At 43.3% G+C, this 576,716-nt stretch overlaps 6 protein-coding genes, 2 long non-coding RNA genes and 1 other non-coding gene across 14 annotated transcripts; 2 read left to right on the forward strand and 7 right to left on the reverse strand.

The window, feature by feature from the left end:
• Positions 1-90,235: 90,235 nt before the first annotated feature.
• LOC139546992 (transcription factor 21-like) lies at positions 90,236-98,607 on the forward strand. The gene is made up of 2 exons (XM_071356015.1): positions 90,236-90,975; positions 92,676-98,607. The coding sequence occupies exons 1-2, from the start codon at positions 90,396-90,398 to the stop codon at positions 92,711-92,713; spliced, it is 618 nt and encodes a 205-aa protein (XP_071212116.1). The 5' UTR covers positions 90,236-90,395; the 3' UTR covers positions 92,714-98,607.
• Positions 98,608-143,417: 44,810 nt separating this feature from the next.
• On the forward strand, positions 143,418-147,615 carry LOC139546993 (twist-related protein 2-like). Its single transcript, XM_071356016.1, has 2 exons — positions 143,418-144,169; positions 147,086-147,615. Exon 1 carries the CDS (start codon positions 143,650-143,652, stop codon positions 144,136-144,138), a length of 489 nt encoding a protein of 162 aa, XP_071212117.1. The 5' UTR covers positions 143,418-143,649; the 3' UTR covers positions 144,139-144,169; positions 147,086-147,615.
• Positions 147,616-169,342: 21,727 nt separating this feature from the next.
• LOC139546994 (histone deacetylase 4-like) lies at positions 169,343-427,274 on the reverse strand. Of its 4 annotated transcripts, none has more exons than XM_071356019.1 (27): positions 427,117-427,274; positions 403,941-404,191; positions 334,364-334,432; positions 271,513-271,784; positions 264,606-264,756; positions 257,913-258,033; positions 250,356-250,474; positions 231,761-231,889; positions 231,477-231,589; positions 230,825-230,941; positions 229,963-230,146; positions 229,471-229,667; positions 219,605-219,823; positions 218,176-218,368; positions 217,185-217,318; positions 212,243-212,345; positions 210,333-210,379; positions 206,637-206,744; positions 204,461-204,516; positions 204,197-204,284; positions 203,215-203,334; positions 200,281-200,378; positions 187,378-187,496; positions 184,136-184,269; positions 176,939-177,023; positions 176,557-176,692; positions 169,343-176,225 (listed from the first exon to the last, which is right to left on the reverse strand). In XM_071356019.1, the coding sequence occupies exons 2-27, from the start codon at positions 403,960-403,962 to the stop codon at positions 176,198-176,200; spliced, it is 3,162 nt and encodes a 1,053-aa protein (XP_071212120.1). In that variant the 5' UTR covers positions 403,963-404,191; positions 427,117-427,274; the 3' UTR covers positions 169,343-176,197. The 4 variants fall into 4 exon arrangements, with proteins under 4 accessions (XP_071212120.1, XP_071212119.1, XP_071212118.1 ...); XM_071356018.1 differs by having other exon boundaries at positions 229,951-230,146; XM_071356017.1 differs by lacking the exons at positions 403,941-404,191; positions 427,117-427,274 and having other exon boundaries at positions 229,951-230,146; positions 334,364-334,678.
• LOC139546996 (uncharacterized) lies at positions 386,047-389,120 on the reverse strand. Its single transcript, XR_011669301.1, has 3 exons — positions 387,589-389,120; positions 387,380-387,492; positions 386,047-386,955 (listed from the first exon to the last, which is right to left on the reverse strand). It is a non-coding gene; the product is annotated as an uncharacterized lncRNA (long non-coding RNA).
• A 55,731-nt stretch (positions 427,275-483,005) lies between the features above and the next one.
• LOC139546999 (uncharacterized) lies at positions 483,006-486,044 on the reverse strand. Its single transcript, XR_011669302.1, has 2 exons — positions 483,702-486,044; positions 483,006-483,348 (listed from the first exon to the last, which is right to left on the reverse strand). It is a non-coding gene; the product is annotated as an uncharacterized lncRNA (long non-coding RNA).
• Positions 486,045-488,685: 2,641 nt separating this feature from the next.
• Positions 488,686-526,806, reverse strand: LOC139546997 (lactase/phlorizin hydrolase-like). Of its 2 annotated transcripts, none has more exons than XM_071356023.1 (17): positions 526,677-526,806; positions 504,333-504,403; positions 504,097-504,180; positions 503,640-503,733; positions 502,819-502,903; positions 499,991-500,660; positions 499,225-499,876; positions 497,533-499,086; positions 497,018-497,286; positions 496,636-496,926; positions 496,274-496,472; positions 495,806-496,008; positions 495,423-495,529; positions 495,042-495,173; positions 494,580-494,803; positions 494,179-494,415; positions 488,686-489,112 (listed from the first exon to the last, which is right to left on the reverse strand). In XM_071356023.1, the coding sequence occupies exons 4-17, from the start codon at positions 503,695-503,697 to the stop codon at positions 488,901-488,903; spliced, it is 4,893 nt and encodes a 1,630-aa protein (XP_071212124.1). In that variant the 5' UTR covers positions 503,698-503,733; positions 504,097-504,180; positions 504,333-504,403; positions 526,677-526,806; the 3' UTR covers positions 488,686-488,900. The 2 variants fall into 2 exon arrangements, with proteins under 2 accessions (XP_071212124.1, XP_071212123.1); XM_071356022.1 differs by lacking the exon at positions 526,677-526,806 and adding an exon at positions 505,849-506,478.
• LOC139546998 (gap junction gamma-1 protein-like) lies at positions 507,404-526,816 on the reverse strand. 2 transcript variants are annotated; one of them, XM_071356024.1, is made up of 3 exons: positions 526,677-526,816; positions 509,287-510,454; positions 507,404-509,119 (listed from the first exon to the last, which is right to left on the reverse strand). In XM_071356024.1, the coding sequence occupies exons 2-3, from the start codon at positions 510,416-510,418 to the stop codon at positions 509,106-509,108; spliced, it is 1,146 nt and encodes a 381-aa protein (XP_071212125.1). In that variant the 5' UTR covers positions 510,419-510,454; positions 526,677-526,816; the 3' UTR covers positions 507,404-509,105. The 2 variants fall into 2 exon arrangements, with proteins under 2 accessions (XP_071212125.1, XP_071212126.1); XM_071356025.1 differs by lacking the exon at positions 526,677-526,816 and adding an exon at positions 521,058-521,201.
• A 12,666-nt stretch (positions 526,817-539,482) lies between these two features.
• Positions 539,483-552,273, reverse strand: LOC139547000 (ATP-dependent RNA helicase DDX18-like). The gene is made up of 14 exons (XM_071356026.1): positions 552,092-552,273; positions 548,638-548,823; positions 548,224-548,475; positions 545,506-545,641; positions 543,504-543,604; positions 543,185-543,384; positions 542,874-542,988; positions 542,611-542,750; positions 542,059-542,220; positions 541,311-541,463; positions 541,058-541,171; positions 540,850-540,906; positions 540,449-540,626; positions 539,483-540,225 (listed from the first exon to the last, which is right to left on the reverse strand). Exons 1-14 carry the CDS (start codon positions 552,195-552,197, stop codon positions 540,080-540,082), a joined length of 2,046 nt encoding a protein of 681 aa, XP_071212127.1. The 5' UTR covers positions 552,198-552,273; the 3' UTR covers positions 539,483-540,079.
• LOC139547426 (small nucleolar RNA SNORA9) lies at positions 542,317-542,451 on the reverse strand. The gene has a single exon (XR_011669496.1). It is a non-coding gene; the product is annotated as a small nucleolar RNA SNORA9 (small nucleolar RNA).
• Positions 552,274-576,716: the final 24,443 nt, after the last annotated feature.

Below are 576,716 nucleotides of genomic sequence, written 5' to 3' on the forward strand. Positions count from 1 at the left end.
TGGAAAGGAGATTTCCCACATTTGCGGCAAATGCTTGAACTAGCTACTGGCCCTGTCTGTGATTTGTTTTCTCCACGTCTGTCTCTGTTCTGTTTTCCCATCCGTTTTTTTAGTACAGTATGAAAACGTATTTCCTCACTCTCTTCACTTTGCATAGAGCTGCGCAGCATCGCCTGCTGTTTTTAAAAACATTTTTACTCCCACTCTGCCTAACCTGGTTTACAGCTTTGGACAAGGTAAGCTGTGAATCCATCTCTAACTTTTCAGAAAGTTAGATATTTCTTATTCCCACTACAATCTGATCGTGGATCAGTTCTTCCCTGAGTGTGCCAAACTGACCTTGTTCCGCTAGCTTGTGAACAGCTGTGATAAAGCTGTCGGTGGTTTCACCCTGCTCCTGTTTGCGCACATTAAACATAGCTCTCTCAAAGGTAATTTTCTGTCGCCCTACGAAATTAGTTTCAAAACAGTTTAACGGCATTGTAGTTAAGTTTCTCTTCCAAAACTCTACCCAGCAAACTGGATGCATTCTATCACAGTGCCATCCGTTTTGTCACCAAAGCCACCCACCACTGTGACCTGTAGGCTCTAGTCGGCTGGCCCTCGCTACATATTCGTCGTCAGACCCACTGGCTCCAGGTCATCTATAAGTCTATGCTAGGTAAAGCTCCGCCTTATCTCAGCTCACTGGTCACGATAACAACACCCACCCGTAGCACGAGCTCCAGCAGGTATATCTCACTGGTCATCCCCAAAACCAACACCTGCTTTGGCCGCCTTTCCTTCCAGTTCTCTGCTGCCAATGACTGGAACGAATGGCAAAAATCGCTGAAGCTGGAGACTTATATTTCCCTCACTAACTTTAAACATCAGCTATCCGAGCAGCTAACCGATCGCTGCAGCTGTACATCGCCCATCTGTAAATAGCCCACCCAATCTACCTACCTCATCCCCATATTGTTTTTATTTACTTTTCTGCTCACACCAGTATTTCTACTTGCACATCACCATCTGTGTAAAGGCAGTCATTGTTGTTCTCCTCCTCAGACGAGGAGGAGCATGGATCGGACCAAGATGCGGATTGGTAATTGTACATGTTTAATGTAAATAACAAGAAAACACTACAAACTACAAACGTGACTAACCTTCAACCGTCCTGTGTGGCCCAAACACTGACACAGGAACAAACACCCACAAAACCCCAGTGAAACCCTGGCTGCCTTAGTATGACTCTCAATCAGAGACAAACGATACACACCTGTCTAATTGAGAATCATACCAGGCCGAACACAAAACCCAACATAGAAATACAAAACATAGACTACCCACCCAACACTCACGCCCTGACCAATAAAGACATACAAAACAAGAGAAAACAGGTCAGGAACGTGACAATCTGCTTATCTATCACTCCAGTGTTAATTTGCTAAATTGTAATTACTTTGCTACTATGGCCTATTTATTGCCTTACCACCTCACGCCATTTGCACACACTGTATATAGACTTTCTTTTTTTCCCTATTGTGTTATTGACTGTACGCTTGTGTAACTCTGTGTTGTTGTTTGTGTCGCACTGCTTTGCTTTATCTTGGCCAGGTCGCAGTTGTAAATGAGAACTTGTTCTCAACTAGCCCACCTGGTTAAATAAAGGTGAAAAAAAGATGACAACCAGACTTCAGATATAATACAGGGCTCCTTTGAGCTTTGGGGACGATTCTCATGCTGCTTTACATACAGTTAATCAACTTTCTCTGGATCTGACTGGAGCTTTGGCATACAGAATGTGCCTGGATGCTATGACGGTGAAAACCACATCTTGTTGGGGTTGAAAACCACACCTTGGGGAAAAGGCAGGGCCTGTGAACTGCATCACCTTTGAGACCAGGGACTCTGAGTCCAGCTGATCTGGCCAATGAGGGGAGAGGTGGGCTTTCTTCTCACACACACACACACACACACACACACACACACACACACACACACACACACACACACACACACAAACTCTCTTTACTCCTGTAATGGAGGAATATTCCACAGTCAGTCCCCAAAGTGGAGTTGGGATTGGTTCCATTTCTGTTCATAGCCCTTTTCTCTAACTCGAATCCTTTCCCTCAGCCTGCGCTGTGCCACTGCAGCAATCACAGACCTGGAAAAACTGGGTAGCTGAAAGCAGGCGAGCCAAAGTTCTACTTAGGCTATTGGAAGGCAAGGTGGAAGTTGAACCCTTTTCATATTGTTTACACCTATCCAGTCTTGCTAAACGCAGTGTAGACTCTGAGCTCATTTCCCCCATTCACCAGTGGAGCTGGAGGGGAGCCACTAAGCTGCCTGCCACAAACCCACACGAGGCTGGGGACCAGGCAGTCTCCCTGGACCTCTCCCCTCCTGGCTCACACTGCAGTTGTATTGTTTTTACTTTTGTATTTTGTTTTACTTATGCCATTTATCTGACAGGGAGAAATACGTTATATCTTATTTAGACAATACTAAGGAGTAAAACCGAGCTGGAGTTGGCTAGACGGCTCATTTGTGTCCATTGTCCCCATCCTCTGTACCATTGTTCTTCAATAACAGGCTGTGTGAATGGAGGTCATAGAATGCCTGAAAACATTTAGGTATCACTGTTTTCTGTCTGAAAGAGGTTTAAGAGAGAGAAATTGCATTTGGGTCAATGAAAGGCTCAGCGATGTCCCAGGGAGGGCTCTAGATGGCACTCTCCTCATGTCAAGTGTGGCAGTCTCTCTTTCTCGCTCTCCCTTACACACTCACTCTCCTCTCTCCTCAATGGGAGAGCGGCTGGAAACCTCAGCATCTGTGTGAGTGCTTCATCTCCTGCTTAGATCTCATTAAACCAAATCTATCATCATCAACAGCACGCACACACACACACACACACACACACACACACACACACACACACACACACACACACACACACACACACACACACACACACACACACACACACACACACACACACACACACACAAGCTCCTTTGCAGTACATTAGTGGAAAAATTGGGAGGAATGGACAGTTTGCAAACCGATATCTTCTGCTGTGAGTTTCCATTGCAAGGAGATGCTTTCAAGTCAGGTTTTTATCCCTTACTCCCTAGATAGTTTTGCCCCCAAGGATTCAGCACATACACACACACACACACACACACACACACACACACACACACACACACACACACACACACACACACACACACACACACACACACACACACACACACACACACACACAATGTTGTGGATGCTACTGTTTTGTCTATTGATCTTGTGCATGAGGCAATGACTTACAATCGCAAGCTTCTCATGTGATTCCTCTTCTTGTTTCATTGGAACTTGTAAAAACACCTTACTAACCCTGTAATTGACTATGTATTTTTGTAATCCTGTTTCTATGATCTGTTTTCTGCTTTGGATAATGGCGTCTGTTAAATGGCATATTTAAAGTCTCATTTGACTCGGCCAACTAGCTGCCCAGTGTAGTTACCATTCCTTTCTAATAGATGGCAGCCAAACCTAGCAACCCTAGCAACAGGGACACAGGGTTAGTGCGTGTTGAAAGTAGTTTATCTTCAGAGCAAGTTTATCTGGTTACGTTTGAACCTGTTGTTATAGTGGACAAGCTAACTAATACTATTTTTTATATAACGTGCAGGCATTAGGCCTGTCTTGAAAAAAATGACAGCAGGCTAGATTTACTCAATGAACCGTTTTTATTCAAACTCAAACCCTACGTAAATGCCAATTGCTTCTGGGTATGCGTGCCTTATGGATGAGACGACACACGCAGGGATGACACCTCGTCCAATTCTCCCTTGTGCCTATACGGTGAACTGGCGATAAGCAGCCAGCCTGTATGCTATGGAAAACAAAATCATAAGAAAAGTTAGTCTGATACCGAAACTAAATCACAATGTATTTGTAACGAGCACGCTCCCTTATTGGTTAGAATGAGATTTCATGAATCATAATGCTGTTGTCTCATCAAAAGGTGAATGCGTTACCATCGCTCCAAACAGCAAGTGTGATAAACATCGTTATAGGTTACTTATTATATATATTGAGCACCTACCCACTACTGATGTTAGCTTTAAACAATTTATAATCAAGCAAAATTTAAGCAATTATTTAACTGGCATATATGCTGCTGACTGGTCGAGTAACCTCTTCTGCCAGGAAGTCCTTCATAAGGAATAGAGACACTTCCGATACATCGCCATCCAGACAGACTGACAGGAACCTCTGACTGGCTGTACAACAGCCACCATCCGCTGGGATTTTGTGCTGTATTTCCACCATCTCTCTACAACACACACACTCATAGTCTCTAGCCATTAACAGGCAGGATCCGCACTCACACCAGATTGTGTCACTGCTACGCCGACCCTCTAGCTGAGGTATTTCAGGCGGCATATCTGTGTTGTTACTGTTACGAGAACATACTCGTTGATCTGGGGCAACGATCGGCTCAAACATGAACCGCTTCAGTAGGTTTATTGGCTCACTAACTGACTATATTTCATCCTCTGTTATAAACGTACTCTCAGACTCTGAGCTACTCTTCGTAAATTCAGCAATTTTTGTGAGTTCCAAAATGTTCTCTCGTATAAGTGACGCAACAATTCCAAGATGGTGATTTACAGTTAGCAGGCATTCTAAATCCTAAACTGTGTTTCGAATACCCATACTAACACACTGTATACTACATACTTAATGAGTGTATACTATATTGTATACTATATACTATCAGTTCATTTTAGTATACTGGAAATTAAAGGTATCCTTTCAGTTGAGCGTATTAGCTATTCACCTGTCTACCGGAAGTTGATGCTGGTGCTATGCAACCTCTGGCTAGCTTGTTAGCATAACAAATTACTAGCTTGACATTTTATGACTCCAGGTGTGTTCTTAAATTACATCTGGAGTGCCAATGTGTGCTCTGGGCGTTTCTAAATTCAAAGCGGTGTCACATTGTCCGTTTGTAAATTCAGAGCGTTTCGCTCTCGGGGGGGTGCACACTGGACATTGGCTAGCTTGCTAGCTATTTCCAGACACGAATGAGAGAACACCTCACTCTGACCATTTTACTCACCCTAGCAGAGCTGTTTAGGCAGTTTTCATGTTATCCAGAGCGTTGGTGACTAACTGTGCTGCTGGCAACAATTTGCCAATGTTTACTGACACCGGCCATATTCAACGGGTATTGAGCACCCGTAAATTTATCAGTTATTCTGCGCTCTGGTACACTCAGACGAGGGTGCTCTGAAACCGGAGTAGATAGCCATAGCGAATTTACGAAAGTACCCGAATGTCCATTGAGAACGCACAACGACTATACCACTTAGGTAAGATAAGAATGACGGGACAATCAAGTCACTAAACATTGGGTAGTTAGTTAGAATGCATATACAGTGGTTCCTCCTTTTTAAAAGTTAGGTCATACTGCGGCACACCCTGCATGCTGCTGCAGCATTCTTTGGCACGTCATTTAATTCTTAGCCATTTCTTCTGTTACTGCAGGTTATTGCTAGTTTGACCACCAGAGGGTATCTTTGAGAAGCATTTGATAGAATTCCATATTGGCATTACCAGAGAATTTAAAACCTTTTTTGTAAAAACATTTTAAGATTGATTTTAAGAAATTTGGCTAAATTAATTTGATTAATAGTAGGGTTGATTTGAGCATTTTGGCTTACAATGGCAGTCGAGCACCCAAGCTAACGTTGGCTAGCTACTTCCAGACACAAATGAGACCACTCTGACCATTTTCCTCACCCTAGCAGAGCTGGTAAGGCAGTTTTTGTGTTAACCAGAGCGTTGATGACTGTAAATGTGCTGCTGGAAACAATTTAATGATGCTTTTTTCCCCAACGTTTATTGACACCGGCTCGTAAAGTAATTATTCTGCGCTCTGGTACACTCAGACGAGAGTGCTCTGTAATCCGTGTAGAAAGTAGGCTGGACACATGACATTTTTAAACAAAGTTATTTTCTGATAAAAAAACTAGTTCATTGCATCCGCCGTGGAGCCCAGTTTCATAATATGACCATATTTCCCAGCTGTTTGCCGTCATTTTGAAGTAATCGCGAAAAAAAAGCCTTATTTTACGGCATTTTTCACCCTGCCAGCTCCTATTAGTTCTATTGAGCACCGTGGCACCAACTCGCCTTCCAAACATTCTATTCCCAGCTTATTGTTCAACGTCACAATGCCAGCTTCGCTATTATTGGCAATGAGACCTGCTCACATAGATAAAATGTAAACAACAAAATGTAAACAACAAAATAATATTGGAACTCTGCGGTCTTCCCATTGTTTCCTATAGGGGAAATATAGGCATGTCTGTCTATTTCGCCAAATATCTCGCAATGTGTATACTTGGATTTTTTTCAAGTCGGGTGTAACCGGTGTGAAATGGCTAGCTAGTTAGCAAAGTGTGCGCTAATAGCGTTTCAATCGGTGACGTCACTTGCTCTGAGACCTTGAAGTAGTTGTTCCCCTTGCTCTGCAAGGGCCACGGCTTTTGTGGAGCGATGGGTAACGATGGTCCCTGGTTCGAGCCCAGGTAGGGGCGAGGAGAGGGACGATAGCAAAACTGTTACACGGGCACCATTTTAATCAAGAGAATTTCCACTTTGTAATTATGTAAGTCTGGGTAGCGAGCCCGTTTGTCATCTATCGCTAGACCAGAAATAGTCTGACGTTATTATTTTTTCCCTACTTTTTCATTACGCAGACATAAGCACAGTTGACACCATCGAGGTGCGGATGTTTACTTTCTTCACAAGTTGTTTTTTTCCAGTTTCGTTCGACGAACAGACTGTAATGGTAAAATAAAAAGAGATATATTTTTGATGGAATTCTAAGCATCACTCCAGTCAAAACAGGCTCTGTGAATGTTCGATTCCATTAATTTGCTATGGGCTCGCGCTAGTGTTCCAGTTTAGCCAACATTCTTAAGCTGTTTTTCAGCCTTGGGTGAACTTTGACTCGTTCTATTGTCCAGCCTATAGATAGCCAGAGCGAATTTACAAAAGCACCCGAATGTCCATTGAGAAAGCACAACGACTATACCATTTAGCTAAGGTAAGAATGACGGGAATAATCAAGTCTATAAACGTTGGGTAATTAGATAGCCTATAGTTAATGTACTGGCCAGTTTGATGTATAACTACTAATGTTAGGTAGCTAGCTAACATACCGGTACATACTGCTGTAATGATATGCTATGTGGTTTGTATGGACAGCGTAGTTAACAAATTGTCAGCCAACATAACGTGTAAGGTAACCTATTTGAAAAGTTGAGTAGCAAGCTACCCCTTGGTCGTTAGGGCAAATATGGTCTGTGATAGGAGGGGGGGTTTCACACCTAGCTCGGCTATTAGGCTATTCTTTAGTAAAGGTTGAATAGTCTATTGTTCAGCTATTAGGCCTCCTACCCAACTTGCAACAAATTGCTGTTCCCATCGCATTCCTTTCCCTCTTCCACGTGTCATCATTCTGCTCCTGAGTGGCTCGCTTGTGGGCGTGGTGGCTGGATATGGCATCTTCGGTTGTGCATCAAGAATTCTGCATACAGCAGCACGTTTGTATGAAGGTGTGGTTATTCACAGGCAAATTGTTATATGCTATGGAGGTACATTTGTGTATTTTTTGTCGAGAGCAAAACTTTTTTTATTTCAAATCAAAAATTATTGTTCTGAAAGCAACTTTTTTCCGACACAAAAGAAGTCAAAGCTGACACCTACGAAGATGGCATCTCAGATAAGCAGCACTGGGCTGTACTGACGTATCCTAAAAATAACATCTGCTGCTTTAGATTGAACGGTCATATCTCAGTTATTGTTTTCATATCTATAAAAAATTATCTGTTTTCTTTACTTTCAGAGAGCAAGCTGACCAAGGGGTCAAACATGTAGACATTGCCAGATGTTCACTGTCCGAGGAACAGGCCGCGGAAGCTTTATTGCTGGCAAAAGTGTCCATAACCAGAGGTAATTAAACTGATCTGTGTTCTTTTTCTCTCTTCCTCTCTGCCTGTCTTGTTGTACATGGAACCTGTCTCACATGCATTCATTAAAAAACCCTTGATGTCAACTGCTAATTTTCAGATTTACACCACATAAACACAGCCATTTTCACTGGTCTATCTGTTGCTGCCAAGTCATGATTTCCCTGGGGGTTAGCCTTGTAATAACCAAGTGGTGAGACACATAGCCCTCTATATTTAAATGTTTCTGGTACACTCCGATTTGTGTCTGCGTTATTGTTTGTCCTCATGTCTGTTTTTCAGCATAAAGAACTCTGTAGCCACTTAGTGTGGACACCAGGTGAGATTACACACACACAATAACAGTCTGTCTTCTTCACTTCATCCCTCTCCCCCTTCTCCCTAAATCCTCTAGGTTATATCAGCTGTTTTGGTGAACCCCTCTCGCATCTGAATAGGCTGACACAGAGGGCACAGCATGATCATAGGTGAGATGTCACTTGGTCGGGTCAACAGGAAGTATTATTAAAGAGATGCTTTACATTGAAATACAGACAGAAATGTAGCAGTCCCAGAGTTAATGATCCAAGGTCAGTTTTGCATTTCACCTCCTGATTTAACCTCTCTTGGGTAGGGGGCAGTATTTTGACGTCCGGATGAAAAGCGTGCCCAAAGTAAACTGCCTGTTACTCAGGCCCAGACGATTTGGATAGAAAACATTCTAAAGTTTCTAAAACTGTTAAAATTGTCTGTGAGTATGTCTGTGAGTATAACAGAACTGATATGGCAGGCGAAACCCCGAGGACAAACCATCCCCTCCAAAATTAATTTCAGTCTACCTCTATTTTCAATGGCTATCACTTTAATTATAAGGCCAAGTCCTCCCAGATTGAAGTTCCTAGGGCTTCCACTAGATGTCAACAGTCTTTAGAAAGAGTTTCAGGCTGGTTTTTGGAAAAATGAGCCAGAAATTGTAGTTTTTCTAGATGGCTCCCATTTTGGCTGTAGTGTTTCCAAGCGCGTGGAAGAGAACGCGTTCTTTGGTATTTTTCTCCGGTGACGACAATAACGATTCTCCGTCTTAAATTTGATAGTTTATTTACGTATTAGGGTACCTAAGGTTTGACTATAAACGTTGTTTGACTTGTTTGGAAAAGTTTATTAGTAATGTTTGGGATTCATTTTGTATGCATTTTGATGGAGGGAAACTGGGTGGATTATTGACTGAAGCGCGCCAGCTAAACTGAGTTTTTATGGATATAAAGGACATTATCGAACAAAAGGACCATTTGTGATGTAACTGGGACCTTTTGGAGTGCCAACAGAAGAAGATCATCAAAGGTAAGGCATTTTTTATATCGCTATTTCTGACTTTCGTGTCGCACCTGCCTGGTTGAAATATGTTTTTCATGTGTTTGTATGCTGGGCTCTGTCCTCAGATAATCGCATGGTTTGCTTTCGCCTTAAAGCCTTTTTGAAATCTGACACAGCGGCTGGATTAACAAGAAGTTAAGCTTTATTTTGATGTATTACACTTGTGATTTTCTGAAAGTTAAATATTTATAATACTGTAGTTTGAATTTCGCGCTCTGTAATTTCACCGGATGTTGGCCAGGTGGGACGCTACCGTGGGATGCTAAGGTGGGACGATAAGATGACTGACCGTGTTAGAATAAAAATACAAGGCTTAATCATGCTCTCTCTTTATCCATTTGTCACTCGTCTGCAGATATGTTTTGATGTGAAAGAGGAAGCCAGTCCCGTCATCGCCACCTCACCCGCTCTTAAGATAACCTTCGGGCCAACTGGGGGCCCAAAGCTGGTTAGGAGACACCGCATTTGTGATGAACTGAGAGATGTTACTTCAGCTGCATTGCAAGGCAAGCTTACACAATTGTACATTCAATATGCAGTAAATGCTTTAGCTAGCTAGATTCTTTACATCCACTGTTTAACGACGCCTGGTTTTCTGGTTTTCTCAGGAGTCCCTAAAACATTAAACAACACAAATTACAAATTCATTCTCCTAACACTAGCTAGCTGGCTAATGTTAGCTAGTCAGATAACTTGCTAAATAGCAATTTTCGTAAATTAACTTAATGACAAAAAAATATGCATGTTTGTCTCTACATTAACTAACATATTCCTCTCAATTGTACATTTTTTGCTTGACTTGTTATGACGTTATAATAACTTACATCTGGTTCCACCGTAATGTTTTGTCAGCCATCCTTGTTGAAGTTTCGCCACAAGGCAAGGGTGGCTCGCTTCAAAATTCGTCATTGGAACCACTCGATATGATTGGTCATATAAAAACCTTGGGACCCAAATGTATAATGAGTGCTCTAACTCCCCCTTGTGGTGGTCTGGAGCAATGAAGCTGTGATGCTGGGTACCTCTAAGTCCCGAGGTGCAAGCTCACAACTTTTAAAGGAGGAACCACTGTAGTTAATATTCTGGCAAGTTTGATGTATTCGTAGCCAACTAACGTTAGGTAGCTAGCTAACATACCGGTACATAGTGCTGTAATGATATGCTATGTGGTTCGTAAGGATAGCATAGCTAACAAATTGTCAGCCAACATAACATGTAAGGTAACTTATTTGAAAAGTCATTACTTTATTTCATTGCTCAACATTTTGTTAACATTTGTCATAATTAGTTAAAGCAATGAATTTGTTTACGCTCTTGTTGGACTTCTACTGTATATTTTCTTCAAATCTGAAAACGATGTGAAGCCACGCCCATTTTATGAAGAATTGCATTATGGGCCCTAAAAGCACGGAAATAGTGTCCACTGCTTGTATACTTCGTATTTTGGCGAATATAGTACAACATCCGGGAAATTTTGGCATACTAACTATATCCATACTATGACCATCCTATGACCAATAGCATACTATTAAGCATAATATATACTTCATTTACATCACAAATAGTACAGTTAGTATGAGTATTCAAACACAGCTTTAGTGTTTCCATTCCCCTTTAAGGCCCTCTGACTTCAGTTCAGTTCCGTTTTCTTATCCTATCCGATAACTAGTGAGTATTCTATTGGGTTGTCTTTCTATAGTATTGTGTTATATTGTTTATTTTAGAGTTTATTTGTGCCACCAACTGCAATCAAAATTCTATCTGTCTGCAAATATCACCACTGTTGTTATTTGACATGCAAGAGATGTTAACTGCTTTGTGGCTTCCCTTTCAAGATGGCTTTTTCCTCATGAAATGACCACAGCACTTAGTTAAGTAGGAAATTGGAATTAAGCTTGCTTCTGTGTGTGTGTGTGTGCGTGTGAGAGAGTAACTTTATGTCCTTACTGTGAGCGAGAAACAGCTGCACGTTGTTAAAGAGTTCGCCACAGTCTCTTTTTGTCTACCTTTTATCGAGACCTCGTTTTACTTGCAGTTGCACTGGAATTTTACCCTGTCAGCAATTGTCATGCTTTGTTTTTGTATGATCTCATACCTTAGGCTTCCGACACTTCATTTCCTCAATGGACACATTGCTTTCTGCTGTGTTTATTTCACATCACACAAACAACAGACAAGTGCATATTTCCAATACGTGACATTTGGATCCGAGACATTTGAAGCCGAATAGATAAAAATCCAGCAGGCCAACCTGATTCATTCACACGAAAATATGTCTGTCAGAAAATCAAATATGAATGATATACGGTACAAGAGAAACAGCGTTTTCTGTATGTAGTCATGTCAGGTCAGTTAAACAGGAAGGACTGGGTGTGGTGAATGAATAAAAAAATATTAATAATTTTTCATAGAAGTGCAATAATGTAGGCCCACATATTAATTACAGAACAACATTATGTCTGGGAGTATTTTCCCTATAATGGTTACACACACACACACACACACACACACACACACACACACACAGTTTTTGTGCAAAAATTCTACCCTGTCTTTCTGTTTTTCTGTTAAAAGAGAGCTTTTATTTGAATCATTAAGCAAGTGATGTGGCAGGAAATTTTAAATGAGGCTTAAGTTACCAGTAAACGTGCGTTGGTTGTAATTAAAAGAAACCAAATGGCTTAATTGGCTTTTTCCAAAGGCACCGGTAGTTGGGAAATGTGGCTTTACGGAGGAAGGAAGTCATAGTTTCTGTAATTATTGTCAGTTTTTCCACATATTGTTGAATACCTACTCAGCATATACTCGTTCACCATTAATAATTGAATCTGTTACTTAATTTTTGTCTCTGTTACTTACTGAAGATCGCATTGTGCTGCACTTGTAACTGATTGCAATGACTTGAAGAAACAGTGAAAGACCACATTGTTCCGAGTTTCTAATGCAGTCACACATTAAACAAACAACAACTTTAAAGGATAAATGAAGCATTCATGAACCCTTTATAAAGACTAGAAGCCATGTAAAGTGTGGGAAGAGGGTAATGCCACATTTGGCAAAGTGCCAGATGTACAAACCTCTTATAACCCTTTTTATACTATGCATTTGATTACAAATCATAAGCAAAGCATCTATTTAGGCATTGTAAAGGGTTTACGAAAGCGTACGTCTTTAAAGTTGTTGTTCGTTAAAATTGGGGACCAGGGAAATCTGTAATGACAGCGTCTATTACGCCAAACTACCCATGATGCTTAATTGCTTCCGTAGAGTAAGGGGGCTCATGGGAGATTTTTCCACAGCTGGGTACTGTTGGTTTGCTGGCTGGCTGGCGGGGAACAAAACCCCGAGCCGTGGTGTCTGCGGGGACACAGACCGCCCATCACCAAACGAACCGGGAATCATCACTCTGCTTACAAACCGCCATCTGACAACAACCTCGGCAGAGACCCCAGAAAAAAGGGGGAAGAATTTGAGAAAAAGAGGAAGAGAGTAATTCCATGGCCACCACTGTGGGAATGTTGTAAATGTGTTTTCCTGGAGGCTTCGGATTGGGAATCCCACACTGGAACCTGCAGGCATGGAAAATAAGGGCCCTTATCCCGGGAGAGGAGGCCTATCCGAGGGGTGTGTGAATCGTACGGTGCAGGCAAAATGGTTCACAGGACTCAAGATGAGGATGAGGTCACCGCAACTTGGATCATCCTGTGACACTCCAGCCCCATGGCACCAATATTACCACTGAACATCCCTTCTGCACACACAAGTGCACACACAAGTGCACACACAAGTGCACACACACACACACACACACACACACACACACACACACACACACACACACACACACACACACACACACACACACACACACACACACACACACACACACACACCTCAACCCCATGGCACCAATATTCCCATTATTCCCCTTCCACTGTATACACACTCTTGTAAACACACACACACACACACACACACACACACACACACACACACACACACACACACACACACACACACACACACACACACACACACACACACACACACACACACACACACACACACACACACACACACACACACACACACACACACACACACACACACACACACACATTCCCATTATTCCCCTTCCACTGTATACACACTCTTGTAAACACACACACACACACACACACACACACACACACACACACACACACACACACACACACACACACACACACACACACACACACAGTGCCTTCAAAAAGTATTCACACCCCTTGACTTTTTCCACATTTTGTACAGACTGAAATTAAAATGGATTCAATTGAGGTTTTGTGTCACTGGCATACACACAATAGCCCATAATGTCAAAGTGGAATTCTGTTTTTCAAAATGAAATTCAACCCCTTTTCCCTGGAAGCTGAAAATGTCTCAGTTCTTCCATGGCCTGTATACTCACCAGATGTGTCACCCATTGAGCATGATCGGGATGCTCTGGATCGACGTGTACGACAGCGTGACCCAGTTCCCGCCAATATCCAGCAAATTTGCATAGCCGTTGAAGAGGAGTGGGACAACATTCCACAGGCCACAATCAACAGCCTGATCAACTCTATGCGAAAGAGCTGTCGCGCTGCACGAGGCAAATGGCGGTCGCACCAGATCCTGACTGGTTTTCTGATCCACACCCCTACTTTTTTTTAACGGTATCTGTGACCAGCCGATGTAAATCTATATTCCCAGTGTGAAATCCATAGATTAGGGCCTAATGAATATATTCCAATTGACTGATTTCCTTATATGTAATTCTTGCATGTTGTGTTTATATTTTTGTTCAGTATAAGTTCAGGAGTAAAAATGTGCTTAACAAGTCACATAATAAGTTGCAAGGATTCACTCTGTGTGCAATAATTGTGTTTAACCTGATTTTTGAAAGACAACCTCATCTCTGTACCTCAAACATAAATTATCTGTAAGGTCCCTCAATCGAGCAGTGATTTTCAAACACAGATTCAACCACAAAGACTAGGGAGGTTTGCCAATGCCTTGCAAAGAAAGGCACCTACTGGTAGATGGGTAAAAAGAAAAAAGCAGACACTGAATATCCCGTTGAGAATGGTGAAGTTGTTAATTACACTTTAGATGGTGTTTCAATACACCCAGTCACTACAAACATACAGGTGTCTTCCTAAATCAATTGCCGGAAAGGAAGGAAACCACTCAGGGATTTCACCATGAGGCCAATGGTGACTTTAAAACAGTTACAGAGTTTAATGGCTGTGATAGGAGAAAACTGAGGATAGATCAACAACATTGTAGTAGTAACTGTTAGTAACCCAAATGACAGAGTAAAAAGAAAGAAGCCTTTACAGAATAAAAATATTCCAAAACATGCATCCTGTTTGCAATAAGGCACTAAAACTACACATAAAACCCGATGTCACAGGAAGGCCAAAAAGATCATCAAGGACAACAACCACCCGAGCCACTCCCTGTTCACTCCGTTATCATCCAGAAGGCGAGGTCAGTACAGGTGCATCAAAGCAGGGACCGAGAGACTGAAAAACAGCTTCTATCTCAAGGTCATCATACTGTTAAATAGCCATCACTACAACCTTAGAGGCTGCTGCCCTATATACATAGACTTGAAATCACTGGCCACTTCAATAATTGGAACACTAGTCACTTTAATAATGTTTACATATTTGGCACTACTCATCTCATATGTATATATTCTATCCTACTGTATTTCAGTCTATGCCGCTCCGACATTGCTCGTCCAAATATTTATATATTCTTAATTCCGTTCCTTTACTTTATATTTGTGTGTATTGTTGTGAAATTGTTAGATATTACTTGTTAGATATTACTGCACTGTTGGAGCTCAAAACACAAGCATTTCGCTACACCGGCAATAACATCTGTTAAACGTGTATGTGGCCAATACAATTAGATTTGATTTGATTTGTTTTATGGGTCTGCTTGTCATCGGCAAGGATTAGGGAGTTTTTTGGGGGGGATTAAAAAAACAGAATAGAGCCAAGCACAGACAAAGTCCTACCGGAAAACCTGGTTCAATCTGCTTTCCAACAGACACTGGGAGACAAATTCACCTTTCAGCAGGACAATAACCTAAAACCCAAGGCCAAATATACACTGGAGTTGCTTAGAAGACAATATTGAATGTTCCTGAGTGGCCTAGTTACAGTTTTGACTGAAATCGGCTTGAAAGTCTATGGCGAGACTTGAAAATGGCTGTCTAGCAATGGTCATTTACCAACTTGACAGAGCTTGAAAACGTTTATAAAGAATAATGTGCAAATATTGTACAATCCAGGTGTGCAAAACTCTTAGAGACTTACCCAGAAAGACTCACAGCTGTAATCTCTGCCAATGATTCTAACATATATTGATTCAGGGTTGTGAATACTGATGTAAATGAGATATTTTTGTATTTCATTTTCAATAAATATGCAAAACTTTCGAAAAACACGTGTAGATGGGAGAAAACAAAAATATTCAATCCATTTTGAATTCAGGCTGTAACGCAACAAAATGTGGTATAAGTCAAGGGGTATGAATACTTTCTGAAGGCGCTGTTTGACAATCCACTGTATTTTGTGCTGCGATGTTGACCAGAGGACATTAGCATAGCTCGAAAAAGCCCTGTCGGTGTCGTTATCTGTGATTCAGCTGCACGTAACCTTGAAAGAACCTTTACAAAATATGTTTTATTCAAGAAAGAGCTATTGTTCTGTGTGTATGTGTGCTCAAACATATATGTGTGCATGTGTGCACTTATGCATGCCTGTGTGTGACCCCCAGGCCTGACAGAGAATGGGCTTAGCTCCAAGCCCCCGGTGGTGCTCCACATCAAATCAACCATTTCCTCCCCTGATAAGCAGCTTCCCAGATCTCCAATAGGCAAAAAGAAAGAAAGAAAGAAAGAAAGGGGGAGGGTGGACATTCAGATGGCTTTTTCCAACCTGGTCACAGAGCATTTCATATTATTCTGCATGTAAATTTGTAACACTTCATTTAGTATGAAATGTTACATTTCATATGGTATCTATTAATTTGTGGATGTCCATCCTCCATTTCGTATGATATGTTACGAATTCCAATTTGTATGATATGTTACGAATTTGCAAAATGTACAATATGTTATGAATTAGAAAAACATACAATATGTTACAAATTTGCAAAAAGTATGATATGTTACAAATTCCAATTTATTGTGGCTAACGTTAACTAAGTGGCTAGGTGGTTAACGCTAGCTAGCTATCTAATGTTAGCTAGGATAGGGGTTAGTGTTAGGGGTTAAGGTTAGGAGTTGGGTTGAAGTGGAACTGACAGCGTTTTAGCAACATGAAATCTTATTAAAATCTGTCCATATACATTTTCTTACAAGCGAGCACTTAGATATGGTCCTTTTCAAGTTTTCATAAATTCATAGAATGTTTGGGAATGACGTATAGGAAGACATTTGTGAAAATTCTACAGCAATATAGAGTGGGAAAGTGGCCATGCGTTTGGACAATTAATACACACTGCTGTAAGTAAAACTTTATACAAATATCTGTCTTGTCCAGGACCGGAGTCTACGCAGACCGGTGCACCATTGCCCTCAGAGCTACAGTAGGCCTATATGCAAATGAGCCATTTACCACACGGGCCTGCCGTCATTCACTTTGAACTGGACTGTGTTTACAGGCAGTAGCAACTTTGCGACTTTAGATCATTAAGACCGCATTCGCCAAAAGCCACAAAATACAGCTGAATGGATTTCTGTAAATGTAGATACCACGGGAGTCCTCTTACATTTGGGAACTTCACAGTCCTATTGATCAAACAACCATAAAAAGGTAGGCTCTCTCTCACTCAGTTGCCTATGCACATCAACAATAACAAGATCAACAACTAATGCTAGCTAGAGTGAGATGAGCTAAAATCTAACGAGGGACATTAGATAAACCCTCTTCAACTTTTTCAGCTATTTGGCCTTCAAAATTTCACTGATAAGCTATGGGGAATAGTATCCTGCTCGTCCTTCTGCAACTTGCGTGCCAATACATGCTTGTCCCAACCCACGTGTTCACAATTGAATGGGAACTTGCCTGCCGTCCCGCCCATTTGATCGATGCCAAATACATTTGACTGATAACTAAGAGATATGCTAACTGTGGATTACAGTTGTTTGAGTTCAGCATAGCTAGCTAGCTAGGAAAGCGATCCACATTTCTTGCTAGTTAACCAAACGACAACTGGATCTCTAGATGTAGCCACTGAAAAACCACTCCTCCAATGACATGACATCCTCCCAGCAGTTTTTAGCTTGCTAAATAAATAGCTAGCTACATAAATAGATACGCTAGCCCTGGGGTATCAAGCTTAATCAGCACATGGGCCATATTGAAAAAACAATGAATTCTGCGACCCAAACTGGCCATAATTTTATTAGATAAAAATGGCCCTTTATAGTATTCACTTTTGTACATACAGTAGGATGCTGTATATAGCGTTTTAACCTATTAAAACAGAAGAAGAGATACATAATATTTGTCCAGCCTTTGCTGCTATGCTTCCACACGCATTTACCATGCGTGTGGTAAATGGCTCATGCGCATAATGTGCTGCGACCCTCATCAAAAAGTATTTAACAACTCGAAATAACAAAAATGTAGCTATATGTTGTGGTAACATTTAAACTTAAAACATGTTGACATTTATTTTGCACTGTATGGATCATTGGTGCAGTTGAATGCAGCATTATTGAATGGTGCACTGAAAATGTATTGTGGTCGAGTAGCCAGCCTAGCTACTGCTCAAATGTTACTGTAATAGGCCTTTCTTCTTTGCATGGTGTTTTGTTGCCAGACTGCAACATTTTAGTATCCTAGCAAGGCTGTGTCATCTGTACACTTTCCCTCCGTTGCGTGCTGTAAATGGGACACATGAAAGTAACGCAATTGAAGTTGAATTCACCGATGCTAGCGGATCAGTCATTCTGATCCGCAAAGTAGCTAAAAAGTGGTAAGTAGTTAATGTTGCTATTAAGCTAAAGTTGTTTGTGATGAGTTTCGAACACGAAACTTTTGGGTTGATTAACATTCACGTTATATGTCCACACATTTATCCCGGCCAACCAACCTTCTTTCGTTTTTGCCTTAAAAACTTCTTAGGGATAGGCGTGGCAGGCTCGTAATTCAAATAAATAATCGTAATATTAAACATTCATGAACATACAAGTATCTTATATAATTTAAAAGCTTAAATTCTTTTTAATCTAACTGACTTGTCTGATTTACAATAGGCTTTACGGCAAAAGCATACCATGCGATTGTCTGAGGACTGTGCCCCACATCAACATATTTTTCAATCAGCACAGGCTTCATAAAATCACAAATAGCGATTAAATAAATCACTTACTTTTGAAGATCTTCCTCTGTTTGCAATCCCAAGGGTCCCAGCTACAACATGAATGATCATTTTGTTAGATAAAATCCTTCTTTATATCCCAAAAAGTCTGTTTAGTTGGTGCCATCGATTTCAGTAATCCAATCATTCAACATGCAGACAAAGGAGTCCAAAAAGCTACCGCTAAACTTCGTCCAAACAAGTCAAACAACGTTTCTATTTAATCCTCAGGTACTCCAAAATGTAAATAAACTATAGAATTTTATACGGAAAGTAGTATTTTCAATAGGAAATCTAAATTATTAAGCGGGCCGAAAGACATTGACATTGCTCTCCTCACCAAAACTCAAAATTCTTGAAACCTTGAATAAAGACTGTTTACATCTAGTGGAAGCCATAGGAATTGCAATCTGGGAGACGGAATTACATAGGAACAATATCTGTCCATTATAAGAGCCTGGGACCTCAAAAAAACAAAATTCTGGTTAGTTTTTCTTTGGATTTTAGCCTGCCATATCAATTCTGTTATAGTCTCAGACATTCTTTTAACAGTCTTAGAAACTTAAAGTGTTTTCTATCCAATGCTACCAATTATATGCATATCCTGGCTTCTGGGCCTGAGTAACAGGCAGTTTACTTTGGGCATGTCAGTCAGGTGGGAAATTCAGGAAACTGGACCCTATCCCAGAGAGGTTTTAAGTAACATTGTCTTATGTAACCATGCCAAATGTAACATATCATACTGATTTGAGTGTGATGGATTTACATGTATTATGTGATGTCTAGTCTATGAGACCAGGCTGCTCTTTCTGGCAAAGGCACAGTTTTGGCAGCAGCTCCCCCCTGCTGCAAAGCTTCTTCATGTTCTCCCTGTGCGTCGAGGGCTGTAGGGATGTCCATCATTTAAGCTGCCCTCTCCTACTCACATCGTCTCAATCAAAAACAGTTTATTCCAAGCTGAATCTATACTACCAGTACATTATGTCTTTGAGAAAGATGATACTGACATCAATCTGCGTGTGGAAATGCTGGTAATGGTGGAAATTCAACACTAGGTCCCTTGACAGCAACACACAGACACACACACACACACAGCTTTCTGAGGTGCTCAGCCTGTGTCAACCCCAACCACCCCACTCTCAGTCACATGCACCTTCCTGATGTTCCTCATACATGGGTAAAGCTGTCAGGTGTGTGTTGCCTGCTACAGGTGTGTGTGGCCTGCTACAGGTGTGGTGTGTGGCCTGTTACATGTGTGGTGTGTGGCCTGCTACAGGTGTGTGTGGCCTGCTACAGGTGTGTGTGGCCTGCTACAGGTGTGTGTTGCTGCTACAGGTCAGGGTTTCCGTTAGCAGGAAATAGCCCACTTTTGGCCCAATTTCTATTTTTAAGCCAATAAGAAGAGAAGAAGAAAAAATGCATTCTATTCATTGATTGAAATACCAGCTGATGTAGTGCGAGAGCTGCTGCTACAGCTGATCAAACAGCTGTTCATTGCTGCTGAAGTGAAACATACTTCTACTGTTTCCGTTATTTTGCTGCTGCAGTAATGGCAGCTGCTGTAGGCCTGCACTACTCAATGTTTGGCTAAAGTTCAGCCAACATAATGTTGTAAACATAGTCGATAAACTATCCAAGATGAAAAGATCCAAACTAGATAAAGGACTTTAAGTAATTTTTTGAGCAATTCATTTCTGATTTTGAAGGTAGGTTATCACAGTGGTTAGCTTATGTGCTAGGTAGCTAGCTACGTGGTGCAGCTAACTACAGTAAGCTGGCGAGTTATGTCCTTTAGTCTTGCTGTTTTGTCAATAAAACATTTATTAATAAGGATTGTTAATAATGGTTGATTTTTCCTGTGAGTAATTAATGCTTGTTTATTTCTGTGGATGTATTTACCATTCTTTGCCACTAAAACAGAACTCAATTGAACTTTTCTTGTCTCATCATGCATGTTTTGTCTCTTAACCCTTGCCTTGTCGTCATGCATGTTTTCTCTTGTAAAGTGTCCAATGTCATAAGGAGGGAGATACATGTAAAGGCTTCGTGTTGCCGGTCCTGTACAGGAAGATTCACTTCAGATCAGTTCTTTTTTACAGGGGCTGCAAAACCATTCACATTTTAGCTGCAATCGTTTACTGGTATTGTGGGTTACTGCTCATGAAGGCCTTCTTACGTCAACTCAATTTGAATGAAATGCTGGAATTAAAGTACTAATGCTGGCCTCATAGACTTGAAACCATCTGACCATAACATGATTTTGGGGTGGAATGTAACTTAAAACATGGAAGTAGACCCTGATGCATGTATATATCTTCAAGATCCAAGTGATTTATTTCTGTCTGTGCGGTTGCACAATTTACCATGTCCTTCCACCCAATATATCTCAATATGTTCAAAGCACCACTGAGTTCGACATGTTTCTCACATTACTTTTAGCAAAAGCATTACATCGAAAGGCAAACTGTTAAGTTTAGGTGAAGATAATGCTATCTGGATATGTATGACCTCCAGAGTCACTCAGCTGAATATTGGGTTTGCAGATCGTACTTCTGTACAGTCTTGAATCATTGTCCCACTGTTTGCCTGTGCTCTAGCCAACTCTTGTACTGTTGTCGTGCAGTTATGTTCAGTTTGTCATATAGCCTCTAAATAAAGGCTTTCTAATCTCACTATGCTCAGAGTAGCAATACCGAAGGGTAATGAGTTTCTAATGTTAGTGGTAGCCTCTTTAGTCTGAGTCTGACAATGAAAAAAGTTGTAGTTAGCTGAAGTAAAAGAAAATGTGGCCAGCATGTTAACTCTTAACCCTTGTATTTCTGTCACAGATGTCACTGGACGTTGAAAACACCGCAGAACTTAAAAGCTATACCTGGACGGGTGCAGCAGGGTTGTGTAACCACATAGTGGCATTACTCTACCAGACTGCACACTACAGTGCTATGGGAACCAAGGTCGTGCCTATCCAAGTCACTTTCACAAGCAAACCTCAAACTTGGCACAGACTTCACACCCAGGTGATTAATGGCATGCACAACCTATGTGTTTCATTTATTTTAATGCACAAAACAAATGAAATGTGAAAACATGTATTCAATATACATATTAATTCATTAGGGTATCATTAGGCTGTTCATTAGGCTGTTGATCAGCTTCGTGTGAAAAAAAACAAGACTTCTAGCAGCAGTGGGATAAAATCAACACTATACATGGCACACACAGGTGATTCTAAACATGTCACATGAGAAATAAACAGAATGATTTGACACTATAGGATATACAATCAATTCAACTGTGTTGAATTTAGTTATTGACAGATCCTACTCAAGTGAAGCACTATCCCTTTCCGGTTTTAGGACCACTTCCTGATGAGCATGTGATGTCCACCGGACAGCTGCATGATTTGGATCCACAGCTGCTAATCAGCCAAATAGGGAACAGGGAAAGTGCAAATTGTGGAAGCAAATGCGTCACCCTTGAGTCACTGCCAGTTGATTTCATGAAGCAGCGAATATCAGGAGAGAGTCTTCCAGCCAGACTCTCTCTCACGCATCTTTAAGGGAACATGCCAGACAGAGGCAATGACAAGTGGACTGAGGAGACATACACAGACCTTTCAGTTCAATGTCATGCCCTGTGGTCTGGTGGTCCATCCAGACGCACCCCATCTTTGTGCTAGTCCTGATGGAAAATTAGTCGACCCGACAGAGAACCCTCCATTTGGACTGGTAAAGGTGAAATGCCCTGACATGAAATCCATCGCAGAAGCCACCCATATCCGACTCACTGGAGAGAAAGCACAGTTAAAGAAAACACACAGATATTATACACAGGTGCAAGGCCAGTTAGTTGTGACTGGCTTTGCTTAGTGTGACTTCATCACACACACAATGAGTGATTTCACAGTGGAAAGAATTTGGAGAGACAATGCATTTATTGCCACAATGAAGGATACATTAGATTTTTTTTTTTTACTGTAACCTGTACATGGACACATAACTTGTCAGGAGATTAAATGAACTGAGATGAGATTAAATGAATGCAATGCTATGTGTTTTAAACGCACAAGAGCCAACACTTGCATGCATGCTTGATAGCAATGGTTTGGCTCTGTTATATGCACATGATACGTTTGAATTGTAATATGTTTTACAGGCTGACTACACAGCTCGCGTCGTGTGCGCGAGCGTTGCAAAATAAATGTAGAAATCTATATTATTCAATTATTGTACCCACACTGCTCGCGCGCGCCAACGAGCGTCTGCGTTGCCAAGGGCTAAAATAGAAGTCAGTTCTATTTGTGACGCAGATCGCGCTGCAAGTCCCGCCTCTCACATCTCCTCATTGGATTATAGAAGCAGGAACCAACGTGCCGTCTCCTCATTCGTTATACCCACGTGGGTGACTGAAAGACAAACGAGGTCGGTGGCGGTAATGCACCTAATTTATGAAAGTTGCCCATCGCAATATAAAGTCAAGAGAATAAAAAGATTGGAAGGAGGAGAGATGACTAGAAACGATTCGGCTGACCGTTTCATGTGTTGATTAATTGTCGGGGTAGAGAACCTTGTGCATTTCAGGGAAAATAACACCTCAATGTTTATATCCCAGGACAAATTAGCTAGCAACAGCAAGCTATCTAAATAGGACAAATTAGCTAGCAAGTGCAAGCTAGCTAGTTACATTGCCATAAATGTTTAATGCTTTTCGACCTGTACTCAAATTAATGTAATTGGTTCAGTTTGTTTTGATATTTTAACCTGTGTGTTGTGGTCGCGTTTGGTGTGGGGGGACAAAATAAATGTATGCACGATGGCGCACGCGCGCAGCATGTTTGGGTTCCTTGTTAGTTCTAATTGTAGTACTCAAAACAAACATGGCAGTTTCACAGACTACAGATTGTGTATTAAACAGTAAAAAACAGTTTACCTGTTTCCATGACGCGTCACACCCTGATCTGTTTTACATGTCTTTGTGCTTGGCTCCACCCCCTCCAGGTGTCGCCCATCTTCCCCATTATCCCCAGTGTATTTATACCTGTGTTCTCTGTTTGTCTGTTGCCAGTTCGTTTTGTCTGTCAAGCCTACCAACGTTTCCCCCCTTGCTCCTGTCTTTTTCTATAGTTCGTGTTTTCTAGTTTTCCCGGTTTTGACCATTCTGCCTGCCCTGACCCTGAGACTGCCTGCCGTTTTGCACCTTGTCACACCACCCTGGATTTCTGACCTCTGCCTGCCCTTGACATGTCATTTTTGCCTGCTCCTGTTTTGGTAATAAACTTTTGTTACTTCGACAGTGTCTGCATCTGGGTCTTCCCTAAAACATGATAGTACGAACTGGCCATGACTGACCCAGCAGACTCGGACCAGCTCCGCAACGCCATCTCCTCCCAAGGAGCCACCATGGGAAGGCACGAGGAGTTGCATCATGATCTTATGGAAGGGTCCCAGACCTTGGCCGAACGCCATGACCGAGCATTGAACACGTTGCTGGAGCAATTCCACGGGTTGAATCTTAGGCAACCTAACCACGACAGAAACCTCTCAGCCCATCAGTAATCCCGCTTACCTCCCCCGGAACACTTCGATGGAGAGTCGGGCACCTGTCGGGCGTTTCTCGCTCAGTGTTCCTTCATTATCAAGCTGCAGCCCTCCTCTCGCCTGGGCTACGGCTCTCGCCTGGGCTGAGCTATGGCAGTATGGCAACAGCAGTCGGCCGGCCGTATGCTTAAGTCTGGAGGAGTTCGTGGTGGAGGTAAAGACAGTTTTCGATGCTCCATTTCGATGCTCCATTGAAGAGAGGCTGCCCGGATGTTACTCTAGCTTCTACAATACTTCCGCAGTGTGGCAGACTATGCGGTGGATTTCCGCACATTGGCAGCCGAGAGTGCCTGGAACCTGGAAGCGCTGTTCGCAATGTTCCTGCACGGAGTATTGGAGGAAGTAAAGGACGAGCTTGCATCCAACATTCCAAACCATCTCAATTGGGTTGAGGTCGGGTGATTGTGGAGGCCAGGTCATCTGATGATTATTTGTTCACTGAAATTCAGTTCTACCACAGTATTCAGTAACTCATATTCCGAATGGAGAGGAGGGGAATGATCTGAAATCTGGATGTCTGTTGAGAGTTACGTGACAGTGAAACCAGAATCCAGTCCTCAGTGAATTCCATACTGGAGTATGCTGCTTTTTTGGTTTCCGAGTGCTTTATGAAGTCCCAGGGAAGGACGCTTGATTTATGCTCTCAAAAGTCATCTTGAACCATGTCACTACGCTGAGACCGAGCCAGAGATGAGACGAGATTATTGTGAGAGAGACTTAAGAGGTTTGCATGGGTGTACAGTGCAGACTTCTGTCATTGCGCAATGCCCTTTTGTCAGTCATCAATCGGTTAATAGTGTGGTGTATTAATAAATGGTATGATGTGGTCTGTTCTCAATGTTCGATGTACAGTGGCCTACGAAGGTTTTCACTCCCCGTGGCGTTTTTCCTATTTTGTTGCCTTACAACCTGGAATTAAAATGGGGGGTTTCTATCATTTGATTTACACAACATGGCTACCACTTTGAAGATGCAAAATATTTTTTCTTGTGAAACAAACAAAAAAACTGAAAACTTTAGCATGTTTAACTATCCCCCCCCACCCCGCCCCCACCAAGTCAATACTTTGTAGAGACACCTTTTGCAGCAATTACAGCTGCAAGTCTCTTGGGGTATGTCTCTATAAGCTTGGCACATCTAGCCACTGGGATTTTTGCACATTCTTTAAGGCAAAACTGCTCCAGCTCCTTCATGTTGGATTGGTTCCACTGGTGTACAACACTCTTTAAGTCATACCACAGATTCTCAATTGGATTGAGGTCTGGGCTTTGACTAGGCCATTCCAAGACATTTAATTGTTTCCCCTTAAACCACTCAAGTGTTGCTTTAGCAGTATGCTTAGGGTCATTGTACTCCTGGAAGGTGAACCTCCGTCCCAGTCTCAAATCTCTGGAAGACTGAAACACGTTTCCCCTCAAGAATTTCCCTGTATTTAGCGCCGTCCATCATTCCTTCAATTCTGACCAGTTTCCCATTCCCTGCTGATGAAAAACCTCCACACAGCATGATGCTGCCACGATCATGCTTCACTGTGGGGATGGTGTTCTCAGAGTGATGAGAAGTGTTGGGTTTGCGCCAGACATATTGTTTTCCTTGATGGCCAAAAAGCTCAATTTTGTCTCATCTGACCAGAGTACCTTCTTCCATATGTTAGAGGAGTCTCCCACATGCCTTTTGGCGAACACCAAACGTGTTTGCTTATGTTTTTCTTTAAGCAATGGCTTTTTTTGGCCACTCTTCCGTAAAGCCCAGCTCTGTGAAGTGTACGGCTTAAAGTGGTCCTATGGACAGATACTCCAATCTCCGCTGTGGAGCTTTGCAGCTCCTTCAGGCTTATCTTTGGTCTCTTTGTTGCCTCTCTGATTAATGCCCTCCTTGCCTGGTCCGTAAGTTTTGGTGGGCGGCACTCTCTTGGCAGGTTTATTGCGGTGCCATATTCTTGCCATTTTTTAATAATGGATTTAATGGTGCTCCGTGGGATGTTAAAATTTTGGGATATTTTTTTATAACCCAATCCTCATCTGTACTTCTCCACAACTTTGTCCCTGAACGGCTTGGAGAGCTCCTTGGTTTTCATAGTTCCGCTTGCTTGGTGGTGCTACAGACTCTGGAGCCTTTCAGAACAGGTGTATGTATACTGAGATCATGTGACAGATCATATGTCACTTAGATTGCACACAGGTGGACTTTATTTAACTAATTATGTGACTTCTGACCAGATCTTATTTAGGGGCTTCATAGCAAAGGGGGTGAATATGCACCCACCACTTTTCAGTTTTTATTTTTTTACATTTTTTGAAACAAGTAATGTTTTTCATGTCACTTCACCAATTTGGACAATTTTGTGTATGTCCATTACATGAAATCCAAATAAAGATCAATTTAAATTACAGGTTGTAATACAACAAAATAGGAAAATCGCCAAGGGGGGTGAATACTTTTGCAAGGCACTATATGACTAGACTAGTCAGAATCTACTATTGTTTTCATGTGTGATTCCGTCCTGCTTGCAAACCAGGTTTCCCTAATGTTGATTAATCCAGCTTATCTATATTTTGTAGGTCATTTCCTACTGTAAGACTAGAAAGCTGAGCAAAGGACTCCCTCAAGTTTTCCAGAAGTACTCAACCACTTGGTATCACGATCATATTGCTGATTGCGATATTTTTGCGGTGTCAATACACTGTTAATGCAAGCCACCTTGTGAACCATTACCAAGGTAACCATCTGTTTTTAGATTCATGTCTCTGTTACCATTTACAAAAGCCGAAGAACATACGCACATCCAAGTACTTTTTGAAGGTGCTGGAGTTGTAGGTGAATTAATGAAAAATAAAAAGGAAAAACACAGCACACTGCTGCTCATGCTTGCAAGTTGTTTTATTATAACAACGTTTCGACACTTAGGTCGTCATCGGGCATCCATATCCCAAGTTGGGGTTGAAGGTCCTATACAGTGCATTTGGAAAGTATTCAGACCCCTTTTTTCCACATTTTGGTACATTGGGGTATTGTGGGTAGGTTGATGAGGGAAAAAAGAATGTAATCAATTTTAGAATAAGGCTGTAACATATCAAAATGTGGAAAAAGTTAAGCGGTTTGAATACTTTCCGAATGCACTTTATTACGTTTGCAATCGCAACAAATAATCTGCGTACTGGACCCGATTCCAACTAAACTACTGAAAGAGCTGTTTCCTGTGCTTGGCCCTCCTTTGATGAACATAATAAACGTCTCTCTATCCACCAGATGTGTACCAAACTCACTAAAAGTGGCAGTAATAAAGCCTCTCTTGAAAAAGCCAAACCATGACCAGGAAAATATAAAAAAACTATCGGCCTATATCGAATCTCCCATTTCCCTCAAAATGTTTTGAAAAAGCACAGCAACTCACTGCCTTGCTGAAGACAAACAATGTATACGAAACACTTCAGTCTGGTTTTAGACCCCATCATAGCACTGAAACTGCAGGGTCTGCATCTGTCCTCGTGCTCCTAGACCTCAATGCTGCTTTTGATACCATCGATCACCACATTCTTTTGGAGAGATTGGAAACCCAAAGTGGTCTACACGGACAAGTTCTGGCCTGGTTTAGATCTTATCTGTTGGAAAGATATCAGTTTGTCTCTGTGGATGGTTTGTCCTCTGACAAATCAACTGTAAATTTCGGTGTTCCTCAAGGCTACATTTTAGGACCACAAACGTTTTCACTATATGTTTTACCTCTTGGTGATGTCATTCGGAAACATAATGTTAACAGCTGTACATTTCGATGAAACATGGTGAAGCCCTAAAAATGCCCTCCCTGGAAGCCTGTGTTTGAACTTCCGGCGCCGAAAAGAGATGGCCGCCTCGCTTCGCGTTCCTTGGAAAATATGCAGTATTTTGTTTTTTATGTGTTATTTCTTACATCGGTACCCCAGGTAATCTTAGGTTTCATTACATACAGTCGGGAGGAACTACTGAATATACGATTAACGTCAACTCATCATCGTTCCTACCAGGAATATGACTTTCCCGAAACGGATCCAGTGTTTTGCCTTCCACCCAATACAATGGATCTGATCCCAGCCGGCGACCCTGTGCGACGCCGTAAAAGGGGCAAACGAGGCAGTCTCGTGGTCAGGCTTCGGAGACGGGCACATCGCGCTCCACTCCCTAGCATACTACTCGCCAATGTCCAGTCTCTTGACAATAAGGTTGATGAAATCCGAGCACGGGTAGCATTCCAGAGAGACATCAGGGATTGCAACGTGCTCTGCTTCACGGAAACATGGCTAACTCAAGAGACGCTAACGGAGTCGGTGCAGCCAGCTGGTTTCTTCATGCATCGCGCCGACAGAAACAAACATCTTTCTGGTAAGAAGAGGGGCGGGGGGGTATGCCTTATGATTAACGAGACGTGGTGTGATCATCATAACAACACACAGGAACTCAAGTCATTCTGTTCACCTGATCTAGAACTCCTCACAATCAAATGTCGACCGCATTATCTACCAAGGGAATTCTCTTCAATCATAATCACAGCCGTATATATTCCCCCCCCAAGCAGACACATCGATGGCCCTGAACGAACTTTATCTGACTCTTTGTAAACTGGAAACCACACACCCTGAGGCTGCATTCATCGTAGCTGGGGATTTTAACAAGGCTAATCTAAAAACAAAACTCCCTAAATTCTATCAGCATATCGATTGTGCTACCAGGGCTGGAAAAACCCTAGATCATTGTTATACTAATTTCCGCGACGCATATAAGGCCCTCCCCCGCCCCCCTTTCGGAAAAGCTGACCACGACTCCATTTTGTTGATTCCAGCCTACAAACAGAAACTAAAACAACAAGCTCCCGCGCTCAGGTCTGTTCAACGCTGGTCCGACCAATCTGAATCCACGCTTCAAGACTGCTTCGATCACGCGGATTGGAATATGTTCCGCATTGCGTCCAACAACAATATTGACGAATATGCTGATTCGGTGAGCGAGTTCATTAGGAAGTGCATTGACGATGTCGTACCCACAGCAACGATTAAAACATTCCCAAACCAGAAACCGTGGATTGACGGCAGCATTCGCGTGAAACTGAAAGCGCGAACCACTGCTTTTAACCAGGGCAAGGTGACCGGAAGCATGACCGAATACAAACAGTGTAGCTATTCTCTCCACAAGGCAATCAAACAGGCTAAGTCCCAGTACAGAGACAAAATCGAGTCGCAATTCAACAGCTCAGACACAAGAGGTATGTGGCAGGGTCTACAGTCAATCACGGATTACAAAAAGAAAACCAGCCCCGTCGCGGACCAGGATGTCTTGCTCCCAGACAGGCTAAACAACTTTTTTGCCCGCTTTGAGGACAATACAGTGCCACTGACACGGCCCCCTACCAAAACCTGCGGGCTCTCCTTCACTGCAGCCGAGGTGAGTAAAACATTTAAACCTGTTAACCCTCGCAAGGCTGCAGGCCCAGACGGCATTCCCAGCCGCGTCCTCAGAGCATGCGCAGACCAGCTGGCTGGTGTGTTTACGGACATATTCAATCAATCCTTATCCCAGTCTGCTGTTCCCACATGCTTCAAGAGGGCCACCATTGTTCCTGTTCCCAAGAAAGCTAAGGTAACTGAGCTAAACGACTACCGCCCCGTAGCACTCACTTCCGTCATCATGAAGTGCTTTGAGAGACTAGTCAAGGACCATATCACCTCCACCCTACCGGACACCCTAGACCCACTCCAATTTGCTTACCGACCCAATAGGTCCACAGACGACGCAATCGCAACCACACTGCACACTGCCCTAACCCATCTGGACAAGAGGAATACCCATGTGAGAATGCTGTTCATCGATTACAGCTCAGCATTTAACACCATAGTACCCTCCAAACTCGTCATCAAGCTCGAGACCCTGGGTCTCGACCCCGCCCTGTGCAACTGGGTCCTGGACTTCCTGACGGGCCGCCCCCAGGTGGTGAGGGTAGGTAACAACATCTCCACCCCGCTGATCCTCAACACTGGGGCCCCACAAGGGTGCGTTCTGAGCCCTCTCCTGTACTCCCTGTTCACCCACGACTGCGTGGCCATGCACGCCTCCAACTCAATCATCAAGTTTGCGGATGACACTACAGTGGTAGGCTTGATTACCAACAACGACGAGACGGCCTACAGGGAGGAGGTGAGGGCCCTCGGAGTGTGGTGTCAGGAAAATAACCTCACACTCAACGTCAACAAAACAAAGGAGATGATTGTGGACTTCAGGAAACAGCAGAGGGAGCACCCCCCTATCCACATCGAAGGGTCAGTAGTGGAGAAGGTGGAAAGTTTTAAGTTCCTCGGTGTACACATCACGGACAAACTGAATTGGTCCACCCACACAGACAGCGTTGTGAAGAAGGCGCAGCAGCGCCTCTTTAACCTCAGGAGGCTGAAGAAATTCAGCTTGTCACCAAAAGCACTCACAAACTTCTACAGATGCACAATCGAGAGCATCCTGTCGGGCTGTATCACCGCCTGGTACGGCAACTGCTCCGCCCACAACCGTAAGGCTCTCCAGAGGGTAGTGAGGTCTGCAGAACGCATCACCGGGGGCAAACTACCTGCCCTCCAGGACACCTACACCACCCGATGTCACAGGAAGGCCATAAAGATCATCAAGGACAACAACCACCCAAGCCACTGCCTGTTCACCCCGCTATCATCCAGAAGGCGAGGTCAGTACAGGTGCATCAAAGCAGGGACCGAGAGACTGAAAAACAGCTTCTATCTCAAGGCCATCAGACTGTTAAACAGCCACCACTAACATTTAGCGACCGCTGCCAACATACTGACTCAACTCCAGCCACTTTAAAAATGGGAATTGATGGAAATTATGTAAAAATGTACCACTAGCCACTTTAAACAATGCCACTTAATATAATGTTTACATACCCTACATTACCCATCTCATATGTATATACTGTACTCTATATCATCTACTGCATCTTGCCATCTTTATGTAATACATGTACCACTAGCCACTTTAAACTATGCCACTTTATGTTTACATACCCTACAGTACTCATCTCATATGTATATACCGTACTCTATACCATCTACTGCATCTTGCCATGCCGTTCTGTACCACCACTCATTCATATATCTTTATGTACATATTCTTCATCCCTTTACACTTGTGTGTGTGTATAAGGTAGTAGTTGTGGAATTGTTAGGTTAGATTACTTGTTGGTTATTACTGCATTGTCGGAACTAGAAGCACAAGCATTTCGCTACACTCGCATTAACATCTGCTAACCATGTGTATGTGACTAATAAAATTAGATTTGATTTGTTTCAGACATAAGGAACTTTTCTACTTTTAAACTCGGACAAAACAGAGATGCTAGTTCTAGTTCTAGGTCCCAAGAAACAAAGAGATCTTCTGTTGAATCTGATAATTAATCTTGATGGTTGTACAGTCGTCACAAATTAAACTGTGAAGGACCTCGGCGTTACTCTGGACCCTGATCTCTCTTTTGACGAACATATCAAGATTGTTTCAAGGACAGCTTTTTCCATCTACGTAACATTGCAAAAATCAGAAACTTTCTGTCCAAAAATGATGCAGAAAAATGTATCCATGCTTTTGCCACTTCTAGGTTAGACTACTGCAACACTCTACTTTCCGGCTACCCGGATAAAGCAATAAATGAACTTCAGTTAGTGCTAAACACAGCTGCTAGAATCTTAACTAGAACCCCAAAAATGTATCATATTACTCCAGTGCTAGCCTCTCTACACTGGCTTCTTGTTAAGGCAAGGGCTGATTTCAAGGTTTTACTGCTGACCTACAAAGCATTACATGGGCTTGCTCCTACCTATCTTTCCGATTTGGTCCTGCCGTACATACCGAAACGTGCGCTACGGTCACAAGACACAGGCCTCCTGATTGTCCCTAGAATTTCTTAGCAAACAGCTGGAGGCAGGGCTTTCTCCTATATAGCTCAATTTTTATGGAATGGTCTGCCTATCCATGTGAGAGACGCAGACTCAGTCTCAACCTTTAATTCTTTATTGAAGACTCATCTCTTCAGTAGGTCCTATATTTGAGTGTAGTCTAGCCCAGGAGTGTGAAGGTGAACGGAAAGGCACTGGAGCAACAAACCGCCCTGGCTGTCTCAGCCTGGCCGGTTTCTCTCCCTCCACTGGGATTCTCTGCCTCAAACCCTATTACAGGGGCTGAGTCACTGGCTTACTGGTGCTCTTCCATGCCATCCCTAGGAGGGGTGCGTCACTTGAGTGGGCTGAGTCACTGATCTTCCTGTCTGGGTTGGTGCCCCCCTTGGGTTGTGCCGTGGGGGATATCTTCATGGGCTATACTCGGCCTTGTCTCAGGATGGTAAGTTGGTGGTTGGAGATATCCCTCTAGTGGTGTGGGGGCTGTGCTTTGGCAAAGTGGGTGGGGTTATATCCTGTGGGTGGGGTTATATCCTGCCTGTTTGGCCCTGGGTATCGTCGGACGGGGCCACAGTGTCTCCTGACCCCTCCTGTCTCAGTCTCCAGTATTTATGCTGCAATAGTTTATGTGTCGGGGGGGCAAGGGTCAGTCTTTTATATCTGGAGTATTTCTCCTGTCTTATCCGGTGTCCTGTGTGAATTTAAGTATGCTCTCTTTCTTCCTCTCTTTCTCTCCCTCAGGACTACCTGGCCTGATGACTCCTTGCTGTCCCCATTCCACCTGGTCATGCTGCTGCTCCAGTTTCAACTGTTCTGCCTGCGGGTATGGAACCTGTGTCAAGGGTGTGTGTACTGGTGGCAAAGTCAGGTGCAGGAGAGCAGATTGTTGTGAACAGGTGCACACTTTATTCAGGCTGGAGTGAACAAACAGACAGACGCAAACTGCGTCAACACTCCAGCTAAAAGGCAAAAGCGCAAAGCGCGAAAAAACACTCCCCAAAGCTAATGTACCAAAATGAACATACAACGTGCACAAACACGGAACATGGAAACATAGCCTGGCGCGTCACAATAACCACATAACAATAAACAATTTCACACAAAGACATGGAGGGGAACAGAGGAATAAATACATGCAGTGTGATTAGGGAATGAAAACTAGGTGTGCAGGGAACAAGACAAAACAAATGGAACAATGAAAAATGGAGCGGCGATGGCTAGAAAGCCGGTGACGTCGCCCGAACAATTAGAGGAGCCGACTTCGGCGGAAGTTGTGACACCCTGACCTGTTCACCGGAAGTGCTACCTGTCCCAGACTTGCTGTTTTCGACTCTCTAGAGACAGCAGGAGCAGTAGAGATACTCTGAATGATCGGCTATGAAAAGCCAACTGACATTTACTCCTGAGGTGCTGACATGTTGCACCCTCTACAACCACAGTGATTATTATTATTTGACCATGCTGGTCATCTATGAAAATGTCAACATCTTGGCCATGTTCTGTTTTAATCTCCACCCGGCACACCCAGAAGAGGACTGGCCACCCCTCATAGCCTGGTTCCTCTCTAGGGTTCTTCCTAGGTTCTGGCCTTTCTAGGGAGTTTTTCCGAGCCACTGTGCTTCTACACCTGCATTGCTTGCTATTTGGGGCTTTAGGCTGGGTTTCTGTACAGCACTTTGTGACATCAGCTGATGTAAGAAGGACTTTACAAATACATTTGATTGATTAATATATAGGGGCAGTACTCAGTGACATCACTTCCTGAAACAGGAGGCAAAAATAACATAGGTTCACAATATCAACATTCAATGTATCAGAATATATGACCATACACAAGGAATGTGTTAAATATTTACGATAACAATATTCAACTATGATAAAAGAAAGCACACAATCATTTGGACCAACACTGCATCAGGTGGTGAGATGACTACAATCTTCTTCAAAGATTGTGGTCTAATCTGATTATCCATCAGAGAAAAGGGACATTACAATTGTGGCCAATGTGCTCAATGCAGTTTCACATAGAAATGTGAATCATTTACCCACCCCATGACAAAGATTTAAGATCAAAGATGACCTGCATGTCCACCAATGTTGTTAACATGTGTTGAGGTCTGTGGTGTCCCCGTGGTCTGTCTTACGTACGGAAAACCCATAGACGCCTTAAGCCCCGGATAAGTGAGCACCGCAGCAATACACGGACAGGTAAGACAACAAACCCTGTTGCTTTTCATTTTGTATAAGCTGGACATTCTATTAGTTCTCTGAGATACATTGCAATAGAAATGGTCAAGATGTCACGCAGGGGAGGGGACATTGAGAGGAAACTTCTTCAAAGGGAATCTTTCTGGAAGCACATGCTCAACACACTCTCCTCTTTGCCTTCACAAGGATTTCGACTTAAAAAACGTTTTTATAGTTAAAAAATGTCAAAATTCTTGCATGCTTTTTTAATCCTAATTTAATATTTTACACTGTACAATATATATATTACTTAAATATTGATCACATTCCTTGTGTATGGTCATATATTTTGATGCATTGAATGTTGATATTGTGAACCTATATTTTTACCCCCTATTTCCGGAAGTGACTGAGTACTGACCCTATATATATGTTCAGCGTTTTCTGTTACCATTTACACTTCAATACTATATTAGAAAAGCTATGTATAAAGGTGGGCAAAGGTATGTCTCTTGTAGACAGTTTCTGTACCATACCTAACTGAGAGCAGTCGTTAATGGCAACAAGTAGGCCACAGTCCTTCCATCTCGCCACCTGATGTGGTGCTGGTGGTGTCCTACCCAGCTAAAGGCTTAGGACACCGGGGCACACCGACAGCCACGAGCAGCTTTCTTTCTTATGACTGGGCTGCGAATCCTCCGAATCCTGTTCTCACTGTTTCATCTCCTGATTAGTCCTCCCCTCTAGTCCAGGGTACAGGCGGCCGTGAGGGCATGCGGCCTCTGTAATTTAGCTGTCAGAGGAGGCAGGATGCTCAATTTACTACGCTCCTTTCCCTTCTTATTTATCACCAGCAGTGCAGTGTGTGTGAACCCTGTGTCCCCCGGCCCGAGTAGAGAGAGGGAAGCAGGGAGAGTAGACAGGTCCTCGGGAGACATGAGCATCACAGAGAGACACAGAGAGCCAGACAGCTGGCCATGGTTCTGCCCCCGCGCTCTAGCTAGCGTGACATTCCTGAGAGGACAGTCGTGGTCCCGGGAAGTGGGACGATATTGTCATGGCCCCCTTAGCGCTCCGGGGCCAGCACACACATCTGACTTTTCATTCAACCCCTAAATCAACGTGGTCACTTCAGCCAAGCCACCGAGCACCTCACTTTTTTATAGAGTTCTTTTTAGTCATGCATGGTTTTACATCACGGTCATTATTAGCAATGGTTCAAGAGCTCAAGAAGGCAACTAAATCAATATTCCTTTGTTAGACCTATTTAGACCTAAGAAATGAGTCATTGGTATTTCTGTGAAGTAGCGCTCAGGACTAGATTCTATCAGATCCGTGCTGTCTGACATCTGCATCCTGGTTGTTTTGGGGGTGTCGGAGCCGGAACTGCGTTAGAGCTGTCGAATCCACAAGCAGCTTCTTCCGTTACCTTATAGTGGACATTGCCATTGGATGCATCAAAACCACACCCAACTTTTTATCAGACAAATCCCGTGCAGCCTTGTGAAACACTCGAATGCATGATGCTCTATTGTCTACACCTCGATAAGACTGATTAGGCTATCAATCCAAACTAACACGAACACATGCATTATTAAAACATGTCGTTATTTCTATCATCAATAGAGCCTACATTTTCTATCACCGTTTTGATCTAACGCGATAGGGATATTAATTAGGGAAGGGAGTGATTGGTGACACACAAGAGCAGCCACTCACTGATTTGTCAGCTAATACCGTAGTTACACCTCCAACAGCGCCAAAACATCCGCCATGCGGATGTAGGTCATTGCGGGTTAACGCTCAATCTTATTGAATTGAGGCCTGAGTAAAATGAAGATTGCGGTTTTGATAAGCAGAAAGGAATGAGACCCATTGGAGTGGAGTGGGGCCAGGAGCATTGCTGTCAGGGGGACGAGGACAAAGCTTCCGAACCCCCACACCCCCCCCTCCCACCACCACCACCCATTCACCCGTGCTACCATAAACACCGGGTGTTTTATTTTGGTCCAGGTCCGGTCCGATAAACCGGACTGTGTTTATGTGTTAGCACGTGCATGTTTGTGTGTGTGTGGGCCTGGAGAGCTGCTAATTGTTTTTGTGTGTTTTGTTCTGTCTGTGCTGGAGGGAAGATAAAAAGTTGGGGCACGGGCCTGGTCCAATTAGGCTTTTATATCACTCTGCATAAACATTTCAACTTCTGATGCCACTTTTTATTTATCACAGTGCACTTCAACATCCTGCAGTGACGACCGCCATACTTCTATATTATAAGGGAGTGTGTGTGCGCGCTAGGGTGTGCTTTGCATGCAACACACTGTTTTTCTTCTCTGTGTTTGATGGGTGGGAGCTTTGCCAAAGAGTTTGTGTGTGTGTGTGTGTTTATAGTGTCAAATGTGTCCCACATGTAGGCCCATACACACTTCCTCCGTTCTTTCCTCCGCTCTGGGACCCAGAGGGCCTCCCCTCCACCACCACCTCCAGAGAAGGGCCATAATCACCCCATCCATCCCAGAGAGAGTGCACTCCTTCCTGGCTACCTCCTCCTCCCCTGCCCCCCTCCTGCCTGCAGCCACATGCCCACACCAAGACAGACCCTTTCACAGCCTGACCTAATACAATAGTCTTTCACCACTAGCTGAAGATCCTCAAGTACTGGCTTATAACTCACATGCCAGTATGTTGACCACATGTCAATATTAGCGTGTGTCAAAATGTCCACATCATTTCAAAACAAGTCAACATCAGTTCACAAGTGTCCACATATGCTGAGCAGACAGTTACTAAATACGGATGCAAGCAAGGATATGGATATATGGAGTATTGTGGCAAGTTATGTCACATAGTGTAATGGAAAAGAGATTGGTGTGACTACAAGTTGAACCAGACTGCACCTTCCAAAGCACACCATGTGACATAGGGTTGAATATTTTCCTGGTATTTTAAATATGTTCCATCCCAAGAATAAGTCACTATTCTCCCGGGTAACCCGGTATTTCCTGCCAAAACCAGAAGTGTCATTCAAAAGCATTATAAGGTACAGTACCAGTCAAAAGTTTGGACACCTACTCATTCAAGGGTTTTTCTTTATTTTGACTATTTTCTACATTGTAGAATAATAGTGAAGACATCAAAACTATGAAATAACACCTATGGAATAATGTAGTAACCAAAAAGGTGTTAAACAAATCAAAATATATTTGAGATTTTAGATTCTTCGAAGTAGCCACCCTTTGCCTTGATGACAGCTTTGCACACTCATGGCATTCTCTTAACCAGTTTCATGAGGTAGTCACATGGAATGCATTTCAATTAACAGGTGTGCTTTGATAAAAGTTAAATTGTGGAATTTCTTTCCCTCTTAATGCATTTGAGCCAGTCAGTTGTGTTGTGACAAGGACCGGTTGGTATACTATTTGGTAAAAAAGGCCATATTATGGCAAGAACAGCTCAAATAAGTAAAGAGAAATGACAGTCCGTCATTACTTTGAGACATGAAGGTCAGTCAATGTGGGAAATTTCAAGAACTTTGAAAGTTTCTTCAAGTGCAGTTGCGAAAATCGTCAAGCGCTATGATGAAACTGGCTCTCATGAGGACCGCCACAGGAGAAGAAGACCCAGAGTTACCTCTGCTGCAGAGGATAAGTTCATTAGAGTTACCAGCCTCAGAAATTGCAGCCCAAATAAATGCTTCACAGAGATCAAGTAACAGACACATCTCAACATCAGCTGTTCAGAGGAGACTGCGTGAATCAGGCCTTCATGGTCAAATTGCTGCAAAGCAACCATTACTAAAGGACACCAATAAGAAGAAGAACCTTGCTTGGGCCAAGAAATACGAGCAATGGAAATTAGACCAGTGGAAATCTGTCCTCTGGTCAGATGAGTCCAAATTTGTGATTTTTGGTCCCAACCGCCATGTCTTTGTGAGATGCAGAGTATGTGTGGTTACCACCGTGAAGCATGGAGGAAGAGGTGTGATGGTGTGGTGGGGTTCTTTGCTGGTGACATGGTCTGTGATTTATTTGGAATTCAAGGCACACAACCAGCATGGCTACCACACCATTCTGCAGCGATACGCCATCCCATCTGGTTTGCGCTTAGTGGGACTATCATTTGTTTTCAACACGTCCAGGCTGTGTAAGGGCTATTTGACCAAGAAGGAGAGCGATGGAGTGCTGCATCAGATGACCTGGCCTCTACAATCACCCGACCTCAACCCAATTGAGATGGTTTGGGATGAGTTGGACCACAGGGAGAAGGGAAAGCAGTCAACAAGTGCTCAGCATATGTGGGAACTCCTTCAAGACTGTTGGAAAAGCATCAAATCAAACTTTGATTTGTCACATGCTCCGAATACAAGTGTAGACTTTACTGTGAAATGCTTACTTACAAACTCTTAACCAACAGTGCAGTTCAAGAAGAGTTAAGAAAATATTTACTAAATAAACTAAAGTAAAAAATAATAAAAAGTAACAAAATAAAATAACAATAACAGGCTATATACAGGGGGTAATGGTACTGAGTCAATATACGGGGGTACAGGTTAGTCGAGATAATTTGTACATGTAGGTAGGGGTGAAGTGACTATGCATGTCACAGCCTGATCTGTTTCACCTGTCCTTGTCCTTGTGCTTGTCTCCACCCCCTCCAGGTGTCACCCATCTTCCTCATTATCCCCTGGGTATTTATACCTGTGTTTTCTGTCTGTCTGTGCCAGTTCGTCTTGTTTTGTCAAGTCAACCAGCGTGTTACTCCGTGCTCCTGCTTTTCCTTTTCTCTGTTTTTTGCTAGTCCTCCTGGTTTTGACCCTGCCTTGACTCTGAACCCGCCTGCCTGACCATACTGCCTGCCCTAACCTCGTGCCTGCCTGCCACTCTGTACCTCTTGGACTCTGACCTTGTTATGATCTTTGCCTGTCCATGATCATTCTCTTGCCTGCCCCTTGGATTATAATAAATATCAGAGACTCGAACCATCTGCCTCCCGTGTCTGCATCTGGGTCTCGCCCTGTGCCCCTATAGTACAAACTGGCCATGACAGACCCAGCAGACTTGGACCAGCTCTGCCACACTGTCTCCCTGCAGGGAGCCACCATCGGGAGGCATGAGGAGCTACTGCTGGACCTTTTGGAAGGGCTTCGTTCCCTGACGAACACCACGACCAAGGGTTCAAGGCTATTATGGAGCAAATCAGTGAGTTAGCTCATAGGCAGCCTGCCATCTCAGAGACCTCCCAATCACCCAGTAACCTGTCTACTATCAGTGGTGGGTTTGGGCAGCCTACCCTGGCTCCCTGCTGAGAACCCCGTTTACCTCCTCGGGAGCGATATTCTGTGGATCCTGGAACCTGCCGGGGTTTTATTTCTCAGTGCTCCATTTTTTTTTTAGCTACAGCTATCTTCGTTCCCTTCGGACCGGTCGCAGATAGCATATATTATTACGCTAATGATGGGAAGGACGCTTTCCTGGGCTAGTTTGGGAGCAACAATCCGCCATTTGTCATCATCTGGAAGATTTCATGGCAGAGGTGAGGAAGGGGTTTGATTCTCCGGTATCCGAGAGGGAGGCGGCCCAAAAACTACTTGAATTACGTCAAGACTCCCGTAGTGTGGCAGACTACGCAGTAGATTTTCAAACGTTGGCCACCAAGAGTGCCTGGAATCCGGAGTCCCTATTTTATACTTTCCTTCACAGACTTTCAGAGGAAATAAAAGATGAGCTAGCAGCTCTGGAGTTACCGCTGGGCCTTGATTCCCTTATCGCCCTTACTCTTAGGATTGATGGGCGTCTACGTGAACGCAGGAGTGAGAGGAGGGCTGGTCTTGGGCACACTCGTTCATCCACTGCTGCTCGTTCATCTCCGAAGGAATCCAGAAGTCCCCGAAGGCTGTATTTCCGAGAAGACCCAAAGCAACCCGAATTCCCTCGAGAATCATCGACGACGGGTGAGTCAGATACACCGGAAGCTATGCAACTGGGCAGTGCTAGATTATTGCCTAGGGAACGTTCAAATAGGCTAAGTTCCAACAGTTGTCTGTACTGTGGGGGTGCAGGACATTATATAGCCACCTGCCCGGTTAAGAGACCTATTTCTTTAGTAGGTACAAGAACTTTGGTGAGCCAGACTGGGAATCCTCTAATTCTGCTGTGGGGAGACCAGTCTATGTCTGAACATTGACTCTGGGGTGGATGAGAGTTTTATGGACGCTACCCTAGTTTCTGAATTAAGTATCCCCACTCAACTCTTCTCTGTTCCCATGAACGCTAGAGCACTGGACGGCCGCTCCATTGATAGAGTTACCCACAGCACTGTTCCTGTTAATCTGCGGGTTTCAGGAAATCACAGTGAGGCTATACAGCTTCTCCTCATTTAGTCCCCCCATGTTCCTGTTGTTTTGGGATTTTCTTGGCTCCAAAAACACAACCCCGTTATTGACTGGACCACGAGCTCAATCCTGGGTTGGAGTCCGTTCTGCCATTGCCTCAAAGCAGTGCAGCCTTCCCCTAGACGGCCTCCTCAGGGCTTAAGTCAAGCCTCGGATTTCTCTGCCATCCCTGCAGAGTACCATGACCGCCCTACGATTGTGCCATTGACCTTCTCCCAGTGCCATTGACCTTCTCCCAGGCACTGCACCGCCTCGTGTTTGGCTATATTCCCTATACGGCCTGGAGACCAAGGCCATGGAGGAGTATATTGAGGACACTCTGGCAGTTGGAGGTATCCGTCCTTCTGCATCCCCTGCTGGTGCAGGGTTTTTCTTTGTGGAAAAGAAGGACAAGACCCTGCGTCCGTGCATTGACTACTGGGGCCCATAATGACATAACGATTAAGAATCGTTACCCCCTACCACTCCTCTCCTTGGCTTTCGAATCTCTCCAGGGGGCTACCATCTTCACCAAGCTGGACCTTCGGAATGCTTAACACCTGGTTCGGATAGGGGATGAGTGGAAGACAGCCTTCAACACTGCCAGTGGACATTATGAGTACCTGGTCATGCCGTTTGGACTCACCAATGCCCCCGCGGTCTTCCAGGCCCTGGTAAACTTTGCTCCGGAACATGTTAAATAGTTTCGTGTTCGTCTACCTCGATGACATCCTGTTTGTTTCCCGTTCTGCCCAAGAACACGTCCTCCATGTTCGATAAGTCCTTCAGCGTCTCCTGTTGAACCAGTTATTTGTGAAAGCAAATATTGGGCTTTACAATCATTTACAAAAAAACTTAGAAATCTATTTCAAATTACAAAAAATAAAATGACAGTAAGGATCTTTAAAAAGAACGTGCAGTGTTTTGTGTTGGCGGTTGTCCTATCTGTCTGTGATTCTAGACTTTAGGGAGGTTCTTCGAATAGATCTCGGATCAGCTCCCTCTCCTTTCTGGGATATGTCGTCGCTGAAGGAAATGTCCAGATGGACTCAGAAAAGGTGAAAGCAGTGGATTGACCTCAACCTACGTCCAGAGTGCAGCTACAACGTTTCCTGTGGTTTGCCAATTTCTACCGGCGTTTCATTCGAGGCTACAGAACCCTGGCGGCCCCCCTCTCGGCACTCACCTCTCCCGAGGTACCGTTCACATGGTCCCCAACGGTTGACAGCGTCTTTGTGGACCTGAAGCATCGGTTCACTACAGCCCCCATCCTCATCCATTCGGACCTGTGCCGTCAGTTTGTGGTTGAGATCGATGCTTCTGACATTGGAGTGGGGGCTATCCTGTCCCAGCGATCTGTCCAGGACTAAAAACTCCATCCCTGTGCCTTCCTGACCCATCGTCTCAACTCTGCAGAAAGAAACTACGACATGGGTAACCGAGATCTCCTAGTGGTCAAGATGGCACTGGAGGAGTGGAGACACTGGCTGGAGGGAGCAGAACATCCGTTTTTGGTTTGGACCGACCACAAGAATATGGAATATCTCCGCACAGCCAAGCGCCTTAACTCAAGGCAATTCCGGTGGGCTCTGTTATTCACCAGGTTCAACTTCACCATTTTCTATCACCCAGGGTCCAAGAATGTTAAATTGGACGCCCTCTCTCACCTGTACAGTCCTGTTGCCACATCCTCTGACGCCGAGACCATCCTCCCTACCTCATGCCTTGCGGCTGCTGTGGGCTGGGGTATTGAGACCCTGGTCCGCAAGGCACAACGTTCCCAGCCTGCCCCTGGAGGGGACCCGGCTAACCGGTTGTTCGTCCCTAATTCAGTCCGGTCCCAGGTCCTGGAATGGGCTCATTCCTCCAGGCTTACCTGTCATCCGGGTTCCCGTCGAACCCTGGCCTTCCTCCGACAACGTTTCTGGTGGCCCGCAATGGTTCCTGACGCCTCTGCCTTCGTCGCCGCATGCACCGTTTCTGCTCAGAATAAGACTCCGCAGCAAGCCCCTTCCGGCCTATTTCAGCCACCAGCTGTCCCTCATCGTCCCTGGTCCCATATCTCTCTGGACTTTGTCACTGGGCTCCCTCCCTCTGATGGCAACACCATCATTCTGACGGTAGTGGATCGGTTTTCCAAGGCCGCCCATTTCATCCCTCTCCCCAAACTACCCTCTGCCGAAGGGACGGCCCAGCTCATGGTGCAGCACGTCTTCAGGATCCACTTCAGGATCCATCAGTTCTCGTCTCAGTTCTAGAAGGCGTTCTGCTCCCTTATTGGGTTTTCGGCCAGCCTGTCCTCTGGAGTCCATCCCCAATTCAATGGCCAGTTGGAGCGAGCAAACCAAGACCTGGAAACAACCTTAAGATGCATTGTCTTGACCAACCCCACTACCCGGAGCCGACAACTGGTCTGGGTGGAGTATTCCCGGGAACAGTCTTCCCTGTTCGGCCACGGGTCTCTCCCCTTTCGAGTGCTCCATGGGGTATCAGCCTCTGCTCTTCCCAGAACAAGAGCAGGAAGTCAACATATCCTCTGCCCAAATGTTTGTCCGCTGCTGTCGGCGTACCTGGAGAAGAGCCTGGGCGGCGCTTCTCAAGACCAACTCCAGGTGTCGTCGACAAGCGGACCGCCACCGGACTCCAGCTCCTCGCTATCACATTGGGCAGAGGGTATGGCTATCCACACAGGACCTGCCCCTTCGGGTGGAATCCCGCAAACTTTCCCCCCGTTTCATTGGCCCTTTCCCCATCTCTAGAGTCTTTAGTTCCACTGCTTTTCATCTTTTGTTACCCTGTACCATCTGTCTTCACCCTACGTTCCAGGCGTCTAGGATTAAGCCTGTGTCTCACAGCCCTTTGTCTTCTGTCAAACCATCTGCCTCCCGTGTCTACATCTGGGTCTCGCCCCGTGCCCTTATAATGCATAGATAATAAACAGCGAGTAGCAGCAGTGTACAGATGAAGCTGGTTGAGAGCATGCCAAGAGTGTGCAAAACTGTCAAGACATAGGGTGGCTACTTTGAAGAATCTAATATCTAACATATCTTTTGATTTGTTTAACACTTTTTCGTTACGACATGATTCCATATGTGTTATTTCAAAGTTTTGATGTCTTCACTATTCTACAGTGTAGAAAATAGTAAAAATAAAGAAATCCTTGAATGAGTAGGTGTCCAAACTTTTGACTGATCTAAATCATGTCCAATCAATTGAATTTACCACAGGTGGACTCCAATCAAGTTGTAGAAACATCTCAAAGATGATCAATGGAAACAGGATGCACCTGAGCTCAATTTTGAGTCTCATGGCAAAGGGTCTGAATACTTATGTAAATAAGGTATTTCAGTTTTTTATTTGCAAAAATTTCTAATAACCTGTTTTTGCTATGTCATTATGGGGTATGGGGTGTAGATTGATGAGGAAAAAAACGAAATGTAATGCATTTCAGAGTAAATCTGTAACGTAACAGAATGTGGAAAAAGTGAAGGGGTCTGAATACTTTCCCGAATGCACTGTATATCAGTCTAGAACAGGCTGGTCTTTTTTGGATGCAATTTGAATGGAGTTGATGGAGAGGGAGGAAGACTGTGAGAGAGTGCTCGCCCGTGCACTGATTTAAAGCAACGATATTCGAGTGATAGGCTGTGTTAAAACAGATGGAGATGAGTAAATTAGAAGCGCATTCGGTCTTTATATTACTGTAGCAGCATAGACTATGCTGCAGCAAATGCAGGCCTACCTGTCACCAGAAAAAAGTTACCATGATGAGGTGATAGGTCTACATGTATAAGGGCACAAGGCGAGACCCAAATGCAGACACAGGAGGCAGACGGTAGAGCTCTGATATTTACTATAACAAAGGGAGTAGGCAAAGGCAGGTTGGGGACAGGCGAGAGTTCATAAACCAGGTCAGATTCCAAACAGTACCAGACGATAGGCAGTCACGAGGTCAGGCCAGGCAGGGGTCAGAAACCAGATCTGAGTCCAAAAACAGTACAAGGGGATAGGCAGGCTGGTAGTCAGAACAGGCAGAGTGGTCAGGCAGGTGGGTTCGGAGTCAGGACAGGCAAGGGTCGAAGCCAGGAGGACTAGAAACAAATAGAGACTGGGGAAAAATAGGAGCAAGGAAAACCGCTGGTTGACTTGGCAAACAAGACGAACTGGCACAGACAGACAGGAAACACAGGGATATATACACCAGGGATAACAAGCGACACCTGGAGGGGGTGGAGACAATCACATGGACAGGTGAACCAGATCAGGGTGTGACAAAATTGCACTCCATACTGAGATGGTCTGTCCCCACCCTGAGCTTTGATGATTCATCATTCAGAGGCTGTAGAGAAGCCAGATTTAGACATTGTATATATAATTTAACAGTTCTATTTCACGCCATGATGTTCATAAAAATAATTTCTTGTCATTTACCAGTTTCTCAGAGTTATTAATCCTGAGAAAAGGGAGTGGTTTTGGGCGGTAAATCCCGGCAAATCTCAGTAACACACCACAACGTCCTCCGCCTTCCCTGCCTGCAGCTGTTGTCTTCCCCCAGAATATATCCAGTATTTGCAACTTTTCAGGTCCTGCATTCCTCCCTCCTTCCTATACTACTATGCTTTTACATATAAGCGTATGGGCCTACTGGTTGTATATTTCGCTGCAGAGAAAGAGCAAACATTTATGTTGAGTTAAATCATGCTCCTTTATTTCAGACATTGGTGACAGTGCAACACTAGGGGTGTTTTGACAGTGTCGTAAAAGCACAGGTTCATGCGTGTGTGTGTGCGAGTAAGTGAGTGAATCGGTGTGTGTGTGTGCGTGTGTGCGTGCGTGCGTGCATTTTCACCGTACCTGGCCTCGACCACTGATTCCCAGTGTATATTTTCCCTCTTTGTCTGAGCTCCTATAATTCAGGCAACCCTTAATTTTAAAGAGATAAATAGATTTAGGGAAACACAGCTGCTGTATTTGGAACCAATACCTTAGTATCAAAGGCAGCTGCTGGATGTGGAACCAATACCATAGTACCAAAGGCAGCTCCTATATTTGGAACCAATACCATAGTATCAAAGGCAGCTCCTATATTTGGAACCAATACCATAGTATCAAAGGCAGCTCCTATATTTGGAACCAATACCATAGTATCAAAGGCAGCTCCTATATTTGGAACCAATACCATAGTATCAAAGGCAGCTGCTGGATCTGGAACCAATACCTTAGTATCAAAGGCAGCTCCTATATTTGGAACCAATACCTTAGTATCAAAGGCAGTTGCTGGATGTGGAACCAATACCTTAGTATCAAAGGCAGCTCCTATATTTGGAACCAATACCATAGTATCAAAGGCAGCTGCTGGATCTGGAACCAATACCTTAGTATCAAAGGCAGCTCCTATATTTGGAACCAATACCTTAGTATCAAAGGCAGCTGCTGGATCTGGAACCAATACCTTAGTATCAAAGGCAGCTCCTATATTTGGAACCAATACCATAGTATCAAAGGCAGCTGCTGGATGTGGAACCAATACCTTAGTATCAAAGGCAGCTGCTGGAAAAAGCTGTCGAAAATGAGATTTATTGCTATTTATTTATATATAATTTGTGTTTATTTTGTCACGAACCGGCTTAAAGCCCGTAACAAAAGGGAGACAACGTGGAGATAAGGAGTAACAAAATATATATTTATTAAATAAAGTAACTAGGTATAATAGACAATGGTGTGTGTAATCAGTAATCAGTAGTGTAAGTGAGTGTTTTGCATGCATGAATGTGATAATGCGGTGTGTTGAAAGGTGCTAAAGCAAACAACCAAAAAACCACCAAGAAACACAACAAAATCTATCAAGGTGTCTGCATGGAGAGAGTCTCCTCCATGAATGGAGAAGTGGTGTATTTATCCTGGGAGACACCGGTCCCAGGTGTTTCCCATGTAGCTGACGACCCTCCCAACTCCGCCCACCGGCATCCTAATAAGGAAACAAGAACAAAGAGAGAATACGGCAGACAGAGTGGGAGGGTCGTCACAATTTACTCTACTTCTATACACTTGTAGGTCATTTCCTGTGAGATTAGCCTGTAGCCTATATGGGGTCTCTATATACATGAAAACACATACACGCAGCTGTACACCCACACACAGTACATTCTTGGACAAGGTGAAACAAACAAGCTGGCACTTACACACACCACACACACACACACACACACAAACACAAACATACATGAATCACAAGCGTACAGACAATCACATATGTTCGCAAATAAACATACACCCACTCTCTCGTACATCGACACGTCATACTGTATGACATGATGCTTCCTCCTACCATACATTAGGACAACTCAGAAAGTAGAATGTAGAGGCAGTGGAGCAGAAAGTACCAAAAGTACACACCAGAAAGAGACCACAGGAGAATAGAGAATCATCCACCCCAATAACCGGAGAGTTGTCCTTGTTTAGGCTCTTTGGTGTAACGTTTATTGTCTTTTCTAGAACCATTACTGAAGGGAGCAGAGAGATATGACTGAAGCTGCTGTTCTACCCTACTCTGTAAAACTCAGGGGATCAGCAGCAGGGTGAGCTACCGGAGAATAAGGAAACCTAGTGGCACGCGGCAGTGCTATAGCCTAGCGTTGAACTAGGCTAAAGGTGCGATTCGAAAATGAAAAAAAGTATGCGTGATTCACACCACGTTCTCAATGCACATAGACATTATAAATGAAGACATTTTGTATAAAAATGAAGCATGTGTTGCAAACTGGCCTGTCCTGTACGTGCCACAAGGATTCGTTCTACACGGTTCTCACCAAGGAGGGCCACCTTCCACCACCTTCTCGTCTCCTGGAGCTCAGTGTGAATGTCGTCACCCCGCCCCCCGCTCCACCCCTCACCCACATCGCCTAATTCAAAGCATCTTGGGGTGAGCGCGGCAGAGAGAAGGATGTGGCTAAAGCAAATAAAATAATCATGAAGGCAGGATCAAAGGGGGCCCTGCAAATCCATTCCTTCTGGGCATGGAATATTTTGTAACTCGAAAAAGAGGCAGAAAGAAAGTAGAAAGCATGATGGAGTGGACAGGAGCTCATTGGCTCACCCTCCCTTCTTCTTCCCGTCTTCCAAAGATGTCCTTCTCACGTCTGAGATGAAAGGATACGGTAAGTCTTTTTCATAACTCTATTTAGACCAAGTGTGTCTACGCACGTGCATTTGTGCAAAGGCGTATATTTGTGTGTGTGTGCGCGCATGCGTTAGTGTGTGCGTGCGCGAATGGGGGAGCGGGTGCGTGTGTGTGTCAAAGGCAGCCAAAGATGTTGGCAAAAGTGGGGATTATGAAGCACGGGCCACCAGGAAGCATTGTGTGTGTTGTGCCATATAGGGCCCTGTGCTTGGACACACACATTTGGTTAGAAAGGCCTGCAGGGCTGGGGACGTTATCGCTACTCACAGCTGCAGCGTCCCCTTCCCTCTCAGAGCAACACACAGGAAGGCACTCATTTACCCCCCACCCCCACACACACACAGCAGAGTTTGGAGAGTTTTTTTGCTTGCTCTCACATATGGAAAATAGAGGGTCCACACAGAGTTACTGCTGTGGGCTAACATGTGTATGTGCACAAACACACACACACACAAACATGGATGCAAAAAGTGGTACACAGAGGTTTGCTAGCTGAAGCCCAAGCAAGCCAGGCAAGGCACTGCCCTGTGGCTCCTCCCAAACTCATGTCCCCAAGGCTACACCAGAGGATTCTGGGTAAAAGCGGAGCAGCGCTTTCCTTTTGCACAAATCACATATTTTCAGGATGACTCGTCCATCCTCGTAATTCAACTCGTGATGTTGTTTTTACTCAATTTACGATATGTAACGTCCAGAAATCCACAACACATTTTCTGTGTAAAAAAAATACAATAAATGATGGATAGATATGAGGCAGTAAACAAACAGCCCTCGGTGAGACTACACAGTGTTATTCAGCTTGTTATATTTATTTCCCAATGGATCAAAGAATTCGGGATTTTTGCAACCCCCAAAAAATGGATAAACCACAGGATGACACATTTTTTTCCCTCAAAACAAATGTGACATTTTCAAGCCGAGCCCATTCCAAAAGAAGAAACACACACGAGTCTCGTGGAAAACACATATTCCAGATTCACCAGTGAAACTCTAGCACTATCACGCTCTCAAGGTCCAAGCTATTGTTTGACTATGTAAAGGGAGTGTGTCCAAAGTGTCACGGCCGTCGAAAGAACTAGACCAAAGCGCAGAGTGGTGAGCGTACATATTCCTTTTTAATAGGATGACGCCGACAAAAACAATAAACAATACAAAAACAACCGTGAAGATTAAGGCTATATGTGCCACAAACAAAGTTAACTTCCCACAAAGAAAGGAGGGAAAAGGGCTACCTAAGTATGGTTCCCAATCAGAGACAACGATAGACAGCTGTCCCTGATTGAGAACCATACCCGGCCAAAACATAGAAATACAAAATCATAGAAAAACAAAACATAGAATGCCCACCCCAAATCACACCCTGACCAAACCAAATAGAGACATAAAAAGGCTCTCTAAGGTCAGGGCGTGACACAAAGTGATTGGCACATTTACAGTAGGGGGGTGTATTCTTCCAAGGCTTCTTATATGAGTACCGCCACCCTGAATCTCCCTTCGAAACAAAAGAGTCTCTGTGTGACAGTTTGCACAGGCTTCATGGTCACTGTAGGCCTTTGTAATCACCCCAAAGACCATACCAGTGGGTTAAGTCAATAGCTCATCCACACAAACGAACTGTGATGTCGGTAAATGAGGCGAACCATGGTGAGACTGGGTTTTTATGGTCTGTCTTGAAGAGGGCAGAACAATGAGACTGTATGCTGAAGTTTCTGACCAGGGCCGAGACCAGGACAGAAAGTGGAAAGTCTTGTACAAACTCAGCAATCTTGGTGTGAGGTTTTCTATGCTCAGTGGAAGGTAAATATGCGAGGCCATTGACTTTGTGCAGGATTTATTGTGCGTATCCCATTTATACAGCTGGGGTTTCCACTGGACCAAGTGAAGTGAAGTGCTATATAGCATGGGATTCACAGTATATTTATCTAAGAGACCCTATAATACAATGTGATGGATGTTTATGTACACAAAAAAAAAGAAGGAAAATGTCTTTGGGCAATTTTGGGTCAAAACAACAGGATGGCACAAGCAGCATTTGAATCTGGGTACCAACCATTCTGCACCATAGGCCCTCCCCCTGGAGAGCTACTTGGTGTGCAGGCATTTGCTCCAGCCCTGCTCTGATGAGGCCTGATGAGCAGCTATTCCATACAATCAGGTGTGTTAGCAAAGGACTTGAGCAATTTCAGCCTGCACAGATCTCCAGGAGGAGGGTTGATCACCCCTAGGCCATACGGATGCTGACGTTACATGACCCTTGGGGCAGAGGCAGTATAACCTCCCTGGTGTCCCCATTCTACAGCCTGGAGCTAGTCCACAGGGGGCTGCCAGAGCCCCTCACAGTGAACCTCAGAGGACCAGCAGTTAGATAGGACTGAGTAAGACTCGGCCAAGGCCATCCTCCATGACAGCTGGCATTCCCCCGCGGCCTTAAAGCAATACACATTCACTCCAAAATCATGTCCTGATGGTAAAAAATAAACGGAGAGACAGAAAAGAGAGAAAGAATACCAGCGTTGTGAGCGAAAAGGAAAACTCGATCCTCTCCTCTATTACGCAGCGCGGTGGCTAGCGTAGGGTGTCATTGCGTAATAAAGATACCCCCCCACTGCTTAGTGTTCGAACCATGCTGCACGGAGGGCTCCCAGAGTGTCGTCCGAGAGTTAGCGCAACAGCCATGAAAGGCATAGCTCCGTGTCATTAACATACCTTACAAAATATGCGATGCTTATCAAATAATAGGAACCACATTGTGTAGCCTTGTGTAGCCTGGCAGTGGGTTGGTTTGACTTAGAAGGAGACATATATCTCTACCTTTCAAGCTGTCTTTTGAAGTCTGGGCCCTTTGCGTTGTGCCCTGTAATGCTGTATATACTTTATACAGGCTTTTTTACAGGGCACTGGCTTCTACAGGGTCTGTGACCTCTGTGTCTGTTTGTGTCCCTTTTCCTGTAGCTACCAGACGAAGTTCAGGTAACATGGGTGTTTGGGGGGAGGGGTGCATGCTAGCTACATCAAACATCCGGTGAAAACTGCATCAAACATGCTGTGCATGAAGACAAAGGCAAGGGCTGAACTTTCTTAGCAGCCACTGGGGTTACCTGATGGCCGCCAGGTCCAGGTTATCACATGATCTCCCAAGAGGAACGTCTCTTGGCATGGGCACAGTCGTCCTCTATGACAAGCACTACCGGCAGCCCAGTAAAAATCCTGATCAATTCTCCTTCGTAGAATAAAAGGATAAAATGATGAATGTTTAGAGAGAAGGATGGACAAAGAATCACATGAAAACAAGAGATGTATTTCCTTTCCATCGTGATGTTTTTTCTAGTTTGAAAAAGTCCAGCTGATTTATCTGGAGGCGAAATACTACGGGCTGCATAGAACGGCGAAGCTCTGATCTGCCACAATCACATATGCTCAGAGTTGGAGTTATTACAGCAGACACACTGGTTTCCATACCGAGGCCAGAGGGTTATGAAAATAGCCCTGTGTTCAGGCAGATGGAGATGGGTTGGTAGTGCATGGGTGAGGGACATGCTGGGGAAAGATGGGAAGGGAGGGGTAGTACAGATGTAGGATCTTCATTTGATCACTCTTTTGATGATGAGAATTTTCCTGCATAGCAGGAACTCCAAACTTGTACAGTAGTGTGTTCAAGGTTTAGAAAGGCTTCTAAAGTTTGTAATTTCCCCTTTCAAATTCCAGACTTTATTTACCCTAACGTAAAATGTATCAACCCCTAAAACAAATATCCATGAATTGTGATCCACATAATACATTTCCTGTTGCTGCAGAATTATTTTCCTGCTGTAGCAAAATGGATCAAATTAAGATTCTGCATCTGCAGTTATGGCAGAGTGCTGGAGCCTTGCGTAGTGGTTAGCCCCTCAGACTCCGGACCACATATACCCCTGGTGACGTAGGTACGAATCCTGTCTCAGCCACTTCTTCTCGGTATCTGTCTCCCCCTCTACATTCTGACCATAACTTTTCATAAAACCATGAAATACTAATAAAAATAATATTTGACAAAACAGTATATCCCCAAATGATGAGTGGAGGTGATTGACCCCCCTTTCCAAAATTAATGGTTTGTGCCAATGAAAAATTGCCAGGAAAAATTTACTCAGTCTAATCTTAATCTTAATCGGAAAACATAGCCTGATTACATAATCTGTAAAGAAAATCCTTATTTCTAGTTTCCCCTGTATGAATGAATGTGCTTGATGCCTGACTGCTGTTTTTCCCCTTTGCTCATAAGTAAAAGGGAGACAAGGAGGGAGAGGAGCAGGAGGAGGAGGAGAAGGAGAAGAAATTCCTTTTCACAGCGTAATCAAGGTTGGGTAAACAGGTCCGTGGCATGAGGCTCCGAGGAGAACGGCCGTCTGTCTTTGACATTTACCTTCCGATCGACGTTCCTTCCCAGTCATCCCATCCCGGCATTCCATCTATGTGGCTCACGCTCCCCAGCTCCAGGCCAAGCTCTGGCTCTCCCATGGCTTTTTTTCCGGAGGAAATTATTTTTCATTGCCCCCAAAAGAGCTGGCCCTTGCCAAGCGGCACTGATCTGCTCTATCCTGCTGCCGGGGTTGGCCAAGTCCCGTCTCGGGCTCCCAGGGGACAGGGCCCTGGCTTCCTCCAGCCTAGGGGGGAGACGTTGGAGGGGTCAACCCAGAGGGAGAGGAGGTCAGCAGCCTCTGCCCCGGGTAACGCCCCATCGCCCCCTCCGCCTCATGTACCTCTGTCTGTCCCACAAAGAGGGGCCAGGCTGTATATTATCTTAAATGGACTAGTCTGTCTTCTCTGAAACAGTAGGAATGTCCAATCCCTCTTCATATGATCGTCCTTAAAGGAGCTGCTGTCATTTCCCCAATGTTAGTTTTGTTTAATTGCAAGTCGGAGGACGCAAAGAAATATTTCAAAGGTGTTTTCCGGTTAAACTTTGTGTTTTCGGACTGCTCTGTTACAGGCCTGGGCAATTTTCCCCTGAAGAATGTGACTAACCAATCATCTGGCCTTGGATAGAAGGCTTTGTTGTTGTGGTATATTTTTAGAGTTACACATATTGTTTGAAGAAGGGTTTGTTTTTGTTCTCCTTTGTTACAGTTGAATTAGAGAGAACATGTTAATGTCACAGCTAATTTGGAGGCTAGGTTAGCCACACACATTCCCACTGGTCCAGTCATGCTGGACCAGACTCATATTCAGGAAGTGATGAGTCATCCTTTAGCTAGGTGGTGCCACATGGCTGACGATGCATTTGACTCAGCGGGGACACCGCAGTAGAGAGAGGACTGTAGCTAGAAGAGCACCATGGTATTTTTGGGGGTGTGCGACAATAGATATCTTGTTTAAACTTTTACATAGACATACTGTATCTCAATTAACCTTTACAAGTCGATTGTGGGGGAATTTTTTTAATAATACAGTTACAACCTAGTTTGCCTCGAGGGATGTTGGTGGTGAGTAAAAATTGTGCTCACAAAAACATCCACGGGCAAAACTTTTGGAATTTAGTACATTTTTGTACATTTTTAAAGTTTATGTCCCTACAACTATTGGTTTTTGTGGTTTAATCCATTAATAAGTGACTCATATTCTATATTTTCAATAGCCATATGAATCATAGGGTTAAAATATGAGCATAATTTTGAGGTAAACAATGACTAACTAAACATCCAGAATGTTCTGTTAAATTCACCTACTAACACTCAGACATTTTTGCTTGTGTATTTTGTTGGGCTCTTTATTGAGTTATATTCCATTGACAGCCAGGGGCCATTGAAAACGTATGCCAAATCACCCACAAGCCCCAAAGAGCACCAGAGAGCCTGAATCCTTGGGCGCATTTGCAGGCAAACAGACCTCCACAGCCTGACCCATACCCCTGGGGAGAGGTCAGCCCCTTTTTTTTCTAAAATGGTGCCGGAAGAAATGGCAGCAGTTTTACGGGCAACCAACCAATTGTGCTATTAAGTGGATTTTTTTGCGTTATTTGTAACTTATTTTGTACATAATGTTTCTGCAACCGTATCTTATGGCAAAAAAGAGCTTCTGGATATCAGGACAGCGATCACTCACCTCGGATTAGACAAAAAAAAATATTCAACAAGCAGGACTCACAGGACACTCTCAGAACACCCGACAAGGCCAACATCCCAGTTATTTGCAAGAGGAAGAGACGCAGGTACAGAGGACACAGAGCGGGGTGCCTTGTAAGGATCCTCAGGAGTCGAGTGGGAATGCTGCCGTTACCGTCAATATTACTCGCCAACGTGCAATCATTGGACAATAAATGAGACGAGGTACGATCACGAATATCCTACCAACGGGACATCAAAAACTGTAATATCTTATGTTTCACGGAATCGTGGCTGAATAATGACATGGATACTCAGATAGAACAGCACACTCTGGTAAGACGAGGGGGGGCGGTCTGTGCATATTTGTAAACAACAGCTGGTGCACGAAATCTAAGGAAGTCTCTAGATTTTGCTCGCCTGAAGTAAAGTATCTTGTGATAAAATGCAGACCACACTATTTGCCTAGAGAGTTTTCAGCTATACTTTTCGTGGCTGTTTATTTACCACCACAGAAGGATACACACACAGAGATGTGTACAAAGCTCTCCCTCGCCCTCCATTTGGTAAATCCGACCACAATTCTATCCTCCTGATTCCTGCTTACAGGCAAAATATAAAGCAAGGAGCACCAGTGAATTGGTCTATAAAAAAGTGGTCAGGTGAAGCAGATGCTGAACTACAGGACTGTTTTGCTATCACAGACTGGAACATGTTCCGGGATTCTTCCGATGGCATTGAAGAGTACACCACATCAGTCACTGGCTTTATCAATAAGTGCATCGAGGACGTCGTCCCCACAGTGCCTGTACGTACATACCCAAAACCAGAAGCCATGGATTACAGGCAACATTCGCACTGAGCTAAAGGGTAGAGCTGCCGTTTTCAAAGTGCGGGACTCTAACCCGGAAGCTTATAAGAAATCCTGCTATGCCCTCCGACGAACCATCAAACAGGCAAAGCATCAATACAGGGCTAAGATTGAATTGTACTACACTGGCTCCAACGCTCAGCTTATGTGGCAGGGCTTGCAAACTATTACAGACTACAAAGGGAAGCACAGCCGCGAGCTGCCCAGTGACACAAGCCTACCAGATGAGCTAAATCTCTTCTATGCTCGCTTCGAGGCAAGCAACACTGAGGCATGCATGAGAGCATCAACTGTTCCGAACGAATGTGTGATCACGCTCTCCGTAGCTGACGTGAGTAAGACCTTTAAACAGGTCAACATTCACAAGGCCAGACGGATTACCAGGACGTGTGCTCTGGGCATGTGTTGACCAACTGGCAGGTGTCTTCACTGACACTTTCAACATTTCCCTGATTGACTCTATAATACCAACATGTATCAAGCAGACCACCATAGTCCCAGTGCCCAAGAACATAAAGGCAACCTGCCTAAATGACTAGAGACCCGTAGCACTCACATCAGCAGCCATGAAGTGCTTTGAAAGGCTGGTAATGGCTCACATCAACACCATTATCCCAGAAACCCTATACCTACTCCAATTTGCATACCGCCCAAACAGATCCACAGATGATGCAATCTCTATTGCACTCCACACTGCCATTTCCCACCTGGACAAAAGGCACTTCTACGTGAGCATGCTATTCATTGACTACATCTCAGAGTTCAACACCATAGTACCCTCAAAGCTTATCACTAAGCTAAGGATCCTGGAACTAAACACCACCCTCTGCAACTGGATCCTGGACTTCCTGACGGGCCGCCCCCAGGTGGTGAGGGTAGGTAGCAACACATCTGCCACGCAGATCCTCAACACTGGAGCCCCTCAGGGGTGCATGCTCAGTCCCCTCCTATAATCTCTGTTCACCCACAACTGCATGGCCAGGCACGACTCCAACACCATCATTAAGTTTGCAGACGACACAACAGTGGTAGGCCTCATCACCGACAACGATGAGACAGCTTATAGGGAGGAGGTCAGAGACCTGGCCGGGTGGTGCCAGAATAACAACCTATCCCTCAACTTGACCAAGACTAAGGAGATGATTGTGGACTACAGGAAAAGGAGGACCGAGCACGCCCCCATTCTCATCGACAGGGCTGTAGTGGAGCAGGTTGAGAGCTTCAAGTTCCTTGGTGTCCACATCCTCAACAAACTAAAATGGTCCAAACACACCAAGACAGTCGTGAAGAGGGCACGACAAAGCCTATTCCCCCTCAGGAGACTAAAAAGATTTGGCATGGGTCCTCAGATGAGACATAAGTGCACTCAGACTATCCAGAAGGCCAAAGTTAGTTACTTTAAGGAGCAGTTCTCTCTCTGTGGGTCTAACCCCAAGAAGTTCTGAAAAACAGTTGAAGACCTGGAGAATAAACCCTCCTCCTCAAAGGTGCCCATGTCCCTTAATGTTGATGATAGGGTTGTTAATGACAAGGAGCACATGGCTAAGCTCTTTACTCACCACTTCATTAAGTCAGGATTCCTATTTGACTCAGCCATGCCTCCTTGCCCGTCCAACATTTCCTCATCTCCTACCCCTTCTAATGCGACTAGCCCCGATGCTCATCCCTCTTTTTCCCCTGCCCCGCTACAAAGTTTCTCCCTGCAGGTGGTCACTGAGTCCGAGGTGCTAAAGGAGCTCCTTAAACTTGACCCCCAAAAAACATCTGGGTCAGATAGGTTAAACCCTTTCTTCTTTAAGGTTGCTGCCCCTATCATCGCCAAGCCTATCTCTGACCTTTTCAACATGTCTCTCCTCTCTGGGGAGGTTCCCGTTGCTTGGAAGGCAGCCACAGTGCATCCTTAATTTAAATGGGGAGATCAAGCTGATCCTAACTGTTACAGGCCACTTTCTATTTTAACCTGTTTATCAAAAGTGTTGGAAAAACTTAATAATCAATAATCAACTGACTGGCTTTCTTGATGTCTATAGTATTCTCTCTGGTATGCAATCTGGCATCCGCTCAGGTTATGGATGTGTCACTGCAACCTTAAAGGTCCTCAATGATGTCACCATTGCCTTTGATTCTAAGCAATGTTGTGCTACTTTTTATATTGACTTGGTCAAAGCTTTTGATACGATAGACCATTCCATTCTTGTTGGCTGCCTTAAAGGTATTGATGTCACTGAGGGGTCTTTGGCCTGGTTTGCTAACTACAGTGCCTTGCAAAAGTATTCACCCCCTTGGCGTTTTTCCTATTTTGTTGCATTACAACCTGTAATTTAAATGGGATTTTTATTTGGATTTCATGTAATGGACATGATAGTCCAAATTGGTGAAGTGAAATGTAAAAAATTAGATAGAAAAGTGGTGCGTGCATATGTATTCACCCCCTTTGCTATGAAGTCCCTAAATAAGATCTGGTGCAACCAATTACCTTCAGAAGTCACATAATTAGTTAAATAAAGTCCACCTTTGTGCAATCAAAGTGTCACATGATCTGTCACATGATCTCAGTACATAAACACCTGTTCTGAAAGGCCCCAGAGTCGACAACACCACTAAGCAAGGGGTACCACCAAGCAAGCGACACCATGAAGACCAAGGAGCTCTCCAAACAGGTCAGGGACAAAGTTTTGGAGGAGTACAGATCAGGGTTGGGTTATAAAAAAATATCCTAAACTTTGAACATCCCACGGAGCACCATTAAATCCATTATTAAAAATGGCAAGAATATGGCACCACAATAAACCTGTCAAGAGAGGGCCACCCACCAAAACTCACAGACCAGGCAAGAAGGGCATTAATCAGAGAGGCAACAAAGAGACCAAAGATAACCCTGAAGGAGCTGCAAAGCTCCACAGTGGAGATTGGAGTATCTGTCCATAGGACCACTTTTAGCCGTACACTACACAGAGCTTGGCTTTACAGAAGAGTGGCCAGAAAAAAAGCCATTGCTTAAACAAAAAATTAAGCAAACACATTTGGTGTTCGCCAAAATGCGTGTGGGAGACTCTCCAAACATATGGAAGAAGGTACTCTCGTCAGATGAGACAGAATTTGAGCTTTTTGGCCATCAAGGCAAATGCTATGTCTGGTGCAAACCCAACACCTCTCATCACCTCGAGAACACCATCCCCACAGTGAAGCATGGTGGTGGCAGAATCATGCTGTGGGGGTGTTTTTAACCTTTCTAGGACACACGTTCCGCTAGCGGAACCCCTCGACAACATTCCGCTGAAAAGGCAGTGGGGGAAATTGAAAAGTATTTTTTAGAAATATGTAACTTTCACACATTAACAAGTCCAAAACAGCAAATGAAAGATAAACATCTTGTTAAACTACCCATCGTGTCCGATTTTAAAAATGCTTTACAGCGAAAACACAACATGATTATGTTAGATCACCGCCAAGTCCAAAAAACACACAGCCATTTTCCCAGCCAAAGATAGGAGTCACAAAAAGCAGAAATAGAGATAAAATGAATCACTAACCTTTGATGATCTTCATCAGATGACACTCATAGGACATCATGTTACACAATACATGTATGTTTTGTTCGATAATGTGCATATTTATATCCAACAATCTCAGTTTACATTGGCGCCATGTTCAGAAATGCCTCCAAAATATCCAGAGAAATTGCAGAGACCCACATCAAATAACAGAAATACTCATCATAAACTTTGAAGAAAGATACATGTTTTACATAGAATTAAAGATACACTTGTTCTTAATTCAACTGCTGTGTCAGATTTCAAAAAAGATTTACGGAAAAAGCAAACCATGCAATAATCTGAGACGGCGCTCAGATAGAAACAAAACTTCTCCGCCATGTTGGAGTCAACAGAAATACAAAATTACATTATAAATATTCCCTTACCTTTGATGATCTTCATCAGAATGCACTCCCAAGAATCCTAGTTCCACAATAAATTGTTGTTTTGTTTGATAATGTCCATTATTTATGTCCAAGTAGCTACTTTTGTTAGCACGTTTACACGTATCCAAAGTACACATATCCAAATGCTCGTGCAGGTCCAGGCGAACTTCGGACGAAAACTTCAAAAAGTTATATTACAGGTCGAATAAACTTGTCAAACTAAGTATAGAATCAATCTTTAGGATGTTGTTATCATAAATATTCAATAACGTTCCAACCGGAGAATTCCTTTGTGTCTATAGAAGTAATGGAACGCAAGTCGATATCATGTGGAATGCGCGTGACCAGGACCTGGCTCTCTGCCAGACCACTGACTCAAACAGCTCCCATCCGGCTCAACATCACAGTAGAAGCTTCATTCAACGTTCTACAGACTGTTGACATCTAGTGGAAGCCATAGGAAGTGCAAACAGATACATATCCCACTGGGATTTCAATAGGCGATGAGTTAAAAATCGACCATTCTCAGAATTCCCACTTCCTGTTTAGATTTTTTCTCAGGTTTTTGCCTGCCATATGAGTTCTGTTATACATCATTCAAACAGTTTTAGAAACTTCAGTGTTTTCTATCCAATAGCAATAATAATATGCATATATTAGCATCTGGGACAGAGTAGGAGGCCGTTCACTCTGGGCACGCTATTCATCCAAAGTGAAAATGCTGCTCCCTATCCCTAAGAAGTTAATCGGCAGGGACTGGCAAACTGGTCAGAATTGAAGGAATGATGGATGGCGCTAAACACAGGGAAATTCTTGAGGGAAAACTGCCAGCAGGACAATGACCCTAAGCATACTCCTAAAGCAACACTTGAGTGGTTTAAGGGGAAACATTTAAATGTCTTGGAATGGCCTAGTCAAAGCCCAGACCTCAATCCAATTGAGAATCTGTGGTATGACTTAAAGATTGCTGTACACCAGCGGACCCCATCCAACTTGAAGAAGCTGGAGCAGTTTTGCCTTGAAGAATGGGCAAAAATCCCAGTGGCTAGATGCCAAGTTTATAAGCTAGTGTCAAGCTTATAGAGACATACCCCAAGAGACTTGCAGCTGTAATTGCTGCAAAAGGTGGCTCTACAAACTATTGACTTTGGGGGGGTGAATATTTATGTATGCTCAAGTGTTCTGTTTTTTTGTCTTATTTCTTGTTTGTTTAACAATAAAAAATATTTTGCACCTTCAAGGTGGTAGGCATGTTGTGTAACTCAAATGATACAAACCCTCCAAAAATTATTTTAATTCCAGGTTGTAAGGCAACAAAATAGGACAAATGGGGGGTCAAAGGGGGTGAATACTTTCGCAAGCCACTCTAACTCTCTCAAAGAGTGCAGTGTCTAAAGTCAGAACATATGCTGTCTCAGCCACTGGCTGTCACCAAGGGAGTACCCCAAGGCTCGATCCTAGTTCTCACGCTCTTCTCAATTTACATCAACAACATAGCTCAGGAAGTAGGAATCTCTCTCATCCATTTATATACAGATGATACAGTCTTATACTCAGCTGGAAACTCCCTGGATTTTGTGTTAAATGCTTTACAAGAAAGCTTTCTTATTGTCCAACAAACTTTCTCTGCCCTTAACCTTGTTCTGAACACCTCCAAAACAAAAGTTAATGTGGTTTGCTAAGAATGCCCCTCTCCCCACAGGTGTGATTACTACCTCTGAGGGTTTAGAGCTTGAGGTTGTCACCTCATACAAGTACTTGGGATTATGGCTAGATGATACACTGTCCTTATCTCAGCACATATCAAAGCTGCAGGCTAAGGTTAAATCTAAACTTGGTTTCCTCCATTGTAATCGCTCCTCTTTCACTCTAGCTGCCAAACTAACCCTGATTCAGATGACCAACTTACCGATGCTAGATTGCGGAGATGTAATTTATAGATCGACAGGTAAGAGTGCTGTTGAGCAGCTAGATGTTCTTTACCATTCTGCCATCATATTTTCCACCAATTCTCCTTATAGGACACATCACTACGCTCTATACTCCTCTGTAAACTGGTCATCTCTGTATACCCATCACAAGACCCACTGGTTGATGCTTATTTATAAAACCCTCTTAGGCCTCACTCCCCCCTATCTAAGATACCTAATAAAGCCCTCATCCTCCACATACAAAGCACACACATCCTTGGGTTGCTCCTCTTTTCAGTTCGCTTCAGCTAGCAACTGGGACGAGCTGCAACAAACACTCAAACTGGACAGTTTTATCTCCATCTCTTCATTCAAAGATTCAATCATGGACACACTTATTGCCAGTTGTGGCTGCTTCGCGTGATCTATTGATGTCTCTACCTTCCTGCCCTTTGTGCTGTTGTCTGTGCCCAATAATGTTTACACCATGTTTTGTGCTGCTACCATGTTGAGCTGCTGCCTTGTTGTGTTGCTACCATGCTGTGTTGTCATGTGTTGCTGCCATGCTATGTTGTTGTCTTAGGTCTCTCTTTATGTTGTGTTGTGGTGTCCCAGAAGGAGGCCTTTTGGTAGGCCGTCATTGTAAATAAGAATTTGTTCTTAACTGACTTGCCTAGTTAAATAAAGGTAAAAAAAAAAAAAGAAGTTACAAGCACCGTAATTGCTCCTTGTGGGGGTACAATACAGACAAGGCAATTTAGACTATGGAGGGTTTTGCATTGTCGGAAAGGAGGGGCTGCATTGTTGGAAAGGAGGGGCTGCGTTGTTGGAAAGGTGGGGCTCCATTGTTGTAAAGGGCCTGTAAGTAAGCATTTCACTGTTAGTCTACACCTTTTGTTTACGAAGCATGTGATAAATAAAATAGGATTTGATTGGGTTTTATCGATATCCAACTTTTCACAAGAGCTGGATAAAGATCCAAAGAGAAAGGGGAAACATCCACTCACCATTATACTGCAAAAAAATGTAATGAATGGTAACGATTTACCTTGACTACGTATCCGTAACGTATTCATTACATATCTATAAACATTTCAGGACCGTGTTATAACAGGTCCTAACCGCATTATTAAAGCTTAATGAAATATATCCATAGCATATTTATAGTGTATTCATGTCATGCTATGCCATAACTCATATTTAGGTATCTTAATAATAGATGCATTATTACAATTACAGCTTAGTGTAATCATTATGGCTGTTTTCAAAAATGTGCTTCTGCCAAACCACGTGTAGAAAATGATGCTAATACTGTTGCCTGTACTAACCCCATTTCCCCCACCGGCAGGTGTAAGCTCGTGACTTACCTTCTTCTTCTCACTGAAGTCAATGGTGTATGGGGATCACCACAGGGTTAAATCCTCAGATCAAATCACGCAGTTGAGGGTCATAGGTCATAACTCTTTCGTAGCTCATTAACAGCCCTCCTCCACATCACAATTAAGTTGGTAATAATGGAAAGGGCTATTTAGGAATTCTTTGAAGTCAAAGTAAAGTCAAAATCTATTTTCCCATTCATCAAGCATTTTTAGCGAAACACTTCATGGTAATTAGCTGTGCAGTTCGCCAACATTATAGGTTTATGTATGAATTCTGTGCAGTCAATGTACTGTAGTTTATATTTTCCCATTTATAAACATGCCTCACTTATCAAAAGGAATACGGACTAAACACAGAATGTTAAAGGACATATGTCAGTTTGACTGTTATTGAATAGATTGAACAAAGATTCATTTTCAAAGCGTTCAAATTGAATTCCCCATTTCCGACTCATAGCAATAACTATTTGAGTGAGTAAAACGCACAGGGTGGTAAAGCTAGCTAGTATTTCCCCCTTATTCACTCATTTAACCTAGCTAGCAACTATCTAAGCCCATGGCAATGTCAACACGTTTTCCAACTCGGTCAATAACCGTTACAAAATCGTCATAAAACTCATTAAACATTTAGTTAACCTTGGTAGCTATCTCACTATTTTATGACTTACGTTGTACTTTTGCACAATAACCTTTATCAAAAGGACAAATTAAGAGACAGAAATATTATGACGTCACAGAGTTTCTAAACCCAGAGGCGCAACATCGCGATACTTCCGGGAACGCTTGCAAACTTGCAAACCAGGCCAGAGTTTAGGGTGAGAAAAGTAAATCAGAGAAGTTGTTGTTATTTTTCTAGAAATCTAAAGTCACAACCTAGATTTGAGCCATTGTCTTAAGTAGTTGAACTTGTTATTACTCCAACCTCATGAGCGTGACAAACCGACATGTTTTCGTTTTAGTCAAAAACAACTTCATATCAAAGGAGTGCCTTCCTCAGAGGAGAAGGGGAGGACCATCCTCCTCAATGAAATGTATAAACATTTAAATAGTGAAACACTAAAAAGGTGTCCTTTTTAGATAAAACTATACTAAATATATTAGACGTCACCAAATAATTTATTAAAACAGTGTTCTGCAATGAAGGTCTACAGTAGCCTAAAAAGCACTCTGTAGGGTAGCACCATGGTGTAGCCGGAGGACAGCTAGTTTCCATCCTCCTCTGGGTACATTGACTTCAATACAAAACCTAGGAGGCTCATGGTTCTCACCCCTTCCATAGACTTACACAGTAATTATGATACCTTCTGGAGGATGTCCTCCAACCTATCAGAGCTCTTGCAGCATGAACTGACATGTCCACCCAATCAAATGATCAGAGAATGAATCTAGTACTGAAGTCATAAGCTACAGCTAGCTAGCACTGCAGGTCATAAAATGTGGTTGACTCAAATATAAAGAGAGACAATTGTTTAACAGTTTAGAACAAATGAATTTCTTAAATGAATAAGAAGCAAGAAAAAGCTATATTTCATATTTTTTTCACTTTCACTTACTCAGCTAGCGAAGGAAGCTTGCTAGTTTATCTTACTCAAACATTCAGCTCAAACAGAGAGGAATGATATGTTAGCTAGCTGGCTATGGCTATGGCTATGGCTATCCAACACTGGAAGTCTTCCAAGTCAAGGTAAGCTTTTGGTTTTATAAATTTATTCCACCGAGGCCCGCCAGTGTAACTGCTAAACTGCTTGCTGACTACACTGTACTGCATGATTGTAGCGGGTTTTTTACTATTGCGTTAGATCTAGTAGCTATGTTGACTATGATGTTAAAGTGATAATGACCAAGAAGCCAGTGTTTGGAGGATATATTGGCACGGGTGCTGCTAAACCGTGCCAAAATATCCTCCAAACATCGGCTTCAAGGGCATTATCACTTTTATCCAACGGGTTACCAACATATTCAAATAAGGATTTACATACTTTCATTAAAAACAATATTGTGATTAATTTATTCAATCCCGACACAAATCTCGGGTTGCTACCCAAGCCGGCTGGTCCTTAGTTTAATTGGTTTGGTTGCCAGAGACGCAACTCAGTCGTTCAGTCTTTTTGTTCTGTATCTATGGACGCGACCCAGTTGTTCATTCTAAACATTCCATGGCAACATTCTTATCCCTTGCTTGCTAGCTAGCTAGCCAATTACGGCTAATTTACAGTAACATCAAACATTGCAGCCAGAATAACAGCAAAGTAGCTGCATTTCAGTTTGTTTAAGCTGTTTTCTGTTTTCTAGTGACATTTATTTGGATACATCCATAACAATGAGCTAATGATGTGTGATTTCTCCTGGCATAGAAAATGTGCTCTCTCGTCAGGACACTTGTTCAGAGGAGTTAGCCAACAACACAGCTAACACAATCACTTCAAACTGAAGCTGGAAAGACAGCACTCTGTGTTAGTAATAATAGTGTTTAACGTGATTTTTGAATGACTCAACTCTGTAGTCCACACATACAATTATCTGTAAGGTCCCTCAGTCGAGCAGTGAATGTCAAACAGATTAAACCATAAAGACCAGTGAGGTTTTCCAATGCCTCGCAAAGAAGGGCACCTATTGGTAGACTGGTAAAAATGTAAAATAACGATTTGAGCATGGATAAGTTATTAATCCTAACCCATTTGCCGGAGAGGAAGATAACCTCTCAGTGATTTCACCATTTCGCAATGGTGATTTGAAAATAGTTACAGAGTTTAATGGCTGTGATAGGAGAAAACTGACGATGGATCAACAACATTGCTGCTCATTACAAAGAGTGGGACTATTTTTTATTCTCTCCCCTGTTACATATAGCCCCAATAAATGAACTGTTGTTGATTTAAACTTCAAAAAGAACTTGTTTCATTGTCATTTATTCCCATCTGTCCTTGCACAAAACACTCAGCTAATGCTTTGATGGAACACATCGTCTTCAACCAACCGCTCTGTTTACGTTCTCGTCTTCTCTCTCATGGCGTCAAATTGGAGCAACACCCCGATGACTGTGACCTTTTCATGTGACCAGGCCTCCAGGCGGTTCTTGTGTTCGGCAATGAAGGTCGCATGGCCTCTGTGAGAGACCTCCCTTTGTTTTGCTCTGTCAACACAGACTTTACTGTTGGATGCTTTTCACAGTGTTGACATTCTGTTGTAATAACCAGAGAAGGAGAGAGGGAGCGTGAGAGGCTCTCAAATGCATCCTCCCCTGGTCCGACATGGCTTGACAGACTGAAAAGAAGGAAGCCTGTACAGAATAAAAATATTCCAAACCATACATCCTGTTTACAACAAGGCACAAAAGTAATACTGCTAAAAATGTGGCTAAGTAATGAACTTTTTGTCCTCAATGCAAAGTGTTATGTTTGGGGCAAATCCAGTACAACACAATACTAAAGTACCGCTCTTCTTATTTTCAAGCATAGTGATGGCTGCATCATGTTATAGGTATGCTTGTAATCGTTAAGGACTGGGGATTTTTTCAGGATACAAAATAAATGGAATGGAGCTAAATACAGGCTAAATCCACCAGCCACTTGGAGGCGAATTCACCTTTCACCGGGACAATAACCGAAAACACACGGCCAAATCTACACTGGAGTTGCTTACCAAGAAGACAGTGAATGATCCTGAGGAGACGAGTTACAGTTTTTACTTAAATCTACTTCCAAATCTATGGCAAGACCTGAAAATTGTCCATTTTGAATTCAGGCTGTAACACAACAAAATGTGGAATAGACGTTCTGAAGGCACTGTATATCAGCATAATTTTTTTTTTAAATGTAGTTTGGCCTTTGGGCATATTTACTAACTCTGGTATCGACAGAAGCACACTTTTGATAACAGCCATAATGATCACACTACACTGTCATTGTGAAGAAGCATCTATTAGGATACCTAAATATGAGCTATTGCATATAGCATCAGGGGTTTGGATGCTGCAGATGATGCAAATGAGAGCCAAGTGGAGTTGAAACCCGGTACCTTTCGTTAGTCTATTTGAATTATCTCATGAAAAAAAATGTTGTCCATGTTAAATTTTCAACATTAGCAACACCAAAATCATACAACCCCATAGTAGAATAGTTTGCCTATTTAAATTTTCAGCCTGTCACTTTCTACGCAGTACAATAATATTCCTCTGGAGACACATTAGGTAATACGCATCATATTTGCACTTCTCTGGAAATAGCTAGTAGAGAGGAGCTCATGTCTTTTATACCAGAGCTCAAACCCTGTCTGGGGTCAACAAGCAAGAGAGGAGGTAGGTCAACTTTACTTCTTCTATAATACACCGAGTAATTTAATTTGCGTCATGTACAGTGCGTTCTCATCATAAACCCATGGATGGTGAATATTTGTAATAAGTCGTTTTTTTAAACCAACATCGATATTTCTAAGTAGAATTGTGTCAGAAGCATTATACCATTAAATGCATCTCTCATTCCATGGGCATGAGGCAATGTGTGCACACACAGGCCTAAGGGCTCTTCGGCAGGAGGCATGGATATTTGTCCTATCCATTGAATATAGTTTATTAAACTACAATAGGTGTAGTTATATAACAAACATGCAGCCAATCTAGTTATTTTTATTGGCTTCAACATGGAAATATTAATCCACACACATTGCATTTCGAGCCATGGACAATTAGACAATGCCCAAACATTATAATAAGACTAGCTTACCATTGCTGTTGACATGGCCTGTTAGAGACTTTGCCACGTGAAAGGTAAACAAACGAACAGGCAAGTAGCCTAGTCTACAAGCGGATTCAGCACCAAGGACAGTGATCGGCATTGCCATGATTTGACAGTTTGGTCCAACAAATGAAAGTGGAAGATGGAATGTCATTAAAACAATGATGAATGAAAAACAATAAGCAGTCTGCTGTAATATTCAGCACCAAGGACAGTGATCGGCATTCCCATGATTTGACAGTTTGGTCCAACAAATGAAAGTGGAAGATGGAATGTCATTAACACAATGATGAATGAAAAACAATAAGCAGTCTGTTGTAATATTCAGCACCAAGGACAGTGATCGGCATTCCCATGATTTGACAGTTTGGTCCAACAAATGAAAGTGGAAGATGGAATGTCATTAACACAATGATGAATGAAAAACAATAAGCAGTCTGTTGTAATATTCAGCACCAAGGACAGTGATCGGCATTCCCATGATTTGACAGTTTGGTCCAACAGATGAAAGTGGAAGATGGAATGTCATTAACACAATGATAAATTAAAAACAATAAGCAGTCTGTTGTAATAACTCGATGCTCCTAAACAGACTTCCTACAGTCACTGACACCTTTCATTCAATGAGCATTGCACACAGGCCTAATGAGTCACACCTTTTCACAGAAGCTGATATAAGACAGGGAAATTACCAACCCTGCCACCAGGGTTGGAAAATAGCAGAGTACTGGCTTTTACAAGTCGAAATTGACAAAGAGTGTGAAAACAATGATTCATTGATACAATTGTTCTCTCATGGAAGCATTTTCCAGCTCCTGGGAATCATAATTCCTGTTTCCCTAGTCATCGGCTTAGTGTTTATGTTTAACGATCTGTTTCTTATAATCCTTTGTTTTCTCTCTCTTTCGTCCATATGACCTTATCCAAGATTACTCAAGGATGAGGGGTTTAGGCGTTGGCAACAGTTGAACAGGCAGGAAACAGCAACACCTACAGCTCAGGCCATGTGATCCAAACAATAAAATGTCCACATTAGACTAGCCTAGAATGGGAAAAGCACTTGGCTGCTCATTACAAAGAGTGGGACTACTTGTTCTTCTCTCCTCTGTTACGTATAGCCACAATAAATGAACTGTTGTTGATTTAAACTTCAAAAAGAACTTGTTTCATTGTCATTTATTCCCATCTGTCCTTGCACAAAACACTCAGCTAATGCTTCGATGGAACACATCGTCTTCAACCAACCGCTCTGTTTACGTTCTCGTCTTCTCTCTCATGGCGTCAAATTGGAGCAACACCCCGATGACTGTGACCTTTTCATGTGACCAGGCCTCCAGGCGGTTCTTGTGTTCGGCAATGAAGGTCGCATGGCCTCTGTGAGAGACCTCCCTTTGTTTTGCTCTGTCAACACAGGCTTTACTGTTGGATGCTTTTCACAGTGTTGACATTCTGTTGTAACAACCAGAGAAGGAGAGAGGGAGCGAGAGAGGCTCTCAGATGCATCCTCCCCTGGTCCGACATGGCTTGATTGGTGTAAGCCCCCATGAGTGAAATCCTTGCTTTCACCTATCCGACCATGTTAAAATCAGTCATGGTTACCTACCTCAAGGAAGAGAAGAAGGAGGAGGAATCATTTGAAAGTAATCAAACTATTCAGGGCCGCAGTTTTGGGCCTCGATAATCGCGAAGCTATGCAAGTACTCCGAGCCAAATATGTGCAAGGGGACTTCCCCAAGACCATTGTTGTTGCTGTGCCTGGTGCCATTGTGAGATAAATGTTCTGGCTTTTTGATGGTGTCTCACAGGAAGAAGCACCATGGCGAAGCAGAGAGGAATTTGCCTTCACACATCTGCACGTGGGCGAGAGTGTTTGCAGTCATTGTTTTTGTTTTCCTCGTCTTCTCACGTGGCTGTGCCCTCAATGCTAATGTGCTCTTGTCTCAGGGGGCATAATTGCACTGAGGTTGGGTACAACGGGTAACACGGGCACTCTGGGGGGGAGGCATGGCCCCCTAGCCCTGGTACTGTCACCGAGCAAATCGGCCCTTTCATGGAAACCAGCTGCTTAACTGCTGTCAGATGTAAGCTTTGGTGTGCGAGCAAGCAGCCAGACTTCTCTCTGTTGAGATTGATTTCATTTATTATGTTGTTTATTAAAAATGCTTTTGAATGTCTCGCATTGAGGCTTGAGGTTTGGAAGAGATGCGTAGGCGAAAGCCTCATTCCGAAAAGCGTTCGATTCCTGTGCAAGTGTTTGTGGCGTAAGGAAAGGGCGTACATACATAGATGACAATGTCAGATCTTACAATTATGCTCTGCGTGCATTTAAAATGGATCCTTCGTTGTCTATTTGATATTTCCGTGAAATGATATCACCGTTCTTGTGTCTTGCTGACATTTGTTAGATCAATCAATCAGCGCTTGATTTCCACCGAACCCTTTTCTAATTCCACCAGATAGTCTCTCTGATCACCTACTGTGCTGGCTTAATCAACCGAGTTAGGAAACATCGATCTTCAGAAGGAAAGCTATTCTCCAGTCAGTGCACTTCAGGGCAGAGCCTAGTGGTTCATCTTTGGTCAGCAGGTTTGTGGCGAACTTGCCAACAACGTGGAGAAGAAACAGCCCTATCATTCTATCAGATGGGCCCTCTTTGAAAATGCCCGCTGTACATTTAATAGCTCGTCCTTCCTTCTTTTTACGCGCCAACTCTCTCTTTCCAGTTCATATATCCTTGGCACAGCTGGCAATTCTTCCCAGGGATGGATGTTTTTTTCATATGCCAGTTGATAGGCGTGACTCGACTCGCATCCCTCCTCCCTTTCTTACCTCTGGAATAAGCTTTTCCAGGCCATATATTTTTTATGATATATGTTGCATCATTATTTGTCGTGGATGAAACCCTATAGGTTGTAAGGGCAGAGAAAGCTTTTTATCTATTCCTTTTTATCCAATCGATTACCTCTTGATATCCATTTAATGGGGAAATAAAAAGTCCAACACTAGAAGAGAATGTAAGGCTGTGTCAAAAGGGCAGTGTCCTCCAAACATAGTTTGCTGAGGTTTAGCAAGAGGTCTGGTACCAAACAATTCCTCTGAGTAGGTGGATCTGGCCATGGCAGCTTCCTGAGAGGTAGGAGGATCATAGGGAAGGATCAAGAAAATATTATTTTGATGGTGATAATGGTTATGATGATGACGGTGATGATGATGCCGTGTGTGTGTGTGTGTGTTTGTTTATGTGTGTGCATGAGTGTATGCATTCATGCATGTGTGTGTGCGTATGTGCGTTTGTGAGTGTGCCTGGTTAGGCCACTCTTGATTCTGACTTTCTGGCCACACTGGTTGACTCAGAGGGTCCTTCTCATCCAGCCATCACGGCCCAGTGTGTGTGTGTATGTATCATACACGCACCACACTGATGTCATCCCCAGAGCTCAACCCTGCCCAGGACATTAGATGAGCTGCTTTGGGAGAAATTGTTGATATTACTTATACATTTTTACAAAATTGTTCAATGACTAACAATTTCGTGTGTCTATCACATAAGTGGGAACACGTGTTTCTGTGTGAAAAAGACTGAGAGAATGAGATGATCAGATTAACCTAGTTAAGTAACCAAACCTAAGTAAGAGATGTGTCCATTCAGACAGTCACTGTTGTCTCCTAGTTCTCAACAACCTATTCACCCTCCTCCACCTCCTCTGTGTCCCATCCTTACTTCATTCTCTGCCATTTTCGTTCACACACAGACGTCCACGCTGGATACGTTTACTCCACTCAGACCCTCTAAGAGCAGCAGTGTGACAACGCGAAGCAAAACTCCCTTTTTCTCAACTCCGCCCGGCAACAAAGCCAGTGATAATGTGTGCACCGGCCTCTCTCTGTGGTGACCTCAGAAGCCCCCTCTCCTGAGGGCTGGGTTCCCCTGTGTGTGAAGGCACCAGGACCCCATAAGGTCTTTATCCCATGAAGGTGAAGTGGAGAGAGGGGACTGGGTTGTAAATAGCCGCTATACTATTCACAACTGGTCTGATTAACAGGTGTGTGCCCATAGAGGATCGCTATAGAGTACACTATACACACACTCCCTGGATCCAGGGTGAAACGGCTGACCCGCTCGTCCACTGTCACACAGCTTGTCTGTGTCTGGCTATGTGTTTTTTTTACACATTTTCAATGGCCAGAGAGCGCTGAACCCTGTGAACTGTTGCGTCCCCACAGTGAAACTGGCAGAAGGGGGAGTAATAGAAGGGGACATAGACGAAACGGGGAGACAGAATCTTTCAATTGATATCTTGTACAGACACACACACACTCCTATTGTGCTAATTCAGGGCCCCACTTTATGGGGATGATGCCTTTTCCAGAAGCCAGGGAGAACTGTCCAAACGTTCCAACGAGAGTATGTGGCTGCATGTGTCACAGACTGTGGCTGTGTTCAGAGGGTCTTGTGTAGATCCATACACATAGATGAGCACGCAGACACACACCAAACTTAACACACTCCTAGTGCTACTTGAGTGTATGACCGTTTTTCCCAATGGATTTGGCATATTTCTGGAGACAAAGTTCCATATTCTTCAAGTTAAAGTCATAAAGATTATCATGCAATCTGCTAGTACACATTCATCCAAATGGACACAGTATCCACTGCGAGTCAGAAAGTGACATAACTCCCCACCATTGCGGAGACCTTGCTTCCCCTTCGTCCTTAAACAGGTGCAGCAAGGCCTGGAAACCAGATCATGTTGACTCGGGTGCATTAAGGAAGTAATTTTGACCATGGCGTGGTCCTCCTCCAATCACATTCAAGTACCAATCCATACCATCTTGAGTGAGAGCTGTGGTGGGAGTAATACCTTGTTCTTAAAGGCCCAGTGCAAGCCTCCTGAGTGGCACAGTGGTCTAAGGCACTGGATCGCAGTGCTAGCTGTACCACTAGAGATCCTGGTTAGAGTCCAGACTCTGTCGCAGCCGGCCGCGACCGGGAGACCCATGGGGCGGCGCACAATTGGCCCAGCTTGGTCCGGGTTAGGGGAGGGATGATTTTCCTGTGTTGTATTTTCACTGAGTGTACAAAACATTAGGAACACCAGCTCTTTCCATGACAGACTGACCAGGTGAATACAGTGAAAGCTATGATCCCTTATTGATGTCACTTGCTAAATTCACTTCAATCAGTGTAGATGAAGGGGAGGAGACAGGTTAAAGAAGGATTGTTAAGCCTTGAGACAATTGAGACATGGATTGTGTATGTGTGCCATTCAGAGAGTGAATGGGCAAACAAAATATGGAAATGCCATTGAACGGAATATTGTAGAAGGTGCCAGGCACCCCGGTTTTAAGAGTGTCAAGAACTTTAATGCTGCTGGGGTTTTCACGCTCAACAGTCGCCTGTGTGTATCAATTATGGTCCACCACCGAAAGGACATCCAGCCAACTTGATACAACTGTGGGAAACATTGGAGTCAACCAGTTGCGGTCAGTGTCGTTTAAGATGAGGGAGGACGCATGTTTTGGGGGGAGCATGGCCTTATTTCTATTACAGTATATGGATGACTGGCATTCATATTCCATTCACCCAGCTCAATGTAACATCTCTAGATTTGGGCTACTACATGATACTCAAATTTCCCTATACCTACATTTGCAAACGAGTTTCTGTTGGACAAATTTAGGTATGTTTATCCCCGTTTCATTCCGTTTGCTTCCATTTAAGAAGCATTTTTCAAAAGAATCGGCGAAATGAATATACCCCTGATCACACACAAACACAGTTCACTTCCATAGCAGCCACATACAAACAGCATGATCATATTGCTCATGTAATTTCTAATTGCATCTACGCGCTCTCCTCCTCTCTCACATTTTCCCTTTGCTTCTGGACTTCAGTACACAACACATCAGCTGTCTGTGACCAGGTGAAGAAACATTTTCAAAACAAATCTTCATATCATAACCGCTGACCTCTACACACAGCTTACATTGTTGTCACTATTAACTAAGACTAATAAAAGTAACGCATTAATAAACCAGCTACAATCATAGAGTACAGTGTACAGTCAGCAAGCAGTTAAGCAGTTAATTAATAAAACCAAAAGCTTACCTTGACTTGGAAGAGTTCCATTGTTGGATAGCCATAGCCAGCTAGCTAACATTTATTGTGCTGACAATGCTTCCAGAGGCAGCTTGGAACTCGGTAGTAAGTGTTGCAACCAAGGACAGACAATTTTTACACGTTACGCGCTTCAGCTCTCAGCGGTCCCGTTCTGTGAGCTTGTGTGGCCTACCACTTCGCGGCTGAGCCGTTGTTGCTTCTAGACGTTTCCACTTGACAATAACAGCACTTCCAGTTGACCGTGGCAGCTCTAGCATGGCATAATTTTTATGATCTGACTTGTTGAAAAGGTGCCATCCTTTCCAACATGTCAGAAATACCTTATTTACATAAGTACTCAGACCCTTTGCTATGAAACTCGAAATTGAGCTCAGGTGCATCCTGGTTCCATTGACCATCCTTGAGATGTTACTACAACTTGATTGGAGTCCACCTGTTTTAAATTCAATTGATAAATCCAAGACAGGATTTACCACAGATACACTCCAATCAAGTTGTAGAAACATCTCAAGGATCATCAATGGAAACAGGTTGCACCTGAGCTCAATTTCGAGTCTCATAGAAAAGGGTCTGAATAATTATGTAAATTAGGTATTTCTGTTTTTTATTTTTAATACATTTGCTAAAATTTCTAAAAACTTTTTCAGTTTGTCATTATGGGGTATTGTGTGTAGATTGATGAGGAAAATGTTTTATTTAATCCATTTTAGAATAAGGCTGTAACGTAACAAAATATGGATTATTTTTAATGAATGCACTGTAAAGTCCAAAGGTAGAAAAACATGATTTTAAAAAGGGTACATTTTGTCTTTATAGGGTATCACCACAATGGTTCCTTGTAAGTGGTAAACATGTACCTATACTATAGACAGGTTGGTTGTTTAGCAAAAGAACGTGTGCAACTATGGGGCAAAACAGACAGGGTTGGCTTAGACGGTTGACAACATGTAAACTATATTTAGTCTCCAAATGTTTATTGAAATAATAAATACATTTGCACAATGAGCTCTTGTTGTCTCTCAAATACATTGTTTTAGTTGTTGGTTAGATAGCAAGCGAATTTGAGCCATATTAGCAGAAGCATGACATCAGTCAAAACACCTCAAAACAAGACATGGTATCAATAACAAGAGACAACAAGCCACCTATGATTCCCCACATGGCAGCTTCTTGTCATTTTTTTCTAGCTATCTGACCATTCAGGATCATAACAATGCAAGCCTTTTGGCCACATCGATGTGCACACATCATTTCTGTGACATTGTCAGCCAACCCCTCTATAGACCACTTAAACTGGTACAACACTTCAAATCACGGGTGGCCAAAAATAACTAGCTGAATGCCATGCGCTCACTAAGCAATGCCCCCAATATAATTGCCCAGTGTGCCTTGCCTTTTCGAGTGAATTGTAGAGTTACCACCCATGATTATATTTGTTAGTGACATGGGTGTGGTATTTATTGATTTTAGATCCTATGCCCTTCACCAAATGAGTTACTATGTGAATGTTATCATTAACATTTTACTCTTCATGACAATATATTACATAACTCAAATAGCCTGATTCTGAGGCCTAGCTTTACCCTAATACAATGGCCAAAACTCATTGTTTACAGGCCACATCAGGCCTGCAAGTAGGGTTGGAGAATTCCATCAACTTTCCTCAAATGCCCAGATTTTCCAGAAATTCTGGTTGAAGGATTCAACCAGAATGCTTATTCCCTACCGTTTACAGGAATCTTCCAACTGGAAGAATTTTGTGAAAGTTACCAGAATTTTGCAACCCTGTCTGCAAGTCTCATTATGCTGGCTTGCAAAGTGATGTGTAATTCATATTGTAATCCATCCAGAGTTAGGATATACAGTGGCTTACAAAAGTATTCATCCCCCTTGGCGTTTTTCCTATTTTGTTGCATTACAACGTGTAATTGAAATGGATTTGGATTTGGATTTCATGTAATGGACATACACAAAATAGTCCAAATTGGTGAAGTGACATGAAAAACATACTTGTTTCAAAATATTATAAAAAAACTGAAAAGTGGTGCGTGCATATGTATTCACCCCCTTTGCTATGAAGCCCCTAAATAAGATCAGGTGCAACCAATTATCTTCAGAAGTCACATAATTAGTTAAATAAAGTCCACCTGTGTGCAATCAGTGTCACATGATCTCAGTATATATACACACCTGTTCTGAAAGGCCCCAGAGTCTGCAATACCACTAAGCAAGGGGTACCACCAAGCAAGCGGCACCATGAAGACCTAGGAGCTCTCCAAACAGGTCAGGGACAAAGTTGTGGAGAAGTGCAGATCAGGGTTGGGTTAAAAAAAATATCCAAAACTTTGAACATCCCACAGAGAACCTTTAAATCCATTATTAAAAATTTGAAAGAATATTGCACCACAATAAACCTGCCAAGAGAGGGCCGCCCACCAAAACTCATGGACCAGGCAAGGAGGGCATGAATCAGAGAAGCAACAAAGAGACCAAAGAGACCAAGAATTTCTTGTTTGTTTCACAATAAAAAATATTTAGCATTTTCAAAGTGGTAGGCATGTTGTGTAAATGACATTATACAAACCCCCCAAAAATCTATTTTAATTCCAGGTTGTAAGGCAATAAAATAGGAAAAATGCCAAGGGGGGTAAATACTTTTGCCAGCCACTGTAAAACAGTTGGAATTTTTATTCAATTGCAACTTGCATTCAAAATGACTGCAAGGGTTTGGAACTTTGTGAGGGCCTAAGGCATTCCATATATCCTTATGCTGTCATGCCTGCTCCCACTCCCCCCCTCTGGTGCTCGATGGCGCCAGGCTGTCCATCCTTATGCACATCTGTCACCATCATTACGCGCATCAGCGCTCATTGGACTCACCTGGACTCCTTCACTTTGTTGATTGCCCCTCTATATCTGTCTGTTCCTCAGTTTGATCCCTGTGTCAGCATTATTGTTGTAATGTTGTTTTGTTCCCCCGTCCAGACGTTGTTCTTGTTTTGTTATATGTCCGTTGTTTCATTAAATGTTCACTCCCTGTACTTGCTTCTCGTCTACCGTGTCTGTCCTTACATATGCACATGTTTATTTTGACATGATGTATGGTCACCAATAATATGTTTAACATGTTCTTGAAACATTTCATTTTTAATACTCCTCCTAAATTTTTTACTAATTACAGTGGTCTGGAAATATTCTAACATCATTTTGTAGGTCATGGATAATATTTCATAATTCACTTAAATGTTAATAAATATTAGGGGGAAAATACATTTCTCAGAATGATCAAAGATCAAACACTAGAGAATGGAAGGGAGCAGCCTAACATATCATGGCAAAAATACAAACCAAATACTGTTTGACATCTTTAATCAAGATAATATGTGACGGCCCATCCCAATTGGGCCTTTTGTGGAATAATTCAGATTCATGGCTCTAAAATGGTATTTCATACACTGATGTGAGGACGCGTGGAAAGTTATGCTGCTTTAAAAATGTATAAACTTTTGTTATCCCACTTAGGAGACATGTTGGAGAAATTGCCCTTGAAAGATTTTGTTGAGCGCTGGAGAGCTCCTCTTTGTTTGCATCCATTCCGCATCGCTAGGACCCTCTTAACCCATACCCATCCATCTCTGTAGTTCTTTCCTGCAGTCAATGACCAAAAGCTCCCCCTTAGGCCTCATGTTTTTCAGAATTAATAAAGATGTATTTTTTTACGACAAAAATCAGTTTAAAAAACTGTCAAACAGTTTTGTTATATTTCAGTCTTCTAAGATGTATATAAAGTGTAATGGGATGTAAACTCAAAATTGAATACATTTCACCTCTATATCTGACATGGTACAGGTGTCTTCTTTTTTAAGCCCATAACCATGTGCGTGACCCTGATTCAGCCCACTGCAGTAAAATTAAAGATTCACATGTAAACACATGGCCAACCATCAGCATCGTCAACCCATCCATTATCTCAGCTAATCATGGCTAGCCAGGAAGGATCCTATCTTTCTCCTTATATTGCACAATGCTTTCTCCTAAACGATGCCCAGAATTTAACATTTGTATTCATATTTAAGAATCCCATACAAGTTTGTAATTAAGGTACATGAAAGTTCAGGTGTTGAAGAAGGCAGTTCTGCAACAACTACAAAAATTATAATAATAAAAAATATATTTTTGGAAGATTGACTTCAGATGTCATATGCCGGGTCATGACCATCCCTTTTCTGCTATGCAAGGGTACAGATCAGTACCATCAAGAGTAGGGTACACAAAATACGTTTATACCCTGAGAAACTGAAATGTACCTTAACCGTACATTGAGAGTGAGTGTGATGATTGTACCTTTATATTCAAAATATTGGGCACAAAAATATGCTAGATTATCCGCACATGTATCCTAAAAGGTACCGAACAGTACCCTGTGAGCTCATTATGTGTACCTCTGAAGGTACATTATGTGTATTTTTTTGGTTTTTGTAACCCAGAGAACAAAATCATACTATTATTTCTAAGAATGTAGGGTAAAACTAGGCTGTCAAATCAAATCAAATCAAATGATATTTGTGACATGTGCCGAATACAACAGGTGTCACCTTACAGTGAAAATGCTCACTTACAAGCCCTTAACCACCAATGCCTTAAGAAGTTAATAAAAAGATACAAAATAAGTGTTTCAGTAAAAAATAGATACAAATAACGCGCAGAAAAAATACACAATAGCACAGTTGGTTACGGGAGCGTGAAATGGCGGCCATCTCCTTCGGCGCCATTGTAAGAGTTGAGGCCTTATGAAATACCTATGGTATTGTGTTAAAGAATGTCATTTTAATGACAACATATTCGCTTAAGATCTCACTAGGTGAAGTCCATAGGACTGAAAATGAATGAATGCAACAACCATGTCTCTGTCACTAATAAATACAGTCATGTGTGGTAACTCTACAATTCACTCAAAAGGCAAATAAGGCTTTACAATAAGCAGTATGTTAATTTATCACTTTTACACTGTGTATATGGGTCCACACTTTCAGTGTTAAATCAACACTGGAGAATTTGCTGTGTATGTACATGTACAGTATGTGTATGCGCGCACACATGTGTCTGGTCGCCTTGCCTTCCATTTTATCAAACTTTACTCTGGTCGGTAAATTGACAAGTCAGTAATAAACGATAGGAAATTACATAATTACACACAACCCAATAATCTTGTCATTGATTAAAATGCACATTACTCAAAGGAACATGAAAGAACAGCTGTGGTGGGAATCGATATTGATAGGCTATGTTTTTAATTCACCGTTTTCATTAAGTTCCTTGGTTTCTTCAAAATAACTCCCAAGTCGAGACAACTTCAAAACCAGCGACTAATTGCAGCCAGATGTGTTACTGCACCGGTTCCAATACGGTTTCTACTTTCCAGCCTGCCTAAAAGTCTGGCGAATTCGGATGTGCCTGACCCGCCCTACTTGGCAAATGCAGTAAGATCCTTATAAAATGGCAACGTTCATAGCCACGGGAAGTAGTTTGGGGGTGGGGTGCTGTGATTTTTTTGTTGCTGACGGGGGATGCATCATTTTTATTGTTTGTTGCCTACATGTATTTAAGTGTTAACCAGCATTTGTAACTTCAAAACAGTTGTGGAATATAAAAATATATGTTTTCCAGTTTCTTGAATTACTTTGCAAAAGGAAATTATTTCTACGTGAAAACTGAAATGGTCTTTTCATTCCTTTTCCATTTCAGTAGACATTCTTAAGATGAGAAAAAAGAATAAACCCACACACTGCTCTTTATTAAGCTTTACGTCGACACACTTCTCCAGAACAACTTATAGTAGTGAGTGCATCCATTTTCATACTTTTTCGTACTGGTCCCCCATGGGAATCTAACCCACAACCCTAGCATTACAAGCGCCATGCTCTACCAATGTAAATGTTTGAGGACAGGGTTTTGTTCTTTCTGGATTCCATTAAAATGACAATCGCAGAGAAAGCGACAGGGCAACAACTTTTACAATTCCAACTATATCCTGCAAGATACTATCCTTAATTATACAACTACCTTTTTTGCCAAAGCAGAGATGCTGAAAAAAATATTTGCCAGCACTACAGACATCTACACTGCTCTAAGGGAAAAGTAATTCAAAAGTAACTGGACGTCGGGCCCTCATACCACCCTCATGGAGTCTGTTTCTGACCGTTTGAGCAGACACATGCACATTTGTGGCCTGCTGGAGGTCATTTTGCAGGGCTCTGGCAGTGCTCCTCCTTGCACAAAGGCGGAGGTAGCGGTCCTGCTGCTGGGTTGTTGCCCTCCTACGGCCTCCTCCACGTCTCCTGATGTACTGGCCTGTCTCCTGGTAGCGCCTCCATGCTCTGGACACTACGCTGACAGACACAGCAAACCTTCTTGCCACAGCTCGCATTGATGTGCCATCCTGGATGAGCTGCACTACCTGAGCCACTTGTGTGGGTTGTAGACTCCGTCTCATGCTACCACTAGAGTGAGAGCACCGCCAGCATTCAAAAGTGACCAAAACATCAGCCAGGAAGCATAGGAACTGAGAAGTGGTCTGTGGTCACCACCTGCAGAATCACTCCTTTATTGGGGGTGTCTTGCTAATTGCCTATAATTTCCACCTTTTGTCTATTCCATTTGCACAACAGCATGTGAAATTTATTGTCAATCAGTGTTGCTTCCTAAGTGTACAGTTTGATTTCACAGAAGTGTGATTGACTTGGAGTTACATTGTGTTGTTTAAGTGTTCCCTTTATTTTGAGCAGTGTATATCGGTCTGCTAGTAAAGACCCAGTACACTACTTTAGTGAATGTTTTTTAAATATTTTTTTTATGTCCCTCTGTCTGGACTGTTCAGGGTTGAGTAGGTAACTTTATAAATGTAATCCGTTACAGTTATTAGGTACCTGTCAAAAATTGCAATCAGTAACGTAATGTTTGGGTTACCCAAAATGTAGCGATGTAGGCCTAATCTGATTACTTCCAGTTACTTTTGAATTACTTTTCCCTTAGAGGAATTAGAAGAAGACTTGTGGTCAGATTCACTCACGTGGAACAAACTTAAACTTGCGTCTTTATTCAATGCTGAATTGAATGTCATTGAGAAAACAGAAAGGTGTCAATGTTTTTTTTTCTCGCAAACATCTTTTCTAAATGTAGTATTTTTTTGTAATCAGTTACTCCCCAACCATGGGCCTGTTATCGTTAGTGTTGTTCAGACAAACTAGACAGACCTTTGAGGCATCATCCTTCGCCAACAGGTGACAGTGAATCTTTGCCATTTGCAGGCAATGAAAAAGAAAAACAACTGAAAGCAGACCACGGCTTTATTTGAGGACATATTGTTGGCTGCATAGAGCAAGTCCTGTATTTGACAGCCGTGTGCTTCACTGCAATCCAAACCTGGCCCGTCAGCTGCACACGACCTACCGATATCTGTCTGGCAGAAGGTTCTGACAAGCCCTCGCTCGCTGCGCTGTGCTGTGCTTCAGGTCAAGAGCAGCGGAAATTATTCATAGTTTTCACCATAACACCTTGATTAATTTGAATAAGTATGTTTGCAATCGAAATCCTATGCTGTTTTGCCAAGATAATACATGGCTTGGCTTTCTAATCCTCCCTGTCTGGCGGTGGAAAGGAAGTCTACTGTGTGTACCGCCTCAAGTAGGCTAATTAAAAGATCCTTTCTGACTGAGGACAGAATTCAACAGAACTATACTTTTGGAAAATAATCAAGATTTCTCTTCCACTATTACAAATATATTAAAATAAGATTTATAAAATGAGCGTTTCATAAGGATCTGAAACAATATTTTGATGGATAGAGTCAGACAATTAAAAGATGGTTAGGCCTATGGCTATGTTAGGTAGCCTACATTAGGGCTATAGCCTGTAGGTCCTATGTAGTCCTATGTTGGTGACAATAGGCTAATAGCCTACGTCAGAGGCACAACAAGAGAGGAAAGGAATGTTGTCTTGATGCCAAAACTTTCGTCATATATACTTACCCCGCATTTCCAAAATTACGCAAGCGTTTCTGACTCTTAAAACCTTTTTATGAGCTTTTAACTGTGTAAAAAACAAGATGCTGAGCTCAATAGAAAAGCACTCATTAATCAAGTCGTTTAACTTTGAAACTCACCTTGTAGGAAAGAACAAACTGTTTCCACATCATTTCAACCAAAAGATTCATGACGTTGAATCAACGTGGGAAACTGACTGGATTTGATAAAAAAGTAATCAATGTAAGGGAATTTCATTTTTTTTTTTACTCACATGTTATCTTAAATCCAATGACAAGATGACGTGTTTTCTTGATTTCACATTGCATTCATGTTCGGTGAAATGTCAACCAAGTAAGCATAGAAAAAACTAAATAGAAAAAATCTGTTAAACATCGCTATTTTTATTGTATCATATCCATAGCCTTTTGGCATGCTAATTTGACAAACGTGTGCAAGTCAATACTTCTGAGTGTAGTTACTTAAAGTGACTTTCTAGTCATTACTCAAACCAATATATTCACAGTGACCCTGTAGGGGGTCCAGATTTGAGTTGTATCAGCTTGAAAATTTTGAGTAATGCCCCCACGCCTCCAATATAATTTCCCAGTGACCCTTGCCTTTTCGAGTGGATTGTAGAGTTACCACCCATGACTGTATTTGTTAGTGACACAGACATGGTTGTTGAATTTGTTCATTTTCAGGCCTGTGGCACTCACCAAGTGAGTTCCTAGGTGAATATCATTATAATTAAACTCTTTATGGCAATACATTACATATCTCATTAGGTCTTATTTTGAGGCCTAGCTTTACCCTAATACAGTGGCCTGAAACTCGTGGTTTACAGGCCACATCAGGCCTGCAAGTAGGGTTGCAAAATTCTGGTAACTTTCCCAGATTTCCACAAAATCCTGGTTAACGGATTTCCAAGAATCTTCCAAAAGGGATGTGTGGAAACTTGGGAAATTTACCAGAATTTTGCAACCCTACCTGCAAGTCACATTATGCTGGCTTGCAAAGTGATGTGTAATTCCTATTGGAATCCAGCCAGAGTTAGGCTATCCAACAGTTGACATTATTCACCCACAACCTGCATTCATAATGACTATCAGGCTTAGGAACAATGTGAGGAGACTACCTAAGCCATTTAAACTGGAACAACCATTTCAGTAAAGGGTGCAAAGAAAATCTAACTAAATGATTGGATTATTTTAGAAAAATGTATGTTATTTATCTTTGTGTTGCATAAGATTAATCAATCACTCAACGTATATGCAAAAACACAGATGAAAACAATTTTTAAAAAATCTACCTGCAGTAGAACATGCTGGTAAAAAAGTGAATTTGTTATGATAACTTAAAACATTTTTGGTGATTTGACTTCTCATTTAGTTTTGAGTTTTGTGTCAGTGCCACATTTGAAGTAATAATGACTTTTCATTGACTTTGAGTTCAACTTGCTAGAAGTATTTGAGTGAAAAATACCTTTGAGTTTACAGTTCGTGATATGCTTAAAGTGGTACTCCAGGCTCCTTTTCACCTCATTTAACTTTTACTGCCTCAGAAACCCGGATCCGGGAGCACCCCCCCCCCCCCCCCCCCACTGACTAGCATAGCTAGCATAGCGTCACAAGTAAATTGTAGCATCTAAATATCATTAAATCACAAGTCCAAGACACCAGATGAAAGATGCACTTCTTGTGAATCTAGCCACCATTTCTGATTTTTAAAATGTTTTACAGGGAAGACACAATATGTAAATCTATTAGCTAACCACGTTAGCAAAAGACACCATTTTTCTTTGTCCACCATTTTTTCTCTCCACCAGTAGCTATCACCAATTCGGCCAAATAAAGATATTGATAGCCACTAACCAAGAAAAAACCTCATCAGATGACAGTCTGATAACTTATTTATTGTATAGGATAGGTTTTGTTAGAAAAATGTGCATATTTCAGGTAGAAATCATAGTTTACAATTGCACCCACCATCACAACTCGACTAGAATAAATACAGAGAGCAACGTGTATTACCAATTTACTCATCATACTACTACTGGCTAACACCTCTGTCCCGAAGCAAGCACCAGTTAGCCTTGAGCTAGCCTCGAGCTAGGCCCATCTGCCGGCTAGCTGCAAGCGCGATATCAACCCAGAGCATATAGGACTGCTTTTTCTCTACCACATCACCGGATTCCTGACGCAAGCTCTGGACAATTACACCGTATCATCACAGCTAGCTAGCTGCAACCGAGTGGCTACTACTGGCTAACACCTCTGTCCCGAAGCAAGCACCAGTTAGCCTTGAGCTAGCCTCGAGCTAGGCCCATCTGCCGGCTAGCTGAAGAGCTAGTGCCACTGCCACGAAGCTAGCACCAGTTAGCAAACACTATTCTACAATTCACAACCTCTCTTTCGCCATCGCCATCTGGCTTGGATTCTCTGTCGACACAACCACGTCTGAGCAGACCACCCCCCGGGCTACTAACTTTACACGCCGCGTGCTAGCTTAGTGGAGGCCTCCTCTGCTCCATCTACGGCTGCCCCCTGGACACTATGATCACTTGGCTACATAGCTGATGCATGCTTGACTGTCCATTAATTCACGGTACTCCATTCTGTTTATTTGTGTCTTATCTGTCGGCTCTGTGCTTTAACTCAGGATCTGTGTGTAGTTAATCCGACCCTCTCTGCCTAGTCATCGCCATTTTTTACCTGTTGTTGCTGTGTCAGACTAGCACCCTGTTATTGCTGCTGTTATCTTACCTGTTGTTTTAGCTAGCTCTCCCAATCAAGACCTGCAATCACTTTATGCCTTATTGTATGTCTCTCTCAAATATCAATATGCCTTGCATACTGTTGTTCAGGCTAGTTTTCATTGTCATTGTTTTGGTTTGCAATGGACCCTGTAGTTCCACTCTCCGTACCTCTGATACCCCCTTTGTCCCACCCCCCACACATGCGGTGACCTCACCCATTGAGACCAGCATGTCCAGAGATACAACCTCTCTTATCATCACCCAGTGCCTGGGCTTGCCTCCGCTGTACCCGCGCCCCTCCATACCCCTGTCTGCACATTATGCCCAGACTCTATTCTACCACGCCCATAAATCTGCTCCTTTTATTCTTTGTCCCCAACGCTCTAGGCGACCAGTTTTGATAGCCTTTAGCCGCACCCTCATCCTACTACTCCTCTGTTCCTCGGGTGATGTGGAGGTAAACCCAGGCCCTGCATGTCCCCAGTCACCCTCATTTGTTGACTTCTGCGATCGAAAAAGCCTTGGCCTCATGCATGTCAACATCAGAAGCCTCCTCCCTAAGTTTGCCTTACTCACCGCTTTAGCACACTCTGCCAATCCTGATGTCCTTGCCGTGTCCGAATCCTGGCTTAGGAAGGCCACCAAAAATTCTGAGATTTCCATACCCAACTATAACACTTTCCGTCAAGATAGAACTGCCAAAGGGGGAGGAGTTGCAATCTACTGCAGAGATGGCCTGCAAAGTTCTGTCATACTTTCCAGGTCTATGCCCAAACAGTTCGAACTTCTAATTTTAAAAATTAATCTCTCCAGAAATAAGTCTCTCACTGTTGCCGCCTGCTACCGACCCCCCTCAGCTCCCAGCTGTGCCCTGGACACCATCTGTGAATTGATCGCTCCCCATCTAGCTTCAGAGTTTGTTCTGTTAGGTGACCTAAACTGGGATATGCTTAACACCCCGGCAGTCCTACAATCCAAGCTTGATGCCCTCAATCTCACACAAATCATCAAGGAACCCACCAGGTACAACCCTAAATCCGTAAACATGGGCACCCTAATAGACATTATCCTGACCAACCTGCCCTCCAAATACACCTCTGCTGTCTTCAATCAAGATCTCAGCGATCACTGCCTCATTGCCTGTATCCGCCACGGGTCTGCGGTCAAACGACCACCCCTCATCACTGTCAAACGCTCCCTAAAACACTTCTGCGAGCAGGCCTTTCTAATCGACCTGGCCCGGGTACCCTGGAAGGATATTGATCTCATCCCGTCAGTTGAGGATGCCTGGTCATTCTTTAAATGTTACTTCCTCACCATATTAGACAAGCATGCTCCGTTCAAAAAATGCAGAACCAAGAACAGATATAGCCCTTGGTTCACTCCAGACCTGACTGCCCTCGACCAGCACAAAAACATCCTGTGGCGAACTGCAATAGCATCAAAGAGCCCCCGCGATATGCAACTGTTCAGGGAAGTCAGGAACCAATACACGCAGTCAGTCAGGAAAGCAAAGGCCAGCTTTTTCAAGCAGAAATTCGCATCCTGTAGCTCTAACTCCAAAAAGTTCTGGGATACTGTAAAGTCCATGGAGAACAAGAGCACCTCCTCCCAGCTGCCCACTGCACTGAGGCTAGGTAACACGGTCACCACCGATAAATCCGTGATAATCGAAGACTTCAACAAGCATTTCTCAATGGCTGGCCATGCCTTCTTCCTGGCGACTCCAACCTTGGCCAACAGCCCCGCCCCCCCCGCTGCTACTCGCCCAAGCCTCCCCAGCTTCTCCTTTACCCAAATCCAGATAGCAGATGTTCTGAAAGAGCTGGAAAACCTGGACCCATACAAATCAGCTGGGCTTGACAATCTGGACCCCCTATTTCTGAAACTGTCCGCCGCCATTGTCGCACCCCCTATTACCAGCCTGTTCAACCTCTCCTTCGTATCATCTGAGATCCCCAAGGATTGGAAAGCTGCCGCGGTCATCCCCCTCTTCAAAGGGGGAGACACCCTGGACCCAAACTGTTACAGACCTATATCCATCCTGCCCTGCCTATCTAAGGTCTTCGAAAGCCAAGTCAACAAACAGATCACTGACCATCTCGAATCCCACCGTACCTTCTCCGCTGTGCAATCCGGTTTCCGAGCCGGTCACGGATGCACCTCAGCCACGCTCAAGGTACTAAACGACATCATAACCGCCATCGATAAAAGACATTACTGTGCAGCCGTCTTCATCGACCTGGCCAAGGCTTTCGACTCTGTCAATCACCATATTCTTATCGGCAGACTCAGTAGCCTCGGTTTTTCTAATGACTGCCTTGCCTGGTTCACCAACTACTTTGCAGACAGAGTTCAGTGTGTCAAATCGGAGGGCATGTTGTCCGGTCCTCTGGCAGTCTCTATGGGGGTACCACAGGGTTCAATTCTCGGGCCGACTCTTTTCTCTGTATACATCAATGATGTTGCTCTTGCTGCGGGCGATTCCCTGATCCACCTCTACGCAGACGACACCATTCTATATACTTCCGGCCCTTCCTTGGACACTGTGCTATCTAACCTCCAAACGAGCTTCAATGCCATACAGCACTCCTTCCGTGGCCTCCAACTGCTCTTAAACGCTAGTAAAACCAAATGCATGCTTTTCAACCGTTCGCTGCCTGCACCCGCACGCCCGACTAGCATCACCACCCTGGACGGTTCCGACCTAGAATATGTGGACATCTATAAGTACCTAGGTGTCTGGCTAGACTGCAAACTCTCCTTCCAGACTCATATCAAACATCTCCAATCCAAAATCAAATCAAGAATCGGCTTTCTATTCCGCAACAAAGCCTCCTTCACTCACGCCGCCAAACTTACCCTAGTAAAACTGACTATCCTGCCGATCCTCGACTTCGGCGATGTCATCTACAAAATAGCTTCCAACACTCTACTCAGCAAACTGGATGCAGTTTATCACAGTGCCATTCGTTTTGTTACTAAAGCACCTTATACGACCCACCACTGCGACCTGTATGCCCTAGTCGGCTGGCCCTCGCTACATGTTCGTCGTCAGACCCACTGGCTCCAGGTCATCTACAAGGCTATGCTAGGTAAAGTGCCGCCTTATCTCAGTTCACTGGTCACGATGGCTACACCCACCCGCAGCACGCGCTCCAGCAGGTGTATCTCACTGATCATCCCTAAAGCTAAAACCTCATTTGGACGCCTTTCCTTCCAGTTCTCTGCTGCCTGCGACTGGAACGAATTGCAAAAATCTCTGAAGTTGGAGACTTTTATCTCCCTCAACAACTTTAAAAATCTGCTATCCGAGCAGCTAACCGATCGCTGCAGCTGTACATAGTCCATCTGTAAACTACCCACCCAATTTACCTACCTCACCCCCCATACTGCTTTTATTTATTTACTTTTCTGCTCTTTTGCACACCAGTACCAATATCTCTTCTTGCACATGATTATCTGATGATTTATCACTCCAGTGTTAATCTGCTAAATTGTAATTATTCGATTTATTGCCTACCTCATGCCTTTTGCACACATTGTATATAGATTCTCTTTTTTTCTACCATGTTATTGACTTGTTTATTGTTTACTCCATGTGTAACTCTGTGTTGTCTGTTCACACTGCTATGCTTTATCTTGGCCAGGTCGCAGTTGCAAATGAGAACTTGTTCTCAACTAGCCTACCTGGTTAAATAAAGGTGAAATAAATAAAATAAAATAAAAAATAAAACATTTCATAAAAATAGACAAAGCATAGCAATGGAAAGACACAGATCTTGTGAATTCAGACAATATTTCAGATTTTCTAAGCGTTTTACAGCGAAAACACAATAATTCGTTATATTAGCATACCACATGTGCAAACGTTACCCCAGCATGAATTCAAGGCAACAGGAGGGATAACGTTATCATCACCAAAATATATACATTTTTTCACTAACCTTCTCAGAATTCTTCCGATGACACTCCTGTAACATCATATTACAACATACATATAGAGTTTGTTCGAAAATGTGCATATTTAGCCACAAAAAACCGTGGTTATACAATGAGAATAGTAGCAAAACTGGCCTGAAAATGTCGGGCGCCATCTTTGAGAGTGATCTAGTCTAATCGATAACTAATCATAAACTTGACTAAAAAATACAGGGTTGACAGGAATCGAAAGACAAATTAGTTCTTAATGCAATCGCTGACTTACATTTCTAAAATTATCCTTACTGTGCAATACCGGGTCCGCCAAAGCGAAGCTACACAAAACAAAATGGCGATATATGCGTTTAAAATTTTTCAACAGAACAGCGATTTATCATCATAAATAGTTCTTACTATGAGCTGTTCTTCCATCAGAATCTTGGGCAATGTATCCTTTCTCCGGTCTAATCGTATTTTGGTCGAAAGATGTCATCTTGTCCCGTCGAAATGGACACTAACGTTCGGTATGTACAGGAAACGTGCCCAGCTCATGGAAGGGCGTCACAAATAAATGCCTCAAAATCGCACTAAATGGATATAAATTTCTATAAAACGGTTTAAATTAACTACCTTATGATGTTTTTAACACCTATAACAAGTAAAAACATGACCGGCGATATATTACTGGCTAAACCAAGGCTTGGAAAGGGGTCGGTCCGACGCCCTTCATGCGTCCAGCGCAGGATCCAAAAGAAAGCTACTTCCGGTCTTTGGTGTTTTATACAGGCCCTGATTGCGCAATCGACTCCATTCAAATTGTCACCACTTACTGACATCTAGAGGAAGGTGTAGGCAGTGTATCCTCATAGCATTCACAGGGACATTAAAACTGACCTGGGACCAGAGGCCAAGATTTCTGAAATCTCACTCCCTGTCAGGAAAAGTGCTGTAGATAGAGTTCTGTTCCACTCAGAGACATAATTCCAACGGTTATAGAAACTAGAGAGTGTTTTCTATCCAATAATAACAATAATATGCATATTGTACGAGCAAGAATTGAGTACTAGGCAGTTTAATTTGGCAAAGTCAAAAAAATAAAAGTGCTAACAGCTCCCAACTGATTTACTTAACAAAAGGCACATCTCAATAGGTGGTCCAGGTATGTTATGACATACAGTAGCACAGGAGAGTGGGTGGGCCTTTTCTCTTTTGTGTTCTATTGCTACTCAATTGTTCATCAATAAGGGGAAGGCCAAAGACATCACAGATTCACATCAAACCAACTCCTTGAATGACCCACTCTTTGAAATGATAAGTTGTGTCTAAAAAAACTGTATTTTTCGCTAAACTTTAGTGTGTTTACTTTACAGTAGACCTATTTATACTTGGGATATCGCTTTTCAACAGTAAAAGTTCAAAAATCGCTAGAGGATGTGTCTTGGTACTCTAACCGCTAAAGAGATAGCAGGCTTGCTTTCTGTGTTTGCAATGACAAACACTCCCCTTTCAACGAGCATCGTTAAAGGCCGGTAACTTCAAAACCTTATGTTAGGAAATGTAAACATGATTTAGTAAATAGGCAGCAGACACAACATATCATTAAATTTGCCATAATTAAATGCTATATCATCCGTGATAGGCCTAATACAATTCATATAATCTGCGAATCAACTTGTTTTATGTGGTGAGCAGACCAAAATAATCCCGTACGAATGAATAAGAAGTGTTGGTTCAACTTGCTTTAATTGCTGTTTTTGAATAGCAATTATTTTAGCCATGCAAAATAACAAACTAAATGCAATAGCGAAGTTGATGCAGGCAAATAATATAGAGCCTGACTTGCATGACACCATATTCAGTTTTGCTAAAATATAGGCTATGGAAGATCCTTGCATTTAAAATTAGATCTGCATTTAAAATGTTAAATCTGTATTTAAAATTCGATCTGTACCAACTTCAACTAAAAAAAATGTGTCTTACATTGCTTGTTTTGTAGGTCTATCAACATTAATAAACATCACACCCGGGGCTATGTGGTTTGATAATTAAGAGTGCTATCATACGTTTCTGACAGTATTGTGTGGCGCGAGCTGAGTACTAATTATAAAGCTATTCTATTCAGATGCCACCCGGTTGACCAAGTGCTACATGCGGGGCAAAACTGAGCAAGAGTCCTCTCAAGGAACGAATGTCAAATAGTCATTTTCTTTGTAAATATTAGGATACTCTTTGCTCGTTGAATATGGAACAACTCGAGGAAAGTTTATAATTGAAAGATCAACTGATTCCTTTGTATCTCCACCTCCGCTTTTTAATAGGCAATGAGTGATCTATTAGGAGGGGGCATGTTTCCTAATGAGGTCCTTTTCAGCCTTTAGAAAATGCGCGAACCCCCTGCCGCGAGGCATGGAAATCCGGGAACTATTTAATCCTCGAGATGTGTCACTGTGCGTGTCACACAGTCCAGAGATTACAGGTGACAGGTAGTGCACACCCTGTGGTTCTCACAAGCACTTTATTTTCAACTAGGCACGATGTCTGAACTACACCATTTATTTCGGGCGGCAGGCTACACGTCTTCTCCTGCCGGGTGAACAAAGCTTGTTGAATCAAATTGAAAAGTAACATTTAAAAAATGGAAGATATATTATTTGACTTGGATCAAGATGCCACTACAGACTTTGCTTTCTGGGGCCAGATGGACCCTAACTTCCAGTTCCAGGCCCAGTTGGACACTCTCCTCTTCGACTGCACCGCGGTCACGGGCCAGCTTTCGCCCTGGTCCTCGTTCGGTGGCCAGTCCATGTTCCCTGACGCGCAGATGACCTTCACCGACCTGGACTCGCAGTCCCCCGGCCTTGGAGCCAGTGCTGAAGTGGACAGCTCCTCTGTGGACGAGCCCCACGAGATGAGCAATCGCAGGCAGCGGCGGTTCGTGCCCCATCACCCGTACAAGATCCAGCGACACGCCGCTAACATCCGGGAGAGGAAGAGGATGCTGAGTATCAATTCTGCGTTCGAAGAGCTAAGGTGCCACGTGCCAACATTTCCCTACGAGAAGCGCCTGTCCAAGATTGATACACTGAGATTGGCCATTGCCTACATTGCCCTCCTGAGAGAGATACTGATTTCCGGCCGCGACCCCAAGTCGTACGTGGACGAATGCATGAAGAATGGTTACAAGAATCAAACCAATGCCATTTGGAACACAAGCGGTGAGCAGATAATACAAATGGCCTGATTACTGATCTATATAGAACCATTTTAGATTATGCAATGAGATTACAGTTATACACTATTTGATTCTTTGCTTGTAAAATGACATTTCGAATCTCTTCCATTCAAAATGGGAAAGGCTAAATTGAAACTGGTGCAAAAGATCCTACAGTAGGCCTAACCTAAAAAAAAAAATTGCCCAAACTTACCTACAACATGAGAAAACATAGCCAAACATCTGTCAACTTAAAATGATGTGTTTGCTCAAATTGTCTCATATGTTCATTCAACTAGAAAGTAGTATTTGGCCATCTTTCCTCAAAACAAATCTGTGGAGCTAATTACACACACAGTGCTTTTAATATACGATGTACATATTTGGCACACTGTACATGTATACAGCAATTAATAATCAACATGCCCTCACCTGGGATTTGAACTCACAACCTCTTGGTTCACAGCATTCCAATCTTCCTGCTATGCCACCATGTCTGTGTCAATGACAGCTTTCACCTTTATTGCTAAACTTTGCACTTCAAAGTAGACCTCAGCTCTGTTAAAAGTACACTCAAGAAAAACTGTTAAGGAGTAACATTAAAATAGAGTAATATGCCCCACCAATATTAGATAACTATACAAAATAAACTAAAATTGCTGAAATAAGTCCATCAAAACAAAGTAAATCAAATGGCCAGATCAATAACTGACACAGACATGATGGCGTAGCAGGAAGATTGGAATGCCATGCAGCAAGAAGTTGTGAGTTCAATCCCAAGTGAGGACATGTTGAATAATAGTACTGTATAAATGAACATGCACAATGTCAACGTGTGTCAAATATGTAACGTTGAAAACATTGTATGTTGAAAGTACTGTGTATGTGTAACCAGTTGCACAGCCTTTTTTTAGTTATGCACAAATAATAATTTCTAGTTGAATGAACATAAGTTATGAGACAAGTTGAACAAACACATACTTTTAAATTGACTGAATTGTTGCCTACATTTTCTCAAATTGGAGCTAAGTTTGGGCCAAGATTTTTGTTGGGTCGGGTCCAGGTAACATTTGGTCCGAAAACAAATCATTATTATTTTAAGTGTGGTACTGAAGACCCTCCAGCAATATGTCCACCATACATGGATGGAATTACAGTAAATGTATATTTTGCCATTGGAATTCTAGTTTTACAACCATGCATGGCCCATATGTTTTGTGACTTCAAGTTGGGTGTGGGACATTACCAAACCCCATTCACGAAATTACAAACAACACACAGGATAAACCCAAGGAAGGATGACGTATCCTACCAAGTGTTTAAAATTACATTAGCACAAGGAGAAAGAGAGCATATGCTAATGGTTGACAGCCAACTCCAAAGCTCATTGGCTCTGAATTGAGTTTGTGTCACTTAAACACCTTGCTTTGTTTGTTTGTTGTGTGTTTTTTTCCCCAGCTGTCTTTTTCTTTGGTGTGGGTGCACAAAATCTCCCCTTTACCAGAGCACAAGTATTCTCACTGCACTCAATGGTTGCCTATTTACTTTAGTTAACCAATTCTGTGGGGCTTCACTTCAACCATTCGGAGGGGGCATTGAGGAGTGAGTGTACCCCTTTGCTCGGACCTGCGACTTGTTAAACGATCATTAAAATGTATTTAAAGCTTCATGTTTGCCTTGCTTTTGTCCCCCGTCTCACTCTAGATCTGACAGCCCGGCTCTCCTGGATAAAGTGGGATTAACTCAGGATGGGGCAACCCAAGTACGTTGGACAGGGGGCTGCTGGTGGGGGATTTATACCCCCCTTCTGTCTTTGTTTCACTGGCAACATCACATCAGGGGCTGAGTGACATCTGCAGACTTTTTATCAGTTCATGCACCTCTCTCTACAGCCATCCACTCCCCTCACAGCCTTTAATATTTTAATGTGTTGTCGATTGGTAATGGAGTGGCAGTGTTTTTCTGGAGTTGCCTGTTGTTTTACAGGGAATGGGGGACCGGGGCTAGACTTAAGCCCATGGGGGCCAGACTTCAGCCCATGGGGATGGCATTTCTCACAGGGGACAGAAGCAGCCTGGAATGGGACTGAATGGGACAATTTTTTCTGAGCGTAATACTGAAGTGCCCGTGTGTTCATTTGAAACCATTAGCTGGTATTCATTGTGTGTGACATCCAAATTTCCCGTAAGTTAATTTAACCGAATTAATTAATTTATGTATTTATTTAATTTGTTTATTTATTTATTAATCATCTTTAAAAAAAAAAAAAGGTTATTATTATAATTATTTATTTAACTGTTTTCATTTCGATGTTGCGAGTTGTTTAAACTGTACCTTTAATCAATTGACAATCATACGTGATTTATTAGGTTGTCAAATGGACCGTTTTGAGATTCATGTTTCGTATTATGAAGATATGTTGTTTTTGTAGTGTCTGTGAGTATATTGCGGTGAAACTGTAAGGACTGGTGAATGGATTTGTGCTCAATGGCAAATCAAGGAATTTCTAACACACTGGCCGTGTGCGAATGACCATACTTGCGTCCTAAATAGTAGGCCGTTTGAGCAGTGGTGTAGAGGTGCCTGGAGAAGTGGGTATACTCTAATTTTGTCCAGAATTTCCCAAACGGCCCGCCGGGCGAAGGGAAGGGGCCCTGTGTGAAGAATTTTATGACAAACAGTGACATATGCTCTGAATGGCCTAAAATGAAAATTCCCATATTGCGCAAGTAGGCTAATACAGTAGACCTACTACTGAAATAGATAAATGAGACTTTCATCTGAGTCAGAAGTTCACAGGTTTCAGATTTCCCCCATTTTTTTCAAGTTTTCACACTCAAATCACACTTTTAATAGACAAACAAGAAAAATGGGCCCCCCCGAGCAGCGAAGCGGTCTAAGGCGTTACAACAGTTCCGGGTTTGAACCGGGGCTGTGTCGCAGCCAGCCGCGACCGGGAGATCCATGAGGCGGTGCACAATTGGCCCAGTGTCGTCTGGGTTAGGGGAGGGTTTGTTCAGCTGAGATGTCCTTGTCCCATCGTGCTCTAGCGACTCCATGTGGCGGCCGGGTGCATGCACGCTGACTTTGGTCGCCAGCTGTACGGTGTTTCCTCTGACACATTGTTGCGGCTGGCGTCCGGGTTAAGCGAGCATATGTCAAGAAGCAGTGTGGATTGGCTGGGTTGTGCAACTCTGTACGGGAGTTGCAGCGATGGTACAAGACTGTAACTACCAATTGGATATCATGAAATTGGGGTAAAATGTACAATTTATTATTATTTTTATGTTCTAAGTCCACAAAAATTCTTAAACCACATAAGTAGACCACTTTTGAGGTCTGGGAAAAATTGAATACATTTAGATTTTTGAGTGAAGCTACCCTTTAATTCAACTGTGCAGGCAAATAATCATGATATCACTGCAAGGTAGGCATAGGCTACTTTGTAGCTAGTTAACATTTACAGTGCATTCGGAAAGTATTCAGACCACTTGACTTTTTCCACATTTTGTTACGATACAGCCTTATTCTAAAATTGATTAAATTGTTTTTTCCCCTCATCAATCTACACACAATACCACATTATGAAAAAGCAAAAACAGGTTTCTCGAAATTTTAGGAAATCTATAATAAAAAAAAAAATGAAATATGACATTTACATAAGTATTCAGACCCTTTACTCAGTATCTTGTTGAAGGGTCTGTATTCAGTACCTTGTATTCATACCCTTTACTCAGTACCTTTGGCAGCGATCACAGCCTCGAGTCTTCTTGGGTATGACGCTACAAGCTTGGCACACCTGTATTTGGGGAGTTTCTCCCATTCTTCTCTGCAGATCCTCTCAAGCTCTGTAAGGTTGGATGGGGAGCGTCGCTGCACAGCTATTTTCAGGTCTTTCCAGATCTCTCTCTTCGATCAGGTTCAAGTCTGGGCTCTGGCTGGGCCACTCAAGGACATTCAGAGGCTTTTATTGGTCACATACACATATTTACCAGATGTTATTGCAGGTGTGCCAAATGCTTGTGTTCCTAGCTCCAACAGTGCAGTAGTATCTAACAATTCACAACAATTCACACAAATCTGAAAGTAAAAGAATGGAATTAAGAAATATATAAATATTAGATAGAGCAATGTCGGAGTGGCATTGACTAAAATACAGTGGAATAGAATACAGTATATACATAAGAGATGAGTAAAGCAGTATGTAAACATTATTTAAACATTATTAAAGTGACTGGTGTTGCATTATTAAAGTGGCCAGTGATTCCAAGTCTTTGTTTATAAGGCAGCAGCCTCTAAGGTGCAGGGTTGCGTAACTGGGTGGAAGCTGGCTAGTGATGGCTATTTAACAGTCTGATGGCCTTGAGATAGAAGCTGTTTTTCAGTCTCTTGGTCCCAGCTTTGATGCAGCTGTACTGACCTCGCCTTCTGGATGATAGCGAGGTGAACAGGCTGTGGCTCGGGTTGTTGAAGTCCTTGATGATCTTTTTGGCCTTCCTGTGACATCGGGTGCCGTAGGTGTTCTGGGGGGCAGGTAGATTTCCCCCGGTGATGCGTTTTGCAGACCACACCACCCTCTGGAGAGCCCTGCGGTTGCGAGCAGTGCAGTTTCAGTACCAGGCAGTGATACAGCTCAACAAGATGCTCTCAATTGTGCATCTGTAAAAGTTTGTCAGGGTTTTAGGGGCCAAGACAAATTTCTTCAGCCTCCTGAGGTTGAAGAGGCGCTGTTGCGCCTTTTTCACCACACTGTCTGTGTGGGTGGACCATTTCAGATCCTCAGTGATATGTATGCTGAGGAACTTGAAGCTCTCCACCTTCTCCACTGCAGTCCCAACGATGTGGATAGGGGCGTCCTCCACCTGCTGTTTCCTGAAGTCCACGATCAGCTCCTTTGTTTTGTTGACGTAGTGTGAGTTTTTTTCCTGGAACCAGTGTGATGGCGATTGCATTGTCTGTGGATCTATTGGGACGGTAAGCATATTGAAGTGGGTCTAGGGTGTCAGGTAAGGTAGAGGTGATATCATCCTTAGGGTCATTGTCCTGTTGGAAGGTGAACCTTCACCCCAGTCTGAGGTCCTGAGCGCTCTGGAGCAGGTTTTTATCAATGATCTCTCTGTACTTTTCTCCATGAATCTTTCCCTTGATCCTGCCTAGTCTCCCAGTCTCTGACGCTGATAAACATCTCCACAGCATGATGCTGTCACCACCGTTGTTCACCGTGGGAATGGTGCCAGGTTTCATCCAGATGTGATGCTTGGCATTCAGGCCAAAGAGTTCAATCTTGGTTTCATCAGACCAGAGAATATTTTTTCTCCTGGTCTGAGAGTCCTTTAGGTGCCTTTTGGCAAACTCCAAGCGGGCTGTCATGTACCTTTTACTGAGAAGTGGCTTCCGTCTGGCAACTCTGCCTTAAATGCCTGAATGATGGAGTGCTGCAGAGATGGTTGTCCTCCTGGAAGATTCTCCCATCTCCACAGAGGTAATCTAGAGCTCTGTCAGAGTGACCATTGGGTTCTTGATCCCCTCCCTGACCAAGGCCCTTCTCCCCCGATTGCTCAGTTTGGCAGGGCAGCCAACTCTAGGCAGAGTCTTGGTGGTTCCAAACGTCTTCCATTTAAGAAGGATGGAGGCCACTGTGTTCTTGGGGACATTCAATGCTGCAGACATTTTTTGCTATCCCTCCCCATATCTGTGCCTCGACACAATCGACCTCATGGCTTGGTTTTGGCTCTGACATGCACTGTCAACTATGGGGACCTTATATAGACAGGTATGTGCCTTTCCAAATCATGTCCAGTCAATTGAGTTTACCATAGATGGACTCCAATCAAGTTGTAGAAACATCTCAAGTATGATCAATAGAAACATTATGCACCTGAGCTCAATTTCAAGTATCATAGCAAAGGGTCTGAAACCTTATGTTGATGTGATATCTGTTTTTTTTTTTTCATACATTTGCAAAAACTTCTAAAAACCTGTTTCACTTTGTCACTATGGGTTATTGTGTGTAGATTGATGAGATTTGTTATTTATTTAATCCATTTTAGAATAAATCTGCAACGTAACAGAATGTGGTCCGAATACTTTCTGAATGTACTATAATTGAGAAGGTTTTTGGGAAAGCCTTTCCATCTACCACAGGACGGCTAGGCCTATCATTAGCAACACCAAACCTGGACATTTTACTTCATATTATGAGGCATGTCTTATCTTGCTTCAAAATAGCCTATAGCCAAAATCCCACCCTAGAAACATGGAGGTAATTATTTTATATAAATATGCTTTCTCCTGTTATATTGGTTTTCAAATAAACTTTATTTCATTGTCCAGCAGCCAAAGGCATTATCCTTGTACTATTAGCAACCCATGATAGCGGTTGCATCTTTAGATCTCCCCTCTTGCTACATTTCTAACAGATATTTCCATCTCTGTCCATGAAACCGCTTGCATGTGCGATGCACATTTTAGAACTGTGTTTTCCCATAAATTGCATTTTGGAACATTTGCGCATAGGCTGCGGTTAAAATGTGAAGAAATCACACACTGAACAAAAATAGAAACGCAACAGGTAAAGTGTTGGTCCCATGTTTCATGCGCTGAAATAAAAGATCCCATACATTTTCCATACGCACAAAAAGCTTATGTCTCTCAAATGTTGTGCACACATTTGTTTACATCCCTGTTAGTGAGCATTTCTCCTTTGCCAAGAAAATCCATCCACCTGACAGGTGTGGCATATCAAGAAGCTGATTAAACAGCATGATCATTACACCGGCGTACCACGCGTTGGAGACAATAAAGGGCCACTAAAATGTGCAGTTTTGTCACACAGATGTCACAGATGTCACACAGATGCCACAGATGTCTCAAGTTTTGAGGGAATGTGCAAATGGCATGCTGACTGCAGGAATGTCCAGCAGAGCTGTTGCCATATAATTGAATGTTAATTTCTCTACCATAAGCCCCCTCCAACGTCGTTTCAGAGAATTTGGCAGTACGTCCAACCGGCCTCACAACCGCAGACCCCTTGTAACTACACCAGCCCAGAACCTCCACATCCGGCTTCTTGACCTGCGGGATCGTCTGAGACCAGCCACACGGACAGCTGATGTAACTGTGGGTTTGCACAACTGATGAATTTCTGCACAAACTGTCAGAAACCGTTTCAGGGAAGCTCATATGCGTGCTCGTTGTCCTCACCAGGGTCTTGACCTGACTAGGTTGGCATCGTAACCGACTTCAGTGGGAAAATGCTAACCTTTGATGGCCACTGACACGCTAGAGGAGTGTGCACCTTCATGGATGAATCACAGTTTCAACTGTATCACATTGTGTGTGCGTGCAGTTTGCTGATGTCAACGTTGTGAACAGAGTGCCCCATGTTGGCAGTAGGGTTACGGTATGGGTAGGCATAAGCTACGGACAATGAACACAAATGCATTTTAGCGATGGCAATTTCAATTTACAGAGATACCGTGACACGATCCTGAGGCCCATTGTCGTGCTATTCATCCGCCGCCATCACCTCATGTTTTAGCATGATAATAAAACGCCCCAAGTTTTTCTATGCAACAGCCTTTTGATTTGAACATTTGAAATGTTTTAGTGTGTGTACTAGATTATGTGATATCATTTATATATGTTACAGCACTTTGGTTTCACTAATAAATATGTTGAAATGGAACCAAATGATCTGTTTCTGTCTTCAGTCCTTTTTAAATAGGATATATGGGCAATATGGGCTATGGTATAGCTTGAATGTGATAGTCTGCCTATAACCAGCCTGAGTAGGCCTCTAACTCCATTCCTATTCTATACAGTGTTTACTTTAATTAATCAAATTGGAAATTAGCTATTATCAGGCTGGTTAAGGCTATGCATGTCGGTTAAATTCCGAAAAATCCACCCGCACTCAGTCCTGCCCCACCTACGCAGCCAGTCAACAGCTGCTACTGCGTTGTAGACATGGCATAGTGCATACTTTTTTACTAAATAGTACGTGCTGAATAGTATGTGATGTATAAATAGTATTCATCTGGGGGGGGATTAGGAGTTTGAAACGAAGGTGTAATGAAGTCAGCCGTCCCGTGTGGGGGTTGACATATAAAGTACACTGCACATCTGAGCCTATGTGTATGTTTGAATGAGCGTGCGTGTGCGAGCGTGTGTCACTGAGTGTACTGCGTATTTCTTTTGGCTCCCGAAGCCCTGTTCGTGACATTGAATCCACAGCTGTGGTGTCCCGCAGCATTTGGTTTAGCCATTTCCCTTACGGTTAAGAGCTGTACTTAGGGGACTCCTAAATCTGTTTCCACTTAGCTGGCCCTACTCAATCGAACCAGCGGAGCAAGGCCTCACTGACATTGGCCATGTGTCACTGTCCCTGTGTCACTGTCACTGTGTCACTGTCACTGTAGATGACTTTCAATGTCATCATGTAACTTATGGATGTCATGGTGTTGACTATGTACTCACTACTTAGTCAGAGATGTAGTTAACAGAGACAGATAAGGGTTATTCAACAGCAAATTTCAGTCCCACCCCCCAAAAAAATCATCTTGAGTTGTACTATTATTTTTTGAAAGATACTGATCGAATTAGTAGTTTTGTTCATTTTTAAACATCTTTTTTTTTAAATGCAGTCCCAGCTTTTAATGTCACTACCGAAACACACACATTAAAAGACTGTAGAATGAAGTGCATTTAAGGCCCAGTGCAGTCAAAATGATTTCTGTATCATATTGTACCAGAGCTGATGAAACTAACACTGTAAAAGTGTGAACAAATTTGATCGGTGTCATTTCCTGATAGTTGCTGGTTGAAAATACAATCTACTAGCAATGTTGCTATGGATGTAAAGATTCACCCTATTCAAACGTTTAAAATACGAGTGCATCGGTCCGCGGGAGCCCAAACGATCCAAGTGTAGCTTGAATCGGTCAAAAAATCATATTTTTATTTCCATCCGAAGAAAATAGCTCAAATATTTTTCTCCTTCAATAGCCTATCAAACTAAGCATGTACAAGCAAAGAGCGCAGCTGCTCGCGACACCTTCAGCTTTCAAATGCTTGTAAAACGGCAATCGCAATGTCAAATCATAGGCTCTATTAGGTGGGTGACAAGCAATGTCATTTTCTAGGTCATTGTTACCAAATACACTGAAGAAAATATTGTTTTACCCATAGAGTTGTGCAGGCTATCAGAGTGGACACAACTCACATCTTTCTGATTGCACATCTAACTGCTGATTGGGACTTTTTGATTGCCAAGAACACCATAAGAAATAGTCTTGGTAGTTTTGCTGCAGTTGAATTACCAAAGCGTCCTCTAGTGGCCTCATGGATGGAATGTTATTAACATTCTTCATAATTTCATAATTCATAAACATTATATATTTTTAAACCATCAATCTGGTGTTTCTATGTCAAATGTTGTGTTATATTTCAGTCTTCTGTGAAGTACAGTTGAAGTCGGAAGTTTACATACACTTAGGTTGGAGTCATTAAAACTCGTTTTTCAACCACACCACACATTTCTTGTTAACAAATTATAGTTTTGGCAAGTTGGTTAGGACATTTACTTTGTGCATGACACAAGTAATCTTTCCAACAATTGTTGACAGAGATTATTTCACTTATAATTCACTGTATCACAATTCCAGTGGGTCAGAAGTTAACATCCAATAAGTTGACTGTGCCTTTAAACAGCTTGGAAAATTCCAGAAAATGATGTCAGGCTTTAGAAGCTTCTGATAGGCTAATTGACATAATTTGAGTCAATTGGAGGTGTACCTTTGTATGTATTTCAAGGCCTACCTTCAAACTCAGTGCCCCTTTGCTTCACATCATGGGAAAATCAAAAGAAATCAGCCAAGACCTCTCCAAAACACTTTGAGACCTCCACAAGTCTGGTTCATCCTTGGGAGCAATTTCCAAACACATGAAGGTACCATGTACATCGGTACAAACAATAGTATGCAAGTATAAACACCATGAGACCACGCAGCCGTCATACCGCTCAGGAAGGAGACGTGTTCTGTCTCCTAGAGATGAACGTACTTTGGTGCGAAAAGTGCAAATCAATCCCAGAACCACAGCAAAGGATCTTGTGAAGATGCTGGAGGAAACAGGTACAAAAGTATCCATATCCACAGTAAAATGAGTCCTATATTGACATAACATGAAAGGCCACTCAGCAAGGAAGAAGCCACTGCTCCAAAACCGCCATAGAAAAGCCAGACTACGGTTTGCAACTGAACATGGGGACAAAGATTGTACTTTTTGGAGAAATGTTCTCTGGTCTGATGAAACAAAAATATAACTGTTCGGCCATAATGACCATTGTTATGTTTGGAGGCAAAAGGGGGAGGCTTGCAAGCCGAAGAACACCATCCCACCTTTGAAGCACGGGGGTTGAGCATTATGTTGTGAGGGTGCTTTGCTGAAGGAGGGACTGGTACACTTCACAAAATAGATGGCATCATGAGGCAGGAAAATGATGTGGATATATTGAAGCAACATCTCAAGACATCAGTCAGGAAGTTAAAGCTTGGTCGCAAATGGGTCTTCCAAATGGACAATGACCCCAAGCATACTTCCAAAGTTGTGGCAAAATCGCTTAAGGACAACAAAGTCAAGGTATTGGAGTGGCCATCACAAAGCCCTGACCTCAATCCCATAGAAAATGTGTGGGTGTAACGGATGTGAAATGGCTAGCTAGTTAGCGGGTACGCGCTAGTGGCGTTTCAATCAGTTACGTCACTTGCTTTGAAACCTATTAGTAGTGTTGCCCCTTGCTCTGCAAGGGCCGCGGCTTTTGTGGAGCGATGGGTAACGACGCTTCGTGGGTGTCAGTTGTTGATGTGTGCAGAGGGTCCCTGGTTCGCGCCCGTGTCGGGGCGAGGGGACGGTCTAAAGTTATACTGTTACATTGATGCTGTTGACCCGGATCACTGGTTGCTGCGGAAAAGGAGGAGGTTGAAAGGGGGGTGAGTGTAACGGATGTGAAATGGCTAGCTAGTTAGCGGGTACGCGCTAGTGGCGTTTCAATCAGTTACGTCACTTGCTCTGAAACCTATTAGTAGTGTTGCCCCTTGCTCTGCAAGGGCCGCGGCTTTTGTGGAGCGATGGGTAACGACGCTTCGTGGGTGTCAGTTGTTGATGTGTGCAGAGGGTCCCTGGTTCGCGCCCGTGTCGGGGCGAGGGGACGTACTAAAGTTATACTGTTACATGGGCAGAACTGAAAAAGCGTGTGCGAGCAAGGAGGCCTACAAACCTGACTCAGTTACACCAGCTCTGTCAGGAGGAATGGGCCAAAATTCATCCAACTTATTGTCGGGGCTTGTGGAAGGCTACCCAAAATGTTTGACCCAAGTTAGACAATGTAAAGGCAATGCTACCAAATACTAACTGAGTGTATGTATACTTCTGGGAATGTGATGAAAGAAATAAAAGCTGGAATAAATAATTATCTCTGCTATTATTCTGACACAGTAACAGACACATCTCAACATCAACTGTTCAGAAGAGACTGCGTGAATCAGGCCTTCATGGTCGAAATGCTGCAAAGAAACCACTACTGAAGGACACCAATAAGAAGAAGAGACTTGCTTGGGCCAAGAAACGTGAGCAATGGACATTAGACCGGTGGAAATCTGTCCTCTGGTCTTATGAGTCCATATTTTAGATTTTTGGTTCCTACCGCCGTGTCTTTGTGAGACGCAGAGTAGGTGAATGGATGATCTCCGCATGTGTGAAGCATGTGTGAAGCATGGAGGAGGAGGTGTGATGGTGCTTTGCTGGTGACACTGTCGGTGACTTATTTAGAATTCAAGACACACTTAACCAGCATGGCTACCACAGCATTCTGCAGCGATACGCCATCCCATCTTGTTTGCGCTTAGTGGGACTATCATTTGTTTTTCAACAGGACAATGACCCAACAGACCTCCAGGCTGTGTAAGGGCTATTTGACCAAGAAGAGGAGTGATTGAGTGTTGCATCAGATGACCTGGCCTCCACAATCACCCGACTTCAACCCAATTGAGTTGGTTTGGGATGAGTTGGACCGCAGAGTGAAAAGCAGCCAACAAGTGCTCAGCATATGTGGGAACTCCTTCAAGACTGTTGGAAAAGCATTCCAGGTGAAGCTGGTTGCAAGAATACCAAGAGTGTGAAAAGCTGTCATCAAGGCAAAGGGTGGCTACTTTGAAGAATCTCAAATATAACATATATTTGGATTTGTTTAACACTTTTTTGGTTACTACATGATTCCATGTGTTATTTTTGATGTTTTTACTATTATTCTACATTGTAGAAAATAGTAAAAATAAAGAAAAACCCTTGAATGATTAGGATTGTCCAAACCTTTGACTGGTACTGTATACTTCCATTCATTTTTTCAACTGGTACTGGGGACCTTCAGACGAGTCTTGTGAGACCTGTGGGAGTCCTAGAGCAAAATAACCGACATGTACGTGTTCGTGTGAGTCAGAGAGGTCATATTAGAGTGTAGCCAAAACGGTTCAGATGCTACAGACAGAAGTTGTCAGATCGACTGTACCGACTTCAGACGAGTCCCAAGACTCTTGTGGGGGTCGTGGAGCAAAACCACCGTGTTCGTGAAAGTCTCATATTTTCATAGAGGGGTCATAATAGTGAAACCATTTGGATGCTACAGACAATTTCGTGAGAAGACAGATTTTCAGAACGTCTCATGGTCTGACAAACACCACTCTAGCTCTGTCACCTTTCACCGCAGATGTGGAAGTGCGACATTGGCTGATGCGGCAGATTGAGATGCATCCAATGGAGAAAAAATATATCTAGCTAAAACTGATAGGTTTGTATGGTGATTTTTTAATTATGCTAATTCGATTTCCTCAGGGCATGGACATTGACTCAAGGGGATTTAATAGACCAATAACAAAGAGAGTTCCAAACCTCTCTGCCAATAACAGCTAGTTTTCAGTTTTCCCTTCCCCACTCAGACCATTCCCATACTGTCCTAGCAAAATTCTTGCTTGAGAAATGTTTTCCCATTTTAATGGAATTCTATTAAAGTAAGGTACTTAATTGTTACCCCGAAATGATTTAATTTTGATATAAAGTCCAAAATAAGTCAAAATTGTCCAAACAGAAACGGTCAGAACCGAAACAATTGACACCATAGAGACATATAGAGAGCTCATCTTTGTATCTGTGCCTTTATGGTGTCTGTGACATCTCCATTTTAATGCTCTTAACCAGCAATGCAGTTTTAAGAAAAATTATAGTTAAGAAAAAGATTTACTAATTAAAGTAAAAAATAAAAGAGCAACAATAAAATAACAATAACGAGGCTATATACAGGGGGTACCGGTACCGAGTCAGTGTGCGGGGGTACAGGTTAGTCAAGGTTATTGAGGTAATTTGTACATGTAAGTAGGGATAAAGTGACTATGCATAGATAATAAACAATGAGTAAAAGCAGCGTAAAAAAGTGGGGTGAGTCAATGAAATTAGTCTGGGTAGCCCTTTGATTAGCCTTTCAGCAGTCTTAAGAGGCTTAGGGGTAGAAGCTGTTATTAAGAAGCCTTTTGGACCTAGACTTGGCGCTCCGTTACCGCTTGCCGTGCAGTAGCAGAGAGAACAGTCTATGACGAGGGTGGCTGGAGTCAATTTTTAGGGCCTTCCTCTGACACCGCCTGGTATAGAGGTATTGGATGGCAGGAAGCTTGGCTTCAGCGATGTAACGGGCCGTACGCACTACCCTCTGTACGCATTACCCTCTGTAGTGCGTACAGCAGTTGCCATACCAGGCAGTGATGTAAGGATAGTCTTAATGGTGCAGCTGTAGAACTTTTTGAGGATCTGAGGACCCGTGCCAAATCTTTTCAGTATTCTGAGGGGAAAAAGGCATTGTCGTGCCCTCTTCACGACTGTCTTGGTGTGTTTGATAGTTTGTTGGTGATGTGGAAACCAAGGAGCTTCAAGCTCTCAACCTGCTCCACTACAGCTCCGTAGTGGAGTCCACGATCATCTCCTTTGTCTTGATCACGTTAAGGGAAAACTTCTTGTCAATACGGGGGCGCTGTTTTCACTTTGGAAAAAATCGTGCCCAAATGAAACGGCCTCGTACTCTTTTCTAGATCATACAATATGCATATTATTATTACTATTGGATAGAAAACACTCTCAAGTTTCTAAAACTGTTTGAATTATATCTGTGAGTAAAACAGAACTCATTTTGCCGCAAACTTCCATATAGGAAGTGAAAAATCTGAAAACGAGGCTCTGTTTCAGGGGCTGCCTATTCAACTGGCTTTTATTTATCGATATGCATGCACTTCATACGCCTTCCACTAGATGTCAACAGGCAGTGGAAGGTGGAATGGGGTGTCTAGCTTGATCTGAGGTCGAATGAGAGCTTTTGGAGTGACAGGTCTGGAATTTTCTTTGTCTTCTCAAGCGCGCGGCGGAGCTCGACATTGTGTTCTGAAAAGCGTTCGGTTTACACGGCGAATATCTCCGGCTCTGATTTTATTTGATACATGTGATAATAACATCATAAAGTAGGTTTTTTCAACCGAGTTTTATCAGTTTATTCAACGTTTATTGGGACTTTGAGTTTTCCGTTCTTTGCGTCAAGAGAGGATGGGAATGTTAGCAACCTTGGCTAGCATTGTGGCGCGAATTCGACAGAAGAAATGGACATTCTAAAACCAAACAGCGATTTATTCTGGACCAAGGACTCCTTGTATAACATTCTGATGGAAGAACATCAAAAGTAAGAAAACATTTATGATGTTATTTCGTATTTCTGTGTAAAATGTTGAATCCTATTCTCCGCCGTTTTGGTGAGCGCTGTCTCGCAATAACGCAAGCTGTATGTTATGGTAAAGTTATTTTTTTAAATCTAACACAGCGGTTGCATTAAGAACCAGTGTATCTTTCATTTGCCATACAAGTATTTTTATGTAAAGTTTATGATGAGTTCTTTGGTCAGATTAGGTGAGTGTCCAAAATATCTCCGGAGATTCTGGTGAATCGATGCTACGTATTCACAATGTATAATCAGGATTTGTAGCTCTAAATATGCACATTTTCGAACAAAACATAATTGTATTGTATAACATGATGTTATAAGACTGTCATCTGATGAATTTGTTCAAGGTTAGTGATTAATGTTATCTCTATTTTGTCAGTTTTGTGCAAGCTATTTTTTGCGGGGAGTAAATTGCGTTGTGTGTTTGGCTACTGTAGTGAGCTAATAGAAATATATATTGTGTTTTCGGTGTAAAACACTTTAAAAAATCGGAAATATTGGCTGGATTCACAAGATGTTTATCTTGTGAAAAATACACCATGTATTTTTCATAAATGTTTTATGATGAGTATTTATGTATTTCACGTTGCTCTCTGTAATTATTCTGGCTGCTTTGGTGCTATTTGTGATTGTGGCTGCAATGTAAAACTATGATTTATACCTCAAATATGCACATTTTCGAACAAAACAAATGTATTGTATAACATGTTATAAGACTGTCATCTGATGAAGTTGTTTCTTGGTTAGTGACTAATTTTATCTCTATTTTGTCGGTTTTGTGAAAGCTACCTATGCGGTGGAAACATGGTGAAAATATGCGGTTGTGTTTGGCTATTGTGGTTAGCTAATAGAAATACATATTGTGTTTTCGCTGTAAAACATTTTAAAAATCGGAAACGATGGCTGGATCACAAGATGTTTATCTTTCATTTGCTGTATTGGACTTGTGATTTCATGAAAATTATATTATATGATATCCCTGTCCCGTTAGGCTAGGCTATGCTAGTCAGCTTTTTTGATGAGGAGGATCCCGGTTCCGGGATGGGTATTAAGTAAAGGTTAAGGGAAAGGTTGTTGTCCTGTTACCACACTGCCAGGTCTCTGACCTCCTTCCTATAGGCTGTTTCATCATTGTCGGTGATCAGGCCTACCACCTTTGTGTCATCTGCAAACTTAATGATGGTGTTGGAGTCGTGCTTGGCCACGCAGGCATAGGTGAACAGGGAGTACAGGAGGGGACTAAACACGCACCCCTGAGGGGCTCCCGTGTTGAGGATCAGTGTGGCAGATGTGTTGTTGCCTACCCTTACCACCTGGGGCAGCCCGTCAGGAAGTACAGGATCCAGTTGTAGAGGGAGGTGTTTAGTCCCAGGGTCCTTAGCTTAGTGATGAGCTTTGAGGGCACTATGGTGTTGAACGCTGAGCTGTAGTCAATGAACAGCATTCTCACGTAAGTGTTCCTTTTGTCCAGGTGGGAAAGGGAAGTGTTGAGTACAATAGAGATTGCATCATCTGTGGAACTGTTGGGGGGGGTATGCAAACTGGAGTGGGTCTAGGGTTTCTGGGATTATGGTGTTGATGTTTTTTCAATTTTATTTCACCTTTATTTAACCAGGTAGGCCAGTTGAGAACAAGTTCTTATTTACAACTGCGACCTGGCCAATGTGAGCCATGACCAGCCTTTCAAACAACTTCATGGCTACAGACGTGAGTGCTACGGGTCGGTAGTCATTTAGGCAGGACATTACTTTAGTCTTTGGTTTCAAACCATAGGCAACCCAATTTGTTCGAGAGCATGAAATCCATGAAGCGTTATGGGTAAATGGTGACTGATTGTCTGATCTAAAAATAATAATGAGTACTTATTTATGATGCAAGGTGATTTTTGGTGTACAGTGCCCTCGGTAATTATTGAAACAGTGAAGCATTTTTTGTACATAGTCCCCCTATTTTAGAGGAGCAAAATTATTGGAACAAATTCACTTATATGTGTATTAAAGTAGTAAAAAGTTAAGTATTTGGAATGTACATGCAATGCCTACATCAAGCTTGTGACTCTACAAATTTGTTGGAAGAATTTTGCTGTTTGTTTAGGTAGTTTCTGATTATTTTCTGCCCAATAGAAATGAATGGTAAATAATGTATAGTGTCATTTTGGAGTCACTTTTAATGTAAATAAGAATATAATATGTTTCTAAACACTTCAAAATTAATGTGGACGCTACAATGATTATGGATAATCCTGAATGAGTTGTGAATAATGATGAGTAAGGAAGTTACAGACACGACAATAACATAAGGGGTAAAAAGTGCCATAAATAACGTGAACAGCTATTGGACAGACACTTCAAAACCTTCAAAAACGTTTTTGCTTATGATTTTTTTTTTACTGTTTGTTTTGCCATGGACAAATGTTATTCAATGCATTTCTATGGGCTATGGCAGTAAAGGCCAAATTCAATATTTCATCAAATAACTTTTTTACATATGTTTTATATATATATATATATATATATATACATACAGGGGTCTTAAAATTCTAAATCAAATGGCCAAATTATGAATGTTATGACCATCTTAAAACAATTCCATATGTTAGCTTAGTAGATATTTAAGTGATTATGTTCTCGAAGCACGGGTGCCAATATATCCTCCAAACACCGACTTCGAGGGCATTATCACTTTTACACAACGGGTTACCAACATATTAAAACAATGATTTACATATTTTCATTTAACAAAGTATTTGATGAATTTATTCATACTATTTCATCCTTCCACAGGATATAGTCCCGACACAAATCTAGGGTTGCTAGTCTTTTTGTTCCATATCTATGGATGCGACTCAACCGTTTGTTCTAAAAATATTGCCATGCTAGCTGGCAACTTTCTCATCCTTTGCTTGCTAGCTAGCCAACTACGGCTAACATAGTGACATTTATTTGGATACATCCATAAAAATGAGCTAATGATGCCCGATTTTGCGTGCCATAGAAAATGTGCTCTCTCATACTGTTCAGAGGAGCTAGCCAGCTTACACAAACACTTCCAACTGGAAAGACAAAAAATTTGTTGCATTTCATTTCGTTTGACATTTTCTTTGTATATATCCATAAAATGTATGCCGATTCATGATTTCGTCTGGCTGAGAAAATGTCTGTCTCATCCTGACATTAATCCTCAATGAGACAGGGGACACCGAGGTTTATACAAATATCCACTGTTGAAAACCAAATGCTAATCTAAAAGACAGGGGAGATCATGTCTAGACGCTTTTTCACAGTGGAGATCAAGTTTTTAAAGTGCCTGGATAGGTTGATGAGACAGTGGATTGCGCAGTGAGATGGAACAGTAAATAGGCATTTTGACGTCACAGTGCCCCTGTGACAACAATTTTGGACCCCCTTGTGGCCCACCTAAATGTGTAGTATGAAATAATTTTTACATAACAAATTTTTGCTATCGTTCTTTTTTACATCCGTTATTAGACAGTGGCAATGCGTAACATGGTCTTTTGCCTGCTAATACCTGCAATGCAGTGAAGAAAACGATATGACAACAACAACGTCTAACGTAACTGGCCCCTCTAACAGTACAACTGGCCCTAGCTTGGCCCTCCCCTGTCGAAATGGTCTAGAACCGCCACTGCATGGTAGGCATGTCAAATTAGTGAGTGGTGGGGACATGCAGGAAGTTTGCAGTAACAAATTCATTTTTGTAAGGGATGATTTTATCGATCAAGGTAGGAAAAATGTGTGGAAATGCTGAAAATAAAATTCACACAAACAAACAAGCCTTTTTCTTTAAAATCTATAATATCCAACTGGGATTTTTATTAAATTTTTTAAGTATATATATACACAGTACCAGTCAAAAGTTTGGACACACATTCTCATTCAAGGGTTTTTCTTTATTTTTACTATTTTCTACATTGTAGAATAATAGTGAAGACATCAAAACTATGAAATAACACATATGGAATCATGTAGTAACCAAAAAAGTGTTAAACAAATCCTATTTATATTTGAGATTTTTCAAAGTAGCCACCCTTTGCCTTGATGACAGCTTTGCACACTCTTGGCAATCTCTCAACCAGCTTCACCTGGAATGCTTTTCCAACAGTCCTGAAGGAGTTCCCACATAAGCTGAGCACTTGTTGGCTGCTTTTCCTTCACTCTGCGGTCCAACTCATCCCAAACCATCTCAATTGGGTTGAGTTTGGGTGATTATGGAGGCCAGGTCATCTGATGCAACACTCAATCACTCTCCTTCTTGGTCAAATAGCCCTTACACAGCCTGGAGGTGTGTTGGGTCATAGTCCCACTAAGCGCAAACCAGATGGGATGGCGTATCACTACAGAATGTTGTGGTAGCCATGCTGGTTAAGTGTGCCTTGAATTCTAAATAAATCACAGACAGTGTCACCAGCAAAGCACCCCCCACATAATCACACTTCCTCCTCCATGCTTCATGGTGGGAACCACACATGCGGATATCACAAAGACACAGTGGTTGGAACCAAAAATCTCAAATTTGGACTCATCAGACCTAAGGACAGATTTCCACCGGTCTAATGTCCACTGCTTGTGTTTCTTGGCCCAAGCAAGGTTCTTCTTATTATTGGTGTCCTTCAGTAGTGGTTGCTTTGCAGCAATTTGATCATGAAGGCCTGATTCAAGTAGTCTCCCGTGAACAGTTGATTTTGTGACGTGTCTGTTATTTGAACTCTGTGAAGTACCCACAGCAACGATTAAAACATTCCCAAACCAGAAACCGTGGATTGACGGCAGCATTCGCGTGAAACTGAAAGCGCGAACCACTGCTTTTAACCAGGGCAAGGTGACCAGAAGCATGACCGAATACAAACAGTGTAGCTATTCTCTCCGCAAGGCAATCAAACAGGCTAAGTCCCAGTACAGAGACTAAATCGAGTCGCAATTCAACAGCTCAGACACAAGAGGTATGTGGCAGGGTCTACAGTCAATCACGGATTACAAAAAGAAAACCAGCCCCGTCGCGGACCAGGATGTCTTGCTCCCAGACAGGCTAAACAACTTTTTTGCCCGCTTTGAGGACAATACAGTGCCACTGACACGGCCCCCTACCAAAACCTGCGGGCTCTCCTTCACTGCAGCCGAGGTGAGTAAAACATTTAAACGTGTTAACCCTCGCAAGGCTGCAGGCCCAGACGGCATTCCCAGCCGCGTCCTCAGAGCATGCGCAGACCAGCTGGCTGGTGTGTTTACGGACATATTCAATCAATCCTTATCCCAGTCTGCTGTTCCCACATGCTTCAAGAGGGCCACCATTGTTCCTGTTCCCAAGAAAGCTAAGGTAACTGAGCTAAACGACTACCGCCCCGTAGCACTCACTTCCGTCATCATGAAGTGCTTTGAGAGACTAGTCAAGGACCATATCACCTCCACCCTACCGGACACCCTAGACCCACTCCAATTTGCTTACCGACCCAATAGGTCCACAGACGACGCAATCGCAACCACACTGCACACTGCCCTAACCCATCTGGACAAGAGGAATACCCATGTGAGAATGCTGTTCATCGATTACAGCTCAGCATTTAACACCATAGTACCCTCCAAACTCGTCATCAAGCTCGAGACCCTGGGTCTCGACCCCGCCCTGTGCAACTGGGTCCTGGACTTCCTGACGGGCCGCCCCCAGGTGGTGAGGGTAGGTAACAACATCTCCACCCCGCTGATCCTCAACACTGGGGCCCCACAAGGGTGCGTTCTGAGCCCTCTCCTGTACTCCCTGTTCACCCACGACTGCGTGGCCATGCACGCCTCCAACTCAATCATCAAGTTTGCGGATGACACTACAGTGGTAGGCTTGATTACCAACAACGACGAGACGGCCTACAGGGAGGAGGTGAGGGCCCTCGGAGTGTGGTGTCAGGAAAATAACCTCACACTCAACGTCAACAAAACAAAGGAGATGATTGTGGACTTCAGGAAACAGCAGAGGGAGCACCCCCCTATCCACATCGACGGGTCAGTAGTGGAGAAGGTGGAAAGTTTTAAGTTCCTCGGTGTACACATCACGGACAAACTGAATTGGTCCACCCACACAGACAGCGTTGTGAAGAAGGCGCAGCAGCGCCTCTTCAACCTCAGGAGGCTGAAGAAATTCGGCTTGTCACCAAAAGCACTCACAAACTTCTACAGATGCACAATCGAGAGCATCCTGTCGGGCTGTATCACCGCCTGGTACGGCAACTGCTCCGCCCACAACCGTAAGGCTCTCCAGAGGGTAGTGAGGTCTGCAGAACGCATCACCGGGGGCAAACTACCTGCCCTCCAGGACACCTACACCACCCGATGTCACAGGAAGGCCATAAAGATCATCAAGGACAACAACCACCCAAGCCACTGCCTGTTCACCCCGCTATCATCCAGAAGGCGAGGTCAGTACAGGTGCATCAAAGCAGGGACCGAGAGACTGAAAAACAGCTTCTATCTCAAGGCCATCAGACTGTTAAACAGCCACCACTAACATTTAGCGGCCGCTGCCAACATACTGACTCAACTCCAGCCACTTTAAAAATGGGAATTGATGGAAATTATGTAAAAATGTACCACTAGCCACTTTAAACAATGCCACTTAATATAATGTTTACATACCCTACATTACCCATCTCATATGTATATACTGTACTCTATATCATCTACTGCATCTTGCCATCTTGATGTAATACATGTACCACTAGCCACTTTAAACTATGCCACTTTATGTTTACATACCCTACAGTACTCATCTCATATGTATATACCGTACTCTATACCATCTACTGCATCTTGCCATGCCGTTCTGTACCACCACTCATTCATATATCTTTATGTACATATTCTTTATCCCTTTACACTTGTGTGTGTGTATAAGGTAGTAGTTGTGGAATTGTTAGGTTAGATTACTTGTTGGTTATTACTGCATTGTCGGAACTAGAAGCACAAGCATTTCGCTACACTCGCATTAACATCTGCTAACCATGTGTATGTGACTAATAAAATTTGATTTGATTTGATTTGAAGTATTTATTTGGCTGCAATTTCTGAGGCTGGTAACTCTAATGAACTTATCCTCTGCAGCAGAGGTAACTCTGGTTCTTCCTTTCCTGTGGCGGCCCTCATGACAGCTAGTTTCATCATAGAGCTTGATGGTTTTTGCGACTGCACTTGAAGAAACATTCAAAGTTCTTGAAATTTTCCAGATTGACTGACCTTCATGTCTTAAAGTAATGATGGACTGTAATTTCTCTTTGCTTATTTGAGCTATTCTTGCCATAATATGTGACCCGATTCAGGAAACTAGGAGTATGTCACAACTTCACAGGAGAGCCGTTTAAATTTTTTGGGCAGAAATATCTTCTCGAACAAGTGAACTTTCATGTGCCTTAATAACAAACTTGTATTCCATCTGTAAATACGAATAAAATGGTTAAATTACAAGCCTTGTTGGTTAAGCCACAGAGAAAGTAAGCAACCTTCCCACTAGCCATGATTGGCTGAGATAATGAGTGGGCTGGACATGCTATATAGAAGGCTTTGGTCTGTTTGAGCTGGTCAGTCTGTGTTGGTAATCTGGTCAAACGCGGCTTTTTAAAAATGTACAGTGGCTTGCGAAAGTATTCACCTCCCTTGGCATTTTTCCTATTTTGTTGCCTTACAACCTGGAATTAAAATTGATTTTTGGGGGGTTTGCATCATTTGAAAAACACAACATGCCTACCACTTTGAAGATGCAAAATATTTTTTATTGTGAAACAAACAAGAAATAAGAATAGAAAACTGAAAACTTGAGTGTGCATAACTATTTAACTATTCACTCCCCCCCCCAAACTTTTGCAGCAATTACAGCTGCAAGTCTCTTGGGGTATGTCTCTATAAGCCTGGCACATCTAGCCACTGGGATTTTTGCCCCAGCTCCAGCTCCTTCAAGTTGGATGGGTTCCACTGGTGTACAGCAATCAGTAAATCATAGCACAGATTCTCAATTGGATTGAGGTCTGGGCTTTGACAAGGCCATTTTAAGACATTTAAATGTTTCCCCTTAAACCACTCGAGTGTTGCTTTAGCAGTATGCTTGGGGTCATTGTCCTGATGGAAGGTGAACCTCCGTCCCAGTCTCAAATCTCTGGAAGACTGAAACAGGTTTCTCTCAAGAATTTCCCTGTATTTAGCGCCGTCCATCATGCCTTCAATTCTAACCAGTTTCCCAGTCCCTGCCGATGAAAAACATCCCCACAGCATGATGCTGCCACCACCATGCTTCACTGTGGGGATGTTGTTCTCGGGGTGATGAGAATTGTTGGGTTTGCGCCAGACAGCGTTTTCCTTGATGGCCAAAAAGCTCAAATGTAGTCTCATCTGACCAGAGTACCTTTTGCCTTTTGGCGAACACCAAACGTGTTTGCTTAATTTTTTCTTTAAGCAATGGCTTTTTTCTGGCCACTCTTCCGTAAAGCCCAGCTCTGTGGAATGTACGGCTTAAAGTGGTATTATGGACAGATACTCCAATCTCCGCTGTGGAGCTTTGCAGCTCCTTTAGGGTTATATTTGGTCTCTTTGTTGCCTCTCTGATTAATGACCTCCTTGCCTGGTCTGTGAGTTTTGGTGGGCGGCCCTCTCTTGGCAGGTTTGTTGCGGTGCCATATTCTTTCATTTTTTAAATAATGGATTTAAAGGTGCTCCGTGGGATGTTCAAAGTTTTGGATATTTTTTTTATAACCCAACCCTGATTTGTACTCCTCCACAACTTTGTCCCTGACCTGTTTGGAGAGCTCCTTGGTCTTCATGGTGCCGCTTGCTTGGTGGGGTCCTTTGCTTAATGGTGCTGCAGACTCTGGGGCCTTTCAGAACAGGTGTATATATACTGAGATCATGTGACACTTAGATTGCACACAGGTGGACTTTATTTAACTAATTATGTCATTTCTTAAGGTAATTGGTTGCACCAGATCTTATTTAGGGGGTTCATAGCAAAGGGGGTGAATACATATGCACGCACCACTTTTCCGTTTAAATTATTATAATTTTTTATAATTTTATTGTTATTATTATTTATTTTTAAATCATTTCACTTCATTAATTTGGACTATTACATGAAATCATGAATAAAAATAAATTTAAATTACAGGTTGTAATACAACAAAATAGGAAAAACGCCAAGGAGGATGAATACTTTTGCAAGGCACGGTATCGTGTAGTGGCGCTGCATAAGTGTTGCTCTCCACTTTCTGGAGGATCAAGTTTTGAAACCAGTGAAATTAGAGTATGATAGCTAAAGAGATGGAGAAAACACCTGTCTCTGGATTACATCTTCAAACTAAGGGCAACCGTGACAGGGAGATGCGTCAATCATGCATGATGATTTATACAGGTAAGATAGTCTAGCGTTAGCTAGCTACATTTTCAGATATTACACATTTCTAATTTTGACAGAAAATGGTTTTATTTCAAGCTAAGTGTACTGTTAGCTAGCTAACTAACATTAGCTGGCTGGCTCCCTAGCTGACGTTATTATTCGTATACAAGAGCCGTTTGCTTTTCTAGTTAAACCTTAGGTACCCAAATATGTAAATAAACGATCAAATTTAAGACGGAGAATCGTTATTGTTTTTACCGGAGAAAATACCAAAGAACACGCTCTCTTCCAAGCGCTTGGAAACACTCCAGACAAAATGGGAGCCACCTAGAAAAACTACAATTTCTGGCTCATTTTTCCAAAAACCAGCCTGAAACTCTTTCTAAAGACTGTTGACATCTAGTGGAAGCCCGAGGAACTGCAATCTGGGAGGACTTGGCCTTATAATAAAAGTAATAGCCATTGAAAATAGTGGTAGGCTGTATTTTTATTTTTGGGACGGGTTGTCCTCGGGGTTTCGCCTGCCATATCAGTTCTGTTTTACTCACAGACATAATTTTAACAGTTTTAGAAACTTTAGAGTGTTTCCTATCCAAATCTACCAATTATATGCATATCCTAGCTTCTGGGCCTGAGTAACAGGCAGTTTACTTTGGGCGCGCTTTTCATCCGTACGTCAAAATACTGCCCCCTACCCAAGAGAGGTTAACTAGCTAACATTATGTGACATGTGAGATCTTACACGTTGTTTTCCTAGCTAGGTTCATTGTTTATCTAGCTAGCTAGCTACATGTCTTAAGCTAAAGTGTACTGTTAGCTAGCTAACTAACGTTAGCTGGCTGGCTCCCTAGCTGACGTTATTATTCGTAACACAGAGCCATTTGCTTTTCTAGTTAACTAGCTAACATGGAACATGGTTGGTTAGCTCCCAGCATATTCATGCAGGGTGGTAATGACATGATTTGGCACTGTGTTCATTGTTGTTTAACTAGCTAACATTAGCTGGCTGGCTCATTAGCTAACGTTACGTGACGTGTGTGATCTTACACGTGGTTTACCTATCTAGGTTCATTGTTTACCTAGCTAGCTAGCTACATGTATTAAGCTAAAGTGTACAACACCTGTTGAATATGGCCGGTGTCAGTAAAAGTCTGCAAAAAAGTGTAATGAAATTGTTGCCAGCAGAGCTGGTTCGGCTGTTTTCATGTTATCCATAGGTAAACAAATCATCGGCCAGAGCGTCAAGTGTGCGCTCTGAACGCTCCTAAAGCTAAACGAGATGGGTGGGGCTAAAGCGGGTGTGAACAATGCTGAATGGGTGTAGACAAAGAAGAGCTCTTCACTAGATACCAAAACATTCAAAGGCCATTTTCTCAAGGTGAGTTTACAAGTTTATCAACTTTCAAAGCACTTTCCCATTGTTCCTAAAAAATGCAGAGTATGATATACCATTTTGTCGCTCTGAATCTCTACTTTTATCCAATGTAAAAAAAACACAATTTCAAATTTTGCTACATAAAACCGAATTCAGGTGGTGAGTCACATATGGACTTGGTCTTTTGCCAAATAGGGTTATCTTCTGTATACCACCCCTACATTGTCACAACACAACTGATTGGCTCAAAAACATTAAGATGGAAAGAAAATACACAAATTAACTTTTAACAAGACACTTGTTAATTGAAATGCATTCCAGGTGACTACCTCATGAAGCTGGTTGAGAAAATGCCAAGAGTGTGCAAAGCTGTCATCAAGGCAAAGGGTGACTACTTTGAAGAATCTCAAATATAAAATAGTTGTTTAACACTTTTTTGGTTACTACATAATTCCATATGTGTTATTTCATCGTTTTGATGTCTTCACTATTATTCTACAATGTAGAAAATAGTAAAAAATTCTAAATGAATGAGTAGGTGTGTCCAAACTTTTGACTGGTACTATATATTAATGGCCCATCCACAGTTATTTTTTACATATGGGATGGGTCTTTCTATAAATAAATGGGACCAATGTGTGACATTGGGATCAAAAGTTCTAAATAAAATTTCATGCAGTTCCACATTTGTACTTTGAAGAATAAAAGTGAATATATGCAAATAGGTCAATAACTCCACCTATACAACAACATAGACCTTGGACCAATCTTCCCTCTAATTTCTTTCAGCACTGAGCAAATTTTAGGTCTGCTGAGCGCAAACTTGTGAAAATCCTGTGCAACTTCCAGTGAATCTTTACTGTGAGCACTGAGGCTGTACCCGATTTAAGTTGCAGTTTTAACAGTGGCCATGTAGGCTACTTGATCATAATGTATGCCTACCATAAAAAACAATGGAGAAAATGCAACCCATAACATTTTAACATGGAAATATCTGTTCTATCATACCTACAGTAGCATTCGATGTGTGGTGTTTAATGTACGTACGCCTACATTCCATGAGACTTTTGAAAAAACCTGTTCATCGACTTGTCCTTAAGACAAGGAGGTGACTGAAAATGTTGTGTTGTTTGATGCAAGAAACCACTTTACAAAATAAAATGCATTATTATTCCCATTCTATTATTACAGAGAATGAGACAAATAATGCTACACTCTGCATATTGGTCACTTAGTTTATTCCAGCCTGTATCAAAATACAACACTGCCCTTTTGAGACAAAAAAGGCTCTTTACCTAACTCGCTTTTCTAGAAATGTATACCTTTTGTGCTCTTGTAGAAAGCAATCACTCCACTATTGCTGACTACAAATGATATATAACTGGGCTAATAACTCACTAACTAGCAAAGGATATGGGAAAAATGTGCACACGTGGCTACATGCAGCTCTCGCTTTAATCTCAAAACATGCGACCACTCATACTGTAAACACAGACCAGTTCAAAGTAAATGGCACAAATCCATATATGGCAATGGTCTATTTGCATATAGGCCTACTGCAACTCCGATTGTTTATGCCACACCGGTCTGTGTAAAGTACATGCTGGGTAGTGCGTGTCATTGCAATAAAATCCTACTTCGATGCATTCTGCGTACAACAAAATATCTTGCATAGTTTGTTTTGTTTCAGTATGTTGCATTGAAAGTGGATAATATTGTGTTGATTCGATCAAAATATCCACAGTAAAGGGAAACGTTGATAGTGTTAACAGGGATAACTCTAGAACAGTAGTCACCAACCTTTTCTGAGTCAAGATCGCTTCGAGTCAAAATGCAAGCCGAGATCTACCGCTCAGATTTTTTTAAACAGTACTTAAAAAACGTAAGCCTATGCAACATTAACCAATTAAAAACAGTACTGTAGCAATGAGGTTTGTGCTATAGGCCCAATACATTATCACTGCATATTGGCTTTGCTTGAATTGCCTTTGTTCAGGCCATTTTTAAATATTATATTTCAAAATTTGAGGTAGGCTATATGATCACACCGGTAATAGATCCGTTCTATTACTTGTGAAGCCCAGCTGAGTGAGCATACATTTAAATAATTCGTTTTTTATTTTTATTTTACTGGGCTGGTGCCTGCATCTGAAGGTCAGTCTCAGCAGAGGGAGAGAGCAGCCTCTCAACATCCCTCCCGTCTCCCTTTCCTCTATTGACACTGACCAAAAAGGGATCTTCCAGCTGATGGCGAAACTCGAGTCGCACCGCATTATTTCATCCTCATGAAAAAACGTATGTTGTTACTCCTACAGTATGAATAGGGAAAGTTAAATATTCCTCCATATTAATAAAGGCCCAAGCTGCTGATAATAACAACAACGCAAGCCTATCGATACACTTTCCTACTCATTCATTACTGCTGCAATGCTTGAAATGAAATAGGAAGAACCCGCATTGTATGGGTTATAAAAGTGTTGAATACAAAGTGTTGACAGTGCTGAGTAAGAACTTAAACATGAACTCACTCAGAAAAGCAGCATCGCTTTGCTGTATTTGTTGACCCTCTCTAGTCAGTATCAATTTCACAGTATCAATGTTGATGTAGATGTATTGTATGCCTGCTACGTTACTGCAGACAGTCATCTGAGCCATTCGATTGGCCAACCGTAAAACTATAATGCACTTGATTTGCTCTCTGGGCCCGCCGGGAAAGCGGAGTTTTTACCTTCAGACACACGAAATGGTTCAAAATGGCAACAGTTCGCCTATCCGGCAATCGCTCCACAAAAGCCGCGGCCCTTGCAGAGCAAGGGGAACCACTACTTCTAGGTTTCAGAGCAAGTGACGTAACCGACTGAAAGGCTGCTAGCTCGCACCACCGCTAACTAGCTAGCCATTTCACATCCATTACACTCACCCCCCTTTCGACCTCCTCCTTTTCTGCAGCAACCAGTGATCCGGGTCAACAGCATCAATGTAACAGTATAACTTTATGGCGTCCCCTCGCCCCGACCCAGGCGCGAACCAGGGACCCTCTGCACACATCAACAACAGTCACCCACGAAGCGTCGTTACCCATCGCTCCACAAAAGCCGCGGCCCTTGCAGAGCAAGGGGAACCACTACTTCTAGGTTTCAGAGCAAGTGACGTAACCGACTGAAAGGCTGCTAGCTCGCACCACCGCTAACTAGCTAGTCATTTCACATCCGTTACACCTGTGAAAGCTGTTGACGCTGACAGGTGAAGGTTACTGGCCGGATACTTGCCAACATGTGGCTGACTGTTCCATTCATTGGAATGCTCACAGAGAGGGCATGTCTGTATGATGCTGATGAGGGCCCCCTTGCTGGTCTTCTCTATGCTGCATGTTTGGCTGCAAACTGGAACAACTGCAGCAGGCAATCTTATGAGGTGGTGTTGACTGGGAGGGCCTGTGACAGGGTTATATAATAGATAGTAGTAAATTACATTTTGTTCTAAAGAAAGGACAAAGCATTTAGCTAATGCACTTCACAACAAAAATGACTTCACTAGATGTATATTCTTGGCTGGGGAATTAGCTCCGAGTTTATCAAGCTGGGTATTTTCTTAATACAACTTTTCACATTTCACATAGCGCTAATTACCTGTTGTTGTTAATGAAGTTATCCGTGCCATCAGGGCAGTATCTAGGGTCACTATCAGAGGCCTCATGATGGTGTGTTCTTTTCATAGGAGTCGAGGGAGACTCTAGCAACAATGGAGGAGGTGTCACAAGGGTACTAGTGTCGCATGACACACTTTTAGTAGGAGGTCTTGCCTGACAAGCTTTGAAAATAGCAAGTGAATGGTGAATAAAATTATTTTTGGAGGTCACTAAACCATTGCAATTACATTGCTGGACATGTTATGATATCCACCTTTGCTCCTTCTGGTAGTTACCGGCATCCGTTCATGACCAGGGGGATCCGTCTGGCACCCAACTGTGTACTTTGTCTAACAGGGTCAATGATTGTCATCATCCTTCAATTATAAAAATAGATCAAGAAATAACGTAATCTTGTTTGGAAGCTAATTCTATGCTTTATAGATGTAGACTGACTGGCTCCAGATTGGATTAGATTCAGGCCGGTGACACTGTTACACTATGCAACCAACTGTGACATGTTTTGCTATGGTCCTGGGTTGGGTTGGGTTTGTTGCTGCTAGTTAGTACACTGTTGTTGTCAGACATGAGTTAGTTAGTAGAACCATAGCTGCATCCAATATTTATTTGAGCCCTTGAGATGGGATGCACCTTGGAGGCTAATTCGTCTAAATTACACTAACTTATAATGTTAGTGACATGGAAATATGATGACATTGCTATAGTACGCTAATAATTAGTAGGAAACAACTCAAATTTACTTTAGAAAGATGTTTCCATTACCGTTACTAGCTACGTTTGTCAAAACTAGCTAGCAAAGATAATGTTAGCTAGCTAAAATATGGTGGTCTCCTCAATCTTAGTTAACTGGCTAAAGTTATGCTGCATCTGAAGTCAATCTGGCCATATCACAATCATGACAAAAGGTTTTCCTACTAATTATTTGGCTTCTTTTGAAATGTTATTTTTTTCCCAAGCCAAATCCGAGTTGAATTTAGGTAGGCTAACGTTAGCCAGCTAGGTAGTTAGCGAGCTAGTTAGGTATGTAAGTTGCTAGCTACTAGCATCAGCTATACTAGCGACGATAGTGATAATGATTATCAAAATATACATAACCAGCAGTCTATGGTCTAGTTACCAGTATACTCACCAGTGGAGGCTGCTGATGGGAGTACGGCTCATAATAATGGTTGTAACGGAGCGAATGGCATCAAACCATGTTACAATTGGCACATTCATCCCTCCACCTCTCCCCTGTAACTATTCCCCAGGTCATTGCGGTAAATGAGAATGTGTTCTCAGTCAATTTACCTGGTAAAATAAGGGTAAAAAAAAACGTGTTTGATGTATTTTATACCATTCCACCCATTCCACACCAGCCATTACCACAAGCCCCTCCTCACCAATTAAGGTGCCACCAACCTCCTGTGATACTCACCACCATTTGGGACCAACAAACTCCAACCATCTATTCTGCATGGTAGGGTACTAGGGTCCTTCGGTAGGGCATGCAAACCATAGTTGGCTGTAGTCAATCCATACAGAGTTTGTCAATCTCAAATGGCCATGATCCTGTTGAACATGATGAAACAACGGTGTCCCAATTCAGTGAAGCGAAGTGGGTGGACGGGCGATTTGCACGCGGAGCTTGGCAAAAGAGCACATGAATTGTTGACGACATTGTAATCCAAATCCAACTTTAATTTACTCGTTGTGAAGCACTCAAGTTCCAAACTCATTTTTTTATATGTGATTAGGCTTATCCTATTTACACTTTGTAGTCAATTTTGACACGAGAATTTATTTTTACTCATATCGATGCCATATAGGGCGTTTTCAAAGGGATAGGTTTGTTTTTAGGGGCAGTTGCTCTTTAATAGTGGAATAAATTGTGATTATTGGACAGAGAGAGATAGATTGAAAGTCTATGTCCATCAAGTTATCAGTGTTTTCTGTAATGAACTGAAAAATAAAGTAATCGTAAACATCTAAGTTACTGCTTACACTCTGAAAAGTAAAGGTTCCTGGAGTTCTTCAAATTGAAACTTTGGGGGAACCCTAACCCTTATAAGTTCTTCAAAGAACCACTTTTAATGGATCCTCAAATAACCTTTTGAAGAACCTTTTGGAGTACATTTTTTAAACTACCCCTTCCCCCCTCCCCTATTATTATTATTAATAATAACAATAATACGCATAACAATAACAACATATTTTAGTTGCCAGCCTTTATTATGATTTTAGTGGCAAAGCAGAATTAAAAATCCAAATATGAGGTAAACTCCCAGCAGAGCCCCAAGTCCAATAGTAATATCCGCTGGCGTGTTGATTTTCTCTGTATCCATAGCCAGAATGATTTTTGCAGTGAATGGTGATCAAACAGGTTTCCTGTCATATTCATCAGAGGTGTAGGGAGGGTGAAGTCTGTGAATCCAAAATATACTAATTATACAGATGATTAACAAAACATGCACAAGACAGTATTCATACCTTGGTTTTTGTGGTTAATGTGAATGAAAATAACTGTTTTGATAATGGTTATCATACACATACCTTGTCCATAATCTAGAGGCCTATGGGATACTCATTGAAGAGGTAAGGGAGGAGGATAGTAAATATGATCTGCTTAACATACCAATACCAATAGACATAGAGTTGAAGTCGGAAGTTTACATACAAATTAGTCAAATACATTTAAACTCTGTTTTTCACAATTCCTGACATTTATTACTAGTAAAAAATTCCCTGTCTTAGGTCAGTTAGGATCACCACTTTATTTTAAGAATGTGAAATGTTAGAATAATAGTAGAGAGAATTATTTATTTCAGCTTTTATTTCTTTCATCAAATTCCCAGTGGGTCAATTTAGTACTTTTTAGCATTGCCTTTAAATTGTTTAACTTGGGTCAAACATTTCAGGTAGGCTTCCACAAGCTTCCCACAATAAGTTGGGCGAATTTTGTCCCATTCCCCCTGACAGAGCTGGTGTAACTGAGTCACGTTTGTAGGCCTCCTTGCTCGCACACGCTTTTTCAGTTCTGCCCACACATTTTCTATAGGATTGAGGTCAGGGCTTTGTGATGGCCACTCCAATACGTTGACTTTGTTGTTCTTAAGCCATTTTGCCACAACTTTGTAAGTATGCTTGGGTCATTGTCCATTTGGAAGACCCATTTGCGACCAAGCTTTAACTTCCTGACTGATGTCTTGAGATGTTGCTTCAATATATCCACATAATTTGCCATCCTCATGATGCAATCTATTTTGTGAAGTGCACCAGTCCCTCCTGCAGCAAAGCACCCCCACAACATGATGCTGCCACCCCCGTGCTTCACTGTTGAGATGGTGTTCTTCGGCTCGCAAGCCTCCCCCTTTTTCCTCCAAACATAACGATGGTCATTATGGCCAAACAGTTCTATTTTTGTTTCATCAGACCGGAGGACATTTCTCCAAAAAGTACAACATGCAGTTGCAAACCGTAGTCTGGCTTTTTTTATGGCGGTTTTTGAGCAGCGCTTCTTCCTTGCTGAGCAACCTTTCAGGTTATGTCAATATATGCCTCGTTTTACTGTGGATATAGATACTTTTGTACCCATTTCCTCCAGCATCTTCACAAGGGCCTTTGCTGTTGTTCTGGGATTGATTTGCACTTTCGCACCAAAGTACGTTCATCTCTAAGACACAGAATGCATCTCCTTCCTGAGCGGTATGACAGCTGTGTGGTCCCATGGTGTTTATACTTGCGTACTATTGTTTGTACAGATGACCGTGGTATCTTCAGGCGTTTGGAAATTGCTCCCAAGGATGAACCAGACTTGTGGAGGTCTACAATTTTCTTTCTCAGGTCTTGGCTGATTTCTTTTGATTTTCCCATGATGTCAAGCAAAGAGGCACTGAGTTTGAAGGTAAGCCTTGAAATACATCCACAGGGACACCTCCAATTGACTCAAATGATGTCAATTAGCCTATCAGAAGCTTCTAAAGCCTTGACATAATTTTCTGGAATTTTCCAAGCTGTTTAAAGGCACAGTCAACTCAGTGTATGTAAACGTCTGACCCACTGGAATTGTGATACAGTGAATTATAAGTGAAATAATCTGTCTGTAAACAATTGTTGGAAAAATGACTTGTGTCGTGCACAAAGTAGATGTCCTATCTGACTTGCCAAAACTATAGTTTGTAAACAAGAAATGTGTGGAGTGGTTGAAAAACGAGTTTTAATGACTCCAACCTAAGTGTATGTAAACTTCCTACTGCAACTGTACCTTTGTATGCCTCCTCATCTGTATACCTGCAGACACAGACACAAAAGTTAGCAGTTCAGTCATCTGCACCCAATACAGCTAGCCTTCAACATATTATTTTAGCCTACATATTCTTAGATCTTTGTTGATTTATAGCCATTGAATTGAATTTAGATCATACAAGGTACAAACCTTACCTTAAATTGAGGAGATCTTTAAATTTTTCAGTTAAGTGCCTGCACCCGCTGTCCTTTCAAATTCAAATCCAAATGTTTCAGTTGGGCAGTTAGATTCCTGCAAGAACGCCCAACAACTATGGAGGTTCCTCGATGAACGCCATCTCCCATTGGGTGGCCAAGAACCCTAAGGTTCTTCTAAGAACTTGTAGGATCTTCGAAGAACCCTTGTTGAACCCCTCATTTTTAGAGTGTACCCTGACCCTGGCCTCAACAACATGCCTAGAATACCTTTCGGATGAGACAAGTGGTCAAAGAGATGGAAAACTCAGAGGTCGATTGCAAGCATGTCTAGTCAGTATGGGGTGTACATCAAGCCTTATCCAGTTTATTTTTGCATCGAGGCTTGTTTATTGGTTTAACATCCGGATTACTAAATCGGACAAACTCCATCAAGTCTCGAGCACTGGGTCCCTATTCTGCCGTGGGCTGGCAGGTGTGTTCATCGGGTGCCCTCGTGAAACCCCAGACCTCAAACTTGTATAAATATAGTAGCACATTGCAGGAGGATGCGGGGATCCGAGGGGAGTGGAGCGAAACGTGCCTGGGAGAATGTAAACAAAGTTGTCAATTCATCAGTCAGCTACAGTATAGAGGCTTCGATCTAGATTGTGAACGAGGTTTACCCCAATCTCAATACATTTTCCCTGACATAATAGGAAATGTTCAGGCTACTTATCTGTGTATATGCAGGAGGATAAAAATAGCCTATATGTTTATTTTAAGAATTCGGCCTATTGGTTAGGCTTTTGGTTCTGATATGTTTCATGTCTAAAATAATAATGCAACAGCAGCACAACGAAGTACATGACAGGATAGAAATACATACTTTGAATATGAGATAATACCTGTTAAAGGGCAGCCAGAGCCCCACCACTTGATTTGAAACATTGGAGTTCCATTTGGGGTTAAGATAGGGTCAGACAGTTGTACTAAGCTCATAAAGCATTTACAGCCCATTCTTCAATAAACAATGGGTTATTATGGGTTATTATTAATTGAAATAGGTTATTGAAATAACCCTCTTACGGATTATGGCTTTGTTAGACTGTGATGCACCCAATTCACTCACACTGTTCTATATCTAGGTTCTATCGTACGGTTCTAACTTCAAATGTTCTCTCCAGGTGTCAGAAGGGAAAACCATCAGCTGCCAGGAAATGGGTGCTTTTGGAACTGTTTATTGGTGTAAGAAGAAAAATATGACCAGCATGTCTATGCTTAGATGAAACCCACTCATGGTAGTGATTCTGTGTTATGTGTCACACTGAGGTCTAAGTGAAAGAAGACGTCTCTATGGTAACAACATGCTCCTGCATCTGGGGTAACTCCTCGTCCCAACGGACCAATGAATCTCCAAGCGCTCTGATATTTCACGTCCACACTTCCTTACGTTCTATTCTCTCCATCCTCCTATTCAAGCTCAGTCCTCAGACAATTCATCTCTCTCAACTCTACCCTGAAATGACTTGCTTTTTTAAAAGCCTATGTCCATTTACACGTCTTTTGGCTGGACTGTAGGCCAGAGGTGGTCACAAGTCACAAGGTGCGAGTCTCAAGTTTAGTCCCAAGTAGAACGGGTCGAGTCTCGAAGTCAAGTTCAAGTCGTGCATTCTAAGAACAGGTCAAAGTCGAGTCTAGTGACAAGTTTTTTTTTAAGTCAAGTAAAAAATGTATCTATACATGCAATGACTGCTAACCTTTGTCTATTTATTGAGGCTAGCAGACAGCCTTCTTCATTATTTTGTCTACTACACTTTTTTTTATTTTTTTTAACTAGGCAAGTCAGTTAAGAACAAATTCTTATTTACAATGACGGCCTACCCCTGGAAACCCAGGCAACGCTGGGCCAATTGTGCGCCGCCCTATGGGACTCCAAATCATGGCCGGATGTGAACCAGGGACTGTAATGACACCTTTTAGCACAGACTGCTGTGCCACTTGGTAGCCCTGAGATTTTGATCATGTAATTGTTAAATAGGGACCTTGTAGCAGTCTTAAGGGCATGAAATCAGCAGAAGGCAAGGCAGGTTGACGTGCTCTGAATGTAGATTTATTTACAAGTCTTGGTGATTTAATGGTAAAAGACCCATATCATACAAAATATACAAGTAGATTTATCTGAATGGACACAGGTAGAGGGCAAGACTGTACATCCCCTTGAGAAAACAAATGTAATCTGTCTAACAGGAGCTCAAGAAGGTACATACTGTATAAGCACTTGGCCCCTCCCAGGACCATACAATTACCCAATTGGCATTTACAACCAATAATCAAATCAAAGTTTATTTGTCACGTGCGCCGAATACAACAGGTGTAAACCTAACAGTGAAATGCTTACTTACTCATGGTAACCAATAGTGCAAAAAAGGTATTGGGGGAACAATAGGTAAGTAAAGAAATAAAAACAACAGTAAAAATACAGGCTATATACAGTAGCGAGGCTACATACAGACACCGGTTAGTCAGGCTGATTGAGGTAGTATGTACAGATATGGTAGATATGTAGATATGGTTAAAGTGACTACGCATATATATGAACAGAGAGTAGCGGTAGCGTAGAACCAATAAACTGGTTCTACAATGTAAAAGGCCATTTCCACATCCATTGTTACATTGGTACACTTGTCTGAATCAAACTTAATGATTATTAATGATATTCCATCACCATTCATACCTGGAACAATCATTTTCTCTTATTCAACACACTGACTCCAAACCGTGGTGCGCAGGCCACCTAGCCTATTTCTATGTGCACTGAGGCGCAAATGCTGCTATTATGCACAACCAGACAGAGACATAGGAATGACAGAGACATAGGACACGGAACTCCGACCTAACTTGAGAATTATCAACAAAGGAAACCATACATTGAATTAAATAAAAAATAACTTCTACATGAGTCTTCTGGACGTTCATGTGCACACTAAACATCGCGCCAACTCAGATGGTAAGAAATGGTAGGCTAAATGAAAATGTATAGTATGAATCAGAAATGTTTAAGTGTTGCAATAAACGGTACATGTATAGAATGATGAAATGCTAGCAATTATTGTAGGATTAGATGGAATATAGAATTGTGCATTTAAATGTGTGAAAGCAACAGCAAACATTTCAACAAGAGAACAAAGCGCTCTCTGCTGGCGGGAGTTTGGAGGTCGCAAGTGGAGAGAGGCACCTATGGTGCTTACTCGCCACAGTGATAATTCATTTTAACAACAAATTCCAAATGCAAGCTTTGTAAGTAAACTTCAAGTAATTTTGACGTACCAAAAGACCAGTAGGCCCAATTGTTGCTTGATGCCCCATTGCTGGTGAGCTTGCAAAGTAAACAGGTATTATTCTTGATCACCAAACTACACTACACTATATATACAAAGTATGTGGCCACCCTTTCGAATTAGTGAATTTAACTATTTCAGCCACACCCGTTGCTGACAGGTATGTAAAATCGAGCAAACAGCCATGCGATCTCCGTAGACAAACATTGGCAGTGGAATGGCCTTACTGAAGAGCTCAGTGACTTTCAACGTGGCACCGTCATAGGATGCCACCTTTCCAACAAGTCAGTTTGTCAAATTTCTGCCCTGCTAGAGCTGCCCCGGTTAACTGTAAGTGCTGTTATTGTGAAGTGGAAACGTCTAGGAGCAACAACGGCTCAGCCGTGAAGTGGTAGGCCACACAAGCTCACAGAATGGGACGGCCAAATGCAAAAAAAAAAAAAATATGTCCTCGGTTGCAACACTCACTATCAAATCAAGTTTATTTTATATAGCCCTTTGTACATCAGCTAATATCTCGAAGTGCTGTACAGAAACCCAGCCTAAAACCCCAAACAGCAAGCAATGCAGGTGTAGAAGCACGGTGGCTAGGAAAAACTCCCTAGAAAGGCCAAAACCTAGGAAGAAACCTAGAGAGGAACCAGGCTATGAGGGGTGGCCAGTCCTCTTCTGGCTCTGCCGGGTGGAGATTATAACAGAACATGGCCAAGACGTTCAAATGTTCATAAATGACCAGCATGGTCAAATAATAATAATCACAGTAGTTATCGAGGGTGTAGCAAGTCAGCACCTCAGGAGTAAATGTCAGTTGGCTTTTCATAGCCGATCATTAAGAGTATCTCTACCGCTCCTGCGGTCTCTAGAGAGTTGAAAACAGCAGGTCTGGGACAGGTAGCACGTCCGGTGGACAGGACAGGGTTCCATAGCCGCAGGCAGAACAGTTGAAACTGGAACAGCAGCAAGGCCAGGTGGACTGGGGACAGCAAGGAGTCATCATGCCCGGTAGTCCTGACGCATGGTCCTAGGGCTCAGGTCCTCCGAGAGAGAGAAAGAAAGAGAGAAGGAGAGAATTAGAGAGAGCATACTTAAATTCACACAGGACACCGGATAAGACAGGAGAAGTACTCCAGATATAACCAACTGACCCTAGCCCCCCGACACATAAACTACTGCAGCATAAATACTGGAGGCTGAGACAGGAGGGGTCAGGAGACACTGTGGCCCCATCCGATGATACCCCCGGACAGGGCCAAACAGAAAGGATATAACCCCACCCACTTTGCCAAAGCACAGCCCCCGCACCACTAGAGGGATATCTTCAACCACCAACTTACAATCCTGAGACAAGGCCGAGTATAGCCCATAAAGATCTCCACCACAGCACAAACCAAGGGGGGGCGCCAACCCAGACAGGAAGATCACGTCAGTAACTCAACCCACTCAAGTGACGCACCCCTCCTAGGGACGGCATGAAAGAGCACCCGTAAGCCAGTGACTCAGCCCCTGTAATAGGGTTAGAGGCAGAGAATCCCAGTGGAGAGAGGGAAACCGGCCAGGCAGAGACAGCAAGGGCGGTTCGTTGCTCCAGAGCCTTTCCGTTCACCTTCACACTCCTGGGCCAGACTACACTCAATCATATGACCTACTGAAGAGATAAGTCTTCAGTAAAGACTTAAAGGTTGAGACCGAGTCTGCGTCTCTCACATGGGTAGGCAGACCATTCCATAAAAATGGAGATCTATAGGAGAAAGCCCTGACTCCAGCTGTTTGCTTAGAAATTCTAGGGGGCCTGTGTCTTGTGACCGTAGCGTACGTGTAGGTATGTACGGCAGGACCAACTCGGAAAGATAGGTAGGAGCAAGCCCATGTAACGCTTTATAGGTTAACAGTAAAACCTTGAAATCAGCCCTTGCCTTAACAGGAAGCCAGTGTAGGGAAGCTAGCACTGGAGTAATATGATCAAATTTCTTGGTTCTAGTCAGGATTCTAGCAGCCGTATTTAGCACTAACTGAAGTTTATTTAGTGCTTTATCCGGGTAGCCGGAAAGTAAAGCATTGCAGTAGTCTAACCTAGAAGTAACAAAAGCATGGATACATTTTTCTGCATCATTTTTGGACAGAAGATTTCTGATTTTTGCAATGTTACGTAGATGGAAAAAAGCTGTCCTTGAAACAGTCTTGATATGTTCGTCAAAAGAGAGATCAGGGTCCAGAGTAACGCCAAGGTCCTTCACAGTTTTATTTGAGACGACTTTACAACCATCAAGATTAATTGTCAGATTTAACAGAAGATCTCTTTGTTTCTTGGGACCTAGAACAAGCATCTCTGTTTTGTCCGAGTTTAAAAGTAGAAAGTTTTCAGCCATCCACTTCCTTGTGTCTGAAACACAGGCTTCTAGCGAGGGCAATTTTGGGGCTTCACCATGTTTCATTGAAATGTACAGCTGTGTGTCATCCGCATAGCAGTGAAAGTTAACATTATGTTTTCGAATGACATCCCCAAGAGGTAAAATATATAGTGAAAACAATAGTGGTCCTAAAACGGAACCTTGAGGAACACCGAAATGCGTTCCAAACTGCTACCGCGTTCCAAACTGCCTCTGGAAACAATGTCAGCACAAGAATTGTTCGTCATGAGCTTCATGAAATGGGTTTCCATGGCCGAGCAGCTGCACACAAGCCTAAGATCACCATACACAATGCCAAGCGTCGGCTGGAGTGGTGTAAAGCTCTTTAGACTCTGGAGCAGTGGAAACGCGTTCTCTGGAGTGATGAATCACACTTCACCATCTGGCAGTCCGACGGACAAATCTGGGTTTGGAACGCTACCTGCCCGAATGCATAGTGCCAACTGTAAAGTTTGGTGGAGGAGGAATAATGGTCTGGGGCTGTTTTACATGGTTAGGGATAGGCCACTTAGTTCCAGTGAAGATAAATCTTAATGCTACAGCATACAATGACATTCTAGACCATTCTGTGCTTCCAACTTTGTGGCAACAGTTTGGGGAAGGCCCTTTCCTGTTTCAGCATGACAATGCACCTGTGCACAAAGCGTGGACCATACAGAAATGGTTTGTCAAGATCGGTGTGGAAGAACTTGACTGGCCTGCACAGAGCTTTGAACTCAACCCGATCCAACGCCTTTGGGATGAATTGGATCGCCGACTACAATCAGTGCCTGACCTCACTAATGCTCGTGCCTGAATGAAAAGCAATGTCCCAACATCTAGTGGAAAGCCTTCCCAGAAGAGTGGAGGCTGTTATCGCAGTAAAGGGAGGACCTACTCCATATTAATGCCCAGGATTTTGGAATGAGATGTTCGACGAGCAGGTGTCCACATACTTTTGGTCATGTAGTGTATTTTTGGAGCTGCATATTTACCTATTATGGCAATCCTCTCTCCCTACAATTTGACGTTTGCGCTGTACCCGATCCGATAGCTGTACAGCAAATCAGCAATCTGATTGCTAGCTCACGCAACCTGTGTTGATTGACAGTTTACAGGTCCAATCAGTGGGCAAAGTGTGCGTTTCACTAGCCAAACTGTTGCACGTTTCTTTTGCAAGGGCGTTGCTGCGGCTACTGTTTCTGGCTGCATGGAGTAACCCAGTTGAGAGTCTGTGCTACAAAATGAGTATCAAAACGTTACAAAACCTGGCCAGATAATTTTAAATTATGATTATCAAGTCAAAGTCGAGTCCCGAGTCTTGAGACTCCAAGTCGAGTCTCAATTTATTTTATTTTCTATCAAGTCGCGTCTCAGGTCATCAAATTGGTGACTGGAGTCAGACTTGATTCCAAGTTATGTGACTGCTGTAGGCCCAAAACTCACTCCTGGACCATCAGTGACAGACAATCTTACAGACTGTGGCTTTAATAGGAAACCAAGAAAGTGTGTGCCTAGGAAATGAAATGCATAAAAGCTTTTACATTTTTTTATTAAAACTCTTTCTAAACTTACAATATTACAAATGGAAAACATTTCATGAGCAACTCATAAGTTAAGTTAAATACATTTGATTAAAATCATTTCATTCATAAACAACAGTCCCAAATACCTCAAGTAACTTTAAGAGGTGAGAAATAAAGGGCCATTTGATGAAGCAGAAGCTGACTCCCAACCCGACCTACCCGGTACCCAGTCGCTCTATACGTCTCTTCAATAGCTGTGAAACGTTAGTTAAATACCTCACCTGCTTTTGTCATTATCATTCCTCTTCACAGGGCTGCCACACTGCTTTAACCTGGGAGCTAATAACTCAGAGTGGTGTGTGGGGAAAGTATGCTTTACAATATGACTCGGGCCCTTTGCTGACGGGGCCGAACGGCAGGGGGCCCATTTGAAGCATTTTCAGATGAGCATTGGGACCTTCAATAATTTCCTCTTCGGATTGAACAGCTCTCCTGGTGCCCAGCACAAACACGCCTAAGCAGAGAGTCTAGATAAACAGAGACGCCTTAAGTATTTTCTAGGTGTTAAGAGCTAAGGGGGCTGTAGTCAATTGTAGCCGTCGTGGCTAATCTCGACTGGATAGAGAAATGTCATATTAGCATGTCTATACAGCCATACCTTTACTCAGTGTTATTTTATTGGTGTGTTAATTGAGCTCCACAAAAGTTACTTTTATTGTGCTTTAGACAATGCACAAGGCCACTCAACTCCTTATACTAGACCTAAGGATTTGGGCCTGGGGTGTAAGCTAGGTGAGATGTAGGGAGCAGGGACGGACAGTTTACTGTAAGTGTCGCCTCAGTGTTGACATCTGCTGATGACAACCCCATCGTCACCCCCTCGTTTTAACCAATCAGCAAAGCAAACAGGTCCCATGTTTGCCTTTGGTTTTTGGTTTGGTCATCTCCCCTCCAGCCCAATCCAGGCCAGCCTTAGCCTTTCAGGCCACCTGGGTACTGTGGACATAAACAGGACGCTGTGAACCTGGGCCCAGCAGCTAGGCTTACCTTGCTAACCTTGGCACCACGGTCACAAGTGCAATGCTAATCACGCTAGCTGTGTTTGTGCAGGAGGCAGTGGAGTGACCTTCCCCCCTGTCAGCACCCTACTGACCGTTCCTTCTCCATTCCCTCTCTCACCTATTTACTTAATTAATCTTTGACTCTCCATCTCATCAACAAGAAACCCTCTATTCCAGATGGGGTTTGTAGTTGGGGGTGGGGTGGGGTTGTGTTTGGGTTCAGATCCTGGAAGTTGTACATGCATAATGAATATAATTGTGTTTTTGCCAACATAATTGCTCTGGCAACACTGTTTGCTGTAACTGTCAAGTCAATGAAACGTGTTTGAGTTCAATGTGAGGGGGGAAAGGGGAGAAAGTTCATGACTAAAGGCCCTACTTTCAGTGGAGAGAAATACCAGTCCGATTCTCCCCAAACCAATATGCACCGATAATATGTACAAAAAGCAGAAAGGCAAAAAAGCTTAAGGCTCGATTCAATCCATATGGCAGAAGTTTCATGTTATAGCTCGATTGAAATGTAAAGGTAATGTTCCCACGTTGGCGGAGACTGCATTCACGGTGCACGCTGCATTATTCACACCTTTTACATTTAAATTGCGCTATAACGTGGAACAATATGGATTGAATCGAGCGCTTCGCTTTAGTTTTTACATGTATGCCTCAAACATTGTTACCATGGCCAATTCATGTGCAAGTCAGGCATTTTGAACTCCACACTGAGGATAGGCCTTTTACTCCCGATAGCCCTGAATATCAAAGTGAAGAGAGGGGCGCTGGGGGGCCTCTGGGGACTTCTGGCACCCCGGGCCCCTGTCCACACTCGAGAACCCCTTTGAGAAACCTGCATCATATTAAACCAACCTAAACGCTTCAAGCTGTTACACACTCCCCTATGAAACCTTTATGAAGGGCCCCTAATGCAATTTGAGAAACACGTTGTCATCGGCGTTGCAGTGGAGGAGGTGTGGATATATGAATAGATGGCCACAGAGTATTTGACAGTGAAGAATGGCTCTTTGAGTTTTAGTGCCTATGGTTCCATGCCCCCCCAACATATACTCACTGATATTGTCTCTTGCTTCATTCACCAAAGGGGCTTACCATAAGTATAGAGTAGGGATATCAACACTATATTGTGTAATAACCTAAGTGGCCAATTCTGCACCGCCTCATGGGTCTCCCGGTTGCAGCAGGCTGCCTGGGATCGAACCCGGGTCTGTAGTGAAGCCTCAAGCACTACGATGCAGTGCCTTAGACCGCTGCGCCACTCGGGAGGCGCCGTTTCGAACTTCTAACGTGGTAGGGATAATAAAGAAGGGAGTGGTTTGTGACACACAGGAGCAGCAGCTCACCTATTTATCAGCTCATACTTCAGTTACACCTCCAATACTGCCAAAGTATCTACTATGCGGATGTTTGCCAACGCGGGTTAACACGCCATCTGATTGAATAGTGGCCTAGGTATCGAGCCTGGTTTCCCGGATACTCTCCATTAAGAATGCTCTAGGACTAGGCTTAAGCTAAATCCAAGAAACCAGCCCCACCTGTGTATGAAACAGAGAGAGCTTGTCATACAAATCAGTTTGTCTATGAGTGGGGTCCTTCTTTCTTTACATTTTATTTTACAGTAATCAGAGTAGTCTATGCGCTATACTTTTTTCAGAACTTGTGTAACCAATACATTTGAGGACATTTCCCTCTGTAATGCTACAGAACACAAGTCACTCCTCCTTACTGGAAAAGAGTGGCTTAATATTGGGAAATTTCCCCGTTTCGTTGAAAAGCCCACAACTAACTTCCTCCATTACTGGGTCATGGTTGGCGGTAGTAGTGGTGTTGGTGATAGTCAGAGATGGACTGTCAATAGGAAAGTTCTCGCAAATGCCAGATGGGGTGGTCCATCTTTAGCCAATTGGGGCTGTCTAAAATTTAGGAAAATAATGGGCTGGTGTGTTAAAATTGCCTGGGCCGATTTCTGGTCCCAGTCCCTCCCTGGAAACGCTAACATTACAGCCAATAGTATATTTTTATGTCACATAAGAAGGGACTACTGCTACTGTTAAAGGTCCAATAGCCATTTTTATCTCAATATCAAATATTTTCTGGGTAACAATTAAGTACCTTACTAACCAGGTTTCCATCCAACCTTTTTACGTACATTTCTAATACAAAATGTAATTATAGGCTTGATGGAAACAGAAAATGCGTCAGTAAACGTTCCCAATGTCGACAAAACAAAATACGTCAGCCAAGGTCGGATCTTTTTGTGTTTGTAAAAATGTATTATGGAAGAAATGGCGTTTGAAACTCCATCTTATTCTGGTGACATGATCATCGATGCTTGGCTGCCGTTTGTCAAATAAAAATAATCTCGCTCTTTTGTCCGTAATAATCTCATATAGGCTATACCCGCACTATGTCTGTGAGCTGTTGGCTAGAGCACACATGCCAATACCAGTGGGCACACTCACTATATAACCCAAGAAAATGTGTGAGAAAAAGATCGGTAGAGTTGAAAATGCGCTGGATATCCATTTATAACTTGACTTTTTATTCAGTACATGGGAATTTTACCGCAAAAGGTATTTTTACGTGCACTAAATAATCGCACACAAGAAGTACATTTTTTAAAGAATATTCGCATGAAAATCCGTCGCCAATTGGATGGAAACCTTTCAATTAAAATGGTCAAAAAGAAACAAAATTAGCTTCTTAGCAAAAGACAATTTCTCAAGCAGGAATGTTGGTAGGACTGTCTGGGAGTGGTCTGAGTGGGGAGAGGTAAATGAAAAATTTGCTTTGGAACTTTCTTATTGGTCTATTAACTAATTTACCACATGTTGAGTTTGCCATGGAATTCCAAAACTCCATCCCACCAAAACAGGCTGAAATTTCAGTGGTCTTTTCAAACAGCTCTTACACTAAAAGGGCATTATCATAATTGTCACGATTTCACAGTATAATTCCAGCCTCATAGTGTGGAAATATACACTGAAACATATAAACGCAACATGTAAAGTGTTGGTCCCATGTTTCATGAGCTGAAATAAAAGATCCTAGAAATGTTTCACGCACAAAAGCTTATTTCTCTACCCCTGTTAGTGAGCAATTTCTCCTTTGCCAAGATAATCCATCCACCTGACAGGTGTGGCATATCAAGAAGCTGAATAAACAGCATGATCATTACACAGGTCCACCTTGTGCTGGGAACCACTTTAAAATGTGCAGTTTTGTCACACAACAGAATGCCACAGATGTCTGAAGTTGAGGGAACGTGCAATTGGCGTGCTGACTGCAGGAATATCCACCAGAGCTGTTGCCAGGGAATTTAATGTTAACTTCTTATGGCTGGGGGCAGTATTGAGTAGCTTGGATGAATAAGATGCCCAGAGTAAACTGCCTGCTACTCAGGCCCAGAAGCTAAGATATGCATTTTATTAGTAGATTTGGATAGAAAATACTCTGAAGTTTCTAAAACTGTTTGAATGATGTCTGTGAGAATACAGAACTCATATGGCAGGCAAAAACCCGTGAAATAATCCAACCAGGAAGTGGGAAATCTGAGGTTTGTAGTTTTTCAAGTCATTGCCTATCGAATATACAGTGTCTATGGGCTCATATTGCACTTCCTAAGGCTTCCACTAGATGTCAACAGTCTTTAGAACCTTGTTTCAGGCTACTGTGAAGGATGAGGGAATGAGAGCTGTTTCAACCAGGTGTCTGGCAGAGTGCCATGAGCTCACTCAGGTGCGCCCCCGTGAGCGGTAGCTGCGTTCCTTTGCCTTTCTAAAGACAAAGGAATTCTCCGGTTGAAACATTATTGAAGATTTATGTTAAAAACATCCTAAAGATTGATTCTATACATCGTTTGACATGTTTCTACGAACTGTAATGTAATTTTTTGACTTTTCATCTGGACTAAGTGTGCCTGCACGTCGTGAAGTTGGATTTTTTAACTAAACCCGTGAACAAAAAGGAGGTATTTGGACATAAATTATGGACTTTATCGAACAAAACAAACATTTATTGTGGAACTGGGATTCCTGGGAGGCATTCTGAAGAAGATCATCAAAGGTAAGTGAATATTTATAATGCTATTTCTGACTTCTGTTGACTCCACAACATGGCGGGTACCTGTATGGCTTGTTTTTGTGTCTGAGCGCCGTACTCAGATTATTGCGTGGTGTGCTTTTTCCGTAAAGTATTTTTGAAATCTGACACAGCGGTTGCATTAAGGAGAAGTGGATCTAAAGTTTATCAAAAGTATAACACTTGTATTTTCATCAACATTTCTGATGAGTATTTCTGTAAATTGATTTGGCTCTCTGCAAAATCACCGGATGTTTTGGAGGCAAAACATTACTGAACATAACGCGCCAATGTAAACCAAGATTTTTGGATATAAATATGAACTTTATCGAACAAAACATACATGTATTGTGTAAAATGAAGTCCTATGAGTGTCATCTGATGAAGATCATCAAAGGTTAGTGATTAATTTTATCTCTATTTCTGCTTTTTGTGACTCCTCTCTTTGCCTGGAAAAATGGCTGTGTTTTTCTGTGACTAGGTACTGACCTAACATAATCAGATGGTGTGCTTTCGTCGTAAAGCCTTTTTGAAATCGGACACTGTGGTGGGATTAACAACAAGTTTATCTTTAAAATGGTGTAAAATACTTGTATGTTTGAGGAATTTTAATTATGAGATTTCTGTTGTTTGAATTTGGCGCCCTGCACCTTCACTGGCTTTTGTCAAGTCAATCCCGTTAACGGGATCTCAGCCAATCTCAGCCGTAAGAAGTCTCTACCACAAGCAGCCTCCAATTTCATTTTAGAGAATTTGGCAGTATGTCCAACTGGCCTCAAAACCGCAGACCACGTGTATAGCGTCGTGTGGGCGAGCGGTTTGCTGACGTGAATGTTATGAACAGAGTACCTCATGGTGGCGGTGGGGTTACGGTATGGGCAGGTATAAGCTACGGACAGCAAACACATTTGCGATTTATCAATTTTAATGCACAGAGATACCATGACGTGATCCTGAGGTCACGTCATGGTTTGTCATTCATCCGCCGCCATCACCTCATGTTTCAGCATGATAATGCACAGCCTCATGTCGCAAGGATCTGTGCACAATTCCTGAAAGCTGAAAATGTCCCACTTCTTCCATGGCCTGCATACTCACCAGACATGTCACCCATTGAGCATGTTTGGGATGCTCTGGATCGACGTGCAAGACAGTGTGTTCCGGTTCCCGCCAATATCCAGCAACTTCGCACGGCCATTGAAGAGGAGTGGGACAACATTCCACAGGCCGCAATCAATGCATATCTGTATTCCCAGTCATGTGAAATCCGTAGATTAGGGCCTAATTTATTTATTTCAATTGACTGATTTCCTTATATGAACTGTAACTCAGTAAAATCTTTGAAATTGCTGCTTGTTGCATTTTATATTTTTGTTCAGCATATATAAAACACGGGATATCACGTTTTTGACACCACTGGAACTTTAAATTAAAGAGCTGATATAAGGTTAGCAATTCTGTATGCAATGTAGAAAATGGTGTTGAAGAGCTAAAGCAGTGGCATCTGTGTGTTTCAGGGCAATGGTGGTACTAGGAATTACAAGTTTGAAAATACAAGCAATATCAATTCCAATTGCAGAGCAATAGGTATTGGCATGCTAACGGAAATTGGTCATGGAAGAAGCAACACTAGTAGTAACAGTGATTGCACTGTTAGTAATAGACACAGGCAGTGCTACTAATGAAAACCAGCTGGAGCTTTCTCTGCTGAAGACCTTTTGTTCATCGTGGTATGAAACACATGCTCTCTCACACACCGTGACACATACACACTCGTGCATGCACCCGGCGTGCACACACACACACACACACATACACACACACTGGGCCCTCATCTGACTACACTTTAGATCCACTTGCCCTGGATCCTTTGGGGTATAACTTGTAAGGTTTGCGGTCCAAACCCAGAGTTAACCATTTCTGGCATGCACATGGACAGTAAAATTCAACTCATCACAGAACGAGCGCCCCAACAACTAATCTCATTCATAACCTTTCGTAACAGTTCCCTAACCTTTGTCAGATCTGCAGGGGCCGAACCGGCGCCCATCGATTTGCCTTTTTAGGCAGACGCTTCATAAAAGCATTGACTGATGCCGCACATGCCAGGTCATATTTTTCTTTTCTCTTTCCCACCTCTCCCCCGGCCACTCGTTCTCTATTTATTACCCTGATCTGAAGTCAGCATGCTGCATGCGGAGGATGTGTGTCGATTGATGTGACAGGCCTCTGTAGAAAGGATCTGGGCTTTTTAAGGGAAGGCCGGGCCCATGTGGAGGTGGTTTGGAGGTGTCAGGGAGATATTAATGCGTCATCCTGCCTGGGTGAAATACAGCCCCGAGCTCATCTTTGATCTGATGCGGGTCATCTCACACACATATGCATGCAGACAAGCACACACGCGCATGCAGACACACACACACAGACACACTCTCTCTCTCTTTCTCCCTCTCTGACAAGCTGTGGCTCCTATGCTTCGTGCCAGGGCGCTGGGGCCAGAAGTATCCTAAATTACCCCTTCTCCTCTGGTTGGGCCCTGCATGGAATACATGTGCAGGATGCTATACCTGTTAATCCCCTGGGATTCTGAAGGAAGGCATGGCTCATGACTACAGGCCATATGGATTCTGTCTGGGACTCGCTCAGATTTTTTCCACAACCGCTGTTTTTATTGAAATTGTCAATTTCCTTTTATTCATTAGATCTGAAACAACAATCAGTGATGAGTTCAAAGGGTGTAACCTGTGAATATCTATGTAAATCTTCATGATCTGAGAAATGAAAATGTTTTCTAGTTAATCGTGAGAGGGATATGTCTGAAAACTGAGATACCATGCTTGTAGGGATACAATTCCCAAAGCATGTTGTACTTACAGGTGAACAGGAGAGAATCACCCCTCACGCTCAGCAGGATAGGCATCAATCTAACAAGTGTTTTACAACATGAAGTATAAGCAAATGAAATGGTGCAGAATAATGTACTTGAATAACCTATTTGTCTGGAAATGTGTGTTTACATATTGACTTGGGTCATAATTGAGACAAAATGCCCACATAAAATGAGTATTTGTTGTACTAGTAGCCTAAACTGTGCTTGAATTGAGTGAAACATCGTATTATTCTTACTGGAAAGGTTGCATGGTGAAGAAAATTAGATTTGGCCCAGGACCATATTGCATAGCACAGACACTGTGGAAGATCAACTTCTTACACTCCATCTCTGACCCCACTCCCCTGGCCAAACTGCCCTCCAGCATTAACCTGCAGACGTGGAGCAAAGGGTCTTGGGGGTGTAATCAGGGGGAAGTGTGTGTGCGCGTGCGTGTGTGTTTGTTGGTCTTTTAAGTGCTGCCATGTCTGTTGATGGTTTCTTCCTTTTTCTAGATTGTTAAGAATGTGGATTACACATGTCAAATATTACATATTTCTTTAAACCCAAGATATCCTCAGCTTCAATTACTAGTGACCAAACTTCTACCTCTTCTGAGACTTTCCAGACGGTTTTGGGGACTCTGGATGTGGGTAAAAGCTGTGTGACATGCAATATTACCATCCCAGTCAAAGAGATACACCAGACCCGGCACTGAGATGGCTGTACAGGCAGGAACCTGTGAGGGGCTGCCAGAATATGTCCTCACACCAGGACCATGTACATGTGTTCAAATAATTGTGCAACTTCTAAAATTGCTCACTGCAAAAATACATCTGAGTTCCGCTTATTTTCAGTAAGCTAAAGTAACAAATAAGCCTACAGTAAATGCATTAGTCCTACATATTTGTAGGTTATAATATATGTAAACATGTGTAAATCTATATACAGTGCCTTTAGAACGTACTCAAACCCCTTGACTTTTTCCGCATTTTGTTGTGTTACAGCCTGAATTTAAAATGGATTAAATTGAGATTTTGTGTCACTAGTGGAATTATGTTTTTAGAAATGTTTACAAATTATTACAAATGAAGAGCTGAAATGTCTTGAGTCAATAAATATTCAACCCCTTTGTTATAGCAAGCCTAAATAAGTTCATGAGTAAACGTTTGCTTAACAAGTCACATAATACTTTGCATGGACTCACTCTGTGAAATAATAGTGTTTGACATGACTTTTGAATGACTACCTCATCTCTGTATCCCACAGATATAATTATGTGTAAGGTCCCTCAGTTGAGCAGTGAATTTCAAACAGATTCAACCACAAAGAACAATGCCTCGCAAAGAAGAGCACATAATTGAAACGGTAGATGGGTTTTAAAAAATGAGGCATACACTGAATATCCCCAGTCACTACAAAGATACAGGCGTCCTTCCTAACTCAGAAGGCCAGAGAGGAAGGAAACCGCTCAGGGAGTTCACAATGAGGCCAATGGTGACTTTAAAACAGTTACAGAGTTTAATGGCTGTGATTAGAGAAAACTGAGGATGGATCAACAACAATACTAACCTAATTGATAGAGTGAAAGGAAGGAAGCATGTACAGAATAAATATATTCCAAAACATGCATCCTGTTTTCAATAAGGCACTAAAGTAAAACTGCAAAAAAATGTGGCAAAGAAATTCACTTTGTGTTCTGAATACAAAGCATTATGTTAGGGGCAAATCCAACACAACACATCAATGAGTACCACTCTTCATATTTTCAAGCATGGTGGTAGCTGCATCCTGTTATGGGTATGTTTGTCATCTGCAAGGACTAGGGAGTTTTTTAGGATGAAAAGAAACGTAATAGAGCTAGGCACAGGCAAAATCCTAGAGGAAAACCTGGTTCAGTCTGCTTTCCAACAGACACTGGAAGATGAATTCACCTTTCAGCAGAACAATAACATAAAGCACAAGGCCAAATATACACTGGAGTTGCTTACCAAGAAGACATTGAATGTTCCCGAGTGGCCTAGTTACAGTTTTGACTTAAATTGGCGTGAAATCTATTGCAAGACTTGAAAATGGCTGAATAGCAATGATCAACAACCAACTTGACAGAGCTTGTAGAATTTTTAAAATAACAATTTTCAAATATTGTACAATCCAGGTGTGAAAAGCTGAATTCAGGCTGTAACACATCAACATGTGGAATAAGTCAAGGGATCTGAATACTTTCTGAAGGCACTGTAACTATTTTGACAGTAGGCTTATATTGGTCTACCCGGATGTGTAAAACGCATTTTCAAGTGTTGTTTATAAAGTTAATTTAAACCAGATATCGAGGTACAGTATTTGAGTTCATAGCATTTATAAGAATAAAATTGCACCGCATAAAATCTTCCACCTGGGTGTAGTTTCTCACTTGTTATTTATTACATTCCTTCACATATTCTTCCAATGAATTTAACCCATGCCAGTATTTAACTATGAGGAAGGATTTCCATTAATTCTATCTAAATACTACAGATTATTTTAGATAAAGGTAAAACACATACACAGTGGGATTTTACTCCAATGTTAAAAGTAGACGTCAGCTGACTCTGGGAAAAACGGAGCATTTTGGTAGCAGATAATTCGAGAAATCACACACTGTTGGAGAATGGGTCCGTTAAAACGAACCAACTGCGCACTGTCATGTGTAGAAAACATGACATCACACATCAAGAGGTGGAACTTTGACAAAACGCATGCTGGAGGCATCCAGAGAAACATGAGAACTTTTCGGTTAGTTTAAGCTTTCTTCCTGTTTGACTTCCATATTATGAAAACTGGGAAAGCATACCGACTTTTGATTAGATTAGGGAACAAGAGTATATATATCCCCGTCTGCATAGGGTAGGTAGTTTTTATACTATTACAATACGGTATGTTAAACCTACGCTCACTAACAAAATGTTTACTGAATTTATAGACTAGAATAAAATATTAATTTAATTTTATAAACATGTACAGTAAGCTATTAGGCCTACTAAAACGCATAGTAAATATTTCATCTGAAATATTTTTCAGATGACATATAGGCCCATCCTATTTATATTTTGGTTATTACATAGGCTTATATTTATCATGTATTATATTCATCATGAAGATGTCGCTATTGTACTAAAATAGTCAATACGGAATGAAATGGGTATTGTTTATGATTATCAAATTATAAAACAACACACTTTTCATAATATGAATCATGCATTTATCAAAGGCCTAATAATCATGCTATATTTGTTAATTTTTTAAAAAGGGTCTATTAGTTATAGTCTATTTCATACCAATTATAGGAAGAGGTAGGCTAGAACATGAATTATTACAAATAATAATAGGTCTATTGTTACTTTTGTCATTGATATTTGATTGTTTTGACATGATTCTGTTCTAAGGTCCAGGGCTGCTATAATATAGCTATGGAGTGTAACATAAGACTGTTCCCTCCTGTTTATTAGCTGGCCAATCAGAGCCCGATAGTGCCTCCCTCTTCACTAGACAACTATTTAGCATCTGAAACTGGGATAAAGTTTCCCCCCCAAAAATTGGGGAAAAACTTCCTGCGAGAGAAGGACTACCTCAAGCGTAGGTTTGAAAGTATCCTACTCCAAAAACGTTGAGACAATAATAGTCGTAGAGTAAGACATTCTTTAAAACGACTTTCTGTCGTTGTCGGCATATTCTGATACATTTTGTAACCACAGCTTCAAAAGTGGAGACCGTTTTTTCATTTCTATCCTTGCATTTCTTTAAACGAGAAATGGAAGAGGGCTTAAGTTCTCCCGTCTCCCCAATGGATAGCCTACTGACCAGTGAGGATGAGTTGGACAGGCAACAGAAACGATTTGGAAGGAAAAGGAGACACAGTAAAAAGTCGAGCGAGGACAGCTGTCCGGGTAACGTGAAACGGGGCAAAAAAACGAGTCCGAGCAGCAGCACTCAGTCCTACGAGGAGTTGCAGAACCAGCGGTGCCTGGCCAACGTCAGGGAGAGGCAAAGGACACAGTCGCTCAACGAAGCCTTCTCGTCTTTACGCAAAATCATCCCCACGCTACCCTCGGATAAACTGAGCAAGATCCAGACACTAAAACTGGCCTCCAGATACATAGACTTCCTCTATCAGGTGCTACAAAGCGACGAGATGGACAACAAGATGTCGAGCTGCAGCTATGTTGCGCACGAGAGACTCAGTTACGCTTTCTCGGTGTGGCGGATGGAGGGCGCGTGGTCAATGTCTGCATCTCATTAGCATCCAAAGCCCTTCACTCAATGCCAAAGCGGTAGGTCGTACATTCAGCGTTACCTCTCATGCGAAAATACGAAACAAAACATTGTGTTAGTCCGCAATTATTAGTAGTATTAGTAGGCTATTATGCATAAAGGCCGTGAACATAAGAGTAGAGCATCTTAGGGCAAACATAAGAACCTGACATAGTTTGAAGGTTATTAATGATCCTGAAAAAATATGTTGTGGCTTTAGCTAAAAGTCCGCGTCAGGTCAACTATTGCACAAATGATCTGAAAGCGAAACAATTTCCCCTTTTACTATAGTGAATTAAATAAGTGTAGCTTATCCAATTACTCAGTGAATTTTCATGATAGTCATCTGGGTAGCCGTATACAAATGACATTCTTTAACATCTATGCCATGGCATCTGCATCTTGCAAACATTTGATCTGATGATTTATCACTCCAGTGTTAATCTGCTAAATTGTAATTATTCGATTTATTGCCTACCTCCTCATGCCTTTTGCACACATTGTATATAGATTCTCTTTTTTTCTACCATGTTATTGACTTGTTTATTGTTTACTCCATGTGTAACTCTGTGTTGTTGTCTGTTCACACTGCTATGCTTTATCTTGGCCAGGTCGCAGTTGCAAATGAGAACTTGTTCTCAACTAGCCTACCTGGTTAAATAAAGGTGAAATAAAAAAATTAAAAAAAATTAAAAAAAATTCACCAGTACGCGCGCACTTGGGGTCTGGCGCGCAGAAGCGCATGTGGATGACCTGAGCACGAGCCAGGTTAATGCACAGTTAGACAAGTTCTCCATCAGCATTGCCTGACAACACCACTGCTAAGTGAGAAGAGGAAAATGGGCCTTCTGAAATGTTCGTGAGGGTCGTTGAACACTTATTTTACAATGAGAATATGGCTGCTGTTTGATTATAGACGTGGGAACTTGGTGTTCTGAATGTAGCCAAAATAATGTTTTTGGAACATGTTTTACTTGCCAAACACTGAGGTAGCAACCAAAGACGACTATAAAATACGCTTCACTGACACTGGGGGAGTGAAATGGTTGAAACGTCAGGTTTTTTTTCTTGCTGTGAGTGGCAATGACAGCTCGAAAACACATTAAACTCTGCAGTGAAATGTCAGTCTTGCATTTAATCCTTGTCCGTTCATAACGACTTTTTAAGATGCGAGGCCTCTGAGGCCTATGGCAGATAGAGGGGTAGGCCGCATCAAAACGCAGCAGCCTTGAACAGCCTACCACGGGCAATTCACATTCACAATGGAGCGCTTTCCTGTATGGAGACCGCAGGAATAGCAACACTCGACTTGGGCCGGAGAGTTCAAACCAGCGTTTTATTATAGATGCGAGCGCATTGGGCATAGTGGGTATACTGGGTATGGCTACGGTCTCTTGAGAGTTTCTACTCCCCTTGTCATTGCACAGCGTTACCCAACCGTTGTGCGTCTTTGAGCTGTGAAGCAAGCCATTGAAACTCATTTATGCATGCCACAAAACCATCTGATAGTGCATTTGTTTTCTTGTCTAGTGTCATTGGCTTAGGCCTAATTTAATTGTAGTAGCCTAGTCTAATTATAATTTACAGTTTTGTACAATGGAGAGTCTTGCAATTTGCATAGGCCAATATATTAAAACAAATGTAGGCTGCTACAAAAAAATTGGGGGAAATTCTTAATATGCCTACATCTTTTTAACAGATTAGCTTTACGTCTTTTTAACAGATTAGCTATTGGCCAAAATAGTATTTATGCTCTGAATAGTAGCCCACCAATTTTAAGTAGGTTACTGATGTCTTGGAACAGGAGTTAAACATTTATTCCGTGAAAGAAACATTTCCAGTTAAATAAAGCCCGATTTTGGTTTAGTTCCCATGGACTGGTACCATGAAGTTTACAGACCGCCCACTCGTATAAAACAGATCTTCTGTAAAGAGGACAAATAAACTACACTATGGTGATTTGCGCACTCTACATTTAAAGGTGGCCTTTCTCGAACTAAACCGGACGTCTTTTCCGTATCCAATTCTGCTGTCAATGCTGTTTTGGGTTTCATTAGTCTGTGTGGAATGGCAAAGAAAAGCAAGTGAGAAAATTCGTCTTAAAATGAATGTGTTATCGTTAAACGACATTATAAAATACATCTCGACAATGTATGCGGCTGAAATCATGAGGCCTATATTAGTCTACTCGTAATGATACTAGTGACACGTTCATTGCGCTATTTGATAATGTAATCAGCATAGCTGGTTTTTCTTAAACTAAACCAAACAAATCCAAATGTATTTAACCCCAAAATATCTGAATATCAAATTGTAGTCTACTAATATTTACTAAACGAATTCAAGAAACAAAACGACCATCTTAAATCTAATAGGCCAACAAATATAATTGCTGCATTTTAGCTTTGACTCGTAAATTACAGAAAGGAAATGTAATCTTAATATTAGCCTACTATGAATTTAGAAATGTGCATTTACATAGGCTACATTATGAATAATATGACCGTATAAGTATTTCAATATTCACTCATCCATATAAATGAAAACCTCTTAAAACAGACAGGTGCTCATATCCCCTGAAGTCTGTTTGGCCTGCTCATATATTTTCCAGTGATGCAATTAGATAGGCCACTGTGGCTTATGCATCACGTTTAAAATGAAATCCCTTTCCGTTGTTGACATATGGTTTCACTCAGGGCCAAATCATTGTTTAATTAATGACTTCCCATGCCAGTGATCGTGTGCCACCCTTAAGGCCAATAGGCAACGCACTGTCATGGCTAGCCTATACAATCTCTTTCAGGAATTAAGTGCAATAAAGCTATGCATGTAATGTATTGGTAATAATCCTATTGCTTGATAACGTATATGCCTTGCAATCTGTAATATTGGTAATTGGTGCTAACATTTTGATGTTTTCTTTCTTCCCCTGATAGACTGTTTACTTCTACAAAGTATGAAGACACCCAAGGATCTATTGAAGAACCCACGAACCTCAGAAACATGGTCAAGAGGCATAATGTGGCGCACAACTCTCCTGGAGTGCTTTGAGTGCAATTACCTAACACTTGGAACAGTGTGAGAAGGAGTGAAGATAACCCTGAAAAGTTGCATACTCAGACAGTGTTGTAAGACGCTTCTCGTGTCTACTGCTGGCGCATTATCACGTTGTTTTAATGTCGGAATGGTGATGATAGTAGGAAAAACCATCTTTTATCTTTTTGGGGAAATTCTATTTCGTTCTGTCTGTAAAATCTCAAAATAGAAGTATATATAAATGTTTCGTATTGTACATAGGCCTACCTGTATGTATATTCCGTTTGTAAAGGGACCAATGCAATTTAGAATACGTTCTTGAAGTACACTGCATGGATTTTTCCAGATTTGACTTATAAGCAAGTCTTTCAACTCTGTCCAATGTACATTTTTTAAAACTTATTTATTAAAACACATATTTTTGAACAATGTAGTTGAGCCTTTTGATTTATGTTTCCATAGAATACCATAGCATACCCATTTCAGACAGAATATGTGGTATATTATGCAACCTGTAAAAAATATATATAAGGCCATGTTTATATGACTCCCTTTCAAACAGCCCCTTATTTACCACTTTCTTGTATGGTATATCCCTTTTATACATATCAGTGGGTAACCGGTAAATTGGTAGGGGAGGTGGGTGGGGGGTGTTTGGGGGTGTTGTTTATACATGGAGCCTGTTTCCATTTCAAATCAGAGAGGTATTAAACACTGGAAGTGTTAATGAATTTCCCGGCAAAAAAGTATAGAATCGTTCACACAGACCTGATACCTGGTATTTTGGTTACAGGGTCTGTGAAAATGCAGGAATCAATTAGGTGTTTTTGTATCTACCCATTTCAGATAAACAAAAAACAGGTATATAAAAACGCAGGCATGGGTAAAATAGTGGGATTTCGGTCTGCATGAATAGGTTTTAATAATATAGGCTATATCCCCTCTATTTCGATGTAAATTATTCCAGTATGTCACACAGTAAAGGAATAATCTAAGATTAAATAAACGGATGAAAAACCATATACCTACCTTTCTTTTTCGCTTGATCTTTTTCCATTTTGTTTGAGCTTTAATTTAGAAAATTATTGCAAATTAATATGTTATTCGCTGACAGTGTTTATCTAAGCGTCTCTTCCACGTTTTCTCCAGATAATCTCATAGATTAGGCAAAAACAAACACCCCTTTCACTGCTTATTGTAAGATTTTATTTAGGTTTTCTTTCCCCGCTCTTGTTGTGGAAAGAAATCACCAGCTTAAAGCCGTGATAAAACCGCAGGGCTTCATTAACAGTGGGGGAAATTCGAGCCAGTTTCAACAAAGGCATATAAAAGGCTTATCCGCCTTAATAACAACGTAATAATTTAAATAGCGATGCCTTGAGGGGAAATCTTTAATGAGCAAGGGACCCCGAACAACCGCAGATATAACGACAATAACTATCGCGCAGCTTTTAACTACCGGGGCTAGTTAACTTTTCCTTTCAATCTAACCACCACACCATCAAAGCATAACATTTTTGCATTACATTTTTCCAGACTTGGTGAAGATATAAATCTGAAAAAAAGTGAAAGGACCTTATTGTTAAATATGAACACAATGCGCACACATTGGGGTCACTCACTGTTGAGGGTTTTGGCATTCACTCCATTTTGAGAAACCCTTGTTATAATGTGGCTGCTGTTAATGTGTTGACTATTTTTGGCTTGCTTGCCATTTGTGAGTATGTAGGCCTATGGTCGTTTTGAGAAAGGTGACTTCCAAAAAACGTTCAATTTCACTGCAAGCGTCTTCAGAAAATATCATGAAAAATACTTGGAAAATAGAAAACTCACCTATTGTGGTTAATGATGTTTAGGCATGTGTAAGACGAATTCCTATTTTGAAGCCTAGAAGCCTGACTGCAAGCTACTGGCAGAAACATGCTCCAAAAACCTGGATAAACTTTATTAAGATGAGTTTTCAAATCCTTGTGGAGGAAATCTGGCAGCGTGTTTGAAGTGGAAGCACCTGCGATGGACTGTAATATATATCATCCAGTTGTGATGCTCTTGGAGGCTGCAGTAGGCTAGCCTATAGTCCACTCAAATAGGAAGCTGTGGCGTGAAGTCACACAGGCCTAGGCTATTCCCCATACTCGCACCTGCACAATATCCAATAGCCCTAGGCCTATATTCATCGCATGCACCTGTTCTGATTAATTAAAGCACCAGTAAGAAACAAGCTTTTTACCATTTTTAACATGTATTTTATAACAATTTATTTTGTTTCCTATCTTACCAAAAAGGGGTGCAACTTTCACTGGGGACAGGGGGGGACATGACCCCCACATTCTGAAATTGCATTTTTTGTTTTTTTTCATTGCTCTGTGATACAAAACTAGCTATATGTCAGGCAGCATATGGACATGTTTTGTAGCCTTTGTTTTGTCTCATTTCAACAAAAGTACGTTCGATGACGTACCATTGCACTATTAGCTAGCAGAGCTAGCCAAACGTTGGCTAACGTTAGCTAGCTCACTAACTTTAGCTATTATTTTTGCCTCAACCACACTAGACCTAAATCAAACGACGAAACCAGCGGCCAAACAATTGAAAACCGATACTCGGACGTTTTGTTCAGCGCAATGTGAGTTTTCATTAGTCAGTAAAGCGATGCGACGTTATTGATCTGTCAGTTACCCGAGCCAATTCCCTACTTTTCACACTGACATGGTATAAACAGCTCAACAGGCTTCACTGTCATGGGGCACAGTCAGTACACAACAATATGCTCATCATGTCTTAGCAGGATCAGATGGTGACAGGTGTCCCTCCAGGATCAGACAGGCAGGAAGACCAGTCTATGGAGCTCAGGTGAACTTTTAAGTATATTATAACAATATGGTGAATGGACATAAAGTTCCATCTTGAGTTGATGGGTAGGCTATAGTCTGGGGTATGGGAATAATGGTCATTTAAATGGTTGAGCCATTGATTCTATTCATGGTTAATATAATGTATAAATGTACACCAATGTAATTCTTTGTCATGCCTCATCTGAGCAGGATCAGATGGTGACAGGGGTCTTATCAGGGTCAGGCAGCCAGGGAAGACCAGTCTGTGACGGAGCTGAGGGGAATTTTAGCAGATACAACACTATTTTCTCTGTGCGACAAGCAAGAAGCTTCAAAGATCGAAACTATTTTAAGGCAGTCGGACAAAACTCGAAAGTACATTTCCAAACTGTCTTTTCCCGATGACACAAAACATGTAAAAGTAAAATTTGAGGAAGACATGGGAGACGCTATTGATGATGATGAATGGATACAGATGTGTTTGAATGCCCAGTCATGTTCATATAATCTCAGACATAAATGACTGCACTTTAAGACCATCCATAGATAGTTCTATATGCCAGTGAAACTGAATATCAGGCACTCAGAAATGTCATTATTCTGCTGTAGGTGTAAAACACAAAAGGGGACATGGCATGGTCTTGTGAAGGCTGGCTGAATTCTACCAAAGAGTATGTTCATCTATTTTAGGATGTCTGCAGATTGTCCCATTAGCATTGCCATTAATTGGAAGGTTGGTTATCCACCCACAATGGGTGGAAGAAATGTCTATGTTATGTATCACTAGATTTGATTGATTACAAGAATAAGGGTATACTGTGCAACTTTCATGAGGTCTGAATGCTTTATATGGAATGCAGTACGACAAAATGAGTCTGTATTGAAAACATGCCCATGTTAGGGGAGATAAATATTTAGACAATCCCTAGCTGCTGGGCTGCTCAGTCCTGGCCCTGGGTTTCTGAAATAAGCTGGTTGTCACTCTGGCCTTGGCCTAACACCTGAAACCAATAATGAATGTTTCACTAAGATCCTAAAGATGAGTGGGGTGTGTTGGGTTGGGCCGCTGCAGGGCCATGGACCACTAGGGGCAGGACGGGCTGACCCAGCTATGTTGTGTGCAAGTAAAAAGAGCTCTACAGTACTCTTAGGCCTATGATACGAATGATATGGAGGATGTACTGTTTCTGTGTGTTAATGTGTAGGTGTATGTGTGTTTTTAAAGAACTTTTGTTTTCCAAACCATTCCTTGAGAAATAAAAAAAGACGGGAAGGAAGTTGAGAGAGTTGAGTTATTGACTAGACTGGTGGGGGTCGGCCGTGCAGGCGGCTCAGTCTGGCTCGGCGGTCTGGCTGAATTTTGATATAAAGGATGTCTTAATAAAGACAATCAAAAGTCTTTGTACTTTATTTGTAAGAGGTGTTCATTTGTTAGGCTATTGGTTAAAGGTGCAACACAATATTGATTATTGAATTATCATTGATCTAGTTTAGTCTTATTAATCACTTCAACATATTTAATAAGGTACTCCTACCTAGCTTGATGACTGGGCATTTTTGCCTACTTTATGTTGTTCTAAATAGAGACAGCAAGAAGGGCCATGGGTCATATTAGATTGTGTAGAAATGCAGGAAATTAGCTTCAGATGCCCCTCAAAATGGGAGGACCCCCAGACCCCCACCAAGCTATGTCCCACACCACTTCTAAAACTAAAGTTGCACCCCTGCTTACCAATGATGAAGGCTACATTTCAGCAATGGATGGGCGAATAGATTTGCAATCTCTATGACGAATTTCAATCTACTTGTTTCAGGGTCACTCTCAGATATAAAGTGGCAATGAAATTATACATTTAACATGGTAGCAAGTGACATTGATTAAACCCTGGAACAAGTCAGGCATGGGAGTTTATGGTTTAGAAGAGTTTATAGATGGATAACCTATATCCAAGTAGCCTCTATGCACTTTATATCTTGCAAGTGTGGAACTAATCTTGGCATAGGCCTACGTGTAGGCAGGCTATAACTGGGCCTATTAGTTTGTCACAAAATTATTTTTCAACATTACTTTAGATTAAATTAAATTTAATAAATGTGATACTTTTTTCAATTAGTAAGACTATTTCCTTGCACTAAAAAGTTGAACTAATCAAATTCAGGAAAGTTAGGCATTGATGTAAATGAGAGCAATAGGACAAGGCAGTCTTGTTGGTTGGCCATGCATTGTGGTCGTGGTTGTAATGGAAGACGTCCAGGTGGCGATATGAGTAGGTCTACGAGGACCATTTCGGCCTAGTTCGGCCATCGGCAGTGACAACGGCTCATTGTCCCACGCTCGCACAGTATGGTAAATCGTAAGTGTTTCCCCTAAAATCTGATGTAAAAAAGCAATAAAATAAAACATTGCAGCCTCAAATAGGATTTCATGTTCGGCCTGGTCGCTCAAACGCTAAGGTTACATTACCATTTGTGGGGTTGATGCTGCATGACTTAAAGGTCAAATGCAGCCGTTTTTATCTCAATATCAAATAATTTCTAGGTAACATTTAAGTACCTTACTGTGATTATTTTCAGTTCAAATGATCAACAAGAAACTACAATTTCTTAAGAGCAATTTCTCAAGCAAGAATTTTGCTAGGACTGTCTGGGAGTGGTCTGAGTGGGGAGGGGAAAAGTGAAAATGAACTGCTATTATTGGCAGAGGTTTGGAACTCTCTTTCTTAAATGGGGTGGGGGGGGGTTCTACTAAACTAAAATATGAAATTGTTTTAAGATGGTCATACCAAGGATCATTTAGCTATTTGATTTAGAATTTTAGGACCCCTTTAGGGATACAAAATATATAAACAAATGATTTTATGAGACATAGGATTTGCCCATAGAAACACAATGAATAATAGATTCATACATTGAGAAAAAAAAATCAAATCAAAAGGAAGCTGTTTTAAAGTGTCTGTCCTTTATCTGAGAGGTATAAGAAAGATAAGGATTTTTTTTAACCTATATTTAACCAAAACATTTTTGCACAAAACACTTCCATACACACTCTTGGCCTTCTCTCAACCAGCTTCATGAGGTAGTCACCTGGAATGCATTTCAATTAACAGGTGAGCCTTGTTAAAAGTTAATTTGTGGAATTTCTTTCCTTCTTAATTTGTTTGAGCCAATCAGTTGTGTTGTGACAAGGTAGGGGTGGTATACAGAAGATAGGCATATTTGGTAAAAGACCAAGTCCATATTATGGCAAGAACAGCTCAAATAATTAAAGAGAAATGACAGTTCATCATTACTTTAAGACATGAAAGACAGTCAATGTGGAAAATTTCAAGACCTTTGAACGTTTCTTTAAGTGCAGTCGCAAAACCCGTGAAACGGCATGATGAAACTGGCTCTCATGAGGACTGCCACAGGAAAGGAAGACCCAGAGTTACCTCTGCTGCAAAGGATAAGTTCATTAGAGTTACCAGCCTCATTAGAGTTGCAGCCCAAATAAATGCTTCACAGAGTTCAAGTAACAGACACACCACAACATCGTCTGTTCAGAGGGGACTGCGTGATTCAGGCCTTCATGGTCGAATTGCTGCAAAGAAACCACTACTAAAGGACACCAATAATAATAAGAGACTTCTTTGGGCCAAGAAACATGAGCAATGGACATTAGACCAGTGGAAATCTGTCCTCTGGTCTGATGAGTCAAAATGTTTGATTTTTGGTTCCTACCGCCGTGTATTTGTATTCCCACCGTGAAGCATGGAGAAGGAGGTGTGATGGTGTGTGGGTGCTTTGCTGGTGACACTGTCAGTGATTTATTTAGAATTCAAGGCACACCAAACCATTATGGCTACCACTTAGTGGGACATTTGTTTTTCAATAGGACAATGACACAACGCACCTCCAGGCTGTGTAAGGGCTATTTGACCAAAAAGGAGAGTGATGGAGTGCTGCATCAGATGACCTGGCCTCCACAATCACCCAACCTCAACCCAATTGAGATGGTTTGGCATGAGTTGGACTGCAAGAGGGAAGGAAAAGCAGCCAACAAGTGCTCAGCATATGTGGGAACTCCTTGAAGACGGTTGGAAAAGCATTCCAGGTGAAGCTGGTTGAGAGAATGCCAAGAGTGTTCAAAGCTGTCATCAAGGCAAAGGGTGGCTACTTTGAAGAATATCAAATATCAAATATATTTTGATTTGTTTAACACTTTTTTGCTTACTACATAATTCCATATGTGTTATTTCATAGTTTTGATGTTTTCACTATTATTGTACAATGTAGTAAAATAGTAAAAATAAAGAAAATTCCTTGAATGAGTAGGTGTGTCCAAACCTTTGACTAGTACTGTAAGTGTGTAACCCAAGCTGTTCTGACGCTACAGACAGAAGTTGGCAGATCAGCGGAACCGACTTCAGACGAGTCCCATGACGCTTGTGGGGGACATAGAGCAACACGGAGAACACCATCATGTTTGTGAGATTCTCATCTTTCCATAGAGTCATTTTAGTTTGTAAGCCAAACCGCTTGGACGCTACAGACGTTTTCGTGAGAAGCAGGGAGCAGTGCTCGCAATAGTCTCCCACTTCTATTTTCTATTAGTTTACAATTCTAAACTTGGCAAAAAGGGAATGGGAACAATATCAAAGAAGGAACATGGCATTCTCTCTCCCTCGTTTCACAGGCCTGCTCCTGCCCATATCAAACGCGTAGGTGTAGGCCTGCTAGCCCACTAAACAACACAGTGCTGGGCGTGGTCCAGCGAGTGGTGCTTTCCAACCCGCTGGTTCTGGATGGAGGTGAGCGCTTTTCTCCAAGATGGCTTGCATAGCTGTCCATTTGTGCTCAGTTTTAATAGGCACACTATTAGTTACAACACCCCTCTCATTATTTCTCTCTCTCTCTCGCACACATTTTCTAATGACGCAGTACAAAGACATGTGCTCTCTGTTCACAGTAGTTTATTCCTGGGCGGAGTGTGCGTTTTAAGTTTGGGGAAGCTTACAATGAATCTTACTACCGTTTCTACCGATCTACGTGCCGGTTATGATTTTCGTATTTTCATTTTCATTTCAATAAGAACGTTTAGTTTCTCAAAATCATAGTCATAGTCAAGTGGAACCATTATCATTCACAATGGATTTATATTAAAAAAACGGACTTTGTTGACTCACTGTGTGAGGTGAAGAAAAAATGACTGAGAAGATCAGCTTATTAGTGGTGGTGAGACGTCAGACATCCCCAAATGGGCACTTTCCTACATTTGTACGCAGCAGGCCAGTTAGACTACTTCTATGCTTGCTCAGGCGCACGTTCTGTCAACATTAAGAGGACGGAGAAACCAGACACATGCTCATTGCTCACATGGAGTGCTCCAAACAAAATACAATGAAAAAATGGACAAAACTCATAAATGATGGTATGAAATAAATAATGAATGTGTTAGAATTGCAGGGAGACAGCTCAGCGCATTCTGGAGAGAGACACGCCTATATCTTCACCACACACCCCTCCCCTTCTTCTTGTCTCAACATTTCAAATTATACTCAAGACACATTATCGTCACACATATTTTAGATGCATTACTTTTCACTGAGAGTCTCATCTCAATAATCAGCTAGGCCTATTGCAACGTATGCTGCCCAAATTTACGGGCTTCCCAACTAGGCATATAGGCCTAGACACTTGTGATTTGAAACAACCCATAGCTTTAAAAGAAGCAAATCATCCTCTGTGGCTAAGTTTTATTTATTTTTGTATAGACAGGAGTAAATTATATAATTTTGGCAAATTTATTTCAATTTACTTCAGGCTATAATGACTACTGTTACCGAATCTTGTCCTATGCTTAGGCTACTCATCACATCAGGACTTTTATTTTATTTTTAAGCCAATGCAATCAGCACCCCCTACTCAAAAAATCTTCCCACGGCTATGTATCTAGGGCTCTAAAGTGCAACAAAGTACTTTGTTGTGTGACCAGGAGTTTATTTGGGGAGCACTGTGTGCCTAGGAAAAAAAATCCCAGATAACAATTGTTGTATGGGGTGGATCGACATTTACATAATGGGTACCTGGTGGAAAATGAGGAAGGGTCATGCTTTTTCAATTTCAGTCAGGGCGAGGGTTTCATTTAAAAAGAAAATCTAATCCAGGGGAGGGAAATGTCATTTGTAATTGATGAAGTGTCAATATTTCTCAGTGCTTTATAATTAGTTGCTTATTAGGCTATACACTGAGTATACCAAACATTAGGAACACCTTCCTAATATTGAGTTGCACCCCCCTTTCCCCTTAGAACAACCTCATTTCGTTGGGGCATGGGACTCTACAAGGTGTCGAGGCATTCCACAGGGATGCTGGCCCATGTTGACTCCAATGCTTCCCACAGTTGTGTCAACTTGGCTGGATGTCATTTTGGTGGTGGACCATTCTTGATACACATGGGAAACTATTGAGTGTGAAAAACCCAGCAGCGTTGCAGTTCTTGACACAAACTGGTGCACCTGGCACCTACTACCATAGCCCGTTCAAAGGCACTTAAATATTTTGTCTTGCCCATTCACCTTCTGAATGGCACACATACACAATCCATGTCTCAATTGTCTCAAGGCTTAAAAATACTTATTTAACTGGTCTCCTCTCATTCATCTACACTGATCGAAGTGGATTTAACAAGTGACATCAATAACACGGAACCCAAACAGGCTGCGCACTCGTTGGCGTGCGCGAGCAGCGTGGGTGCAATAATTGAATAATATAGATTTCAAGGAGGAGGAGAGATGACTAGAAACGATTCGTTTGACCGTTTTATGTGTGGATTAATTGTCGGAGTAGAGGACCTTGTGCATTTCAGGTAAATTAACAACTTAATGTTTATATCCCAGGACAAATTAGCTAGCAAAAGCAAGCTAGCTAAATAGGACAAATTAGCTAGCAAGTGCAAGCTAGCTAGCTAAATTGCCATAAATGTTTAATGCTTTTCGACCTGTCCCCAAAGGAATGTAATTGGTTCAGAGTTTGTTTTGATATTTTAACCTGCGTGTCGTGGTCGCGTTTGGTGTGGGGGGACAAAATAAATGTATGCACGATGGCGCACGCGCGCAGCCGGTTTGAGTTCCGTGTTAGGAATCATAGCTTTAATCTGGATTCACCTTGTCAGTCTATGTCACGGAAAGAGCAGGTGTTCTTCATGTTTTGTATACTCAGTGTATATCGATGTGTGCCTGATGCCGCCCCTCATCTCTGATTCTCCACTGGGGCAATATCAAGTGTGCCTATACAATATTTAGTGTGGTCTCAATCAAATGATCCAGAGCCCATAGGCTACGAAGTGCATGCTCGGAGAAGCATAGAGCAAAGTTATATTTCTAAGATAGCTGCTGGGATGATGTAAATACAACTGGGCTGCATTACACACTGCGAGGGATATTCCAACCCTGAGCCCCGACCTGCTCTGCTCTTGCTGATCAAAAACATTTTGTGTGCTGCCTTAACCAGTGGATGTGCTGTGTAGGCCTACGGTGGCAGCTCAGGAGGCATCGGTGGCATTTCAGTCAAAGGCATCTTCCGCATTTTTTTTTTAGATTAGGCCTAGTCCAGAAAATGCATTATCTTGCGAGCGGACTAGCCTATGGTCTATGTTCTGTTCAGTTTGAGAAGGAGAGCATGAAGATGAGGAGGACCGGAGATAAACTTTGATAGCTTGCTACTACTATAATTATTTTATTAAATACAATATGTTTCATGACCATGATGTGGGCCCATTTATCAGTTATTGACCTAACAATAAGCCAGATTCGAGTAATTTACATTGTGGTGCTGAAACTTGAATCCCCAGCCCTGGCACAATCAATAGGAAATGGACAGCTCATGGTGCTGAATTTGAGTAGGCATAATTAATTTCAATGACTTTAAGAGGGCTTTGTGGTAGAGCCTATTTCTTCCGATTTAAGAAATAAGAGGTAGGTCTACCTGTTTGACAAAGAAAATCAGGCTATGGGCTGCCATATCCATAGATTTTGTCTGTCAATTCCTCCACCCACCATGCACTCTTTAAATAACATCCCTTCACTGACATGAGGTAGGCTAAGTTAAAACCAAGACTAGAATTGAGGGGGTATGAGAGAGTATGCCATAGGTCTACTTTTTATGAAAGAAAATGGCAAAAAGCACAGGCCTACCTACCCCTTGTTAGCTTAAGATAATATAATAAAACGGATCTGATTATATAAAGGGATCTATAACAGCGCTTTGGTCCGCGATGCTTTATGCTAGAAACAAGCTGTGAAATACCTGGGAAAGGCGTGACTCCGAAGCATATGTGGATATTATTGCTTCTTTTGTTTGACATTCAGAGGCTGAGCTACATACAACCTTCTATATTCGAGGAGAAATAAATGACTTTGCCCGGGAGTAATCTAGTTCCGTCACTATCAATTGATTAAACTATTAACTTTCTGTACAATAGGTGTTCCAACCCAGACAGCTTTTAGGGAAGCACTTTTGACTTTCTGTCATTGGGTTTAGCCATAGATGAGTAGCCATCAGTTAAAGCTTAAAGTTTTCTGCCTCGGTATGCCTACTCTGTCTGGGGTGGAAAGGTACGCCTAACTCTTTAAAGTGCTCAGATTCCTAATGACGTCTCAGATGTATTTATTTGCAAACAGGGACAGTTTCGCTACAAACAATACACACTGATTTGGCATTGGAGAAATATGATAAGATGAACACATAGGCCTATCTCTCCATCCATACTTAGCCTTTTACTATAAAAGAGATCTTTCCACCCATACTCTTGTCCACGGTGGTCTGCGAACCCACAACCTTCAGGCCCGCAGCCCTGTGTGCTATCAAAATGTATATTTTACCATGTAATGCTTACAGGAAGAAGAACCATTTCTAAAACTGCATATTGAAGGCTCTTCTCTGTCCAAGAAGACTGCTATTGTCAAGCCCTGACCTTAGAGATCCTTATTTATTCTCTATGTTTGGTTGGGTCAGGGTGTGACTCGGGTGGGAAAATCTATGCTTTCTATTTCTTTGTTGTTTTGCTGAGTGTGGTTCCCAATCAGAGGCAGCTGTCTATCGTTGTCTCTGATTGGGGATCATATATAAGTTGTGATTTTCCGTTTGGGTTTTGTGGGGTGTTATTTTCTGTTTAGTGTCTGTGCCTGACGGAACTGTTCGCTTTCGTTTTTGGATTTGTTATTTTTGTTGGAGTGTTTCTTGTAAATAAATATCATGAACACTTTCCACGCTGCGCTTTGGTCCACTCTTCCTTCCACCGATGACGAGCGTTACAGCTATCCATTTGATGTTTTAATTAGGCTATTATTTTGGGTATAGGGGAGGGTCACTTTTTTAAAAAGCTTTCAGGGAAGGTAAAACATATTTTGCTGAAGGGAGGACCATCCATTTTAATATCAGAGAGGTCCAATTTCCTCCATGTAACCCTTATTACAAATAACGTTCACTCCCTAATGATAAGGTTTCGCTGTACCGTTGTTCCCGAGTACCCTAGAGAGGAAAGCAAGTGCAGATTCGTGCTTCTACTCCTGCATTGCTTGCTGTTTTGGGGTTTTAGGCTTTTAAAATTGGCTTCAGCTTTGAAAAACAAAACAAGTGGGGCGTAAAGTTCTGCTATGACGACGGTGACGAGGATTATTATTCGAATTGTCATTATTAGTAAAAGTATTTAGTTGTAGTCATTTTGCGTGTGCATTTCATTAATACGTGAGTGGAGAGTACAGCATTCGGTGCACCTGCTACAAGGTTGGGCCGACAGTCCACTGACTAACCCTACCAGGCACCATTCGACATGTGGGCACCCACACAGTCTAAAACTCTACTGTTTATTATTCCTACTTAAGTAGATCCTGATTAGTGTGAATAACATCAACACCATTTGAAATCACTACGTCATTGTCGTTTTTCGCCCTCTTAATTCGATGCCGTGCCGAGCAGGTGCCAAATATTCCTGCCAGCCACAATGTTTACCAGAGCCTTCCAGGAATCAGTCCGGATAGGACCGCTACACACTCCAGTCCACCTCATGGAATTCCAGAATTCCAGGGACGCTACTCAAAAAAACAGACCGCACCGCCCGGCCCCACCAAACCTTCCCTCCAAGCTCCCGGACAAAAGTGAATAGACAGAGTTTCTGTCCTCCACCCTCCCTTCTCCCCCACTCCTCCCCTCCGTCTTTAATCAGGATCTGTAATACTTTGATCCCCTACAAAGAGGGCCCTCATCATCCGACCAGGGACTGTGGGGGGGGGCTGGCGGGCCAAGGTCCAGCCCAGGAACGGCTCCTCGTGTATGGGGAGCGGTGGTTTGGCAACCCCCTCGGAAATCTACTCTGGAGTCCCGGAGAGCTGAAGGACCGGATGACGTGGCAGAAACACATACGGGATTTGGATGAAGCCAGTGAATGATATGCGCTGTGGCCATGTTTATAGTCTAGTGTGCACTCGGCATTGCAGATGGCCCTTAGCATGAGGAGCTTCTATCCTTAACTTTGATATTATCACTTTACCACGTGATAACGGTGTCATGAGAATGTTATTACATGACCTAAATGAGTAATAACATACCATCATGTCTTGTCTGTGTGATCTGTTACGAGATTGTTGTGTATCATGACGGGTGATTGTCTCTACCATGGTGGTATGTTGTGACAACTGTTATGCCATTAAGGCGATGTGTCAGTGCTTTGACAGTAGTGCTCATATCGGTAGAAGGCAGGCTGACAAAGTATGTGTGTGTGTGAGGTCAGTGTCACCTCACCCATTGTAAGACAGATCAGAGTTTTGAGGTCGGCACGATAGTGTGAAAGGCTGTGTGTGTGTGTGTGTGTGTGTGTGTGTATCGCAGTGTTTTAGCCAGGTGGGGCTTGCTTACGTTGTACATAAACATCCCAACAGAAAAGAGTCTTCAGCAGCTAAATCCCTCTCTTATCCTGTCAATTGGCAGAGCAACGGATAAGTGATGAGGTACTGGAAACTGGGCTTTGGGCACAGAGGAGTCCGTAGAGATGGCTGGATGAGATGACCAGGGAGGGAGCTCCAAACACTGGATCACTAACCATCCTCCATCTTCCCCCCATTCCTCTCTCTTTCTTGCACCATACTCTGCAGTGGAGGAGCCGATATAGCATTACAGGTGTGTTTATGTATGTGTCTGTTTGTGTGTGTGTGTGCACACATGTGCACATGTGTGTCCCATCCCATTCTGTCCCTGTCTCCCCAAAGCCATCTCTCCCCTTCATCCTTTGGAGTGCCAAACCTCCCCCTCTTCACCCCTCCCTCTCCCTTCCCCTCACTCCACCACAGGGAGATTTCCGCTGACTCTCCGAGGGGAGAAATTAAACTGGACAACAAAATGGGTTAAGAACACTAAAGTGGTTGTAAAGATGGCTGTAAAAAGGCAGTGGTGGAGGAATGCCAGGACAAGCCAGGCAGGCATGGGGGAAATAACCCACCCAACTGAACTGGCCTTCCAATTCAAGGCCCCAGCCTGGTAGCTTGGTGTGTGTGTGTGTCGGTCTTTGAAGTGGTTTTAATAGTGTGGTTTCTTTTAGACACCTGGGCCATCTGGTTACTCTCACAGAATTGAATAAAAAAAATTAGAGAAAGTTGAAAGAAAATCTTAAAATGGTGGCGAACATATCCCATCCCCTGAATTCCACCTAGAGTGAGCACTAAAAGTGTTGGGACAGTGACAATTTGTTTGTTGTTTTTGCTCTGATACAATGACTGTGAGGTTGAAGTGGAGACTGTCAGCTTTAATTAGAGGGTATTTTCATCCATATTGGGTGAATCGTTTAGATATTACAGCACTTTTTGGACATAGTCTCCCCCCATTTTAGGGGATAATGTCTTGTCATTTTGACACAATACATTATACATGATTAACCATTCATTTCTATTGGGCACATCATTATCTGAAACACAACCAAAACAAACAGCAAATGCATCCAACAAGATTAGGAAGGTGTTCCTAATGTTTTGTGTACTCAGTGTACAGTATATACTCCACCTTTGGTGTTGTGCCTCACTGCAGTCTCTGTCAATGGTCAGAGCTGGACTTGTCTGTCCAGCCCATGTGATTTGTAACAGACGAAACAGAAGGCGCTGATCCCGGTCACCTATATGGCCGAAACATGATCTGGCCCCGGGCCCAGCCCCACGCTCTGACATGTTCCTCTTCATTAGCACAGGGGCCAACCCTGGGGTCAGCACAGGTCAGGCTACCACAGGAGCCCACGCAATCACTCACTCTTACCTTTTCTCCTGCCTCTCTCTCTGTTTACACTAACTCCCTCTCTCCTTACATGCTTTCACCAGTTATGTCCTTCACAGTGACTACTCATCTCTTACAGTGTTTGTTCTCCGATTCAGGATCATACTACTAAATGGTTAATAAGGAAGAATGCAGTCTAAAACATTAATGTGTGTGTCCTCCTCTGGTGGTAACTGGTTAAAATAATTAAATAAGCTAAAAGTATTCTACTAGAGATGATGTCAAACAGGGATATATACATATCGATATAATATCATCCAAAAATAATATAACGATATGTAACTGTATTTATTCCTGTATCGATTTAAACTAGGAACATTTTTGAGGTGCAGCTGGCCCACGGACTAATTACCGACCTGGGTTATCAGTTATCGTTAAAAATGGCAAATATTTGCCTGCACCCTTTGGCAAAATATGTAGAATAGCAGGAAATTAGCTGTAAAACTGCAAATGTTTCTCTCTGCCCCTGTCACACCCTGATCTGTTTCACCTGTCCTTGTGCTTGTTTCCACCCCCCTCCAGGTGTTTCCCATCTTCCCTATTATCCCGTGTATTTATACCTGTGTTCTCTGTCTGTTTGTTGCCAGTTAGTCTTGTTCGTTCAAGCTAACCAGCGTTTTCCTGTCAGCTCCTATCGTTTCCCAGCCTCTCTTTTCTCGTCCTCCTGGTTTTTGACCTTTGCCTGTCCTGACCCTGTACCCACCCGCCTGACCTCTCTGCCTGACCCTGAGCCTGCCTGCCGTCCTGTACCTTTGTTCCACCTCTGGATTACTGAACTCTGCCTGTCCCTGACCCTGAGTCCACCTGCCGCCCTGTACCTTTGCCTTACCCTGGATTTTCGACCCCTGCCTGCCTTGTCTTTGCCTGCCCCTGTTAACATTGTTACTTCGACAGTCTGCATCTGCGTCTTACCTTGATTCCTGATAGCCCCATGGCAAAATTAGTAGAATTGCATGAAATGAGTTAGAAAATTGCTAAATCTTGTCTCGCCCCATACGCGAAATGTGTAGAATTGTAGAAAACTTGCTTTAAAACTGCAAAACAAATTCTACGCCTCATTGCAAAATGTGCAGAATTGTAGGAAATAAACGTTTAAACTTAAAATGTTCCTCTTTGCTGTCACAAGGGGGACCGCTAACATGTTTTGCTCGTAGACCTATGAGTTACTGCGGCCCCTCATGAGTTCCGTTTTTTGTGTGGCCCCCACTCCCATCAAAGTTGTTCCTCCAAGATGTAAAGATATGTTAAAATTCTTCTATCATCATTCCAAGCAAGAATGAAACCACTGATGTTCCGATCTTCAGCCCTTTCACAGTTCTGCACGTGAAGTACATCTACTAGATCTCGTATTTCCTACGATGCACTGACATCGTTCTTATTAGGAAAGATGAATAGCACCCTTTTGAGATTATATCCAGATAACATCTAGCGCAATAAAAATAGAGAAGAAACACACCCAATGCTCCTCTTTGATTAATGAAATAATGGCCAGTTTATCTTGGCCCGAGCGTGCATTGTGTCATCATACCCTTAAAGGTACAATCTGCAATAACAATGTAGAACCTGAAATATGTGCAGCAGCTCAATGGTCAACTGGGGAAAACCTGCGAATGACCAGTTTGAATAGTTTAGAGTCAACTTTCAAAGGTTTGCCATTATAATAACAAAAGTCGGGTTTGACTTTAACATAGTAATTACTACCTTTAAAAGCAATGGGAGACACTTCCTTACAGATCATCATTATAGCTGTTGTTAAAGCACACAATAACTTTGTCTAGTTTGGGAGGTGCGTGTGGTGCAGGGGTGTTGGATGTGTGTGTGTAACAAATGCATGTGGTAATATTTTCCTTTTCCAAGATTACTTCAGACTGGGGGAATTGCAGCATCAATGATGTGAGCCATTTTAAAATAGCAATTTTAAAATTAAAACTACTCTGAGGGGGTAAATTCTTTCCTCTCCTCCTTTCTTTCGCTCTCACCATTTTTTGGGGGGACTCATCGAGGATGTTTCCTGAATAGTTTGGGCTAACACAACAGGCATAAATTGAGGTAGGCTTGGCTCCGTGTGTGCCTTTAGAAGGTGTGTGTGGAAAGTTAATGTGAAAAATAAGGCTTTAGCGCCGTGGGCTACTTCTGAAGTCTCTCAAACAGGAAGATTGAGGGAAAACAAGTGAAACCTTTTTTTATGACATTTTATGACTGGCATATTATGGCATTATTGAATATGCATTTTTACATGCATATATAGTGGAGAGAGGTTAAAACAATGGAATTTGGGTGTAACCTTTGCGTTTAATAATTTAGGGATTGCAACCATGTACCGTACTGTGTACGGCCATGTTAGGAGTCGGATGGTCTGTGTTGTGTATTGAAAAACAGTGTGGGGTTTGCTTCTCTTGCTGTGTGTTTAGTCTAGTGGTAAATGCCAACACCAGTAGAAATCCACTTTTTTCGAGCTGAAAGACAATGGCCAGACCTTACCCATGATGTTGCACCACCATTTAAGTAAATAAGTCATCGTTTTTGTCAAAGTATGATATTTTGGGGTTTGAAGTGAAAAACACGAACAGTCCACTTTGTGCAAATCCTTGTGAATGTGGTGTCATTTCCTATGATATGACATTATTTTTAACCTACGTTTCATTTCAGTGCTGAAAATGAAACGCACCAGAAAATGTGTACATTTTCACATATTTGAGCTAGTCTGTAAAAAAATATATATAAATATATATATCTGATCATTTTATAAATGGTAAAATTGTGTGATACGATAGCATTTTTGCAAACCCGCTCCCCCCTTCGCCCCAAGATGAATGGTTTTGACCACAAAAGTCTTGCTTTACTACGCGCTCCACTGCTTTGGTTGGTGTAACGTCAGCTAGAAACCACAAGTGACTATCCAGATAATGAAAAGGCACCTGCAAAAGAAAAAACAAGAAACTTATGGTTACATTTCATTTGTATCATGCATTTCACTTCCCCTGTGCAAACCATGAGCAGGGCTGACTTGACTTTGCTGTACCACAGCCGAAGCCTGCCAGCAGCCTACCTACCAAATATTGCACCGTGTCTATTACAATGTAAAAAAACGCATATCAGCTATCTTTCAATAGTTATCCATATTACCGGAGCTTCATCTTATTCTTTCTAACTATTTCTATGGTGGATTCGTGGCCGCAATTTATAAAAATAGATGGTGAAGTCAAAGATAGCCCAGTGGTTTCCATTTGTGGGAAAGTTTTCCCTAAATCAATGCTTATAACAAATCCAGCTCCAGAACCAGCTGGCTAATCTTTCGTTTGCGCTGTTCTGTGAAGGGAGTAGTACACAGCGTTGTACCAGATCTTCAGTTTCTTGGCAATTTCTCGCATGGAATAGTCTTCATTTCTCAGAACAAGAATAGACTGATGAGTTTCAGAAGACAGTTCTTTGTTTCTGGCCATTTTGAGCCTGTAATCAAACCCACAAATGCTGATGCTCCAGATACTCAACTAGTCTTAAGGCCAGTTTCATTGCTTCTTTAATCAGAACAACAGTTTTCAGCGGTGCTAACATAATTGCAAAAGGGTTTTCTAATGATCAATTAGCCTTTTAAAATGATAAAGTTGGATTAGCTAACACAACGTGCCATTGGAACACAGGAGTGATGGTTGCTGATAATGGGCCTCTGTCCACCTATGTAGATATTCCATTAAAAATCAGCCGTTTCCAGCTCCAATAGTCATTTACAACATTAACAATGTCTACACTGTATTTCTGATAAATTTTATGTTATTTTAAAAATGGACAAAAAATTGTATTTTCTTTAAAAAACAAGGACATTTCTAAGTGGCCCCAAACTTTTGAACGGTAGTGTATATTTCCTCACTATGCCAGGAAATTATGTTGAAATAGTGGTGGCAACTCCCTCTGTGTGGGTCCTTTAAACCGCCCCTGAGAGGAAGCATGAGGACACGCACAAAGACAGGTATGCGCTCGCACTCGCACTCGCACACACACACACACACACACACACACACACACACACACACACACACACACACACACACACACACACAAGCCGGTTTTCTGCTCACAGACAGAAGCACTTTCAATGCAGAATCTCTGATATTGACATTGAAGGAATCCTCATCCTAAAACAGGAAACAAGCATGGCTTCATCCGGTTATGGGAATGAACAACCATTGGAAAAGCATCTCACATTATATATTTTTTTACATTTTAGTGACTTACAGTATTGGGTGCATACATTTTTGTACTCATCCCCCTTGGGAATCGAACCCACAACCCTGGTGTTGCAAGCACCATGCTCTACCAACTGAGCCACACAGGACACCATAAAACCCTGTTCCATCCAAAAGTAGAAGAGCAATGTGTGTGTGAGAGAGTGCTGCAATAGTAGGTCCATCTTCCCACAGTCACTGTGACCTGGAGGCTCATCCCTTCTGTGCCTCTGGCCTGACGCACCATATAACTTATATAACAAATCCTTCCTTATTGTCCCACGGGGAGCAGTGTGCGTGTGTGAAGGACAAGATACAGAAATTTCACTATTGGGGCCCCGTCATAAATATGGGATCCTCATTGCCTGTAGGTCTCATGGTTAGGGTTTCCAATAAGTGTGATCTGTCATTTTCGGTGCTTGTCATCCTCCAGCTGTCCTCGTCCTTATCCATAGCCACCACGGCCACTCAGGCCTGCAATTAAAAATAATACTGGAGGATGAGCTACGTTCAGGGACGAGGCCTTTTCTAATATGGGAGCTGGTAATGACAGCGCCAACTGACGCTGGGAGGCAGGAGGATGGGTGAAGAGAGAGAGAGCGAGACATAGAGAGGAACAGGGAGTGATAACCACAGACTGAACTGTCATTGTGGGATTAAACAGAAAATAGCCGGGGGTTTTCTGCGAAACCAGCAGCCCTGCCTTTGAGGGTGGTTCTGGGGAGTTTTGTTGTAGGATAGAAGCGGCCATTTTGGATATTGTGGGCTGGCCATATTAGGTTCCAAGACGTGTCGTAACTCAAAGGGGAAAGCCCCGGCCCTTCTTTGACCTTCAGGGCTCGCAGAGGTCAGGCGCCTGCGGTGTGGGATGAAGCGGAGTCGTCAACGGGACGTCTGGAGTTCGCAGGGAGACGGTTGGTCTACGTGCTGGGAGTGCGGCCAGTCGTTACTTTGTCCCAGGGCTCCAGGACCCCTAAAAACGAGTGCATTCTTTCGATTTAATGTCGTCTTTCTTAGTCTCGTGGCGTCGCGGAGCCTCCTGACAGGTCTCTTTCACATCTCGTGAGACAGTCAATATTGGCACTCGTGTCTCAGTTCTCTCTGCTCCTATGGAGGTGCTCGAGATGTGTCCAGGTCTCTTTGCCTTAGCCACAGCACCGTGCTCCAACTCCATTGATTTATGAATATTGAAACACCACCTTCACAGTGACGACACCAGCGTCATTGTTTGTGTATAGGCTGAAGAAGACCGCTCAGCATTGGGACTTTTACTCTCTCCCTGTGTTTATTTGACTGACCAGTGGCAGGCCTGGTTCTGTTTTAGTTTGGAGTGTTTTTTTAATGTCCCCCCCCCAACTTCCTCCAAACACAGACTCACTTGTGTTTATTTGGACACTGGGGTTGACCTTTGGCCCTTCCAAATGGGTGGCTAAGCCTGCTTGTGGCTACTGTGAAGCCTAGGACCGAAAGGTGTCCGCATGCTAAAGTTCGGCTGGCGCCTAGGACCTTCACTTGAAAAATGAGAAAAAAGTGGCAATTGTACTGTTTTTCCATTTTGAGACGCCGTAGAAAGTATACACTTCCTCAATATAGTCAGAATTAATACAGAATACCTCAAGAAATCTGTCATTCATTTTGCAGTTTTTGTCAATTTTACATCTAGGTTGTTTGGTGCAGTATTTCTTAATGAACAAATTTGCATGAAAACGAGTTTGCCTCCATTGAATGACAACAAAGACTTAATTGAAGAATCCCTACTGTTGATCAATCACCAATGAAGGGGTGTAAACTTCATCTTGGTCTCAGCAAAAAATGTTGTGTGCCGGAACAGCTGATAAAAAAACCTTACAGAAGTCCAAAACGAACAAAAACGTCACAAAATGTAATCATAATATATGCACAAACTCTTCGGAACTGTTTTGGCTGGGAAGAATGCAGACGCATTAAGCCTCTACTGCTACCGTACATGGCAGTACGGTCAAGGAGGCTTCTCTCTTCGGAACACTAAATACTTACTGTACAGGTCTGGTGCCCGTTCCAATAGTGTAGATTCATCCTTCCTTCTGACCTTAGTCACTGATCTGTAAGGGATTAGGTAAGTGAAAAAGAGATTATTGGCTTCTTGTTTCATTAATCCTTCCCTCCTGGATCTGGGATTAAGGGAACGAAATAAGTTATTCCTTTATTCAAACATCAATGTTTAGTTGCGGTTGCAGAACAATTTTGTAAATACTCACAGGTTGTCGACTAGTTTGAAGTGTGGATTGGGATGAGAGGGTTGGGCCAGTAACCAAAAGGTTGCTGGTTCGAATCCCTGAGCTGACTTGGTGAAAGACCTGCTGATGTGCCCTTGTGCAAGGCACTTAACCCTATTTGCTCCAGGGTTACCGTCAATAATGGGATGGGAGTGGGATGGGAGTGGGATGTGCAAAAAACTCATTTCCAATTCCCACGTGTATGATATACACTTGTACATGTGTGAAATAGAACAAATGTAAGCAAGCATCGAATTACTATTATTTACAAAAAGTTGACCGCAACATCAGAGCAGCTAAGACACGCTAAAAGCCAAGCACTCAGCAACACAGATGTTTCATGCCTTTTATGAAGGCACTTTGTGTTAACTCATTTGACGCCTTTCATTTCTGAAACAATGTATGTCCTGAAGTTTGTCAGTATCTGGGTGTGTGATTCATGTATGATTCAAGATGGGCCTCGAGTTTGCATGACAGTCATTTAGACTTTTTCCTTTTTGTTCAACCACACATCTGACCATAGCCCCCAGGGAAAAAACAACAAGGCTTAGTGGTTTTTCCAAAACATTATACTTTATAGTGTAGATGTCAAAGAGAAAATGTTAGAGCTAAGGTCCCCAGAAAAAAGTACTATTCTGTAACAATGGAGAGAACAAGAGTCAAAAGAAAACAATATAAAAACATATTAATTTCATACATTTTGTAAACCTATAACTGTTATTTTTCTTACCACAGTGGTCACAGATATTACTGGCTGAAGTGGAATGACGACAAAATAGGCCATTCATCTGAACAGAGCCCTTTGATATCTCCAGACGCCTCGAAAACAAAACGTCTCTCCGTCCCAACTTCAAATGATATAATAAGTTGGTCTCTCCTGTTGTCTCCTGTCGTTTAGTTTCCCTCAAACAGTTTTTGTGCACAAATACAGTAAAATCTATTGTCTGTATGTCATAAGTGCTAGATCAAGATGTTGTAAAATATTAAGTCGTTCAGTTTGTTGTTGATCTTTTTTTTTTACATGTAAAAAGCACATCTGTCAGACCAACCTGGAGTGCCGTTCTTCCTCATCGTCAATTGCGGGGGAAAAGAAAAATAGGTTGCAAAAAAACAAGTTCTTGCGTCATGCTTCGCTCCCGAATCCCGACGCTGTGATAAAAACGTACTTCTGTCCATTCAGTGCTTTTTGTCTTGTGCAGATAAGTTACAGGGACAGAGACAGGCATGCGGACACACAAACCATGCAGAGAAAGTTAGAGGTGGTGGAAGAGGAATGGTGCAGAATCCGGCAACCAGGCCCTTTAAATAAACGACAGACAATCCTCAGGCCTTTTTTGTGAGAAGAGGAGAAAAAAACAGGAGGAGAAAGATAAAAAATGATAAAACAAAGAAAAACAAAACAAATGGAATGTCTGTAGAGCACGAGAATGTTCAAATGACTATCTGGACACTATGATAACCAGATAGTATAAAGTCCCTTTGAGAAAGATTGCTTGAATACAAGTGACTAAACCATAACTGCCAATTGCTCAGGCTGGTGCACTGAGCATTCTGGGAGAGCTCTGGATGATCGGTTACTATTGTGCCCCAATACAATAACAACAACCACAACTGTGACGCAGACTCGACTATTAATTCATACTCCACCCCCTTGGCTGAGACTGGATCCATTGAGATGACCCTTGACCTCACTAGTCGTCTGCTACAGCCGTCAGAGAGGAGCAGTTTGGGCTGGATGAGGTCAAAGGGAGAGGGGGGGGGGGACTTTTGATGAGTTAACTATGACACCTGGGCTTATGGTGATTAATCATTATAGGGAAACTCTTGTGTAATTATCATGTCATTCCAAGACAGGTCCTTCGGGAACAGGTATTCATGGGTGCAAAGGGAAGCCAGGCTTCCCCCAAAATTGAAGTAAAATAACATATAAAATAATGTATCTTTTGTCTCTCTGTGTTTCATCATTTTCCTTCAATTCGCAAGAGGCTGAATGTATCTCACCGGAGAAAGCATCCAAGCGAGTAAAACAGTGCCGTTCTGTCTCTGTATGTGTAGGCCATCTATCTGATGCTGTCTGGTCAAAAAGAGTATGATATTGTTGCTGCCCATAGCATTGAATGCAAGGGAAGCCAGTGAGCATTTGCCTTCCTTGATATTTTTTTTTATATACAATAACAGCCAATCAGCCTTGAGCTAAACTGAGCGAGCTCAACTGTGAATGGTCCTGGCACACCAAAAAAAGTGTTAAGGGAAGTCAGTTTGGATTTGGCTTCACACTAATCACTTCAAATAAAGTCAACTGTCATTGACAGAAAAAAACTTGAATTGTTGCATCTCGTTGTGTTGTTGTCCTCTGGTGGCTAGCTAAAATTGTCCCTTTACTAAATGAGTCATGGACGGAGATAGGGATTTGGACTTGTGGTTTTACTTAATTATCCATACTGGCCAATGATTTTAACGGCAATTCGGTTCTAACCATAAATTCATACATTTGTGCCTCTGGTCTGAGAGGATAGAAGTTCAATATGTAGCTAGATGTAGTTGGTGAATGTTAATTAGCTGGCTAATTGTTGCCAATGAAAGGAAGTTAGGCTAGCGACAAAGCATTTTAGCCAGGTAGCCTAGGACAACAAAAACTAAAAACGTGTACTGTATGACAGAGTCATAAACCGTTTCGGCAAGAGAGGGGGATGGCATTGGCGTTTCTCTACAAGTAGGGTGAGTCAACATGTTTTTTCTACTTCATTGCACACACACACACACAGAGAAATCAGTACTATGGACAGGCACATCCTATTTAGCTTACGTTGATTGGACTGAATGGCTTTTGGAATATTCTAGTTGTCACTGTATTAGACTAAGCATAGGTGATTTGATCATGTTGAAGTTGAAATGGTGCTGGAATAGTGGAGGCAGCTCCTGTTTTCTTTGCGATTTGCGGTAACTCTCCGGTGTCCTAAATCAAGTTGTTTAGTAGTCCAAAAAATGTCAGAAACATTCACTTGATTGACCATGCTGTAGGTCATGTAACTGTTTGTTACAATATACTTTGTGGATAGATGTTCCACTGGACAGATGTTGCTCCCCAGTTTTGTGGTGAAACAAAGCTGTGGTTGAATTTATTCTGCCACTGTGTCTCCTTATTGTCTCGGCCTTAGGCCTATATACATCACGGTCGCAGGGCATATGAACTAACGGGTTATAGAGCAAACCACGCAATTATCACAACACATAAGTTGCAATATGGCATTTTTTACTGGCTTGGCTTCCCCAGTGATTTTATCCAAGCACCGCTACTGCTTCTGAATTACAAATCCTTAGATAGTATACAGAAGGTTTTACAAAACACAGCTAGAGTGTTTGGTTGCAGGTCAGAAAGTGTTACCTATGTAAGATTGTGAAATTCCACTGTAACCCCATGTTTACATGGGTGGATTGTCACATTGTTTTAATGGAGAAGGAAATTCAATATAAGAGACAAGCGACTTGTCCTTTCCCTAAGCCTTTGTTTGGGAACAGCCTTTCTACTCCTCTATGTAGTGTCAGGAAGTATTAATAGAGCCTAGGTCAGTGGTGTATACTGTAGAGAAAAAGACACCAAATGGGATGCTACTGTACTGAACCCTCAGCCAATGGCAGCCAGGAATAATGAACAGTGCCCTCAGCGACACCAGCAAGGGCCGAACCAGACCAGGGAATGAAACATGAGCATATGACTTTGCAATTCTAATTTTCTTTTCCCCAAAACAAGATTGTAATTTCTCATAAGATATAATATACTTATAGATGTGTTGTCATATATAAATCTACCATGAACACCCAGCATAGTAAACACACAACTGTTGGAATCGTTATACAAAGTAGAAATATTTGCATACCCCATCCCTCCCCTCACAACCCCAGAACGTTTCACCGTGAAAAGGAACTGTACAAAGTGTAAGAGAGAGAAAGAACTCAAAAGAATACAAAATGACAGGAAAACAACTCAAAAGTAGAACGACCAAAGACACTGGAGCCCACTGCTTAAGACAACGGGGACAAAACGGAAACAAGAGAAGAGACAAAGACGGGTAAAAACAACACGGATGGAGGAGTCATCAAAACAACCGTGGTGGAAACATCCAGAAGAAAGATCCACGCAGAATCTTCTCAGTTCTTCCTCGTTTACCAACAGTAGAAAAAAAGGGATTATGACGTCAATGGGACAACGTAGAAGGTAGTTGCCAAGAGGCGCAACATGAGTTGGGGGGGGGGGGGGATCAATATACCATATTCAGATCACTACTTCATTCATTCTCTGTATTCTGAGCTACAGGTGTTTGTGAACTAAGTCAAATGTATGTAGTTAGAGACCCAGTTATTTAATGTGTCTCACACACACGAGGTTAAAAACCCTTTCCTGTGCCTAAAAACACACACCTAGCAGTAGCTATGATGACTGTGTCAATGTATAAAGGGTTTGTTTACTGGATTGTGACATGTGACACACACACACACTCAGTAGCAACTGACACTTGGGGAGCAACTGTGCCTAACAAGGAGCGTGGACCGAATGTCAGAGAATACGGGTGCCACTTGCTCCCCTCTGTAAACTCACAAAGGTGGGTACACGTCTGTCTAACTGCTCTGTCACTATGGTAACACAAAGACTCATGAGCTTTGTGGTTGTTTATCTCTTTGAACAACGCAAAAAAAGAACGGCTAATTCTGGGTAGAGCCCCTAAATGAAGGTAAGAGCATCTGAACATTGTGACATTACCACGTTTTGAAGGGTGAGGTGTGTAAAGATAGAAATTGGTCAACTGTTATAATTCCCTCACAGAGAACAATTTTGAACGTAAAGTCATGATAGCAATATCTGTCCTATGTGGTTACAATACTACGTGGCACCAGACTATTGAGCTGATAGCAACGTCACGCTTTGGCATAATTTCTTGTCTTACTACAACTATTTTTGAACAGCATTCTAGTTTAAAATGGCAAATCTCTCTAGTACAGACTACAGTGCATGCTAGCTAACTCTTTCGTAGAGGTGGCGTGTATTTGGTAAAGGGTTTATATACCAGAAGATAGCTACATCATTGGCTGATGTTTCAAGCATTGAAGGCTCTCGTTCCACTGAAAAAGACTCAACCATGTTAGTCCCTGTGTAGCACGGCAACTACCTTCGAAACAATAGTAAAGGGGTTACGACAAGTAGTGTTTGACTTGGAGTTTGTGTGCCGGTAGTCAGCTGCGGTGAGCTCCTTCCCAAGTCAAGCACTGACAACAAGGTCAAATGGAACAGGGTGGGACAGTAGGCTATAGGGAAGTCAGGGTAAACATGCCAAGGGCCTCCAGTCTATGTGCCATCGTATCGGCATTGCCAGTCTCACTACCACAAAAGGAGATGAGACGTGAGAGCGAGAGGAGGGCACCTCTCTCCCTCCAAAACAAATTTAAGGCAAAGCTCTTCGTCTTGAGTTCATCGTGAAATCCACTAGGCAGGAACTAGAAAGGCACAAACTCACAGTCTTTTTACAGTCGGTCATCTCAAACCAGAAGAGCTGGGGCCTCATTTATCAACCGCTGCGTACATTTCTTACAAAATTCTGCCGTACGTGGACATTCTAGGATTTGTGTGCAGAACAAATGATTGGGATTTATCAAACTGTTGCACTCAACATATATGCATGTTTTCATTGATTAATCAGAGCCATACTATATTTGTGCACTCGTGAACGAGCGTTACCACCCTGCATGGAAAAACGCCCTCCATTCACCTTTTATGGTAACAAAAACACCCTCATTTGCTGTATAATTTGGAGATATTGGAACTGGGCCACGATAGTCACTAAAAGAAAGTGCAATGGTAAATGTGATCACATTTCTGTAGAGGTGTGGGCAGAATGTTGTCATCTTTTGCAGTGACTTTTTTAAACTATAGAGAGTGCCACTGGCCATGTATTCGGCAAGATTGATTGTCTATTGAACAATTGAAAAGTAAATGCTGCTTAGAGCCCAGACTTCTATACAAAATAAGAATTGTTGTTCAATATTTTGTTCATCAATACATGATTGTGTTTATGTTTCCTGCTTTGGCATAGTCTCTGAGATTAAATAGGCTATGATGTCGCGCTCCTATCGCACAAGGATACTTTAGCCTACCTATACTGTCATTGGCTACTGGTCTATTTACTTTCGAGCATGCTTGGCTATTGAATGAGAGATGGATAAATGGTAGCGTAATATTTGTTGTGTAGCAGAAATGAACCAGTCATGTCAGAAAAGGAGAGACATGTCCTGCAATATGATTGATTTAGGCCTATATAATAAAAGTTAAATAAATATATTATGCGACATGCTGCTATGTGATCTCCTAACCAACGGCAAATGCATCTGTTTTATCAATAGGCATATACATTTTAATGTTTTTATCAGCCTACCATTATTATAATTCCCGTGCATCAAACACCTACATTTCCTCCAAAATAACAATATTTACTTCCAATACGGTTGATCAACCACTAGAAGTTGCGCGTGCGCATGGTCTGAGATTTCATTGGATATACGCACACTTTCCCATCAAGTTCAAAATTGATAAACACCAACCTTTAAGGGAAAACTGGCGCACGTCTGGAGCACTACTTCGAACGTAGCGAGTGTGTCTGAGACTCTTTTTTTGTGCGCACGCACCTTTGATAAACGAGGCCCCAGGTCACCTGTCCATCGTGTTCTCCTTCTCTTTTCCTTGCTTTATACCTTTCCTCTTCTGTAAAAAAAAACGCCTGCTTTTGCCAATCGGAAAATGTGCCAAGAAATATCAGCAAACCCTGTCGACATCTCTCCTTTCTCAAAGTCTTTCATGAATGGTAACAATCAAACATTCGTAAACAAAGTAGTAACTACATCACAGGACTCGGTTGCTGTTTCTCCTGAACGGAAGAGGAAAAAGGAACAAATGACAGAAAGAAAATACGAAAGGAGATGGCTAAATGAGAAATTCTGTGTCTGGAGCACTACTTCGAACGTAGCGAGTGTGTCTGTTCCCGCAAAAAATCACAGACACTCAATGTTGCCAGCGTGGGGTGATTTAAAGTCACCTTAGATCCCACCCGTCCTGGAGTAAAGACCTGACAAGACCTGGCAACCCGGGGCTCCTTGTGTTCTGCCTCCCCACGTAGAGACGGAACCACACATCGGGGGCGTTTTAGTCCGTCCATTCTGGGCAAGTGACGTCTTCCATTTCCGTTTCATACCAAGTCGTTTTATACGTTGCCCCCTGTCCCCCGGGGCTGATGCGCCTCCTAGACAGGGTGCGAGTGGGGCCAAGGGGTGGGTCAAATTGAAATGGAGGTTGGCTGAGTACTAAATGGGAGACCTAAATTGGAGACCTTGAGTGTCTCTGAATGGTGAAGGGGGCTTGGTCAGCCCTCCATAGGCTCCTCCTCGCTCCTGGAGAAAGAAGGGACAATGACACCTGTCACAGGCAGCACTTCCACACTACACATGTCAACTGCAGGAAGGTGTGAGACTAGTGAGTATCAGAAACCTCTGCACATTTAGGTTGGATCAATTTTTTTTATATATTTTTTTAAAATTGTACTGAAGAGCTAAGCTTTTGGTCGATGTGACCTTCGGCGTAAAACACACACACACACACACACACACACACACACACACACACACACACACACACACACACACACACACACACACACACACACACACACACACACACACACGCACGCACACACACACACGCAGGCCTCACAAGGGGACGTACTTCCTCTGCTTGTTGGCCACAGAGAGGGAGGCCATGGCGGTGACGGTCTCGGCCTCCTCCGACTCACACCGGCAAGCCTCGCTCAGAGAGTAGCCCAGCGTGGAGGCCCCGCGCTGCAGAGAGCGCCAGTTTTTACCTACAGGACAGGACAAAGGTGAAAGGTTAAGGATCATGATAATAACATAGAGAAACTACACCAGGGGTCAAACAACTTCAGTCATCCGGGGCTGAGTGCTGCTGTTTTTCTTTTTTTCTGATCTAAGACCATCGTTGAGATTTGATGGTAAATGCACACTGGCAAATCAAATCTCTGAATCATTCTGTGGTTCTAGCAGATAGAGTGGGGCTATTTCCTGTGTGAGTAGAGTAGAGCGACACTCACTGTGTGCCTCCAGCACCTTCTCCATGGAGTGAACAGCGTTGGGGTTGGGCCTCTGCTGCATCACCTCCTCAGGGATAGGATCCAACTGGGGAGAGACACACACACATACACACACTGGAGTGAGTGACAGGTTACATACAACACGGCAATAGCAGAACAGAAAAAAACTGAAGATCATAACTTGATTACTTCTGACTGTGGACTTCTGCCCAGTGTTGAATCACCCAGCCAGCCCAGCGGTGGAGAACATTTGGACGCAATAACAATAGGCTCACAGATGCACTGTAGCCTCCCACTCAAGGAGCTACTCTCCACCACAGGCTACAATGTGTGCTTTTGTGCTGGGTCCCACTTTACACACACACACACACACACACACTTTACACACACACACACACACACACACACACACACACACACACACACACACACACACACACACACACACACACACACACACACACACACACACACACACACACACACACACTATGGGAATACTCTGTTCAGAGAGTCAGACGAAGCCATGAAGGAGAGGAGAGAGGAAACGGGGGCATTCCCCAAGCTGCCTTTCCAATCCGGAACGATTCCATTTCCCTCTGGCTCACAGTGTGTGCTGCTTTTTTTCACCTTGTGCGCAGAACCCCCCCCCCCCCCAAAAGCCCCAAATGCTTCTATGTATAAACACCGAAATAAATAAAGGCAGGCAGCTGTATTTTTTGCCCTATCATAACCTTGCTCGAAACTGAAAAGTGGAGGAGAAGCTAGAAAAAGTCTTGAAACATTAGAAGAAGGAAGACGAGAGAGAGAGGAAAAAGGGATCGCCGGTCGGTCCCGTTCGGCCAAGGCTGGAAGTTTTCTTTTAATTAAAACAAATAGAGGGTGGGAGGGGGTGAGGAGGGCGACGGGAGAGGCCAGTCTAAGGAGAGGGATACTTTAATCCGGCTGTGACACGACAAGCTGCATCATATACACACACACACACAAGGGTACACACTCACGGACGCACACACAAGCACGCACTCGCTCAAACACACACACGCAAGCAAGCAAGTGTGCAAGAACGCATGTGTACACACACACACACACACACACACACACAAACATTCACACTCTCACTCACACACACGCAACATTTCCTAGCCCCTTGGCCTCTTTAGTACAACCTTACATAGTCTAATCTTCTTTCAAAACACGACAAGACCTTGGGATGGGTCCCTTCAATCGAACCTGCATTGCTGTATAGTATCACATAATGTTTTGTGGTACTGAAAAACACACACATACTGTTGTCCTATCATTCACTCCCTTGAGTTGAGCAGCAGTGGTGCACATGGATGTCTGTCATGCAACTCCGGCACATTTTGAGGAAACAGGCCTCAGAGCGCGGGTCTGTCAGTACTAAGATCAGGGGTTGGCGCTGGTCCAGTGCACACATGCATGTACAGACAACAAAGCACTTTGTTCAATTTAGGCGTCACTTATGCCAGGCCACCGGATAGCCTTTAGTGATGCCCACCAAATAGAGGGACCTTACACTCAAAGCACGTTTAAAAAAAGCTGGGACACACTGCTAAACCATTCAAATACTGCTGAGTTCGGTCCCTATCACTCATCCTTCTGTCTAGTTTTGATCTTATTTTCTCTCGTTCCTCACAGGAACAAGCCAAGGCTCCATGAATGTGTGCCCATTACTGTGTTTGTGGTTTTCAGTGGATCACTTCCAGTTCCTAGCAGCCCAGTCATCTCTCCACCACTACCCCTCCTCCTCCACTACCCCACTACTACCCCCAGAGACCCCCTACCTCCAGCCTGGCCTTGCACCATAGCCAGGGAGGGGGTCCCCACACGGGGCCAGGCCGGGGGGCTCTGTGGGCTGTCTGTCTGTCAGTTTGACGAGCAGCTGTGCCGCACGCCTATAAACTTTAATGGCTCTTGTCAGCGCGCTACGGACCTGCCTGGCAGGTATGACACACACGGCGCCCCCCTACGGCATCCACCGTGACGCAGAGCGTTTATTTGAGTTTCTAACCCCTCTAACCAAACCTCTCTTCCCTCTTCTCCACCTCTCCTTCATCCCTCCATCTTCATAGCGAGAGAACCATTGCCTTTTTCCAACAGAGAGAGCGAGAGACAGAGCGAGAGCCAGAGCCAGAGCCAGAGCCACAGACACAGACACAGAGAGAGAGAGAGAGAGAAGAGCTTTTGTTGGAGGACAGTATACTATCACTCTGTCCGTTGCTGCCTGCCTGCTTAAATCCAAATCTGTCTGTTTGAGTGTGTGGCACGGCCTTCAAACGCATGCGGTTGAAGCCAACAAATAAAATACAAATTCTGTGAAAGGCGGTGAAACCATAACACTGGGTGGGAGGAATTTTACTTGTTCAGTAGACTCAAGACATCTATTGTTTGTTGGTTGCTTGGTCGGGGCGAAGGATCGATCGCTGACACCGGTTGATTACGCTGTGCTAGTTTAACGAGCTAACTACGTATCGAGCAAAGCAGGTGACCTTTTATGCAGCGCCGGTACATTTCTGTTCGCTAAAGAGAGTGAAACGCTAAAGCCTGAGAGGGCCAGGTGAAATGGACCACGCTTACTGTAGCTAGAGTGTAAACACCAGGGATAACTTCGTCAGCGACTAGCAACAATTGGCGTATTAGCCTGTTGTTGATCAAATAATCGCTAACGACCCCAATTTGGAGGAGGGGGCGCAACATCTGCTTGCGAACATTTGTCAATTAGTCACGAGGTCAGAGTTGACTGGCATTGACACCAATGCATCATTCATGAGAAATTTAACTAGAGAGGCTTTAGTGATTATACACTCAAAGCGTAAAGTTGACTCACCGATTTGTATCATTTCTCCCCCCCAAGCTAATCCAAGCCACTTTCAAAGGGAACCCAACGCTCGCTATAGCAAAGCTAGTCTTAACCTGGCAATAAAATGGGGGAATATGTTTCTCACTGTGGAGTGCCCAGTAAAATGCTTGATGGACACACTACAGTCACACAGGAGGCAGTGGGGCTGTAAACCCAATCTAGACGTTTGGCCCCGATTGTGGACCTGTCTTAACCCCTAGTATGTCTACATTTGAGACCTTATTCTTAGGCCAATGAGAGACCAATGATCATTTTTGGTAATGCATTTTAGTTTAGTGTTTTAGTTAAGTAATTTGAGTGTTGCTCGAATAACTGAAAGCCCTGCCTCTGACTTCACAAACAAATACAGCAGCAGACTAGCATCTCTACGTAACATACACATCCACATCCACGAACACACAAGACCCCTTCCCCCCCTCTCTATTAGCCACATCAAACTGCCGCTGGCGAGTCATTACGCTGCATTCCACCTCCGTTACACTGGACCTTTTGCAAAGACTCTGATAAAACACTCGCATCCGGCCATTGTGATTAGCAACGTTTTAACTTTCTTCTTTTATCTGTTTGTCTCCACTGCCTTGCGTTTCTCCCTCTCGTCCCATTACAACTTGTTGAACGGGTCAACACACTAACGAGGGTCTGATCTGCACTTGTTCGTAGACTGACAGGGCTCTTGCCAAACACCCAATGAGAAAAGGCAATGCAAATCACAGTGGGTCTGGCCAATCACCAGTGTTTAAATACGGCGGCAGCTCATGGCCAGTCAAAGGCGACTAATGAGCCGTTTGTTCTAACTCCTTATCAACGGGTGTTGTGGCGTTGCGTTTTTCCTCTTGCCCAACACCCGGCGTGAAACTCGAACCCCAGAGCTCGCTGGTTTATGACAATAGCTTCCTCCCCCGACTTCAAATGATTCCCCAATTTCCTTTGATTCTGCGATCTCTCTAGGCCTGTTGGTGACCCTGTCGGGAGAGGTGTGAGGGTAACCACTTTCAGATGTGGGCTGGTGACGGGGTCCCGGGGAGGAGGGCGAAAAAGGGAGCCTTACAGGGCCAGGGCCTCTTTTTAGACTTCCAGACTCGCTTTGACCTGCCCATTGACCCCACGAAACAACCCTCTCTCCTGGCTACTGAAACATGAGACCATCCCAGTCCTAACCTTTCCAGGAGTAACCTTCCATTCTTCCTCTTCTTATTCTTCTCTCTCTGTCTTCTTTCTCTATCCTCCTTCATTGCCTCCATGTATTAAACCAAGTCATTACTCTCAGTGGTAAATTGGAGGAGAAGGGACTTTGGAGAGTGGCGTTGCAGGCTCCCGGTGTGATGTTACTGTAATCGTCGTCATGGCAATGACCTCTGAGTCATTCAAAGGCACCAGTGCAGGTAAACAGATTAAGGTTATTGCATTAAAGGGCCAATCAGCAGTTGCAACATCCATTTTTGGACTCTTGAAGAATATTGATTAGAAATCCCTCATGAGCATAGTTCGACTGTCTCACCCCATCAGAACCCAAGCTTGTTTTATTCCAATGTTTGTAATCAAAGTAAATGTAAACAAACGTATAGTTTCAAAACATGGATGGTCAGTCCTTGCATCCATAGCTCGGTTTATGAATTTGAGAGTGGTTACATTTCTCCAGCCCCAAACATGAGCTTTTTACCAAAACAAAGGCGGGGAAAACACTGTGTTATTGTTTCTACTGCTGATTGCACCTTTAAGGCTCAACAGAACGTTTGTGTAGCTCCCCCTCCAAAGCAAACCTTGTTCCAGCTCAGAACTGTTAAGATCTAGTTCTTCTGACAGGTTAGCATTGCTGTGGAGCTCAAATTCCTTTCCACTTTGAGTTTTTTTTGGTGGGTTTAGAACGGTTTGACCGCGATCCACTCCTCTCCAATGCCACAGCTGGTCCCTGTCACTCTAGATCAAAGCTGCAACGGTTGTTCGCTGCTTTCCCTTTCTCTGGGGCGGTTGGTTGAGGTGACCACGTTTTATTAGCGCCGGTTCAGCATTATTGTTCTGTTTGTTTTGCTTCGGGCCCAAGATCCACATTGGAGCAGGGCCATCTGGTTTTTTACGGTTCCAAGAGCTTATTTACTGCCTTGTCTGGAGGGAGGGCTAGAATAACACAGGCACCCAAGCCAGTCCTCTTATCCCCCAGTCCAGTCTCACCAGACCATTTTATCTCTTCCTGGCGTTTATCGATCTGTACTCAACTTCGCCAGCATCTAGTGCAATACTAACAGTGTGCATGAATAATCATCCTGCATGTACATCCATAACTTCACGGTTAGCCAGCTAGCTACCTTTCCAATATCTCTCACTCGTTGTCCATTTTGCTGGAGTAATATGCGCCGGTGCGCACATGAAAAGAAATCCCAGCAGTGCTTCCAATTTTGTTACCCACTCTATGATCTTATAAGGTAAACCGAAATGCCAAAGCTGCTACTGTTTACTTGCCTTTGAATCACGAGGTAGCATTCCGTTTTACAACAATAAAAATACACTTACACACCGCTCTTTGGTGCACTATTAGACTGAGGGGCGGTACATTACGAGTTATAGCCACGTACGCCTCTCGTTAATGGAGGTTTTACAGTTTCACTGGGCTAACTGGCAAACGGTTTAAGCAGGTTCTCTCCTTGTCTATGTCCCAAATTACACCCTATTGGACCATAGTGCTCTGGTCAAAAGTAGTGCACCATATAGGGAATAGGATGCCGTTTGGGACGCATGTCTTGTCCAACGACAGAAAACACAGAGGATGTGTGTTTGTGGCCTGGTCTGGTCTGGTCTGCAGCAACACTTAAGAGACGGTCACTTGCTCAAAATAAATTACGTTTATACAAACGCAGGATGCAGGGGCCTGGAAATTCACTACTATCAGAGGTTCTATTTCAGCCTCTGACCACTGCACTCCCTCTGTATTAGACATGACATCAGCACTTCATCTGTTTATACAGGGTCAGCACTAGCCAAGGGACAGCACTGGCCAAGGGACAGCACTATCCAAGGGTCATCACTAGCCAAGGGACAGCACTAGCCAAGGGACAGCACTAGCCAAGGGTCAGCACTAGCCAAGGGACAGCACTAGCCAAGGGACAGCACTAGCCAAGGGACAGCACTAGCCAAGGCACAGCACTAGCCAAGGGACAGCACTAGCCAAGGGACAGCACTAGCCAAGGGACAGCACTAGCCAAGGGACAGCACTAGCCAAGGGACAGCACTAGCCAAGGGTCAGCACTAGCCAACCCGTTTAATTGTCTTCCAATATTTCCGTGTGGACTATTCATTATTCAATATTTAGATAGGACACTATGGTCCCTATGGCTTTCAGCTGGTGCCCACATCACAAGTCCTCAGGGTCTTTCTCAGGTCATTTGTCTTGATGAACAAAAAGTGTCTGACTTAAATGTATAAGGACAGAAGCCAGACCTCAAATAACTGAAACAGTTATGGTGGCACACACACACACACACACACACACACACACACACACACACACACACACACACACACACACACACACACACACACACACACACACACACACACACACACACACACACACACATACACACACACACATAAACACTGAAGCAACCATACACTTTCCTCTCCATTTGGTTACAGTATTCTTATGGTGAAGATATTCAAAGCGCCAAAGCATGTTATCATGGAACCAAAATCTAAAATTATATCTAAGCCATGGCCAAGAAAACACTAGACTCCATCCATTATCTTGTGAAAAATCAGTGGGCCTGTGCCATGAATCACAGCAGACAGAAGGCTCTGGTCAAAATGAGTTCACTACGTAGAGAATAGGGCGCTATTTGGGACGAAGACAGACAGTTGGTTCAGCTCCAGGTCCAGCCTACACACATCCACAATTAACCTCAGATTCTTCAACTTGACCGTTGTTACTTCCTCCCTCTCCCTGGCGGTGGTATCCTCCCACACTGGGCGGTGGGGACAGAAAGTGAGAGGGGATGGATAAGGGATGGAGAGAAAGAGAGGATGGCGATCTCTGTTAACTCACTGCTCCAGCTCTCTCCACCCCCTCTCCCTCTCTCTCTCTCTCGCTCTCTCAGTGGGTGGCGGCATTGGGCCAAAGCCCTTTCAGCACCACACCTATGACTGTGCCAACGGCCCAGAAAGACGGCATAACCACCCAGTCAGAGCGCCGTCTGAGCTCTATTCTCACCTCCTGATTGAACTGGATGTGTAGAGACAGTCTCCCTAAACAGGTGGAGTGGCAAATTAATGAAAACAAATAAAGAAATCCCTCCCTCCCGCCATCCTTCGCTCTCAAGTATTACCTCGATTCCTAGCAGAGCAGAGACGCAGGCTTCGGATGCGTCACAAATAGCAGTGAGGTCGTGGCCCCCCTCCAGGGCCAGTACCATACGGCCTCCGGCTAGCCCCATCAGCTGCCTGGTCAGGTATCCAAAACCTGGGGAAAGGAAAACGCATGTGGTTGGGGTTAGAGTTCGTCCACGGCGACTCTGGAGCTTGGACGGCAATCAAAGAAATGCATACAGAAAGCGAGGGGAGGAGGAGGGAGAAAACAGTATTGCATCATATTTTCTCGTTAGATTAAGAAAGAGAAGGCACCAGGGACTTACTCGGCCTAAATGCAGAATACGAGTCAGGTTTAATCTGAATAAATGTGGCTTAGTATATTTGCTCAGGCCGCCTGTGTTTGATCCTCCGGGGGTTTTAGTATATGCATTCCGCCATACCACCCTACCCACTCCTCGGACCCCCCTCTCTTAGAGACCCAGCTTTAGGCTGAGATCTCAGAGATAGTTTTAGGGAAAGCTCTTTGCTGGCACGCCAGAGTGCCGCTCTACCTGGGCCAAAGACAGACGCTTCCAAACAAAGTCGAGATCCTGTAGCTTTGTGAACGTGAGGGGAGGTTACATGGACAGGGCCAGAACAGTTGGATCTGATCTGATCGTGTCTGTGTAGGTGGTACTGTGTATGGTAATGTTACTAGAGTCTGGTAACCTTTCGTAAGAGACTGTCATTGGCTATTTAGACTCTTTCAGATCAACCCAGCAAAATAAATCTGATTTTGTCATCCGTCAGAATGGCACATACCACGCATGCTGGCCAGCCGCAATGTCTTTTAAATCTACGTTTTTTTAAAGTGTGGTTGCAAGACTCTTCCTCCTCATGGCCAGAACTAGTGTTTCTGCATTTACCACTTAGCGTGGGCTCAAACACTTAGATCAATGCAGCCTTTCTCTGAAAGGGATCGAGCAAGATTTGTTCTACTTAGCCGGACTCAGATAAACTCATGGATTCTATTTTTGTGTCTGTACGTACAAGGTAGTTTCTGGAGTGATTGCTAACTAATGTTAGCGCAATGACTGGAAGTCTATGGGATCAGCTAGCGGATTGCGCTAACGCTAGCTGAATTTTTTCAAGTTAAGTCTCAAGTCAAGTAAAAAAATGTATCTATACATGCAATGACCTCAAATCTTTGTCTATTTACTGAGGCTACCAGACAGCCCTTTTCCTTATTTTGTCTACAACACGTTTTGATCATGTAATTGTAAAATAGGGACCTTGTAACTGTCTTAAGGGCATGAAATCAGCAGAAGGCAAGGCAGGTTGATGTGGTCAGAGTGTAGATTTATTTACAGGTCTTGGTGATTCAATGGTAAAAGTGCCATATCATACAAAATATAGAAGTAGATTGACAAAATATACACAGCCCAAAAGAAATTGCTCCTGTGTCAGACTTAACTTGTCCTATCTGAACCGGCACAGGTAGAGGGCAAGACTGCACAGCCTCCCCTTGAGAAAACAAATCGAAACGGTATAAGAGCTCAAACAGGTACATACTGTATATTCACTTGGCCCTTCCCAGGACCATACAATTACTCAATTGGTATTTACAACCAATAAAATGGTTCTACATTGTAAAAGGCAATTTCCACATCCATTGTTACATTGGTATATTTTTCTTAATCAAGACTTAATGATTATTAATGATATTTCCTCAACATTCATACATGGAAACAATACTTTTCTCTGTTATTCAACACACTGACTCCAAAGCATTGCGCTCAGGCCACCTAGCCTATTTCCTATTACGCACAACCAGAATGACAGAGACATACAGTAGGACACAGACACACGGAACTCCGACATAACCCGGAAATATGAACAAACGAAACCAGACATTGAATTAAATAAACACAACTTCTACCTCATATGAGTCTTGTTAACATTCATGTGCACAATAAACATTGCGCCCGCTCAGAGGGTAAGAAATGGTTGGCTGAATGAAAATCTATCTTATCAAACAGAAATGTGTTGCAATAAACGACACCGGTATAGAATGATTACATGCTAGCAATTATTGTAGGAATAGATGGAATATAGATTTAGCACATATGCATTTAAATGTGTGAAAGCAACAGCAAAGAACAGCGTTTGAGTTTGGAGATCGCAAGTGGGGAGACAAGCCTCACCACAGTAATAATACTTTTTATTTTTTTACTCCCTTTTTACTCCCTTGTCTTGTCTCATCGCTACAACTCCCGTACGGGCTCGGGAGAGACGAAGGTCGAGAGCCATGCGTCCTCCGAAACACAACCCAACCAAGCCACACTGCTTCTTAACACAGCGCGCATCCAACCCGGAAGCCAGCCGCACCTATGTGTTGGGGGAAACACCGTACACCGTACACCTAGCGACCTGGTCAGCGCGCACTGCGCCCGGCCCGCCACAGGAGTCGCTAGTGCGCGATGAGACCCTACCGGCCAAACCCTCCCTAACCTAGACGACGCTGGGCCAATTGTGCATCGCCCCATGGACTTCCCGGTCGCGGCCGGCTGCGACAGAGCCAGGGCTCGAACCAAGAGTCTCGAAGGTACTGTGATGCAGTGCCTTAGACCACTGCGCCACCCGGGAGGCCCTAGTAATAATACATTTTAACAACAAATTTCAAATGCAAGCGCCATAAGTAAATGATCAATTTCAACCAATTTTGACATTCCAAAAGACCAGCTAGTAGGCCTAATTGTTGCTTGATGCCCCATTGCTGGTGAGCTTGCAAAGTAAACAGTTATTATTCTTGATAATAAAACTATTTTTGGAGCTGCATATTTATTTATTATGGCAATTCTCTCTCCCTACAACTTCATCTTTGCGCTGCACCCGATCCTATAGCTGTACAGCAAATCAGCAATCTGTTCACTAGTTCACCCGACCTGTGTTGATTGACAGTTTGCTGGTCCAATCAGAGGGCCAATTGTGCATTTCACTAGCCAATATGTTGCACGTTTCATTTGCAAGCTCCGATGCTGCGGCTACTGTCTCTGGCTGCATGGAGAGTAATCCACGGAGACTCTGTGCCACAAAATGAGTGTCAAAACGTTACATGATAATTTAAAGTCATCGGTCTCAAGTCAAAGTCGAATCCCGAGTCTTGAGGCTCCAAGTCAAAGTTATTTATTTTATATCAAGTCGAGTCATCAAATTGGTGACTCGAGTCAGACTCGAGTGTGTTGGTGGGGAGAAAGGGGAAAAGGAGGAAGTCACTTACATTTGGCCGTCAGCCTGTACCCTCCCAGGGGTGACGCATGGCCCTCCACGGCATCGAAGCCAGATGACACCAGTACCACGTCGGGGGCAAACTCATTGGCGATGGGCATCACCACCGTCCTGTGAAGGAGTAAAAAAGAGTGAGAGTGAGAGAGAGACAAGAAGCAGTCAGTGCCATCATTACCTTCAGTGACTAACCTAAACATACCTACTGGTAGACACCACCTAGAGGCTGATGTTGGTACTGTCCACGCAAACCAATATACGGGTTGGTTGTTTAGCAACAAAACCGACATGTGCGCAACTATGGTGCAAAACAGACAGGGTTGGCTTAAATTGTTGACAACATGTAAACTATATTTCATCTCCAATGTTTACTGAAAACATTAATCAATTTGCACAATGAGCACTTGTTGTCACTCAAATACATTGTTACAGTTTTTGCCATATTAGCATAGACGTGTCAGTCAAACCAAGACATGGTATCAAGAATAAGATACAGCGAGCTGAAACGAGACACCTACTATTCCCCACATGGCAGTTTCTTGTCGTTGTTAGCTAACTAGCCATCCAGAATTACAACAACCGACAGCCTTCTGACCCATTGACGTGTGCGTATCGTTTTCGGGACATTGTCAGCTAAGCCGTCTATGAACCACATACAGTACTTACAGTGCAATGTACCTGGCCAATTGGCAGCCACTTTAATCCAAACATTCAGTAAACAACATATAACCTCACATTCAGGAATCAAAGCCACAAATCTGGTGTCGGGAGGAACATTCTCCAAAAAACAGGGCCGTAGAAACCCCCAAACTACAAAGTGTGAGAGCAAGGAGGTCACATGTCAGGTAGTAGTGAAAGTGAACCGGAGAAAAATAATACACAATTACATAATGATACTTTAGTTCGGAGGAGAGGCTCTCTCATTGGTCTGTGTTGATGGCTGTGTGGGTGTGGCGAGTGAGGCCTTACAATCTGCCCTCTCTCACACAGCTGGAGGAAGGAAAATAGATAGATAACAAATGTATCTCTTTGATACAGCGACCCGTGGTTACAGTGACTCAGGCTGAGTCCCAAATGGCATCCTATTCTATGGGCCCTGGTCAAAAGTAGTGCACTATATAGGGAATAGGGTGCCATTTGGGAAACAACCTCCATCTTTTGAGGCTATAGTTAGAGTGTTCGCTGTACTCCTTGTACTCTAAGTAAAGCTTTCTTGAACCACCTGTGTAAATCATTTTATGCGGTCAACATTGTTGTCGTTGAACTGAGAGGAATCGGTTTGAGATAGAATGTTAATAACAAACGTGCCTGTGACAACTTGTGACAATGTTTGTCATTGTGACGGGGCATCTTTCGTGTAGGTTCCGTGTGACTTATCTGAGTGACAGTATGAATGGCTCTCCCAGTGCAACTGTGTGTTTGGTACAAGCAGTAGAGCACACTGTGCTTTTTGGGGCCCGGCAGTATTTGGATAGGCAGAGTATTGGTGCTGTGTGAGGGGGTGCCTCAGGGTCATGTTGTAGGAACCCTCTACTTTGCTGACCTCAGGAACATGGCGGTTGTCTCCTGGCTCACTTTCTTTCCATCCTGCTCTCGTCGCCACAATTATAGGCCTCCAATGGGCAAACCACGCCCACCCACACACACACAGCTGTCTGCAGCGGTGGCCTCCCCCCAAAGGGAGAGAGAGGGAGGCAGTATTTTTAGGAGGCTTGGTACCCAAGACAGCTGAGATACACAGCGGAGTGTGTGCATCACGGACTGTGTCAGCATGCCTCTGGCACTAGCGTAATATATAAAGCACAGGGATGGTGGACAGAAGGAAGGAAGATGAGTAAGAGATGAGTAAAGTGAGGAAGTGAAGGAGAGAATGATTGAGACCAAATGAGAGTAAGATAATGATAGCATGACCCGGTGGTTGCAATACATGTAGGCTGCAAATATCCAAAAGAGATGAACCGAGTAGTAATGTCTTGGAAATATTTGTTCAGCTGCTTAGAAGTGCTCACACACACACACCATTAATATCAAGCACATAAAATACCCCAACCCAAAGAGTGAGCTGGCCACAGGCACTCATGTGGCCAGCCACAAGATTGGACGGGGGGGAGCTTAAGTAAGTATGACGGTTACCGTGGTGACCGGAGCATCACACACTACCCCCTCCCCAACCTCCCTCAGATCTAATGTGTTTGGAGACACACACACACACACACGTCATCCCTCCATCAGAAACTGCTCACATCATCAAATTCCCCATCAACAAACCCCCTCTAAAACAGACGACAACCTTGGGAAAGCCAGAGCGATCAATTAGAGAGCAAGTGTGAGTGGAAACGAGGGCTTTTATAGGCGTGAATCAGTGGATATCTATGTGGTAGATGAAAAACGCTTGGTTAATTATGCCGGCGGATAAAACGTTTGAAATATATTTACGAGGCCGTCTTTGCTATGGGACATCCTGGGTTTGTGGGGTCGGATCCAAAACCCTACTGCCTCCGTCAGCTAGTTCCTGCCTGTAAAGTGTCGTCGCTGAGGTGTGCTCTGGTTTGGATATCAAGGGGAAATGTATACTGCTCTGCTCTAACCTGCCACGACTGCGCAGTCACACCGAATGTGTTTGTTCAGATTAAAGGCGCAACATGTAGCGTTGTGTGCACCCCGACCAAATTCACATAGAAATGTGAGTTATAGTTTTGTCATTCTCATGGAAAGCAAGTCTGATAAGCGGTAGATCCGTTCTATGTGTGCTATTTCCATGCTTCCTGTCCTTAAGTTTATTTTTTGCGGCTTTTTATTTTACCAGCTGGGCTCCCGAGTGGCGCAGCGGTATAAGGCACTGCATCTCAGTGCTTGAGGCGTCACTACAGACACCCTGGTTTGAATCCAAGCTGTATCACAACCGGACGTGATTGGTAGTCCCATAGGGCGGCGCACAATTGGCCCAGAGTTGTTCGGGTTTGGCCGGTGTAGGCTGTCATGGTAAATAACATTTTTTTCTAAACTGACTTGCCTAGTTAAACTGACTTGCCTATCCAACAACAGTTTTCAGCTGTGATAACATAATTGCAAAAGGGTTTCCCAATGATTAATTAGCCTTTTAAAATGATAAACTTGGATTAGCTAACATAACGTGGCATTGGAACACAGGAGTGATGGTTGCTGATAATGGGTCTCTGTCCGCCTATGTAGATATTCCATTAAAAATCAGCCATTTCCAGCTACAATAGTCATTTACAACATTAACAATGTCTACACTGTATTTCTGATCAATTTGATGTTATTTTAATGGACAACATTTTTTTGCTTTTCTTTCAAAAACAAGGACATTTCTAAGCGACTCCAAACTTTTGAACGGTAGTGTACATACCAAAGATTTACGTGAACGATTCAAAACAAGAGGGTATAAAGAAGAATTATGGAACAATTGCCTTAAGACAGTAAGACAAACTGAGTGGAATGCAATATTGGAACCACGTCAAAGGAATTCCTCTCCTCCCTCTTACAGTCCCATTTCAAGGTTGATCAAGGAAGTGGTTAATAGATATTGCCACATATTGCACAGCGAGCCCAACTTTGGTAAAGCGTTTGAATCCCCCCCCCCCCCCCCCCCCGAGCTTTTGCTATAAGAGACCTCAAAATGTATGGGATTGTTTAGTAAGGTCAGATTTGCCTAAGAAAAAAACGTAGCATTTGATGTGTATCATTCCTGATGGCAATTTCCCTGGTTACAACTGCGTTCACTGTTCTGCCATGATCAGAGTGAACTCTCTTATCCATCCCCATTCGGGTGAGAGGATAAAAGGTCCGAGGTAGAATAACATGTAACACAAAATGTGTTGTATATCTCCTAAGGTGTTCCTGTAACTTTTATGATGTGGGTAAGACCAAACGTGAACTTAAGACAAGGACATTTGCGAGTAAGAGCTCCATTCACAACCATGATGAAAAATCACCTGTTGCCAGGCATTTCAATAACCATAATCACAAACTAAGTGACTTACATTATATGGGCATTGAAATGGTGAAGGTACCATGTAGGGAAGGCGATAGGGATAAATTACTTCTCCAAAGAGAGACATATTGGTTATTAGGCACTTCTTCCCCAGCACACCTTAAAGAGGAATGTTCTTTTTCTTGTTTTTTGGTTGTAAGTTATAAATATGTAGGACAAACATTTAGGCAATGACATCATAATGTACAGTATCTGTATTGTGTTTATATATTTGTATCTTTATTTGATTGTCATGTTTCCCCTACAGCTCCCTCTGCTGGGATCCCTTGATTGGGCCAATACTGACTGAGAATTTATCATTTTACCCACCTGTGTGTGGTATTGTCGTGACATTGATTGTCATTGCACGCTGAAGATGGGCTCATACCCAAAATGTTTGTGCAGCAATAAAAATATGTCAATTTCAGTTTATTCACCAGAGTGCAGTCCTATTTTTGTTCTTTGAATTATAATTAATGGATGTAAATTACAAACTTCAGAAGCCTTTTCAAACCTCAAATATACTACACGTTTAAAATGTCCTGCTTTGCAGGAAAGTTCTCCTGCAACAGGGTGATCAAATTAGGATCCCACACCTGGAATGACGAAGTGATTTCTACACATTGCGCCTTTAAGGAAAAATAAAGATGAATAAAATGTGCTTACAACATGTTTAGGCATTACCTGTTGCACATTCAGTGTGTTCTTCAATACATGGACCTTGGTTGGACTGTGTAGGTATGTGTGTCTGTGTGTCCCGGCAGTGTGTGTGAGCGTTTTTGGGAGGACCTGCTAAGCCTCAGGGTTGAACACCTCTTTCTCCTGAGACAGTCAGGCCTAACCCAAATCCCCCTGACCCACTGTAATATCCTCATCACGCATGCACGCACACACATACACACACAGGGTGTATCTCAATATGCATACTACTGTGCTCCACACTCTCATGCTCCGAGTGCATTCTCCGAGGATGTTCTCTTGAATACGTTCTTGTGAGGACGAAAGTGTAGAGAACGCATAAAACATACCATCTGAGAAGCATCGTACAGCCAGGACAATTGCAACAATAGAAACCAAACAAAACATACATAAAACAAAATGTTTTACCTCATAATAATCAGCTATCAATATGTGAATTGTAATAATCTAGCTCGCCAGCTAGTTAAACAGGCAAAAATCACCTAAAAATAATGTAAGGTAGATGTAAATTCTTCGCAGGTAGCTAGCTACCAATTCTTCGTGGCTATCTAGCTAGCGAACAGTAGTAGCAAGCTATTGACTTTCTATTGGCTTGCAATCTATGCACACTATAGTGGGCATTGTAGGCATGTAAACATGCCAAAATGAACACAGTATGTATTTATTAACATATTAAGATAAAATATTGTCATTAGGCAACATATGAGAAAGGGCAACATTTTGTTCTGAAGTTAGAGTTGATTTTCTCATACTTCAGCTCAAATAATTTAAAGAAATTTTGTTTTTTACGTGGTTGCGTCCTATTTCTGTGCATACTTTGCGTTGAAGCTTGCATTGATGCATGCTTCAAAATATCAACAAGCGGAGTACGCATCCGAGAAGTACCCTCCGTGCTCCATTTCACATACTTTGATTTGGACTTATACTCCGACCCTCCCGTGCTCCAATTTGCGTGCTTGGAGCGCGGTAGTATTCCTTTTGAGAAACACACACAGACACAAACAGTGTGCACACCCACATATGCATAAGAACACATGCATGCACACACGTACAAATATACAGTGCGCGCATGTACCCGCGCACAATGCGCTCTACCTATAATGCTCATCGAGACCACTGAAACACCCTGAAGATCAGTTCCGCAGGTGGTCGCCCAACACGTCAACCTTCCCACAGAAGTGGCTCTGGAGTCTTACTATGTTAATTATTAATTATCCTCCTCCTCTGATCTTGGCTGGGGCATTCCTGAAGCTATTGGATTTTTCACAGATATGAGAAGATGAGATGAGCCACATCTCTCTCGTTCACCTGCAGTGTTTTCTTTACCTTTTTCCCCAGTGAGGTTGTGTTGTTTCACTTTGGGAGGGAATAAACTAGACGGAGCAGGAAGATGAGCACTCTTTTGGGGGCCTGAGAAGTCTGTGTAGGGGTAAGGGACTTTGTTCCCTCATAGTTCACCCAAGTCCTCATCATTTCCCCCATTCCCTGAATGCTTTGAGTGCTAAGACATGCAGCCGCACGCACACAAATGCACACACGCGAACGCGCTTTCAGAATGAAGGCAGCTGTTCACTCAGTGGCGTTGACAAGAACCAGGGAAACCTCCCTCTCTAGGGACTCTCTCCATCTTCCACTCCTCCTTTCCATTCCTCGCTTTAACCTCTCCTCCGCAGAACACCCCACCAGGGTGTGTGGTGTGTTCTCAAGTGGAGTCCTAAACAAGGGCAGTGAATGAGGAGGAAGATACTATAGCTTGACTGAACACCAAAAAAAACTGAAAAACATACCGCCCAAACCCACTAACCAACAAAGGGTTAACGCTAGCGATGCCTACATGTCAGGCTCAAAGGCTTTTCCGACACACTTCAAAGCCTTGTCATCTCACGTTGTGTAGAGCTGGTTTGAATTAAGCTCAATTCTCCTCTCTGTTCCCCAAGTTCATGATGAGAGAGGGAGCGTGAGGGAAGGAGAGAGAGACGGGACTTCTGGTTTTCATTAGGGGATAATTTTCTTATCTTATTTTCCTCCCTTTCTGGAGGCTCAGGCTTGATCCCCTGCAAATGCAATGTGGCACTGGCTGAGAGCGAGAGAGAATAAGGAGTGCGACGGGGTGGATTTGTCTGTGTGTTTGATAGAGAGAGGGACGTATAAAAGGGCAGCGCCGGGATTGTGGGTTCGATTCCCACGGGGGGCCAGTATGAAAAGAAACAAAAAAATGCATGCACTCACTACTTTAAGTCACTCTGGATAAGAGCGTCTGATGAATTACTAAAATGTACACGTAAAAAAGGGAAAGATAGAGAGAGATGGCGGGAGAGTAGATATATGGACTGTTGGGCTGTGCTGGCCATTTTCCTCTGGGTGCTGTAAATCAGAGGCTGAGGAGACACTCACTGCAGCATTGTGGGATTGATGAGCGCCGGGGGCCAGCTGGGTGAAATAAGGGGAAGACCCACATCCCTGTCACTCCTAAATTGACCCCTAGCCCCTACTCCCCCAAGCTAGCCCCCCGACCCGCCTTCTCTCAGTTCAATTCAAGAAGATTTATTGGCATGGAAAGTGTAAGAAAACATGTCAAATCAATTCCCCTCTCTCTCCATCTACTTGTGTACATCTCATAGGATTGGATAGGTGGATCAAAGTGGTGGAATTTTCACCTAGCCTATGAGAAGTCGACAGTCACTTTATCCTGGCGCAGGGTCTAAGGGGGTAGTTGAAATCGGTGAGGGGGCACAATTTTTGGGGGGGGGGTTCTTGCATTGGAATTATATTGAACTCTGCTTATATCACGCTATACCACAATAAACATAAAGCGCAAATGCCGAGACTCCGAGACCATTGAGTGCTTTTGAAGTGACAGGTTGGCGCGAAATCTGTAGCCCATCTCCGTGCCCTACACAGTAAAGAAAGGTCTGTTTGGTAATGAATATATAGGCTACAAGCTAGATAGGGTAATTCACCTATTACAAACAGCCTATGTGAATGCAGCTGTACACAGCCGATGCGATACGGCACTTCTGTGGATCAAATTCCATCCACCCACGTAATAAATTACGCAATGCCGGCCTACTGCAAACACGGGGGTGGGCTCTTCACGCGGAGCTAGCTGGAGCTCGGCAGCATCGTCGCTGCTGGGCTTTGCGGCGGCCTTGGTGGTTTGATTTCTGATATCCATGGTGGCAGCGGTAGATTAGCTGGTTAGAGCTAAATAGGCTAATAACACTAACACCTTTTACAGAAAGCTCAGAAGCTAACTAAACTCTACAGTGGTGCGGCGTGAGGCAGAGTTGAGTGAAGCAGCTTCGACCGTAAACTTGACCCCCTCCTTATAAATCAAAATATTACAGGCAGAGGCGTATCTCGTTATTCACGTAGCCTACCTCGTTATTCACGTAGCCGACCACAGATGAGGAGTGTTTTTCCATGCTTTCTATGGAAACTCTATGGAGTCAAACCTAACCGCCGAGTGGCTTTCCATAGCCTCCCTACATACAAACACACACACGCTGCAGCGTGCACTGTCCATGGTGCTGGTACAGCGCAGTGGAGATACAGATTTGGCGCCAACCCATCACCCAATCATTTGAACCTTTTTGCTATTTTTTATAAAGGGACATAAAACAAAAACTGAGTAAAGGAAGATTTAATATAGCTTCTTACATGGCCCTCAGGCTGATGAAAAATACAAACAAATCATGGTACATGTGGCAGTACAGAAGGGCTTCCTTGTCCAACATAGTCTGTAACTATGTTGGACAAGGAAAGCGCTACCAAGAAGGTAATACCCTCAAGCTCTCGATGCTCCACTTCAGTGCGATGTGCTCTCTCTCAACCACTGAATACCTGGACTCATGTGATTTCCATTTTCAGCCGATGAACAGAACAGATCTCTCCTGTCCGACTCTCCCTGAGCTAGCATAGCTCCCAGCCCCACGTTGGATGCGTCAGTCTGCACCACAAAAGGCTTGGCGAAGTCTGGACTGACCAGAACTGGATGGCTACATACCACCCATTTGGGACTCTGGGATGCCTTTTCACAGGCTGTGGTCCACAGGAACTGTTTCTGCTCTTTGGTTTTGGTCAGGTCATTCTACGGGTAGGGCCACATCTGAGAAGTCTGGCACAAAACGTCAGTTCAGGCCCCAGGAAGGACTTCACCCGCAGCTCGTGTGCTAGGCGAAGAACTATTTTGGATGGCTGCTACTTTGTCCACTTGAGGGCACATGCCCTCTGGGCCAATGTGGAAACTCAAGTACAAGACCTCTTCTCGGGCCACAGCACACTTGGTTCCATTCACAGTGAGCCTCGCTTTCTAGATCTACCTCAATATCGTCCCTAGGTGCTGTAGACGCTGCTTTGGCTCTAGCAACTCTGACAATATGGGGAAATCAGTCCCTAGGACAACATCATATGGCCATCAACCATCTCTTCACACAGAATGAACCTATGGTCATGCACCTATGGTCATGCACCTATGGTCATGCACAGTAAACATAACCTGTACTACAGGCCCATAATCTGCAACTAACTTAAATTAGACCGGCCCTAACGAGTGTTTGTGTACTGCCAGTATCAACCAAAGCCATCAACAACTTGCCATTTAGAAACACCTCACATAGCTGCTCATTAACCTGCAACTCACTAGGGCGTAAACTAGACGTAGGCAAGTAGCACAAAAGCACATTAGCTCTGCGCGCCATACATTACGTTGTCTGCCTTATGTCCTACTAGGCCACAAGAAAAACACCTACGGTCCCTTTGCCAATTAAAAGAAGACTGTGTGTTGTGTCTTACTATGTGTCCCGCATTATCCCACAAACCGACTGGGTCAAGCAGCCGCCACTGTGTTTGCATTGGAAAAAGGCCCGTTGGTCAGACATGTAGACCTCTGCGAGACGCGCCGTCCTGCAGCAGATTTCGGGTCCCTCTCCCAAACCCAAACTCTGATTTCAGATGTAATCATCAGAAGGAATTGTTCAAGCACGATAACATCCAGGACAGTTTCAACTGTGTGCTCCGTTGGTGGTATCCAGCGCCTGGCAAGCTCCCGGAGACGCACAAACAATCCCTGAGGGGATTCCCCCGCCTCTGTCTTTTCTTCACGAAAGCGCTTTCTATAATTGTCTTTGCTGATTTCATATTTAGTTTTGTATTGCTTCCTTAACACTGTCATAATCATGAACGATGGCCATAGTCACCAAGGCTTTTCCTGCCTTTCCTGTTAGTAGACAAGCCGAATCACCCACTCTTCTCTCGGCCAGCCACACGTAGCCGCCATTTGTTCAAATGTTGCGAGGTACATATCGACTTCATCATTGTCAGTGACCTTGGGAAGTGACAGGTTCGACCGGAACGTCACTGGCACCGGGCCCCTTGGATCTGGGTGCCGACTGGCGCAATCAGGCGAGCCTCTGCTTGCTCCAACCCCATGGCCCAGCTGGTCTTGTGCCCCGATGCCAGCGTTGTTTTCTTGTAGATCAATAAGTGCCATCTCCACCACCTAGAGCCGAGCCTCCTGTCTCTGCTCCCGTTGCTTGCTCTTTTTAAATGCTCCATTTCAGCAAGTCCGTGAGCTCCAGCATTGCGCACAGCTGTGGATCGCGTTGCTTCTCGGCCACAGAAAATGCAGGATTGCCGATATGTGGTTGTCTGTGCGCCAATCTCTGTGGCGTCCCCAGCCCACTCCACAATATATCCTGCTGCATTTCGCATTGTTCTACTGCCATCCTTACCTGGTTCCTTGGTAGTTTTGCGGTAGCTCCCAACTCGCGCATCATTCTCGTACAGGAAAGAGGCCCCCTCGTGGAGCCGGGCCGGGAAGTCGAGGTGGGGCTATAATACTATATTGCGTGTATTTACTGCATCTCATTCAGGTCTACATAAAAACAGGTAGGGGCTACAGTATCATTTAAGATTGGGCACATCAATCCTTTATCTCATAAAGGTCATGGACTTTGCTCGGTATCAGCCTTTCAGATTATTGGCCATAGGTCCCCCTCTTGCCCTCAGAACAGCCTCAATTCGTTGGGGCATGGACTGTACAAGGTGTCGAAAGCGTTCGACAGGGATGCTGGCCCATGTTGACTCCAGTGTTTCCCACAGTCTGAAATCTGTAACTACTACATTGTCACAGAGTATCAACGAACAAGATTTCTTACCCTTTCCAAACAATTTCCCTTCTATCAAGTGCAGCGCCAACATAACGTGGCAGGGTGGTTTAAAAACAAAGGACAGATTTGAGCATAAAGGCATAAAATGTGTCTTTATATGTGTAACTCTGTGTTGTTGTCTGTTCACACTGCTATGTTTTATCTTGGCCAGGTCGCAGTTGCAAATGAGAACTTGTTCTCAACTAGCCTACCTGGTTAAATAAAGGTGAAAAAAATAAAATATATATATATACAACAACACAAGAGACAATACCTGAAGACGTGCTACACATTGGTGGGGGCACAGTGCTTGAGGGTTTGTCGACATAGATATGTATATACAGTATATAGGTACATATGCGCCCTAATATGTATCTTGTCCCACCTCTTGTATACTGTACACATCCATATGAACATACGATACTGCGGCTTGTACAGCATGTGATCCATCTGTCTGGATGTGAAAGGGTCAGTGTGGGGTTACGTGAGGAGCAGGGTTATGTGGAGGTCTGGGGTACATTAGCAGGGCACATTGTCCTGGTTAGTATAGTATAGCGTGCAGCTAGCCAGTCAGTAGACTGAGACAGAGTGGTTTGATGTGTGTCTACTGTCTACCTGCACCGGCAGCTCAGACCAATTGGCCAGACAGGCTCATCTTCAAAGTGAATCACCCTCTGCCCTGCGCCCCAACCACATGTCTGCGTGTGTGTGAGTGTGTGTGTGTGGATGTACTGTATGTAAGTTTATGCTTGCATGCAATGCCATGTATACTTGTGTGTGTACGGGTAGGTGCGTATGCCTGCAAGAGTGTGTGTTGTGTTGTGTTGTGTGTTTGTGGGAATTGGTGATGAGCATACGTGCATGAGTTTTGCATGATGTTTGTGTTTTTCTGTGTGTGTGTGTGTGTGTGTGTGTGTGTGTGTGTGTGTGTGTGTGTGTGTGTGTGTGTGTGTTTATTGGATGTTTATATGCACATGCTCATGTAATGTGTGTGTGTAAAGTGTGAGTGTGTAGGTGGGTTATAAATAGCCCCAGAGAGCGGACCTAATGGAGTTCAGCCCTGGGATCAGCCTGCTTGGCATATAAAAGAGGCTGCCACAAAGCCCTGACTCGGCCATGTATTACAACACATCATACTTCAAGCCTCCCTGCCTCTCAGCCATATAGAGGCCACTCAAAAGCTGTGAAAAGGAGGCATTACAGTATCATGAGTTCAGTTATTTTTGGACGACGAGAGAATTCCATACAGTCATGGCATAACATGACCTTTTGTTAGTTACTCTTCTCTCAGTATTTCTCCCTTGAATGTGACATTGACGTACTGTATCCTGCTAATAGCTATCACTGTAAAAATAGACAATATGTGGACAATATACACACTTTTGGGACTATCCATTTGATTGCATTGTACAGGGCAAACTAAATCAAGTGCACCTGAAGCATATTCAATTATTTGACCCAGGTCTGACCCCAAGTGATGTTCACATGGTTGTATTTGTGCCTCCAATTTGGCAGGCATATTTGACATGAATCACCCAATCCGTTTTCTTAGTTCATCTACATTTCTACCCCCTCAAAAACATCTACAGTTGTCCTGAATCTGCAATCAACTGTTAATATGTATTATATTCTAATGCTAACAATAGCTTACTCTATCAGTCACTTCGGCTTAAGTTGAAATCTTTGGATGAAGACAACATCCGGAATCATCTACATTAACGTCAAGAAGGCATTGTGTGATATTAGAGTGAATCATCCCTTTAATATGCGCCTGTAGACTTGCGGCATGACAGCAGTGTGTATATGGTTCCAGAGCTGGGAACTGTCAGGACAAACTGAGCACTGGGACCTTCAGTCTGTTGATATACACCTCTCTCCTCAGCCAAGTGCTCCCTGAGCACTTTACACACCAACAGCCAACCCCCACCGCTGTAAATTCAACACTAAACTGGCTCCTCTCTCTTTCTCTCCCTCTTGATTTCTGACGCTGATGTTGCTAGCATAAGAAATCCTCATCATACTCTGTGGTAGCTAGTCTGTGTGACAAGTGTGTTACCTGAAGGCAGCCAGGTACTCTGCGTCTCCCATGGGTGGTTCCAGTCCCCCGGTGAAAGCCATGTTCACATTGAAGCCCATACCTGCCCCAGTGCCCACCTACAACACAACATAGGTTAGTCACATACACAACATGCACACACACTCAAGCAAAATGACATGCATATACTGTACTATTACACACTCTAGACAATTCTTCTGTAGAACAGCCTCCAGCTAGGAAAATACTGCTGGGATTGCTGCCATTTACCTGTCAAAGCTCAGACTGCACCTGCCAGACGAGAGCACGCGTTCTAGTATACGCACGCACGCACACACACAAGTACACACACTAACACACTTTTACATTAAGTCTGGGCATTTTACAAGCAACAATAATAATCTGACCTAAGTGGTAGAAGGCCTTGCTAATGACCACATCATTAAGAAACCTGAATCAGGAGATGTTAGATGACTGCCAACATAATATTGTAGCAATTCCCAAGGAATACTAACAACAATTGAGTTTTCTTTGTGTTGCCATTTTGGATATGAATAACAGGAACATTTCCAAAAATCGATTAACCCTTCTCTAAGCAACGCCCCAGAATTTTGGCGCAACAAATCACAGCGCTCCCAATGGAGAGCAACTATCGTCGAGTGCGACACCTCGGACAGTGTGTTGCCAATTTAGCGACTTTTATTGGTAAAAGAGGCAAGCGACAAATGCAGTTACTTTTCAGGCTGCCTTTGAGGAGTTGCGAGCCTTTCTATGGTTTTGATAGCATTAAGCGTATTTAGCCACTTAATTCTGCAGCAAACACGAATGGGAGAGGCTGTCTGTGCAACGGGGACCGCAGCAGTACAGTAAATTGGTGCTGTGATGTCGTCATCTAGCAACTTTAGCGACAAATTAAGAAGCCATTAGCGACCTCTCACTGAAAAATTGTTGACAACACTGCTCAAACAAGCTCACGTTTTAAATGCATGAAAGCCAGTGAGGACAGTGGGAAAAACAGTTTTCTTTAGAAAAGGAATTGTTTAAATGGCTAAATAATTGAACATTGAACCAGGAGTACTTGTTACTGTGATCCTTAAATGCAGAGCCTGTTGAGGAAGTTGTTCAAATCCGAAATTATACTTTTGTTACATTGTTGGTTAGTTAGCTATAGTAAACTCACGTAAACTCGTACATCGCCTTGGTCCGTACAATTGCCCTTATTTTAGCGCCCCAAAAACGTAATACTTCCAGATCAACTGTAATGTCAATATCATTGTAAAGCACAATTTCTCCCCTTTCCAACATGATCAATTACATGACCTAAACGCTGCCCGTTTCTGCATAATTCAAGCAGGCAATGAGCCCCGTCGGGTCTTTTTTTAAAATGGCGGGTGGGGAAGCGAAACTAATGTGTGATAGTGAGAAGGAGAGATGTTGTGTGGGAAAATAGCTTTTTTTCACTCGATCTGTCCAACTTATCACCTTATCGCCTCTAAAATGTAAATAAAACACTATAAAGAATTTATATAATGTGTCATTAGATACGTATTTGAAGGTTTGTGTCGAATTTGAATCGGGTTTTTAGGGCGGTGCTAAAGTGATCTTAGAAGTAAACAGCGGCTTTGAGAATGATGATCGCATGCAATGATGATGCAAAAAATGACTAGGTATCCCCCCCTTACCCCTGTCACTGTCCATTTCTTGTTTTTAAACGATGAGAGAAGTGCTACACCTGGTGGAGAGAGATTGTAAGACAGAAATAGTTGCTTTATGCGTGCTGTACGTTACGACATGACACGTCACGATGTAGCAGAGGGTCCGTTTTTACAACTTTTCTCCAATACTATAGAGCCATTACCATGTCGATCAACGCTTGAATAGAAACCTAGTTCACACCTCAGATTTTGAAGTCAACACAGTCACTACAGTCCCATTAGTTTTCTTTGTAGCCTCGTTTGAATGTTGCGGTTGCACACATTTGTACGGAATGGGGTGAGTTTACGTTAGCTCTCAATCTCATTGACCACCAAACATTGCTAATGCTAGCTAGCCACTTAATATAACTTGTTTTCTCTAAATGTATGTTAGCTAGCTAAGTTAGCCATGTTATGAATACTCTGAATAACAGAGGTATGGCCTCGAGCCACATGACTTGGACTCGAGTCGGACTCGAGTCACAAATATGATGACTTGCAACTCGACTTTGACTTTAATACCAATGACTCGTGACTTGACTTGGACTTGAGCCTTTTGACTCGACCTGACTTGATACCATCCCCAAGCCCAAATATAAAATATTATGCTATTAAAAAAAGTGTGCAGCGCATCAACTCTTCATTTAACGGATTACAGTTTGAATCGGACAGCAGCCAATCAAATTGTGCCAGCTGACAAAAAGTTGTGCGTGGCAGTGCAGAGGAACGTCGGCGGGTGAATTCAGATGGAGCCCTTGGAAAGATGACACCCAAAATTATTATTTTCGGATATAAAGACGCCACTGTATCAACAAAAAACGGAATGCAACTTGCAAAACATGCGGGAAGAAAATTACAGACGGAGGCGCAATAATTTCCAACTTTGTTCGACATTTGAAGCTGTACAAAGAACGGTCGTGGCCAATATAGCCGACAGCTATATAATTTATAACTTTTCTACTGTAGCTCTTAGGCTAACGTAACGTTATATCAATGAGCCTCCACACAGTCAGTCAGTGTGGGAATGTGATCATTGCACCCAAGATTGAGCTACAACTGGCTAGGTAGTTGGTAGCCTAAATCCTGCCTGATGTTACTGCTGTTCCTAAAGCCATTGATATATGTTAGCCTACTGTAACCACACACACAGAAACTATTGGTGTTGAGATCTTGCACACTGTGCAGGCAGTTAAAGTGAACATAGACAATCGTGCACGCAGGCACACACACACGCGAGCATATCCCCAACTCTGCCACTCACCTCATCAGGCGCTCCACTGCCAGGAAAGAAGTTGCCGTCGTCGTAGCGATGGAGTGACAGGTAGAGAACGTTGGGATCGCTGTAGAACGCTTGTTGTGTGCCGTTGCCATGGTGAACATCCTGACAGATATGAGAGGGGCGGGGGTAGGCAGGTTTAGGTTTTCTCCCTGACTCTAACAACTGATTTTGGATCAGGTCTTCACATTAAACACCTATTCATAAGCATTGTGCGCTAAGCAACAACATCGAGCTTGAATCAGTCGTCAGATGGACATAGAAGAGTTACACCAAAGTAGAAAAGTGGACACCCTGAAGCAAACTCTATCAATTGCCATGCTTAGCCACTATCTAACATACCACAACCCTACAAACTCTTTGTGATGGTTCAGAGGGTTGAATATGTTTTAGGCAATCAATTGGGTTAAGTCAATCCTAAAAATCCCATCGCTACGACATCCATTTCATTTTAACAGACCTTCCCACATAGTCAAACATAAAAAAAAGTGACTTAAGCTTCTATATTGAGGCTTTATCTCATACAATTGACACGTTTTAAAGAAGGTTCGTTTTTTAACAGTCTCCCCCTGCTTTATACGTTTCTACATCGAGACATTTTCTAATACAAAAAAGGAGTAAAAAGAAAACTGTGCTTGCTGACTGAATGACAGGGCTAGTTGTAGAAGTCTCTCTCAGTGAAAAACGGCAGGAAATGAAAAGAGGTTCAAAGGCTTTGGGAAGCCGTATAGTGAACCCAGCAATGATCCTACCAACATCCAGCAGCCATCTCTTCCTGGGCATGTGGACAATTTTCAATATGACAGATACTAACGACTGACATTATGTGTTTCATAGATATAGAACCCTGATGTATTGTCGTTATATTACACTCACAGAACATTGAAACATTTTGTTTTGAAAGATAGGTCACATTATTTGTTGCCTTATTCTGTGTGGAAGCACAGGAAGTCCAAGGTAAACTTACCCAATCCACAATCAGGATCTTACTGACACTGAGCCTCTGCTGCAAGAGTTTAGCTGCGATGGCCACTGAGTTGAAGTAACAGAATCCCCTATGTAATGTAATGATAAGAGACGAGGGAGGGGAGCGAAAAAAATTATATACATTTTGTGAGTCTGACAGGTTCTGAAGATTTGATTCTGCTCAAAATCTCTCTACTGTTCCATAATGATGTCAACAAGATCTGATCGAATGAGACGGAAGAAACATAAAAGGGGTGGGACTTACATAGGTGTGCTCTCCTCTGCATGGTGTCCAGGGGGCCGGACTACAGCAAAACCATTCTGCCAATCAGAGAAGACGGAACCATGTTACCCATCATTTTTTATTGAACCTTTATTTAACTAGCAAAGTCAGTTAAGAACAAATTCTAATTTACAATGATGGCCTACACCGGCCAAACCCAGACAATGCTGGGACAATTGTACGCTGCTCTATGGGACTCCCAATCATAGCAGTTTGTGATACAGCCTGGATTTGAACCAGGGTGTCTCTATCACTAAGATGCAGTGCCTTAGACCGCTGCGCCACTTGGGAGCCCAATAAGGCCTTGAGCAGTCACAGACTGAAATACACTCCTACTCGGATAAACGCATAATCCCAAAAACGCACACACAAAAAAACCTGCTTACACACACATATATATATATGCACACCAACCCGTGCACCCACACACGCATGCACGCATTCCAGTTTCTCCATGCAATATTTAGTTCTCTCCCTCTCTGACCTTAAATCCCGATTTGGCTCACAGTTAATTGTTTTGCCATTGACAGGGCGGAGGGTAAGACACTGCTGATGACACAGACACAACCCCTGCCACCACACACACACAAACACACACACACACACACACGTGTGGCTGTCAGCTGGGAGTATCAGTGCGAGACGTGGATGCTGTGTTAATGTGGGGACCTAGGGGACTCCCGCGCCGACTGTTTTAGGGTCCTTGTGTAATATGGGGACGCCCAGTGTTTGGGGGCCGTGACTGACTGTGGTATGCAGGGACATGGTGAGGGGACCTGTGTCCCTGTAGTCCAGTCTAATGATGTTGAGGCAGCTGCTGTAGATTACTGCACTCCACCTCGCCTGTCCACAGAGGATATTATTCTAGCAGAGGGAGAGGAGGGACTCAGATCCTGTCTGACGATAGGGGCCGCTTTCAAAGAGTTGTATGTGTGAGAGCGAGAGTGTGTGATTTAAAAATTTTAAAACGTTGAAGATGCTGATGGAATGCTGACTCGGACAGGCTAGGGGGGTTGCAGGTGATGTTAGTCTGCCCCCCCCCCCCCGGGGTTGCGTGTGTGTATGCTAAGATGGTGTTAAGCGGCAAGGAGATAACTTCCTGTGACCTCTAACCCCTATGTAGAGTGCAGGAATTTTCATGATTATTTCAGGTCTTCATTCCTAGATAGAGAGACCATGTCCTCGATTAATCCATTGGGGTGACTGATAAATAGATGAATGGATGAACAAACGAGTCAGTGAATGAATCAAACAAGTAACTGAATCAAACCCTCATCTCAGTAACAATAACAAGTGTTGTTCACTCAATGGCACACGTACTCATTTCAACTGATACACTCCTAACAACAACCTTCAAATAACAATAGATCGTGCTTTCAACTCCACTATAACAATGAGAGTGAAAGTGCTTGTTGAAGCCACTAGTCCTAGCAGAAACTCCACGTGAGTGTTAGTAATTTAGCATGCTATACTAACGGCTCTGAGAGGAACCGTCATTCGTCTCCATTAGCCAGCTCTGCTCTGATGCGGTGTGCAGGCTCCCGAGTGGCACTGCATCTCAGTGCTAGAGGCGTCACTACAGACACCCTGGTTTGAATCCAGGCTGTATCACAACCGGCTGTGATTGGGAGTCCCAGCGTCATCCAGGTTTGGCCGGTGTAGGCCGTCACGGTAAATAAGAATTTGTTCTTAACTGACTTGCCTGGTTAAATTTGTGTGTTAGCAGGGACTGTTAGCGTTAGCAACTCAGTGGTGCCCATGCGCTAGGTCGCCAGCGGGGTTCAAGTGATAATCCAGCACGGTCACAGACACAGGAAGGCAGGAGGGGAAGGCGGGGGTGTCTGTCTGAAAGCTTTGCGGTGGGGAGCGGGGAGGGGGGCATTCCTACCGAGTCTGTAGGTGTTAAGAGTGAGTACGGCTAACAAGGCTATATTAATGAAGATACACAAGCCCTTTCATTCACTTGAGTGGGGCTAGCGGTAGCACTGCTAATGAGGTCTAATTATCAATGCTCCACTCTGCCACCTGTTCACCTGAGATGGTGCTAGCATTAGCATTTAGCATCAGTTGCGAGATGGCATTATCATTGGTAATAGGCATGCAGACAGACAGACAGACGCATAGACAAACACATGGTGACGAGGGACATGAGGCTAACCTTGAGCTCTGCAGCCGCCACTTTGAAGCAAAGCTCCACGACGGAGCCCACAGCTAGACGAGCAGCGCTGGACGAGTGGACCTCGTTCCAAATGGTGTCGCTGTCCACCTGTGAGCACAAGCACAAATGCATATTTATATAATGCACATTATAAACTGGGTGGTTCGAGCCCTGAATGCTGATTGGCTGACAGCCATGGTATATCAGACCGTATACCACGGGTACAGCAAAACATTTATTTTTACTGCTCTAATTACGTTGGTAACCAGTTTATAATAGCAATAAGGCACCTCAGGAGTTTGTGGTATATGACCAATGTACCACGGCTAAGGGCTGTATCCAGGCACGACGCAACGAACATCCCATAGCCGTGGTATATTGGCCATATACATTTAAGTCATTTTACATTTAAGTCATTTAGCAGACGCTCTTATCCAGAGCGACTTACAAAATATACCACACCTCCTCGTGCATTATTGCGTAAATAAGATAATTGAGACATGGATTGTGTATGTGTGCCATTCAGAGGGTGAATGGGCAGGACAAAATATTTAAGAGCCTTTGAATGGGGTATGGTAATAGGTGCTAGGCAAAATGATTGTGTCAAGAACTGCAACGCTGCTGGGTTTTTCACACTCAACAGTTTTCTGTGTATTAAGAAAGGTCCACCACCCAAAAGACATCCAGCCAACTTGACACAACTGTGGGAAGAATTGGAGTCAACATGGGCCAGCATCCCTGTTGAACACTTTCGACACCTTGTAGAGCCCATGCCCTGACGAATTAAGGCTGTTCTGAGGGCAAACGGGGGTGCAACTCAATATTAGGAAGGTGTTCTTAATGTTTGTGTATAGCCTAAATGTATAATAGAATTGGACAATACAAATTGTATATAAATTGTAGATGTATAATGTACAATATAAACAGGTTAAATTATACAATGGGACAATGTTGGACCGGGATTGTTGTGGTACTATCTGTCCTCGCAACCCTACCAGATGTAGAGAGAGTGAAAGGAGGCATGAGTACACAAGCTACAGTACAAAGCCCCTAACCACACTCGCACACAGTGTTACAAATCTATTATATCACAGCTTGCACAGAGAGAAGGAAAAAAGGGACTTGATTGCTGAGCAAAAAGAGGCAGCAGTAAAGAGACCCTCAGAGTGAGTTACGGGTCTGTCCAACTGACGTGAATGACTCCCGTTTGAGACACACACACAGGTCAATGCAGGGGCAGGGGAAGGTACTTTGCTCTTCACACGTTTGTCCGCCAAGAGAGTCTTTTGAACGTGCTTCTACTGAGGTCCCAAAGGGGATGCTAGTAGAGGTGTGATTTTAAAGGGGACGAGAGAGGTGAGATGGCTTACTGTATATTCATAGACATGGAGCGTCATTATTGAGCCAAGCGAGTACGTTTGGAAGAGATGGGGGGTATAGATGGAGAGAAATATTACCAAGGGGATGAAGACATGGAGAGAGATGGGGGATGGGTTGGGGGGAGCTGGTTAGTCTTGCTGTTGTGGATATGTGTGTGTGTGTGTTTCCCTTTGTGGTCAAAGAGAGAGGCCAGGCATTCATCAGTCAGGGCTGATTATGCTGACACACGCCTGCCGAGTGGCCCCAATCTCTCTCACACACACAAATCCTATTTTCCCTAACCCTTAACCCTAACTCCTAACCCTAAACCTAACCTTAATCTTAATCTCTAACCCTAATTCTAACCCTAAACCTAACCCCTGAAATAGCCTTTTTATAAGTGAGGACAGGCAAAATGTCAGAACTTTAGTTGGTTTACTATTCTTGTGAGGACTTCTGGTACCCACAAGTATAGTAAAACATGCACACACGCACACACACGCACACACTTCATACAACTACCTACATCTCTACACCTCCACACACTCTACACACCACTAGTCCATACTCCACATACTGTTGCACAAACACCACACACAGCTCTAAAATCTACACACCGCTGTAACACACTTAGCAGAGATACGCTTAACTCCTCGTTGACCCTGCAACCAACTTGAAGTCACACACACACACACACACACACACAGACACCTGGGATGACCAACTGAATTCCGAGACGGAATAATCTTAAGAGAAGGAAACACCTGGCAGAGGGAAAGAGAGAGGAGGAGAGAGAAAGAGGGAGTGTGTGGGGACCTGCAGGGTTTCTGTGAACCTTGGGGTCTCCGACAGACTCAGCACACATTGACTGTGGCGATCCCTGCCTGCTGCATTTGGCTTTCAGTTGCATGAACGCTCGAGGCTAGAGAAAAAAAAAAAAGGAAAACGTGGGCCTTTTCAAGTCGCGCCAAGAAGGACTTTGTCACGAATTACGGGTCTGTGGCGCATTTGTGATAAAAAGAAGACTGGGGGGGAATGGAGGGGTGAGGGGAAGAGAGGGAAGATGGGTCGGGGGAGAGGGAGAGGGAGGGTGAGTTGACTGAAGAGTGATGGCTGCACCAGAGAAGTGAGTGAGTGAGTGAGTGAGTGAGTGAGCGAGCGAGCGAGCAAGTGAGAAATGAGTGATCAAGTTATTGCGTAATAAAGTGAGCAAGCTAAAAAAAACAAAGAAGAAGAAATGGGACAACGTGCAGAGGGACAAACTGAGGAGTGTGTAAGAAAGTAAAAGAGAATATCGAGCGAGGGAGGGACACTGCCAAAGTATGTCAGCAGTACCAGTCACTAACAGAGAAGAAAGCGTAACGCTGGAAAAGTAGAGCAGTCCTGACAAAAGCGACTTCTGAGAGGAAGACTGAGTAAGAAGAAGTGAAAGACACACGCCAGTAACACCAAGAGCAATAGGGGGATAAAAGAGAGGGAAAAGCGAGGGACCCAGAGACCAAAGAGAGAGGGGGGAGCGTGTTGGAATGAAAGAGTGGTTCGTTCTGCTCAGGCTGACAGGGTAATTTGATGAGCGGAGGCGCTGTGCTGGGACTACAGGAAGACAACAATTTAGTCCCATTTCCATAAAACAGAGCAGAGCCCCTTCTGTTTCCTACCAACGCCAGCAGGCGCCGTAACAGACCCAGCTAGCTACCCCCGAGAGAGGGGGGTGGACAGGGGAAGGGAGAGACAGGGAGAGAGAGGCGGGGGAGAGACAGGGAGAGAGAGAGCGGTGGGGGAGAGACCGGGTGGGGAGAAGAGAACTGTGGAGAAGGAGTGAGGGGGGGGGGGGGGTAAAGAGCAAGAGAGAGAGAGAAAAAGTGTTGCTGTTTGTTCTCCCACCACACACACGCACACACACCACCCTGGAGCACCAGAGGCAACCAAAACTGTTGCTCTGCTTTCTGTCGAGTGGGTAATTGTGACCAGATGTTTTCTATAAACATGCTGTGTGTTGTAGTGTGTGTGTGGGTGCGGGGGGGGGGGGGGGGGGGTGCACTGCCTGTGTATTGTGTGTTCAGAGGGACACTTAGGGGGGGGGGTGACAATGGTGTCTGTGTGTGTGGGTGCACGTGCATGCACATGTGTACTTCCACTTCAGTGTGCTTGTTAAAGTAAAGGTATTATATGTGTCCGGGAGTGTGTGTGTGTGTGCGTATTGGAGTGAGTGGGTGAACTCGGGTTCTGTGTGTTTGTCGATCCCTAGGTCAATATGTTGGTCTGATTTTCCATCCCCCTCTCTCTCATTATTTCTACAGGGGAGTAGAAGAGAAGAAGTAGAAGAGAGTGACTTACCCCCACCCCTCCACAAGGCAGCCTCACAAACATGGGAGTAACTGAACCTGAGGAAGAGAGAGAGAAAACGAGGGAGGGAGAGAGAGAGAGAGAGAGAGAGAGGTTAGAGGGGACCGCCAGAATACTCATGGACATTCAGCAGGTGCCTTTGACCTCTGAACTCCAGACTCTGACCATGTGAACTTCCACAGAGGCGAGAATACACAGATGCCATTTTAATTGTGGTGGGGGGAAAAATGACGAACCTCTCTCTCTTAGTGTAAACAACTTGATTTTGTCAAACCTTACTTCCCTCCTCTCCCCTCTTGTTGTGACAACAAATTAATGACACATTGTCACTTTCCTCTTCATTCAGTACCCCCCTTCATCCCACTTATCCATTGTTTCTGTGACAGCACTGTATACCATAGCGGTGAATATGAAGTAACATACCGTAACATAACCTAAGAGTTGTCCAACCGCCTTGTCATGCAGTATGCATGTTAGAAAGTATTCCAGACAAGAAGCGCCTGCAAGATGACTAGGTTAGACATTATATCCCCCCTTGAGATACAAATTCATCTTGACCGGTACAAATTCGAGCAAAACATCATCAAGTGGAAACCCCAAACCCTTAATACAACACCCTGCATGATTTGAGAATATACGCTAGCAACATTTCACCTTTTGGCCTGAACATTTAAAATGTGTCTAGGTTAACGTTCACTCTTCTTAGTGGGCCCTGAGTTGATCGTAACACTGAATAAATATGAATTCATATAGCAGACGCTCATAGATTGACTCATCACACACACACACCCCCCCCACACACACACACCATTGATGCAAGACAGAATATACAACATAATCACACACAGTTGAACACAGTCCAAAACAGTGGTTCCCCTGGGCGTACTTGGCCTATCCACAGGGGGTACTGTTTTCATGAGACTTACTGGTAAAATGCACATGAGGTTGTCCTTCAGGGGTACTCCGGGCAGAGCAAAATGTACTTGGTGGTACAGTAACCAAAAAAGGCTGAGAGCCTCTGGTCCAAAAAAGTCTACAAATGTAATGACTACCTTACTGCACAGGCACTGCTGGCTAAGAGGCTAACTCGGCTATGAAAGCCAGAGCGGTCATAGTGAGGTGTTTGAGCCAAAATAGTCGGTCTCTCTCACTCTCCCAACCGAGAGGAAGTCTTTAGGTGATGGATCAGTAAACTTTGGGAGGGAGTAAACAAGGAGGGGTGATGTCATGGAAAATGGCGTGTGTGTGTGCTCGCGTGCATGTGTGCATGCGTGTTCATTATTGGCAGAGAGGTGGCGAACAGCTGGGCCAACGGCTTAGAGGTAGATTAGAGGTAGATAAGTTCTACAAGTTCCAAATCGGACGAGAAAAAAAACAAGAATAGAACCAAAACAAATTAAAATTGTTTAGGTAAACAAAACAATCTCTTGGGAGATGTACTGAGTGTCCCTGTTTTGGTCTACACAGAAGGCAATAATGTAGATCATTAAGTTGATAATGGTCTGGTAGAGGATCACTATCATTAGACCAGCTTTGCCCTGTAATAATAGACAGCCGAGGTGTAAGAGGAGGGAGAGAGCGGTTATTGTATTATTGTCGTAACACTGTCATACTTTAGGCAATCTTGTTCCTTTACTTTGAAGATATATGGGTCAATCTGAACTTCTGACATGCATCGATGTCAGTGGAAGACTAGGTGAACATTTGACTTCAGTGGAAGCAGAGATCCGCCCTACACAACGGATCCTGTTTAGTGTACAAAGCAACAACAAGTTGGGTCTGGGCCCATATCCACAAAGGGTCTCAGGAATGCTGATCTAGCACCCGTTTTTCCTTTTAGATCACAACGAATAGGATTATATGGACAGATCCTAGAATAGCACTCCTGGTGTAGAACGTACTGTCTAGCTTCTGTCGAAGTGGGTTGGTTCCATACAGAAGGACGTGGGCCTCAGAGTGAACCGTCTGCAACTCTTCCAGTGAGGCTTTCCGCCCCCGTATACACTGCAGAGAAGGGGGGGGGGGGGGCAAGAGAAAGAAAGAGAGTTGGTCAATTTTATTTTCATTTTATTTGTATTTCTTTCCCCTTTATTTAACCGGGTAGGCCAGTTCGTTTACAACTGCGACCTGGTCAAGATAAAGCAAAGCAGTGTGACACAAACAACACAGAGTTACACATGGGATAAACAAACATACAGTCAATAACACAATTGAAAAATCTATATACAGTGTGTGCAAATGTAGTAAGATTAGGGAGGTAAGGCAATAGATACGCCATAGTGGCGAAATATTTACAATTTAGCAATTAAACACTGGAGTGATAGATGTGCAGAAGATGAATGTGCAAGTTGAGATACTGGGGTGCAAAGGAGCAAAAAAATTATTAACAATATGGGGATGAGGTAGTTGGGTGTAGGTGTAGGCTTTGTATAGGTGCAATGATTGGTAAACTGCTCTGACAGCTGATGCTTAAAGTTAGTCGTAAACAAATGATTTTTGCAATTCGTTCCAGTCACTGGCAGCAGAGTACTGGAAGGAAAGATGACCAGTGAAATATACCTGCTGGAGCGCGTGCTACGGGTGGATGCTGCTATGGTGACCAGTGAGCTGAGATAAGGCGGGGATTTACCTAGCAAAGACTTATAGATGACCTAGAGCCAGTGGTTTTGGTGACGAATATGAAGCGAGGGCCATCCAACAAGAGCATACAGGTCGCAGTGGTGGGTAGTATATGGGCTTTGGTGACAAAAAAGATGGCACTGTGATAGACTACATCCAATTTGCTGAGTAGAGTGTTGGAGGCTATTTTGTAAATTACATCGCCAAAGTCAAGGATCGGTAGGATAGTCAGTTTTACGAGGGTATGTTTGGCAGCATGAGTGAAGGATGCTTTGTTGCGAAATAGGAAGCCGATTCTAGATTTCATTTTGGATTGGAGATGCTTAATGTGAGTCTCGAAGGAGAGTTTACAGTCTAACCAGACACCTAGGTATTTGTAGTTGTCCACATATTCAGAACCGTCCAGAGTAGTGATGCTAGACGGGCGGGCGGGTGCGGGCAGCGATCGGTTGAAGAGCATGCATTAAGTTTTACTTGCATTTAAGACCAGTTGGAGGCCACGGAAAGAGTGTTGTATGGCATTGACGCTCGTCTGGAGGTTGTTAGCACAGTGTCCAAAGAAGGGCCAGAAGTATACAGAATGGTGTCGTCTGCGTAGAGGTGAATCAGAGAATCACCAGCAGCAAGAGCGACATCATTGATGTACACAGAGAAAAGAGTCAGCCCGAGAATTGAACCCTGTGGCACCCCCATAGAGACTGCCAGAGGTCCGGACAACAGGCCCTCCGATTTGACACACCGAACTCTATCAGAGAAGTAGTTGGTGAACCGTGCAGTCATTTGAGAAACCAAGGCTGTTGAGTCTGCCGATAAGAATGCGGTGATTGACAGAGTCGAAAGCCTTGGCTAGGTCGATGAAGACGGCTGCACAGTATTGTCTTTTATCGATGGTGGTTATGATATCGTTTAGGACCTTGAGCATGGCTGAGGTGCACTCATGACCAGCTCGGAAACCAGATTGCATAGCGGAGGGATGTACGATGGGATTCGCAATGGTAGGTGATCGGTTTGTTAACTTGGCTTTCGAAGACTTTTGAAAGGCAGGGTAAGATAGATATAGGTCTGTAACAGTTTGGGTCTAGAGTGTCTGCCCCTTTGAAGTGGGGGATGACCGCGGCAGATTTCCAATCTTTAGGGATCAAAGACAATTTGAAAGAGAGGTTGGACAGGCTAGTAATAGGGGTTGCAACAATAGCCACGGATAATTTTAGAAAGAAAGGGTCCAGATTGTCTAGCTCAGCTGATTTGTAGGGGTCCAGATTTTGCAGCTCTTTCAGAACATAAGCTGTCTGGATTTGGGTAGCCAGGTGGAAAGCATGGCCAGCCATAGAAAAATGCTTATTGAAATTCTTGATTATCGTAGACTTATCGGTGGTGACAGTGTTTCCTAGCCTCAGTGCAGTGGGCAGCTGGGAGGAGGTGCTCTTATTCTCCATGGACTTTATTGTCCCAGAACCTTTTGGAGTTTGTGCTACAGGATGCAAATTTCTGTTTGAAAAAGATAGCCTTTGCTTTCTGTGTATATTTGTTCCTAACTTCCCTGAAAAGTTGCATATCGCGTGGGCTATTTGATGCTATTGCAGTACGCCACAGGATGTTTTTTTGCTGGTCAAGGGCAGTCAAGTCTGGAGTGAACCAAGGGCTATATCTGTTCTTAGTTCTACATTTCTTGAATGGGCATGCTTATTTAAGATGGTGAGGAAAGCACTTTTAAAGAATAACCAGGCATCCTCTACTGATGGAAGTAGGTCAATATCCTTCCAGGATACCCAGGCCAGGTTGATTAGAAAGGTCTGCTCGCTGAAGTGTTTTAGGGAGCGTTTGACAGTGATGAGGGGTGGTCGTTTGACCGCAGACCCATTACAAACACAGGCAATGAGACAGTGATCGCTGAGAACCTGGTTGAAGACAGCAGAGGTGTATTTAGAGGGCAGGTTGATCAGGATGAAATCTATGAGGGTGCCCGTGTTTACGGATTTAGGGTTGTACCTGGTAGGTTCCTTGATAATTTGTGTGAGATTGAGGGCATCTAGTTTAGATTGTAGGATGGCCGGGGTGTTAAGCATATCCCAGTTTAGGTCACCTAACAGGACAAACTCTAGGGGGCAATTAATTCACATATGGTGTCCAGGGCACAGCTGGGGGCTGAGAGGGGTCTATAACAAGCGGCAACATTGAGAGACTTATTTCTGGAAAGGTGGATTTTTAAAAGTAGAAGCTCGAACTGTTTGGGCACAGACCTGGATAGCATGACAGAACTCTGCAAGCTATCTCTGCAGTAGATTGTAACTCCACCCCCTTTGGCAGTTCTATCTTGGCTGAAAATGTTGTAGGTGGGGATGGAAATTTCAGAATTTTTGGTGGCCTTCCTAAGCCAGGATTCAGACACGCCTAGGACATCAGGGTTGGCGGAGTGTGCAAAAGCAGTGGAAAAAACAAACTTAGGGAGGAAGCCTCTGATATTAACATGCATGAAACCAAGGCTTTTACGGTTACAGAAGTCAACAAATGATAGCGCCTGGGGAATAGGAGTGGAACTGGGGGCTACAGGGCCTGGTAACACTTACTATGACACCAGAATCTGTAATTGTGTACCCATTTGTTATAATGTACTGCTACTTTACGAATCCCCAAGGGCCACCTGCGCCTTTGACGGACAAGAGGGATGGAAAGGATGGAAGGATGAAAAGGAGAAAGTGAAGGAGGGACGGTGGAAGTTGGGGTGGGGGGGTAGCAGCAGGGTAAGACCTGCAGCCAGGAATCTCCAATTAGTAACAGTGGTGGTCGTAAATGAGGTCTGAAAGGGGTGAGTGAGAGAGAGAGACAGGAGAGGAAGTCTGGGGGTGGAATTTGTTTGCTTGTTTATTTGTTGATGTTATTTCTGTTTGTGCCATTCGGGAAAGACAGACAGGCAGCTGTGCAACCAAGCGTAGCGATGATGCAATGAACGAGTGAGACGCGGGAGAGATCAGACACAGGAGACCCGCACACTCTAGGAGCTCAGATGCAATAACTGAATAACCTCATAACCGGCGTTTCGACAGACAAGCTGTCTTCATCAGGGTATAATGACAAACACTGCGGGTCACTAGTTTATATAGTGTCAAAGGACACTCGCAGCTGTCTGTAAACATGGCCGAGTGTGGCTTGAAATCATTGGTTAATTTACAGATATAAATAGGACGTATAAAAAACATGAATGGATAGCATTACGGTCATAGATACAATTTGGCTTACATAGGCCTACAAACACTTTCAATGAATAGCAAAATCACAAGAATGGCTTCAGATCATAAGGGAGCAAGGGTCTTTAAATTAAAGATAAAGACACACACACACACGCCACGCACACAGCGATGCAGGAAAGATTATCTCCATTTAGGAACCATTAGGCTGTTTTTAGACCTCTAGGATGAAGAGAAAAGAATGTCTCTCGCTGAGAAAATGTGTGTGTGTGTGTGTGTGTGTGTGTGCGTCTGTGTGTGTGCATGCATGAGTGCGTGTATGTGGATTGTCACAGAACAGGTGCAGGGCATGATAAGACCCACTATAAGCTTTTTATCTCTGCCAGCACTTCAAAACAACCTAATACTTCAAAACAAGGCCCTAAGCTAAACAATGATCTAAGGTCAGTTTAGATTTTTTTCTGCCACATGGTTAAGGTTAGGATTTGGCAAGGGTTAGCTGATCCTAGATCTGTGCTTATGGGCAACTTGCTGTGGGGTGTTTTGTCAATGGGGAGGTCGGGCAGCATGGCTTAACACTGCCCCCTCCTGGTCAGAAATGGTGCCTTAGAACGCTCTCAAAGTGGAATAATGGGTTCATCTCAGTAGTCTAGGTTGGATGGGAAAAGGAAGCCACATTCGACTATTGAGATAGGACGGCGAACAAGCTTCCTCAGTTAATCTGACAGAATTTATACTCTAAATTGGATTTTTCCCCTTAGTCTCTGCACTAATCTGAAAAGACTGTATGGGTGAAAACACAGAGCAGGCCTCAATATAACCTCTGCTTGTAGCTCAGTGCTTAAGTGAGTGAAACAATTTGTGTGTGTGTGTGTGTGTGTGTGTGTGTGTGTGTGTGTGTGTGTGTGTGTGTGTGTGTGTGTGTGTGTGTGTGTGTGTGTGTGTGTGTGTGTGTGTGTGTGTGTGTATGTGTGTGTGTGTGTCAGTATAGACTATTGATACATATCCAAGAGATGAGCTTCGGTGATGGTCTCCGTACCTCACACTTGCCCCTCAGTCCTGTCTCTTGTAGTCGAGACCAGATGCTCTGGATGCGTCCGGCGTGCTCCGGGTGTGTGTTGGTGTTGCCACACATACACTGGTGCTTCTGCATCAACGTGTCATACACCAGTCCTGGAGGGTGATGGGAACACACAAAGAGTTAGGAAAAACAATGTTAGGACATGTTTGGGAGACAATAACCATGTCCGAATATCCGTACATGCATTCTAAATATTAGGCATTGTGGGTATGTGAAAATCAAACATTTTATAGGATGCGACATTTTGGAAATGTAGTATGCTTGAAATGACAGGACGTCATACTCATTTTGGCCTTTGATTTTCGTAGAATTCGCTGCACACTAATGAGGAAGAGAATGGTCTTTTCAGACTCTCGTGTGCTTAACGGCTGATTAAACAGATACATTGACGTGCTGTACCAAAACGAACGAACGGCAGCAGTCAACGCGACCGCGCACTCGATGACACATTCTCAGTATGGATGAGCCTAGTGTGTTGACATTTGATGCGTACTGCGTTCGTTGGTACCGAACAGTATGTTCTAAATAGTATGTTGTACGATTAGTATTGAGTACACAGTATGTCGTCTTGGTAAGTAGTAGGCAAGACAGATTTTGTACACAGCCATAGAATTCTCAGTGCACTTCCACTCCTGTTTTCTTTCTCACAGAGACAGAGACAGAGAGAGAGAGACAGATACAGACAGATACAGACACCCACACCCTGCGTGGCTGATCAGTATGCTGGACACTGGGGCTCTCAGAGTGGTTTAGAGGGGAACGAGTCAAGGACTTGATTCTTTTTTTTCCAGGGAGAGAGGACACATTAATCTAAGAGAACAGGCAGCTAAAGGTTAGAGAGAGAGACTGAAGGTTAGAGAGAGAGAGAGCGATAGAGTGTTGGAGTGTGTGTGTGATCGTGTGCATGAGTGCGCACGTGTGTTAGTGTGTGTTGGTCAAGGGTGCTTGCCGGTGGTGAAGCGAGGCTTGGTGGGTGGTTCCTGCTGCACCACGATGGGGGGGAAGCAGGCCGAGGCAGGAGATGATTGGGCCCTGGAGAGGGGGCGGTGCGCTGGGAAGGTGATTGACAGGCCGGCTGCCTCCATCGAAGCCTGGTAGTTCCTCAACTGGTGGATTCTCTGCTGCTCCAACAACACATCCTGCTGCTCACAGAGAGAGAGACAGAGAGAAACAGAAAGAGAGAGAGACCCGAGGGAGACAGAAAGAGAGACAGGCAGAGAGAGAGAAAGAGAGACAGAGGCAGAGAGAGAAAGAGTGATATTACACACACGTAAGTGCTCTCTCTCTCTCTCTCACACATACACACAAACACACACACACACACACTCCAAATTCAGCTATCGTGTGCGTCTGTTGAACCGCATGCAAGATATCTTAGTAGCCAGAAGATGGCGCTTGATGCATCTCCATTATCACAGCCAGACAGACGTGAATCAGACGTGTGAGCTGATTCAGGAACATAAAGATACAGAGACAAATGCTTTGTAAGTATGCAGGTATTCAAATGATCTCATTTATAGTCACCCCAATTCCTATTAAAGACTACTGGTGGGGCTGGCTATAGGTGATTGTCATAAGGAGCTATTGGGATTCAGATTCGCAAACTGTATTGCCACTAAGTGAATTGCCACTACTGTAACTAACAGACCAGGATTCGATTGGGCATCGCTCCTGTTCTAACACTTCATTTCCCAAGGGCCCCCAGTGCTCTACTTCCTGCCGGGATGTAGGGTTTGTGGGCGTCATGGCAACAGGGAGGACAGTTGATTGGATTTGGACCGACTGCAGTGCTGTATGCTAGACAGGGAGGACATGGTCTTGTGTGTGTGTGTGTGTGTGTGTGTGTGTGTCGGTGACGATGTGTGTGTCGATGTGTGTGTGTGTGGTCCTAGGGAGACTCAGATTCAGCTGTAGAGAGGAGGCGTGAGGCTGCCCTCAGCCATTCAGACAAAAACCTGCACGCTATTTCACTTTGAGAGTAGGAGTATAGTGTGTGTATGTGTGTGTGTGTGTTTGTGTGTGTGTGTGGGTGTGTGTGTGTGTCCATACAGCGAGAGTAAGCCATGTGTGGGTGTCTGTTTTTCGTGAACTGACTAAAAACCCAAATAGCCTACATTCTGTTCACTATCACCAAAGCATGACACGTCTGTCTGTCTGTCTGTCTGTCTGTCTGTCTGCTCCAGCTCTTGTCCACTGGTGATGTTAACCACATTTACAAAAAGGAGAAGCTGTAACAGCAACAATTAGGTTGTGAGTTTGTGTGTCTGCATTTATGCGTGTATGCCTGAATATGTGTGTGTGTACGCATGAATATGTTTATGTTTGATTGTGTGTGTGTGTTTCTGTGTCCCCTCCTCTTCCTGCTTTCTGTCCCGTACCTGTCTGAAGAGCAGCTCCTGGTCAACTATCCTATCTCTGTGGTCCCTCTCCTCTTCCTGGGGGTCCGGGGGCTCCTGCTTGACTGTCACTCCACACATGAGGCCTCCGTCCTGGGGACATAGGGCTTGGTGCTCCCTTAGCTCCTCTTCTGTCTCCTCCGGGTGACTCTCGTGCTGCCGACCCGGCCCCGGCCCTGGCTCACTGGGCTTGGCCATCATCTGAATGGGGGGGGGGGGGGGGGGGGGTTAAATGTTAGAAGACACAGCACTGGGTATGAATAAGTTACACATAGCTGTTCATAATAATAATAATATATTTTTTTTTACCCAGAGCGATAGTCATGCGTGCATACATTTGTTGTCTGGCTGGCCCCAGCAACCCTTGGTATTGCAATCGCCATGCTCTACTAACTGACCCACACAGGACCACAAAACGAAAGTAATGATAACTGTTGCAATACATATGTTGTGAAACATCTTATCGCTGGGTGACTCCTTGCTGCCTTTGGCTTAGAGGCAGTATACCATTTTTTCAGGCTGATTGAGCTGCAGCCAGCTTCTTCATGGTCGTGTCGCCGGCGGTAGCTAACGTGGCAATTTCTTTCCCCTCCCATGATTTTATTTAAATTAGGATAGCAGCCGACACAATAAATAAAATATTGATAACTAATGTCACCTTGATACATACAGTCTGCTACTCAATGGGAAGGGCATGAATAGCAACAGTAGGACACAGTGCCCTTCGCTCCTGCTTGCCAAGCACTATAAGGGTGGCAGGTAGCCTAGCAGTTACAGCATTGGGCCAGTAACCGAAAGGTCGCTAGATTCAAAAACCCAAGCTGGCAAGGTGAAATATCTGTTGATGTGCCCTTGAGCGAGGCACTTAACCCTAACAAAACCACACCTTTCTCTACACCTATCCGGCCTCCATCATTTAAGAATGATGGAGGCCACTTAATTTTTTATAAATTTCCAAACATTTCTAAAAAACTGTTTTTGCTTTGTGATCAAAATCAAATCAAATGTTATTCGTCACATGCGCCGAATACAACAGATGTAGACCTTACAGTGAAATGCTTACTTACAAGCCCTTAACTTCTTTGGGACTGGGGGGCAGTATTGAGTAGCTTGGATAATAAGGTGCCCAGAATAAACTGCCTGCTACTCAGGCCCAAAAGCTAGAATATGCATATTATTAGTAGATTTGGATAGAAAACACTCAGAAATTTCTAAAACGGTTTGAATGATGTCTTTGAGTATAACAGAACTCATATGGCAGGCAAAACCTGAGCAAAAATCCAACCAGGAAGTGGGAAATCTGAGGTTTGTAGTTTTTCAAGTCATTGCCTATCGAATATACAGTGTCTATGGGGTCATATTGCACTTCCTAAGGCTTCCACTAGATGTCAACAGTCGTTAGAACCTTGTTTGAGGCTTCTACTGTGAGGGGGAGAGAATGAGAGCTGTTTCAACCAGGTGTCTGGCAGAGTGCTATGAGCTCAGTCTCGTGTGTGCCCGTGAGAGTTAGCTGCATTCCATTGCATTTCTAAAGACATAGGATTTCTCCGGTTGAAACATAATTGAAGATTTATGATAAAAACATCCTAAAGATTGATTCTATACATCGTTTGACATGTTTCTACGAACTGTAATATAACTTTTTGAACTTTTCGTCTGAACTTTCGCCTGGACTTGCCCGCGCCTCGTGAGTTTGGATGTGTGAACTAAACGCGCGAACAAAAAGGAGGTATTTGGACATAAATTATGGACTTTATCGAAGAAAACAAACATTTATTGTGGAACTGGGATTCCTGGGAGTGCACTCTGATGAAGATCAAAGGTAAGTGAATATTAATAATGCTATTTCTGACTTTTGTGACACCTCTCCTTCTTTGGAAAATGGCTGTATGTTTTTCTGTGGCTAGGTGCTGACCTAACATAATCGCAAGGTGTGCTTTCGCCGTAAAGCCTTTTTGAAATCTGACACAGCGGTTGCATTAAGGAGAAGTTTATCTATATTTCCATGCATAACACCTGTATCTTTTATCAATGTTTATTATGAGTATTTCTGTAATTTGATGTGGCTCTCTGCACTTTCACCGGATGTTTGTTTGAGACAATGCATTTCTGACCATAACACACCAATTTTAAATGAGGTTTTTGGACATAAAGATTAACTTTATCGAACAAAACACACATTTATTGTGTAACATGAAGTCCTGTGAGTGCCATCTGATGAAGATCAAAGGTTAGTGATTAATTGAATCGCTATTTCTGACTTTTGTGAGGGCTCTCCTTGGCTAGAAAATGGCTTTAGGTACTGACCTAACGTAATCATTTGGTGTGCTTTCGCCGTAAAGCCTATTTGAAATCAGACACTGTGGCTGGATTTACAAGAAGTTTATCTTTAAAATGTTGTAAAATACTTGTATGTTTGAGGAATTTTACTTATGGAATTTCTGTTGTTTTTAAATTTGGCGCCCTGCAATTTCATTGGCTGTTGTCGAGGTGGGACGCTCCCACATATCCCAGAAAGGTAACCGACAATGCAGTTTTATGAAAAATACAAACAAAAAAAAAGAAATAAAAAAAAGAAATAAAAGTAACAAATAATTAAAGAGCATCAGTAAAATAACAATAGTGAGGCTATATACAGGGGGCACCGGTACAGAGTCAATGTGTGGGGGCACAGGTTAGTTGAGTTAATTGAGGTAATATGTACATGCATTTCTGATCAATTTGATGTTATTTTAATGGGAAAAAAGTCACTTTTCTTTCAAAAATAAGGACATTTCTAAGTGACCCCAAACTTTTGAACGGTAGTGTATATCCATAAAAATCTAAAATGGACCTTCCTGCAACAGCATGGGAAGTAGCCCTTAGTCAATATCAGGGGGACAGTAAGCTCCCGTAATGTGTTAGGTGAAATACTGCAGTTTGCAATCATCGCAGCAAAGTCTGGGACCTGTTGCGATAAGAAAAGTGCAAGCAGTTGATTTTGGAGACTAGTGGAGCACAAACACCAAAGTAAATGAAATCTATATTTATCTGTTTATTTATTTTCCCTTGCCATCTGTACTTCTACTATTTCTACTACATTGTAACAACACTGTATATAGTTAATAACGTAACATTTGAAACGTCTTTCTCTTTTGTGAGTTTAATGTTAACTTAACTTGTGATTGTTTATTTCACTTGCTTTGGCAATGTTAACACTGTTTCCATGCCAATAAAGCCCCAATGAATTGAATTTGAGAGAGAGAGAGTGCTGAGCTATCATAATAGTAGAGAGAGTGAGAGAGCAAGAGAGAGAATAGGAGAATATCCTACATAAACAGAAGGATAAAGAGGGTACTTCTGTTCAAAATCAAGTGAGGGAAACAGGGACCAAGACAGAACTTCAAAGTGGAGAGTGAGCGGGAATGAAAGTGGGACGTTGGGTAAGGTAGACATCAGATACATCAGATATAGAGAGACTAAGAGTAGGCAGCCCAGAGAAAGTGAGAAAGAGTGACAAAAGAAGACAGAAGAAAATGAGACAGATATACCTGTATGCAGAGAGAGAAAGAGAGACAGAGAAGGAAATAGGCAGAGAGAGAGAGGGAGAGAGAATGAGAGAGAGAGAGAGAGAGAGAGAGAGAGAGAATGAGAGAGAGAGAGAGAGAGAGAGAGAGAGAGAGAGAAGCAGAGAGAGAGAGAGAAGCAAAGAGAGAGAGTGTGTAATCAAGACTGTGGCGGATGATGCTGTGCCAGGCCAGCTGGGTCCATCAGGCTCGGTCGCCACGGGGATGGCAAGGGAAATAACAACACCCCCCCACCCACCTCCCGTTTCCAGTGTCCCTGGTCGTAGTCACCATGGCTGGCAGACGCACACACAGGGCCCTATTGGCACGACGCCAGGGGACCCGGTCCATTGACGTCAGAGCGCTGGTCTCTTGCCTCATCCCCCGTCCCTCTTCTTCAAACACAAGCCTCTCTTTTTACACTCAACCCCCCCCCCCTCCCGCCCTTTCAATCTCCTTGACTCTCTCTCTCTTTCTGTAACTCTTTTAACACTAGAAGCACTGAGGCTATCATTACATTTTTTTGTTGTTGAAATATCTCTGCCATTTTTAAAGTGATGCCCCCCTCCATCCTTGACTTTTCCTAAATAACTATATTTAACACACGTATGTTGTTAGAATTTCATTATCACAAACAGAATGTTTTAAGAGGACACGTAATTTTCAACCCCTGCCCCTCATTCACAGGCTGATGATTGGCCTTCGAAACCAAACTTAAACTGTATCGAAACGAAATTCATACAAAATATAAAATGGAGTTATTATATATATATATATTTGTATTTCTAATGTTACCAAAGACCTTCATAACTAAAAACAAAGGATCATTTTCCCCCCAATAGCATATATGAATCTTATTTATTAGACTATTAGAATATTGCAGTCGAAATGCTCATTGGCTCCGAGGGGGGGGGGGGTCCCTTGAGGCCCAGCTTTTCTAGTGTTAAAGCGGGAAACACACTTTTGGGATTTGAGCCAGCCACATGAAGGCTGAGATTGCTTTGAAGTTGAAGCCTGCTGTGGTTCCTTTAATGCTTAACACACTGGTAGTTAAAAACAACGCCTCAACCACTGTTAATATCCAACTATACATGTTTCACTGCAGCTTTTCAGTACCTTTCATCCAAAAGGTGAAGCAAAAACCAAGGTTCCATCAAATACATCCCTTTTTTTTGGACAATATATTACAATCTAACAGCAGCACGATGGTCGTATTGATATCATGGAGACAGCTGATTCACTTGAAAAAGTGACAAGTGATCACCAGCAAACAATCAATACATCCTGAGAGTCAGCCACCCATAACACGGGTTGATTTAGCCACATCATACTAACACAGCTCCTACCACTCCCATTGCTTGTCAAACGACAAATCTAATGCTAAGCCATATTCTCCATATTCTTAAATGGATGACCACCGAGAACTCTGAGGAACATTCTAAGGTCAAAAGTAGGGGAAAACAACAGATTCCCGTAGAGCAGTGGTTCCCAAAATGTTATAGTCCCGTACCCCTTCAAACATTCAACCTCCAGCTGCATACCCCCTCTAGCACCAGGGTCAGCGCACTCTCAAATGTTGTTTTTTTGCCATCATTGTAAGCCTGCCACACACACTATACGATACATGTATTAAACATAAGAATGAGTGTGAGTTTTTGTCACAACACGGCTCGTGGGAAGTGACAAAGAGCTCTTACAAGGACCAAGGCACACATAATAATATAATAATTTTGCTCTTTATTTAGCCATCTTACATATAAAACCTTATTTGTTCATCAACAATGTTGAATAACTCACCACAGGTTAATGAGAAGGGGGTGCTTGAAAGGATGCACATAACTCTGCAATGTTGGGTTGTACTGGAGAGTTTCAGTCTTTTTCCACACACAGTCTTAGCCTGTATTTAGTTTTCATGCTAGTGAGGGCCGAGAATCCACTCTCACATAGGTACGTGGTTGCAAAGGGCATCAGTGTCTTAACAGCGCGATTTGCCAAGGCAGGATACTCTGAGTGCAGCCCTATCCAGAAATATATCAGTGGCTTCTGATTAAATTAAATTTTCACAGAAACGCTTGTTACAATTTCGATGAGGCTCTCTTGTTCAGATATCGGTAAGTGGACTGGAGGCAGGGCATGAAAGGGATAACGAATCCAGTTGGTTGTGTCGTCCGTTTCGGGAAAGTACCGGCGTAATCGCGCACCTAGCTCACTCAGGTGCTTCGCTATTTCACATTGACATTGTCCGTAAGCTTGAGTTATCTGCACAACAACAAAAAATCATACAATGACGGAAAGACCTGTGTGTGGTCATTGTTAATGTAGACAGAAAAGAGCTCCAACTTCTTTATCATAGCCTAAATTTTGTCCCACACATTGAATATAGTTGCGGAGAGTCCCTGTAATCCTAGATTCAGATCATTCAGGCGAGAAAAAACGTCACCCAGATAGGCCAGTCGTGTGAGAAACTCGTCATCATGCAAGAAGTCGGACAAGTGAAAATTATGGTCAGTAGAGAAAACTTTAAGCTTGTCTCTCAATTCAAAACAATGTGTCAATACTTTGCCCCTTGATAACCAGTGCACTTCTGTATGTTGTAAAAGCGTTACGTGGTCGCTGCCCATATCATTCCATAGTGCAGAAAATACACGAAAGTTCAGGGGCGTTGCTTTAACAAAGTTAACCATTTTCACTGCAGTGTTCAAAACGTCTTTCAAGCTGTCAGGCATTCGCTTGGCAGCAAGAGCCTCATGGTGGATGCTGCAGTGTACCCAAGTGGCGTCGAGAGCAACCGCTTGCACGTGCGTTACCACTCCACTATGTCTCCCTGTCATGGCTTTTGCACCATCAGTACAGATACCAACACATCTTGACCACCAAAGTCTATTTGATGTCACAAAGCTGTCCAGTACTTTAAAAATATCTTCTCCTGTTGTCCTGGTTTCCAGTGGTTTGCAGAAGAGGATGTCTTCCTTAATTGACCCCCCATAAACATAACGGACATATAACAGGAGCTGTGCCAGGCCCGCCACGTCTGTTGACTCATCCAGCTGTAACGCATAGAATTCACTGGCTCATATACGAAGCAGTAATTGTTTCTAAACATCTCCAGCCATGTCACTGATGCGTCGTGAAACAGTGTTGTTTGATGAAGTCATTGTCTGTATAGTTTTTTGGGCCTTTTCCACCAGCATTGTCCCAGCCATATCCGCGGCAGCAGGAAGAATTAAGTCCTCCACAATAATATGGGGCTTGCCACTCGGTAGCTCAACATATAAGAGACATTTAGCCAAGTCTTATTAATGGTATCTGTTGCTTTTATACATGTCTTACTACTCGAAAGTCGTCTTTATTCCCGCTCAAAAAACTCCCATGGCTTATTTTTCTAATTGTCATGTTTTGTTTCTAAATGTCTGCGCAAGAGTGAAGGTTTCCCGCGAGAGAGTAACGGTTAATGTGATTGGATGTTCATTATTTGAGTAGGCTACCTGTATTTGACAATGCATTGTTATTTCGCTGAACGCTGGAAGGTTACAATTCATTTTTGGCAGTGAAACGATGCTACTCAGGAAAGAAAAAAACATAAAAGTACTGTTTGAAAATGTGAAGAATTTTTTTATTTTTTATGTGTGAATCACATTTTTATTTGGCGTACCCCCTACGGCATGGCATTGCGCGTACCCCTGGAGGGAAGTGTACCCCAGTATGGGAATACCTGCCGTAGAGGATAATTATGTGATATTTCCCCCCGAAGCCGGTGTTTGGAGGATACAGTTGAAGTCGGAAGTTTACATACACCTTAGCCAAATACATTTAAACTCAGTTTTTCACAATTCCTGACATTTAATCCTAGTAAATATTCCCTGTCTTAGGTCAGCTAGGATCACCACTTTATTTTAAGAATGTGAAATGTCAGAATAATAGTAGAGATAATTATTTATTTCAGCTTTTATTTCTTTCATCACATTCCCAGTGGGTCAGAAGTTTACATACACTCAATTAGTATTTGGTAGCATTGCCTTTAAATTGTTTAACATGGGTCAAACGTTTCGGGTAGCCGTCCACAAGCTTCCCAGAATAAGTTGGGTGAATTTTGGCCCATTCCTCCAGACAGAGCTGGTGTAACTGAGACAGGTTTGTAGGCCTCCTTGCTCGCACACGCTTTTTCAGTTCTGCCCACACATTTTCTATAGGATTCATGTCAAGGCTTTGTGATGGCCACTCTAATACCTTGACTTTGTTGTCCTTAAGCCATTTTGCCACAACTTTGAAAGTCTGCTTGGGGTCATTGTCCATTTGGAAGACCCATTTGCGACCAAGCTGTAACTTCCTGACTGATGTCTTGAGATGTTGCTTCAATATATCCACATAATTTTCCTGCCTCATGATGTCATCTATTTTGTAAAGTACACCAGTCCCTCCTGGAGCAAAGCACCCCCACAACATGATGCTGCCACCCCCGTGCTTCACGGTTGGGATGGTGTTCTTCGGCTTGCAAGCCTCCCCCTTTTTCCTCCAAACATAATGATGGTCATTATAGCCAAACAGTTCTATTTTTGTTTCATCAGACCAGAGGACATTTCTCCCAAAAGTTAGATCTTTGATCCCATGTGCATTTGCAAACCGTAGTCTGTTTTTTTTTATGGCGGTGTTGGAGCAGTGGCTTCTTCCTTGCTGAGCGGCCTTTCAGGTTATGTCGATATAGGACTCGTTTTACTGTGGATATAGATACTTTTGTACCTGTTTCCTCCAGCATCTTCACAATGTCCTTTGCTGTTGTTCTGGGATTGATTTACACTTTTCGCACCAAAGTATGTTCGTCTCTAGGAGACAGAACGCGGCTCTTTCCTGAGCGATATGACGGCTGCGTGGTCCCATGGTTTTTATTCTTGCGTACTATTGCTTGTACAGATGAACGTGGTACCTTCAGGCGTTTGGAAATTGCTCCCAAGGATGAACCAGACTTCTAAACCAGGCTTCTAAAGTCATGGCATCATTTTCTGGATTTTTCCAAGCTGTTTAAAGGCACAGTCAACTTAGTGTATGTAAACTTCTGACCCACTGGAATTGTGATACATTGAATTATAAGTGAAATAATCTGTCTATAAACAATTGTTGGAAAAATGACTTGTGTCATGCACAAAGTAGATGTCCTAACCGACTTGCCAAAACTATAGTTTGTTAACAAGAAATGTATGGAGTGGTTGAAAAACTGAGCTTTAATGACTCCAACCTAAGTGTACGTAAACTTCCGACGTCAACTGTATATTGTCAAGAGAGCCAGCAAACCGTGCCAATATATCCTCCAAACACAGGCTTCAAGGGCATTATCACTACGCCCAACACAGTCTGGAATTTGCTCCCTCGCCAGGACGCTGTTCAGAGGAGCTACTAGCCAACAACACAGCTAACACAGCCACTTCAAACTGAAGCTGGAAAGACAGCAAACTAGCTGCATTTCATTTCACCTTTTTTTCTATTGACACTTCTTTGTATATATCCATAAAAATTATGCCGACTCATGATTTCAACTGTCTGAGGAAAGCAGTTTGTCTCATCGTGACACACTCATCCTCAACGGGACAGGTGGAGACTTCAACATTGAAACAATGTTGCAAACGTCGGAGAGAAAGACCGCAAGGTTTATACAAATCTATGCTGTTGAAAACCAAAATGGTAGTCTAAAAGAAAGGGGAAATGTCTAGATGCTTTTCACAGTGGAGATCAAGTTTCTAAAATTGCCTGGTTGGGCTGACGAGACTGTAGATCGCGCAGTGGGATGGAACACTAAATAGGTATTACAACGTCATAGCCTTAGCCAGTGGTAACTTGTCGAATAGACATCGGCTGGAATGCAGTTTTAGTCAATCAGCATCCAGGATTAGACCCACCATATGGCATGTAATCCTCAGGAATGTCACAATACAAGAGAAATTCAAGAGGGAGAAAAAGAGCAATAATTATCTCTACACCCCCACCCTGCTCCGACCTTATGATTCTCCATCTTCCCTAATCACCACACACACACACATAAATACACACACACTGAGCTCTTGCCTGTCGACCATATAAGGAAGTGGCTTCCTCCATAATGTAGTTGTTATGGCGACGGAAGAAGCATGGACAGGAACATGCAAACAGGACAGGCAATACTTTGCCGATGTACAGTTGTTGTGTTGCTGCTGGGCCTGTTGCTTGTGCTTCATAACGTAGCAGACACACACACACACACACACACACACACACACACACACACATAAAAGAACAAAGGATGCATGCACACACACACAAACACACCACACACACCTTGTTGATGTGCAGTTGCTGCTGCTGGAACTGCTGCTTGTGTTTCTCCAGGAACTGCTGGTGCTGCTGCTGGACCACCAGCTGCTGCAGGGCCTGGGCGTTCTGGGGCAGAGGGGCCGACTGGGTCCTCCCCAGGGGACGGTGCTGCCCACGCAGCTTGTGAATGGAGGACGATTGCAGGGGCATCCCGCTCAGGCCTGAAATACATGAAAACACAGACACAACATGAATAGGAAGATCCACAAGTAACATCGGGTACTCAACCAGTGGAGGCTGCTATCACTTTAAACCGGAGGACAGGGTCATTGTACTGGCTGGAATGTAAATGTCAAACACATTCTTTACATTCCAGAAATTGCTATGAGCTGTCCTCCTTTCACCAGCCGCCACTGAAACCATCGCGCAAGGTGGTCCTTTAAAAACAGGTTTTTGGAGATGATGTGCTTTCGATAGTGCCTGAGACGGAGTGGATGTGCTTACGGCAGGACAGACCTAGTGGGTTCTGGGACTGCTCCAGGAGGACCATGTGCTGGAGGAGGGGGTTGTGTACCGAGCCCCCATCGGTCAGGTAGGAGGGCAGGTGGGCCCCTGGGATGAAGGGAGTGGTTATGGGGAAGCCCTGCTGCAGTCTGTCGTGCATTGAAAGCCTGTCGCCTTCCTGCTGGCCCGACGTCATCTGAAGGGACAAATAGAGGGAGAGACACAGAGAGAGAGAAAGAGAGAGAGAGACAGAGAGAGAGTGTGAGAGATAGGAGAAAAGTTGCCCCTAATGCAAACCAAGAACCATCTAACTGTAGTGTAATTTCCCTCTAAACCATTACAGGGCAAAATATGTAAATTAACTACAGTGAACTAATAGCTTTCTGCCTGAATTGACTTGGAAGAGTTGGAAACGGATACAGAGCGAGAGAGAGTGAGATGGGGGGTAGTACATGCGTCACTGACTGCTGGTCATTGTCTCTCAAATGGGGTCTTTCAGAAATGGAGTGAGGCTGAAAAGCCACATATGACAGATGGACTTGGTCTAGACAGGGCCCCCTCTATGTAGACTCTTCCACTCTGAAAGGGCCATGTGCGCAAGCAAGCCCTCAAAGTGACAGAGGAGAAATGAGAAAGAAAGGAGAGAGCGAGAGAAGGAAAGAGAGAATGAGTGAGAGAAAAGATGTGGAGAAATAGCAAGTTAGATGGAGAAAATAAGAAATTGGGGGAAGGCGGTGGAGAGAGTGTGGGGGGGGGGTGGGCTAGAGAGAAAGGGAGAAAGTGTAATGTCAGGTTAGAAAGATACTAACGAACGGAAAGAAAGAACGAAAGTAAAAACGAAAAGAACGAGAGAAAAGTGGGTGCATGAACTAACGCTGGAAGGGCCGGTGGCTGGCAGGCCCAGGGTGATGTTAGGCAGCGAGGGCGAAGTGTACAGAGACAGCTGGCTCAAGGGGCCCTCTCGGCCAGCCAGCCTGTGGGCCAGGGAGGCCTGCAAACAGAGGAGCACACAGTCAGAAAGAGACACTGAAACACAGACCAGACAAATAGACCCCTCTGCAAAAATAAACAGCCCTGTCTGGTCATTCCCCCGGACCCCTGTGGCCTCCTGTCTACACTGGCCATCTGGAGCACATGTTGCTTACAGAGACACATACGCTCAGAGCCTTAGATACTCACATGGATACAGAGATACACATACCCTATGCACAGAGACACTTGCATTTACACACTCATGTGCACATACTTACACACACAAACAGTCACACCATATCAAACAAGCACACAGGCACACACGCACAAGCCTGACAGTGTGAGCCAACAACTAACAGGTGGGACATAAACATACTGTTTGGCTCGGGCCATATTAAGCAAACAGCCCTCAGCAATGTGACTGGGAACAGTCAACATCAAAGCAGATTGAAAAATGAACAGTACAGTATATCAGAAGCTCCTGGTTTCTGCATGGTCACAGTAAGCTAACAGCTTCATCTAGGTTAAGGTTCGAGTGGCTGCTTAGTGCTTACCTCTACTGAACTACTGGACATGGAGCCAGCGTTGCCATTCTCATTGGTGATGTTACTGGAGCTGTTGTTGGGCGAACTGGGGCCCGAGCCAGGAGCGCTGTTGCAGGCCGATTCTACAATAAATACATAAAACACAAGACATGAGGCTCCCCACACAACATGCATACTGATCAATGTACCAGGTTGGAAACCTATTGATTTCAACCTACAGAAAAGTACTAAAGTCATAGATGCAAGGGCTGTGCAAGTTTGCACGTGTTCCACTTGGTCTGGCAGAAGCTTACCAGCCATGTCCAGAGAGCGCTTCTTGGCGGTGGTAATTGGACCGTCCTTCCTGCGTAGAAGTGGGCTACTTCTGCGCTCCGTTACCTTCTGTTTTAGCCTGGACCGGAGCTTCAAGTTAGGCTCAGAGGCTAGAGGGAGAGGAAGAGGGGGTCCATTAAAACACAGCTACAGAGCAGAACATACACAACACAAATGACAGAACTCGGAGGGAAGAATACGCTATTGAAAGGCATACTTGAGATGACAAGTAGGGCGCTATAAAAATGCGATTCATTTGAATCAAACCAAATACTTGCCGCAAACCATGAATGAATATAGTTATGAAGACAACACTGCAACAGGAAATGATATGAACATGTTACACATATTCTGTTCTGTCCTGCAGATGATATGCGGAAGTATGGGATTGGGAAAACAGACAGTCTGATATCTTTCTTAGGAGATTCTAGCTGCTCTGGCTTCCCTGGCTGTCAACGTCTCAGAAGGCTTTTGGGCTTCGGGTGGCAGGCAAAGACAAGAGCTTTCGCTCTCCACTGCACATCACGCCTGTCACTGCTCTCACTCGTCTCTCCTGCTGTCTGAAACTGTCTGGAAACAAGAAAAAACTCCAGACCCCAGCAAACCGCCTCCCCTGGCCCGACTTCAGCTGACCTGTGCTCAGTGCAGATCTGAGGTGACGTCACCCTACTCTGAAACTCTCAGAGAAGAGCGCTTTAAATGGAGAGTGTTTTACAGTGTACGTAGACAAACATTAGTACACAATCAATAGTCCCAAACAACACACTGTGCTGTGGAGCCTAGAATGAAACTAGCACCGGAAATGAAGCACTGCACATGGTACATCAGAAGGGTAAGCCAGTTCAGGGCAGTTAGTTATGCTAACACGCTACTCCATAAACAAGCTACTTCTGGAAAGACTGATGGAGCAGATGAGAAAGACTTGATGAGATGAGATCCAAACATGTGACAAGGATAAGCAGCAGTAGCGGTAACGAGTTTCCAGTCTTGGCAGCTCTTGCCGACCCCAAGCTTCATCAAGCCCGTCTCAATGCCCAGCTAATGAATAGCTCTTGTTGTCAAATGCTCGCAATTAAACAAGTGTGTGTGTGCGTTTTTGGTGGACTTCTCAGGTTCGTTTTTGTTCATTTCTGCTTTCTGTGTGTGGACAGACGGATAGGGGGATAGGGCCAGAGAACAATAGCGGGAGTGTCGAAGAGGCGACTGTAATTACCGCACACACAACGATCAAGGAGAGGAGCACGGCCCTTGTCAAGCACCAATCTGGGAGATCCTATCATCTCTCTATCTTACAGTCGTGAAGAGGGCACGACAAGGCCTATTCCCCCTCAGGAAACTAAAAAGATGTGTCATGGGTCCTGAGATCCTCAAAAGGTTCTACAGCTGCAACATCGAGAGCATCCTGACTGGTTGCATCACTGCCTGGTACGGCAACTGCTCGGCCTCTGACCGCAAGGCACTACAGAGGGTAGTGCGTATGGCCCAGTACATCACTGGGGCTAAGCTGCCTGCCATCCAGGACCTCTACACCAGGCGGTGTCAGAGGAAGGCCCTAAAAATTGTCAAAGACCCCAGCCACTCCAGTCATAGACTGTTCTCTCTACTACCGCATGGCAAGCGGTACCGGAGTGCCAAGTCTAGGACAAAAAGGCTTCTCAACAGTTTTTACCCCCAAGCCATAAGACTCCCGAACAGGTAATCAAATGGCTACCCGGACTATTTGACAAGTAGTCAGTTATCTGCCCTACGTACACAAACAAAAAACATTAGGATATCTTAATGCTTCTTGGAAATATAGACCTGTAAACACAGAGATACAAAAGGTGGAATATCTCTACCACAAAATGTATGATGAACGTAAGCTTTACTTTTGACATACACAGTACATTAGGAAAGTAATCAGACCCCTAAAACAGATTCAAATGCTTTTTTCCCTTATCAATCTACACATAATACCTCACAATGACAAAGAAAAAACAGGGTTTTAGAAATTTTTGCAAATGTATAACATTTTTAAAACTGAAATATCACATTTAAATAAGTATTCAGACCCTTTACTCAGTACTTTGTTGAAGCACCTTTGGCAGCAATTACAGCCTCGATTAGCTTGGCACACCTGTATTTGGGGAGGTTTTCTCCATTCTTCTCTGCAGATCCTCTTAAGCTCTGTCAGGTTGGATGGGGAGCGTTGCTGCACAGCTATTTTCAGGTCTCTCCAGAGATGTTTGATCGGGTTCAAGACCGAGCTCTGGATGGGCACCTCAAGGACATTCAGAGACTTGTCCCAAAGCCACACCTGCATTGTCTTGGGTGTTCTTAGGATCGTTGTCCTGTTTGAAAGTGAACCTTTGCCCCAGTCTGAGGTCCTGAGCACTCTGAAACAGGTTTTGATCAAGGATCTCTCTGTACTTTGCTCCGTTCATCTTTCCCTCGATCCTAATTAGTCTCCCAGTCCCTGCCGCTGAAAAACATCCCCCACAGCATGATGCTCCCATCACCATCCTTCACCATAGGTATGGTGCCAGGTTTCCTCCAGATGTGATGCTTGGCATTCATGCCAAAGAGTTCAATCTTGGTTTCATCAGACCAGAGAATCTTGTTTCTTATGATCCTTTAGGTGCCTCTTTGGCAAACTCCAAGCGGGCTGGGTAGTGTAAATCAAATTCAGCCTGAACTGGGCGATGTAGTAGGGAGTTGTATTTTCCAACAGGCCAATATTCGACATAGTTTTGCACATAATGACCATAATCTATTGCACATTTACTTGCAACTGGATCCTGGACTTCCTGACGTGACGCCCCCAGGTCCTAAGGGTAGGTAACAACACATCCGCTACGCTAATCCTCAACACAGGGGCCCCTCAGGGGTGCGTGCTCAGTCCCCTCCTGTACTCCCTGTTCACTCATGACTGCATGGCCAAGCACGACTCCAACACCATCATCAAGTTTTCCCATGACACAACAGTGGTAGGACTGATCAGCGACAATGATGAGACAGCCTATAGCGAGGAGGTCAGAGACCTGGCCGTTTGGTGCCAAGACAACAACCTCTCCCTCAACGTGATCAACACAAAGGAGATGATTGTGGACTATAGGAAAAAGAGGACCGAGCACGCCCCCATTCTCATCGACGGGGCTGTAGTGGAGCAGGTTGAGAGCTTCAAGATCCTTGGTGTCCACATCACCAACAAACTATCATGGTCCAAACACACCAAGACAGTCGTGAAGAGGGCACGACAAAGCCTATTCCCCCTCAGGAGACTGAAAAGACTTAGCATGGGTCCTCAGATCCTCAAAAAGTTATACAGATGCACCATCGAGAGCATCCTGACTGGTTGCATCACTACCTGACGGGGCAGGTAGTGATGGCAACTGCTCGGCCTCCGCCCGCATGACAGAGGGAAGTATGTACTGCCCAGTACATCACTGGGACCAAGCTTCCTGCCATCCAGGACCTCTATACCAGGTGGTGTCAGAGGGAGGCCCTAAAAACTATCAAAGACTCCAGGCACGCTAGTCATACTGTTCTCTCTGCTACCGCACGGCAAGTCTAGGATCAAACGGCTCCTTAACAGCTTCTACAACCAAGCCATAAGACTGCTGAACAATTAATCAAATGGCCACCCGGACTATTTACACTGACGACACCCCCCCACTCTGTTTTTACACTGCTGATACTTGCTGTTTATTATCTATGCATAGTCACTTTACAAATTACCTAGACTTTTTTTTATTTTTTTATTTCACCTTTATTTAACCAGGTAGGCTAGTTGAGAACAAGTTCTCATTTGCAACTGCGACCTGGCCAAGATAAAGCATAGCAGTGTGAACAGACAACACAGAGTTACACATGGAGTAAACAATAAACAAGTCAATAACATGGTAGAAAAAAAAGAGAATCTATATACAATGTGTGCAAAAGGCATGAGGTAGGCAATAAATCGAATAATTACAATTTAGCAGATTAACACTGGAGTGATAAATCATCAGATGATCATGTGCAAGAAGAGATACTGGTGTGCAAAAGAGCAGAAAAGTAAATAAATAAAAGCAGTATGGGGGGTGAGGTAGGTAAATTGGGTGGGTAGTTTACAGATGGACTATGTACAGCTGCAGCGATCGGTTAGCTGCTCGGATAGCAGATTTTTTAAGTTGTTGAGGGAGATAAAAGTCTCCAACTTCAGAGATTTTTGCAATTCGTTCCAGTCGCAGGCAGCAGAGAACTGGAAGGAAAGGCGTCCAAATGAGGTTTTGGCTTTAGGGATGATCAGTGAGATACACCTGCTGGAGCGCGTGTTGCGGGTGGGTGTAGCCATCGTGACCAGTGAACTGAGATAAGGCGGCACTTTACCTAGCATAGCCTTGTAGATGACCTGGAGCCAGTGGGTCTGACGACGAACATGTAGCGAGGGCCAGCCGACTAGGGCATACAGGTCGCAGTGGTGGGTCGTATAAGGTGCTTTAGTAACAAAACGAATGGCACTGTGATAAACTGCATCCAGTTTGCTGAGTAGAGTATTGGAAGCTATTTTGTAGATGACATCGCCGAAGTCGAGGATCGGTAGGATAGTCAGTTTTACTAGGGTAAGTTTGGCGGCGTGAGTGAAGGAGGCTTTGTTGCGGAATAGAAAGCCGATTCTTGCTTTGATTTTGGATTGGAGATGTTTGATATGAGTCTGGAAGGAGAGTTTGCAGTCTAGCCAGACACCTAGGTACTTATAGATGTCCACATATTCTAGGTCGGAACCGTCTAGGGTGGTGATGCTAGTCGGGCGTGCGGGTGCAGGCAGCGAACGGTTGAAAAGCATGCATTTGGTTTTACTAGCGTTTAAGAGCAGTTGGAGGCCACGGAAGGAGTGTTGTATGGCATTGAAGCTCGTTTGGAGGTTAGATAGCACAGTGTCCAAGGAAGGGCCGGAAGTATATAGAATGGTGTCGTCTGCGTAGAGGTGGATCAGGGAATCGCCCGCAGCAAGAGCAACATCATTGATGTATACAGAGAAAAGAGTCGGCCCGAGAATTGAACCCTGTGGTACCCCCATAGAGACTGCCAGAGGACCGGACAACATGCCCTCCGATTTGACACACTGAACTCTGTCTGCAAAGTAGTTGGTGAACCAGGCAAGGCAGTCATTAGAAAAACCGAGGCTACTGAGTCTGCCGATAAGAATATGGTGATTGACAGAGTCGAAAGCCTTGGCCAGGTCGATGAAGACGGCTGCACAGTAATGTCTTTTATCGATGGCGGTTATGATATCGTTTAGTACCTTGAGCGTGGCTGAGGTGCACCCATGACCGGCTCGGAAACCGGATTTCACAGCGGAGAAGGTACGGTGGGATTCGAGATGGTCAGTGATCTGTTTGTTGACTTGGCTTTCGAAGACCTTAGATAGGCAGGGCAGGATGGATATAGGTCTGTAACAGTTTGGGTCCAGGGTGTCTCCCCCTTTGAAGAGGGGGATGACCGCGGCAGCTTTCCAATCCTTGGGGATCTCAGATGATACGAAGGAGAGGTTGAACAGGCTGGTGATAGGGGGTGCGACAATGGCGGCGGACAGTTTCAGAAATAGGGGGTCCAGATTGTCAAGCCCAGCTGATTTGTATGGGTCCAGGTTTTCCAGCTCTTTCAGAACATCTGCTATCTGGATTTGGGTAAAGGAGAAGCTGGGGAGGCTTGGGCGAGTAGCAGCGGGGGGGGCGGGGCTGTTGGCCAAGGTTGGAGTCGCCAGGAGGAAGGCATGGCCAGCCATTGAGAAATGCTTGTTGAAGTCTTCGATTATCACGGATTTATCGGTGGTGACCGTGTTACCTAGCCTCAGTGCAGTGGGCAGCTGGGAGGAGGTGCTCTTGTTCTCCATGGACTTTACAGTATCCCAGAACTTTTTGGAGTTAGAGCTACAGGATGCAAATTTCTGCTTGAAAAAGCTGGCCTTTGCTTTCCTGACTGACTGCGTGTATTGGTTCCTGACTTCCCTGAACAGTTGCATATCGCGGGGGCTCTTCGATGCTATTGCAGTTCGCCACAGGATGTTTTTGTGCTGGTCGAGGGCAGTCAGGTCTGGAGTGAACCAAGGGCTATATCTGTTCTTGGTTCTGCATTTTTTGAACGGAGCATGCTTGTCTAATATGGTGAGGAAGTAACATTTAAAGAATGACCAGGCATCCTCAACTGACGGGATGAGGTCAATATCCTTCCAGGGTACCCGGGCCAGGTCGATTAGAAAGGCCTGCTCGCAGAAGTGTTTTAGGGAGCGTTTGACAGTGATGAGGGGTGGTCGTTTGACCGCGGACCCGTGGCGGATACAGGCAATGAGGCAGTGATCGCTGAGATCTTGATTGAAGACAGCAGAGGTGTATTTGGAGGGCAGGTTGGTCAGGATAATGTCTATTAGGGTGCCCATGTTTACGGATTTAGGGTTGTACCTGGTGGGTTCCTTGATGATTTGTGTGAGATTGAGGGCATCAAGCTTGGATTGTAGGACTGCCGGGGTGTTAAGCATATCCCAGTTTAGGTCACCTAACAGAACAAACTCTGAAGCTAGATGGGGAGCGATCAATTCACAGATGGTGTCCAGGGCACAGCTGGGAGCTGAGGGGGGTCGGTAGCAGGCGGCAACAGTGAGAGACTTATTTCTGGAGAGATTAATTTTTAAAATTAGAAGTTCGAACTGTTTGGGCATAGACCTGGAAAGTATGACAGAACTTTGCAGGCTATCTCTGCAGTAGATTGCAACTCCTCCCCCTTTGGCAGTTCTATCTTGACGGAAAGTGTTATAGTTGGGTATGGAAATCTCAGAATTTTTGGTGGCCTTCCTAAGCCAGGATTCGGACACGGCAAGGACATCAGGGTTGGCAGAGTGTGCTAAAGCGGTGAGTAAGGCAAACTTAGGGAGGAGGCTTCTGATGTTGACATGCATGAGGCCAAGGCTTTTTCGATCACAGAAGTCAACAAATGAGGGTGACTGGGGACATGCAGGGCCTGGGTTTACCTCCACATCACCCGAGGAACAGAGGAGTAGTAGGATGAGGGTGCGGCTAAAGGCTATCAAAACTGGTCGCCTAGAGCGTTGGGGACAAAGAATAAAAGGAGCAGATTTATGGGCGTGGTAGAATAGATTCTGGGCATAATGTGCAGACAGGGGTATGGTGGGGCGTGGGTACAGCGGAGGCAAGCCCAGGCACTGGGTGATGATAAGAGAGGTTGTATCTCTGGACATGCTGGTCTCAATGGGTGAGGTCACCGCATGTGTGGGGGGTGGGACCAAGGAGGTATCAGAGGTACGGAGAGTGGAACTACAGGGTCCATTGCAAACCAAAACAATGATAATGATAACTAGCCTTAACAACAGTATGCAAGGCATATTGATATTTGAGAGAGACATACAATAAGGCATAAAGTGATTGCAGGTCTTGATTGGGAGAGCTAGCTAAAACAACAGGTAAGATAACAGCAGCAATAACAGGGTGCTAGTCTAACACAGCAACAACAGGTAAAAATGGCGACGACTAGGCAGAGAGGGTCGGATTAACTACACACAGATCCTGAGTTAAAGCACAGAGCCGACAGATAAAACACAAATAAACAGAATGGAGTACCGTGAATTAATGGACAGTCAAGCATGCATCAGCTATGTAGCCAAGTGATCATAGTGTCCAGGGGGCAGCCGTAGATGGAGCAGGGAGGCCTCCACTAAGCTAGCACGCGGCGTTTAAAGTTAGTAGCCCGGGGGGTGGTCTGCTCAGACGGAGGGGGTCTGCTCAGACGTGGTCGTGTCGACAGAGAATCCAAGCCAGATGGCGATGGCGAAAGAGAGGTTGTGAATTGTAGAATTGTGTTTGCTAACTGGTGCTAGCTTCGTGGCAGTGGCGCTAGCTGCGCTAGCTACAAGCTAGCTGTGAGGATCAGAAGTAGTGGCTCAGGGATTACGGCAGGAATCCGGCGTTGTTGTCGAGAGACAGTCCGATGCTGGTAAATTGGTGAGTAATATCCAGGCTAATAACAGGGCTGGTGTCTGTGCAGAAGGTGAAAGCTACTAGCAGCGGCAAAAAAAAATGGCTAAATTAGCTTGTAGCTGGTATTGTAGCCCAAGAATTCGCTGGTAGACCTCTTCAGCTAGCCGGCAGATGGGCCTAGCTCGAGGCTAGCTCAAGGCTAACTGGTGCTTGCTTCGGGACAGAGGTGTTAGCCAGTAGTAGCCACTCGGTTGCAGCTAGCTAGCTGTGATGATACGGTATAATTGTCCAGAGCTTGCGTCAGGAATCCGGTGATGTGGTAGAGAAAAAGCAGTCCTATATGCTCTGGGTTGATATCGCGCTTGCAGACTGGCAGGTATTGGCCCGGTATTGAAGCTGGCTGTGTCCGAGTTGAGGGTGAAGACCGCAGCAGTGGCTAACTGACTACTAGCTAGTAGCTAGTTATCTGGCTAGCTTCTGATTGGGGTTACGGTTCTAAAGTATAAAAAATAGCAGGTCCGTACCACATTGGGTGAGGCGGAATGTAGGAATGTATATTCAGTTCCTAGATGGAAAGTGAAATTAAAATATATACGAAATGTATACGAAAAATACGAAGACTATTTACACGGGACAGGACAAGACAAAGACACGTCCGACTGCTACGCCATCTTGGACACCATGGGATGACTAACCTGTACTCCCGCACATTGACTCTGTACCGGTACCCCCTGTATATAGCCTCGTTATTGTTATGTCATTTTCTTGTGTTACTTTTTGATATTTAAAAAATAAACACACTACCATTCAAATGTTTGGGGTCACATAGAAATGTTCAGGATTTTGAAAGAAAAGCACATTTTTTGTCCATTAAAATAACATCAAACTTATCAGAAATACAGTGTAGACATTGTTAATGTTGTAAATGACTATTGTAGCTGGAAACGGCTGACTTTTTTATGGAACACAACAGAGGCAAGGCAAAATAACACAATACAAAATAAACCAGGGCAATTTATATGCAGGTGAAGGTGTTTGAGTGTAATTATGTTGGCCATATTGGATTCAGAATAACATGTATTTACACCAAAACAGCCTTTATGGCCATGAGGGTTGAATACAGTTCTGAAAAAAATACCTATCATCTACACTCTTAGAAAAAAAGCTGGTGTCTAGAACCTAAAAGGGTTCTTCGGCTGTCCCCATAGGAGAACCCTTTGAATAACCTTTTTTGGTTCCAGGTAGAACACTTTCCACAGAGGGTTCTACATGGAACCCAAAATGGTTCTACCTGGAACCAAAAAGGGTGCTCGTATGGGGACAGCTGAAGAAACCTTTTGGAAGAAAAGAAATGTACAAAAATGTATATTTACATGTGATTTGAACTCCATCAAATGGTATTATGGCAGTCATATTGGATATGAGGCAAAATCCAGGATGGCCCAAAAGATAATCTATGGTGGCCCCCTGACTAAATTACAAGAGCAGGGGCTAAAATATACATCTTTCAAGGAACCTTGGTCTCCAAAACATTTCATTTCGATGTCTGAGCCCACTTGTTTTCCTTAGAGCCGATTGCAATAGCCACAACATCAGAAGATGTGGATCTGTCTGTATTTTCGTCAGGCAGGACCATACAGCACTGAATAAGAGCAAATTTTACTTGGAAAGGTGTCTATTAATCAGCTAGCAGAAAGTAAATCTTACATTCATCAGACATATTCATAGTTGATATTTCCAACTGTTGTATCTCCGTGTTTACAGGTCTATATTTCCAAGTTGCATTAAGATATCCTAATGCTGTTTATTTGTGTACGTATGGAAGACAACTGACTACATGTATTCCACATTCATGCAATATTGGGTTACGTGAGTTTATGTGGCCCATCCACCTCCAGTCAGGCATTATTCTGCACTTTTTTAGTTTAGGGTCGGGTATCACAATCTTTTAATTTAACCACTTTTGCAGTAACATATTTTTACACAACCATCCATTTCATGAATGGGAGGCATTAGAAATATGAAAAAACATGATTGTGTTCTGTTCTACCTCAGGTAGGGGTATCGAAAAATGTTTGAGGCCTTGCCACTCACTAGCCTATTTCTCTTCTCTTTCACCCCCAGACACTGACAGCCTTATTCCCAGCAGCACCCACTGGCATATCCTTCCCCTCTCTCCCTTCACTTCAATTAATCCAGACCAAACCAGTTGACCCTTTGGCTTGGCCCGTGACCTTGTGTGAAATGGGTCCGGCAAGAGAAGGCACGCTACGTTCATTAGCGTAGGACTCAATGCCACGTCTGTGTCAAGTCGGGCAAGGCCCATGGGACTCTCTTGGCTTTATTTTTATTAAAATGCTTTATTGAACAGGGTCATGCTGAGACCAAGGTCTCTTTCACAGATGTGCCCTGTATACACATCAATACACATCAAAATTCACATCAGTATTCACATCAATACATGAAAAGCAAAACACAAATCATAGAAAACAAACATCGTTCAGTAAAAAGGTCCTCAATCAGCCTTTTGAATTGCCCTAGTGGAACCAATTCATCCAAATTTAGAGAGCCTTGGAGATCATTCCACAAGTAAGGTGCAAAAAAAACTAAAAGCAGATTTACCTAACTCAGTGGAGACCAGATCTGATATCTTGTATGTCTAAGTTAAAAAATAAAGTAAGATACGGTGGAAGTTGCAATGCATCGATCTACGAGACTTCAAAGAGGGCAATGACTACTTTCTGATACAGAACGCAGTGATGTGTACCAAACCTGTAGCCAGTAATAAAGCATAGTGCTCTATGATAAACTGTGTCCAATAGCTTCAATAAAGTCGCAGCTGCATTCATATAGACAATATTGCCATAGTTTATAACCGGTATGAATGTCGACTGAATAATTTGTTTTCTGCTATTTAATGAAAGGCATGACCTATTCCTAAGAGAACACCATTTTAATTCTTAATTTCTTAACTAACTCATCAACATACTTTTTTGAAAGATAGCTATTCGTCAATCCAGATACCTAGATATTTATACGCGGGGACATGATCAATGAGGGCACCATCCAATAACATATGCATAAATGATCAGATACATTTTTACGCGATTTGGAGAACAACATATACTTAACACATACTCATAATAGCAGTCAGTGGATATTTGGTCAGGGAATGTTTGTTGTTTGTTTTCCTGCCCTTTCCCTTCAACTCCTTGAATATGAAAAAAAGGGAGAAGAGTTTAAAATGTACCTGTCTTAATGCACTTAAAACGAGGTGCAGCCAGAGAATACATCTGGCCCATTTGGGAAGAGCAACGACTTTGAGTGTGTGGGGTTGTATAATGAATAAGCACTTCTTAAAAGTGCACTTTCAATTTGAGGGGCTGAACTTGTGGTTGAACTTATTAAACTTGATTATCAAAAAAAAAAGAGCGGTGGAGGGCACTTGTCCAAAAGTCTTTGTTAACAGGATCAGGGGCGGCCCGGTCATGAACGCCATGCATTAGCAGCTGGAGTGTATGGGAACACATTCAAAGATGCAATTCCTCGGACAAATTATAATCCAATCCAGTGAAAATTTGCCTGACTCTCCCAAAATGGCTGACCAAGCGAACAATAGTCTGAAGTAGTTGACAATAAGGTGGTGCAGACTACCTGTATCCACAAAGCTATCTTGAAGTAAACTGGCCACAGATGGATACAGTGTTTATTTGTGGTTTTGTTGGCAGATACTGTATTATAGGATTTCGTGAGAAGGTGCAAGAGGGGGATTCAAGATGTCGTATAGGAGTATTAAAGAAGGTACAGTTGAAGTCGGAAGTTTACATACACCTTAGCCAAATACATTTAAACTCAGTTTTTCACAATTCCTGACATTTAATCCTAGTAAAAATTCCCTGTCTTAGGTCAGTTAGGATCACCACTTTATTTTAAGAATGTGAAATGTCAGAATAATAGTAGAGAAGGATTTATTTCAGCTTTTATTTCTTTCATCACATTCCCAGTGGGTCAGAAGTTTACATACACTCAATTAGTATTTGGTAGCATTGCCTTTAAATTGTTTAACTTGGGTCAAACATTTCGGGTAGCCTTCCACAAGCTTCCCAGAATAAGTTGGGTGAATTTTGGCCCATTCCTCCTGACAGAGCTGGTGTAACTGAGTCAGGTTTGTAGGCCTAATTGCTCGCACACGCCTTTTCAGTTCTGCCCACACATTTTCTATAGGATTGAGGTCAGGGCTTTGTGATACCTTGACTTTGTTGTCCTTAAGCCATTTTGCCACAACTTTGGAAGTATGCTTAGTGTCATTGTCCACCCGCCAACCCCTCTTTTACGCTACTGCTACTCTCTGTTCATCATATATGCATAGTCACTTTAACCATATCTACATGTACATACTACCTCCATCAGCCTGACTGACCAGTGTCTGTATGTAGCCTCACTACTTTTATAGCCTCGCTACTGCATATAGGCTGTCTTTTTATTGTTGTTTTATTTCTTTACCTACCCATTGTTCACCTAATACCTTTTTGCACTATTGGTTAGAGCCTGTCAGTAAGCATTTCACTGTAAGGTCTACATCCATTGTATTCGGCGCACGTGACAAATAAACTTATGATTTGATTTACCTTTTTTTTGGCTGAGGTTTTGGCTGATTTCTTTTGATTTTCCCATGATGTCAAGCGAAGAGGCACTGAGTTTGAAGGTAGGCCTTGAAATACATCCACAGATACATCTCCAATTGACTGAAATGATGTCAATTAGTCTATCAGAAGCTTCTAAAGCCATGACATTTTCTGGAATTTTCCAAGCTGTTTAAAGGCACAGTCAACTTAGTGTATGTAAACTTCTGACCCACTGGAATTGTGATACAGTGAATTATACGTGAAATAATCTGTCTGTAAAACAATTGTTGGAAAAATTACTTGTGTCATGCACAAAGTAGATGTCCTAACCGACTTGACAAAACTATAGTTTGTTAACAAGAAATTTGTGGAGTGTCGACAACATCCGGTAAAATTGGAGGGCGCGCAATTCAAATAGATAATCGTAATATTAAACATTCATGAACATACAAGTATCTTATATCCTTTAAAAGCTTAACTTCTTGTTAATCTAACTGTGTTGTCTGATTTACAATAGGCTTTACAGCGAAAGCATATCATGCTATTGTTTGAGGACGGCGCCCCACAACAACATATTATTCAACCACCACAGGCTTCGTAAAATCACAAATAGCGATTAAACAAGTTACTTACTTTTGAAAAGGTTCCTCTGTTTGCAATCCCAATGGTCCCAGCTACAACATGAATGGTCGTTTTGTTAAATAAAATTATTCTTTATATCCCAAAAAGTCAGTTTAGTTGGTGCCATCGATTTCAGTAATCCACTCGTTCAACATGCAGACAAGGGAGTCCAAAAAGCTACCGTTAAACTTTGTTTAAACAAGTCAAACTACATTTCTATTTAATCCTCAGGTATCCTAAAATGTAAATAAACTATAATATTTCATATGGAAAGAAGTATGTTTAATAGAAAGGTAAAACTAGTAAGTGTGCGTCCTCTTCGTGGCGCGCGAACAGACGGATATTGTACCGGGACTCTTCCTACAAAAACTTCAGATTCTTGCTAGTTTTTGAAGAAACAAGCCTGAAACAGTGAACAAAGACTGTTGACATCTTGTGGAAGCCATAGGAATTGCAATCTGGGAGCTGGAATTACATAGGACCCATAGCTTTCCATTACAAGAGCCTGGGACCTAAAGAAATATAATTCCGGGTGGTTTTTCTTTGTAATTTTGCCTGCCATATCAATTGTGTTATAGTCTCAGACATTATTGTAACAGTTCTAGAAACTTCAAAGTGTTTTCTATCCAATGCTATCAATTATATGCATATCCTGGCTTTTGGGCCTGAGTAACAGGCAGTTTACTTTGGTTACATCAGTCAGGCGGAAATTCAGGAAAATAGACCCTAGCTCTAAGAAGTGACTCCAACCTTAAGTGTATGTTAACTTCCGACTTCAACTGTACATTGGAAACTTTGTTAGAAAGTGGAAGATAACTGGAGGACGATTCTCATTTTTAATGATCTTGGTCGTATGATCTCATTACCTGACGCACGACGCACTAGTTGCTTTGTAAGTGAAGACAGGTGGATGTGGGTCAAGCTACAGAAGCATCGACACACTAGTCTGCAAATGCTGCATTAGCCTTCACATCTTTCCTGTCACGCTTTAGTAAAAATCAGTCTAGAACAGCCACCACATAAAATGCATGTCACACAGGTAAAACCCTGCAACACTGCTGAATAAATAATACACCCACTAAAGTTGCATGGAAAGAGAGACATAAAATAAGAGAGGCGTAAAATTTGCCATTGGGCCTTCAGTGCTGAGCTTTATTTGCAGTGTGGCCGAGTGGCTCAAGCATACCCAAAGGGCCTGAGCCAAAGGACGTGGCTGGTAGCCAGGAGTGGAGACAGGGCTGAGTCGGGGATGGATGGGTGGGTGGAGTGGGTAGATGGAGGTTTGTGCCCGTGCCAGGGTTTTCTCTGTTCTCTCACGCTCAGAGGAGAGATGGCGGGGCTAAAGTGTTGATGCAGGCAGAACCAGGGGCTTATGGCCTGTCTGACTGGAGGAGCCCGTTGGGGTTCACCAGGGACGTGGTGACTTTGAAGGGTGTTAGTGTGGCCACGCCAAACAACCCACTGCAGGGGCCCAACTGCACTGTCTGCTGACTCCAGTACATTCGTTTTTTCGCTCCCTCTCTCTCTCTCACCTCCCTCACTTTTTAATTCTCGCCTCCATCTTGTTCCCTCCCTCAATCTCTCTCTATCTCTCTCTCTGTCTCACCTAATCTCAATTTCTAACCCTAACCCTCTCCCTCCCTTTCCCATCCTCTCTGTCACTTCCTCCTGTTACCCTTTATTTCTGAAATTGAGTGAGGGGAAGTCCTGCTAGCTAGTATTGACACTTCGCCGTATTGGCTACTGATGCGTTCACTCCCAAACATTATGTAGCACTTTGCTTGAATGAAACACAGAAAAGTGAGGAGATGAAATCGCTGCTAGAGACGATTTACAGTAAACAAATTAAACGGTATCAAAATGCTAAGCTCCTGCTCAATACTTCTCCATTGACTGTATACTGAAATTCTGATATTTAAAAGTAAATATTTTAGATAGACTCAGAAGTTACAGGTTCTCACCTCCCAAGTGGTGCAGTGGTCGAAGGCACGGCATCTCAATGTTTGAGGTGTCACTACATCCCTTGGTTCGATACCAGGCTGTGACCGAGAGACCAATGAGGCAGCGCACAATTAGCCCAGCGTTGTCCTGGTTAGGGCGAGGGTTTGGCCGGCCGGGATTTCCTTGTCCCATCGCGCTCTAGCGACTACTTGTGGTCGGACGGGCAGCTGCAAGCTGACTTCGGTCGCCAGCTGGACGGTGTTTCCTCCGACACATTGGTGCGGCTGGCTTCCGGGTTAAGCGAGCAGTGTGTCAAGAAGCAGTGCGACTTGGCAGGGTTGTGTTTCGGAGGACGCATGGCTCTCGACCTTTGCCTCTCCCGAGTCCGTAGGGGAGTTGCAGCGATGGGACAAGACTGTAACTACCAATTGGATATCACGAAATTGGGGAGAAAAATGGGTAAAAGTACAACAACAAAAATGTACTTACAGGTTCGCTAATACAAAACATATTAATCATATGTTCAGCGGATTTGAAGAATGACAGCCCTGTGCAGGTTACTGAATACATCTAGGAAAGTTAATTCAATTTTGGATTTAATAAAAGGACTAGAGTGTAGAGATTTAAGAGAATCCATATAGGTTTTGCTGGAACTCATCGACAAGATTCTGAGAAATGTGCATCTATTGGAATCAACCTCAGAGGCACAGAAAATAACAAACAATATAACCATCTGTGAATTTAAACTACACTGTGCTCAAAATGTGGATTCTCGCTGTGGTTTCTCATTTCCTCAGTGCTAATGAAACGTTCTCATTGATACAGCCATGAAACGTGGCCTTAAAATATCCACACACAAAAATACACTTTGGTTTCTCCACAAACATTTTGGAAAATAACATTGCTCCAGGGACGGAGAGAGTCCAGTCTTCATACTACTACAGACACAATCGAGTGAGTCAAATGGAGATAATCCAGGAAACTGAAGAGGCTCCACTTCACATTGTGAATGGGCTGTGATTAGGTGTATGGTTTGAGGCCTGAATGAGCTTCACTACCATGAAGATTGTCTATTTGATGAACATGGAGATGCTAATGCTACGCTAATTTCAGTGAGTGTACATAAAGGAGACCTCTTCGGTGCTTTGTCTATTCCTCGTTAGGTTCTTTTCCTGTCCCTTATATCTTCAAATCGACGGTGAACAAAAGAACACGACACCAGACTGTTTTCGGTTTGATTGCTTGCATCAAACTGAAAACAAGCGGCCTGCAAATACAATACAAAAAAAATCGAATAAAAGCCATCTGAATGCATTAGGTAAATGTGCAACTTGCAAGATCTGTTTCAACCAAATCTGAATCAAAACCATAAATAGTTTCAAATATCCCAAACTGGTTCAAAGTAACTATTATTCCAATATACAGACATGACTGTTTGTTATCAATGTAAAAATATTCATATTTCTATGTCCAATATATTGTGGTCAAATATCTACTGTAACAAAATTAATATCTCAAAAGCTAGTCAGTTGTATAGGCACTGCTTGTCAATTACTGCCGACACTACCACTAAGTGAAGACCTTCAAAATACAGTGGGGGGATTTTAGATCCCCATGTTCCATATTAGAGATATGATACGAGGGAGCGGAAGAGACACGGATGAGAAGTGTGACATTTTCCCTCTGACATTAAAGACAGACAAAGCCTCCTCGCGACAGTATTAAAATGTGCAGCCACCGCAGTTACGATGGCCGTGATAGGAGCCCGCCCGGCAGAGCGGAGAGAAGTGGCGCCGCAAAAGGGGAAATGACACGCACTGCAGTCTTCACCCGTGAGTGGTTTAATAACAGCGGAATACAGATATAAACCATGCAGAGCCCAGTGAGGACAATAAGGTCTCAGTGCTTGGCTAAACAGCTGATAAAGAATACAGACGAGGGGGTGGTGTGGACTGGGGTGCTGGTGTGGAGAGTGTGGAATGGGAATGAATGTGGAGGGTGTGTAAAGCACACCCTGACTATAATGTGGAGAGGTGATATGAGGAGATGGACTTTAATTAGGAAGGAGGGGGGGTGAGATATGTGGAGTATGCATATGGTAGTTTTAATGTATACCTTTAACACACAATTATATTACAAGCCTGGTACCTGAGCTGAGGTGCTACGCACTAATCGCACTATAGAGCATCTATCACCTTTTCAATGTTTGTATCCTTTTGCAAAGTATTTGTGGATTCAAATTAAGTATTTCAAATGTGGATGTACAGCAGTTATCCCCAAGTGAACAGCGCAAGGTATACAGTAGCAAATCTTAAACATTTCCAGACCCAAGTCTGTCTGTCCATTTTTATTTTTTTTACCGCCTCTTTAGGTGTCTAGCAAGGCTCAATCCTGGGCCCTCTCCTGTTCCTGTCATAACATTCCCACTCGTCGCCGGGATAACACATTCCTGTCCACATCCCCACAGGCGGCAGGGCTGTCGGTGCTCCAGAGTACACTGAGGTTGATCTCCAGCTGGATGAGCAGGGACAGACGTGTACAAACGAGCCCAGACGCTAACTGAATAATCACTGCCTAGCCCCCACAGCGGTAGTAGAGTTTCTCAAAGGATTTGAAATGGGTACTCTCCAACCAGAACTGCTTGGTATCAGACTCTGTATGTTTCATAGACAGCCTGCTTATTTTAGTTGGTTTGTTTTCTTATGTTTCTCATGTCAACATTGTTCTCATGTTGGTAATGATTTGTATAACCTTGCTGCTCTCTTGAACCACATCTCTTGGATAAAATACATCATCTTAACAACGGAAACCCTTATAAATAAAGAAAGGAAATAAGAAAGCAGCAGAAATGCTGAGATACTCTCCTTAAATTAACCAGTCACGAAGAACTCTTGAATGTCAAGATAGTGATCATAGTAGTAACTGGGATTGATAATCTACCCCACTATCATCTGTAATCTGCCCCAACACTACCATGCTCTACACACGACACTGCTAATGATCCAGAAGCAAAGACTGCTGGGACCTGGTGACAAATCGGCCTGCACTGCGTCACTGGTGGCAACAGTTGTGTCACCCATGACAACTGGCACAAAGTAACACAGTTGGCTACATCTACTTTAAATGTTTTGGCTCAATACTTTGGCCCCATTTCCTCTTGCTGATCTGAAAAAGCCTGGATTTGTGAAGGCAATATGTTGGAGTAGGCCAAATGGAGTTGTCACCAAATTGCTTACACCTATTCACTTATTCACTTTTACTTAATCTAACTAACTGTTCGATTAGTTTTAATGTGGAAAGAGGAAGTTGGAAAGGGAAGAGCTTTCAAAAAGAGCTTCAAAGACAGTCAAGGAAAGCAAAAAAACACATTGATAGTGTACTCCAAAGTGAAAAGAGGTTAGGGGTTAGGGTTCAGGGGTAAGGTGGAGCAGGCCTACCTGTCTTGCGGAGAGGGAAGTTGTCTTTGGGGTCGTACATCCCCAGGATGGCGTGGTTGTAAGTGGACATCCCTGTCTGGGGAGGGGAGCTCTGGTCCAGGGAGCTGTGCTGGGTCTTCCTACATAGGGGAGACAAATATACATTTACAATATTTCATTTGGGTCCTTCAAAGGGAGCTGACCTCACTTGCAAGGTAGAGGACGCCTGGTTATTGGAAGTAAACTGAACGTATTCCCCCATTGTAGATAAATACATCTGGAGATTGTACACAGTATGATGGATAATCACCAACATGCAATAAGATGTGGTAAAATCTAAATTCAGCTTTTCAATGATTTCTTGTAATCGTAAATTTGTAACATCTGTCCTTCAAGAAGCATTAAGGCACAATTGGTCCATATTTGAAAGGTTACACATGCATGAATAACTAGTATGACGTCATCTAAGGGCGACGTATGTTTGTTGTTGAGGGCTGAAAGCTGAACGGTTTATTGTTTTTGTAAAGTTGACAGTGTTTCCTTGTACATTTTGTCATATTTTATTTTTGGGATGCTAAGGCTCTTTTGGGCTTAGTCGCTGCGAGCGCTGCTATCTCTCCCCGGATCCTGCAAGATTCCTCATAGGGGGAGGGACATGGAAGCCCAGCTAGCATACCTGGCTCGGCGTTCTCAAATGGAGGTTGCTATTGAATGTTTTCAGCACTGCAGGAACTGTGTTTACTTTGCTTTGTTCCGGGACAATGTGGACCGCGCTGACTTTCAATGTAGCAACTGCTTGAGTGCGGAGGAATACTCTTAGCAAGCAGGTAGCAAACTTACAAAAGCTACTCGGGAATCCACGCCCACCTACTTTTTCTTCCACCCCAGTAGCCAGACGCCGCTCTGGTCTGGTGGAAGTGTCGCCGCCGAGTCGGCTCTCCACAGCCGACTGGCCGGTGCTCAGCCGGGATCCATCCCTGAAGGGGTCTCCCCCTTCCCTGGAGAATGGAGCTGTTCTCGACCCAACCAACCAGCCATGGAGATACATCACTCGCCGTGGAAGTCAAAGAAAGCGTCCTCTGGCAACGTGGGTCTCCTTGGAGTTGTTAAGCCCGGACCTGACACAGACCAGAAACGGCTTTGCCGCCCTGGATCCAGAGGTTCCGGCGCCTTCTTCCTTAGGGGCTTCCCATTCGACATCGGATCCCGAGGTACCTGCATCTTCGTCCTCTGTTCTGTCTCCCTCTCCAGTGGCTTCTACCTCGGGTTCAGATCCTCTGAGTTCCCACCCTTATCAGATCGTGAGGCTACCTGAGAGATCGAACCATTCAACATCGCCAGCTGTCATCATAGGCAGCTCTATGGTGAGAAACATCTCGGTCCCCAAGGCATATCTCTGAAACTCACCTAGATAATACCTTTGATGCCTGGAGGGAAGCTAAAGTTATTCCGCTAACGCAAGAATAGTAAATCCCCCTTTAATAGCTCAAATAGCCGACCAATCAGCCTGTTACCAACCCTTAGTAAACTTCTGTAAAAAATGGTGTTTGTCCAGATACAATGCTATTTCACAGTAAACAAATTGACAACAGACTTTCAGCACGCTTATAGGGAATGACACTCAACAAGCACAGAACTTACTGACTGATGATTGGCTGAGAGAAATTGATGATAAAATGATTGTGGAGGCTGTCTTGTTAGACTTCAGTGCAGCTTTTAACATTATCGATCATAGTCTGCTGCTGGAAAAACATGTGTTATGGCTTTACACCCCCTGCTATAATGTGGATAAAGAGTTACTTGTCTAACAGAACACAGAGGGTGTTCTTTAATGGAAGCCTCTCAAGCATAAACCAGGTAGAATCAGGAATTCCCCAGGGTAGCTGTTTAGGCCCCTTACTTTTTAAAATCTTTACTAACGACATGCCACTGGCTTTGAGTAAAGCCAGTGTGTATATGTATGCAGATGACTCAACACTATAAAACGTCAGCTACTACAGCAACTGAAATGACTTAACAAAGAAAGAGCTGCAGTTAGTTTCGGAATGGGTAGCAATGAATAAGTTAGTCCTAAAAGCATTGTATTTGGGACAAATCATTCACTAAACCCTAAACCTCAACTACATCTCGTAATGAATAATGTTGAAATTGAGCAAGTTGAGGTGACTAAACTGCTTGGAGTAACCCTGGATTGTAAGCTGTCATGGTCAAAACATATTGATACAACAGTAGCTAAGATGGGGAGAAGTCTGTCCATAATAAAGCGCTGCTCTGCCTTCTTAACAACAATATCAACAAGGCAGGTCCTACAGGCCCTAGTTTTGTTGCACCTAGACTACTTCAGTAGCGTGGTCAGGTGCCACAAAGAGGGACTTTGGAAAATTGCAGTTGGCTCAGAACCGGGCAGCACGGCTGGCCCTTAAAAGTACACGGAGAGCTAACATTAATGACATGCATGTCAATTTCTCATGGCTCAAAGTTGAAGAGAGATTGACTTTATCAGTATTTGTTTTTGTAAGAGGTGTTGACAAGCTTAATGTACCTAGCTGTCTGTTTAAAATACTTGCACACAGCTCAGACACCCATGCATACCCGACAAGAAATGCCACCAGAGGTCTCTTCACAGTCCCTAAGTCCAGAATAGACTATGAGAGGCGCACAGTACTACATAGAGTCATGACTACATGAGACGCTATTCTACATCAGGTAACTGATGCAAGCAGTAGAAGCAGATTTAAAAAACAGGTAAACATACATCTTATGGAACAACGGGGACTATGAAGAGACACACACAAAGGTACAGACACAGGCATACGCATGCATTGTGGTATCAAACAGCAGGTAGCCTAGTGGTTAGAGTGTTGGGCTAGTAACCAGAAAGGTTGTTAGATCGAATCCCTGAGCTGATATGGTAAAATTATGTCTTTCTGCCCCTGAACAAGGCAGTTAACCCACTGTTCCTAGGCTATCGTTGTAAATAAGAATGTGTTAACTGACTTGCCTAGTTAAAAAAAAAACATATTGTATATACAGTTGAAGTTTACATACACTTAGGTTGGAGTCATTAAAACTCGTTTTTCAACCACTCCGCAAATTTACTGTTAACAAACTATAGTTTTGGCAAGTCGATTAGGACATCTACTTTGTGCATGACACAAGTCATTTTTCCAACAATCCCTAATAAATACGCACGCACGCACGCACGCACGCACGCACGCACGCACGCACGCACGCACGCACGCACGCACGCACGCACGCACGCACACACACACACACACACACACACACACACACACACACACACACACACACACACACACACACACACACACACACACAGGCGCATGAGCGTTACCACAAACACCGGACACACAGTTCACTCCCCACCACACACAACCTCCTCTCAGGCAGACCTTTTTATTTATGGCCCGACACTTTGAATGCCATCTCAGATTACCTACAATGCATATGCCCAGCCTGAAGGGGTGCGAATCCCTGTGTTGGTAAACAAACCCGCTGACACAGCAACGAGCGGATACAGATCTGATGGAGCCATAAAAGCTACTACTATTGCAAGGACCTGCTGGTGTGCGAACGATCTGCTGATGCTGCCCGTCTGTCCATGCTACTCTGTCTGACTGGGTAGCAATGGTGCCTGCCAGTTGATGTGGCTTCAGTAGTGTGAGGGAGAAACAGGCGTCTGTCTGTCTGCCGATCTCTGTTACTGCGTATCCGTCTATCCTCAGCTACCATTGAACAGTGTGTACCCGTCTGTCTCTGTGTCCGTCTTCCTTAACTGCCATTATGTTCCACTGTGTTACAGTAAAGCATGACGAGGGCTTCATGTTTCTCAGTTAATAGCTAAGAGAGAATATCATTGATGTTTCCTCTGGCTGGGGCCATTTGAGGTCAGCTGTCATCTTCGCAGCCCACTGAATTGTTCTGTCTGGTTTTCCCCTCCATCTCAGATACACAGCGAGCCCGTCTAGGTTTCATGGCTGACATGTCTTTGGCTCATGTGGCAATTATAAAAATGCTGCCGTAGCTGTCAGAATATATACATGTTTTGATATATAAAATATCTGGTGGTCGATGTTGTCTTAGAGGGCTCGTTTTATGTGGCTGCTGTCAGTGGTCTTTTTTTTGGGGAGGTGGGGAAACAAACAAGTAAAGAGTAAACAAAACTAAGTAAAACCCCTGTAAAACTGTTAAGATAACTAGCCCCAGCCTCACTAATGCTCAATAACTTTGACAAGGAAGACCACCAATGGGGAGTTAAACTTCTCTCCGAGGACCTTAAAGATTTAATCCGCATTAGGGGAAACAGCGCCACTGTCCACCCCAGTATCAATCAATCAAGTGTATTTATAAAGCCCTTCTTACATCAGCTGATATCTCAAAGTGCTGTACAGAAAACCAGCCTAAAACCCCAAACAGCAAGCAATACAGGTGTAGAAGCACGGTGGCTAGGAAAAACTCCCTAGAAAGGCCGGAACCTAGGAAGAAACCTAGAGAGGAACCAGGCTATGAGGGGTGGCCAGTCCTCTTCTGGCTGTGCCGGGTGGAGATTATAACAGAACATGGCCAAGATGTTCAAATGTTCATAGATGACCAGCAGGGTCAAATAATAATAATCACAGTGGATGTAGAGGGTGCAACAGGTCAGCACCTCAGGAGTAAATGTCAATTGGCTTTTCATAGCCAATCATTCAGAGTCTGCTGTCTCTAGAGAGTTGAAAAGAGCAGGTCTGGGACAGGTAGCACGTCCGGTGAACAGAACAGGTCAGGTCAGACGTACCTTTGTTATTGTTTTGTGGATGAAACGGAGGTAAGGTGTGTCAAGCAGCGTGGTAAAATAAAAGCAGTACATATTCTGCTGTTCTATTGCGCGTGCAAAAACTGTTGGCTGTTTGCAGTAACTTCTTTGTTGTTGTAATATCCAAAATGGACGTGGCAGTTTCACCATTAAGGACCCCCAGTTTAAACCATCACTACTACTGTAGTGAAAGAAAGAAAGAAAGAAAGAAAGAAAGAAAGACAGAAAGAAAGAAAGAAAGAAAGAAAGAAAGAAAGAAAGAAAGAAAGAAAGAAAGAAAGAAAGAAAAAGAAATAGAGTGGTGCCAGTGTGTTAATATTCATCGGGTGGTTCCTCTCAAAACCCTTTCTGTGCACCTCCTCATTTCCCCATATCAGAAGGCGACAGCAGAGGTCCCGGGAGATGGGCTACGTGTCTGCGTGAGGAGAAGTGAGAGAGAGAGAACAGAGAGAGAGGAGAGAGGAGGGAAGAGGGGAGAGTGGGGATGGATAGGTAGGGGTGGAGAAGGGGGTGGAGAGAGAAAGAGGGGGGAGGAGGGGAGCATGAGAGAAATTGGGAAAGAGAGAGAGCAGAGGTAGAGAGAGAGAGTGGTCCTGCATAGTAGATTCGATCTGAGGCACAGACAGTGAGACCCAATCCTAAATAGACCATTTAGCCCACTGGTATTCAATCTTTTTCAGCGTGGACCCCATTTTTTCCACCAGAATTTCCCACCCCAAATCTAATAACACAACCATAAAATCGATAAATGTCTATTTTTACATCAACAAATAACCTTCAAATCATTACATTTTCATCTCTAGACAGCCCTTTTCCTTTCTTATCAAAATGCAAATAAACCAATAAAAACAATTACTCTATATATTTTGTATTCTAATTTATCTTTCTCAAAAACGTTTGTATATTGTCCCATAAAATCATTTGTAATCTTAATTACCCCCCCCCCCCCCCCACCCCCACCAAAAAGTGAATAAAAAAGGAATAAAAATGTTGACGCCCCATTAGGGTGACCCCAACTTTGAATACCACTGCTTTAGCCTTTAACCCCTGTACACTTGTGTAGAACTGAGTGGATTGCATAAGGTGCAAGCAATATGGAGGTAATTCTACCTAGTATCAGAAGGCGAGATGGAGCTATTACTTTACTGCTTACAGTGCCTTGCAAAAGTATTCCACCCCGTGGCGTTTTTCCTATTTTGTTGCATATCAACATGTAATTGAAATGAATTTTTATTTGGATTTCATGTAATGGACATACACAAAATAGTCCAAATTGGTGAAGTGAAATGAAAAAAATGATTTCAAAAACGGAAAAGTGGTGCGTGCATATGTATTCACCCCCTTTGCTATGAAGCCCCTAAATAAGATCTGGTGCAACCAATTACCTTCAGAATGCACAGAATTAGTTAAATAAAGTCCACCTGTGTGCAATCTAAGTGTTACATGATCTGTCACATGATCTCAGTATATATACACCTGTTCTGAAAGGCCCCAGATTCTGCAACACCACCAAGCGGCACCATGAAGACCAAGGAGCTCTCCAAACAGGTCAGGGACAAACTTGTGGAGAAGTACAGATCAGGGTTGGGTTATAAAACAAATCAGAAACTTTGAACATCCCACAGAGCACCATTAAATCTATTATTAAGAAATGGAAAGAATACGGCACCACAACAAACCTGCCAAGAGAGGGCCGCCCACCAAAACTCACGGACCAGGCAAGAAAGGCATTAATCAGAGAGGCAACAAAGATACCAAAGATAACCCTGAAGGAGCTGCAAAGCTCCACAGCTGAGATTGGAGTATCTGTCCATAGGACCACTTCAAGCCGTACACTCCACAGAGCTGGGCATTACGGAAGAGTGGCCAGAAAAAAGCCATTGCTTATAGAAAAAAATAAGCAAACACGTTTGGTGTTCACCAAAAGCCATGTGGGAGATTCACATATGGAATAAGTTACTCTGGTCAGATAAGACAAAAATGTAGCTTTTGGCCATCAAGGAAAATGCTATGTCTGGCACAAACCCAACACCTCCCATCACCCAAAGAACACCATCCCCACGGTGAAGCATGGTGGTGGCAGCATCATGCTGTGGGGATGTTTTTAATTGGCAGGGACTGGAAAACTGTTCAGAATTGACGGAATGATTGATGGCGCTAAATACAAGAAAATTCTTGAGGGGAAACCTGTTTCAGTCTTCCAGAGATTTGAGACTGGGACGGAGGTTCACCTTCCAGCAGGACAATGACCCTAAGCATACTGATAAAGCAACACTCGAGTGGTTTAAGGGGAAACATTTAAATGTCTTGGAATTGCCTAGTCAAAGCCCAGACCTCAATCCAATTGAGAATCTGTGGTATGACTTAAAGATTGCTGTACACCAGCGGAACCCATCCCAACTTGAAGGAGCTGGAGCAGTTTTGCCTTGAAGAATGGGCAAAAATCACAGTGGCTAGATGTGCCAAGCTTACAGAGACATACCCCAAAAGACTTGCAGCTGTAATTGCTACAAAATGTGTCTCTACAAAGTATTTACTTTTGAGGGGGTGAATAGGTATGCGCGCTCAAATGTTCTGTTTTTTTGGTCTAATTTCTTGTTTGTTACACAATAAAAACGCTATGCAGTGACGCTATGCAGCTTCCATGAAGAACAGAGAGTTCTGACATGTCATCATTTGGCGCATTGCACCAGCAGAAGTAAGTTAAACATTACCTATAGTTGGGTAAGAGTAAGGGTGTGGGGTGTGGGTAAGATACTCACCCGTACCAATAGCGTGGGTCAGTAGACATGCAGTGGTTGAGGCTGCGCTGGGCCAGGGCTTTCTTCTTGTTCAGGACAAACTCCTGCAGCCTCATCTTGACCTCTGTGCTGGCCACCGCACCTGGGAGAGATGAGCGAGAAGCCAAGGATTAGGGACTACAAAATGACAGGACAAGTACTACATATACAACCTTCAAAATAGCCTGGAGGAACACGTATCATTCTGTTTCCCGCTTCAGATGTGGTTCCTCCTTGCTGTTGGATTAAACTTGAATATAGATCTTTACATGCCCCAATGACATTTAGTTAAAATATAGTCTTTCTATATTATTTAAAAGTAATAGTAAACTGAATCCAATGGGGGAACAGAAATGAAACAACACGGAATCATTCTGTGAAATACTACTATAGAATGCAACCTGAAGGAGTGACTGAACAGGGCCCAGTTTCCCAAAAGCATCTTAAGGCTATGTTCTTCGTTAGAACCTTCGTAGAAGCATCGTTAAATCTCCGAGCTGTTTCCCGAAACCATCATTATTAACGTATCACTTGAAAACGCTTTTGCTCTAACGCCTGCCTCAGACCACTTGTAGAACAGCTAACTGCATCGTTAGATCCTTTTTTGCCCTCCCGCGTTACTTTATACACAGAAGATCTCCGCTCAACATAAAATCACATGGTTTATCCGTCCACCGATAACTTCCGAACAAAGTTGACTAGAAGAAATACAAAGTTGCCAATGTCTTTGCAATTTATATAAACAAGAGAAGTATAAAATGATGCATCACATGAAAAGATGACTGCATTATTAAAATATAAAGATTATACAGTGCCTTCAGAAAGTATTCACACTCATTGACTTTTTCCACATTTTGTTGTGTTTTGTTTTTTTGTCACTGGCCTACACACAATATCCCATAATGTCAAAGAGGAATTATGTTTTCAAATATTTTATAGATGAATGAAAAATGAAAAGCTGAAATGTCTTGAGTCAATAAGTATTCAACCCCTTTGTTACGGCAAGCCTAATAAATTCAGGAGTAAACATTTGTGTGCAATAATAGTGTTTAACATGATTTTTTAATGATTACCTCATCTCTGTAACTCAAACATACAATTTATATGTAAGGTCCCTCAGTCGAGCAGTGAATTTCAAACACAGATTCAACCACAAAGACCAGGGAGGTTGTCCAATGCCTCGCAAAGAAGGGCACCTGGACACTGGATGGTGTATCAATACATCCAGTTAGTACACACACTGTAGGAAGAAAACCCCCCAGGGATTTCACCATGAGGCCAATGGGGACTTTAAAACAGATACAGAGTGTAATGGCTGTGATAGGAGAAAACTGATGATGGATCAACAACATTGTAGTTACTCCACAATACTAACCTAATTGACAGAGTGAAAAGAAGGAAGCCTGTACAGAATAAAATATTCCAAAACATGCATCGTGTTTACAACAAGGCACTAAATACTGCAAAACAAAACATGTGGCAAAGAAATTAACTTTTTGTCCAGAATACAAAGTGTTATGTTTGGGGCAAATTCAACACAACACATTACTGAGTACCACTTTAATATTTTCAAGCATATTGGTGGCTGCGTCATGTTATGGGTATGCTTGTAATCGTTAAGGACTGGGGAGTTTTTCAGGATGAAAAAGAACCGTAACGGAGCTAAAAGTCAAAATCCTAGATTCAATCCTGGTTCAGTCTACTTTCCCCCAGTCACTGGGAGATGAATTAACCTTTCAGGACAATAAACTAAAAGACAGTGAATGTTCCTAAGTGGCCAAGTTAAATTATTATGTTGTATGTTTTTTTAGGGGGTAGATCAGCTTTAATATTGTAGATAGATTGTGGCTTCTATTAATGTAATTGTCTGCAGTATTTCCAATCCCCCAAATATATTTTCTTGTAAATATATATATTATTTCAAATATATAATAAATATGTTTTTTATATCAATTAGTATATTTGAGTTTAATATTTGTTTATATTTGTTGTAATATTTGTTCTGTCTTTTCTGGTGGATTAAACTGAAATTGTAACCAGCTTTCTATAACTTGTTTTAAAAATAGTTATATTTTGTATATTATTTAATTTTCAAATAACTGAAAGTGAGAGATTGTATTCTGAATGAAGGGAAAAGGGCCATTCTTGAACACTGGGTGAGCCATTCTTACTAATCTGCTAGAGAACCAGATTGGAGTTCAGATTTTGTATGACTGAAGCCTTTAGTGAGAGGTCCAGTGCTTTAATATTTAATCATTTCTGCCCTCCTAATTCATATTCATTGTATGCATTGGCCCGTTTAATTTTGTCTGGCTTGCCGTTCCAAACAAAGTTCAATAAAACAAGTCATTAGGTATACGCAGGGCCATAAATAAATAGGTAAAATGTGATATGACTAAAGAATTATTCAGGGTGATTTTTCCACAAATAGAAAGGTGCCGTCCTTTCCATGGTAGCAAGATCTTATCTAATTTGGCTTTCCTTCTATAAAAATGTATTGTAGTGAGATAATTTGTCATGCCTAGTCCCGCTCCCTCTCTCCAGTGCTCGACATCGCTGGTCTACTAACTACCGGCACTGGCAACAATCGTTACGCACACCTGCTCCCCATCATTACGCACACCTGGTCATCATTATCTCCTTGATTACTCACCCTTTATTTAGCCCTCGGTAGAAAGCAGTCACTAGGTAGTACTGTTTGCAGTTACGCTTCTTATGTTCTTCTTCTTATCTGCTTTGCTTCATTATTAAACTCACCTTCTGCAACTGCTTCCTGACTCCCTGCGTATTACAGTACGTTACATAATTTCTTTCTTTCGGGATATGAATACAGTGTATGTCTACTTCACCATTGGACCATTTTATTGGTAGACTATACGGTAATGTAAAAGTTGTATATTTTAGCGATCCAATATATAATATGTTTTTCATCCAGGGAGGTAAAAAAATTATCTAGATCCTCTATGAGGCTGTGGAGGGATCCACATTGCGGATGCAAAAGAAAAGATGAATCGACAGCGTACAATGACACCTTTGTTTTTTAAGCCCTGGATATTGTAGTTGGATCTGAATTGAATAGCTAACATTTCGATTGCCATAATACATACAGTGGGGAGAACAAGTATTTGATACACTGCCGATTTTGCAGGTTTTCCTACTTACAAAGCATGTAGAGGTCTGTCATTTTTATCATAGGTACACTTCAACTGTGAGAGACGGAATCTAAAACAAAAATCCAGAAAATCACATTGTATGATTTTTAAGTAATTAATTTGCATTTTATTGCATGACATAAGTATTTGATCACCTACCAACCAGTAAGAATTCCGGCTCTCACAGACCTGTTAGTTTTTCTTTAAGAAGCCCTCCTGTTCTCCACTCATTACCTGTATTAACTGCACCTGTTTGAACTCGTTACCTGTATAAAAGACACCTGTCCACACACTCAATCAAACAGACTCCAACCTCTCCACAATGGCCAAGACCAGAGAGCTGTGTAAGGACATCAGGGATAAATTGTAGACCTGTACAAGGCTGGGATGGGCTACAGGACAATAGCCAAGCAGCTTGGTGAGAAGGCAACAACTGTTGGCACAATTATTAGAAAATGGAAGAAGTTCAAGATGACGGTCAATCACCCTCGGTCTGGGGCTCCATGCAAGATCTCACCTCGTGGGGCATCAATGATCATGCGGAATGTGAGGGATCAGCCCAGAACTACACGGCAGGACCTGGTCAATGACCTGAAGAGAGCTGGGACCACAGTCTCAAAGAAAACCATTAGTAACACACTACGCCGTCATGGATTAAAATCCTGCAGCGCACGCAAGGTCCCCCTGCTCAAGCCAGCGCATGTCCAGGCCCGTCTGAAGTTTGCCAATGACCATCTGGATGATCCAGAGGAGGAATGGGAGAAGGTCATGTGGTCTGATGAGACAAAAATAGAGCTTTTTGCTCTAAACTCCACTCGCCGTGTTTGGAGGAATAGAAGGATGAGTACAACCCCAAGAACACCATCCAAACCGTGAAGCATGGAGGTGGAAACATCATTCTTTGGGGATGCTTTTCTGCAAAGGGGACAGGACGACTGCACCGTATTGAAGGGAGGATGGATGGGGCCATGTATCGCGAGATCTTGACCAACAACCTCCTTCCCTCAGTAAGAGCATTGAAGATGGGTCGTGGCTGGGTCTTCCAGCATGACAACGACCCGAAACACACAGCCAGGGCAACTAAGGAGTGGCTCCGTAAGAAGCATCTCAAGGTCCTGGAGTGGCCTAGCCAGTCTCCAGACCTGAACCCAATAGAAAATCTTTGGAGGGAGCCGAAAGTCCGTATTGCCCAGCGACAGCCCCGAAACCTGAAGGATCTGGAGAAGGTCTGTATGGAGGAGTGGGCCAAAATCCCTGCTGCAGTGTGTGCAAACCTGGTCAAGAACTACAGGAAACGTATGATCTCTGTAATTGCAAACTAAGGTTTCTGTACCAAATATTCAGTTCTGCTTTTCTGATGTATCAAATACTTATGTCATGCAATAAAATGCTAATTAATTACTTAAAAATCATACAATGTGATTTTCTGGATTTTTGTTTTAGATTCCTTCTCTCACAGTTGAAGTGTACGTATGATAAAAATTACAGACCTCTACATGCTTTGTAAGTAGGAAAACCTGCAAAATTGTCAGTGTATCAAATACTTGTTCTCCCCACTGTATATATGCCATAGTGGATAACCTTGTTTACTCCTCTTGACAATTTAATACTTTCTGAGAAGTAGCCATTATTTACTATTTCTACACCTTTAAGAGATTCTCCACAATGAAAATAGTCCAGGCATTTGTATATAAATCCCAGTCGTACTTTATCAAAGGCCTTTTCAAAGTCTGCTATGACTGCCAGGCCTGGTTTCCCAGAATTGTCATAGTGTTCTCTTGTTTCCAGTACTTGTCTTATATTATGTATCGTCCATGTAAAAAGGATGAATAATATTAGGATTAGGATGAATAATATCCAACAATACCTTTTTAATTCTATGAAGTGTTACAGATTTGACTCAAATCTACTTGAAAATCTATGGCAAGACCTGAAAATGGTTGTCCTAGCAATTTTCAACAACCAATTTGACAGCGCTTAAAGAATTTTGAAAAGAATAATGGGCAAATGTTGCACGATCCAGGTGTGGAAAGCTCTTAGAGACTTACCCAGAAAGACTCACAGCTGTAATCGCTGCCAAAGGTGCTTCTACAAAGTATTGACTCAGGGGTGTGAATACGTATGTAAATTAGGTATTTCTGTATTTAATTTTCAATACATTAGCACAAATGTAAAAAAAAAAAAATTTGCAGATGGGTGAGAATTGTTTGTATTTGATCCATTTTGAATTCAGCCTATAACAACAAAATGTGGAATAATTCAAGGGGTATGAATACTTTCTGAAGGCACTGTAGGACTTTTTCAATCATATTCAAATACATTTCATGTTCAATCAATTTAGTTATATTTTGCTACTTGTAGGCTACTCTATTTAATTTGTCTCAATATATTTAATGATGTGCAGCCTAACATGTGCGCAATGTAGTGCCAAATTAGTGATTTAATGCATTTTTATTTCATTAGAATAGGCCGCCTCAATATTTGCAGCCGTATGTGGTAGTATCTCTCCAGGAGCTGATCCCTTGTCAGTACTGTGAAATAATTATAATGTTCAGGAAAGATTTGAACAGAGAAAGCTGATCCGAGAGCAGCGCTCCCTTTCCTTCAATCCTATCAGTATCGACACATGTTCCAGCGACACACTGACCGACCATTCTCTCTGCATGGTGTTTTGGGAAACGCGTGTTACATCTTTCGGCCGTCGTAGGAAATATGCAGCGTTAAAACACTCGTAAGCCTAAGTTCCATCGCTATCGGCAAACTGGGCCCAGAACAGAGAGCAGAGTCACACAGAGATTCCATAGAGGGAAAAATACATGCTTTCAAGGGAATTCCACCGAGACAGCGGCAGTTAAATGGGCTTTTTTAGTGTGTTGGTGTGTTTGTTATTTTTTTAAACAAGGTATCACAAGGTGCGTTCTCTCACAGCTCTCTCTTCAATTACCACCTCGCCATCACACCGTTAACACTTCCCAGAGGGGATCCTCCACACGGGGAGAGAGAGATGGAGAGAGAGAAAATGGAAAGAGTGGAAAAAAAGAGCAAGAGTAAAAAGGGAGCAAAACAAGTGTGTGCGTGTGCATATGTCTGTAAAAGTGTGTGTCAAAGAGAAACACAATGAGTGAGAATAAGACAGAGCTGACAACAAGTGACTAACATGTCAAGCGGTGAAGCAGCGCGCGAGGTGGGGGGGGGGGGGGGGGTGGCACATAGTACAATATGATGACTACTAATACAGACACATTTTAAATCACATTTCGGGGCCTACGTGCTGACTTTTACGAGACTGGAGGCAATTTACTACGGCACTTAAAAGGATACTTTGGGATTTTGGCGATGAAACCGTTTACCATACTTCGTCCGTGTTGTGTTTCGGAGGACGCACGGCTCTCGACCTTCGCCTCTCCCGAGTCCGTACGGGAGTTGCAGCGGATGGGACAAGACTGTAACTACCAATTGAATACCACGAAATTGGGGAGAAAAAGGGGGGGGGGGGGAAAGGATGTAATTCTGAGCCACTCACTCTCCTGGCAACGCTCCTTGTTCTTAAGCAGTAGGAGTTTCTGCTCCCTCTGATGCTTCTCTATCTCTTGCTCATGGCGGTGTCTCTCCATCTTCCTCTGGTGCTCCAGCAGCTCCTGCTGATGCTTCAGAGCCAGGAGGTCCTGCTGGTGCTGCAACACAACGTTACTACAAACTTTACTACGGTGTTGATACAACTGCCTGCTGATGGCACTGCTACAGGGCATCTGGTACTGCATAGGAAATGGGGAGAGGGAGGAGAAGAGTGATTGGGGAGAGAGATGGAGTAGATACAGAGGGACATGGGGGAGAAGAAGAGGGAGACGGAAGGGAGAGAGGGGGGAGACATGGTCACAGATTGTCTGATATCACCTCATCTAGATAAACAAAAAACACACGGTTCTAAACACACACACACACACAGACACACTTCTTTTCAATGGCAAAAATCTAACACCACTGGCTGACATCAATATCACTAGATTTCAACAGCAAGTGCCCCCTACAGATTTCATATCAGCTTGGAAACACTCAAATTTCCAAAAATTGCATTCGGGTGAGAAGTTGTAAGTGGAGGGAATTGTTCATAAATATTTATTTGGGGGTGGGTAAACTTAGTTGTACCTGACCCTAACACTTTCTCACTAAATCATACTTAATAACAGAAGTCCACTGGCATGCTCTTATAATAAAAAGTATGTGCATCACAAGCAACACAGTTCTAGGGTGCAGAGATCCTGACATCTATAGCCACTTGCGGTGTAAGTTCAAATCCTCCATGGGGCTAACATTCATATTTATTTTATGTGGACTCAAATTTATTGCAGTATTGTGTAAAAAAAGAATCCCCCTGAAAATGAAGATTAGGGACTCAATTCAATCCAACCCGCAATGCAGTATTTACGCAGTAGCTCTTTTTCCAATGGTCAAATTAACTCACAAAATGGTCTTAGGTAATGTATAAAGGCCACAACTACTACCAGGGTGACCCCTCTCACATGTCTGCTTTTACTTTTCAGAATTAGAAGTGTGTGGGCACGGGATGAATATTGTAAATAAAAGATGTGAAAAAATATATATCTGCCCCAGGTGGGATTAGAACTCACAACTATTGAACTATGAGCAAACTGTTAGCGGACTGCACAACCAATCGGTCATAGCGATTAGGGGAAACAACGAGTTGACATGACCACCATTGTCATCTACAGTACTAGTCAAAGGTTTGGACACTACTCAGTCAAGGGATTTTATTTTTTGTATTTTTTACATTGTAGAATAATAGTGAAGACATCAAAACTATGAAATAACACATATGGAATCATGTAGTAACCAAAAAAGCGTTTAACAAATCAAAATATATTTTATATTTGAGATTCTTCAAGTAGCCACCCTTTGCCTTGATGATAGCTTTGCACACTCTTGGCATTCTCTCAACCAGCTTCATGAGGTAGTCACCTGGAATGCATTTCAATTAACATTTCTTTCCTTCTTAATGCGTTTGAGACAATCAGTAGTGTTGTGACAAGGTAGGGGTGGCAAACAGAAGATAGCCCTATTTGGTAAAAGACAAAGTCCATATTATGGCAAGAACAGCTCAAATAAGCAAAGAAAAACGACAGTCCATCATTACTTTAAGACATGAAGGTCAGTAAATCAGTAACATTTCAAGAACTTTGAAAGTTTCTTCAAGTGCAGTCGCAAAAACCATCAAGCGCTATGATGAAACTGGCTCTCATGAGGACCGCCACAGGAAAGGAAGACCCAGATTTACCTCTGCTGCAGAGGATAATTTCATTAGGGTTACCAGCCTCAGAAATTGCAGCCCACATAAATGCTTCACAGAGTTCAAGTAAAAGACACATCTCAACATCAACTGTTCAGAGGAGACTGCATGAATCAGGCCATGGTTGAATTGCTGCAAAGAAATCACTCCTAAAGGATACCAATAACAAGAAGAAGAGACTCGCTTGGACCAAGAAACACGAGCAATGGACATTATATAAATAAATAAAGAATTCATGGCACACTTAACCAGCATGGCTACCACAGCATTCTGCAGCGATACGCCATCCCATCTGGTTTGCGCTTAGTGAGACTATCATTTGTTTTTCAACAGGTCAATGACACAAACACACCTCCAGGCTGTGTTAGGGCTATTTGACATAGAAGGAGAGTGATGGACTGCTGCATCAGACGATCTGGCCTCCACAATCACCCGACCTCAACCCAATTGAGATGGTTTTGGATGAGTTGGACAGCAGAGTGAAGGAAAAGCCGCCAACAGGTGCTCAGCATACGTGGGAACTCCTTCAAGACTGTTGGAAAAGCATTCCAGATGAAGCCAGTTGCGAGAATGCCTAGAGTGTGCAAAGCTGTCATCAAGGCAAAGGGTGGCTACTTTGAAGAATTTAAAATAAAAATATATTTACATTTGTTTAAAACTTTTGTTTGTGTTATTTCATAGTTTGATGTCTTCACTATTATTCTACAATGTAGAAAATAGTAAAAATACTGTATTTCTTGTTACGATGGATGTAGCTACGAATATAAAAACATAATCCTCATAGCCTACATGTTTATTTTCTTCGTAAAATGACATAGATGTGTATGAAACGGTTAGCGATTTGGTCATATGCGGAAATGTGCCTTACAGTCTTTTGAATTTTGTGTAAAGTCAATTGTCTAGTCAGAGAAGCATCATGGCACACTCCACTTACAAAGACCATTCCCAAATAAGGCGCGCTGTCACCTGCATTTATAGTAAGCCTTGAGGTGGTACCACCCAGCACATCTAGAAGGGAGTGTATTTCATACCGAACCCCTCCCTTCTGAAGGTGCCTCTACATCACCGGGGGCACCAGTGTCGAGGTATTTGAGATAATTATGTACATGCAGGTAGGGTTGTTAAAGTGGCTATGCATAGATAATAACAGAGAGTAGCAGCAGCGTAGTGGGTGGGGGGGGGGGGTGCAAATAGTCTAGGGGGGGGTGCAAATAGTCTAGGTTTGATTAGCTGTTCAGGAGTCTTATAGCTTGGGGGTAGAAGCTGTTTAGAAGACTCTTGGATCTAGTCTTGGCGCTCCGGTACGGATTGCCGTGCGGTAGCAGAAAGAACAGTCTAGGACTAGAGTGGCTGGAGGCTTTGATGATTTTTAGGGCCTTTCTCTGACACCGCTTTTGTATAGAGATCCTGGATGGCTGGAAGCTTGGCACCGGTGATGTACTGGGCCATACGCACTACCCTCTGTAGTGCCTTGCGGTCGGAGGCCGAGCAGTTACCATACCAGGCAGTGATGCAATCTGTCAGGGTGCTCTCGATGGTGCAGCTGTAAAATCTTTTGAGGATCTGAGGACCCATGCCAAATCTTTTCAGTCTCCTGAGGGGGAATAGGTTTTGCCGTGCCCTCTTCACGACTGTCTTGGTGTGCTTTGACCATGTTAGTTTGTTGTTGATGTGGACGCCAAGCAACTTGAAGCTCTCAACCTGCTCCACAACAGCCCCGTTGATGAGAATGGGGCGTGCTCGGTCCTCTTTTTCCTATAGTCCACAATCATCTCCTTTGTCTTGATCACGTTGAGGGAGAGGTTGTTGTCCTTGCACCACATGGTCAGGTCTCTGACCTCCTCCCTATAGGCTGTCTCATCATTGTCGGTGATGAGGCCTACCACTGTTGTGTCATCAGCAAACTTTATGATGGTGTTAGAGTCGTGCCTGGCCATGCAGTCATGAGTGAACAGGGAGTACAGAAGGGGACTGAGCACGCACCCCTGAGGAGCCCCCGTGTTGAGGATCAGCGTGGCGGATGTGTTGTTACCTACCCTTACCATCTGGGGGCAGCCCGTCAGGAAGTCTAGGATCCAGTTGCAAAGGAAGCTGTTAAGTCCCAGGGTCCTTAGCTTAGTGATGAGCTTTGAGGGCACTATGGTGTTGAACGCTGAGCTGTAGTCAATGAATAGCATTCTCAAATAGGTGTTCCTTTTGTCCAGGTGGGAAAAGGCAGTGTGGAGTGCAATAGAGATTGCATCATCTGTGGATCTGTTGGTGCGGTATGCACATTAGGGTGGGTCTAGGGTTTCTGGGATAATGGTGTTGATGTGAGCCATGACCAGCCTTACAAAGCATTTCATGGCTACAGATGTGAGTGCTACGAGTCGGTAGTCATTTAGGCAGGTTACCTTAGTACCTTAGTGTTCTTGGGCACAGGGACTATGGTGGTCTGCTTGAAACATGTTGGTATTACATACTCGGACAGGGAGAAGTTGAAAATGTCAGTGAAGACACTTGCCAGTTGGTCAGCGCATGCTAGGAGTACACATCCTGGTAATCCATCTGGCACAGCGGCCTTGTGAATGTTGACCTGTTTAAAGGTCTTACTCACATCGGCTGCGGAGAGCGTGATCACATAGTCATTCGAAACAGTTGGTTCTCTCATGCATGTTTCAGTGTTACTTGCTTCGAAGCGAGCACTGGGCAGCTCTTGGCTCTCCTTCCCTTTTGTAGTCTGTAATAGTTTGCAAGCCCTGCCACATCCAACGAGCGTTGGAGCCGGTGTAGTACAATTTGATCTTAGTCCTGTATTAACACTTTGCCTGTTTCATGGTTCGTCAGAGGGCATAGCGGGATTTCTTATAAGCTTCCGGGTTAGAGTCCCGCTCCTTGAAAGCGGCAGCTCTACCCTTTAGCTCAGTGCGAATGTTGCCTGTAATCCATGGCTTCTGGTTCGGGTATGTACGTACAGTCACTGTGGGGACGACGTCCTCGATTCACTTATTGATAAAGCCAGTGACTGATATGGTGTACTCATCAATGCCATCCGAAGAATCCCGGAACATATTCCAGTCTGTGCTAGCAAAACAGTCCTGTAGTTTAGCATCTGCTTCATCTGACCACTTTTTTTTATAGACCGAGTCACTGGTGCTTCCTGCTTTAATTCAATGGTAGAGTTGAACCTATAGGGGTTGAACCTAAAGACCAGAATTGACTTGTTTCACTATAATTCACTATAACTAAGACTTTTTTAATGGAAGTTACTCTTTAAGAAGTCGGCAAGAGTGAGACTAAATGCATAAATGACTGAATGATAAAAGCCTCACTATGGAGAGCGTTTACATAATTTCAACCAGTACAGGTGGGTGTTGACTGGAACAGGGCAAAATAGAATACAGTCAGCATGCTGTCAAGGCATAATGTAGAGCTAGTGATGTGTCAATCACTGTGCATCCCACCCTACCTGGTGCTGAAGCCCACTGGCTGCTGTGACTGGAGCTTTCAGACAGAGTTATTTTTAGCCTGGGCTGCCTCGCTCCCATTGCCTGATTGAGGCTGCGGCCCCGTGGCAACACCGTGGAGGCCTGTTTGCAAAGCGAGCAGTTTCTCTCACTGTCACACACACACGCATATGCGCTGGTACACACGCATACACAGTTTCCCAAGGACTGGGTTCCTATTAAGATCAGAAAAGCAGCCCAACGTAACCGGCAGATCCAGTTACATCACACACGCGTGAGCTAGTGAAGCGCGGGTTGAGTCATAATCCGCAGTCTCCGCGGTTATATCCACAGGGCGGGTGGGTTTAGGGTCATGAAATATTGTGTGGATGAAGGGCGGGCGGGCAGGTGGAATAAAGAGAAAACAATGCATTAACAATCCATAAATATACTGTATAATTATTGTGCAATTCATATCTATAGGCTAGATAGAGGTTTTTCTTTCATTATTTTTATCTGCCGTTTGACAGTGACAAGACGGGGACTTCAAATATGGCACGTCAAGGGAATTGTTGCCTACTGTTCAGACGGGTTACAAGGAATAGTAACTGAAATCTGGACACTGACTGTAGGTTTATAACCTCTCACATAGCCTGATATAATATTAACTCCTGCAGAACAGAATTAAGCACTTATTGCAGTAGAACGATACACCAAATGTAGATTTTGGACTCTGGAACAGGAGTGGGGAAATATGATATATTTCAGCAACTTGAGAGAATGAATGATTGGTTAGGGACCGTCTGTAAAGGTGCCATCTTTATCAGCATCATAAAAGCTGATAGTATTTTAATCACATAAACTATGCATCCAAGCCAAACTTAAGTCTTTTCAGAAACATGTTGGGTCGTTTTCACAGCTTGTAATTAACTTAACAACGGTCGAACTAATGTAATTTGGTCATTTTGCATGGAAAATCTTTGCATTTTCTCCCCGGTCCCTAAACATCTTTACTGCTGGAGAGAAGCAGAGATGAAAGAGAAAACTTTACCAATGTCAACTAGATTGAAGCATTCATTCGATTGATGTATGACATATTTTCTGGTGAGCAAGGGCTTATTTAGTCTTCTAGTATTGTATCTAATTATAGACAAGTTGACTAACAAATAGCCTACCAAAATGTTGTAAATTATAAGCAGAAACAAAGACTGAATTAGGCAACAACAACAAAAAATCCCACACCCACTGTCAAAAAATCTCTGACTGTATGCTACAGCGTATTTTCTATATTTGCGAGTTAGGGTCGGGTGCTGGCCTCAGATCACTTTATCACTTGTAGTCGGGTGGTTGCGAATGGGTTAGTAGAAATTGTGGGCGGGTGTGGGTGAACAAACAGCTGCCCCACTTATCACTGGCGTGCGCACGTACGGGCACACGAATGCACACACACGCACACACGTGTACAGGCGTGTCCAGGCGTGTCCTCTCCTACAGCCATCCCCTCTGTCCTTACCACATTCTGTTGAGCCAAGTCCCTGCTGCAATGAAAATCTTTCTGCAGACATCCACACAAAGCAAAGGGGAAGGAGGGATGGAGAGATGGAGGGAGTGGGGGGTAAGATTGGGATGAGGGGTCGAATAAGTTGCGTGGTGAGGAGAGATCACGAAAAAGATGGAGAGGAGAGGACACACACACACACCTTAACATGCTCCTGTAGCTGGGCCTCGTGCTGGCGTGAGAGCTGCTCATGTTGCCGCTGGAACTCAGCGATGAGCACCTGTCTCTGGATCTGCTGTTTGTGTTTGAGGGCCAGCAACTCCTGCTGCAGCTGCTGCTCCCGCTGACCTGGGACCTGTCCTTGGTGGCACTGGTCGTCTGGTCGCGGTGCCAGGCCAAAGGGCTGGTCCAGGCGCAGGTCCATGGGAATGGCAGCCGGGGGCACCTGCAAGGGCAGTGCCACGCTCACGTCGACTGGGGAGAGAAAGAGAGAAAGCGGGGGTTACTGACATTTTCCATGGCTGTTGTTCCTTTATGACGTAGGATTCAATCAAAAACGAGAGGACACAGTAGCCTTTCCCAAGGCTCTTTCTCAGACACACAAACTTGCAGGTCCAATCGGAGCCCATTCATTGAATGACTCATAGAATAGAATATCCCCCTGACCTCATTTAATAATGCTCAGCTTTGGCAAACGGCTAATGACTCTTCATTGTAGGTCTACACGGCACAGATGATACTAACGACGGCTGTTTTTACACACTATGGTGTTTGATGTAGAGTGTGGTGGTAGGAGTTGTACCACGATAGGCTGCAAACAAAAGGGGAAAAGTACTGACAGCTACTACTATGTGCGTGAGGGTGTGCGTGTGTGTGTGTGTGTACGTGCTAGCGTTGCCACAATATGTGTGGACCGGGAACAGGGTGCAGTATGCCCACGTTTGAGAGGAGTGGTGTGTGTGTGTCTGTGTGCTTCTCTATATCAGCTCACAGCAGGGCACTAATCTCAAAGAGGAGAATTTCACGAGTTCAAAAGTAGAGTGCAGTACTACAATGACACTGGCCAGAAGAGAGAGTTTAGGTGGGGTTTAGGGCCAAACAAAGGAGGTCCTCCTCAAAATGTCACAGAGTTTATCAATACAGAGAAGAGAAAAGCCTGCCACTCTCATCATGGAATAGGGTGAAAATCATCTCTGTGACGCCATGGGTTTTGGGGGTGGAGGCTATGAGGGATATAGGCACAAAGGGGGCATTGAGAGTGTACTGAGAGGAAGGAGGAGGAAATGGTCTTCTGGGCAGGACACAGGGCTGGAGTGAACAACTTCCAGTGTGGTTAGTTTTAGAATAAGTAGATAAGAGCTTTGTCAGCTGTGGCTTCATTGCTTGAATTTGAATTGAACCCGTTCCTGTAGGTTCATGCTCTACAACATTCGCAGAGTACGACCCTGCCTCACGCAGGAAGCGGCGCAGGTCCTAATCCAGGCACTTGTCATCTCCCGTCTGGATTACTGCAACTCGCTGTTGGCTGGGCTCCCTGCCTGTGCCATTAAACCCCTACAACTCATCCAGAACGCCGCAGCCCGTCTGGTGTTCAACTTTCCCAAGTTCTCTCACGTCACCCCGCTCCTCCGCTCTCTCCACTGGCTTCCAGTTGAAGCTCGCATCCGCTACAAGACCATGGTGCTTGCCTACGGAGCTGTGAGTGGAACGGCACCTCCGTACCTTCAGGCTCTGATCAGGCCCTACACCCAAACAAGGGCACTGCGTTCATCCACCTCTGGCCTGCTCGCCTCCCTACCTCTGAGGAAGTACAGTTCCCGCTCAGCCCAGTCAAAACTGTTCGCTGCTCTGGCACCCCAATGGTGGAACAAACTCCCTCACGACGCCAGGTCAGCGGAGTCAATCACCACCTTCCGGAGACACCTGAAACCCCACCTCTTTAAGGAATACCTAGGATAGGATAAAGTAATCCTTCTAACCCCCCCCCCCCTTAAAAGAGTTAGATGCACTATTGTAAAGTGGTTGTTCCACTGGATATCATAAGGTGAATGCACCAATTTGTAAGTCGCTCTGGATAAGAGCGTCTGCTAAATGACTTAAATGTAAATGAATTGGAGACAAAGACCCTGTTACGTAACACATACGCCACATGACGTACACACATGCCAAACCCTGAACCAAAATTCAAGTTAGTGGTAGATAGTACAACAGTTTTTATATGTTTTGGTGGTACAACAAGTTAAACCTAGTTTTGATGTTTTACAGCTTCAATTCAAACATACAGTAGCTTCATTCCTCTACAGCGAGTATTCCCCAGGAGTACGCTCAATGGCGTTGGGGGTACGCTAAATACATTCAAAAAAACGTTTTTTAGTAGCCTCGTTCCACTGGCAAAAATAAAATTAAACCATCTAGTGTTCAGCGAAATAACAACACAAGGTCAAATACAGGTAGCCTAGTAAAATAATTAACATCCAATCACATTAACCACTCTCCGGTCACAACGTGTAGACTTGTTTACGTGCTGCTGTGCGGTTTGTTGCTAACCTTACTTTGCTATCTGCCAACTTTTCGACTTTTTTCATTCAACTTTTTCACCCCGGACGCTTTATCTGGACATGGTTCGTCAGGAACTCCACCAGCCGAAGCTAAGTAGTAACATTAACATTATGCCTTCTAATTGCAGTCGCTGTACTCATAATATACAGGGGAACGATCGCCTTATGGCGAGAATAGCCGTGCTGCAAGCCCAGCTTCAGACGCAATCGTTAGGCAGGGTAATTTAAGTGTAGGAAAGGATGAAACCGCATCTGTGCCACCAATAAGTACAGATAGTAGTATAAATCCCTCGCACAGTCCCCTCAACCTGAAATGTTTCTCATGGCTTTTGGAAGGAAATGCTGTAGGAATGCTCAACCGGTATCGCTCATTCAGCCGACAGAAACGTTCAACCGGTTCTCCCCATTAAGCAACTGGTCGGAGTCAGAGGCTGAGCCTTCTCTGGTCTCTCCTTCTCCCAGTAGCTCTGACAAATTGAAAATCCTAGTCATTGGCGACTCCATTGCCCGTAGTATTAGACTTAAAACGAATCATCCAGCAATCATACACTGTTTACCAGGGGGCTGGGCTACCGACGTTAAGGCTAATCTGAAGATGGTGCTGGCTAAGGCTAAAACTGGAGTGTAGAGAATATAGGGATATTGTTATCCACGTCGGCACCAACGATGTTAGGATGAAACAGTCAGAGGTTACAAAGCGCAACATAGCTTCAGCGTGTAAAGAAGAAAGATGTGTCGGCATCGAGTAATTGTCTCTGGCCCCCTCCCAGTTAGGGGGAGTGATGAGCAGTACAGCAGATTCTCACAACTCAATCGCTGGTTGAAAACTGTTTTCTGCCCCTCCCCAAAAATTTTAATTTGTAGATTTCTGGGACTCACCCACAAACAGAACCAAGCCTGGCCTGCTGAGGACTGACGGACTCCATCCTAGCTGAAGGGGTGCTCTCATCTTACCTACGAACATAGACAGGGCACTAACTCCCCTAGCTCCACAATGAGATAGGGTGCAGGCCAGGCAGCAGGCTGTTAGCCAGCCTGCCAGCTTAGTGGAGTCTGCCACTAGCACAGTCAGTGTAGTCAGCTCAGCTATCCCCATTGAGACCGTGTCTGTGCCTCGATCTAGGTTGGGCAAAGCTAAACATGGCGGTGTTCGCTTTAACAATCTCACTGGAATAAAGACCCTCTCTATTCCTGTCATTATTGAAAGAGATTGCGATATCTCACATCTCAAAATAGAGCTACTTAATGTTAGATCCCTCATTTCCAAGGCAGTTATAGTCAATGAACTAATCACTGATCATAATCTTGATGTGATTGGCCTGACTGAAACATGGCTTAAGACTGATGAATTCACTGTATTAAATGAGGCCTCTCCTCCTGGTTACACTAGTGACCATATCCCCCGCACATCCTGCAAAGGCAGAGGTGTTGCTAACATTTACTATAGCAAAATTAAATTTACAAATAAAAATGACTGCGTTTTCGTCTTTTGAGCTTCTAGTCATGAAATCTATGCAGCCTACTCAATCACTATTTATAGCTACTGTTTACAGGCCTCCTGGGCAGTATACAGCATCCCTCACTGAGTTCTCTGAATTCCTATCAGATCCTGTAGTCATGGCAGATAATATTCACATTTTTGGTGACTTTAAAATTCAAATGAAAAAGTCCACAGACGCACTCCAAAAGGCTTTCGAAGCCATCAACTCAGTGGGTTTTGTCCAACATGTCTCTGGACCTACTCACTGCCACAGTCATACTCTGGACCTAGTTTTGTCCCATGGAATACATGTTGTAGATCTTAATGTTTTTCCTCATAATCCTGGACTATCGGACCACCATTTTATTATGTTTGCAATCACAACAAATAATCTGCTCAGACCCCAACCACGGAGCATCAAAAGCCGTGCTATAACTTCTCGGACAACCCAAAGATTCCTAGATGCCCTTCCAGACTCCCTCTACCTACCCAAGGACGTCAGAGTACAAAAATCAGTTAACCACCTAACTGAGGTACTCAATTTAATCTTGCGTCATACCCTAGATGCAGTCACACCCCTAAAAACAAAAAACATTTGTCATAAGAAACTAGCTCCCTGGTATACAGAAAATACCTGAGCCCTGTAGCAAGCTTCCAGAAAATTGGAACGGAAATGGCGCTACATAAAACCGGAAGTCTTCCGACTAGCTTGGAAAGACAATACCGTGCAGTATCGAAGAGCCCTCACTGCTGCTCAATCATCCTATTTTTCCAACTTAATTGAGGAAAATAAGAAGAATCCAACATTTATTTTTGATACCGTCGCAAAGCTAATTAAAAAGCAGCGTTCCCCAAGAGAGGATGGCTTTCACTTCAGCAGTGATAAATTCATGAACTTCTTTGACGAAAATTTCATGACCATTAGAAAGCAAATTACGGCTCTTTAAATCTGCGTATTTCTCTAAAGCTCAGTTGTCCTGAGTCTGCACAACACTGCCAGGAACTAAGATCAAGGGAGACACTCAAGCGTTTTAATACTATATCTCTTGACACATTGATGAAAATAGTTATGGCCTCTAAAACTTCAAGCTGCACAATGGACCCTATTCCAACTAAACTACTGAAAGAGCTGTTTCCTGTGCTTGGCCCTCCTATGTTGAACATAATAAACGGCTCCCTATCCACCGGATGTGTATCAAACTCACTAAAACTGGCAGTAATAAAGCCTCTCTTGAAAAAGCCAAACCTTGACCCAGAAAATATAAAAAACTATCGGCCTATATTGAAAATCCTAAATTGAAAAATCAGTTGCACAGCAACTCATTGCCTTCCTGAAGACAATGTATACGAAATGCTCCAGTCTGGTTTTGGATCCCATCAAAGCACTGAGACTGCACTTGTGAAGGTGGTAAATTACCTTTTAATGGCGTCAGACCGAGGTTCTGCATCTGTCCTCGTGCTCCTAGACCTTAGTGCTGCTTTTGATACCATCGATCACCACATTCTTTTGGAGAGATTGGAAAAACAAATTGGTCGACACGGACAAGTTCTTGCCTGGTTTAGATCTTATCTGTCGGAAAGATATCAGTTTGTCTCTGTGAATGGTTTGTCCTCTGACAAATCAACTGTAAATTTCGGTGTTCCTCAAGGCTCCGTTTTAGGACCACTATTGTTTTCACAATATATTTTACCAATATATTTGGTGATGTCATTCAGAAACATAATGTTAACTTTCACTGCTATGCGGATGACATACAGCTGTACATTTTGATGAAACATGGTGAAGCCACAACGTTGCCCTACCTGGAAGCATGTGTTTCAGACATAAGGAAGTGGATGGCGGCACATTTTCTACTTTTAAACTCGGACAAAACAGAGATGCTAGTTCTAGGTCCCAAAAAACAAAGAGATCTTCTGTTGAATCTGACAATTAATCTTGATGGTTGTACAGTCGTATCAAATAAAACTGAAGGACCTCGGCGTTACTATGGACCATGATCTCTCTTTAGACGAACATATCAAGATTGTTTCAAGGACAGCTTTTTCCATCTACGTAACATTTCAAAAATGAGAAACTTTCCAACAAAGCATTTCATGGGCTTGCTCCTACCTATCTTTCCAATTTGGTCCTGCCGTACATACCGGAGCATACGCTACGGTCACAAGATGCAGGCCTCCATACTGTCCCCAGAATTTAGAAGCAAACAGCTGGAGGCAGGGCTTTCTCCTATAGAGCGTTATTTATAGGGGCTTTCTCCTATAGAGCCCCCCCCCAGGTTTGTGCTGTGGGGGAGCTTTCGTGGGCTATACTCGGCCTTGTCTGAGGATAGTAAATTGGTGGTTGAAGATATCCCCCTAGTGGTGTGGGGGCTGTGCTTAGGCAAAGTGGGTGTGGTTATATCCTGCTTGTTTGGCACTGGCCGGGGGTATCGTCGGACGGGGCCAGTGTCTCCCGACCCCTCCTGTCTCAGCCTCCAGTATTTATGCTGCAATAGTTTATGTGTCGGAGAGCTAGGGTCAGTCTGTTATATCTGGAATTTCTCCTTCTCCTGTCTTATCTGGTGTCCTGTGTGAATTTAAGTATGCTCTCTCTAATTCTCTCTCTCTTTCTTTCTCTCTCGCTCGCTCTCTCGCTTTCTCTCGGAGGACCTGAGCCCTAGGACCATGCCTCAGGACTACCTGGCCTGATGATTCCTTGCTGTCCCCAGTCCACCTGGTCGTGCTGCTGCTCCATTTTTAACTGTTCTGCCTGCGGGCTATGGAACCCTGACCTGTTCACCGGACGTGCTACCTTGTCCAAGACCTGCTGTTTTAAACTCTCTAGACACAGCAGGTGCGGTAGAGATACTCTGAATGATCGGCTATGAAAAGCCAACTGACATCTACCCCTGAGGTGCTGACCTGTTGCACCCTCTACAACCACAGTGATTATTATTATCTGACCCTGCTGGTCATCTATGAACATTTGAACATCTTGGCCATGTTCTGTTATAATCTCCACCCGGCACAGCCAGAAGAGGACTGGCCACCCCTCATAGCCTGGTTCCTCTCTAGGTTTCTTCCTAAGTTCCGGCCTTTCTAGGGAGTTTTTCCTAGCCACCGTGCTTCTACACCTTCATTGCTTGCTGTTTGGGGTTTTAGGCTGGGTTTCTGTACAGCACTTTGTGACATCAGCTGATGTAAGAAGAGCTTATAAATACATGTAATTGATTGATTGAATAACCTTTACTCTCTCGCGGGAATACCACTAACGGTCCGTATGTAGCCAAACGTAGCTGCTGCTCATTCCGTTTGCTCGAAAATAGATAAATGGTAAGGTCCGCGTCCATAGAGACACATGCCAGCTCTACTACCAGCAGTACTACACCTGCACCTGTCAATGACACAAGTGTGCAAAAGTACGATCTCACAACTCAATGAAACCTTCACTCTTGCGCAGACATTTAGAAACAAAGAATGCCAATTTAAAAAATAAGCCACAGGAATTTTTTGAGCGAGAATTAAGACGACTTTAGATTAGTAAGACATGTATAAAAGCAACAGACACCATTAATAAGAAGGGGCTGGAAGCGTCTTATATGGTGAGCTACCGAGTGGCTAGGACAGGCAAGCCCCATACTATTGCGGAGGACTTAATTCTTCCTGCTGCCGCGGATATGACTGGGACAATGCTGGGGGAAAAGGGCAAAAAAACTATACAGAGAATGCCTTCATCAGACAACACTAATTCACGACGCATCAGTGACATGGCAGGAGATGTTTTGAAATAATTACTGCTTCGCATACAAGCCAGTGAATTCTACGCATTACAGCTGGATGAGTCGACAGACTTGGGCTACACTCAGTGCTAAGAAAAATGTACTTGTTTTACAGTGACACTCCTAGCCTAAATGCATGTTGCCATCCGTCTTAGCCAGGACTCTCTTTTGGTAACATAAAGGATAAATAGAATTACAAAACAGCATTGGGTGAGAGCGAAAGGGTTATAACAGAATGGATTAATTCAACAGACAGAAACAGGGAGGAGCTTTGGGGCTTAGTAAAATAACAACACCAGACATTTGTTCAAAAACTCAGCAAAAAAAGAAACGTTCTCTCACTGTCAACTGCGTTTATTTTCAGCAAACTTAACATGTGTAAATATTTGTATGAATATAACAAGATGCAATAACTGAGACATAAACTGAACAAGTTCCACAGACATGTGACGAACAGAAATTGAATACTGTGTCCCTGAACAAAGGGGGGTCAAAATCAAAAGTAGTCAGTATCTGGTGTGGCCACCAGCTGCATTAAGTACTGCAGTGCATCTCCTCCTCATGGACTGCACCAGATTTGCCAGTTCTTGCTGTGTGATGTTACCCCACTCTTCCATCAAGGCACCTGCAAGTTCTCAGACATTTCTGGGCGGAATGACCCCAGCCCTCACCCTCCGATCCAACAGGTCCCAGACGTGCTCAATGGGATTGAGATCCGGGCTCTTCGCTGGCCATGGCAGAACACTGACATTCCTGTCTTGCAGGAAATTACACACAGAATGAGCAGTATGGCTGGTGGCTTCGTCATGCTGGAGGTTCATGTCAGGATGAGCCTGCAGGAAGGGTACCACATGAGGGAGGAGGATGTCTTCCCTGTAACGCACAGCGGTGAGATTGCCTGCAACGACAACAAGATCAGTCTGATGATGCTGTGACACACCGCCCCAGACCATGACGGACCCTCCACCTCCAAATCGATCCCGCTGCAGAGTACAGGCCTCGGTGTAACGCTCATTCCTTCGATGATAAACGCGAATCCGACCATCACCCCTGGTGAGACAAAACCGCGACTCGTCAGTGAAGAGCACTTTTTGCCTGTCCTGTCTGGTCCAGCGACGTGCCCATAGGCGATGTTGTTGCCGGTGATGTCTGGTGAGGACCTGCCTTACAACAGGCCTACAAGCTCTCAGTCCAGCCTCTCTCAGCCTATTGCGGACAGTCTGAGCACTGATGGAGGGATTGTGCGTTCCTGGTGTAACTCGGGCAGTTGTTGTTGCTATCCTGTACCTGTCCCGCATGTGTGATGTTCGGATGTACCGATCCTGTGCAGTTGTTGTTACACATAGTCTGCCACTGCGAGAACAATCAGCTGTCCGTCCTGTCTCCGTGTAGCGCTGTCTTAGGCATCTCACAGTATGGACATTGCAATTTATTGCCCTGGCCACATTTGCATTCCTCTTGCCTCCTTGCAGCATGCCTAATGCACATTCACGCAGATGAGCAGGGACCCTGGGCATCTTTCTTTTGGTGTTTTTCAGAGTCAGTAGAAAGAACTCTTTAGTGTCCTAAGTTGTGACCTTAATTGCTTAACTGTGACCTTAATTGCCTATGTGTCTTAACGACCGTTCCACAGGTGCATGTTCATTAATTGTTTATGGTTCATTGAACAAGCATGCGAAACAGTGTTTAAACCCTTTACAATGAAGATCTGTGACGTTATTTGGATTTGTACAAATTATCTTTGAAAGACAGGGTCCTGAAAAAGGGACGTTTCTTTTTTTGCTGAGTTTAGTTATCCTTCACGTAATCCCTTCTAATTTAGTGGGTTGGTTGATCATTGGCCTGCACCATAGAGGAGGAGGAGGAGGATGAAGACGGCACTAACATACACACATGCACACATACAAACAGACATTCACACACGAGAAGATGTACAAAAGCACACACACAAACGCACAGATGCATAAACACACAAACATGCAGGCAGATCCACACACATGTATTAATGCACAAGCTCACTGAGTAAACACATGCGCATATTCTCAGAAATGCAGTTTGGGTCCACCCACTCTTGGGTGAAATGATGCAACATTGCAACAGAGCAAAAAAAAATCCCACGCAAAACGATCTTAGCGGCTGGGATTTGCTGACACACACAGCACGTACAGTGTGCTGTGTGCGTGTGTGTGTGTGTGTGTGTGTGTGTGTGTGTGTGTGTGTGTGTGTGTGTGTGTGTGTGTGTGTGTGTGTGTGTGTGTGTGTGTGTGTGTGTGTGTGAAAGAGAGAGAGAGGCAGTGTGTGTGCATGCTTTGCAGACGTGTCGCTGACGGAAGGAGCTGCGCTGACGTAGCTGATGGAGATTGATTCCCTGGGATCGCTGGGTGAAGCCCATTGCATTGTGGGAAGGTATACTTGGCCATACATCACACCTAAATCAGCCCCCATAGAGATTTGTCTATATTTCATACAGTATATACAGTGCCTTCAGAAAGTTTTCAGACCCCTTGACTTATTCCACATTGTTTCCACATCTTAAATTCAAAATAGATTTTTTTTAAATCACTCACCTATCTACACACAATACCCATAATGACAAAGTGAAAATGTGTTTTTAGACATTTTTGCAAATCTATTGAAAATAAAATACAGAAATATCTAATTTACATAAGTATTCACACCCCTGAGTCATTACTTTGTAGAAGTACCTTTGGCAGCGATTATAGCAGTGAGTCATTCTGGGTACGTCTGTAAGAGCTTTGCACACCTGGATTGTACAATATTTTCCCATTAAACTTATGAATATTCTTCAAGATCTGTCAAGTTGATTGTTGATCATTGCTAGACAGCCATTTTCAAGTCTTGCAATAGATTTTCAAGCCAATTTAAGTCAAAACTGTGACTAGGCCACTCAGGAACATTGAATGTCATCTTGGTAAGCAACTCCAGTGTAGATTTGGCCTTGTGTTTTAGGTTATTGTCCTGCTGAAAGGTGACTGTCTCTGAGTGTCTTTTGGAAAGCAGAATGAAGAAGGTTTTCCTATAGCTGTGGCTATAGCTGCATTCAGTTTATTTTTATCGTAAGGAACTCCCTTGTCCTTGTAATGACAAGCATACCCATAATATGATGCAGCCACCACCGTGAAGATTAGACTACTGCAATGCTCTACTTTCAGGCTACCCGTATAAAGCACTAAATAATCTTCAGTTAGTACTAAACACGGCTGCTAGAATCTTGACTAGAACCAAAAAATTTGACCATATTACTCCAGTGCTAGCCTCTCTACACTGGCTTCATGTTAAGGCTAGGGCTGATTTAAAGTTTTTACTGCTAACCTACAAAGCATTACATGGGCTTGCTCCTACCTTTTCTCCGATTTGGTCCTGCTGTGCATAACCTGAAACGTACGCTACGGTCACAAGATGCAGGCCTCCTTATTGTCCCTAGACTTTCTAAGCAAACAGCTGGAGGCAGGGCTTTCTCAGACTCGGTCTCAACCTTTAAGTCTTTATTGAAGACTCATCTCTTCAGTAGGTCATATGATTGAGTGCAGTCTGGCCCAAGGGTGTGAAGGTGAACAGAAAGGCACTGGAGCAACAAACCACCCTTGCTGTCTCTGCCTGGCCGGTTCCCCTCTCTCCACCGGGATTCTCTGCCTCAAACCCTATTATGGGGGCTGAGTCACTGGTTTACCGGTGCTCTTCCATGCCGTCCCTAGGAGGGGTGCATCACATGAGTGGGTTGAGACACTGACGTGATCTTCCTGTCCATGTTGGCGCCCCCCTCAGGTTCGTGCCTGAAACATTTTGAAATCGGTGAGCAGTTTCCTTCCTCTCCAGTAACTGAGTTACCAAAGCCTAATTAGTAACTTCACCATGTTCAAAGGAATTTTCAGCGTCTGTTTTTTTTTCTTTGCGAGGCATTGAAAAACCTCCCTGGTCTTTGTGGTTGAATCTGTGCTTGAAATTCACTACTCAATTGAGGGACCTTACAGACAATTGTATGTGTGGGGTAGAGAGATGGGGTAGTCATTCATTATTGAAGTGATTACGTGATTTGTTAAGCACATTTTTACTCCTGAACTTATTTAGGCTTGCCATAACAAAGGGGTTGAATACTTTTTGACTCAAGACATTTCTGTTCTACAAACAAAATTCCACTTTGACATTATGGGATATTGTGTGTAGATTAGTGACACAAAATCTAAATTTAATCAATTTTAAATGTGGCTGTAACACAACAAAATGTGGAAAAAGCCAAAGGGTGTGAATATTTTCTGAAAGCACTGTACACACACACACAGTAAAGAGCATCGCTACCATTTTAACACTGTACACAAATCAATAACTACATTCGTCTTCTCATTCCAATATGATGAAAACTTAATGAAAATCTGCTCCAGAGCGCTCAGGACCTCAAACTGGGGCGAAGGTGCACCTTCCAACAGGACAACGACCCTAAGCACACAGCCAAAACAACGCAGGAGTGGCTTTGGGACAAGTCTCTGACTGTCCTTGAGTGGCCCAGCAAGAGCCCGGACTTGAACCCGATCGAACATCTCTGGAGAGACCTGAAAATAGCTGTGCAGCAAAGCTCCTCATCCAACCTGACAGAGCTTGAGAGGATCTGCAGAGAAGAATGGGAGAAACTATCCAAATACAGGTGTGACAAGCTTGTAGCGTCATATCCAAGAAGAATCAAGGCTGTAATCGCTGCCAAAGGTGCTTCAACAAAGTACTGAGTAAAGGGTCTGAATTCTTATGTAAATGGGGCTCTTTTATTTTTATTGGCCAGTCTGAGATATGGCTTTTTCTTTGCAACTCTGCCTTGAAGGCCAGCATCCCGGAGTCACCTCTTCACTTTTGACGTTGAGACTGGTGTTTTGCGGGTGCTACTTAATGAAGCTGCCAGTTGAGGACTTGCGAGGCGTCTGTTTCTCAAACTAGACACTCTAATGTACTTGTCCTCTTGCTCAGTTGTGCACCGGGCAACACCACTCCTCTTTCTATTCTGGTTAGAGACAGTTTGCGCTGTTCTGTGAAGGGAGTAGTACACAGCGTTGTATCAGATCTTCAGTTTCTTGACAATTTCTCGCATGGAATAGCCTTCATTTCTCAAAACAATAATAGACTGATGAGTTTCAGAAGACATCTCTTTGTTTCTGGCCGTTTTGAGCCTGTAATCAAACCCACAAATGCTGATGCTCCAGATACTCAACTAGTCTAAAGAAGGCCAGTTTTACTGCTTCTTTAATCAGGACAACAGTTTTCAGCTGTGCTAACATAATTGCAAAAGGATTTTCTAATGATCAATCAGCCTTTTAAAATGATAAACTTGGATTAGCTAACACAACATGCCATTAGAACACAGAAGTGATGGTTGCTGATAATGGACCTCTGTACGCCCTTGTAAATATTCCAGAAATTTTTTCCAGCTACAATAGTAATTTACAACAATAACAATGTCTACACTGTATTTCTGATCAATTTGATGTTATTTTAATGGACCAAACATTTGCTTTTCTTTCAAAAACAAAGTCATTTCGAATTGACCCCAAACTTTTGAACGGTAGTCTATCTATCTATCTATCTATCTATCTATCTATCTATCTATCTATCTATCTATCTATCTATCTATCTATCTATCTATCTATCTATCTATCTATCTATCTATCTATCTATCTATCTATCTGTGTGTATATATATATCTATCTATCTATCTATCTATCTGTGTGTGTGTATATATATATATATATATATATATATATATATATAGTGGCAGACCAGGGAGTTTGGTCAAGACGTTTAGACAGATCAGACACGGACACAATTGTATTAGCTTGGTTTCAAGGGTGTTTAATAAATAATAAACAAATAGAAAATAATAGGTCTCCTCCAGGAGTCCTCCTCCGGGATACCATCTTCTGGGCTCTGAAGTCTTGCTGTATCCTGTGGGGAATAAAACCGAGCTACCAATATCCTTTGGTCAGGTCAAGGGTGCTGATGTACCGGGCCTTCCCCGGAAATCATTACAGAAGAACAGACTACCGTCCGGTTTGTGCTCCAACACGATGGGGCTGCAACCTGCGCTGTGGGATTCTTCGATAACCCCCATCCTCAGCATAGCCTCCACTTCCTGCTTCATGGCCTTCCTTCGGGCCTCGAGGATCCGATTTGGCCACCGGCCATATGGCTGTCATCCGCACCCTCATCGTCTCATCTCCCGGGGTTCCCACACCTCCTTAGCGAGGTCCAGTAGGTCACGTGGCCTCCTCCCGTAGAGGAGTTTGAAAGGGGAAAACCCGGTGGATGACTGGGGCACTTCTCGGAACGAGAACATTAGGTGGGGTAGTAGCTGGTCCCAGTTCTTCCCGTCCTGCTCGATGACCTTCCGCAGCATTTGTTTTATTGAACCACTCCACGACCCATCCGTCTGCTGGTGAAAGACTGCTTGATCTGCAGAGAGCACACAAATCTTTCATTAGGTGGTACATGAACTCAGTACCTTGGTCTGTCAGGATCTCGTTCGGGATGCCCATCCGGCTAAAGAGGTGGAACAGCTCCCGGGCGAATCCCTTGGAGACCACCGCCCGTAGGGGAATGGCCTCAGGATACAAGGTGGCATAATCTACTATTACCAAGATGTACCGGTGTCCTCGTGCCGTTTTTACCAGGGGTCTCACTATGTCCATGGCAATGCGTTCAAAGGGCACCCCAGTGATCGTTAGGGGGACCAGCGGGTTTCGGAAGTGTACTTTTAGGGCAGTGATTTGACACTCCGGACAGCTGCGACAATAGTCTTCCACGGCCCTCCTCATCCCAGGCCGGTGGAACCGGGCGGTGATCCATTTCCGGGTCTTCTCCATTCCCAGGTGCACTCCCAACAGGTTGGTGTGGTCCAGCTGAAGAACCGTTCACATGAACCGTTCACACGTATATATATACAGTTGAAGTCGGAAGTTTACATACACCTTAGCCAAATACATTTAAACTCAGTTTTTCACAATTCCTGACATTTAATCCAAGGAAGGATTCCCTGTCTTAGGTCCGTTAGGGTCACCACTTTATTTTGAGAATGTGAAATGTCAGAATAATAGCAGAGAGAATGACTTATTTCAGATTTGATTTCTTTAATCACATTCCCAGTGGGTCAGAAGTTTACATACACTCAATTAGTATTTGGTAGCATTGCCTTTAAAGTGTTTAACTTGGGTCAAACATTTTGGGTAGCCTTCCACAAGTTTCCCACTGTAACGGCAGCCTTCCTCCTCCTCACGAGAAGAGAAGGTGTAGCAGGGATCGGACCAACACGCAGCGTAGCCAGTGCTCAACATGTTTAATTACGAAATAACGTGAACACTTAACACAATACAAAATAACAAATGTGGCAAACCGATACAGCCCTATCTGGTGCAGAGAAAACACAAAGACAGGAAACAACCACCCACAAAATCCAAACACAAAACAAGCCACCTAAATATGATTCCCAATCAGAGACAACACACAACACCTGCCTCTGATTGAGAACCATATTAGGCCAAACATAGAAACAGACAAACTAGACACACAACATAGAATGCCCACCCAGCTCACGTCCTGACCAACACTAAAACAAGCACAACACACAAGAACTATGGTCAGAATAAGTTGGGTGAATGTTGGCCCATTCCTCCTGACAGAGCTGGTGTAACTGAGTCAGGTTTGTAGGCCTCCTTGCTCGCACATGCTTTTTCAGTTCTGCCCACATATTTTCTATAGGATAGGTCATCTGATGCAGAACTCCATCACTCTCCTTCTTGGTCAAATTGCCCTTGTGTCCCGTGTGGCTCAGTTGGTAGAGCATGGCGCTTGCAACGCCAGGGTTGTGGGTTCATTCCCCACGGGGGGACCAGGATGAATATGTATGAACTTTCCAATTTGTAAGTCGCTCTGGATAAGAGCGTCTGCTAAATGACTTAAATGTAAATGTAAATGTACACAGCCTGGATGGGTGTTGGGTCATTGTCCTGTTGAAAAACAAATGATATTCCCACTCAGCGCAAACCAGATCTAATGTCCATTGCTCGTGTTTCTCGGCTCAAACAAGTCTCTTCTTATTATTGGTGTCCTTTAGTAGTGGTTTCGTTGCAGCAATTCGACCTCCTCTGAACAGTTCATGTTGAGATGTCTATTACTTACATTTATTTGGGCTGCGATTTCTGAGGCTGGTACTCTAATGAACTTATCCTCTGCAGCAGAGGTAACTCTGGGTCTTCCTTTCCTGTGGCAGTCCACATGAGAGCCAGTTTCTTCATAGCGCTTGATGGTTTTTGCGACTGCACTTGAATAAACTTTCAAAGTACTGAAATGTTCCAGATTGACTGACCATCATGACTTAAAGTAATAACGGACTGTTGTTTCTCTTTGCTTATTTGAGCTGTTGTTGTCATAATATGGACTTTATATTTTACCAAATCTTCTGTATACCACCCCTACCTTGTCACAACAAATATATTTTAATTTGTTTAACACTTTTTTGGTTACTACATGATTCCATATGTGTTATTTTATAGTTTTGATGTTTTCACTATTATTCTACAATGTAGAAAATAGTAAAAATAAAGAAAAACCATTGAATGAGTAAGTGTGTCCAAACTTTTGACTGGTACTGTACATGTGATAAATTAAAGGTAAAAAAAAAACATTTTCCAATGGGTTTTGAGAAGGCGGTGAGGATAGAAGACGCGAGGAATCAAGGAAATTACAATTAAGATTCTCCCACTGACTTGTTTTCACACAGAGCTTACCAGTGGTTGCATGTCTGCAGGTTTAGTTTCCCTGGCGCTTTAAATTCTGATATACTGTGGAAAAACATTGAGCTTAGAAGAGAGAAGTTTCTAAAACAGCAGTATTACATCAAGACATGCACATAATGGATATAAATGAGCAGAATCACTCAAGCTTCATACACACAAACAGGCACAAACTCCTGGGATTTCATGTGGATACTTTCAGCTCTATTTTTGGGTCCATAGTGAGAGAAGAAACACCAAGGTATAGAATATCAGGCTCTCTCTCTAATCGATTTCTACTATGAGGAGTGCCACCTGGCTCGGTCCCAAGACCGATGCCAGTTAACGAGATACCCTGTGCAACAAAACAAGAGCAGTGAGTCTGGACTATCAGAGGTGCATTGGCCTCCCAAAAGACCAATCACAGGGAGGCACAGTTGTGGAGTATTGCTGAGATGGCCAATGGCCTCTTTGGCACGGTGCGGATTTCAGCACGGGGTTGCAACACTATACCTCCCTTAGGGCGGCATGGAGAGAAGAGTGGGGCGAAAACAGACTACAGTCGCAGTGGGGATGGTGTGTGTCAGCATTTTTGGAGCCCTACTGTATAGAGATCTGTCCCACTGACCGACAAACCCATCTTGACCTCTGACCTTCCGTCTGGTCAAGTCTGTCTGGTAGCATTCGGAGGCTGGTTGCCCATTGGCTTCGCTTATATCCGTGGGGCGGGAGGGTTTCGGATCATTAAATATTGTGTGGATGAAAGGCGGGTGGGTGGCGGGCAGGTTGAACGAAGAGAAATCAAATACCTTTAAAAAAAAAACATTGTTCTAAATGTATCATTCTTGTGTAATTTATATCTATAGGCTAAAAATCTTGAGTTTTTTCCTTCATTATTTTAGGCTATCTAGCATTACTGCGTAAGCCTATGGCCTAACTGTATGCACGTCAAATAACCTACAGGCAAATCAGAAAAAATGAATGTCGAGCACAGAGGCAAAAATAGTTTAATTCAATAAGAGAAAAGTTAGAAGATTGAGAGTTGAAAATAAAAAGGAGGGCCAAAAAAGTAACATTTGGGAAAGATTTGGTGAAGTGGTAAAAGAGGATGATATATGTGATGATTGTGAGGCGATATACAAATTTGACAGTCACAAGACGGAGACTTCAAATAGGCCTATGGCACGTCAAGGGAACTGTAGCCTACTGTTCAGATGGGTTAAATGGAAACTGAAATCTGGACAATCTGAAATCTATAGCCTTTCACATTAGCCTTCATATTAACTCCTGCAGAATGAATAATTTCTTGCAGTAAAATGATCCACCAAATGTAGGCTACATTTCGACTTGAACAGGAGCAGAGAAATACACTGAACAAAACTAGAAACGCAACATGTAAAGTGTTGGTCCCATGTTTCATGACCTGAAATAAAAGATCACAGAAGTGTTCCATACGCACAAAAAACGTATTTCTCTCAACTTTTGTGCACAAATTTGTTTACATCTCTGTTAGTGAGCCTTTCTCCTTTGCCAAGATAATCCATTCACCTGACAGGTGTGGCATATCAAGAAGCTGACTAAACAGCATGATCATTACACAGATGCACCTTGTGCTGGGGACAATAAAAGGCCACTCTAAAATGTGCAATTGTCACACAACACAATACTACAGATTACTCAAGCTTTGAGGGAGTGTGCAATTGGCATGCTGACTGCAGGAATGTCCACCAGAGCTGTTGCCAGAGAATTTTATATAAGTTTCTCTACCATATGTCGTTTTAGAGAATTTGGCAGTACGTCCAACAAGCCTCACAACCCTAGACCACGTGTATGGCGTTTTGTTGGTGAGCGGTTTGCTGATGTAAACATTGTGAACAGAGTGCCCCATGATGGCGTTTGGGTTATGGTATGGGCAGGGCAGGGCAGGCATAAGCTACGGACAACGAACACAATTGAGGTTTATCGATGGCAATTTAAATGCACACAAATACCGTGAGGAGATCCTGAGGCCCATTGCGAGGCCCATTTTTTAAAGGTTTCTCTGACCAGCAGATGCATATCTGTATTCCCAGTCATGTGAAATCCATAGATTAGGGCCTAATGAATTTATTTCAATTGACTGATTTCCTTATATGAACTGTAAAATCAATGTTAAAATCAATGAAATTGTTGCATGATGTGTTTATATTTTTCTTCAGTATAGGATTTCTTTCTTTCACATCTTAAGAGAATGCGAATGTCTGTAAAGGTGTGGTCTTTATCAGCATCATAGAAAGCTGATAGTATTTCAACCACATAAAATATGCATCCGAGCCAAACTGAAATCTTATCAGAAACATGTTGGATCGTTTTCACAGCTTTCTATTTCCTAACAACCGGTCAGATTTTGCACAGAAAATCATTCCTGTTTTTTTTGTGGGGGGTAATTGCATTTGATACCCGGTCCATAAAAGTCTTTGCTCCACGAAAGAAGCAGAAATGACAGGGAAAACGTTACCGATGTCAACTAGATCCTTCTATCAATGTATGACATTATTCTGGTGAGCAAAGGTTTATTTAGTCTTATTTGGCAACATATACACAGAGTATATTAAGAACACCTGCTTGGTGAATCCAGGTGTAAGCTATGATCCCTTATTGACGTCACTTGTTAAATCCACTTCTATCAGTGTCGATGAAGGGAACGAGACAGGTTAAAGGATTTTTAAGCCTTGAGACAATTGAGACAAGGATTGGGTATGTGTGCCATTCAGAGGGTGAATGGAGAAGACAAAAGATTGAAGTGCCTTTGAACAGGGTATGGTAGTAGGTGCTAGGCACAACGGTTTGTGTCAAGAACTGCAACGCTGCTGTGTTTTTCATGCTCAACAGTTTCCCATGTGTATCAAGAATGGTCCACCACCCAAAGGACATCCAGCCAGGGTTAGACTAGTGTTGAACGAACATGAGAATAGACAACATTCCTGTGATGCATTTTATTTATCAAGCTAGAATTTTGTTTTAATTAGACACTTTTTGATGTTTCAACTGCATTTTTAAGTCATGTTGATTATTAATATGGAAATGTAGTTAGAAGCGTATTTATTATACACAAAATATGTGTAATAGTGTCACATAATAATATTATTATTATTATTATTGTGTGTGGTGTTTGCGCCTGTTCATTGGAAGAATTGTAAATCCAATGTGAACGGTTATAGGGTTTGCGTTGCAAAGTATTCAGATGAAAGGTGGCCATTTCATTGCCACCAATTGGTTGTAACTGTGGATGAAGGCTACATCAGTCTATGGCTGAGCTGAGTTGAGCAGTGTGTCATTTTGGAGGATGATATGATTTATGAAATATGCCGCCATCGGAAGCTATCGCTTGTGTATCTTGGCTACATTGGTATTTACATTTGGTGAACATCGTTTGTCAATTTCAGTTTATTGGCCTATCTGTTGTATGGTGAACTTGGGCTTCATCAAGGTTAATTTGTAAAGTAAATCTGGCTTTGATAATAGCCAGTGCCTACCCAGCCACTGACCTCACCACACACCGCTGGATATTAGATCCAAAATGGACCATGGCACAACTGTCTTCACTGGAGTAACGAATGAGACAAGAAAATATTCTGGACATTCCTCTTGAACACTGGTTTTCTAGCACTTTGGCTGTTGTTGCATTTGTGTGCTGTATCACAACTGTTTGTCACATGACCATCACAACGTAATTAAACAGCTGGACAGCAAATGCGCATCCAACAAGTATTATGCATAACTATTGAAGAATTACATTGATGACAGTTTTTATTTTGGTTGTAAGTATCAAGTTAAGGTGACTCTTCCGGGTTAGAAGCATTCCATTTTTTAATCACATACATTATTTTTGATTTGTGTGCCCATGAAAACTGTTTCCACGCTGTAACATAAGGAGACATTAACTGGTATGTTAAACAGTGCATTTCCCGAGATCTCATTACAATAAACTGTCCGACAGCAAGAACCAGGATTCTTACAGGGTTCAAGTTCAATGTCTAATTTAACTGGTTAATGCTTAACACATGATATAACAACAAACAACACTGCCAGGAAAGAAAACTAGTGTTTTATGTCACACGATTTTGGACAAATCCGTGAATACACCTACCATAAGAAAGGATTATTAAAACATTGTATTGAATGTAGCCATATTCCTTTGTTATATCTTAATGCAATGACATGAAAAAACATGTGGCTAATTATTATCAATAACTTATCAACAGCTGTACAAAAATGTTCCACCGCAGGATATCCTCACTGGTACCCTAGTTTATTTACACTTTATTTCGAAAGTTGGCAAGTGGGAGAACAGTAGGAACCCCGGTCTCAGTAGGAAAGTTGGACACAGGGGATTGAACCCCAGTCTCCAGTGGCTCTGCACATCAGTGCCTGTTTCTTTAAGTGTCACATTGCAGAAGAGTCAATCAAAGCTGTCAGATTGTTCTGACACCTGCAGTTCCCCTCGGGCATCACACCTGGGATGCAGTCACACACAATCACACGGACACCCGAAAAGCCAAATCCCACGTCTGGGAAACAACATTGACTTGTTTGGTTTCTGCAGGATGACTACGACTATACTTTCCATGAAGATAAAGATCACTTTATTGGTCAATTGCAAACAAAATTTTACTTCCGCTTTTAACCCAACCGAAAGACACACATACAGATTTTGGAGTGGGCTGCCACACTGGACACCCGGGGAGCTGTTGTTGTGGGAGTCTCAAGGGCACAACGGCAGGGGATGGCATCGAAGAGTTGATCAAATCAAATCAAATGTTATTGGTCACATACACATGGTTAGCAGATGTTAATGCGAGTGTAGCGAAATGCTTGTGCTTCTAGTTCCGACCATGCAGTAATATCTAACAAGTAATCTAACAATCACAACAACTACCGTATACACACAAGTGTAAAGGAATGAATAAGAATATGTACATATAAATATATGGATGAGCGATGGCCAAACGGCATAGGCAAGATGCAGTAGATGGTATAGAGTACAGTATATACATTTAGATGAGTAATGTAGGGTATGTAAACATTATATAAAGTGGCATTGTAAAGTGACTAGTGATACATTTATTACATCCAATTTTTAATTATTAAAGTGGCTGGAGATTTGAGTCAGTATGTTGGCAGCAGCCACTCAATGTTAGTGACGGCTGTTTAACAGTCTGATGGCCTTGAGATAGAAGCTGTTTTTCAGTCTCTCGGTCCCAGCTTTGATGCACTTGTACTGACCTCGCCTTCTGGATGATAGCGGGATGAACAGGCATTGGCTCGGGTGGTTGTGGTCCTTGATGATCTTTTTGGCCTTCCTGTGACATCGGGGGGTGTAGGTGTCCTGGAGGGCATGGAAGTTTGCCCCCGGTGATGCGTTGTGCAGACCTCACTACCATCTGGAGAGCCTTGCGGTTGTGGGTGGAGCAGTTGCCGTACCAGGCGGTGATACAGCCCGACAGGATGCTCTCGATTGTGCACCTGTAAAAGTTTGTGAGTGTTTTTGGTGACAAGCCAAATTTCTTCAGCCTCCTGAAGAAACCCTCCAGTTGCCAGCTCACTTCCCGACAGATCTTCCCATCGGACATGGGATTCGAATTAGCAACCCTCCGGTCGCTGGCTAGCCTCTCTAACCGCTAGGCTATCTGCCACCCTTGTTAAAGTGCCGGGCATCAGTAGACTCTTGGCCTCATTTTCCACCTTATATGTTGGGCACCAGGGCCTTGTTGAATACCTTTAGATTTGTAATGGAACGTTTCCTTTCACCAATCCAACCTTGTAAGATCTGTGATTACTTCAAGGAAGGAAGGAAGGTGTATTTTAAAAGTATCTCAACAGGCCCAGGTCAGCTAGATTATATCTCATTTCCTTCCACACACTGTCCCTCTTGTCAGTTATACTGTAAATACGTATTTTATGCACAGACTATCACATTAGAACTACACTGCATCTCACCCTTGATACTCAACTGTGGTTTACAGGAGCCACGTGCTCCATCACTTCTTCCAACCTGTGGCCTGCAGTTTCCAGGCCAGGATCTACACACACTCACACACAGACGTCCACACACACACACACACACAAACACGCACACACAACTCCCTCTCTATTCCAACCCATAAAGCAGAGTAAAGCAGACAAATACAGCCGTTCTGTTGGAGACGAGTGTCCGTGTTACGACTGGCAGTGGTTGGCTGGCTCCATCCAAACTCATCCCATTAATACAAGTGCAGTAGAGGAGCGCCACGGCAATCAATGGCTGGCAGTGCTAATGCCATGGGACCAGGGAATGAATACCCAATTACAGCCACTCATCCTCCCGCTGTAAGGGCCAGCGAGAGCCGCAGAGAGAGCCAGTGTAATCACTGCTAAACAACCAGAGCACTCAGGGGCCAACCCGACAACCACATACCAAAGAGCGCTATAACTCTACCTACATGTACATATTACCTCAATTACCCTCGACTAACCGGTGCCCCCGCACATTGACTCTCTGCCGGTAGCCCCTGTATATAGCCTCGCTATTGTTTTTTACTACTGCTCTTTAATTATTTATTACTTTTATTTATTTTTGTTTTAGGATTTTTTCTTAACTGCACTGTTGGTAAAGGGCTTGTAACTAAGCATTTAACTGTAAGGTTGTATTTGGCGCATGTGACAAGTACAATTTGATTTGATTTATACAGGCTAGCTAGAGTCTTTGGGATTGGGTTAGCGAAGCAAGCTAGCTAGCTAACGGGCCGCGTCTTGATAGTGCAGAGTGGTGTCGTTTTCTAGTAACCTTTTTTTACTTTCGTGGAATTGGCATAAAAGAACTGGAAAGATGGAAACGGAGTATGAGTACATTTCCTCCATATTGCTTTCACCTGACTGTGTTTTCAAAATGTCGCAGATTAGTGAGAGGAGAAGGCCACTGTAGACTATTGTGATAAACCCTAACACGGAAGTGGAGAATTGTATGGAGGACTGTATTAGGGAAAGGCATACACGCAACCGAACACGCAGGCATGCATCCGCACACACAGACATACACACACACACCAATATATGTGCACACTCACTGCATTAAACACTCACACAGACACTCCAAGCTGCTCCTTCAGCCTCACACACAAAACATACACCCAAATCGCACACATACCAGCCTCCTTCCTAGATAGGCAGGACAAAGAGCAATCTATAAAAGTCGCGTTTAGACTAGGGCTGGGCGATATGTCCTAAAAATCATATCTTATTTTTTTCAAACTTATGGGCGTTTCACGATAAACATATTTTTCAAAGTAGCCACCCTTTGGCTTGATGACAGCACACCTGTTAATTGAAATGCATTCCAGGCGACTACCTCATGAAGCTGTTTGAGAGAATGCCAAGAGTGTGCAAACCTGTCATCAAGGCAAAGGGTGGCTATCTAGAATCTAAAATATTATTGTATTTGTTTAACACTTTTTTGGTTACTTCACTATTATTCTACAATGTATAACATAGTACAAATAAAGAAAAACCCTTGAATGAGTAGGTGTGTCCAAACTTTTGACTGGTACTGTATATCTCAATTTTAAAAAATGTTTTCTCTAATAAGCATTGTTATACAATTAATGGTCAAATATACTGCATTTCAAACAGTCAGCAATAATCTAATGAATTCGGGGCTTGTGGAGTTATACATAGGCTAAATATTAGCCTTCCACAACCACAAGACCCACTAATTATTGTATTATTTTATCAAAATAGTTTAACCTGCTTTTTTTTGCAATAATCACTAATCTGGCTTTCATGTCTATCTATGAACATGCCCTTTTTTGTTACAAATGTAACTAGAACCATGCATAATGCACATTTACTAATAATGACAATCTCTCAAGCCCGCGTGCTAGTGATTATATTTCAAGGTTATATTTCTATATTTCAAGGTTAGCCAACTTGGATCTATTTATATTTCAAGGTTAGCCAACTTGGATCTATTTGCTAGCTAACACGTGTCATAACTCTCCTGTGAAGATGTGAAGGATCAGGTTACAGTGGGTCCGCTCTACAGCACCCTCTGTCTCTCGCAAAAATGGAGGGGGCCGCTTTATGGCGGTCATAAAATACTCTGCTTCTGGGCTCTAGTATTTGAGATTGGAATTTGACTGTGGAACACAGAGAGACGCTTGGACATCAAAATATTGAATAAATGAACAGTATTTATGTATTCCAAGCAGTTGGAGTGGTCCGTGAACACTTAAGGAACAGTCATGTCGAGTTTGTTTCATTTGGTGACCTCATGAAGGACAGGAGACACACATTACTGTTCCTTTGTTTGTATACACTTCTCAATTATGGGGTTTGCATCTGAATGTTATTTAAAATAAATGATTAAGCATAAGAATACTTTTGGAAAGATAACAATGTGATCTTAGTCTTCTTGTCACGCCCTGACCATAGAGAGCCTTTTTGTTCTCTATTTTGATTAGGTCGGGGTGTGACTAGGGGGGGTGTTCCTATCTAGGTGTTTTATTTCTATGGTGGCCTGGTATGGTTCCCAATCAGAGGCAGCTGTTTATCGTTGTCTCTGATTGGGGATCATATTTAGGCAGCCATTTCCCCACTGTGTTTTGTGGGATCTTGTTTTTGAGTTAGTGTCTGTTGCACCTCTTATGTTACGGTTCGTTGTTTGTTTCCTTTTTGTTTTGTAAGTTTCACAAGAAAAATAAAGATCTGGAACTCAGTGCACGCTGCGCCTTGGTCCGTCTCTCCACACAGCCGTGACACTTGTAAATTATAATTGTAACAAAATGTGGAAAAGGTAAGGTTGTTTGAATACTTTCCGAAGCCACTGTATGTGTGCATGCAAGTACTATAGGGTGTACTACAGAGGAAAGAATCACATCAGACTAGGCTAGGTGACTACGTTAAGAAACAGTGACAAAAAACTGACCTTAGATCAGCAGGGTCTAGTACAGAGGGCAAGCTGTGCTTATTCCAAGAGGCCTCTCGGATCATGAGAAAGATCATGGAAGTCTGATTTATTTATAGATCAGGGTAAACCATAGCAGCTATTGGTCTGGTATCCAGCCACAGTAGGGATTAGGGATCAACCATGTGTGGAATCCCCTGACATGGTATCACAGAGCCAATGACTCACGCAGGTGCTTTGGGGGGGTGGACGAGTGGACGAGCCAATCAGGGGTGTAAGTGGGTTGGGCGCGTGGTTGGAAAAGCGAGCGCGTGGTTGGAAAAAGGGTAGGGGGCTGAGAGTCGTCCTTTGCATGTATACATGTTATATTTGTCTTCTTCTTTCTCTCTCACTCTCTCGGTCTCTCCCACCTCTCAAGCCATCTCCCTTCTCTACGCCCCTCTAACTTTTCTTATCCTCCCTCTGCTGCCCACCCCTACCTCTCTCCATCTCATGTACGGTATGTAAACACAGCAATCTGTCTCTCTCTTACAGAGATTACGCACACAGTGGATAAATCCACAGTCAAACACGCATGGCTCAGTCCTACGGCTCTCTGTCATTGTAGCATATCACTGTACCATATCACATAGCACTGTAAGTATGCCACTTATTTGACAGATAGCGCTACACTCCACCAAACGTCACTCAACCACACACTGAATCCAACCTAACCACACACTCAACCCCAGCCCATCTGCCAGTCAGCTAACAGACTGTTTAGAGTCTTTACAATTTGCAATGGGTTGACTGGACATATTAAAACACACAGGGCTAGCAAAAAAACACAGGTAAAAGGACAAAAATACATAAGGCTTTTAAAACATCGGACGAAACGGTTACATCATAATGCCAAGGGATGAGCAGTGTTGCACTCTTCTTTCAGACAGTCTCAATATCATCTTTCACCCCTTCTTCGCCTACATCTATTCATCCCTTCACTCTCTTTTTTCCCTCTCTCTTTTGTTTCTTTCCATATGGTTGTTTCACACACTGTTCTGCTCCTCTATCTCCCTCTCCCTTTCTTTCTCTCCCAGTATCCGCTCTCTACGCTTTCTTCCTCTCCATGTGGTGCAGGGCACACAGTGAAGTGGAACATCGGGGCAGACAGACAGACACACACACACACACACAGGAGCATTCCTTAAAACACAAGACACCAAGACTAAATCCACCACACACTTCCCAGTCCATGCGGTCACAATTCCAAGATTATGTGACACACATATTGCGAAATATATTAAGAAGTTACGCTAACACAAATAGATACCAAGGAGCAATGAACTACATATGGTGAGACACACAAAGAGACAGAAAGACACACAGAGACACACACAAACTCTCGATTTCACGCGGACACACTAACACACACCCCCGCACAGAGAGACCCATAGCGGGCAGTAGTAGGTATCTGCTCCAGTGAGTGTGAGGCGCTCAAGGCTGCAGAGCGGAGCATGGGATAAAAGACATCCCTACCATGAGTCTACTCAGCCTGTCCACCCACACACACACAAAATGCGATGGACACACACCAACACTATACTCCGCTATAACAACACACTCTCACACACACAACCCCAAACGGCATACTTTTGAAAACACAGGCACACAGGCACACAGAGACACACAGGCGTGGGCACACACTGTACAGCGCAGAGCTCCTCTCACCCATCAGTCGTGCTTTCCGGATGGTGTGTTGCTAACGCGATCGCTAGAGCAGCCTCACTGAACCGGAGCTCAACTCTCCACCGCTGACACAACACACTCAGTAAAACACAGCCTCAGTCCACAGCGGATACCGGAACAGTGCTCTCAGTCTCCACCTCTCTGTTTTCTCACACTCACTGTGTTCGGTTCGCTCTCCGGCTGTGTCCCCTCCCCTCCCCTCTCTCTCTCGGGGCTGGTGACATCAGAGGGCAGTCTCAGACATGCTGAATGTTTGTGCGCTCGTCTCCCTCTCTCATTCCTGGAATAGGTTGATTTTCACAGAAAGGACGGACCTACTAGGGGGGGGGGGGGGGGATCTCTCGCCCTCCCTCCTTCCTTCTGCTCTCTTCTTTTCACCTCTTACTTATACTTTCTCCTTTCGTACTACTCCAAATCTTTCTCTTTCACCCTCTTTTCATCCCTCACTCCATGCCCTTGCTCTGTCCTTCTGTTTAAGTCTAGCTCTTTTCCTACCCCATTAGCCAGTCTTCTTGTCCTCCCTCATTTCCGTCTCTCTCGCTCCTCGGATCCCTCCATCCCAATGCTCTCCTTTTCATCTGTTGCCCATTTCTCCATCATCACTCTCCTAGTCATCCATCTCTATATCCTTCCTTTTTTGCTCTCTCATCCTCTTCTCTCTCTCTCTCCGTCCCTCCCTCTTTCACCATCCCTCTCTTATTAAGTCCACATGGGTTGGGTGTGATTCCAGACTGCTATGTGGCCACTGTCCAGACAGTCTGCAGTAGACTCTGGTCTACAGGGAAAGTGCTCTACAGAAGATTTACAGATTAGCAAGTCACTGTGGCGAGTGGCTCTGCGAGACGCCGCAATTAGATTGCCTTATTTCCCTCTCTCCTTCTCTCTCCATCTATCTATAAATCCCCTCTCCAGCTATCCCTTGCCTCTCCCCCTCAGTCTCTATATATTCCTTTTGTCTTCCTACATGTCTCCCTTACTCCATGTCTCTAGCCCTGTCTACCGCAAGTTCTCACTTTCTCTCTCATCTAGCCCCCTAACTGTACGTACTGTACCATCACCCCCTCTCGCTTCATCCCTTCCTCTCTCCGGCAACTCTCTCCATCCCTCTATAGCAGTCATGAGTTAATTCGCTGGACTAGCTGATGGAGAGAAGGGAGAGACTTGCCAAACCCTTAACTGGGATGCCTCTTGTTTGGTTTTCCGTTCATGCACGTCTCTTCACAGTCAAAAGCCAGTTGTTGCTAATGCCATTGCCACCTCTGGTTGGATGTTGCTATGCTTACCAGTCTCCTCTCCTCAGTCGTCCCTGTCCATGTAATCTTATTTGTTATGATTTAAAAGGCAAAACTGATCCTAGATCAGCACTCCTGCTCTGAGATGCTTTATGAATATGGGCCCAGGAAACACAAACCTATAGTTGGACAACATTCTTCCCCTGTCTAACCGGGTAGAAGTTCCGAGGTCCTAACTTTCAGATAGAAAAGTGCTGTGAAGAACCAACATGAGTGTCTGTCGCGTAGACTAGGGAATCATGCCAGCTCTATTCCTTATATTGCTTTCTGCAACATTCTAGTTTGCTGAATACTCTGACCACCCACCATCACCGTCTTGACGCCCTGTTTTTCCCTGCCTCTACACACACACGGCTGTGATTAGGTCACCTTATCTCTGACCTCTAGTGTCCCTGACGTCAAACTCTTACCACAGCTTCACAGCCATATGCCACTGATAACACCTAATTGCTCCCACTGACACTGGACCAAAACGCAGGGGGAAAACCTTCCTCACACACACAAACACACATCTGTGTTTTCTACCGTACTTCCCACCGAAATTCCACATCATCCCATAACGAGACAGGTCAGGATGCAAAGTTCCTGGAAGTTTGTCTGCTTTTCCTTAAACACCCGCCCTAAACACACATCCACGCACACACCACCCCCGCAGGTGCTCACACAAACTCATGTTTTTATTTCCTCCTCTGGAGTAAAGCCACCTCGGCTAGACGGAAATAGTGTCAATTTCCCTAGACACGGAAGGTATGGAGATGATTAGGCGCATTCACGAGCCAGCGCCCTTCCAAATTCCATGACATTATTGTGGAGGAAGTCTAGAGCGACAGTGAGGTCTGTTTGTGAACTTTCCTCTCCTTCACTGGGGTGTTTAGGGTTTGTTCTACGTCTGCTGGCATGTGGGAGCCATCTAAACACTTACCAGAACAGTGTGTCATGTGTGTATATTCTGTGTGTGTGTGTGTGTACCTGCATCCATATGTGTATGTGTTTGTGGTAAATAATGCATCCGGCTTAATGATGCAGTGTGTGCGTGTGCGTGTGCGTGTGCGTGTGCGTGTGTGTGTGTGTGTCATGCAGACAAGGCTGATGAATAAGTAATGTGTCAGGCGTCCGCTCCACAACAAGAGGCCGCGCTGCATTCCCAGAGGAAAATGACAACTCCAACAAAAGAGAGACTTTCAACCACCTCCCTCTCTCCCTCCACTACAGAGGGATGGAGATTTGAAATGTTCTCCTCCTTTCCCCCTAGGGAATCAGGCCTGACTCTGAATAAATGTGTAATACAGCATCATTTATGATTGATTTATATTATTTATAATACCTTTCTCTCACTCTCTGCCACTTCCCCTCTCTACATTAACCAAGTCACACTAGCCCTTTCAACAGGAGCCCAAGACAGATATACAATAATTGAATTATGGCGCTGCACGCCACGTTGAGCTGGCCGCTGCCGGTAGTGAGGTATGGCCACCTCTTTGGTTAATGCTGCAACATTAATAATACATGGACGTTAATACAACGTCAATAATAGATTGAGCAAACTTTAAATTAAATTGTTTGAGTAATTAGAGTGACTTCAGAAAGTATTCAGACCCTTTGACTTTTTCCACATTTTGTTACGTTACAGCCTTATTCTAAAATGGATTACATTCTTTTGTACCCCCTCGTCAATTTACACACAATACCCCATAATGACAAAGCAAAAACAGGTTTTTAAAAATGTTTGTTAATTTACAAAAAAAAAAAATGAAATAACCCATTTACATAAGTATTCAGACCTTTCACTCAATATTTTGTTGAAGCACCTTTGGCAGCGATTACAGCATTGAGTCTTCTTGGGTATGACACTAGAAGCTTGGCACACCTGTATGTGGGGAGTTTCTCCCCTTCTTCCCTGCAAATCCTCTCAAGCTCTGTCAGGTTGGATGGGGAGCGTTGCTACACACCTATTTTCAAGTCTCTCCAGGTTTTCATCAAGGATCTGTACTTTGCTGCGTTCACCTTTCCCTCCATCCTGACTAGTCTCACAGTCGCTGCCACTGAAAAACATCCCCACAGCATGATGCTGCCACCACCATGCTTCACCGTAGAGATGGTGCCAGGTTTTCCTCCAGACATGACACTTGTGTCTTTTGTAAACCCCAAGCGGGTTGTCATGTGCCTTTTACTGAGGAGCGGCTTCCGTCTGGACACTCTACCATAAAGGCCTGATTGGTGAAATGCTGTAGAGATGATTGTCCTTCTGGAAGGTTCTCCCATCTCCACAGAGGAACTCTAGAGCTCTGTCAGAGTGACCATTGGGTTCTTGGTCACCTCCCTAACCAAGGCCCTTACCTGGTTAGGGAGGTTGCTCAGTTTGGCCGGGAGACCAGCTCTAGGAAGAGTCTTGGTGGTTTTAAACTTTTTCCGTTTAAGAAAAGTGGAAGCCACTGTGTTCTTGGGGACCTTCAATGCTGCAGACATTTTTGGTACACTTCCCCAGATCTGTGCCTCAACACAATCATGTCTCTGAGCTCTACGGACAATTCCTTCGACCTCCTGGCTTTTGCTCTGACATGCACGGTCAACTGTGGGACCTTATATAGACAGGTGTGTGCCTTTCCAAATCATGTCCAATCAATTGAATTTACCACAGGTGGACTACAATCAAGTTGTAGAAACATCTCAAGGATGATCAATAGAAACAGAATGCACCTGAGCTCAGTTTCGAGTCTCATAGCAAAGGGTCTGAAAACTTATGTAAATAAGGTATTTCTGTTTAGGTTATTGGTAAATGTGCAAAAAAAATCTGAAAACCTGTTTTTGCTTTGTCATTATGGGGTATTGTCTGTAGATTGCTGAGGACATTTTTTTATTTTATTTAATACATTTTAGAATAAGGCTGTAACGTAACAAAATGTGGAAGAAGTCAAGGGGTCTGAATACTTTCCCGAAGGCTCTGTAGGTGTAAATAATTCACAAACAGATTATTGTCTGGACTATTTCCTCTGCTGGAAGGATGAAAAAGTATGAATTAATTTATCAAAACCAAGATTATAATGAAAATATGTCACTCATTTTTTGTATATGTCGGTAACCGGGTTTATAACCGCAATAAGGATTCTCTCCGAAGGCACTATAGGTGTAGATAGCTGTGTCTCTCAGAGAGACTGTCGGGCACTGACATAGGTGTTGGGTTCTATCTGTATGTGTGTGTATGTGCGCGCGTATTCGCTTGTGAATGTGTGAATATGCATGCATGCGTACGTGCTTGCCAGAGAGACACGGTTGGAAACTTGATGTCTTCCCTCCACTCCTGTTTCTGGGAGCCAGCCAGAGGCCCTTTGTTTCAGAGGAGGAGCAATTATAATATTCCTGAAAACAGTTGATGCGGTCTTTGTTTGCTTGTTTGTTTCACCCCGTCACCTAATTGCAGCCATGAATGGTCGTTTCTGCTCATGTCAGGCTGCACCGAGACAAAGGACGTTCATGCACACACACAAACACAAACACAGACACGAACAAGCAGGCACAGACACACAAGCAAACACACAAACAAACACGTGGGCATGGACACACACCCACCTCAACACAAATACCTTCACACACAGATTCCAGGAATTACAACCAGAAATGCTTTCACACACATATATTCTAAATAAAGATCAAATACGCACAACTAAGGCTGCCTGTTTGCCTCTGCTCTGCTAACAAACACTGTTTTTTACACCAGTAACGAACCAAACAAACACACCAACAACCAATCAACTTGCCTTTTTTCTGGAAAACAAGGCCTGGAAACTTTAATGGTTGTAAAAACCCCTCTCGCTTGTAAAACCCCATGTCCATTCGGAGCTTTTGGGTGCATTGACGATCTCAACTCATTCATTTGTAGTGTCTTTCTCCTTCCCTGTTACAATTTATATTCCCCTCTCCCTCAATGGTAATTCCCTGCTAGGTTACTCAAGAGTGGTTGCAGAGTGAGAGGGCAATTAGCCGTTAGCTATACTAGCTACCTAACCCAGTCCAGCCCATTTTAAGTCATGTGAGCCACGACCCTGTGCACTATAGCTAGCATCGCTAGCACTATCTAGGGAGTACCTGAGTAGAGGCATAGAATAATGGCATATGTAGTCTATTTAAGCAATAAGGCCCGAGAGGGTGCGGTATATGGCCAATGTACCACGGCAAAGGGCTGTTGTTATACGCAAAGCGGAGTGCCTGGATACAGCAGTGGTATATTGGCCATATACCACAAAGCCCTGAGGTGCCTTATTGCTGTTATGAACTGGTTACCAACATACATAAAAAATGAATTACATATTTTCATAAAAATCTTGGTTTTGATAAATTAATTCATGCTATTTCATCCTTCCAGCAGAGGAAATAGTCCAGACAATAATCTGTTTGTGAATTATTTTTTCCATCATTGCTATGAAATCAAAGAATAGCTGCTAGCCATCGACAGAAACCAAAATCACATCCAAATCTGCAGCTGAAATGACAGAAAACTAGCTGCATTTTTGTTTGTTTTAGCTGTTTTCTTTGAACATTTCTTTGGATTTATCCACAATATCCATAGTTGTGGTCTCGTCAGAACATCGTTCACTCTCTATGGTACTATCTATTGCATCTTAGCCTATGCCACTCTGCCATTGCTCATCCATATATTTATATTTTCTTATTCCATTCCTTTACTTAGATTTGTGTGTATTAGGTGTGTGTTGAGGAATTGTTAGATATTACTTGTTAGATATTGCTGTACTGTCAGAACTAGAAACACAAGCACTTTGCTACACTCGCAATAACATCTGCTAACCATGTGTATGTGACCAATTTGATTTGATTTGATTTGGTACAGGGAGATCGATCGCATTAGCAAATTTCATTGTTGCCAAGGTCGGAGAAACAGACAGCAAGGTTTGTACAGATCCCCGTTGTTGTATACCAAATGCTAGGCTAGAAGCAAGGAGAAATGTGTTTAATAAAATACTTATTGTTTTTCTCTTGTCATTTGCAGTGGTATATCAAGAACAGCGTCGCGATACTAACTGTAAACAAATATTTTTTCCCCGTAAAACTCGTAGTATATCATCTGACGGCTGGAACACTGTTTTACGCAATCAGCATCCAGGATCCAAACTACCCAGTTTATATTATATATTAGAGACTCAATATATCAGGGAGGTAGGGGAGAAGTGAGTAAGTAAGCCTTGTCTGAGCCATAACGGGCCATACTTGTCACGCCCTGACCTTAGAGAGCCTTTTTATTCTCTATTTTGGTTAGGTCAGGGTGTGACTATGGTGGGTACTCCAGTTTTTGTATTTCTATGTTGGCCTGGTATGGTTCCCAATCAGAGGCAGCTGTCTATCATTGTCTCTGATTGGGGATCATATTTAGGCAGCCTTTTTCCACCTGTTGTGTGTGGGATCTTGTTTTTGGTTTGTAGCCTTTTGCACTACAAAGCTGCACGTTCGTTTTGTTGCTGGTTCACATTAATAAACATGATGCACGTCTTCCACGCTGCACCTTGGTCCAATCCTTCCAACAACGACCGTTACAATACTGTATGGCATGAGCCCATCTCCTGTTTTTGTAGCGTGAGGCAGCTTTATGTACAAGAAGTAGCCTGACACTCCCTGGACAGCACGCTAGTCTATCCCAGGTCCTTAATCCCAATCTATCTCCTTAATGCTGAGTGCCAAGTAGAGAGGCATCAGGTCCCATATTTAGAGTATTTGATATGATTAGAGTGGGGATCGAACCCCCAACATTCTAATCTCAGGTTGGACGCTAACCAACAGGCCACTGAGGAAGCGGGTCAGGATGCTAACGCTAATGCTAAACATCACCTCAGAGGGAAGATACTACAAGCTAACATTAGCCATTGGTCTCGGGCTCCATTTTGGTTGGCTTCATCATAGTGGAGGCTCTTTCCTGGATCAGCAGACCGAGCTTTGATTACAGTGGTCTACTGTCCAGGAGCTGTGTATGTAAGTGAGTGAGTAAGTGAATTTGTGCGTTTGTGTGTGCGTATCCACAGGGCCTATAGAATACCTCAGCGGTTCCCAAACTAGGGGTTGCGACTCCATACAGGGTCGCCTGATATGAAAATGGCGTTGAAAACCCTTGCGAAAATTATAATATCGTCTTTGTATCTCAAAATCATTGTAATATGGTTAACGTTAGTGAATGGCTAGGCCCACTAGGCTATGAAACCACATACATTTGCAGAGACTTTGACATTAACGGACGCAATTGATATGGTGAAAACAATGTGTGGGGAGGCAGAGGCAAAGAAGCATCAACACCTTTATCAGATAACACTTCAACAAATAAGTTATGCTATTGCTAGCAATCAAGAGGAAACTCTGACTCAAAAACTCCCTAGCTTATGCTTTCCAAATGGACGTTAGCTGTGAGGGCCGAGAAGACGCATTGACGCTTGTACGCAATACAGTACAGTCAAAAGTTTGGACACACCTACTCATTCAAGCGATTTTCTTTATTTTTTACAATTTTCTACATTGTAGAATTTTTGGGGTTGTTGTTTTTTTGGTTTTACCTTTATTTAACTAGGCAAGTCAGTTAAGAACAAATTCTTATTTTCAATGACGGCCTAGGAACAGTGGGTTAACTGCCTTGTTCAGGGGCAGAACGACAGATTTTTACCTTGTCAGCTCAGGGATTTGATGTTGCAACCTTTCGGTTGCTAGGCCAACGCTCTAACCACTGGTCTACCTGCCGCCCCAAAGTTTGCCTTGATGACAGCTTTGCACACTCTTGGCATTCTCTCAGCCAGCTTCACCCGGAATGCTTTTCCAACAGTCATGAAGGAGTTCCCACATATGCTGAGCATTTGTTGGTTGCTTTTCCTTCACTCTGCGGTCCAATTCATCCCAAACGATCTCAATTGTGTTGAGGTCGGGTGAATGTGTAGGCTAGGTCATTTTATGCAGCACTCCATCACTCTTCTTCTTAGTCAAATAACCCTTACACAGCCTGGAGGTGTGTTGAGACATTGTCCTGTTGAAAAACAAATTATAGTCCCACTAAGAACTAACCAGATTGGATGGCGTATCGTGGTAGCCATGTTGGTTAAGTGTGCCTTGAATTCTAAATAAATCACTGACTGTCTCACCCGCAAAGCACACCAACACCATCACACCTCCTTCTCCATACTTCACAATGGGAACTACACATGTGGAGATCATCCATTCACCTATTATGCGTCTCACAAAGACATAGCGGTTGGAACCAAAATTCTCCAATATGGACTCATCAGACCAAAGGACAGATTTCCACCGGTCTAATGTCCATTGCTCGTGTTTCTTGTCCCAAGCAAGTTACTTCTTCTTATTGGTGTCCTTTAGTAGTGGTTTCTTTGCAGCAATTCGAACATGACAGTTGATGTTGAGATCTGTCTGTTACTTGAACTCTGTGAAGCATTTATTTGGGCTGCAATTTCTTAGGCTGGTAACTCTAATAAACGTATCCTCTGCAACAGAGGTAACTCTGGGTCTTCCTTTCCTGTGGCAGTCCTGACGAGAGGCAGTTTCATCATAGCGCTTGATGGTTTTTGCGACTGCACTTGAAGAAACTTTCAAAGTTCTTGACATTTTCCATATTGACTGACCTTCATGTCTTAAAATTATGATGGACTGTCATTTCTCTTTGTTTATTTGAGCTGTTCTTGCCATAATATGGACTTGGTCTTTTACCAAATAGGGCTATCTTCTGTATACCACCCCTACCTTGTCACAACACAACTGATTGGCTCAAATGCATTAAGAAGGAAATAAATTCCACAAATTAACTTTTAACAAGGCACACCTTTTAATTGAAATGCATTCCAGGTGACTACCTCATGAAGCTGGTTGAGAGAATACCAAGAGTGTGCAAAGCTGTCATCAAGGCAAAGGGTGGCTACTTTGAAGAATCTCAAATATAAAATATATTTGTTTACTACATGATTCCATATGTGTTATTTCATAGTTTTGATCTATTCACTATTATTCTACAATGTAGAAAACAGTAAAAAAAAAAATAGAAAAACCCTGGAAATTGTAGGTGTCCAAACTTTTGAATAGTACTGTGCATTAAAAAACATTATTATTTGTTTTATTTATTTCACCTTTATTTAACCAGGTAGGCTAGTTGAGAACAAGTTCTCATTTACAACTGCGAACTGCCAAGATAAAGCAAAGCAGTTCTACACATACAACAACACAGAGTTACACATGGAATAAACAAACATACAGTCAATAATACAGTAGGGAAAAAAGTATATGTACATTGTGTGCAAATGAGGTAACATAAGAGAGGTAAGGCAATAAAATATGCCATAGTGGCGAGGTAATTACGATATAGTAATTAAACAATGAAGTGATAGATGTGCAGAAGATGAAAATGCAAGTAAAGATACTGGGGTGCAAAGGAGCAAAATAAATAAATAAATACAGTATGGGGATGAGGTAGTTGGATGGGCTATTTACAGATGGGATATGTACAGGTACAATGATCTGTGAGCTACTCTGACAGCTGGTGCTTGAAGTTAGTGAGGGAGATACGATTCTCCAGCTTCAGCGATATTTGCAGTTCTTTCCAATCATTGGCAGCAGAGAACTGGAAGGAAAGGCGGCCAAAGGAGGAATTGGCTTTGGGGGTGACCAGTGAACTATACCTGCTGGAGCGCGTGATGCGGGTGGGTGCTGCTATGGTGACCAGTGAACTGAGATAAGGCGGGGCTTTACCTAGCAAAGACTTGTAAATGACCTGGAGCCAGTGGGTTTGGCGACAAGTATGAATCGAGGGCGTACAGGTCGCAGTGGTGGGTAGTATATGGGGCTTTGGTGACAAAACGGATGGCACTGTGATAGACTGCAACCAATTTGTTGAGTAGAGTATTGGAGGCTATTTTGTAAATGACATCGGTAGGATAGTCAGTTTTACGAGGGTACGTTTGGCAGCATGAGTGAAGGATGCTTTGTTGCGAAACAGGAAGCCGATTCTAGATTTCATTTTGGATTGGAGATGCTTAATGTGAGTCTGGAAGGAGAGCTTACAGTCTAACCAGACCCCTAGGTATTTGTAGTTGTCCACATATTCTAGGTCAGAACCATCTAGAGTAGTGATGCTGGACAGGCGGGCAGCGATCGGTTGAAGAGCATGCATTTAGTTTTACTTGCATTTAAGAGCAGTTGGAGGCCACGGAAGGAGAGTTGTATGGCATTGAAGCTCGTCTGGAGGTTAGTTAGCACAGTGTCCAAAGAAGGGCCAGAAGTATACAGAATGGTGTCGTCTGCCTAGAGGTGGATCAGAGAATCACCAGCAGCAAGTGCGACATCATTGATGCATACAGAGAAGAGAGTCGGCCCGAGAATTGAACCCTGTGGCACCCCCATAGAGACTGCCAGAGGTCCGGACAACAGGCCCTCCGATTTTACACACGGAACTCTATCAGAGAAGTAGTTGGTGAACCAGGTGAAGCAGTCATTTGAGAAACCAAGGCTGTTGAGTCTGCCGATAAGAATGTGGTGATTGACAGAGTCGAAAGCCTTGGCCAGGTCGATGAATACCGCCGCACAGTATTGTCGCTTATCGATGGCAGTTATGTTATCGTTTAGGACCTTGAGCGTGGCTGAGGTGCACCCATAACCAGCTCGGAAGCCAGATTGCATTGTGGAGAAGGTACGGTGGGATTCGAAATGGTCGGTAATCTGTTTGTTAACTTGACTTTCGAAGACCTTAGAAAGACAGGGTAGGATAGATATAGGTCTGTAGCAGTTTGGGTCTAGAGTGTCTCCCCCTTTGAAGAGGGTGATGACCGCGGCAGCTTTCCAATCTTTGGGGATCTCAGACGATATGAAAGAGAGGTTGAACAGGCTAGTAATAGGGGTTGCAACAATTTCGGCAGATCATTTTAGAAAGAGAGGGTCCAGATTCTCTAGCCCGGCTGATTTGTAGATGTCCAGATTTTGCAGTTCTTTCAGAACATCAGCTATCTGGATTTGGGTGAAGGAGAAATGGGGGAGGCTTGGGCGAGTTGCTGTGGGGGGGGGTGCAGGGCAGTTGACCGGGGTAGGGGTAGCCAGGTGGGAAGCATGGCCAGCCGTAGAGAAATGCTTATTGAAATTCTCAATTATCATGGATTTTTCGGTGGTGAAAGTGTTTTCTGGCCTCAGTACAGTGGGCAGCTGGGAGGAGGTGCTCTTATTCTCCATGGACTTTACAATGTCCCATAACCTTTATGAGTTTGTTCTACAGGATGCAAATTTCTGTTTGAAAAAGCTATCCTTAGCTTTCCTAACTGCATATGTATATTGGTTCCTAACTTCCCCGCATTTCGCGGGGGCTATTCGATGCTAATGCAGTACGCCACAGGATGTTTTTGTGCTGGTCAAGGCCAGTTAGGTCTGGAGTGAATCAAGGACTATATCTGTTCCTGGTTCTACATTGCTTGAATGGGGCATGCTTATTTAAGATGGTGAGGAAAGCACTTTTAAAGAATAACCAGGCATTCTCTACTGACGGAATGAGGTCAATATTCTTCCAGGATACCCAGGCCAGGTCGATTAGAAAGGCCTGCTCGCTGAAGTGTTTTAGGGAGCGTTTGACAGTGATGAGGGGTGGTTGTTTGACTGTAGATCCATTACGGATGCAAGCAATGATCGCTGAGATCCTGGTTGAAGACAGCAGAGGTGTATTTGGAGGGCAGGTTGGTTAGGATGATATCTATGAGGGTGCCCGTGTTTACGCATTTCGGGTTGTACCTGGTAAGTTCATTGATAATTTGTGTGAGATTGAGGGCATCAAGCTTAGATTGTAGGATGGCCGGGGTGTTAAGCATGTCCCTGTGTAGGTCACTTAAAAGCACGAGCTCTGAAGATGGATGGGGGGCAATCAATTCACATATAGTGTCCAGGGCACAGCTGGGGGCAGGTGATCTATAGCAAGTGGCAACGTTGAGAGACTTATTTCTGGAAAGGTCTATTTTTAAAAGTAGAAGCTCAAATGTTTGGGCACAGACCTGGACAGTAAGACAGAACTCTGCAGGCTATCTCTGCAGTAGATTGCAACTCCGCCCCCTTTGGCAGTTCTATCTTGTTGGAAAATGGTATAGTTAGGGATGGAAATTTCAGGGTTTTTGGTGGTCTTCCTAAACCAGGATTGCCTAAGCCATAAGCATTGGGGGAGGTGTTACTGTATAGATGTTATATCCTTGTATTGCTACTGCTATGTCATCAAATGAATTATCTAAGTGAGTCTCAGAAATGGGTAATATATCATTGTTATCTGACATTAACACTTTATTGATTTCATGAACCTTATTGCTAAGGCTACATATATTAATATGGGCTATTTTCAGCCCTTCCTGGGTAGCTTATCAGAGATGTACATGATATGGAAAAGTGCAAACAAAGCAAGAAAAAAAAATACATTCAGCAGTCCATTAACCTCACTAGGGTAGGGGGCAGCATTCGGAATTTTGGATGAAAAGCGTGCCCAAAGTAAACTGTCTGCTACTCAGGCCCAGAAGCTAGGATATGCATATAATTGGTAGATTTTGATTGAAATTTGGATACACTCTAAAGTTTCCAAAATGTCTGTGAGTATAACAGAACTGATACGGCAGGCGAAAACCTGAGGAAAATCCATCCATGAAGTGCTTTTATTTAGAAATTGTGTTTTTCCATTGAAAGCCTATCCACCATACAAAGACTTATGACACAGTTCATGATCCCTATGGCTTCTTCTACATGTGGCCAGTCTTTAGGCATTGTTTCAGGCTTTTGCTCGAAAAAATTTGGGAGAAACACTACGTTCAATGAGTGGACAGTGGACATTTCCAGACATGAGTCCAGCGCGTGACCGGGAGTTTTTCTTTTCTATTAACGAAGATTTTGTCCGGTTGAAATATGATCGATTATTTATGACAAAAACAACCTCAGGGTTGATTATAAATAGCGTTTGACATGTTTCTACGAACTTTTATGGTACTTTTTTGATTTTTCGTCAGTCTGTGACCGCGCTTTGTTCCAATGGGTTACTGAAAAAAACACACCAACAAAACACACCAACAAAACAAACATTTATTGTGTAACATGGAGTCTTGGGAGTGCAATCATATGAAGATCATCAAAGGTAAGTGATACATTTTAACGCTATTTCTGACTTGTGTTACTCCTCTTCTTGGCTGCTAACTGTTTGTAATGATTTGTCTGCTGGGCGCTGTTCTCAGATAATCGCATTGTTTGCTTTCGTTGTAAAGCCTTTTTGAAATCTTGACACAGTGGTTGGATTAACAAGAAGTTTATCTTTAAGCTGGTGTTTGACATTTGTATATTTTATGTATGTTCATTATGAGAATTTCTGTTTTGAGTTTCACGCTCTGCATTTTCACCGGATGTTGTTTGAGACAGTGTTTTACTGAACAAAATATGCTAACAAAACGGAGGTTTTTGGATATAAAGAGGGACTTGATCGAACAAAATGAACATTTATTGGGTAACTGGGAGTATTGTGAGTGTAACCATATGAAGATCATCAGAGGTAAGTGATACATTTTATCGCTATTTCTGACTTTTGTTACTCGTCTACTTGGCTGGTTACTGTTTGTAATGATTTGTCTGCTGGGCGCTGTTCTCAGATAATCGCATGGTATGCTTTCACCGTAAAGTCTTTTTGAAATCTGACACCGTGGTTGGATTAACAAGAAGTTCATCTTTAAAAAGATGTATAACACTTGTAAGTTTCAAGAATTTTTATAATGAGTACTTCTGTTTCTGAATGTTTCTGGTTCTGGTGTGGGACGGTAACGTTCCAGAACAGTTTCCTTGTCCTTGAACCTCAGGAACTTGATGGCCTGTCACCTAGCCCGGTGGTGGGGTTTCCAGTCCCGTGGGCGCGCTCCACCTCAATCTTCTTGTGGTCCATCTTCAATTTCTCAGAGATCTTTTTCCTCACTATGTCCTCAGACTCCGTCCAGGACTCATATGGAGATTCTGCAATTCTGTCCAGAACCATGTTGTTCTGCCTTGATTGTCCCTCGAAATGATTTCTCCATCATTGTTTTCATGGATTCACACACAGAATTGATTTCCTCACTTAATGACTTAAACATCGCTGTCATCTTGCAGTTTACCTGTTTCAACTCATCGAGCTGACCCTGGGAGAACTGCATAATGTTCATCAGGTCCTGGACCTCCCTGGTTAGGTTGTTTATTCTTTAAAACTTCTTATGGCTAGGGGTTCCACTGAAAAGTCAGAGCGCGAAATTCAAAAATATTTTGTAGAAATATGTAACTTTCATACATTCACAAGTGCAATACACCAAATGAAAGCTTAACTTCTTGTTAATCTACCCATCATGTCCGATTTCAAAAAGACTTTACAGCGAAAGCACACCATATGATTATGTTAGGTCAGAGCCTAGTCACAAAACACACACAGCCATTTTCCAGCAAAAGAGAGGAGTAGAGAAATAGAGATAAAATGAATCACTAACCTTTGATGATCTTCATCAGATGGCACTCATAGGACTTCATGTTACACAATACATGTACGTTTTGTTCGATAAAGTTCATATTTATATCCAAAAATCTCAGTTTATATTGGGCTTTATGGTCAGTAATGTTGTGCCTCGAAAACATCCGCCGATTTTTCAGAGCCACATCAATTTACAGAAATACTCATAATAAACTTTGATAAAATATAAAAGTATTATGCACAGAATTATAGAAATAATTCTCCTTAATGCAACCGCTGTGTCAGATTTCAAAAAAGCTTTACGGAAAAAGCAAACCATGCAATAATCTGAGTACGGCGCTCAGACACAAAAACAAGCCATGCAGATACCCGCCATGTTGTGGAGTCAGTAAAAGTCAGAAATAGCGTTATAAATATTCACTTACCTTTGATGATCTTCATCAGAATGCACTCCCAAGAATCCCAGTTCCACAATAAATGTTTGTTTTGTTCGATAAAGTCCATCATTTATGTCCAAATACCTCCTTTTTGTTCGCGCGTTTGGTAAACAAATCCAAACTCACAAGGTGCGTCAAGTACAGGCGAAAGTTCAGACGAAAAGTTGAAAAAGTTATATTACAGTTCGTAGAAACATGTCAAACGATATATAGAATCAATCTTTAGGATGTTTTTAACATAAATCTTCAATAATGTTCCAACCGGAGAATTCCTTTGTCTTTAGAATTGCAATGGAACGCAGGTCGCTCTCACGTGTGCGCGCGTGATCAGCTCATGGCACTCTGGCAGGCCTCTGGTTGAAACAGCTCTCATTCGCCCCCACTTCACAGTAGAAGCCTCAAACAAGGTTCTAAAGACTGTTGACATCTAGTGGAAGCCTTAGGAAGTGCAATATGACCCCATAGACACTGTATATTCGATAGGCAATGAGTTGAAAAACTACAAACCTCAGATTCCCCACTTCCTGGTTGGATTTTTCTCAGGTTTTTGCCTGCCATATGAGTTCTGTTATACTCGCAGACATCATTCAAACAGTTTTAGAAACTTCCGAGTGTTTTCTATCCAATACCACTAATAATATGCATATATTAGCTTCTGGGCCTGAGTAGCAGGAAGTTTACTCTGGGCACGCCTTTCATCCGAACGTGAAAATGCTGCCCCCTATCCCAAACAGGTTTTAACTAGCTGACTCCACCAGTATTTGGACAAAACACTTGAACCTATTTTCTTGATGTAGAACTATTTTTGTTCATTTAAAAGATCCTTCACCTGTGATAGAGAGACACCACTGTCCTCAACAGTGCTTCCGCAGGCTTTCGTCTTTGTTATGGTAGCAACGCAGGTTACGCTGTTACTCCTCACAGTTTCAGACAGGGCAGGTTGCAGGGACGATTGGAAACAACAAACAGCAGGGATCTCGACAGCCACATACCCGGGACTATCCGTGGTCCCAGCCACAATGGCTAACCTCGTCGCGGGCTGCGTTCAGGCCCTCAAGAAAACTTTGCTAGCTTGATAGGCAGCTAGCTAGCTAGCAGCTAGGTTAGCTGCTACGCCAAGCAGTTCTCAGACCCGGCCTTGATCGGTAGGATCACTGGACAGATAGTAGCAGTCCCAGCAACTGATGCCAACTGCATAGCAGGATCCAAACTCAAAAGGTAGCTAGGTATTAACTGAACTCTTTTAATAGACTTTCAAAACTTTCCAAAACAACAAACCGAGCTCTCCCTCGTTCTGTGAGTGATGACTGCTCACTTCCAATACTGGGAAGAGCACTTTGGTAACTACTTCCCAATCCATTTGACTGTGAACCTGGCTCAGTTTACATGCCGATAAGTGAAATCATACAGCTGATCGAGCTGTCATGTGACCGAATGCAGCAGACAGAGGGAAATAACCTGCCGTCTCCCTCTGAGCATTAATGCCACATTCGAAACAACTGGAAACTGAGAACTGGGAACTTGGAAATTCACTGAGTTCAAGACGACTTGAAAAATCGCTTTGAACGGTCATCCAACTCGGAATTCCAACTCAGGAACTCAGACCTCTTTCCAGAGCTCCGACTTTCCGACCTGAAGATCACTAACGTCATGCTTTGACCTTGTATTTTTCAGAGTTCCCAGTTGTCTTGAAAGCACCATAAAACTCATGGTACACTTCGCCAGTTCATATCTGTGTGAAGCTGCATTCAGTGCTCTCGTCGGCATTAAAACCAAATATCGACAGCAGAGATGCGCACTGTATACCACGCCCCCTGACTTTGAGAAGTTTTGACATCAAGCACACCCATCTCATTAGCGGTGGTGAGATTAGAGACATTATGTCAGAGTAATTTGCAATTGACTGTCATAGCCCCACGTTAAAAGTATGTGATAGTGAGTTGAGAAGACAATCAGAAATACTGTTAGAATGTCTTTCAATTGACTGCCATAGGCCCAAGTAAAAAAAGTAAACATTAGCTGTTCATTTTTCTCATGGCTGGGGTCGCGAGAGTTTTGAGATACCAAATGGAGTCCTGGGCCAAGAGAGTTTGGGAACCCCTGAAATACTTTATTGTGGTAATTTAGAATAGACGCAGGAAACCATATACTGAAAATGCACTGACTTTTAACAGGCTTAAAAAATAGAGTTCAGGGGAAGACTCGAGAGGGTTAGAGGTGTGAGGTGTCTTATACTCCATTTCCACTTATAGCTACAGATCCCAACTATACTTCATCCAAGCTGGTACACATATCAACATGTATATGGCGATGTAGGTGGTGAATCAAGGGTTAATTAAGGGCAATGTGCTCCTTAAGTGTAACTAGTAAACAACTGTACAATAAGAGCAGACGTTCCTCTCTGAGGTCACACACTCCAAACGTGGTCTCTACGGTTACTGCTGCCAGACTGCCAGACAGACGGGGTGCCTAAATCAGACTATGCCCTATAAAAAATGTATAACATACTAACATGGTCAAATTTAGCCCCCACCACACATACAACCTTCAGAAGCACACACACACACACAATCTCTCTCTCTCTCTCTCTCTCTCTCTCTCACACACACACACAGAATGACTCCTAGAAAATATAAGCCCAACCTGATATTGTTTTCAGGATAATGCCGCTGAGCCAGACAAAGTAGGTTCAGATAAAGTAGGTTAGAGCATTGCCCGCTCTGCCGGAAGAAAAAAACAAGTATGTGCCTCAGCTCCTTGCCCTGCCCTTCAACAGATTTAATTTCAGTCTAGTCTGTTAGTGTATGTGTGTGTGTGTGTGTGTGTGTTTAAAGGGGGCAGACTGGGTTAAATGGAGGGCATACCCAACGGCATGTCTGCAGTTATATCATACTGTTTGTAACTCCACTTTGTCAGTCTATGTGCTATTCTATCTCTCTGGTAAGCGTGAAACCTGGATTAAACAAGTAGAACAACTAATATGGGAGATTGTTAATGGGACAACGGATGGCTACAACCATCAAACTAGTAGTGGTAGTTTAAAGGATCATAAATAAATAAAAAAACTGGTGCACATTGTTATAAATCGTTCTAATAATCATGATCGCGATATGGATTTTTTTGTCCATATCGCCCAGCTCTGTTCCAGTGCCTAATGACATGCGTTCTAATGGGCAGTGCGTGGGCCTGACGAGATTCTCTTCCTCTCCTCTCTCACGGACCAGACACAATGGACTGGAAAGATGTGAGGCTCTGATACAAGGGCCCAAAAATCATGCAATCGTTCGATCAGTTTATTGGTAGGGTGATTTTATTGACAGGAAATATGAAACAAGAGTGATAAACATTATTTACAACATTATGACGGAGATGTGAGGGATAAAGGTTTCTAAAGAAGTGAAAGAAGAGGAAGAGAGAGATGGAGGAGAGCGCTTCCTTTAACATCCACAGTCTACTTCAGACTACATGTAGTACTCTGCTATTTACTCAAGGTAAAGGTACAGTTGAAGTCGGAAGTTTACGTGCACTTAAGTTGGAGTCATTAAAACTTGTTTTTCAACCACTCCACTATAGTTTTGGCAAGTCGGTTAGGACATCTACTTTGTGCATGACACAAGTTATTTTTTACAACAATTGTTTACGGACAGATTATTTCACTTATAATTCACTGTAACACAATTCCAGTGGGTCAGAAGTTTACATACACTATGTTGACTGTGCCTTTAAACAGCTTGGAAAATTCCAGAAAATGATGTCATGGCTTTAGAAGCTTCTGATAGGCTAATTGACATAATTTCAGTCAACTGGAGGTGTACCTGTGGATGTATTTAAAGGCCTACCTTCAAACTCGGTGCCTCTTTGCTTGACATCATGGGAAAATCAAAAGAAATCAGCCAAGACCTCAGAAAAGAAATTGTAGTCTGGTTCATCCTTGGGAGCAGTTTCCAAACGCCTGAAGGTACCACGTTCATCTGTACAAACAATAGTACGTAAGTAGAAACACCATGGGACCACGCAGCCGTCATACCGCTCAGGAAGGAGATGCGTTCTGTCTCCTAGAGATGAATGTACTTTGGTGCGAAAAGTGCAAATCAATCCCAGAACAACAGCAAAGGACCTTGTGAAGATGCTGCAGGAAACAGGTACAAAAGTATCTATATCCACAGTAAAACGAGTCCTATAACGACATAACATGAAAGGCCGCTCTGCAAGGAAGAAGCCACTGCTCCAAAACCGCCATAAAAAAGCCAGACTACGGTTTGCAACTGCACATGGGGACAAAGATCATACTTTTTAGAGAAATGTCCTCTGGAATGATGAAACAAAAATAGAACTGTTTGGCCATAATGACCATCATTATGTTTGGACGAAAAAGGGGATGCTTGCAAACCAAAGAACACCATCCCAACCATGAAGCACGGGTGTGGCAGCATCATGTTGTGGGGGTGCTTTGCTGCAGGAGGGTCTGGTGCATTTCACAAAATAGATGGCATCATGAGGCAGGAAAATTATGTGGATATATTGAAGCAACATCTCAAGACATCAGTCAGGACGTTAAAGAATGGTCGCAAATGGGTCTTCCAAATGGACAATGACCCCAAGCATACTTCCAAAGTTGTGGCAAAATGGCTTAAGGACAACGAAGTCAAGGTATTGGAGTGGACATCACAAAGCCCTGACCTCAATCCTATAGAAAAGGTGTGGGCAGAACAGAAAAATTGTGTGCGAGCAAGGAGGCCTACAAACCTGACTCAGTTACATCAGCTCTGTCAGGAGGAATGGGCCAAAATTCACCCAACTATTGTGGGAAGCTTGTGGAAGGCTACCCGAAATGTTTGACCCAAGTTAAACAATTTAAAGGCAATGCTACCAAATACTAATTGAGTGTATGTAAACTTCTGACCCACTGGGAATGTGATGAAAGAAATAAAAGCTGAAATAAATAATTCTCTATACTATTATTAATTTCACATTCTTAAAATAAAGTAGTGATCATAACTGACCAAAGACAGTGAATTTTTACTAGGATTAAATGTCAGGAATTGTGAAAAACTGAGTTTAAATGTATTTGGCTGAGGTGTATATAAACTTCCGACTTCAACTGTACCTCTCAAAAACCACCAGTGCCCAGCCGTTCATCAAGAGGCTAAGAAGACAAGTCCTTTAGCAATGATCGATGTGTCAGTCAATGTGTGCGTGCGCATACTTGCCCATGTGAGCTCCCACTGCCCCCGTTACGGTTCTCCAAAACCGAGGCAGCTGGCTCCCGGCTCTCACCCGCTTGGCCAGGCACCACGAGCGGGCACTGATGCCAACACGGGGGACAGAGCAGGAGCCGTCAGGGCCATCTGAGAGTCAGGCACCAGGGTTCTGGGGGGGCGGCAGCAAACACATGTACAGCAGGTGGGAGGCCTTTCATTGTGAAATTTAACTGCGGCAAATCACTCTGTGGACTCTGCTTCCCTGGTGGTTTAATCGCTCTGCTAAAATTAACGAAAGGTTGGTTACTCTGTGCGTTCCAAGATCTAGAACTTTTGTCATCTGTTTGTTTTATAAGATATGCTTATAGGTGGTGCATACCAAAATGCACAGTCAGACACATATAGAAAATGTCACAGTAACAGAATGATGCTGAGACTCAGAATTGTCTCATTAAAATGTATGTCAAACAAAAACCAATGATTTGCAACGTTAAACAAACCATACAACTCTACACACAAGGACTACATTTACTGTAAGAACAGTGCAGATGGAAAGATTGGCAAGTGACGGCTTGTGCTCTTTGTGCCATCATTCTGTTACTAAACTTTGCATCTTGCACAAGCAAGCGTGAAGGTATTTACACAGAACATAAACATAAGCATGAACACACACGAGGAACACACACCTGCGCTGTGGTACAGTGAGCAGGCTGGTCCACGCCAGCCCAGCGGTAGCTCTGCCGTAGCAGACGGCCCCCATGGAGGGGTCAAGGTGATCCATGATACCTGTCCTCTGGACCAGTCTTCCTTTCTTCCTGTCTTCCTCCCTTCCTCTCTCCACAGGACCACATCCAGTGCCAGTACACACGTACGACTGTCTGTTTACAGTCCACGACAGTGTGCTATACATGCAGGCCACTTGCCCTCGGAGTTGGCTCTAAGTTGTATACAGCACAGATATTTTATATCCCCCTAAAATGTGTTCCCCCGTGATACACATCTGCCATACACATCATGCAGTCGTATTCGATGCATACAGCTTGTATTTGTTTCATTAAATCCAATGGAAATGCTGTTAGATCGAAATATAGCCTAGTCATAGCACAACATCCTATGTTCCATGAAAAATGACAGAGGTTGGTCAATTACTGTAATGAAGTCAAATTAGTTCATGTGTAATTTTATAAGGAGTACAAATGGTCAGCTCAATCCCTGTCTTTGTTCTCCATGAATGGTACATTGGTTCTGACGTGAGCATGAGACCAACACATGATTTGACTGATGGATCAAAATCCCTTAGCCATAATGAACAGCATGACATGGTTGTTTAATCGACCCCCGAATATAACAATCTGGCCACTGTACAATAGAGGGCTTGAACTAAGTCTTCCACATGTCCACCGAGCTATGAGGGAGGCTTTTCTACTTTCCAACTTGTGACTAGGGGGAGGGGAAGGGGGGTGGGGATGGGTTGTGGCTTTGCATCACCTAAATATTACACTGTAAAGAGCTAGAGAGAGCGAGCTCACAGCATGAGTGAGCGAGCGAGCGAGTCAGGGGGGATTAAGGGAATGATTGAAGGAGTGATTGAGGGAGTGATTGAGCGCGAGAGTGAACAAACAAATGAGTGAGTGAATTAATAAATGTGTGAGTGAGGGAGGGAGAAAATGAGCACGTGAGGGAGTCGGGGTAATTGAGGGACTGATTGAGCGAGCGAGCAAACAAGTTACTGAGTGAATTAGTAAATTTGAGTGAATGAGTCAGCGAGCAAGAGATTGAGTGAGTGAGTGAGTGATTGAGGGATTGATTGAGTGAGCGAACAAAAACGATTGGGTGAATTAATAAATGTGTGAATAAGTGAGTGAGTCGGTGAGTGATTGAGTGAGTGAGTGAGTGAGTGAGTGAGTGAGTGAGTGAGTGTGAGTCAGTGAAAGACAGCATCAAAATGAATGTGGCCATCGACTGTTGACTAAATGACTGCCAGTGCAATATAACTGTGACGATCGTCCTATGATCTCCATCACATAATCTAAAGACATGCCTTATATCAATAATCAGACATTGTAAACGGTTAATGGGTTATGAAAAGTACATTAATTTCTTAATTGTATGATGTGGGGTTAGCGATGTCCTTTTGGTAAATGTATTACCTGGTATTTCCTAAATGATGGTAGACTGTCGTGACGTGACTATCATTAATCTGATGACTGTTATTTATTTTATCAAACTAATTATGTGTAATTGTTACTCGATTAAATTAAACATGTAACAGTGAACTCATTAGGAATTTGGGGCACCACGGAATAAGTTGTTTAAGTTGGGAGAAAGTAACTCGTTAAACTCTAAAGATATACAGATATCTCTTACATCAAAACAGTCAATTATTAATTACCTAATCAATCTCATTCTGAACGTCTCATAATCCGTGGATCCGCAAGAACCCTAGTCCTTTTGAATATTCAGTACTACACAAATTGATTTAATCAATTATTTATTAACTAACTAAATAATAACACAGAGTACCACATATAACACATACATGGAGTTGAAGTCAGAAGTTTACATTCACCTTAGCCAAGTACAATTAATCTCTGGGTTTCACAATTCCTGACATTTAATCCAAGTAACAATTCTCTGTCTTTGGTCAGTTAGGATCACCACTTTATTTTAAGAATGTGAAATGTCAGAATAATAGTAGGGAGAATGATTTATTTCAGCTTTTATATCTTTCATCACATTCCCAGTGGGTCAGAAGTTTACATACACTCAATTAATATTTGGTAGCATTGCCTTTAAATTGTTTAACTTGGGTCAAACGTTTCGGGTAGCCTTCCACAAGCTTCCCACAATAAATTGGGTGAATATTGGCTAATTCCTCGTGACAGAGCTGGTGTAACTGAGTCAGATTTGTAGTCCTCCTTGCTCGCATACTCTTTTTCAGTTCTGCCCACATATTTTCTATGGGATTGAGGTCAAGGCTTTGTGATGGCCACTCCAATACCTTGACTTTGTTGTCCTTAAGCCATTTTGCCACAACTTTGGAAGTATGCTTGGGGTCATTGTCCATTTGGAAGATCCATTTGGGACCATTCTTTAAATTTCTGACTGATGTCTTGAGATGTTGCTTCAATATATCCTCATAATTTTTCTGCCTCATGATGCCAGCTATTTTGTGAAGTGCACCGGACTCTCCTGCAGCAAAGCACCCCCACAACATGATGCTGCCACCCCCGTGCCTCACGGTTGGGATGGTGTTCTTCAGCTTGCAAGCATCCCCCTTTTTCGTACAAACATAACGATGGTCATTATGGCCAAACAGTTCTATTTTTGTTTCATTAGACCAGAGGACATTTCTCCAAAAAGTATGATGTTTGTCCCCATGTGCAGTTGCAAACCGTAGTCTGGCTTTTTTATGGCGGGTTTTGGAGAAGTGGCTTCTTCCTTGTAGAGCGGACTTTCAGGTTATGTCGACATAGCATCCGTTTTACTGTGGATATAGATACTTTTGTACCTGTTTCCTCCAGCATCTTCACAAGGTCCTTTGCTGTTGTTCTGGGATTGATTTGCACTTTTCGCACCAAAGTACGTTAATCTCTAGGAGACAGAACGCGTCTCCTTCCTGAGCGGTATGACGGCTGCGTGGTCCCATGGTGTTTATACTTGCGTACTATTGTTTGTACAGATGAATGTGGTACCTTCAGGCATTTGGAAATTTCTGCCAAGGATGAACCAGACTTGTGAAGGTCTACAATTTATTTTCTGAGGTCTTGGCTGATTTCTTTTGATTTTCCCATGATGTCAAGCAAAGAGGCACTGAGTTTGAAGGTAGGCCTTTAAATACATCCACAGGTACACCTCCAATTGACTCAAATTATGTCAATTAGCCTATCAGAAGCTTCTAAAGCCATAACATAATTTCTGGAATTTTCCAAGCTGTTTAAAGGCACAGTCAACTTAGTGTATGTAAACTTCTGACCCATTGGAATAGTGATACAGTGAATTATAAGTGAAATAATCTGCCTGTAAACAATTGTTGGAAAAAATTACTTATGTCATGCACAAAGTAGATGTGCTAACCGACTTGCCAAAACTATAGTTTGTTAATAAGAAATTTGTGGAATGGTTGAAAAGCGAGTTTTAATGACTCCAACCTAAGTGTATGTAAACTTCCGACTTCAACTGTATATATTTACCTGTAGCTGTCTTTCTCTGTCGTCTCTGTTGAAACCAATCGATCCGTTTGTGGGTAGTGGCTCGATGTAAGGCTCTGGTTGTCCACCAGAGGTCACAATGTCCTTCTTAATTGTAGAGCTTCTCTGGTCTTGGAGTGTTCATTAGAATAGATACTCCAGACGTATGCACGGTTGTTTCAGAATCTATAGTCAAAGTTCTATGACCACTTTCCATGCACAGCTGCAGACTGTAAACGTTCTGGTCTAGTCTTTAACTTTTTCACACGTCTTGAGAGTTTCAGAGCTTCTAACCATTTCGTAGCATTCAGCACCCACTGTACGTCGGCTGGTGTATAGAGTTTAAACTATTTTCAGATGTGTAGACCGCTCCACGCTGTCTGGTCTCAATACAAAGTTTCTAACCATTTCGTAACGTTCAGCTCCCGCTGTCTGTCACGCTGGTCTATTTTAATTCTTAACGAGTTATTTAAGCACTCTGGCCAAAGGGGGCGTTCCGTCATGCTGGCACGAACTCTGAGCTCACTGGGAAATGGATACTGACTGGGCACAAGTTTAGATGAAAAACAATTCTCATTTAGAAGGCTAAAATCACATTGTTATCTTCACAAAAGTATTCTCATATTTAATTAAATCATTTCTACAACATTTAAATTTAAACACACATACATAGGACGCGTAGACTTTCAGAGTTACCGTTACCTTGATATACCATCCTTAATGACATCACAAAATAATAAACAATGTGACAGGATTAATTTTAATGTTCCAATGTCAAATCTTTTGAAGTTAGAGTTTTTAGGTGGGCCACACTCTCTCTAGACAAAGCATTCCTTTCGTGGATACTGAAAGGCAGAGAGGGAGAGTTCCCACCTGCTTAAATTTACGACCCAGTGTTAAAGTTCAAAGACCGGCACAGCCCCCTCTTCTGTGGGAGAGAGGGGGTCTGGCTATCTTCAAACATTTTCCTAACTGATGGGATCTTTGATCCACTGTCATGAGAGTCATGACAGATTTATCTGTTAATTTCCTTGTCAGAGAATTGACAGGCAATGGGATGCGTTCGAGCGATTGGTTTATTCGACGACACCATTTTGTATACTTCTGGCCCTTCTCTGGACACTGTGTTAAGTAACCTCCAGACGAGCTTCAATGCCATACAACTCTCCTTCCGTGGCCTCCAACTGCTCATAAATGCAAGTAAATTCAAACTAAATATTTTTATTTGTTTAACACTTTTTTGGTTACTAGATGATTCCATATGTGTTATTTCATAGTTTTGATGTCTTCACTATTATTCTACAATGTAGAAAATAGTAAAAATAAAGAAAAACCCTGGAATGAATAGGTGTGTCTAAACTTTTGACTGGTACTGTACATGTTCATATCTCAGATTTTATTCATGCTACATGTCACGTTATGTCTTTATTTTAGTTTTGTCAGGGCGTGAGTTGGGGTGGGCATTCTATGTTGTTTTCTATGTTTTGTTCTGTTGGTAGATTTCTATGTGTTGGGCCTAGTATGGTTCTCAATCAGAGGCAGGTGTCAGTTGTTGTCTCTGATTGGGAGCCATATTTAGGTAGCCAGTTTTTCATTGTGTTTTGTGGGTGATTATTTTCTGTTCTGTGTTAAGTTTCACCGTACAGGAGTGTTCGTTTGTCGTTTTATTGTTTTTGTTCAGTTCATTTTTTCGTATTAAAACAATATGGACACTTACCACGCTGCGCATTGGTCCTCCTCTTCTTCCAACCACGACAAGCGTTACAGAATCACCCACCAACCAAGGACCAAGCAGCGTGGTATCGGGCAGCAGCGAGTTCTGGACTCCTGGACATGGGAGGAGATTTTAGACGGTAAAGGACCCTGGGCACAGGCTGGGGAATATGAGGAGGCAGCGATATGAGGAGGCAGCACGGCAGCGCGACAGGTACGAGAGGCAATCCCCCCCAAAAAATTGGGGGGGGGGGGGCACACGGGAGTGTGGCAGAGTCAGGTTGGAGACCTGAGCCCACTCCTTGTGCTTATTGTAAGCAGTACGTTACTGGTCAGGCACCGTGTTATGCGGTTAAGCGCACGGTGTCGCCAGTACGCGCCCATAGCCCGGTGCGCTATAGGACAGCCCCCCGAATGTGTCATGCGAGTGTGGGCATCCAGCCAGGGCGTATTGTGCCTGCTCAGCGTGTCTGGTCTCCGGTACGCCGTTTCGGTCCTGGGTATCCTGCGCCGGCTCTGCGTGCTGTGTCTCCGGGGTGCTGGGAGGGTGCAGTGCGTCCTATGCCTGCGCTCCGCTCGTGCCGGGCGAATGTGGGAATTGAGCCTAAGGGGGAGGTGCGCGTAGTATGCACCAGATCTCCAGTGCTCACACACAGCCCGGTTCAACCTGTGCCTCTACTCTGGAGGGTCCGGGCTAGAGTAGTCATCCAGCCTGGGGGAGTGGTGCCAAGGCTGCGCACCAGAGCTCCAGTGCTCCCCCACAGCCCGGTCCTTCCGGTGCCTCCTCCAAGCACCAGGCCTCCTGTTGGTCTCCCCAGCCTGGTGGGTCCTGTGGCAGCCCCACGCACCAGGCTGTCTCTCCGTCTCCTCCCTACAGGTGCTCCCATCTGTCTTGAGCCGCCTGAGCCGCCCGTCTGTCCTGAGCCGCCTGAGCCGCCCGTCTGTCCTGAGCCGCCTGAGCCGCTCTTCAGTCAGGAGCCGCCTGAGCCGCTCTTCAGTCAGGAGGCGCCCCTCAGTCCAGAAGCGCCCCTCACTAGGGTCTCCAATCCAGGGTCGGTGACGAGGGTCGCCACTCCTAAGGTGTCACAGAAGTGGGCCGAGACTATGGTGGAGTGGGGTCCTCGTCCCGCTCCAGTGCCGCCACCGCGGTAAATGCCCACCCAGACCCTCCCCTATAGGTTCAGGTTTTGCGGCCGGAGTCCGCACCTTTGGGGGGGGGGGGGTACTGTCACGTTCTGACCTTAGTTCCTTTGTTATGTCTTTATTTTAGTTTGGTCAGGGCGTGAGTTGGGGTGGGCATTCTATGTTGTTTTCTATGTTTTGTTCTGTTGGTAGATTTCTATGTGTTGGGCCTAGTATGGTTCTCAATCAGAGGCAGGTGTCAGTCGTTGTCTCTGATTGGGAGCCATATTTAGGTAGCCTGTTTTTCATTGTGTTTTGTGGGTGATTATTTTCTGTTCTGTGTTTTGTTTCACCGTACAGGAGTATTCGTATGTCGTTTTATTGTTTTGTTCAGTGTTCATTTTTTCGTATTAAAACAATATGGACACTTATCACGCTGCGCATTGGTCCTCTTCTTCCAACCACGACAAGCGTTACAGAAAAAGCATGGTTGCATCGTTATTGATATATAGTATGCGCTCAAGGTTATTCGTGTGTGTGTAACATCTGAAGACATTTAGATGTTAATTCATGCTGTTGAATTGAACAGAGTGTGAAAAGGCTTCTTCTCATTGGTCAGTTGCATCATGAGTATTGATATTTAAACCCTGTCATTTCTGTATTTGAGAGACAGGGACAGGACAGGGTAAGGAAGGCATGCTGCCGGGTTAACAGGCAATTATTGAGCCTAAGTTTTCTTTTGAGTTGATTAGGCCTACTTTTTGTTCATCGTCCTGTTTATTTGTTTTTGTAAATACTTGTGCAGTCGCCGGCTATATTAATTCTTCACCTCCTAATAAAAAGCTTCACTTTGACAAGAAAAAACACATCTTCCTCGTATGCCTCCTCACTGTTCAAATCCTACCGGATGGTCAACCTCACAATGACATAATACACTGAGTGGAAGATAAAGTCTGCTTTCTGTATGGGGGTATAAGAGATTAGCCATACTGTTGACATACTGCGAGCAGGTAGCTCAACTAGCTCCAACCCGCACCCAGGTCCACCAGTATAGGTGCCAGACTGGACACACTGACAGGGGGAAGGGTCCTGCTTTCCTGTGTGTGGGGGGATGGCAACCTTATCTACCCCTACTCATCTGCAACTTCAAGAATAACAAGACAAAGGGTAAACAGGAAGCTCATGAGTATCTTTTCCCGTCTGTAAAACAGAGGACGTGTCCCAAATGGTATCCTATTCCCTATATAGTGCACCACTAGGTAGTGCGCTATAAAGGGAATAGGGTGCCATTTGGGATGGGCACAGAGCCTCCGTGCCAGTTGTTCAGCTTGAAACATGCATTAATGATGTGGCAGCGTGTCTGTGAATGTGGTATGAAGAGGACGGGCATGCTCACTGAAAACAGAAAGAGAAAGAGTGTGAGAGTGGGAGAAAGAGACTAAAAGAAAAGACAAGTGAGTAGAAAATCAATGACAGCCCTCTCCTGATTTATTTTATTTCTCCCCAATTTCGATCGTCTCATCGCTGCAACTCCCCAATGGGCTTAGGAGGTTGAGTCATGCGTCCTCCGAAACATAACCCGCCAAACCTCGCTTCTTAACACCCGCCCAGGTTAACCCGGAAGCCAGCCGCACCAATGTGTAGGAGGAAACAAAGTTCAACTGGCGACCGTGGTCAGCCTGCAGGCGCCCGGCACACCACAAGGAGTCGCTAGAGTGCGATGAGCCAAGTAAAGTCTCCCCGGCCAAACCCTCCCCTAACCCGGACGACAGTGGGCCAATTGTGCGCCGCCCTATGTAACTCCTGATCACGGCCGGTTGTGACACAGTCCGGGATCGAACCCGGGCCTCTCCTGATTTTCATGCTTGAGTTTTGAAATTTGAATGAATCAGGGTTTATTTGCACAGTGTGCCACACTTCCTCTCCTTTCCCACTCTTCCCGTCTTTCTCTCTTGGTCTCACTCCCTCACAACACGCTCTCCATTCCTTTGCATCTCAGTTGTTATCTTCTTGCGCCATATCTCCCTCTTCTTTCCCGTCTCTCTATTCTCTCTCTGGGTCTGTCTCTCCAGCACTTAAATGCTCATCTATAATTCAGTGTGCTAAATAAAGAGGCTGCTCAGTGAGATGACTGAGACGAGCCAACAGGGTCTGTCACTTACATTATCTCTCCTCTTTTCTCTCCCCACTCCTTCACTCCCTCTCCACTCCTCCCCCCATCACCTATCCCTTGCTCAACAACAGATTGTCACCACAGGTCTTCCCCCTGGTCCCCAAAAAAAGGAGCGAGGGGGAGAGAGGAGATAGAGAGCGAGAGACAGAGAGAAGAAAGTGAGAGAGGTTAGTAAGAGAGAGTGTGATTGGGAGAGAGAGATAGCTGAAGAGAAAGAGGAAGAGAAAGAAGGTTATTAGGAGTGAGAGAGAAAGAAATTGAGAGAGCATACTGTAGCCAACCCTGGTCTGACAGCCCACTTAATGTGTGAGTGCGTGGGCTGGTGCTAATTTGTGTAAAGAGGGAGAAAGCGGTTTTGGCTGAAGGAGAATGGGCTGAGATTAGTGGACTGTAAAACACCAGCTCCAAACGCATGCACGCGCGCACACACATGCACCCCCCCGTCCTCCCCAACCCCTCCAAAAACACACACACCCACACACACACACACAGAGAGAGAGAGAGAGACGCCTAACACGTGACGTGATTCAACAAGCTACACACACATGCACCATCAGTTGTGGGGTTCCACTACCCTTACACATCCCAGTTAAGAAATGGAGATGGCGTTACTCTTAGTATGAACACAAATCTGTCCCAACCAACCTACTCACCCTTCCCTCTTCCCCAATACCCTCTAAACTCTCTCCAGTACACGCCATCATGGCCATTTACAAACAGAAATCTTAAAGATACTTTGTGCGTTAGCTTGAGCCTGCCTGGACTTCCAAATTGCCATGAGTTGCACTTTTGGAGTTGACTAATAATCCACATGTAGAGTCAATACATTTGGCTTCCACTAACTATTAAAGTAGGCCTATGTATTTGGGGCCAGGTGCTGCTAACATGCTGGAAGGATGTGGGCGAGAACAGCGTTGCGGTTTTCACACGGTGTGATGTGGGCGTCTAACAAGCAGCCCAGTGCGCCTCATCTGCATATTCGATTCATTTTCCCTCCCTCACATTGAGCGATAAACAAACGGAAGTGGGGGAGTTTTAACAAGGCCCTGCTTTGACCTGGGCTGCGTCTCAATCAATCATCTGAAGTGGGGCCAATCCATGGAAAAGGACCCATAAGCACTAACGTGAAGTTCATAGAAGCCTATCAAAATGGGTGTCAAATGAAAGCTACCATTTTCCATCTTAACAATTAAGCATAAGTTAAGGTTTTGATTTCTGGATAAACAGATTGAAAAGAGGTTTTAGAAAACATTTACCAGAAAAAGTCTTAAAATGTATCAGAAATCCATCAGAACACAATAAAGTTGAAGTAAAGAACTGTCAACTAATATCAACACTTATATTTAGTTCTGGAGAAAGTGTTTACCTTCTGTAAGTTTAAGTAATATTGCCTTGTGCCTTGTAATTTCGTTACCAAAAAACCCATATACTGTATCTTTGAGATATTTTCTCATTTCTCTCACTCATGAGGAGGGAGGATAAGGAAAGTTCACAGAAGCAACAAGTAATGGTAGACCTACCAATTAGTTAGTGGTTTAACTTATATCGAATTTGTTTCTGAATTATTAAGTGATTAAAACAGAGGCACTACACAAATAAAATATATTTAAAACTTGAATTTTGTGGGGGGGTTGCGGTTTTTACATGTAGCCCACAGTAACAAACTAATGAAAATGCTATTGTGCTATTTGAAATAAAATCTAAATTGTATTCTAATGTTACCCAAAGCCTTCATAAACAATGGCATATATGAAATATATGAATAACACTGTTACAATGTTGCAGTAAGAATGACTGTTCATTTGCTTGAAGGGGGTTCCATCGAGGCCCAGCCGTTCTAGTGTTAAGTGATTAAAACTAGTATTTTAAATTTAAAATAACATAATATCATTGCCATCAGTTTATGTTACTGTAGACTATATGTAAAAAAATTAAAATAAAAAAACACAAATTGTAGTGTTCAATACATTTTATTTTTGTGAGTGCCTTTGTTACAACTATGAAACAAAAATGTGTTGGAACATGGTAACATCTTACATAACGACAAAATAAAAACATTTAAATACCCCAACCATTAAGATGCACTGTCAAACGACGCATTGTCACATGATGAAAACATCAGTAGCTGAAAGTCGGTACAAAAGCAATAATGGCATTATAATGAATATAAGTGTCGATACGACAGGAGTCAAAAATATTCAAATATTGTCAGCTCCTGCTTGTGTGTATATTCACGCAATGGCATCAGTTGGATTTCATTTAGCTGTTATCCTTTCTCTTGCTTGACACACTTTAACATACCTTTGTTTGGTTGTAGTGCATAATCGTATCCGTTTTTTCTTTTTTATGTGTCCCCGTTGTCTTGTCATTCTTCAGCACACAGTTGTGCAGGTGCCTTATTTTACACAGGGGGAGGGATCTCCCGTCTCACTTTGTTCATGGTGCCGGCCAGACTTTTTCTTTGCAAGCAACTTATTCGCCAATGACAGTGAACTGAAGAAATTGTCCATGGTGACAGTTCTCCCCTTAACAACGTAAGGTTCCGCAAGCCTGATCACCACATTCTCAGACACTAGCTCACCTATTCCTTGAAGTGGATATTTTCACAGATATTGAAAGCCTTTTCAGCATGTACAATTACACACGCGCTCACTGTGTAGCCTACTCCAAGTAGGCCAGAGTAGACTGATCAAACTGCTTTGAATCGTTGGACTAATATAGGGTAGATAACATTTTAAGATTAGGCCTATAATTAGAATGGATCAATACTATAGAATGCGCTCTGTTCTTCATTCACAATTGGTGATTACATAATTAATGTATTGTTCGCTTCCCCTCGCTCATCAACTCGCCCGTTCTCCCCCCGTTTCCCCATCACACTTTACTTAATTTATTTAATCTGTTGTTATATGTGTGAAATTTGTTTCGTATAGTTTCGGTCCCACAGGAGGTTGGTGGCACCTTCATTGGGGAGGACGGGCTCGTGGTAATGACTGGGGCGGAATTGGTGGAATGGTATCAGATACATCCAACGCATGGTTTCCATGTGTATTTACGCCATTCCATGTCCTCCATTCCAGGCATTATTATGAGCCATCCTCCCCTCAGCAGCCCCCATTGTTCGGTTCAGTTTTAAGGCAATTATTGGGGTGATTATGAGCTGGGCTTTGCACTTTCAACTGTCAGAAGAAGGAGCGGAGTAGCCCCTACTGTTGGGAGGAAGAGGGGGAAGATGGGGGAAAACCATTCGGAAAAATGACATGCCCTCCTCTAAAACTGGTTATAACCCTAGCTCTGTTTGTGATATTAAGATTCTAACAGCAGCAGTGTGTTAAATAGATGTATTTAGGAACAGTCAAGGATGGAGGGGAGCATGACTTCCATTTTTTGAATACAATTTAAATGTAATAAAAAATGCATTAATCATGAGCAGTCAAAATGACTTACTTTAGCGGTTCTCGTGTTAATAATTAATAAACAAAATGACCCCCAAAATCAGTAACTGTATTACTGCAACTGAATTGGCTAAAATTGTAAATCATAACAGTCACAAACCACAGCTGGGTCACCTGCTAATGTCCTCCCTTCCACTGACATACTGTTATTTTCAGCTGATAACTGTTTTCTTTGTTTTTCTGTTGTTAAAACAGTCTGAGTCTGGACAATCCCTCCCTCTCTCTCCAGTTAATGCCACCTATCCCAGCTCTTACAGACACCTACCCATGAACCCCCCCTCTTTCCATTTACTGTAACCAGCATCCTCACCCACAGAGCACCGACCGACACTAGACATCCATGGACGTTGAAACGTAGTTGAAAAGAATGACATTCATATCCATAATTATGCATTTCTGTGTAGTACAGATCAAGGACCCATGATGTAATTCCATTACCGGGTGTAAATCCACTTCCTTACTGTAATTCATTAACAAAAATAGATTTTTTTCAAACTGAAGGTGTCATGTCACAAGTTGACACACCATTCTTTCTGCAGACATATTTCAATCGTAATTAAAAATAGATGTGTTCGCATTAAAGCCCTGATGGGGGGTTTCACTGTCATTCACTGCACAGTTCTTCCACTAAATTTGTTGTTGTACATTTTTCCATGGAAATTGTTACAAGTAGTCCTTGTGCATAGAGTTGTATGGATTGTTAAACTTTTAAATCACTGGTTTTTGTTTGGCATACATTTTAAAGGGGGAAAAAAACAGTCAAAGCGTAATTCCGTTACTGTGGAATTGCCCGGTGGCTCCCTCTCGTCTCCAATCCCTCATCCGTGCTGCTACCAACTTACAGGGTGGGTGAAAGCTATATTCTACTTCTCTCCTATCCGTGCAAAAGAAAACAGTGAGTTAGCAGGACACTGAGTTGTATCAGGCTCTCACCACTGCTAATCTTGGTCACATTTCCTGTGACGTGTTATTGATGTGTTAATGGGTGTACATTCCCGTGTTGGCGTGGTGTTGGTGTGGATAGGCTGGCTCATCCCATGTTCCTGTGAACCACGAGTGTAGAGCGGGTGCTTAGGTGACGCTACACACACACACACACACACACACACACACACACACACACACACACACATACACACACACACACACAGCAAGTGGACTGAGAGAGAAACTACAGTGAGATGTGAAGTCTGGTGATGAAAGAAAGAAAGAAAGGGAGCAAGAGGAGGTCAGATGAAGCGTGTGTTTCACTAAAACGTGTGTGCAGGTTTGAGAGGGGTTACCTGGGAACAGTAAATGGATGGTCATGTCGTCTTGGCTTTTAGTGAGCGTCCTCGAGAAGAGAACAAAGAGAGAACTACTGAGTGTCCTCTTACACTGGCCTGACCTGCTGCACTGTTCGAATAGGGACTTCATTTTGGCTCACTATAACAAACAAAGATCACGTAAACACGTCACACGGCATCACATGCGCACATTTACTACGGTTGTGAAACACACGTCTGCGGTTCTTCAACAGTAACCGGCTAGCCGTCCGAATTTGGAACAAGTTGAGGGGGCTTATTGTCTTTCCTTTGAAGTGTTGGGATGGTCAGATGAGATATGACCAGGTTGTCAACAACACCAACTAGACAACCTGCCGGCGAGTGAGCGAGCCAACCAACTAACCAGCTAGCTAGCCAACCAACCAACCAGGTTTTCAACCACACCAATCAACCAACCAACCAACCAGGTTTTCAACCACACCAATCAACCAACCAGGTTTTCAACCACACCAATCAACCAACCGATCAACCAGCGAGTTAGCCAGCTAACCAACCAACCAGCTAGCTAGCCAGCCAACCAAGTCAATCAGTCAACGAGCCGACCAACCAGTCCTTCAGCAACACCATCTACCCATCCAACTTGCCAGATATCCAACCAACCAACCAGCCACACACAAACACACACACACACTGTCAGCCAGCCAACCTGCCAGTATAACACCACCAACAGACACACATTTAGTCTTTCTCTACTCACCAGAGACAGTTTCTTGCCATGGTGTATGAATAGAAGAAACCCATCAACTAACCACGAAGTATATAAAAGCAGCCCGCAGCCACTAGTGTTGTGTCCAGTGTGTGTGTGTGTGTGTGTGTGTGTGTGTGTGTGTGTGTGTGTGTGTGTGTGTGTGTGTGTGTGTGTGTGTGTGTGTGTGTGTGTGTGTGTGTGTGTGTGTGTGTGTGTGTGTGTGTGTGTGTGTGTGTGTGTGTGTGGTGAAATAGCATCTTTTCTCACTGGTCTCTGAAATAGTAATTACCAAGCGTCATGCTCTGAGAGGAGTTGGTTTTGTCAGGTTATTTCAAGCCGTTTGACACTTCACTGCACTTTACCTGCACCATCTCACAGCAGCTCTCACAGCATAAATTACCCCTTAGCTAACACATACAGGCAATGATGATAGTATTTAATGATGATGGTAATCCTAGCATGTAACAACACTATCATTAAATGTGTGTGTGTGTGTGTGTGTGTGTGCGCGCACATGCATATGCTTACATGCACGTGTGCTCTACCATAGACTCTGTGTATGTGTTTGATGGTATGGTTGCATGAGCATGCAGACATGTTGCTCAGTGACCCATTCTTCCTCTGGTCTCTAGCCTTGAGCCAGGCCTGCAGGGACACACATGGTAAGGCATGAGCCCACAGCGGGTCCAACCACACACACACACACACACTCACACACAGAAAAGGAGAGAGTAAGAGAAAGACCAAAAGAATGAAAGAAAAAGATGGTGCTCCTACCAGACTGGATGTGGTTGAGACCAGATGGCTTCAGAAGTCCCAAGGGCTGCTCTTTCCTGGGCAGACCATCTGCAGGGGAGAGAGAGGATGGAGAGTCTGTTTCAAATATGGTCTGCAGCATCGATAACACAGGGGCACACGTATAACCTACTGAGGCCCAGATAAAAGGCTACATATCCCAAAGAGAACGAGGGAGATGGAGAGAGAGCGAGAGAGAGCGGGAGAGGGAGAGAGAAAGAGAAAGAGAGAGAGAGAGAGAGAGAGGGAGGGAGAAGGCGAAACTAGGGATGGTAGAAGGTAGAGAAAACCAGTTGAATGAGGAGAGGAAGAGGAGGCTTTTGCCTAGCCTAGTGCTGCAACACAGCCGCATGTATGGTATAACTGCTCTGTTATGACTCCAATGTGATTGGTTCACTGTCTTCAACAAGAGAGAAAGGGGAGGGAGCGAGGGGGTAGAAAGAGGCATGTAAAAAATAAACATGTGGGCCGAGTAGACAGACACATCTGATGTGCCCTACTACTGTTTAAACAAACACACAAGCATGTCTCGCATGTTTGCATGTGCGACCATGTACACACACAGACACGCACACACATGGTAGGGTGAGGATGATAATTATAGTGGGAACATGAAAAGGCTTTGTATCAGTTCAGGGAGGACCTGGCTATAAATACACCAGTGGGGCAATGGGGGAGTACACAGACAGACTGGCTAAAAAGACAAAAAACAGTGAAAAACATTGTTCGAGTCAGATTTTACAGCCTAAAGATTCAGACACACTTCTGCCACTCACACAACCCAGCAACACTCCAAAACAAACCACTGTATCACTCTCTTTTTTACTCTTCCATCCCTCTCTCCCTTCTTCCATCCATTCATCCACAACGAGAGTCTGATGGGAAAATCATTCTAAGTGCAATTTCTCCCAAATGGGGCTTGTCTGTGAATGGACATGTGATGCCAAAGCATGGGCAGATAGAGGAGATCATGCACCAGGCATACTAGTCTATGGAAAAGAAGACTCACATCAGGTACCGCTCCTCTCCCTTCTACCTCTCTCCTCCCTCTACCACTGCTCCAGTCTCATTGCTTTGACTAGCCAACCTCGGCAGGAGGCAGACAACCAGGGGTGAATAAAGTGAAGGGAGGGCTTAATATTCACGGCACCACTAGGGGTTCTGAATGGGTGGGGGGGATTGGGGCACAGTGTTGTTCACTACAGTAGACATCCGGTGTGATTCTCTTGTTGCCGTGGCAAAGCATCTATCAGCCTATGACATTTTGAAATTCCAACCACAGTGGTTCCTCAACTAAAAGTTTTGAGATTATGCTGCGGGATTCAGAGGTAAATTGTGGTTTAGTACAGTACCCTGCATCACTGCTTCGTTGCTCCAGACCAGTGCAAGGGGGAGTTAGAGCACTGATTATGCTTACTGGAAAATACACTTTCAAAATTAATGGAAGAGGCAAGTGGAAGGGGGCAATCAGAGGTCAAGACAGCACTGCTCTGAGACAAGCATGGGGACTGGTCTTGATGAATCAATTTTCACTGAATCTCCGGTTGGGTATTGGTTAGACTACAATTAGGGTGTGGAAAAGTTAGGATTATTTTGCTCTTACTGCAGTACTGTAGCCTACTCCCGACCGGTCACGTTGTACAGCGCCATTATGGGCTATTAGCAGGACAATAGATTTTGCCAAGAAGGAGAGTAGGGGGAGAACTGTATCGTTAAATGTACAGTTGAAGTCGGAAGTTTACATACACTTAGGTTGGATTCATTAAAATTGGTTATTCAACCACTCAACAAATTTCTTGCTAACAAACTATAGTTTTGGCAAGTCAGTTAGGACATCTACTTTGTGCATGACACAAGTCATTTTTCCAACAATTGTTTACAGACAGATTATTTCACTTTCACTGTATCACAATTCCAGTGGTTCAGAAGTTTACATACACTAAGTTGACTGTGCCTTTAAACAGCTTGGAAAAGTCCAGAAAATGATGTCATGGCTTTAGAAGCTTCTGATAGGCTTAATTTACATCATTTGAGTCAATTAGAGGTGGACCTGTGGATGTATTTCAAGGCCTACCTTCAAACTCAGTGCCTCTTTGCTTGACATCATGGGAAAATCAAAAGAAATCAGCCAAGACCTAAGAAAAATAAATTGTAGACCTCTGGTTCATTGTAGTCTGGTTCATCCTTGGGAGCAATTTCCAAATGCCTGAAGGTACCACGTTCATCTGTACAAACAATAGTATGCAAGTATAAACACCATGGAAATCGCAGCCGTCAGACAGCTCAGGAAGGAGACGCGTTCTGTCTCCTAGAGATGAAGGTACTTTGGTGCGAAAAGTGCAAATCAATCCCAGAACACCAGCAAAGGACCTTGTGATGATGCTGGAGGAAACAGGTACAAAAGTATCTATATCCACAGTAAAACGAATGCTATATCGACATAACCTGAAAGGCCGCTCAGCAAGGAAGAAGCCATTGCTCCAAAACCGCCATAAAAAAGGATGACTACGGTTTGCAACTGCACATGGGGACAAAGATCATACTTTTTGGAGAAATGTCCTCTGGTCTGATGAAACAAAAATAAAACTGTTTGGCCATAATGACCATCGTTATGTTTGGAGGAAAAAGGGGGAGGCTTGCAAGCCAAAGAACACCATCCCAACCGTGAAGCACGGGGGTGGAAGCATCATGTTGTGGGGGTGCTTTTGCTGCAGGCGGGACTGGTGCACTTCACAAAATAGATGGCATCATGAGGGAAGGAAAATTATGTGGATATATTGAAGCAACATCTCAAGACATCAGTCAGGAAGTTAAAGCTTGGTCGCAAATGGGTCTTCCAAATGGACAATGACCCCAAGCATACTTCCAAAGTTGTGGCAAAATGGCTTAAGGACAACGAAGTCAAGGTATTGGAGTGGCCATCACAAAGCCCTGACCGCAATCCTATAGAAAATATGTGGGCAGAACTGATAAAACGTGTGCGAGCAAGGAGGCCTACAAACCTGACTCAGTTACACCAGCTCTGTCAGGAGGAATGGCACAAAATTCACCCAACTATTGTGGGAAGCTTATGGAAAGCTACACAAAACGTTTGACCCAAGTTAAACAATTTAAAGGCAATGCTACCAAATACTAATTGAGTGTATGTAAACTTCTGACCCACTGGGAATATGATGAAAGAAATAAAAGTTGATAGAAAATCATTCTCTCTACTATTATTCTGACATTTCACATTCTTAAAATAAAGTGGTGATCCTAGCTGACCTAAGAGAGGGAACTTTTACTCTGATTAAATGTCAGGAATTGTGAAAAACTGAGTGTATTTGGCTAAGGTGTATGTAAACTTCCGACTTCAACTGTATTTCTTAGTTAGGTTGTCTGTATCACAACCGGCCGTGATTGGGAGTCCCATAGGGCGGCACACAATTGGCCCAGCGTCGTCCAGGTTTGACCGGTGTAGGCGGTCAATGTCTGTACTGTGAGACGCCTAAGACAGCGCTACAGGGAGACAGGACGGACAGATGATCATCCTCGCAGCGGCAGATAACGTGTAACAACACCTGCACAGGATCGGTACATCCCAACATCACACCTGCGAGACTGGTACAGGATGGCAATAACAACTGCCCGAGTTACACCAGGAACGCACAATCCCTCCATCAGTGCTCAGACTGTCCGCAATAGGCTGAGAGAGGCTGGACTGAGGGCTTGTAGGCCTGTTGTAAGGCAGATCCTCACCAGACATCACCGGCAGCAACATCGTCTATGAACACAAACCCACCGTCGTTGGACCAGACAGGACTGGCAAAAAGTACTCTTCTCTGACGAGTCGTGGAATTGTCTTGCCAGGGATGATGGTCAGATTCGTGGTTATCGTCGAAGGAATGAGCGTTACACCGAGGCCTGTACTCTGGAGCGGGATAGATTTGGAGGTGGAGGGTTTGTCATGGTCTGGGGTGGTGTGTGACAGCATCATCGGACTGAGCTTGTCGTCATTGCAGGCAATCTCAACGCTGTGCGTTACAGGGAAGACATCCTCTTCCCTCATGTTGTACCCTTCCTGCAGGCTCATCCTGACTAGAGGTCGACCGATTATGATTTTCAATACCGATTAATCGGCCGATTTTTTCAATGTATTTGTAATAATGACAATTACAACAATACTGAATGAACACTTATTTTAACTTAATATAATACATCAATAAAATCAATTTAGCCTCAAATAAATAATGAAGCATGTTCAATTTGGTTTAAATAATGCAAAAACAAAGTGTTGGAGAAGAAAGTAAAAGTGCAATATGTGCCATGTAAGAAAGCTAACATTTAAGTTCCTTGCTCAGAACATGAGAACATATTAAATCTGTTGGTTCCTTTTAACATGAGTCTTCATTATTCCCAGGTAAGAAGTGTTAGGTTGTAGTTATTATAGGAATTATACGACTATTTCTCTCTATACCATGTGTATTTCATATACCTTTGACTTTTGGATGTTCTTATAGGCACTTTAGTATTGCCAGTGTAACAGTATAGCTTCCGTCCCTCTCCTCGCTCCTACCTGGGCTCGAACCAGGAACACATCGACAACAGCCACCCTCGAAGCAGCGTTACCCATGCAGAGCAAGGGGAACAACTACTCCAAGTCTCAGAGCGAGTGACGTTTGAAACGCTATTAGCGCGCACCCCGTTAACTAGCTAGCCATTTCACATCGGTTACACCAGCCTAATCTCTGGAGTTGATAGGCTTGAATTCATAAACAGCAGAGCTGCTGGCAAAACGCACGAAAGTGCTGTTTGAATGAATGCTTACGAGCCTGCTGGTGCCCACCATCGCTCAGTCAGACTGCTCTATCAAATCATAGACTTAATTATAACATAATAACACACAGAAATACGAGCCTTAGGTCATTAATACGGTCGATTCCGGAAACTATCATCTCGAAAACAAAACATTTATTCTTTCAGTGAAATATGGAACCGTTCCGTATTTTATCTAACGGGTGGCATCCATCAGTCTAAATATTCCTGTTACATTGCACAACCTTCAATGTTATGTCATAATTACGTAAAATTCTGGCAAATTAGTTCGCAAAGAGCCAGGGGACCCAAACTGTTGCATATACCCTGACGCTGCGTGCAATGAACGCAAGAGAAGTGATACAATTTCACCTGGTTATTATTGCCTGCTAACCTGGATTTCTTTTAGCTAAATATACAGGTTTAAAAATATATACTTCTGTGTATTGATTTTAAGAAAGGCATTGATGTTTATGGTTAGGTACACGTTGGAGCAACGACAGTTCTTTTTCGCGAATGCGCACTGCATCGATTATATGCAACGCAGGACACGCTAGATAAACTAGTAATATCATCAACCATGTGCAGTTATAACTAGTGATTATGATTGATTGTTTTTTATAAGATAAGTTTAATGCTAGCTAGCAAATTACCTTGGCTTCTTACTGCATTCACGTAACAGGCGGGCTCCTCGTGAGGCAGGTGGTTAAAGCGTTGGACTAGTTAACCGTAAGGTTGCAAGATTGAATCCCTGAGCTGACAAGGTAAAAATCTGTCGTTCTGCCTCTGAACAAGGCAGTTAACCCACCGTTCCTAGGCCATCATTGAAAATAAGAATGTGTTCTTAACTGACTTGCCTAGTTAAATAAAGATGTAAAAATAATATATATATATAAAAAAATCGGCGTACAAAATTACCGATTTCCGATTGTTATGAAAACTTGAAATCGGCCATTCCGTCGACCTCTAATCCTGACATGACCTTCCAGCATGACAATGCCACCAGCCATACTGCTCATTCTGTGTGTGATTTCCTGCAAGACAGGAATGTCAGTGTTCTGCCATGGCCAGCGAAGAGCCCGGATCTCAATCCCATTGAGCACATCTAGGACCTGTTGGATCAGATGGTGAGGGCTAGGGCCATTCCTCCCAGAAATGTCCGGGAACTTGCAGGTGACTTGGTGGAACAGTGGGGTAACATCTCACAGCAAGAACTAGCTAAATCTGGTGCAGTCCATAAGGAGCACTGCAGTACTTAATGCAGCTGGTGGCCACACCAGATACTGACTGTTACTTTTGATTTTGACCCCCCTTTGTTCAGGGACACATTATTAAATTTCTGTTAGTCCGATGTCTGTGGAACTTGTTCAGTTTATGTCTCAGTTGTTGAATCTTATGTTCATACAAATACTTACACATGTTAAGTTTGCTGAAAATAAACGCAGTTGACAGTGAGAGGATGTTTCTTTTTTTGCTGAGTTTAGACATACCTGATATAGGCAGAAAGCTTAAATTCTTGTTAATCAAACTGCACTGTCCAATTTACTGTAGCTTTTACAGTGAAAGAATACCATGCTATTGTTTGAGGAGAGTGCACAATTTTGAACGTAAAAAGTTATTAATAAACAAATTAGGCATATTTGGGCAGTCTTGATACAAAATTTTGAACATAAATACAATGGTTCATTGGATCAGTCTTAAACGTTGCATAGACACTGCTGCCATCTAGTGGCTAAAATGTGTATGGCACCTGGGTTAGAATAATACATTATGGCCTTTCTCTTCCATTTCAAAGATACAAAAGAAAGGTTGTTTTTTTCTTTGTATTATCTTTTACCAGATCTATTGTGTTATATTCTCCTTTCACAGTTCTACAAACTTCAAAGTGTTTCCTTTCAAATGGTACCAAGAATATGCATATCCTTGCTTCAGGGCCTGAGCTACAGGCAGTTAGATTTGAGTATGACATTTCAGGCGAAAATTGAAAAAAAGGAGCGGATCCTTAAAGCATTAATAGCAACAGTGGCTGACAATTAAATAAAGTGCCGTAGAATTCTGCGGCAGCCTGCAAGGTGTGCTGCAGTATGACACAACTTTTACAGGAAGAACCACTGTATGTGTACAGAGACACAAATGTAGCCTGTGTGATCCAGCGGTTGCAGCTGAAGAAGCATACATGCATGTCAGAGTTGGCATGCGTTCGAATCCGGCTCACTGCCCTTTAGGTCCCTCTCCCCATTTCTTTTCAACACTTTACTATCTCCTTAATAAACCTCAAACATTGTGAACGGAGTGAGAATGCCGCACTCCTTCAATGTTTTTAAATAACACACACACACACGACACGCGTACACATAGGCCTGTAACTGACACTTCTGTATTGAGTTGTGAGCAGAGCCTTATCGACATGCAGATAACAGCGCCGCTGTGGGAGACGGTCTGGCTATAATGTCTGGACAATGTTACATCACTGCACAAGTAGGGAGAAGTTGCCCCTAGACACTGATTTCAGGTCAATTTAGCAAGATACTTCATAAATTATTTCTGTATGTTAAGTTCCCTTATAAGTGGCTATGGGGAAAAGGAGACAAGGGGCCAAGGACACAAAGGATCAAGGAGATGAGGACAAAGACTATGTCATCGTATTGGGACACACCTCAATCATTTGTTTTCATATCATGCCATCATACTGTACACATGAATAGATGGGAGCTAAGCGGGGAGGGGCTGGGAGGAGAAGAAGAGGGGACCCATGTGCAGGAGTCACACATGAGAGAACCCCAACACACGGCACACACAGCTTTGTTTTTCTGGGTTGCGCGGCACTATTTTCAGCCCATCCAGACTGCGGCCATGATTAATACATGATGGAGGGCGGGGTGGGGGATTACACATTCACACACATTCATACACACACACACACACACACACACACACACACACACACACACACACACACACACACACACACTAGGTAATACAGCCACACACACACTTACTAATACAAACACATCCTTCTCACACACCATCTCCAAACTCACACACACTCTGCTCCGAGCACACACACACGAACGCACATTAGAGCACAAATACGCTCTCAGACAAACACACACACACACACACACACACACACACACACACACACACACACACACACACACTGCTCTCCTACACACAATGCCTTCCCCTCTGCTTAACAAAGAATGATGGGGATGAAAATGAAAGTAGAGGAAGGTAAAGAGGACAGAGACTTTTAGTGCGTTTAGAGTGTGTTTTTAAGCAGACAGGGCAACTCTGCGATGTGTACGCGTACGTGCGTGTATACATTCATATGTGTGTGTCTGTGCTCATGTATATGAGTGTGCGTGCGCATGTGTGTGTATACATGCACACGCACATGAGTGTGTGTGTGTGTGTGTTGGCAGTGCTATTTTTAGAGGCCCCGGTGGAGTAGGCCTGATGCCTGAGATGCAATAATGGCTTTTTAATTAGCCAAGAGAACAGACAGGGGACGCGCCGCGCATCACTAACCAGCAGCCAACGCCAGGGGACATGGGCAAACTAGGAAGCACATACTGTATGCACAAGCGCACACACACAGAAAAATACGTACACGCAAGCACGACACACACACACACACACACACACACACACACACACACACACACACACACACACACACACACACACACACACACACACACACACACACACACACACACACACACACACACACCCACACACACACACTGTGCGTGTATACAGTGCATTCGGATAGTATTCAGACCCCTTGACTTTTCCACATTGTTACATTACAGCCTTGTTCTAAAATGGATTAAATAAAAGATTTCCCTCATCGATTTACACACAATACTCCAGCTTTACACACTTATGGCATTCTCTCAACCAGCTTCATGAGGTACTCACCTGGAATGCATTTCAATTAAACAGGTGTGCCTTGTTAGAAGTTAATTTGTGGATTTTCTTTCCTTCTTAATGTGTTTGAGCCAATCAGTTCTGTTGTGACAAGGTAGGGGTGGTATACAGAAGATAGCCCTATTTGGTAAAAGACCAAGTCCATATTATGGCAAGAACAGCTCAAATAAGCAAAGAGAAGCGACAGTCCATCATTACTTTAAGACATGAAGGTCAGTCAATCTGGAACATTTCAAGAACTTTGAAAGTTTCTTCAAGTGCAGTCGCAAAAACCATCAAGCGCTATGATGAAACTGGCTCTCATGAGAATCGCCACAAGAATAAAAGACCCCGAGTTACCTCTGCTGCAGAGGATAAGTTCATTAGAGTTACCAGCCTAAGAAATTGCAGCCCAAATAAATGCTTCACAGAGTTCAAGTAAGAGACATCAACTGTTCAGAGGAGACTGCGTGAATCAGGCCTTCATGGTCGAATTGCTGCCAAGAAACCACTACTAAAGGACACCAATAAGAAGAAGAGACTTCCTTGGGCCAAGAAACACGAATATTGGCCTGTTGAGTCCAAATTTGAGATTTTTGGTTCCAACCGCCGTGTCTTAGTGAGACGCAGAGTAGGTGAACAGATGATCTCCGCATGTGTGGTTCCCACTGTGAAGCATGGAGGAGGAGGTGTGATGGTACTTTGCTGGTGACACTGTGGCTACTTTTAAGAATCTCAAATACAAAATATTTTTTTATTTGTTTAACACTTTTTTGGTTACTACATGATTCCATATGTGTTATTTCATAGTTGTGATGTCTTTACTATTATTCTACCATGTAGAAAATATACAAACATTTGGAAAAACCCTTGAATGAGTTTATGTGTCCAAACTTTTGACTGGTACTGTATATACATACATACACACATCTTATTATTTTCCACTAACCCCACCACCCCACCCCCAATTGGAGCAAACTAATTAACAACACCTATCCTTCTACTTCCAGCCTATACATACTATATACATTTTACGGACACAATCCATTTCACAACAGTCATCTTTTGTTTGTTTTTACTCCCATCCATCCCTGAAGACCATCCATTTTGATCTCTATTTGCCATACATTTTCAACTGTCCTGTTTCACAAAAGCTCTGAACCCATATACATTTCACAGACAAACTGGCGATTACTTGTGTGTTGCCAGTTGTGGGCAGGATTGAAACAAACCCAACCTTAGTTTACCTTGTGATGAAGTCCTAACCACAAGACTGACTTTATGACCAAAATGACCCTATTAACACTTTGTAGTCAATTTTGACAGTAGAATAAAAGTTTAGTCGTATCGTTTTCTAAATGAGAAGTTGGTCTTTAGGGGCATTTGCTCTTTAAAGTGACAAACTTGACTTGTGTCTCACTGCAAAAAGTTGCATCTTATTGTGTGTGTGTGTGTGTGTGTGTGTGTGTGTGTGTGTGTGTGTGTGTGTGTGTGTGTGTGTGTGTGTGTGTGTGTGTGTGTTCATGCACACAAGTTTGTTCGTCTGCCACAAATATAACAACTAGGGAAAACCTGCTCAAACAGTCCTAATGCAGTGCGGATACAGAGAAGGATTAGATACATTTGGATGGCAGTTGTAAGAACTGTCGATGCTAGCGTGTGTATGTGTGTGTATGTGTGTGTGTGTACGTGTAGTAGTGTGGTGGCAGTGGCAGATGGCAGAAAGATGACACCAGAGCCTGATGGGCCGAAGGACTGGCCCGTCTGTCTCACTGTGGAACAGAGTGCACGCACGCACACACGTGTGCATGCGCTCTCCTCCACGCATGCACGCATGCACGCACAAACACACACCTCATAGAGGAGCTCCTAACTGTAATCTAACTTCACCTCTGTCCCTCCAATCCCTTCCTTTCCCTTTGTGAGACTTTCTAACAGATATGCCTTTGGTTATCTAAAAGGGAGATAAATGGAGGGCGAGAGAGAGAGCAAGAGAGCGAGGAGAGAGAAGGTGAGAGAACGTGAGAAAGGAAGAGAAAGAGACAAGGACAAAAAGAGAAAACAACAGAAAGAGGCCAGGGAGAGAACGAGAGCGAGAATACGTGCACGCCGAGAGGGAAAGCAAGGCTGCAAAGGAGGACGCGGCTCCTCCTGAGTTTTCTTTTCATTAAGGTGGATTGAACCCTGACAGCAGGGGAGGAAGAGAGGGCCGTGAGTGGGCAGCTGGCCGACAAACACTAGGGCCCGCTGAGAGGACATCATCATCTCCACAGCAACCGGAGTAAACACAGACCAGAGACACTGTTGCCGTGCCATTGGGATGACTCACAATGAACTCCTCTCCCTCTTCTTCCTCCTCTCCTACTCACTGAAATTCCAAACAGGAGGCCTCCCGAAAGAGGTGGAGGGAGAGGAGTAGGTATACGGAGGGAGGGAGAAGGTAGACAGGGAGAGAGAAAGACAAAGAGAGGGTGAGATGGAAGAGATTGCGAGGAAAAGGGACAGAGAAAGAGAGCGAGAGACAGAGAGAAAGGGATGGAGAGAGCGAAGTATAAGGTTGAAGTCGGAAGTTTACATACACTTACGTTGGAGTCATTAAAAATCATTTTTCAACCACTCCACACATTTTCTTGTTAACAAACTATAGTTTTGGCAAGTCGGTTAGGGCATCTACTTTGTGCATGACACAAGTAATTTTTACAACAATTGTTTACAGACAGATTCATTCACTTATAATTCACTGTATCACAATTCCAGTGGGTCAGAAGTTTACACTAAGTTGACTGTGCCTTTAAACAGCTTGGAAAATTCCAGAAAATTATGACATGGCTTTAGAAGCTTCTTATAGGCTAATTGACATCATTTGAGTCAATTGGAGGTGTACCTGTGGATGTATTTCAAGGCCCACCTTCAAACTCAGTGCCTCTTCGCTTGACATGATGGGAAAATCAAAAGAAATCAGCCAAGACCTCAGAAAAATTAATTGTCGACCTCCACAAGTCTGGTTCATCCTTGGGAGCTATTTCCAAATGCCTGAAGGTACCACATTTATCTGTACAAACAATAGTACACAAGTATAAACACCATGGGACCACGCAGCCATCATAACGCTCAGGAAGGAGACGCGTTCTGTCTCCTAGAGATGAACGTACTTTGGTGCGAAAAGTGCAAATCAATCCCAGAACAACAGCAAAGGACCTTGTGAAGATGCTGGAGGAAACAGGTACAAAAGTATCTATATCCACAGTAAAACGAGTCCTATATCGACATAACCTGAAATGCTGCTCAGCAAGGAAGAAGCCACTGCTCCAAAACAGCCATAAAAAAGCCAGACTATGGTTTGCAACTGCACATGGGGACAAAGATCGTACTTTTTGGAGAAATGTCCTCTGGTCTGATGAAACAAAAATAGAACTGTTTGGCCATAATGAGAACACGTACATATAAGTATACGGATGAGCGATAGCCGGTGCAAGGTGCAGTAGATGGTATAAAATATAGTATATACATGTGATATGAGTAATGTAAGATATGTAAACATTATTAAAGTGGCATTATTTAAAGTGCCATTGTTTAACGTGACTAGTGATCAAATGTATTAAAGTGTCCAGTGATTGGGTCTCAATGTAGGCAGCAGCCTCTGAGTTAGTGATTGCTGTTTAGCAGTCTGATGGCCTTGCGATAGAAGCTGTTTTTCAATCTCTCTGTCCCAGCTTTGTTGTACCTGTACTGACCTCGCCTTCTGGACGATAGCGGTGTGAACAGGCAGTGGCTCGGGTGGTTATTGTCCTTGATGATCGTTTTGGCCTTCCTGTGACATCGAGTGCTGTAGGTGTCATGGAGGGCAGGTAGTTTTCCCCAGGTGATGCGTTGTGCAGACCGCACCACCCTCTGGAGAGCCTTGCGGTTGAGGGTGGTGTAGCCGCCGTACCAAGCTGAACACCGTTGTGGGGCCCCAGTGTTGAGGGTCAGCGAAGTGGAGATGTTGTTTCCTACCTTCGCCACCTGGGGGCGGCCCGTCAGGAAGTCCAGGACCCAACTGCACAGGGCGGGGTTGAAACCCAGGGCCTCCAGCTTGATGATGAGCTTGGAGGGTACTATGGTGTTGAATGCTGAGCTGTAGTCAATGAACAGCATTCTTACATCGGTATTATTTTTGTCCAGATGGGATAGGGCAGTGTGCAGTGGGATGGCGATTGCGTCATATGTGGACCTGTTGGGGCTGTATGCAAACTGAAGTGGGTCTAGGGTGGGAGGTAAGGTAGCGGTGACATGATACTTGACTAGTCTCTCAAAGCACTTCATGATGACAGAAGTAAGTGCTACGTGGCGGTAGTCATTTAGTTCAGTTATCTTTGCTTTCTTGGGTACAGGAACAATGGTAGCCATCTTGAAGCATGTGGGGACAGCAGATTGGGATAGGGTGCGATTGAAAATGTCTGTAAACACCCCAGCCAGCTGGTCTGCGCATGCTCTGAGGACACGGCTAGGGATGCCGTCCGGGCCGGCAGCCTTGCGAAGTTTAAACTTCTTATGGCTTGGATCTGGATGAGAAGCGTGCCCAAAGTAAACTGCCTGTTACTCAGGCCCAGAAGCTAGGATATGCATATAATTGGTGGATTTGGATAGAAAACACTCTAAAGTTTCCACAACTGTTAAAATAATGTCTGTGAGTATAACAGAACTGATATGGCAGGCGAAAACCTGAGGAAAATCCATCCAGAAAGTGGGATTTTTTTGATGTGGGTACTTTTCAATTGAATGCCTATGGAGTTTCTAATAGGTTAGGACTCAGATTGCAGTTCCTATGGCTTCCACTAGATGTCAACAGTCTTTAGACATTGTTTCAGGCTTGTTTTCTGAAAAATGAAGAAGAATGAGACCCTTTCTATGGAATACGCTATTGTCCGGTTTAAATATTATCGATTATTTAGACAACTAACAACCTGAGGATTAATTATAAACATTGTTTGACATGTTTTGATGAACTTTACCGGTACTATTAGGATGTATTCGTCTACATGTTTTGACCGCCTTTGAGCCTGTGGATTACTGAACAAAACGAGCCAACAAAACTGAGTTTTTGGGATATAAAGAGGGACTTTATCAAACAAAACGAACATTTATTGTGTAGCTGGGACTCTTGTGACTCCAACCATATGAAGAACTTCAAAGGTAAGTGATTCATTTTATCGCTATTTCTGACTTTTGTAATTCCTTTACTTGGTTGTAAAATGTGTGTATGCTTTTGTAAGCGGGGCTCTGTCCTCAGATAATCGCATGGTATGCTTTCGCCATAAAGCCTTTTTGAAATCTGACAAAGCGGCGGGATTAACAAGAAGTTAATCTTTAAGCCGATATACAACACATGTATTTTTAATGAATGTTTATTATGACTATTTCTGTATTTTGAATTTGGCGCTCTACAGTTTCACCGGATGTTGTCGAGGTGGGTCGCTAGCGGAACGCCTGCGCCAGAAAGGTTAAATGTTTTACTCACATCAGCCACGGAGAAGGAGAGGGGGGGGGGACGAAGTCTTTGTTAGTGAGCCGAGACGGTGGCACTGTATTATCCTCAAAGTGGGCAAAGAAGGTCTGGAAGCGTCACGTCGGTGTCCTTGACATGGCTGTTTTTGTTTTTGTAGGCCATGATTTCCTATAGACCCTACCACATACGTCTCGTGCGTGTCTGAGCCGTTGAATTGCGACTCCACCTTGTCCCTGTACCGGCCTTTCACTTGTTTGATTGCCTTGCGGATGGAATAACTACACTGTTTAAATTCAGCCATATTTCCAGACTTCTTTCCATGGTTAAAGGCGGTGGATCGCGCTTTCAGTTTTGCGCCAATGCCACCATCCATCCACGGTTTCTGGTTGAGGTAGGTTTTAATAGTCACAGTGGGTACAACATCTCCAATGCACTTCTTAATAAATGCACTCACAGAGTCAGCGTATAGGTCAATGTTGTTCTTTGAGGCTGACCGGAAAATATTCCAGTCTGCGCAATCAAAACAATCTTAAAGCTTGGCTTCGGATTGGTCAGACCAGCATTGAATGGTTCTTGTCACTGGTACATCCTGTTTGAGTTTCTGCCTATAAGACGGAACGAAAAAGATGGCGTTGTGGTTGGATTTGCCGAAAGGGGGGTGGGGGAGGGCTTTGTATGCATCGCGGAAGTTAGAGTAGCAGTGATCGAGAGTATTAGCCCTGCGAGTCGTGCAATCAATATGCTGATAGAATTTAGGTAGCATTGTTCTCAAATTTGCTTTGTTAAAATCCCCAGCTACAATAAATGCACCCTTCGGATATATGGTTTCCAGTTTACATAGAGTCCAGTGAAGTTCCTTGTGGCCCGTCTTGGTGTTCGCTTGAGGGGGAATGTACACAGCTGTGGAAATAACTGACGAGAATTCTCTTGGTAGGTGAAATGGCTGGCATTTGATTGTAAGAAATTCTAGGTTGGGTGAGCAGAAGGACTTGAGTTCCTGTATGTTGTTATGAGTACACCATGAGTCGTTAATCACAAAGCATACACCCCCGCCCTTCCTCCTCCCAGAGAGATGTTCATCTCTGTCGGCGCGATGCATGGAGAAGCCCAGTGGCTGAACCGATTCCGACAACATATCCTGAGAGAGCCATGTTTCCGTGAAACAGTGAATGTTACAATCTCTGATGTCTCTCTAGAAGGCAACCCTTGCTCAAATTTCATCTACCTTGTTATCAAGAGACTGGACATGTAGAATACTCGGGAGAGGTGAGCGATGGGCACCTCTACGGAGCCTGACCAGAAGGCCACTCTGTCTGCCCCGTCTGCGGCGCCGTTGTTTTGGGTCGCCTACTGGGATCAGATCCATTGTCTTGTGTGGTGGTCCGAACAGAGGATCTGCTTTGGGAAATTCGTATTTGTGGTTGTAATGTTGGTAAGTTGACGTTGCTCTTACATCCAATAGTTCTTCCCTGCTGTATGTAATAACCCTGGGGTAACAATGTAAGAAATAATACATAAAAAAACGAAATACTGCATAGTTTCCTAAGAACGCGAAGCGAGGCAACCATCTCTGTCGGCGCCATCTTCAATCTTCACGGATTACAAACAGAAAACCAGCCCCGTCACGGACATCAACATCTTGCTTCCAGACAAACTAAATACCTTCTTTGCCCCCTTTGAGGATAATACAGTGCCACCGACTCGGCCGGCTACCAAAGACTGTGGGCTCTTGTTCTCCGTGGCCGACGTGAGTAAAAGATTTAAACGTGAGAGACTAGTCAAGGATCATATCACCTCCACCCTACCTGTCACCCTAGACCCACATAAATTTGCTTACCGCCCCAACAGGTCCACAGACGATGCAATCGCCATCACACTGCACACTGCCCTGTCCCACCTGGACAAGAGCAATACTAATGTAAGAATGCTGTTCATTGACTACAGCTCAGCATTCAACACCATAGTACCCTCCAAGCTCATCATTAAGCTTGAGACCCCGGGTATCAAACCCGGCCTGTGCAATTGGGTCCTGGACTTCCTGACGGGCCGCCCCCAGGTGGTGAATGTAGGAAACAACATCTCCACTCCGCTGATCCTCAACACTGGTGCCCACAAGGGTGCGTGCTCAGCCCCCTCCTGTACTCCCTGTTCACCCACGACTGCATGGCCATGCTTCGCCTCCAACTCAATCATCAAGTTTGCAGACAACACAACAGTAGTAGGCTTGATTACCAACAATGACAAGACAGCCTACAGGGAGGTGAGAGCTCTCGGAGTGTGGTGTTAGGAAAACAACCTCTCACTCAATGTCAGCAAAACGAAAGAGATTATCGTGGACTTCAGGAAACAGCAAAGAGAGCACCCTATACACATCGACGGGACAGCAGTGGAGAAGGTGGAAGGTTTTAAGTTCCTCGGTGTACATATCACTGACAAACTGAAATGGTCCACCCACACAGACAGTGTGGTGAAGAAGGCGCAACAGCGCCTCTTCAACCTCAGGAGGCTGAAAAAATGTGGCTTGTCATCGAAAACCCTCACTAATGTTTACAGGTGCACAATTGAGAGCATCCTGTCGGGCTGTATCACCGCCTGGTACGGCAACTGCACCAACCACAACCGCAGGGCTCTCCAGAGGGTGGTGGGGTCTGTACAACGCATCACCGGGGGCAAACTACCTGCCCTGCAGGACACCTACAACACCCGATGTCACAGGAAGGCAAAAAATATATATATTCTTATCCCATTCCTTTACTAGATTGTGTGTATTAGGTTTTGTTGTGGAATTGTTAGATTACTTGTTAGATATTACTGCACTGTCGGATCTAGAAGCATAAGCATTTCGCTACACTCGCAATAACATCTGCTCACCATGTGTATGTGACCAATAACATTGGATTTGATGGCCAACTGACCGGGGGTCAGTTCTTGCTTTTAGATGCTTGCACTGTAGATGTCCACACTGATGTCATCTCAGCACTTCAATACGGTACCAATAAAAATGACTTCTCCAAGCTGACCAGTCCGTAAGTGTTGTACTGAGTACCTGTCCTGACTGCAATGCACAAGATGTGCTTTTAAGAGAGAAAGACAGTCTGCTTTTAGAATAAGATTAATGCTCAGGGAACTAGGATGGATATGGTAGTAGATGCATTGTGCCGTCTTGGTGGAGTAGTGGTTGATGCAAGAGAAAGCATTTCTGGATAAAGAAGCATATTCTGTGTGTGTATGTGTGTGTGTGTGAAGACTTGTGTGTACTGAGTGTATACGGTGTGTTTACTTTATGTCTGTATATGTGGATCGATTTGCATGTGCTCCGTATGGCCAATGAGGGGTATCTATGCCAAGTTGACCACACTGGCAGGAGACAGGCTGGTCGGACAGGAAGTAGAGGGGGGGGGGTTGTGGGGCACTCCTGCCGGGCGAGACCACCCCACTGGGCACACAGCTGGTGAAGTTCAAATGGAGCCCCCCACTCCAACACACATTCAGACAGAGACAAACACACGCGCGATACACCATTCACCTCAACACTCCAGCAGCCCACACTTACACCTGCTAGACCACAGAACAGGAAGCTAAACTACCCCTCTCCACTCCACCTCCCTCTCTCCCCTGCCTTCCTCCCTCCCAGCATCAACCAGTCTACTGTACAACCAACACATGGTGACCAATCTGTCTCGCAGGTGCAAACCAGACTGGACAACCCAACCATGATGGCCGCCTGACCAATCTACACAACTCAGGTAGTTTACCAGATCTGAAAGAACCGGACATATGTAACCAATATAGTGATAGCTCCACCCAGCCTCCCAACGGTTTTAGGGGAGATGCATATTGCTTACAAGTCATTCAGATCTCATCTGCAAACAGCAAAAGGAAAGGGGCTAGGAGTTGTTTTGGGACAAGACCTCTCTTTTTGACCTTTCCATAGATGCACAGACAGACACACACACAATGCTTGCTCTGTCAGACTCCTCTACACACCCCTCCACTAAAACCCTTTGTTTATGTTTCAGACATGTTTACAAACTACTTAGCGGCCCCTAGAGACATTCCTAGTCCAGATGAGACACCACACCCAGCCTCACTAAGTCGCGAGGTTTTCATCATTGCTCTGCTCTGAGATGGGAGGGGACTGTAGGCTAGTAGGAGAAGAGCTAGAGCTAGAGGAGTTGAGGACACTGGATGACAAACGGGATATTAGGAGGGAAGGGTCATTATTTTGGTCGGGGGGCTGAGGAGAAGGCCCCTCTAGCAGGTATCCATCAGCCGGCCATCATCCTCTCTGGATGGGTTAGCATTAACATGGGATAACGGCTCATGGCTCAAACAGAGTGGGGGAGAGGGGAGATAGCGAGAGGATGCAGAGTGGGGGTAGAGGTGGAGGGGGGTGAGGGGAAGGGGAAGAAGGAGATGGAAGAGGATAGGAGGCAGAGAGGAGATAGGCAGGGGAGAGAGCGAGGGAGATGAGGAGAGTATAATCTCTTTTCAACAGTAAACCTTGGACAAGGACAATAAACCTTGCCTCGAGGCTTCGTTTTCCCGTCTACAGACTTGAGACTGTTAGAAAGCGAGAACTACACAGAGTTACCATGTCTCTCTACCTTTTTTCACTCACTCTTTTTTCTTTTTCTGTGTCGATTGCTTCTTTTCAGAGGGTGGATTCTGTTTCTTCAGAGTAGTGGTGGGCATTTGACATTCTTTTACTATTCAAATAGTATCATGACATATTTTCGGAAGTCCAGATAAAACGTATTTAAAAAATAAAAATAAAAAATGACTAAGGTTCTCCCCTTTCTCGACCAATCAAAATCACGCAAGTGCACATGGCAGAGGTAAACAGTAGACATCTGCTTTTCTCTGGTGGGTTGGCTAACAGAAAAGGAAAAAGAGAAGTCAGATTTTTGGCATGATAGAACTGGTTCTGTTACAAAAAGTATTTTGCATTGATCTGGTCAGGTATAGTGGAAGCTCCGTTGCTATTTGAAGTGGATAAAAAAACATACCAATGTCAGGACAGCCTGGAGAGCTAAATGTGAAGCAGTAGCTCAATGCAACGTTACAAATACTACATTCAAACGTTTGTTGTTTTATTAAATTAAGAATTTGAAATGTCATACTTGTTGGTAAAAATGTCACAAGGATAATGTCGACAAAGGTTTTTTGTGGTTAAAATAGAAAATTCTCCAAAAATGAACACTCACTCAAGTAATTGAATACTAATGTCCGTTCGGATATCCGGATATTCGATCAACCGTGCCCATCCTTACTTCAAAGAAAGAGGCGACCACAGATGAGGGAATGAAGAGAAACAGACAACCAGTGGTTACAAAGCACTTTGCACTGTGAGGCTAAATTACCTCCTTTTGCAGACGATAAACTTTGTTGCTCCTTGCAGGGCTCCAGACTGCAACCATTTAGTTGCACTTTGCGACCTTTTTACTTGGCTGGGAAAAAAACATTTTTAAATAGGTTACATCAGCCCGAGATGATTCTTTTCATGGTCAACTCACTCAAAAGTTTCAAAACTTTCTATTGTTTTGGTGGCTAAAACCATGATTTGGTCAACAGTGAAGTACATTAACCTCATTATTCCTTTAATAAAAGTGTCCGCACAGCCCCTGGGCCTGTTTCGCTGGGGCCTGCTGCTGTGATGAGCTAGCCACTCTTTCCCCTCTCCGATGTGCGCTCCAGGAGAGACAAAAAAATGCTTCTGATTGTACAACATTTCAAAATCCAATTGTGGGAAATACACCGTTTTGGAAGCAACTACTGTTGAAGAGAGGATGTTCTCAGCTTTCTGTGGTTATATTTTTCATTTGTAATCTCTTAACATTGAGCTCAATAACAACTATTTTCAACCAAGCTACAACTGTTAGATTAATACAGCACTACTAGCAGTGGGTTTTATATTTCGTGTTAGCAATCTAGCTAATGTGTTCTGAGTTTTCACTTCCTCATGTGGTGAATTAGCCCCAAATAAATGACCCTATGATATACTGTATGTGCACATAAAGATGTAGACATATTCATCTCTATTGAGCAACACAATTCTGAATATTCTGCATTCCTATTTTAAACAGTAAAATATTACAACAATATCCTATTGTCAACCCACAATTCACGACAATCACCGGATTAGGTTGCACATCAAAATATTTTGAGTCATGCATTTCTGCTTGGACATGTCAGATGAAACAACTTATTTCTTGAACAGCCTACCATCTCAGTAGTCGATTACACTGTCTAAGGCACTGTGAATGACTTGATGAGGTGATTACCTATTCTTTCTATTGCGTGACGCCCTGGTGGTCTGGTGCCACCAACTGAAAAAGTTAGTGGCACCAGTGCCACCTGGGCAAAATGTTAGTCTGGAGCCCTGCCTTGCTGAAACATGCAAGATGTGTATTGAGTATTTGAGTATTTGGTTGCCTAGGCAACACCCCCCTCCCTGCAGCAGCACACCACATACAGTTGAAGTCGGAAATTTACATACACCTTAGCCAAATACATTTAAATTCAGTTTTTCACGATTCCTGACATTTAATTTGAGTAAAAATTCCCTGTTTTAGGTCAGTTAGGCTCACCACTTTGTTTTAAGAATGTGAAATGTCAGAATAATAGTAGAAAGTGATTTATTTCAGCTTTTATTTCTTTCATCACATTCCCAGTGAGTCAGAAGTTTACATACACTCAATGCATACACAAATTAGTATTTGGTAGCATTGCCTTTAAATTGTTTAACTTGGGTCAAACGTTTCGGGTAGCCTTCCACAAGCTTCCCACAACAAGTTGGGTGAATTTTGACCCATTCCTCCTGACAGAGCTGGTGTAACTTAATCAGGTTTGTAGGCCTCCTTGCTCGCACACGCTTTTCAGTTCTGCCTACACATTTTCTATTGTAATGAGGTCAGGGCTTTGTGATGGCCACTCCAATACCTTGACTTTGTTGTCCTTAAGCCATTTTGCCACAACTTTGGAAGTATGCTTGGGGTCATTGTCCATTTGGAAGACCCATTTGCGACCAAGCTTTAACTTCCTAACTGATGTCTTGAGATGTTGCTTCAATGTATCCACAAAATTTTCCTGCCTCCTGATGCCATCTATTTTGTGAAGTGCACCAGTCCCTCCAGCAGCAAAGCACCGCCACAACATGATGCTACCACCCCCGTGCTTCACGGTTGAGATGGTGTTCTTCGCCTTACAAGTCTCCCCCTTTTTCCTCCAAACATAACGATGGTCATGATGGCCAAACAGTTCTATTTTTGTTTCATCAGACCGGAGGACATTTCTCCAAAAAGTATGATCTTTGTCCCCATGTGCAAATGCAAAAAGTAGTCTGACTTTTTTATGGCGGTTTTGGAGCAGTGGCTTCTTCCTTACTGACTGGCCTTTCAGGTTATGTCGATATAGGACTCCGTTTACTGTGGATATAGATACTTTTGTACCTGTTTCCTCCAGCATCATCACAAGGTCCTTTGCTGATGTTCTGGGATTGATTTGCACTTTTCGCACCAAAGTACCTTCATCTCTAGGAGACAGAACGCGTCTCCTTCCTGAGCGGTATGACGGCTGCGTGGTCCCATGGTGTTTATACTTGCGTACTATTGTTTGTACAGATGAACATGGTACCTTCAGGCATTTGGAAATAGCTCCCAAGGATGAACCAGACTTGTGGAGGTCTACAATTTATTTTTCTGAGGTCTTGGTTGATTTCTTTTGATTTTCCCATGATGTCAAGCAAAGAGGCACTGAGTTTGAAGGTATGCCTTGAAATACATCCACAGGTACACCTCCAATTGACTCAAATTTGATCAATTAGCCTATCAGAAGCTTCTAAAGCCATGACATAATTTCTGAAATTTTCCGAGCTGTTTAAAGGCACAGTCAACTTAGTGTATGTGAACTTCTGACCCACTGGAATTGTGATACAGTGAATTATAAGTGAAATAATCTGACTGTAAACAATTGTTGGAAAAAAAGATGTCCTAACCGACTTGCCAAACTATAGTTTGTTAACAAGAAATGTGTGGAGTGGTTGAAAAACAAGTTTTAATGACACCGACCTAAGTGTTTGTAAACTTCCGACTTCAACTGTAGAAATAGAATGACTAGAACAGGCTTGGAACCTCTAACCCTGGCAAATTGACTTGTAAACTCATGGGTATACTCACAACTAGGTCGAAGAAATCCACGTTAAGACAATGTGGTAATTGCATGCGGAACGCTAGAAAATAAACGTTCATTGGACCAGTGTCACAGCAAAAATTACTGGAAGCGAATGTTAGCCGTTCAGAAAGAAAGTGGAAAATAAACACAATCATAGTGAATTTTAGCGAACTACTTAGCAAACACATGGCACACTATAACTGTTTTACTGTCATTCTATTCAGTCATTTTTTATCTAGAGCCACTTTATTACTTAATTTCCCAACCGCTCGTCATGTTTTCAATGCTAATCCTGTAGAATCAGCAACGGTGCTGGTCCAATTAATGTGTTTTTTTTTAACGCTTCCACATGGAATTATTACGTTTTCTTAACTCTTTAGAACACATCGCGGCCGTCAACGGCCTTTCTTTAAATTACTATAGAGGCCGCGAACGGCCTAGTTTTTCGAACTACAATAATATCTGTGTCAATATCGCAAAATGTACTTGCTAACAACCTGTTGGCGTATTCGCGTGGCTGTTGTCATCAACCAGAAACCGGAAATAGGGTATACGGTCATTTGACTTTTCAACATTTTTTCTCTCAAAATGACAGCGCCAAAGCGGAAACGACATTTCACTGTCAAAGAGGCTGTATCTCTATGTTGGTTGGTGATACGGATTCGGACACATCCTTGTACTTTGAAAAGTGATGATTTTCAATGTGAGTGAAATAAGTAAACAGCAGATATGTTTTGTGCTGTCAATGTTTGATGCTGTGAAACTTAGGGAATAGCTCTCAGATTAGCAAGTCCTGTCATGTCATGATAACTTGTTTGGTACAGGCGAGAAAATCAGAGGTGGAACTCGAATGATTGCTCGCGGTCTCATGGAAATAGCTGACTATATACAGTTAAAAACTGCAACTAACTAGTTGGTTGTTTTGTATTGTTTCTACCGATGTAATTCATAAGGAAACGGCCCAAGCTGCTTGCTATAGCAAGCTAGCTAGCTAGTGAGCTAAGTAGTCTGTCATGCAAGACAAGTTGTGTGTAGCGGTACATTTTAGCTGCTCTCACAAAGCGTCAACCTCAGCTGTCACTTTCACTAGCTAGCCATACAGACAACCAGCTAACTAGCCACCGAAATGAAGGCTAGAGTAATTCATGTTTATCTGTTGGACTTAGGTTATGGTCTGTCATGTTTGCTACTGTAGGTGCAGATATTCATAGGCTATGCATTGCCTCGCTTTCCTATTATTTAACAGCTTAGCTGTCATGTTAGGGTAGATACCCGCGCAGTGGAGCTCATATGATGAGTTGGATATTTGTTTACATTCCCAGCTAACAAGTTGCTTGTTTTGTCCTGTTTCTACCGATGCAATTCACTTGGAAACTGTCCCAGCTTCGTAACTAATCAGCTAACATTGGCAAACTCTGTAGTTAGACTTTCAAGCAAGAAAGCAAGAGTTGATGAGAGGAGAGAGAGACAGAGACAGAGAGAGAGAGAATGGGAGGCGTGAAACTGTATCACACAATTTATTATGGAAACCCCTTCATTAGGAAGAGTGGGTACGGCTAAGAAGAGAGGAAGGGAGAAAGTGTGAGAGTTGATCGCGCCGGAGAAGGTGGCTGACGTTTTACGTGCTCCTAACCAACTGTGTTTTTTTGTTCGTTTTTTTGTGTTGTTTGTAACTTATTTTTTAACTTATTCTGTACATGATGTTGCTGATACCGTTTATTATGACCGAAAATAACTTCTGGACATCAGAACAGGGATTACTCACCACGAACTGGCAGTAGCTTTTTTTTCCTTTAACGAGTCCAATGAGCGCGACGTGAAAGACATACTGCTTTCCCGGGAACAGGCCTAAATCTCCGTCATTTGCGTGAAGAGAAGACGGAGAAAAGCGGACAGAGGTCGGGCTGCCTTCTGAGAATTCGTAGTCGATCGAATAAACCCCCACTGCCTTCCTTTCTACTAGCTAACATGCAATCATTGGAAAATAAAATTGATGACCTACGAGGAAGATTAAACTACCGGAAGCTTATAAGAAATCCCGCTATGCCCTCCGACTAACCATCAAACAAGCAAAGCATCAATACAGGACTAAGATCAAATTGTACTACACCGGCTCCAAAGATCATAGGATGTGACAGGGCTTGCAAACCATTACAGACTACAAAGGGAAGCACAGCCGAGAGCTTCCCAGTGGCCCAAGCCTACCAGACGAGCTAAACTACTTCTAGGCTCGCTTCGAGGCAAATAACACTGAAACATGTATGAGAGCACCAGCACGTCTGTAGCCATGAAGTGCTTTGAAAGGCTGGTCATGGCTCACATCAACACCATTATCCCGGAAACACCAGACCCACTCCAATTTGCATACCGCCCTAACAGATCCATAGATGATGCAATCTCTATTGCACTCCACGCTGCCCTTTCCCACCTGGACAAAAGAGAATGCTATTCACTGACTACAGCTCAGCGTTAAACACAATAGTGCCCTCAAAGCTCATCAATAAGCTAAGCACCCTGGGACTAAACACATCCCTCTGCAACTGGATCCTGGACTTCCTGACGGGCCGCCCCCAGGTAGTAAGGGTAGGTAACAACACATCTGCCACGCTGATCCTCAACAGTGGGGCCCTCAGGGGTGCGTGCTCAGTCCCCTCCTGTACTCCCTGTCCACTCATGACTGCACGGCCAGGCACGACGCCAACACCATCATTAAGTTTGCCAATGACACAACAGTGGTAGGCCTGATCACCGACAACGACGAGACAGCCTATAGGGAGGAGGTCAGAGACCTGGCCTCTGTGTTGCCAGGACAACAACCTCTCCCTTAACGTGATCAAGATAAAGGAGAAGATTGTGGACTACAGGAAAAAGAGGACCGAGCACGCCCCCATTCTCATTGACGGGGCTGTAGTGGAGCAGGTTGAGAGCGTCAAGTTCCTTGGTGTCCACATCACCAACAAACTAACATGATCCAAGCACACAAAGACAGTCGTGAAGAGGGCACGACAAAACCTTTTACAGGTCCTCAAAAGGTTCTACAGCTGCACCATCGAGAACATCCTGACTGGTTGCATCACTGCCTGGTATGGCAACACCCTAGTCATAGACTGTTCTCTCTGCTACCGCATAGCAAGCGGTCCCGGAGCGCCAAGTCTAGGTCCAAGAGGCTTCTAAACAGCTTCTACCCCCAAGCCATAAGACTCCTGAACATCTAATCAAATGGCTACCCACTCTTTGCATTTCGCCACCCCCCACCCCCTATTTTATGACACTGCTATTCTCTGTTAATATCTATGCATAGTCACTTTAATAACTCTACCTACATGTACATATTACCTCCATTACCTCGACTAACCGGTGCCCCAGCACATTGACTCTGCACCGGTACCCATTGTATATAGTCTCGCTATTGTTATTTTACTGCTGCTCTTTAATTACTTGTTCCTTTTATTTCTTATTTGTATTTTTTGTCTCGGGCCAGAAAACCGTGCCAATATATCCTCCAAACACTAGCTTCTCGGGCATTATCACTTAAATAGAATTCTAGAATGCTACTGTGGATTATTTAGAAATACCATGTCCGCCACAGCACTTTATGCTATGGTGAAACATGTCTGTAGGCTGGTACACGTTGGTGAGACAAACAGGAAGTGTGATCCACTTCCTCTGTTCCCTGAGTGAACATGCCGTTCAGCTCGTTGACACACACACACCAATCACCCTCTCAGCCCGCATTAGATGACACGCTCTCACACACAAATGCTGAATACTACACGTTCACATTCTGAATGTGACTCATCTTAGATGACAAGGCATGAATAATCAAAACAGAAATGCACTCGATTGTAAAGGTTCTGTTCAGTTCAGTGTGTGGGTGTGTGTCTGTGTGTGTCGGACTCTCTAATCTACAGGCATTTCTCAGGAAAGAATCCACCATCTGGGGGCGGCAGGTAGCCTAGTGGTTAGAGCATTCGGCCAGTAACCGAAAGGTTGCTGGATTGAATCGCCGAGCTGACAAGGTAAAAATCTGTCGTTCTGCCCCTGAACAAGGCAGTTAACCCACTGTTCCCCGGTAGGCCGTAATTGTAAATAAGAATTTGTTCTTAACTGGCATGCCGAGTTAAAAGGTTACATTTAAAAAATATATATGGTATCCAAGCAGTGTTCTGATTAAAAGACATACCCTACTTAGCCCGAGTTATCCAGACAATTAACAGTGGGTCCGTGCTTTCCAGGCACACACATACCAAATACACACATCCACCTACAGTTACTAAATCACCAATACCCACATACAACACACAGAAACGTACAAACAAATTACATTCTCACATGTGAAAGGGGATACTTAGTCAGTTGCACAATTGAATGTGTCTACCACATTTAACCCAACCCCTCTGAACCAGAGAAGTGCGGGGGGATGCCTTAATTGACGTCCACATCATTGGCGCCCGGAGGAGCAGTTGTTGTTGGGGGTTAAGTGGGCAGAACGGCAGATTCGAACCAGTGGTTACCGGCCCATCACTCTTAACCGCTAGGCTACCTGACGCGCACAGGCACAGGCACCGCTTTCACGGATACGACAACAAGCCCGTTGCGGGAAATTCTGAACTCTTAGATGGTCCTGGTTTAGGCTGTTACTGCAATGATTAAACCCATGTTTTTTCCAATATCGGCAAAGTCTTGGTAAAGGGGAGGGGTAGGGGGAGAAGAGAGAGAGCTGGTAAAACAAACAGCTGGATACGTCGCTGCAACCCTGGTTATGCCTTCAAGTTCAGCAGCGGTTACCCTTTTGTAAAAATACTAATATGGAATGTTGTACCATGCCACGTTGGAACAATGCTACTAACAGCTCAAATAGGTTATTGGCATTCGACAGACTGTGGCTTTCTGTCCACCCCCACTGTCTGATGGAGCAGACCAAATGGGGGGAGGATGGGGTGGGGAGGAACTCTGCAACCCACAGCCCCAGGTCCTTGTGGAAGGAGAGAGCGACTCATGCCCCCAGATCCTCCAAGAATAGGTCCTCATGCTGTGCCGTGGTGCCCAGCCAGGCGGCAGAACACAAACAACTGCCCGACAAGCCTCTCGGGTTAAACACGCCTTACTCCGACACCACAGGGCTGACTGGCTGTTCTTCCCCATTGCTACAATACAAGCACCGAAGATATATGGTGGGTTATGTGTCACGCTCGTCGTCCTCCTCATCTGATGCTTCATGGCACCTGGCTCGATGCCCACTCTAGATACGAGGCGCTGCTATGTACCGCACCGGGCTATGCCTGCTCACCGGGGACACTGTGCGCCTCACGGCATAACACTGTGCCTGCCCGGTCCCTCTCTCTCCATGGTAAGCACGGGGAGTTGGCTCAGGTCTCCTACCTGACTTAGCCACACCCCCCCGTGTCCTCCCCCCCCAATACATTTTTGGGGCTGCCTCTCTGGCTTCCAGCCGCGCTTTCGTGAAGCCTCCTCATACCACCGCCTCTTTGCTTTCGCTGCCTCCAGCTCAGCCTTGGGGCGGCGATACTCTCCAGCCTGTGCCCAGGGTCCCTTGCCGTCCAGAATCTCCTCCCAGGTCCAGGAGTCCTGTGATCGCTGCTGCTGCCCGTTACCACGCTGCTTGGTCCTTGGTTGGTGGGTGATTCTGTCACGCTCGTCGTCCTCCTCATCTGAGGAGGAGTAGTTGGAAGGATCGGAGGACCAATATGCAGCGTGGTAAGTGTTCATCTTGATATTTATTTAAAAAGAGAACACTGAACGAACTATACAAAAATAACAAACAACGAACGTGAAGCTATAGAAAAATAGCACTGACACAAAACACTACACATAGACAATCACCCACAACCCACAAAACAGGCTACCTAAATATGGTTCCCAATCAGAGACAACGACTAACACCTGCCTCTGATTGAAAACCATATCAGGCCAAACACAGAAACAGACAAACTAGACATACACCATAGAATGCCCACTCAGATCACACCCTGACCAAACAAAACATATAAACATACAAAGCAAACTATGGTCAGGGTGCGGACTCCAGCCGCAACACCTACACCTATAGGGGAGGGTCTGGTAGGGCATCTATCCGCGGTGGCGGCTCTGGCGCGGGACGTGGACCCTACTCCACCATAGTCATTACCCGCTTCAGTGGCCTCTTAGGAACGGCGAAACTCGCCGCCGACCTTGGACTGGCAACCCTACTACTCACTGGACTGAGGAGCGCCTCTGGACTGAGGGGCGCCTCTGGACTGAGGGGCGCCTCTGGACTGAGGGGCGGCTCCGGACTGACGGACGGCTCCTGGCTGACGGACGGCTCTGGCGGCTCCTGGCTGACGGACGGCTCTGGCGGCTCCTGGCTGACGGACGGTTCCTGGCTGACGGACGGCTCTGGCGGCTCCTGGCTGACGGACGGCTCGGGCGGCTCCTGGCTGACGGACGGCTCGGGCGGCTCCTGACTGACGGGCGGCTCTGGCGGCTCCTGACTGACGGACGGCTCTGGCGGCTCTGGATAGACGGGCGGTTCAGGCGGTGCTGGACAGACGGGCGGCTCAGGCGGCGCTGTACAGGAGGACGGCTCAGGCGGCGCTGGACAGGAGGACGGCTCAGGCTGCGCTGGACAGGAGGACGGCTCAGGCGGCGCTGGACAGGAGGGAGACTCAGGCGGCGCTGGACAGGAGGGAGACTCTGGCGGCGCTGGACAGGAAGGAGACTCTGGCGGCGCTGGACAGGAGGGAGACTCTGGCGGCGCTGGACAGGAGGGAGACTCAGGCGGCGCTGGACAGGAGGGAGACTCTGGCGGCGCTGGACAGGAGGGAGACTCAGGCGGCACTGGACAGGAGGGAGCACCTGTAGTGAGGAGACGGAGAGACAGCCTGGTGCGGGGGGCTGTCACCGGAGGCCTGGTGCGTGGAGGAGGCACCGGATAGACCGGACCATGGAGGCGCACTACAGGTCTCGAGCACCGAGCCTGCCCAACCCTACCTGGCTGAATGCTCCCCGTAGCCAGGCCAGTGCGGCGAGGTGGAATAGCCCGCACTGGGCTGTGCTGGCGAACCGGGGACACCATGCGTAGGGCTGGTGCCATGTACCCCGGCCCGAGGAGACGCACTGGAGACCAGATGCGCTGAGCCGGCTTCATGGCACCTGGCTCGATGCCCACTCTAGATACGAGGCGCTGCTATGTACCGCACCGGGCTATGCCTGCTCACCGGGGACACCGTGCGCCTCACGGCATAACACGGTGCCTGCCCGGTCCCTCTCTCTCCATTGTAAGCACGGGGAGTTGGCTCAGGTCTCCTACCTGACTTAGCCACACCCCCCCGTGTCCTCCCCCCCCAAGACATTTTTGGGGCTGCCTCTCTGGCTTCCAGCCGCGCTTTCGTGCAGCCTCCTCATACCACCGCCTCTCTGCTTTCGCTGCCTCCAGCTCAGCCTTGGGGCGGCGATACTCTCCAGCCTGTGCCCAGGGTCCCTTGCCGTCCAGAATCTCCTCCCAGGTCCAGGAGTCCTGTGATCGCTGCTGCTGCCCGTTACCACGCTGCTTGGTCCTTGGTTGGTGGGTGATTCTGTCACGCTCGTCGTCCTCCTCATCTGAGGAGGAGGAGTTGGAAGGATCGGAGGACCAATATGCAGCATGGTAAGTGTTCATCTTGATATTTATTTAAAAAGAGAACACTGAACGAACTATACAAAAATAACAAACAACGAACGTGAAGCTATAGAAAAATAGCGCTGACACAAAACACTACACATAGACAATCACCCACAACCCACAATGACAAAACAGGCTACCTAAATATGGTTCCCAATCAGAGACAACGACTAACACCTGCCTCTGATTGAGAACCATATCAGGCCAAACACAGAAACAGACAAACTAGACATTCAACATAGAATGCCCACTCAGATCACACCCTGACCAAACAAAACATATAAACATACAAAGCAAACTATGGTCAGGGCGTGACATTATGTTGAGTATGGATGAGATGCACATGTAATTCCTACATTATCATTAAAGCGACAGGACATGAAAAACAAACAGTGTTCATGGAAACAATATGGACTTAGCTTCACTAGTGTTCTATGGAGTCTCTGCACAACAGACAAGAGGAAGATTGTTGAAAACCCAGTGTTGAGTCTCTCCCTCTTACCCCTTCCCTCTTTCGCCACTGGGGAAATATCAGGGCTGGCTCTCTAATGAAATGCATCCATGGGAGAAGTTTAAAGCCATTCCTAGTGCTGATAGAATCCTCGGAAAATCCGTGTTCCACTCACTCTCCATTTAGAGCACAATTCCCCCCTCCTCCCCCACACACAACCAACCATAACCACGCAAAACCAACGCACGTGGTGGAATGGAAGCGAAGACCCTGACGTTGTCTTATTGCGAGATGGCTTTTTCTGCATTGGACCATGCTTGCAAAAGTTGCATTCAGATTGGACTACAGTATGTATTGCAAACAGCAGTGAACATACCAGTATAAAATATTTAAAGTGTTCTGATTCTTTACCCTTCTCCAGAAGTGTGCACTTGTTCACTCCCCCTCATTTATATGGGCACAAGGCGAGACCCAAATGCAGACACAGGAGGCAGATGGTAGAGCTCCGATATTTATTATAACAAAGGGAGTAGGCAAAGGCAGGTCGGGGACAGCCGAGAGTTCATAAACCAGGTCAGAGTCCAAACAGTACCAGATGATAGACAGTCTTGAGGTCAGGCCAGGCAGGGGTCAGAAACCAGATCCAAGTCCAAAAACAGTACAAGGGGATAGGCAGGCTGGTAGTCAGAACTGGCAGAGTGGTGAGGCAGGCGGGTTCGGAGTCAGGACAGGCAAGGGTTGAAACCAGGAGGACTAGAAACAAATACAGACTGGGGAAAAATAGGAGCAAGGAAAAACGCTGGTTGACTTGGCAAACAAGACGAAGCTGGCACAGAGAGACAGGAAGCACAGGGATATATACACCGGGGATAATAAGTGACACCTGAAGGGGGTGGAGACAATCACAAGGACAGGTGAACCAGATCAGGGTGTGACATCATGCATTTAAAATGAAGGGACTGGTGCAGGTAAGGCTGGATGGAGTTTCCACCATATTTCTTAGACCAGTCCATTCCTTTTAAACCCATGAGTGGGGCATACCAGTCCACACTTTAGGAGAATGGTAGAGAATCAGAACGTAGCCATTGATTTTACTACAGATTTTACTACAGATTTTACTACAAACAAAAACCTCTCATTACACGTCCAATCCCCTTGTTATTTCGACTCCTACAATTTGGACTCAATAAGCTTGGAAAGAGGATACGACACAAATGTAAAAATGTAAACAGTTTGGCCACCTTTTTGGAGAGCATGCCTCCAAAAATGAACACTCATCCAAAACTGATGAGGTGGCCCAGTTGTGTTTGCATTTTACAGATTGTGATGCAATCCACTTTCCAATGCTTAATCTGCTTGTGAATTTAAAATCGGCAATCCGCAGTTGAAACAAAACGGAGGGTACTCCCTGCCTCGGTTTCGGTAAAAAGCTGAGGGATGGGGCTGGAGAAATGTAACCACTCTCAAATTCATAGACAGAGCTATGGATGTAAGGACTATGGACATAGGACATTTTAAGCATGTTTTGAGACTATAATTATAGTGTTTGTTTACATTTACTTTGATTACAAAAATTGGAGTAAAACTAGCCATATTTTGGATTCTGATGGGGTACAACAATTGAACTAAGCTCATATTCTTCAAGAATCAATTGGTACATTGATTTTGCAACTGCAGACTGCCCCTTTATTAAGGCCCTAGATAGTATGTCAGCTCAGGAGTCAGGAGAAGACGGTCCCCTAAAAAGCAATCGTGAAATTCCAGGCACAGTAAAAAAGGCCAAAGGGTATGAGAAGGAATCAAAACAGGCCTGCTGTCTCCACTCTTTACTTTCCACAAAATGTATGCGCTCACTACTGTAAATCTCTCTGGATAGAGTGTCTGCTAGATGACTAAAATGCAAAATGTAGGTAGGGCAGTGTGTGAAAACAAAGACCCGCCTTTGGAGCGCTCCACGCAAGCCGGAACATTTGACAATAACCCAGCACATTGAGTAATTAGCCAATCATTTCTTATATGTGGCGGTCTCTCTGACGTCAATACTGTACCTTCCGAGATTCGTCCTATTTCCCCCCGCACCTTTGTAACTTTCATTGCGTAACACTGCTTTTGGCAGCTGCTCTGTGCATGGGTGTTACATGGGTTCGTGGCGGTGGGCGGTGGAGGGAGCTCCCACAGGTGGTAGGGGAGGCTAATCGAGGGTAGGGAGGGGGCACACTGACCTCAATCTAACTGACCATTTCATTTTGGAGGCTAGTGCGTGTGCGTGTGTGTAAGGTGCAAACTCTTATTGGCTCAGCGTAACATGAAGGATACTGTACATGACATACGCAGACAACTCCTATCCTTTGGGAAACTCGACACAAACACAACGGAAGTTACAGAGGCTCAAACAGTTACCAAACATGCTGACTGTTTGGAGCCATTCACTTACATCGTAAACTCAGGGGGGTTTAAATGGATGTGCCATAACGCGTAGCCTAGATTTGCAGGTTATTTGCCGGTGGAAACGGAGACAATAAAACAAATAAGATCCATAAATGATCTGTGTGTCGGATGGCAGCACTGAGAAGCAAGTCTGGCTTTACTTTGCTCTATTGCTTTCGGGCTTTGGCGCTGATTTCATGTAAACCAGGAAGGGGGATTATCAGCAATCCCTCTCACTCACTCAGGTTTTAGGAGGAGTTTGCTGAGGATTACTTTCCCATCTGACGCCGAGATGATTGCTGCGTTATCATTATTATTATATGCCTTGGGTATGCAGACCTATGTGTATGTGTGCTGTCCTGTTTTTTCACTGCTTGGGATGAAGTGGGATGGCATGGCAGGGAAAGATTGTTGACATGATTAATGGCACATGTACGAGCATCTAGCCGATTCGACGACAACAGGGTAACGACACTTTATTACAGTGTCCCTTTGACATGGACATGACAGTTTCAAAAAATATAACATAAGCTGTCATCATATGAACTTGAGTATACCTGAACACTGTTTACATACTCCTTGAGTGGTCCTTATGTAACCACTTTTCAAAACCAGTGGGTCCAAAACGCTGCTTTAGTCAAGCTAATTTCCACACTATGAATTATGTGACTGACTTCAGTTCCATTTTGTGCACCAAAATGTTTGTTTACTCCCTCACTTCCTTCAAAACAGACATTTACTAAGCAATAAGTCAGTGTCCTATGTTGATTCTGAATCATACGTATTCGCACTCTGTAAAGTTGCAGAAGAGTGATTGCCCGTGTGGGAATCTCTGGTTTCGGCTTGTGTGTTTGCTCTCCCTCGTCTATAAGTGCCCAGAGCAGGGTTGGCTGGGTTTCTGCTTGAGCCCCATGTGTGGATGCATAGATCCCATGCCATCTGATGTCAACAAGCTTTTTAGACCCTTTCATCCACTCGTGTGACTAGACAAAAGTCCTCCAGATCAAGATTGTCATTGGCACTTCTTAGAAAGGAGGCCACCAGAAACCAGATCAGGTGGTTTAACAGTCCAATGACAATGTCAGGACCAATTTGATCATTGTGCGTCACAGGAACTTGGCGTAAAAGAGACTTTTCAGGATCACAAACATGTCTTATATCTTCTCCTGAGTGCAATGAAAAAAAGATTGGCTGAAATCCACTCTCTATCAGCAGGAAAAGACTGAACTCACCCAATTCCTGAAAAGAAACAATAATGTGCAAACTTTATTACTCCTCCTAAAGCCGCCTCATATCGTTGAACTCCGTGAGGAGAGGGGAATGTGGAAATGATAGAGCTGTCATGATGAGCTCTCTGGAAAGCAGACCATAGCCACATCACTATCACGGAGTTGTTTTAATTATAAGATTTGCTTTATGAAACAGAGCCTTTACTCACTGGGGGAGAACTCAAACTGGTAATTAGGCAGATATCGTTTGACAAGTGCTGGTGTTATAAAACACAGGGTAGGAGACCTCTTGGATTCGCTCATATTTTAATGTCGTCTCAGGATAGGAATTCTCGCTAAGATGTTCACATTATGATGATGATGAGGACATAAGACTACAGTGCAACGTGGTCTCAACTAGGCTCTCAATAACTAGGCTCTCAAGTTGGTTCTCAATTAGTCTTGCCACAAAAAGCATCTTAGTTCACCCCATCCATGAAATCGTATTCATTGTGATCTACAAAACAAGAACGGATCCTAAATCCGCACTCTTTGCTCAACTTTGAGACACATGATAGATACATCTCCAGTTGACTATGTGCTATATGGGAGTTTAGGGAGGGACTGTGCTCACCCATTCAGGCTAAACTTTCCCTCTTTCCTCAAAGGGTCACGAAGCTAAAGGGATATTGATTTGTGCCCCCCGATCACAGCCGCAGTTCAAAGAGCCATTCAACAAGGCCGTCGCAACACGGCATCCTGACACATCATGTGGTATTTTGAGCCATTTTGTCTTTTCAAAGAGCCGTCAAAGCCGTATTAAATGCCCTGCGCCGGCACCGAAGACACACACACACACCACCCAGGCTCCAACGAAACAAAAGGAACAACATCTCGCTTCCTACACCAATTCCCTTCCTCTAAATACAATTAAAATCAACAGGCTTTCTTGCGTGCTCCGGGAATCTACGCTCCATAGGGCCCAGAATAGCTCGTTTGTTTACCACAATCCCATTGACACAAGGAGCTTGATCGTAGCAGGCTCCGATGCTCAGGCTAACCTTCTTTCTCCCAGAGAAGAGTTCAGTCCTGCTTTCCCAGGGTATAGAGAGAGAGCCTGGGCGGGACAGCACCTAGACTGGAGGTGGTGACCTTCTTAATGGGACAACTCTGGGAGGAGGATTTGATAGTCGGATATACCAGGACAGGAGAGAGAGGGGGGACCAGAAGTAAAGACCAGAAACATGCACCCACATAGAAACAAACAGAAATGCGCAAACACACACACACCCATGAACACCAATTGGTACAAACAGGCACGCACACAACAATTTGTCTTACATTCCCCTCAGAGCCTGCGGTTTTAGACCCGGTATGACTGGTTCACGCCGGTGACGTCAACGGGGACCGAGAGGCCCCGGCGATTACCCAGTGTAGCGGGCGTAAGCCGAGGATGATAACTTGCATAGGTCATCCCCGTTGTCATTTTTTCAAGGCATTACTTAACCCTTTAGAACCCATAGCGTCCGTCAACGGCCTTGTTTTTATAACAATGATACAGTGTCTGTGTCAATATCGCAAAATGAACATATTCGCATTGGCTGTTGTCATCAACTAGAAACCCGGTATGCTGTCATTTGACTTTATTTTACTCAAAATGATGACAGAGACCGACTCTTCACTGTGAAAGAGGCTGTATCTACAGCATGTTGGTTGGTGATACGGATTCGGGCACGTCCTTGCACTTTGAAAAGGGATGATGTCGAGGTGAGTGAAATAAGTCAACAGCAGATGTATGTTTGGTGTTGTCGATGTTTGATGCTGTGAAACTTGGGCAATAGCTCTGACTAGCAAGTCCTGTCATGACTAATTGGTTGATACAGGCGAGCACATCAGCGGTGGAGCAGGAGTTCAAATGATTGCTCTCTGTCTCATGGGAATAGTTGCAGTGTTTAGCTGTGTATATACAGTAGTCAGCTAACTAGTTGGTCGTTTTGTCTGATTTCTACTGATGTAATTCGTATGGGAACGGCCCAAGCTGCTTGCTTTAACTAGATAGCTATCTAGCTAGTCTGTCAGGCAAGAGAAGTTGTGTGTGGCGGTAAATTTGGGCTGCGCTCGCAAAGCGTCAACCTCAGCTGTCACTTTCACAAGCTAGCCATACAGACAACGAGGTAACTAGCCACCGAAATGGAGATGAGAGTAATTTGTGTTTATCTGTCGGGCTTAGGTCATGGTTTTTCATGTTTGCAAGGTACAGATATGCATAGGCTATACAGTGCATTCAGAAAGTATACAGACCCCTTGACTTTTTCCACATTTTGTTACATTACAGGCTTATTAAAAAATAAAAATAAACGGAAATATCATATTCACATAACAATTCAGACCCTTTACTCAGTACTTTGTTTAAGTACATTTGGCAGTGATTACAGCCTCTAGTCTTCTTGGGTATGACGCTACAAGCTTGGCACACCTGTATTTGGGGAGTTTCTCCCAGTCTTCTCTGCAGATCCACTCAAGTTCTGTCAGGTTGGATGGGGAGCTTCACTGCACAACTGATTTGTTTAACACTATTTTGGTTACTACATCATTCCATATGTGTTATGTCATATATTATTCATATTATTCTACAATGTAGAAAATAGTAAAAATAAAGAAAAACCCTGGAATGAGTAGGTGTGTCCCAACTTTTGACTGGTACCGTACATATGCAAACCATGAACTGAGAAACAATCTGGCCACTACGGGCTTCATAAAATGATTTTGATTGATTGAAAGTGCTGTATACATGATGATACTGTGTGTGTGTGTGTGTGTGTGTGTGTGTGTGTGTGTGTGTGTGTGTGTGTGTGTGTGTGTGTGTGTGTGTGTGTGTGTGTGTGTGTGTGTGTGTGTGTGTGTGTGTGTGTGTGTGTGTGTGTGTGTGTGGAATGGGAGGAGGCGTGTAACTATCACACAATTTATTATGGAAACCCCTAAGCGTTGATTATTAGGAAGAGAGTAGCTGTGTTCGAATACTTATACTAACCGTACTATTTGTGACGTAAATTGAGTTTGTAGTATGCTTATTGGTCATAGTATGGATATAGTTAGTATGCCAAAAGTTCCCGGATGTTGTACTACATTTTCAAAAATACGAAGTATACAAGCAGTGGACATTATTTTGGTGCTTTTAGGGCCCATAATGCAATTCTTCAGAAAACAAAAATTCAGATTTGAAGAAAATGGCGGAAGATATGCAGTCGAAGTCCGACGAAAGCATATACAAATTAGTTGCTTTAACTAATTATGACACATCTTAAGAAATGCTGAGCAATGTAATTAAGTAATGACTTTTCAAATACGTTACGTTGGCTGACAATTTGTTGGCTACGCTAGCCTTACGAACCGCATAGCATATCATTACAGCAGTTGCTTGTATGTTCCGGTATGTTACCTAGCTACCTAACGTTAGTTGGCTACTAATACATCGAACTTGCCAGTATATTAACTATATCCTATCAAACTAACTACTCAACGTTTATAGACTTGATTATTAACATCATTCTTAGATTAGCTAAGTTGTATAGTTGTTGTGCGTTCTGTCCAATTTGTAAGTCGCTCTGGATAAGAGCGTCTGCTAAATGACTTAAATGTAAATGTAAATGTTCTCAATGGACATTGTTAATGAAGTTGTAAGATGTCTAGCTAGGAATTTGTTATCCTAACAAGCTAGCAAGAAGTTGCACAGTTCAACTTCCGATAGACAGGCGAAGCGCTAGTACACTCAACTGAAAGGATACTGTTCATTTACAGTATACTAAAATTAACTAATGACTATATAGTATGTATCACAGCACATACTCATTAAGTATGTAGTATACAGTATGTTAGGAAGAGATGAAGGAAGAGAGAGGCAGTGTGAGAGAGTGAGAGAGATGATGTTCCTGTATCCTATTTATCCCTCCCTCTGTTAAATCAAATCAAATGTTACTGGTCAAATACACATATTTAGATGTTATTGCGGGTTTAGCGAAATGCTTGTGTTCCTAGCTCCAATTGTGCAGTAATATCAAACAATTCACAACAATACACACAAACCTAAAAGTAAAATAATGGAATTAAGAAATATATAAATATTAGGACAAGCAATGTCGGAGTGGCATTGACTAAAATGCAGTGGAATAGAATACAGTATATACACATGAAATGAGTAAAGCTGTATGTTAACATTATTAAAACGAGACAAGTGATCCATTATTAAAGTGACCAGTGATTCCATGTCTATGTATATAGGGCAGCAGCCTCTACGGTGCAGGGTAGAGTAACCGGGAGGTAGCTGGCTAGTGATAGCTATTTAACAGTCTGATGGCCTTGAGAGAGAAGCTGTTATTCAGTCTCTCGGTCCCAGCTTTGATGCACCTGTACTAACCTCGCCTTCAGAATGATAGCGGGGTGAACAGGCCAGGGCTCGAGTGGTTGGTGTCCTTGATTAACTTTGTGGCCTTCCTGTGACATCGTTGCTGTAGGTGTCCTGGAGGACAGGCAGTGTGCCCCCAGTGATGCGTTGGGCAGACCTCACCACCCTCTGGAGAGCCCTGCGGTTACGTGCGGTGCGGTTGCCATACCAGGCCGTGATACAGCCCGACAGGATGTTCTCAATTGTGCATCTGTAAAAGTTTGTGAGGTTCTTAGGGGCCAAGACAAATTTCTTCAGTCTCCTATGGTTGAAGAGGCACTGTTGTGCATTCTTCACCACACTGTCCGTGTGGATGGACCATTTCAGATTGTCAGTAAAGTGTACGCAGAGGAACTTGAAGCTTTCCACCTTCTCCACTGCAGTCCCGTCAAAGTGGATCGGGGGAGTGCTCCCTCGGCTTTTTCCTGAAGTCCACGATCAGCGTTTTGTTGACGTTGAGGGAGAGGTTATTTTCCTGGCAACACTCCACCAGGGCCCTCACCTCCTCCCTGTAGGCTGTCTCGTCATTGTTGGTAATCAGGCCTACTATGGTTGTTTTCGTCTGCAAACTTGATGATTGAGTTGGAGGTGTGTGTGACCATGCAGTCATGGGTGAACAGGGACTACAGGAGGGGGCTGAATATGCACCCTTGTGGTGCCCCTGTGTTGAGGATCAGCAAAGTGGAGGTGTTGTTTCCTACCTTCACCACCTGGGATGGCCCGACAGGAAGTCCAGGACCCAGTTGCACAGGGCGGGGTTCAGACTCAGAGCCCAGAGCTTGATGATGAGCTTGGAGGGTACTATGGTGTTGAAGGCTGAGCTGTAGTCAATGAATAGCATTCTTACATAGGTATTGCTCTTGTCCAGGTGGGACAGGGCAGTGTGCTGTGCAATGGCGATTGCATCGTCTGTGGATCTATTGGGGAGGTAAGCAAATTGAAGTGGGTCTAGGATGTCAGGTAAGGTAGAGGTGATATGGTCCTGAACTAGCCTCTCAAAACACTTCATGATGACAGAAGTGAATGCCATGGGGCTACTATAGTCATTTAGTTCAGATACCTTTGCTTTCTTGGGTACAGGAACAATGGTGGACATCTTGAAGGAAGTGGGGACAGCAGACTGGGATAGGGAGAGATATAATATGTCCATAAAAAACTCCAGCCAGCTGTTATTCACATGCTCTGAGGACGCAGCTAGGGATGCCGTCTGGGCCGGCAGCCTTGTGAGGGTTAACACGCTTAAATGTCTTACGCACGTCAGCCATGGAGAATGAGAGCCCACAGTCCTTTGGAGCCGGCCGCGTCATTGGCACTGTGTTATCCTCAAAGCGGGCGAAGAAGGTGTTTACCTCGTCTGGGAGCAAGACGACTGTGTCCACGACGTGGCTGGTTTTCCCTTTGTTGTCCGTGATTGTCTGTAGACCCTGCCACATACGTCTCGTGTCTGAGGCATTGAATCGCGACTCCACTTTGTCTCTGTACTGACGTTTTGCCTGTTTGCTTGCCTTACAGAGGGAATAGCTACACTGTTTCTATTCAATCATATTCCCAGTCACCTTGCCATGGGTAAATGCGGTGGTTCGCGCTTTCACTTTAGCGTGAATGCTGCCATCTAGCCACAGTTGCTGGTTTGAGTAGGTTTTAATAGTAACAGTGGGAACAACATCCCTTATACACTTCCTGATGAACTCAGTCATCGTTTCTGTGTATACACCAATGTTATTATCTGAGGCTACCTGGAACATATCCCAGTCCGTGTGATCAAAACAATCTTGAAGCATGGATTCCGATTGGTCAGACCAGCGTTGAATAGACCTTAGCACGGGTACTTCCTGTTTGAGTTTCTGCCTATAGGAAGGAAGGAGCAAAATGGGGTTGTGATCTGATATGCCGAAGGGAGGGCGGGGGAGGGCCTTGTAGGCATCCCGGGGAGAGAGAATAGCAGCGGTTGAGTGTTTTCCCAGCGCGAGTACTATAGTCAATGTGACGGTAGAACTTCGGTAGCATTTCCTCAAATTTGCTTTGTTAAAATCCCCAACTACAATAAATGCGGCCTCAGGATATGTGGTTTCCAGTTTGCATAAAGTCCAGTGTAGTTCCTTGAGGGCCGTCGTGGTATTGGCTTGAGGGGGAATATACACGGCTGTGACTATAACCAAAGATAATTATTTGGAGAGGAGGAGGAAGAGCAAAAGGAGGATGCAGAGGTAGAAGAGGAAACAGAGGGAGGGTAGGAGGAAGCATAGGGGGGAGCAGAGGGAGAGGAGGAGCACGGGGAAGAGTGTGTCTGCCCCCACCATTCACCCTTGTACCACACAGCCTGGGACTAGAGTGACAGTGGCAGGGGTTTTGGAGTTGTTTTGAAAAGTGTCTGTTTTATTTCTCCAGATCTGGTGTTTAAGATCAACCTGTCCGCCACCACATCCAATTCACTGAATTATTGTCAAAATAGACTATTTGTACATTTTGTGTCAGGCCTGGTCTGCACTAAATCGTATAGAGAGAGGTCATCTACATTTTGAAATAAATACTTGTTTGTATTTTTACATTGTTACAGAAGTAACAATCTTTGTCAATTCTATAGCCTACGTTGTGTGGGTTTTGAAATACTTTATGATTGTTGTCCTTTGGTCACATTTTTTATGAAACATATTTATATATGTTATATGTTATATGTAAGTATAATATAATATACTTGGTACATTTTGATTGAGACATTTAGTCAAATGTACTAAAATGTAAATAATCTAGGTTGTTGTGTTGTGTTAATCATTTTTGATAGTGAGTGTCTTCACACAATGGAAGACAAAATTTGTGTTATTCCTATTGACATGAATGTGGTGTCATATTAAAGAAGAGGTTGTGCTCTTTCAAAACTACGTTAACTTGTAATTGTCATTTGTCCTTTGATCTATATCTGTTTGAAATGTGTGAGAAAATGTTGTATTTATTAAGGATCACCATTAGCTACTCCCGAGGCAGAAGCTACTCTTCCTGGGGCCAGCAAAATGTTAAAAACCTTACAAAACATTCATTACAGAATTCACAACACACTAAGGGGTCTAAAGGGTTAAAACATGCAAATGACGCACAACTCAACCCAATCGCAACAGAGGGGTATACCACAAAGCAGGATCAATGACTTAAGAGGTGGTCTGTTGTGTACAGTCGACAGCTGCTATATCGTGGAGGGTCTTCGAGATGTGTAGTGTTTAGGTCCGGGATGCTGGGCTGAAGAGGGGCACTCTATTAGAGCGTAAACTATGGTCAGATCAGTGAGAAGGAGGCTCAACAATTGCCCTCTGAGCAGGTTTGTGAGTGTGTGCTTTTGTTTGGGAGTCTATGTGTGTGTCTGAGTGAGTGAGAGAGTGAGAGAGAGAGCGGAGAGAGAGAAAGCCTTACGTGTCTATAAATAGCTGCATTTCACCCGCCACTGCTCCAGCAACCGGGGCAGCTCTCAGCACGCCCTCTCTCGTTCACTCTCTCCCATTCTGCCCCCCTTCTATCTCCAGTCCCTCTACACTTAACTCTTTCGGACCTGGTCTGCTCCCACACAAATAGGGCGCTCTACCACCACAGTGAAGCTGCTATAGGTTAATCAAGAAGGAGGGTCTGGGACGAAGAGGGGATGGCCACAGGGATGGTTTCGTGGCTATGGCGCTAATGGTTGGTAGCCAATGGGATGGATGAGGTAGTTAGCGATGGAGTGTCGCTAGCTCAATCTGTGGCCCTGGGGGTCAAGTGGTCCATTCTCATCAGGTTAAATTGTAGTGTGTGTGGTGGTGGTGGTGGGGGGTAAACATGGTATAAGAACACGTTGCGTGTTGCCAGTTCTAGTAAACCTAGCTTAATTTGACCGAAAACAGTGATGTGTGTGTAGTCAGAGGTAAAAACATGTCAACACATGAACACAAGTAACTGGGGAAAAAGTGAGCAAGAGAGACAAAGAGAAAGAGAAATGAACTCAAATAACGACATTTCCTCTTCAGCCGAGTCATTCATCAACCCACTGCTTGAGAACCCTCTCCAGACACCAGTGTTGGCACGAGGTTAGCGGACCCACGGTCTCCCCAAAGTGACGGTTCTCATTAGCCGGCACCACCTCCGCTAGAGGAACCCCCGTTAGCTCATTTATTTAGCTAGCGTCTAACGTGAGAGTGTGGGCGGTTGACAAACCTCCCTTCCACTCTCCCGGCACAAGTCTGACGTGTTGCCTCATTGTACAATATGTAAACATTTAAAATGTTGTTGTTGTTTCTCCTTTTGCCAGGTTCCGCTAGTATCTGCCCATTTCACTCTGTCAAAATGTTTTCTCTTGTTTTGTGCCAACTGGACACAACCCAGGTGTGTATGACTTCACACCATGTCGGTCAAGAGAAGTCAAGTTTCTCAGATACTGTAGTTGCTCTTATTTCAGAACTGCCTGAGACCAGCTAAGATGTCTCCCTTTTCTACTTTGTCTATGCAAAAGTGCACATTATGCCAAATCGCAGTGACATGACTGCATCTCTATGTTTATGAATGACGGCCCAATTGCCTAATGGGAAACAAACTAGGGAAGGCGGGTGGGGCACGTTAGGGTTTTTCTCTAGCTAAGCAGGACTTGTAAAGCCATTTTTCTATCTCAGGTGAAACTATTCGCGACGATCCAATTGATTTGCACCAGTGGTTGTGAGAAGACAAAATGTCCACTGGACATAATTCGGGAACTTCATGCACTTTGTCCAAAAAAGTCCCCGAATGACCTTGGGGGAAAACAAGCCATTAGATCAGGTATATCTAAACATTCCATGAGGGGAGCACAAGATGTAGCCTATAGGCAACTTTCTACTAGGAATTCAGCATTAAACATCAACAATCTAAACCCCTGAATCCTTGCTTCTCAGAACTCGGAGGCGCCGTTCGCTGCTCTCTTTTACTGCTAACCCAGTAAAAACTTAGCATGTGGCATCTTAATAACGTCCTCTTCTGGTTGTACATCGGTTTTCTGGTTGGGAAGATCTCGTATGGTTGAGAAGACGTCATAAAGACAATTTTAATCCGTTTCTGTCTGCTGGGAACCATGGCAACAAGTCAAAAGGCAATTCCAGAAACACATAGCCTTGGGGATGGTAGCTGAGCAATGAGCATCAGCGCTGACGTCCGAGGTGGCCTGTTTGTTTGTTTGGATGATGCATGTCCCAGATTAAAATACGTCACAATCCATGGGAGAGATGATAAGAGGTATTCTGGTAAAGAGCAACAATGACCGAGGCTGAACCAGCTGTCTTACCCAGATTGACAGAGAGAAGGCCTGAGAGGAGAGCTTACCCCAGGCTGAACTCAGGGCAGTATATTACAGGCAGGGCAAGCAGAGACTTGGGCAGCTAAAATGTGTCAGTGGTCAATGTGGACTGATCCAAAGGCTTGGCCAAATGGGGTCAGGGTCCTGACATGGTCCCCCGGTTCAGTCACTGAGACTACACAGGCCTGGTTTTCTTTACGCTGGCAGGGAACTGATTGATTATTGCCACGGATTGGCCAATGCACTAAAATACATAGTCATGGATTTAAAGATGTGTAACTCTTTTTAGGCTATATAATTATATGCTACAGAACTGGAAGAATATATAGAAAGACCATATGACATGAAAACCCTTTCACAACAAAAGGCCTTGATCAGCTTAGGGCTCAAATCATACAGTAGAGAGAGAGAGAGAGAGAGAGAGAGAATTGTTTTGTCAAACTTTTGTGAGTGTAATGTTAACGGTTCATTTCTGATGATCTATTTCACTTGTTTTGGTAATGTAAACATATGTTTCCCATGCCAATAAAGCCCTTTGAATTCAAAGGTCACAAGACAACAGTGGCGCTCCCATGGACACAGGGGGTCCGCTGAAGCGGGTCCTTTGCTGTTGTTCAGAGATTGATTTGCACTTTTCGCACCAAAGTACGTTCATCTCTAGGAGACAGAACGCGTCTCCTTCCTGAGCGGTATGACGGCTGCTTGGTCCCATGGTGTTTATACTTGCATACTATTGTTTGTACAGATGAACGTGGTACCTTCAGGCATTTGGAAATAGCTCCCAAGGATGAACCAGACCTGTGGAGGTCTACAATTTTTTTTCTGAGGTCTTGGCTGATTTCTTTTGATTTTCCCATGATGTCAAGCAAAAAGGCACTGAGTTTGAAGGTAGGCCTTGAAATACATCCACAGGTACACCTCCAATTGACTCAAATTATGTCAATTAGCCTATCAGAAGCTTCTAAAGCCATGACATAATTTTCTGGAATTTCCCAAGCTGTTTAAAGGCACAGTCAACTCAGTGTATGTAAACTTCTGACCCAATGGAATTGTGTTACAGTGAATTATAAGTGAAATAATCTGTCTGTAAACAATTGTTGGAAAAATGACTTGTGTCATGCACAAAGTAGATGTCCTAACCACTTGCCAAAACTGTAGTTTGTTAGCAAGAAATGTGTGGAAAGGTTGAAAAACTAGTTTTAATGACTCCAACCTAAGTGTATGTAAACTTCCGACTTCAACTGTGTATACACACACAACACATGAAAATCATGCTTTTGATTGCACTGGGCCTTTAATTGTAAACTTCCCTTTTGGCAAAGCAGTGCTTTGAGTGTTCGCTAAATTCATTAAAAAGACAATATGCCTGCTTGTTTTATCCTCCAATGAGATTAGCTGAATGGAATATTATGGAAAACTGTGGGAGGGACAATTACTAAGCAGTATAATCTCAACTCCACAGTCAGCTGCATTGTTCTCCAGGGGCCGCAAGTATGGCCCCCAGAGGTTTTGTATAGTGTGGTCCCATTCGTATTATGACTTCGTATGCATCTTTCTATTAAGGATTTTCTTTCCACAGCAGAGGATGAATGAGAACCAAAATACTTTTGTGATGTTGAAATACATCGACTCAAGATATGAGGGAACGCTATTTCTATCCCTCAAGCAAATAGATTGATACATTTTAAGAAAAAAAATGAAGAAACTAAATGTGAGGCATCCGTTAAAGTTATCATGCCAAAAAAGAGCTCCAAAATAAGGCTAAACGTTCAATTTCTGAAGTCACCTCCTTGCTTAACTTCAATAATATTGAAGCAGCGTGTTAAACCTCTCCACTGAATTATATAAATTAACATCATGGAGCATTTTCTTTGGCCTTTGCCCCAGTGAACGACGACTCCTCTGGGACGGGTGGCAGAGGTTAAGCCCCTCTTTGAAGATTACGCTTCGCTTTCCAGTCGCCTGGTCCAGAGACTAGCCAGCCACTGTAATCCACCGCTGCAGGCATTTGATAGCTCCCAGAGCAAGTCATTATTACAGCTGCTGGTTAAAAAGAAAGAAAGAGAAAGATAGGGAGTTCGAGTGACAGAGAGAGTAACACGTGAAGAGAAATGGAGAAAGGTGATGGAGTATTGGGGGGGGGGGGGATTTAAGGAGCAGAAACCTAATGAGGGTGACCCAGTGAGATAGATGAACTGTTTGTCTCTTGATGACGAAGAGGATAAATATGATTTTGAAAAGACATCAAACTGATGTAAACTCTCTCTCTCTCTGGGCTATTATGAGTAACTACTCTACATCTACACCATGGATGGGCATCTTTGATTGGGGTAGGGATCACAAAAATACAGAACTCATCATGAGGGGCTGCAGGGGCTCGTGGGTCTGCGTAACCACTTCCACCCAGGGGGGTATTTCGACCATGCTGGGCGCTCGAATGACTAACCAATATTTTAAAAATGTAGCTGACACGGGCTAATTGAGTGACTGCTGATGCAGAACCAAATTTTGTAATTGCACCTTGTTTATTATATAATTCTAACTCTCAAAAGTTAATTGAGACCCCAAACTGTTACATTTTTATGTTTTATAAAACAAATTGTATTTGTCCACGGCTCTACAAAAGGGCGACAGCCAGTCGCACATCCCTGATCTACACTACTATATTGTAAGCTACTATCTCAAAATGAATAACAATATACTACAACAATACCCGGTGTACAAAACATTGGGGACGCCTTCCTAATAATGAGTTGCACACCCTTTTGCCCTCAGAACAGCCTCAATTCTTCGGGGCATAGACTACAAGGTGTCGAAAGCGTTCCACAGGGATACTGGTCTATGTTGACTCCAATGCCTCTCACAGTTGTGTCATGTTGGCTGGATGTCCTTTGGGTGGTGGACCATTCTTGATACACACGGGAAACTGTTGAGCGAGAAAAATCCAGCAGCGTTGCGGTTCTTGACACACTCAAACCGGTGCGCCTGGCACCTACCACCATACCCAATTCGAACGCACTGAAATCGTGCATCTTGCCCATTCACACGCAATGGCACACATACACAATCCATGTCTCAATTATCTCAAGGCTTAAAAATCCTTCTTTAACCTGTCATCTCCCCTTCATCTACACTGATTTGAAGTGGATTTAACAGGTGACATCAATAAGGGATCATAGCTTTCATCTGAATTCACATGGTCAGTCTATGTCATTGAAAGAGCAGTTGTCCGTAATGTTTTGTTAATATCATCTGCTTATATCACATAAGGTTGGTGGTGTCATAATTGGGGAGAACGGGCTTGTGGTAATGGCTGGAGCAGAATGGGTGGATAGGTATCAAGTACATCAAACACAAGGTTTCCATGTGTTTGATGCCATTCTATTTGCGCCGTTCCAGACATTATTATGAACCGCCCTCCCCTCAGCAGCCTCCACTGGTGAATACAGTGCATTCTGAAAGTATTCAGACCACTTCCCTTTTTCCACATTTTGTTACGTTACAGCCTTATTCTAAAATAGATGTTTTTCCCCTCATCAAACTACACACAAAACCCCATAATGACAAAGCGAAAACAGGTTTTTAGAAAAGTTTGCTAATTTGTTAAAAAAAGAAAAAACATAACTTATTTACATAATTATTCAGACCCTTTGCTATGAGACTCGAAATTGAGCTCAGGTGCATCCTGTTTCCATTGATCATCTGTGAGATGTTTCTATAACTTGATTGGAGACCACTTGTGGTAAATTCAATTGGTTGGACATGATTTGGAAAGGCACATACCTGTCTATATAAGGTCCAATAGTTGACAGTACATGTTGGAGAAAAAACCAAGCCATGAGGTCGAAGGAATTGTCCGTAGAGCTCAGAGACAGGATTGTGTTGAGGCACAGATCTGGGGAAGTGGCCAAGCCAGAGCCTGGACTTGAACCCGATCGAACATCTCTGGAGAGACCTGAAAATAGCTGTGCAGTGACACTCCCCATCCAACCTGACAGAGCTTAAAAGGATCTGCAGAGAAGAATGGGAGAAACTCCACAAATACAGGTGTGCCAAGCTTGTAGCGTCATACCCAAGAAGACTCTGGGCTGTAATCACTAAAAAAGTGTTTTCGCTTTGTAATTATGGGGTATCGTGTGTAGATTGAATGATTTCATATATTTTAGAATAAGGCTGTAACGTAACAAAATGTGGGAAAAGCAAAGGGGTTTGAATACTTTCTTTGCCAAAACCTTTCCATAGGTAACAATTAGCCTCATCATCTCCATAATAATTTCACACCTACAACCGCCACTGTTTCTTCTCCCATACCCCCTTTTTTGTATTTGACCAAAGCACAACAAAAACGCAAAAAAAAAAGCATTAGAAGCAACACTTGACTTTCTCTTTGGTTTTTGTGAGCAAATGCAATTTGAAAAGAAAAGCCATTTGTAAAACACAATCTAAAGTTCAAGTATCGTCTTAATGTCATAAAGGGAGCTCACGGTGTTGTGACATCACAAAATCATGCTGCTCAAAATGATACCGGTCTTGTGGTAACAGTGATTTCCCCCAAGTTATTAAAACACTGAAGGTAAAGTATCAAAGTCCTACAAGAAAGATGATAAACCAACTGGTAATTAAGTAGAAGCATTCCCTTGTGTTTAATATTGCCGAGTGAGATTACAGGAGGGGGTGTTTGCTATCCGTTGTTCACACTCCTGTTTCCTGTAAGAAGATTAGTCGTCCTTCAAAGTCTCAACCATTTTCTCTCTGATATGGAATAATCTCGGGATAAATCTGCACTTTCCACAAACTTGACATGAATTATTTACAACCATCTGCCACAGAATGAGTCAGAACAGGACTCAAGGGGCTTAATGAACCATCATTCTCTTATCCCCCAAGCTGACTCTTCTACAGTGTACTCTCTCCGAAAGACCTGGACACCCTTTGCTGATGGGGAGCAGGTGGAACATTGAGTTTGATTATTATTTATTTTATTTCAGTGTCATACACCAGTTGGTGCCCAGCCCATATGAGCTTATAACATATGGCATTGGTAGTAGAAGTGGGATCCTACACAAAGGGAAGAGGCAATGTTATTTGGGGTAATAACAGTACAGCTACTTCACAATGTATCCACACCAGCATGCTCATACCTCATCATGAGTAGGGCTGCGAGGGCCTTTAACTAGGGCTGGTTTTGGCCTCTCTTCTTAGCACGGCCCCCTCTCAGTGTTTGTGTTCCAGTCAAGGGAGTCTCCCTTCATGACGATTTATTGACACAAGATCCCTCCAGCTTGGCCTGCCAGCAATTACTCGCGGCGGGGGAGTGGAGAGTAGAGAGAGTAGGGCCCGGCTCAGACATGTGCGTCTGTGCGTGCATGCTGGCTCGACTTGAGTTAGCTTGACCTTGCCAGGGCTGCAACCAGTTACAACACACCAAGCAAAACGTACATGTCACCCAGTCAGGCATAGCCACCCAAGTCTAAAACGGACAAAGGCCCCTCAGTGGAGACTGGTGCAGTTGAAGATGTAGAGAATATGTTGCGATTTCAGACCAACATAGGACTGTATCAGCAGTGGAAAAGGATTAACTCTGAAGAAGTGGACAAGGTTTCCACATTCTCTCGAGCAGACCAGTGCATCATCTTGGCTCCTAGGGGAAACAACCTGTTGACTAAGGAATGGCTGTTCAAATCAAAGACCATCCTGGTAACCTTAGGAATAGTTATGTGACACTTCATCCAATATTCAACAATGTCAGCAAAGACCTGCATTCTAATGGGTCATACAGTGGTCAGAGGTCTGTAGAGAATGGACTGTGTTGTCCAATTCGATCTCATTGCTGTGCTAACCTGTATTGGTCAAAGGTAACATCCACAGCAGTTCAAAGCTGACCCATTGTTGTAGGGAATGGATCACCTGTTCGGTATAAGGTTTTATACCTGATCAGGGTTACGAACGACCAATATTTAGTCGCATTTTGCCACCCTTTGACTTGACTGTGCGAGTTACATTTTTGAATGGTTGCATTAGTGCAAGCTGCACATTCTACATGGTTACCTCACTCAAAATATCCTATTTTTCAGGAGGCTAAGAACATGATTTGGTCAAACAGTTTGCTAAAGTGCATTATAGAGGTCGACCGATTAATCGGCATGGCCAATTAATTAGGGCCAATTTCAAGTTTTCATAACTATCGGTAATCAGCATTTTTGGACGCCGATTACATTGCATTCCATTAGGAAACTGCGTGGCAGGCTGACCACCTGTTACGCGAGTGCAGCAAGGAGCCAAGGTAAGTTGCTAGCTAGCGTTAAACTTATCTTATAAAATACAATCAATCTTCACATAATCACTAGTTAACTACACATGGTTGATGATATTACTAGCTTAACTAGCTTGTCCTACGTTGCATATACTCAATGCGGTGCTTGTTCATTTATCATCGAATCACAGCCTACTTCGCCAAACGGGGGATGATTTAACAAATGCGCATTTGCGAAAAAAGCACAATCGTTGCACGAATGTACCTAACCATAAACATCAATGCCTTTTTTTAAATCAATACACAAAAGTATATATTTTTAAACCTGCATATTTAGTTAAAAGAAATTCATGTTAGCAGGCAATATTAACTAGGGAAATTGTGTCACTTCTCCTGCGTTCATTGCACGCAGAGTCAGGATATATGCAACAGTTTGTGCTGCCTGGCTCAGCTCCGTATTTCACTGAAAGAATAAATGTTTTGTTTTTGAAATTATAGTTTCAGAATTTTAAATTTTTTAAAACTTGTATTTAACTAGGCAGGTCAGTTAAGAACAAATTCTTATTTTCAATGACGGCCTATGAACAGTGGGTTAACTGCCTTGTTCAGAGGCAGAACAGCTTTTTACCTTGTCAGCTCGGGGATTCGATCTTGCAACCTTTTGGTTACTAGTCCAACGCTCTAACCGCTAGGCTACCTGCCACCCCAAAATTTGCCCATAGGCTCGTATTTCTGTGTGTTTATTATAATTAAGTCTATGATTTGATATTTGATAGAGCAGTCTGACTGAGCAGTGGTAGGCAGCAGCAGGCTCGTAAGCATTCATTCAAACTTTACTGCGTTTGCCAGCAGCTCTTAGCAATGCTTGAATCACAGCTCTGTTTATGACTGGATGTAATGTTCAGACATTCACAGAAGTAGCTTCAGCATAACACAATCATCCACACTGGAAAAATGTAGGCTACATTTGTCCTAGCACTAACTGAGGAAAGATTGACTTAACACAAGCGGACATATTTGTATAACTCTCGCTGACAAACTACAATATGAATTAGCTAATAGAAATGACTATTTATAATTAATCAGGGGTGAGCTCACCAGTGATCGAAATAATTGACACTCTCTAGTAATCCGAAGATGGGTAGTTTCAGCTCGCTGCCAAGCTTTTTTTCCCACACAGAAACCAAAGATAAGAGACAAGATGAGTTTGGTCCGTTTATAGTATGCGTGTTCAGGGGTGGGGAGGGTCGTCTACCATCGTTCACATCCCACCATTCATTTCCGGGAAGTCCTCAAAAAAATTGTGAACCCTTACTCACCTCATTTTGTTATAACGTCTTTGGTCCAACAGACGATTACGTGAAACCCAGAATGCATTGTATGTCAACAAACATGGCTACACACAGCTGGAATTAGCTTAGCTCATAATCAGTACAACCTTCAAAAAAGTATTTTACACACATAATATGTGCCCATTACAATCTATGCAAGAATCGGAATGCATGATTTCTCACCCTAATTGAAATCATGTGAATAAAACAGTAGATATATAAATATTTACCACACAAAACATTTTCTGGTAGTGATTTATTGATACAAGTGGCACCACTCTGAGCCATTCAGTGTTGTTGTTTATGTATGTAGCTAGTGAGCTAATCTGTAGCATTAACAATGTCTTTCAAAAGGAGACAAGTCACAAATGTGGAAATTCTGGAGATTTCTTTTTATTCTGACAATGAGTCTGATTATGAAAGTCAGGAATCAGATTCTGACAGTGAGGAGCTGCCCCTCAACCTTGTAGCCATTGAGAACCCTGAATCTTAGGATCCCTTGTCCACTGACGAAGTCCCAGGTCCCTTTGAAAATGCTGGTGGTGATGGAGGCAGACCGACTGTGGATGAAGTACAGGAGTTCTGTGGTAGCTGGAAGGCCGCCAGCCATTTCACCCCTCCTGGCCCTGCTGTTTCACCCCTCCTGGCCCTTTGATGAGTCCCAGTCTGGAGTGCAACGCCCCTTTCCATTTCCAACTCAGGCAGAGTTCTTCAAGTTGTTTCTGACAGAGGAGCTGGTGGGAGACATCATAGAGGAGACCAATCGCTATGCCTTGGAGCTACAGGAGATGAGAGCCAGGAGTGGGGGGTAAACTCGCTAAATGGGTGACAACCACAATTAGTGAAATATATACCTTCCTGGTGACAGTCCTTCTCATGGGGATAGTAAAGAAGAACTCCCTAAGAGAATACTGGAGCACAGATCCTGTTTGCAACTCCCTTCTTTACAACCCTCTTTTCCCAAAACCGCTTTCATGTTCTGCTGCGATGATTGCATTTCATCAACAACGCTACTGCCATCCTAAATGACCCCGTTATACAAAATAAGAAATGTCAACAGCTGGCAGTAAAGTGGCATGACAAACGAGACGTTCATGTCCTCTCCACTGTCCATACAGCAACCGTGTCGGCCACAGGGAAGGTGGACCACCTGGCGGGAGAGAGAAAAATCAAACCAGACAGAGAAACATCAAACCAGACTGCGTGCTTGACTATAACCTCAAAATGGGGGCAGTGGATAAGGCGAACATGATAAACAGCTTTGTGGAATGCACTCAGAAAATGACCAAGTGGTATAAGAAGATATTTTTCCAGGGTAACTTCAAAATACAACAAGCCAATACTTCTCTGACGCAATTAGCATTGTTTTTCAGAGCTAGTAGAATAATGTAACTAGCTACATAAGCACGATTGAATATAACACCATAAAGGTTATGAAATGAGTAACGTTACCTTGGTTACCGCGGTTATAAGGAATACACACAAATATATGATGCTTCATACACACAGTGAGCTATAGTAGAAATGGTATAACATGACATACAGAAACTATTACAACGTAACACGGCACTTACTTCGATTGAAACGCAGTCTGGATTTGAACCTGGGTGTCTGTAGTAACGCCTCTAGCACTGAGACGCTGTGCCTTAGACAGCTACGCCACTTGGGAGTCATAAGGCCTGGGTAGCTTCAAAATACAACATGCCAATACTTAATATTATGCTACAGTAGAAACAACATAACACAACATGCAGAAACTATTATAACGTGATAAGGCACTTACTTTGATAGAAACGCACACATTTCCAAAGTTATTATTGGTAACGAAAACAACTATGACTGCGATGTAGGCAACAGACGGAAAATGTGGACACGTGTATGCAGGACGGGAGAAGAGCAAATGTCTGCAGACTTGAACTGCACAAACAATTGGGAAGTGTTTGGGGAATTTTGTCCGGGTCAGAAATGTCCCAAAAAATGAATTGGTCTGCAAAAGTAAAAATGACTACTTTTATGTGAATGAATGAGGCGGAACACACCTCAATTCAAATTGTTCTTAGAAAATAAATAACGTGTTAGAAAATAATTAGAAAATAACAAGTTGAAAACAGCCTATAAATAAAAACAGGCTGTGTGCCTTGGTTTGAGGGCAGTGCGGATTAAATGTACTGTTGCGTAACAATCACATTCTGGAATGGAGAGAACGTTCTACCATCACGTGCATAAAAAAACTCACACTGGGGCGACCGTTAGAGATATTTGGAACTCACGCATGAAAGTGTTAATACCAAACTTGTTTGCTATCTGTAAATACAAACAAAATTGTTAAATTACGAGCGGAGTTGATTTAGCCAGGGATAAAAGGGGGACCTTCCCACTAGCCATGATTGGCTGCGATAATGAATGGGCTGGACATGCCGAGAGATTAGTTCGGATTGGTCTACCATGTAGCCTGCTTCTGTCTATAACATGAGCTAAGTATCTGTAGGTAATCCTTTCTAACACCGCTTTTTTAAAGATATTGAGAAGAGCTGCAAACGGGTTGGTAATAATCTCCACTTTCTGGAGAACCGAATTCTGGCGTTGTATAAATCAAATCAAATTTTATTGGTCACATAGACATGGTTAGCAGATGTTAACACGAGTGTAGAAAAATGCTTGTGCTTCTACAGTTGAAGTCGGACGTTTACATACACCTTAGACAAATAGATTTAAACTCAGTTTTTCACAATTCCTGACATTTAATCAGAGTAAAATTCCCTGTCTTAGGTCAGTTAGGAGCCTCACATATGAATCCTTAAAGAGATGGGTGGGGATAAGGCTTAAGAGAGTGTGAACGATGCTGAATGGGTTGCACCCCTTCTGAAAAAACCTACACTCGATCCCTCCGATGTCAACAACTACAGACCAGTATCCCTTCTTTCTTTTCTCTCCAAAACTCTTGAACGTGCCGTCCTTGGCCAGCTCTCCTGCTATCTCTCTCAGAATGACCTTCTTGATCCAAATCAGTCAGGTTTCAAGACTAGTCATTCAACTGAGACTGCTCTTCTCTGTGTCACGGAGGTGCTCCGCACTGCTAAAGCTAACTCTCTCTCCTCTGCTCTCATCCTTCTAGACCTATCGGCTGCCTTTGATACTGTGAACCATCAGATCCTCCTCTCCACCCTCTCCGAGCTGGGCATCTCCGGCGCGGCCCACGCTTGGATTGCGTCCTACCTGACAGGTCGCTCCTACCAGGTGGCGTGGCGAGAATCTGTCTCCGCACCACGTGCTCTCACCACTGGTGTCCCCCAGGGCTCTGTTCTAGGCCCTCTCCTATTCTCGCTATACACCAAGTCACTTGGCTCTGTCATATCCTCACATGGCCTCTCCTATCATTGCTATGCAGACGACACACAATTAATCTTCTCCTTTCCCCCCTCTGATAACCAGGTGGCGAATCGCATCTCTGCATGTCTGGCAGACATATCAGTGTGGATGACGGATCACCACCTCAAGCTGAACCTCGGCAAGACGGAGCTGCTCTTCCTCCCGGGGAAGGACTGCCCGTTCCATGATCTCGCCATCACGGTTGACAACTCCATTGTGTCCTCCTCCCAGAGCGCTAAGAACCTTGGCGTGATCCTGGACAACACCCTGTCGTTCTCAACTCACATCAAGGCGGTGACCCGTTCCTGTAGGTTCATGCTCTACAACATTCGCAGAGTACGACCCTGCCTCACACAGGAAGCGGCGCAGGTCCTAATCCAGGCACTTGTCATCTCCCGTCTGGATTACTGCAACTCGCTGTTGGCTGGGCTCCCTGCCTGTGCCATTAAACCCCTACAACTCATCCAGAACGCCGCAGCCCGTCTGGTGTTCAACCTTCCCAAGTTCTCTCACGTCACCCCGCTCCTCCGCTCTCTCCACTGGCTTCCAGTTGAAGCTCGCATCCGCTACAAGACCATGGTGCTTGCCTACGGAGCTGTGAGGGGAACGGCACCTCCGTACCTTCAGGCTCTGATCAGGCCCTACACCCAAACAAGGGCACTGCGTTCATCCACCTCTGGCCTGCTCGCCTCCCTACCTCTGAGGAAGTACAGTTCCCGCTCAGCCCAGTCAAAACTGTTCGCTGCTCTGGCACCCCAATGGTGGAACAAACTCCCTCACGACGCCAGGTCAGCGGAGTCAATCACCACCTTCCGGAGACACCTGAAACCCCACCTCTTTAAGGAATACCTAGGATAGGATAAAGTAATCCTCCTAACCCCCCCCTCCCCCTTAAAAGAGTTAGATGCACTATTGTAAAGTGGTTGTTCCACTGGATATCATAAGGTGAATGCACCAATTTGTAAGTCGCTCTGGATAAGAGCGTCTGCTAAATGACTTAAATGTAATGTAAATGTAGACAAAGAGCTCTCCAGCAGGTGTTCCAAAACAGTCATGGGACATTTTCTCAAAAGTGGGGTAACATATTTATCAACTTTCAAAGCAGAATAACTTTCCCAATGTTCCTCAACTGTAGTGTATGATATAACATTTTCTAGCTCTGAGTCTATTTCAAATTTTGCTACATTGAAACCGAATTGAGCCAGTCAGTCACATATTGAGTTGCACCCTTGCCTTTTGTCCTAAGACCAGCCTCAATTCGTTGGGGTATGGACTCTACAAGGTGTTGAAAGCGTTCCACAGGGATTCTGGCCCATGTTGACTCCAATGCCTCTCACAGTTGTGTCAACTTGGCTGGATGTCCTTTGGGTGGTGGACCATTCTTTTTTTTCTCTTTTTTAAATTTTTTTAGAAATGTATCCCCTTTTCTCCCCAATTTTCGTGTTATCCAATCGCTAGTAATTACTATCTTGTCTCATCGCTACAACTCCCGTACGGGCTCGGGAGAGACGAAGGTCGAAAGCCATGCGTCCTCCAAAGCACAACCCAACCAAGCCGCACTGCTTCTTAACACAGCGCGCCTCCAACCCGGAAGCCAGCCGCACCAATGTGTCGGAGGAAACACCGTGCACCTGGCCCCCTTGGTTAGCGCGCACTGCGCCCGGCCCGCCACAGGAGTCGCTGGAGCGCGATGAGACAAGGATATCCCTACCGGCCAAACCCTCCCTAACCCGGACGACGCTAGGCCAATTGTGCGTCGCCCCACGGACCTCCCAGTCGCGGCCGGCTGCGACAGAGCCTGGGCGCGAACCCAGAGACTCTGGGAGGCCCCCGGTGGACCATTCTTGATACACACGGGAAACTGTTGAGCGTGAAAAACCCAGCAGCGTTGCAGTTCTTGACACACTCAAACCGGTGCACCTGGCACCTACTACCATACCCCGTTCAAAGGCAGTTAAATATTTTATCTTGCCCATTCACCCTCCATTCACCCTCTACAATCCATGTCTCAATTGTCTCAAGGCTTAAAAATCCTTCTTTAACCTGTCTCCTCCCCTTCATCTACACTGATTGAAGTGGATTTAACAAGTGACATCAATAAGGGATCATAGCTTTCACCTGGTCAGTCTATGTCATGGTAAGAGCATGTGTTCATAATGTGTTGTACACTCAGTGTATGTGCGTGCACATAAAGATGTAGGTAAATTCACCTCTATTTTAACAATAAAATTTAACAGCCTAATTGACTACCCAAAATGTATGACAATCACTGGATTAGGGTGCACATCAATTCCTGCTTAAACATGTTAGATGAAACAATTTATTTCTTGAATACCATCTCAGAAGTCTATTACACTTTTCAATAAAGCACGATAAAAAAAAAAAATCCTATTGCGTGACGCCACAAAAAGAAATTGGTGCTACCAAATTATGGCCTGGTGCCACCGACTGAAAAAGTTAGTGGGACCAGTGCCACCAGGGAAAAATGTTAGACTGGAGCCCTGCTGTCTCAGTTTTGTAAATGTTACAACTGGAATTAATTTAATAAATTAAATGCCATTGAAAAAACTATGACACTGCTAGTTAGAAAAGCTTTTGGTTAATTATCCCTGGGAGCGCATTCCTGCAGCATGCCAGTGTGATGACGCAACGGTGAAAAGAAGCAGAAAATGACATACAAGCCATAAGATTGCCGACATTCAAAATCCAATCCGGCCAGACAAATTCTTTGAAGACTTTTTATATCTTCAGGGAAAAGCAACTTAACGGGTCCTCAGCCAAAGCTGTCTGTCTTCAGACAGTGAAGCAAAATAAACACCAGGGGGGAAAAAATATCAGAACTATGAAACCTACCGTGGCCTCCTTCCACAAACTATTTACATAACCAAACTTACAATGGGAAGGAAAAAAAGTTTGGATCCACTCGACCAGGGAGAGAGAGAGAGAATGTAATAGATAACTGCAGCCAGTATTCATGGGCATTTGGAGGTGTTGTATGGGACTGCTGTGTCCAGGCTGACGCATAATCCAAGAATAATCCGTAGCCCGAGCAAGGTCACGCCAGCGTCCCAGAATGCCATGGCCTGCGCTGTGCCAACAGCACGGCCATAATCAAGCAGTGCCTGTGACCTTAGCGTGTTGAACATATGGGGCGAGACACAATTGGCCTTTCATGGGGAACGCAGCAGGACGCTCGTAAACAACTTTGATTAGTGTATTTAAGAGAGATACGGGTAATTACAGTTTTGTGATGAAACCAGCATTATGGAAAAATGATGTTTTTTTGAATGAAATAAACCCATTAATTTATCATCCAGTTTAAAAATATATACATTTGCCAAGGGTGTTGCAAAGATATAGTAATTCAAACTGGTGATCCTCGGTATTGGATTGGCCGTCAACACATTGTCCGCAACAGTGACATGACTGAGCAGTAAAAACTTTTGACATTTGCGTAAGGATGGCTCAACTCTTGGGCTGTGTTTTGTTGGCACGTCTCAACCAAAGCTCATGCTGTTGTTGAATGAGTGAGTTCAACATCCTACAGTGGGTGTGGTTGGAGCTATTGGCTATTACAATTCTAGCATAAGAACACTGGAAATAAGAGAGAGAGGGTATGATGAATACCTAAAGCTCGCCACAACCAGACAAAATCACTTTTAATTTGTCCTCTACGAGTCCCGTTAGGACATCGGAACATCTTTCTTACAGAAATGTGGTATAAAAAACCTTAGGCAATTGAAAACACACTGAACTCAATAACTAATCCTGCAATGAAGTCTCTTTGGTTAGGACACTGTACCGACAACTTCTTCAAACAAAAATCTCATAAAACAATGCTATACAAAAGCAAAAAATGAAAGCAAAAAGTGACACTGGAGAACATTCACTTGAGGGCATAACCATCTTGGGCTGCAGGTCCCTGTATGACTTCAACAAATGATTCAGTCTATGTGATGCAGCTTAGTAGAGGCTGCCTTCTAGGAAGAATGGGAAAGATGATGGTGCAAGTCTAATGCTGTATCACGCTATAGCCTTGGTATTGTGAGCCTTGGTATTTGGGGCTATATGCAAAGCCACATTGGTTCAATTCCTTGTCTCTCCTACCAAAATGCTAAATCCAGAGTCCACTATTCTGAGGGCTCAGACAGATGTTTCAACCTGTAAGGGATTCATTGTTTGTAGTTAGACAGGTGCTCAGGGGGAAAGTACTAGGATAGACCAAATAACATTACTATGAAATCCAACATTTATTTTTGATACTGTCGCAAAGCTAACTAAAAAGCAGCATTCCCCAAGTGAGGATAGCTTTCAATTCAGCAGTAATAAATTCATGAACTTCTTTGAGGAAAAGATCATGATCATTAGAAAGCAAATTACGGACTCCTCTTTAAATCTGCGTATTCCTCAAAAGCTCAGCTGTCCTGAGTCTGCACAACTCTGCCAGGACCTAGGATCAAGAGAGACACTCAAGTGTTTTAGTACTATATCTCTTGACACAATGATGAAAATAATCATGGCCTCTAAACCTTCAAGCTGCATACTGGACCCTATTCCAACTAAACTACTGAAAGAGCTGCTTCCTGTGCTCGGCCCTCCTATGTTGAACATAATAAACGGCTCTCTATCCACCGGATGTGTACCAAACTCACTAAAAGTGGCAGTAATAAAGCCTCTCTTGAAAAAGCCAAACCTTGACCCAGAAAATATAAAAAACTATCGGCCTATATCGAATCTTCCATTCCTCTCAAAAGTTTTAGAAAAATCTGTTGCGCAGCAACTCACTGCCTTCCTGAAGACAAACAATGTATACAAAATGCTTCAGTCTGGTTTTAGACCACATCATAGCACTGAGACTGCACTTGTGAAGGTGGTAAATGACCTTTTAATGGCGTCAGACCGAGGCTCTGCATCTGTCCTCGTGCTCCTAGACCTTAGTGCTGCCTTTGATACCATCGATCACCACATTCTTTGGAGAGATTGGAAACCCAAATTGGTCTACACGGACAAGTTCTGGCCTGGTTTAGATCTTATCTGTCAGAAAGATATCAGTTTGTCTCTGTGAATGGTTTGTCCTCTGACAAATCAACTGTACATTTCGGTGTTCCTCAAGGTTCCCGTTTTGGGGCCACTATTGTTTTCACTATATATTTTACCTCTTGGGGATGTCATTCGAAAACATAATGTTAACTTTCACTGCTATGCGGATGACACACAGCTGTACATTTCAATGAAACGTGGTGAAGCCCCAAAATTGCCCTCGCTAGAAGCCTGTGTTTCAAACATAAGGAAGTGGATGGCTGCAAACTTTCTACTTTTAAACTCGGACAAAACAGAGATGCTTGTTCTAGGTCCCAAGAAACAAAGAGATCTTCTGTTGAATCTGACAATTAATCTTGATGGTTGTAAAGTCGTCTCAAATAAAACTGTGAAGGACCTCGGCGTTACTCTGGACCCTGATCTCTCTTTTGACGAACATATCAAGACTGTTTCAAGGACAGCTTTTTTAATCTACGTAACGTTGCAAAAATCTGAAACTTTCTGTCCAGAAATGATGCAGAAAAATTTATCCATGCTTTTGTTACTTCTAGGTTAGACTACCGCAATGCTCTACTTTCCGGCTACCCGGATAAATCACTAAATAAACTTCAGTTAGTGCTAAATACGGCTGCTAGAATCCTGACTAGAACCAAAAAAGTTGATCATATTACTCCAGTGCTAGCCTCCCTACACTGGCTTCCTGTTAAGGCAAGGGCTGATTTCAAGGTTTTACTGCTAACCTACAAAGCATTACATGGGCTTGCTCCTACCTATCTTTCCGATTTGGTCCTGCCGTACATATCTACACGTACGCTACGGTCACAAGACGCAGGCCTCCTAATTGTCCCTAGAATTTCTAAGCAAACAGTTGGAGGCAGGGCGTTCGCCTATAGAGTTCCATTTTTATGGAATGGTCTGCCTACCCATGTGAGAGACGCAGACTCGGTCTCAACCTTTAAGTCTTTACTGAAGACTCATCTCTTCAGTGGGTCATATGATTGAGTGTAGTCTGGCCCAGGAGTGTGAAGGTGAACGGAAAGGCTCTGGAGCAACGAACCGCCCTTGCTGTCTCAGCCTGGCCGGTTCCCCTCTCTCCACTGGGATTCTCTGCCTCTAACCCTATTACAGGGGCTGAGTCACTGGCTTACTGGTGCTCTTTCATGCCGTCCCTAGGAGGGGTGCGTCACTGATGTGATCTTCCTGTCTGGGTTGGCGCCCCCCCTTGGGTTGTGCCGTGGTGGTGATCTTTGTGGGCTATACTCGCCCTTGTCTCAGGATGGTAAGTTGGTGGTTGAAGATATCCCTCTAGTGGTGTGGGGGCTGTGCTTTGGCAAAGTGGGTGGGGTTATATCCTTCCTGTTTGGCCCTGTCCGGGGGTATCATCGGATGGGGCCACATTGTCTCCTGACTCCTCCTGTCTCAGCCTCCAGTATTTATGCTGCAGTAGTTGATGTGTCGGGGGGCTAGGGTCAGTTTGTTATATCTGGAGTACTTCTCCTGTCTTATCCGGTGTCCTGTGTGAATTTAAGTATGCTCTCTCTAATTCTCTCTTTCTCTCTTTCTTTCTCTCTCTCGGAGGACCTGAGCCCTAGGACCATGACTCAGGACTACCTGCCATGATGACTCCTTGCTGTCCCTAGTCCACCTGGCCGTGCTGCTGCTCCAGTTTCAACTGTTCTGCCTGCGGCTATGGAACCCTGACCTGTTCACCGGACGTGCTACCTGTCCCAGACATGATCGGCTATGAAAAGCCAACTGACATTTACTCCTGAGGTGCTGACTTGCTGCACCCTCGACAACTACTGTGATTATTATTATTTGACCATGCTGGTCATTTATGAACATTTGAACATCTTGGCCATGTTCTGTTATAATCTCCACCGGGCACAGCCAGAGGAGGACTGGCCACCCCTCATAGCCTGGTTCCTCTCTAGGTTTCTTCCTAGGTTTTGGCCTTTCTAGGGAGTTGTTCCTAGCCACCGTGCTTCTACACCTGCATTGCTTGCTGTTTGGGGTTTTAGGCTGGGTTTCTGAACAGCACTTTGAGATATCAGCTGATGTAAGAAGGGCTTTATAAATACATTTGATTTGATCAGTGCACAGGTGCACCTTGTGCTGGGGGCAATAAAAGTCTGCTCTAAAATGTGCAGTTCTATCAACCCTCCGGGTCTCCTGACCACAATCCAAAATCTGGTCTGAAATGCACAAATGATTAACCTATATAAATAAATGCCTTTTGATTATGACAGGACTATGAGGTCAAAAGAATTACGAAAGTTTGCCTGCAAAACACCCTGACAATGAAGACCCATCAGCAAAACCCATAAAAACATGATGCCAACAGGGAAAGTTTACAAGTTAAAGAATATTATTCTCTGTTAAAGGATAACCTGTCACTGAACTGTGGAAGTGGGTTTTGGACAAACTGATAAAAAAAATTTGTCAAATGTGTGAGAAATGTACGTCAACAGGGATCCACGATGTGGTTAAATACATGTGTAAGACAGATAGGCAGCTAAAAGACTGGAATCCCCAACAAACTACACCGAACAAAAATATAAATGCAACATGTAAAGTGTTGGTTCCATGTTTCATGAGCTGAAATAAAAGATCCGTACATTTTCCATACGCACTAAGGCTATTTCGCTCCAATTTTGTGAACAAATTTGATTACAGCCCTGTTAGTGAGCATTTCTCCTTTGCCAAGATAATCCATCCAACTGACAAGTGTGTCATATCAAGACGCTGATTAAATAGCATGATCATTACACAGGCGCACCTTTTGCTGGGGACAATAAAAGGCCACTCTAAAATGTGCAGTTGGCATGCTGACTGCAGGGATGTCCACAAAAGCTGTTGCCTCCAACGTCGTTTTTAGGGAATTTGGCAGTACGTCCAACCGGCCTCACAACTGAAGACCACCTGTATGGCGTCGTGTGGGCGAGCGGTTTGCTAATGTCAATGTTGTGAACAGAGTGCCCCATGGTGACGGTGGGGTTATGGTATGGGCTGGTATAAGCTACTGACAAACACAAATGCATTTTATCAATGGCAATTTGAATGCACAGAGATACCGTGATGATATCCTGAGGCCCATTGTCATGCTATTCATCTGCCTCCATCACCTAATGTTTCAACATGATAATGCACGGCCCCATGTCGCAAGGATCTGTACACAATTCCCGGAAGCTGAAATTGTCCCAGTTCTTCCATGGCCTGCATACTCAGCAAACATGTCACCCATTGAGCATGTTTGGGATGCTTTGGATCGAAGTGTACAGCAGCGTGTTCCAGCTCTTGCCAATATCCAGCAACTTCGCACAGCCATTGAAGAGGAGTGGCACGACATTCTACAGGCCGCAATCAACAGCCTGATCAACACTAACCGAAGGAAATGTGTCCCGCTACATGTGGCAAATGGTGGTCAAACCAGATACGGACAGGTTTTCTGATCCACTCTCCTAATTGTTTTAAGGTATCTCTATTCCCAGTCATGTGAAAATCCATAGATTGGGCCTAATGAAATTATTTCAATTGACTGATTTCCTTATATGAACTGTAACTCAGTAAAATCTTTGAAATTGCTTCATGTTGCTTTTATATTTTGGTTAAGTATAGAAAAACAGAAAAACATATCAACCGTTGAAGTCGGAAGTTTACATGCACTTATTTTGGTGTCATTAAAACTAGTTTTTCAACCACTCCACAAATTTCTTGTTTAACAAACTATACTTTTGGCAAGTCGGTTAGGACATCTACTTTGTGCATGACACAGGTAATTTTTCCAACAATTGTTTACAGACAGATTGTTTCACTTATAATTCACAGTAACACAAATCCAGTGGGTCAGAAGTTTACATACACTAAGTTGACTGTGCCTTTAAACAGCTTGGAAAATTCCAGAAAATGTCATGGCTTCAGAAGCTCCTGATAGGTTAATTGACATCATTTCAGTCAATTGTAGGTGTACCTGTGGATGTTTTTCAAGGCACCTAACTCAGTGCCTCTTCGCTTGACATCATGGGAAAATCAAAAGAAATCAGCCAGGACCTCAGACAAAAAGGAATTGACCTCCACAAGTCTGGTTCATCCTTGGGAGCAATTTCCAAACGCCTGAAGGTACCACATTCATCTGTACAAACAATAGTACGCAAGTATAAACACCATAGGACCAGGCAGCCGTCATACCGCTCAGGAAGGAGACGAGATCTGTCTCCTAGAGATGAACGTACTTTGGTGCGAAAAGTGCAAAATCAATCCCAGAACATCAGCAAAGGACCTTGTGAAGATGCTGGAAGAAACAGTTACAAAAGTATCTATATCCGCAGTAAAACGAGTCCTATATTGACATAACTTGAAATGCCGCTCAGCAAGGAAGAAGCCACTGCTCCAAAACCGCCATAAAAAAGCCAGACTACGTTTTGCAACTGCACATGGGGACAAAGATCACACTTTTTGGAGAAATGTCCTCTGGTCTGATGAAACAAAAGTAGAACTGTTTGGCCATAATGACCATCGTTATGTTTGGAGGGAAAAGGGGGATGCTTGCAAGCCGAAGAACACCATCCCAACCGTGAAGCACGGTGGTGGCAGCATCATGTTGTGGGGGTGCTTTGCTGCAGGAGGGACTGGTGCACTTCACAAAATAGATGGCATCAGGAGGCAGGAAAATGATGTGGATACATTGAAGCAACATCTCAAGACATCAGTTAGGAAGTTAAAGCTTGGTCGCAAATGGGTCTACCAAATGGACAATGACCCCAAGCATACTTCCAAAGTTGTGGCAAAATGGCTTAAGGACAACAAAGTCAAGGTATTGGAGTGGCCATCACAAAGCCCTGACCTCAATCCTATAGAAAATGTGTGGGCAGAACTAAAAAAGCGTGTGCGAGCAAGGAGGCCTACAAACCTGATTCAGTTACACCAGCTCTGTCAGGAGGAATGGGAAAAAATTCACCCAACTTGTTGTGGGAAGCTGGTGGAAGGCTACACAAAACGTTTGACCCAAGTTAAACAATTTAAAGGCAATGCTACCAAATACTAATTGAGTGTATGTAAACTTCTGACCCACTGGGAATTTGATGAAAGAAATAAAAGCTGAAAAAAATCATTTTCTCTACTATTATTCGGACATTTCACATTCTTAAAATAAAGTGGTGATCCTAACGGAATTTTTACTAGGATTACATTTTAGGAATTGTGAAAAACTGAGTTTAAATGTATTTGGCTAAGGTTTATGTAAACCTCCGACTTCAACTGTAATAGCAGCATTATTTTGGTTGATGTTGTGGTCTCAAGACAGTGGGGTTACTAACATTCTTCATCAACAATATGGGCAAAATTGACAATGAAAGAGGTGGGAATGTTGTTCCCTTGTCATATAGTTGCAACATTTACTATCAATATAGAATAAAACATTGATTGTATTTTGGCAATTACATTTCATGTTTTCGTGTCGCACACACTGCAACAGACTTACCAGTCTCCGAGCCCTACAGGATATATTGCGATCCAAAATGACGCCCTATACCCTATATAGTGCTATGTAGGGAAAAGTCTGCCGTTTGGGACACATCTTATTTTTCCAGTGAGGAAGTGGGGATCATTGCAGTCACAGTGGTTGACGACACAGATACTGCAGAGAGCCCAAGAACCTCCTGTTGCTTTCTGATACATGAATCCAAAATAGCTTCCGGCCAAAACAACATTCCCCTCATCTGTGTGGGGCTCAGAAAAAGAGCCTGACAACAACCCACCAGCCTTTTGATTTAAATAAATACATGTGGTATTTACTAACACACACACCTCCCAGCCTTGAGTGTGCAAACTGTGGAAATGTAGGATTATGACACCCTACAAAGCTGTCTCCTGAGTGGCGCAGCGGTCTAAGGCACTGCTTCTCAGTGCTAAAGGTGTCTGGTTCGATTCCAGGCTGTATCACAACCGGCCTTGAGAGTCCCATAGGGCGGCACACAATTGGCCCAGCGTCGTCTGAGTTTGGCTGAGGTAGGCCTTCATTGTAAATAAGAATTTGTTCTTAACTGACTTGCCTAGTTAAAGGTAAAATAAATATAAAAGCGGAGATACCATTTCTCCATTTCAGAGTAGTGAGAGGGATTATTGCCTCTGTTTCCTGTGTGAGAAGGCAGCGCCTCAATTAATAAATCCTTAAGACTACTAAATTAGGGTGCCACTAATGCTGCTTCCAGCACGCTTGGTTTATGTTCCCAAAAGAGGCTTTCCCAAGCAGTCTGGCACGGGGACAGATTTACCAGAGGGAAGGCGCAGGCACTCTAGGATGATGATGATGATAGGTGTCTATATCTATCTGTTTTGAACATGTAATCAAAAGAGAATGACAGTCGATCAGACAGGTGGACGAATAGCTCGACCTCCCCCCTCGTGAGACAACCAGGATCATTGGTGTCAAGTGTTGGTTGGGTGATTCCTGCTGGATCATGGATGCTGAAATGGTTGGGGATCCCTGGCTGAAAGTATATGCTCTCTCAGATCTAATTTCTTTAAGAGGATTAGCATGCCTGGAGCAGCAGAGGGTGAAACCCAGGGCCACAGGTCTCCAACCAGATCCATGGTGAGGGGAAATCTATTTACATTGTTAGATCACAGGATTAGTGGGGCAACACCACCAGAGTCTCGCTCCCTCTCTCTCGGAGTCCATGGGCTAACAGGCCTGCTGATCAGGGAACTTTGGCCAAAGCCTCATAAAGTAGTCATGTTGATTTCGTGGTCAATTTACCATTTCTTTGTGGATTTTGATATGTTCTTGGGGTCATTGACCTGCTGGAGGATCCACTTGTGGCCCAGTTTCACCCTCCTGGTAGAGGCAACCACGTTTTGGGCTAAAATGTCCTGGTATTGGTAGAGTTTATGACGCTGTTGACCTTAACAAGGGCCCCAGGGGCCTCATTTATCAATATTGCGTGGAAACTATTCTTAAAATACTACTTACGAATGGAATGTATAATGTTCATACTCATAGAAAGTGTGATTTACCAAACAATCCTACGAGCATCACACCCACACCGGTGGAAGATAACCATTGATAAATACCATTTGTTCTCAGCCTCAGTGCTCGTGCACGACCTTGGCTGTTTGCATTTAGAAACACCCCCAATTAACCATTTATGGTCAAAATCATCACTTTAAAGCCAGTGGGGAATATTCAACGCCGTACCATAAAAAACATTGCAGAAAAAAAACATAGCTACAAAGAGGACCATTAAGTTGCTTCAGCAATGGAAAATATACTTTGAATGAGTATGCAAGACTCACCAATAAGCCATCCATCCTCAACAGTGACAAGTAAAAATAATTGGGGGAAAATAACATAGCCAGAAAGAGGACCATTAAGTTGACCAGTAAACGTTTTTTTTTTAAAGCGCATAGCTTCAAAGAGGACCATTAAGTTGCTTTAGCAATGGCAAATATACTTTAAATGAGTAGGCAACATTCACCAATAAGCCATCCATCCTCAGTGACCAGTCAATTTTTGGGGGTAAAAAATAACATTGCTACAAAGAGGTCATTAAGTTGACCAGTAAAAATGTTTGGGGAACAAATAACTGGTAAATGGTATGAAAGTTTGTTTTGCTGATGGTTCCATCCCAAAAATTTGCTAATCGAGGGCTGTCAGATGCTGATTGGCAAACTCCCGCTGAAAAGTGCCAATTGCCAAAAACCATTTCAGACATTTTCAACATACTTTTTCTCCACTCTACACTTGACAAGCAGTTCCCTTATTCCACCACTTGGCACTGTGCGTACCCATGGTCATATGCACACTCTCAAGCAAATGTTCATATCGATAAATCTCACACTTTGCGTGGAAATGATTCCATGCATGGTTTACGCACACAGATTTGTGCATACGCATGACTGATAAATGAGGTCCCAGGACCAGTGGAAGCAATACAGCCCCATAACTTCAAAGACGCCAAACCCATCGTTGGTTTGCATGGCCAAAGACCTCTGTTTTTGTCTCATCTGACCATAGCACTCGGTTCCAATCCAAGTGCCATTGCCGTTTCGCAAACTCCAGGCATTTACATTTGTTGGTGGCTTGCTCTCTCTGGCAAACCTTCCAAAGAGCCTATTGGCATGGAGGTTTTTGTCATTCTCCAACTGTGACCCTTGGATTTTTCTTTCCCTCCCGAACCATCTTCCTCACTGTGTGTGGGGACAAGATACAATTGTCCTCTACCAGGAACGATTTTACCCATTGCCTGATTTATGACGCTCCACTTCTTATGTACCCTTTTCACTTTGAAAGAAAACAAGGGGGTTGTTTAAAATTAATTCCAGAATAATTCCCAAAAAAGTGCACCTTTATTTAACTCGGCAAGTCAGTTAAGAACAAATTCTTATTTACAATGACGGCCTACCGGGGAACAGTGGGCAGAAGGCCAGATTTGTACCTTGTCAGCCAGGGGTTTTGATCCAGCAACATTTTGGTTACTGGCGACACCACTAGGCTACCTGCTGCCCCAAAATGAGCAGTCTTTTTCTCACTTGGGGTTTGAGTTGATTCAGATCCAAGACCAGAGATTTTATTTTACTAGGCAAGTCAGTTAAGAACAAATTGTTATTTTTAATGACGGCGTAGGAACAGTGGTTTAACTGCCTTGTCAGCTCGGGGATTCGATCTTGCAACCTTTCGGTTACTAGTCCAACGCTCTAACCACTAAGCTACCTGCCGACTCTTAAAGAACAATGCTTGTTGGCTTCGTCTGCTCTGTTTGTTGAAGGCAGCTGTAACATTAGGCAGCTGTAACATTAGGTTGCAAGTGACTTTCACTTCTTCTCCAGCTCCGGGGCAGCAGGGTGATTCGAATAGGCTGGATTAGCGCAAAGACTCACCTTGCCCAGAAGGCCAGCCCAAGGCGGCTAAGGGCTCAACCCCCTTGTCTTCATTCAAAGTGAAAACATTACACAAGGAGTGGGGCGGCATAGGGTCGCAACCGGCCTGTGGATTCCTGCTTTAAACAGATAAACTTTTTTTTAAAGAATGTTAATGCAGATTTTATTTTGTTCTATTTTTTTATAAGAATCTTTAGGGTGCCAATAATTGACGCTTATCTTTTTGAGAATTGTTTTTATTACTTGTTAAACAAAAAATATTGCTCTGAGCAATTGTATTAGTATAAAATAATATAATTTTCCAAAAAAATTGCATAAAATATAGCTCATGTGTATTATTTATTTCATGGTCTTTTTTGCTCATCTTTATCAAGGGTGCCAATAATTTGAGGTGACTGTACATTCCATCATATCAACAGATACATATGTCACATTTTGGCCAGAGAAACACACAACATGCCATACAATCTTTATGTTATGCAGTTAATTCATTCCGTTTAGTGAGAATCCTTCCCAGCTGTCTCTCTAACCATAAGGCCTGTCACCTACAGCAGCCAAAGATCTGACTCCACCTCAGGCGAGGCAAACAAGCTAATTAATGGCAGCTCCTCAAACACCAGAGAGTTGACATAAGGACACCAGCGATAAAAAAGCAATATCAATCTAATTCAACTCAAGTGGGAAGAGGTTCAAAAGCGTTTGGTTTGATGTAGCACAAGATTTGACAACCTTGGTCTGCTGGTACTGCAGGGTGTTGTTCTAACCAGGCAGTTTTCCATTGCAAAACACTTTGCTACAGTGTGCACGAATTAACACGACCCAGCACTGGTCAACCAGACAAACTCTTACCTAGGCGACTGTAGGAATCCATTGTTGGGGTACCATTCCTGAGAAGACGGATGAAGAGGATGAGGAAGACGGCCTCAGTACTCCTCTGGGGGGGTGTAAGGTGAACACCATCGACTGTCCGGCTGGATGAACACTGCAAGGGACAATATGATGAGGGAGGAGGAGGAGGGAGCGTCTCAAGGGCTCATTCTAGACAACACAGCTTTCAGGTGGTTGCAGTTGGCTTGCTTCTCCACTCCCATGAATTCAACCTGTCAAGGCACATAAATACTCAAGTTTAAATGAGGTTAGTCATATGTGGACCAAATATGCTCCCATACAATTCAAAGTTCAAGAATACTATATAGGCTACTTAACAGTGTACAAAACATTAGGAACACCTTCCTAATTTTGAATTGCACCTCCTTTTGCCCTCAGAACAGACTCAATTCGTCAGGGCATGGACTCTACAAGGTGTCAAAAGCTTTCCACAGGAATGCTAGCCCATGCTGACTCCAATGCGGAAGTGGATTCCACAAGTGAAATCAATCAGTGATCATATCTTTCACCTAGATTCACCTGGTCAATCTATGTAATGGAAAAGGTATGTTTTGTACACTGAGTGTATATACCATTTAGGATGTAAAAATGTATTCCGTAACAAACAAATATCAACAAGTGCATTGTTTCCCACGATTCGTTCATTTTGGTACAGCCTGTCCTCATATCTGATTATCAGCCGTTGTCAAACAAAAGGAGCTCAAATGCAATAATTGAATAACCTAATAACCAACGTTGACAGACAAGCTGTCTTCATCAGGGAATAATGACACCCGCTTCCCTTGAAAAACAGTTTGCCCTACATCCAATTCTGTCGAACCAAAAGAATTTGCAAAAAACAATCAGATTTCGACAGAAATAAGGCTGAGAAACAAAGAAAATTCAAGGAGAGGGGGTACAAAATTAATCAGATTAATACTGCCATTGAGAAAATCCAAACAAATCGAGACATGATCTTTTTCAAGGACAGCCTCGCAAAAAGAATCATTCTTGCATCCTCACTACCCGTGCTCTGAACCGATTAAGGGAATCGTTCAAACATTGGCACATTCTAAGATCCATTCTAAGATCCGATGACAGTATCGGAAATGTGTTTTCGGACCCTCCCTTGGTCTTATTCTCGATGGGGCAGAAATCTCAGAGATCAATTGGTAAACTCTGATCTACCACCCCAAAATACCCCTGCACAACATCTATTTGCGCCTCTATCGGATGGAAACTACAAGTGTGCTTCTAGAAGGTTCTCCCATCTCCACAGAGGAACTCTGGAGCTCTGTCAGAGTGACCATTGGGTTCTTGGTCACCTCCCTGACCAAGGTCCTTCTCCCCCGATTGCTCAGTTCAGCCGGGCGGCCAGCTCTAGGAAGTCTTGGTGGTTCCAAACTTCTTATATTTAAGAAGGATGGAGGCTACTGTGTTCTTGGGGACCTTTGATGCTGCAGACATTTTTTGGTACCCTTCCCCACATCTGTGCCTCGACACAATCCTGTCTCGGAGCTCAACGGACAATTCCTTCAACCTCATGGCTTGGTTTTTGCTCTGATATGCACTGCCAACTGTGGGACCTTATATATATATCTATATACTGGTGTGTGCCTTTCCAAATCATGTCCAATCAATTTAATTTACCACAAGTGGAGTCCAATAAAGTTGTAGAAACATCTCAAGGATGATCAATGGAAACAGAACGCACCTGAGCTCAATTTTGAGTCTCATAGCAAAGGGTCACAATACTTATGAAAATAATGTATTTCTGTTTTTAATTTTTTTATAAAAGCGCAAACATAAAAAAAAAATTGTCAACTTGGGGTATTATGTGTAGATTGAGGAAAAAAATGTGTTTAAAAGTCAAGGGGTCTTGTGTAATTTTTGAATGCACTGTAGGTCTGAAAAAACACTTCCCTTCCTCAATAACGTGCAGCGAATTCTACTAGATGAAAATCCGAAATGAGTATAACATCCTGGCATTTAAAGCATACTACATTTTCAAAATGTCACATACTAGAAAACGTTCTATTTTCGCATTCCCAATCAGCCTACTATTTAGAACGCAAGTTCGGTTTTTTTGGACACAGCCACTGTCTCAATCTACCCCCTGGGCTCAAAACTGTCAAACAAGACATCATTTAGTTGTCATCACTCATTATTTACACACAACACATCATTTCTACTTTTTCTGGCATGGCACATCGTTTTTTCCATCCCATCCGTAACATTCTTCCAAGCAAGCTATTGTCCAATTGATTGATGATCATGTTATAAGTCAAATACTTGCTCTTTAGTCCACCTATTGAAGTCATTACCCAATGGTAAATCTACAGGTAATGATCTTATGGACAATATTTTGCTTTGCTATGCTGCTCCCCCAATTGCAGCTCCACTGAAACTCATATTTAATTGGTCATTGGAAAAGGGTCATTTTCGAGGTACGTCACTTAGTCATCATGTTTATATTACATTTTACAAACCAAACATTGAAGTACCGCTATGTAAGGTAAAGTAAAAATCCAAACCGGCCCGTGCATCAATATCGGTATATGGTAAAATATAGTTTACCGCCCAGCCCTAGCCTATACTAGAGGAATGTGAAGTTTACTAATATGGGAGATTGTTAATGGGACAACCGATGGCTACAAGTTTAAAGGATAAAAAAAACGTATCCTTTATTCAATTCAGGCAATTTATCCCAATATATATTTTTGCCCATATCGCCCAGCTCTAGTATAGTCATATCTAACTGACAGGAAACAGTCCACCTATATTAAATGGGTATTTTTCCTCCCCTCAAGTAAAACTGCACAGGGCAGCTGCCTTGAGCCACTTCTTTATTTAATATATACCAATTACTTTCCTTATGCCCTATCTGGAACTCAAGCTACTATATTTGCAGATAATACTACAATGTATACAGCAAGACAATCTGTTCAACAGGTACAGGAAGCTCTACAAGTGGATTTGGGAAATATCAGGGAGTAGGTCTGTTGGAACAAACTTGTTTTGGATGCTAAGAAAACCAAAGTTATGTTGGTCTGTTTTATCAGGAAAAAGGTAGACAAAACATGGGATGTGATTAAACACGAGGCAAGAGCCAATTGAGGACGTGTCAGAAACTAAACTACTAGGGATGCAGCTCTACAACTACTTATCATGCTCAGCTCAAATAACTAATCCATGCATGAAAAGAATTAGGATTGTGTGCATGGTCAGAAGAATAGCTAAGTATCTTTCGTGAAATATTCTTAGGCAAACAACCCAAGCATTCATTGGGAGTCAGGAGAACTACAGTTATGTGGTGTGGGGATGCAGATTGCACAGAATGAAGCAGCAAAGATTGTTCTCAGGTGGACATGTGATTCTTCTGTTGTAGTCATGCACAACGTTCTTGGGTGGCCAGCAATCGACAACATAATGAAAAAGAAAATGCTCACTTTATTTCACCAAGTACACCATTTAAAACAGCCAGTTGTTAAGCGACCAACATTCGGTCAATACAAGGAATAGGATCTCCACCGTATGGCTTACCCCAGCAGAGAAGACAAATAGGGGGGAAAAAAACATTACGATTCAGAAAATGTAATAGTTTATATGAGAACTTTAGGACCACTTGAAAATAATAGACTGATGTTGTTCATGACTATAGTAGATGACTGAAAATGTAATTGTATTGTAAATTGTATTTTTAAGCTTGTTAAGGATTAAAAGAGACCCTGATAAAATGAAAATAAAACATTGTTTCATCCTCGCTACAATACACAACTGAGCAACACAACACTCTTGGGCTGCCCTCCAATTCTCTATACCCCCCCCCCCCCCCCCCCGAAGTGTGCACTCGTTCACTCCCGTTTATGGATTTACAAGGAATGGACAGGTGTGAGCAATATGGTTAAAGTAACTGTCCAGTGAAAATATTTTAAAAGTTAATATTCTGTTAACTCATACCTGTCACGCCCTGGCCTTAGTATTCTTTGTTTTCTTTATTATTTTAGTTAGGTCAGGGTGTGACATGGGTATTTATGTGGGTTTTGTAGTGTCCAGGGTGATTGTAAGGTTTAGGGGGTTTATTTAGAGTAGTTGGCTTTATGTTTAGTATAGTTGTCTAGCTGTGTCTATGTTGTGTGTAGTTGTCTAGGAAAGTCTATGGTTGCCTGAATGGGTTCCCAATTAGAGACAGCTGGTTTCTGTTGTCTCTGATTGGGAGCCATATTTAAGGTAGCCATAGGCTTTAGTTTGTTGTGGGGAATTGTCTATGTAGAACGTTTGTAGCCTGTGTGTGTGTGTGTGTGTGTGTGTGTGTGTGTGTGTGTGTGTGTGTGTGTGTGTGTGTGTGTGTGTGTGTGTGTGTGTGTGTGTGTGTGTGTGTGTGTGTGTGTGTGTGTGTGTGTGTGTGTGTGTGTGTGTGTGTGTGTGTGTGTGTGTGTGTGTGTGTGTGTGTGTGTGTGTGTGTGTGTGTGTGTGTGTGTGTGTGTGTGTGTGTGTGTGTGTGTACTACGTTATTTAGCTTCACGATCGTTTGTTGTTTTGGTAGTTTGTAAGTGTTTTGTTTCGTTTTGCCTTCTTCAATAATAAAACGAAGATGGCTTATTTTCCTCATGCTGCGTTTTGGTCCGAATCTCTTCCACACGATCGTGACAGAATTCCCCACCACAACAGGATCAAGCAGTATGATCGGAACCAACAACAGCGGCAAAGTAAACAGGACTCATGGACATGGGAGGAGATCCTGGACGGCAAAGGACCCTGGACTCAGCCAGGGGAATATCGCCGTCCCAAAGCGGAGCTGGAGGCAGCGAAAGCGGAGAGGCGGTTTTATGAGGCAAAGGCAAGGCAGAGTGGCTGGAGGCCCGTGAGTAACACGGGCTAAAGGGGAGTGTGGCGAAGCCGGGTTGGATACCTGAGCCAACTCCCCGGGCTTGCCGTGGAGTAAGAGGGCGTCGTACTGGTCAGACACCGTGTTATGCGGTAAAGCGCACGGTGTCCCCAGTACGCGTGCTTAGCCCAGTGCGGGCTATTCCACCTTGCCGCACTGGGAGGGCTAGGTTGGGCATCGAGCCGGGTGCCATGAAGCCGGCCCAACGTATCTGGTCTCCAGTACGTCTCCTCGGGCCGGCGTACATGGCACCAGCCTTACAGGTGGTGTCCCCGGTTCGCCTGCATAGCCCAGTGCGGGCTATTCCACCTCGCCGCACTGGCAGGGCTACGGGGACCATTCAACCTGGTAAGGTTGGGGAGGCTCGGTGCTCAAGAGCACGTGTCCTCCTTCACGGTCCGGTATATCCGGCGCCACCTTCCCGCCCCATCCTAGTACCACCAGTGCCTACACCACGCACCAGGCTTTCAGTGCGTTTTCAGAGCCCTGTTCCTCCTCCACGCACTCTCCCTATGGTGCGTGTCTCCAGCCCAGTGCCTCCAGTTCCGGCACCACGCACTAAGCCACCTGTGCGTCTCCTGAGCCCTGTACACACTGTTATTTCTCCCCGCACTCGTCCTGAGGTGCGTGCCCTCAGTCCGGTACCACGCACCAGGCATATAGTGCGCTTTGAGAACTCAGTGTGCCCTGTTGTTGTTCCCCGCACTAGCCTTAAGGTGCGTGTCATTAGCCCGGTACCTCCAGTTCCGGTACCACGCACCAGGCCTACAGTGCGTCTCAGCCGGCCAGAGTCTGCCGTCTGCCCAGCGGCGCCTGAACTGCCCGTCTGCCCAGCGGCGCCTGAACTGCCCGTCTGCCCAGCGGCGCCTGAACTGCCCGTCTGCCCAGCGGCGCCTGAACTGCCCGTCTGCCCAGCGGCGCCTGAACTGCCCGTCTGCCCAGCGGCGCCTGAACTGCCCGTCTGCCCAGCGGCGCCTGAACTGCCCGTCTGCCCTACGCCGTCTGAACTGTCCGTCTGCCATGAGCCTGCAAAGCCGCCCGTCTGCCATGAGCCTGCAAAGCCGCCCGTCTGCCATGAGCCTACAGAGCCGTCCGCCAGACAGGAGCCGCTAGAGCCGTCCGCCAGACAGGAGCCGCTAGAGCCTTCCGCCAGACAGGAGCCGCTAGAGCCTTCCGCCAGACAGGAGCCGCTAGAGCCTTCCGCCAGACAGGAGCCGCTAGAGCCTTCCGCCAGACAGGAGCCGCTAGAGCCTTCCGCCAGACAGGATCAGCCAGAGCCTTCCGCCAGACCGGATCAGCCAGAGCCTTCCGCCAGACCGGATCAGCCAGAGCCTTCCGCCAGACCGGATCAGCCAGAGCCTTCCGCCAGACCGGATCAGCCAGAGCCTTCCGCCAGACCGGATCAGCCAGAGCCTTCCGCCAGACCGGATCAGCCAGAGCCTTCCGCCAGACCGGATCAGCCAGAGCCTTCCGCCAGACCGGATCAGCCAGAGCCTTCCGCCAGACCGGATCAGCCAGAGCCTTCCGCCAGCCATGACCAGCCAGAGCCGTCAGCCAGCCATGACCAGCCAGAGCCGTCAGCCAGCCATGACCAGCCAGAGCCGTCAGCCAGCCATGACCAGCCAGAGCCGTCAGCCAGCCATGACCAGCCAGAGCCGTCAGCCAGCCATGACCAGCCAGAGCCGTCAGCCAGCCAGGATCCGCCAGCCAGTCCGGAGCTGCCGTCCCTCAGCCCGGAGCTGCCGTCCCTCAGCCCGGAGCTGCCGTCCCTCATCCCGGTGCTGCCCCTTATCCCGGTGCTGCCCCTTATCCCGGTGCTGCCCCTTATCCCGGTGCTGCCCCTTGTGTCGATGTTACCCAAAAGATTAAGTGGGGGTAATATGAGGGTGGTCATTTGTAGGGGGAGATATAAGCTGGGTTTGACTATGGTGGGGTGGGGACCTCGCCCTGAGCCTGAGCCACCACCGTGGTCAGATGCCCACCCAGGCCCTCCCCTAGACTTTGTGCTGGTGCGCCCGGAGTTCGCACCTTAAGGGGGGGGGGCTATGTCACGCCCTGGCCTTAGTATTCTTTGTTTTCTTTATTATTTTAGTTAGGTCAGGGTGTGACATGGGTATTTATGTGGGTTTTGTAGTGTCCAGGGTGATTGTAAGGTTTAGGGGGTTTATTTAGAGTAGTTGGCTTTATGTTTAGTATAGTTGTCTAGCTGTGTCTATGTTGTGTGTAGTTGTCTAGGAAAGTCTATGGTTGCCTGAATGGGTTCCCAATTAGAGACAGCTGGTTTCTGTTGTCTCTGATTGGGAGCCATATTTAAGGTAGCCATAGGCTTTAGTTTGTTGTGGGGAATTGTCTATGTAGAACGTTTGTAGCCTGTGTGTGTGCACTACGTTATTTAGCTTCACGATCGTTTGTTGTTTTGGTAGTTTGTAAGTGTTTTGTTTCGTTTTGCCTTCTTCAATAATAAAACGAAGATGGCTTATTTTCCTCATGCTGCGTTTTGGTCCGAATCTCTTCCACACGATCGTGACAATACCCAAATATTGTTGACTCATCCTATACTCAGATGTGGCCAAAGCAGAACTTGGAGGGGAATAAATACACTTCAAAAACCCCACCTCAAACTTGCATCTCAAACAGACCGTTTCAAAAAGGCTTGCCATTTCGTCATAGAGGAGGAGCTGGCCAATCAGAGGTCTACTCGCACTAATATTTTGAATGACCGGTACACACCCACACCATTCTGTTGTTGGGTCACGCACACACTATTCCAACACTGAAACCCTGCTTTGTAACATACTTAATAACATTTTGTTGGAAGGAAAATTATTTCACGCATATTGTAATTAATTCTAGGTCATATTTCATATCACTCTGGAAACACTGAACACTTAGTTTAAGCCCATGCTTACACCAATCCAACTCTTTGAAATCAATGAGGGAGAGTTAACAAGTGCACACTTGGCTTAGAAGGGTAGAGCTTTGGACTGCAGCCCTGGAACATCTGCCATTCCGTTTCCTCAATACAAAAGGGTTCAAAGGTCAAGCAATTTTCTGTGGCAAAAGGCTTCGGTATGGTGTACACAACTCCATTTAATACCACTCAGGAGGAACGGGTCATGTTGAGCATTTGTGAATAGACTAGGCTTCTTGACAAACAAGGTCATAATTGCACTGTAAAAAGCCATTTTGTTCTTAATGACTAACCTTGCTAAAGCAGGTTAAACAAAATGTGACACTCCAGTGTGTCATGGCGGATCATATCAAAAGACATTAATTGAGTGAACTAATAATGATCAATGCATGTCTCTCTAAACATTCCCTTCTTAATGTTTCCAGTTGTATGTCTTTTTGTCTGACATTGGATAAGACAGACTGAAAATGAACAATATACCGGTCTGAAAATGTCTCATGTCACTTGACAGAAATATGGCTTTCGCAGCACAGGGGTTCATTTCCCCAGCGCTCCAAGTGGCACCAAAAGTAATCATGTCTGCATAAAAATAACATGTGCTGGAGATTGCGAGCGGTAAACAACAATTAGGGGTGTGCGCCACGCCAAATTAATCATTGAAATGCACTTCTGGTGTTCGACAGCTGCTGCCTGCCTCTTGGGCCTAATTGACTATGAATAATTCACTCAGGGACCACGATTAACGGTAGTCTACATGCCTGCACGTGTTTATCGAAAAAATGATGCTATAGCAGATTGACACGTTACTGTGTTGTCGTTGTTGAAGTTTTTCCTACTTCTATTGACAAATGACACAACGGCCACTGCAGATCCAGAGACGCTGACTGACAAAGGCAGGCTATGTGACTGCTCCTGAATGGTTTTGTTAAGGCAAGGGTTGGGTTGAGGTGTTGTAAAGGATCTCGGGGAGGGTTTAGTGCCCCTTGCAAAAATAATTGGGGTTTCGCTATCATAAGTCAGGTCTAAACAGGCTCATTTAAAATTGAGAGCACCAGTGCACCTACAAAAAAAAAAAGTTTTTGTTATGATTAGGCTGCTTGTTTCTAGCACAAACAGTTAAAAATGTATAACCTGGGAGGCTCTGAGGTAACGGAACACACGAGAAAAAATGTGACCAATTCAGCAGAGCAGCGGACAAATCACATAGGTAGGCTACTATGTTGTTGCTGAAATGTACAGCACTTTCTAAGGTGCTGAGTCATTCAAAGCATTTTAGACATCACATACTGAACACCTACAGTGGGGAGAACAAGTATTTGATACACTGCCGATTTTGCAGGTTTTCCTACTTACAAAGCATGTAGACGTCTGTCATTTTTATCATAGGTACACTTCAACTGTGAGAGACGGAATCTAAAACAAAAATCCAGAAAATCACATTGTATGATTTTTAAGTAATTAATTTGCATTTTATTGCATGACATAAGTATTTGATCACCTACCAACCAGTAAGAATTCCGTCTCTCACAGACCTGTTAGTTTTTCTTTAAGAAGCCCTCCTGTTCTCCACTCATTACCTGTATTAACTGCACCTGTTTGAACTCGTTACCTGTATAAAAGACACCTGTCCACACACTCAATCAAACAGACTCCAACCTCTCCACAATGGCCAAGACCAGAGAGCTGTGTAAGGACATCAGGGATAAGATTGTAGACCTGCACAAGGCTGGGATGGGCTACAGGACAATAGGCAAGCAGCTTGGTGAGAAGGCAACAACTGTTGGCGCAATTATTAGAAAATGGAAGAAGTTCAAGATGACGGTCAATCACCCTCGGTCTGGGGCTCCATGCAAGATCTCACCTCGTGGGGCATCAGTGATCATGAGGAAGGTGAGGGATCAGCCCAGAACTACACGGCAGGACCTGGTCAATGACCTGAAGAGAGCTGGGACCACAGTCTCAAAGAAAACCATTAGTAACACACTACGCCGTCATGGATTAAAATCCTGCAGCGCACGCAAGGTCCCCCTGCTCAAGCCAGCGCATGTCCAGGCCCGTCTGAAGTTTGCCAATGACCATCTGGATGATCCAGAGGAGGAATGGGAGAAGGTCATGTGGTCTGATGAGACAAAAATATAGCTTTTTGGTCTAAACTCCACTCACCGTGTTTGGAGGAAGAAGAAGGATGAGTACAACCCCAAGAACACCATCCCAACCGTGAAGCATGGAGGTGGAAACATCATTCTTTGGGGAGGCTTTTCTGCAAAGGGGACAGGACGACTGCACCGTATTGAGGGGAGGATGGATGGGGCCATGTATCGCGAGATCTTGGCCAACAACCTCCTTCCCTCAGTAAGAGCATTGAAGATGGGTCGTGGCTGGATCTTCCAGCATGACAACGACCCGAAACACACAGCCAGGGCAACTAAGGAGTGGCTCCGTAAGAAGCATCTCAATGTCCTGGAGTGACCTAGCCAGTCTCCAGACCTGAACCCAATAGAAAATCTTTGGAGGGAACTGAAAGTCCGTATTGCCCAGCGACAGCCCCGAAACCTGAAGGATCTGGAGAAGGTCTGTATGGAGGAGTGGGCCAAAATCCCTGCTGCAGTGTGTGCAAACCTGGTCAAGAACTACAGGAAACGTATGATCTCTGTAATTGCAAACAAAGGTTTCTGTACCAAATATTAAGTTCTGCTTTTCTGATGTATCAAATACTTATGTCATGCAATAAAATGCAAATTAATTACTTAAAAATCATACAATGTGATTTTCTGGATTTTTGTTTTAGATTCCGTCTCCCACAGTTGAAGTGTACCTATGATAAAAATTACAGACCTCTACATGCTTTGTAAGTAGGAAAACCTGCAAAATCAGCAGTGTATCAAATACTTGTTCTCCCCACTGTATACACATATTAGAATTTATGCATAGAGCACAAGCCTGGGGGAAAGAAAAAAAATAACACAGCCTACCACATATTATGCACAGCAGAAAAATGTAAAAAAGCCCATAGATTGAAGATGTCTTTAAACCTTCTATCCATGAGGATGGTCTGCTAGAGAACACTGTAGCGATGATGTTGGTTCATTGATTGTAATTAGAGTAGTTGATTTTGAATAGTAATAGGGCCTGTTTTCTATTGTGGACACATTACCTTACAGAATATCTCACCACCACCACCATATAAGCCAGCAGTGAGGTAGGCTAACCAAACAACATGCCATCAATTCAACCACAAATAATGTCTCATCTAAGCATAGTTGTCCTACAATTATATAAGAGAACATTTTTACTAATGGGCATATTAAATAACTAAATACATTTGTCGTGAAACGCTGGGCAGATGGAAAGATGGTTAAAGGCTCATGTCTCTAGGAGCAGAGATGGGCTACAGGCGCACGATTTTCTCTCTCACCACAGCAACGGCCACTCAAAACATAGGTTACAATGCGCAAACCATAAGCCCGGGAACAGTCAGGCAAAAAAATTGTGTTTTCAAAGTATCTTTTTTGGGAGGCAGAGGAATCAAGGAGTCAAACTGATTTAACTTTTACCATTTTATTTAAAAAAATGAATTGCAAACAATGATTATTTTTGTTCATGCCATGAGAAGTACCGGATCCTGCATGGTAAATAGATTCCGGAATGCCAAGGTAGCAGCCACTCACATTAAGCCACTTACATCACAGATAAAAAAAGTTAAAACAGTACATCATAACATTATTTTACCACAATACAAAATGTATAATATACAACAGTATTACACTGTATGTGTGTATAGAGTGCGTGTGCTAGCGTGTGTGTGTGTGTGTGTCTGTTCCTGTGAGTGCGTGTGGGCGTGTGTGCGGGTGTGTGTGTGTGTGTGTGTGTGTGTGTGTGTGTGTGTGTGTGTGTGTGTGTGTGTGTGTGTGTGTGTGTGTGTGTGTGTGTGTGTGTGTGTGTGTGTGTGTCTGTTCCTGTGAGTGCGTGTGTGCGTGTGTGCGCGTGTGTGTGTGTGTGTGTGTGTGTGTGTGTGTGAGTGCGTGTGTGCGTGTGTCTCTTCACAGTCCCCACTGTTCCATAAGGTGTAAGTCGACAAGAACAAAACATGAGCACTAATGATTTCTAGTCAAACAGATGGAAAGGGGGTCTAGCAGAAAAAGTCAAAAGAAAAGGGTATTAAAAATACACCAAAACACAATAATGTTTAAGTAAAGACCCCTGCCAACTAATATCAACATTTATATTTAGTTGTGCCGAAATTATTTTCCTTCCGTAAGTTTAAGAAATATTGCCTAGTGTCTTATCATTCTGCTACCAAAAACACATCTATATTTAAGATAATTTCTAATTTCTCTCCCTCATGAGGGAGGATAATGAAAATTCACAGAAGTAACAAGTACATTTTAATCTGGTCTTTAAAAAAAATCATCCATAGCCTGCAGTCAAATAGCGAATGGAGGTTATGTGCAGATACTTTTTTTAAATGTTTTATTATTATTATTTATTTATTTATTTATTTATTTATTTATTTATTTTTTAATATGCCAGTTAGGCTACATCATTTGTAAAGTGGATTAATGTGCTTAATTTTAAAGAATTGAGCAATAAATATAGCAGCACGAGAAAGCTGGGATCCGCTTTTATTAAATAGTGTCAATGACTAGGCTTATTGTGCAATGACGACTGTGCAATGACTAGGCTTATAAGAACATGTTTCACTAGGCTTTGTCGGCCAGGGTTTCCCAAACTCAGTCCTGAGGCCCCCCTGGGTCCCAGGACCAAGTTTGGGAAACCCTGCTTTAGGCTATGGGTTCTCCAACCATGTTCCAGGTGTCTTGGGACTTTAGGCTACGTTTGGAGTTATTTGGCAACTTCAGTTGTGATGCAAACCTTAGAAAAACATTTAGCTTAGCCCATATGCCTATATGATGACTATGATTTGAAAAAGTTGCAGAAAATATGCATGCGCTGTGCATCATCACCAAATTCTCTAAAACAATGTTGGAGGTGGCTTATGGTAGAGAAATTAACATTAAATTATCTGGCAACAGCTCTCGTGGACCTTCTTGCAGTCAGCACGCCAATTGCACGCTCCCTCAAAACTTCAGACATCTGTGGCATTGTGGTGTCTGACAAAACTGCACATGTTAGAGTGGTCTTATATTATCCCCAGCACAAGGTGCACCTGTGTAATGATCATGCCATTTAATCAGCTTCTTGATATGCCACACCTGTCAGGTGGATGGATTTTATTAGTAATGGAGAAATGCTCACTAAGAGGGACGGAAACAATTTTGTGCACAAAATTTGAGAGAAATAAGCCTTTTGTGCGTATGGAAAATGCCTGAGATTTTATTTCAGGTCATGAAACGTAGGACCAACTCTTTACGTTTATATTTTTAATTTATATGGTCTCTCCCACTCTCTGCTCTGATAGACGTGAGCCTGCAACTCTCTTCTCTCCAGCTTTGCACTTCACATTTATTTCCTTAAAAAATCATAAAAAATTGTGTTCTGGAGGAGCTGCAACACCCCTGATAAATTGAAATACATTTGCCAAAGTTATATAATTATTGCTGTCTGTTCAGAAAGAAATGAAATAATTCAGAATAGCTGACAACACCATGAGAAGGCCTATAATATAGCCGCAGAGGATCAATAGCTTCTTTTAAAAGATTGCCTAGCTGTGGGTTGTGTGTAGCCCAATAAGAGTGCACATCCTACAGTAAGGAATGCACAGCAAATCTGTCAGTGAACAGTTTGCAGACAAAACAGGGCTTTCGCAAAATTTCAAATACAACTGCAAAAAAACACAAGTTGGAAAGCAAATGGCTCCTGCTGAAAAGAGAAGACTAATCCGTATGCTGCTTTACAAGGTAAAATATTGTTTTATAAAGTAAAACTAGAGTGCATTGGCCATCACCAGCGAGTGAGCTGCGCATCAATGAGTGAGTCAGTGAAACTGGAATGCATTTTTAGGAGTAGAATTTCCTCCTCACGTTGCAGCCTACAATATGGATTCAAGACAAGGTCGTTTTTTCATTGATCTCAGATTCTCAGTTTTCAGTGTCAAAGTGGCATATCATTTCGATAATTTGTGCGATATTGAAAAATATTCTGCCAGTCTGAACTACATCCACAGGTACACCTCCAATTGACTCAAATGATGTCAATTAGCATATCATAAGCTTCTCAAGCCATGACATAATTTTCTGGAATTTTCCAAGCTGTTTAAAGGCACAGTCAACTTAGTGTATGTAAACTTCTGACCCACTGGAATTGTGATACAGTGAATTATAAGTGAAATAATCTGTCTGTAAACAATTGTTGGAAAAATTACTTGTCATGCACAAAGTAGATGTCCTAACCGACTTGCCAAAACTATAGTGTGTTAACAAGAAATTTGAGGAGTGGTTGAAAAACGAGTTTTAATGACCCCAACCAAAGTGTATGTAAACTTCCGACTTCAACTGTATATTATTATATATTTATACATCCACCCACAGTATCAGTCAAAAGTTTGGACACACCTACTCATTCAAGGATTTTTATATATCGGATAATAGATAACAATCACACATCAGTTATGTGTTGAGAGGCCCCAGGTGGTGGCTTCTCAACTTCCTCTGGCTCCTTGATCTCATTCTCTTCATCCTCGTCTTCTCCGAGTAGCTCAGCATCAACGGGATCTTACTCTAAGAAGGACATACCTTCTTGGTCCTCCACATCCTGCAGGCCTTCCGCAGCACATCTGCCATCAGTGTCCTTCTCCTCATGGACTGCATCATTCCTGGTACTGGTCTCCTCTGTCCATTTCTAAAGCTCAAACATAAAGAAAAACAATTCAATTAACATTTCAAATGTAAATTAATGACAACCCTTCCAAAGAATAGCCTAAGATTGACAAAAAGTTATATTCAGAATACACTTCTGTACATAAAAAAAGGGAATAGCGTATCCACAAGTTATCAATTTCAAGGTGACAAAGTTAACTTTTTGGATAATAAAATGTTTCACTATAACATTTGAGAAAACATGTCATATAATTGCATAAGTGAAATATTATGATCATGTATGCCTGTAAGTAGCAAAATTACAAACCAGCTAGACCAGGAACATTTAGTTACCAAGTTGACCACCACTAAGTCATTATTTATAAGCTATTATCATAAGGATTAGGCTATAACCTTACATTCATTCTTGCAATCAACAGCCAGAACGCTTAATATTTTATAGGAATCTTATCACAGATAAACAGACACCTAATGAGATACAGCCATGTAGTCATCAGGGGATGGCTACATGGCTATGGGGATATGACTAGCTAGTAAAATATAGCTATCCAATCCTTCACAGCACCCCTCTCTTTTGGCTGGTTAGCTACGGACAACATAATCACTAGCCAGTTGTTTTTAGCTCTAATACCAACAAATGCATTTTATTTTGTACAGTTATCAAAGAAAACATTATCAAAAAAGACAAGAGTTAATCAAGTAGGCTACCTTGCTCCGTCTTGGGTGACTGACTTGACCAACACTGGCTAACAGCATAGTTACATAGGTAGCTAGCTAGTAATCTAGCTATATGGCTAACATTATGAGATTTTTTTTAAATCTCTGATTCACTTCATAAAGATTTCATGTACTTTAAAAAAATCGACGTCATTGATGAGATAATATGAATTTTGACCTCCGATAGAAATTGTCAACTCACTTTCAAGTTGATTCTGCTTTTCAAGTCTACTTGACTTGGTAGCTAGTTAGCTCACACCAAGCTTCAAAAGTTCTTATCTAATCAAATCGGTGAAATTACTAAAATGTTAATATTATCATTACCAACATAAAAACGAATTATTTCTTACCTGGATATTGTTGTCCAAATCTGAATGTTGGCGCTGACAAAGTTGGTCATAACCTAGCTGCGGCAGCAGGGTCAAATTAAACATTATTTTCATGTTGAGTTTTTCCATTTGAGAGAAAGCCTGAACCAATCATATATCATTAATCATTGTAACCCACCAAAAGAGGGGTTTTATGAAGAAAAAAAATGACAATGTTGTCTTGAATTGTTCTTGGTCTTGACTCGGACTCGGTCTTGCTTCAGGTGGTCTCAAACAGAACACTGCAAAGTAGCGATCATGGAGAAACATGTTGATCTACGGACTGATTTCTGTCAGTATTGGTTAAGTTTGGTTATTGGGTAAGTTGGTTAAGCAGGGTTACTGACGACCAACATGGTTGCACATATTTTTGCAGTAGGTAGCCACTGCTTTGTTTTTATTTTCTTGCAATTGCTAATTGCTAAGTCACTGGCACAATGTAGTTAATAACGTAGCTAGCTACTCTGCCTATTTCATACAAAGTCATAAGAGAGCAGAGCGATATCATGAATTAGGAACAGTAAACAGGTTTCCATACAACCTTTTTATGTGAGTAAAATACGTCGAATAAAAAATAATAATAATGGAAAGGCCACCTCTACAGCCTCTTACCAACACCTACCCTCACTGTAAACAGTATTTTGTGTATATATTTTTATTTATTTAACTAGGCAAGTCAGTTAAGAACAAAATCTTATTTACAATGACAGCCTAGGAACAGTGGGTTAACTGCCTTGTTCTGGGGCAGAACGACAGATTTTTACCTTGTCAGCTCAGGGATTCGATCTAGCAACCTTTCGGTTACTGGCCCAACGCTCTTACCAATAGGCCACCGGCCTCCCCTATAGTACAGTAAAGAAAAGTATTATCGTAGCATATACAGTGCCTTCAGAAAGTATTTAGACCCTTTGACTTTTTCCACATTGTTACGTTACAGCCTTATTCTAAATGGATTAAAAATATATATAATCCTCAGCAATCTACACACACTACCCCATAATGGCAAAGTGAAAACCGGTTTTTAGCATTTTTTGCACAATATTGATATGATAACCATAATATTGGAGTCACGCGATGACATTGTGTGGTCCTCCTACTACTATTCGGGAAAGCATGCAGTTTATAGGCTACAGATTAAATAAGTTATGATGAACTTCACAGGGTGGTGAAAATGCACAGTGATGAACTTGATGCTAATTTCCAATTAATATCGAGGGTCTTATTCTGGTGAAATGATGATCGATGCTTGGCTGCCGTTTGACAAATAAAAATAATCTAGCTCTTTTGTCCATAATAATCTCATCATGTAGGCTATACCCGCACTGTATCTGCGAGCACGAGCTGTTGGCTAGAGCACACGTGCCAAGACCAGAGTGGACATATTCTCTATACAATGCAAAAAAAAATTGTGACAAAACCATCAGTAGAGCTGTTAAATGGCTTTCCATCCTATTTTCTTGTATTTTTTATTTGGTACATAGGAATTTAACCGAATGTATGTTTTGCAAATCCGTAACATATCATACAAATTGTAATTCCTAACATATCATACGAAACAGACTGACATCCACAAATGAATACATACCATACGAAACGTAACATATCATACTAAATGGAGGGTCTTGGATTTACGTACAGAATAATCAGAAATACTCCGAGACCATGTAGCAGCAACAAGTCAATTTGATAGATACACATCATTGGCGGGAAAATACACATATATATATATTGGATAGAAACCAAGCTCATGTTTTCATTTTGAATGGCGGATGCTCAGGAATATTACAATTTTAATATGAGTTCCACTACCTACAAGACTGGTCGGTTGAGGGACGAGCATCACGTAGGAGTGACGCCACCTGTCGAAAGACAATGCCAAGCCTCAGCATTTTTTTATTTAACCTTAATTTATACAGGTTTTTCTCATTGAGATAAAAATCTATTTTTCAAGAGGGACCTGGTCAAATAGCAGCAGGGGGAACAAAGTTTCAGACAAAACAACTTACATATACCAACAACATTGAACAAAACTATAGACACACATACAGTACAACAACTACATATTACGCAAAAAAGAAAAACACAAATGTCATGACTAAAAAACAGCTGTCCTAAAGACAATTACACTCTTCTATGATATTTACGTCGATCAAGTGTTTAAACTCCACCAATGTGACTAGATCATCAAATTTTTTAAAGTTCAGGAGACAATTCCAGGACCTCGGAGCTGAGTAACTAAAACTATTTCTACCATGACCTGTTCTAATTCTTGGTACTGTTAAAAGCAAATGAGAATGGGACCGTAATGGATATTTATTTACCGACCTGATTAAAGAAAAGAACAGAGATAAAGTGGTATTTTACCCAGTATGGCCTTATAAATCAGTGTATACCAGTGTTTATGCCTACGCAAGGCCAATGACGACCAGCCAACGGCGCTGTAGAGTAAACAATGAAACGTTTTTCACGTTAGACATTTTTGATTGGTAATGAACCTGAGGGCCACATGATATATATCATCACTAAAATCTAAATCCGCCAGTAGTGTACATCGTACCAGCTCCTTCCTGGCCTCCAGAGAAAAACAAGCCTTATGCCGGTAATAAAAACCCATTCTCAGCTTGAGCTTCCTTATCAAGTTCTCCACGCTTGTCATCAACCCACCACACCTAAATATTTGTACACTTTGACTTGCTCTATAGTATGTCCATCCAATGTAGTAATGACATGATTAGTAACATGGCTAGCATTTGAAAATACCATGCATTTTTTTTAACCCAAAGTCAGAACCAGCTTCAAATCATACAGATTCTGTTGTATGGTGTTAAATGCTCTTTGGGCATTTTCAAAAGCTAAATATAAACTACCTCCACTTGAATAAAGAACAGTATCATGTGGATAAAAATGAACATCCGCTGTTTCAATATGATCCCCAATGTTGTTGATATACAAAATGAACAACAGTGGGACCAAAATAGAACCTTGTGGAACACCTGAGCACAACTCTGTGGACTCAGATTTACAACCATCCGCCTTTACACATTGGTTTATAAATGACCTATCAAATTGTACACAATCTAGAGCATGACCAGTAATTCCACAACAGTTTAACCTTCGCACCAACGCAGCATGGTCCACGGTGTCAAATGCCTTTGACAAATCAATAAAGGCAGACACACAATGTAACTTCTTGTCAAGAGCACAGTGGATGTCATTTAAAACCTTCAATGTTGCTGAAACAGTGCCGTGGCCAGACCTAAAACCTGATTGCATTCCATGTAATATGTTGTTTTCTTGGAGGTAGGCCTTCAGCTGCCTACTAACTAAGGACTTCAGTACCTTTTACAGTTCAGACAATTTTGATTTGGGTCGATAGTTGTCAAGTAGCGAAGGATCTCCACCTTTCAGGAGAGGCAGTACAAAAGCAGATTTCCATAACTTGTGGATTTCCTTAACGTCAAGCGTGAGGTTAAAAATACATGTTAAAGGGGAGCAATGATCTGCAGCTAGGTGTAGGAGGCGGGGGTCTAGATCATCAGGGCCTGGGGATTTTTTTCTATCAATTTCTTTCAGGGCTTTACGCACTTCTGAAACAGAGAAGGGTGAGAATGAGAACTTGGCATAGGAGTGTCAGGTAAATTCACTGGGGGCTCATTTATACCTTTGACCTTTTCAAATAAACTGCCTGCATCTATAAAATGCTGATTTCAAGTATTTCAGAATGGAGGATTTCAAGGATTTCAGAATGGAGGTTCTCTCAGTTACAATCTGTGTCTACCAACAATTGTTTGGGAAGCTGTGTATCTTTTTAGCACTCCAAACCTTTCAAGCATTGAATTGTTACTCACCATTGACAAACTTAGCTGAGGCGGTTCACTGTAGTGGGAGCACTGACACCCCGTGTTGTGCCACGGCCACAAAAAGCCTGCCTATTTTCAGCCATACAAAAAGCAGGAAGTGAACACTTTCCCTGCCATCTGCCGAGCATTCTAAATGACAGCCCTGTCAAACTTGCCCTCTCTCTCGCTCTAGCTCCATTTCACCATCACTCTATTTTCTCTCTGCCCCCCTTCTTTTCTCTTCCCTCCACACCAACTCTATTAACATGTTCTCTGCCCTTCGCGAACTCACATTACCACTCACCCCATCGTTCTCCTTCCTTTTCTTCACATCGCCAGTCTTTGCAGCACTCGAACAAGCAGCAGAATGAGGGCGAACGAGGCAAACTGTTTACTCTGCCCGCTGATACGCGTAGGCGTCATGTCACCTTGTCTCCGGGCCATTAATAGACCATTAGCATTCATTAGAGTGACAACATCAACAAACGACCGTTCTAATTGACAACTCTGCCTAATTGCCCATTCTTGGGGACTTTTTTTGAAGCGTCTGGAACAGGCCAAAAGAACAACAGCCCGGGTCTGAGTTCAAAGCAGCTCAATGGGATGCAAAACTGTCTGATAATAGGGCTAAGGGGGCAATGGGTACAGGAGGATGAAGCCAGGACAATTCTCAGAGCCCCCGGCAAAACTCTATAGGCTACCTGAATCTGAGAACCCATCTATAGGCTACCTGATTCACGTTCAGGAGGGACATGTTTTCGTTCTAGCCCGGTGTTGCTATGGAAAATACACATCAGATTGTACAATATTTTTTATACTTACTTTTACATCTCTCGTAAAACATACCATACAATACAGCACATGCTTTGAGCAGTCCCAACATAATACAATCAAGCTACCCCAGTATCAAATACTGTCAATGGATGTATCCAATGAGCGTGGACAAAAAACGGATGAAACTTACTACTCCATTCAGTCCCATTCCCGAGATTGAGTCGTCATTAGCGATGTGCGATTTCTTTTTTACTGTCTCATTCATTTTAGTAATTTATTTGACCTGATTTTAATATACACTCCTCTGGCTCAATAAGCCCCAAATGGTGAACGACATGTGAAAGAGAGGCTCGTAGAATCATGACTCTTCAGAGTTCAGTTGATCATTCACCGTTATGGGATCCTGCATGCTATGGGCATTACTGACTCAAATGAATGAATTTTATCGAAAGATTAGTTGATTTGACTGAACGAGTCGAAAATATCAGCGTCAGTAAAAAGTGTCGAACATCCCATCACTAGTCGTCATTAAAGATCGGTCCACTGTCAGTGCCAAATTCTTGGAAGGCTGCTCCTTTTTACGATTGATGAACGCCAGTCCTTGGGAACTGGAACATAGAAGGAATATCTATATGCTAGGACCGAGAGCTTACTTAGATTAGAGTTAGTGTGTTTACAACTCAACTTGAGGTCTCTGGTCCCCCTCTGACCTTCTCATCCAATGGTTTTGAGAAGGACGTGAGGAGAGAGGATGCGAGGAATCAAGGCAATGCTATTGAGATTCTCCCTCCGACTCCAGTTTAGCTAACCCTTATTCTCTGATTTCACCTCACTTCACAAACGCACTGAAACACAGACATAGGCCTACAAGAGTATAAACACTTAACTCCAATGACTCAAGTTCAACACATGCTTAAACAAACTCTGGCATGCTCTAACAAGTTAACAAATCACTAACATAACATGATAAAGAAGGAACAGAGCCTATTCCACTTGTATAGGCTAACGACAACTGCTCAATTCCATTTGTATGCCATTGCAATGCAAATAGCCTGAAAAACAAGTATTGGAATGACGTAAAGTTAATACAATGTTGTTACAGGTTTAAGAGAAACTTAAAGGGGCAATTTAAAAGTTCAAACAACAAAGCTGTCACCCTGATACTTTTTGGTAAACAGCCAAGGGATGTGGCTGGAGGAATGTAATCACTCATAGACAAGGCTTTGGATGCAAGGACTGACCATCCATAGTATCAACATTGTAGTTTTAAGCATCTTGGAGTTTATACAGTGTTTGTTTCCAATTACATTGTTTGCGAACAATGTAGTAAAACAAGCTTATATTTTATATTCTTCAAGAATAAATGGGTAGATATCATTACTTTATACCTCCAAAAATGTATGTAGCAACTGCTGATTGACCCTTTAAAGTGCAACTGGATGTATTAACCCTTTATTACTCATCTGTAGAACCCTGTCTAGTGTAAATGTCCCAAATCACACTCAAAATAACATTTGGAAATTTGAGGTTCCATTTAATTAAAAAAACTAAGGCCTGACTGACACCCATTAGTGCCATGACAGAAAACATTAGCTCTAAATACAACTAAGGATTCTGACATGAAATTATGTGTAAATGTCACAATCCTTAATTGCATTTGAAGCTAAGAAAATGTTATCTACATTACTGCATGTTATGGAGTAGCCTACCACAAATCACACGCCAATTTTGAAACAAATACAACATCCATGCCATGGAAAACTCAAGCAATTATTGAAGTAAACATGTCACTACCTAGCCTAAATAGATGTGAACAGCAGGATGTGTTAAATGCAATGATTTATATAAACCCTGGTTTGCTGATGCTATGTATTGGCCAATGAGAGGCTTTGATGCCACCGCTCACCATATTGGCACTCCTCAGAAAACCAGTCCTCCATAGGAATTAATGGAATTCTACCGTATTTAATGTAAATGTCTCAATAACAAAGTTACATGTACTTAAGTATTGTTTTGTTGTAGTGGGAACAGTAACATTAGTACTTTCTAAAAAAGTTTACTTTAAGCACTTTTTTATATTTATTTGTATGTTTAGCTCACACAAAAATTTTACAAGTATGCATTAAGGTGTATGTAATATAATAAACAAAAACAAATGTAGACATTTATAAATGCATTTCTATAGAATCCAAAATATGTTTTACAATTAAATAAAGGTTAAATCAAATAAACAATGGTGGAAGAGTGCCATAATGGAGGCGCGGTGGCTTCAAAACAGCGATCCCTGTTTGGCATCTAGTATATATATAAATCATTGGTTAAATGTCACCATTAGAAACGTCGTGGAAATTCCAATATAATTAGCAACGCAGCGTTGAAAAATGTTTGCCTTTCGGATATGAGCCGTAAAATAAACGAATTCACACAAACGTCAAGTGCAATAATCTCAATTTACAACATGCATAATCAGCAACAGTAACCCAAGTATCTTATTTCATCAAGTTACAAGGTAGCTCGAGCGACAACAGTATTCGTAGATTCCTATGGCACTAACGTTATGTTGTATCCGATTTGACTATTGGACCACCGGGACTCGCCTGTATTGCTACAATATATCGCCCGTGTATGTAATAATGTAGCTACTCGTATCAAATACATTATGACAGTTGGACATGATCTGCTACACATCCACCCACTTTCAAAATATGTTTATTTACTAGGCGATACTTTAATTGAAAAATAAAGTCAAAACCATATACCGATAAATAGCCCGCGATAACAACTTCGCCTCCGTCTGAATAGTTGCAATTCTATCAAGTCAAGCAAATGTCTCATCTCGCAACCGCTGTATTAGCTTGTCATATCTGCGTTAAAAGAAAAGCTACCTGAACAAACACCCTCATGAATGTTGTGATTTCTATCCAGTCTCCGTACGCAGCAGCAGCTCCACTCTATCCAAAGCGTAAGGTTTAGGACCCGTTGGAAAAAGCACCAGTGCGAGAATCATTCCCAGATTTTGCCATACTTGATTTTTGGCAGATAAATCACGTGTTGCGCGCTCCTGAATTTTTAGATGGCGGGGTCACATACTTTTTTGGGGGTGCTTGTTTGAAACTGGAGTAACTTCACGTTTCCGCAGAATGCTCATGGTATTTTTAAATGACCTACTAAACTGAGGGGATAGAAAGGAAGCAGTGTGTTTGTAACATGGCAATTGTAGTAAAACAAACAGCCATATTTCATAAATTGCGTTGTTTACAAGGATATTGATTTGATAAAGACTTTCAGGGTCTGCTCCTACTTGAGAAGCCAACCATCATGAAGTCATGGCATATTTATCAACAATGTGCAAGGGTAACACTTACATTAAGGTGGCCTACTTAAAAATAATTTATAAAGGGGTTTATAAGTATACTGACCAAAAATCTAAATGCAACATGCAACAATTTCATTGACTTTACTGAGTTACAGTTCATATGAGGAAATCAGTCAATATAAATAAGTTAATTAGGCCCTATTCAATGGATTTCACATGACTGGGAATACAGATATGCATCTGTTGGTCAAAGATACCTTTAAAAAAAAAAATGGGCCTCACGATGGGCTTTAGGATCTCGTTACGGTATTTTTGTGCATTCAAGTTGCCATTGATAAAATGCAATTGTGTTCGTTGTCTGTAGCTTATGCCTGCCCCATACCATAACCCCACCATGGGGCACTCTGTTCACAATGTTGACATCAGCAAACTGCTCACCCACACAACTCCATACACGTGATCTGTGATTGTCAGGTCGGTTGGACGTACTGCCAAACGACGGAGGTGGTTTATGCTAGAGAAATTAACATTAAATTCTCTGGTAACAGCTCTTGTGGACATTCCTGCAGTCAACATGCCAATTGCACGAGACAACTGCACATTTTAGAGTGGCCTTTTTTTTAGAGTGGCCTTTTATTGTACCCAGCACAAGGTACACCTGTGTAATGATCATGCTGTTTAATAAGATTCTTGATATGGCACACCTGTCAGGTGTATGGATGATCTCGGCAAAGGAAAAATGCTCACTAACAGGGATGTAAAGAAATTTGTGCACAAAATGTGAGAGAAATAAGCTTTTTGTACATATGGAAAATGTCAGGAATATTTTATTTAAGCTCATGAAACATGGGACCAACACTTTATATGTGGCGTTTGTATTTTTGTTCAGTGTATGTTGTTTAAAATATGTCATAAACAGTTATAATACATTGGTTGAAATTGTGCGCTTGTCATTTAGCTGCTTGCCAAGTACTCTTATTTATGGCTGCACTGGCAATAATGACAGTCATAATCAATAACGGTGCAGTCAAAGAGAACAATGACAAAGTGGCTAGTAACAGTTTAAACAAATGAACCTATGCCTCTTCCTTGTTGGGGTCATTGACGTCCGCCATTGTCTGTTGACTCGCTTCACCACTCAGAAAATGATGGAATGACGTGGATTAACAAAAAGCACACATTTAAAGCAGCTTTAGAATGTTCTTAATGCATGTCATAATCTCATAGAAAGCCAATGTATTTTCATGTGGTGCATGCTCGCATAAACACACACACACACACACACACACACACACACACACACACACACTGCATTATGCCTGTTCTCTGCCTGTGTATTATTTTGCCTATTTTTCCCTCATTTTCCAATTGAACTCTTTCGCCCACTCTTCTTTTCTCCATCTCCTCTTTGCTTTCAAAGATGGGACGACTGCCAAGAATGACACACAACCTAAACAGTAGTGCTATAAATAATGAAAGGTTTGATCAACATCCAATTATGTACATATTTACTCATATAAAATAATTATAGATTTCTGCTTCAAATTAACCGCATCTGCATGATTATACAATAATATGATTTTTAGCCTAATGCCGCAGAAGTATTTGAATAAAGGAAATGGAATACCTAGTCAATTGCACAACTGAATGCATTAAACCCAAAATGTGTCTTCCACATTTAACCCAAACCCTCTGAATCAGAGAGGCTGCCTTAATCGATGTCCACTTCATCGGCGCCCGGGGAGCGGTTGTTGTTGGGGGATAACTGCCTTGCTCAAGGGCAAAACAGCAGACTTTTCCACCTTGGGGATTTGAACGAGCAACCTTTCAGTTACTGTCCCAATACTCTTAACCGCTACGCTACCTGTCACCATACCGTTATCGGAAGGACTGACACTACAGCATCCGATGAGAGCTGTAATCAACAGAGAGCCTACAGCATCTTTATTTGAATCACAATGTGGAAAAGGCAGGTGGAGCCATAGCCTTTTCCACTCACACTGGACCTCAGTTATCAAGTGTGAGCAGCATGCATTTGTGGCAATATTTCGAAAAACATTTAACTATTGTATGACAAATCTTGTCACTGGTGCAGCAGGCTGTTTTCCCATCACATGGCAATGTTTGAGTGTTTGAGCCATACTTCCCGAACATATCCTCTTTATAATGATTATACCATTCTCTTATCACTATCTCTCGAGCTACGAAGAAACAACATTTTTAAAATATATATAATAATGAAACACAATGTAAGCCACACTATAGAAGTTTCATCCACTCATAAGATAATGGGCTCTACTTTCGGCTGGCGCTAAAGAGGCACAAGTGTCAAACGCATGTTAGTTTGCAATTGTGTCATGTAAAAACTGGCGCATTAGCATTTTCCAGCCCTAACGCCAGGTTCTGCAATTTACCTGTCAAACAGCTCGCTTGCGCTAAGGTGGGACGGGTGGCAACATTTGAGGTGTGTCCTTCAAAACAAGTGCAAAGGTGACAATTTAATGCAGCGCTAATGGGAAGTTTTAAGACCCGCAAAAGGCAGGTCTTACAGGTAACGCAGATGATTTTGGAATGGATTTTCAGTGTGGAAGCGTAGCGTATCAAGTCATGACTATCAAGTCATGACGCACAGCGCCCATGTAAGGGGAGATTTTCCTTTTGTGCCGGTGAATCTCATATTTAAAAATACAAAAAAACAATCGGTTTCTCCTCATTTAGATTAATTTGATTAAAAACCAAGCATAGTCTACCCTCCCCTTAATCAAGGCTGGTTTAGTCTTTTTATCCTGGCCATTAGCCAAAATAAGCCTCTGAATAAAGGGGTTTTAAATGGTATTTTGGCCTCATGCTTTTTCATTATTCACATACCTGCATTTCACTTGTTCAAGTAGGCTACCCGTCCCCATTTTCAAAGAACGCCTCTCATCAGTTCTACTAAGCTTACATATGGAATTGTTTTAAGATGACCATAACAAGGATAATTTAGCTATTTGATTTTGGATTTTAGGACCCTTTTATGTATCAAAAAAAGTATATTTTAAGTAATTTGGACAGATTCATAAATGGAAAAACAGATAGTCAAAAAAACAATAAGAAGAGATCAGGGTATTATATTTACTTTTTGGAGACATATTTAACCTTTTTTTAGGCACTAAACTACTTCCATATACAAAGTATACAAAACATTCAGAACACCTGCTCTTTCCATGACATAGACTGACCAGGTGAATCCAGATGAAAGCTATGATCACTTATTGATGTCACTTGTTAAATCCACTTCAATCAGTGTAGATGGAGGGGAGGAGACAGGTTAAAGAAGGATTTTTAAGCCTTGAGACATTTTGAGACATGGATTGTGTATGATTTAAGTGCCTTTGAACGGGGTATGGTAGTACGTGCCAGGCACACCGGTTTGTGTCGAGAACTGTAACGCTGCTGGGCTTTTCACGTTCAACAGTTTCCCATGTGTAACAAGAATGGTCCATCACCCAAAGGTCATCAAGCCAATTTGACACAACTGTGGAAAGCATTGGAGTCAACATAGGCCAGCATCCCTGTGGAACACTTTCGACACCTTGTAGAAGTGTTCCTAATGTTTACTATAGTCTGTGTATACTTCCATTCATTTCTTAAGCTGGTACCAGTGTCAGGTAGCCTAGTGGTTAGAGCATTGGGACAGTAACTGAAAGGTTGCTTGTTCGACTCCATGAGGTGGCAAAATCTGCCTTTCTGCCCTTGAGCAAGGCAGCTAACCACAACTTCTCCCTTGGCACCAATGATATGGAAGTTGATTAAGGCAGCCTCCTGCACCTCTCTGATTCAGAGGGGTTGGGTTAAATTGGTGGAAGACACATTTCTGTCCTAGAGCAAAACAACTGACATGTACATGAGTGTCTCCCCTTTCCATAGAGGGGTTAAATTAGTGTGTGGTACTGATGTTGGATGAGTCCTGTGATGCTTGTGGGGTGGAGCAAAATGGAGAACACCATTGTTTTTGTGTGAGTCTCATCTTTCCATAGTAGTTTGTAGGCCAAACCGTTCGGACACTACAGCCGTTTTCAGACCTGCACGCATTTTGCGTACCAACTACGCAATTCTCTGTCCATGTACGCAGGTACGAGATCCAAGTTAAAAGTACATTTTAATTCAAAATAAATCCACTGAGTAAATCTAACATCCTGATTCTCGAGCTGCAACACACAGACATGTACGGAGTTTGTGTCAACGGACATGGAGATTAATACATCATTATTCGACGTAGCTACCCGGTGTCTGCACCTCCTGTTTGTTGTGATGCTGAGTTTGCCAGCTGTCAGCTGTACGTAAACACATGGACAAATCCGTTTTCGACTCTATGTGTTATGGAAATGTAAACACTAATTGTTTCAAGCTAACGTTAGCGAACATAAGATGGACATTCAGTGGGCTCTAAAGTGCCAGCAGTTCAGTTGCATTTGCTAGTGAATGAAATGAAATGTAAATATGAAAAATAACTGGTCACCTTTTGTGCGAGCGTGATTAACATTTAATTCTGCGTCCCATTAGTTGTATTTTCCACATAACATTATGAGGATCACGCAACCTGATAGACTGTAACTGTAATTATGATCCACGTCACAAAAGCATAACAAAAGTATAATCAAAAATAAATATAAACATCTTGGAATTAAATGGAGTCGGGAATTTAGAAGACTGCGTGATGAAGAATGAATGAGTGTCCGGTATTAGCTATAGAGGCAATGCTTCTATAGACTCACAAACAGGGCGAGCACGAGCGTGCGAGGGAAAGAAAACCCCAATTCGACGTGTGCTATGCGGACGAGTTGAATCTCCAATTTGCCACGTGTTTCTGGTACTCTAAAAAGTTGGATAGGGTTGGCAGGTCTGCATTTTTCATGAGAACAAAACGGGATGTCTCATGGTCTGACGAACACTCTGCACCTTTCACCACATATGCGGAAGGTCGACATCGGCAGATGCGGTGGATTGAGACGCAGCCCATGCAAAACAGACAGACTTTGATGGAGATTTTATTATTATGCTAATTAGATGTCCACTGGGGCGCGGACATCGATTCTAGGTTACTTAATGTGAGGGGGGAGCACTGAGCTAGCCTGCAACGGCACTTCCTGGAGTAGCTCAAACTGTGCATGTTATTGTCACGTTCAAAACAACTGAGAACTTGGAAAAATATGTGGCTTATCATGACGTCAGTGATATTCAGGTCGGAAAGTCGAAGCCTTAGAAAGAGGCACAAGTTCCCGAGTTGGAATTCCGAGTTGGATGACCAATCAAATAGATTTTTCCCAGTCCGAGATCGTTTTTTTCAGAGTTCCCAGTTGTTTTAAATGCACTGAAGTCGGAAGTGGGAGATTTCCGAGTTCCCAGTTGTTTTGAACCCGGCATATGTCTCCAAGAGACGCCAACTTAACCAACTTAACCAACTTAATTTGGCTTCAATGCACTTCAATTCGTTTTTCACAGAGGAATGAATGGTGTCACGTGATCATTGGCTTCAGATGTATTCAACTCTTACCCTACGAGGTCCGGAGCTTGCTGGTTTTCTGTTCTAACTGATAATTAATTGCACCCACCCAATGTCCCAGGTCTAAAGTGTGACGGCCCTCTAATTGACTGCCTAAAGACTTAAAGGTGTGCAGGTCTGACTCTAGGGCGAGAGCGTCCTGGAGAGCAACCGTCATGTATGACTAGGACCAATATGATTTGCAGTGTTTAAGCTTCAGGCTAATACTGACCCTGTAGGATAACATTTAATTTTTCTTAGTAAAACCCTCTTTGTTTGCACCACACTCCTGTCTCGTGTGCCTTTACCTTTGAGTCATTGCATATGCCCGATCCCCTAGACCAGGCGTGTCAAACTCATTCCAAGGAGGGCCTAGTGTCTGCTGGTTTTGGGGTTCTCCTTTCAATCAAGACCTAGACAATCAGGTGAGGGTAGTTCCTTACTGATTAGTGACCTTATCAAACAAGTACAAGTGTGGAGCGAAAACCCACAGACACTAGTACCTCCATGGGATTGAGTTTGACACAGACTCCAGCCACCCAAGCCATAGACTGTTCACTCTGCTATTGTCCGGTAAACGGTACCGGAGCATCGACTCTCGGACCAGCAGGCTCCGAGACAGCTTCTACCCCCAAGCCATAAGACTGCTAAATTGCCACACTGCTAAAGAGTCAATTGATGGTACCTGAACTATCTGCACTGATTCTATCTTGGACTGGCCCTACGCACACTCACTAGACATTATATATACACCATATACACACACACTCACTCCCACACACTACACTGTCACTCCCACACAAATCCCTCACACATTCAAACACTACTTATACACACACACACACACACACACACACACAAAACACACACACACACTTTTACACTCATAATTTCCTGCTGCAACTCTGTAATTTAATTTACTCTTTTTATTATCTATAATGGATGCCTAGTCCCTTTGCCTTCATGTACATACAGTTGAAGTTGGAAGTTTACATACACTTAGGTTGGAGTCATTAAAACTCATTTTTCAACCACTCCACAAATTTCTTGTTAACAAACTATAGTTTTGGCAAGTCGGTTAGGACATCTACTTTGTGCATGACACAGGTAATTTTTCCAACAATTGTTTACAGACAGATTATTTCACTTATAATTCACTGTATCACAATTCCAGTGGGTCAGAAGTTTACATACACTAAGTTGACTGTGCCTTTAAACAGCTTGGAAAATTCCAGAAAATGATGTAACGGCCTTAGAAGCTTCTGATAGGCTAATTGACATCATTTTAGTCAATTGGGGGTGTACCTGTGGATGTATTTCAAGGCATACCTTCAAACTCAGTGACTCTTTGCTTCACATCATGGGAAAAAAATCAGCCAAGACCTCCACAAAATTGTAGACCTCCACAAGTCTGGTTCATCCTTGGGAGCAATTTTCAAATGCCTGAAGGTACCACATTCATCTGTACAAACAATAGTACGCAAGTGTAAACACCATGGGACCACACAGCCGTCATACCTCTCAGGAAGGGGACGAGTTCTCTCTCCTAGAGATGAACGTACTTTGGTGCGAAAATTGTGAATAAATCCCAGAACAACAGCAAAGGACCTTGTGATGATGTTGGAGAAAACCGGTACAAAAGTATCTATATCCACAATAAAACGAGTCCTATATCGACATAACCTGAAAGGCTGCTCAGCAATGAAGAAGCCACTGCTCCAAAACCGGCATAAAAAAGCCAGACTGCGGATTGCAACTGCACATGGGGACAAAGATCGTTCTTTTTGGAGAAATGTCCTCTAGTCTGATGAAACAAAAATAGAACTGTTTGGCCATAATGACCATCGTTATGTTTGGAGGAAAAAGGGGGATGCTTGCAAGCCGAAGAACACCATCCCAACCGTGAAGCATGGTGGTGGCAGCATCATGTTGTGGAGGTGCTTTGCTGCAGGAGGGACTGGTGCACTTCACAAAATAGATGGCATCATGAGGGAAGGAAAATTATGTGGATATATTGAAGCAACATCTCAAGACATCAGTCAGGAAGTTAAAGCTTGGTCGCAAATGGGTCTTCCAAATGGACAATGCATATTTCCAAAGTTGTGGCAAAATGGCTTAAGGACAACAAAGTCAAGGTATTGGAGTGGCCATCACAAAGCCCTGACATCAATCCCATAGAAAATCTGTGGGCAGAACTGAAAAAGCGTGTGCGAACAAGGTGGCCTACAAACCTGATTCAGTTACACCAGCTCTGTCAGGAGGAATGGGACAAAATTCACCCAACTTATTGTGGGAAGTTTGTAGAAGGCTATCCGAAACGTTTGACCCAAGTTAAACAGTTTAAAGGCAATGCTTCCAAATACTAATTGAGTGTATGTAAACTTCTGGCCCACTGGGAATGTGATAAAAGAAAAACAATCTGAAATAAATCATTCTCTCTACTATTATTCTGACATTTCACATTCTTAAAATAATGTGGTGATCCCAACTGACCTAAGACAGGGAATCATTTTTACTAGGATTAAATGTCAGGAATTGTGAAATACTGAGTTGAAATGTATTTGGCTAAGGTGTACGTAAACTTCCGACTTCAACTGTATATACCTCAAGTACCTCTGCACATTGATCTGGTACTGGTAGTCCCTGTATATAGCTCCATTCTTGTGTATTTTGTTTTATTCCTCTTCTGTTAGTTACTATTCAATTTTTTATTATATATATTTTTTTAACTCTGCATCATTGGGCAAGGTTCGTAAGCAAGCACTGTAAAGTCTGTACCAATTGTATTTGGCACATATGGACCATATTGAAGCAATGCAATTAGAACAATGTGGATAATGCTCAACATTTTTTGCAAATATGTGACAGGCTATTCAAGGAACTAAGCTATAACAGACTAACATTCGAATTGGAGTTGATGAAAATACACAACATGAAGCAATCACATATTTAGCCATGGAGCACATTCTGATTGACCAGTGAGGGGCCAAATCTCGACACACCCACAACTTGTGTATTCATCAAAACCCGGCCCGTTCGCGCCACCGCCAGCTAATGCACCCATAATTCCAGGTTATGAAAATAATAACAAACCGCAAACCTATAGTGCTACAGCCTGCGCTAAGATGTACCATTAAGCTAGGTTTGTTAAAATAGAGCCCAATGTCCAATAAACGGTTTGATTTCTCGCATCACAAGTCAAGAAACAATACATTCAAACTCCTCTCAAGATGATGGGAAGTACTCAGTTTTGCTCTATGCATGAAAGAATCAGTTAATCCTTCAGTGTATTGCTCAGTGAATGCACATCACTGCGGCGATATTAAGCTCTCAGTGATTCAAAGGAGCACAGCATCAAACATTAAGCTTCTCTGGTTTGGCAATGGATGAATGGCTGGATGGATGTACAAGGAGATGGATGTCACTGAAGGGAATGGAGGCATGTTGAGATCTGAAAGCGAGGCCTATTATCTTGGTCTCATTTGGAGCAAGAGATGAGGATTTTTTTCCCTGTGAGGCTTCTGCTTTCTCTACCGGGATACTATGCCACACAGGCCTCCCATCCACTAACAGTCCTTCCAAAGCAGTTGGCTTGAGTGCACACAGCAGCTTAATATGCCTTGCTCCAGCCATAAAAAATAATGGCTTATGTTCTCTTGTCAAGTCCTCTCACAGATTATGGCTTCTCACGGATCGTGTTGAACAACATTGACAAAATCTGTTTCATGTCAGAGATAAACATTCAATTTACAGTAGTCCTTGAGTGTTTTGACAGTAATCTGAGATATGTCGCTATAGGCCTACATGAGATGTGTCTGCCCTGATGGACTTGGTCTGTCTGGACAGACATTTCTGTTGCTACTGTGAGCATTTATCATGGCTGTATGGCAATTCAAAATTGAATGAACTCTCATCACAGCAGGAGTAGTAGTGACACCAGCGGACTGAATTGTAAAGACAACACTGAGAATATTACAGATGGGCACGATACCGTTATCAGCTCAAACCAAAAACTATCCTGAGGAAAATTTGCTTAATTAGCTAACTGAAAAGGGCACAGAGCTGTGAATATTTTCCTTTTTACTAAATGCTTTCTTGGCAAGTTGTTTTTCATCAAGAGAGTTCCAAACGCACTCAATAATAGAAGAAAACATTCTGCGGAGCTGATAAAAGGGATTGGACTGTGGTGTTGATGAAGCTGGACTCTTTCATCATCAAAGCAGAGCGACATAATGCAGACCGCCTTCTAGAAAAAGAGAACAGAAATGAGAAGAGAGGAGAGGAGAGCGAGGGACTGTGACTTGGTGACATACTGTCCCTCAGGTTAGCGCACACTGCCAGTTATTGGTCAACTAGAGATACTCTACCACACATAGTTTGAGCACACCATGAAACCTAAAGTAGGCTGTAACACTCATCAGACAGAGACTTCATTTAATTCAATCCTGTGTAGTAGGACTGGATTCGTAACATATCATACGAATTGAATTATTTTATTTTTTTTATCTATATATAATATCCTACAAAATGGATGACTTAGTACACAATTGGATTACGTAGTACACAAAAAACGGGGACCTGTTTTGGCTCGTGGGCATCACTTTCAAAACTACTGGCTGAAATTATGCAAAGGTCCCGGAGCATCCCTTTAATGTGTTCTCACTGTGCTTCAGCTAATAGAACAACCAAATGATCTGGAATGCAGTTGAGATTACACTAAAAACTTCTCTAGGATAGGGGGCAGCAAATTCACTATTGGATAAATAGCATGCCCAATTTCAACTTCCTTCTACTCATCCCCAGAATACAAGATATGCATATTATTAGTAGATTTGGATGGAAAACACTCTGAAGTTTCTAAAACTGTTTGAATCATGTCTGTAAGTATAACAGAATTTATGTAGCAGGCAAAACCCCAAGGACTAACCATACATTTAAGTCACTGTCTGTTCAATGAGATTTCATTGGAATACTGGATTTCTAATCACCCTGTTTTCAGTTCCTACCGCTTCCACTGGATGTCACCACTCTTTGGAAATAGGTTGAGGTTATTCCTTTGTGCAAAGAAGAAGTAAGGCCACCTGGAAACAGTGTAACGTCATGTGTACTGTTTGAGAGTTGCGCAAGACTAGAAAAGTAGCGTTAGTTTGTTGATCTCCTGTATTGAAAACAGATAGACCCGTCTTCAATTTGATCGATTATTAACGTTTACAAATACCTTAAGTTGTATTACAAAAGTAGTTTGAAATGTTTTGGCAAAGTTTAGAGTTAATTTTTGAGATATTTTGTAGTGACTTTGCGCAAATTGGAAGCTGTTTTTTTCTGGATCAACCGCGCCAAATAAATGGACAATTTGGATATATATGGATGGAATTAATCGAACAAAAGGACCATTTGTGATGTTTATGGGACATATTGGAGTGCCAACAAAAGAATCTCGTCAAAGGTAAGGCATGATTTATATTTTATTTCTGCGTTTTGTGTCGTGCCTGCAGTGTTGAAATATGCTACACTCTCTTTGTTTACTGTTGTGCTATCATCAGATAATAGCATCTTATGCTTTCGCCGAAAAGCCTTTTTGAAATCTGACATGATGGCTGGATTCACAACGAGTGTAGCTTTAATTTGGTATCTTACATGTGTGATTTAATGAAAGTTTGATTTTATATCATTTTTTTGAATTTGGCGCTCTACATTTTCCCTAGCTATTGGCCGTGGGACGCTACCGTCCCACATATCCCAGAGAGGTTTTAGAGTACAAGGCACAAGTGATCAATGCCGTTCGGGATTCTGTGCAGATTATTATACCAATTGTGAAGATTTCCACAGACCTGCAGCCTTTGCATGCTATCTTGAACATGCACAGTTTATATGATTTCATAAGCAGACATTTATTTTTATATTAACCTCAAAGTGTGTCCATGGATGTATTACTCACTTTAAGGTTGAATAAATACTGTTAAATTTGTTTTTTAAATATCCTTAACTTTAACCTATTTACTGTATTGCAAAAGTGATATTGAATTGTGTTTCGTTGTCAACACAACCAAACATCAACATTTGAAGAAGTTGTATCTTCTGCTTGGATAGTTCCATCTGTGCCACTGAGTCTGGCGTTAATTACAATTTGACTACAAATTAATAATTGATATGTTGGATTCATGTCCCTATTACAACCAAAAATCTAAGTTAAGGCCAGGCTCATCAGACTGAAACTTTACCAATTGAAAGTATACATAAATACAATATATTATTGTATTACAAGTTGTATTTATTTAAAATTAAAATATGCAAATGAGTCAAACCCCCCTTAAATATGCGCTAATTTGCATATTACGAGAATCTGTTTTTCAACACATTGCTTCAAGGCAGAATGTTTTTGTTTTTGTTTTATTGTGATAAGACACTCAATGGTCAGACTTACAAACCAGTTCATCAAAATATTGTAATTTCATGGAATTATTTTTAAAAAACTATTCACGTGTATGATGGATGCATATTTTGCATATATTTACACATAAAATGACACGTAAAATCAAAACAACACAAGATATTTAAAAAAGCCTCTGTAAAAGTCTGCCTATAAGACCTAAGAACCTGTGTGTGGAATAATGGGAATGTACGTCCTTTGCAGACTGAGAAAAATGAGTTGGCACACCGGGAACATGTCATTTTGAGAAAATGGCCGATAAAGATAGGCTAATGCAATTAAAATGTACTTTCCATAAATATGACCATTTGTCACATTAATTAAACTCTTATACATATATCGCTTCTAAACTGACAAATAAACATCAATCACCACATTCTTATCGGCAGACTCAACAGCCTTGGTTTCTCAAATGACTGCCTCGCCTGGTTCACCAACTACTTCTCAGACAGAGTTCAGTGTGTCAAATCGGAGGGCCTGTTGTCCGTACCTCTGGCATTCTCTATGGGGGTGCCACAGGGTTCAATCCTCGGGCCGACTCTTTTCTCTGTATACATCAATGATGTCGCTCTTGCTGCTGGTGATTCTCTGATCCACCTCTACGCAGACGACACCATTCTGTATACTTCTGGCCCTTCTTTGGACACTGTGTTAACTTCACTAGGGTAGGAGGCAGCATTGGGAATTTTGGATGAAAAGCGTGCCCAAATTAATCTGCCTGCTACTCAGCCATAAAAGCTAGAATATGCATACAATTAGTAGATTTGGATAGAAAACACTCTGAAGTTTCTAAAACTGTTTTAATGATGTCTGTGAGTATAACAGAACGCATATGGCAGGCAAAAACCTGAGAAAAAATCCAACCATGAAGTGGGAAATCTGAGGTTTGTAGCTTTTCAACTCTTTGCCTATCGAATACACATTGTCTATGGGGTCATATTGCACTTCCTAAGGCTTCCACTAGATGTCAACCGTCTTTAGAACCTTGTTTGAGGCTTCTACTGTGAAGTGGGGGCGAATAAGAGGGGATTGAGTCAGAGGTCTGCCAGAGAGGCATGAGCTGACCACGCGCGTTCACGTGATAGTTAGCTTGCGTTCCATTGCAATTCTACAGACAAAGGAATTCTCCGGTTGGAACATTATTTAAGATTTATGTTAAAAACATCCTAAAAATTGATTCTATACATCGTTTGACATGTTTCTACGGACTGTAACGGAACTTTTTGACTTTTCGTCTGCACCTAGTGATCGCGCCTCATGAATTTTGATTACTGGGCTAAACGCGCAAACAAAAAGGAGGTATTTGGACATAAATGATGGACATTATCGAACAAAACAAACATTTATTGTGGAACTGGTATTACTGGGAGTGCATTCTGATGAAGATCATCAAAGGTAAGTGAATATTTATAATGCTATTTCTGACTTCTGTTGACTACACAACATGGCGGATATCTGTTTGGGTTGTTTTGGTCTCTGAGCGCTGTACTCAGATTATTGCATGGTGTGCTTTTTCCGTAAAGTTAAAAAAAAATCTGACACAGCGGTTGCATTAAGGAGAAGTGGATCTAAAATTCAATGCATAACAGTTGTATCTTTTAGCAATGTTTATTATGAGTATTTCTGTAAATTGATGTGGCTCTCTGCAAAATCACCGGATGTTTTGGAACTACTGAACATAACTCGCCAATGTAAACTCCGATTTTTTTATATAAATATGAACTTTACCGAACAAAACATACATGTATTGTGTAACATGAAGTCCTATGAGTGCCATCTGATGAAGATCATCAAAGGTTAGTGATTAATTTTATCGCTATTTCTGCTTTTTGTGAGTCCTCTCTTTGGCTGGAAAAATGTTAATGTTTTTCTGTGACTTGGCTCTGACCGAACATAATTGTTTGGTGTGCTTCGTCGCAAAGCCTTTTTGAAATCGGACACTGTGGCTGGATTTACAACAAGTGTATCTTTAAAATGTTTTAAAATACTTGTATGTTTGAGGAATTCTAATTATGGGATATCTGTTGTTTTGAATTTGGCGCCCTGCAGTTTCACTGGCTGTTGACGAGGTGGGACGCTAGCGTCCCACATACCCTAGTGAGGTTAACTAACCTCCAGACGAGCTTCAATGCCATACAACTCTCCTTCCGTGGCCTCCAACGGCTCTTAAATGCAAGTAAAACTACATGCATGCTCTTCAACAGAACGATGCCCACACCTGCCCGCCGTCCAGCATCACTACTCTGGACGGTTCTGACTTAGAATATGTGGACAACTACAAATACCTAGGCTTCTGGTTAGACTGTAAACTCTCCTTCTAGACTCACATTAAGCATCTCCATTCTAAAATTAAATCTAGAATCAGCTTCCTATTTTGCAACAAAGCATCCTTCATTCATGCTGCCTAACATACCCTCGTAAAACTGACTATCCTACTGATCCTTGACTTCGGCAATGTCATTTACAAAATAGCCTCCAACACTCTACTCAGCAAATTGGGTGCAGTCTATCAAGGTGCCATCTGTTTTGTCACCAAAGCCCCATATACTACCCACCACTGCGACCTGTATGCTCTCGTTGGATGGCCCTCGCTTCATATTCGTCGCCAAACCCACTGGCTCCAGGTCATCTACAAGTCTTTGCTAGGTAAAGCCCTGCCTTATCTCAGCTCACTGGCCACCATAGCAGCACCCACCCGTAGCACGCACTCCAGCAGGTATATTTCACTGGTCACCCCCAAAGTCAATTCCCCCTTCGGCCGCCTTTCCTTCCAGTTCTCTGCTGCCAATGACTGGAACGAACTGCAAAAATCACTGAAGCTGGTGACTCATATCTCCCTCACTAGCTTTAAGCACCAGCTGTCAGAGTAGCTCACAGATCACTGCACCTGTACATAGCCCATCTGTAAATAGCCTATCCAACTACCTCATCCCCATACTGTTATTTATTTTATTTATTTTACTCCTTTGCACCCCAGTATCTCTACTTGCACACTCATCTTCTGCACTTCTATCACTCCAGTGTTTAATTGCTATATTGTAATTACCTCGCCACTATGGCCTATTTTATTGCCTTACCTCCCTTATCTTACCTCATTGGCACACAATGTATTATTGACAATGTATTATGACAATGTACAATGTATTATTGACTGTATGTTTGTTTATTCCATGTGTAACTCTGTGTCGTTGTATGTGTCGAACTGCTTTGCTTTATCTTGGCAGTTCGCAGTTGTAAATGAGAACTTGTTCTCAACTAGCCTACCTGGTTAAATAAAGGTGAAATAAAAAATATTAAAAAATAAGTACAAGTGAAATCCTAGATGAAAACCTGGCTCAGTCTGCTTTCCAACAGATACTGAGACACAAATTCAGTTGCTTACCAAGATGACGTTGAATGTTCCTGATTGGCCTAGTTACAGTTTTGACTTAAATCGGCTTGAAAATCTATGGCAAGACTTAAAAATGACTGTCTAGCAATGATCAACAACCAACTTGACAAAGATCAAAGATATTTTTTTTAAATAATGTGCAAATGTTGTACAATCCAGTTAACTAGGCAAGTCGGTTAAGAACACATTCTTATTTACAATGACGGTGTCACGCCCTGACCATAGAGAGCCCTCGGTTCTCTGTGGTGTTTAGGTCAGAGCATGACTAGGGGGGTGTTCTAGTCATTATATTTCTATGTTGGTGTTTTGTATGGTTCCCAATTAGAGGCAGCTGGTAATCGTTTCCTCTAATTGGGGATCATATTTAGGTAGTCATTTTTCCCACCTGTGTTTGTGGGATATTGTTTGTGTTTAGTTGCCTGTGTGCATGTCATGACTTCACGTTTCGTTGTTTCTTTATTGTTTTGTTTGTTTCACGGAGATTAAAATTATGTGGAACTATATTCACGCTGCGCCTTGGTCCGCTCATTACGACGATCGTGACAGACGACCTACCCCGACCAAACCCAGACGACGCTGGGCCAATTATGCGCCGCCCTATGGGACTCCCAATCTCAGCCGGATGTGATGCAGCTTGGAATTGAACCAAGGACTACAGTGAAGCCTCTTGCACTGAGATGCAGTGCCTTAGACCGCTGCGCCACTCGGGAGCCAAAATCTTAGAGACTTACCCAGAAAGACTGCAATTGCTGCGAAAGATGATTCTAACATGTATTGACTCAGGGGGTTGAATACTTATCTAATAAAGATATATTAGTGTTTTATTTATTTATTCTTTATTTATTTACAAATGTTAGAATTGATATCCCAGAGTAGTTTATGTAGATTGTTGGCAAAAATGACAAGTAAATCAATTTTAATCCCGCTTTGTAACAACAAGCAGTGTAAATACTTTCTGAAGGCACTGTATACGTTATGATTGATGAAGTATTGTTTCATTTAATTTGCTCTGTTAAATCTACTCTTTGGAATAACTTCGATAGCAACAATGAATCTATTAAGTGGAGATTTCTCTACAGTCATTCTCACGACAGCACATTGGTAATAGTCAGTGATAAATATCAAAGCTAAGCACGGCTGGGCTTGTTTACATTGTTGTCAAATTGTTCTCAGACATGCCACTATGAAAATCTTATGCCATTTTTGTGTGCATTGATGAGGCAAGCTCACTCAGAAGCCCAGGTCGAGTCCTTAGAGAACATTAAAAGAGACCAAAAAAAGCATGTGAGTGCACAGCCAACAAAGTCCCACGAGAGCGCTGCTACACCAAAGCACACACACAATACCCACAATATCTTTCTAATTCATTTCAACAACAGCAATGCTTCCTGGCTGGACCAGGAAGAGGGCTTTTGTGGAGCGAGTGAGGGCTGAGATTTGTACCTTCCATGCAGCATAAACTATAAGTCAGTTGGGAGTGCCGTCTCCATGGTAACAGAGGATTATTATCTCTTACATAACAACAGTTGGCCATCTAAACTCCCTGGATAAACCACAGCAGTCAGTGCACTGGTTTTGTAACCAAGATGTGTGTGTTCAAGGCATCGGTGGTGAAAGTACTGTTAGTAAGCAAATGTATAGGCTTTGTCAATAGCACAGACATGATGGCACTCTGGTATTTAAGTGATGTTGTTTTTCAATCATGGACTTGGCAACATCGAACTGGTCAGATGTAATCACCTATCATCTGAATCTAATCCCATTGAGCGTCAGACGGAAAAAGGTTGTTCTCACAGAGTTTTTTTCTCGTCCCCGACTGCAGTGCTAATCTTGACCCTTACTACAAATCCTGATATAAACACTTCGGAAAACCACCATGGCTTTTACAAAACTATCTAGAAACTAAGGGGCATCTAAAGGCATAGTTCACCGAAACAACAATCCTATGTGCCTCCTTTGAACGACTCTAAACAAAACGTGTTACTCCCAGTACCTGTGACAGCATCTAAAACCGTGTTATTGTCACATCTGCTCCTGCTATGCCCTCTTGTGTTCATCCGGTGTCTTCTTGACCTGCAGTTACTTCCCCAGTACACTCTTTCTCTCTTTCTCCCTCTCTGTGTGATTTTGTGGTTGGAGACAGCTGTGATGGAGTCAGAGCAGATCCCTACCAGCTGCAACTCGTTCCATAATCAATACCTCTACAAATACTCAGTCCTGCCACTTCCACTCTGACAGATTGTAATCTCTGCTCAGTCAGTTCATGCTTCTAGCTATTTATGATTATTCAAGATCCTGTTACGCTGCTGTGCCTGTTTCCCTGCCTGACGCTGTTTATCCTCTCATCGCAGTTTACCGATCTGTCTCTGGCTCCTGTCTCCCGTTCCACATCTCACCACCCTACTACCCTGTTCTGGATTTAGCTCACCACCACTACCTTGGATTCCCCTCCCGGCCTGTTTATCCGGTTCTACTCAGCTCACCGCAACGTCAGTCTCCACATCTGGTTTTCTACAACTCATCCGAGCTTCCCCAGATCTGCACTCCATATCTCCCTGTGTTACAATATATATCTTGGTTCATTCATCCCTGTTTCCTCATCTGAGTCTGCTCTTGGGTTCCCCTGTGTCTCTCCGCCTAACAGTAATACAATAATACTCCATTTAAAACTTGATGTATTATTTTACACGGTCAAAATGTACCGTCCTGAATATGTGAGGTGTATGTATTAAACCGTAAATTAAGTGTGATATTCATTTAGCAGTACTTCAGAAAGTGTAACGTAAACATCTACTACCACAGTGGTAAGAAATATCAAAGGTTCACAACCTTAATTTGATGGTCGCGTAGCTATAACAGCTTTAAAAATAAATACAAATTCTGAGCAAAGCACTTAGACTTTAATCTGCATATTTCCAGTATTATGAAAACAGTAAGTCCTACAATATCAAACATTCCAAGCAGAGTTGAGGAAGACCGTAGTCTTCCCCATCAAGAATGATATGGGAGCAAGAGTTAATCGACCAGTCACTTACTTCCAAATGTGTTGATTAACATAGAACGGTCTAATTTACATATTCAGCTGTGGAGTGCACAATCATCCTGTCCTCAAATCCGGCATTTGATGAAACCACAGCAAATTTCCATGTAATCAAGTTTCCGGTAATCCCAGTATTTCAAAGGGTCACATATCTAGACCTCTGGTAGGAGTTGGCTCTTCATGCTTGAATAAAGATGTCTTTACTTTCCTCAGTTAAAGGGGAAGACCAGATATCTGAGGTATCATCGCCCTGGCTCCCAAGCCAACACTCCCACCAACTGCAACCTTCAACCTGGCTCGTCTCTGTCACATCACTCCTCCAGGTCATCAGGCCTCTAATGCCAAGATGGCTACCTTCCTCACCTCCTCCCTGTAATTTAAATTCAACTAAAATAGGGTTAATTAATAAAAAAGTAAAAAAGTGCACTGTGAAAAACTAATTCTGAAAGGTTGGTGTTGTCATCCACTAAGTGCATACCATTCAGTGTTCTCTTCAGCTATGTCCTCCTCCTCCTAATTGTGGAAATCATTTGAGTGCAATAAGTGGACTTTCACTGTGGTATTGGATATGCTCCCGCTCAGAGAGCAAATTATATCGTGACATTTGGGGGTCTCTATTAGTAAAGTTAAAATGTATTACCTTTTCACTTGGCATGAACACAACCAATCATTATGTTTTCATCTTATTGTCAAACAAATCACTTCAGAAAGTAGGCTACCTGCACATGTTCGTCCACTCCAAAATAATAAACAGTCCACTGTGCACTCTTTCCATTTGATGAATGGAAAGAGACATCTCCCACTGGGCACGCACTTGTTGAATCAACGTTGTTTCCACGTAATTTCAATTCAATTACGTTGAACCAATGTGGAATAGACATTGAATTGACGTCTGTGACCTGTGGGCTGTTTACAAATCACCAAAAAGTGTAATGGCATTCGGCGATTGTCATTGGGCCTACACACTTGTAGCTTGAATTAACCTATGTGTTTTGCTAACAAAAGTATATTTTTTTGTAGACAGAAAAGTTGGGACACCTGAAAAGGGGCCGAGATACGGAACTGTCCTGGGATGACAAGCGCAGCCACATGGGGAATAAAATGTTTAAACCATGACACAGAGGTGGGGGTGTTCATGTACTTGACACCCAGCATCATAACACGTCATAACACAGTCATAACCATCTCATAATACGTCGTAACAACTGACATAATTTGTCATAATCTGTTATAATATGGTCATAACACTGTCATAACACATATATTTTGACCTGTTGTGACATATATTGCGTTATTTTATGTCTGGTCATGACACCTACATAATAGTGTCAAAACCCACAAAACCTTCCATACAAGGCAAAGCATTCCATTACACCATAGCCTACAGTACTCGTAGATAATATGTGGATGTTATATAACATGAAATTGGCCATATTATTGTGATTGTAATTGCTCACACATTGATGTCAGACATGTACCTACTCCAATGCTATGTTGCTGATGACATTGGATGAATGCAGGAGCAGATTTCAGGAGCAGGACAAGACACCATCTTTGTGACTGATGACTGACAAAAGGGCATGTTCGTGATAGGCCTATCTGATTTAGAGGATTATTATGGTCAGAATGTTTCTTGACAGTGTCATGAAGTGTATTTTCTTAGTCCAAGTAAAGTGACACAGGGTGGTCATAATGCTTCTTGACAGTGTCACTAGTGCATTTTCTTAGTACAAGTAAAGTGACACAGGATGGTCATAATGCTTTATGACAGTGTCATAAAGTGTACTTTATGTTTCTAAAAGTTATTTGAAATGTGATGGGAAAAAATGAATGTAAATAATTAATTACAACAACAACAAAGGATTGAAGAAACACATTTTCAAGCGAAAGGAAACTTCTTGGCAGGGAAAATACACATTTGAATAAATGTCGGTTTTGACACTCTTATGTAGGTGTCATAACCAGCCATAAAATAACGCAATATACACTACATGACCAGAAGTATGTGGACCCCTGGTCGTCGAACATCTCATTCCCAAATCATGGCATTAATATGGAGTTGGTCCCCTCTTTGCTGCTATAACACTCTTCTGGGAAGGCTTTCCACTCGACGTTGGAACATTGCTGCGGGGACTTGCTTCCATTCAGCCATAAGAGCATTAGTGAGGTTGGGACTGATGTTGGGCGATTAGGCCTGGCTCACAGTCGGATATCAAATTCATCCCAAAGGTGTTTGATGGGGTTGAGGTCAGGGCTCTGTGCAGGCCAGTCAAGTTCTTCCACACCGATCTCGACAAACCATTTCCCTATGGACCTCGCTTTGTGCATGGGGGCATTGTCATGCTGAAACAGGAAAGGGCCTTCCCCAAGCTGTTGCCACAAAGTTGGAGGCACAGAATCGACTAGAATGTCTTTGAATCCTGTAGCGTTAATATTTCCCTTCACTGGAAGTCTGGAACTAAGGGGCCTAGCCCGAACCATGAAAAACAGCCCCAGACCATTATTCCTCCTCCACCAAACTTTACATTTGGCACTATGCATTCAGGCAGGTAGCGTTCTCCTGGCATCCGCCAAACCCAGATTGGTCCATCGGAATGCCAGATGGTGAAGCGTGATTCATCACTCCAGATAACACGTGGCAGCAGGCTTTACACCACTCCAGAGTCCAATGGCAACCAGCTTTACACCACTCCAGCCGAAGCTTTTTGTGTGTATGGAACATTTCTGGGATGTTTTATTTCAGCTCATGAAAAATGGGACCAACACTTTACATGTTGCGTTTATATTTTTGTTTAGTGTGGTTGGAGTTCTACCTTATGCCTTGTCCACTTTTCTTTTTAAATGTAGTAATTGAGTGTGAACATACCATGGACAAAGACTAACACTGGTGGCAGGTAGCCTAGTGGATAAAGAATTGAGCCAATAACTGAAAGGTTGCTAGTTCAAATCCCTGAACCAACAAGGTGAAATATCTGTTGATGGTCCCTTGAGCAAAGCACTTAACCCTAATTGCTCCAGGGTTGCCATTGATAATGGCTGACCCTGGCCTCGAACCTACACACACAGAGAGTTGGGATATGCAAATATGAAATAGGACAAATATATGCACCCACCAAATTATTGTGTTGATCCCGACACCCATCTTGTCATTTGAAAAGTTTTTCTTCTAATGACAGAAACGCAGACGGCAACGTTTTAGCCTGCCAGGGGTTCCGGGTCAGTGGCAGAAGCGTTTTCATCTCGTTAAACTGTAGTGGGTGCGTAATTGGCGGCAGAGAAGTCAGGCACAGGAGAGCAGAACTGGGTGATAACCGGAGATTTATTATGCAAAACCAACGGCATCCAGAACAACAAGATAAATAGGCACAAAAATAACCTGTCGTGCTCTCACGGGGAACGTACACAAGCACTAGAATAAACAATCCCACACAAAGACATGGGGGGAACAGAGGGTTAAATATAGAACAAGTAATTGAGGGAATTGAAACCAGGTGTGAGGAAAAACAAGAAAAAACACATGGAAAATGAAAAGTGGATCGATGATGGCTAGAAGACCGGTGACGCCGCCCGAACAAGGAGAGGACTGTTGTGACAGTACCCCCCCCCCCCCACCCCCCTTTGACGCGCAGCTCCAGCAACGTGCCGATGCCGGCCTCGGGGACGACCCGGAGGGCGAGGCACAGGGCGATCCGGACGGAGACGGTGGAACTCCCGCAGCATTGAAGGGTCCAACACGTCCTCCACCGGAACCCAGCACCTCTCCTCCGGACCGTACCCCTCCCACTCCACAAGGTACTGAAGGCCCCTTGCCCGACGCCTCGAATCCAGTATAGATTGAACGGAGTACGCCGGGGCCCCCTCGATGTCCAGGGGTGGCGGAGGAACCTCCCGCACCTCAGACTCCTGGAGCGGGCCAACCACCACCGGCCTGAGGAGAGACACATGGAACGAGGGGTTAATACGTTAATCAGGGGGGAGCTGTAAGCTATAACAAACCTCGTTCACTCTCCTCAGGACTTTAAATGGCCCCACAAACCGCGGACCCAGCTTCCAGCAGGGCAGGCAGAGGGGCAGGATCTGGGTCGAGAGCTAGACCCGGTCCCCCGGTGCGAACACCGGGGCCTTACTGCGGTGACGGTCTGCGATGGTTTTCTGGTGCAGCACGGCCCGCTGGAGGTGAACATGGGCGGCGCCCCATGTCTCCTCCGCACGCCTGAACCAGTCGTCCACCGCAAGAGCCTCGGTCTGACTCTGATGCCAAGGCGCCAGAACCGACTGGTACCCCAGCGCGCACTGGAAGGGGGAGAGGTTAGTGGAGGAGTGGCGTAGTGGAGGAGCGGCGGAGCGAGTTCTGAGCCATCTCGGCCCAGGGCACGAACGCTGCCCACTCCCCCGGCTGATCCTGGCAAAACGACCACAGAAACCTGCCCACATCCTGGTTCACTCTCTCCACCTGCCCATTACTCTCGGGATGAAACCCCGAGGTAAGGCTGATCGAGACTCCCGGAAGTGCCGGAAGACGTGTGTAAACAAGGCCTCCACAGTCTGTAGGGCTGTAGGGAGACCGGGCAGAGGGAGGAGACGGCAGGACTTAGAGAACCGATCCACAACGACCAGGATCGTGGTGTTTCCCTGTGAGGGGGAGGTCGGTAAGAAAATCCACTGACAGGTGCGACCAAGGCCGCTGTGGAACGGGTAAGGGGTGTAGTTTCCCTCTGGGCAGGTGCCTAGGAGCCTTACTCTGGGCGCACACCGAGCAGGAGGAAACATAAACCCTCACGTCCTTGGCCAAGGTAGGCCACCAGTACTTCCCAACCAAACAGCGCACCGTCCGACCGATCCCAGGATGACCAGAGGAGGGTGACATGTGGGCCCAATAGATCAACCGGTCACGGACAGCAGACGGAACGTACAGACGCCCAGCGGGACACTGGAGGGGAGCAGGCTCTGCACGTTACGCCTGCTCATTGTCCGCGTCCAGCTCCCACACTACCGGCGCCACCAGGCAGGAGGTCGGGAGTATGGTAGTGGGATCCATGGGCCGCTCCTCTGTGTCATACAGCCGGGACAGTGCGTCTGCCTTCAGTTTTGGGAACCTGGTCTGTAGGAAAGGGAAAAATCAAAACGGGTGAAAAACATGGCCAACCTTGCCTGGCTAGGGTTCAGTCTCCTCGCTGCCCGGATGTACTCCAGATTGCGGTGGTCAGTCCAGATGAGAAAAGGGTGTTTAGCCCCCTCAAGCCAATGTCTCCACGCCTTCAGAGCCTTGACCACAGCCAACAGCTCCCGGTGCCCCACGTCATAGTTTCGCTCTGCCGGGCTGAGATTCTTCGAGAAGAAGGCACAGGGGCAGAGCTTCGGTGGCGTACCCAAGCGCTGAGAGAGCACGGCTCCTATCCCAGCCTCGGACGCGTCCACCTTCACTATGAACGCCAAAGAGGGATCCGGATGGGCCAGCACGGAGCCGAGGTAAACAGAGCCCTCAGGTGACCAAAAGCCCTGTCCGCCTCAGCCGACCACTGCAAACGAACCGGGCCCCCCTTCAGCAGTGAGATAATGGGAGCTGCTATCTGACCAAAACCCTGGATAAACCTCCGGTAGTAAGTATGAAATGCGGTCACTCTCCATCTCCACCCCGAGGTGGAAATGCGGTACCCTAGGAAGGAGACGGATTGTTGGAAGAACAGGCATTCCTCAGCCTTGACGTACAGGTCATGCTTCAACAGTCGACTAAGCACCCTGCGCACCAGGGACACATGCTCGGCGCGTGTAGCGGAGTATATCAGAATGTCATCAATATACACCACTACACCCTGCCCGTGCAGGTCCCGGAAAATCTCGTCTACAAAGGCTTGGAAGACTGATGGAGCATTCATCAACCCGTACGGCATGACAAGGTACTCATAATGCCCTGAGGTCGTACTGAACGCCGTCTTCCACTCGTCCCCCTCTAAGATACGCACCAGGTTGTAAGCACTCCTGAGATCTAGTTTGGTGAAGAAGCGCGCACCATGCATTGACTCAATCACCGTGGCGATCAGAGGTAGCGGGTAACTGTAACTCACCGTGATCTGATTCAGGCCTCGGTAGTCAAGACACGGGCGCAGACCTCCCTCCATCTTCTTCACAAAAAAGAAACTGGAGGAGGCGGGTGAAGTGGAGGACCGAATGTATCCCTGACGCAGGGATTCGGAGACATATGTTTCCTTAGCCGCCATCTCCGCCTGTGAGAGGGGATACACGTGACTCCTGGGAAGTGCAGCGTCTACCAGGAGATTTATCGCACAATCGCCCCGTCGATGGGGTGGTAATTGAGTCGACTTCTTTTTGGAGATGGCGAGAGCCAAATCGGCATATTCAGGGGGAATGCGCACGGTGGAGACCTGGTCTGGACTTTCCACCATAGTAGCACCTACGGAAACCCCTAAACACCTCCCTGAGCACTCTCGCGACCACCCCGTGAGAGCCCTCCGTTGTCAAGAAACAGTGGGGTCATGACAAGCTAACCAGGGTAGGCCTAGCACCACGGGAAATGCAGGAGAGTCAATGAGGAAGAGACTGATACTCTCCTTGTGACCCCCCTGCGTCACCATACCCAGAGGAGCGGTGGCCTCCCTAATTAACCCTGACCCTAATGGTCGACTGTCTAAGGCGTGAACGGGGAAGGGCACAGACACGGGAACAATGGGGATCCCTAAACTAAGAGCAAACGATCTGTCTATAAAATTCCCAGCCGCGCCTGAATCGACGAGCGCCTTATGCTGGGAATGTGAGGAAAACTCAGGAAAAGAAACATACAAAAACATGTGTGCAACAGAGGGCTCTGGGTGAGACGGGTGCCGGCTCACCTGGGATGATGCCAGAGTGCCCTGCCTGCTGCCTCGATCCCCAGAGGTACCAACCCGGCACTGACCGGCAGTGTGACGAGCCGGAACCTCCTCCAGTCTCCCTACGCACAGCACCTCCCAGCTCCATGGGCACCGGAGTGGTGGTTCTGGGGGAAGAAACCGACAGAACCCTATCTGGATGTCCGCGGGTGGCCAGCAGGTTATCCTGGCCGTGACATAAACTCGATGGAGCAGCCCAATTTTTTCCCCAGCCAACGGGAAAACCAACACGAACGCATGGTCTTTTCCCTCTTCAATTTGAGCCAGATTGACAGCGCTCTGATCCATTGAGAATGGGAGGGCAAAACAACTAACTTCCTGCATTTCAACACATTTTGACACAGGGCAGAGGGAAGATTTTGTAGTTTTGAAATTAATTTCCTGTAATTCTGAACATTTTGCCATGGGGAAGAGAGAGAAACAAGCTGTTTTATAGCTCATCTCATGCTATTCTTCACATTTTGCCATGATGATGAGAGGAAATTCTGCAATTTAAAAGCTAATTTCCGTCACCTCTACACATTTTGCCATTGCTTATGACGTGTTCTATCTGGGGGGGCCCCAATTTATTGATTTGAAATAAATTATTGTAGGGGACAAATCAACCTGCTTTGAATAACACGCCCCCCCCCCCCAATCTTCATTGGCAATTTTGCCTATGGCATGCATCCAATGGCAATGTCCGCTTTTGGTGTAATGCGAAGTGCAACTTCGCATTACATTATAATTGGATATAGGCCTATAACAGTCATTGATGAATATCGAATGTACATACATGTATTGGTTTGAATTCATCTTGGATACCATTTAAGTTTCCAGATAGTACATGAGGTATCAGTGTGTATTATTTAGTCATTAAAACTTCTTGTGGCTGCAGGGGCCGTATTGAGTAGCTTGGATGAAAGGTGCACAGAGGTGCCCAGAGTAAACGGCCTGCTCCTCAGTCATAGTTGCTAATATATGTATATTATTAGTATTGGATAGAAAACACTCTGAAGTTTCTAAAACTGTTTGAATTATGTCTGTGAGTATAACAGAACTCTCAGGCAAAAACCTGAGAAAAAATCCAAACAGGAAGTGGAAATTATTAGGCTGGTCAATTTTCAACCAAGATCCCATTGAAATCACAGCGAGAAATTAATGAGTTTTCACTTCCTACGACTTCCACTAGATGTCAACAGTCTATAGAACTTTGTCTGATGCCTCTACTGTGAAGGGGGGCCGAATGAGAGAGGAATTAGTCAAGTTTGCCATGACCTGACCATGCTTTCACCATGCGCGTTCACATAAGAGGGAGCTCTGTTCCATCGCTCATCTGAAGTCAATGTAATTCTCCGGTTGGAACGTTATTCAAGATTTATGTTAACAACATTCTAAAGATTGATTCAATACATCGTTTGACATGTTTCTACTGACTGTTACTGAACTTTTGGACATGTCATCAGCTTTTAGTGAACACGCTTCCTGACTTTGGAATTGTTTACCAAACACGCTAACAAAAGTAGCTAATTGGACATAAATAACGGACATTATCGAACAAATCAAGCATTTATTGTGGACCTGGGATTCCTGGGAGTCCATTCTGATGAAGATCATCAAAGGTAAGGAAACATTTATCATGTAATTTCTGGTTTCTGTTGACTCCAACATGGCGGCTAATTTGACTATTGTTCTGAGCGCCGTCTCAGATTATTGCATGGTTTGCTTTTTCCGTAAAGTTTTCTTTAAATCTGACACAGCGGTTGCATTAAGGAGAGGTATATCTATAATTCCATGTGTAAAACTTGTATAATCATCTACATTTATGATGAGTATTTCTGTTGAAACAATGAGGCTATGCAAAATCACTGGATGTTTTTGGAACTAGTGAATGTAACGCGCCAATGTAAACTCAGATTTTTTTATATAAATATGAACTTTATCAAACAAAACATACATGTATTGTGTAACATGAAGTCCTATGAGTGTCATCTGATGAAGATCATCAAAGGTTAGTGATTCATTTTATCTCTATTTGTGCTTTTTGTGACTCCTATCTTTGGCTGGAAAAATGGCTGTGCTTATTGTGGTTTGGTGTGACCTAACATAATCGTTTGTGGTGCTTTCACTGAAAAGCATATTTGAAATCGGACACTTTGGTGGGATTAACAACAAGATTACCTTTAAAATGGTATAAGACACATGTATGTCTGAGGAATTTTAATTATGAAATTTCTGTTGTTTGAATTTGGCGCCCTGCACTTTCACTGGCTGTTGTCATATCATCCCGTTAACGGGATTGCAGCCCTAAGAATTAATGGTGGATTGATAATGGGATTTATTTGATCATGTGAATGATTAGAATATTCCACCCTGAAACCATATGATTGTATGAAATTGATTAGAATCATGAGATTATTCTAGTGGTGTGTGTGGTTTTAGTCAGTAGAATTATATATCCGCGTGTGTAGGTTATGTCTATTATAGTATCTTAAAAACAGACTGTCTGAGCAAGATTCAGTGCCGACCTTGGCTGGGGCCACAGAGTACTTCCCCGGGTCTCCCTATCTTGAGGGAGGATGGGGAGTAAGTCTCACGGATTCCCCTAATCTTTGTCGGCTGGGTAGCAGGACATTGTGTGCTAATGTTAGTGTGAATGTGTGTGCGTATGTTAGTGTGAATGTGTGTGCGTGAGAAGCCAGTATAAAATGAATGGTTTTGTACAACAGACCAGCGCTCTAGTGAATAAACTTACTGACTATCGTAGCTGGGCCTCCATCTGATTCATTTCAACCAGTTTCTTACAAATCCTGGGTTTCAGACTGAGTAGTTCATTGAATTGGGTTTATGAACATTGACAACATAATTCTCGTGACAGTAATTTAACAATTGTATTCGTATTTACAGATGGCATACAAGTTTGTTATTAAGACACATGAAAGTTCACATGTTCCAGAAGGCATTTCTGACAAAAAACTTATTTTGATCAAAATAATAAAAAGGAACTTGAAGCTTTCGACCCGCATCCCTACAGCCCCGTCGATGTGAATAGGGGCGTGTTCGGCCCTCCTTTTCCTGTAATCCACGATCAGCTCCTTTGTCTGGCTAACATTGAAGGAGAGGTTGTTATCCTGGCACCACACTACCAGGTCTCTGACTTCCTTCCTATAGGCTATCTCATCGTTGTCGGCGATCAGGTCTACCACCACTATAGGCCTTGTTGATTTCCAATGTAATGATATGTAGTGATATTGAAGTGATATTGAATTGTGTTTGGTTGTAAATGCAACCAAATTTCAACATTTGAAGGAACTGTATCTTCTGCTTGGATAGTTACATCTGTGCCACTGAATTCCAGTTTATCAACAAATCAATAATGTTGGATTCACGTCTCAATCTCAATCGAAAATCTAGGTTAATCCTTAAGAGTCTATTGACACACCCATGAATCAATCTAAGTAGCATAATAAAAAAATATCTATATCAGTCAGTTTAAGATAGAGATATCAGGTTTTCTGCATGAGTTGCATCTTAATCCACCGCATTCGCCTATGTTGGCCTTCAGCATCTGCGGTCTTCTCACAAAAACGTCTGTAGTGTTTTAACGGTTTGGCCTACAAACTATTACCAACAAGTGTCACGGGACTCGTCTGAAGGTAACCCATACAAACAAATAGAAATATGGAGGTAGTTCTGTGCCAACAAAAATAAGGGGCTAAATATGTGTCCAAAAAAACTTTAATATTTCCTGAGCTTTCTTATATCTCTTAGATATAGGACAGACACTTTGCCATTTATGAATGTGTTATTCAATGCTTTATGGACTATAGTATTAAAGGCCAAATTCAATATTTTATCAAATATTTTATATATATTTTTTGGGATACCTAAAGGGGTCCTAAAATTCTAAATCAAATAGCTAAATGATCCATGGTATGACCATCTTAAAATAATTCCATATGTTAGCTCACGTCTTCAACTCAACCAAAAATTAAAGTTAAAGAATGGGATTAAGCCATTGGCTCGGATGGAAGAATCTAAGCAGTAGATATCTCTTTTAAATGTTGATATTTGGTTGCATTGTCAACAAAACACAATTCTATATTATTTTTTGTCATACGGTAAATAGCCAAAAGTTAAGGTAACTCATCCATGGTCACATTTTGAGGTTAATGTAACAATACATGGCTTCTTATGCAATCATAGAAACTGAAGTCCGCCATCATCAACTGGAAATCTTCACAATTGCTGTAATAATCGGCACAGAATCTCGAACGGCATGTATCACTTGCGCCATGTACTTTTATTGTAATCTCAACCGCAATCCAGGTCATTTGGTTCTGGTGATGCACAGTGATAACACATTCATCTGTTGTATAAATAAACAAAATATCTGATGTTTTCCCATTTGAACGTTGCTGTGCTTTTAAGTGGTTGAAAGCGCAGTGATAGACATTTTGGTGACAACTAAACAAAAAATCTGACATTTGTTTTTCCATTGGATTTGGTTGAACTTTTAGATGTTTGAAAGCATAGTGATAAGACATTCAAAATTCAACTAACTTTTGGCTGTCTTTCTGAACAGGTAGATAGATATACACTATATATACAAAAGTATGTGGACACCCCTTCAAATTTGTGGATTTGGCTATTTCAGCTACACCCGTTGCTGACAGGTGTATAAAATCAAGCACACGGCCATGCAATCTCCATAGACAAGCATTGGCAGTAGAATGACCCGTACTGAAGAGCTCAGTGACTTTCAACGTGGCACCGTCATAGAATGCCACCTTTCCAACAAGTCAATGCCACCTTTCCAAGTTCATCAAATTTCTGACCTGCTAGAGCTGCCCCGGTCAACTGTAAGTGCTGTTATTGTGAAGTGGAAACGCCTAGGAGCAACAGCGGCTGGTAGGCCACACAAGGTAGACCATAGTGGTAGGCCACACAAGGTAGACCATAGTGGTAGGCCACACAAGGTAGACCATAGTGGTAGGCCACACAAGGTAGACCATAGTGGTAGGCCACACAAGGTAGACCATAGTGGTAGGCCACACAAGCTCACAGAATGGGACTGCCAAGTGCTGAAGCGCAAAGCGCTTAAAAATCATCTCTCCTCAGTTGCAACACTCACTACCAAGTTCCAAACTGCTTTGGAAGCAACTTCAGCAGTTGATTTTGTTGATAATGAGACATAAGTGTCATGAATATATCCGTCAAACATAAAAGGGCCAACTGCAACACTGCTAGCTATCCACTAGGCACAAACTGGTTAAATCAACGTTGTTTCAATGTAATTTGTTAACTTATTATGACTAGGAAACTACGTGGAAATACATTGGATTTGCAAGAAGTCATCAATGTAAACTTTTTTTGAGGTTGAAATTTCAACCACAGGTATATGTCATCATGGTAACCAATTTTCAACATCGACACAATAGGTTGAATTTGTACCTTTCTAACAACGGCAGATCTTTAACGCGATATCCACTATAAGAAATAAACTATAGGCTAGGCAGCACCTCCTACTGGAGAGTTGATCTATCTACACCTATCTGTTTGGTCTCCCATCCAGGGTTTTAACCAAGCCCAATCCTGTTTACAGTAGGTTTGATTTTTGTCACTGACTATTACCAATGTGCTATCGTGAGAATGATTGTTGAGAAATCGCCACTTAATAGATTCATTGTTGCTATCAAAGTCATTCCAAAGGGTTGGTTAAACTGAGCAAATGAAATGTAACCATACTTTATCAAACACAGGCCTACATAGAATTAGGGAAGTCATCAACAGCAATTGTTTATATTTAGCCCAGGATTCAACTAAGAATAGACAATACATATAGGCCTAGGGTTTCAAACTTTGGTTGATTTATAAGTTAACAATAAATATGTTGGATTCACGTCTCCATCCTAACCAAAAAATCGAATAATAGGACTAAATAAAATCAAATTGTATTTAAAGTGCATTTAAAGTTGGATTTGATTTAGTCCTATTCTTTAACTTATATTTTTTGCTGAAATTTAGATGTGAATACAACATATCAATTATACATTTGTAGACAAACTGGAATTAAAGCCAGACTCAGTGGCACAGATGGAACTATCCAAGTTAACAAACTATATGTTGGATTCACATCTCCATCTCAACCAAAAATAAAAGTTAAAGAATAGGATCGAGCCAAAAATCTATGGAACTATCCAAACATTAGATATCTTCTTTAAGTGTTGATATTTGGTTGCGTTGTCAACCAAACAAAATTATTTTAATAATACAGTAAATATCCTAAAGTTACGGTTATCTTACAAACTAATGTAACAGTATTTATTCAACCTTAAAATGAGTAACTCGTCCATGGACACACAAACGGAGGAAGAGAACATGTGAGAGAACATGCCTGTTCACTAGTCTAGCAAGCAAGTAGTGAGAAAGCTAACAGGGCTGCCTGCAGTCATCAGAACAAATGAAATGACTCACACCTTTCTGAAAATACTGTAGCTCTCTGCTGAAAGTGAAATGAAAATTGAATTCAGCTGAGGCTAAAGGAGCCTGTGTATGGATGAAGGATTTACAAGTTGTGCTTCGAACAGTGGTAGAGTTTTGAGAAATTTGCGTTCGAAATGTAAGGCAAGATCTGATTACGCATGATATCACAATTCATATTTTGTTTGCCTACACTTCTCAAGTCAAGTCCAGTTTTGTGTAATGTGGCTAATGGCCACAAACTGTACAGTTGGCACTTCAATATTAGGTATAAACAGGGTCTTAGCTAAAGCATCAGCCTTGTCCATAGAACACCTCAGCTCACTGTTCCCTTTACGCTCCCCAATCAGTGCCCCTACTGAGTCTTGCAAAAATGTACACACAGCATCACGCTACCCAACCTGGATTCCCACATCCAACGTTGCTATGGATACCAGACACAACAATGGTCCAACTAACATTTACAAGCTGAATTCGTCCGAGATGCTTAGAAGAAAACATTTAATCTTACTATTCATGCTACATTTGTTTCACACTTTTCAGTGGCGATTTTAGCATGTGAATATTGGTGGGGCAAACAAAGTTTTAAAATGTTTTTTTTAAACATGCCAGCAAAGCCACTACACAACACAACACTAAACAATACATCAACTGCACTTTAACGGTGACAAACTGTTCCAACAAACTGTTAGTGTCACAAATATTTAGGTGTGGAAGGTAGGAGTCAGGCGCAGAGAGCAGAGGGTTCAATAATAGACTATTTAATTCTCTCCGTCAAAAACAAACAGTTACGCCAAACAAAGGGCGCAGCAACACTGACCCGCCCAAACACACAGGGCAAAAAGATCCGGAGAGAAAAATAAATCCAACACCTACAGTGAACACAAAATAATCCTGCACAAAACCCCAGCGGGCCTATTGGCTTACATAGACCAGAAATCAAGAAACACAAAAAGAAACAGGTGCAACTAATAAGACTAAACCAACAGACAAGGGAAAAAGGGGTCGGTGGCGGCTAGTAGGCCGGTGACGACGACCGCCGCCCGAACAGGCAGGGGAGCCACCATCGGCGGGAGTCGTGACAGTTAGGGCCTACATAAAGCTCTCCCAAGAGCAGAGCTTTCTTTTCAGTACCATGGAGTGAATCCTTACCACTGCTACACCTGGCTATCAGCAGAGCCTTGTCTGGCAGCGAAATAGTTAATTCAGCCTTTTGAAAAAACATTGCTGATATGGCTGACTTGCTTAAACAAATGTGGTTTCTACTGACAATTGAGATGCACAAACTATGGCATAAGGGGACGATGAGCGGATAAGAGGCAATCCGTAATTTTGATTAAGACATTCATGAGCAAGCTAGGACAGACGTAGTCAATATTACTATGTGTTCAGCATTTTTTAAATGTACAGTGACAGAATTCAGAACATGTTCCGTTCTTACAGTATTCTCCCTGTACACCAAGTCAGAACCATAGGATAAATAAAGGGGGCATATAAGCAGATAATGAAACCTCCTACAATATTCGATGATTACATTTCTCTGAAACAGGCTATAGGCTACATGTGCACCACCAAGTCAGAACAGTAGTTATGATTATTAGGGTGAGGCACATGGGCTACTAACAGCTTACTACACAACATTCACTTAGTATTACTTTCTTAGCTACAGTATACATATCTCCCTGCCATATTACATAATTTATGCAGCAGCATACAATACATTTTTGGAATCACCTTGTTGTGCTGGGCTCACTTGAACAGGAATGTGGCACAGCGGTTCTTCTTGTGGGCAAATTTTGTTGTCAAACGTTGTCATCAAAGTCTGTCATTCTCTGGATTTATGGTGCTTTCAAGACAACTGGGAACTCTAAGAAAAAAACAAGGTTGAGTCATGACGTCAGTGATCTTCAGGTCGGAGCTCTAGAAAGAGCCCAGAGTTCCTGACTTGGAGTTGGATAACTGTTCAAAATGTATTTTCCCAGTCGTAGCTCACTGAAGTCTGAATTTCCCAGTTTCAAGTTGTTTTGAACACGGCAGAAGTCATGCTGGATTGGGAGCATGGCCAATGTATTCAAACTTTTCTGGCCCATGGTGTTGAATGTTTATCATTTTAAGCTTGGAAAATAGTCCCTTAAACCCAGACTTGGACCACACACCCACTCCACTGAATAGCAGGCTAGTGATTGCTTTGCAACGCTTGCAGTTAGCCACTGATTCCTTCCAAACCACTCATTGTTGTGTAATGTTCATGTCCAACGGCCAATTAGCACCAATACGTTTTATCTATAAATTATCTTCATATGACAAAGATTGAAAAAAAATGTCCATTAATTATAATCCACATAATAATTCACATTTCCTGTTGCTGCAGGATTATTTTCCTGCTGTAGCAAACTGGCTCAAATTAAGATCCTACATCTGTAGCCTAAAGGCTCTGTGTTTTGATCGCCCTGTCCCAGCTGGAAACATTCCTCCAGTATCATGTTGCCATTAATGAAGTGAAAATATTCCTGAGGCTCTCATTCCATGTCCCACCCCACACCATTCCTTTACAATAATGTTTTCCTGCTCTAGCATTTCAAGTGGGAAGACGTCGGGCCTCTTTCCTGGAAAGGGTGTGTGTGAGACATTCAACTCGGCACAGGGAGCAAAAAACGATCTGCGCTGCACACTTGTCTTAGAGCGATTTGTATAAAATATCTAGCACAACTATAAAACACTTTTTTTCCTTACAGCCTACAATGCAATAAGAAAAACAGTGTGCTTTGTGTACTTGTGAAGCAGCTTCAAAGAGAAGTGCCAACTAGGGAGCGATGCTGGCATGTGGCCTTTTGCAATCACCATCACTCTATCTCTGTGGCAGAGAGGGGCCACTTACACCCACTGAGTATTTGATTAAAACCACAAAACAAGCTATTGTTATCTTCCTAGTTGACGCAGGTGTCACCCTTGGGGTAGAAGAATGGTGGCAGGGTTTGTGTGTACAATTGCCCCGTGTGGCTGCCCTACTGATTTTACATTGTGTCATTGAAGAGCATGTTTGTATTCAGCAAAATATACTGACCAATCGAAATGCAAAAAAAAGGTCAGTGGCATGAATCTATTATATGAGCAACGGGGATATCAAGATTTCCCGAGACATATCAACAACAAAAAATGGTAAATGTTCAATGTGACTTTACAGGAAGAAATGCGCCTGGGATTCTCCCCTATACACACCACTTCCTTACCATGGACTTCCATGTCACATCAAGTAAGAGTACACCCTATGTTTTCCAAAGCCAACCTGATGAAGAGGTGAATTGCATCTCCCTTGAGCTGTGGTGTGAGCAGTATCTGAGCCTTTCCAATCCACAGCACAGAATAACTGATGTAACACTGCCACTTACTGGATGACTGATGACAATGACCATAGAAGTGAAAAATGCTACAAAGCTTAGCCTTTACATCTCATGATACAAACCCGCTAGGGCACAGACGTCAGTTCAACGTCTAGTTTTGATTTAGATTTGTTGAAATTAGACAAAAATCACCATGTCATTGGATTAGGATTAAAAGTTTGGTGGGAAAAAAGCCGAAATTCCCTTACGTTGATGATTTTTTCCGAATCCAATCATATTTCGACGTTGATTCGACATCATCACATCAACGTTTTGTTGAGATTCTGTGGAAACAATGTTGATTCAAGCAATTTTGGCTCAGTGGGCAGTGACAGTGCTGCACTACAGATATTTGGAATTCCTAGCCACCATGTCAATTATTTTTCAACTTTATTTGCACGTTTTCAAATTTGAGAACATGGAGCCATTGATATCAATACAACATCCCCAGTCCTTTATCCCCCCCACCCACCCATCCCTCACACCCACCCACCCCACTAAGGCATCATAATTTTTATTTTTTTCAAAACAGCACCAGAACAATAACAAATAAATAATAATAATAATACAGCCACCATGTCAATTCTTAATCAAACTTCTTATTAAAGGGATATTCTTCTCAAAATTCAATCTAACATGATTTTATTGTGGTTTAATCACCCAACTAGCTTTTTGGTACATATTTCCTTAACTTAGATATAATTAGTAGCCTTATTTTGTGTTGATTTGTTCTAAAAACATGTATAAAACCCAATTCAACATGACAGCGTCCTCTTCTGAAGAGAATGGTAGGGTTGCATTATATTCCTAAAAAAGTTAATTTCCTATGCTATGTCACTTATGCATTTAGTTGTTTTTGTGTATCACAACAACAACACAATACAAAACAACTTTTCTGACTCAAAGTTTAACTCCACGAGAGATTTTGTTGAATTAAAAAACAAAACAAAAATGTTTTAAGTGAGAAGTAGTCATTGGTCTGAAGCCGTAAAAGAAGGGAAATTAACATGAGCACCACGATGCCTACTTCACCCATGCGCTACCAAGGTTTTCCAGCACCCAGCTTTGACCTACTACAGTAGCTAAGTTGGTCTATTGTACTTCAAACAATGTGTATGAAGATGGCTTAGGATTCAAACCTTCTCAAACAGCCTAATTCATACTCTTAGAGGAGGTGCTCCCACAATAATGTGATTTTTAGTATTGGATTCTTCACACACCTCACTAATCCCATTCCCATTCCTTTCAAGATTGTTTATTATATGAAAGCAAGGTTTTCTTGTATACTTACAAGACCATCATGCTTGATTAAGCACTATATTTTGTATTGTAGTAATGTGGTGCCTGCCTGCATTTACTTAAACCTTTATTTTAGCAATACATGTAATTGAGCAAAAAAATATATTTCATAACATATTTTTGGGGTTAGAGGTACCAACATAACAATAAGTTATGTTGGACACAGTCACTCATGCAGTTGAAGTCAGAAGTTTACATACACCTTAGCCAAATACATTAAACTCCATTTTTCACAATACCTGACATTTAATCCTAGTAAAAATTCCCTGTTTTAGGTCAGTTAGGATCACCACTTTATTTTAAGAATGTGAAATGTCAGAATAATAGTAGAGAGAAGGATTTATTTCAGCTTTTATTTATTTATTCACATTCCCAGTGGTCAGAAGTTTGCATAAACTCAATTAGTATTTGGTAGCATTGCCTATAAATTGTTTAACTTGGGTCAAACATTTTGGGTAGCCTTCCACAAGCTTCCCACAATAGGTTGGGTGAATTTTGGCCCATTCCTCCTGACAGAGCTGGTGTAACTGAGTCAGGATTATAGGCCTCCTTGCTCGCACACACTTTTTCAGTTCTGCCAACACATTTTCTATAGGATTCATGTCAAGGCTTTGTGATGGCCACTCTAATACCTTGACTTTGTTGTCCTTAAGCCATTTTGCCACAACCTTGGAAGTATGCTTGGGGTCATTGTCCATTTGCAAGACCCATTTGCGACCAAGCTTTAACTTCCTGACTGATGTCTTGAGATGTTGCTTCAATATATCCACATAATTTTCCTTCCCTCATGATGCCATCTATTTTGTGAAGTGCACTAGTCCCTCCTGCAGCAAAGCACCCCCACAACATGATACTGCCACCCCATGCTTCACGGTTGGGATGGTGTTCTTTGGCTTGCGTGCCTCCCCCTTTTCCTCCAAACATAACGATTGTCATTATGGCCAAACAGTTCTATTTTTGTTTCATCAGACCAGAGGACATTTCTCCAAAATTACAATCTTTGTCCCCATGTGCAGTTGCAAACCGTAGTCTGGCTTTTTATGGCGTTTTTGGAGCAGTGGCTTCTTCCTTGCTGAGCGGCCTTTCTTTTACTGTGGACATAGATACTTTATACCTGTTTCCTCCAGCGTCTTCACAAGGTCTTTTGCTGTTGTTCTGGGATTGATCTGCACTTTTCGCACAAAAGTACGTTAATCTCTAGGAGACAGAACACGTCTCCTTCCTGAGCGGTATGATGGCTGTGTGGTCCCATGGTGTTTATACTTGCGTACTATTGTTTGTACAGATGAATGTGGTACCTTCAGGCGTTTGGAAATTGCTCCCAAGGATGAACCAGACTTGTGGAGGTCAATTTTTTTTTTTCTGAGGTCTTGGCAAATTTCTTTTTGTTTTCCCATGATGTCAAGCAAAGAGGCACTGAGTTTGAAGATAGGCCTTGAAATACATCCACAGGTACACCTCCAATTGACTCAAATGATGTCAATTAAACTATCAGAAGCTTCTAAAGCCATGACATCATGTTCTGGAATTTTCCAAGCTGTTTAATGGCACAGTCAACTTAGTGTATGTAAACTTCTGACCCACTGGAATTGTGATACAGTGAATTATAAGTGAAATAATCTGTCTGTAAACAATTGTTGGAAAAATTATTGGGTCATGCACAAAGTAGAGGTCCTAATCGACTATCCAAAACTATAGTTTGTTAAACAAGAAATTTGTGGAGTGGTTGAAAAACGAGTTTTAATGACTCCAACCTAAGTGTATGTAAACTTCCGACTTCAACTGTATATATAAGTCTATAGAGCCTGTCTCAATTCCTGATTTCTGTAACTGTTAGCTTACCTGTGTAATATTAACACAAGCCCAGAAACACTTATTTTTGCAAACATGGTCCTGTTTTATTAATTGATGTGCTAATCAATGGGCAGTTCATTATCTCTGTCAAATCAATATGTAGCTTAAAGTTGTGTGTGTTTGTATTTCTTTTTTCAATAAAGATGGTGATGCTACAATAATACACATTTACAATATGCCTATATCTAAAAATACATACAGCCTAATGATAATATCTATACACACACATTATTTTAATAGCAGAACAATGTAAAGTCCAGTATTCCTCTGAAGAGTATGAATTAGGCTTTTTGAGGTTTGAATCCTAAGCAACCTGCAAACACATTGTTTGAAGTACAACAGACCAACATAGCTGCTGTAGTATGTCGTAGCTGTGTGCAGGAAAACCTTGGTAGAGCATGGGTGCAGAAGTGATTGTGGTGCTCCTGAGAATTTCCTTTATTTTTCATCTTCAGACCAATGCCTACTTCTCACTTAAAATGTGTTTTTTGTTTTTAATTTCCATGGTTTTCATACCAGAAGGTGATTATACAAAATTATACAACGGGTGGGTTTAATCCTGAATGCTGATTGGTTTAAAGCACATTCCAGCCGGTGGAATGTTACCACCAGCTAAATCTATGACATTAAAATGTCTATTTACTCTGTTCTATCTAACTGCGCAATCCTCTGTCTCATCAGCCCAGACAGGGAAGTTATAAACTTGATCTCCACTATAAAAACCATCTAGATATTGTCTCACATTCCTTTTAGACTGACATTTAGTTTTCAACAGCGGAGATTTGTATAAATCTTGCTGTCCGTCTTGCTGAAATTTGCAACATTGTTTCAATATTCAAATTCGATCTCTAGCTGTCCCATAGTAATGAACGTGCAGGGGTCGGGAGTCGGGACGAGACAGACAGGCAGGCAGCGTTTCTCAGCCAGTCAAAATCATGAATCAGCTGGCAAAATGAAACGAAGTGCAGCTAATTTGCAGTCTTTCCAGCTTCAGTTTGAAGTGATTGTGTTACAGTAACGTTATCTGTGTTGTTGGCAAGCTCCTCTGAACAACAGTGTCCTGACGAGAGAGCACATTTTCAAAGCCAGGTGAAATGGCGCCTCATTAGCGCATTGTTATGAATGTATCCAAATAAAAATAACTAGAAAACACCTTAAACAAATGCAGCTACTGTCGTTATTCCTTTTGACGTTTGATGATACTGTAACGACCCGGTATTGTGTTCTGTGTTTGTGGGTGTGTTATGGTTCTCATGGCTACTAGCAGGGGTTAAATATGTCAGGACAGATGGAAAGGTTGGGGGGGTATTACATTTACATTTAAGTCATTTAGCAGACGCTCTTATCCAGAGCGACTTACAAATTGGTGCATTCACCTTATGATATCCAGTGGAACAACCACTTTACAATAGTGCATCTAACTCTTTTAAGGGGGGGGGGGGGGGTTAGAAGGATTACTTTATCCTATCCTAGGTATTCCTTAAAGAGGTGGGGTTTCAGGTGTCTCCGGAAGGTGGTGATTGACTCCGCTGACCTGGCGTCGTGAGGGAGTTTGTTCCACCATTGGGGTGCCAGAGCAGCGAACAGTTTTGACTGGGCTGAGCGGGAACTGTACTTCCTCAGAGGTAGGGAGGCGAGCAGGCCAGAGGTGGATGAACGCAGTGCCCTTGTTTGGGTGTAGGGCCTGATCAGAGCCTGAAGGTACGGAGGTGCCGTTCCCCTCACAGCTCCGTAGGCAAGCACCATGGTCTTGTAACGGATGCGAGCTTCAACTGGAAGCCAGTGGAGAGAGCGGAGGAGCGGGGTGACGTGAGAGAACTTGGGAAAGTTGAACACCAGACGGGCTGCGGCGTTCTGGATGAGTTGTAGGGGTTTAATGGCACAGGCAGGGAGCCCAGCCAACAGCGAGTTGCAGTAATCCAGACGGGAGATGACAAGTGCCTGGATTAGGACCTGCGCCGCTTCCTGCGTGAGGCAGGGTCGTACTCTGCGAATGTTGTAGAGCATGAACCTACAGGAACGGGTCACCGCCTTGATGTTAGTTGAGAACGACAGGGTGTTGTCCAGGATCACGCCAAGGTTTTTAGCGCTCTGGGAGGAGGACACAATGGAGTTGTCAACCGTGATGGCGAGATCATGGAACGGGCAGTCCTTCCCCGGGAGGAAGAGCAGCTCCGTCTTGCCGAGGTTCAGCTTGAGGTGGTGATCCGTCATCCACACTGATATGTCTGCCAGACATGCAGAGATGCGATTCACCACCTGGTTATCAGAGGGGGGAAAGGAGAAGATTAATTGTGTGTCGTCTGCATAGCAATGATAGGAGAGACCATGTGAGGATATGACAGAGCCAAGTGACTTGGTGTATAGCGAGAATAGGAGAGGGCCTAGAACAGAGCCCTGGGGGACACCAGTGGTGAGAGCACGTGGTGCGGAGACAGATTCTCGCCACGCCACCTGGTAGGAGCGACCTGTCAGGTAGGACGCAATCCAAGCGTGGGCCGCGCCGGAGATGCCCAGCTCGGAGAGGGTGGAGAGGAGGATCTGATGGTTCACAGTATCAAAGGCAGCCGATAGGTCTAGAAGGATGAGAGCAGAGGAGAGAGAGTTAGCTTTAGCAGTGCGGAGCGCCTCCGTGACACAGAGAAGAGCAGTCTCAGTTGAATGACTAGTCTTGAAACCTGACTGATTTGGATCAAGAAGGTCATTCTGAGAGAGATAGCAGGAGAGCAGCCAAGGACGGCACGTTCAAGAGTTTTGGAGAGAAAAGAAAGAAGGGATACTGGTCTGTAGTTGTTGACATCGGAGGGATCGAGTGTAGGTTTTTTCAGAAGGGGTGCAACTCTCGCTCTCTTGAAGACGGAAGGGACGTAGCCAGCGGTCAAGGATGAGTTGATGAGCGAGGTGAGGTAAGGGAGAAGGTCTCCGGAAATGGTCTGGAGAAGAGAGGAGGGGATAGGGTCAAGCGGGCAGGTTGTTGGGCGGCCGGCCGTCACAAGACGCGAGATTTCATCTGGAGAGAGAGGGGAGAAAGAGGTCAAAGCACAGGGTAGGGCAGTGTGAGCAGAACCAGCGGTGTCGTTTGACTTAGCAAACGAGGATCGGATGTCGTCGACCTTCTTTTCAAAATGGTTGACGAAGTCATCAGCAGAGAGGGAGGAGGGGGGAGGAGGATTCAGGAGGGAGGAGAAGGTGGCAAAGAGCTTCCTAGGGTTAGAGGCAGATGCTTGGAATTTAGAGTGGTAGAAATTGGCTTTAGCAGCAGAGACAGAAGAGGAGAATGTAGAGAGGAGGGAGTGAAAGGATGCCAGGTCCGCAGGGAGGCGAGTTTTCCTCCATTTCCGCTCGGCTGCCCGGAGCCCTGTTCTGTGAGCTCGCAATGAGTCGTCGAGCCACGGAGCAGGAGGGGAGGACCGAGCCGGCCTGGAGGATAGGGGACATAGAGAGTCAAAGGATGCAGAAAGGGAGGAGAGGAGGGTTGAGGAGGCAGAATCAGGAGATAGGTTGGAGAAGGTTTGAGCAGAGGGAAGAGATGATAGGATGGAAGAGGAGAGAGTAGCGGGGGAGAGAGAGCGAAGGTTGGGACGGCGCGATACCATCCGAGTAGGGGCAGTGTGGGAAGTGTTGGATGAGAGCGAGAGGGAAAAGGATACAAGGTAGTGGTCGGAGACTTGGAGGGGAGTTGCAATGAGATTAGTGGAAGAACAGCATCTAGTAAAGATGAGGTCAAGCGTATTGCCTGCCTTGTGAGTAGGGGGGGAAGGTGAGAGGGTGAGGTCAAAAGAGGAGAGGAGTGGAAAGAAGGAGGCAGAGAGGAATGAGTCAAAGGTAGACGTGGGGAGGTTAAAGTCACCCAGAACTGTGAGAGGTGAGCCATCCTCAGGAAAGGAACTTATCAGGGCGTCAAGCTCATTGATGAACTCTCCAAGGGAACCTGGAGGGCGATAAATGATAAGGATGTTAAGCTTGAAAGGGCTGGTAACTGTGACAGCATGGAATTCAAAGGAGGCGATAGACAGATGGGTCAGGGGAGAAAGAGAGAATGTCCACTTGGGAGAGATGAGGATCCCAGTGCCACCACCCCGCTGACCAGAAGCTCTCGGGGTGTGCGAGAACACGTGGGCAGACGAGGAGAGAGCAGTAGGAGTAGCAGTGTTATCAGTGGTAATCCATGTTTCCGTCAGTGCCAAGAAGTCGAGGGACTGGAGGGAAGCATAGGCTGAGATGAACTCTGCCTTGTTGGCCGCAGATCGGCAGTTCCAGAGGCTGCCTGAGACCTGGAACTCCACGTGGGTCGTGCGCGCTGGGACCACCAGGTTAGAGTAGCAGCGGCCACGCGGTGTGAAGCGTTTGTATGGTCTGTGCAGAGAGGAGAGAACAGGGATAGACAGACACATAGTTGACAGGCTACAGAAGAGGCTACGCTAATGCAAAGGAGATTGGAATGACAAGTGGACTACACGTCTCGAATGTTCAGAAAGTTAAGCTTACGTTGCAAAAAATCTTATTGACTAAAATGATATAGTACTGCTAGCTGGTGAAATAGGCTAGCTAGCAGTGGCTGCGTTGTTGACTTTGTTTGAAAGTGTAGCTGGCTAGGTAACCTCTAACTGGCTAGGTAACCTCGACAATTACTCTAGACTACACAATTATCTTGGATACAAAGACGGCTATGTAGCCAGCTAAGATCAAACAAATCAAACTGTTGTACTGTAATGAAATGAAATGTAATACTACCTGTAATACTACCTGTGGAGCAAAGCGGAATGCAACTACTCGCTCCAAACCAAACCGGGAGTGCGTATCGTAGAGGGAGAGGCAATAGAAGTGTTGTTTCTTGTATTATTGTCTTTTGTGTCTTTAGAGGACTGCTTCACCTTAATGTCCCCTTTCCCTTTTCTTCTGTCCTTATTTTGTCCCACTTTGTCCCTTCTTTGTCCCTTCTTCTCTTCTGCCAACTAGACACTCCTTGTTAGCTAGCTAGCTTCTTTCAGGAATGTCCCTAGCAACTGCCTAGCAACAGGTAAACAACTTAGCTAGCTAAGAAAACGGTATAATTTTATGAAAAATTGTTACTTTTTCAAAAGCCTTTCTTCTTTGTTTGCTGCTTGTTTGGTCTCCTATTCAGTTTGCAGTTTTCTTTTGATTTTTTTTCGATGTACTTTACTCTAAAAAAAAAACATTTAAATTTCAATATTTGTAGGAGCTCATCTTTTCAGCTGCTGCTGCTATGATGTATGATATGGGTATGATGGGTAATCCCGCGGGATTTGGAAATGCATAAATAGGGATTACTGTATCATCTTTCTTTCTTTTCTGTTCGGGGCCTTGATCTGTTCCTATGAGAGTGACCCTTAACTCGACAGGGTAACATTGTGTATGTTCGGCATTTAGCGGCGTGGGCTGTGGCCGGAACAATAGCCCAGTTTAGTAATAAACCTGTGTTCTGACCTGCACACCTAGAGTCCGTCTCTTTTCCCTTTATGACCCAGCCGGGTCATTACATTGGTGTCAGAAGTGCTTTCGAACTACGGGATAGAGACTAGGCGAGTTAGCTGTTCAGTATAGGCCGGGTTGGCTTTAGCGTGACTCGCATCTACGGTCATGATGCTTGGGGCGAGGCGGAAAATTAAGGAAGAGTCGGACAAAGTGTCCGTTGTGGGCTCGGGGGTACCCGGTCGGGAGGGTCAGGCGGCGACTGCCGTAGGAAAGCTGGAGAGCCACCTGGCGGGAGTTAAATTGTCAGTCAGCAAGATGGCAGAACTGGCGGGTTTTCCTTCACACCGCTCGAGAGCAGACGTCACGGCGACGGGGATATCGACGTGTGCGGAAATGGCTGGGCCTGCTTATGTAAACAGAGATGGCAGCGACCTATTGCCATTAGCCACGGTAGCGGCTAAACTACCAAAGTTCAATGGACAAGGTAAATGGGAAGTTTTTTTCACTCAATTCGAGTTGTTGGCTAGAGCCGGGAGGTGGTCTGACGAGACGAAAGCGTTACAGCTTGCCCTGAGCCTGGCAGAGGAGGCGTCGGAATGCCTGCTAACGCTAGCCCCGGAGGAGAGGGGCGACTACGGTGCGCTAGTGGAGGCATTGGGGGGCCGTTTCGGCAGCGACGCGCAGCCCAACATGCTGCGGATTGAACTGTGTAACAAAAAGAGACTTCAGGGGGAATCATTAAAGGCGTTGGCAAGTGGTATTCTGAGCCTGACCAGGCGGGCTTATGCAACTATGCCGATTGGGGTGCAAGACGAGCTGGCACGGGACAGTTTTATTAGAGCGCTCTCTTCCACCGAACTGGGTAAGCATGTTCAGATGGTGGACCCACCATCTCTGCGGGCTGCAGTGGAGATAGCCAGGAAGAGGGAGCTGATCTGGGGTGAGGGAGTGAGAGTGGAAGTCGCCAGTCAACCAGAGGTGAGAGCAGCGGTGGCTGGGGTGCCAGGGGTCACAAAACCAGAGTGGGTTGACGAGTTGGGCGGGCTAGTCAAGACTGCTTCGCTTGTCATGGAGAGGGGCTCCAGGCAACGTCGCAGTGTCAGCTCAACTCCTATTGTCTGCTGGGGTTGTGGCCAACCTGGCCACATTCAGCGGGAGTGTGGCAGATTCCCCCGTCACCAGGGAAACGACAACGGGTTCTCGCGCAGGGGGCAGCGCGGGCCCACCCCCCCGCCCCCGAACCCACTGTAAGCAAAGGAGGTACCCAGCAGCGCAGACAAGAGGGTGGGGACCTGCTCCCCCAGGGTGTAGCTGCCGCCGTGTTTCCTAGTCCGGTAGTTGTGGTGGGACGTACCACCGTTGGGGACTTCTGCAATGTCATCGTCAAGGTAGAGGGGGTGGAATGTTTGGCCCTGGTCGACACGGGCTCTACAGTAACCCTGGTGAGACCAGACATACTACCTGTTGGGGTGCGGGTGGAGCCGACCCTTGTCCAGCTACGGACTGTCATGGGGGAGCTAGCCCCCATGTTAGGGAAGTGTCAGCTATCTGTGACTGTGGGGGGGAGAACTGTGGGGTGTCCGGTGTGGGTAGCAGCGGTGCAGGACCCCTGTATACTGGGAATGGACTTTTTGAAAAACTGTGGGGCTCAGTTGGACTTAGCGTCGGGCACTTTGAGGCTGTCGGGGGGGCCCACAGTGGGAATGTCGCCTTCGGGAGGGCCAGCAGGGGGCAGGGCTGTCCCTCCGTCTTCCTCCAAGCTTGCAGAAACTCCACCGGTCATCCCGGCTGCTCCCTTGGTCGTTGTGCCATCCCAGCAGCTGTCTCCGGCGGCGACGGCCTTCACTCCCCATCATGGTGCAAGCACAGGCAGCCCAGTAGCCCAAAACACACTGGCTCCTTCACCCCATCAGCCCGACGGGGGGAAGGAGGAAGCTATCGACGCCGTCGAGGCTGTGTGGCTGAAGAACTGTCAGGGTCTGGATGAGGGACAACAGAGACAGTTAAAGCAGCTGCTGTTGGACTTTAAAGATAGCTTCGCTTGGGGGGAAGATGAGGTAGGACAAACGCACCTAGTTCAGCACGAAATAGACACTGGGGACGCCCGACCCATTAAAATTCGGCCCCGTCGTATTCCCCTTGCCAGGAGGGAAGCAGCAGACAGCTATTGTTGACATGTTGCGGGCTGATTTCATTGAGCCATCAGATAGCCCATGGTCCGCGCCGGTCGTCATGGTGCCTAAGAAAGGGGGTAAACTTAGGTTTTGTGTTGACTACAGGGGCCTAAATTCTGTCACCACTAAAGACTCTTATCCCCTACCGAGGATTGATGAGTCGCTAGACCACGTGAGAGGGTTCTCGTGGTTCTCCTCCCTTGATCTGCGCAGTGGCTACTGGCAGGTGCCCCTCTCGCCAGGGGCACGTGAAAAAACGGCCTTCTCCACAGATAGGGGCCATTGGCAGTTCAAGGTGCTGTGCTTCGGGCTCTGTAATGCTCCTGCCACCTTTGAGAGGCTCATGGACAGAGTGCTGGCGGGGGTTCCGAGAGACGAGTGTGTTGTGTACCTAGACGACATATTGGTGCACGGCACATCGTTTGAGGGGGCACTGGGGGCAATTAGGCGAGTGTTGGAGAGGATCTCGGGGGCGGGGCTAAAATTACATCCGGGTCAGATTGCAGAGGGTCAGATTGCCCGCTGGCTGGAGGAGCTGCAACCCTACGACTTCCAGGTGGAGCACAGAGCCGGCCTTCGCCACAGCAATGCAGATGCCTTGTCCCGCCGCCCGTGTGCTGAGGATGGCTGTGGGTACTGCGCCAAACGGGTGGAGCGAGAGAGAGAACTGTGCAGGGAGGAGGGAGTCACCGCCACGGTGACTCAGCTGAGTGTGACAGAGTGCCGGGAGCTTGAGGCTGTGGACGTTGGGGAGTGGAGGCGTCGCCAGGAGGAGGACGCAGAGCTGCGTCCTGTGCTGCGGTGGGTGGAAGAGAGAAGACGACCGCCGTGGGGGGAAGTAGCCCCTCTATCACCAGTCACCAAAGGACTGTGGGCTAAATTCACAGTCCTTAGAGTGGCTGAGGGAGTGCTCCAGAGGGGGTGGAAAACGCCAGCGACTGGAGAAATGACGTGGCAGGTAGTGGTGCCCAAAAGGCTGCAGGGGAGCGTGTTACAGCAGCTTCATGGGGGAGTAGGCGCAGGGCATTTTGGGGTCTCCAAAACGTTAAAGCGCGTGCGTAAAGGTTTCTATTGGGCCAGGCACAGGAGGGATGTTGAGGACTTTTGTAGGCAGTGCGACGAGTGTGCTGCTAAAAAAGGACCTCCAGGTCAGTCACACGCCCTCCTACAACAATTCCCAGTAGGGGAGCCCATGGAGAGACTGGGGGTAGACATAGTAGGGCCGTTTCCAACCACAGACAGCGGTAACAGGTGGATTCTAACCGCTATGGACTACTTCACCAAGTGGCCGGAGGCTTACGCTCTCCCAGACCAGGAGGCGGTGACAGTAGCTGATGCGTTGGTGGGGGGAATAATCAGTCGGTTTGGGGTGCCACAGTCTATTCACAGCGACCAGGGGAGAAACTTCGAGTCACGGGTGTTCTCAGAGTTGTGTAGACGGTTAGGCGCGGAGAAGACGCGCACTACTCCGCTTCACCCCCAGAGTGATGGGCTGGTGGAAAGATTTAACAGAACATTAGCACAGCAGCTGGCCATCGTTACCTCAAAACACCAGAGAGATTGGGACACCCACTTACCGTTTATTCTTATGGCGTGTAGGTCGGCTGTTCAAGAATCGACTGCGTGCTCCCCAGCACTACTAATGTTAGGTCGTGAGTTGCGCACCCCAGCCGAACTGACGTTTGGCCACCCTCCTGATAATGACGACGGGGTTTTGCCTGGCCCGAACTATGTGTGTCGTCTGCAGAACCGGTTAGAAGCGGCTCACACCTTCGCAAGAGAGCAACTCGAGAACGCAGGGGTGCGCCAAAAGCGCCACTACGACTCGCGCGCTAGGGGGAGGCACTTTGGAGCGGGAGAATGTGTGTGGCTTCACAACCCCACTCGCATGAAGGGGCGGTGCCCAAAGCTGGACAGTGCATGGGTGGGGCCGTGTCTGGTGATAGAGAGAGTGGGGGAGGTGACGTACCGGGTGGAGGTCCCCCCACGGAGCAGGAAGGTGGTGGTCCACCGGGATCGATTGGCACCCTACAGAGGAAGGAAAACGGTAGGGAATGGGAGTGAGGGCTCTGATGTGAGCCCACGGGAACAGTCTAACGAGGAGACTCTAGCGCAACCTGAGCCTGGGGAGGGGGCTGCTTCTTCGGAGGGCGCTGGAAATGACATTGGGGCAGAGGAGTGTTCTGGGGGTTCACCGCTGAGAGTCACGGGGAGGCCCAAGAGACTGATGCGACCTCCGGGTCGTTTTAAGGATTTTGTTGTGTAACCCTAGGGGCTAGGGTTTAGAAAGGGGGAGGCTATGTAACGACCCGGTATTGTGTTCTGTGTTTGTGGGTGTGTTATGGTTCTCATGGCTACTAGCAGGGGTTAAATATGTCAGGACAGATGGAAAGGTTGGGGGGGTATGATGGGTAATCCCGCGGGATTTGGAAATGCATAAATAGGGATTACTGTATCATCTTTCTTTCTTTTCTGTTCGGGGCCTTGATCTGTTCCTATGAGAGTGACCCTTAACTCGACAGGGTAACATTGTGTATGTTCGGCATTTAGCGGCGTGGGCTGTGGCCGGAACAATAGCCCAGTTTAGGAATAAACCTGTGTTCTGACCTGCACACCTAGAGTCCGTCTCTTTTCCCTTTATGACCCAGCCGGGTCATTACAATACTGTAAGTTAGCCATAGTTGGCTAGCTAGCAAGTAAACTTGGACTATGGAGTAGCTAACTAGCTAGTGTTGCAAAATCCCATTGCATTGCATGCATTGTAAGGTAGCAGTGTGACAATTTGCCCAAAGTTTGGTGTTGGTTTTGAACTGATATAGCTAGCTAGCTATATTTTGTGGAAAAATGTAAGACTGGAATTTGGATGTGAGCTAGCTAGTGGCTGAAGTTATTTGTGTAACAAATCTTCCATAAACAGATATATCTAGCTACATTTCTTTGCCTGTTCGTTATCTAGCTCGCTAGCTTTCAGCTGACTGGTGTTAGCTAACTAGCCAGAGAGGCTAGCCACTGGACTTCGGACAAGCAAGCTAACATTAGTTAGTTACCTAGCTAATCAAAATATATGTTTACATTTATTGATTAACCTCAGCTTGAATACCACCATATAGCTAGCAATCTACAGTAACCTAGGTTTGATCTCAGTCACTTCTTATAACTGGCAGCAAGTGGCAGCTGTATTGTTGCCCGTTAGAATTTTGGCAAAATATATGTTAGCAATGTCAGAAATCCTACAAAAAGGTAGCACGTCATTGGTTCTTAATGAATGGAAATGAGCATGTGAGAGCAAAAAATTATACATTTAAATGAAAACTGTTGCACCTACAAAGTCTAATGGTTACTTTAAGGACGATATAGTCTCGTTTTAATCCGACGTCCAGAATTTGAACTAGGTAGGAGCAGAAAATACTCTGAAAACTCAATTGCTAACGACCCTGTTAAAAAAATCTGGTATGTTGTTCTTGGTAATGGCCAGATGGCTCATGACTAGAGATGGGGAGTGTGTTGAGTACCTCCAATCAAGTTGATTTGCAAATTTTCGTCGAGATTGGTGTCATATTGGCTTAGATATGATGGTAGGGAGATTTGAATTTAACATTGAGCTTCAACCAATGCTCTCGCACCCAACAATAATAGACCAACACATTATTTTCAATCAAGCTGTTTTTTCATGTAAATAATATATTGGGGGAAAAACGGTTATATAGTACGATGTATAACTAACTGTATGTAACCATAAAATATAGATAGATACAGATGTATTATCTTAATTTAAAATGGCCAGAAACAAAAGACTTTCTTCTGAAACTCGTCAGTCTATTCTTGTTCTGAGAAATAAAGGCTATTCCATGCGAGGAATTGCCTAGAAACTGAAGATCTCGTACAACGCTGTGTTCGCAGAACACAGAACAGAACAGCGGAAACTGGTTCTAATCAGAATAGAAAAAGGAGTGGGAGGCTCCGGTGCACAACTGAGCAAGAGGACAAGTACATTAGAGTGTCTAGTTTGAGAAACAGACGCCTCACAAGTCCTCAACTGGCAGCTTCATTAAATTGTACCCGCAAAACACCAGTCTCAACATCAACAGTGACTCCGGGATGCTGGCCTTCTTGGCAAAAAACAAGGACATTTCTAAGTGACCCCAAACTTTTGAACGTTAGTGTATGTCATGAGACCTAGACCTAGACTGAGTTGGTTACTGTGTCATGATACTGACAATCATCAAACTGAATAATAGTACAATTTTTCCACATAAATTATCCCTTTCTTTTGTATAGGTGTGTTGGATGCCGCACTAGATCGATTCAAGGAGCTCGAGCTACAAGCCCAACAAAGGTCTTCATGGTGTTCTGGGAGTCCATTGCCCCCTCTGCCTCCAGGTTAATCTACTGGTTCAAGGTCCAGAAGGTTGAAATGGGAAGCGCAACACCACCCCCCAACAGGAATTTGCCATTCATTGACAAGTTTTTTCTTTACTACTGTCTAGTAGTAGCTGGGCTGAAGGAGAAGGCATGAGTGTCCCTACAGTGAGCTGCATTATAATAACCTGGACCAATTATCTGTATCTTTTCTTGGAGTCTGTGCCCATTTGGATGTCCAGGGAGCAGTTGCAGGCAACCATGACAAGTACCAGGTGTACTGTCCAGAGGTCCGAGTTATGCTGGACTGCACAGAGTTGAGATGTGCCAATCCCTCCTCTCTGACATTACAGTCTGAGACCTTTTCATTTTACAAACAACACACCACTTTTAAGGGCCTGATTGAGATTGTACCTTTTCGAGCCATCACCTTTTGTATCCAAGCTTTTCACCGGGTCCATCTCTGATCAGGAGATCACGTGTCTCCCTGGAATCCTCGAGCTGTTTAAGCCTGGTGATGGATGCATGTCAGTCAAGGGGCTCATCATGGAGAGGACCCTGTCAGATGTGGGGGCAACGCGAATCATTCCCCATTCAAAAGAGCAACTGAGCTAATGTGGAAGGACACTGAGCGAATGCAAACCATTGCACGTCTGAGAGTGCTATTGGAGAAAGCCATTAGGAGGGTGAAGGGGTATCGTATCTGGGACATGATTAGCTCACTCACTCTGGCAGGATCTGTCAATCAACTGTGGGCGAACTGCTGCTTAGTGGTAAACTACCAGGGCCCTCTGGATCTCAAGGGTGATAAGTCAGTGTGAAAACATGCTCAAGCAGGGCACACACACAAATAATGAATATTGATGATTTTAGTTCAATTAATTAGGTCATAATAAATAGCAGCTTTATACCTACAGTACCATTAAAAAGTGTAAAAAAAAAATATATAAAATATATTGGAGATTCTTCAAAGTAGCCACCCTTTGTCTTGATGACAGCTTTGCACACTCTTGGCATTCTCTCAACCAGCTTCATGAGGTAGACACCTGGAATGCATTTAAATTAACAGGTGTGCCTTGTTAAAAGTTCATTTGTGGAATTTCTTTCCTTCTTAATGCGTTTGAGCCAATCAGTTGTGTTGTGACAAGGTATGGGTGGTATACAGAAGATAGCCCTATTTAGAAAAAGACCAAGTCCATATTATGGCAAGAACAGCTAAAATAAGCAAAGAGAAACGACAGTCCATCATTACTTTAAGACATGAAGGTCAGTCAATGCGGTAAATTTGAAGAACTTTGAACGTTTCTTCAAGTGCGGTCGCAAAAACCATCAAGCGCTATGATGAAACTGGATCTCATGATGACCGCTACAGAAAAGGAAGACCAAGAGTTACCTCTGCTGCAGAGGATAAGTTCATTAGAGTTACCAGCCTCAGAAATTGCTTCCCAAATAAATGCTTCACAGAGTTCAAGTAACAGACACATCTCAACATCAACTGCTCAGAGGAGACTGCGTGAATCAGGCCTTCATGGTCGAATTTATGCAAAGAATCCACTACTAAAGGACACCAATAAGAAGAAGAGACTTGCCAAGAAACACGAGCAATGGACATTAGACCGGTGGAAATCTGTCCTTTGGTCTGTTGAGTCCAAATTTCAGATTTTTGGTTCTAACCGCTGTGTCTTTGTGAGACGCAGTGTAGGTGAATGGATGATCTCCACATGTGTAGTTTCAACCGTGAAGCATGGAGGAGGAGGTGTGATGGTTTGGGGCGCTTTGCTGGTGACAGTGATTTATTTATAATTCAAGGCACACTTAACCAGCATTCTGCAGCGATACACCATCCCATCTGGTTTGCGCTTAGTGGGGCTATCATTTGTTTTTCAACAGGACAATGATCCAACACACCTCCAGGCTGGGTAAGAGCTATTTGACCAAGAAGGAGAGTGATGGAGTGCAGCATCAAATGACCTGGCCTCCACAATCACCAGACCTCAACCCAATTGAGATGGTTTGGGATGAGTTGGACCGCAGAGTGAAGAAAAAGCAGCCAACTCCAAACCAACTCTTATGACATCACAATCCCATTCTGAATGATGTCTCTGCACTTATTATTTTAATGTTCCACTGTCCCATAAATACATATTTGCATATTTTGTTGTTGTAAACAGCTTCGTTCAAACATGGATTTATGGCACAGTGGAATTGTTGTTAAAAAAGTGTACAGGGACATTCAGATTTGTAATAGAATGTAATGAAAAACTATATATAAAAAAAATGGGTTGGGGGATCAAACACAGGAAGATTGAAAATAAGCCCACATGTGAAGAAAAAAAAACTCCCCTTTAATTATCCACATAATAATTCACATTTCCTGTTGCTGTGGGAGCTTCTACCCCCAAGTGATAAGACTCCTGAACAGCTAATCAAATGGCTACTCAGACTATTTGCATTGCCCCCCCACCCTTTTTTACAATGTTGCTACTCTCTGTTTATTATCTATGCATAGTCACTTTACCCCTACCTACAGGTACACATTACCTCAATTTCCTTGACTAACCTGTGCCCCCGCACATTGACTCTGTACTGGTACCCCCTGTATATAGCCTCACTACTGTTATTTTACAGCTGCTCTTTAAATGTTTGTAATTGTTTTTTTACTTAACACTTATGTTTCTTAACTGCATTGTTGGTTAAGGGCTTGTAAGTAAGCATTTCACTGTAAGGTCTACATTTGTTGTATTCAGCGCATGTGACAAATAACATTTTATTTGATTTAATATTAGCCAAAACACTTACACTTCAGAGAGCTTCCTATTTGGACCGTCAGGTGTGGCACGTTGTCTCCAGTTGATCCTGGGCAGTCTGAAGAAAGTCTACAACACACCAGTATACTCTGGCTCAGACCGATATGGCACAACTGTACCATTCTGAAAATTTGTCAGGTCTCCAATTTCCTTCCTTAATTTGCAAGTTGGGACATGTGATGTCCCTTTTTTCAAAGAGCCTTTTAGGAGGAGCTGCTTGGCAAATGGAATGGGTGATCACGTGACAACGGTGGGCCTTTTTAATGAAGTAAAGTACTCTCAAAAGTAAGGCCATGTTTACAGAGCAAAGTAAACCTAAGAAAATGGTCTGGCACTGTAGGCCCTCTGCACAGCCTAAGGATATCAATATCAATCCTAATTTCATCCCATTCCTTCACTTCGCCAGTCAGCCATAGAGTTTAAGCTGTCCATGTGTGTGTTCCTGTCATCAGTCTCTGTGTGTGGCCTGGTACATGGAGAAAGTGCTGCATCAGTTTTGGGGTCGGGACTGGGAGGAAGGCAGGGACGTCTCTGTTAGTTGCTTGATAGTGGAGGCTTCACAGGGGTCTTGGTCCATCAGGGCCTTCACTGTCAATCTTGATGTATTCCAACAGAAGTCAGGAAAAAATAGAATTGTTACTATGTGGGGCAAAGAATTCTGTAGGGCAAAAACTAAATGAAACTGCTTCTTTCAAATTTGGTTATTGTAATGTACTTGGTGTAAAACAGTTTGTATGTATGTGGGTTATTACCTGGGTTTCTCACAGGGTTGGAGGAGGAGGTTGTACTCCTGCATGGTCTCGAGGTTCACACAACCCTAGGGGGAGGGAAAGAATGAAGAATGTGGGGGTTAAGTGTACCGATATTGTGCACTTATAAAAAGACAACTATTCATTGACTTCATAGGTATCATCTACAGGCTTTGTTATAACTCACTCTGAGGTCTGATGCAATTCAATCTAATATTCCTGCCTTAAGTTTTTTACCTACCTAAGCCTCTTCTCACGTGTGATTGCACAAGTACCTCAGTTGTTGGGTGGATGAATAGGGGGTTGGGTCGTCGGGCCTTAGGGTTCTTTTCCTTGGCATCCCCGCCACCAGATTCCAATCTCGTCCTCAAAATTTTGCATTGAATGTACTTTTAATCTGTGCTGTCTAGTTATGTAATTCCAACACTGGAGCAACATCTTCACATTATAAAACAAAACAAAGATACTGTAATATCTATCATTACATACTCACTGCATGGATTTTCTTGCCCAGGTTCTTGGCTCCATGCCACATATGGAGATACTGCTGTATTCCGTTTGTTTGTGGGTGATTGTCTTCCGTGTCAGTGTATGTACCACACGGGACTGTTTCGTTTGTCTAGTCTGTTCCTGTTCGTGCGTTCTTCGTGTTCTGTAAGTTCTCATGTTCAGGTCGGTCTATGTCGTTTTGTTATTTTGTAATTTATCAAGTGTGTTTCGTGTTCGTCTTGTTTAAATAAATTCATCATGTATTCCACACAAGCTGCATTTTGGTCCGATCCATGCTCCTCCTTAGACGAGGAGGAGAACAATCGTTACAAGTATTCAAAATGTTTCACAGTAATGAATATACTATATGCTTGGAGTATAACATACTGTCTTTTTCTAAAGGAGGGATGAGTTTCTAAAATAGCCTGGAGAGGTTGAGCTAGGTGGGAGGGAGCACCATGGAGGCAACAGAAGGCGCAAAAAAAAAAAGTTACTGTAGCCTGTTTTCGCCTTCTGTTGCCTCCATGGCAAACATTTTGAATACTGGAGAGAGAGAGACATGACAGTACCAGAGATACACCCCCACATAGCCTGCTCAAAGAAGGCCGGCACAAACGGAGGGACACAAAACCAACCATAAATGATGCACACACAAGAAAGATCTCACTAATAGCCATCATTGAATGGAATAGGAAATGGGTATCTATCTATTCTCCTATTGAAATGAAGCATGTGTTCTCACTTATCTGACAGTGTGGCGCTCCAATGCTTGATAAAGCAGGCAGAGGTAACACTTTCCTTGGAGTGGATTGTGGTGGGGCCTTTTCATAACTAGAAGTTGATTAATTACATTTTATTTTGCGCATGTCCCATTTATTATATTACATCTAGCTAGCTAGCTTGCTAATGTATGTCACAAAACCTAACAAGTGAGCTTGCTTGTCAACTCTCTACCAAGCTACATAATGTTAGCTAGCTAACATTGTTTCAGTAATGTTCTGTAACAATGTTAGTCACTTGGAAGTCTCAAAAAGGTGAGGCAACTATACTGCCAAGCACCATTACAGCTGCTAACGTTAACGTTACAGCCGAGCACCATTACAGTTATCACTCTTATAAGGGATTTGCGTCAATTCAAATCTGGTATCAGAACAAAATGTGATTCAGAGTCACCGAATATACTTTAAGTATTTTTATTAAACTCAAGCGATAAATGGTAAATGCAATTTTCGTATATACGGGTTCACTGTACCACCCCGCAGGGTAGAACAGGGAACTGGCAGGATGTAAGTAAACAGCTGTTCTTATACTGTGACAGACTAGTTCCAACCCGTCTGTTGGCCTGTCACAGTAGAGGCTGAGCGTGGTTTAAACTTTGCTCAGCCTATCGCCGGCGCTCAGGCTAGTCCCAGCCTCTTGGCGCTCTTTGGTGTCCCGGCGCTGTTGCTGTGTAGATTACGCTCCCTCACCCCAGAGACTGAGGTCAGACAGCTCTGCAACATTGTCTGAGCTATTTGCACCTGCATACAAAGCACACTGTTCTCGCTCAAGGCTAACCACAGCTTCCCAGCACACTTATCTGGGGCTAACTGTTACTTCCAGCACACACAAACAGACGCTAATATTATATCACATGTGATATAGCATTGGGTTATAGTGCAATAAACACAAATCCTAACACTCTCAAACAGAGAAATGCACATGAAACGTTAGCTAGCCTCCAATGCAAAATGTAAGTAGGTTCTAAATGATCATTATGCTCAAAAACACATGCATTATGTCAATATCCTGACTGGTTTTACATTCCATTCACAAACATCACAGATAACATTAGCTAGCTACTGCAGCTGGCGCAACGTCTTGGTAATGTTACCTGTCGAGCAGAAAACAGGCCATCTCTGCATCAGACTTCAGCCCTTTTATTGCCATAACTTCTCTCCAGTGATTAAAATTGTTACCCATATTTACTCATTTTTTCCCACAAGCCTTATCATTTAGTCGCTTTGCTAAACTTCTTTTTTTGGCCCCTGTATCCGCAACAAGTGGGGCTGGACGCTTGCCTAAAATCTGACATTGTTGATTGCGCTCGGAAGAAGATGACCACGCCTCCGAGTGACGCTGCTCAAAGAGGGAGGCTGCAGCCCTCCAATTCGAAAACAAGAGACGCACCAACTTTTGTTGACCAATAGGAAAACTGAAAATCTGAATGCAATTTTGTAAGGGCCCAAAGCATAAAAAATATAATAATAGTGAAACACTATCATTCCACTATTAATGCAGATATATTATGGACATTATAATGCAAAAATTATACATAATGCTCCTTTAAGGTCCATGAGTTGGACACAGCCCTAGCCAGAGCCATAAACTGAACAAAAATATAAACGCAACATGCAACAATTTCATTGATTTTACGGAGTTACAGTTCCTATGAGGAAATCAGTCAATTGAAATAAATTCATTAGGCCCTAATCTATGGATTTCACATGACTGGAAATGCAGATACACATCTGTTGGTCACAGATACCTTAAAAAAGCTCACTAACAGGGATATAAACAAATTTGTGCACAAATGTTGTTTTTTTGTGGGTATGGGAAATTTTTTAATACAAGTGTATTACCAGCTGGGCACATCAATCCTAGACGATGGTGCAGATCTAGCACCCACCATCAGCTGCCTAGGCTAGGGCAAAAGGTGTTCCTAGGATAGGGACACTTTAAAGTGAGTTACCCAGGTTCTGGAAGTAGGCCCTGGAGCCCACAGGAAGGGGATGACTGCAGTCAAAGGCATCAATCCCTGATTGAATGGCTAAAGGCTTGGTGCTCAGGTCCCTTACTAAGTGATTGGTCAGGGGTCCTGAAAGAAGCATGAAGTCTTGTTGGTCATCTTCCACTTGACATTGGCAGTCATAGAGACAAAGCAGGTACAGAGACGGAATCCTCCCTAGGGATCTCATCTTGCTTATAGTGGAAGTCCACACGGTGCTAGCCTTTTATAATGGTGTTTTTTTACTAACTTGAACTCTGACACACACACGGATCGCTACATAATCATTACATGTAGCAGTTCTCCACTGATGCAATGGTTTATGGTGCTTGTAATGATAGTTGCAACCTTGAGTGGCTCTGAAGGGCCTCAGAAGTAAATATCTTCGTGTAGGGCAACCCAACCCCTGAAGTGACTCTTCTTATCAAATGTATGCAATCATTTCCTCTGTGTTGTCTTAGGAATTCAGCATTCTCTTTGTTGATCTTACCAACCTCCATTGTCTCACCTCTGAGAAGCAGAGGTTACATCATATAACTCTAATATCTGATTGGAGGTTAACTTTACAGTGATACTATTGGTCAACAACTCAGATTTTGAATCCAAACAACCCAGATGCTTATGCCCTAGGCCGTCATTGTAAATAAGAATTTGTTCTTAACTGACTTGCCTAGTTAAATAAATAAAAATTTAAAAAACGGTTGTTGTTTCTTATTTTTCTTCCTGAACTGTTATGGTGAGAGACTCTTTCTCTCTCTCTTTCTTTCTTTCTCTCTTTCTTTCTTTCTTTCTTTCTCTACTCTACCCCTTTCTTTTGGTGCATGGCCTTTCAGGCTATGATTTCTCTCTTTCTCTCTCTGATCATGCCTTGCTTTGTTATTGTAATTATTGCCTTGTAACTTAAGCTTCATGTCTTTTTATGTGAATCCATTCATTTTACAAGGTAATTAAATACAAAAAATTTACAATTCCATTCTCAGATATTTATTGATTGCCTATTACTGTAGCTCAACTTTATGGCGTCAGATACAAATTTGAATAGGCCTTGTGTCTTATTACGAGCATGTGAGGTATTTATAATATCATATATATACTGTATATACACATGTCAAATATTACTGCCCACTACATTTGCAGAGGTCGAAATAATAGACGTGCAGCCCTGCTACAGTGTAAACACACATTCTGTATGCATGCGCGCACGTACACAACTGGAACTCTGAACCCAATTAACAGGAGGGATAAACACAGTTTAGGTAGGAAATATCCCAAAACATGGGTATGCCAAGTACAGGTATCAGTGACAAAATTGATAATGAGCTTAATAGCACCAGTCACTTTGGTAACACTTTGGCAACAAACATGAATAAACTTTTAAAAATAAGTATTTCATTATTTTTGAACATTTATACAATTAATTTGAACTTTTAGCATTGATAATAATGTCTTAAGCATTTAAACATTTATACGCATTTATAATGGTTTATTCATGAAATGTATTTTTAGTGTTACAGATTATTTTAAAAGACACATTATTTTAAAGAATTCTAGATGCTTTCTTTACTGCGCCCAATTTCAAGACAGTACCCTCGGTTTTACAATCGTCATTATTTACATCATGTATAACTTCTATACCATTTTCAAGTATGGAAATGTTTAATACATCTTCTTAAGGCTAGGGGGCAGTATTTTGACATACGGATTAAAAGTGTGCCCAAAGTAAACTGCCTACTACTCAGGCCCAGAAGCTAGGATATGCATATTATTAGTAGATTTGGATAGAAAACACTCGGAAGTTTCTAATACTGTTTGAATAATGTCTGTGAGTATAACAGAACTGATTTGGAAACCCCGAGCACAATCCATCCAGGGAAACATTTTTTTGAGGTCAATGTGTTTTCCATTTGTTTTCTATTGGAAGCTCTTTTTAATAGGAATTTGCTTGCAGTTCCTATGGCTTCCACTAGATGTCAACAGTCTTTAGAAATTGGTTGATGTTTTTCTTTTGAGAAATGAAGAAGTAGTCCTGTTATTTCCATGTGTCACTCAGAGGGACTCAAGTCTTTTGTTACGCGAGACCTGGAACGCGCTTCACTTTGTTTTCTTCCCGGTATTGAACACAGTTTATCCCGTCTTAAATTTGATCGATTATTTACATTTTAAGGTACCTAAGGTTGGATTAGGAAAGTTATTTGACATGTTTGGACCAAGTTTACATGTAACTTATTAGATACTTTGTAGGCATGTTGGGCGAGTTGGAACCGGTGTATTTCTGAATCAAACGTGCCAAATAAATTGACATTTTAGGGATATAAAGAAGGAATTTATCGAACAAAAGGACCATTTGTGATGTTTCTGGGACATTTTGGAGTGCCAACAGAAGAAGATCTTCAAAGGTAAGGCATGAATTATATCGTTATTTCTGACTTGTGTAGCACCTGCCTGGTTGAAATATGATTTTCATGTGTTGGTATGCGGGGCGCTGTCCTCAGATAATCGCATGGTCTGCTTTCGCCGTAAAGCCTTTTTGAAATCTGACACTGATTCTTAAAAAGTTAAGCTGTATTTTGATGTATAACACTTGTATGTTTTATGAATTCTTATTATGAGTATTTCTGTTTTTGAATTTGGCGCGCTGCAATTTCACTGGATGTTGTCAAATCAATCCCGTTAACGGGATTCAAGTGGGAATGGGGGTGAAGGGATCCCTTAATATCCTCATCTCATAAATACAGATTTTTTGTTCCTACGGATAGTACACAACCAGAGCTTATCACTCTCTTTCCCCAAGATATTGTGGTTATTTAGTACATTTACAGACATATTCATACCCTTTACTCAGTACTTTGTTGAAGCACAATACTTTATTACAGCCTCGAGTCTTCTTGGGTATGATGCTACAAGCTTGGCAAACCTTTATTTGGGGAGTTTCTCCCATTCTTCTCTGCAGATCCTCTTAAGCTCTGTCAGGTTGGATGGGGAGCATCGCTGCACAGCTATTTTCAGGTCTCTCCAGAAATGTTTGATTGGGTTCAAGTCCGGGCTCTGGCTGGGCCACTCAAGGATATTCAGAGACTTGTCCCAAAGTCACTCCTGCGTTGTCTTGGCTGTATGCTTAGGGTTGTTGTCCTATTGGAAGATGAACCTTCGCCCACAGTCTGAGGTTTTGAGTGCTCTGGAGCAAGTTTTTATCAAGGATCTCTTTGTACTTTGCTCCGTTCATCATTACCTCTATCCTGACTAGTCTCCCAGTCCCTGCTGTTGAAAAACATCCCCACAGCATGATGCTGCCACCACCATGCTTCACAGGGGTGGTTGCAGGTTTCCTCCAGACGCGACGCTTGGCATTCAGGCCAAAGAGTTCAATCTTGGTTTCATCAGACGAGAGAATCTTGTTTTTCATGGTCTGAGAGTCCTTTGGGTGCCTTTTGGCAAACTCCAAGCGGGCAGTCATGTGTCTTTTACTGAGGAGTGGCTTCCGTCTGGCCACTCTACCACCTGGTGGAGGGCTGCAGAGATTGTTGTCCTTCTGGAAGGCCCTCCCGTCTCCACAGAGGATCTCTGGAGCTCTGTCAGAGGTGACCATCGGGTTCTTGGTCACTTCCCTGATTGGCCCTTCTCCCCCGATTGCTCAGTTTGGCTGGGCGGCCAGCTCTAGGAAGAGTCTTGGTGGTTCCAAACTTCTTCTATTTCAGAATGATGGGTACAACTGTGTTCTTGGGAAACCTTCAATGCTGCAGAAATGTTTGGGTACCCTTCCCTAGATCTGTGCCTCGACGACACAATCCTGTCTGACCTTTAAATGATGGTTTGGCTGTTTAGTTGCTTGACTAATAAAGATATTTTGTAGACATCAATGACTACATTATTTGCATTGCACCTTTATTGGTGCTGGGAGGGGGACCTGGGACTTTGTAGAATGTTACTGACTAAAATGCCTTCTGATTGCGTTGATGAAATCGAGTATACACTGTGACATTAAAGGAGGAACAACTGTATTGTAAACACCCAATCTAATCTAAAGACCAGAGGATCTGATGCAACAGCGTCCTCTATTGGATAACTGATTATAATGACCATAGACTGGAAATACTTCAAAAGTTAGTCCTTTATTTCTTAAAATAAGAAGGTAATGTTTGGTGCAGACACAAATGATTCATCAGATATATAAGCAACAACTCATTTTCCTATACCACAAATAGACAGGCACTTTTCAGGTTGAGTATTGACAGATTATTTTAGAAACAGAGACAATGAGACATTTATGTTGGATGGGGGCAGAGGCTTCTCGCACTCTTTATGTGTTCAGAGCTTCTCCATCCTCACAGATTCCACAGAGGATCTGTCTGACTTCCGGTACAGATAGGTTACAGCGATGACTGAGAGGACACCCGTAATGGAGAGAGCAAAGACGCTGTAGAGGGCTACCTCAGCACTGCCAGATGACAGCTCCATACCGAGGAAGCTCACGTTCTCTACTGGTAAGATAGGCGAGGAGGTGGAGGGTGCACTCGTTCCTGGGGTAAGAGAATAAATTCATTGAAATTAATCAGACAACGTGTTCAGATGTATCGGTAAGATTGAAAATCAAGTGCATTTCCCCATTCGAGAACTTCCTTGTAAACAAAAAAAAGGGTGTCATTACTTTTATGAAAACACATTACAACACGACAAGGAAACATTTAAGGAGATACTCCTTTTGTTGCAAAACAAATACATGATTTATTGTCGCATAGACAGGATAGGTGCTGTCAAATGTGTTGTTTTACAGGGTCAGCCATAGTAGTACAGCACCCCTGGAGCAAATTTAGGGTTAAGAAAATAAAAATAAAATGAAATTGTATATGTCACATGCGCCAAATACAACAGACCTTATCGTGAAATGCTTACATAAGGTCTACTACACCTGTTGTATTCAGGGGTGCTGTACTACTATGGCTGACCCTGTAAAACAATGTGTTCAAGGGCATATTGACAGATTTTTCACCTTGGCAGCCTGTGTATTTGAACCAGTGACCTTTCGGTTACTGGCCCAACACTGTTAGGCTACCTGCTGCCCCTGATATCAGTGCATACATTGCCTTGCAAAAGTATTCATCCCCCTTGGCGTTTTTCCTATTTTGTTGCATTTCAACCTGTAAATTAAATAGATTTTTATTTGGATTTCATGTAATGGACATTCACAAAATAGTCCAAATTGGTGAAGTGAAATGAAAGAAATAACTTGTTACAAAAAAACAAACACAAAAAAATATCAGAAACTTTGAACATCCCACGGAGCACCATTAAATCCATTATTAAGAAATGGAAAGAATATGGCACCACAACAAACCTCCCAAGAGAGGGCCGCCACCAAAACTCATGGACCAGGTAAGGAGGGCATCAATCAGAGAGGCAACAAAGAGAGCAAAGATAACCCAGAAGGAGCTGCAAAGCTCCACAGCGGAGATTGAAGTATCTGTCCATAGGACCACTTTAAGCCGTACACTCCACAGCGCTGGGCTTTACGGAAGAGTGGCCAGAAAAAAAGCAATTGATTAAAGAAAAAAATAAGCAAACTCATTTGGTGTTCGCCAAAAGGCATGTGGGAGACTCCCCAAACATATGGAAGATGGTACTCTGGTCAGATGAGACTAAAATTGAGCTTTTTGGCCATCAAGGAAAAAGCTACAGTTGAAGTCAAAAGTTGACATACACTTAGGTTGGAGTCATTAAAACTAGTTTTTCAACCACTCCACAAATTTCTTGTTAACAAACTGTAGTTTTGGCAAGTCGGCCAGGACATCTACTTTGTGCATGACAAGTAATTTCTCCAACAATTGTTTGAAGACAGATTATTTCACTTAATTCACAGTATCACAATTCAAGTGGGTCAGAAGTTTACATACACTAAGTTGACTGTGACTTTAAACAGCTTGGAAAATTCCAGAAAATGTCATGGCTTTAGAAGCTTCTGATAGGCTAATTGACATCATTTGAGTCAATTAAGGTCACAGTTATGAATACTTAGGACACTAAAGAGGCCTTTCTACTGACTCTGAAAAAACACCAAAAGAAAGTTGTCCAGGGTCCCTGCTCATCTGCGTGAACGTGCCTTAGGCATGCTGCAAGGAGGCATGAGGACTGCAGATGCGGCCAGGGCCTAAGACAGTGCTACAGGGAGACAGGACGAACAGCTGATCGTCCTTGCAGTGACAGACCATGTGCAACAACACCTGCACAGGATCGGTACATCTGAACATCACACCTGCGGGACTGGTACAGGATGGCAACAACAACTGCCCGAGTTACACCAGGTACGCACAATCCCTCCATCAGTGCTCAGACTGTCCGAAATAGGCTGAGAGAGGCTGGACTGAGGGCTTGTAGGTCTGTTGTAAGGCAGGTCCTCACCAGACATCACCGGCAACAACTTCACCAATGGGCACAAACCCACCGTCATTGGACCAGACAAGACTAGCAAAAAGTGCGCTTCACTGACGAGTCGCGGTTTTGTCTCACCAGGGGTGATGGTCGCATTCACGTTTATCGACGAAGGAATGAGGGTTACACAGAGACCTGTACTCTGGAGCGGGATAGATTTGGAGGTGGAGGGTCCGTCATGGTCTGGGGCAGTGTGTGACAGCATCATCGGACTGAGCTTGTTGTCATTGCAGGCAATATCAACGCTGTGCGTTACAGGGAAGACATTCTCCTCCCTCATGTGGTACCCTTCCTGCAGGCTCATCCTGACATGACCCTCCAGCATGACAACGCCACCAGCCATACTGCTCGTTTTGTGCGTGATTTCCTGCAAGACAGGAATGTCAGTGTTCTGCCATGCCCAGCGAAGAGGTCGGATCTCAATCCTGTGGAGCACATCTGGGACCTGTTGGATCGGAGGATGAGGGCTGGGGCCATTCCGTCTAGAAATGTCTGGGAACTTGCAGGTGCCTTGGTGGAAGAGTGGGGCAACATCTCACAGCAAGAACTGGCAAATCTGGTGCAGTCCATGAGGAGGAGATGCACTGCAGTACTTAATGCAGCTGGTGGCCACACCAGATACTGACCGCTACTTTTAATTTTGACCTCCCCTTTGTTCAGGGACACATTATTCCATTTCTGTTAGTCACATGTCTGTGGAACTTGTTCAGTTTATGTCTCAGTTGTTGAATCTTATGTTCATACAAATATTTACACATGAAAATACGCAGTTGACATTGAGACATTTTTTTGCTTTTTTTTTTTTAGTTTACAATTACTATTGTACTGGGAATAGGGGCCAGGTGTGCATAATGAAAGTTCCGGAGGGATCCGTGACAGTACTGCACCAACAGTGAAGCGCCACCGGCCTCAAGGGTGATCACAGGGGGCCTCCCGGGTGGCGCAGTGGTCTAGGGCACTGCATCGCACTCTGGGTTCGCGCCCAGGCTCTGTCGCAGCCGGCCGCGACCGAGAGGTCCGTGGGGCGACGCACAATTGGCCTAGCGTTGTCCGGGGTTAGGGAGGGTTTGGCCGGTAGGGATATCCTTGTCTCGTCGTGCACTAGCGACTCCTGTGGCGGGCCGGGCGCAGTGCGCGCTAACCAGGTCGCCTGGTGCACGGTGTTTCCTCCGACACATTGGTGCGGCTGGCTTCCGGGTTGGATGCGCGCTGTGTTAAGAAGCAGTGCGGCTTGGTTGGAGGACGCATGGCTTTCGACCTTCGTCTCTCCCGAGCCCGTACGGGAGTTGTAGCGATGACACAGTAACTACTAACAATTGGATACCACGAAAAGGGGGGGGGGGGGGAGGTGATCACAGAAACGCAGTGCGGGTCGATCAGGACCCAATGCAGCTGCCGAAGATACGTCATCGTCGGATGGGCCAGTTGTCGCTGCTGAAGTTGCGTTGTCGGACCGACCCGTTGTGGCGAAGTCGGACGGGTCTGTTGCAGCTACCGAAGTTGCAGCGGCGGCGGACGGACCAGTCGCAGCGTCGTCGGACGGGCCATTCCCGCTGTCTCCCTTAATGGTTGATTATTCTGTCAGGTTGGTATGAATAATTTGGGAGACAGGCGCAGGAATGCATAATAGGGTTTTTAAATTTACCCAAATTACGGCGTGCCGTGTAAAGACACGCATCGAAGACCAAACAAACACGATACAAAAACACAGGGTTGAAACACAAACAAAAGAGCGAGGAGTACCTTGAATAAATAACACACGCGCACAATGATTAACACACGGGACGAGAACCGTAATCATCTGCGCAATCCACAATGGTACGAAAGCCAAAACACACAGCACAGGTACTCACACGCACCAACGGACAAAGTACCTATAATCGACCGGACACTGGTAAACCAAGGGCACACTTATACAATTACTAATCACTGGGAATAGGGGCCATGTGTGCATAATGACAAGATTGCTGTTGCATCCAACTTGAAAGAGCTGGAGCAGTTTTGCCTTGATGAATGGGCAACAATCCCAGTGGCTAGATGTGCCAACCTTATAGAGACATACCCCAAGAGACTTGCAGCCGTAATTGCTGCAAAAGGTGGCTCTACCAAGTATTGACTTTGGGGGGTGAATAGTTATGCACGCTCAAGTTTTCCGTTTTTTTTGTCTTATTTCTTGTTCGTTTCACAAGAAAAAATATTTTGCATCTTCAAAGTGGTAGGCATGTTGTGTAAATCAAATGATACATCCCCTCCAAAAATCTATTTTAATTCCAGGTCGTAAGGCAACAAAATAGGAAAAATGCCAAGGGGGTTGAATACTTTCGGAAAGCCACTGTTTATCTATAAATCTCAGGACACCTACTTTCTCTATGGGAATAGAGTAGTAAATACTTTAGGTTTTCTGACACACAAAAAAAATATGCCAGATATGAACATAAAATTGTGTTTGTGTCACGCCCTGATCTGTTTCACTTGTTCCTGTGATTGTCTCCGCTCCCTCCAGGCGTCACTTATTTTCCCCAGTGTATTTATCCCTGTGTTTCCTGTCTCTCTGTGCCAGTTCGTCTTGTATGTTTAATCAAGTCAACCAGCGTGTTTTTCCCGTACTCCTTTTTGCTATTCTCCTTTTTCTTGTCCTCCCGGTTTTGACCCTTGCCTGTTTCTGGACTCTGTACCTGCCTGCCTGACCATTCTGCCTCCCTTGAACACGAGCCTGTCTGCCACTCTGTACCTCCTGGACTCTGATCTGTTTTTGACCTTTTGTCTGTCCACAACGATTCTCTTGCCTACCCCTTTGGATTATTAAACATTGTAAGACTCCAACCATCTGTCTCCTGTGCCTGCATCTGGGTCTCGCCTTGTGCCTTGATAACATAATGACATCCTTTTGTTTACAATAACCACTGCACTTAAGCAGTGCAAAGTTCAAAGTGGGTAAACTCCTCTTTAAAAAAAACTTGAAGGAGTTTATAAAAACCCTTCCAATCACTTTCTGTCTTTTTTAAGTTTGTGTGATAACTTTTATGGTTTGCAGGTGTGATATGGTGTGTGTGTAAAACATACAGAATTATCAATCACTTTAAACATGTTTTTTCCCATCTGAAATGCACTGTGTGCAACAGTGTTGCATCCACTGAGATTGAGAATGTTGTCACTCTACCTTCGGGCTCAGGATTCAAACACTCGTGAGGCCCCAGAGTGGGGTCAGGGAATCCATTGCAGGTGATGATGGTGGCATAGCGGGCAACAGAGTTCTTGGCTACTCGTGGAAGTTTGGAGTCAGAACGGTTCACATAGAACAGGCCGAATCTCTCTGAGAAGCCAGTGGCCCACTCTAGATTGTCCATCAGAGACCAGGCTGTGTAGCCTCGAATGTCCACCCCATCCAGCAAATATGCTGAAAAGAGAGGAGAAAACCAAATGTGGCTCTATAAAGGTTCACAGAACATTTCATTAAGTTGTGGGAATGTTTTCCAAAACATTAAAGATGGTGTTTCACTTGTAAATTATATTTCATACTGTCAAATATAGAAATACTTCCTTGTTATTGTGGCATGTTACCTTTGAGGAGCTGATTGATGTAATTCTCATAGTAGTGAATCCTGTGGACATCGTTCAGATCCACTGGCCCTCGCGCCGAGATCCCATTCTCTGTGATGATGATGGGTGGGTTGCCGTACTCCTCCTTGATGAAGTTGAGAATCTTGCGGAATCCAAATGGGGAAACCTTCAGCCAGCCAGAGCCAGAGTCCAGCCAGGTGCGATCAGCAATCGTTCCAGCGCCCCTAATACACACAGTAAAATTACAGAATATTTCATTAAATATGGGTTTGGAAATGGAACAGGACATCAATTTGAAACAAGGACGTACAGAAGAACTATAATACATTCATAAACTATAAATAGCACTTACAGGTTGACTTCATATAGTTATATACACATCTCCAGTTTTTGATCTAACTATGAGATAAATATTTTCAGGTATGTCCTGTATAGTGTAGGCTCTTATGGCTGATTTCTCACCTGTCTGCATCGTAGTGCTGTAGGTTCCCATACTCAACAGGGAATGCCAGGACAGTTGTGTAGTGGTTGAACCCAAAGTAATCATATGTACCTTTGACCCTCTGGATCTCTGCAGGGGAAAACTCAGGAAGCCTGTAAAAAAAGTTCATAGCCAGTTGACCATATTTACATTTACATTTAAGTCATTTAGCAGACGCTCTTATCCAGAGCGACTTACAAATTGGTGCATGTGTATCATATAGCCAGTTCAGAGCGTTTTATCTGTGAATCACTAATTCTTTATTTTATATTTAGGGTTTGAGTCATATCATTTCCTCAGAATGAATGCAAATTCTTCTATGGCTTTTTAAAATTAGCACTACTAATAAATATTTATCTTACCGTGATTTAGATAGGCCTGCTGCTAGGCTCCTCTCTCGAATGATTGTCTTCATTGTGTCACTGTAGTCTCCATTGAATATAGGGTGGGCAAACCAGCCGATGTAGAACTGCAACAGGAGAAAGGAACCAATAGTGTCACTGAATAAGCTGGGAAACGACAGAAAAAGAATGTAGTCACTCTTCATGTAACTCTTTAGTATGATGTTTGTTTGGACCATCATTGAGGCCTTTTGTGTACTGTGCCAAATATGGGAAATGTGGTACATACTATACAGGAACTCTACATACACGGTTATGTTTTACACAGGATACTACACTATAGTTTCACTGATGTAGTGGAGAGAATTTTGATGACTGATGCAATGCGAGGCATTAGACTGTACCTGAACAACGCGCCGTGCAGCTTCTACGTCCTCCTGCTTGTAGGGGTTCCGTGGCTCTGACCAGTCTGAGTTGATGGTGATGGAGATAATGCCGCCCTGCCTGGTGCGGTAGTTATCGTTGTACAGGTGCCAGGCTTCGGCATGGGCTTTGATGAGGTTGTGGCCCACTATGTAGGGCAGTGTGCCAGGTCTGAAGCTGATGCCTGGCCATAGAAGGATTATTATTTTAACTTCATCTTGAAGACACTTCAATAAATACGATCTCTTTCTACAGTTATTTTAAGGGGTCGAAATGATTTTTTTTGCTTTCGATTCTCTTTTTAAAGCTATTGTATTTAGAAGCTATTTAGCATATCAACGATACGATTGTTTACTGTTACTACAGACACACACTGAAAACGGTCAACAATTGTTTGGCAAATACAAGCCAAATGCATATTTGTTTAGTCTGAATTACAGAGGTAGTACCTGGGGCGGCAGCTCCATAGCCGTGGCCAATATTGGCTATATTGTAAGGCTCATTGATGGTGATCCAGAACTTCACTTTGTCTCCAAGGTGAGTGAAGATAAAATCAGCATATTCTCTGAATCGGTCAATGATACTGTCGTTCTCCCAGCCCCCCACATCCTGCAGAGCCTGAGGGAGGTCCCAGTGGTAGAGGGTAATCTGGAGAGAGGAACATTCATGAAGAGAGGAAACGATTATTTACCTCAGGGGTTTAATGTGTCAATTCAGGTTTTTCAAAGTGCATGTTTAATTAACTCCCTTTGATATAGTAAATTACATATTATCCCAGTCATGAGCATGTCTTCATGGCCACTAAACTCACATGAGGCTGTATGTTGGCAATGAGAAGTGCGTCAACCAGTCTACGGTAGTAGTTGAGGCCAGCCTCGTTGATGTTTTTGGTGGTGCCATCGGGGAGCACCCTGGACCAGGATATAGAGAAGCGGTAGTGGGTCACCTTCAGCCTCCTCAGCATAGCCACATCCTCCTCCACCTTATTATAACTATCACAGGCAATATCCCCTGTGTCATCATTGAACACTCTAAGAGGAGTGTGGGCAAACTTATCCCAGATACTGAGGCCCTTTCCATCTGCTCTCCAGCCCCCCTCAATCTGGACAAGAGATATAAAATGACAAGGTAAACATATTGTGGTGCTTTTATTGGCATTTGACTTTTCAAAATTGTTTTCAGTGAGCAGTCACCTGGTAAGATGCTGTTGCTGTGCTCCAGATGAAATCTTTACGGAAGTTTCCATAAATGGGTGTACCATCCTCGGATTGAGGGAAACCGTTGTCCCTCATGACTTGATAGTAGTAGTGGGCTGAACGTTTGGGCGTCCTGGGTCGGCTTGGGTGAGTAAAGTCCACATGGTGGAGACCAAAGCCCACTGTGTACCCATTGAGCCACTCAAAAGAGTCCATAAGAGATGAGACACTGTAACCCCTCACCTTCACACCATCCATGTCATGGGCTAAGGGGACATGAGAGAAGATTTACTTTTGGAAGATTACTTTTTTTTTTACAGCAAATGTTGGAAATTCCTAGCAAAGTAAGTTGCCTTTGCTTGCCCCTTGGTATTCTGCTCAGTCTGTACTCATTCATCGATGCAATTAGAAGGCATTATAGTCAGTGACATAGTACAAAGTCCCCCCAACCTCCCACCACCTCTTGAAGGTGAAATGAGCAACTTGTAGGGAAATATATCATTAGATCTTACCTTTCAAAGCCTCATCGATGTAGGTTTTGTAGTAGAATATTCTGTCAGTGTCATCCACTGTGGTCTTTGGAGCCGTTGGAACTCCATTCTCTGTGACATAAATCTCTGGATCTCCATACTCCTCCTTGATCCAGTTGAGGAGTCTCCGTAAGCCCCATGCTACAGCCCTCTGCCCTTTGATGGCAGTTGTGGGGGAATCACCCTCCTCCTCCTCTCCAACATCCTGGTCGTTATAATAGGACTGAGGACTAAGCCTGGCAGTTACTTGACGTATCACCTTAGTGGTATAAGCATTTATACAGAAGACATCAGCAGTACCTCTGATGTAGGCCTTATCATCATTGGTGAACGTGGGGAGCCTGGAATCTGGCAGGCCTTGGAGCTCACTCTTGTTGCCCACCTGCCACTTCATGGCGTCGGGGTAATCACCGGTTTTGAAGATTGGGTGAGCGAACCAGCCAAGCTGAAACTGCAGGGCACGGTCTGCAGCCATGACTTCCCGGGGGATGTTGACATCTTTGGGCTCAGCCCAGTTTGCGTTGAGGGCGATGGAGACCAGACCGCCTTGGGATTTGCGGTATTTCTTGTCATAGGTGTGGTACACCGTGGCATGTGCCTTTAGAAGGTTATGAGCGACTCTATATGGTGCATCCCCAGGCTTCCTGACATTTGGTGGGATCTGCCCCAGACCGTATCCTGACCATGCAATTGTATAGGGTTGGTTGAAGGTCAACCAAAACTTTACTCGCTTCCCAAAGGTGGAAAAACAGAAGTCACAGAAGTCGTTAAAGATCTCAACCATCTGGATGTTGTCCCAGCCATCAAGGTCCTGCAGGGCCTGAGGGAGGTCCCAGTGGTAGAGTGTCACCATGGGGGTTATGTTATAAGCTAGTAGGCCGTTAATGAGCCTGTTGTAGTAGTTAACACCCTTCTGGTTCAAGGAATTGCGCCGACCATCGGGAAAGATCCTGGACCAGGACAGGGAGAATCGGTAGGTCTTAACCCTTAGGGCCCTTAGCATGTACAGGTCTTCCTCTAGTCGGTGGTAACTGTCACAGGCTATGTCACCATTGGCATCTTCGGTAATACTGCCAGGCTTGTGGGTGAAGGTATCCCATACACTTGCACCCTTTCCGTCAACATTCCAGCCACCTTCTATCTGATAGGCTGAGGACGTCACTCCCCATTGAAAGCCCATTGGAAAGGTGCCGTAGTGGTAGAGCTTCCTCTGGAAATTGGACTGACTGGAGAACTTCTCCCAGACAACCTTGGATCTGGAGGGAACCTCGGATGGGGGCAGAGTGGGTTGCCGCATAACGGTTTGAAACTTTGGTTCTTGTTGTGGACTTCTTTCTCTTGTATCAGCAAACCCATTTCTCTTGATAATATCAGAGTAGAAATAGGCTGACTGCTTTGGGGTTCTGGGCCTGTTAGGGTCTTCAAAGTTGACATAGTGCAAACCAAACCTTTGGCTGTAGCCCTTTGGCCCCTCAAACCCGTCCATCAGTGACTGCACAGTGAACCGCTGCACATCCACTCCATCCAGATGGATTGCTGTTGAAAGTCAACCAAAGTCATCCTGGTAAACAATCCTTGTAAACAATCCTTATAAACAATCATTCTTACAGTCTCAAAACACTCCTTCTGTACAGGGCTAGGTGACCCCTGGTCTAACACATTCCAGAGACTTACCTTTCAGTGCTTCGTTGATGTAGCCCTTTAAGTACTCTGTACGCTCCGTGTCATTGATAGTGTCCCTGCTGTACCCTGTGGGTATCCCATTTCCAGTTATGTAGACGGGCACCTTAGTGACATTCAGATACTCTGCAGAAACATAGTTGAGCAGCCTACGGAGACCCCAGGGTGCAGAGTGTATCCAGTCAGACTCCGTAGAAGGCCAGGCGTGGTCCACATGAGCTTTGAAGTCTCCCACCCCCTCTGGTCCAGGCACGCAGCCACCATCACTGGCGTTGACCAGGCGAGAGGTGTAGTGGTTGAGCCCCAGGAAATCTGCCGTTCCGCGAATTCGCTTACTCTCTGCTGCAGTGAAGAAAGGGAGTATGGCAGGCACAGAGAGGGGACAATCCCGCCTTTTCTGCTCAATCTGAGACTTTAGCAAGGGTGGGTAGTCCCCATCCACAAAAATGGGATGGGCGAACCATCCCAGCATGAACTGCAGGTAGCGGTCTGCAGCCACTACATCTTCAGGCTTGGAAGAGGAGCTTGGAGGCTCAGCCCAGTTGGAGTCCAGGGCAATGCCTACTTTGCCTCCCTGGTCCTTCCGGTACTTGTCGTTGTAAACATGCCAGGCTTCAGCGTGGGACTTGAGCATGTTGTGAGTCACCTTTTTTTTGGGGGGGGGGGCACACAAAGGATCAAAATCATCAAAGAAATAATAATTACAATTCACAAAGTCAACAAAGGGTTATAGGGAAAGGAGTGATGCTAGTTCTCTCACCTGGTAGGAGGCAACCACATAGTCCTTTATTCCAGGGGGATGCTGACCGATACCGTACCCAGCATGGCTAATCACCCAGGGGCTACTGAAAGTGTTCCAGGTCCTAACCCTATCTCCAAACCTGAAGAAGCAGAAGTCGGCATAGTCTCTAAAGGCTTCTGCAATGGAAACATTGGTCCAGCCTCCATAGTCCTGGAGTGCCTGGGGAAGATCCCAGTGGTGCAGGGTCACAGCAGGTTCTATACCCGCCTCTATCAGCGCGTTGATCAGGCTGTCATAGTAAAGCGCACCTTTCTCAGAGTGGCTCCCCCAGTGGCCAGAGGGGAAAATGCGGGCCCAGGAGATAGAGAACTGGTAGGTTTTGACAAGTAGACCTCTCAGGAGGTAGACGTCATAGTCCACTTTATGGTAACTGTCACAAGCCAGGTCTGCAGTCTGATTCTCAAAGGCTTGGTGCTCATGGCCAAAGCGGTCCCAAAGGGTCTCACCCTTCCCATGCTCAGACCAGCCACCCTCGACTTTAAAGGACTCACTGGAAGTGGCCCACTGGAAGCCATCAGGAAAAGACTCATTCAGGAAGATGTCCCGCTCGGAAATGGTCTGAGTTCCAAACTTATCCCACACTCTCTGGTAGTTTACTGACAGTGCATCCCCAGTGTGCTCTGAAAGACTAGCCGAGCAAGAGAGGTGAAGAGCAACATTAAATACAGTGCCGTTATGAAAGTATTCACACCCCTTGACTTTTTCCACATTTTGTTTTGTGGGATTAAAATGGATTTGCCATTTTTTTGTCAACAATCTACACAAAATACTCTTATGTCAAAGTGGTAAATAAAAGACTAATATATCTTGATTAGATAAGTATTCAACCCCCTGAGTCAATACATGTTAGAATCGCCTTTGGCAGCAATTACAGTTGTGAGTCTTTCTGGGTAAATCTATAAGAGCTGGATTGTACAATATTTGCCCATTTATTCTTTAAAACATTCTTCAAGCTCTGTCAAGTTGGTTGTTGATCGTTACTAGACAGCTATTTTCAAGTCTTGCAATAGATTTTCAAGCCAATTTAAGTCAAATCCATAACTCGGCCACTCTAACATTCAATGTCATCTTGGTAAGCAACTCCAGTGTATATTTGGCCTTGTGTTTAAGGTAATTGTCCTGCTGAAAGGTGAATTTGTCTCCCAGTGTCTGTTGGAAAAAAGACTGAACCAAGTTTTCCTCTAGGATTGTTCCAGTGCTTAGCTCAAACTCCTTAGTCCTTGCCAATGACAAGCATGCCCATAACATGATGCAGCCACCACCATGCTTGAAAATTTGCCCCAAATATAACGTATTGTATTCATGACCAAAAATGACTTTCTTTGCCACATTTTTTGCAGTATTACTTTAGTGCCTTATTGAAAACAGGATGCATGTTGTGGAATATTTTATATTCTGTACAGGCTTCCTTCAATTCGCTCTCTCATTTATGTTAATATTGTGGAGTAACTCCAGTGTTGTTGATCCATTCTCAGTTATCTCTGTCATTCTGCCCCTGAGCAAGACATTTAACACACTGTTCCCCGGGCACCAAAGACATGGATGTCAATTAAGGCAGCCCCCCGCACCTCTCTGATTCAGAGGGGTTGGATTAAATGCGGAAGACACATTTCAGTTGAAGACATTCAGTTGTACAACTGACTAGGTATCCCCTTTCCCTTTCCTTTTATCACAGCCATTAAACTCTGTAACTGTTTTAAAATCACCATTGTCCTCATGGTGAAATCCCTGAGCGGGTTCCTTCCTCTTCGGCAACTGAGGTAGGAAGGGCGCCTGTATCTTTGTAGTGACTGGGTGTATTGATACACCATCCAAAGTGTAATTCTACCAATAGGTGCCCTTCTTTGCTAACTATTTGAAAACCTCCCTGGTCCTTGTGGTTGAATCTGTGCTTGAAATTCATTGATCAACTGTATACTGGAGCCTCAGAATGGAATAAGTTGCCTCTGCCTATAAAAACAATGTCGTTTCTGGACAGCTTTAAAAATAAAGTAAAAATATGTTTGATGTCTTCTGTGCCCATGTGAATAACCCCTATGATGTAACTGGAATGATGAGATAGATGTTCTTCTTCTATGTTTTTGTTTTATTATTTCACTGCCTTACTGTTTTTGATCTTGTCTAGCCATCTTGTCTCAAGAGGACCACAATGGAAATAAGTCCCAGATTTTATTGTGTGTTTTCCTCAATGATTTTATTAATGTGCATGTATGGCTTTTACGTTTTATGTGTGCTTGTTTTTTTAAATGTTCGAATTAATAAACTAAACTGAGGGACCTTACAGATAATTGTATGTGTGGGGTTCGGAGATGGGGTACTCATTTAAAAAATCATATTAAGCAATATTATTGCACAACAGAGTGATTCCATGCAATTTATTATGTGACTTGTTAAGCACATTTTTACTCCTGAACGTAACTTGCCATAATTAAAGAGTTGAATGCTTATTGACTCAAGCCATTTCAACTATTCATGTTTTATTCATTTGTAAGCATTTCCACTTTGACATTATGAGGTATTGTGTGTAGATCAGTGCCACAAAATCTCAATTTAATACATTTTAAATTCCGGCTGTAACACAACAAAATGTGGGAAAAGTCAAGGGGTGTGAATACTTTCTGAAGGCACTGTAGATACTGTACATACAGAGGTATGAATTCACACTAAAATACAAAAAAGACAAAAGGTTAATTCAGACTTTTTATATACCATTATGCTAATAGTAGACTATTTTATCTACTACTACATTTCCAAACAGTGCATGTAAACAACAAGTGTATTTGTACCTATTCAGAGTGTCCACCAAATCCAGCTCCTCAAACAAGTCAACCATGTCACATCCCAGAATTTGCAGGTCCCCATTCCGCAGAACTGTAATGATTTTAGACCACAATCACAGGGGGTTGTTTTTCAAATTCCTCAAAAAAATGATTTGATATGAACATCGGGTTACATTTTATAGGATCTATATTTGCAAAATCCATAAAGGATATATTAATTATAAAGGGTATACTCACAGTTTTTAAGTGAGTTGGTAATTGAGACAGCTAGGCTGGAGGTGGAGGGTTTGAACACTGTATAGCTTCAAACATTAAACTATAATGAACTATAATTTGATCTCATCATCATATACCTGAGCTGTTTACCAAAGAAGTGGTGGGATAACCACTTTGTTGTTGTTCCAATACCAGATCGCCCTTTTAACTAGCTAGATAAGCACTTTGCAGCGTACTCCGGACCATGATAACAACAAGTCAGAATTTCATAATGCCTTCACAATCAAATTGGACTATGACATTTTATTTTGATAAAATCTTTGTGGAGATAACATCAATAAAACGATGGTCTCTGGCACTGTGACTACTACAAATCACTCTCTTGATAGGAATCCACAATCTGGTTTGAGATGTCATCACCACCACGTTTAATTGACAGTGTAGAGACGTCTATAACGTGACACTAGACTTGAGTATGGGTGAACTGTCTGTAAGCAAATACAATTTTAACCATTGTACTGAGGTTGGATGGTATGATCATACAAGACACCAGTGATCTGATGGTCTACAAAGCATGCGTGTGTACATTTATGCAGCTTCACATGATTTACCTTGCAGGATGTTACCAAGTGGCTGGAATTGACTGAAGGAACAGCCTTTGATATTCATCTTGTAAATCACAATGGGTATCTGCCCATTGGCCTTCTAAAACATGACAAAGGGATCGTCATTCAGGGGCTGGCTTTTATGAGACAATTATGAGTTGCAGATTAATGGTTGTGTGTTTTCATCGAAATTAGAGAAATCATATTAGGACATTCTGTATTCAGCCTCTTCAACCTTCAAACTGTATATACAAAATCTCCCATTATTCACAGTTTTCCATTTTGGGGTAAAACATTATGAGTTTCACACCCACGGTTTACAATAACTTACAAGGATATTGGCAATTAGACATTTAATAATTGATGGGTAAGATAAGACAGTAATAAAATACACTTTTGTGTGGAGGCTCTGTTCTTCCTTTCATTAAGACACACTTTATCAGAACATGGAAGAGTAAACTACCTGTAATCTTCTCAGCTCCTCTGCCAGGTTTGATTTAGAGGTGCAGTCGTATTCAATTTGCACTGACAGGAAATCAAGGGACTCCTGAATGGGAAATATGTTGTCACCATCACAGCAATACGGTGGGTGCCTTGGGAAAAGTATAAAACCTGTGCAGGTTTCACATTTTGTTGCTTTGGAGTCTGACATTGTGACACATTCAATTGTCCAAAATGTCAAAGGTACTGTACCCATACCTTAATGGCAGCCTCGCTTTGGTAAAGGATGGGAACATCACTGGCCCTTACGCCAATCGACACATGGCCCCCTGAGAGGAGAGCACAGAATGGAGAGGGCTGATGTGTTATAAAAACAGTGACAGTGTTAGCAATCCAGGTCCATAGGAGGACCATCCTCCTCAGTGAAATTTCATAAAAATTCAAATAGTGAAATATTAAAAAAGTTATGTTAAATATATTCATAAGTCACCAAAGAAAATGATTAAAATACACTGTTTTGCAATGAAGGCCTAAAGTAATTTCAACCACACTGTCCGGGGTAGCACCATGGTTTAGCCGGAGGACAGCTATCTTCCGTCCTCTGGCTACATTGACCTTTCATAGACATACATGGTAATTATGACCACTTCCGGAGGACGTCCTCCAACCAATCAAAACTTTTACAGTATGAACTGACATGTTGTCCATCCAATCATAGAATTAGGATCAGAGAATTAACCTTGTGAATTGCATTGGGATTGTGCCACAGAGCATTATGGAGGCTCTATGTGTTGAGAAGCTTGGTGACATTGTTGGATAGAGATTAAACACATTTTGACATCTCTGTGCGTTCAGCGCCTATACCTTGGGTCTCCCTTTTTCAGGTCACCACCCTCCACTGGGGTGTGTGTGTGTGTGTGTGTGTGTGACCATGCAGTGTTTCACTTTTCCCCAGATCCTAACCTTTGCTATCTAATGGCGTTCACAACACTTGGCCAGAAATAATCTCTTCTGATAAGGAAAACAATATACATGCAACCATGAATGATAGTACTAGAAAAGTCAAGGATGGGACATAATTGAGGCACAGTCACTGACCTCTTTCACATCCGGTTGACTGATATTTTGTGAAACAATTTTGACAAAATCTGTCTAAATCTAAAGCCGCTTTGCTATGAAAACTTGTCGGTTCCAAACAAACAATTCAAAACACCTTGTAGCACTAAAGATCTTCATAAGAACCCACATACTGTCGGAGTATTTCTTGCGGGCGACAGGTGCAACACATCACTGCATTCTTTACCAGAAAGTAGGCTGGCCCTCTTTTATTTATAAAGCTCTTTAAAAAAACTCCCACTACCTAACAGCGTTAATAACCTTTAGATTTATGAGTTACCATACCCTGTCTAAGGGATGGCTATCTCTGGAAATCCATTCGGTCTCCTCAGTTAGGTAATTCAGCTTTTAGTTTCTTTGCACCCCATTGTTCCATAAATGTAGGGTTTAGTACAACTGGATGTACTGGTGCCCCTCGGGCAGTTCAAAATGTTGATTGGGGACCTCTTTGCCGAGGAATGTGATCGTTTTTCTTAACTGCGTTTGTGATTTTGTGTCTTTGTATGTTATTGTATTTTGTCAATTTTGTGCATGCAGGGCTCCCTTGCAATTGGACTCTTTATAAAATAAAGGAACATGTATTGTTAAATCTGTAAACTGTTCCCCAAAACCCTGTGAATAATGTACATCTTCTACCACATGCTAATTAAGGGTTTACCTTGGCCAGGAAACAGTTGATGGTAGAGGTGGTACACGTTGGCGTGGGCACGGAGAGCGTGTTTTAGCTGCAGATTCACCTCATCCCTCAGCTCTTCAAGGTGGCTCAGTGTCACCCAAGAGTGTGCCAGTTCTCCATATGCCAGAAAAACAAATTCAGCATATTGCTGAAATACATCTGGCAGCTCTGCGCTTTCCCAGCCCCCGTATCTGGATCTAAGGGCCTCTGGTAAAGCAGAGCGATGCAAGACAACAAGTGGTTTGAGGCCTACTTCCACTAGCTGTTCCAAGAAGGTCCGGTAGCAAGACAATGCAGGCTGACTGGGCTGGCTGGGGTCACCTGTGGGCAAAAGTTGAGCCCAGGAAAGGGGAACTTTGAAGTGAGTTACTCCCCGACTCTGGAGATACTGGAAGTAGAGTCTGGAGCCCAAGGGAAGGGGATGACTGCAGTCAAAGGCATCAATGGGTTTGGTGCTCAAGTCCATCCTCAAGTGGTTGGTGAGAGGGCCTGCTAGAAGCATAAAGTCCTGTGGGTCATCTTCCTGACACAGACAGCCATAGAGGCACATCAGGTATAGAGAGAGAACCTGCACCAGGTTCTTCATCTTGGTGGTGGAAGGTGAACTGCACAGTAAGCCTTTTATAGCACTGCAGTTTACTGTATTGAACTCTTGTATCGTTTATGTAATCATGCTAGATAACGCATGTCAGAGATATATTGCAGTTGTGTTTATATCTTGTACACAGTGGACATGCTGAAAAAGTGTTTTATTTCTGGGGCTATGGCTCAATTGCAAAAAAATCTGTACTCTTTGTTTCCTCCCCTTCATCTGCACTATTTGACAGATATTGTTACGATCGTCGTAATAACTGGACCAAGGCGCAGCGTACGTAGAGTTCCACATGTTTAATCAGATGAAACTCACAAAAAAAACAATAAACAGCAAAACAAAACGTGAAGCAAATGCAGTGCTCGCAGGCAACTACACACAAAATAAGATCCCACAAAAACCAGTGGGGAAATGGCTGCCTAAATATGATCCCCAATCAGAGACAACGATAAACAGCTGCCTCTGATTGGGAACCATACCAGACCAACAAAGAAATAGACAACCTAGACTAGAACACCCCCCCCCCCCCCCCAGTCACATCCCAACCAGACCAAAATAGAGAATAAAAAGGCTCTCTATGGTCAGGGCGTGACAGATATACAATATACTGGAAGCTCAGACAATCTGGATCAAACCCTCATAGGGTGTCATTTGCCAACATCCCCAAAACGTTTGCTTCATTCATGTGACCGACCAATACTGGGTCATGCATGTGACAGACCAATACCTCACGAGGCTTCATCTCTCTAAGCTGAAACCTTGAAACAGATATCCCTTTCTCAAAACCAGGTTCTGGCCGTACTGCCAAATTCCAGATACTGATGATTCGTTCAGTCGCTTGCATGAACACAGAAATTGGTTATTAGAAAAGCACATGAATAGAACACAGAAATGCGTTAAAGGAAAAGCACAAACAATACAATTTTCCATCACAGGAGACATTAATTTATTAGAAAAAGTTTATTTAAGAAATTGAGCACAAAAATACTATTCATACAAAAGTATTTAAACAAATTGTTTGAGATGACAGTCGACACTTAATGGCACTGCTGATATAATGTGTGCACTGATGGCATCGTAAGATCACATTCAAGGCATTGGGTCGTTTCAACCATAAAAAGATAACAATGATAACATTTACAACAGTCACTGAGACTGCAGCACGGGGGTCATTATTAAACGGCTTGAAGGCTTTTGAATGTTACTTGCATCAATGCCTCAATAATGAACATGGAACCAGGCATAGATGTTGAATTGCATAGAGAAGTAACACAGAGCCACAAATCTACATGTCCCAATTTCAGGAGAAAACACTGAACAAAACAATATAGAAAAATAACCCTGAATTGTGGGGGTCTTGAATTACTTCTGAAAATGCTTTTCGACAGAGTAAATCATTTGTTTGTATTATTTTTTTTTCTTCAAAAAATATCTTGGGTCTCTGGTTCATGTTCAGTAGGCACAAAACAGGACGGGAGAGGTACTACCGGAACTTATCCTATAGGAAGGATTAATTACATTTTCCCTTTCAAAACATTGCTATGTTGTGCCCTACTGAACAAGACCCAGAGTTCAACTGGTGTATGGCATAGATGCGTTACCCTCAAATCGTGGATGGTCCTCAATATGTAAAATAACTCCCAATCTGTTGAGTCCCTCAGTTAATCCAAAAAGACAACAGTAAACGTCATAGTTGTTACAATTTGGCCATCCTGACCTTAAAGGTTTAATCTTGCAATGTCGTCCAAACACTTTCCATATTAAACTAACAAAACGGAAGAAATCAGGAGCAAAAGCATGTTTAACATTACCAGACAAGATAACAATTTACATGAATTCAAGCATTACCCAGGTTTTTTTTTAAATCCTTTGGACAAAGGTGCCAAAATAGGCTTCCAGTTCCCAGACTTGGCAACAGTCAGATTTATGGGAGGGGGGGGGGGGGTTCATGAAAGTAGGTTGGTTCTCTTTCTGAAAACCACATATTGCTGTGCTACAACTCAAATGTAACTGTTGTTTCTGGTGGTTGACCCAAAATAGTTTGAACCATTTGCTCATTGTAAGCTGTTGCACATGGAAGACAGTTATCCACTCCATAATATCACTTCTAACACCAACTATTACCATACCAGTTAACATCCCCAAACACCGACTCACCGTGGTTCCCTATTCCTCACAAAACACACACACAAAAAAAATGACACTTTGACATGGTTTTGCGACACAGTTGGGTTGCCCATACCTCCTTAGAATGGCTGAAATGTAAACTCCAGTTTTAGGTTGAAGGCAAACATAAGATTGACCTCTAAACTCCAGCAAAGAGGGAAAAACTACAAACAAGAGGAGACACTAGTATTCCCCCCACAGAAACAGCACAGCTACCCTGAGACAAATAGGAATGTTCTGAAAACAGTTTGTGGACACTTTGGATCTTCAGATGTGCTCAAGTATAGCTGGGTAGGAAGGCGCTGCTCGTTAAGTTTGGCATGTTTCCCTTGAACGTTCACTGGCCTCAACACTGAAAGACAGACGGATTCATCCTCCTCAAGTCACATACACACCTGCCCCTACACAATGCTCCCTGGTAACCCTACTGTTCCAGATGCAAGAATCTATCCTGAGAGGGCCAGGTGGGCCAATGACGAAGTTATGCTTGTAAACCTGAAGGCAAGGGGAAAAATGTTTAACGTCAGTTTGAAGTAGACAATTTTACTCTATACACAACATCCGTTCATTGATTCCATCCACTATAAAATTAAAACATAGATATACCATGCAAATTACTACTGAAGACGTACTTCTTGTGACGCATGGCACAGCCTACTCACCTTTCTCGCAGGTGCTGCTTTGCTTCTCCTGGGCAAAGTTGAGGCGGTTCTGCTCCACGGCCGTCCCGTTGGACTCGGGGCTGTTGCTCCTCGAGGTGCTGCTGTTGTCCTCATTCTGGTAGGCCAGGTCCAGGTGCTGCTGGGCCAGCTTTAGGTGCCTTCTTAGCCTCTCCAGCTCCCGCTGCGACGCCTCATCCCCAAACGACTCACGGCCCGAGTCGCCCAGGTTGTAATCCAATCGCATACCTTTTGGGTCCTTCTTCGGCACTGTGTTGTAGCCTGGAGGAGCTGTGGGCACCTGGCGGCCACATAGTGAGGGATGCTGGCTGGCCAGTTGGTGGGGGGTTGGGGGGCGAGGACGAGGGAGGCAGAAACAGTCCCGTATGCCACTATAACCCAGGTGGAGGATCTCCAGCACAGTGAAAAGCAGACAGAGGGCACTCACCGCATACATAATGAACAGGAAGATGGTTTTCTCCGTGGGACGCGACACGAAGCAGTCCACTGTGTGTGGGCAGGGCGAGCGCATGCACACGTACGAGGGAGACACCTCCAGGCCATAGAGAATGTACTGGCCGAACAGAAAGGAGACCTCGAAAGCAGCACGCGACAGCAGCTGGAACACGTACACCTTCATGAGGCCGTCGCGCTTGATGCGCCGGCGCCCGTCATGCTTCTTGCTAGGCTTCTCCTTCTTCTCCAACTCGATCTCCTCGGAGATCATGGGGTCCTCCTCGCCATTGTCCTCCGCCTCCTCGTAGTTCCGGTTGGTCCCTAGGCTCACCATGGGCATCCTCTTCCCGCGGGGCCTGTACTCATCGTCGTCCATGCGGGCGATTTTGTGCATGGCGAAGCCCAGGTACAGAATAGTGGGGGTGGTGATCATGATCACCTGGAACACCCAGAAGCGGATGTGCGAGAGCGGTGCAAAGGCGTCGTAGCACACATTCTCGCAACCGGGTTGGTGGGTATTGCACACAAACTTGCTCTGTTCATCGTAGTAGATGGACTCGCCTCCCACAGCAGTCAACACAATGCGGAAGACGATAAGCAGTGTGAGCCAGATCTTGCCCACAAAGGTAGAGTGGTTGGAGATCTCGTCCAGGAGACGCGTCAGGAAACTCCAGCTCATGGTGCCTCCGGAGTGGGGAGAGAGAGACTTTCAGATCTATATGGGGGAAAGAGGGAGGAAAAATTTGCAAAATAGACTATTGTATAGGAGCGCCTGAAAGTGAGGCAGTATCTAGAATGAATATTCAAATATGAGATTTCTCAAGAAATGTCTAACCAGGATCTATAATGACATCAGCCTCAACTGCCAGAAGCGTACAGCTCATTGCGGAAGAATGATGAGGGATTCCTCCTCAGTACGAGAGTTTGCAACAGTGTGAGAGCCAAAGATAAAATCACATTCAGTGCCCACAAATATTACAATATGGAAACTGCCTAAATAATATGAAGATAAGACCTTTTACCTGCAGAGGAGCAGTACATTGACTACACCAACCAACTGAAGTGTGTAGATGTGTTATACACTTGCATGTACCAATAAAATGATAAAAATGTGTCTTCGGTGATGAAGGCCTTTTTCTGTTTGACAGTGTAGGCCAGGCCTCTTTCTATGTAAGAGGACAAAAATGTGGTGATCCACCAGCAAGACATCAGTAATGTCCACCAGATGGCAGCAACGGCAGTGTGTCTCAAAGGCCGCTGGGTGTGGATAACAGAAGTTCCCTCTTGAGAAAGCACATGTTCGGGCAGGGATCTCATGCAATAGGCCTATATCACTAGGCCCAACTGGAACGTCTTATCTCATTAAAACAGCGGTAAGACTAAATCATGTACCAGCTTCCAAGCCATCGAGGGCTACAAACGCAAATCAAATTTTATGTCACACGCGCTGAATGGAACAGATGTAGACCTTACCGTGAAATGGTAATACTTACAAGCCCTTAACCAACAATGCAATTAAGACAATATTTACTAAATAAAGTAAAAAAAAAAATATATATATAAAAAAACAATAATGAGGCTATATACAGGGGGTACCGGTATCGAGTCAATGTTTGGGGGTACAGGTTAGTCAAGGTAATTTGTACATGTAGGTAGGGGTAAAGTGACTATGCATAGATAATAAGGAGTGTAACAGCAGTGTAAAAACAAAGTTCATTGTTCAGCAGTCTTATGGCTTTGGGGTAGATGCTTTTAAAGAACCTTTTGAATCTAGACTAGGTGCTCACTCCCTTGTTATCAAAGGCAGCGTAACCCAATTCTGATATATTTTTTTAGAACAATCCATTCAGATATTTTCACCACAGATATTTTTCAGAGCTGATCGTTTGATTTATTGGGATCCTCATTAGCCAAAGCTATTGGCGAAAGCTGGTCTTACTGGGGTCCGACAATTTTTTAATTTTTTTTACAAAAGACTTTACATACATTAACATGTACTGTGTGTGCATTAATCAGTTACGCATACATGTCAGTACATACACACAAGTAGGTCACATGGGGGAGAGGCGTTGTGCCGTGAGGTGTTGCTTTATTTGTTTTTTTAAACCAGGCTTGCTGTTCACTTGCGCTATATAAAAGATGGGAGTTCCATGCACTCATGGCTCTGTATAATACTGTACGTTTCCTAGAAACGTCTTTACAACCATTGAATCTACACTGAACAAAAATAAACACAACATGTAAGGTTTTGGTCCCATGTGCTGAAATAAAACATTCCAGAAATATTTCATACGCACAGAAAGCGTATTTTGCTCAAATTTTGGGCCCAAATTTGTTTACATCCCTGTAGGTGAGCATTTCTCCTTTGCCAAGATAATCCATCCACAAAGCCCTTTTGTTGGGAAAAACTCATTCTGACTGGCTGGGCTTGGCTCCCCAGTGGGTGGGCCTATACCCTCCAAGGCACCCCTGCCCAGTCATGTGAAATCCATAGATTAGGGCCTAATGAATTCTGACTGATTTCCTTATATGAACTGTAACTCAGTAAAATCTTTGAATTGTTGCATTTATATTTTTATTCAGTGTATGTATTTGAAAAATGTTAAAAGGTATACTTCACCCAAATTACAATTGGTTTCCTTACCCTGTAAGCAGTCTATGAACAAGGTATGACAGTGGGCAGGTTTCCATTGACCCAGGTTTATTTGACAAAAGCAGAATCATTGCGACATGTACAGAGCATGCGAAAAGTATTCAGACCCCTTGACTTTTCCCACAGTTTGTTACGTTACAGCCTTATTCTAAAATGGAGACGCAAAATTGAGCTCAGGTGCATCCGGTTTCCATTGATCATCCTTGATGTTTCTACAGTCGTGGCCAAAAGTTTTGAGAATGACACAAACTGCTGCCTCAGTTTGTATGATGGCAATTTGCATATACTCCAGAATGTTATGAAGAATGATCAGATGAATTGCAATTAATTGCAAAGTCCCTCTTTGCCATGCAAATGAACTGAAGACTTTTGGAGGATGGCCTGGTGTCAAGAAGGGCAGCAAAGAAGCCATTTCTCTCCAGGAAAAACATCAGGGACAGACTGATATTCTGCAAAAGGTACAGGGATTGGACAGCTGAGGACTGGGGTAAAGTAATTTTCTCTGATGAATCCCCTTTCCGATTGTTTGGGGCATCCGGAAAAAAACTTGTCTGGAGAAGACAAGGTGAGCGCTACCATCAGTCCTGTGTCATGCCAACAGTAAAGCATTCTGAGACCATTCATGTGTGGGGTTGCTTCTCAGCCAAGGGAGTGGGCTCACTCACAATTTTGCCTAAGAACAAAGCCATGAATAAAGAATGGTACCAACACATCCTCCGAGAGCAACTTCTCCCAACCATCCAGGGACAGTTTGGTGACGAACAATGTCTTTTCCAGCATGATGGAGCACCTTGCCATAAGGCAAAATTGATAACTAAGTGGCTCGGGGAACAAAACATCAATATTTTGGGTCCATGGCCAGGAAACTCCCCAGACCTTAATCCCATTGAGAACTTGTGGTCAATCCTCAAGAGGAGGGTGGGCAAATAAAAACCCACAAATTCTGACAAACTCCAAGCATTGATTATGTAAGAATGGGCTGTCATCAGTCAGGATGTGGCCCAGAAGTTAATTGACAGCATGCCAGGGTGGATTGCAGAGGTCTTAAAAAACAATGGTCAACACTGCAAATATTGACTCTTTGCATCAACTTCATGTAATTGTCAATAAAAGCCTTTGACACTTATGAAATGCTTGTAGTTATACTTCAGTATTCCATAGTAACATCTGACAAAAATATCTAAAGACACTGAAGCAGCAAACTTTGTGAAAATTAATTTGTGTCATTCTCAAAACATTTGGCCACGACTGTACAACTTAACTGGAGTCCATCTGTGGTAAATTCAATTTGGGATGATTTGGAAAGGCACACACCTGTCTATATAAGGTCCCACAGTTGACAGTGCATGTCAGAGCAAACACCAAGCCATGAGGTCAAAGGAATTGTCTGCAGAGCTCAGGGACAGGATTGTGTCGAGGCACAGATCTGGAGAAGGGTGCCAAAACATTTCTGCAGCATTGAATGTTCAAGAACACAGTGGGAACACATCATTCTTAAAAGGAAAAAGTTTTGAACCACCAAGACTCTTGAGTTGGCCACCCAGGCAAACTGAGCAATACATTTCTCAAAGCAAGTGTTTTGCTTTTGTCATTATGGGGTATTGAGTGTAGATTGATGGGGGGGGGGACAACTTAATCAAATGTTATAATAAGGCTGTAATGTAACCAAATGTGGAAAAAGGCAAGGGGTCTGAATACTTTCCGACTGCAGTGTGTGTGTGTATATAAATAAAATACACACACACACTCCCGACATTGCTCAAACCTAATATTTCTAAATTAGATTATTTTACTTTTTAGATGCATGTGTATTGTTAGATATTACTCCACTGTTGGAGTTAGGAACACAAGCATTTTGCAACAACCGTAATAACATGTGCTAAATATGTGTATGCGACCAATACAATTTGATTGGACTTTCGCCACACTGCTCATAAAGACCAAAACATGTTTGTGGGCTATTAGCATTAGCTGCAGCATTGTCCTCTACCCTGGCTGTCTCTCTGTCACAGTCTCATTTGCAGATGGGTTAAAGAACCCTAGCAGTGTTCATTGTGTTAATTGACTGGTCATTGTTTATTTTGGCTAGCCATTCCATTCAGTCAAGCTTTTCCCTTTTAAAATTCCTGTGGATTAAAACGTAACCCAGCAACGAAAATGCCACTGACAGCTACTCCTGCCACACACACACCCTCCCCGCACTGTCTGCAGACAGGCAGAGAGAAAGCTTATGGTTTGGACAGTTTGGAGGATGGATGAGATGTTTCTGATAATCACAGCGAGACTATTTAAATGTGGAACTTAAAATTTAATGCCATGTCAGTACACCCGCCTTTTCAGAACTCATTTTTTTCCCTTGCGTTTTAATGTTTCTTTCAGCGCGAAAAACACAGAATGCTGCGCTAACGCAACATCTGAAATGAAAATAATTACCCAGCAATAAATAAATAACCCACTTCTGGGAAAAAAATACCTGCAAAACAGAAACGCAGCAAAAGAGTACAAAGTAGGGGTGTACCAGTACATGTAATCCGACCGAACCGTTCCGGTCCGCACTGTGAACACGAATGAATACATGAAAAGAAGAAAAGAAATACGCTGCGTTGTAGGCCTGCCTCTAAAGTAAATCTTTGTAATACAAATGATATAACATTAGTTCATTTCAAAATGTAATTGTGTGAGGCGCAGCAGAGAACTAGTTCTTTACCACGGCGAGTGGTGGGGTCGATAGAATTGGAGGAGACCCCAAAGTTTAAATCTCAAATTTTTGAACATTTTGCCTTCCCAGTAGATTACAACGGCGATGGACAGAAAGTTGTGGTTACAACTTTAACAGTATTTATCCACACTCAACGAGAATAGGCTATGCAGCTGCCAACACCTCAAATATGTTAACACATTTACGCCGACGTCACACCCAGCACACCGGCGCAAGACTGAAACAAAGAAAAAACAGATTCTCCCTTCAAGCTGATTCTGACCGGGCCAAAGAAATTACAAGACTGATAGGTAGGCTGTTTATATTTGTTTACAGTCTTTGATTTATAGCCGCCCGTTCTAGGTGGTTAAGAATAGGAGATTCAGCACCTCGTAAAACAACTCCTCGAAATTCCCTCTTGCATAATTATTTTTAGCACACAGGTAGTACCCGCTCTTTATAAGCAAACCAAAGCTTTCAATGAATTGGCCACTGCATCCTGTGATGCGCGTATGTCACCTAAAATGACATACACAAATCTAACTGCCTGTAGCTCAGGCCCTGAAGCAAGGATATGCATATTCTTGGTACCATTTGAAAAGAAACATTTTGAAGTTTGTGGAAATGTCAATTGAATATAACACAATAGATCTGGTAGAAGAAAACACGAGGGGGAAAAAAACAACAGTTTCTTTTGTATTTTTTTCTACCACCATCTTTGAAATGCATCAGAAAGGTCACAAATCTAGCCATCACTTTGGTTGTAATTCTGATGGTGTCCACAAGAGGGCAGCAGTGTATGTGCAAAGTTTCAGACTGATAACTTGGAAGTATGAGCAAGCTACATGACAATTAGTGTGAAGTCACCCAGGTGTCCTTCACGATTTGCCAAAATGTATATTTACATTAAATTTTTCTGCAAGAATATCGTCAAATCTGTATACTTGGACTTTGATTTAGCTTTTCCAGTATTAGTAGCCATATTGTAAGTATTGTAACTTCATAACTCTCCAGGTTTGCTGCCGCATAAGGTTAGCCGCAAAATTGTGCGACAGATACGGGGTTTCCACATACTCCCGTAAAACCCAGCTCATTGGCTATCTAGCTAGCTTTGTTTGTTTGTTTGACCCCGATTGGTGCTTATTTGACAAAGTAACAGTCAAATCAAGTGAAGACGCCCGTGTCATCGGCGCGCCATGAAGGCGTCGCTCTCTGACCAAATTTGGTGTCCTATAGGATATACTACACTCCTAATGATATAGTGAAGTCTGGTTACGTTCTAGGATCTCTGAGGAATACATACAAATGTGATTTGACTGGTTGAAACAACATTTAGGGTTAAATTTTCACAGATTCCTTTCTTTGCAAATTGAACAAGTGGAAATACAAAATGGATCGTGCATGCTATATGGACCTTTTTAGGATATGAAAAAGGATTTTATCTAACAAAACGACACTTCATGTCATCTCTGGGACCCTTGGGATGATAAATCAGAGCAAGATTTCAGAATGTAAGTACACATTTCACCTTCAGAGGTGAATGTATCAAACCTGTCACGGTGAAAAACGTGTTTTGTTCTTTTGAGCTCTCCTCAAACAGTAGCATGGTATTTTTCACAGTAAAGGCTACTGTAAATTGGACAGTGCAGTTATATTAACAGGAATTTAAAGCTTTCAGCCGATATAAGACACTTATATGTACCGACATGTATTGTTTCTCTAAAATCTGCGATCGACACATGGCGCTACATGATTTACAATTGTCCCGTTGACGGGACACCTTTCCCTAATTAAGGCAAGTCGAAGTTTGGTAGCCGAAGTCTACACCCCTTTGTCGGTGATTGGTCAACAGTACTACTACTAGTAGGAGTGGGAACTATGGACAGTGTTTTCATTCAACGAGACGACTAGTTTTCATGCAATTTTTTTCTCTTGAGAAATACTGCACCAAACATCTTAGTAAGATGTAAAATGACGCGACTAACACCTTGGCAAAAAGGTCAAAATGTATTATAGATTTATTTATTCATCTTAAATTAATTCTGAGATAAATGTACACTTTTGAGGAAGTGTACACAGTATACAAAACATTAGGAACACCTGCTCTTTCCATGACATAGGCTGACCAGGTGAAAGCTCTGATCCCTTATTGACGTCACCTGTTAATTCCAGCTAGAGCAAACCAAACCTAGTATGCGGGCGCCTTTAGAAGATTCCCCTGGAGGTAGCTCCCCCCCAGATAGGATATGAACAGGGCATGGCAAAAATGTGTAGAATAGCAGGATATTAACTTTTAAAGTTCTCTCAGCCTCATTGCAAAATGTGTAAAATAGCATGACATTAGCCATAAAACTGCAAATGTGTCTCTCTGCCATATGGCAATGTGTGTAGAATTGCAGGAAATTAGCTTTAGAAAACGGCAGAAACTGCGGTACACCACTGCCTCCAGTGGCACAAAGTCAATTTCTGCAGCATGAGACGAGCTGAATTAAATGTAAAAGGTTTTAAAAAATAAAAAGCTTGCGGTTCGCTCAATGCTCTGTTGACATGTCACACTTCGAAAAAGAAAAGGAACTTCCCATTAATATGAACAGCGTATACAAAAACAGTGCTGCCAACTCAAGGATAGGGCATGAGACAGGCATTTGATCCACTTCACACGCCACACCACTTATTTCTCACGCATTGAAAAACGTATTGCTTTCATTTTCTAATTAATCCAGTTTATAAAACCGGGTAGTTTGCATACTGGTTGCTGATATGCTGTTTTAGCCATTAGCCATGCGTATGTGAGACCATATACCATGACGTTTAGCCTTTTCACCTTGATATCAGTGTGCCTTTTCACCTCGATAAAATGGCTACATCAACAATAATTCGACATGCCAATGTAGAAAAGAGGCGTTCAGATGAATTTTGAGAGAAACCGAAAAGAACATTGTTTGTTTCACAAAGTGGGCACTTACCTGCGTCACTGACCTGGTGTGCAGGAAAAGGATACATTGTGAGTTTGAGAATACAACAAAAATTTCTGCGAGACAACTCAAAAGGCGAAATTCATTAAAACGCCAAGATAATGGAATTCATTGGCCTTGACAATCAACCGTTCTGTCGTGGATGATGTTGGCTTTCACCGACTGGTCGAGTACTGGTACACACTACCAAGTAGGCGCTATTTTTCAGATGTTGCCCTACCGGAGTTACACGGTATTGTTAAAACAAATCCATGGGCTACTTGCTATGGGCGTCACTGCTATTAACTTCACGACTGACATTTGGACCAGCGATGTCAGCCCTATGAGCATTATGGAGTCTGACAGCACAGTGGGTCGACGAGGATTTCGTACTGAGGAAAGCCGTATTGCATGTTCAAGAATGTGCTGGTTCTCATACTGCTGCTGCCATTTCAATGGAATTTGAGAACGTGTTTGAAACATGAACAAACATTTAACATGAATTCCTGTGGTTACATTTAAACCACAGGAAAATGTTTTGCATACATTTAATGTAAGCTTGCTAGCTAGCCTGTGGTTGTTGCATAGCAACCAGTCTAGCAATGAGACTTTTTCCCGGACTACTTTTCTGGCAGAATGTATTCATGAATTTATTTATGAAAGCAACATTTTCAATTTAGATGTGTTGTTTCTTGCCTTACTGTCTTGGCAACCAGTTTTTAAAAGCAATAAGGCACCTCAGGGGTTAATGATATATGACCTAAATACCACGGTTAAGGGCTGTATCCAGGCACTCCACATTGCGTCGTGCATAAGAACAACCCTTAACCGTGGTATATTGGCCATATACCACACCACCTTAGGCCTTATTGCTTAAGTACCCGTTAGATAAAATACGGAACGGAATAAACGTTTTGTTTTCGAGGTGATAGTTTCCGGATTAGTCAAAGGTATATGGTTTAGAGAGAAATAGTCGACGCGTTATAATTCCTGTAATAACTTGCGGCTGAATTTGAAAGGGGTTCCTTCGTTATTTTACCGTTCATGTCTTCCATAGAGAATGTCTTGATCTACTTCAAATAAGGTCTGTGTTTCGTGCAGGCTTAAACCGCCTCGACGTTTTGATACCCGTGTAAATCTCACGTTTGTCAACATATTTTCATAAATCCACTCTACAATTTTTTTTATCTTCGCTTATATTTAGCCAATATTGATCTGCTCAAACGGTCAGAAACAGATTCCATGAGGGTGGTATGAGGGCCCGACGTCCACAGGTGGGGGTTGTGCTTACAGCCCAACACCGTGCAGGACGTTTGGCATTTGCCAGAGAACACCAAGATTGGCAAATTCGCCACTGGCGCCCTGTGCTCTTCACAGATGAAAGCAGGTTCACACTGAGCACATGTGACAGACGTGACAGAGTCTGGAGAACGTTCTGCTGCCTGCAACATCCTCCAGCATGACCGGTTTGGCGGTGGGTCAGTCATGGTGTGGGGTGGCATTTCTTTGTGGGGCCGCACAGCCCTCCATGTGCTCGCCAGAGGTAGCCTGACTGCCATTAGGTACCGAGATGAGATCCTCAGACCCCTTGTGAGACCATATGCTGACACATGCACATGTGGCCTGCTGGAGGTCATTTTGCAGGGCTCTGGCAGTGCTCCTCCTTGCACAAAGGCGGAGGTAGCGGTCCTGCTGCTGGGTTGTTGCCCTCCTACGGCCTCCTCCACGTCTCCTGATGTACTGGCCTGTCTCCTGGTAGCACCTCCATGCTCTGGACACTACGCTGACAGACACAGCAAACCTTCTTGCCACAGCTCGCATTGATGTACCATCCTGGATGAGCTGCACTACCTGAGCCACTTGTGTGGGTTGTAGACTCCGTCTCATGCTTTCACTCTAGTGGTAGCACCGCCAGCATTCAAAAGTGACCAAAACATCAGCCAGGAAGCATAGGAACTGAGAAGTGGTCTGTGGTCACCACCTGCAGAACCACTCCTTTATTGGGGGGGTGTCTTGCTAATTGCCTATAATTTCCACCTTTTGTCTATTCCATTTGCACAACAGCATGTGAAATTTATTGTCAATCAGTGTTGCTTCCTAAGTGGACAGTTTGATTTCACAGAAGTGTGATTGACTTGGAGTTACATTGTGTTGTTTAAGTGTCCCCTTTATTTTTTTGAGCAGTGTATATATATATATTTAAAAAACATTATTTATTTTTTTTTATTATTTTTTTTAAATCGGCCAATTAATCGGTATTGGCTTTTTTTGTCCTCCAATAATCGGTATCGGCATTGAAAAATCATAATTGGTCGACCTCTGAGTGTGTTACAATGTAACTCCAACCGGGACATCCATAATCTTTCTGCCACAGCACTGTGAACCGCAGCAGATTGAAGCGTGTGATTGGTTTAATAAGGGACCAAGGCGATTGGATGCATTCGTAAAGAAACACCCCTTATGATTAGAGTGGACTGCAGCCAATTCAGACTGGACAGGCACGTTCATTCTAAGCTCTGATCAAAGTCTATGAACTCAATTGTCAAAATATCAGCATGGCAACTTGAAAGCTGTTTTGTAAACATAAACGTCTAGAAATAAATTTGTGTTCACACCTGTCCCAGAATGCTTCTTTATGACAGCATGTGATAATAGGCCGTCACATACTACTACTGATTTAATATAGGGTTGGGCGGTATCCAGATGTTCATATCGTCCTTGTCTCATGCCGGGATTTATGGTATTATTGGCTTTGTACACAAGGGGGCGTCCCCCAAAAAAGGGATATTGAGTGTCTACCAGAATGCTACCAAATTTAGCACAAGTAATAGCAAATTTCCATTGAGCCTGCTAGCAAAATATGTTAAAGAACTAAAACGATTTAACGAATTGCATAGACAGACAATCCAGCTTACGAATGTAATTTTTGGTGAGTTACAAGCAAATGTGAACGAGAGACATTATGCAAATGAACAAGGTTTTGACGCATGCTTGTCTGAAGGAAGAACAGTACCTGCTCTGGAGCAGCATATGTACAAAGCTGTGTCTGTGTGGAGTCTAGAGTTGCTAGGGCAACTGCCCTGCCTGCTCTGCACGGAGAAGATGGGGGATGAGCCGACCAGCCAAGAACTGAGAGGAGAATATGGGGGAGGAGCAGACAGGGCAAGAACTGAGAGGAGAAAAAAAAACAACAACTAGGAAATCAAAAGATAGCAGTGGCAGCTGAAAAGATAACTCATCCAAAGGGCTTTGACTTCGAAAACATGGCAGAAAGCTAACACAATATGATGCCCCATCACCTTATTAATTCAGCCACTTACTTAGATAACTAGCAAGTTAAACGTAGGGATAGCGTTAACGCAGATTTCTTCCATTTTTCACGGAGGACAACATATCTTGCTGTGTTTTGTAAACGGCGATCTAAAATGCTTCTATTGTAATTTCATCAGACTCATTTTGTGCTTCAGTTGCACTTCTCCACTCGGATGAGAATTCGCGACGATGCTCTGACTGATGTGCTTTTCTCCCGTGCTTTTCTCAGGGTAGCCAACGTACATTTCTCTGATAAAATGCTAGATTAACTTTAAGAAAAATATTAGGAAATGTAGCTTGCTACATTCTTTCTATGAAGTATGATGGCCACGCATCGTTTTTGCAACAAAAAAAATACATTGCTTTTTAATTGTATGCTCACTTGTGTGGCTGCCAGCCAAATAGCGTTGCACGGAAACAATAGTTGCACGTCCCCGATCACCATTTAACCAACAACAAAAACGTGACCCCTGTCAATACACCGCTAGACTCACCTGCTCCCGCTTTCTCCCTTTGTCCAATTTACAAACAAACATGTGACCTGCTGAACTGTTCTGGGGAACTACGGTAAACTTCATAATACAAAATAATGTGACAGGTGAAATTTAGAACGCGATCTGCAGGTATTAAACTTAAAGTAGCTACAAATATGAAATGTATTGAAAAACCATCACGTGGCCATTTCCAAATACCCTGGTATATAAGGTATACCCTGGTATATAAGGTATGCCACCCAAGTCGGATTGAATCCACCACTTGCATTAGCCCAGATTCATAAGCTACATTAAATTCACCTTGTTTGGTCATTGATAATTTAGCACTAGGTAAATTAGGCTGTAACAATGAAAAGGCGCGTTTAGCATGAATTTTGGAAGGGTGACCTGATAACTGTATTATCAACATTATTTTGCCCAAACAGATTGTAAACCCAAATGTGTAACTGATTCTAGTGTTTTATTTATTTCACTGTTATCTTACCAGTTAAGTTGCTGAGAACACATTCTCATTTACAGCAACAACCTAGAGAATAGTTACAGGGAAGAGGAGGGGGATGAATGAGCCGATTGTAAGCTGGGGATGATTAGGTGACCAGTGTGGGGACAATACATTGAGAGAGATATACACACACACACAGTTGAAGTCGGAAGTTTACATACACCTTAGCCAAATACACTTAGTGTTTCACAATTCCTGACATTTAATCCCAGTAAAAATCCCCTGTCTTAGGTCAGTTAGGATCACCACTTTATTTTAAGAATGTGATATGTCAAAATAATAGTAGAGAGAATGATTTATTTCAGGTTTTATTTCTTTCATCACATTCCCAGTGGGTCAGAAGTTTACATACTTATTATTTGGTAGCATTGCCTTTAAATTGTTTAACTTGGGTCAAACGTTTTGGGTAGCCTTCCACAAGCTTCCCACAATAAGTTGGGTGAATTTTGGCCCATTCCTTCTGACAGAGCTGGTGTAACTGAGTCAGGTTTGTAGGCCTCTTTGCTCGCACACGCTTTTTCAGTTCTGCTCACAAATTTTCTATGGGATTGAAGTCAGGGCTTTGTGATGGCCACTCCAATACCTTGACTTTGTTGTCCTTAAGCCATTTTGCCACAACCTTTTAAGTATGCTTGGGTCATTGTCCATTTGGAAGACCCACTTGCGACCAAGCTTTAACTTCCTGACTGATGTCTTGAGATGTTGCTTCAATATATCCACATAATTTCCCTTCCACATGATGCCATCTATTTAGTGAAGTGCACCAGTCCCCCCTGCAGCAAAGCCCCCCCACAACATGATGCTGCCACCCCAGTGCTTCACGGTTGGGATGGTGTTCTTCGGCTTGCAAGCATCCCCCTTTTCCCCCCAAACAGAACGATGGTCATTATGGCCAAACAGTTCTATTTTTGTTTCATCAGACCAGAGGACATTTTTCCAAAAAGTACAATCTTTGTCCCCATCTGCAGTTGCAAACCATAGTCTGGCTTTTTTATGGCGGTTTTGGAGCAGTGGCTTCTTCCTTGCTGAGCGGCCTTTCAGTTTATGTCCATATAGGACTTGTTTTACTGTGGATATAGATACTTTATACCTGTTTCCTCCAGCATCTTCACACGTTCCTTTGCTGTTGTTCTGGGATGGATTTGCACTTTTCACACCAAAGTACGTTCATTTCTAGGAGACAGAATGCATCTCCTTCCTGAGTGGTATGACAGCTGCGTGGTCCCATGGTGTTTTACTTGTGTACTTTTTTTGTACAGCTGAACGTGGTACCTTCAGCGTTTGGAAATTGCTCCCAAGGATGAACCAGACTTGTGGAAGTCTACAATTTTCTTTCTGAGGTCTTGGCTGATTTCTTTTTGTTTTCCCATGATGTCAAGCAAAGAGGCACTGAGTTTGAAGGTAGGCCTTGAAATATATCCACAGGTACACCTCCAATTGACTAAAACTATGTCAATTAGCCTATCAGAAGCTTCTAAAGCCATGATATCATTTTCTGGAATTTTCCAAGCTGTTTAAAGGCACAGTCAACTTAGTGTATGTAAACTTCTGACCCACTGGAATCGTGATACATTGAATTATAAGTGAAGTAATCTGTCTGTAAATAATTGTTGGGAAAATTACTTTTGTCATGCAAAGTAGATGTCCTAACCAACTTGCCAAATAGCTTGTTAACAAGACATTTGTGGAATGGTTGAACAATTTGTTTTAATGACTCCAACCACACACCCCTTCAAATTTGTGTATTTGGCTATTTCAGACACACCCGTTGCTGACAGCTGTATAAAATTGAGCACACAGCCATGCAATCTCCATAGACAAACAGTGGCCGTAGACTGCTCTTACTGAAGAGCTCAGTGACTCAATGTGGCACCGTCATAGGATGCCACCTTTCCAACAAGTCAGTTTGTCAAATTTCTGCTCTGCTAGAGCTGCCCTGGTCAACTGTTAGTGCTGTTATTGTGAAGTGGAAATGTTTAGGAGCAACAACAGCTCAGCCGCAGTTTGTTTCAGCACCCTTCAGATAAGGGGGGGGGGGGTTGATCTTGACAAAACATTTATGTATGGATCTCGGTTTGTGCACGGGGGCATTGTCATGCTGAAACAGGAAAGTGCCTTCCCCAAACTGTTGCCACAAAGTGGGAAGCACAGAATCGTAGCATTAAGATTTCCCTTCACTGGAACTAAGTTGCCTAGCCCGAACCATGAAAAACACCCTCATACCATTATTCTTGCCCCATACAATTTTACAGTTGATACCATGTATTCGGGCAGGTAGTGTTCATCTGGCATGCACTTAACCCAGATTCATCCATCAAACTACCATATGATGAAGCATGATTCATCACTCCAGAAAACACGTTTCCACTGCTCCAAAGTCCAATGGCGGTGAGCTTTACACCACTACAGCCAACGCTTGGCATTGCATATGTTGATCTTAGGCTTGTGTGCGGCTCCTCGGCCATGGAAACCAATTTCACGAAGCTCCCAACAAACAGTTTTTGTGCTGACGTTGCTTCCAGAGGCAGTTTGGAACTCAGTAGTGAGTGTTGCAACAGAAGACAGACGATTTTTACGCGCTACAGCACTCGGTGGTCCTGGTCTGTAAGCTTGTGTGGCCGTTGTTGCTCCTAGGCTTTCCACTTCAACGGTTCCACGTTGAAAGTCACCGAGCTCTTCAGTAAGGCCATTCTCCTGCCAAAGTTTGACCATGGAGGTGGCATGGCTGTGTGCTCGATTTTATTCACCTGTCAGCCAGGGGTGTGGCTGAAATAGCCAAATCCACTCATTTGAAGGGGTGTCTACAAAATGTTCTATATATTGTGTACCTCTAGGTGGAATTTCCATCCGTCCTATTTTAAAGGGATAGTTCACCCAAATGAATTCCATATTTCCATGTTGGTGTCTTATAAAAAAAAACATTCCGTGGCTCCCGAGTAGCACAGCGGTCTAAGGCACTGCATCTCAGTGCTAGAGACGTCACTACAGACCCTGGATCGATTCCAGGTTGTATCACAACCAGCCGTGATTGGGAGGCCCATAAGGCGGTGCGCAATTGGCCCAGCGTCATCTGGGTTAGGGTTTGGCCGGTTAGCCTGGGTAGCCTGTCATTGTAAATAAGAATTTGTTCTTAACTGACTTGCCTAGTTAAATAAAGTTTTTTTTTTATGAACAAGGAGAGATTAATATTGGCATTTTCTAACTATTTAATTTCCCCCAGTTGCCATTCTCTAAATTTCATGCACAAAAAAAATCTCATAACAACTTGGTTTGAAGTTACTGAGTTGTGTTTATTCAATTAAAAAAATTATCTTAAATACACCTGACGTGTGAATTTTAAACATTTCTATTCCACCCTAAATTCATGTGCCTAAAACCCCCGCTAGGGGTGACAGCATTGACATTCACGATAGGAAACCTCAGTTATCTTCAAAGGTTGGCAACCCTGCTAAAATATGAAAATATTACATGTCATGTCTCAAAATCGATATCTATCTTACCTCATTGTTTTATTTGATATGAAAGATGGAGTTCAATGGTAGGTTAAACCTGTGTGAAGCCTTAATTCTCGCACAATATCCAGACTATGCGACGCGATTTTCCGACCACCTTTTTCTGGTCTCCATTGATTTAGTCTCCCTAATTTTGACCATCCTACAAGGGTAAAAAACCCAATAAATGTTTAACGTATTATGACGTGAGATTTTGACCATTGGTTTTCTTAGAGGATTATCACAATTAACATGATTTTTACACCTTGTTCAAAAGATGCGTTTCTGATTGGACACCGCCTGGGTTCCTCAAACGCAACTCTGGACCTCGATACCAGTTCCATTGCATTTTTTTTGTATTGTTCCCCTACAAATCAGTAATTGATTTAGATCTGGGATACCAGGCGTGTGCAATTCAGATAGATCTGAAAACCAGCAGGCTCCGGACCTCGGAGGGTAAGAGTTGAGTACCCCTGCCCTAGATGATGAAATCCGCGTTCTACTGTGCTGCGTTCAGTTGCTTCCATCACTTTCACACAATGAAGGAACAAACTACTGTCCATTCAAGACAATATAAATTGGTTAGCTAGCTATTTAGCTAGATACCTCTAGTAGCACCAATCAAACAATATACCGATGTACTAGCTAGCTACTTATCTATATCAAATGTTAAACGCAGTACAATTGGAGAAGAACAAATTGCTTCAAGCAGCCAGCAAACAAGGGAAATGTATACAACTAACCTAGTTTGCGCACAACATTCGTAAAATGAAAAACAGCCTGGACACATTAATGCTCCGTTTTGTTGCTTGATAAACGTGTATTAATCTTACCTTGAAGCCAACTGCGTTTCTCAATTCTTTGAATCCAGCCTGTAGTCGAAACCCCCAAAAAATCGGTGCACTTTTCCCTCTTTCTCACCACAATATACAAAAGTCTCACTAGTTACACCATGTGATTGGATATAGCATGTGACTTTCTCTCCTCCGTCGCGGTAAAAAAAAAAATATTATACGGGACACACAAAGAACATCCCCAAATCCACCTCCCTCCGTGCGCACCCCACCCCCTATTCAGGGCCTTCTCGTGAAATCTGAGACAAGGATGGTCGACGCTCTTCATTCATCATAACCTTAGTCATATGTTCGAGTTTTTCATATACACTTTGATACATAGTGCCACAACAGTCAGCCACCGAAACAGATTTAGCCGTGTGAGTAGCCGTTTACTTTGCAACTAAAAAGACAGCAGTGCAATTTCTCAATAAATAATGTCCCTCTCCAGAGTTCATAGCCTGTGGCTAGCCTGGAAGAAAGGGAATGATTTATGATTTCAAACTATGTACAATATCAATAAGAATCTTCTAACTATCATATATCCAAAATGTAGAATTTGTACACATTGGTCATAATGAAATGTAGGCACCCCTATGATAGAGATTTAAGAAAAAATAATGGCAATTTATTTTTGTGAGATTTTCGTTAGACGTGCTGTGACAACTGCCTAGTCATGCTTTAATAAATTCCTAATGATTAAAGTCTGCTGAGGTTTGCATGCATGCTGGTGATGTGGGCATTTGAAATGGGCTACAATCCTCATTGTTGTGGGATGTAGAGCAACAAGCCCTCAGCTGTTATGTTGCACATAGCCTTCCTGTTGGAGTGGGCATTTGGGAGTTGTTATTTGAGACCTTTCCTCCTTCACACTGTCTTTGGCAAAACAGGGGAGGGAATAGTTCCATACAACCTTTAATCCCCCAGTGTCATCAGTTGGCACACTCAGGAAGTAAATCATATGCATTTCACAGTCTTCTGTGAGGTGGAGATGCTGATTCCTGGGTATTTTCATCCACGCAATGACATCATCAACTAGACAGAAATTCCTTAGAATTCTTCTAGATTGGGAACATTCTGTATATGTCCCTCTTAAATGATTTCAGCAATTTAACAGGGGAGCCTACCATTTGGTCGCCAACCAGTCAGTCAAGTATCATGGTCTTTGTTCTTCCTCTATTCACAGAATGCAAGCCAACAAGGCACAGTATTGCACAACGTCGCTCTGTAGGCAATGGTAAAGTAAGCAGATGTATTGTGTTCAACAAATTGCTTGCCGAAAGGACTTCATGATTGTGGATGTCAGTTTTGATGTCTGGCCAAGGCGGTTTGACGCTCAAAGCCCATCATAATGGTCTTCATTGTTTCATATGTGCTGCAAACAGGTCAGAGATGGAATGTGTCCCCCTTAGGGAGATTTCACAAGTGTGCTTTCATTCATGGACTTCAATGTGAGGTCCCCTCTTTAACTATAGTACAAGCCCCCTTTTCACCACAGAGGCAGAAACTGGACAGCAGGAACAAAGAACTTTGAGGTTTTCAAGTTGCTTGCCGATAATGTGTAGACCCTGGATTGCAGCTCGCTCTGAGTTTACTCTCATGCATTTCTCTAGATTGGAGTGTCCGACTGCAAATGTTAAATTACTTAAGTATAGCACTAGGTAAAAGTGCTTTGACCAACAGTTGCTTGTTCCATGTGTGCCACTATGCATAACCTGTGTAGGCTAGTCGTTGAATCATCCCCTCGTGATGTGTGTCTTCCTCAATGCCACACACACCCTGCTTTTGTGAAAGACTATAACTGGCTTGTGCCTGAGCACTTGTGCAATTTCTGCCATGAGTTTCCCCATTAGGGAGCTGTAGATAGCTATTTTGTCACTGTAATCGGCTGAGAATGAAGGAATTGGGGAGTGAGTGGCAGATAATAAGAAATGAGTCCCAAGGATAACATAACACTTTGGAGCTGCAAAAATAATATTATAGAGAACAAGCTTCCTTTTGGAGAAAATGCCCCTGAGAATTAAGCTACATTGCAAACCGATGTTCACGATTTTCCCAGGTGTTTCCCACCAATTCCACCCCTGATTACTTAAACATTTGAACTACTCACTGTCACTGAATTGACTAGATATACACTTTAAGTATTCTGGTCAAGGGAGATAAAACTCACACCTACTTGTGTTCCAACAGCATTAATACAAAATCCATCCCCGCCATTTTCTCAAGAAAAGGTGCTCTAAAACCTGTTTTATTCACTGGGCAACACATCTGTGAAATTGGAATTGCACTACACTCCCCTCAGCACAGCAACTCTATAGCCTTTCTCTGTCCAAGCCCTTAGTCATGCTGTGGTGCTTTGAGGCAGTTGAATTATTAGAGCCTGGCACACTCCCCTGCTGGATGTAATGTGCCCCTCACATTCTTGAGGTGATCTCCATACCAACACACTAGCTGACGTTATACCATACAATTTGCAAGACGTTGGATCTTGTTGTGCAATATCAATGGTTAGCGAGACTCCTTACACGTACAGATTCAGCAATAATGGACATACACTTGACGCTACTGTGTCCGGTCTAGATTTGGAGGCTGCTGAGGGGAGAATGGCTCATAATAATTGCTGGAACGGAGCGCGGATGGAATGGCATCAAACCATGTTTTTGATGTATTTGATACCATTCCACTTATTCCGCTCCAGCCATTACCACAAGCCCATCCTCTCCAAATATGATGCCACCAACCACCGGTGTTTGGCATGCATGGTTCAGGTCTCCGGTCCGAAACAAACACGCTTTAGGTTGAGTTCCGGTTGAATAATGATATGAATATAATATGTGTTTGCCTTGTATAACTAATTCTTTGGAAGAATGAGTTACATGTCAGAGCGGCACAAGACAGACTGTTCGCGTTGCAAGATCAAGGCATGATTCAGCAAAAGCTTTGTGGTGCCCTTCACCATCACCACACAGAGTGTACCGCTGACTCATGCTTGCAACTACCGTCCATGTGTTTTTGATCATGTCTGTTTGCTGTGTTGTTCTTTGATGTTGTGATGATGGGCTGTGAAAATCATTTGCCTCTTTGAGGACAATAAAAAGGCTGTGTTGACGTTTCACGGTTCCAGCACACCTATTAGCGTTGCTTTCAATAAACATATTTTTCAACCACATGGCCAAGGAAGCAATGTGTTTAATACCGTTCATAACAATTCCGCTCCAGCTATTACGACGAGCCCCGTCCTCCCCAATTAATGTGCCACCAACCTGCTGTGCCGGGGAGTGATGATTTATTTTAACTTTATTTAACTAGGCAAGTCAGTTAAGAACAAATTCTTATTTACAATGACGGCCTACCGCAGCCAAACCCGGACGATGCTGGGCCAATTGTGCGCCGCCCTATGGGACTCCCAATCACGGCCAGATGTGATTCAGCCTGGATTCTAACCAGGGAACCAGTGTTGCCTCTTGCAGTGAGATGCAGTGCCTTAGACCGCTGCGCCACTCGGGAGGCCAGATATCAGTTGCAACTTTTGGTTTTTGGCAGTTGCATCACTGAACATCCTACAGTAATTAAGTTCAGCATTCAACTTTCCCAGCATAATTACTCTTTCATTCACAGTGCTATGAGGAAGTGAAGCCAGGTGCCTGTGTTTGTGGGTCAACGTAGTCTACCGTAGTACCTCGGAGTTCAGTTTCAAAGAGCTGCATTTGGTTTATAACTGATTGAAGCAAATGGACTCTTAAAGACACACTCCAGCTATTTTTTGGAACTTTTCCTGTTGAAAAACAATTCCCCACATATAAATACAGTACTGTACACATACTTAAGGCTAAACAAATATGTTTTGAACAACAAACATTTTGGGACACAAGTGCAAACTTCATGAAGTAGGCCTTACAAGGAGTTGGTCCGATGGTTCCCTCTGTCATCAGCCTCCCCCTTGCTTGAGGAGCAATAGAGAAAAAATAGGAAAGCCCCCCCCCCCCCCCACACTTGTGCCATGTCATGAGGATACATGGACGATCTATTGAGATGTGCTTTTGTTAAGTAAATCAGGTGATAAATTAGCTAAAAAGGAGACGAGTAAGACCTTAAAACAGGTCATCCATGTGTGGCAAATTAACATATGTAAAACACAATGGTTGGGTGGAACAGTTGCTTAAGGCAATGGCATAGAAATGCAATCTGCCATCCTGCACTGAAGTTGTTATTTTGGGGAGGTTATTTTACATTTTGCATGTATAGTTTAGTCCAATCTTCTTTTTGACATATGTATTTTCTCTCTGGTTGTTGCATGGTTATGAATGGAACAGTACAGTTTGTTTTGGAGGGCTCTTCTAAGGTTAAAAAAAACTTTAGGATACAATCGGATGTGTTCAAATGGGAACATGTGTCCTCACTGCCCTGCAATCATGCGCGCACCACTGCTCGGGGGATAAGGCAACAGATTCCCGCCTAGTAGCACCTCAGCTTAGTGTATTGGGTCAAGGGGGGGGGGGGACACACATTGCCCTGGCGGGCTGTTGGGTGTTAAGGGGGATGGGTGTGTGCCTGGGCGGGCTTTGTGAGGGGGGATGGGGGCGTTGGTGGTAGTCAGCAGGGCGGTTGATGATTCTCCGATTTCAGTCCAGGTCCCTTTGCATCCTCACCTTGCGCAGGCAAACACGCACGCACAAACCAAATATGGTCGGGTTACAGTTTGTGCATGGTGGGGCACACAAAAGAGCCCACAACCCATTAAGGGAAGAGGGGTACTGGGTTGCCATGGAAACAGAGAGCTCTATCCCTAGAACAGATGGTAGGGGGTTAGGGTGATCAGGCTGGTTTAAGTGGCGGCAGCCAAAGATGATTATCACTTAAGTTTCCCTCCTAAACTAGAGCTTCTATGCTGGCCTTTTTTTTTTACAGTGTGCCCTTCAAAAACATACACTAGTCATAAGCCCTATTCGCACGGGACTGGTATTACTATAGAACTGGTTATGTAATTATTACCCCCAGCATGTCGATCCGGACCGGATTAGTTTTACCAAACTGCCCCCTGTCATTCTTTATTTTTCTCATTCAATATTGATCGTTATGACGAAGCCTGGACGCTGTCCTAGGCGTGAAGATATTTCAATTTGTCTAGGGATTGCCTAATATTGGCTTTCAGTTTAAAAAAAAGTCTAAATAATATCAATAAGAACCATGAACTGTATGCAGACATTTAATTAACTGACATATTTGACAATTGATCAATTCATTGGCACAATATCATCCGTTTAAAGAGAAATAGGCACTGGGAAAGATTATATATGACAAAACAGATCATTCATCTGTGGGCTACGTGCATAGCACTTTGTTGTAAGCATCAATTTGTTCCCCATGTTCTTAACCAAACTGTGTGCCGCACCTGTTAAACTGTAATATCTCTCAAAACACACGGGTGTCGATTCGCATGGGATGTATTATCAGAGGACAGTATGTTTTGCGGGCTGGAATAATAACCAAATTAAAATGACAAAAATGACAGATGTGGTGTTTTGTGCACGTGCACGAAATTACGTTACCCGACCTTCCCAGTAAAACTAATCCCGTCCGAATAGGGCTATAGTTCACTCAAATGACAAGATGTTGTTAATCCATGACAATCCTAATTGCCAATTGTTGATTGACACATGCAGCTTTTCAGTGCATATGTCACTTGAGAATGAAGTGTCTTGACTCCTGACCCTAATACGGAAGTATTGCAGGTGACATGGACACTTGGCAATTCCATATTGGCTAGAATGCTAGATACTCTACCTGCACAGTGGAGCGTCAGTTTCTGTAGAAGATACCGTTATTGAACGCAGCACGGAAGACTAGCCATACTGAAAGGGACTTATTCCCTGTCTGCATATTCAGCTTGGGTGTGTTACTTTTTTGTGTGCGTCTTACCTACCCGACTTCTTGTTGCTCCTCCTTGACTGCCCCTGCGCTGTCCTGCTGTTACTGAGGACAGGACAGCTGATACAGTGTATCTGTCCCCAACCCACTCCGACGACAGACCACCATGAATCCCTGACCGTCTCCATTGCCCTATCAACTGTAGTTGCCACCTGCCCGACAATGCTCTCTAGTCCTGTAAAAAAGTGAAGACAAAATATAATTTTTGTGGGTACATATTACTTCTTAAACTTTGCATGAGCATCTTCTCTGCTGCTTGACCTTGATTGGAACTTGGGGTTGCAAATGTATTTAACCGGGATGCCCTATAACATATCAGTATGTCAACTTCACTTTCAAGCATGACTGTTTTTGTTTGATCTACCCTATGCCCTGACAAACTGTATAGGCCCCCCTAAAGACTGTACATTATTTTTGGGATGTAATAAAGGTTATTTGTTCTCCCATCAACCTATTGCATGTCTTTATTTCAACTCACCATCAAAACAAACGAGGACAGCTATTAATCAAATCAAATCAAATGTATTTTTAGAGCCCTTATAGCATCAGCAGATGTCACAAAGTGCTTATACAGAAACCCAGCATAAAACCCCAAACAGCAAGCAATGCAGATCTAGAAGCACAGTGGCTAGGAAAAACTCTTGAGAAAGGCAGGAACGTAGGAAGAAATCTAGAGAGAAACCAAGCTGAGGGGTGAGCAGTCCTCTTCTGGCTGTGCCGGGTGGAGATTATAATAGTATATGGCCATTAAGGCCATATTGGAATGGAATGGATTAGACTACACTTCAAGGCTCAGGAAACTTGGGGCAATAAAAGATGGCCTGGTGCCCCCTACCCCCTCTATATCCCATCTGGGCTTAGCTGAGTAGATTCACTGCTCTCCCAGTAACTACTCCCACAGAAACCACACTGAACAAAAACATAAACGCAACATGTGTGCGTTGGTCCCATGTTTCATGAGCTGAAATAAATCATTCCAGAAATGTTCCATACGCACCAAAAGCTTATTTCTCTAAAATGTTGTGCACAAATTTGTTTATATCCTGTTAGTGAGCATTTCTCCTTTGCCAAGATAATCCATCCACCTGACAGGTGTGGCATATCAAGAAGCTGATTAAACGGCATGATCATTACACAGTTGCAGGTGCTGGGAACAATAAAAGGCCACGCTAAAATGCCAGATTTGTCACACAACACAATGCCGCAGATGTCTTAAGTTTTGAGGGAGCGTGCAGTTGGCATGCTGACCGCAGGAATGTCCACCAGAGCGGTTGCCAGAGAATTTAATGTTCATTTCTCTACCGTATGCCACCTCCAACGTCATTTTAGAGAATTTGGCAGTACGTCCAACAGGCCTTACAACCGCGGACCACGTGTATGGTGTCATGTGGGCGAGCGATTTGCTGATGGCAACATTATGAAGAGAGTGCCCCATGGTGGTGGTGGGGTTATTGTATGGGCAGGCATAAGCTACAGACAACAAACACGATTGCATTTTATCAATGGCAATTTGAATGCACAGAAATACCGTGACGAGATCCTCAATCCCATCGTGAGGCCCATTTCTTTTAAGGTATCTGCGACCAACAGATGCATATCTGTATTCCCAGTCATGTGATTAGGGCTTAATTTATTTATTTCAATCATCTGATTTCCTCATTTGAACTGTAACTCAGTAAAATCAATAAAATTGTTGCATTTATATTTATGTTCAGTATAGTTTGTGTACTTTCTAATGTTTGCTTCCCCCTTTTTCGACTCAGTCATTCCTTCATTGGGCGGAAACCTAACTTTAGACCTGTGTTTAATTTATACTTTTCACATACACTTAGTCTACAAAACATAAACACCTTGCTAATATTGAATTGCACCCCCCTACAACTAGAAAATGTGTATGTCTGCTTTGCTTAATACAAGGAATTTTTAAATGATTTTACTTGTACTTTTGATACTTGTTGTGAAATTAAGAATATTACATGTTGGATATTGCTGCACTGTCGGAGCTAGAAACACAAGCATTTTACTACACCTGCAATAACATCTGCTAAACACGTGTATGTGACCAATAAAATTTGATTTGAGTAATTGAGAGCATGGCAAACAAATAGTATCACAGTATCAAATATCAATCGGGGCTGGCTTGAGGGTAGTGTGTTAGTGATTCGAAGTGATGTTTTCTCTCCTGCAGCTGGCGTGTGTCTATTCCGTCTGGGCTGTCCCCTCATGCCTAGTCAGTGATATCAACAATTTAATCCCAGAGGAGTGGCTGGTTGGAGGGGCCCCGAGAAGGTTCTCATTACACCATGGTGCATATGTGTAAACCTTTGACCCAGAAGCTCCAAAAACACAATCCTCAAATCAAAACGGTTTAAAAGCATTTTGTTTTGTGTGTGTGTGTTAACTTAGAGGGGGTAGCAATGTCCTCTAAAACAAATGAGATGGAAGTCTTAGTCGTGTTTTTCATATGTACTTCGGAGTGGCAATTGTCTCAGGATGCCTTGGAGAGAGAGTGCATGACTGGGTGTGTTTGTGTGGAAACATTGATGGTTTCCATCTGGCCCATGACGGGTGGGAGAGGGCTTTTGGGCTGGGGTTGGATACTACTCGTGTGGTTTTAAACGTGTGGTTTACCAGTGCAAGTACGAATGACGACTGAGACAACCAGAGGCAACTGTATCAATTTGTTTTATATTTTAAAACATAATATAAAAACTGGGCATACATTTTTTTTGCTATACTATTTGGGTGCAATTAAATACCAAACAATACTGTATTGCTTATTCTTACAAGTTGCTTGATTTCTCATCTCATCAGCGGACATACCGTAGATGTGCATCACCTACAAGTCCTGGGTCTTGTTTTGCAATAAAAACCTAAACTGTTGATAAAGGTACTGTGTAGTTAAAACCAGCACACCTGGACCCCAGAAATATTGTAATGCGAAACCAAATACAGCGTTCGTTAACATTATATGGGAACCTGAGTGTGGTTTTATCTGCCTTTTATGAGTCAAATCATGAAAGAGTGAACAAACAGATAGCTGCTTATCATTAAATGGTTTGAAAGTGAAATGCACTCATACATTTAAGAGTTTGCTTGTACACTGCGGTTGCAGAGTATCAATTGTTCATTATGTTAAACGTTCAGCCTTTCTCGAACTGGTCGCGTTGTGCAAAAGTCCTCCCTTTTCAGTGTGCTCATCTGGCAGAAGACAGCCATCCGGTCATTTCTGAGAAGACCCAAATGCTCTCCCTGACATTGGATATGAAAAAAAAACATGTCAGTACAATAGGGCTGTAACGGTCCTGGAATTTTGGGTGACGGTTAATGGTCATCTAAATGACTGCGGTCATTATAATAACCGTTAACAAGAATTCAAGATGCACATTTCCTTCTCTCCTCCACCCCTGACTGCATGTGCTACTGCTGCAGGGGGAGGGGTCATTGTCTAGGCAACCAAAGACTTACAACACCGTGCTTGTTTTAGCAAGGAACAAAACAAAGTTTCTCCACATTGTAGAGCCCATGTTACCGTAGAGTCCATATCACAGCAGTGCAGAAACAGACTCAACCGCACAAATACCCGGCTGTCCCGTCTTCAGTCAGCTATTCTTGCCCCATGAAAATGTTTTATACAATTTTACAGCCTTCATCCATAAACATTGGTTACACGGTTGTACAGTAATTGTGTCAGCCCTACGAGTACAGTGCTTTTGTGTATGAGGGTTTCCACTCAGGACCACCCCCCCCCCATTCCTTGTCACCCCATCCCATTAGATAATGGTACTTTCACATGACAAGAGTGTAAGAGGGGAGGCCATTGGGGGGTGGGACTTGACCCCAACAAAGCCTTCTATGGAGGTCAACCCTGTCCTCCAGCTCCAAACCCCCATCTTCACCTGGACTTCACAGCACCATCTACAACAGCACCAAGAGATACATCATTCGGTTGTCATACAACCAACCGGTCAACGATTTGAAATGGTTAACAGAATCTCATTATGAGACTGACCTACCTGATAGGGTCCTTAACACTGTCCTAAATCACATTAAAGGACAAGTTGTCTCAAGCTATAGACAAATGTGTGGTCAGTGTCAAAGGCCACGTCAGGAGAGTGTGACATACAATGCAAGCCGATGTGTAAAGTGTCTACTGCTTTGTTTAGAAGGCGGCTGCCAGGGATTTCAACTCATTGTGCTTCCCATATTGACATGGGAACCGCTCTAAAATCTGTTGAGTGAATACATTGCTTCAGACGCAACTCAAAGTTGTGTTGCTCAATCTGGGGACAACTGACTGGAACAGATGGGTAAAGATAATGGAGCTGCTTGGCTGTGCCTCAACAGTGACAGTGTGGTGGTTCTCCATTAGCTGCCTCTGCAGAACTGGTGCAGCAAGGTGCAGCAACTGCAGATATGCCACCTGTCACAAAAGGACGAGGAACTTTACTCATCTCATTGTGGAACAGCTGATTACTTTAATTAGCTAAATAACATGATTACGCTTGGTGTTTGCAATTTTGGGAGATTAGAAATGATACTATGTGCCAGGCAAACAAAAAAATATTGCAGTACAGTTATGTATTTGACCCAGGTATAGTATTGTACAATGACAGTTGTTAAAAGGTCTTACTTGTAATACTACCTCATAACTCTTCCCTATATTAATTTCTCAAACACTCAAATGACACAATGTTCTTCAATCTTTTGAGTGGGCATGAGCTGAACTTAGTGAGTGGTGTCGTAATGGCTGTAGATAGTTGGTCCATACAAGTCTTTGCCAGTATGAAAGAATTACGGCATGAAACAAATCAAAACAGATGCCTGAACCGTGTCCATATGAGACATAGTTTCCGCCCTGCATACATTTTTGGTAAGCCTCGTATGCCAGATAGTGACAGGCTGAACTTGCGTCTCATGATTTGGCTGGCAGCTGCATGAGGGAGAGAGTGTGCACTATTAGAACAGGATGCTTCCTGCCCAACGGCTTCCCTCGTGGTACTGTAATCTTAACTGCACAGACCAGTAGCACCCAACAGTAGTAGGCCTATTGCAACATTTCCTTAGTGTTCCCACTTTAAAGAAAATTACAATTTATAAAGGCTTTACATAGCATGCAGTCTTCCTAAGCACTCCCCAATGGACATACTATTTACAGTAAGGTTCACTCCCAACAACTACTATTGTCAATGGAAACTCCGTCTGACTTGCAAGTCGTTACATTGTAGGTATAATGGAAAACATGTATGCCACAGGCTCACTGTATCATGGATGTAACACCGTTGCATCAAACAGGAGTGATTTGATGGTTTATGACATTGATGAAGGCAAGCCATCATGTGACAAGGGCAACTATAAGAGGGAGATGGGAGTGTAAAAGTCAGACAAATGTAATGAAACGTGCTAAGAAACAGGAACCAGTTAGGGGCGAGGGCATAAGCCAGGGGTGTCAAACTCAAATACCCAGTGGGCCAAAATGTAAAACCTGAACAAAGTCGCGGGCCAACATTGAACAAATGAACCTTTTAATATGGACCCAAACAAGTTTTGCTTTAACATTGAATATGGAACAAGCATCGCTTATTACCATACAATATATAATTTAATAGTGGAGACATGCAAAATCGAATTTCAAATAAAAAACACATCAATGGCATTAATTTATTAAATAAATAAAATTTAAATAAAAATCGTATGCCTCTTTTCTATTTGCAGCCTTCTGATTTAACTAGGCTTTACAGCAGCCTCACTTTGTGATGTGGCTTTTTTGAACATATTCTGTTGTGAAACCAAACTTCTTTTCATCTCCTCTACTTTCTGGCACCTTTGAGTCATGTCCAGGTCCTTTTATTTGTCATGGTGTTTCGTTTCATAGTGTCGTCTAATGTTGTACTCCTTACTTACAGCCACGTTGACTCCACAAACAAGACAAACAGGTTTGTCTTTTACATATGTAAACAGATATTCTGCCTCCCACTTGTCCAGAAAGCTCCTGTTTTCTGCCTTTCTTTTCGCCATTTTTGGGAAGGGATAGCGCGCTGACAGTTGTAGCGTCTATGTTGCTATGACTACTGTCACAGAGGAGAGGGCGTTTCTGGGTCCTGTCCTGATTGGCGCGCGAAAACAACAGCAGAGCATTATGGGATTGGTAGTATTAGCGGTGAATGCGCTGTATAATACCGGCGGGCCAGCTCTAGTAGTAATTTGATATTGTCTCGCGGGCCAAATATAATTACCCCGCGGGCCAAATTAGTTTGACACCCATGGCATAAGCCATAACGGTCGCGCTCCTCTGCTCAGACATTGCCGACGCATGCCAGAACTTTCAATCAATGGATAGGTCATTTATGTATCAGCATACCACGTTATAGCAACCTGGTGCCCGACAGCAGTCGATGTGGCACGCAACCATTGGTTGATGAATGCGACGTCTGAGCGTACCCCTGCAACCATTATCTTACTCACACGTTTCTTTTGTACATGACCCTAAGCATGATGGGATGTTAAATGCTTACTTAACTCAGGAACCACACCAGTGGAAAAACCTGCTTTCAATACCTTGTATCCCTCATTTACTAGCGTTCTCATTATTTTGGCAGGTACCTGTACATCACACCAGTGCTTGAATACACCGCCCCCATGTGGAACTCCCCTGTCACTACAACCATTTGCTCAGCGGGCAGGACCAGCTCTTCAATGCTGTGATCTGTTACTCAAATTCAGAAAACAGTGTGCCATTACCTTTGTTATGGAAATTGGTTGCAATACCCTACCTATAATTATTAAAGGTCACAAGTGCACTAATACTTAGTCCTGTGTTAATACATTGTGCCTATAACTGAAAGGGCTCCATAAATAAAAAAACTTATACAAATGGGAAGGGTTTGCCAACAGTGTGGGTGTTATTTCTTTTTTTTAATTGGCCAGCAGAGGAAAACAATGCAAATCAATGTATAGTTCTGCATACTCATATCAAAGAGAATCCACAGTAGAAATCCACATCTGCTGTGAGGAAAGGAATGCAAAGGCTGTCCTCAGAACAGTATGAGCGGTATGAGCCCACTACAAATACAAAATACCTGTTCAGAGAAAGACAGGCTGAGACATTGGAGCAAAACAATTGAGCCCCTTACAAAAGACTAGTTGTCACTAGTTACCACAGCAACAAAGTCAAAATTGGCTATATTGTAAAAATGAATACAAAAATTAGCTATTAGTCTTAATTTAAAGGTTAGGCATAAGGTTAGCAGTGAGGTTAAGGTTAGATTTAAAATCTGATTTTAAGAAAATAAATAAGCGAGGTTTATGACTTTGTGGCTGTGGTAACTAGTGACGACCCAACAGGCCAGACTGGTCTATCACACACAAATAGGGAGCGAGACACGATGCCCAGTACAGGCTAATAGATCGGTCTCTAGATAGAGAGTGAGTCCAGGTCAGGAAGCCATTTTGTAGTGTCCCCCAAGGACCGCAGGCTAGCGAGAGAATTGCCTCTTGTCCCCCTTGCCTTTGTTGACGTGCTTGAAGATCTTGGCTTTGTGAGCGGGCTTGCCCTTCTGGTAGCCGAAGCCGCCGCCCCCACCCCTCTTCGTCATCTTCAGTCCTCCTTTGCTGTGGACGTCTGGAGCAGAGTGCTGGGTTAAAGGAAACACTGTACTGAACCGACCAATTAGGTAATGATAAGTAAGTACACTATATTTACTATGTATCATTCTTTTAAATCATAAATAGATGGGATAAGTTTGCAAAAGTCACAACCACAAATAGATAAACCAAGGCGACGCAACACTTTGAACGACATCGGTGAAAGTACGCCTAGGTTGTCGCCGCAGGAAAAAGGATACTGAGGTCGACGTAGGGAGCCACTTTGAAGCCGAAGGAGAGCGCCACCATGGGGAGGTTGAGCGTGTTGACGCTGTAGATCGTTTTGAGCGAATGAGAGTCGTACGCCCGCACGTAGGACTTGTAGGCCTCCTGGGCCGACTTGTGCAGGTAGTAGTTCTTCTCAATCAATTTCTCCAGCTTCAAAGGACAAAATGTGAAGACCTTGGTGTGAATTTGTCATTGGGATTTTAAGGCTTGTCAGATAATTGCCCTAAAGTCACAGAAGCTAACTCCTGTTCATAGGAGGATGTCTATCATTTGACCATATCAATTAATTAGCCGCTGTAGTCCACTATATCACAGACGTTACGTCATTTAGCTCTGGTTCACATGCAGAAATAAACGTGGACGCATGTCTTACCTGACCCTGGATATCGGAGATCTTCGCCCAAGAGAATTCAAACTCACTCAAAGGAACCTGAGGCAGGAGGGAAACAAAATGTGACATTTCCTTTTCAAAACATAATTCACCACTGCTGAAAGATGGCTAATCAGTTGCATTTTTTTCTTGTTTTGCTGTTAAGAGCTGGGTTGAGGTAAGGTTAGAGATGGTTGGGTTAGGGTCTTACCTTGGCCTGTTTGAGGAAGCGCAGGAAGCCCAGCTCCTCTGGCCTTAGGATCAGGAGGGCGTGGCCTATGCCGTTGATCCCGCGAGCTGTTCTGCCGACCCTGTGGATGTATTCCTAGGATACGGAAGAGGGAAGAACGAGGGAAACAAACGTTAATGCTTCACTGAGGAATTGGCTGGAGATGCTTATAGACTAGGGGTTATTACTCAATAGTGTCAAAGATACATAATAAGCGTGTCTCAAACTTAGGTACCTTGGGGTCATCTGGGGGGTCATACTGTACGATCCAGTCCACCTCGGGGATGTCCAGGCCTCTGGCCGCCACGTCAGTACACAGCAGGATGCCAGAGTCAGCGTTACAGAACTGGAAGAAGGTGGTGGTACGCTTCGTCTGCTTCTGCTTCCCCTGAGAGATCAAAGAAAAACAGTTGATTAGACGTCAGCCACAGACAGCATTACCACATAGGATAAGACGCCATTGATGAACCGCACAGAATTTTACAGTACATGTTCGTGTTAAATCCTATAGCGCAAGATCTGGTCATGTCATAAGATGTGTTATAGTGGTACAAGGCCTTAAGACCCAAGTGTGGATGTACCAGTTGTCTCCACAGCAGACCCACGAGAGAGAGAATGCCTTGTGGGGGCAGACTGGGGATCAATGTAGCAGAACTCAAATTGAGCCAGATAATCATCCGAAGACTACTGACACAGAGTGTAGCCTGCAATCTGTTGCTTGCCTTGGAACTACATTGTTGTTACTAGAGACACTGAGATGAATCATATTTTAGAGCAGGCGTAATTAATCACCAGTGATGTATATTGGTTGAGTGTCTCTGACTCAAAGGGCTCCGAATAACATCCCGAAACAAGCGAATAAAGTGAGCCAGGTCAGTTTCAGCCGACACTAAAACACACAGTCAGAAACGGGGAGGTACCATCAGAACCGTTCCTAGAGAAACCCAGTTTTCGTTCCGCTAGACTGAAAGGTGACAACTCACGTGGATGGCCATGACGGGCAGGTCGATGTAGTTGAGCAGCTCGTAGTGGAACTTGACCGACATGCAGGAGGAGAAGAACACCATCAGCTTCTTGTTGCGGTTCTTCTTCAGGAAGGTGAAGAGCAGCATGAAGCGCTTCTCTGAGGGACACACCACGTAGCCCTGGCAACCAAGACATTGTTTACACATCAGACCACGCATCACTGATGCACCAGAGAAAAGCAGAGAACCACACACCTGTCAAGTGCATATTGTAATTGATGTGTGAGGTTGAACTATAACCTTGCCGTGGTGGAGACATGGAAGGGTTTCAAACCCCCCCACTTCTATCTAGCAGACACTACAGGAAAGGACAGAGCCACTACAGGCCAAACCTCGCTGAACGGCCTGCACGTCTGAATTAGAATTTCGACGCTCCAAAACCAACTGTCAAGACCACTAACAAAAAAAAAACATCAAAGCTTTGCTACTTTCGGTTAATGTCTTGGGGCAACTGAAGGCAATGCACTGAACTTATAGTCACACTCTGCAGCAGCGAGTCGTTTTGTTTACCTGTTCCAGGCCATCCACGGTGGCGTTGTCCTTGTTGTCGTCCACGCCCACGTAGAGGGGCTCCTTCTTCAGGGAGATACGGGCCAGGTCCTCCACCTTACGGGTCTGGGTGGCCGAGAACAGCATGGTCTGCCTCCGCTCTGAGGAACAACGCACGATGTTAGACATGGGGAGTTAGACATACACACAAGACAAATAGCAACATCAAACTCCCATGGTACAGCATATGCAAGGTTGGTTATGGCCATGAGGTGGGTACATACTCGGCAGGAGTTTGATGATCTGTTTTAGTTCCTCCTCGAAGCCGACTTCCAGGATACGGTCAGCTTCGTCAATGATTAGACACTGGAGGTTCTTATACATGAAGCCGGCAGTATTCTACAGAGAGCAAAGGGGGGTGGGGAGAAACAAATGAAGAGAGCCAGGACTAAATGCAAAAATCCTTCTGTAAAATAAGTTACCCACACTGAAAAGTTATACAATCCAATCCTTTCTCAAAATTACCCTGGTCCCCACTGACAGAAATGTATGAAAAGGATTTTCATAAATGTACTGTTCTTATCATCATCATTACCTGCAGGTGGTCCAGCAGTCTGCCGGGTGTGGCCACGATGATGTTGACACCGTTGGCCAGCCTCTGGGCCTCGGCCGTGCGGTTGCTGCCGCCCATGATCAGGCCAAAGGTGTGCACGTGGTGGGTCATCAGCTCTTTCATCACGCCATACGTCTGCATGGCCAACTCGCGCGTTGGGGACAGGATCACCACGCCCGTGCCTGGGGATAGCGGGGAAGCAGGGTTGAGTCTTACGCCAGGTCTAGACTCTTTGCCTTTGATGTTAGCAGAGCTAAAAAGACTAGCTGTGGGGCAACATATTTATCTTCACTAATCTTACCGTTCCTGGGCATGAACTTGAGTTTGTAGATGAGCTCGATGGAGGGGATGAGGAAGGCCAGGGTTTTACCACTGCCAGTCTTCGCAGCAGCCAGGATATCTCTAGCAAAATTCAAGAGAGCAAAGGACGTCATCGATCAGGCCAAAAACAACATTACTCAGTTTATTATCAGTCCTGTAGGGCTGATTCTAGGATGCCATTCGGCAACTTTTGGTGGTCCTGGATAGGGCTGTCGCGGCGACCATATTATCGCCACACCAGCAGTCACAAGTCATGAAAGCAGTTATTCTGTTGGTCACAGTAATCCCATCCAAATCTGCGCAAATAAATGGCATTGATGGGTAGCCTACCAAACTTGCTAACGGCCCTCGATAATGGCCTGGTTTTCAGTGCTCCATTATCCCTCTAAATCGCTCTCTAACTTCATGATTGAATTGGAATAACATGAATAAGGACAAATGGTAATGGGGGTTAGAGGCCCTGTTCCAAAATGTTCACGGGAAAACACCGGACCCAATATGCATATATTTAAAATCCGTACCGAAATAACCTAAAGGACAACCAAACCTGTCCCCTTATGGACCCGGTCTGTTCCGAGTGAAGGAAGCAACAGAAAAGCCAATTGTTTGGCTACTTTATTAAACTGGAGCTATGGACAAAGGGAGAGAGAGGCACAGAGCGAGCAGCTGTAGGCTACTTGGGAGCAGAGGTCGTGTGTGTGAATGTGTAGGTAAGACACGGGAGGCTCAGAGCAGGCAAGGAGGGAGAGACCGCAACGACTTAACTTCTTGCTAGTTACTTATCATCCCATCCGTTTACATATTACCCGTCTTGACTGCATCAAACCGAGAGAAGCTAGCTAATTGAGGCTAAGTGCGCTTCTCACCGTCCTACAGTTAGTTTCAAGTTGTATTAGTGGTACATACAGGATACGCATGGTATAGATCGTCCAACGAAACGCTTACTTGCAGATTCCTTCGACAATGTAACAATAAGAAATGATAATACAAACACAGTAGATGGCAGTAGAATAGAATTAAGCAATAACGCCCGAGGAGGTGTGGTATATGGCCAATATACCACAGCTACGGGATGTTCTTTTGTGCAACGTGGAGTGCCTGGACACAGCCCTTAGCCGTGGTATATTGGCCATATATCACAAACCCCCGAGGAGCCTTATTGCTATTATAAACTGGTTACCAACGTGATTAGAGCAGTAAAACTAAATGTTTTGTCCTACCCCTGGTATACTGTCTCATATACCATGGCTTTCAGCCAATCAGAATTCAGGGCTCAAACCACCCAGTTTATAATAGATATTTTAGCTTAAGTATAATACAGGAAGGCACAATTTATTGTCCAATATTAACACGTGTATTGTGGAAGGGTGGGATGGGGCCAAGTGTACAAGAGTCTGGTAGCAACGGTTGTGATGCGTTTAGCATGAATGTGTGCGTGTACATGAGTGAGTTCATGTTCACATACACACAACTCCATTCAGATTACAGCCTAAATAGCAGCCTACCTGGTTGGCTTTTGATCATTGTAGCCCTTCTCGTTTTCTTTTTAATGCCATCTCCCATTGATTTGCCACACCAGCAGAGCCGCAATGGAATTGTCTCACCCCCAGAGATTCGAATCCTTCAGCCCATGTCTTGATTTCTAACACGTTTATAGGCCGATCATAATGAAATAATGGATTTTATTGTGAAGGTGTAGGCTATATTAAAATGGATTTATTAGACGTTCAGATGTTCCAAATGCACACATCAAATCAGCAGCTCGTATGTCTGGGAGCCTAGAGATGCTAAACATGTTCATGTTAATTAAACGGTCAATCACTAGGAGAACGGCAGTCACTTGCATTACAACGATGGGCTGACAAAACGTCATGACAGCCACGCCCCGAGCCCTAGAAGGATTTTACAGAGCCCTGTTTCAGTCAACCTTGTAGAGGACAATTAACAGGTGGAAATTCTGGCTAATAAAAATGTAAGCTTACCTTCCCTCCAGTAGGGGGCGGATGCTTTTGTGTTGGATCTCGGTCATGTGGTCAAAGCCCATCTCCTTCACAGCCTTCAGAGTGTTCTCACTCACCAGAGAGGCTAAAGAGGCAAACGATGTGTCCTCGAACGCACCTGGGAAACAGAAAACAGAGTTCAAACCTGCATGGGTTTGGCATAGAAGGGCTCTAGTCTAGCACAAGTAGACACCCCCCCCCAAAAAGTGTAACTCAGTCGGGGTCTCAACTTACTGTTGGAAGTTAGATCAGCTTTAATATTGCAGATATATTGTGGCTTCCATTAATGTAAATGTCAATCATTTCCAATCCACCATATACATTTTTTTGTAAATATCTAAGTATTCAGAAGCCCTTGACTTTTCCCACATGTTGTTAGGTTACAGCCTTATTCTAAAATGTATGATTGATTTAATAAATCAATCTACACACAATACCCAATAAAGACAATTCCTAAAAAAGTTTTTGGGGAATTGTTGCTAATTTCATAAAAAAATACAATATCAAATTTACCAAAGTTCTCAGACCCTTTACTCAGTACAATGTTGAAGCACCTTCGGCAGCGATTACAGCATCGAATCATAATGTGTATGACGCACCGGCTTGGCACATCGGTATTTGGGGAGTTTCCCCCCCATTCTTCTCTGCAGATCCTCTCAAGCGCTGTCAGGTTGGATGGGGAAAGTCGCTGCACAGCTATTTTCAGGTCTCCAGAGATGTTTGATCGGGTTCAAGTCCAGGCTCTGACTGGGCCATTCAAGGACATTCAGAGACTTGTCCCAAAGCCACTCCTGCGTTGTCTTGGCTATGTGCTAAGGGTTGTTGTCCTGTTGGAAGGTAAACCTTCACCTTAGTCTGAGGTCCTGAGCAGGTTTTCAACAATGATTTCTCTGTACTTTGCCTCGATCCTGACTAGTCTCCCAAACCCTGCCACTGAAAAACATACCCACAGCATGATGCTGCCTCCACCATGCTTCACCATAGGGATGGTGCCAGGTTTCCTCCAGATGTGACGCTTGGCATTCAGGCCAAAGTGTTCAATCTTGGTTTCATCAGACCAGAGAATCTTGGTTCTCATGGTCTGAGAGTCCTTTAGATCACTTGTGGCAAATTCCAAGTGAGCTGTCATGTGCCTTTTACTGAGAAGTGGCTTCTGTCTGGCCACTCTACCATAAAGGCCTGATTGGTAGAGTGCTGCAGAGATGGTTGTCCTTCTGGACTGTGTTCTTAGGGACCTTCAATCCTGCAGAAATGTTTTGTTACCCGTGGCCAGATCTGTGCCTCGACACAATCCTGTCTCGGAGCTCCACGGACACTTCCTTTGACCTCATGGCTTGGTTTTTGCTCTGACATGCACTGTCAACTGTGGGACCTTCTATAGACAGGTGTGTGCCTTTCCAAATCCTGTCCAATCAATTGAATTTACCACAGGTGGACTCCAATTAACTTGTAGAAACATCAAGGATGATCAATGGAAACAGGATGCACCTAAGCTCAATTCCGAGTCTCATAGCAAAGGGGCTGAATACTTACGTAAATATGGTATGTTTTATTTTTTAACAAATGCGAAAAAAATTCTAACAAACCTCTTTTCACTTTGTCATTATGGGGTATTGTGTGTAGATTACTGAGTTTTTAAATGTATTTAATCAATTTTAGAAAAAGGCTGTAAGATAACAAAATGTGGAAAAAGTAAAGGAGTGAATATTTCCCGAAGGCACTGTGATATAGAGAGAAATAGATAAATATATTTATTTTATTATTTTCCCTTAACCCTACCACCCCTCAACTAATTGAAGGGAACTAATCGACAACACTTAGGCTTCTACTTCAAGCTTGTAGATACGATACACATTTTACGGACAGTATATTTTACATTCGCTGTCTTGTTATTTTTAGTCCCACCCTTCAGCTCCACTCAACCCCTCCCATCTATCTCTGAACACCATCCAGTCGATTTATATTTGACATATATTTTTCAACTGTGCTGTTACAAAGTTCTGAACCTTTCTATTCTCGTACTTTCTACAGATTGTAAATTCAAGAAAATATTTTGCTAGTGTTATGATATTATTGATTGATTATGACTTTTTAAAAATCCCCCAGCAGTGCTATTTGCAGAAGAAGAATTGAAGAATTGCAACATTTACCTGGAGCTATCTAAACTTAGTAATCATGTTCAAATTACCCACTGATTTTGTAGGTCATAAAACTGCAAACATTTCTCTCCACCCCATGGCTAAAATGAGTAGAACTGCATGAAATTAGTAATACAATTGTAATATCTTTGCTCTGCCCCATGGCAAAATGTGCAGAATTGCACTTCCTTCAAAACTATATATATTATTAATCTATCTCCACTGTTAAGAGGCGGGCTGGTAAAATGGTTTGCTCACAATGTGGTGGGGTGCACATATGGTTACGCAGACTTGCGAGCAACTGCAGTCCCTCATGATCAATTCAGTTTATTTGTGGCCCCCACCCCCATCCTTGACCTAAAGTAAAAGACCATGGTTACCAAGCAGGTCATGGATAAAATACATATGTGTATGCTTGCAGAGGCTAAATTGTAAAAAGTTCATGGCCCATATCTAATACTGAGAAATTACTGCTACAGATAACATTCAGTTGACAAGGCTAACATTTTGCAGTGTAAAGGCCTCTGGTTGACCTATGTCTATGTCATTGAACATTGAATACCTGTCAAGCCAGTTGGGAGCTCTGGTCCATCTTCTTCCTCCTCATCATCCCCAAACTTCTCTCCTTCCCCCCCATCTTCACTTCCCTCTTCATCCTCTTCCTCCTCCTCCTCTCCAGCCCCTGCCCCTTCAAGAGGCTGTGTGGGTTTGTCTGTGCCCTGATCAGCATCCTCCCCAGTCACAGTCAACCCCCTCTCCTCCTCCATATCCTCATCATCATCATCTGCCTCGTCCTTCTTGGCTTTCTTCACACCTACGTTAGAACCATATAAAAATACGTTGACAAGGAAAACATGAAATGAATTGGTAAACAAACACTTAGCCATTTACCCCAGCCTTCTTGAAAGGTGCATAATATTAGAATCTCAAATCCTAGCCACAACAACTTTAAGAAATGACTGAATAGTAACATTACCTGGCAAATCAGCAGTTTTGAGCTTCCTTTTCATCTTGACAGATTTTTTTTCGGTGTCCACCTTTGCAGACACATTCTTCTGTATTTGTGGCTTCTTTGTGGGTTTGGCGTTCTGCGGCTTTGAAATTGATGTGGCCCCATGGCTCGTTTCATCACAACGCTCCTCTGGAAGTCTGTTCGCGTCATCTGTGAATACACAGAATAAAAAAAGAAATAAAAATCACATCAACCAGGCAAAGGAGGCCATCATTCAACTAGTAACATTGACTAGCTAGCGAGCAACCACTACTACAAGCTAGCCCTTGACAATGACTCGGTGCCATTACATAACAGTCATTGGATGAAGGCATCTTCTGTAGGGGAGTTTTGCTCGGTCTGAGCATTAACATGCATGTTATCGGCGATAAATCATTTCCAAAAAACAAAAAGGTTAAATTGATACACACCTTTATAGAGTTAGGGTTCCCGCACAGGGATATTTCCATATTATAGCACGCGTACGAAAGAAATATGTAAGAGAATGGACTACCTGTGCTAATTAGCTATCTGCGTCTCTGAACACCTGTGTGTAAAACGGAAGAAAGATGCCACAAACATGTTGTCACTGAAAAATATGGTCTGCGGCAACTGTTAAAACAGTGTACAGTAAGTGTGAATTTGGCATTTGTTTCTAGAAACATACTGCAATTGATAATCAATTCACTTTCAGACAGTATTTGGCTATTTTGGTTTATTGTGATGGTAGTGACGATTGTTTATGACAATTAGGAAAAAGTTATAAACGCGTTTTATTATCACCTGAAACATATTTACCCTGTATTGAATGAAAATGTAATATTTTGCAATCTCCCAAAATAAACGCAATCTCTGATGAGAGACAGGCTTTCCCTCCATCTTGCATTACAAACACTACACTCACAGATATAACAATGAGCCAGATATTTCCCCGGGTGTATAAATGTAAAGCATCCGGTTGGCGTTTCCACTCACTACCACATATGGTGATGAGAGGAAGCCCAGTTGCCGGCAGTGGGAGAAGATGAAGCGAGATGGATTTTGGCCAACATTCTGCTCATTTCCTCATCAATGAAACATTTGATCGCCATACAGTTCTGTTTCCAAAATGACTGCATTTTGTAGACTTTAACCTTTACCAAAGTTTCAAACAAATTGCGATATTTAGAAGGATTGCAACGGCGAATTTAGTGATTGCACACTCGCATTTCACAGTGTAGGCGTTCCCTAACGTAAATATGCAAATAAATGATAAAACGTGCCAATAGGATCTCACTAGCGCGTGCTTGGCTCTGCCCACTATTTGCTCCCATTTGAAAACAGGCTCTGGTCCATCTTAGGTTAGTTATAAAAAACGTTGCTACACTTGTCCATTCGGTAGCAGGGCAAGACTCCGTGAAGATGATGTAAGGCATAATAAACAGTTGAATTTATGTTTGCCATGTACCCATTGTAAACGATTGTTCTGTTTCTTTTGACTCACCTTATACCTTAAGTCCTACGGTAGCCACTGTACCTACCTCCTGTTATGTTGGCCCACGAACGTGAGGAGAGTCATAGCTAATACACCCTAGCAGTTTATAAAGCATTTGGCTAGTCTCGTTCTTTCTACGGGTGCGTTCGTAAATTCACTCTGGCTATCTATTTCCGATTTCAGAGCGCCCTCATCTGAGTGTTCCAGAGTGCAGAATAACCGATTCATTTACGAACACGCAACATTCGTCGAATATGACCGGTATCAGTAAACGTTTGCAAAAAAAAAAGGAATTTACTTGTTGCCAGCAGCATAGTTACAGTCACCAAAGCTCTAGATAACACAGAAACAGCCTAACCAGCTCTGCTAGGGCGAGAAAAATGGTCAGTGAGGTGGTCTCTCATTTATGTCTAAAATAAAGGTAAATAAATGTCTGGCAGTAGCTAGCAAGCTAACTTTGGCCAGTTAGGTTTGGTGCTTGACTGTCATTGTGAGGTCAGAACGCTCAGGTCAACCATGCTCCTCCGCCAGAGCATCCAGTGTGCACTCTGAGCAACACTCACAATGGCAGTCAAGCACCCAAACACAAATGAGAGAACACCTCAATCTGACCATTTTACTCACCCTAGCAGAGCTGGTTGGGCTGTTTTCATGTTATTTAGGGCGTTGGTGACTAACTGCTGTTGGCAACAATTGAATAGCTTTTTTTTGCCAATGTCTACTGACCCTAGTCATATTCAAGTGTGTTGCGCACATGTAAATTCCTCACCTTGACCACACTATTTGTGTTGCTAAATAAATGTACACATACATGTTATTCAATTATTTCATCCAAACTGCTCACGTATCTGCATAGCCAGGTGCTAAAAACGAACTTGGTTCTATTTATGAAGCACTCCAGGTGGTGGTGGTAATGCACCTTACAGTTTGTTGCCAACTGCCATATAAAGTCCAAAGAAGACTTAAGGAGGAAAGATTACTAGAAACTAACAACTAGGTTTACACTTTTATCTGTGGATTAGTTGTCGGAGTAGAGGACCTTATGCATTTCAGGTAAAATAACAACCAAATATTTATATCCCAGGACAAATAAACTAGCAAAAGCAAGCTAGCTAAATGTCCATGAATGTTTAATCAGTTTCGACATGTCCCCAAATTAATATAAGTGGTTCAGAGTTCGTTCTGATATTTCAATCTGCACATCATTATCACTTCTAGACAAAATCAACATGCGAGCGATGGTGCACGCGTGTGCCTGGTCTAGTCTGCGTGTCCGTTATTCTGCGCCATGGCACACTCAGATGAGTGCTCTTAAATCGGAGAAGAAAGCCAGAGTGCATTTGTGAACGCACCGTAAATATACACTTTAACTACACATGTTACAATTCCAGTTGTAACAATGCAGTCTTCTGCCAGTTTATCCGCATTGCTTGGCGTAGATGCAAGACAAATAGATTTGACATCTAATTTGAAGCGCAGTTGACGCTCGCAGCCCGTCATTTGGGCTTTAGGCCAATATTGGCTTATTTGGCTATACTACACACAATCAATGCGATGTAAGTAATCTAGCTGACTTATTCATTTACATAACTAAGATATCAATAGTGGAAAGAGCTCTATGTATCAAAACCTGTCATTCATAACAATGTTCAGAAATAACCTAGGATTTGTTTCACTAGCTAATGGCTAAGGTTAGCTAACTACCAAAATAAACAGTAACGTTAGCCAGCTTAACTAGAAACAAGTTAACAGAATGGATCACGTTATTACAATAGATGATTTAGCTACGTGTATCAACTAAAATGATATGTGATTTCCGAGAGACATCGGAGGTTACATATAAAATAAATAACTCCGCAAAACCACGCATCAGACATATAGCTACCTAGCCTTGCTTCGAGGTTGGCTAGCGCGAGTGTCAATACAACTTGTAGACAACGATTACAATACTCGAAAAACAGTTACCATTATCTTCCTCTTGTTTCTGTTTCTTAAGTAGTTTTCGCTCTTTGTTCTTTTCGCTTCTTTTCTGGATTTTCTGCCGAAGAAGCCTCATCTGAAGATCTGCCATGCTTGCAGGTGAGCGCACACACGCGTGTGGAATTCAGGACCCCTCTAGCCTAGACTGTTGCCTGCCTGCCTGACTGTAAATACATAGGACCCTATATAGTTGTCATTCATATTGCCAGAATGCAAATCGTCTGTACTATCCAGAGTAGAACGACTGCCCCCTTTCATTGAAGCCATGAAGTTCAAGGCCGACAGGCGTACTCCAGCCTGTTGTATCCAGAAGCAGGATCCCCCACCTCTATTAAATAATAATTTGTTCTTAACTGACTTGCCTAGTTAAATAAAATAAATAAAACATTTGCTATAATGCTGTAAAATTACTTTAGCTTCCTTCCACGCCTGCGACGCCATACACGTGGTCGATTGTGTTGTGATTGGACTTACTGCTAAATTCTCTAAAACGATGCTGGGGGATTTTTGGTAGAGAAATTAACATTCAATTCTCTGGCAATAGCTCTGGTAGACATTCCTGCAGTCAGTATGCCAAATGCATGCTCCATCAAAACTTCAGATATCTGAGGTATTGTGTTGTGTGACAAAACTGCACATTTTTGAGTGGCCTTTTATTGCCCACAGCAAAAGGAACACCTGTGTAATGATTATGCTGTTTAATCAGTTTCTAATGCTGTTTAATCAGTTTATAGATATGCCAAACCTGTCAGGTGGATGGATTATCTTGACAAAGGAGAAATGCTCACAAACAGGGATGTAAACAAATTTCTGCACAACATTTGAAAGAAATACGCTTTTTGCGTGTATGGAACATTTCTGGGATCTTTTATTTCAGCTTATGCAACATGGGACCAACACTTTTGCATGTTGCATTTATATTTTTGTTCAGTGTAATTCCAACATGTACACGCATGTAAAAATACACTTTTCGTGTTATTTGGGCTTAAGTCAAATATTGGGCTATACTACAAGCAATCAATTAAGTTAGCTAGCTGGCTCATTCATTTAGATATAACTGGTCCCGTGTGGCTCAGTTGGTAGAGCATGGCGCTTGCAACGCCAGGGTTGTGGGTTCATTCCCCACGGGGGGACCAGGATGAATATGTATGAACTTTCCAATTTGTAAGTCGCTCTGGATAAGAGCGTCTGCTAAATGACTTAAATGTAAATGTAAATATCAATGTATCAAAACATGTCATGCATAACATTGTTTCAGGACCAAATACTTAACTTTTGACTACTTTAATATACATATAAGTGAATTTGTCCCAGTCCTTTTTGTCCCCTAAAATGGTGGGACTATGTACAAAAAGTGCACAGGATGTGATGGCTGCTGTTTTACTGGCTCCTAACCAACTGTGCTATTTTGTTTGTTTTTTCACATCGTTTGTAAAATATTTTGTACATTTTGTTGCTGTTACCGTCTCTTATGACCGAGAAGAGCTTCTGGACATCAGAACAGCGATTACTCATCTCGAACTGGAAGAAAAACAATTCTTTAATGAGTCCGACGCATAGGATATACTGCTTTCTTGAGACCAGGCCAAAAGCCCCGTCACTAGTTTAAAAATATATATATTTCACCTTTATTTAACCAGGTAGGCCAGTTGAGAACAAGTTCTCATTTACAACTGCAACCTGGCCAAGATAAAGCAAAGCAGTGCGACAAAAACAACAACACAGAGTTGCACATGGGATAAACAAATGTACAGTCAATAACACAACAGAAAAAATCTGTATACAGTGTGTGCAAATTTAGTAAGGAGGTAAGGCAATAAATAGGCCAATAGTGGCGAAGTAATTACAATTTAGCAATTTACACTGGAGTGATATATGTGCAGATGAGGATGTGCAAATAGAAATACTGGTGTGCAAAAGAGCAGAAAAACTAAAACAAATGTGGGGATGAAGTAGGTAGTTGGTTGGATGGGCTATTTACAGATGGGCTGTGTACAGCTGCAGCGATGGGTAAGCTGCTCTGACAGCTGACGAGTGACGTTAGTGAGGGAGATATGTGTCCAACTGATTTTTGATTTTTGCCATTTGTTCCAGTCATTGGCAGCAGAGAACTGGAAGGAAAGACGGCCAAAAGAGGTGTTGGCTTTGGGGATGACAAGTGAAATATACCTGCTGGAGCGCATGCTACAGATGGGTGTTGCTATGGTGACCAGTGAGCTGAGATAAGTTGGAGCTTTACCTAACAAAGACTTATTGATGACCTGGAGCCAGTGGGTTTGGCGACGAATATGAAGCGAGGGCCAGCCAACGACAGCATACAGTTCGCAGTGGTGGGTAGTACATGGGGCTTTGGTGACAAAACGGATGGCACTGTGATAGACTGACTAGTGTGAAGAAAATACAGAGAAAAAGGGGGAGGAGGGCGTGGGGCCTTGTAAGAATTCGTCGGCGAGTAGTTAAACCACCACTACCCTCTGTACTATTGGCCAATGTGCAATCATTGGAAAATAAACTGGACTGTCTACGATTAAGACTATCCTCCCAACGGGACATTAAAACATGTAATATCTTATGTTTCACCGAATCATGGCTGAATGACGACACAGATAATTTAGAGCTGGCTGGGTTTTCTGTGCATCGGCAGGACAGAGCAGCTACGTCTGGTAAGACGAGGGGCAGTGGTGTGTGTCTATTTGTCAATAACTGCTGGTGCGCGACGTCTAATATTAAAGAAGTCTCGAGGTATTGCTCGCCTGAGGTACAATATCTCATGATAAGCTGTAGACCACACTATCTACCAAGAGAGTTCACATCTATATTATTTGTAGCCATCTATTTAACACCACAAAATGAGCTGTATAAGGCCATATGCAAACAAAAACATGCTCATCCAGAAGCGGCGCTCCTAGTGGCCGGGGACTTTAATGCAGGGAAACTTAAATCCGTTTTACCTCATTTCTACCAGCATGTCATAAGTACAACCAGAGGGGGAAAAAAACTCTAGACCACCTTTACTTCACACACAGAGACTCATACAACCGCAGGAGGCTTTTTGCCTTTTGGTAGGCCGTCATTTTAAATAAGAATTTGTTCTTAATTGACTTTAAAAAAAAATTTAAATACAAAGCTCTCCCCCACCCTCCATTTGGAAAATAATCTGACAATAATTATATGCTCCTGATTCCTGCTTGCAAAAAACTAAAGCAGGAAGTACCAGTGACTTGCTCAATATGGAAGTGGTCAGATTAAGCAGATGCTACGCTACAGGACTGTTTTGCTAGCACAGACTGGAATATGTTCCGGGATTCATCCAATGGCATTGAGGAGTATACCACCTCAGTCACCGGCTTCATCAATAAGTGCATCGACGACGTTGTCCCCACAGTGACCGTACTTACATATCCCAACCAGAAGCCATGGATTACAGACAACATCCTCACCGAGCTAAAGGCGAGAGCTGCCACTTTCAAGGAACGGGACACTAATCCGGACGCTTATAAGAAATCCCGCTATGCCCTCCAACGAACCATCAAACAGGCAAAGCGTCAATACAGGACTAAGTTTGAATCCTACTACACTGGCTCCAATGCTCGTCGGAGGTGGCAGGGCTTGCAAACTACAAAGGGAGACCCAGCCACAAGCTGCCCATTGACGCGACCCTACCAGATGAGATAAATGCCTTTTATGCTCGCTTCAAGGAAAGCAACACTGAAGCATGCATGAGAGACCAGCTGTTCCGGACGACTGAGTGATCACGCTCTCCATAGCTGATGTAAGACCTTTAACAGGCCAACATTCACAAAGCTGCGGGGCCAGACGGATTACCAGGATGTCTACTCAAAGCATGCGCGGACCAACTGGCAAGTGTCTTCACTGACATTTTCAACCTTTCCCTGACCGAGTCTATAATACCTACATGTTTCAAACAGATCACCATAGTCCCTGTGCCCAAGAATGCCAAGGTAACCTGCCTAAATGATTACCACCCCATAGCACTTATGTCGGTTGCCATGAAGTGCTTTGAAAGGCTGGTCATGGCTCACATCAAAACCATCATGCCGGAAACCCCCTCCAATTTGCATACCGCGCCAACAGATCTACAGATGATACAATCGCAATCGCACTCCACACTGCCCTTTCCCACCTGGACAAAAGGAACACCTATATGTGAATGATGTTCATTGACTACACCTCACCATAGTGCCCACGAAGCTCTAAGGACCCTGGGAGTAAACACCTCCCTCTGCAACTGGATCTTGGACTTCCTTACGGCCGCCCCCAGTTGGTAATGGTAGGCAACAACACATCTGCCACCCTGATCCTCAACACTGGGGCCCCTCAGGGGTGCGTGCTTAGTCCCCTCCTGTACTCCCTGTTCACCCATGACTGCGAGGTCAAGCACGACTCCAACACCATCATTAAGTTTGCTGACGACACATCAGTGGTAGGACTGATCACCGACAACGATGAGACAGCCTATAGGGAGGAGGTCAGAGACCTGGCAGTATTTTTCCAGGATGACAACCTCTCCCTCAATGTGAGCAAGACAAAAGGAGTTGATCGTGGACTATAGGAAAAGGAGGGCCGAACAGGCCCCTGAGCCTGCCTGCCGTTCTGTACCTTGTCACACCACCATGGATTATTGACCTCTGCCAGCCATGACCCCGAGATTGCCTGCTGTTCTGTATCTTATAGACTCTGATCTGGATTCCTGACCTCTGCCTGCCCTTGACCTGTCATTTTGCCTGCCGCCTGTTCTAGTAATACACTTTTGTTACTTCGACACTGTCTACATCTGGGTCTTCTCCTGAAGCGTGATAACAGGGAATGTTAACTGAGTGGCCGACTTACAGTTTTGACTTAAATATACTTGAAAATCTATGGCAAGACCTGAAAATAGTCTGGCAACGATCAACAGACAATTTGACAGAGCTTGAATAATTTTGAAAAGATTAATGGACAAATGTTGCACAATCCAAGTGTGGAAAACTCTTCAAGACTTACCCAGAAAGACTCACAGCTGTAATCGCTGCCAAATGTGCCTCTACAAAGTATTGACTCAGGGGTGTGAATACTTCTGTAAATGAGATATTTCTCTATTTCATTTTCAATAAATTTGCAAACATTTCTAAAAACATGTTTTCACTTTGTCATTATGGGGTGTTGTGTTTAGATGGATGAGAGAAAAAAATATTTTTCATCCATTTTGAATTCAGGCTGTAACAACACAATGTGGAATAAGTCAAGGGGTATGAATACTTTCTGAAAGCATTGTATAATATACACACACAATAGAACCACATTTAACAGTTTGGTGAATTTCTCATAAAAATGCATTCTCAAATAAAATGGTGTCCATCACGTTCTGATTACTGAATACAGTACAGTAAGATCAGCTGAAAAGCAGCGAAAGAAGTTAAAGCCTCCATGGTAAGAGATGAGAGGTATCTCTACTGTACTTATGTACTGTTCTTCAGCTGTGAGCATCCCTGAAAGTGCAGCTGTGCAAATCTTACTAAGATGCCAACATCAATAGAATTCATAATGCCTGATGACATCCTTTATATAGAAGAACACTCCATCTTCCCCACTGGGAGCTTTGAGATGAAGTGCATTTGAGTCTGAATGTGTGTGTGTTTGGGGGAGGGGATTGTTTGCATGTTGTTAGCCTATAGCTGTGCATGTTTGAATAAAACATCTTCAAACCTTTATGAGGGTATATACAGTATATATTACTGCATTTGGGATGTAAGGATGTGTCACGCCCTGGCCATAGAGAGGCTTTTATTCTCTATTTTGGTTAGGCCAGGGTGTGACTAGGGTGGGCATTCTAGTTTCTTTATTTCTATGTTTTCTATTTATTTGTGTTTGGCCGGGTGTGGTTCTCAGAGGCAGCTGTCTATCGTTGTCTCTGATGGAGAACCAGTACATAGCCTTTAGCTTCACGGGTTGTTTTTTGTACTGTGTATTGTTTTGTTCGGTGTCATTTTTATAAATAAAAGGAAAATGTACCACGCTGCACCTTGGTCCTCTTCTTTTAACAGCCGTGACAGGATGTCTTTGGTACTTCTAGATTCTATGGGTGTTTAGGGTGCAGGATGTTGTGTTCTAACAATACAGTTAACCTGATAGTGTTTTACACTTTTCTTGTTTAATTTACACTGGATTTTCTATGCACATAGTTCATAACTAGAAATCGTTCATTGTAATGAAGTCAATTCAATGTGTGGTTGTCTGTCATTATGACTCGAGTCAAATATACATCTACAACCTTTTCAAGAAACAATTAAACGAGAGAACGCATATTAACCATTGAGACAATTAAAGAGGTTTATTATTCTAGTACGAGTTGAGTCAAGCTAGACCCAATCTGTTGACTCTGTTCCGGGAGCATCTCAATGCGAACAGTGCTTTTTCTCATTTAACAAACAATTATTCAAGCTGTTAAAGCAGAGCTGGTTGATTTATCTGATTTGTGTTTTTCACTGCTGCCAACCTATCTTTGGGATTTAAAGGATAGGTATCATAAACATAACCACATGTAGCATATGTACGTACATACAGTTGAAGTCGGAAGTTTACATACACCTTAGCCAAATAAATATAAACTCAGTTTTTCACAATTCCTGACATTTAATCCTAGTAAAAATTCCCTGTCTTAGGTCAGTAAGGATCACCACTTTATTTTAAGAATGTGAAATGTCAGAATAATAGTAGAGAGTGATTTATTTCAGCTTTTATTTCTTTCATCACATTCCCAGTGGATCAGAAGTTTACATCCACTGTAACGCTCGTCTTCCTCCTCGTCTGAGGAGGAGCAAGGATCGAACCAAAATGCAGCGTGGTTTGAATACATACTTTTAATATTATCAACGAAGACGAAAAACATTTGATAAACTACAAAACGACGTGAACAGACCTGAACTTGAGAACATAAAACATGAACGCACGAACAGGAAGGAACAAACGAAACGAAACAGTACTGTGTGGCGAACAAAACACAGACACAGCAACAATCACCCACAAACAACCAGTGAAAACAGCCTACCTTAATATGGCTCCCAATCAGAGACAATGACAAACACCTGTCTCTGATTGAGAACCATATTAGGCCAAACGAACAAACCTAAACATAGAAACAAATAACATAGACTGCCCACCCCAACTCACGCCCTGACCATACTAAATAAATACAAAACAAGGGAAATAAGGTCAGGAACGTGACATCCACTCAGTTAGTATTTGGAAGCATTGCCTTTATATTGTTTAACTTGGGTCAAACATTTGGGCTAGCCTTCCACAAGCTTCCCACAAAAAGTTTGGTGAATTTTGGCCATTCTTCCTGACAGAGCTGGTGTAGCTAACTATGCCTCCTTGCTCGCACACGCTTTTTCAGTTCTGCCCACAACATTTCTATGGGATTGAGGTCAGGGCTTTGTGATGGCCACTCCAATACCTTGACTTTATTGTCCTTAAGCCATTTTGCCACACCTTTGAAAGTATGCTTGGGGTCATTGTCCATTTGGAAGACTCATTTGCGACCAAGCTTTAACTTCCTGACTGATGTCTTGAGATGTTGCTTCAATATATCCACATAATTTTCCTTACTCACAATGCAATCTATTTTGTGAAGTGCACCAGTCCCTCCTGCAGCAAAGCACCCTCACAATATGCTGCTGCCACTCCCGTGCTTCACGGTTGGGATAGTGTTCTTCGGCTTGCAAGCCTCCCCCTTTTTCCTCCAAACATAACGATGGTCATTATGGCCAAACAGTTCTATTTTTGTTTCATCAGACCAGAGGACATTTCTCCAAAAAGTACGATCTTTGTCCCCATGTGCAGTTGCAAACCGTAGTCTGTTTTATGGCGGTAAACAATTACAATTACAATTGCAATTACAATTACCCAATTGGCAATTAATGCAAAGGGCAATTTCCACATCCATTGTTACATTGGTACATTCATCTTAAATCAGACTTAATGATTATTAATGATATTTCAACACCATGCAAACATGGAACAATCATTTTCTCTTATTCAACGTTCTGACGCCAAAGCATGGAACACTGGCCACATAGCCTATTTCTATGCGCACTAAGGCGCGCGGACTCCTATTAGACACAACCAGAATGACAGACAAATGCCACATTGAAAAGAACTGGGAACTCGGAAATCTCTGACTCCCGACTTCAGTGCATTCAAAATAACTAGGATCTCTGAAAAATATGATGTCAAATCATGGCGTCAGTGCTTTTCAGGTTGGAAACTCGGAGCTCTAGAAAGAGGCCCAAGTTTCCGAGTTGGAATTCTGAGTTGGATGACCGTTCAAAAAGATTTTTCCCAGTAGGAGCTAATTTTTTCAGAGTTCCCAGTTGTCTTGAACGCACTGAAGTCAGAAGTCTGAGATTTCAGAGTTTCTAGTTCGGAGCTCCCAGTTGTTTTGAACGCAAAGCAATAGGACACAGCAATATAAACAAAGGAAACCATATGTTGAATTAAATTAACAGAACTTCTACCTCTTATGAACGTTTATGTGCACAAAAAAACATCACGCCACTCAGAGGGTAAGAAATGGTTGGCTAAATGAAAATGTATCATAAGCCTATCAAACATGAAACAGAAATGTCTATGTGTTGCAATAAACGGTAAAGGGATGGAATGATGAAACGCCAGCAATTATTGTAGTATTAGATGGAATCTAGATTCACCACAAAGGGCCTATGCATGTAATCATGTGAAAGCAACAGAAAACATTTCAACTAGAGAAAAAAAGCACTCTCCCCCAGTTTGGAGAGCGCAAATGAAGAGCCGCGCCTATGGTGTGTCTTTGCCACAGTAATAATACGTTTTAACAACAAATTCCAAATGCAAGCTTCATCAGTAAATTATCAATTTCAAGCAATTGTTACATACCAAAAGACAAGTAGGCCTATGCTAATAATTGTTGCCCCTATGCTGGTGAGCTTGCAAAGTAAACAGTTAACATTCTTGATCACCAATTTTTTGGGGAGCTGCATATTTATTTATTTATTTATTATGGCAATCCTCTCTTCCTACAATTTGACGTTTTGCGCTACACCCGATCCTATAGCTGTAGCGCAAATCAGCCATCTGTTCGCTAGCTCACCCAACCTGTGTTGGTTGACAGTTTGCTGGTCCAATCAGATTGCAGAGTGTGCATTTCACTAGCCAATCTGTTGCAGGATTTTTTTTGCAAGGGCAATGCTGCGGCTACTGTCTCCTGCTGTGTGTAGAATACTCTACATAGACTCTGTGCCACAAAATGAGTGACAGACAAAACATTACAAAACCTGTCCAGATAAGTTCAAGTCATCAGTCTCAACTCAAAGTTGAGTCCTGAGTCTCCAAGTCCGAGTCTGAAGTTATTTTATTTTCTATCAAGTCAAGTCCAGGTCATCAAACTTGTGACTTGAGTCAGACTCAAGTCCAAGTCATGTGACTCAAGTCTACAACTCTGCAAACTACTACACATAGGAAAGACTGTACCACACAGGCAAGTACAATAGCCTACACAGAGAGGAACCTAAAGGCAAATACAGTACCTAACCCATACTACTCACCAGACAGACAGGGCAGGTGTGGACCAGTGCTGCCTTGGCTGCAGTCTTCTGGTTCGCAGCTGCTACCTTCTTCTTAGCAGCCACCGCCATGGCGGCATCAGTCAACAAGTTTAACTTCAACTTGAGTGTAGCATGCATTATTTGGCATCAATAAATAAACTGATCTGCTGTCCAGAGGGTAACCGCAAACATATCAATGTTTTCCTGCAGTAAAAGTAAACACACTGTTGACTCGAGAGGATGCTAATCAGTCCACCTCTGAAACCTCTCAAAAATCCAGACTAAAATAATACAGCTAGCTAGGATAGCTACAAGTCAAGTAGTACTTGAAGTAGGCTACCCACCATCTAAGTTAGCTATCTAGTTATCTAGCAAGCTAGACTGTTGGTTCATAAAAGCCAAAGAAAGCTAAACTCGTTTTGCATTTAAATGGGTAGACAAATAGACTGCTAATGTAGCCATCTAGCCAGGATAATGTTACTAACTAGCTAACCATGAGCTAGTTATGTAGATAACATTACATTTTAAACTTGCCCAAGACAATTCACCGAATTGTCAATTTAAACAACTTTAGCCAATTTATTAATTACTCAATTTAGCTAATCCTGAGATTCTTACCTTTGCCTCGTCCAGATTATCACGGCCCTGGTGAGTGACGTGTTGCTTGAGACAGGCATTTGTAGTTTTGTTGATAGCTACATTAGCAGCTAATTAGCATTTACTTTTGGGGGGGTAAATACATGCGAATATATAGATAAAAGTCACCTATTCCGAGAGAGATTTACACTGTTATCAAAATATCACGCCAGGGTAAACCTACACTTAACAAGGCCCTTATTTGAAGTGTTTCTATAATCCACAATGGAAAAAATGGATAGTGGAATGACTGAAACCATTTCTGTGTTTTACCACTAAGTTTCATGCATATTATGACTCATACTGTGGTAGACCATAGGTATTGATGACAGAGAACTGAATATCCACTGAATATCCAATATAAAAAAACGAATTTTACTTTGGTCATGAGGCCTTAGCCAATTTGAGCTAGGTACCGAGCTAGCATACGAACTTGGTAGCACAGAGTAGATCCTCCATATGACGTTGAGAAATAGTGCATTGTGGGTAGTTTAGAAGATATCTGGAAATAAGTTAATAAATATGTAATAACCCAAAAACATAACTATGTTTGTACTTACAGGTAACCAAATTGTGACTACAACTACGTTACTAAGTCTTTGACCACACTGTGTTGTTATATTGGTGAGTAAAAACTCATGCATCCTACCCTTTAAAGGTGAAATACTAAATATGTTTCTTAATTAAAGGGAAACTAGTGAACTTAATTATTGACACACACATGCACAAGCACACACACAGAGTATACCATATTGAAAATATTACCACTGATTAGCCTTAGGTTGATCCATTTTGGCTTCTAAAAAAACACTGATACTGCTCTTTAATCAGATAACTGTTGATACAGTATGGTTGATGTTATCTTTTAACAGTTAAATGTTGCATTCTGCATTATAAAATGCTTTTTAATTTATTTTAATTCATTCTCAAATAAATGCTTACTAAAAAAACATTCATAAATGCTGGTGCATGCTGTTGATTGAAAATAAAATATTTTAAACCTTCACACGATAATGATTTAAACTGTTGTACATTGTCTTTAGAATTAGCTCATGATATCATGCTTTCATCTACCCTAACTATGAGTATCATGGGGTTTTGTGCATTTGGGAAGGGATGTACTCTGTCTCCATGATGAATTTAGGATATACTACAAGATTTATCACAGGCCCTTTTAAAGGAAGGAAAAACATAGTCAGGGTTGTGTCACAATAGTCAAAATAGTTGACCTTTCCTCTTCTCCTTTGCAACATCTGTACTGATCTTAAACAACTGGATGAGTGAAAGCATGTCCCCTGGGGCCCCAGATTACATATTACTTATATCTGTCTTGTGTTATCAGATCAGTGTTGCAGATGTGGGAGACAATCAAAGGATTTGGACTATTGAGACACACTTAGGGCTGTGGCAGTCATGAAATTCGGTCAGCCGGCTATTGTCATGCAAAGGACTGTCTGTTTAACGGTAATTGACTGTTAATTTAGCAACTCCAGGCCTTCCACGCATACACGCCGCATACACGCCACCTAAGTATGCCTTTGGAACATCTACATCAAAAAGTCAAATAAATCAATAGAATATACGCCATCACAACAAATCCATTATTTATTTTAGGTTGATCTAAAGAAACATGATTTGAAGAAAATGTATTTCAGAAGAACAGAACATGAGTTGACCTTCTGTATGTTATCTGGCTATGCGTCATGCCATAGGCTGTAGGCTTGTTCATTTAGCAGACAAGATATGTTTATAAGTCCCGTGCCAATATGTTATATTATATGATTTTATAGTAAGAAGAATATATTAGAATTTAGCTGAATAAAATATGAATGATGCTTTTCCTATTCCGGAGCAAGAATGCGCATATGTGGCTAGGTTGAGCGTAAAAGTGATCATTTGAAACAGATCCTATATGCTAGATTTAGAGTTATTTGGCAACTTTAGTTGTAAATGATACAAACCTTAGAAAACAAAAGATATATGGGCTGCATGATGCGACTATAGACTATTGATGATTTGAGAAAGTCGAAAAAAAAAAAAGCTGGTGCTCTGTTCCTTGCCTCAGGCCGCCATGCCGTTCTATCATCACGTGATCATATTTTCACCATTAAGACTATTCTCAATTTAATGTTGTCTTTATGGGCAGGAATAGGAACATGAGAAAAAAGACGTAATCTCTATGCACTCAAATAGCGAATGGAGAACACTTTCCCACTGGTTCGTTTTTCACTCATGTAGGGTAAACTACTCCGGTTATTCGTTGCGTGATAGGTGATATTCTGCCTAAACTCTGTATGCCATGGGTTCTCCAACGCTGTTCCCGTAGCTACCCAGCGCTTAATTTGGGAAACCAAGTGAAATCTGTTCGGTAACATCGATAGTAACACGTTTTCACAACGAAACATATTTAATTCAGCTGTTGACAGCCTCTCTCTCTCTACATGCTTGAGAAAGGAATGAAGGAGAGAGGGAAGGAGATGGAAACGTACAGTGGTGAGATATTCTGTAGCTAAAGGTAGTGTCGGCCTATTCATTATAAAAAATACAAATACAAGTTCACTATAATTGTAGGCTAACTCTGAATTTGTTAAATTTAGGCTTGACCAATTATGTACCAAAGATTTCTTAAAACTCTCTTTTTATAAAGTGTCACTACCAAACATATAATATATAATGAAATATGTAAACGTATAGTTTTGGGACTAAAATATGTGTTTTCTGGAATGTACATCTGTCCAAATGAAAGATAGGCAACCATATGTTAGCTGTGGGGATTCTTTAATGTCCAAACTGAAACGGTCACAACCAAAACAATTGACACCATAGAGACATATAGAGATCTCATCGTTGTATCTGTGCCATTATGGCGTCTGTGACAGCACGAGCGGTGCCATGGAGGTTATATCCATTTTAAAGTTGCATTTGCCATGCTCTACCAAATGAGCTACAGAGGTCCACCATGTGGGTCGTGGAAAAAGTGTAGAGTATTGAGATAGCCAGTAGGGGGCTCCAACCCTCAAGAGCCGAAATATTGACTTATATATTTGGGCAAAACATAGGCGTCTGTAATGTGCTATACTGTACAGTACAGTAATGTACTGTACTGCACTGTGCTCTACTGTTCTGTACGCAAGTGTACTTTACTTGAGTTTATTATAATTGATCTAGTGGACGCGTAAATCGACTTTAGGGGTTTTAAAATCAGTATTTTTGTGTAATATGCTTTAGGCTATGTATTGCATAAAGGCACAATCATTATTTTAATTCAAGATTATTTTCGGGTTTGGGCTCATGCACTATATATACAAACGTATGTGGACACCCCTTCAAATAAGTGGATTCGGCTATTTCAGCCACACCCGATTCTGACAGGTGTATAAAATTGAGCACACAGCCATGCAATCGCCATAGACAAACATTGGCAGTAGAATGGCCTTACTAAAGAGCTCAGCGACTTTCAACATGGCACCGTCATAGGAAGCCACCTTTCCAACAAGTCAGTTTGACACATTTCTGCTCTGCTAGAGCTGCCCCAGTAAACTGAAAGTGCTGTTATTGTAAAGTGGAAACTTCTAGGAGCAACAATGGCTCAGCCGCGAAGTGGTAGGCCACACAAGCTCACAGAATGGGACTGCTGAGTGATGAAGTGCGTAGCTCGTAAATATCGTCTGTCCTCGGTTGCAACCCTCACTACAGAGTTCCAAACGGCCTCTGGAAGCAACGCCAGCACAATAACTGTTCTTTGGGAGCTTTATGAAATGGGTTACCATGGCCAAGCAGCCATAAACAAGCCTAAGATCACCATGCACAATGCCAAGCGTTGGCTGGAGTGGTGTAAAGCTCGGCGCCATTGGACTCTGGAGCAGTGGAAAAAACGCGTTCTCTGGAGTGATGAATCGCACTTCACCATCTGGCAGTCCGACGGGCGAATCTGGGTTTGGCGGATGCCAGGAGAACGCTGCCTGCCCAAATGCATAGTGCCAACTGTAAAGTTTGGTGGAGGAGGAATAATGGTATTGGGCTGTTTTTCATGGTTTGGGCTAGGCCCCTTAGTTCCAGTGAAGGGAAATCTTAATGCTACAGCATACAATGACATTCTAGACAATTATGAGCTTCCACTTTGTGGCAACATTTTTGGGAAGGCCCTTTCCTATTTCAGCATGACAATGCCCCCATGCACAAAGCATACAGAAATGGTCCATACAGAAATGGTTTATCGAGATCCGTGTGGAAGACCTTGACTGGCCTGCACAGAGCCCTGACCTCAACCCCATCGAACACCTTTGGGATGAATTGGAATGCTGACTGCGAGCCAGGCCTCACTAGTGTTGTTGTGGCTGAATGGAAACAGGTTCCCGCAGCAATATTCCAACATCTTGTGGAAATCCTTCCCAGAAGAGTGGAGACTGTTATAGCAGCAAAGGAGGGACCAACTCGATATTAATGCCCATGATTTTGGAATGAGATGTTCGACGAGCAGGTGTCCACATGATTTTGTTAATGTAGTGTATATAGATAGGCCTATGCATATGCTCGAATATGCATATGGCTGTTTTGAATTCATTATCACTTAAGCGCTGTCCATTTCATTTTGTTAGGCTTTGAAACAACATCCACAAAGACCATGTTTTCCACTCAGTTTCAACCTGTTACTGAACTTCTTTCTTCAACTTGGTCAATCAAATTGAGGTAAGTTTTAAAAGCACACACTGCTTTGATGATTCGATTGAATTTGCATTGTTGTCAGAATGGTTAGAGGGACAATAGAGCCTTGAGTACAAGGCCATTAGCGACCTGATGATCATTAGCAAATTGGATACTACTAATGCGTGTCTAGAGTGCATAAAATTAGATTACCGTGACTCAACAGAATTTTACTGTGGTCATGATTCATGACTGCCGGTCTTGCAGTAATACCGTCATGGCAACAGCCCTAGACACACTCAAGGCAGAGTGTCTGTCTGATGAACCTGTTTCACCTGTGTTAGGTACTCTGTGTTCCCTCTGAAACATTCATGGTGGCTCTCCAGCTAAAAGGGACTGAGGGGTGGGCTTGGGGCCGCTTTAGGGCACTGTCACCAGGAAGTGCCTCACTCATTCTCTGTCACTCTAGAATGCATCACTGGACAAGAAGCTGGACCTGTCTCAATGAGAGACCGAGTTGAGTTGTGACAAGGACATCATTTCTTGATGTTTACTTTCCTTTGGATTATTTCACAGACTAAACAACTGAACTGGTTAAATCAAGCCTTATTTCATTAGGTTTCATTGATTGCAGTCAAATATACTTAAAGGAGAAGTTTGCTTTTTTTACAACCAAATATACATTTTTTTGTAAAAGTTATGTTATAGAAGGGTCCAGACATGTTTTTTTGTTGCTATTTCACTTGTTTTCGAGAAAATTATACCAATCAGCGTTTCACTTCTTCATCCTCGTTGTGCAGTACGGGAGCTCTGAAAAAACATGAACAAATGGTCCAAAAACACCAGTGGTGTAGGGCTATCTTTTGTGGTGAGGGAGCACAAAAAAAACATGTAATTGACATAATTTCCTCAATCAATGTTTGTACCAACAGTTGTAGCCAATTGAATGGCCAATCATTATAGAATAAGCATAAAATGCATCCTCCAATTGCAACGTCTGCCTATGCTCACACATATTGTCTGAAGAAAATGTTCTATTTTAATAAAGTAATTTGTTTGATCTCAATCAGTTTAATGGGAATATGCATTTAGATGTCCTTGAATTAATTTTTCTGTGTGAATGAATTAGAGCAGACGGTGTTAATAAAATGTTAGCCTTTCTTGTATTTTGTTTCAATCAAAGCATATATCCTGCCTAGTTGCGCGCTCTGTTGAGTTATGGCTCATTATCTTTTTTGGGACTATTCAGCTTCAGCAAGCTATCGTAAAATCTCAATATAAATGAGGTGTTTTTGGTGTAACAGTAACGTTATAGGCCTACTATGCTATGGAATTAACTTTGGTTCTGTTATGAAAATGCTAATTAATCATGTTATCTTGCGACACATTGATTCAGCTTTGATCTAACTTTACTAAATGAGCACCATTGTGAGAAGTGATAATCTTCTACTTGTAATAATAATAATAATAACAATAATAATGATAAGTATGCCTATTAGGCATAGGAAACAGATGTGAGATGTCATTTTAAGCATTTGTAGCTCCTTTTGTGGTGCTGAAAGGACAGCGCCAGGATCGTGCAATGATGTTAAAGAAGTTTAACAAACTTGTAGTACTGAAGGATAGCTCTGCCATTTGGCCAGTTCAGGAACAAACAACAATCATTTGCAGTAGGCTTATAGCCTAATAGGCTTACGATATAGCTATTTGTAGGTTATAGCCTAATGTAAAAAATCCTCTATGGCAAGACTTGAAAATGGCTGTCTAGCAATGATCAACAATCAACTTGACAGAGTTTGAAGAATAAAGTAAAAAAGAATGTGCAAATATTGTACAATCCAAGTGTGCTAAGCTCTTAGAGACTTACCAAGAAAGACTCACAGCTACCTCCTGAGAGGCGCAGCGGCATCACAGTGCTGAGGCGTCACTACAGCCTTGGGTTTGATCCCAGGCTGTCACAGCCGGTCGTGAGCGGGAGACCCATGAAGTGGCCCAGCGCCGTCCTGGTTAGGGGAGAGTTTACCCCTTAACTTATTCCACATTTTGGGGTGTTACAGCCTGAATTCAAAATGGATTAAATAGATTTTCTTTCTCAAACATTTACACCTAATAGCCCATAGTGACAAAGTGAAAACATGTTTTTAGAAATGTTGCACATTTATTGAAAATGACATACTGAAATATCTAATTGACATACTGCAAGTATTCACACCACTGAGTCAATACTTTGTAGAAGCACGTTTGGCGGCGATTACAGCTTTGAGCCGTCTTGGGTATGTCTTCATCAGCTTTGCACATCTGGATTTGGGAATTTTCTCCCATGTTTCCTTGCAGATTTTCTCAAGCTCTGTTAAGTTGGATGGAGCGTCAGTGAACAGCAATCTTCAAGTCTTTCTACAGATTTTCAATGGGATTTATGTCTGGGCTTTGGCTTGGCCACTCAAAAACGTTCACTTTCTTGTTCTGAAGCCATTCCAGCATTGCTTTGGCTGTGTAGTGGAAATGTGAGTGTCCTCTGTGTCTCTGCAAATGCGTGACTACATGTAGTATATTGTTTCTTGTTATTGTGTTAGGATGTTCGGTGAATTTGCTCCCAGGGAGGGAACTGATAGAAGGATAACAGAAATAAGGGAAAACATTGTCACTTTGGCCCAACACCTAGAAACTGTGTGTAAGGTCATGATCAGCTTATTGCACCCTGAGAGCAGAGACACCTAGTTTGTGCATGAGTATAAACAGTGCTGAAGTGAAAGCACCCCTTCAGAGCTTCTGACAGACTTGTACTTTGAGCACTAATCCGATATCAATAAAGATATGCTCATTTAAATTTGACTTGGATTCCTTAGTTGTAATTTCCATGACAGCTGTATGCTTGGGGTCATTGTCCTGTTGGAATGTAAATCTTCGCCCCCAGTCTAACGTCATTTGCACTCTGAAGCAGGTTATCATCAAGGATTTGCTTGTATTTGACTCCATTCATTGTTCCCTCTATCCTTACTATTCATCCAGTCCCTGCCACTGAAAAGCATCCCCATAGCATGATGCTGCCACCACCATGTTTCACGGTAGGGATGGTGTTAGACAGGTGATGAGCTGTGCCTGGTTTTCTCCAGACATGGCACTTTGCATTCAGGCCAAAGAGTACAATTTCTGTCTATTCAGATCACAGAATCTTGTGTCTTATGCTTTCATGTGCCTTTTTGCAAACTCCAGGCATAAGGTCATGTGCCTTTTTCTCTGGAGTGGCTTCCGTCTGGCCACTCTCCCATAAAGCCCAGATTGGCGAAGTGCTGTCGAGACTGTTGTCCTTCTGGCAGGTGCCTTGCAAAAGTATTCATCCCCCTTGGAATTTTTCCTCTTTTGTTACATTACAACCTGTAATTTAAATTGATTTTTATTTGAATTTCATGTAATGGAAATACACAAAATAGTCCAAATTGAAGTGAAATGAAAAAAACACGTTTCAAAAAATTATTTAAAAGAAAAACCTGGAAAAGTGGTGCGTGCATATGCTATGAAGTGCCTAAATAAGATCTGGTGCAACCAATTGCCTTCAGAAGTCACATAATTAAATAAAGTCCACCTGTTTGCAATAAGTGTCACATGATCTTAGTATGTATACAGCTGTTCTGAAAGGCCCCAGAGTCTACAACACCACTAAGCAAGGGGCACCACCAAGCAAGCGGCACCATGAGCTCTCCAAACAGGTCAGGGACAAAGTTGTGGAGAAGTACAGATCAGGGTTGGGTTATAAAAACATATCCCAAACTTTGAACATCCCACAGAGCACCATTAAATCCATTATTAAAAAATTGAAAGAATATGGCACCACAACAAACCTGCCAAGAGAGGGCCAAAATTCACGGGCCAGGCAAGGAGGGCATTAATCAGATAGGCAACAAAGAGACCAAAGATGACCCCGAAGGAGCTGCAAAGCTCCACAGCGGAGATTGGAGTATCTGTCCATAGGACCACTATGGACAGAGATTTGAGACTGGGACGGAGTTTCACCTTCCAGCAGGACAATGACCCTAAGCATACTGCTAAAGCAACACTCGAGTGGTTTAAGGGGAAACATTTAAATGTCTTGGATTGGTGGGGATCAAGCGGGGATGCCCTTAAGATGCTCTCAATGGCGCAGCTGTAGAGTTAAGAATCTGAGGGGCCATGCCAAATATTTTCAATATCCTGAAGAGGAGCAGCAGGACTGTGCTGGTGTGAGAGGACCACGTTAAGGCCTTAGTGATGTGGACACCGAGGAACTTGAAGCTCTCGACCCGCTCCAGATGTGTTACCTACCCTCACCACATGGGGGCGTCCCGTCCAGTAATTCACCAGCTCAAACATAAGTGCATATTCTTCTGTGTGTGTGGAAGCTGAACCGCATGGGTTTATTTGGAGTGTTCGGACATGAAGAGTCGACAAGAGCACCCATTGGGTGTTTACCATACCAGATTAAAAATATCCAGCAATCTTGACCAGTCCAAAAACATCCCCTAGCAAGGGGTGAAGATACAGTGGCTCGATTGCAACCAACAGACAGAATTGAACGCGCTCCGGCAAGTTACTGTTGGATTTGATGAAACGCTACTAAAACGGGAGATTACATGCATCTGCAGGCTAAACTAAGCTTGATTGCAACAACAACAAAAAACATGAGGATAAAACAGCGGATCAGTTGATCTCTCGTTGTTACTATGTCAAGTCATTATGAAACCAGACAGCTGGTCAAGAATCCTCTACTACCGCCCCTCAATGAAATATCAACCTATCTGGAGCATTAAATAAAATTAAAAATTTAAATAAAAAAAACAAGGCTGATGAATGTAAAAATACATTTGAGTATAATACATTTCATTAGTCGTATAGGATACACACAGTATATGCTGTCCAATGAAGCGCTTACTTGCTGTAATGAATACTCAGGGAGAAAAAGGTGTAGATTCACACGCATAGCGTGGCAGTTTTTTATTTCGCCTTCGCAGAAGGCAGGAATCGTGGTCACACACAGGTAGGCAAACAGGCAGGTGAATCAAAACTAGGACTGAAGAGCTATAACTGGTTCTCACAAACGAGCTAGGAAAAGGCTTAGTAGAGTCAACACGAACAATACCTCAGACACAGAATGAACTGAACTAAATAAGGAGCTGATGAGACCAGGTGAGTAACTAACACAGGTGAAAACAAAGAACAAAAATGAAAGACAGGGCTACGTTCAAGAACACAAAGAAACAGGGCTATGTTCAAGAACACAACGAAACAGAACACAAGGTTGACTAAGAAAATAAATACAGAACCGTACACTTGCATTTTCCTTCTTGTCGACACAGCAACAATAATAAAGAATAACATCTAAGTATACGAATACAAAGTAAATGGCTCAGTAGGATAGAATACATTTTTTAGCATAAGTATAATACAGGAAGGCACAATTTATAATCCAATATTTACAATACCATTCAAAAGTTTGGACACCTACTCATTAAAGGGTTTTTCTTTATTTTTACTATTTTCTGCATTGTAGAATAACAGTGAAGACATCAAAACTAGAAAATAACACTAATGGAATCATGTAGTAACCAAAAAAGTGTTAAACAAATCAAAACATATATTTTATATTTGAGATTCTTCAAAGTAGCCACCCTTTGCCTTGATGACAGCTTTGCACACTCTTGGCATTCTTTCAACCAGCTTCACCTGGAATGCTTTTCCAACAGTCTTGAAGGACTTCCCACATATGCTGAGCACTTGTTGGCTGCTTTTCCTCTGCGGTCCAACTCATCCCAAACCATCTTAATTGGTTTGAGGTCGGGTGATTGTGGAGGCCAGGTCATCTGATGCAGCACTCCATCACTCTCCTTCTTGGTCAAATAGCCTGGAAGTGTGTTGGGTCATTGTCCTGTTGAAAAACAAATGATAGTCCCACTAAGCGCAAACCGGATGGGATGGAGTAATTCCGCTATGATGAAACTGGCTCTCCCCATACCTTTATTTAACTAGTTGAGAACAAGTTCTCATTTGCTACTGCGACCTGGCCAAGATAAAGCATAGCAATTCGACACATACAACAACACAGCGTTACACATGGAGTAAACAAAACATACAGTCAATAATACAGTAGAACAAAAGAAAACAAAAAGTCTACATACAGTGAGTGCAAATGAGGTAAGATAAGGGAGTTAAGGCAATAAATAGGCCATGGTGGCAATGTAATTACAAAATAGCAATTAAACACTGGAATGGTAGATGTGCAGAAGAGGAATGTGCAAGTAGGGATACTGAGGTGCAAAGGAGCAAGATAAATAAATAAATACAGTATGGGGATGAGGTAGGTAGATAGATGGGCTGTTTACAGATGGGCTATGTACAGGTGCAGTGATCTGACAGCTGGTGCTTAAAGATAGTAAGGGAGATATGAGTCTCCAGCTTCAGAGATTTTTGCAGTTCGTTCCAGTCATTGGCAGCAGAGAACTGGAAGGAAAGACGACCAAAGGAGGAATTGGCTTTGGGGGTGACCAGTGAGATATACCTGCTGGAGCGTGTGCTATGAGTGGGTGCTGCTATGGTGACCAGTGAGCTGAGATAAGGTGGGGCTTTACCTAGCAGAGACTTGTAGATAACCTGTAGCCAGTGGGTTTGGCGACGAGTATGAAGCGAGGGACTGTCAGAGTCGTGTGTATAGGTGACAGGGAAGTCAGGCGCAGGAGAATCAAACTTAGTGGAATGGAGTTGTTTAATAACTTGAAAACAAACATAACTCCAAAACCATGAATAAAATAAAACAAAGTGGGTACGAGGACCCGTCGCACACCAATACAAACAACACGAATACTGAACAACAAACAATCTCTGACAAAGATATGAGGGGAAACAGAGGGTTAAATACACAACAGGTAATGAATGGGATTGAAACCAGGTGTGTAGGAAGACAAGACAAAACAAATTACAAATTAAAAATGGATCAATGATGGCTAGAAGACCGGTGACGTCGACCGCGAGCACCGCCCGAACAAGGAGAGGCATCGACTTCGGTAGAAGTCATGACAGGGCCAACCAACGAGAGCGTACAGGTCGCAATGGTGGGTAGTGTATGGGGCTTTGGTGACAAAATGGATGGCACTGTGATAGACTGCATCCAATTTGTTGAGTAGAGTGTTGGAGGCTATTTTATAGATGCCATCACCGAAGTCGAGGATCGGTAGGATGGTCAGTTTTACGAGGGTATGTTTGGCAGCATGAGTGAAGGAGGCTTTGTTGCGATATAGGAAGCCGATTCTAGATTTAATTTTGGATTGGAGATGCTTAATGTGAGTCTGGAAGGAGAGTTTACAGTCTAACCAGACACCTAGGTATTTGTTGTTGTCCACGTATTTTAAGTCAGAGCCGTCCAGAGTAGTGATGCTGGACGGGCGAGCAGGTGCGGGCAGTGATCGATTGAATAGCATGCATTTAGTTTAACTTGCGTTTAAGAACAGTTGGAGGCCACGGAAGGAGAATTTTATGGAGAAGGCAGAGAAAAAGGGGCCAGAGGGTGGGCTGCCTTCTGAGAATTCGTAGGCGATCGAATAAACCCCCACTTCCTTCCATTCTGCTAGCAAACGTGCAATCTTTGGAAAATAAAATCGACAACCTACGAGGAAAATTAAACTACCAACGGGAAATTAAACTTTAATATCTTATGCTTCACGGAGTCGTGGCTGAACGACGACTTTATCAACATACAGCTGGATGGCTGGATACACTGTATCGACAGGATAGAACAGCAGCGTCTGGTAAGACAAGGGGCGGCGGACTCTGTATTTTTGTAAATAACAACTGGTGCACGATATCTAAGGAAGTCTCAAGGTTTTCCTCGCCTGAAGTAGAGTATCTCATGATAAGCTGTAGACCAATCTATCTACCTATAGAGTTTTCATCTGTATTTTTTGTAGCTGTATACATACCACCACAGACCAATGCTGGCACTAAGACCACACTGAATGAGCTGTATTCCACCATAAGCAAACAGGAAAACGCTCACCCAGAGACGCATACAAAGCTCTCCCTCGCCCTCCATTTGGCAAATCTGACCATAATTCTATCCTCATGATTCCTGCTTACAAGCAAAAATCGAAGCAGGAAGCACCAGTGACTCGATAAATAGAAAAGTGGTCAGATGAAGCAGATGCCAAGCTACAGGACTGTTTTGCTAGCACAGACTGGAATATGTTCTGGGATTCCTTCGATGGCATTTAGGAGTACACCACATCAGTCATTGGCTTCATAAGTGCATCGATGATGTCGTCCCCACCTTGATTCATACCCCAACCAGAAGCCATGGATTACAGGCAACATCTGCACTGAGCTAAAGGCTAGAGCTGCCGCTTTCAAGGAGCAGGACTCTAACCCGGAAGCTTATATGAAATCCCACTATGCCCTCCGATGAACCATCAAACAGGCAAAGCGTCAATACAGGGCTAAGATCAAATCGTACTACACCGGCTCTGATGCTCGTCGGTTGTGGCAGGGTTGCAAACCCTTACAGACTACAAAGGGAAGCACAGCCGAGAGCTGCGCAGTGACACGAGGCTACCAGATGAGCTAAACTACTTCTATGCTTGCTTCGAGGCAAATAACACTGAAACATGCATGAGAGCACCAGCTGTTCCAGGAAAACTGTGTGATCACGCTCTCCGCTGCCGATGTGAGTAAGATTTTTTAACAGGTCAACATTCACAAGGCCGCAGTGCCAGACGGATTACCAGGACGTGTACTGCGAGCATGCGCTGACCAACTGTCAAGTGTCTTTACTGACATTTTCAACCTCTCCTTGTCCGAGTCTGTAATACCTACATGTTTTAAGCAGACCACCATAGTCCCTGTGCCCAAGAACACTAAGGTAACCTGCCTAAATGACTACCGACCTGTAGCACTCACATCTGTAGCCATACAGTGCTTTGAAAGACTGGTCATTGCTCACATCGATACCATTATCCCAGAGACCCTAGACCTGCTCCAATTTGCATACCGCCTTAACAGATCCACAGGTGATGCAATCTCTATTGTACTCCACACTGCCCTTTCCCACCTGGACAAAGGGAACACCTATGTGAGAATGCTATTCATTGACTACAGCTCGGCGTTCAACACCATAGTGCCCTCAAAGCTCATCAATAAGCTAAGGACCTTGGGACTAAACACCTCCCTCTGCAACTGGATCCTGGACTTCCTGACGGGCTGCTCCCAGGTGGTAAGGGTAGGTAAAAACCCATCTGCCAAGCTGATCCTCAACACAGGGGCCCCTCAGGGCTGCATGCTCAGTCCCATCCTCTACTCCCTCTTCACTCATGACTGCACAGCCAGGCACAACTCCAACACTATCCTTAAGTTTGCCGATGACACAACAGTGGTAGGCCTGATCACCGACGACGAGACAGCCTATAGGGAGGATGTCATAGACCTGGCCGTGTGGTGCCAGGACAACAACCTCTTCCTCAACGTAATCAAGACATAGGAGATGATTGTGGACTACAGGAAAAAGAGGACCGTGCACGCCCCCATTCTAATTGATGGCACTGTAGTGGAGCAGGTTGAGAGCTTCAAGTTCCTTGGTGTCCACATCACCAACAAACTAACATGGTCCAAGCACACCGAGACAGTAACTTTTTCATTTGATAAAAAAAAAAAAATACATTATAGGTAAATTAGGAAATACTTTATTTCAGTTGTACGGAATGATTGTCAAATAGATACATCACCTGCTCAAGTAG

This window comes from Salvelinus alpinus, chromosome 20 (genome assembly GCF_045679555.1).
Source record: "Salvelinus alpinus chromosome 20, SLU_Salpinus.1, whole genome shotgun sequence".
Taxonomy (NCBI): domain Eukaryota; kingdom Metazoa; phylum Chordata; class Actinopteri; order Salmoniformes; family Salmonidae; genus Salvelinus; species Salvelinus alpinus.

Bases quoted from the DNA above. Each gene is read 5' to 3' on its own strand.
- LOC139546992 (XM_071356015.1), top strand. From the start codon at position 90,396: ATGGAAGATATATTATTTGACTTGGATCAAGATGCCACTACAGACTTT. The intron at 90,976-92,675 runs GTGAGCAGATAA...GTCTCACTCTAG, and splicing joins TGCCATTTGGAACACAAGCG to ATCTGACAGCCCGGCTCTCC.
- LOC139546993 (XM_071356016.1), top strand. From the start codon at position 143,650: ATGGAAGAGGGCTTAAGTTCTCCCGTCTCCCCAATGGATAGCCTACTG.
- LOC139546994 (XM_071356017.1), bottom strand. From the start codon at position 334,484: ATGCTGCAGACCATATTTGAAACAGACTCTCCATCCTCTCTCTCCCCT. The intron at 210,380-212,242 runs GTACGTTCTACA...TCTCTTCCTCAG, and splicing joins ACTTCGACAGAAGCTAGACA to GTTCAGTTACTCCCATGTTT. The intron at 176,226-176,556 runs GTACGTCCCCTT...TTCTTTCTCCAG, and splicing joins GTGGCCAACAAGCAGAGGAA to GAGCGAGGAGGAGCCTATGG.
- LOC139546997 (XM_071356022.1), bottom strand. From the start codon at position 506,452: ATGAAGAACCTGGTGCAGGTTCTCTCTCTATACCTGATGTGCCTCTAT. The intron at 496,473-496,635 runs GTGAGTTTAGTG...TCCTCTCTCCAG, and splicing joins TTGCCAACATACAGCCTCAT to ATTACCCTCTACCACTGGGA. The intron at 494,416-494,579 runs GTAACATGCCAC...CTCTCTTTTCAG, and splicing joins CATCAATCAGCTCCTCAAAG to CATATTTGCTGGATGGGGTG.
- LOC139546998 (XM_071356024.1), bottom strand. From the start codon at position 510,418: ATGAGCTGGAGTTTCCTGACGCGTCTCCTGGACGAGATCTCCAACCAC.
- LOC139547000 (XM_071356026.1), bottom strand. From the start codon at position 552,197: ATGGCAGATCTTCAGATGAGGCTTCTTCGGCAGAAAATCCAGAAAAGA. The intron at 543,605-545,505 runs GTAAGCTTACAT...GAATTTTGCTAG, and splicing joins CGCCCCCTACTGGAGGGAAG to AGATATCCTGGCTGCTGCGA. The intron at 541,464-542,058 runs GTGAGTTGTCAC...TTGATCTCTCAG, and splicing joins TGCCCGTCATGGCCATCCAC to GGGAAGCAGAAGCAGACGAA.